The sequence below is a fragment of the Schistocerca serialis genome, chromosome 3, assembly GCF_023864345.2.
Source record: "Schistocerca serialis cubense isolate TAMUIC-IGC-003099 chromosome 3, iqSchSeri2.2, whole genome shotgun sequence".
NCBI classification, from domain to species: domain Eukaryota; kingdom Metazoa; phylum Arthropoda; class Insecta; order Orthoptera; family Acrididae; genus Schistocerca; species Schistocerca serialis.
In genome coordinates, this window is record NC_064640.1 from 332,827,321 (window position 1) to 333,400,212 (window position 572,892).

General features: G+C 35.2%; 3 long non-coding RNA genes across 4 annotated transcripts; 2 read left to right on the forward strand and 1 right to left on the reverse strand.

The window, feature by feature from the left end:
- Positions 1-79,527: 79,527 nt before the first annotated feature.
- Positions 79,528-347,413, reverse strand: LOC126470140 (uncharacterized). The gene is made up of 3 exons (XR_007586138.1): positions 347,279-347,413; positions 226,400-226,414; positions 79,528-79,666 (listed from the first exon to the last, which is right to left on the reverse strand). It is a non-coding gene; the product is annotated as an uncharacterized LOC126470140 (long non-coding RNA).
- LOC126470139 (uncharacterized) lies at positions 130,857-376,849 on the forward strand. Of its 2 annotated transcripts, none has more exons than XR_007586136.1 (2): positions 130,857-130,960; positions 376,511-376,849. It is a non-coding gene; the product is annotated as an uncharacterized LOC126470139 (long non-coding RNA). The 2 variants fall into 2 exon arrangements; XR_007586137.1 differs by lacking the exon at positions 130,857-130,960 and adding an exon at positions 347,142-347,166.
- LOC126470141 (uncharacterized) lies at positions 166,249-239,224 on the forward strand. Its single transcript, XR_007586139.1, has 2 exons — positions 166,249-166,307; positions 239,119-239,224. It is a non-coding gene; the product is annotated as an uncharacterized LOC126470141 (long non-coding RNA).
- Positions 376,850-572,892: the final 196,043 nt, after the last annotated feature.

Below are 572,892 nucleotides of genomic sequence, written 5' to 3' on the forward strand. Positions count from 1 at the left end.
AAGTGGAATGGGTGGTTTGAGTGAGTTGTTAAGATAGGTTTAGTATACTTCTCTAGCATATAAAGTTCTTAAAATTGAGAAAACATTAGCGTGAATTATTGCTACTGCTGATTCTAGAATAAATAGAAGTATTGGCCCAATAATTAATAGTGAAATTAAGTTTATTGCTATAGATGGTCCTGTATTTCCTAGTAGTGTTAATAGTAAGTGTCCTGCAATTATATTTGCTGATAGTCATACTGCTGGCATACCTGGTCGAATGACATTTCTAATTGTTTCAATTAATACTATAAATGATATTAATGCAGGTGGGGTTCCTTGAGGAACAAGGTGTGTAAATATGTGATTGGTATGATTAATTCATCCAAATAACATAAATCTTAATCATATAGGTAGAGCGATTGCAAATGTTAATGCTAAATGTCTTGTTCTAGTAAAGATGTAAGGGAATATTCCTATAAAATTATTAAATAGTATTATAATAAAAATTGAGATAAAGATGTATGTTGTTCCATTAAATGATTTTTGTCCTAGTAATGTTTTAAATTCATTGTGTAAGGTTAAGTTTAGTTTATTTCAAACAATATTAATCCGTGATGGTGTAAGTCAAAACATTGATGGGACTAATAATAATCCTAATAATGTTCTAGTTCAATTTAATGATAAATTGAAGATATTAGTTGATGGATCAAAAGTTGAAAATAAGTTTGTTATCATTTTCAATTCAAGTTTTTATATCAATTGTTCTTTTTTCTGCTCTTTTAATAAGATTTGGTTTAAATGAGAAAAAGTTTATTTGATAAAATAAAATAAATGTAGCCGAAAATATAATAAATCGGGAGAATCATATGAGAGGGTATATTTGAGGGATTTGGATTAAATTTCCCCATCAGAAGTAGTCGTTAATGTACTATTTTTTGGTTTAAGAGACCATTACTTACTCTCAGTCATCTGATGTATTTCAAGGTGTACTAATCATTTAGTTATTTTAGATTGACACTCTAATGTCGTACATTTTAACTAACTCCTTAGATTAGCTTAGGTAATCACTTGATAAATAAGTTTACTGAAGTTTTTACAATTACAATTGGTATGAATCTGTGGTTTGCTCCACAGATTTCTGAGCATTGTCCAAAGAACAGTCCAGGTCGGTTTATTGTAAATTTTCCTTGGTTTAGTCGACCTGGCGTTGTGTCAATTTTAACCCCTAATGCAGGTACTGCTCATGAGTGTAGAATGTCTGATGCTCTTGTTAATACTCGTACTTCCGTATTTATTGGTAGAATTGTTCGGTTATCTACATCTAGAAGTCGGAATCCGTCGTTTTCTAGGTCTTGTTCTGGTGTTATATAAGTGTCAAATTCTACATCTATGAAATCTGAACATTCGTATCTTCAGTATCATTGTCGTCCAATGGTTTTAATTGTGATTATTGCATCTACTGAATCATAAAGTAAATATAGTAGTCGTAATGATGGAAGTGCAATAAAAATTAGCGTAATTGCTGGTAATGCTGTTCAGGTTTTTCAATTAAATGTCCGTGAAGTATGTTTCGGTTTGTATAGGCAATAAATAGTATATAACTTAGGGCATAACCTACAATTACTGTGATTAATAATAGTATGACCATAGTATGATCATGGGAGAATGATAGTTGCTCCTTTAATGGTGAAGCTACATCTTGAAGGGATAAATTTGATCATGTTGCCATTAATGAATTTTTCTAATAAAAGGTCAAACCTTTATTTGTAGAGCTTAAATCTACTGCACTAATCTGCCATATTAGAATCTAGAAATTAGTGGTAGTTCTGAGTAACTATGTTCTGCAGGTGGGTTATTTTGTAGTCCTTCTGTTGATCTTCTTATGTTAGCTCTAAATATGATTGCTCGGTTTGTAACCATTCTTTCTCATATAATTACAATGAATATAATGATTCCTACAATAGAAGTTGTAGATCCAATTCTTGACACTACATTTCATGATGTATCTGCATCTGGATAGTCTGAATATCGTCGTGGTATTCCTGCTAGCCCTAAGAAGTGTTGAGGGAAGAATGTTAAGTTTGCTCCAATAAATATAATTGTAAATTGGATTTTTAATAATGTATCATTTATAGTTAATCCTGTAAATAGTGGGTATCATTGAATAACACCTCCTATCATTGCAAATACTGCTCCTATAGATATTACATAATGGAAGTGGGCTACTACATAGTATGTATCATGTAATACAATGTCAAGTGATGAATTTGCTAATACTAATCCTGTTAGTACACCAATTGTGAATAGAAAAATAAATCCTAAAGCTCATAATAATGGTGGATTGAGTTTCAATTTAGTTCCATATAGTGTAGCTAATCATCTGAATACCTTAACTCCTGTAGGTACAGCAATAATTATTGTTGCTGATGTAAAGTATGCTCGTGTGTCAACATCTATTCCTACTGTGAATATGCGATGTGCTCATACAATAAATCCTATTAGCCCAATTGATATATAGCATAAATTATACCTAATGTTCCAAATGATTCAATTTTTCCTCTTTCTTGACATACAATGTGAGAGATAATCCCAAATCCTGGTAGAATTAAAATGTGTCCAAAGAATCAAAATAGGTGTTGATAAAGAATTGGGTCACCTCCTCCTGCAGGGTCAAAGAATGATGTATTCAAATTTTGGTCTGTTAATAGTATAGTAATAGCCCCCGCTAATACTGGAAGTGAAAGAAGTAGAAGAAGGGCTGTAATAGCTACAGATCATACAAATAAAGGTGTTTGATCTAGAGTTATACTTTCTGATCGTATATTAATTGCGGTTGTAATGAAGTTTGCTGCACCAAGAATAGATAATACACCTGCTAATTGGAGTGAAAAAATAGGTAGGTCCACAGATGCTTCCCCATGTGCGATAGCTCCTGCAAGAGGGGGGTACATTTACTACATCTACATTTATACTCCGCAAGCCACCCAACGGTGTGTGGCGGAGGGCACTTTACGTGCCACTGTCATTACCTCCCTTTCCTGTTCCAGTCGCATATGGTTCGCGGGAAGAACGACTGTCTGAAAGCCTCCGTGCGCGCTCTAATCTCTCTAATTTTACATTCGTGATCTCTTTGGGAGGTATAAGTAGGGGGAAGCAATATATTCGATACCTCATCCAGAAACGCACCCTCTCGAAACCTGGCGAGCAGTCTACACCGCAATGCAGAGTGCCTCTCTTGCAGAGTCTGCCACTTGAGTTTATTAAACATCTCCGTAACGATATCATGGTTACCAAATAACCCTGTGATGAAACGCGCCGCTCTTCTTCGGATCTTCTCTATCTCCTCCGTCAAACTGATCTGGTACGTATCCCACACTGATGAGCAATACTCAAGTATAGGTCGAACGAGTGTTTTGTAAGCCACCTCCTTTGTTGATGGACTACATTTTCTAAGCACTGCATGGGGGCTTAATTATTTACAATGAAAATATTTTTAGTAGCTGTATGTCTGATTACGCTGTGTCTTGTAAACGGTTGGCCCCAACTAGTAATTGTACGCAATCTGACTGCATAGTATGACAACAAAGAATGAAATGAAAATTTCGTTAACACAATTTATTAATTAAGTCCCCATCAACTATAAAACCTACGAAACCAAAGCACAAGTAAAACTATTCTGTATGTGAAAGTATGACTCAACGCACATCCGGCACGGTTCTTCTTCCACAAGACAAGAATTTTTAAATACCAATTATACTGACATGATAAAAAAAAATTAGAAATACTATAATTGTGCAAGAAAACCAGAATTACACTCTAATACAAGAACACACGCCAGATGCTTTGTTGACTGAACCTGTAATGACGCATTATTCAGGACACTGAAATAATGAGAGAGAAAAGAAAATTTTTTTTATCTTCATTTATATTGATGGAAAGCACTCTAAACATTACAATATTTCCACACCGACTTGCTACTAGCACATCTCAACAAGAACTTTTCAGTACCACATCTCAGCAAGCACTCCCTGCTACGAGTTCTCAACAAGCACTGACTACTACAAGTTCTGCCCAAGCACTGGCAGTGGAGGCGGCTGAATAATACTCTTTGGCCCAATCTCTGGCGCTGTGGCTCAGTGTAGCCACCTTTCATATGCCCCTCCTCCACGGGCCAGAATTTGATGGTATTTTTGCCAGCATTGGTGGTGAAAATACCACCAAATTCGTCCACAAAAATACAGACAAAAATAAAAGATAATATTAATACGTAAATATCACATAATTAGTTAAAATTTTGGCTTTGCACTGACCTTTCAATAACCTAATAAATAAAATACAGTAAGCAATACAACTTCTTTTCATACATGTGACTTTACATAATAGTTCACACAATACACAAAAAATCAGTTTATACAAATGTTCACATAAAATGCTTTCAATGATTAGTTCCAGCAGTAGCACCCAGCAATGAATGATCAACAGGTGCAAATACCAACAAGTGACATCATTTTAGTAGAAGCAGTCCATCAGTGGCACCCAGCAATGTTGAACAGGTGCAGACACCAACAAGTGACATTATTTCAGTAGAAGCAGTTCCACCAGTGGCACCCAGCAATGTTGAACAGGTGCAGACAGCAACAAGTGACATAATTTCAGTACAAGCAGTCCATCAGTGGAACACAGCAATGTTGGGCAGGTCCAGAGAGCAGTCCATAATATTCACTATCACTAATCACACTGTTCATCAGAGTTTATAAGCAGAAATTAAACATGTCCTAGTGGCACCAATCATGTAGAAAAAGTAAAAGTAACAGTCCATAATATTTACTATCACTGATCACACTGTTCATCAGAGTTTATGAGCAGAAATTAAACATGTCCTAGTGGCACCAATCATGTAGAAAAAGTACAAGTAACAGTCCATAATATTCACTATCCTAATCACACAGTTCATCAGCAGAAATTAAACATTTCTAAGTGGCACCCATTATGTTGAACAAGTGCAGGTAACAGTTCATAATATTCACCATCACTAATCAGACAGTTCAGGGATGAACAATAGTTTGAATGCACATACAAATGCTTTTACAATACTCTTACACTAAACATACAAATTCTAATAAACACACAAATGATATCAGATAATTGTCATATTAACTATTACAAATACTCAAATATCAGTAAACCTATAATACCTATGGGTGTCAGTGCAAGCCACTACAAACAAATACAATAATATTTAGGAGGTAGGTGGGTAGGATTAGGAAGGGAAAACACACAAAACACACTCACTCATCTTTCATCCACATTAAGTACTACTGTGTAATTGAATAGTGTTAACTGTGTAAATGCAATTCTGTCAAAATTTGATGTTCATCTTGTGTATCAAGTAGTAGTGGCAGCAATGTATAACAGTCAATAATAGTTAGTCAACGTCATAGTCATCATGTCAAGACCAATGTTTGCCAAGCCAAATCAAATGTACTGTTGCAGAACAACTGTCAGTGAGCCAAGATATGCAATTACTTCCTCTCTCCAAAAAAAAGTATATACTGCTTAGTGATTTAACAAAGTGTGTGTATAGACTATCTTCCTTCTACTTGAGTGTTCTAGTCTGCTATCTTCATCCTCCTTGTTCCATATAGACCAACAAAAACAAAAAATATGCACCTCACTTACTTTACCTCTTATCCACCAAAACTCCCATAATCATCAGCATCACATAATCTCAATACTTCAATAATACCTCTTACGTCGATACATATAAATTTTATCATCAATATCATTTACCTTACCTCTTGTCCACAAAAACTCCAATAATCATCAACTTCATATAATCTCAATAATACCTCAATAATACCTCTTCAATATGTCGATACATATAAACCTTATTACCAATATCATTTCACTTCCATAACAACTCTTTCCTCTAGTCAGTCTCCTCGAACAAATACAGATAAAATCCTAATGCAAACCTCATCATCCTATACAATCCGATGACACATTATCAACACACAACCTCTGTGTAATCCATCTGAGCCAAATCTTCTACTCATTATGAATTATAAACAAAAGAAATGCATACATGACCTCTAACAGACTTAGTTCGAATAACTCTCAGTAATTAAGTACGATTACGGAGTGTGAATGATCATAATATTTCACAGTGTGTACACCACTTCAAGAATTATGGCAGAAGCAAACATGTGGAGCATTTTTTGTGTCAAGTGTCCCTTCCTATTTCAATTGCTCACGAAAAATGCAGTGTAATAACTGTCAATGGTCTAAACCTAGTTTTGGTATGTCATGTCGTTAGCTTCCTTCCTATTAGCATACATTTATACAGCCTCCATAAAACCTCAGCTCATGTGACTTCTATGAAGCTTCTTGTACCAATGTCGTTCGTCGAATTATAGCAGTTCATTTTCTTATCTTAAAAATATAAGGCACTGAGCGTAAGCAAAACAAGCAATAGCGAGTAAATATACCAGTAGAGAACAGAATGTCAACAAGTGGATGCAGCACAATTCTTACAACGAGGCTCTGCCAAGTGAACAATCTATAATTAATACAATAGTGTGACCTAAACTCTATGTTTGTACATAGTATATCAGCATTTCTATATACCAAATTAAAGAGTAATTATGACAACAAAACAGAAATGTATAAATATGCAATCCATACGCATAGCAGTAAACATATATCTTACATAATAAACAGGTCATTAGCATCATATCAGCATAAGCAAATAAATGTTCATATGTCATCTTAATAAGTAAACATGAAGGCGCAAGCAGATAAATCACAAAGAATAACTTAAATACATAACCGTATCGGCACAACTAATCAGGTGACAATTATAATTTAAATAAATAAGCACAGCAGGCACATAATAGAAAAATATGACATAAGTGAAAAAGCAGTGCAGCCAAGCGATGCATAATATATACAAGTTACAACCCAGTTCATTAATAATCATTGTCAAAATCAGTTAATGTACACAAGCACGTCGCTTCACAAGTAATTTCATAGAACATGAAATTTAGCACAAAGTATGAATCACGTAATTGCGAGCAGCAAATTATGTCTAAAGTACGTACCTAAGTGGAAATATGTTACCTGAATAAATAAACTCAATTAATAGTTACTATTTTAGTTTATTAGTTTCTTCTTGGAAATTACATTCTTTCTGAAATTTTCTCGATAGCAAGTCGTCTTAACGTCGGACACGCACAGATTTTACCTGAAGTTCTTAAATATTTTATACAACTGTATCCTGAAAAATACTGAACGTTAATAACATAATCCATCAAGTCACTATAGCTTTATACTGAATTTAATCGGAGAAATTAAACTGTTTATTTGTTTACGGCTGTCAGTGCATTCGCACTGAGCGCTCGATCAGCTGTAGGCGCGTGACGTAGGAAGTAGTTGTTTGCGGTCAACGACTGCCTTGTGCGGCGCTCAGACTTGACTGTTGCTTTGAGTATGTGCCGCCGCCAAAACACAGCGCAGTATCCTTATATTTTCTGCATGTTTACATGTAGCTGTTAGTTTCTCTAAAGTATGTCATTCCACAAAAATTGTAACGTTTGATATATGATGTATTCCCTTAGAGCGTCGTGATTTAAGAGTTTCTACTTCAACACTGTTGTCATGAATAATTTTGCGAATTCTATACGGACCGTTATAAAGCAGAAAAAATTTGCGACACAAGCCCTTTCCTTTGTGAGACAAACGGTAAGACTTAATTAACACTTTTTGACCAACTGACAAAATTTTTAAACGACCAGGACGTTTAGCTGATTTCTCTCTTCTAGCAGCCGCAGATGCAGTATTTTGTAGCGCCAGGTTGACAACTTCAGAATGCCGCAGTTTCCGTGAAGGCGGAAAAGGAACGATTACAGAAATGCGATTTGTCGGTGCTTTGTTTTTTAATATCAGTATCGGCGGTACAGAAGTTGAATCATTAGGAAGTTCATTCAGAATGTTTTGAAAAATATGAAGATACTGATCCCACGTTCTGTGATTCTGATGACAATAAAGACGACACAATTTATTGATTTCCTTCATCCCTCTCTCTGAAGCGTTAGATTGAGGGTGAAAAAGTGAAATGAAAATTGCTTTAATTTTACGACGCCGTACAGTACGAAGCCAAATTTTAGAACGAAACTGTGATCCATTATCTGATATAACCTAATCAACATGACGCACTTCTTTAAGAAAATTTTTGATGAAAGCGTTAGATACTGAACAAGCTGTTGCTTTGCGTAACGGTGTAAAACACACATATTTTGATGTCAACTCCACTGCTACGAAAATGTACGCAAAACCATTAGTAGAACGAACCACTGGACCGAACAAATCGACTGCAGCCATGTCCTTTAATTTCGCTGGAATGATAGGAAACAACGGTGCTCTGTGAGAAATTGTTGGCGGCTTAGCCTTTTGACATACTTTGCATTTGGCCAGAACAGATCGAATACGTTTTTACATATTATTGAAACAGCAATTTTCCCGTAATTTATGAAAGCATTTTCTGGGACCAAAGTGTGCATAACTGAAATGCGTATACCAAATCAGCTTATTAACCCACTCATCCGGAATACAAACTAACCAAACAGAGTTGTCGACCGATTTTCGTTTAAAAAGAATGTCATTGCGAACTAAATAATGCTGTCTAATCGCTACGCTTTCCTTTCTCCTCCACTTCTCCTTAATGTCCTTCCAGATTGGATCCTTATTTTGCTCCTTAGCGATGTCCTGGAGTGAAGACGAAATAAAGTTCTCAAACGCAACACCTTGAATATACATCAAACAATAATTGTTTTCCTTGCAGTCCTCTTCAGCACTTTGTTTCAAACCCATAGGTGCACATGATAAAGCATCAGCAACAATATTTGAAGAACCCTGTATGTAAACAATACTTAAATCAAATTCATGTAGGTACAATGCCCATCGTGACAATCTGCCATGAGTTAATTTTGTCGACATAAGAAATTCCAGAGCTCGATGATCGGTATAAACCTTAGTATGTCTGCCAAACAAAAATGTCCGAAATTTTGTAAAAGCCCAAACGACAGCCAAAGCTTCAAGTTCCATAATCGAATAATTCTTTTCTGATTTAGAAACAACACGACTTCCAAATGCAATAGGTTTCTGTACTACAACGCCGTCTTCTTCTATCTCTTGAAATAAATGTGCACCTAGGCCTTTGTATGATGAGTCCGTCGCCAAACAAAAATCTTTAGATAAATCCGGATGTGAAAGAAGTGGAGCCGCAACTGAAGCATCACGAAGCTGTTCAAATTCTGACTGAGCTTCCTCATCCCAACACCAATTAGATTTCTTTCCAGATAGTTCACATAAACGATGTGCGGCCAAATTGTCCAACCTAACAAAGCGTCTAAGAAAATTACAGACACCAAGGAACCTCCGAACATGACGTTTTGAGGTAGGAACAGCATAATTACGAATAGCGTCTAATTTTTCTGCATCAGGAAGAATACCTTCTGTAGAAATAATGTGACCGAGATATTTCACCTGAGAACGACCAAATTCAGATTTTTCTAAGTGCGCTGTAATGCCAACTCTTGCAAAAATACGTAATAATGAATCCAAAATTTTGTTGTGCTCACTCCAAGAACGTTTAGCAATAAGAATGTCGTCAACATATGAAGTAATATTGTCAAGAAGATAAACAGGTAAAATTTCATTTAAACTACGAATGAATGCTGCTGAAGATACAGTAAGTCCAAATGGTAATTTCCGAAATTGGTAACAGTTACCAAAGGCGAAAAAGGCAGTGTATTTTCTACAGTCAGGGTGGAGTTCTATTTCCCAAAAACTTGCGCGCATATCAATCGTGGATAAAACTTTAATTCCATGGAAATGTTGAAGAAGTTCATCTAAATTTTGTGGACGGTCCGTTTCAGGAATGATGATATTATTTATCTGTCTGGAATCCAGAACCAAACGAATTGACCCATCCTTTTTAAGAACAACGTGTAATGGGCTGGTATAAGGACTGACTGCTGGCTCAATAATGCCCTGATCTAACATGTATTGAAGTTCATTCTTAACCTTGTCTCTGTAAGCCAAAGGAATAGCGTACGTTTTTCCTCGAAATGGTGTATCTTCTTTTACTTTAAATAAATATTGTAAGCCTTGTATAGTTCCTGTGTGATGACTAAATACTGTAGCATGTGAAGTCAAAATTTGGTGCAGCTCTTCTCTTGCAACGTCATCTGGCACTTCAGCTTTCTTAACCTTTTCATTAATTTATTCTTCGCAATTAATTATATCATCCATCGCGTCTCTGTATCTTTTGTCATTGTCATGAATAAACACACTGTTGTCATAATGCTCAAAGAAAACATCAGAAGTAAGAAATCTTAAACATTTTGTATCTGATTCAGATCTTGCTAAACACTAGAAAAATTTCAAACATATCGGCATTCCGGCAACAGTCAAATTCAAACCTCCTTCTTTAAAGTTCAAAATTGCCTTATGTGTGTTAAGAAACTCCATACCTAATATAATTTGTGTACTGAGTAATGGAACAATAATAAAATTATCAGAAAATTCGTATCCTTGACAAATGAAATTTAAGTTGGTCTGTTGTTTGACTTCCACACTTTTTCCAGAAATCGCTCCCCGAATTGTAGTTTTAGAAACAGGTAACACAGGACAAGCAATAGTTCTTACACATATACGAAAAACTGATTCACTAATGACGTTCAATGGGCTCCCAGAATCTAAAACTGCAGTGAACTTATTCTTACCCACACATACTTCAATAACAGGATGTAAAAATGCGTCTGCATTATTTTCCTTTTCGTCTAGCAAAATGTCTCTCATGTCTTCCAGGCGTACGTAGTGTAAAGTCGTAGTGTCATTACTTTCTGAACCGTCTATATTGCTGCCAGAAGCCGAAGCTGCAAGTCATTGTCGATTGTTTGCGTCACGTCTTTGAGTATTCGCGTCATTTCGCGGATCAATATCTACGATTTGCACTTGTCTCTCTGACGTTCTGTCACGTGGAGGATGCCAATTAGGTCCTTCCTGTCTGTTAGATGCAAATTCTTGGTTGTGTCTGTTATTAAAATTTCTATTTTCCTGTCTGTCTGCATGACTACTCCTTGTATAATATCTACTGTCACTTCTGAAATTACTGTTGTATCTACTACCCTGGTTATGTGTGTAGAAAGAATTTCTATTACTGTATGAATAATTTCTGTCTTGATGATACCGATTACTGTTTCCATATGATTGATCATTCCGGTACGAATTACCGTTGTTATAATTGTCTGTGTAATTTCTGTTAGAACGTCTGTTATTGTCATAATGCTGGTATCTATTGTCCTGTCTGTTACGTCTGTCATTCTCAAAATTACCCATATAACGCCCGTTCCGATCACTATCCCTTTTCTCTGATAATCTATTGTAATTACTGTTACTGAAAAAGTTACAAGAAGTCCCGTCGTCGTTGTCATACTCAAGTTCTTGCAACAAAGCCTTAAAAGTTTCGATGTCGTCGTTACATCTTCCAGCTAAAGCGATTTGTCTTATGGATTGTGGCAGCTTAGTTAAACAAATGCGAATTAATTCAGTTGGGCTATAAGGGTTGGAAACGATCTCATTCTTTGGAATCATGTCTTCAAAATATTCTGCTGGCGTGCGGAACTCAGACTGTTTGAAATTACGTTGCATAATAAGACTGTGTTTGACTCTGTTATGCGTGTTTTCGGACCAATATGCCGATAGAAATGCATGATAAAAATCATTCAGATTATTACAATCTCTAATGAGTGCGCGCATCCGCGTCGCCGGTTCGTTTTCTAAATATCCACACATAAATTCCAGTTTGTGACTTAGTGGCCAACTTGGTGGAAGTGCGTACATAAATTGATCTAACCATGCACATGGATGTATGTCATTCTTAGAGTTGCGGAAGATCTTAAATTTCCGAACAGTCAAAAAGTGTTTATAGTCAAAGTTTTCGCCTCGTGGCGACAAAGACCTACCGCGTCTGTCCCAGTCACAATGACGATTATTGTTAAATTCACGCTCCTGGCGCTCTCTTCTTGCATCCCGTAAATGAAACAAATTATTATCTTCAAACCCCTCTGGTATCTGTGAGTCTAAATTTCTTTTGCCGTCTTTTCCTACGATTTCACCTTCAATTTGTTTGACTGGCTTTCGTAGTGCCTCAACTTCCATTTTAACTCGTTCATTAAATTTTCCCTGATTTTCAACATGTTTATTTTTGATCTGATACTCTTCGGTTTCTGCAAATGGCAATGGTGCTGTACCATCTGAATCTCTGTCCCCATTTAAACTAAGACTTGTCAATTTATCTGAAATCTCCTCAACTCTTTCCGATAAGTCACCTATTTTTTCTTTCTGTTTATTTACATCTTCCATAAGTGTCGTGACTCGGGTTTCAGTATTGACACATTTGGTAGTTAACTGTTCATATTGTTGTGTTAGGTTATTTATTCTGTCATTTGGTACAGATTCCTCGATTCTCTCAAATATTTCTTCCTTTTCTTTTGCACGTTGTAAATTTAACTCTGAAAATTTCTGTACTATCACGCGATCTCTTTCTTCCTGTTCTCTATCCTGTTCCCTTTGTCTAATCTCTACTGCAATTAATCTATTATTGTGAGAATTCAAAATCGGTTGTACTTCTTCTCTGAGTTCTTTCTTAAATTCATCTTTCATATTTTTGAAACATGTCCCTATTCGTGAGTCTAACCGTGTTTCCATTGTTCCCATCTCAGTTCTAATTGTTCCTATTTGTGAGTCTAACCGTGTTGCCAAAGTTCCCATCTCTGTTTTAAATTCAGATCGTAACTGTGATCCCAGTGAGTCTAACTGTGATCCCAAATTTAATATTACACCCATCAACTGCTCCGTATGAGCTAGTTCAAAATTCCTTTCGACCCTAACATTTGCCACAAAACCAACTTCCTCCGTCATAGCTGTAAGGCTATCTGTGTTCGATACTATTTCAGAATCTATCGTTAATATTGTATTCTGTGAATTTTCTGATTGAGAAAAATTTTGAAATGGTTCCGGACTATTTTCCCGACTTATTACATTGTTTTCCACTTCATTATTCATCACACTGTTTTCTCTGTTGGCGAGTTCGCCATGTTAACAATTTCGTCTTTCTCACTATCCATCATTTTTGCTTTCTTCATCGATCGCGTAATCATTTACAAAACATACAAAACTCGTCACTGTACGAAAATTACATACAATGACTCCATATCTCCAACAATACGATTCACACGAGATGTTTCCCTCAAACACGACTAACGAACAATTGAAATAATCGCACTAGATTGTCAAATGCGTATACAAGACAACAAAATGAAATTATGAAATACCATTAGAAGAATGACAATTACCAAATCTACACATGCAATATAAACTACAATTACTAAACTACAAATTACTGCAACAATACTACTGTCTACTATTTTTACAATCAGAAGAATTCCAAGGGACGATCCGAAGCAGCGGGCGCCACGTGCATGGGGGCTTAATTAATTACAATGAAAATATTTTTAGTAGCTGTATGTCTGATAACGCTGTGTCTCGTAAACGGTTGGCCCCGACTAGTAATTGTACGCAATCTGACTGCATAGAACGACAACAAAGAATGAAATGAAAATTTCGTTAACACAGTTAATTAATTAAGTCCCCAGCAACTATAAAACCTACGAAACCAAAGCACAAGTATAACTGTTCTGTATGTGGAAGTATGACTCAACACACATCCGGCACGGTTCTTCTTCCACTAGACAAGAATTTTTAAATACCAATTATACTGACATGATAAAAAAAAATTTGAAAAACTATAACTGCGCAAGAAAACCAGAATTACACTCTAATACAAGAACACACGCCAGATACTTTGTAGACTGAACCTGTAATGACACATTATTCAGGACACTGATATAATGAGAGAGAAAAGAAAATTTTTTTTTACCTTCATTTATATTGATGGAAAGCACTCTAAACATTACAATATCTCCACACCAACTTGCTACTACCACATCTCAACACGGCCTTTTCAGTACCACATCTCAGCAAGCACTCCCTGCTATGAGTTCTCAAGAAGCACTGACTACTACAAGTTCTGCCCAAGCACTGGCAGTGGAGGCGGCTGAATAATACTCTTTGGCGCAATCTCTGGCGCTGTGGCTCTGTGTAGCCACCTTTCAGCACTTTCCCAATGAATCTCAACCTGGTACCCGCCTTACCAACAATTAATTTTATATGATCATTCCGCTTCAAATCGTTCCGCACGCATACTCCCAGATATTTTACGGAAGTAACTGCTACCACTGTTTGTTCCGCTATCATATAATCATACAATAAAGGATCCTTCTTTCTATGTATTCGCAATACATTACATTTGTCTATGTTAAGGGACTGTTGCCACTCCCTGCACCAAGTGCCAATCTGCTGCAGATCTTCCTGCATTTCGCTACAATTTTCTAATGCTGCAACTTCTCTGTATACTACAGCATCATCCGCGAAAAGCCGCATGGAACTTCCGACACTATCTACTAGTCCATCCTGTACCAGCACCGTTATCTACCATAGAAGATGTAAGAAGAAGGGTTAATGAAGGTGGTGGTAATCAAACACTTATATTATTTATTCGTGGGAATGGTATATCTGGTGCACGAATTATTAATGGTACGAGTCAATTACCAAATCCACCAATTATAATAGGTATTACTATAAAAAAATTATTATAAATGCGTGGGCTGTAATAATAACATTATAAAATTGGTCATCTCCAATTAGCGATCCTGGTTGACCAAGTTCAGCACGAATAAGTATTCTTATTGATGTCCTACTATTCCTCCTCACGCTCCAAATAAGAAGTATAAAGTACCAATATCCTTATGGTTTGTTGAGAATAATCATTTTTGCGGTAAGGTGGCTGAATTTTAGGTGGTAGACTGTAAATCTACTTATGAGATGTTTCTCTCATACCATGTTTTAGGTCTTATATTCAATTATGATTCTAGACTGCAATTCTAGAGGTGTAAAATATTACTAATGCCTAAAAGATTATTCTTCTAATTGTAACTTTGAAGGATATTAGTTTAATTAACTTAAGTCCTCAGTATAATGAGATTAAGGTTGATGTTGAGATTAATCCTATTGTTGAAATTATTACTGTTATAGGAAGAATAATTCTTGATTTTTGAGACTTTATTTTTATAGATCATGAACTTTCTGTGTCTGATATAATTAGGCCAGAGAATCTAATACATATATAATAATAAAGTGTAATTGTGGTTAATACAACCATAATGGTTATAGTAGTTGTTATGTTATTTTCTATTAATGATTGTATTACAATTCATTTTGGTAGACATCCAAGGAATAGGGATAGTAGAGATAGAAATATTATAAACTTAATTTCAGATTTTATATTTCTGGCTGTATAAATTTGGTTTATAAAAAATAGATTTATTTGCTTAAATAATAAGACCATAATTAATGTTAATAGTGAGTAAATAATAAAATATAGTTCTGAGACGTTTTCTCTGACTGTCAGGGATTTAATTATTCACCCTAAATGTTTAATTGAGGAATATGCTAGAAGTTGGCGTAGAGATGTTTGATTTAAGCCACCTATTGCCCCAATAATAATTCTTAGAATGATAATTGTTCAATTGAAAGTTCTTAGTTGAATACTATAAGATAATACCATTATTGGGGCAAATTTTTGTCATGTTATTAGTGTTAAACAGTTAATTCATCTCGAAGCTCCTATTACTTCTGGAAATCAGAAATGAAAGGGTGCAGCCATAATTTTCAATAATAGTCTAGATCTAATTATTATTGAGGGAATAAATTCTGTTTCTCACCCTATTGGATACTTTATTTGAATCAGCAAAATTGAAAATAATAGTATTGTCGATGCTATTGCTTGGACAGTAAAATTTTTAATTCACGACTCATTTATTATAAAATTTTTATTTCTTGTTAGGAGTGGAATAAATTAAAGTAAGTTGATCTCAAGTCCTATTCAAACTCCGAATCAGGAGTTTGAAGAAATGGACAGGATCGTCCCTATCATTAATGTTGATAGGAAGAGAAGTTTTGTGGAGCTGTTGGTCATTAAAAAGTAGAAGATTGATACCTCTATAAATGGGGTATGAACCCATTAGCGTGTTTAGCTTACCTTATTACATTAAGGTGTATGATGCACGTTACTTTTTGATACTAAAGGAGGTAGTTTAATTCTGTCTTATGTAATTTTTTATGAAGGAAATTTTTATTTACTTGATTTACCCTATCAAGGTAACCCTTTAATCAGGCACTTCATTTATATTTAATATATAAATTAAACCATTTTTTTTGAATTTTTTTATGTATTATTTTGGTTATTAATAATTAATTTATCTCGATTCGGATAATTTGAATTTATATATATATATGTATATAATAAATAATTTATATTAATATATTACATTAATTAAATTTAAATACCTTTAATGTTATTTACTTGATTTTACTTGATTTTATTTACTTGATTAACCCTATCAAGGTAACCCTTTAATCAGGCACTTCATTTAAATTTAATATATAAATTAAACCATTTTTTTAAATTTGTTTATGTATTATTTTGGTTATTAATAATTAATCTATCTCGATTCGGAGGTTTTATATATATATATATATATATATATATATATATATATATATATATATATATATATATATATATATATATATATATATATACACATATATATATATATATACATATATATACATATATATTTATAATAATATATTACATTTAATGAAATTTAAATACCCTTAATGTTATTTTATAATTATTAAACAATTATTTTAATACATTTATTTACCTAGGATTATAGTTACTTATGTTTTCGGCTTAAAATGCGTTATTATATTATAAATTATAAAATAATATGTAATTTAATATTAAATACTATTATAATTGGATATAATAAATATAATTAATGATATAAAATATAAAATATTATATTAATATAAATAATTATATTAATTATTAAATAATATTAGATTTAATACTCTCTAATTAAATTATTTAACTAAATAATATTTGAGTTAATTTAATATAAAATTAATTTTATATTAAAAACATATTACATTAAATTACATAATTGTATAAAATATATTTATTATATTATTTAATCTTTCTTTATTATTAGTGAAAAGAAAGAATATAATACATTTATTGGTATACATGCTCCATATTAATCTTTATTTATATATAATAGAGAAGTTGATGTGGTCATACTGGGTTGCGTTTCCTTTTTTGTCATTTTTTGTGTTTTTTTCATTTTTTCTATAAATATTTGAATCTTTTATTTTTTCTTAATTTTATAAATTTCAAATTTCTTATTTTGGTTTCCAAAAGTTTTATTCTTGCTTGTTTATTCACTTTTTCTTTGTAGTATATGTTAGTATCGTTAAACTAAATGTTCTTTTTGCAGTAATTTGATTTAATTATCAAGTGATTTTTGATTTAGCAATTGATTTAGTATCGGCATAATTCGTAACGGCGCCACGGTTATACGATCGATACAAGTGAATATTATTGGTTAGAACAGTTGTTTCTATTTTTGAGGTTAAAATATAGATTTGTAAGGTGAAATGTTAAAATATATTTATAACTCTTTTTATGAATATGTAAAATTTAAATAATAAACTAGGATTAGATACCCTATTATTTTAAATGTTAATTATTTTTACCCGGGTACTATTAGTTAAGGTCTTTAAACCCAAAGAATTTGGTGGTATCTCATTCCATTCAGAGGAACCTATCCCTTGATTGATAATACACGATTCACTCTACTTCTATTACTTGTTTGTGTATCTCCGTTATCAGAAAATCTTTTTAGAGTTATAATTCTCAAGATTTATAATTATAAAATATTTCAGGTCCAGGTGCAGCTTATCGTTAAGAGGAGGTGGGTTACAATAGATTTTTGTTTATAACTGATTTGATGGTGAAATACTGTTAATGAAGGTGGATTTGATATTAAATTAATTTATTTAATTTAACTGATATTGACTCTGAGGTGTGTACACATCGCCCGTCACTCTCATTATTGATTATTCCATTTTATTATTTTACGGTAGTTTCAATTTAGATGAGATAAGTCATAACATAGTAGACGTACTGGAAAGTGTATCTAGGAAGAGTTTCAAGATATAACTTATTAGTAAAGTGATTCATTTACACTGAAAATATTTAATAAAAATAATTTTTTCGAATTTTGGTATTTTGTAGAATTGATTTTTTAGATTATAGTTTATTGGTAATGTAATTGTTTTATGAAATATTATTTTAGATTTTAAAAAGTAGATTTTATTTATTGTATCTTTTGTATCAGGGTTTATCAAAATTTTGTATTTACTTTACTTGTCTCGATTTGGGTTGATTTATAAATAATTTATAGTTAATCTATCATAATTATTATTAAATTATTTATAGAAATGAGATGTTAATCGTTTCCCAAGATATCTAGTTTCTTAAGAAAAAATTTAATTTTTTGAAGTTAATTGTTTTTATTTAATTTTTTAAGTATAAATATTAACTTATTTATTCTTTAAGGGATAAGCTTTGAAAGTAATAGCCTATAATTTGTTTTATGAAATATAATAGTAAGCTTTAAACCAGCTATCTTTAAGATTACATTTTAGTTCATTATTTTTAATTTTGATTTTATGATTATTTTAGGTTTTTTATTAGGATTATTGATTTATTTTTAAAATTTTTGTAATAATGATAGAATTAGTATATTCATTTGCATATAATTTTTACCTTGTGAATTTATTATAAGGAAGTAGGCAAAATTTATTTCCGCCTGTTTATGAAAAACATGTCCTCCTGAAAATACTTTGAGGTCTGGCATGCTCAATGAGCGGATTTTTAAAGAGCCGTGGTATTTTGACCATGCAAAGGTAGCATAATCATTAGTCTCTTAATTAGTGGCTGGAATGAAAGGCTTGACGAGAAATCCACTGTCTCTTATTAAATTTTTGAATTTAACTTTTGAGTCAACAGACTTAAATTTTTCTTTAGAACGAGAAGACCCTATAGAGCTTAACGTTTTACTTTTATATAGTTTTTTGTTTGTCTTTCTATATTTAATGTTGATGTTTTGTTGGGGTGACATGAAGAATAAATAAACTCTTCATTTGTTGTTTTGATCCATAATTTATGATCATAAGATTAACTTACCTTAGGGATAACATCGTATTTGTTTTTGAGAGCTCATATCGACAAAGCAGATGGCGACCTCGATGTTGGATTAAGAAAAATTTTGGGTGTAGTAGCACTTTAATGAGGTCTGTTCGACCTTTAAATTCTTACATGAACAGAGTTCAGACCGGCGTGAGTCAGGTCGGTTTCTATCCTAAGATTATTAATTCATATTAGTACGAAAGGACTATATGGTTCAAATATCTTTTATTTTATTGATTAATATTAAATATATTACTATTTTGACAGATTAATGTGTTGAATTTAGAATTCATTTATGTAGGTTATTTCTACAAATAGTATTGATACTTCATGATATATTTATGTTTATTTTGAATTTTGTTTTATTAGTTATATGTGTTTTAATTAGTGTTGCTTTTTTTACTTTATTAGAGTGTAAGGTTTTAGGCAATATCCAAATTCGAAAGAGTCCAAATAAAGTAGGATTTATAGGGATTCCTCAACCCTTTAGTGATGCAGTTAAGTTAATTTGTAAGGAGCAACCAATTCCTATTATATCTAATTATTTACTTTATTATTTTTCTCCTATTTTTAATTTAATAATTTCCTTGGCTGTTTGAGTGATTTTCCCTTACTTAACTTATATATGTTCTTTTTCTTATGGGTTTTTGTTTTTTTTATGTTGTACTAGATTAGGTGTTTATACCATTTTAATTGCTGGCTGGTCTTCTAATTAAAATTATTCTTTATTAGGTTCTCTTCGTTCGGTTGCTCAAACAATTTCATACGAAGTTAGTTTGGCTTTAATTTTATTATCTTTGATTATTTTAATTGGTAGTTTTAACATGTTTGATTTTATAAATTATCAGCTTTATTGTTGATTTATTATTATTTCTTTTCCTTTAGCTTTACCTTGTTTTGCTTCTTGTTTAGCTGAAACTAACTGTACTGCTTTTGACTTTGCTGAAGGTGAATCTGAGTTAGTTTCAAGTTTTAATATTGAATATGGTGCAGGCGGGTTAACATAATTTTTTAGCTGAGTATACTAGAATTGTTTTTATAAGAATATTATTAGCTTTAATTTTTTTAGGCGGTGATTTTTATTCTTTTATATTTTTTATTAAACTTGCTGTTATGTCCTTTGGTTACATTTGAGTTCTGGGTACATTACCACGTTTTCGTTATAATAAGTTTATGTACTTAGCTTGATAATGTTTTTTGCCTTTATCTTTGAATTTTCTTATTTTGTTTGTAGGTTTAAAGATTTTATTTATTTCATTTATTTTTGAAATTTTTTAAGAAAAGTTAATAGAAGAGTTAAACTTCTAGTTTTATGTTTTCAAAACATATGCTTTTCCAAAGCTAATTAACTTATTAGTCCTTAATTAGTTTATCTCATGTGTTTGCAACATGAACATTAATTAAGAAGTATGTAAAGTAGATAATTGTTAAGATTTGTCCTGTTATAATATAAGGTTCTTCAACAGGTCATTAACAGTTTTTCACCATCAAATCAGTTACAAACAAAAATCTATTGTAACCCACATCCTATTAACTATTAGCTGCACCTTGACCTGAAATATTTTATAATTATAAATCTTGAGAATTATAACTCTAAAAAGATTCCCTGATAACAGAGATATACAAACAAATAAATTAAGTAGAGTAAATCATGTATTATCAATCACGGGGTAGATTTCTCTGAATGGAATGAGATACCGCCAAATTCTTTGGGTTTAAAGACCTTAACTAATAGTACCCTGGTAAATATAGTTAACATTTAAAATAATAGGGTATCTAAACCTAGTTTATTATTTAATTTTCACAGATTCATAAAAAGAGTTATAAATAAATTTTAACATTTCACCTTACAAATCTATATTTTAACCCTAAAAACAACTTTTTTAACCAATAATATTCACTTGTATCAATCGTATAACCGCGGCTACTGGCAAGAATTATGCCGATACTAAATCAATTGCTAAATCCAAAATCACTTGATAATTAAATCAAATTACTGCAAAAAGAACATTTAGTTTAACGAAACTTACATATAAGACAAAGAAACAGTGAATAAACAAGAAGAATAAAACTGTTGGAAACAAAAATAAGAAATTAGAAAATTTTTAAAATTAAGAGAAAATAAAAGATTCAAATATTTAAAGAAAAAGAATGAAGAAAAAACCAAAAAATGACAAAAAAAAAGAAACTAACACCTGTATGACCAAAACAACTTCTCTATTATATATAAATAAAGATTAATATGGAACATGAATACCAATAAATGTATTATATTCGTTCTTAATTAATCTATCATTTCACTAACAATAAAGAAAGATTAAATAATATAATAAATATATTTTATATAAATATGTAATTAAATGTAATATGTTATTAATATAAAATTAACTTTATATTAAATTAACTCAAATATTAATTAGATAAATAAATTAATTACAGAGAATTAAATCTAATTATATTATTATAATTAATATAATTATTAATATTAATATAATATTTTATATTTGATATCATTAATTATATTTATTATATCCAATTATAATAATATTTTATATTATAATACATATTATTATATAATTTAAAATATAATTACATGTTTTACGCTAAAAACATATGTAGCAATAATCCTAAGTAAATAAATGTTTTAAAATAATTGTTTAATAATAATAAAATACCTTTATAGGTATTTAAATTAAATTAAATGTAATATAATAATATAAATAACTTTATATATATATTCAAATTATATATATATATATATATATATATATATATATATTCAAATTATCCGACCGAGATAAATTAATTATAAATAACCAAAGTAATAAATAAACAAATTCAAAAAAAAATTTTCATTTATATATTAAATATAAATGAAGTGCCTGATTAAAGGGTTACCTTGATAGGGTAAATCAAGTAAATAAAAATTACCTTCATTAAAAATTACATAAGACAGAATTAAACTACCTCCTTTAATATCAAAAACTAACGTACATCATACACCTTAATGTAAATAGGTAAGCTAAACATGCTAATGGGTTCATACCTCATTTATAGAGGTATCAATCCTCTCCTTTTTAATCACCAACAAATCTAGAAAACTTCACTTCCTATCAACGATCCTGTCCATTTCATCAAGCTCCTGATTTGGAGTTTGAATAGGACTTGAGATCAACTTACTTTCATTTATTCCACTCCTAACAAGAAATAAAAATACAATAATAAATGAGTCATCAATTTAATATTTTATTGTCCAAGAAATATCATCGACAATACTATTATTTTCAATTTTGCTGATTCAAATAAAGTATCCAATAGGGTGAGAAATAGAATTTATTCCCTCAATAATAATTAGATCTAGATTATTATTGAAAATTGGGGCTGCACACTTTCATTTCTGATTTCCAGAAGTAATAGAACCTTCGAGATGAAATAACTGTTTAACACTAACAACATGACAAAAAATTGCACCAATAATGGTATTATCTTATTGTATTCAACTAAGAAATTTCATTAGAACAATTATCATTCTAAGAATTATTATTGGGGCAATAGGTGGCTTAAATCAAACATCTCTACGCCAACTTCTAGCATATTCCTCAATTAGACATATAGGGTGAATAATTAGATCCCTAACAGTCAGAGAAAACGTCTCAGAACTATATTTTATTATTTACTCACTATTAAGATTAATTATGGTCTTATTATTTAAGCACATAAATCTATTTTTTATAAACCAAATTTATTCCGCCAGAAATATAAAAACTGAAATTAAATTCATAATATTTCTATCTCTACTATCCTGAGGTGGTTTACTACCATTCCTTGGATTTCAACCAAAAGAACTGTAATACAATCATTAATAGAAAATAACATAACACCTATTATAACCATTATGGTTGTATTAACGACAATTACACTTTATTATTATATATGTATTAGATTCTCAGCCCTAATTATATCATATACAGAAAATTCATGATCTATAAAAATAAAGTCTCAAAAATCAAGAATTATTCTTCGTATAACAGTAATAATTTCAACAATAGGATTAATCTCAACATCAACCTTAATCTCATTATACTAAGGACTTCAGTTAATTAAACTAATAACCTTCAAAGTTATAATTAAAAGAATAATCTTTCAGGCCTTAGTAAAATATTACACCTCTAGAACAGCAGTCTAGAAACATAATTGAATATAAAACATGGTAAGAGAGAAACATCTCATATGTAGATTTACAGTCTGCCACCGAAAATTCAGCCATCTTACTGCAAAAATGATTATTCTCAACAAACCATAAGGATATTGGTACTTCATACTTCTTATTTGGAGTGTGAGCAGGAATAGTATGAACATCAATAAGAATACTTATTCGTGCTGAACTTGGTCAACCAGGATCTCTAATTGGAGATAACCAAATTTATAATGTTATTATTACAGCCCATGCATTTGTAATAATATTTTCATAGTAATACCTATTATAATTGGTGGATTTGGTAATTGACTCATACCATTAATAATTGGTGAACCAGATATAGCATTCCCACGAATAAATAATATAAGTTTTTGATTACTACCGCCTTCATTAACCCTGCTTCTTATATCTTCTATGGTAGATAACGGTGATGGTACAGGATGGACAGTTTACCCCCTCTCGCAGGAGCTATCGCACGTGGGGGTGCATCTGTAGACCTAGCTATTTTTTCACTCCACTTAGCACTTTTATCATCTATTCTCGGTGCAGTAAACTTCATTACAACAGCAATTAATATACGATCAGAAAGTATAACTCTAGATCAAACACCTTTATTTGTATGATCTGTAGCTATTACAGCCCTTCTTCTACTTCTTTTACTTCCACTATTAGTGGGGGCTTTTACTATACTATTAACAGACCGAAATTTAAATACATCATTCTTTGACCCTGCAGGAGGTGGTGACCAAATACTATATCAACACCTATTTTGATTCTTTGGACACCCAGAAGTTTACATTTTTATTCTACCAGGATTTGGGAGTATCTCTCACATTGTATGTCAAGAAAGAGGAAAAATTGAATCATTTGGAACATTAGGTATAATTTATGCTATATTATCAATTGGGCTAATAGGATTTATTGTATGAGCACATCACATATTCACAGTAGGAATAGATGTTGACACATGAGCATAATTACTGCTGTACCTACAGGAATTAAGGTATTCAAATGATTAGCTGCACTATATGGAACTAAATTCAAATTCAATCCACCATTATTATGAGCTTTAGGATTTATTTTTCTATTCACAATTGGTGGACTAACAGGATTAGTATTAGCAAATTCATCACTTGACATTGTATTACATGATACATACTATGTAGTAGCCCACTTCCATAATGTATTATCTATAGGAGCAGTATTTGCAATGATAGGAGGTGTTATTCAATGATTCCCACTATTTACAGGATTAACTATAAATAATACATGATTACAAATCCAATTAACAATTATATTTATTGGAGTAAACTTAACATTCTTCCCTCAACATTTCTTAGGGCTAGCAGGAATACCACGACGATATTCGGACTATCCAGATGAATATACATCATGAAATGTAGTGTCAAGAATTGAATCTACACTTTTTATTGTAGGAATCATTATATTCATTGTAATTATATGAGAAAGAATGGTTACAAACCGAGCAATCATATTTAGAGCTAACATAAGAAGATCAACAGAATGACTACAAAATAACCCACCTGCAGAACATAGTAATTCAGAACTACCACTAATTTCTAGATTCTAATATGGCAGATTAGTGCAGTAGATTTAAGCTCTACAAATAAAGGTTTGACCTTTTATTAGAAAAATTCATTAATGGCAACATGATCAAATTTATCCCTTCAAGATGGAGCTTCACCACTAATGGAGCAACTATCATTCTTCCATGATCATACTATGGTCGTACTATTATTAATCACAGTAATTGTAGGTTATGCCCTAAGTTATATACTATTTATTGCCTATACAAACCGAAACATTCTTCACAGACATTTAATTGAAACAATCTGAACAGCATTACCAGCAATTATGCTAATTTTTATTGCACTTCCATCATTACGACTACTATATTTACTTGATGATTCAGTAGATGCAATAATCACAAATAAAACCATTGAACGACAATGATATTGAAGATACGAATATTCAGACTTTATAGATGTAGAATTTGACACTTATATAACACCAGAACAAGACCTAGAAAACGACGGATTCCGACTTCTAGATGTAGATAACTGAACAATTCTACCAATAAATACGGAAGTACGAGTATTAACAAGAGCATCAGATGTTCTACACTCATGAGCAGTACCTGCGTTAGGGGTCAAAATTGAGGCAACGCCAGGTCGACTAATCCAAGGAACATTTACAAAAAGTGAACTGGACTGTTCTTTGGACAATGCTCAGAAATCTGTGGGGCAAACCACAGATTCATACTAATTGTAATTGAAAGAACTTCAGTAAACTTATTTATCAAGTGATTATCTAAGATAAGCCAACTTAAATCAACTGAGCTCAGATGCTAAACTAAGGGATGAGGCAATGCAGCAGCACAAAACAATTAACACAAACATCAATGACAAAAAATTCAAACTGGCAAAGCAATTGCCATATTACCACTAATATAAGGCACTGTGGAGAAACAAGAAAAATAAATGCGTAGTAAACTGCCTTAACAGCGTAATACAAAGTCAAATTCAGTAACATTATGCCTGGCATAATTATTGGTTTATTTTGCTGGTGTTTATGTTTTTTCTTCTAGAAGTAAGCATTAATAATGGTTCTTTTGAGATTTGAATATATTGTTCTTTCTTTATTTATATTAGTTATTGTTTTTCTTATGGAGTTTGATTATGATTATTTTATTCCTGTTATTTTTTTAGTTTTTTCTGTTGGTGAAGGTGCTCTAGGTCTTTCTATTTTAGTTTCAATAATTCGTCATTATGGAAATGATTTTTTTAATTCTCTTGGTTTATCTTTATGTTAAAGTATTTATTTATAACTATGTTTTTGACCCCTCTTTGTTTGGTTAATAATTGTTGATGATTGGTTCATTCTTTAATATTTCTGTCTAGTTTTGTTTTTATGATTTATGTTTATTCATATGCAGATTTGAACATAATTAGATATTATTTTGGTATTTATTATTTTTCTTTTAGTTTGATTATGCTTAGTTTTTGAATTTGTTCTTTAATAATTACTGCTAGAGGTTCAGTTTATTTAAGATCTTATCATTCTAATTTTTTTGTCTTTATGGTCTTAATTTTAATGATTATGCTTTATTGTTCATTTGCTAGATTGAGTCTTCTTTCTTTTTATATTTTTTTTGAGGCTAGATTAGTTCCTACTTTACTTTTGATTTTGGGTTGAGGTTATCAACCTGAACGCTTACAGGCTGGTGTTTATTTAATTTTTTTTACTCTGGTTGCTAGATTACCTTCATTATTAGTATTATTTAGGGTTTATGATTTGTCTAATACTTTATATTTTCCTTTATTGGTTGATTTTGGTTCTTATTATTATATATAATAGCTGAAATGAATATACCAAATGAGCTTATTAACAAAATCATCTGGAATGCAAAGTACCCATAGCTTGTCATCAACAGTGCAGCGTTTGAAGAGTATGTTGTTACCTACCAGGTACTAATGCCGAATCTGAGTGTGTGTCTTTTCATGCCATTTACTTTTGATGTCTTTCCAAATCGAATCTTTATCTTGTTCATGAGCAATGTCCTTTAAAGATGTGGTGATGAAGTTTTCAAAGGCGACTTTCTGAATGTAAAGAATACTGAAATTTTTCTCGAGGTTGCCTTCTGTGTTACTTTTCTCAAGCCCAGCTGCTGCGCGTGACAGTGCGTCTGCCACAATGTTCTCCTTGCCGGGAATGTAGACTATTGTGAAGCGGAATTCTTGCAGAAACAATGCCCAACGTTTTAACCTGTCATGATTTAATTTTGAAGACATAAGAAATTGTAATGCACGATGATCACTGTATACTTTTACGTGCTTACCAGAAAGAAAGAAACGGAATTTGTTAAATGCCCAAACGATAGCAAAAGCTTTTAATTCAGTAACAGAATAATTTTTTTCAGATTTTGTTAGCACTCGGTTACCAAGAGCAATGGTTTTCTGAATAGTAATGTCATTTTCTATGGCTTCTTGAAATAAATGGGCACCAAGACCGACTTTAGAAGAATCCGTGCTAAGGCAGAAATCTTGTGACAGATCTGGAAGAGCTAGTATTGGCACGTGAAGTAACGCTTCTTTCAAACAATTGAATTCCAACTGTGCTTGTTCGTCCCAGTTCCAAATAGTATTTTTTCCAGTGAGAGAACAAAGTTTTGGTGTAACAAGAATTTCCATATTCAGAGAACGACGGTAAAAATTTACGAGACCTAGATAACTGCGGACTTTTGTGGATGGAACTGGAATGGCTCTGATTGCTTCTAAGTTTTCAGGATCCGGCTGAATGCCTTCAGAAGAAATAACATGTCCCAAAAACTTCTTCTTTGTCCTACCGAATTCAGACTTTTCCAAGTTAACTGTAATTCCAGATTCTGCAAAAATACGTTACAAACTGTTGAGGATGTGATTATGTTGTTCCGACGAATCTTCTGCTATTAGAATATCGTCCACATATAAGGTGATGTGACGATTTAAGAACTCAGGTAATATGGAATTTAGCACGCGAATGAATGCTGCTGAGGAAATGTTCAATCTAAAGGGAAGTTTCCGAAACTGATAACAAATGCCGAAACAAAGGAAAGCTGTGTATTTTCTACATTCTGGATGAAGTTCGATCTGATAAAAGCTAGATCTGAAATCAATGGAAGGCAACACTTTTACGCCATTAAAATTTTGAAGAAGTTCTGCCATCGTTTGCGGCCTGTCTGTTTCTGGAATGATGATAGTATTGATTTGTCTCGAATCTAAGACAACTCTGATCGATCCATTTTTCTTCTCAACAACATGTAACGGATTGTTGTATGAGCTTACTGCAGGCTCAATAATGCCCTCATCATGCATAGATTGTATTTCTGTTCTAACACGGTCCCTATAATGTGCTGGAATTACATATGGTCTAACACAAAATTTAGTATGCCCACGAACACGAAATTGGTATTGAAATCCCTTGATTGTTCCTGTTTTGTGAGTAAAAACTGTGGAATGTGCTTGTAAAATCTCAAAAAAGTCCTGCCTATCACTGTCATTACAATTCTCAATTGTTTGAATTTTATTCTGAATTAACTCATTAATTTCAAATATGCCATCGATATCATCCCTGTTAGTATTTGCAGAGTGATTGTTAGTGTCTAGTTCCATAGAAAATTCCGAACTGTTGTCTAACAGAAGGTAAAGCAGATTAATTTCTTCGTGATGGTTTGAGAGCCAATCTTCAAATTTCAAAGCTATTGACTTACCTTCCTTCTCTAAACTTATTTCAGCATAGTGAAAGTTTAAGATTGCTTTGTATTCATTCAAAAAGTCTACTCCCAATATAATTTCCGTCGACAATAATCGAACAATAAGAAAGTTCATAGAGAAGCTGTGGCTTTGGCAAAAGAATTCTAAATAGGTTTGTTGGCGTACATCTACACTTTTACCAAAGATTGCACCTTGTAATTTAATCCTACGTAACGGAAGTGTGGGGCAATCGTTCGATTTGTAGCATTTGCTAAAGGCTGTTTCACTGATTACTGAAATTTTACGTCATTTACAGTAATGTGAATCACAGGATATGCACTGTTGTTATGTTTTACGTCGTGTTCTTGGAATAAGATGTCTCTAATGTCTTCCATTTTTACGTAATTACTAGCTACGACAGCTGTGTCGCCAGTTTCATACGTATGTTTTGTGCCTGCCAGCGGTATGAGTCATTGCCTATTGTCTCTTTGTTGGCGCGCGTCGTTATTGGGATTTGGAGACCTAACTTCTACAAATTCACTCTGACGAGAAGGCCCTGCCCTGTTTCAATCCCGCCAGTTCTGATAGAATTCAGGCCTGTCGTTACGATCATATCGTCTGTCGTCATGTTGGTAGATTCCATAGTTTCTTTCTTGTCGGTCACGTGGTGGAGAATTTCTCCCTGAATCGTAACTGCGCGCTGGACCATTGCGTCTAAAGTTATTCTGTCTCCTTGATAATAATTATTTTGGTTCCCAAATTGTTTGTTTCTCTGATTGTCTCTGTGATAGTCACTACCGCGGAGAGGTGATCTTTCCCTGTAATTATTACTACTCTGCCAACGGTTGTCATACGGGTGGTGTCTGTTTTGGTCACGATATGTGTTGTGAGAATAGCCTTGTCGTGTCCGGTTATTATTTCTTTCATCACGGAATTGTGACAGATGTGACCTGTAATTGTTGTGCTCCTGTTTCCGCGTTCCCCGATTGTCAGTGTCAATTATCAGTTCTTGTAACAGTCCCTGAAAAGCCTCAATGTCTTCTTTGTAACGTCCTGCTACAATAATATGTCGTAAATGTTCAGGTAATTTGATTAAGCAAATGCGGATGAGTCCTGAGGGGCTGTATGGGTTTGACAGGTACTGATTCTTGTGTAACATGTCTTCAAAATATTTCACAAGACTGGAGTATTCAGATTGTTCGAAATGTTTCATCATTATGATGTCATGTTTTACTCGGTCTTGTGTGACTTGAGACCGATATGCTGAGAGGAAGGCATGGTAAAATTCTCCTTCACTGTAGCAATCGTGAATTACCGATCGCATTCTCACAGCTGGTTCATTCTCTAAGTAGCTACACATAAATTCTAATCTGTGTTCTAACGACCAGTTGGGAGGAAAACAATGAGAGAATTGATGGGGCCATGCTTGTGGATGAATGTCATTGCCAGAATTCTTAAATGTTTTGAATTTACGTGTAGTAATGAACTGCTTATTGTCAAAATCATCATGTCGGCGAGTCGTATAGCGGTCATTGTTACGGTCTTTCGGCGGTTCCATTTCAAAATTCGGTGCACCTTGCCAATTTCTGTCATAATTTCCGAAATGCGCTGTGTTATTATTTTGTGGCTGTTCCATATTTCTGTGTCCCTCATCCCGTGTTGGGGCGCGAGTGTCCTCTGAAATACGTAATTCTTGTATTACCTGTGTCAGCTGATCTTGTACTTCCTGGATTTCTTTTTGGTGTTGCGTATTAATTTGATTTAGATTTTGTTTCAGTTTCCTAATTTGTTCGCACTCTTCTGTCTCATTAAAGACTACCGGTTTTGTGTCATTCAGATTATCATCTACCTTCATAGATAACTTAGTGAACTGATCCGAAAGTTCGGCTACTTTCTCTGATAGTGTACTTATTTCCTCAGTGTGTTTTTCTGAACCAAGTTTCAGAGTGTCCATTCGTGTTGAAATCGTATCTACTGTGTCCTTTAAGTTTTCTTGAGTTTTTGCAAGTTGCGTAACCAAATCGGTAGATGCAACTGAGTAAATTTTAGCTTGCAAGGTGTCGTGATCTTCATGAACAATAGTTTGCAGTTCCTTTATGGCTGCTTCGTGATTCTGTAATGCATTTTCATGACGTGAAAAACTAGATTGGAAATGCTCACAAATTTGTGTCTTTACGTCTTTACAGACTTTTTGACATTTCGATTCGATGTTATGTAACTCAGTAGTTAAATCTTCACGTGTTTGTTCAAGTGTGGTGTCTAACTATTGAAGATTTTGTTCCATTGTGTCTAACTTTTGAAGATTTTGTTCCATTGTGTCTAACTGTTGCTGTGTTTGTCTCAAATTTTGTTTCATTTTCTGCATTAATTGCAATAATAATGTGTTAGTGTCTGAAATCGGTTCCTCTATGCTTTTCGGCACTGCATTTGCACCGGCAACATTTACATTTTGACAAGCGTAAAATGTGTCTTGACTCATTTGAGAAAACGGTGAGGACGCAAAACCTGAATCTACAGTATTTGCAAAATTGTGTCCTGTTATATCGGATTCCTGACGCGAGCTGTATCGAGCGATCGATCGATAATGCTTCCCTGTTCACTACCTGTTTCACTGTCTACGCCATTGTTTGCAGCCCACTCCATTTCCCTATGCGCAGTTACCAAATTACTACTTTGAACGTCTGTTAATTCATTACACAGTGATGCTGGCAAGCTACGCTCGTCGTCACTATATTTCTCAGTTTACTTTGTAGCCTAGTGTTACGTTTTTCACACGCCATTATTGTCACAATATTTCCCACGATAACACAGAAAAGCACAATTTGAAGAGCACAAATAAGAGAACACATTAACATAGCACTGAAAATAATATGTAGTTAATTGCAAGCGCAGCTGCGAAATACTTGGTGCAAATCTACATGCATGCCACAACCGTTTTACTGTACAACAATGAAAGACTGCAACAACAAAGGAGATTCTCTCTACAATTACGCGATAGCAATTAACAAAAGCTACACTAATTACACAAGCTACAAGAAAAAAATCGGAAGATTCCAGTGAGGTATCCTCGGCTAAGGGTCGACATATCAAACGTCCCCTTTGATCAATTATACATGGACTGTGCTTAACCTGACACACAATATTTTTAGCTAAACGCAATCTGACTGTCAGAAATCACTACAAAAGAATGGCCCTGACTAACATTAACCTATGCATTTCACAAATCGCTTACCTCACAAAAATCTTGGTTATTCGAACTACTGCAATACAGCTAGCCCCACTACTGCCAGCAAAATAAAAGATTCAAACTACGAAAGGCACTAACTACTAATAGGCATAGTTAGCAAATGAAAGATTTTAATAGAGAACAAACAATGTATTTACCTTAGTAGTCATAATATATATAGCAGTTCATGACAAATTACGAAACTCCGCCATCACTCTCCCCACATCCACCACTGCTGGCGGCTTTACTAATAAGTTATATCTTGAAACTCTTCCTAGATACACTTTCCAGTACATGTACCATGTTACGAATTATCTCATCTAAATTGAAACTACCTTAAAATAATAAATTAGAACAATCAATAATAAGAGAGACAGGTGATGTGTACACACCTCAGAGCCAATATCAGTTACATTAAATAAATTAAGTTACTATCAATCCACCTTCTTTAACAGTAATTCACCATAACATCAGTTATAAACAAAAATCTATTGTAACCCACCTCCTCTTAACTATAAGCCGCACCTTGACCTGAAATATTTTGTAAATATATATCTTGAGAATTATAACTCTAAAAATATCATCTGATAACGAAGATATACAAACAAATAAATTAAGTAGAGTAAATCGTGTATTATCAATCACGGGGTAGGTTCCTCTGAATGGAATGAGATACCGCCAAATTCTTTGGGTTTAAAAACCTTAACTAATAGTACCCTGGTAAATATAATTAACATTTAAAATAATAGGGTATCTAATCCTACTTTATTATTTACATTTCACAGATTCATAAAAAGAGTTATAAACAAATTTTAACATTTCACCTTACAAATCTATATTTTAACCCTAAAATTATAAACAACTGTTTTTACCAATAATATTCACTTGTATCATTCGTATAACCATGGCTGCTGGCACGAATTATGCTGATACTAAATCAATTGCTAAATCCAAAATCACTTGATAATTAAATCAAATAACTGCAAGAAGAACATTTAGTTTAACGAAACTTACATATAATACAAAGTGAATAAACAAGCAAGAATAAAACTTTTGGAATCAACAATAAGAAATTTGAAAATTTATACTATTAAGAAAAAATAAAAGCTTCAAATATTTAAAGAAAAAAAAGAAAAAACTCAAAAAATGACAAAAAAAAGAAATGCACACCCGTATGACCACAACAACTTCTGCATTATATATAAATAAAGATTAATATGGAACATGTATACCAATAAATGTATTATATTCTTTCTTATTTAATATTTCTTTTCGCTAATAATAAAGAAACACTAAATATGATAACAAATATATTTGATACATTTGTGTAATTTAATGTAATATGTTATTAACATAAAATTAACTTCATATTAAATTAACTCAAATATTACTTAGTTAAATAATTTAATTATAGAGAATTAAAGCTAATTAAATTATTATAATTAATATATTTATTTTTATTAAAATAAAATTTTATATTTAATATAATTAATTATATTTATTATATCCAATTATGACAATATATAATATTAAATTACATATTATTATATAATATAAGCTAAAATTATATAATTTAAGCTAAAAACATAAATAGCTATAATCCTAGGTAAATAAATGTATTAAAATAATTGTTTAGTGATAATTAAATAACATTATAGGTATTTAAATTTAATTAAATGTAATATATTAATATAAATTATTTATCATATATATATATATATATATATATATATATATATATATGATAAATAATTTATATAATATAATATATATAATATATATATATGTATATATATTCAAATTATCCGAATCGAGATAAATTAATTATATATAACCACATTAATTCATAAACAAATTCAAAACAAAATTTTTAATTAATATATTAAATATAAATGAAGTGCCTAATTAAAGGGTTACCTTGATAGGGTAAATCAAGTAAATAAAAATTACCTTCAGTGAAAATTACATAAGACAGAATCAAACTACCTCCTTTAGCATCAAAAACTAACATGCATCATACACCTTAATGTTAAAAGGTAAGCTAAATAAGCTAGTGTGTTCATACCCCATTTATAGAGGTATCAATCCTCTCCTGTTTAATGACCAACAAATCTAGAAAACTTCTCTTCCTATCAACATTAATGATAGGAACGATCCTGTCCATTTCATCAAACTCCTGATTTGGAGTTTGAATAGGACTTGAGATCAACTTACTTTCATTTATTCCACCCCTAACAATAAATAAAAATATAATAATAAATGAGTCGTCAATTAAATATTTTATTGTCCAAGCAATAGCTTCGACAATACTATTATTTTCCATTTTGCTGATTGAAATAAAGTATCCAATAGGATGAGAAACAGAATTTATTCCCTCAATAATAATTAGATCTAGATTATTATTGAAAATTGGGGCTGCACCCTTTCATTTCTGATTTCCAGATGTAATAGGAGCTTCGAGATGAAATAACTGTTTAACACTAATAACTTGACAAAAAATTGCCCCAATAATGGTATTATCTTACTGTTTTCAACTAAGAACTTTCATTTGAACAATTATCATTCTAAGAATTATTATTGGTGCAATAGGTGGCTTAAATCAAACATCTCTATGTCAAGTTATAGCATATTCCTCAATTAGACATTTAGGTTGAATAATTAGATCCCTAAAAGTCAGAGATAACGTCTGAGGACTATATTTTATTATTTACTCACTATTAAGATTAATTAAGGTCTTATTATTTAAGCGAATAAATCTATTTTTTATAAACCAAATTTATTCAACTAGAAATATAAAAACTGAAATTAAATTCATAATATTTCTATCTCTACTATCCCTAGGTGGTTTACCACCATTCCTTGGACTTCTACCAAAATGAATTGTAATACAATCATTAATAGGAAATAACATAACAACTATTATAACCATTATGGCTGTATTAACCACAATTACACTTTATTATTATATACGTATTAGATTCTCAGCCCTAATTATACGAGGCTCATTCAGAAAGTAACCTCCGGTTGATTTAAAAAATTACACCAAGTTAAATAAAAATAGGATTAATCTCAACATCAACTTTAATCTCATTGTACTAAGGACTTAAGTTAATTAAACTAATAACCTGCAAAGGTATAATTAAAGGAACAATCTTTTAGGCCTTAGTAAAATTTTACAGCTCTAGAATTGTAGTCTAGAATCATAATTGAATATCAGACCTAAAACATGGTAAGAGAGAAACATCTCATAAATAGATTTACAGTCTACCACCTAAAATTCAGCCATCTTACCGCAAAAATGATTATACTCAACAAACCATAAGGATATTGGTACTTTATACCTCTTATTTGGAGCATGAGCAGGAATAGTAGGAACATCAATAAGAAAACTTATTCATGCTGAACTTGGTCAACCAGGACCTCTAATTGGAGATGACCAAATTTATAATGTTATTAATACAGCCAACGCATTTGTAATAATTTTTTTTATAGTAATACCTATTATAATTGGTGGATTTGGTAATTGACTCGTACCATTAATAATTGGTGCACCAGATATAGCATTCCCACGAATAAATAATACAAGTTTTTGATTACTACCACTGTAAGTAGGCTGTTTAGGTTTTTTTAATTGGTAACGGCACCACTGTATAAAAATCACTGTCTGTGCTGTGTGCAGTCTGTGGCTAGTTTGCATTGTTGTCTGCCATTGTAGTGTTGGGCAGCGGCAGCTGGATGTGAACAGCGCGTAGCGTTGCGCAGTTGGAGGTGAGCCGCCAGCAGTGGTGGATGTGGGGAGAGAGATGGCGGAGTTTTGAAATTTGTCATGAACTGCTGTATTTAAATATGATGATATCAAGCTGGCAGTAGTGGCGCTCGCTGTATTGCAATAGCTTGAGCAGCGAAGATTTTTGTGAGGTAAGTGATTTGTGAAAGGTATAGTTTAATGTTAGTCAGGGCCATTCTTTTGTAGGGAATTTTGAAAGTCAGATTGCGTTGCGCTAACAAAATATTGTGTGTCAGGTTAAGCACAGTCTTGTATAAATTGTTCAAAGGGGACGTTTCATATGTCGACCCTTAGCCTAGGATACCTCAATGGACTCTTCTGATTGTTTCTTGTAGTTTGTGTATTTAGTGTAGCTTTTGTTTATTGCTAGCGCGTAATTGTAGAGAGAACCTCCTTTGCAGATGTAGCCTTTCATTGTTGTACAGTAAAACAGTTGTGGCATGCATGTAGATTTGCACCAAGTATTTTGCAGCTACGCTTGCAATTAACTACATATTATTTTCAGTGCTATGTTAATGTGTTCTCCTATTTTTGCACTTCAAATTGTGCTTTTCTGTGTTATCGTGTGAAATATTGTGACAATTATGGCGTGTGAAAAACGTAACACTAGGCCCCAAACTAAACTGAGAAATAATAGTGACGACGAGCGTAGCTTATCAGCGCCGCCGAGTAATGAATTTACTAATGTTCAAAGTAGTAATTTGGTAACTGTGCACAGGGAAATGGAGCGGGCGTCAAACAATGGCGTGGACAGTGAAACAATTAGTGAAGAGGGAAGCATTATCGATCGATCGGTCGGCAATAGCTCGCCTCAGGAAGCCGAAATGACACGACACGATCTCGCAAATACTGTAGATTCAGGTTTTGGATCCTCACCGTTTTCTCAAATAAGTCAAGACACATTTTCTGCTTGTCAAAATGTGAATGTTTCCGGTGCAAATTCACTGCCGAAAAGCACTGAGGAACATGTTTCAGACACCAGTGCATTGTTATTACAATTAATGCAACAAATGGGACAAAAGCTTGGAAAGTTAGACACAATGGAACAACATCAGAGACAAACCCAGCAACAGTTAGACGCAATGGAACAAAATCTTCACACCACGCTTGAACAAACACGTGAAGATTTAACTACTGAGTTACATAACATCGAATCGAAATGTCAAAAAGTCTGTAATGCCGTAAAAACACAAATTTGTGAGCATTTCCAACCTATTTTTTCGCGTCATGAAAATGCATTACAGAATCATGAAGCAGCCATAAAAGAACTGCAAACTATTGTTCATGAAAATCACAACACCTTGCAAGCTAAAATTGACTCAGTTGCATCTACTGATTCGGTTACGCAACTTGCAAAAACTCAGGAAAACTTAAAGGACACAGTAGATTCGATTTCAACACAAATGGACACTCTGAAACTTGGTTCAGAAAAACACACTGAGGAAATGTGTTCACTATCGGAGAAAGTAGCCGAGCTTTCGGATCAGGTCACTAACTTATCTACAAAGGTAGATGATGATCTGAATGACACAAGACCCGTAGCCTTCACTGACACAGAAGAGTATGAACAAATAAGAAAATTCAAACAAAATCAGAATCGAATTAATACACAACACCAAAGAGAAATCCGGGAAGTACAAGTTCAGCTGACACAGGTAATACAAGAATTACGTATTTCAGAGGACACTCGCGCTCCAACACGGGAAGAGGGACTTAGAAACACGGAAAAGCCGCAAAATAATAACACAGGGCATTTCGGAAGTTATGAAAGAAATTGGCAATGTGCACCGAATTTTGAGATGGAACGGCCGACACGACCTAACAATGACCGATATGCGACTCGCCAACATGACGATTTTGACTATAAGCTGTTCATAGTAATGATAGTAATGATAGTAATACGTAAATTCAAAACATTTAAGAATTCTGGCAACGACATTCATCCACAAGCATGGCTCCATCAATTCTCTCATTGTTTTCCTCCCAACTGGTCGTTGGGACACAGATTAGAATTTATGTGTGGCTACTTAGAGAGTGAACCAGCTGTAAGAATGCGATCGGTCATTCACGATTGCCACAGTGAAGGAGAATTTTACCATGCCTTCCTCTCAGCATATTGGTCTCAAGCCACACAAGACTGAGTAAACCATGGTATGATAATGATGAAACATTTCGAACAATCTGAATTCTCCAGTCTTGTGAAATATTTTGAAGACATGTTGCACAAGAATCAGTACCTGTCAAACCCATACAGCCCCTCAGAACTCATCCGCATTTGCTTAATCAAATTACCTGAACATTTACGGCATATCATTTTAGCAGGACGTTGCAAAGACGACATTGAAGCTTTTCAGGGACTGTTACAAGAACTAGAAATTGACACTGATAATCGCGGAACGCGAAAACAAGGACACAACAATTACAGGTCACATCCGTCACAATTCCGTGACGACAGAAACAATAAGCGGACACGTCTGGTCTATTCTTACAACGCAAATCGTGACCAAAATAGACACCACCCGTAGACAACCGTTGGCAGAGTAGTAATAATTACAGGGAAAGATCACCTCTCCGCGGTAGTGACTATCACAGAGACAATCAGAGAAACAGACAATATGGGAACCAAAATAATTATTATCAAGGGAGACAGAATAACTTCAGATGCAACAGTTCAGAGCGCAGTTACGATTCAGGGAGAAATTCTCCACCACTTAACCGACAAGAAAGAAACTACAGGAACTACCGACATGACGACAGACGATGTGATCGTAACGACAGACCTGAATTGCATCAGAACTGGCGGGATTCAAACAGAGCAGGGCCCTCTCGAGGAGGTGAATTTGTAGAAGTTAGGTCTCCAAATCCCAATAACGACGCGCGCCAACAAAGAGACAATAGGCAATGACTCACACCGCTGGCAGCCACAAAACGTTCTTATGACACTAACAACGCATCTGCCGTAGCTAGTAATTACGTAAAAATGGAAGACATTAGGGACATATTACTCCAGGAACACGATGTAAAACATAACAACATTGCATATCCTGTGATTCACATTACTGTAAATGACGTAAAATTTACGGCAGTACTTGACTCTGGCAGTCCTATTTCAGTAATCAGTGAAACAGCCTTTAGCAAATGCAACAAATCGAACGATTGCCCCACACTTCCGTTATGTAAGATTAAATTACAAGGTGCAATATTTGGAAAAAGTGTAGATGTACGCCAACAAACCAATTTAGAATGCTTTGGTCAAAGCCACAGCTTCTCTATGAACTTTCTCATTGTTCCATTATTGTCGACGGAAATTATATTGGGAGTAGACTTTTTGAATGAATACAAAGCAATCTTAAACTTTCACGATGCTGAAATAAGTTTAGAGAAAGAAGGTAAGTCAATAGCTTTGAAATTTGAAGATCGGCTCTCAAACCATGACGAGGAAATTAATCGGCTTTACCTTCTGTTAGACAACAGTTCGGACTTTTCTACGGAACTAGACACTAACAATCACTCTGCAGGTACTGACAGGGATGATATCGACGGCGCATTTGACACTAATAAGTTAATTCAGAATAAAATTCAAACTATTGAGAATTGTAATGACACTGATAGGCAGGACCTTTTTGAGATTTTACAAGCACATTCCACAGTTTTTACTCACAAAACAGGAACAATCAAGGGATTTCAATACCAATTTCGTGTTCGTGAGCATACTAAATTTTGTGTTAGACCATACGTAATTCCGGCGCATTATAGGGACCGTGTTAGAACAGAAATACAATCTATGCTTAATGAGGGCATTATTGAGGCTGCAGTAAGCTCATACAACAATCCATTACATGTTGTTGAGAAGAAAAATGGATCGATCAGGCTTGTCTTAGATTCGAGACAAATCAATACGATCATTATTCCTGAAACAGACAGGCCGCAAACGTTAGAAGAACTTCTTCAAAATTTTAATGGTGTAAAAGTGTTGTCTTCCATTGATCTCTGATCCAGCTTTTATCAGATCGAACTTCATCCAGAATGTAGAAAATACACAGCTTTCCTTTGTTTCGGCGTTTGTTATCAGTTTCGGAAACTTCCTTTTGGTTTGAACATTTCTTCGGCAGCATTCATTCGTGGGTTAAATTCCATATTACCTGAGTTCTTAAAACGTCATATCACCTTATATGTGGACGATATTCTGATAGCAGAAGCTTCATGGGAACAACATAATCGCATCCTCAACAGTTTGTTACGTTTTTTTGCAGAATCTGGAATTACAGTTAACTTGGAAAAGTCTGAATTCGGTAGGACAAAGGTGAAGTTTTTGGGACATATTATTTCTTCTGAAGGGATTCAACCGGATCCTGAAAAGTTAGAAGCAATCAGAGCCATTCCAGTTCCATCCACAAAAAGACAAGTCCGCAGTTTTCTAGGTCTCGTAAATTTTTACCGTCGTTTTCTGAATATGCAAATTCTTGTTACACCAAAACTTTGTTCTCTCACTGGAAAAAATACTATTTGAAACTGGGACGAACAAGCACAGTTGGAATTCAATTCTTTGAAAGAAGCGTTACTTCACGCGCCAATCTTAGCTCATCCAGATCTGTCACAAGATTTCTGCCTTAGCACGGATTCTTCTAAAGTCGGTCTTGGTGCCCATTTATTTCAAGAAGCCATAGAAAATGGCACTACCATTCAGAAAACCATTGCTTTTGCTAGCCGTGTGCTAACAAAATCGGAAAAAATTATTCCGTTACTGAATTAGAAGCTTTAGCTATCGTTTGGGCATTTCACAAATTCCGTTTCTTTCTTTCTGGTAAGCACGTAAAAGTATACAGTGATCATCGTGCATTACAATTTCTTATGTCTTCAAAATTAAATCATGACAGGTTAAAACGTTGGGCATTGTTTCTGCAAGAATTCCGCTTCACAATAGTCTACATTCTCGGCAAGGAGAACATTGTTGCGGACGCACTGTCACGCGCACCGGCTGGGCTTGAGAAAAGTACCACTGGAGGCAACCTCGAGAAAAATTTCAGTATTCTTTACATTCAGAAAGTCGCCTTTGAAAACTTCATCACCACATCTTTAAAGGACATTGCTCATGAACAAGATAAAGATCCGATTTGGAAAGACATCAAGAGCAAATGGCATGAAAAGACACACACACAGATTCGGCATTATTATCTGGTTAGAAACAACATACTGTTCAAACGCTGCACTGTTGATGACAAGCTATGGGTACTTTGCATTCCTGACGATTTTGTTAATAAGCTCATTTGGTACATTCATTTCAGCTACGCACATTTTGGTCCACGAAAATGTTATCATATTCTTCGAACGACTTGTTATTTTAACAATATGGAAAAGAGAATTCGAAGAGTCTTGTCTATTTGTAAACTTTGTCAAAAGGCGAAACCATCTACTGTCTCACATCGTGCTCCGTTGTTTCCTATCATTCCTTCTAAATTAAAAGAATTTGCTGCTGTTGATCTCTTGGGACTGCTTGTCAGAAAATCTAATGGATTTTCGTACGTTCTAGTCGCTGTTGAACTTACTTCAAAATTTGTTTCTTTCACACCATTACGTAAAGCCACTGGACGGTCTGTATCCAACGCCTTTGTTAAAAATTTCTTACGTGAAGTTGGCCACATTGCTAAAGTCATTTCAGATAACGGACCGCAATTTAGATCTGCTGTTTGGTCACGCATGCTTCGCAACCATAAAATCAAACCTGTTTATATTTCATTGTACTCACCACATTGTAACCCCTCCGAATGGATTATGAAAGAAATCAATAAGCTCTGCAGGCTTTATTGTCACAGAAAGCATCAGCATTGGGACAGATATTTACACTTATTTCAAAACGTGCTGAATGAAATGCCTCATGATTCCACTGCTTTACCACCTACTCTTGTACTGAAGAATGAAGAACCACCGAACAGAATCAGAGAGCTTGTATCTTTCCCGAATACACGTAAACTTCGACACAAAGACATAATTGATTTGGCTCTTAAAAATATAAAATCTGCAGCAGACAAAAGGAGAAAACTACACGGTAAAGCAAATGCAAAGAAATTGTATATTGGTCAGATAGTTGTCATTAAAGCTCATTCATTGTCACATAAGTAGAAACATTTGAGTCACAAATTCTTTCTAGTTTACAATGGACCATACAGAATCCGACGTATACCACATGATAATTGCGTTGAAGTTGAAACTCTGCGTAGTAGGAAGAGTAAAGGTTTACACCACATTTCACATGTAAAACCATTTATTGAAAGATAATCTGCTTTTTAACTTTGTCTTTGCCATAAAACTTTTCACTTCACATTTCTGGTATGCTTTGTCAGACTTAAGAAACTGTTAACATGCAACAATGTTTGAAGTTAAATATCCAGTCTAGAACCTAGGGAACATTTTTAAACAGAAATTACGATTGCATTGTTATAGTGAACAGACGACACAGTGTTGTATTTGTACATTCTTGCTTGTTAGTTGCACGATTACGTAACGACTATCAGGCTTACATACTTAGGACACATATTGGTACTGCTAATGAGATTTTAAGGCAACATTTTGGTTTACTTGAAAATACATTCTGGGTTTAAAGTACTTTCTGTGAGATACCAGACGACAGAGTGATTAGTTTATGTGACAGATACACGATTTTATCACGATGCTACTAATGAGTGACAATTTACAATGTTGCTTTTGCGCTATATCTGTTTTATATCTGCACAGTTTTTCTGAATTATTCTGGAAAGTAAAACAGGTTTTAGTAGTAACTTTTGTGGTATAGCTACAATGAGACTGCCTTTTCCGTAGCACAACAATACGTTACAGCACAGTACTTTCCTCATCACGGCAATAAGCGTAATAACTGAGACATTTATACGCAAAGCATTTCACTTTTGTGTATTATGAGGTAAGTACATTGACTTCTGCAGAACTTAGCTTTCGGAGGACGATAACTACGACACTTCCACAGAGATTATGTTGCAACAAGACGCACATATAGCGCTACAGGACACATATTTGAGTGATTAATTTAGTACTTAAAACATTTATTTTTAAAGATATTTGAAGTACTATGACACAAAGGTTTTCAGTGATACATTTCATTTCATTGCTGTAATCTGTAACACCTGAGGGTATAATTACATTAATCCTCAGGGGGGTACACGCTTACTTTGTGTACCATGTGTGTGGCAACCACAAGGAACCCTAGCTAATATGGTATTTGCTTATACAACTTTACACATCGGTACCATATTTCTCTAACACACAAATTACACAGCTATCTGATCATTTAACTGAGAGATAAACATTTTTTTACTACATCAGTGACACATGTTTACGCAATACACAGTTGGGTAACTTCACACTTATGAAACTGTATTTTGTCTGTACTTTGTAAACTGTTCATATTTTTTCGGAATCATTGTGATACTATGAGAGCTTTGAATGATGTATTTGGTAAGGGATCATGATTTTTAAAGTACGTTTGAGGCAGATGACACTATTGAAATGAGCAGAGAATATTTTTTATGATTTGAAATTATTGCAGAAAGCTACGACCTTTTTGAGATTTGACTGAGGTGTTATGATGTTATTATTACGACGGCAATGTGTACTATGCTGTTGAGATATGTTTATGATCAATAAGATGATGCTACCGTATATGAGGAATAAGAAGTATGTTGGAAACCAAGAATCGTGCTTTAAGAGTTATGAAATGTGCGTAAATGCGTGACTGTATCACAATGCTGACGAATATTTTATTTGGACACTTATATTTATAGGATTTTCTTTCTACAGATTTGCAACGCTAATTCTTGACCTGTGAAATATTTTTATGTGAGACTGTCACTGTAGCGGAAACTGCTGTCGTAAATATTTCTGTAAGAAAGTTAAGTGACCACCTGCACGTGCGTCGTCGGCACACCGCTGTGTCAGACACCTGGAGAACAAGCCATTACGGTGTGCCTTTCTGGAAGCACAGGTAGAAACAAAAAAAAGGGGAGGCCATTATCCTCGGGTACTGTGGAGCTCGTAATTTATGATATTTACTGAAATGCCTAATGAAATGACGATAAATATTTTTACATCTGCACACCTGATTACGACAAGCGTCTTTCTACGAGAGTTGAGAGCTACTGACTTACGAAATGCCACATAACTATTGAATGATGTTTTTATGCTTTGGTTTGCGTAATTGCTTATTTCATTTGATACCTGTTTTTCAGCTGTGTTACAGCATTACTTTTATAAAATAAACTTAGATGCATTTGCTAATGAGAACACTTTCTGTCAACAGATCTATTAAATGATAATTTTGTAATCCACATTCTTTAAAAAAAAGGAGCACTTGGAAAGGAAAGAACAATAAGAAGGGACTAGTAACAGTAACTGGACACATAATATTCTTTTCAAGTACATGGTAATATTTTTTTTACAATAAGTTGTTGTGGTGCACCACTTTAATTAGTTAGACATTAAGATGTGATTATACATTTGCCTTATCTGCATCGTTATCTTTAGTGTACTATTTTTTCTGCTTGAGCTATGTCATGTTTAGATATAAGCTGCTGTTTGCCAGGCATAGTGCTACTGAACTTTAATTTGTGTTACTCTGCTAAGCCAGCTTTATTTTTTTTGTTTGCTGCTCATTGCCTTATATTAGTTGTAATTTATGCTGCTTGCTTCGCCATTTGTATTTTTGTCATTGCTGTTTGTGTTAACTGTTTTGTGCTGCTGCATTGCCTCGTCCCTTAGTTAAGCATCTGAGCTCAGTAGATTTAAGTTAGCTTAAGAGGGGTAGACTATATAAGAAACTGACTATGGAGAATAGGTAAAGAATGCGTTGCGAAGTTATATGAAAAAGATTTGGGCCAAAATGAGTATTGTACACTGAGATATAATTATTTTGAAAGAAATATGAATAGAATACAGAAAGCAGGTATAGATAGGACTTTTTGGGAATAATGACGAATGAAGGGAGATCTCCGAGAAATAATGCAAAATACTGCAGTACAACAATCCCTGTCCTTTCCTTTTGTGTTATCCCACTATATGTTTGTGTACCCTTGTGTATTTGTTTTCTTCCTGTCTCTGTGTAGTTTCATAGAATTTTTTCTTCTTTTAATATTAAGCTACATTCACTATGATGAGGAATACTGTTATCCTCAAATATAATTTGCATTAATAATATGTTATTTACCTTGTAAATATGCTTAGACATTATTTATTCTGGTTTGTTGCTCACATGTGAAGGTGATGTTTCAAAAGTTCTTGTGATCTTTATGTATGTACTCATGTCATAATTCCTGTAACACTGACGTATATGTCTATTTCTTTTCTTTTGTAATGCCTGTTTTACTACAAATGTTATCTGTATTGTTATGTTCTTTAATGATGTATTTTGTACCTTTGTAATTGTATTCTCATGTTATAAAATTGTAATTGACACCAGTTCATCTTATTATTAACTTGTAAGTTACATTTCACTGCACACGTTTCTGTTGGTCATAGTATATGGACAATATGTGAGAAGTAGGGACTGTTAGTGTGTTAATAATTCAGCAAGGGACTGGATAACAGCATTGCTGGTTCTAAGGACAATTCCAAAAACTTTGTGAGTGCACAAGTGGTGGTTATGGACTTGCTATATTATCCGCAAGACTCTTCAATGGTGATTGTGCACCTGCACAGTCACAAGAGATGGCGGCTGGCTATCTCTACAAGCACTACAGTGGGTCTGCATCTTTGATGACCCACCAGTACCATTATCTCTACAAGGACTACAGTAGGTCTGCATCTTTGATGATCCATCAGTACCGTAATCTCTACCAGGACTACAGTGGGTCTGCTCTGTGATGACCTACCTACCAATATTCTTCAAAACTTCGAATGACTCTGCTGTGGGTTTGCTCCATTGTGGCCCATTACCTGTCTGCATGTCGAGTCAGCACTGTCTTTCCGTTGGAAGGACAACACTACTTCTTCAAGACTGCATGGAAATCCACTACTTCTGTGTGCATTGTCTTTTACTGCTCAGACTTTGAGAAAAGAAACGGCAGTTTCACTGTGATGAATGATCAGGACTGTCTTTATAGACTGTGAGAAAATTTGAGCTTTTGACCAACATAGTATCAATAAGTGTGTGCCTTTGATTTCTTTGTTATTGTAATTGTGAAAAAATTTTAACAAATATGTATTGGCCAATGCCCAAAAAAATTTGAAAAATTTTTTGTGGGGAGCATGGGGGCTATGTAAGTAGGCTGTTTAGGTTTTGTTATTGGTAACGCCACCTCTGTATGAAAATCACTGGCTGTGCTGTGTGCAGTCTGTGGCTAGTTTGCATTGTTGTCTGCCATTGTAGTGTTGGGCAGCGGCAGCTGGATGTGAACAGCGCGTAGCGTTGCGCAGTTGGAGGTGAGCCGCCAGCAGTGGTGGATGTGGGGAGAGAGATGGCGGAGTTTTGAAATTTGTCATGAACTGCTATATTTATATATGATGATATCAAGCTGGCAGTAGTGGCGCTCGCTGTATTGCAATAGCTTGAGCAGCGAAGATTTTTGTGAGGTAAGTGATTTGTGAAAGGTATAGTTTAATGTTAGTCAGGGCCATTCTTTTGTAGGGAATTTTGAAAGTCAGATTGCGTTGCGCTAACAAAATATTGTGTGTCAGGTTAAGCACAGACTTGTATAAATTGTTCAAAGGGGACGTTTCAATATGTAACATGGATACCAATAAATGTATTATATTCTTTCTTATTTAATCTTTCTTTTCACTAATAATAAAGAAAGATTAAATAATATAGTAAAAATATTTTATACAATTATGTAATTTAATGTAATATGTTATTATTATTTTCTATTTTATGTTTTTATAATTCTTGCTTTTTTAGTTAAGATGCCAATATATTTGGTTCATTTATGGCTTCCTAAGGCTCATGTTGAGGCCCCTATTTCAGGTAGAATGATTCTTGCTCGTGTTTTATTCAAGTTAGGTGGTTATGGTATTTTTCCATCCCATCCTAATAAAATTCTAATCAATTTAGGACTAATAATAAAATTAAAGCCAAACTAACTTCGTATGAAATTGTTTGAGCAACAGAACGAAGACAACCTAATAAAGAATAATTTGAATTAGAAGACCAGCCAGCAATTATAACGGTATAAACACCTAATCTAGTACAACATAAAAAAAAACAAAAACCCATAAGAAAAAGAACATATATAAGTTAAGTAAGGGAAAATCACTCAAACAGCCAAGGAAATTATTAAATTAAAAACAGGAGAAAAATAATAAAGTAAATAATTAGATATAATAGGAATTGGCTGCTCCTTACAAATTAACTTAACAGCAGCACTAAAGGGTTGAGGAATCACTATAAATCCTACCTTACTTGGACCCTTTCGAATTTGGATATAACCTAAAACCTTACACTCTAATAAAGTTAAAAAGCAACACCAATTAAAACACAAATAACTAATAAAATTCAAAATAAACATAAATAAATCATAAAGTATCAATAATATTTCTAGAAAAAACCTACATGAATGAATTCTAAATTCAACATATTAATCTGTCAAAATAGTAATCTAATTAATATTAATCAATAAAATAAAAAATATTTCAACCATATGGTCCTTTCGTACTAAACTATATATACTATACTATACTATACTATACTACATATATACTATAAAATCTGTCGCTGCACATTCGCTACTAGATGGACCCGCTGTCTTTTGTGGATGTAGACTGATCTTCAGTATTGATCTGAATGATACATTTTCCCATGGTAATGGGTGGCTAACTGTCGCAATTGTACGAGGTGGTACAGGTGTACCCAATGTATCAGGACTTGAAAGCTTCGTCGACCGTGACGTCATAGCCTACCGCACATACCATGTTTGTGAAAATGCAAATAAAGACTTTGGCAAATCATCATATATGTCACCCTCACCCTTCTCCCTCTGTACCCGTAATAGATGTAAGATATCTGTTAATGAAACTGTATTTATTTGGATTAAAGGGAAAGGTACATGTGAATATGTAAATTTTGTTGGAGACTGTACTTTGTATTTTCATAAATAAATTGATCTGTAGCATAGCTGAGAACTGGGGAATGTACATCTAGAATCTGTCGACATAGAGTATGCAACAGCATGTTACGTCAGCTCTCTGAGTGCGTTGTTATCAATGGAGAGACGTCTACAGGCGTTAAAGTAACCTCTGGCGTGCCACAGGGGAGTGTTATGGGACCATTGCTTTTCACAATATATATAAATGACCTAGTAGATAGTGTCGGAAGTTCCATGCGGCTTTTCGCGGATGATGCTGTAGTATACAGAGAAGTTGCAACATTAGAAAATTGTAGCGAAATGCAGGAAGATCTGCAGCGGATAGGCACTTGGTGCAAGGAGTGGCAACTGACCCTTAACATAGACAAATGTAATGTATTGCGAATACATAGAAAGAAGGATCCTTTATTGTATGATTATATGATAGAGGAAAAAACACTGGTAGCAGTTACTTCTGTAAAATATCTTTGAGTATGCGTGCGGAACGATTTGAAGTGGAGTGATCTTATAAAATTAATTGTTGGTAAAGCGGGTACCAGGTTGAGATTCATTGGTAGAGTGCTTAGAAAATGTAGTCCATCAACAAAGGAGGTGGCTTACAAAACACTCGTTTGACCTATACTTGAGTATTGCTCATCAGTGTGGGATCCGTACCAGATCAGTCCGACGGAGGAGATAGAGAAGATCCAAAGAAGTGCGGCGCGTTTCGTCACAGGGTTATTTGGTAACTGTAATAGTGTTACGGAGATGTATAATAAACTCAAGTGGCAGACTCTGCAAGAGAGGCGCTCTGCATCGCGGTGTAGCTTGCTCGCCAGGTTTCGAGAGGTTGCGTTTCTGGATGAGGTATCGAATATATTGCTTCCCCCTACTTATACCTCCCGAGGAGATCACGAATGTAAAATTAGAGAGATTAGAGCGTGCCCGGAGGCTTTCAGACAGTCGTTCTTACCGCGAACCGTACGCGACTGGAACAGGAAAGGGAGGTAATGACAGTGGCACGTAAGTGCCCTCCACCACACACCGTTGGGTGGCTTGCGGAGTATCAATGTAGATGTAAATGTAGATATGAATTAATAATCTTAGGATAGAAACCGACCTGGCTCACGCCGGTCTGAACTCAGATCATGTAAGAATTTAAAGGTCAAACAGACCTAATTAATTGGCTACTCCACCCACAATTTTTCTTAATCCAACATGGAGGTCGCAATCTGCTTTGTCGATATGAGCTCTCAAAAACAATTACGTTGTTATCTCTAAGGTAACTGAATCTTATGATCATAAATTATGGATCAAAACAATAAACATAAATAAATGATATAATAATGAAGAGTTTATTTATTCTTCATGTCACCCCAACAAAACATCATCCTTAAATATAGAAAGGCAAACAAAAAACTATATATAAGTAAAATGTTAAGCTCTAGAGGGTCTTCTCGTCCTAAAGAAAAATTTAAGCCTTTTGACTCAAAAGTTAAATTCAAAAATTTATTAAGAGACAGTTGATCTCTCGTCAAGCCATTCATTCCAGCCACTAATTAAGAGACTAAAGATTATGCTACCTTTGCACAGTCAAAATACCGCGGCTCTTTAAAAATCCGCTCAGTGAGGAGGCCAGACCTCAAAGTATTTTCAAGAGGACATGTTTTTGATAAACAGGCCGAAATAATCTTTGCCTAGTTACTGATAATAAATTCGCAAAGTAAAAATTATATATAAATAAATATACTAATTCTATCATTATTACAAAAATTTTAAAATGAAATCAATAACTTTAGTAAAAAACCTCAAATAATTATAAAATCAAAATAAAAAATAATGAACCTCAACGTAATCTTAAAGATAGCTGGTTTAAAGCTTACTATTATATTTCATAAAACAAATTATAGGTTATTAACTTCAAAGCTTATCACTTAAAGAATATATAACTTAGTATTTGTACTTAGAAAATTAAATAAAAACAATTAACTTCAAAAAATTTAATACTTTCTTAAGAAACTAGATATCTAGGGAAACGATTAACATCTCATTTCTATAAATAATTTAATAATAATTATGATACATTAACTATAAATAATTTATAAATCAACACAAATCGAGACAAGTAAAGTAAATACTAAAATTTTTAGAAACCCTGTTACAAAAGGTACAATAAATAAAATCTACTTTTTAAAATCTAAAATAATATTTCATAAAACAATTACATTACCAACAACCTATAATCTAGAACATCAATTGTACAAAATATACTAAGACAAAATTATTTTTATTAAATAATTAAACAAACAAAAAATTAACATAATAAAATAAATAATCAAGATATCCTGATTTGCGCAGAAAAATTTTCAGTGTAAATGAAACACTTTACTAACGAGTTATATCTTGAAACTCTTCCTAGATACACTTTCCAGTACATCTACTATGTTACAACTTATCTCATCTAAATTGAAACTACCTTAAAATAATAAAAAAGAATAATCAATAATGAGAGCGATGGGCGATGTGTAAACAACTCAGAGCCATTATCAGTTAAATAAAATAAATAAAATTAGTATCAAATCCACCTTCATTAACAGTATTTCACCATCAAATCAGTTATAAACAAGAATCAATTGTAACCCACCTCCTTTTAACTATATGCTGCACCTTGACCTGAAATATTTTATAATTATAAAACTTGAAAATTACAACTCTAAATAGATTCTCTAATAATGGAGATATACAAACAAATAAATTAAGTGGAGTCAATCATGTATTATCAATCACGGGGTAGGTTCCTCTGAATGGAATCAGATACTGCCAAAGTCTTTGGGTTAAAAGACCTTAACTAATTGTACCCTCGTAAATCCTAAAAAATAATAAAAAAGAATAATCAATAATGAGAGCGATGGGCGATGTGTAAACAACTCAGAGCCATTATCAGTTAAATTAAATAAATAAAATTAGTATCTAATCCACCTTCATTAACAGTATTTCACCATCAAATCAGTTATAAACAAGAATCAATTGTAACCCACCTCCTAGTTTATTATTTAAATTTCACAGATTTACAAAAAGAGTTATAAATAAATTTTAACATTTCACCTTTCAAATCTATATTTTAACCCTAAAAATATAAACAACTGTTCTAACCAATAATATTCACTTGTATCAATCGTATAACCGTGGCTGCTGGCACGTCTTATGCCGATACTAACTCAATTGCTAAATCCAAAATCACATGATAATTAAATCAAATTACTGCCAAAAGAAGATTTAGTCTAACGAAACTTACATATAATACAAAGAAAAAGTGAATAAACAAGCTAGAATAAAACTTTTGTAAACAAAAATAAGAAATTTGAAAATTTATAAATATAAGAAAAAATAAAAGATTCAAATATTTAAAGAAAAAACAGAAAAAAACACTATAAATGACAAAAAAATAGAAACGCACCACCTATAACCACAACAACTTCTCTATTATATATAAATAAAGATTAATATGGTACATGTATACCAATAAATAATTTCTATTCTTATTTAATCTTTCTTTTCACTAACAATAAAGAAAGAGTACATAATATAATAAATATATTTTATACATTTATGTAATTTAATGTAATATGTTATTAATATAAAATGAACTTTATATTAAATTAACTCAATTAATAATTAGTTAAATAATTTAATTATAGAGAATTAAATCTAATTATATAATTATATTTAATATAATTATTTATATTTATATAATACTTTATATTTAATATCATTATATTCAATTATAATAATATTTAATATTTAATTACATATTATTATATAATTTATAAAATAATAACCTATTTAAAGCTAAAAACATAATTAGCTATAATCCTAGATAAATTAATGTATTAAAAAAATGGTTTAATAATATAAAATAACGTGATAGGAATTTAAATGTAATTAAATGTAATATATTAATACAAATTATTTATATATATATATATATATATATATATTCAAATTATCCGAATCGAGATAAATTAATTATAAATAACCAAAATAAAACAACCAAATTCAAAAAAAAATTTTTAATTTATATATTAAATATAAATGAAGTGCCTGATTAAAGGGTTACATAGATAGGGTAAATCAAGTAATGAAAATTACATTCATTAAAAATTACATGTGACAGAATTAAACTTCCTCCTTTAGTATCAAAAACTAACGTGCATCATACACCTTAATGTAAAAAGGTAAGCTAAACAGTCTAATGGGTTCATACCCCATTTATAGAGGTATCAACCCTCTCCTTTTTAATAACCAACAACTCTAGAAAACTTCTCTTCCTATCAACATTACTGATAGGAACGATCCTGTCCATTTCATCAAACTCCTGATTCGAAGTTTGAATAGGACTTGAGATCAACTTACTTTCATTTATTCCACTCCAAACAAGAAATAAAAATATAATAATAAAAGAGTCGTTAATTGAATATTTTATTGTCCAAGCAATAGCATCGACAATACTATTATTTTCGATTTTGCTGATTCAAATAAAGTATCCAATAAGGTGAGAAACAGATTTTATTACCTCAATAATAATTAGATCTAGATTATTATTGAAAATTGGGGCTGCACCCTTTCATTTCTGATTTCCAGAAGTAATAGCAGCTTCGAGATGAAATAACTGTTTAACACTAATAACATGACAAAAAATTGCCCCAATAACGGTATTATCTTATTGTATTCAACTACAAACTTTCATTTGAACAATTATCATTCTAGAATTATTATTGGGGCAATAGGTGGCTTAAATCAAACATCTCTACGCCAACTTCTAGCATATTCCTCAATTAGACATTTAGGGTGAATAATTAGATCCCTAACAGTCAGAGAAAACGTCTGAGAACTATATTTTATTATTTACTCACTATTAACATTAATTATGGTCTTATTATTTAAGCATATAAATCAGTTTTTTATAAACCAAATTTATTCAGCGTGAAATATAAAAACTGAAATTAAATTCATAATATTTCTATCTCTACTATCCCTAGGTGGTTTACCACAATTCCTTGGATTTCTACCGAAATGAAATGTAATACAATCATTAATAGAAAATAACATAACAACTATTATAACCATTATGGTTGTATTAACCACAATTACACTTTATTATTATGTATGTATTAGATTCTCACCCTAATTATATCATATACAGAAAATTCATGATCTATATAAATAGTCTCAAAAATCAAGAATTATTCTTCCTATAACAGTAATAATTACAACAATAGGATTAATCTCAACATCAACCTTAATCTCATTATACTGAGGACTTAAGTTAATTAAACTAATAACCTTCGAAGTTATAATTAGAAGAATCATCTTTAAGGCATTAGTAAAATTTTACACCTCTAGAATTGTAGTCTACAATCATAATTGAATATGAGACCTAAAACAGGGTAAGAGAGAAACATCTCATAAGTAGATTTACAGTCTACCACCTAAAATTCAGCCATCTTACTGCAAAAATGATTATTCTCAACAAACCATAAGGATATTGGTACTTTATACTTCTTATTTGGAGCGTGAGCAGGAATAGTAGGAACATCAATAAGAATACTTATTCATGCTGAACTTGGTGAACCAGGATCTCTAATTGGAGATGACCAAATTTATAATGTTATTATTACAGCCCATGCATTTGTAATAATTTTTTTATAGTAATACCTATTATAATTGGTGGATTTGGTAATTGACACGTACCATTAATAATTGGTGCACCAGATATAGCATTCCCACGAATAAATAATATAAGTTTTTGATTACTACCACCTTCATTAACCCTTCTTCTTACATCTTCTATGGTAGATAACGGTGCTGGTACAGGAGGGACAGTTTACCCCCCTCTTGCTGGAGCTATCGCACATGGGGGTGCATCTGTAGACCTAGCAATTTTTTCACTCCACTTATCAGGTGTATCATCTAATCTTGGTGCAGTAAACTTCATTACAACAGCAATTAATAGACGATCAGAAAGTATAACTCTAGATCAAACCCCTTTATTGGTATGATCTGTAGCTATTACAGCCCTTCTTCTACTTCTTTCACTTCCAGTATTAGCGGGGGCTATTACTATACTATTAACAGACCGAATTTAAATACATCATTATTTGACCCTGCAGGAGGAGGTGACCCAATTCTATATCAACACCTATTTTGATTCTTTGGACACCCAGAAGTTTACATTTTAATTCTACCAGGATTTGGGATTATCTCTCACATTGTATGTCAAGAAAGAGGAAAAATTGAATCATTTGGAACATTAGGTATAATTTATGCTATATTATCAATTGGGCTAATAGGATTTATTGTATGAGCACATCACATATTCACATTAGGAATAGATGTTGACTCACGAGCATACTTTACATCAGCAACAATAATTATTGCTGTACTTACAGGAATTGAGGTATTCAGAAGATTAGCCACACTATATGGAACTAAATTCAAATTCAATCCACCATTATTATGAGCTTTAGGATTTATTTTTCTATTCACAATTGGTGGACTAACGGGATTAGTATTAGCAAATTCATCACTTGACATTGTATTACATGACACATACTATGTAGTAGCCCACTTCCATTATGTATTATCTATAGGAGCAGTATTTGCAATTATAGGAGGTGTTATTCAATGACACCCACTATTTACAGGATTAACTATAAATAATACATGATTAATAATCCAATTTACAATTATATTTATTTGAGAAAACTTAACAATCTTCCCTCAACACTTCTTAGGGCTAGCAGGAATACCACGACGATAGTCAGACTATCCAGATGCATATACAACATGAAATGTAGTGTCAAGAACTGGATCTACAATTTCTATTGTAGGAATCATTATATTCATTGTAATTATACGAGAAAGAATGGTTACAAACCGAGCAATCATATTTAGAGCTAACATAAAAAGATCAACAGAATGACTACAAAATAACCTGCCTGCAGAACATAGTTACTCAGAACTACCACTAATTTCTAGATTCTAATGAGGCAAATTAGTGCAGTAGATTTAAGCACTACAAATAAAGGTTTGACCTTTAATTAGAAAAATTCATTAATGGCAACATGATCAAATTTACCCTTCAAGATGGAGCTTCACCATTAATGGAGCAACTATCATTCTTCCATGATCATACTATGGTCGTACTATTATTAATCACAGTAACTGTAGGTTATGCCCTAAGTTATATACTATTTATTGCCTATACAAACCGAAACATACATCACGGACATTTAATTGAAACAATCTGAAGAGCATTACCAGCAATTACGCTAATTTTTATTCCACTTCCATCATTATGACCACTATTTTTACTAGATGACTCAGTAGATGCAATAATCACAATTAGAACCATTGGACGACAAAGATACTGGAGATACGAATATTCAGACTTCATAGATGTAGAATTTGACACTTATATAACACCTGAACAAGACCTAGAAAACGACGGATTCCGACTTCTAGATGTAGATAACCGAACAATTCTACCAATAAATACAGAAGTACGAGTATTAACAAGAGCATCCGACGTTCTACACTCATGAGCAGTACCTGCGTTAGGGGTTAAAATTGACGCAACGCCAGGTTGACTAACCCAAGGAACATTTACAATAAACCGACCTGGACTGTTCTTTGGACAATGCTCAGAAATCTGTGGAGCAAACCATAGATTCATACCAGTTGTAATTGAAAGAACTTCAGTAAACTTATTTATCAAGTGATTATCTAAGATAATCTAAGGAGTTGGATAAAATGTATAACATTAGAGTGTCAATCTGAAATAACTAAATACATAGTACTCCTTGAAATACATCAGATGACTGAAAGAAAGTTATGGTCTCTTAAACCAAAAATAGTAAATTAACGACTACTCCTGATGGGGAAATTTAATCCAAATCCCTCAAATGTCCCCTCTCATATCATTCTCCCAATATATTATATTTTTGGCTACATTAATTTTATTTTATCAAATAAACTTTTTCTCATTGACACCAAATCTTATTAAAAGAGCATAAAAAGAACAATTGATATAAAAAACTTGAATTGAAAATGATAACAAACTTATTTTCAACATTTGATCCATCAACTAATATTAGATTATTAGGATTATTATTAATCCCATCAATGTTTTGACTTACACCATCACGGATTAATATTGTTTGAAATAAACTAAACTTAATCTTACACAATGAATTTAAAACATTACTAGGACCAAAATCATTTAATGGAACAACATTCATCTTTATCTCAATTTTTATTATAATACTATTTAATAATTTTATAGGGTTATTCCCTTACATCTTTACTAGAACAAGACATTTAGCATTAACATCTGCCATCGCTCTAAGTATATGATTAAGATTTATGTTATGTGGATGAATTAATCATACCAATCACATATTTACACACCTTGTTCCTCAAGGAACCCCGCCTGCATTAATATCATTTATAGTATTAATTGAAACAATTAGAAATGTCATTCGACCAGGTACGCTAGCAGCACGACTAGCAGCAAATATAATTGCAGGACACTTACTATTAACATTACTAGGAAATACAGGACCATCTATAACAATAAACTTAATTTCACTATTAATTATTAGGCAAATACTTCTATTAATCCTAGAATCAGCAGTAGCAATAATTCAAGCTTATGTTTTCTCAATTTTAAGAACTTTATATTCTAGAGAAGTATACTAAACCTATGTTAACAACTCACTCAAACCACCCATTCCTCTCAGTAGATTATAGACCTTGGCCATTAACAGGAGCAATTGGAGCAATAGTTCTAGTATCAGGATTAGCAAAATAATTTCACCTATTTAACATAAATTTATTAAAATGGGATTCGGAATTACCCTACTAACCACAATTCAATGATGACGAGATGTAGTACGAGAAAAGACGTACGGGATTTGTATCAATTGGATTACGATGAGGAATAATTTTATTTATTGCATCAGAAGTACTATTCTTTGTTTCATTTTTCTGAGCATTTTTTAGAAGAAGACTAGCACCTACTATTGAACTAGGGATACTATGACCCCCAATAGGAATTCAACCTTTGAATCCTATACAAATTCCATTACTTAATACAGCTATTCTTTTGGCATCAGGAGTAACAGTAACATGAGCGCATCATAGTTTAATGGAATCTAATAATACTCAAGCATAACAAGGACTATTCTTTACAGTATTAGTAGGACTATACTTCACTCTACTTCAAGCATAAAAATGTTGAGAAGAACCCTTCACCATTGCAGATGCAGTTTATGGATCAACATTCTTTGTTGCAACAGGATTCCATGGTCTACATGTAATTATTGGAACAATTTTCTTATCAACATGTCTACTTCGACATTCAATAAACCAATTCTCACCAAGACACCACTTTGTGTTTGAAGCAGCAGCATGATACTGACACTTGGCAGACGTAGTATGATTATTCTTATACATCTCTATTTATTGATGAGGTAGATAATTGTTTTTCTAGTATAAATAGTACATTTGACTTCCAATCAGAAAGCTTGATATAAATCAAGAAAAACAATCCTGATTTTATCTACAAGAATTTTTACTAGATTTATTATCCCAATAATTGTTATAAACCTTGCAACAACATTATCAAAAAAATTAATTAATGACAGAGAAAAAAGATCACCATTTGATTGTGGATTTGACCCAAAAAGATCAGCACGAATACCATTCTCACTTCGATTCTTCTTAATTGCAGTAATTTTCTTAGTTTTTGATGTAGAAATCGCACTAATCCTTCCAATTGTAATTATTTTTAAAACTTCAGACATTATAATCTGAACAGTATCAACAATATTTTTTATTTTAGTATTACTAGGTGGATTATACCATGAATGAAGTCAAGGAGCCTTACAATGAGCAGAATAAAGGGTTGTAGTTACCTGTAACGTTTGGGTTGCATTCAGAAAGTATTGATATAATCAATCAACCTTAAATAGAATAAGAATCGAAATATTGCAGCCAGTTTCGACCTGGAAGGTTTGGTAAATAACATACCCTTGTTCTTATTAATTGAAGCCAAAAAGAGGCGTGTTACTGTTAATAATATAATTGAACTATAAAGTTCCCATTAAGGAAATGTAAAGCCAATATGAAAGCTGCTAACTTTTTATATTAGCGGTTAAACTCCGTTAACATTTCTAAAATTTATATAGTTTAAATAAAACATTCCATTTTCACTGTAAAAATAATATATGTTTATTTATAAATAACTAAAAGTAAAAATACTTCCTTAACATCTTCAGTGTCATGCTCCAATTATAAGCTATATATGTAAACGAAAAATAATACCACCAAAATAAATATTCAAATAATAAAAATTAGAATCATATCAACCCTGTATATAACCAATTAAATAAATAAATAGTCTATATAAACCTTGACCACCAAATAATTCACCTCAACCATAATCAAATGATTTAGATGAATAATAACCTAATTTTAAAGGAATATATCTAATAAACTTATTTGAAAGAAAGGGTATAAGACACATAGAACCAGCAAAACCGACTTAAAGAAATTAAATTTTGAGAAAAATCAAAATTAGAAATAAGATAACCCAAATAAGCACCTAAAACAACTACAGTATTAGTTAAAAACTTTAAATAATAAGGCAAGGCAATCACATGAGGAACAGGAAAAATTAATCAAGACAAAAGGCTACCACCAAAAAAAGCAACAAACAATAAACCAATTATACCAAACGAAATATAATAACCCTTATCATCAAAAGAAAATCTAGAATAAAAATTATTATCACCAGATATTGAATAATAAAAAAGACGAAAAGAATAAGAAGCAGTTAAACCAGTAGAAAAGATATAAAGAAAAAATCAAACAATTAATTCATCTTAAACAAACCATCGCAAGAATTAAATCCTTTGAATAAAACCCTGCTAAAAAAGGTATACCACATAAAGAAACAGTAAAACAAACTGAAGTTAAAGGTATAAAGTTAACAATTGAACCTATAAAACGAATATGCTGATAATCCTATGATTATATTGTAATCCTATAATTATGAATGATTGAACACATAAACAATAGCGCCTAAAGCATGAGCTAATAAATGAAAAAACGCAAGTTTTGGATAACCCATAGCCAAGAATCTTACTATTAAACCAAGTTGTCTTAAAGTAGAAAGAGCAATAATTTTCTTTAAATCAAATTCAAAATTAGCCCCCAAACCAGTCATAAATATAGATATACAACCAATTAAAAGTAAGAATCAACCACAATTGCAAATATCTAATATTGGTCTGAAACGAATTAATAAATAAACCCCAGCAGTAACATGAGTAGAAGAATGAACCAAAGCAGAAACAGGAGTAGGAGCAGCCATAGCAGCAGGAAGTCAAGAAGAAAAGGGAATTTGCGCTGTTTTAGTTATAGCTGCTAAAACAATTAATATAGTAATAAGTTTTATTTCAAAAGAATTAGAAATAAAATCATAATAATAAATATAATTTCAACTACCAAAATTCAATATTCAAGCAATAGAAATGAAAATAGCAACATCACCAATACGATTAGAAAGTGCAGTTAATATACCTGCATTATAAGATTTCACATTTTGGTAGTAAATAACTAAACAATAAGAAACTAAACCCAAACCATCCTATCCTAACTAAATTCTAATCAAATTAGGACTAATAATTAAAAAACCTACTGAAAGAATAAATATTAAAACAATAACAATAAAACGATTTATATTCTTTTCTCCCAATATATAATCCTCTCTATAATAAATAACCAAAGAAGAAACATACATAACAAAAGACATAAAAATGAGAGACATTCAATCCAAAATTAAAGTCATAACAACCATAGAACAATTTAAATTAAAAATTTCTCATTCAACAAAAACTCTATAATCAATTATTAAATAATAAATACCCAAAATAAAAATTATAGTTCTAGAAAAAAAAGAAAAAACTCAAAGAACAAGTAGAAAATAAATTCACAGCCTAAGATGAAAATTCATATCATAGATTCCACAAAACAACATTTTTAATTAAAATACTGAAGCAACCTAAACAAAAAATAGTCACCCTTCAAACAAAGAATGTTTAAAGGCAATCAATGTAAATGTAATAGATGATATTCACGAAAATAACCAATAGAACAAGTATAAACACCAGAATAATATTTACCATGCTGAGAATAAGAATACATATATAAAGTATAAACAGCTCTAAAAAAAGACAAAAAAAATTAAAGCAAAAAATCTAAAAGAAGATCAAAACATAATTCTATTTAATAATCTATGTTCACCTACCGAATTTAAAGAAGCAAGAACAGCTATATAAGATGATCACAAAAGGAATCATCATAAAGCAATTCTTGCTATCAAATTAATTATACCCTTGTTAATTAATAGTCTTCGTCTACCTAAACGTTCATAAATAATATTAGATAAACAAAATAAACCAGAAGAACATAAACCATGACCAACCATTAAAGAAAGAGAACCTATACAACCTCATCAATTCATAGTCATCAATCCTCCAATAACCATTCTTATATGAGCAACAGAAGAATATGCAATTAAAGACTTTAAATCAACCTGACAAAAACAAATAAATCTAACAATAACCCCACCAGATAAACCCCAAGACAATAAAAAATAATTAAACTTTAAACCCAAATAAGAAATAACCTTCATAACACGAAAAATACCATAACCACCTAACTTTAATAAAACCAGCAAGAATCATTCTACCTGAAATAGGGGCATCAACATAAGCCTTAGGAAGCCATAAATGAACCAAAAATATTGGCATCTTAACTAAAAAAGCAAGAATTTTAAAAACATAAAATATAAAGTAAAAAGAACCAAAATCAACCAATAAAGGAAAATATAAAGTATTAGAAAAATCATAAACCCTAAATAATTCTAATAATAAAGGTAATCTAGCAACCAGAGTTAAAAAAAGTAAATAAACACCAGCCTGTAAGTGTTCCGGTTGATAACCTGAACCCAAAATCAAAAGTAAAGTAGGTACTAATCTAGCCTCAAAATAAATATAAGAAAAAAGGAGACTCAATCTAGCAAACGAACAATAAAGCATAATCATTAAAATTAAGACCATAAAGACAAAAAAATTAGAATGATAAGAACTTAAATAAACTGAACCTCTAGCAGTAATTATTAAAGAACAAATTCAAAAACTAAGCAAAATCAAACTAAAAGAAAAATAATCAACATCAAAATAATATCTAATTATATTCAAATCGGCATATGAATAAACACAAAACAAAAAACAAAACTAGACAGAATTATTAATGAATGAACCAACCATCAACAATTATTAACCAAACAAAGAGTGGTCCAAAAAATAGTTATAAATAAATACTTTAACATAAAGATAAACCAAAAGAAAAAAAAACATTTCCATGAGAACGAATTATTGAAACTAAAATAGAAAGAGCTAGAGCACCTTCACAAACAGAAAAAACTAAAAAAATAGCAGGAAAAAAATAATCATAATCATACTCAATAAGAAAAACAATAACTAATATAAATAATGAAAGAACAATATATTCTAATCTCAAAAGAACCATTAATAAATGCTTACATTTAGAAGAAAAAACATAAACACCAGCAAAATAAACCAATAAATAAGTAAAGACAGAGAATATAAACATTAGTTTTAATAGTTTAAAAAAAAGCCGGTCTTGTAAACCGGAATTAAGTCCAGAAGTGAAAAAGATTCCATCATCAGTCCCCAAAACCGATATTTTTAATAAACTAACCCCTGAAATGATCAAAATAATAATTATATCACTATCAAACGTAATAAATATTAATTTTATTAAATTAAGACACCCAATATCAATAATGCTTTTCATTATCCTACAAACTTTTCTAGTTAGACTAATAACAGGAACAATAATGGAAAGATGTTGATTATCATATATTTTATTTTTATTCTTTCTTGGTGGTATTTTAGTTCTATTTATTTATATTACGAGAATTGCAGCAAACAAAATATTTTAACCTAAATCAACTACGATTATTATTACCTTAACAGTATGAGTATTTATTATATCAACATTAATTATTGTAGATAAAACAATATTTATAGACTTTTTCGAGAATACTGAAACAATAAATATTTATAATTTAATCAATTATCAAGAAATAACAATATCTTTAGAAAAACTATATAATAGGCCAACATTCATTATCACAATAAAAATAATAATTTATTTATTTTTAGCGCTATTAGCAGTTGTTATAATCACTAATAGTAACAAGGGGCCTATTCATAAAATAAGAAAATTTACTAATGAATAAACCCTTACGATTACGACATCCTTTAATTAAAATCATTGATAACTCTTTAGTTGATTTACCCGCACCAACAAATATTTTATTTTGATGAAATTTTGGGTCCCTACCTGTGTTATGTTTGGTAATTCAAATTGTAACTGGACTATTTTTAGCTATACATTATACATCAAATATTGAAATAACATTTAGTAGTGAAGTTCACATCTGCCGAGACGAAAGTAATGTTTGAATTATTCGAACCTTACATGCAAATGGAGCTTCTATATTTTTTATTTGTATTTATTTACATGTAGGACGAGGAATTTACTACGGACCTTACATATACATACACACCTCAATAATTGGTACAGTAAATATATTCTTAGTTATAGCAACTACATTTATAGGATACGTTTTACCTTGAGGTCAAATATCATTTTGAGGTGCGACAGTAATGACTAATTTATTATCAGCAATTCCATATTTAGGAACAGATTAGTTCAATGAGTGTGGGGAGGGTTTGCTGTTGATAACGCAACATTAAATCGATTCTTTACATTCTATTTTGTAGTACCATGTATTATTGCTGCAATAGCAGCAATTCATTTATTTTATCTTCACCAAACAGGGTCTAATAACTCCTTAGGCCTAAATGGAGATATTGAAAAAATTCCTTTTCACCCATACTTTACTTTCAAGGATTCTATTACATTTGTATTAATAACATCATTATTAATTATATTGTGCTTGATTAATCCTTACCTCCTAAGGGATCCAGATAATTTTGTTCCTGCTAATCCATTAGCATCACCCGTTCATATTCAACCACAATGATATTTTATATTTGCATATGCAATTCTACGATCAATCCCTAATAAGCTAGGAGGTGGTATTGCATTATTCTTATCAATTAGAATCTTAATAATTTTACCATTTTATAATAAAACACCATTCGAAGGTATTCAATTCTATCTTATTAATCAGATTTTTTCGGAATTATAGTAGTTGTTGTATGCTTATTAACATGAATTGGTAAACGACCTGTTGAAGAACCTTATATTATAACAGGTTAAATCTTAACAATTACCTACTTTACATACTTCTTAATTAATGTTTATGTTGCAAACACATGAGATAAACTAAAAACGGAATAATAATTTAGTTAGCTTAGATAATCACTTGATAAATAAGTTTACTGAAGCTCTTTCAATTACAATTATTATGACTCTGTGGTTTGCTCCACAGATTTCTGAGCATTGTCCAAAGAACAGTCCAGGTCGGTTTAGTGTAAATGTTCCTTGGTTTAGTCGACCTGGCGTTGCGTCGATTTTAACCCCTAACGCAGGTACTGCTCATAAGTGTAGAATGTCTGATGCTCTTGTTAATACTCATACTTCTGTACTTATTGGTAGAATTGTTCGGTTATCTACATCTAGAAGTCGGAATCTGTCGTTTTCTAGGTCTTGTTCTGGTGTTATATAAGTGTCAAATTCTACATCTATAAAGTCTGAATATTCGTATCTTCAATATCATTGTCGTCCAAAGATTTTAATTGTGATTATTGCATCTACAGAATCATCAAGTAAATACAGTAGTCGTTATGATGGAAGTGCAATAAAAATTAGCGTAATTGCTGGAAATGCTGTTTAGATTCTTTCAATTAAATGTCCGGTTAAGTATTTTTCGGTTTGAATAGGCAATAAATAGTATATAACTTAAGGCATAACCTACAATTACTGTGATTAATAATAGTATGACCATAGTATGATCGTGGAAGAATGATAGTTGCTCCATTAATGGTGAAGCTCCATCTGGAAGGGATAAATTTGATCATGTTGCCATTAATGAATTTTTCTAATAAAAGGTGAAACCTTTATTTGTGGAGCTTAAATCTACTGCACTAATCTGAAATATTAGAATCTCCACTCCTGGAAATTGATATAAGAACACCGTGAATTCATTGTCCCAGGAAGGGGAAACTCAATTGACGCATTCCTGGGGTCAGATACATCACATGATCACACTGACAGAACCACAGGCACATAGACACAGGCAACAGAGCATGCACAATGTCGGCACTAGTACAGTGTATATCCACCTTTCGCAGCAATGCAGGCTGCTATTCTCCCATGGAGACGATTGTAGAGATGCTGGATGTAGTCCTGTGGAACGGCTTGCCATGCCAGTTCCACCTGGCGCCTCAGTTGGACCAGCGTTCGTGCTGGACGTGCAGACCGCGTGAGACGACGCTTCATCCAGTCCCAAACATGCTCAATGGGGGACAGATCCGGAGATCTTGCTGGCCAGGGTAGTTGACTTACACCTTCTAGAGCACGTTGGGTGGCACGGGATACATGCGGACGTGCATTGTCCTCTTGGAACAGCAAGTTCCCTGGCCGGTCTAGGAATGGTAGAACGATGGGTTCGATGACGGTTTGGATGTACCGTGCACTATCCAGTGTCCCCTCGACGATCACCAGTGGTGTACGGCCAGTGTAGGAGATCGCTCCCCACACCATGATGCCGGGTGTTGGCCCTGTGTGCCTCGGTCGTATGCAGTCCTGATTGTGGCGCTCACCTGCACGGCGGCAAACACGCATACGACAATCATTGGCACCAAGGCAGAAGCGACTCTCATCGCTGAAGACGACACGTCTCCATTCGTCCCTCCATTCACGCCTGTCGCGACACCACTGGAGGCGGGCTGCACGATGTTGGGGCGTGAGCGGAAGACGGCCTAACGGTGTGCGGGACCTAGCCCAGCTTCATGTAGACGGTTGCGAATGGTCCTCGCCGATACCCCAGGAGCAACAGTGTCCCTAATTTGCTGGGAAGTGGCAGTGCGGTCCCCTACGGCACTGTGTAGGATCCTACGGTCTTGGCGTGCATCCGTGCGTCGCTGCGGTCCGGTCCCAGGTCGACGGGCACGTGCACCTTCCGCCGACCACTGGCGACAACATCGATGTACTGTGGAGACCTCACGCCCCACGTGTTGAGCAATTCGGTGGTACGTCCACCCGGCCTCCCGCATGCCCACTATACGCCCTCGCTCTGAGTCTGTCAACTGCACATACGGTTCACATCCACGCTGTCGCGGCATGCTACCAGTGTTAAAGACTGCGATGGAGCTCCGTATGCCACGGCAAACTGGCTGACACTGACGGCGGCGGTGCACAAATGCTGCGCAGCTAGCGCCATTCGACGGCCAACACCGCGGTTCCTGGTGTGTCCGCTGTGCCGTGCGTGTGATCATTGCTTGTACAGCCCTCTCGCAGTGTCCGGAGCAAGTATGGTGGGTCTGACACACCGGTGTCAATGTGTTCTTTTTTCCATTTCCAGGAGTGTAGAAATTAGTGGTAGTTCTGAGTAACTATGTTCTGCAGGCGGGTTATTTTGTAGTCCTTCTGTTGATCTTCTTATGTTAGTTCTAAATATGATTGCTCGGTTTGTAACCATTCTTTCTCATATAATTACAATGAATGTAATGATTCCTACAATAGAAATTGTAGATCCAATTCTTGACACTACATTTCATGATGTATATGCATCTGGATAGTCTGAATGTCATCGTGGTATTCCTGCTAGCCCTAAGAAGTGTTGAGGGAAGAATGTTTAGTTTACTCAAATATATATAGAAGATGTAAGAAGAAGGGTTAATGAAGGTGGTGAAACGTCCCCTTTGAACTATTATACATGGACTGTGCTTAATCTGACACACAATATTTTTAGCGCAATGCAATCTGACTTTCAGAAATCCCTACAAGAGAATGGCCCTGACTAACATTAACCTATGCATTTCACAAATCGCTTACCTCACAAAGATCTTGGTTACTCGAACTACTGCATTACAGCGAGCACCACTACTGCCACCTAAATAAAAGATTCAAACTACAAAAGCCACTAACTACTGATAGGCATAGTTAGCAAATGAAAGATTTTAATAGAGAACAAACAATGTATTTACCTTAGTAGTCATAATATACACTCCAGGAAATTGAAATAAGAACACCGTGAATTCATTGTCCCAGGAAGGGGAAACTCAATTGACACATTCCTGGGGTCAGATACATCACATGATCACACTGACAGAACCACAGGCACATAGACACAGGCAACAGAGCATGCACAATGTCGGCACTAGTACAGTGTATATCCACCTTTCGCAAAAATGCAGGCTGCTATTCTCCCGTGGACACGATCGTAGAGATGCTGGATGTAGTCCTGTGGAACGGCTTGCCATGCCATTTCCACCTGGCGCCTCAGTTGGACCAGCGTTCGTGCTGGACGTGCAGACCGCGTGAGACGACGCTTCATCCAGTCCCAAACATGCTCAATGGGGGACAGATCCGGAGATCTTGCTGGCCAGGGTAGTTGACTTACACCTTCTAGAGCACGTTGGGTGGCACGGGATACATGCGGACGTGCATTGTCCTCTTGGAACAGCAAGTTCCCTTGCCGGTTTAGGAATGATAGAACGATGGGTTCGATGACGGTTTGGATGTACCGTGCACTATTCAGTGTCCCCTCGACGATCACCAGTGGTGTACGGCCAGTGTAGGAGATCGCTCCCCACTCCATGATGCCGGGTGTTGGCCCTGTGTGCCTCGGTCGTATGCAGTCCTGATTGTGGCGCTCACCTGCACGGCGCCAAACACGCATACGACCATCATTGGCACCAAGGCAGAAGCGACTCTCATCGATGAAGACGACACGTCTCCATTCGTCCCTCCATTCACGCCTGTCGCGACACCACTGGAGGCGGGCTGCACGATGTTGGGGCGTGAGCGGAAGACGGCCTAACGGTGTGCGGGACCGTAGCCCAGCATCATGGAGACGATTGCGAATGTTCCTCGCCGATACCCCAGGAGCAACAGTGTCCCTAATTTGCTGGGAAGTGGCGGTGCGGTCCCCTACGGCACTGCGTAGGATCCTACAGTCTTGGCGTGCATCCGTGCGTCGCTGCGGTCCGGTCCCAGGTCGACGGGCACGTGCACCTTCCGCCGACCACTGGCGACAACATCGATGTACTGTGGAGACCTCACGCCCCACGTGTTGAGCATTTCGGCGGTACGTCCACCCGGCCTCCCGCATGCCCACTATACGCCCTCGCTCAAAGTCTGTCAACTGCACATACGGTTCACGTCCACACTGTCGCGGCATGCTACCAGTGTTGAAGACTGTGATGGAGCTCCGTATGCCACGACAAACTGGCTGACACTGACGGCGGCGGTGCACAAATGCTGCGCAGCTAGCGCCATTCGACGGCCAACACCGCGGTTCCTGGTGTGTCCGCTGTGCCGTGCGTGTGATCATTGCTTGTACAGCCCTCTCGCAGTGTCCGGAGCAAGTATGGTGGGTCTGACACACCGGTGTCAATGTGTTCTTTTTTCCATTTCCAGGAGTGTATATAGCAGTTCATGACAAATTACAAAACTCCCCCATCTCTCTCCCCACATCCACCACTGCTGCCGGCTCACCTCCAACTGCGCAACGCTATGCACTGTTCACATCCAGCTGCCGCTGCCCAACACTACAATGGCAGACAACAATGCAAACTAGCCACAGACTGCACACAGCACAGCCAGTGATTTTTATACATATTAAATATTATTTTAACCAATGATGCAGTGCAGCTAGAAACTAGATATTAAAGAAAATGAGCAAATATGTACAAAGGACGGCATGAAACATCATTCATTTGCCATATGGCATTTCATAAGGCAATAAAAATTCTCTCAATTCTTGAGAAAGATGCTTGTCATAATTAGGTGTGCAGATGTAAGTATCTTTCCAAGTAATGAGCGTGTCGTATTTGCGGTGCTTTCTACAAAGGAATGTCAATAGAGAGGATAATGGCCTCCCTTTTTTTTATTTTCTACCTGTGCCTCTGAGAGGCACACGCTAATGGCTTTACATGGCGACTGTCGCCCAGCTGGGTGCCCACAATGCATTAGGTGCAGGTGGTCACTTAACTTTCTTACCAAAATATTTACGACACCAGTTTCTGCTACAGTGACTGTCTCATATAAAAATTTCACAGGTCGAAAATTTACGTTACAAATGTGTAGAAACAAAATCCTGTAAATATAACAGTGTCCAAAAAATTTTCGTCGGCATTGTGATACATTCACGCATTTACACACATCTCATAACTCTTAAAGTACGATTCTTGGTTTCCAACATCCTTTTCCACAAATCAGAGTTCCTAAACACTACTCATTATTCCTTACCTTATTACAAATATACATATTCGGCGACACTTCTTCAATATATCATCATAATAAATACATAGCATAATCAGATTCCTCATAGAGCATCAGCTTATTGATCATAAACATACCTCAACAGCATAATACACATCGTCGTCGTAAAAATAACATCATAACCCCTCAGTCAACTCTCAAAATCGTCGTAGCTTCCTCCAATAATTTCAAAACCTAAAAAAATTCTCTGCTCATGTGAAAAGTGTCATCTGCCTCAAACGCACTTTAAAAATCATAATCCCATACCAAATACATCATTCAAAGCTCTCATGGTATCACAATGGTTCTGGAAAAATATGAGCATTTCACGAAGTACAGACAAAATACAATTTCATAAGTGTGAAGTTACCCAACTGTGAAATTGCGTAAAGATGTGTCACTGATGTAGTAAAAAAATGTTTATCTCTCAGTTAAATGATCAGATAGCTGTGTAATTTGTGTGTTACAGAAATATGGTACTGATGTGTAAAGTTGTATAAGCAAATACCATATTAGCTAGGGCTCCTTCTGCTTGCCAATCACATGGTACACAAAGTAAGCGTGTACCCCCCTGAGGATCAATGTAATTATACCCTCAGGTGTTACAGATTACAGCAATGGAATGATATATATCACGGAAAATCCGTGTATCATTGTACTTCAAATATCTTAAAAAAATGCATGTTTTAAGTGCGAAATTAATCACTCAAATACGTGTCCTGTAGCGCTAAAAGTTCTGCAGAAGCCAATGTACTTAACTCATGATAAACTAAAGTGAAATGCTTTGCGTATAGATATCGTAGTTATTACGCTTATTGTTGTGATGAAGAGATTACTGTGTTGTGACATATTGTTGTGCTACGAAAAGGTTGTCTCATTGTAGCTATACCACGAAAGTTACTACTATAACATGTTTTACTTTCCAGAATAATACAGAAAAACTGTGCAGAAATAAAACAGAAACACTGCAAAAGCAACATTGTATATTGTCACTCATTAGTAGCGTCGTGATAAAATCGTGTAGCTGTCACATAAACTAACCACTGTGTCATCTGGTATCTCACACAAAGTACTTTAAATCCAGAATATATTTTCAAGGAAACCAAAATGTAGCATTAAAATCTCATTAGCAGTACTGGTAAATGTTCTAAGTATGTGAGCCTTATAGTCGTTACGTAATCGTGCAACTAACAAGCAAGAATGTCCAAATAACAACATTGTGTCGTCTGTTCACTATAACAATGAATTCATAATTTCTGTTGAAATAAGTTCTCTTGGTTCTTGACTGGATATTTAACTTCAAGCATTGTCGCATATTAACAGATTCGTAAGTCTGAAAAAGCATACTAGAAATGTGAAGTGAAAATTTTTATACCAAAGACTTAGTTAAAAGCAGATTATCTCTCAATAAATGGTTTTACATGTGAAATGTGGTGTAAACCTTTACTCTTCCTAGTTTGCAGAGTTTCAACTTCAGCACAATTATCATGTGGTATACGTCGGATTCTGTATGGTCCATTGTAAACTAAAAAGAATTTGTGACTTAAGTGTTTCTTCTTATATGACAATGAATGAGCTTTAATGAGAACTTTGTGACCAATATACAATTTCTTTGCATTTGCTTTACCGTGTAGTTTTCTCCTTTTGTCTGCTGCAGATTTTATATTTTTAAGAGCCAAATCAATTATGTCTTTGTGTCGAAGTTTACGTGTATTCGGAAAAGGTACAAGCTCTCTGATTCTGTTCGGTGGTTCTTCATTCTTCAGTACAAGAGTAGGTGGTAAAACAGTGGAATCATGAGGCATTTCATTCAGCACGTTTTGAAATAAGTGTAAATATCTGTCCCAATGCTGATGCTTTCTGTGACAATAAAGTCTGCAAAGCTTATTGATTTCTTCCATAATCCGTTCGGAGAGGTTACAATGTGGTGAGTACAATGAAATAAAAACAGGTTTGATTTTATGGTTGCGAAGCATGCGTGACCAAACAGCAGATCTGAATTGCGGTCCGTTATCTGAAATGACTTTACTAACATGTCCAACTTCACATAAGAAATTTTTAACAAAGGCGTTGGATACAGACCGCCCAGTGGTTTTACGTAACGGTGTGAAAGAAACAAATTTTGAAGTAAGTTCAACAGCGACTAGAACGTACGAAAATCCATTACATGTTCTGACAAGCGGTCCCAAGAGATCAACAGCAGCAAATTCTTTTAATTTAGAAGGAATAATAGGAAACAGCGGAGCACGATGGGAGATAGTAGATGGTTTCGCCTTTTGACAAAGTTTACAAATAGACAAGACTCTTCGAATTCTCTTTTCCATATTGTTAAAATAACAAGTCGTTCGAAGAATATGATAACGTTTTCGTGGGCCAAAATGTGCATAACTGAAATGAATATACCAAATGAGCTTATTAACAAAATCATCTGGAATGCAAAGTACCCATAGCTTGTCATCAACAGTGCAGCGTTTGAAGAGTATGTTGTTACTAACCAGGTAATAATGCCGAATCTGAGTGTGTGTCTTTTCATGCCATTTACTTTTGATGTCTTTCCAAATCGAATCTGTATCTTGTTCACGAGCAATGTCCTTTAAAGATGTGGTGATGAAGTTTTCAAAGGCGACTTTCTGAATGTAAATAATACTGAAATTTTTCTCGAGGTTGCCTTCTGTGTTACTTTTCTCAAGCCCAGCTGGTGCGCGTGACAGTGCGTTTGCAACAATGTTCTCCTTGCCGGGAATGTAGACTATTGTGAAGCAGAATTCGTGCAGTTCTTTTAACAGTCCCTGAAAGGCCTCAATGTCTTCTTTGTAACGTCCTGCTAAAATAATATGTCGTAAATGTTCAGGTAATTTGATTAAGCAAATGCGGATGAGTTCTGAGGGGCTGTATGGGTTTGACTGGTACTGATTCTTGTGCAACATGTCTTCAAAATATTTCACAAGACTGGACTATTCAGATTGTTCGAAATGTTTCATCATTATGATGCCATGTTTTTCTTGGTCTTGTGTGACTTGAGACCAGTATGCTGAGAGGAAGGCATGGTAAAATTCTCCTTCACTGTGGCAATCGTGAATGACCGATCGCATTCTCACAGCTGGTTCATTCTCCAAGTAGCTACACATAAATTATAATCCGTGTTCTAACGACCAGTTGGGAGGAAAACAATGGAAGAATTGATGGAGCCATGCTTGTGGATGAATGTCGTTGCCAGAATTCTTAAATGTTTTGAATTTACGTGTAGTAATGAACAGCTTATAGTCAAAATCATCATGTCGGCGAGTTGCATAGCGGTCATTGTTACGTCGTTTCGGCGGTTCCATTTCAAAATTCGGTGCACCTTGCCAATTTCTGTCATAATTTCCGAAATGGGCTGTGTTATTATTTTGTGGCTGTTCCATAATTCTGTGTCCCTCATCCCGTGTTGGGGCGCGAGTGTCCTCTGAAATACGTATTTCTTGTATTACCTGTGTCAGCTGATCTTGTACTTCCTGGATTTCTTTTTGGTGTTGCGTATTAATTTGATTTAGATTTTGTTTCAGTTTCCTAATTTGTTCGCACTCTTCTGTCTCATTAAAGACTACCGGTTTTGTGTCATTCAGATTATCATCTACCTTCGTAGATAAGTTAGTGAACTGATCCGAAAGTTCGGCTACTTTCTCCGTTAGTGTACTTATTTCCTCAGTGTGTTTTTCTGAACCAAGTTTCAGAGTGTCCATTCGTGTTGAAATCGTATCTACTGTGTCCTTTAAGTTTTCTTGAGTTTTTGCAAGTTGCGTAACCAAATCGGTAGATGCAACTGTGTCAATTTTAGCTTGCAAGGTGTCGTGATTTTCATGAACAATAGTTTGCAGTTCTTTTATGGCTGCTTCGTGATTCTGTAATGCATTTTCATGACGCGAAAAAATAGATTGGAAATGCTCGCAAATTTGTGTCTTTACGTCATTACAGACATTTTGACATTTCGATTCGATGTTATGTAACTCAGTAGTTAAATCTTCACGTGTATGTTCAAGCGTGGTGTCTAACTTTTGAAGATTTTGTTCCATTGTGTCTAACTGTTGCTGTGTGTGTCTCTGATTTTGTTTCATTTTCTGCATTAATTGCAATAATAATGTGTTAGTGTCTGGAATCGGTTCCTCTATGCTTTTCGGCACTGCATTTGCACCGGCAATATTTACATTTTGACAAGCGTAAAATGTGTCTTGACTCATTTGAGAAAACGGTAAGGACGCAAAACCTGAATCTACAGTATTTGCAAAATTGTGTCCTGTTATATCGGATTCCTGACGCGAGCTGTTGCCGAGCGATCGATCGATAATGCTTCCCTGTTCACTACCTGTTTAACTGTCTATGCCATTGTTTGCAGCCCACTCCATTTCCCTATGCACAATACCCAAATTACTACTTTGAACGTCTGTTAATTCATTACACAGTGATGCTCGCAAGCTACGCTCGTCGTCACTATTATTTCTCAGTTTACTTTTTAGCCTAGTGTAACGTTTTTCACACGCCATTATTGGCACAATATTTCCCACGATAACACAGAAAAGCACAATTTGAAGAGCAAAAATAAGAGAACACATTAACATAGCACTGAAAATAATACGTAGTTAATTGCAAGCGCAGCTGCGAAATACTTGGTGCAAATCTACATGCATGCCACAACTGTTTTACTGTACAACAATGAAAGACTGCAACAACAAAGGAGATTCTCTCTACAATTACGCGCTAGCAATAAACAAAAGCTACACTAATTACACAAGCTACAAGAAAAAAATCGGAAGATTCCAGTGAGGTATCCTCGGCTAAGGGTTGACATATGAAACGTCCCCTTTGATAAATTATACATGGACTGTGCTTAACCTGACACAGAATATTTTTAGCGAAACGCAATCTGACTTTCGGAAATCACTACAAAAGAATGGCCCTGACTAACATTAACCTATGCATTACACAAATCGCTTATCTCACAAAAGTCTTGGTTACTCGAACTACTGCAATATAGCTAGCACCACTACTGCCAGCTAAATAAAAGATTCAAACTATGGAAGGCACTAACTACTGATAGGCATAGTTAGCAAATGAAAGATTTTAATAGAGAACAAACAATGTATTTACCTTAGTAGTCATAATATATATAGCAGTTCATGACAAATTACAAAACTCAGCCATCACTCTCCCCACATCCACCATTGCTGGCGGCTCACCTCCCACTGCGCAACGGTACGCGCTGTTCACATCCAGCTGCCGCTGCCCAACACTACAATGGCAGACAACAATGCAAACTAGCCACAGACTGCACACAGCACAGCCAGTGATTTTTATACAGTGGTGGCGTTACCAATTAACAAAAACCTAATCAGCCTACTTACAGTGGTAGTAATCAAAAACTTATATTATTTATTCTTGGGAATGCTATATCTGGTGCACCAATTATTAATGGTACGAGTCAATTACCAAATCCACCAATTATAATAGGTATTACTATAAAAAAATTATTACAAATGCGTTGGCTGTATTAATAACATTATAAATTTGGTCATCTCCAATTAGAGATCCTGGTTGACCAAGTTCAGCACGAATAAGTATTCTTATTGATGTTCCTACTATTCCTGCTCATGCTCCAAATAAGAAGTATAAAGTACCAATATCCTTATGGTTTGTTGAGAATAATCACTTATGCAGTAAGATGGCTGAATTTTAGGTGGTAGACTGTAAATCTACTTATGAGATGTTTCTCTCTTACCATGTATTAGGTCTTACATTCAATTATGATTCTAGACTACAATTCTGGAGGTGTTAAATTTTACTAAGGCCTAAAAGATTATTCTTTTAGTTATACCTTTGCAGGTTATTGGTTTAATTAACTCAGGTCCTTAGTCAATGAGATTAAAGTTGATGTTGAGATTAATCCTATTGTTGAAATTATTACTGTCATAGGAAGAATAATTCTTGATTTTTGGGACTTTATTTTTATAGATCATGAATTTTCTGTATATGATATAATTAGGGCTGAGAATCTAATATGTATATAATAATAAAGTGTAATTGTGGTTAATACAACCATAATGGTTATAATAGCTGTTATGTTATTTTCTATTAATGACTGTATTACAATTCATTTTGGTAGAAGTCCAAGGAATGGTGGTAAACAACTGAAGGATAGTAGAGATAGAAATATTATGAATTTAATTTCAGTTTTTATATTTCACGCTGAATAAATTTGGTTTATGAAAATAGATTTATTTGCTTAGATAATAAGACCATAATTAATCTTAATAGTGAGTAAATAATAAAATATAGTTCTCAGACGTTTTCTCTGACTGTTAGGGATCTAATTATTCACCCTAAATGTCTAATTGAGGAATATGCTAGAAGTTGGCGTAGAGATGTTTGATTTAAGCCACCTATTGCCCCAATAATAATACTTAGAATGATAATTGTTCAAATGAAAGTTCTTAGTTGAATACAATAAGATAATACCATTATTGGGGCAATTTTTTGTCATGTTATTAGTGTTAAACAGTTATTTCATCTCGAAGCTCCTATTCCTTCTGGAAATCAGAAATGAGAGGGTGCAGCCCCAATTTTCAGTAATAATCTAGATCTAATTATTATTGAGGGAATAAATTCTATTTCTCACTTTACTGGATACTTTATTTGAATCAGCAAAATTGAAAATAATTGTATTGTCGATGCTATTGCTTGGACAATAAAATATTTAATTGATGGCTTATTTATTATTATATTTTTATTTCTTGTTAGGAGTGAAATAAATGAAAGTAAGTTGATCTCAAGTCCTATTCAAACACAGAATCAGGAGTTTGATGCCATGGACAGGAATGTTCCTATCATTAATGTTGATAGGAAGAGAAGTTTTGAAGAGTTGTTGGTCATTAAAAAGGAGAGGATTGAAATCTCTATAATAGGGGTATGAACCCATTAGCTTGTTTAGCTTACCTTTTTACATTAAGGTGTATGATGCACGTTAGATTTTCATACTAAAACAGGTAGTTGATTTCTGTCTTATGTAATTTTTAATGAAGGTAATTTTTATTTACTAGATTTACCCTATCAAGGTAACCCTTTAATCAGGCACTTCTTTTATATTTAATATATAAATTAAATTTTTTTTAAATTGTTTATGTATTATTTTGGTTATTTTTAATTAATTTATCTCGATTCGGATAATTTGAATATACAAAAAAATATATATATATATATACTTTATATATATATATGTACTTTGTATTAAATTATACTTTATATTAACATAACTCAAATATTAATTAGTTAATTAATTAAATTACAAAGAATTATATCTAATTATATTATTATAATTAATATAATGATTTATATAAATATATTATATTATATTTGATTTCGTTAATTATAATTATTATATCCAATTATAATAATATTTTATATTAAATTACATATTGTTATATAACTTATAACATAATAACCTATTTTAAGCTAAAAACATAAGTAGCTATAATACTGGGTAAATAAATGTAGTAAAATAATTGTTTAATAATAATAAAATAACATTTTAGATATTTAAATGTAATTAAATGTAATATATTAATATAACTTTAATATAACTTGACAAAGCACCATCAATCTTACACCAAACATTAATTCTTTCATTAGCATTTACACGTCTTCTGTTTCTCGTATACAAAGAAAATGGTTTATCAGTATGTACAACAGCTGTACCATAATCCCTATCACCTTGTACACCAATAGAAAATGTACGATAGGAAACAATGTCTCTGTCATAGTACGATTCCAATCCTAGTAATGCTTTATCACTACCTCGTACTATAGCAAGAGTTAACCATGCATTACCAGGAACAACTTCTGTAGTAGTACATGAAAAGTTAATCTTGCATCCAACAAATGTGATAGGTCCAGTCAGTAACTCCTCTTGAGAAACATTGCTTGGAACAAAACTAAAAGTGTCCACTGTTTTATACACTGGAAGTCTGCTCCTCCTTGTGTATCTTCTGCGGCGGTACGGCATGGCTGTGTGCTTCGTGCGGCTGCCTCGAGTCGAATGAGTCTGCTGCTGCCTCGAAACAGGATGTACTTCCTGCCCCCCACCAGGCGCGCAGCGACAGGCCCATTCAAGAGCGCGCCTTATCGGCCGCCGGAAATGACTTGCAAACTTGATTTTAGCCCGCCGCGAGCCTAGTAATACTAGGGCTCGCGGCACCTCTCTCTCACACACTCCACAGCGCTCTCTCTCGCACACTCAAGGTCACGCGCCACTTGGTCACGTGACTTGCACAGCAGCAGTACAAGTCACACAGCCATTACATTTAATTACATTGAAATATCTAAAATGTTATTTTTTTATTATTATTATTATTATTATTATTATAATTATATATATATATATTTATTACATGTATTTCTATTCACTAATAATAAAGAAGTTAATTTTATATTAATAACATATTACTTTAAATAACATAATTGTTTAAAATATTCTTGCTTGTTTATTCACTTTTTCTTCGTATTATATGTAAGTTTTGTTAAACTAAATGTTTTTTTTGCAGTAATTTGATATAAATCATTTAGTTTAACAAAACTTACATATAATACGAAGAAAAAGTGAATAAACAAGAAAGAATATTTTAAACAATTATGTAATTTAATGTAATATGTTATTAATATAAATGTTTTTTTTGCAGTAATTTGATATAAATCATTTAGTTTAACAAAACTTACATATAATACAAAGAAAAAGTGAATGAACAAGCAAGAATAAAACTTTTGGAAGCAAAAATAAGAAATTTGAAAATTTATAAGATTAAGAAAAAATAAAAGATACTAATATTTAAAGAAAAAAAGAAAAAGAACACAAAAAAAGAAACACATCCCTGTATGATCACAACAACTTCTCTATCATATATAAATAAAGATTATAATTCAACATGTATACCAATAAATGTATTATATTCTTTCTTATTTAATCTTTCTATTCACTAATAATAAAGAAGTTAAACTTAATGTTTATTTAATCTTTCTATTCACTAATAATAAAGGTAGATTAAATAATATAATAAATATATTATAAACAATTATGTAATTTAATGTAATATGTTATTAATATAAAATTAACTTTATATTAAATTAACTCAAATATTAATTAGTTAAATAATTTAAATATATAGAATTAAATCCAATTATATTATATAAATTCATTATAGATATTTAAATGTAATATATTAATATAAATTATATGTATATATATATATATATATATATATAAAATAAAGTTTAATTCTTGCTGTGTATTCACTTTTTCTTTGTATTATATGTGAGTTTTGTTACACTAAATGTTTTTTTTGCAGTAATTTGATTTAATTATCAAGTGATATCGGATTTAGCAATTGATTTAGTATCAGCATAATTCGTGCCAGCAGCCATGGTTATACGATTGATACAAGTGAATATTATTGGTTAAAACAGTTGTTTAAATTTTTAGGGTTAAAATATAGATTTGTAAGGTGAAATGTTAAAATTTATTTATAACTCTTTTTATGATTCCGTGAAATTTAAATAATAAACTAGGATTAGATACAATATTATTTTAAATGTTAATTTTATTTACCAGGGTACAATTAGTTTTGGTCTTTAAACCCAAACAATTTAGCGGTATCTCATTCCATTCAGATGAACCTTCCCCCGTGATTGATAAAACACGATTTACTCTACTTAATTTATTTGTTTGTATATCTCCGTTATCAGAGAATCTTTTTAGAGTTATAATTCTCAAGATTTATAATTTTAAAATATTTCAGGTCAATGTGCCGCTTATTTTTAAGAGGATGTGGGTTACAATAGAATTTTGTTTATAACTGGTTTCATGGTGAAATACTGTTGATGAAGGTAGATTTGATAGTAATTTTATTTATTTAATTTAACTGATATTGGCTCTGTGGTGTGTACACATCACCCATAGCTCTCATTATTGATTATTATAATTTATTATTTAAAGGTAGTTTCAATTTAGATGAGATAAGTCATAACATAGTAGATGTCCTGGAAAGTGTATCTAGGAAGAATTTCAAGATATAACTTATTAGTAAAGTGTTTCATTTACACTGAAAATTTTTCTGTGCAAATCAGGATATCTTGATGATTTATTTTATTATAATTATTTTTTGTTTGTTTAATTATTTAATAAAAATAATTTTTTCGAATTTTGTCTTACTATATTTTGAAGAAATGATCTTTTGGATAATAGTTTATTGGTAATGTAATTGTTTTATGAAATATTATTTTAGATTTTAAAAAGTAGATTCTATATATTGTACCTTTTGTAACAGGGTTTATCAAAATTTTAGTATTTACTTTACTTGTCTCGATTTGGGTCTATTTATAAATATTTTAGAGTTAATGTATCATAATTATTATTAAATTATTTATAGAAATGAGATGTTAATCGTTTCCCAAGATATCTAGTTTCTTAAGAAAAAATTTAATTTTTTGAAGTTAATCGTTTTTACTTTACTTTTTTAGCATAAATATTAACTTATTTATTCTTTAAGGGATAAGCATTGAAGTTAATAACCTATAATTTGTTTTATGAAATATAATAGTAAGCATTAAACCAGCTATCTTTGAGATTACATTTTAGTTCATTATTTTTTATTTTGATTTTATAATTATTCTATCTTTTTTATTAAGATTATTGATTTAATTTTAAAATTTTTGTCATAGTGATAGAGTTAGTATATTTATTTGTATATAATTTTTACCTTGTGAATTTATTATAAGGAACTAGGCAAAATTAATTTCCACCTGTTTATCAAAAACATGTCCTCTTGAAAATACTTTGAGGTCAGGCCTGCTCACTGAGCGGATTTTTAAAGAGCCGCTGTATTTTGACTGTGCAAAGGTAGCATAATCATTAGTCTCTTAAATAATGGCTGGAATGAATGGCTTGATGAGAAATCTACTGTCTCTTTTAAATTTTTGAATTTAACTTTTGAGTCAAAAGGCTTAAATTTTTCTTTAGGATGAGAAGACCCTATGGAGCTTAACATTTTACTCTTATATAGTTTTTTGTTTGTCTTTCTATATTTAATGATGATGATTTGTTGGGGTGATATGAAGAATAAATAAACTCTTCTTTATTATAGCATTTATCTATGTTTGTTGTTTTGATCCATAATTTATGATCATAGGATTAAGTTACCTTAGGGATAACAGCGTAATTGTTTTTGAGAGCTCATATCGACCTCGATGTTGGATTAAGAAAAATTAATTAGGTCGGTTCGACATTTATATTCTTACATGATCTGAGTTCAGACCGGCGTGAGCCAGGTCTGTTTCTATCCTAAGACTATTAATTCATATGAGTACAAAAGGACCATATGGTTGAAATATTTTTTATTTTATTGATTAATATTAATTAGATTACTATTTTCACAGTTTAATGTGTTGAATTTAGAATTTATTTATGTAGGTTTTTTCTAGAAATATTATTGATACTTTATGATTTATTTATGTTTATTTTGAATTTTCTTTTATTAGTTATTTGTGTTTTAATTAGTGTTGCTTTTTTAACTTTATTAGAGTGTAAGGTTTTAGGTTATATCCAAATTCGAAGGGGTCCAAATAAAGTAGGATTTATAGGGATTCCTCAACCCTTTAGTGATGCTGTTAAGTTAATTTGTGAGGAGCAGCCAATTCCTATTATATCTAATTATTTACTTTATTATTTTTCTCCTTTTTTTAATTTAATAATTTCCTTGGCTGTTTGAGAGATTTTCCCTTACTTAACTTATATATGTTCTTTTTCTTATGGGTTTTTGTTTTTTTATGTTGTACTAGATTAGGTGTTTATACCGTTATAATTGCTGGCTGGTCTTCTAATTCAAATTATTCTTTATTAGGTTATCTTCGTTCTGTTGCTCAAACAATTTCATACGAAGTTAGTTTGGCTTTAATTTTATTATCTTTGATTATTTTAATTGATGGTTTTAACATGTTTGATTTTATAAATTATCAGCTATATTGTTGATTTATTATTTTTTCTTTTCCTTTAGCTTTAGGTTGTTTTGCCTCTTGTTTAGCTGAAACTAACCGTACTTCTTTTGACTTGGCTGAAGGTGAATCTGAGTTAGTTTCAGGTTTTAATATTGAATATGGTGCAGGCGGGTTTACTTTAATTTTTTTAGCTGAGTATACTAGAATTGTCGTTATAACATTATTATTAGCTTTAATTTTATTAGGCAGTGATTTTTATTCTTTTATATTTTTTATTAAACTTGCTGTTATGTCCTTTGGTTTTATTTGAGTTTGTGGTACATTACCACATTATCGTTATGATAAGTTAATGTACTTAGCTTGAAAAAGTTTTTTGCCTTTATCTTTAAATTTTTTTTTCTTTGTTGGTTGAAAGATTTTATTTATTCCATTTATTTAGTGAAATTTTTTAAGAAAAGTTTATAGAAGAGTTAAACTTCTAGTTTTATGTTTTCATAACATATACTTTTCCTAAGCTAATTAACTTATAATATCTTAACTAGTTTATCTCATGTGTTTGCAACATGAACATTAATTAAGAAGTATGTAAAGTAGATATTTTTTAAGATTTGTTCTGTTAGAATATAAGGTTCTTCAACAGGTCGTCTACCAATTCATGTTAATAAGCATACAACAACTACTATAATTCAGAATAAAATCTGATTAATAGGATAGAATTGAATACCTCGGAATGGTGTTTTATTATAAAATGGTATAATTATTAAGATTCTAATGGATAAGAATAATGCAATAACACCTCCCAGCTTATTAGGGATTGATCGTAGAATTGCATATGCAAGTAAGAAATATCATTCTGGTTGAATATGAACGGGGGTTACTAATGGATTAGCAGGCACAAAATTATCTGTATCCCCTGGGAGGTAAGGATTAATCAAGCACAATTTAATTAATAATGATGGTTTTAATACAAATGTAATAGAATCCTTGAAAGTAAAGTATGGGTGAAATGGAATTTTTTCAATATTTCCATTTGGGCCTAAGGGGTTTTTAGACACTGTTTGGTGAAGAAAGAATAAATAAATTGCTGCTATTACAGCAATAATAAATGGTAGTACAAAATGGAATGTAAAGAATCGATTTAATGTTGCATTATCAACAGCAAACCCTCCCCGCACCCATTGAACTAAATCTGTTCCTAAATATGGAATTGCTGATAATAAATTAGTAATTGCTGTCGCACCTCAAAATGATATTTGACCTCAAGGTAAAACGTATCCTATAAATGCAGTTGCTATAACTAACAATATAATTACTGTACCAATTATTCAGGTGTGTATGTATATGTAAGATCCGTAGTAAATTCCTCGTCCTACATGTAAATAAATACAAATAAAAAATATAGAAGCTCCATTTGCATGTAAGGTTCGAATAATTCAACCATTATTTACGTCTTGGCAGATGTGAACTAACCTACTAAATGCTATTTCAATATTTGATGTATAATGTAAAGCTAAAAATAGACCAGTTACAATTTGAATTACCAATCATAACCCTAGTAGAAACCCAAAATTTCATCAAAATGAAATATTTGTTGGTGCGGGTAAATCTACTAAAGAGTTATTAAAGATTTTAATTAAAGGATGTCTTAATCGTAAGATTTTATTCATTAGTAAATTATCTTATTTTACGAATATGTCCCTGGTTAATATTAGTGATTTTAACAACTGCTAATAGTGCTAAAATTAAATAAATTATAATTATTATTATTGTGATAATGAATGTTGCCCTATTATATAATTTTTCTAAAGATATTGTTATTTCTTGATAATTGATTAAATTATCAATATTTATAGTTTCAGTATTCTTGAAAAAGTCTATAAATATTGTTATATCTAAAATAATTAATGTTGATATAATTAATACTTATATTATTAAGGTAATAATTATCGTAATTGATTTAGGTTCAAATATTTCGTTTGATGCAATTCTCGTAATATAATTAAATAGAACTAATATACCACCAAGAAACGTTAAAAATAAAATATATGGTAATCAATATCTTTCCATTATTGATCCTGTTATTAGTCCAACTAGAAAAGTTTGTAGGATAATGATAAGCATTATTGATATTGGGTGTCTTAATTTAATAAAATTAATATTTATTGCGTTTGATAGTGATATAATTATTATTTTGATCATTTGAGGGGTTAGTTTGTTAAATATATCGGTTTTGGAGACTGATGATGAAAGCTTTTTCACCTCTGAAGTTTTAAAAATGGGGGCTGGACATATTTCCGGTTCAGAAGACCGGAGTTTTTTTAAACTATTAAAACTAATGTTTATAGTCTCTGTCTTTACTTCTTTATTGGTTTATTTTGCTGGTGTTTATGTTTTTTCTTCTTAACATAAGCATTTATTAATGGTTCTTTTGAGATTAGAATATATTGTTCTTTCTTTATTTATATTAGTTATTGTTTTTCTTATTGAGTTTGATTATGGTTATTTTTCCCCTGTTATTTTTTTTGTTTCTGAAGGTGCTCTAGGTCTTTCAATTTAGTTTCAATAATTCGTTCTCATGGAAATCATCTTTTTAATTCTTTTGGTATCTTTATGTTAAAGTATTTATTTATAACTATTTTTTTGACTCCTCTTTGTTTGGTTAATAATTGTTGATGGTTGGTTCATTCTTTAATATTTGTGTCTAGTTTTGTTTTCGTGATTTGCGTTTATTCATATGCTGATTTGAATATAATTAGATATTATTTTGGTATTGATTATTTTTCTTTTAGTTTGATTTTGCTTAGTTTTGGAAATTGTTCTTTAATAATTACTGCTAGAGGTTCGGTTTATTTAAGTGCTTATCATTCAAATTTTTTGTCTTTATGGTCTTAATTTTAATGATTACGCTTTATTGTTCATTTGCTAGATTGAGTCTTCTTTCTTTTTATATTTTTTTGAGGCTGCATTAGTTCCTACCTTACTTTTGATTACGCCTACAGGCTGGTGTATATTTAATTTTTTATACTCTGGATGCTAGATTACCTTTATTATTAGTATTATTTAGGGTTTATGATTTTTCTAATACTTCATATTTTCCTTTATTGGTTGATTTTGTTTGTTATTATTTTATAGTTTATGTTTTTATAGATCTTGCTTTTTTAGTTAAGATGCCGATATTTTTGGATCATTTATGGCTTCCTAAGGCTCATGTTGAGGTTTCTATTTCAGGGAGAATGATTCTTGCTGTTGTTTTATTAAAGTTAGGTGGTTATGGTATTTTTGGTGTCATGAAGGTTATTTCTTATTTGGGTTTAAAGTGTAATTATTTTTGATTGTCTTTGGATTTATCTGGTGGGGTTATTGTTAGATTTATTTGTTTTCGTCAGGTTGATTTAAAGTCTTTCATTGCACATTCTTCTGTTGCTCATACTAGAATGGTTATTGGAGGATTGATGACTATGAATTGATGGGGTTGTATAGGTTCTGTTTCTTTAATGGTTGGTCATGGTTTATGTTCGTCTGGTTTATTTTGTTTATCTAATATTATTTATGAACGTTTAGGTAGATGAAGACTATTAATTAACAAGGGTATAATTAATTTGATACCAAGAATGGCTTTATGATGATCTAATATCATCTAATATAGCTGCTCCTCCTCCTTTAAATTTGGTAGGTGAACTTAGATTATTAAATAGGAATATGTCTTGATCTTCTTTTAGATTTTTTCTTTAATTTTTTTGTCTTTTTTTTTAGAGCTGTTTACACTTTATATATGTATTCTTATTCTCAGCATGGTACTTATTATTCTGGTGTTTATACTTGTTCTATTGGTTATTTTCGTGAATATCATTTTTTACTTTTACATTGATTGCCTTTAGACATTCTTTGTTTAAAGGGTGAGAATTTTTTTGTTTAGGTTACTTAAGTATTTTAATTAAAAATGTTGTTTTGTGGAAACAATGATATGAATTTATTTTATTTTCTATTTGTTCTTTGAGTTTTTTTCTCTATTTTTTTCTAGAACTATAATTTTTATTTTGGGTATTTATTATTTAATAATTGATTATAGAGTTTTCGTTGAATGAGAACTTTTTAATTTAAATGGTTCTATGGTTGCTATGACTTTAATTTTGGATTGAATGTCTCTTGTTTTCATGTCTTTTGTTATATATATTTCTGCTTTGGTTATTTATTATAGAGAGGATTATATGTCGGGAGAAAAGATTATAAATCGTTTTATTGTTATTGTTTTAATATTTATTCTTTCTATAGGATTGTAATTATTAGTCCTAATTTGATTAGAATATTATTAGGATGGGATGATTTGGGTTTAGTTTCTTATTGTTTAGTTATTTACTACCAAAATGTGAAATCTTATAATGCAGGTATATTAACTGCACTTTCTAATCGTATTGGTGATGTTGCTATTTTAATTTCTATTGCTTGAATATTGAATTTTGGTAGTTGAATTATATTTATTATTATGATTTTATTTTTAATTCGTTTGAAATAAAGCTTATTACTATATTAATTGTTTTAGCAGCTATAACTAAAAGAGCTCAAATTCCCTTTTCTTCTTGACTTCCTGCTGCTATGGCTGCTCCCACTCCTGTTTCTGTTTTGGTTCATTCTTCTACTCTTGTTACTGCTGGGGTTTATTTATTAATTCGTTTCAGACCAATATTTGATATTTATAATTGTGGTTGATTCTCACTTTTAATTGGTTGTATAACTATATTTATGGCTGGTTTGGGGGCTAATTTTGAATTTGATTTAAAGAAAATAATTGCTCTTTCTACTTTAAGACAACTTGGTTTAATAATAAGAACTTTGGCTATGGGTAATCCAAAACTTGCGTTTTTTCATTTATTAGCTATTGCTTTATTTAAGGCGCTATTGTTTATGTTTGCAGGTTCAATAATTCATAATTTAAAGGATTCTCAGGATATTCGTTTTATAGGTTCAATTGTTAATTTTTTACCTTTAACTTCAGTTTGTTTTAATGTTTCTAGTTTGCATTTATGTGGTATACCTTTTTTAGCAGGGTTTTATTCAAAGGATTTAATTCTTGAGACGGTTTGTTTAAGATGAATTAATTGTTTGATCTTTTTTCTTTATTTGTTTTCTACTGGTTTAACTGCTTCTTATGCTTTTTGTCTATTTTATTATTCAATATCTGGTGATAATAATTTTTATTCTAGATTTTCTTTTGATGATAAGAGATATTATATTTCGTTTGGTATAATTGGTTTATTGTTTGTTGCTGTTTTTGGTGGTAGCCTTTTGTCTTGATTAATTTTTCCTGTTCCTCATGTGATTGCCTTTCCTTATTATTTAAAGTTTTTAACTATTACTGTAGTTTAGATGAGATAAATCGTAACATAGTAGATGGACTGGAAAGTGTATCTAGGAAGAGTTTCAAGATATTACTTATTAGTAAAGTGTTTCATTTTCACTCAAAATTTTTCCATGCAAATCAGGATATCTTGATTCTTTAATTTATTATATTTTTTTTTGTTTGTTTAATTATTTAATAAAAATAATTTTGTCGAATTTTGTCTTAGTATATTTTGTAGAATTGGTTTCTTAGATAATAGTTTATTGGTAATGTAATTGTTTTATAAAATAATATTTTAGATTTTAAAAAGTAAATTTTATTTTTTGTACCTTTTGTATCAGGGTTTATCAAAATTTTAGTATTTATTTTACATGTCTCGATCTGGGTTGTTTTATAAATAACTTATTGTTAATGTATCATAATTATTATTAAATTATTTATAGAAATGAGATGTTAATCGTTTCCCAAGATATCTAGTTTCTTAAGAAAAAATTAAATTTTTCAGGTTAGTTGTTTTTATAGAACTTTTTAAGTATAAATTTTAACTTATTTATTCCTTAACGGATAAGCTTTGAAGTTAATAATCTATAATTTGTTTTATGAAATATAATAGTAAGCTTTAAACCAGCTATCTTTAAGATTACGTTTTGGTTCATTATTTTTTATTTTGATTTTATAATTATTTTAGGTTTTTTATTAAGATTATTGATTTAATTTTAAAATTTTTGTATTAATGATAGAATTAGTATGTATATTTGTATATAATTTTTACCTTGTGAATTTATTATAAGGAACCAGGTAAAATTTATTTTGCCTGTTTATCAAAAACATGTCCCCTTGAAAATACTTTGAGGTCTGGGCTGCTCACTGAGCGGATGAATTAATTGTTTGATTTTTTTTTCTTTATTTCTTTTCTACTGGTTTAACTGCTTCTTTTCTTTTCGTCTTATTTATTATTCAATATCTGGTGATAGTAATTGTTATTCTAGATTTTCTTTTGATGATAAGGGTTATTATATATCGTTTGGTATAACTGGTTTATTGTTTGTTGCTGTTTTTGGTGGTAGCCTGTTGTCTTGATTAAATTTTCCTGTTCCTCATGTGATTACCTTGCCCCATTATTTAAAGTTTTTAACTATTACTGCAGTTGTTTTAGGTGCTTATTTGGCTTATCTCATTTCCAATTTTGATTTTTCTCAAAATTTATTTTCTTAAAGTATACTTTCTTTTGTCTGATTTGCTGGTTCTATGTGGTTTATACCCTTTGTTTTAACAAAGTTTATTAGATATATTCCTTTAAAATTAGGTTATTATTCATCTAAATCATTTGATTATGGTTGAGGTGAATTATTTGGTGGTCAAGGTTTATATAGACTATTTCCACTCAGTGATAATCAATATCTTTCCATTATTGTTCCTCTTATTAGTCCAACTAGAAAAATTTGTAGGATAATGAAAGGCATTATTGATATTGAGTGTCTTAATTTAATAAAATTAGTACTTATTACGTTTGATAGTGGTATAATTATTATTTTGATCATTTCAGGTGTTAGTTTATTAAAAATATCGGTTTGGGGACCGATCATGGAAGCTTTTTCACCTCTGAAGTTATAAAAGTGGGGGCTGGACTTATTTCCGGTTTACAAGACCGGCGTTTTTTTTAAATTATTAAGACTAATGTTTATATTCTCTGTCTTTACTTCTTTATTGGTTTATTTTGCTGGTGTTTATTTTTTTTCTTCTAAACATAAGCATTTATTGATAGTTCTTTTGAGATTAGAATATATTGTTCTTTCTTTATTTGTATTAGTTATTGTTTTTCTTATTGAGTATGATTATAATTATTTTTTTCCTGTTAATTTTTTGGTTTTTTCTGTTTGTGAAGGTGCTCTAGGTCTTTCTATCTTAGTTTCAATAATTCGTTCTCATGGAAATGATTTTTTAAATTCTTTTGGTTTGTCTTTATGTAAAAGTATTTATTTATAAATATTTTTTTTGACCCCTCTTTGTTTGGTTAATAATTGTTGATGGTTGGTTCATTCTTTAATATTTCTGTCTAGTTTTGTTTTTATGATTTGTGTTTATTCATATGCAGATTTGAATATAATTAGATATTATTTTGGGATTGATTATTTTTCCTTTAGTTTGGTTTGCTTAGTTTTTGAATATGTTCTTTAATAATTACTGCTAGAGGTTCAGTTTATTTAAGTTCTTATCATTCTAATTTTTTCTGTCTTTATGGTCTTAATTTTAATGATTATCCTTTATTGTTTCTTTGCTAGATTGAGTCTTCTTTCGTTTTATTTTTTTTTTTGGCTAGATTAGTTCCTACTTTACTTTTGATTTTGGGTTCAGGTTATCAACCTGAACGCTTACAGGCGGGTGTTTATTAAATTTTTTCTACTCTGGTTGCTTGATTACCTTTATTATTAGTATTATTTAGGGTTTATGATTTTTCTGATACTTTATATTTTCCTTTATTGGTTGAATTTGGTTCTTATTATTTTATATTTTATGTTTTTATAATTCTTGCATTTTTAGTTAAAATTTTTGTAATAATGATAGAATTAGTATATTTATTTGTATATAATTTTTACCTTGTGAATTTATTATAAGGAACTAGGCAAAATTTATTTCCGCCTGTTTATCAAAAACATGTCCTCATGACAATACTTTGAGGTCTGGCCTGCTTACTGATCGGATTTTTTAAGAGCCACCATGTTTTGACCGTTCAAAGTAGCATAATCAATAGTCTCTTAATTAGTGGCTGGAATAATGGCTTTACGAGAAATCAAATGTCTCTTTATAAATTTTTGAATTTAACTTTTGAGTCAAAAGGCTTAAATTTTTCTTTAGGACGAGAAGACCCTATAGAGCTTAACATTTTACTTTTATATAGTTTTTTGTTTGTCTTTCTATATTTAATGATGATGTTTTGTTGGGGTGACATGAAGAATAAATAAACTCTTCATTATTATATCATTTATTTATGTTTGTTGTTTTGATCCATAATTTATTATCATAAGATTAAGTTACCATAGGGATAACAGCGTAATTGTTTTTGAGAGCTCATATCGACAAAGCAGTTTGCGACCTCGACGATGTATTAAGAAAAATTTTGGGTGCAGTAGCCAATTTATTAGGTCGGTTCGACATTTAAATTCTTACATGATCTGAGTTCAGACCAGCAAAATAAAAAATATTTCAACCATATGGTCCTTTTGTACTCATATGAATTAATAATCTTAGGATAGGATAACTAAAAATCTCAAATTCCCTTTTCTTCTTGGCATCCTGCTGCTATGGCTGCTCCTACTCCTGTTTCTGCTTTGGTTCATTCTTCCACTCTTGTTACTGCTGGGGTTTATTTATTAATTCGTTTCAGACCAATATTTGATATTTATAATTGTGGTTGATTCTTACTTTTAAGACAACTTGTTTAAAAAATAGAAATTTGGCTATGGGTAATCCAATACTTGCGTTTTTTCATTTATTAGCTCATGCTTTATTTAAGGCGCTATTGTTTATGTGTGCAGGTTCAATAACTCATAATTTAAAGGATTCTCAGGATATTCGTTTTATAGGTTCAATTGTTAGTTTTATACCTTTAACTTCAGTTTGTTTTAATGTTTCTAGTTTGTCTTTATGTGGTATAACCTTTTTAGCAGGGTTTTATTCAAGGGATTTAATTCTTGAGATGGTTTGTCTAAGATGAATTAATTGTTTGATTTTTTTCTTTATTTCATTTCTACTGGTGTAACTGCTTCTTATTCTTTTCGTCTTTTTTATTATTCAATATCTGGTGATAATAGTTTTTATTCTAGATTTTCTTTTGATGATAAGGGTTATTATATTTCGTTTGGTATAATTGGTTCATTGTTAGTTGCTGTTTTTGGTGGTGGCCTTTTGTCTTGATTAATCTTTTCTGTTCCTCATGTGATTGCCTTGCCTTATTATTTAAAGATTTTGCTATTACTGTAGTTGTTTTAGGTGCTTATTTGGGTTATCTCATTTTTAATTTTGATTTTTCTCAAAATTTATTTTCTTTAAGTATACTTTCTTTTGTCAGATTTGCTGGTTCTATATGGTTTATACCCTTTCTTTCAACTAAGTTTATTACATATATTCCTTTAAAATTAGGTTATTATTCATCTAAATCATTTGATTATGGTTGAGGTGAATTATTTGGTGGTCAAGGTTTATATAGACTATTTATTTATTTAATTGGTTATATACAGGGTTTATATGATCCTAATTTTAAAATTTATCTTTCAACTTTTATGTTTTGAATTTTTATGTCGGTGGTATTATTTTTCGTTTACTTAAATAGTTTATAATTAGAGCGTGACACTGAAGATGTTAAGGAAGTATTTTTACTTTTAGGTATTTATAAATATACATATATTATTTTTACAGTGAAAATTTTAGGAATGTTAAGGGAGTTTAACCGGAAATATAAAAAGTTAGCAGCTCTCATACTGGCTTTACATTTCCTTAATTGTAACTTTATAGTTCAATTATATTATTAACAGTAATACTCCTCTTTTTTGGCTTCAATTAATAAGAATAAGGGTATTTCATTTATCAACCTTCCAGGTAGAAACTGACTGCAATATTTCGCTTCTAATTCTATTTAAAGTTGATTGATTATATCAATTCTTTTTGATTGCAACCCAATTGTTATAGTTAACTACAACCCTTTATTCTGCTCTTTGTAAGACTCCTTGATATCATTCATGGTATAGTCCACCTAGTAATACTATAATAAAAAATATTGTTGATTCTGTTCAGATTATAATGTCTGAAGTTTTTAAAAATAATCACAATTGGAAGGATTAGTGCGATTTCTACATCAAACATTAAGAAAATTACTGCAATTAAGAAGAATCGAAGTGAGAATGGTATTCGTGCTGATCTTTTTGGGTCAAATCCACACTCAAATGGTGATCTCTTTTCTCGGTCATTAATTAATTTTTTTGATAATGTTTTTGCATGGATTATAACAATTATTATGATAATAAATCTAATAAAATTTCTTGTAGATAAAATCAGGATTGTTTTTATTGATTTATATCACGCTTTCTGATTGGAAGTCGAATGTACTATTTATACTAGAAAAACAATTATCTACCTCATCACTAAATAGAGATGTATAAGAATAATCATACTACATCTACAAAGTGTCAGTATCATGCTGCTGCATCAAACCAAAAGTGGTGTCTTGGTGAGAATTGGTTTATTGAATGTTGAAATAGACATGTTGTTAAGAAAATTGTTCTGATAATTACATTTAGACTATGGAATCCCGTTGCAACAAAGAATGTTGATCCATAAACTGCATCTGCAATGGTGAAGGGTGCTTCTCAATATTCGTATGCTTGCAGTATAGTGAAGTATAGTCCTAGTAATACTGTAAAGAAAAGTCCTTGTAATGCTTGAGTATGATTAGATTCTATTAAACTATGATGAGCTCATGTTACTGTTACTCCTGATGCCAAAAGAATAGCTGTATAAGTAATGGAACTTATATAGGATTAAAAGGTTGAATTCCTATTGGGGGTCATAGTATCCCTAGTTCAATAGTAGGTGCCAGTCTTCTTCTATAAAATGCTCGGAAAAAAGAAACAAAGAATAGTACTTCTAATGCAATAAATAAAATTATTCCTCATCGTAATCCAATTGATACAAATGCCGTATGTAGCCCTAGGTATGTCCCTTCTCATACTACATCTTGTCATCATTGAATTATGGTTAGTAGGGTAATTCCGAATCCTATTATAAATAAATTAATGTTAAATAGGTGAAATCAGTTTGCTAATCCTGATAGTAGAACTATTGCTCCAATTGCTCCTCTTAATGGTCAAGGTCTATAATTTACTAAGAGGAATGGGTGGTTTGAGTGAGTTGTTAACATAGGTTTAGTATACTTCTCTAGAATATAAAGTTCTTAAAATTGAGAAAACATAAGCTTGAATTATTGCTACTGCTGATTCTAGGATTAATAGAAGAATTTGCCCAATAATTAATAGTGAAATTAAGTTTATTGCTATGGATCGTACTGTGTTTCCTAGTAATGTTAATAGTAAGTGTCCAGCAATTATATTTGCTGCTAGTCGTACTGCTAGCATACCTGGTCGAATGACATTTCTACTTGTTTCAATTAATACTATAAATGATATTAATGCAGGCTGGGTTTCTTGAGGAACAAGGTGTGTGAATATGTGATTGGTATGATTAATTCATCCAAATTACGTAAATCTTAATCATATAGGTAGAGCGATTGCATATCTTAATGCTAAATCTCATGTTCTAGTAAAGATGTAAGGGAATAATCCTATAAAATTATTAAATAGTATTATAATAAAATTTGAGATAAAGATGAATGTTGTTCCATTAAATGATTTTGGTCCTAGTAATGTTTTAAATTCATTGTGTAAGGTTAAGTTTAGTTTATTTCAAACAATATTAATCCGTGATGGTGTAAGTCAAAACATTGATGGAATTAATAATAATCCTAATTATGTTCTAGTTCAATTATAATGATAAATTTAAGATATTAGTTGATGGATCAAATGTTGAAAATAAGTTTGTTATCATTTTCAATTCAGGTTTTTATATCAAATGTTCTTATTTCTGATCTTTTAATAAGATTTGGTTTAAATGAGAAAAAGTTTATTTGATTAAATAAAATTAATGTAGCCGAAAATATAATAAATAGGGAGAATCATATGAGAGGGTATATTTGAGGGATTTGGATTAAATTTCCCCATCAGAAGTAGTCGTTAATGTACTATTTTTTGGTTTAAGAGACCATTACTTACTTTCAGTCATCTGATGTATTTCAAGGTGTACTAATTATTTAGTTATTTTAGATTGACACTCTAATGTTATACATTTTAACTAACTCCTTAGATTATCTTAGATAATCACTTGATAAATAAGTTTACTGAAGTTCTTTCAATTAAAATTGGTATGAATCTGTGGTTTGCTCCACAGAATTCTGAGCATTGTCCAAAGAACAGTCCCGGTCGGTTTATTGTAAATGTTCCTTGGTTTAGTCGACCTGGCGTTGCGTCAATTTTAACCCCTAACGCAGGTCATGTTCATGAGTGTACAACGTCTGATGCTCTTGTTAATACTCGTACTTCTGTATTTATTGGTAGAATTGTTCGGTTATCTACATCTAGAAGTCGGAATCTGACGTTTTCTAGGTCTTGTTCTGGTGTTATATAAGTGTCAAATTCTACATCTATAAAGTCTGAATATTCGTATCTTCAGTATCATTGTCGTCCAATGGCTTTAATTGTGATTATTGCATCTACTGAATCATCAAGTAAATATAGTAGTAGTGATGATGGAAGTGCAATAAAAATTAGCGTAATTGCTGGTAATGCTGTTCAGACTGTTCCAATTAAATGTCCGTGAAGTATGTTTCGGTTTGTATAGGCAATAAATAGTATATAACTATATATATAACTATATATAACCTATAATTACTGTGATTAATAATAGTACGACCATAGTATGATCATGGTAGAATGATAGTTGCTCCATTAATGGTGGAGCTCCATCTTGAAGGGATAAATTTGATCATGTTGCCATTAATGAATTTTTCTAATAAAAGGTCAGACCTTTATTTGTAGAGCTTAAATCTACTGCACTAATCTGCCATATTAGAATCTAGAAATTAGTGGTAGTTTTGAGTAACTATGTTCTGCAGGCGGGTTAATTTGTAGTCATTCTGTTGATCTTCTCATGTTAGCTCTAAATATGATTGCTCAGTTTGTAACCATTCTTTCTCATATAATTACAATGAATATAATGATTCCTACAATAGAAGTTGTAGATCCAATTCTTGACACTACATTTCATGATGTATATTCATCTGAATAGTCTGAATATCGTCGTGGTATTCCTGCTAGCCCTAAGAATTGTTGAGGGAAGAATGTTAAGTTTACTCCAATTAATATAATTGTAAAGTGGATTTTTAATCATTTATTATTTATAGTTAATCCTGTAAATAGTGGGTATCATTGAATAACACCTCCTATAATTGCAAATACTGCTCCTATAGATAATACACAATGGAAGTGGGCTACTACATAGTATGTATCATGTAATACAATGTGAAGTGATGAATTTGATAATACTAATCCTGTTATTCCACCAATTGTGAATAGAAAAATAAATCCTAAAGCTCATAATAATGGTGGATTGAATTTGAATTTAGTTCCATATTGTGTAGCTAATAATCTGAAAACCTTAATTCCAGTAGGTACAGAAATAATTATTGTTGCTGATGTAAAGTATGCTCGTGTGTCAACATCTATTCCTACTGTGAATATGTGATGTGCTCATACAATAAATCCTATTAGCCCAATTGATAATATAGCATAAATTATACCTAATGTTCCAAATGATTCAATTTTTCCTCTTTCTTGACATACAATGTGAGAGATAAACCCAAATCCTGGTAGAATTAAAATGTAAACTTCTGGGTGTCCAAACAATCAAAATAGGTGTTGATATAGAATTGGGTCACCTCCTCCTGCAGGGTCAAAGAATGATGTATTTAAATTTCGGTCTGTTAATAGTATAGTAATAGCCCCCACTAATAGTGGAAGTAAAAGAAGTAGAAGAATGGCTGTAATAGCTACAGATCATACAAATAAAGGTGTTTGATCTAGAGTTATACTTTCTGATCGTATATTAATTGCTGTTGTAATGAAGTTTACTGCACCGAGAATAGATGATACAAGTGCTAAGTGGAGTGAAAAAATAGCTAGGTCTACAGATGCACCCCCACGTGCGATAGCTCCTGCGAGAGGGGGTAAACTGTCCATCCTGTACCAGCACCATAATCTACCATAGAAGATGTAAGAAGAAGGGTTAATGAAGGTGGTAGTAATCAAAAACTTATACTATTTACTCGTGGGAATGCTATATCCGGTGCACCAATTATTAATGGTACGTGTCAATTACCAAATCCACCAATTATAATAGGTATTACTATAAAAAAAATTATTACAAATGCGTGGGCTGTAATAAAACCATTATAAAATTGGTCATCTCCAATTAGAGATCCTGGTTGACCAAGTTCAGCACGAATAAGTATTCTTATTGATGTTCCTACTATTCCTGCTCACGCTCCAAATAAGAAGTATAAAGTACCAATATCCTTATGGTTTGTTGAGAATAATCATTTTTGCGGTAAGATGGCTGAATTTTAGGTGGTAGACTGTAAATCTACTTATGAGATGTTTCTCTCTTACCATATTTTAGGTCTTATATTCAATTATGATTCTAGACTGCAATTCTAGAGGTGTAGAATTTTACTTAGGCCTAAAAGATTATTCTTTTAATTATAACTTTGAAGGTTATTAGTTTAATTAACTTATGTCCTTAGTATAATGAGATTAAGGTTGATGTTGAGATTAATCCCATTGTCGTCGAAATTATTACTGTTATAGGAAGAATAATTCTTGATGTTTGAGACTATATTTTTATAGATCATGGATTTTCTGTATATGACATAATTAGGGCTGAGAATCTAATACATATATAATAATAAAGTGTAATTGTGGTTATTACAACCATAATGGTTGTAATAGTTGTTATGTTAGTTTCTATTAATGATTGTATTACAAATCATTTTGGTAGAAATCCAAGGATTGGTGGTAAACCACCTAGGGATAGTAGAGATTGAAATCTTATGAATTTAATTTCAGTTTTTATATATCTGGCTGAATAAATTTGGTTTATAAAAAATAGATTTATTTGCTTAAATAATAAGACCATAATTAATCTTAATAGTGAGTAAATAATAAAATATAGTTCTCAGATGTTTTCTCTGAATGTTAGGGATCTAATTATTCACCCTAAATGTCTAATTGAGGAATATGCTAGAAGTTGGCGTAGAAATGTTTGATTTAAGCCACCTATTGCCCCAATAATAATTCTTAGAATGATAATTGTTCTAATGAAATTTCTTAGTTGAATACAATAAGATAATACCATTATTGGTGCAATTTTTTGTCATCTTGTTAGTGTTAAACAGTTATTTCATCTCGAAGCTCCTATTACTTCTGGAAATCAGAAATGAAAGGGTGCAGCCCCAATTTTCAATAATAATCTAGATCTAATTATTATTGAGGGAATAAATTCTGTTTCTCACCCTATTGGATACATTATTTGAATCACCTAAATTAAAATAATAGTATTGTCGATGCTATTGCTTGGACAATAAAATATTTAATTGATGACTCATTTATTATTATATGTTTATGTCTTGTTAGGAGTGGAATAAATGAAAGTAAGTTGATCTCAAGTCCTATTCAGGATCGTTCCTATCATTAAAGTTGATAGGTAGAGAAGTTTTCTAGAGTTTTTGGTTATTAAAACGAAGAGGATTGATACCTCTATAAATGGGGTATGAACCCATTAGCTTGTTAAGCTTACCTTTTTACATTAAGGTGTATGATGCATGTTAGTTTTTGATACTAAAGGAGGTAGTTTAAATTTGCCTTATGTAATTTTTAATGAAGGTAATATTTATTTACTTGATTTTCCCTATCAAGGTAACCCTTTAATCAGGCACTTCATTTATATTTAATATAAATTAACTTTTATTTTGTATTTGTTTATGTATTTTGGTTTTTTTTAATTAATTTATCTCATTTCGGATAATTTGAATATATATATATATATATAATATGAAATTTATATTAATATATTACATTTAATTAAATTTAAATACCTATAATGTTATTTCATTATTATTAAATAATTATTTTAATACATTTATTTACCTAGGATTATAGCTACTTATGTTTTTGCTTAAAATAGTTTATGATATTATAAATAATATAATTATATGTAAATTAATATTAAATATGATTATAATTGGATATAATAAATATGATTAATTATATTAAATTTAAAATATTAAACTAATATAAATAATAATATTAATTATAATAATATAATTAGATTCACTATAGTTAAAATATTTAACTAATTATTATTTAAGTAAATATAATGTAAAGTTAATTTTATATTAATAACATATTACATTAAATTACATAATTGTATAAAATATATTTCTTATATTATTTAATCTATATTTATTATTGGCGAAAAGAAAGATTAAATATGAACATAATTTATTTATTGGTGTACATGTTCCATTTTAATCTTTATATATTATAGAGAAGTTGTTGTGGTCATACAGGGTGCGTTTCTATTTTTTGGTCATTTTTTGTGATTTTTTCTTTTTTTTCTTTAAATATTTGAATCTCTTATTTTTTCTTTATTTTATAAATTTTCAAATTCTTAATTTTGTTCCCAAAAGTTTTATTCTTACTTGTTTATTTACTTTTTCTTTGTATTATATGTAAGCTTCGTTAAACTAAATGTTCTTTTTGCAGTAATTTGATTTAATTATCAAGTGATTTTGGATTTGGCAATTGATTTAGTATCGGCATAATTAGAGCCAGCAGCCGCAGTTATATGATTGATACATGTGAATATTATTGGTTAAAACAGTTGTTTATATTTTTAGGGTTAAAATATAGGTTTGTAAGGTGAAATGTTAAAATTTATTTATAACTCTTTTTAAGAATCTGTGAAATTTAAATAATAAACTAGGATTAGATACCCTATTATTTTAAATGTTAATTATATTTACCAGGGTACTATTAGTTATGGTCCATAAACCCAAAGAATTTGGCAGTATCTCATTCCCTGCAGAGGAACCTACCCCGTGATTGATAATACACGATTTACTCTACTTAATTTATTTGTTTGTATATCTCCGTTATCAGAGAATCTTTTTAGAGTCATAATACTCAAGATTTACAATTATAAAATATTTCAGGTCAAGGTGCAGCTTATTGTTAAGAGGAGGTGGGTGACAATAGATTTTTATTTATAACTGATTTGATGGTGAAATACTGTGAATGAAGGTGGATTTGATAGTAATTTAATTTCATTAATTTAACTGATATTGGCTCTGAGGTGTGTACACATCACCCATCGCTCTCATTATTGATTATTCTATTTTATTATTTTAAGGTAGTTTCAATTTAGATGAGATAAGTCGTAACATAGTATATGTACTGGAAAGAGTATCCAGGAAAAGTTTCAAGATGTAACTTATTAGTAAAGTGTTTCATTTACACTGAAAGTTTTTCTGTGCAAATCAGGATATCTTGATTATTTATTTTATTATATTTATTTTTGGTTTGTTTAATTATTTAATAAAAATAATTTTGCCGACTTTTATCTTAGTATATTTTGTAGAATTGATTTTTTAGATTATAGTTTATTGGTAATGTAATTGTTTCATGAAATATAATTTTAGATTTTAAAAAGTAGATTTTAAATATTGTACTTTTTGTATCAGGGTTTATTAAAAATTTTAGTATTTACTTTACTTGTCTCGATTTCGGATGATTTATAAATAATTTATAGTTAATGTATCATAATTTTATTAAATTAGCTATAGAAATGAGATGTTAATCGTTTCCCAAGATATCTAGTATCTTAAGAAAAAATTTAATTTTTTGAAGTTAATCGTTTTTATTTAACTTTATAAGTATAAATATTAACTTATTTATTCTTTAAGGGATAACCTTTGAATTTAATAACCTATAATTTGTTTTATGAAATATATTAGTAAGCTTTGTGATCTTTGTAATACTTTATATTTTCCTTTATTGGTTGATTTTGGTTCTTATTATTTTATATTTTATGTTTTTATAATTCTTGCTTTTTTAGTTATGATGCCAATATTTTTGGCTCTTTTATGGCTTCCTAAGTCTCATGTTGAGGCCCCTATTTCAGGTAGAATGATTCTTGCTGGTGTTTTATTAAAGTTGGGTGGTTATGGTATTTTTCGTGTTATGAAGGTTATTTCTTACTTGGGTTTAAAGTTTAATTATTTTTGATTGTCTTTGGGTTTATCTGGTGTGGTTATTGTTAGATTTATTTGTTTTTGTCAGGTTGATCTAAAGTGTTTAATTGCATATTCTTCTGTTGCTCATATAAGAATGGTTATTGGAGGATTGGTGACTGTGAATTGATGAGGTTGTATAGGTTATCTTTCTTTAATGGTTGGTCATGGTTTATGTTCTTCTGGTTTATTTTGTTTATCTAATATTATTTATGAACGTTTAGGTAGACGAAGACTATTAATTAACAAGGGTATAATTAATTTGATACCAAGAATGGCTTTATGATGATTCCTTTTGAGATCATCTAATATAGCTGCTCCTCCTTCTATGAATTTAGTAGGTGAACTTAGATTATTAAATAGAATTACGTCTTGATCTTCTTTTAGATTCTTTGCTTTAATTTTTTTGTCTTTTTTTAGAGCTGTTTATACTTTATATATGTATTCTTATTCTCGAATGGTAATTTATATTCTGGCGTTTATACTTGTTCTATTGGTTATTTTCGTGAATATCATCTTTTACTTTTACATTGATTGCCTTTAAACATTCTTTGTTTAAAGGGTGAGTATTTTTTTGTTTCGGTTGCTTAAGTATTTTAATTAAAAATGTTGTTTTGTGGAATCAATGATATGAATTTTTCATCTTAGGCCGTGAATTTATTTTCTATTTGTTCTTTGAATTTACTTTCTTTATTTTTTTCTAGTACTATAATTTTTATTTTGGGTATTTATTATTTAATAATTGATTATAGAGTTTTTGTTGAATGAGAACTTTTTAATTTAAATGGTTCTATGGTTGTTATGACTTTAATTTTGGATTGAATGTCTCTTATTTTTATGTCTTTTGTTATATATATTTCTTCTTTGGTTATTTATTATAGAGAGGATTTCATGTCGGGAGAAAAGAATACAAATCGTTTTATTGTTATTGTTTTAATATTTATTCTTTCTATAGGTTTTTCAATTATTAGTCCTAATTTGATTAGAATTTTATTAGGATGGGATGGTTTGGGTTTAGTCTCTTATTGTTTAGTTATTTACTACCAAAATGTGAAATCTTATAATGCAGGTATATTAACTGCACTTTTTAATCGTATTGGTGATGTTGCTATTTTAATTTCTATTGCTTGAATATTGAATTTTGGTAGTTGAAATTATATTTATTATTATGATTTTATTTCTAATTCCTTTGAAATAAAGCTTATTACTGTATTAATTGTTTTAGCAGCTATAACTAAAAGATCTCAAATTCCCTTTTCTTCTTGACTTCCTGCTGCTATGGCTGCTCCTACTCCTGTTTCTGCTTTGGTTCATTCTTCTACTCTTGTTACTGCTGGGGTTTATTTATTAATTCGTTACAGACCAATATTAGATATTTATAATTGTGGTTGGTTCTTACTTTTAATTGGTTGTATAACTATATTTATGGCTGGTTTGGGGGCTAATTTTGAATTTGATTTAAAGAAAATTATTGCTCTTTCTACTTTAAGACAACTTGGTTTAATAATAAGAATTTTGGCTATGGGTTATCCAAAACTTGCGATTTTTCATTTATTAGCTCATGCTTTATTTGAGGTGCTATTGTTTGTGTGTGCAGGTTCAATAATTCATAATTTAAAGGATTATCAGGATATTCGTTTTATAGGTTCAATTGTTAATTTTATACCTTTAACTTCAGTTTGTTTTAATGTTTCTAGTTTGTCTTTATGTGGTATACCTTTTTTAGCAGGGTTTTATTCAAAGGATTTAATTCTTGAGATGGTTTGTGTAAGATGAATTAATTGTTTGATGTTTTTCTTAATTTCTTTTCTACTGGTTTAACTGCTTCTTATTCCTTCGCCTTTTTTATTATTCAATACCTGGTGATAATAATTTTTATTCTAGATTTTCTTTTGATGATAAGGGTTATTATATTTCGTTTGGTATTATTGGTTTATTGTTTGTTGCTGTTTTTGGTGGTAGCCTCTTGTCTTGATTAATTTTTCCTGTTCCTAATGTGACTGCCTTGCTTTATTATTTAAAGTTTTTAATAATTACTGTAGTCGTTTTAGGTGCTTATTTGGGTTATCTCATTCCTAATTTTGATTTTTCTCAAAATTTATTTTCTTTAAGTATACTTTCTTTTGTCAGATTTGCTGGTTCTATGTGGTTTATACCCTTTCTTTCAACTAAGTTTATTAGATATATTCCTTTAAAATTAGGTTATTATTCATCTAAATCATTTGATTATGGTTGAGGTGAATTATTTGGTTGTCAAGGTTTATATAGACTATTTTTTTATTTAATTGGTTATATACAGGGTTGATATGATTCTAATTTTAAGATTTATCTTTTAACTTTTATGTTTTGAATATTTATTTTGGTGGTATTATTTTTCGTTTACTTAAATAGGTTATAATTAGAGCGTGACACTGAAGATGTTAAGGAAGTATTTTTACTTTTAGGTACTTATAAATATACATATATTATTTTTACAGTGAAAATGTAATGTTTTATTTAAACTATATAAATCTTAGAAATGTAAACGGAGTTTAACTGCTAAAAATAAAAGTTAGCAGCTTTCATATTGGCTTTGCATTTCCTTAATTGGAACTTTATAGTTCAATTATATTATTAACATTAATACACCTCTTTTTGGCTTCAATTAATAAGAATAAGGGTATTTTATTTACCAACATTCCAGGTCGAAACTGACTGCAATATTTCGCTTCTTATTCAATTTAAAGTTGATTGAATATATCAATACTTTTTGAATGCAACCAAAATGTTATAGTTAACTACAACCCTTTATTCTGCTCATTGTAGGGCTCCTTGATTTCATTCATGGTATAGTCCACCTAGTAATACTATAATAAAAAATATTGTTGATACTGTTCAGATTATAATGTCAGAAGTTTTAAAATATTATTACAATTTTAAGGATTGTAAGTAGGCTGTTTAGGTTTTTTATTGGTAACGCTACCTCTGTATAAAAATCACTGGCTGTGCTGTGTGCAGTCTGTGTCTAGTTTGCATTGTTGTCTGCCATTGTAGTGTTGGGCAGCGGCAGCTGGATGTGAACAGCGCATAGCATTGTGCAGTTGGAGGTGAGCCGCCAGCAGTGGTGGATATGGGGAGAGAGATGGCGGAGTTTTGTAATTTGTGATGAACTGCTATATATATTATGACTTTTGATGATGTTAAGGTAAATACATTGTTTCTTCTCTATTAATATCTTTCAATTGCTAACTATCCCTATCAGTAGTTAGTGCCTTCCATAGTTTGAACCTTTTATGTAGCTGGCAGTAGTGGCGCTTGCTGTATTGCAGTAGTTTGAGTAACCAAGATTTTTGTGAGGTAAGTGATTTGTGACAATGCATGGGTTAATGTTAGTCAGGGCCATTCTCTTGTAGGGATTTCTGAAAGTCAGATTGCGTTGCACTAAAAATATTGTGTGTCAGGTTAAGCACAGACCTGTACAATTGTTCAAAGGGGACGTTTCATATGTCGACCATTAGCCGAGGAAACCTCAATGGAATCTTCTGATTTTTTCTTGTAGTTTGTGTAATTAGTGTAGATTTTGTTTATTGCTAGCGCGTAATTGTAGAGAGAATCTCCTTTGTGTTTGCAGTCTTTCAATTTTAATGTGGGATGCATGTACATTTGCATCAAGTATTTCGCAGCTGCGCTTGCAATTAACTAGATATTATTTTCAGTGTTATGTTAATGTGTTCCCCTATTTTTCCTCTTCAAATGTGTTTTTCTGTGTCGTCGTGTGAAATATTGTGACAATAATGGCATGTGAAAAACGTAATACTAGGCTCCAAAGTAAACTGAGAAATGACAGTGAAGACGAAAGTAGTGTGTTAGCGCCACCGTGTAATGAATTAACTAATGTTCAACATAGTAATTTGGTAATTGTGCATAAGGAAATCGAGCGGGCGGCAAACAATGGCGTAGGCAGTGAAACAATTAGTGAACAGGGAAGCATTATCGATCGATCGATCGGCAACAGCTCGCCTCAGAAATCCGAAATGACAGGACACAATCTTGCAAATACTGTAGATTCAGGTTTTGCGTCCTCACCGTTTTCTCAAATAATTCAAGACTCATTTTCTGCTTGTCAAAATGTGAATATTGCCAGTTCAAATTCATTGCCGAATAGCACTGAGGAACATGTTTCAGACACCAGTGCATTGTAATTACAATTAATGCAACAAATGGGATAAATGCTTCAAAAGTTAGACATAATTGAACAAAATCTTCAAAAGTTAGACAAATGGAACAAAATCTTCAAAAGTTAGACACAATGGAACAAAATCAGAGACAAACACAGCAAAAGTTAGACACAATGGAACAAAATCTTCAAAAGTTAGACACCACAGTTGAACAAACATGTGAAGATTTAACTACTGAGTTACATAAAATCGAATCGAAATGTCAAAAAGGCTGTAACGACGTAAAAACACAAATTTGTGAGCATTTTCAACCTATTTTTTCGCGGCATGAAAATGCATTACAGAATCACAAAGCAGCCATAAAAGAACTGCAAATTATTGTTCATGAAAATCATGAGACGTTGCAAGCTAAAATTAAGTCATTTGCTTCTACCGATTCGGTTACGCAACTTGCACAAACTCAGGAAAACTTAAAGGACACAGTAGAAAGACACATGGAGGTAATTAGTACATTATCAGAGAAAGTAGTTGAACTTTCGGATCAGGTCACTAACTTATCTACAAAGGTAGATGATGATCTGAATGACACAAGACCTGACACAGAAGAGTATGAACAAATTAGAAAATTCAAACAAAATCAAAATCAAATCAATACACAGTACAAAAGAGAAATCCGGGAAGTACAAGATCAGTTGACGCAGGTAATACAAGAATTACATATATCAGAGGACACTCGCGCTCCAACACGGTAAGAGGGACTTAGAAATACGGAAAAGCCGCAAAATAATAACACAGGGCATTTCGGAAATTATGAAAGAAATTGGCAATGTGTACCGAATTTTGAGATGGAACCGCCGAAACGACGTAACAATGACCGATATGCGACTCACCGACACGATGATTTTGACTATAAGCTGTTCATTACTACACGTAAATTCAAAACATTTAAGAATTCTGGCAACGACATTCATCCACAAGCATGGCTCCATCAATTCTCTCATTGTTTACCTCCCAACTGGTCATTGGAGCACAGATCAGCATTTATGTGTGGCTACTTAGAGAATGAACCAGCTGCGAGAATGCGATCGGTCATTCACGATTGCCACAGTGAACGAGAATTTTACCAGTCCTTCCTCTCAGCATATTGGTCTGAAGCCACACAAGACCAAGTAAAACATGGTATCATAATGATGAAACATTTCGAACAATCTGAATTTTCCAGTCTTGTGAAATATTTTGAAGACATGTAGCACAAGAATCAGTATCTTTCAAACCCATACAGCCCCTCAGAACTCATCCGCATTTGCTTCATAAAATTACCTGAACATTTACGACATACTATTTTGGCAGGACGTTGCAAAGACGACATTGAAGCTTTTCAGGGGCTCTTACAAGAACTGGAAATTGACACTGACATTCGCAGAACGCGAAAACTGGAGCACAACAATTACAGGTCACATCCGTCAGAATTCTGCGATGACAGAAATAATAACTGGACATGACAAGGCTATTCTCACAACACATATCGTGACCAAAACAGACTCCACCCGTATGACAACCGTTGGCAAAGTAGTAATAATTACAGGGAAAGATCACCTCTCTGCGGTAGTGACTATCACAGAGACAATCAGAGAAACACACAATTTGGGAACCAAAATAATTATTATCAATTCGTGAAACAGACAGGCCGTAGACGATGGAAGAACTTCTTCAAAATTTTAATGGTGTAAAAGTGTTGTCTTCCATTGATCTCAGATCCAGCTTTCATCAGATCGAACTTCATCCAGAATGTAGAAAATACACAGCTTTTCTTTGTTTTGGCGTTTGTTGTCAGTTTCGGAAACTTCCTTTTGGTTTGAACATTTCTTCGGCAGCATTCATTTGCGGGCAAAATTCCATATTACCTGAGTTCTTAAAACGTCACATCAACTTCTATGTAGACGATTTCCTGATAGCAGAAGCCTCATGGGAACAACACAATCGCATCCTCAACAGTGTGTTACATACTTTTGCAGAATCTGGAATTACAGTTATCTTGGAAAAGTCTGAATTCGGTAGGACAAAGGTGAAGTTTTTGGGACATAGTATTTCTTCTGAAGGCATTCAGCCGGATCCTGAAAAGTTAGAAGCAATCAGAGCCATTCCAGTTCCATCCACAAAAAGACAAGTCCACAGTTTTCTAGGTCTCGTAAATTTTTACCGTCGTTTTCTGAATATGCAAATTCTATTTACACCAAAACTTTGTTCTCTCACTGGAAAAAATACTATTTGGAACTGGGACGACAAGCACAGTTGGAATTCAATTCTTTGAAAGAAGCGTTACTTCATGCGCCAATACTAGCTCATCCAGATCTGTCACAAGATCTCTGCCTTAGCACGGATTCTTCTTAAGTCGGTCTTGGTGCCCATTTATTTCAAGAAGCCATAGAAAATGACATTACTGTTCAGAAAACCATTGCTTTTGCTAGCCGAGTCCTAACAAAATTTGAAAAACATTATTCCATTACTGAATTAGAAGCTTTAGCTATCGTTTGGGCATTTAACAAATTCCGTTTCTTTCTTCCTGGTAAGCACGTAAAAGTATACAATGATCATCGTGCATTACAATTTCTTATGTCTTCAAAATTAAATTATGACAGGATAAAACGTTGGGTATTGTTTCTGCAAGAATTCCGCTTCACAATAGTCTACATTCCCGGCAAGGAGAACATTGTTGCGGACGTACTGTCACGCGCACCGGCTGGGCTTGAGAAAAGTAACACGGAAGGCAACTTTGAGAAAAATTTCAGTATTCTTTACATTCAGAAAGTCGCCTTCGAAAACTTCATCACCACATCTTTAAAGGGCATCGCTCATGAACAAGATAAGGATCCGATTTGGAAAGACATCAAAAGTAAATGGCATGAAATGACACACAGTCAGATTCGGCATTATTACCTGGTTAGAAACAACATACTCTTCAAACGCTGCACTGATGATGACAAGCTATGGGTACTTTGCATTCCAGACGATTTTGTTTTAAGCTCATTTGGTACATTCATTTCAGCTACGCACATTTTGGCCCACAAAAATGTTATCATATTCTTCGAACGACTTGTTATTTTAACAATATGGAAAAGCGAATTCGAAGTCTTATCTATTTGTAAACTTTGTCAAAAGGCGAAACCACCTACTATCTCACATCATGCTCCGCTGTTTCCTATCATTCCTTCTAAATTAAAAGAATTTGCTGCTGTTGATCTCTTGGGACCGCTTGTCAGAACATCTAATGGATTTTCATACGTTCTAGTCGCTGTTGAACTTACTTCAAAATTTGTTTCTTTCACACCATTATGTAAAGCCACTAGACGGTCTGTATCCAACGCCGTTGTTAAAAATTTCTTACGTGAAGTTGGCCATGTTGCTGAAGTCATTTCAGATAATGGACTGCAATTCAGATCTGCTGTTTGGTCACGCATGCTTCGGAATCATAAAATCAAACCTGTTTTTATTTCATTGTACTCACCACATTGTAACCCATCCAAAAGGATTATGAAAGAAATCAATAAGCTTTGCAGAGTTTATTGTCACAGAAAGCATCAGCATTGGGACAGATATTTACACTTATTTCAAAACGTGCTGAATGAAATGCCTCATGATTCCACTGCTTTACCACCTACTCTTGTACTGCAGAATGAAGAACCACCGAACAGAATCAGAGAGCTTGTACCCTTCCCGAATACACGTAAACTTCGACACTAAGACATAATTGATTTGGCTCTTAAAAATATAAAATCTGCAGCAGACAAAAGGAGAAAACTACACGGTAAAGCAAATACAAAGAAATTGTATATTGACCAGAAAGTTCTCATTAAAGCTCATTCATTGTCACATAAGAAGAAACACTTAAGTCACAAATTCTTTCTAGTTTACAATGGACCATACAGAATCCGATGTATACCACGTGATAATTGCAGTGAAGTTGAAACTCTGCGTACTAGGAAGAGTAAAGGTTTACACCACCTTTCACATGTAAAACCTTTTTTTGAGAGATAATCTGCTTTTTAACTTAGCCTTCGGTATAAAACTTTTCTCTTCACATTTCTAGTATGCTTTGTCAGACTTAAGAAACTGTTAACATGCATCAATGTTTGAAGTTAAATATCCAGTCTACAACCTAGGGAACATTTTTAAACAGAAATTACGAATGCATTGATATTGTGAACAGATGACACAATGTTGTTATTTGTACATTCTTGCTTGTTAGTTGCACGATTACGTAACGACTATATGGCTCACATACTTAGAACATTTACCAGTACTGCTAATGAGATTTTAATGCAACATTTTGGGTTACTTGAAATTTGGTGTATCATGAGGTAAGTACATTGGCTTCTGCAGAACTTAGCTTTCGGAGGACAATAACTACGACACTTCCTCAGAGATTATCTTACAGCAAGACGCACATTTAGCGCTACAGGACACGTATTTGAGTGATTAATTTTGTACTTAAATGATTTGTTTTTAAAGATATTTGAAGTACAATGATACAAAGGTTTTCCGTAATACATTTCACTCCATTGTTGTAATCTGTAACACCTGAGGGTATAATTACATTAATCCTCGGGGGGTACATGCTTACTTTGTGTATTATGTGTTTGGCGAGCACAAGGAGCCCTAGCTAATATTGTATTGGTTTATACAACTTTACACATCGTTACCACATTTCTCTAACAGAATTATACAGCTATCTGATCATTTAACAGAGAAAGAAACTTTTTTTACTACATCTGTGACACATGTTTACGCAATTACACAGTTGGGTAACTTCAGACTTATGAAATTGTATTTTGTCTGTAGTGTATTTTATCGGAACCATTGTGATACTATGAGAGCTTTGAGTGATGTATTTGGTAAGGGAGCATGAATTTAAAGTACGTTTGAGGTAGATGAGACTATTGAAATGAGCAGAGAATTGTCTTTAGGTTTTGAAATTATTGCATAAAGCTACGACGTTTTTGAGATTTGAATGAGGTGTTTTGAAGTTATTTTTACGACGACGAATATCTATATGTGTAATAAGGTAAGTAATAATGAGAAGTGGTTAGGGACTCTGGTTTGTGAAAAAGGATGTTGGAAACCAAGAATCGTACTTTAAGAGTTATGAAATGTGTGTATATGCGTGAATGTATCACAATGCTGGCGAAAATTTTTTGGACGCTGTTATATTTACAGGATTTTGTTTCTACACATTTGTAACGCAAAATTTCGACCTGTGAAATTTTTATATGAGACTGTCACTGTAGCGGAAACTGCTATCGTAAATATTTCAGTAAGAAAGGTAAGTAACCTTGACGTAATGCGTTTTGGGCGCCCAGCTGAGAGTTTGTCGCCTGACAAAAGAAAGCCATTAGGTGGAGAAAAAAACAAGGGAGGCCATTATCCTCGCTATTGACATTCCTTTGTAGAAAGCATCGCAAATACGACACGCTCGAACTTGAAAACATATGATTACACTGTAGAGTTCTTAATTTATGATATTTACTGAAATGAAATGATGAGAAACATTTTATGTCTATTGTCTTGCTAGTTGAGAGAATTTTTTACTACTTATGAAATGCTACATGGCTATTGAACGATGTTCTTATGCTTTGCTTTATACATGGTTGTTTATTTCATTTGATATCTAGTTTCTAGCTGCACTGCAGCATTGGTTAAAATAAAATTTTATAGATGTACTAATATAAATATTTTCTGTCTACAGATCGAGTAAATAATAATTTTTTTTCAGAAAAATGAGGGAGCACAAAAAGACATTTACCGTCACAGGAACTGCATTCATATTTTTCTTTTCAAGTACTTGGTAATTTCTTTTGTAGAATAAATTGTGATGCATCACTCTAGTGTTAAGATGTGACATAGGTGTTAGACATGGCCCTTTTTAGTGTACTATTTTTTTCTGCTTGAGCTATGTCATGTTTAGATATATGTTTTTTTTTTATTTTATGCTGCTGTTTGCCAGGCATAATGTTACTGAATTTGACTTTGTATTACGCTGTTAAGGCAGTTTACTACGCATTTATTTTTCTTGTTTGTTGCACAGTGCCTTATATTAGTGGTAATATTGCAATTGCTTTGCCAGTTTGAATTTTTTGTCATTGATGTTTGTGTTAATTGTTTTGTGCTGCTGCACTGCCTCATCCCTTAGTTTAGCATCTGAGCTCAGTAGATTTCAGTTGGCTTAAGTGGAGGTAGACTACATTAGAAACTGACTATGGAGAATAGGAAAAAAATGCATTGAGAAGTTATATGAAGAAGATTTGGGCCAAAATGAGTATTGTACACTGAGAAATAATTATTTTGAAAGAAATATGAATAGAATACAGAACGCAGGTATAGATAGCACTTTTTGAAATAATGAAGAACGAAGGGAGATCTCCAAGAAGAATATGCAATTAAAGAGTTTAAATCAACCTGACGAAAACAAATATATCTAACAATAACCCCACCAGATAAACCCAAAGACAATCCAAATTAATTAAACTTTAAACCCAAATACGAAATAACCTTCATAACACGAAAAATATATATATATGTATTCTTATTCTCAGCATGGTAATTATTATTCTGGTGTTTATACTGGTTCTATTGGTTATTTTCGTGAATATCGCCTTTTACTTTCACATTGATTGCCTTTAAACATTCTTTGTTTAAAGGGTGAGTATTTTTTTGTTTAGGTTGCTGAAGTATTTTAATTAAAAATGTTGTTTTGTGGAATCAATGACATGAATTTTTCATCTTAGGCCGTGAATTAATTTTCTATTTGTTCTTTGAGTTTTTTCTTTATTTTTTTCTAGAACTATAATTTTTATTTTGGGTATTTATTATTTAATAATTGGTTATAGAGTTTTTGTTGAATGAGAACTTTTTAATTGAAATGGTTCTATGCTTGTTATAACTTTAATTTTGGATTGAATGTCTTTTATTTTTATGTCTTTTGTTATATAGATTTCTTCTTTGGTTATTTATTATAGAGAGGATTATATATCAGGAGAAAAGAATATAAATCGTTTTATTGTTATTGTTTTAATATTTATTCTTTCTATAGGTTTTTTAATTATTAGTCCTAATTCGAATAGAATTTTATTAGGATGAGATGGTTTGGGTTTAGTATCTTATTGTTTAGTTATTTACTACCAAAATGTGAAATCTTATAATGCAGGTATATTAACTGCACTTTCTAATCGTATTGGTGATGTTGCTATTTTAATTTCTATTGCTTGAATATTGAATTTTGGTAGTTGAAATTATATTTATTATTATGATTTTATTTCTAATTCTTTTGAAATAAAACTTATTACTATATTAATTGTTTTAGCAGCTATAACTAAAAGATCTCAAATTCCCTTTTCTTCTTGACTTCCTGCTGCTATGGCTGCTCCTACTCCTGTTTCTGCTTTGGTTCATTCTTCTACTCTTGTTACTGCTGGGGTTTATTTATTAATTCGTTTCAGACCAATATTAGATATTTATAATTGTGGTTGATTCTTACTTTTAATTGGTTGTATAACTATATTAATGGCTGGTTTGGGGGTTAATTTTGAATTTGATTTAAAGAAAATTATTGCTCTTTCTACTTTAAGACAACTTGGTTTAATGATAAGAATTTTGGCTATGGGTTATCCAAAACTTGCATTTTTTCATTTAATAGCTTATGCTTTATTTACGGCGCTATTGTTTATGTCTGCAGGTTCAATAATTCATAATTTAAAGGATTCTCAGGATATTTGTTTTATAGGTTCAATTGTTAATTTTATACCTTTAACTTCAGTTTGTTTTAATGTTTCCAGTTTGTCTTTATGTGGTATACCTTTTTTAGCAGGGTTTTATTCAAAGGATTTAATTCTTGAGATGGTTTGTTTAAGATGAATTAATTGTTTTATTTTTTCTTAATTTCTTTTCTACTGGTTTAACTGCATCTTATTCTTTTCGTCTTTTTTATTATTCAATATCTGGTGATAATAATTTTTATTCTACATTTTCTTTTGATGATAAGGGTTATTATATTTCGTTTGGTATAATTGGTTTATTGTTTGTTGCTGTTTTTGGTGGTAGCATTTGTCTTGATTAATTTCTCCTGTTCCTCATGTGATTGCCTTGCCTTATTATTTAAAGTTTTTCACTATTACTGTAGTTGTTTTATGTGCTTATTTGGGTTATCTCATTTCTAATTTTGATTTTCTCAAAATTTATTTTCTTTAAGTATACTTTCTTTTGTCAGATTTGGTGGTTCTATGTGGTTTATACCCTTTCTTTCAACTAAGTTTATTAGATATATTCCTTTAAAATTAGGTTATTACTCATCTAAATCATTTGATAATGTTTGACGTGAATTATTTGGTGCTCAAGGTATATATAGACTTTATTTATTTAATTGGTTATATACAGGGTTGATAAGATTCTAATTATAGGATTTATCTTTTAACTTTTATGTTTTGAATATTTATTTTGGTGGTAAAATTTTTCGTTTACTTAAATAGCTTATAATCACAGCATGACACTGAAGATGTTAAGGAAGTATTTTTACATTTAGGTTTTATTATATTTATATATTAAATAATGAATATATAAAATAAATATAAAATCAAAAAAAAAAATTATGAACTGAAACGTAATCTTAAAGATAGCTGGTTTAAAGCTTACTATTATATTTCATAATACTAATTATAGGTTATTAACTTCAAAGCTTATCCATTAAAGAATAAATAAGTTAATATTTATACTTAAAAAATCAAATAAAAACAATTAACTTCAAAAAATTAAATTTTTTCTTAAGAAACTAGATATCTTGGGAAACGATTAACATCTTATTTCTATAAGTAATTTAATAATAATTTTGATACATTAACTATAAATTATTTATAAATCTATCCAAATCGAAACAAGTAAAGTAAATACTAAAATTTTGATATACCCTGATTCAAAAGGTACAATAAATAAAATCTACTTTTTAAAATTTAAAATAATATTTCATTAAACAATTAAATTATCAATAAACTATAATTTAAAAAATCAATTCTACATAATATACTAAGACAAAATTCGACAAAATTGTTTTTATTAAATAATTAAACAAACAAAAAATAAATATAATATAATAAATAATCAAGATATCCTGATTTGCATAGAAAAATTCTCACTGTAAATGAAACACGTTACTAATTAGTTATATTTTGAAACTCTTCCTTGATACACTTTCCAGTTCATCTACTATGTTATGACTTATCTCATCTAAATTGAAACTACCTTAAAATAATAAAATTGAATAATTAATAATGAGAGCTACGTGCAAATTGTACACACCTCAGAGCCAATATCAGTTAAATAAAATAAATTAAATTACTATGAAATCCACCTTCATTAACAGTATTTCACCATCAAATCAGTTATAAACAAGAATCTATTGTAACCCACCTTCTGTTAACTACAAGCTGCACCTTGACCTGAAATATTTTATAATTATAAATCTTGAGAATTATAACTCTAAAAGGATTCTCTCATAACGTAAGTATACAAACAAATAAATTAAGTAGAGTAAATCGTGTATTATCAATCACAGGGTACGTTCCTCTGAATGGATTGAGATACTGCCAAATTCATTGGGTTTAAAGACCTTAACTAATAGTACCCTGGTAAATATAATTAACATTTAAAATAATTGGGTATCTAATCCTAGTTTATTATTTAAATTTCACAGATTCATAGAAAGAGTTATAAATAGATTTTAACATTTCACCTTACAAATCTATATTTTAACCCTAAAAATATAAACAACTGTTTTATCCAATAATATTCACTTGTATCAATCGTATAACCACGGCTGCTGGCACGAATTATGCCGATACTAAATTAATTGCTAAATCCAAAATCACATGATAATTAAATCAAATTACTGCAAAAAGAACAGTTCGTTTAACGAAGCTTACATATAATACAAAGAAAAAGTGAATAACCATGCAAGAATAAAACTTTTGGAAACAAAAATAAGAAATTTGAAAATTTATAAAATTAAGAAAAAATAAAAGATTCAAATATTTATAGAAAAAGAACACAAAAAATAAAGAAAAAGAAACGCACGCCCGTATGACCACAACAACTTCTCTATTTTATATAAATAAAGATTAATATGGATCATGTACACCAATACATGTATTATGTTATTAATATATAATTACCTTTATATTAAATTAACTCAAATAATAATTAGTTAAATAATTAAATTTTAGAGAATTAAATCTAATTATATTATAATAATTAATTTAATTATTTATATTAATATAATAAATTATGTGTAATGCCAATAATTATAATTATTATATCCAATTATGGTAATATTTAATATTAAATTACATATTATTGTATAATGTATATTATAATAACCTATTTTAAGCTAAATTCATAGCTAGCTATAATCCTAGGTAAATAAATGTATTAAAATAATTGTTTAGTATTAAAATATAACATTATCGGCATTTGAATTTAATTAAATGTAATATATTAATATAAATTATATATATATATATATTGAAACTACCTTAAAATAATTATATATATATATATATATATTAATATATTACATTTAATTAAATTCAAATGCCTATAATGTTATTTTTTAATACTAAACAATTATTTTAATACATTTATATTATATATATATTAATATATATTTATATTAATATATTACATTTAATTAAATTCAAATGCCTATAATGTTATTTTTTAATACTAAACAATTATTTTAATACATTTATATATATATATATATAACTCATTTATTATAATATAACTCATTTATTATAATATTTTTATTTCTTGTTAGGAGTGGAATAGATGAAAGTAAGTTGATCTCAAGTCCTATTCAAACTCCGAATCAGGAGTTTGATGAAATGGACAGGATCGTTCCTATCATTAATGTGGATAGGAAGAGAAGTTTTGTAGAGTTGTCGGTCATCAAAAAGGAGAGGATTGAATGTATATAATTGGGGCTGCACCCTTTCATTTCTGATTTCCAGAAGTAATAGGAGCTTCGAGATGAAATAACTGTTTAACACTAATAACTTGACAAAAAATTGTCCCAATAATGGTATTATCTTATTGTATATTTGTATTTTATATATATATATATATAAATGTATTAAAATAATACATTTATATAATAATAATAATAATTGGATATATATATATATATATATATATATATATATATATACATATATATATATATATATATATTCAAATTATCCGAATCGAGGTAAATTAATTATAAATAACCAAAATAACACATAAACAAATTAAAAAAAATTTTTTATTTAAATATTAATTATAAATGAAGTGCCTGATTAAAGGGTTACCTTGATAGGGTGAATCTAGTTTATAAAAATTACTTTCATTAAAAATTACATAAGACAGAATTAAACTACCTCCTTTAGTATTAAAAACTAATGTGCATCATTCACCTTATTGTAAAAAGGTATGCTAAACAAGCTAATGGGTTAATACCCCATTTATAGAGGTATCAATCCTCTCCTATTTGATGACCAACAACTCTACAAAACTTCTCTTCCTATCCACATTAATGATAGGAACGATCCTGTCCATTTCATCAAACTCCTGATTCGGAGTTTGAATAGGACTTGAGATCAACTTACTTTCATCTATTCCACTCCTAACAAGAAATAAAAATATTATAATAAATGAGTTGTCAATTAAATATTTTATTGTCCAAGCAATAGCATCGACTATACTATTATTTTCAATTTTGCTCATTCAAATAAAGTATCCATTAGGGTGAGAAACAGAATTTATTCCCTCAATAATAATTAGATCTAGATTATTATTGAAAATTGGGGCTGCACCCTTTCATTTCTGATTTCCAGAAGTAATAGGAGCTTCGAGATGAAATAACTGTTTAACACTAATAACTTGACAAAAAATTGTCCCAATAGTGGTATTATCTTATTGTATTCAACTAAGAACTTTCATTTGAACAAATATCATTCTAAGAATTATTATTGGGGCAAAAGGAGGCTTAATTCAAACATCTCTACGCCAACTTCTAGCATATTCCTCAATTAGACTTTTAGGGTGAATAATTAGATCCCTAACTGTCAGAGAAAACGTCTGAGAACTATATTTTATTATTTACTCACTATTAAGATTAATTATGGCCTTAATATTTAAGCAAAAAAATCTATTTTTTATAAACCAAATTCATTCAGCCAGAAATATAAAAACTGAAATTAAATTCATAATATTTCTATCTCTACTATCCCCAGGTGGTTTACCACCATTCCTTGGATTTCTACCAAAATGAATTGTAATACAATCATTAATATAAAATAACATAACAACTATTATAACCATTATGGTTGTATTAACCACAATTACACTTTACTATTATATACGTATTAGATTCTCAGCCCTAATTATATAATATACAGAAAATTCATGATCTATAAAAATAAAGTCTCAAAAATCAAGAATTATTCTTCCTATAACAGTAATAATTTCAACAATAGGATTAATCTCAACATCAACCTTAATCTCAAGTTAATTAAACAAATAACCTTCAAAGTTATAATTAAAAGAATTATCTTTTAGGCCTTAGTAAAATTTTACACCTTTAGAATTGCAGTCTAGAATCATAATTGAATATAAGACCTAAAACATGGTATGAGAGAAACATCTCATAAGTAGATTTCCAGTCTACTACCTAAAAATCAGCCATCTTACCGCAAAAATGATTATTCTCAACAAACCATAAAGATATTGGTACTTTATACTTCTTATTTTGAGCATGAGCAGGAATAGTAGGAACATCAATAAGAATACTTATTTGTGCTGAACTTGGTCAACCAGGATCTCTATTTGGAGATGACCAATTTAATAATGTTATTATTACAGCCCACACATTTGTAATAATTTTTTTATAGTAATACCTATTATAATTGGTGGATTTGGTAATTGACTCGTACCATTAATAATTCGTTCACAGGATATAATTTTTATTGCACTTCCATCATTACGACTACTATATTTTCTTGATGATTCAGTAGATGCAATAATCACAATTAAAACTATTGCACGACAATGATACTGAAGATACGAATATTCAGAATTTATAGATGTATAATTTGACACTTATATAACACCAGAACAAGACCTAGAAAACGACGGATTCCGACTTCTAGATGTAGATAACTGAACAGTTCTACCAATGAATACGGAAGTACGAGTATTAACAACAGCATCAGACATTCTACACTCATGAGCAGTACCTGCGTTAGGGGTGAAAATTGACGCAACGCCAGATCGACTAAACCAAGGAACATTTACAATAAACCAACCTGGACTGTTCTTTGGACAATGTTCAGAAATCTGTGGAGCAAACCTCAGATTCATACCAATTGTAATAGAAAGAACTTCAGTAAACTTATTTATCAAGTGATCATCTAAGATAATCCAGGAGTTAGTTAAAATGTATAACATGAGAGTGTCAATCTAAAATAACTAAATAATTAGTACACATTGAAATACATCAGATGACTGAAAATAAGTAATGATCTCTTAAACCAAAAAATAGTACATTAACGACTACTTCTGATTCGGAAATTTAATCCAAATCCCTCAAATATATCCTCTTATATGATTCTCCGTATTTATTCTATTTTCGGCTACATTAATTTTATTTAATCAAATAAACTTTTTCTCATTTAAACCAAATCTTATTAAAAGAGTAGAAAAAAGAATAATTGATATAAAATACTTGAATTGAAAATGATAAGAAACTTATTTTCAACCTTTGATCCATCAACTAATTTCTTCAATTTATCATTAAATTGAACTAGAACATTATTCGGATTATTAATCCCATCGGTGTTTTGACTTACAACTGCACGGATTAATATTGTTTGAAATAAACTAAACTTAACTTTACATAATGAATTTAAAACATTACTAGGACCAAAATCATTTAATGGAACAACATTCATCTTTATCTCATACTTTTTATAATACTATTTAATAATTTTATAGGATTATTCCCTTACATATTTTCTAGAACAAGACATTTAGCGGTAACATTTGCAATCGCTCTACCTATATGATTAAGATTTACGTTATTTGGATGAATTAATCATACCAATCACATATTCACACACCTTGTTCCTCAAGGAACCCCACCTGCATTAATACACTTATAGTATTAATTGAAACAATTAGAAATGTCATTCGACCAGGTACGCTAGCAGCACGACTAGCAGCCAATATAATTGCAGGACACTTACTATTAACATTACTAGGAAATACAGGACCATCTATAGCAGTAAACTTAATTTCACTGTTAATTATTTGGCAAATACTTCTATTAATCCTAGAATCAGCAGTAGCAATAATTCAAGCTTACGTTTTCTCAATTTTAAGAACTTTATATTCTACAAGACTATACTAAAACTATGTTAACAACTCACTCAAACCACCCATTCCACTTAGTAGATTATAGACCTTTACCATTAACAGGAGCAATTAGAGCAATAGTTCTACTATCAGGATTAGCAAAATGATTTCACCTATTTAATCATAATTTAATTATAATCGGATTTGGAATTACCCTACTGACCATAATTCAATGATGACGAGATGTAGTACGAGAAGGGACATACCAAGGGCTACATACCGGATCTGTATGAATTGGATTATGATAAGGAATAATTTTATTTATTGCATCAGAAGTACTATTTTTTGTTTACTTTTTTTTTGAGCATTTTTTAGAAGAAGACTAGCACCTACTATTGAACTAGGGATACTATGACCCCCAATAGGAATTCAACCTTTTAATCGTATACAAATTCCATTACTTAATACAGCTATTCTTTTATCATCAGGAGTAACAGTAACATGAGTGCATCATAGTTTAATAGAATCTAATCATACTCAAGCATTACAAGGACTGTTCTTTACAGTATTACTAGGACTATACTTCACAATACTTCAAGCATACGAATATTGAGAAGCACCCTTCACCATTGCAGATGCAGTTTATGGATCAACATTCTTTGTTGCAACAGGATTCCATGGTTTACATGTAATTATCGGAAAAAATTTCTTATCAACATGTCTACTTCGACATTCAATAAACCAATTCTCACCAAGACACCACTTTGGGTTTGAAGCAGCAGCATGATACTGACACTTTGTAGACGTAGTATGATTATTCTTATGCAACTCAATTTATTGATAAGGTAGATAATTGTTCTTCTAGGATAAATAGTACATTTGACTTCCAATCAGAAAGCTTGATATAAATCAAGAAAATCAATCCTGATTTTATCTACAAGAATTTTTATTAGATTTATTTTCCCAATAATTGTTATAATCCTTGCAACAACATTATCAAAAATATTAATTAATGACCGAGAAAAAAGATCATCATTTGACTGTGGATTTGACACAAAAAGATCAGCACGAATACCATTCTCGCTTCGAATGTTCTTAATTACAGTAATTTTCTTAATTTTTGATGTCGAAATCGCACTTATCCTTCCAATTGTTATTATTTTTAAAACTTCAGACATTATAATCTGAACAGTATCAACAATATTTTTTATTATAGTATTACTAGGTGGACTATTCCATGAATGAAATCAAGGAGCCTTACAATGAGCAGAATGAAAGGTTGTAGTTAACTATAACATTTGGGTTGCATTCAAAAAGTATTGATATAATCAATCAACCTTAAATAGAATATAAAGCGAAATATTGCAGTCAGTTTCGACCTGGAAGGTTGGTAAATAAAATACCCTTATTCTTATTAATTGAAGCCAAAAAAGAGGCTTATTACTGTTAATAATATAATTGAACTATAAAGTGCCAATTAAGGAAATTTAAAGTCAATATGAAAGCTGCTAACTCTTTATATTAGCGGTTAAACTCCATTAACATTTCTAAAATATACATAGTTTAAATAAAACATTTCATTTTCACTGTAAAAATAATATATGTATATTTATAAATAACTAAAATTAAAAATACTTCCTTAACATCTTCAGTGTCACGCTCTAATTATAACCTATTTAAGTAAACGAAAAATAATACTACCAACACAAATATTGAAAAAATAAAAGTTAAAAGATAAATCTTATAATTAGATTCATATCAACCTGTATATTACCAATTAAATAAATAAATAGTCTATATAAACCTTGACCACCAAATAATTCACCTCAACCATAATCAAACGATTTAGATGAATAATAACCTAATTTTAAAGGAATATATGTAATAAACTTAGTTGAAAGAAAGGGTATAAACCACATAGAACCAGCAAATGTGACAAAAGAAAATATACTTAAAGAAAATAAATTTTGAGAAAAATCGAAATTAGAAATGAGATAACCCAAATAAGCACATAAAACAACTACAGTAAAAGTTAAAAACTTTAAATAATAAGGCAAGGTAATCTCATGAGGAACAGGAAAAATTAATCAAGACAAAAGGCTACCACCAAAAACAGCAACAAACAATAAACCAATTATACCAAACGAAATATAATTACCCTTATCATCAAAAGAAAATCTAGAATAAAAATTATTATCACCAGATATTGAATAATAAAAAAGATGAAATGAATAAGAAGCAGTTAAACCAGTAGAAAAGAAATAAAGAAAAAATATCTAACAATTAATTCATCTTTAACAAACCGTCTCAAGAATTAAATACTATGAATAAAACCCTGCTAAAAAACGTATACCACATAAAGACAAACTAGAAACATTAAAACAAACTGAAGTTAAAGTTATAAAGTTAACATTTGAACCTATAAAACGAATATCCTGAGAATTCTTTAAAATATGAATTATTGAACCTGCACACATAAACAATAACGCCTTAAATAAAGCATGAGCTAATAAATGAAAAAACGCAAGTTTTGGATAACCCATAGCCCAAAATTCATATTATTAAACCAAGTGGTCTTAAAGTAGAAAGAGCAATAATTTTCTTTAAATCAAATTCAAAATTAGCTATCAAAACAGCCATAAATATAGTTATACAACCAATTCAAAGTAAGAATCAACCACAATTATAAATTTCTAATATTGGTCTGAAACGAATTAATAAATAAACCCCGGGCAGTAACAAGAGTAGAAAAATGAACCAAAGCAGAAACAGGAGTAGGAGCAGCCATAGCAGCAGGAAGTCAAGAAGAAAAGAGAATTTGAGCTCTTTTAGTTATAGCTGCTGAAACAATTAATGTAATAATAAGCTTTATTTCAAAACAATTAGAAATAAAATCATAATAATAAATATAATTTCAACTACCAAAATTCAATATTCAAGCAATAGAAATTAAAATAGCAACATCACCAATACGATTAGAAAGTGCAGGTTATATACCTGCATTATAAGATTTCACATTTTGGTAGTAAATAACTAAACAATAAGAAACTAAACCCAAACCATCCCATCGTCATAAAATTCTAATCAAATTAGGACTAATAATTAAAGAACCTATAGAAAGAATAAATATTAAAACAATAACAATAAAACGATTAATATTCTTTTCTCCCTATATATAATCCTCTCTATAATAAATAAACAAAGATGAAATATATATAACAAAAGACAAAAAAATAAGAGACATTCAGTCCAAAATTAAAGACATAACAACCATAGAACCATTTAAATTAAAAAGTTCTCATTCAACAAAAACTCTATAATCAATTATTAAATAACAAATACCCAAAATAAAAATTATAGTTCTAGAAGAAAATGAAGAAAAAAACTCAAAGAACAAATTGAAAATAAATTCACGGTCTAAGATGAAAATTTCATATCATTGATTCCACAAAACAACATTTTTAACTAAAATACTTAAGCAAACAAAACAAAAAAATACGTACGCTTTAAACAAAGTATGTTTAAAGGTAACCAATGTAAAAGTAAAAGATGATATTCACGAAAATAACCAATAGAACGAGTATAAACACCAGAATAGTAATTACCATGTTGGGAATAAGAATACATATATAAAGTATAAACAGCTCTAAAAAAGACAAAAAAATTAAACCGAAAAATCTAAAAGAAGATCAACATATAATTCAATTTAATAATCTAAGTTCACCTACCAAATTTAAAGAAGGAGGAGCAGCTATATTAGATGATCTCAAAAGGAATTATCATAAAGCCATTCTTGGTATCAAATTAATTATACCCTTGTTAATTAATAGTCTTTATCTTCCTAAACGTTCATAAATAATATTAGATAAACAAAATAAACCAGAAGAACATAAACCATGACCAACCATTAAAGAAAGAGAACCTATACAACCTCATCAATTCATAGTCATCAATCCTCCAATAACCATTCTTATATGAGCAACAGAAAAATTTGCAATTAAAGACTTTAAATCAACCTGACGAAAACAAATAAATCTAACAATAACCCCACCAGATAAACCCAAAGACAATCAAAAATAATTATACTTTAAACCCAAATAAGAAATAACCTTCATAATGCGAAAAATACCATAACCACCTAACTTTAATAAAACACCAGCAAGAATCATTCTACCTGAAATAGGGGCCTCAACATGAGCCTTAGGAAGCCATAAATGAACCAAAAATATTGGCATATTATCTAAAAAAGCAAGAATTATAAAAACATAAAATATAAAATAATACGAACCAAAATCAACCAATAAAGGAGTATAAAAAATTAAATAAACACCAGCCTGTAAGCGTTCAGGTTGATAACCTCAACCCAAAATCAAAAGTGAAGGAGGAACTAATGTAGCCTTAAAAAATATAAAAAAAAGAAGACTCAATATAGCAAACAAACAATAAAGCATAATCATTAAAACATAAGACCATAAAGACAAAAAAGATAGAATGATATGAACTTAAATAAACTGAACCTCTAACAGTAATTATTAAAGAACAAATTCAAAAACTAAGCAAAATAAAACTAAAAGAAAAATAATCAATACCAAAATAATATCTAATTATATTCAAATCTGCATATGAGTAAACACAAATCAAAAAACAAAACTAGACAGAGATATTAAATAATGAACCAACCATCAACAATTATTAACCAAACAAAGAGAGGTCAAAAAAATAGTTATAAATAAATACTTTAACATAAAGATAAACCAAAAAAATTAAAAACGTCATTTCCATGAGAACGAATTATAGAAACTAAAATATAAAGACCTAGAGCACCTTCACAAACAGAAAAAACGAAAAAAAATAACAGGAAAAAAATAATCATAATCAAACTCAATAAGAAAAACAATAACTAATATAAATAAAAAAAGAACAATATATTCTAATCTCAAAAGAACCATTAATAAATGCTTACATTTAGAAGAAAAAACATAAACACCAGCAAAATTAACTAATAAAGAATTAAGACACAGAATATAAACATTTGTTTTAATAGTTTCAAAAAAACGCCGGTGTTGTAAACCGGAAATAAGTCCAGCCGCCACTTTTAAAACTTCAGAGGTGAAAAAGCTTCCATCTTCGGTCCCCAAAACCGATATTTTTAATAAACTTACCCCTGAAATGATCAAAATAATAATTATATCACTATCAAAAGTAATAAATATTAATTTTATTAAATTAAGATACCCAATATCAATAATGCTTTTCATTATCATACAAACTTTTCTAAATGAACTAATAACAGGAACAATAATGGAAAGATATTGATTATCATATATTTTATTTTTGACGTTTCTTGGTGGTATATTAGTTATATTTATTTAAATTACGAGAATTGCATCAAACGAAATATTTCAACCTAAACCAATTACGATAATTATTACCTTAACAATATGAGTATTTTTTATATCAACATTAATTATTTTAGGTATAGCAATATTTATAGACTTTTTCAAGAATACTGAAACTATAAATATTGTTAATTTAATCAATTATCAATAAATAACAATATCTTTAGAAAAACTATATAATAGGCTAACATTCATTATCACAATAATAATAATAATTTATTTATTTTTAACACTATTAGCAGTTGTTAAAATCACTAATATTAGCCAGGGACCTATTCGTAATATAAGATAATTTACTAATGAATAAACCCTTACGATTAAGAAATCCTTTAATTATAATCATGAATAACTCATTAGTTGATTTACCTGCACGAACAATTATTACATTTTGATGAAATTTTGGGTCCCTACTAGGGTTATGTTTGGTAATTCAAATTGTAACTGGACTATTTTTTGCTATACATTATACATCAAATATTGAAATAGCATTTAGTAGTGTAGTTCACATCTGCCGAGACGTAAATAATGGTTGAAATATTCGAACCTTACATGGAAATGGAGCTTCTATATTTTTTGTTTGTATTTATTTACATGTAGGACGAGGAATTTCCTACGGATCTTACATATACATACACACCTGAATAATTGGTACAGTATTTATATTCTTTGTTATAGCAACTGCATTTATAGGATACGTTTTACCTTGAGATCAAATATCATTTTAAGGTGTGACAGTAATAACTAATTTATTATCAGCAATTCCATATTTAGGATCAGATTTAGTTCAATGAGTGTGGGGAATGTTTGCTGTTGATAACGCAACATTAAATCGATCCTTTACATTCCATTATGTACTACCATTTATTATTGCTGCAATAGCAGTAACTTATTTATTCTTTCTTCACCAAACATTAAATCGATTCATTATTAATTATATTGTGCTTGATTAATCCTTACCTCCTAGGGGATCCAGATAATTTTGTACCTGCTAATCCATTAGTAACCCCCGCTCATATTCAACCAGAATGATATTTCTTATTTGCATATGCAATTCTACAATCAATCCCTAATAAGTTAGGAGGAGTTATTGCATTATTCTTATCAATTAGAATCTTAATAATTTCACCATTTTATAATAAAACACCATTCCGAGGTATTCAATTCTATCCTATTAATCAGATTTTATTCTGAATTATCTACATCTACATCTACATCCACACTCCGCAAGCCACCTGACGGTGTGTGGCGGAGGGTACCTTGAGTACCTCTATCGGTTCTCCCTTCTATTCCAGTCTCGTATTGTTCGTGGAAAGAAGGATTGTCGGTATGCCTCTGTGTGGGCTCTAATCTCTCTGATTTTATCCTCATGGTCTCTTCGCGAGATATACGTCGGAGGGAGCAATATACTGCTTGACACTTCGGTGAAGGTATGTTCTCGAAACTTTGACAGAAGCCTGTACCGAGCTACTGAGCGTCTCTCCTGCAGAGTCTTCCACTGGAGTTTATCTATCATCTCCGTAACACTTTCGCAATTACTAAATGATCCTGTAACGAAGCGCGCTGCTCTCCGTTGGATCTTCTCTATATCTTCTATCAACCCTATCTGGTACGGATCCCACACTGCTGAGCAGTATTCAAGCAGTGGGTGAACAAGCATACCGTAACCTACTTCCTTTGTTTTCGGATTGCATTTCCTTAGGATTCTTCCAATGAATCTCAGTCTGGCATCTGCTTTACCGACGATCAACATTATATGATCATTCCATTTTAAATCACTCCTAATGCGTACTCCCAGATAATTTGTGGTGTTAACTGCTTCCAGTTGCTGACCTGCTATTTTGTAGCTAAATGATAAAGGATCTATCTTTCTGTGTATTCGCAGCACATTACATTTGTCTACATTGAGATTCAATTGCCATTCCCTGCACCATGTGTCAATTCGCTGCAGATCCTCCTGCATTTCAGTACAATTTTCCATTGTTACAACCTCTCCATACACCACAGCATTATCTGCAAAAAGCCTCAGTGAACTTCCGATGTCGTCCACAAGGTCATTTATGTATACTGTAAATAGCAACGGTCCTATGACACTCCCCTGTGGCACACCTGAAATCACTCTTACTTCGGAAGACTTCTCTCGATTGAGAATGACATGCTGCGTCCTGTTATCTAGGAAGTCCTCAATCCAATCACACAATTGGTCTAATAGTCCATATGCTCTTACTTTGTTCATTAAACGACTGTGGGGAACTGTATCGAACGCCTTGTGGAAGTCAAGAAACACGGCATCTACCTGTGAACCCATGTCTATGGCCCTCTGAGTCTCGTGGACAAATAGCGCGAGCTGGGTTTCACATGACCGTCTTTTTCGAAACCCATGCTGATTTATATTAGTATGGGATGGTTTGGGTTTAGTATCCTATTGTTTAGTTATTTACTACCAAAATGTGAAATCTTATAATGCAGGTATATTAACTGCACTTTCTAATCGTATTGGTGATGTTGCTATTTTAATTTCTATTGCTTCAATATTGAATTTTGGTAGTTGAAATTATATCTATTATTATGATTTTATTTCTAATTCGTTTGAAATAAAGCTTATTACTATATTAATTGTTTTAGCAGCTATAACTAAATGAGCTCTAATTCCCATTTCTTCTTGACTTCCTGCTGCTATGGCTGCTCCTACTCCTGTTTCTGCTTTGGTTCATTCTTCTACTCTTGCTACTGCTGGGGTTTATTTATTAATTCGTTTCAGACCAATATTAGATATTTATAATTGTGGTTGATTCTTACGTTTGATTGGTTGTATAACTATATTTATGGCTGTTTTGGGGGCTAATTTTGAATTTGATTTAAAGAAAATTATTGCTCTTTCTACTTTAAGACAACTTGGTTTAATAATAAGAATTTTGCCTATGGGTTATCATAAACTTGCGTTTCTTCATTTAATAGCTCTGCTTTATTTGAGACGCTATTGTTTATGTGTGCAGGTTCCAGAATTCGTAATTTAAAGGATTCTCAGGATATTCGTTTTATAATTAAATAATTAAATAATTAAAAAACCTATGGCAAGAATAAATATTAAAACAATAACAATAAAACGATTTATAATCTTTTCTCCCGATATATAATCCTCTCTATAATAAATAACCAAAGAAGAAATATATATATAACAAAGGACATAAAAGTAAGAGACATTCAATCCAAAATTAAAGTCATAACAACCATAGAACCATTTAAATTAAAAAGTTCTCATTAAACAAAAACTCTATAATCAATTATTAAATAATAAATACCCAAAATAAAATTTATAGTTCTAAAAAATAATAAAGAAAGAAAACTAAAAAATCAAATAGAAAATAAATTCATGGCCTAAGATGAAAAATTCATATAATTGATTCCACAAAACAACATTTTTAATTAAAATACTTAAGCAACCTAAACAATAAATAGTCACCCTTTAAACAAAGAATGTTTAAAGGTAATCATTGTAAAAGTAAAAGATGATATTCACGAAAATAACCAATAGAACAAGTATAAACACCAGAATAATAATTACCATGCTGAGAATAAGAATACATATATAAAGTATAAACAGCTCTAAAAAAAGACAAAAAAATTGAAGCAAAAAATCTAAAAGATGATCAAGACATAATTCTAAATGGTAATCTTAGTTCACCTACCAAATTTAAAGAAGGAGGAGCAGCTATATTAGATGATCTCAAAAGGAATCGTCATAAAGCCATTCTTGGTATCAAATTAACTATACCCTTGTTAATTAATAGTCTTCATCTACCTAACGTTCATAAATAATATTAGATAAACAAAATAAACCAGAAGAACATAAACCATGACCAACCATTAAAGAAAGAGAGCCTATACAACCTCATCAATTCATAGTCATCAATCCTCCAATAACCATTCTTATATGAGCAACCGAAGAATATGCAGTTAAAGACTTTAAATCAACCTGACGAAATCAAATAAATCTAACAATAAGCCCACCAGATAAACCCAAAGACAATCAAAAATAATTAAACTTTAAACCCAAATAAGAAATAACCTTCATACCACGAAAAAAACCATAACCACCTAACTTTAATAAAACATCAGCAAGAATCATTCTACCTGAAATAGGGGCCTCAACAAGAGCCTTAGGAAGCCATAAATGAACCAAAAATATTGGCATCTTAACTAAAAAAGCAAGAATTATAAAAACATAAAATATAAAATAATAAGAACCAAAATCAGCCAATAAAGGAAAATATAAACGAATAGAAAAATCATAAACCCTAAATAATTCTAATAATAAAGGTAATCTAGCAACCACAGTATAAAAAATTACATAAACACCAGCCTGTTAGCGTTCAGGTTGATAACCTCAACCCAAAATCAAAAGTAAAATAGGAATTAATCTAGCCTCAACAAAAATGTAATAAGAAAGAAGACTCAGTCTAGCAAACGAACAATAAAGCATAATCATTAAAATTGAGACCATAAAGACAAAAAAATTAGAATGATAAGAAGTTAAATATACTGAACCTCTAGCAGTAATTAATAAAGAACAAATTCAAAAACTAAGCAAAATAAAACTAAAAAAAATAAACAATACCAAAATAATATCTAATAATATTCAAATCTGCATATGAATAAACACAAATCATAAAAACCAAACTAGACAGAAATATTAAAGAATGAACCAACCATCAACAATTATTAACCAAACAAAGAGGGGTCAAAAAAATAGTTATAAATAAATACTTTAACATAAAGATAACCAAAAGAATTAAAAAATTCATTTCCATGAGAACGAATTATTGAAACTAAAATAGAAAGACCTAGAGCACCTTCACAAACAGAAAAAACCAAAAAATAACAGGAAAAAAATAATCATAATCAAACTCAATAAGAAATACAATAACTAATATAAATAAAGAAAGAACAATATGTTCTAATCTCAAAAGAACCATTAATAAATGCTTACGTTTAAAAGAGAAAACATAAACACCAGCAAAATAAACCCATAAAGAAGTAAAGACAGAGAATATAAACTTTAGTTTTAATAGTTTTAAAAAACGCCGGTCTTGTAAACCGGAAATAAGTCCAGCCCCCACTTTTAAAACTTCAGAGGTGAAAAAGCTTCCATCATCGTTCCCCAAAACCGATATTTTTCATAAACTAACCCCTCAAATGATCAAAATAATAATTATATCACTATCAAACGTAATAAATATTAATTTTATTAAATTAAGACGCCCAATATCAATAATGCTTTTCATTATCCTACAAACTTTTCTAGTTGGAATAATAACAGGATCTATAAAGGAAAGATATTGATTATCATATATTTTATTTTTAACGTTTCTTGGTGGCATATTAGTTCTATTTATTAATATTACGAGAATTGCATTAAACGAAACACTTCAACCTAAATCAATAACGATAATTATTACGTTAACAATATGAGTATTTATTATATCAACATTAATTATTTTAGATATAACAATATTTATAGACTTTTTCAAGAATACTGAAACTATAAATATTGATAATTTAATCAATTTTCAAGAAATAACAATATCTCTAGAAAAACAATGTAATAGGCCAACATTCATTATCACAATATAATAATAATTTACTTATTTTTAGCACTATTATGAGTTGTTAAAATCACTAATATTAACCAGGGGCCTATTCGTAAAATAAGATCATTAACTAATGAATAAACCTGTACAATTAAGACATCCCTTATTTAAAATCATTAATAACTCTTTAGTTGATTGACCTGCACCATCAATTATTTCATTTTGATGAAATTTTGGGTCCCTACTAGGGTTACGTTTGGTAATTCCTATTGTAACTGGACTATTTTTAGCCATGTATTATACATCAAATTTTAAAATAGCATTTAGTATTGTAGTTCACATCTGCCGAGACGTAAATAATGGTTGAATTATTCGAACCTTACATGCAAATGGAGCTTCTATATTTTATATTTTTTATTTATTTACATGTAGGACGAGGAATTTACTACGGATCTTACATATACATACACACCTGAATAATTGGTACAGTAATTATATTCTTAGTTATAGCAACTGTATTTATAGGATACGTTTTACCTTGAGGTCAAATATCATTTTGAGGTGCGACAGTAATTACTAATTTATTATCAGCAATTCCATATTTAGGAACAGATGTAGTTCAATGAGTGTGGGGAGGGTTTGCTGTTGATAATGCAACATTAAATCGATCCTTTACATTCCATTATGTACTACCATTTATTATTGCTGCAATAGCAGTAACTTATTTAATCTTTCTTCACCAAACAGTGTCTAATAACCCCTTAGGCCTAAATGGAGATATTGAAAAAATTCCATTTCACCCTTACTTTAGTTTCAAGGATTCTATTACATTTGTATTAATAACATCATTGTTAATTATATTGTGCTTTATTAATCCTTACCCCCTAGGGGATCCAGATAATTTTGTACCTGCTAATCCATTAGTAACCCCCATTCATATTCAACCTGAATGATATCTTATTTGCATATGCAATTCTACGATCACTCCATTAATAAGCTAGGAGGTGTTATTGCATTTTTCTTATCAATTAGAATCTTAATAATTATACCATTTTATAATAAAACACCATTCCGAGGTATTCAATTCTATCCCATTAATCAGATTTATTCTGAATTGTAGTAGTTGTTGTATGCTTATTAACATGAATTGGTAAATGACCTGTTGAAGAACCTTATATTATAACAGGACAAATCTTAACTATTATCTTCTTTACATACTTCTTAATTAATGTTCATGTTGCAAACACATGAGATAAACTAATTAAGGAATAATAAGTTAATTAGCTAAGGAAAAGCATATGTTTTGAAAACCTAAAACTAGAAGTTTAACTCCTCTATTAACTTTTCTTAAAAAATTTCACTAAATAAATGAAATATATAAAATCTTTAAACCAGCAAAGAAAATAAAAAAATTCAAAGATAAAGGCAAAAAATTTTTCAAGCTAAGTGCATTAACTTATCATAACGAAAACATGGTAATGTACCCCGAACTCAAATAAATCCAAAGGACATAACAGCAAGTGTAATAAAAAATATAAAAGAATAACAAACACTACCTAAAAAAATTAAACCTAATAATATTTTTATAAAATCAATTCTAGTATACTCAGCTAAAAAAATTAAAGTAAACCCGCCTGCACCATATTCAATATTAAAATCTGAAACTAACTCAGATTCACCTTCAGCAAAGTCAAAAGGAGTACGGTTAGTTTCAGCTGAACATCAAGCAAAACAAGCTAAAGCTAAAGGAAAAGAAATAACAATAAATCAACAATAAAGCTGATAATTTATAAAGTCAAACATGTTAAAACTACCAATTAAAATAATCAAAGATAATAAAATTATAGCCAAACTAACTTCGTATGAAATTGTTTGAGCAACCAAACGAGGAGAACCTAATAAAGAATAATTTGAATTAGAAGACCAGCCAGCAATTATAACAGTATAAACGCATAATCTAGTACAACATAAAAAAAAAACAAAAACCCATAAGAAAAAGAACATATATATGTTAAGTAAGGGAAAATTCTCAAACAGCCAAGGAAAATACTAAATTAAAAACAGGAGAAAAATAATAAAGTAAATAATTAGATATAATAGGAATTGGCTGCTCCTTACAAATTAACTTAACAGCATCACTAAATGGTTGAGGAATCCCTATAGATCCTACTTTATTTGGACTCTTTCGAATTTGGATATAACCTAAAACCTTACGCTCTAATAAAGTTAAAAAAGCAACACTAATTAAAACACAAATAACTAATAAAAGAAAATTCAAAATAAACATAAATAAATCATAAAGTATCAATACCATTTGTAAAAAAAACCCTACATAAATGAATTCTAAATTCAACACATTAATCTGTCAAAATAGTAAACTAATTACAATTAATCAATAAAATAACAAATATTTCAACCATATGGTCCTTTCGTACTAATATGAATTAATAATCTTAGGATAGAAACCGACCTGACACACGCCGGTGTGAACTCAGATCATGTAAGAATTTAAAGGTCGAACAGACCTATTTAATGGGCTACTGCACCCAAAATTTTTCTTAATCCAACATGCGCACTCAAACACAATTACGCTGTTATCCCTAAGGTAACTTAATCTTATGATCATAAATTATGGATCAAAACAACAAACATAAATAAATGATATAATAATGAAGAGTTTATTTATTCTTCATGTCACTCCAACAAAACATCATCATTATATATAGAAAGACAAACAAAACACTATATAAAAGTAAAATGTTAAGCTCTATAGGGTCTTCTCGTCCTAAAGAAAAATTTGAGCCTTTTGACTCAAAAGTTAAATTCAAAAATTTATTAAGAGACAGTTGATTTCTCGTCAAGCCATTCATTCCAGCCCCTAATTAAGAGACTAATGATTATGCTACCTTTGCACGGTCAAAATGGAACGGCTCTTTAAAAATCCGCTCAGTGAGCAGGCCAGACCTAAAAGCACTTTCAAGATGCCATGTTTTTGATAAACAGACGGAAATAAATTTTTCCTAGTTCCTTATAATAAATTCACAAGGTAAACATTATATACAAATAAATATACTAATTCTATCATTATTATTACAAAAATTTTAAAATTAAATCAATAATCTTAATAAAAAACCTAAAATAATTGTAAAATCAAAATAAAAAATAATGAACTAAAACGTAATCTTAAAGATAGCTGGTTAAAAGCTTACTATTATATTTCATAAAACAAATTATTGGTTATTAACTACAAAGCTTATCCCTTAAAGAATAAATAAGTTAATATTTGTACTTAAAAAATTAAATGAAAACAATTAACTTCAAGAAATTCAATTTTTTCTTATGAAACTAGATATCTTGGGAAACAATTAACATCTCATTTCTATAAATTATTTAATAACAATTATGATACATTAACTATAAATTATTTATAAATCAACCCAAATCGAGACAAGTAAAGTAAATACTAAAACTTTGATAAACCCTGATACAAAAGGTACAATAAAAAAAATCTACTTTTTAAAATCTAAAATAATATTTCATAAAACAATTACATTACCAATAAACTATAATCTAATATATCAATTCTACCAAATATACTAAGACAAATTTCGACAAAATTATTTTTATTAAATAATTAAACAAACAAAAAATAAATATTAATAAATACATAATCAAGATATCCTGATTTGCACAGAAAAATTTTCAGTTTAAATGAAACACTTTACTAATAAGTTATGTCTTGAAACTCTTCCTAGATACACTTTCCAGTACATCTACTATGATACGAATTATCTCATCTAAATTGAAACTACCTTAAAATAATAAAATAGAATAATCAATAATGAGAGCGATGGGCAATGTGTACACACCTCAGAGCCAATATCAGTTAAATTAAATAAATTAAATTACAATCAATTGCACCTTCATTAACAGTATTTCACCATCAAATCAGTTATAAACAAAAATCTATTGTAACCCACCTCCTCTTAACTATAAGATGCACCTTGACCTGAAATATTTTATAATTATAAATCTTGAGAATTATAACTGTAAAAAGATTCTCTGATAACGGTGAAACGTCCCCTTTGAACAATTCTACAAGACTCTGCTTAAACTGACACACAATATTTTGTTAGCGCAACGCAATCTGACTTTCAAAATTCCCTACAAAAGAATGGCCCTGACTAACATTAAACTATACCTTTCACAAATCACTTACCTCACAAAAATCTTCACTGCTCAAGCTACTGCAATACAGCTAGCGCCACTACTGCCAGCTAAATAAAAGATTTAAACTATGGAAGGCACTAACTACTGACAGGGATAGTTAGCAAATGAAAGATATTAATAGAGAACAAACAATGTATTTACCTTGATATCATCATATATAAATATAGCAGTTCATGACAAATTACAAATCTCCGCCATCTCTCTCCCCACATCCACCACTGCTGGCGGCTCACCTCCAACTGCGCAACGCTACGCGCTGTTCACATCCAGCTGCCGCTGCCCAACACTACAATGGCAGACAGCAATGCAAACTAGCCACAGACTGCATGCAGCACAGCCAGTGATTTTCATATTGAGCGCTACGTAACGTTGCCAATAAGAAAACATAAACAGCCTACTTACATAGAGAAGACATAAACAGCCTACTTACATAGCCCCGAGAAAACATAAACAGCCTACTTACATAGCCCCCATGCTCCCCACAAAAAATTTTTACAAATGGTGTTGGGCACTGGCCAATACAGATTTGACAAAAATTTTTCACAATTACAGTAACAAAGATATAAAATGCACACACTTATTGATACAATGTTGGTCGAAAGCTAAAATTTTCTCACAGTCCATAATGATAGTCCTGATCATTCATCATAATAGTAATTACAGTTTCTCATTAGTAAAAGAAATTGCACATAGAAGTAGTGGATTTCCATACAGTCTTGAAGAAGTAGTGTTGTCCTTCCAACGGAAAGACAGTGCTGACTCTTGACATGCTGACAGGTAATGGGCCACAACATAGCAAACCCACAGCAGAGTCATTCGACGTTTTGAAGAACATTGGTAGGTAGGTCATCACAGAGCAGACCCACTGTAGTCCTGGTAGAGATTACGGTATTGGTGGGCCACCAGAGGTGCAGACCCACTGCAGTCCTTGTAGAAATAATGGTATTGATGGATCATCAAAGATGTAGACCCACTGTAGTCCATGTAGAGATAATGGTATTGGTGGGCCACCAGAGGTGCAGACCCACTGTAGTCCTTGTAGAGATGGCCAGCAGCCATCTGTTGCGATTGTGCAGGTGCACATTCACCATCGAAGAGTCTTGCGGAGAATATAGCAAGTCCATGAACCACTACTTGTGCACTCACAAAGTTTTTGGAATTGTCCTTAGAACCAGCAATGCTGTTATCCAGTCCCTTGCTGAATTACTAACACACGTGCAAACACTAACAGTCCCAACTTCTCACATATTGTCCATATACTATGACCAACAGAAACGTGTGCAGTGAAATGTAACTAACAAGTTAATAATATCATGAACTGGTGACAATTACAATTTTATAACATAAGAATACAATAACAAAGGTACAAAATACATCATTAAAAGCATAACAATACAGATAACATTTGTAGTACAGGCTTTACAAAATAATCGAACTAACATATACATCAGTGGAATTATGACATGAGTACATACATAAAAGATCACAATAACTTTTGAAACATCAACTTCACACATGAGCATTAAACAGAACAGAATTAATAATGTCTAACATCTTTACAACGTAAATAACATATTATTAATGCCAATTATATTCGAGGATAACAGTATTCCTCATCATAGTGAATGTAGCTTAATATTAAAAGAATTCTACAATATAAGTCTTATCAGATAAACCTATAAATACAGGAAAAACATAAATACCCAAGGGTACACAACATATAGCGGAATAATACAAGGAAAGGACAGGGTTTGTTTTACTGCAGTATTTTGCAAACAAAACTTTCTTTACTTCTCGGAGATCTCCCTTCGTTCTTCATTATTTCCAAAAGTCCTATCTATACCTGCTTTCTGTACTTTTCTCGTATAGCCTCTCAGTGCATTTCTTCAAATTCATCGCAACTCATTCTCTTATAGGCTACCCCCTCTTAAGCTAACTTAAATCTACTGAGCTCAGATGCTAAACTAAGGGACGAGGCAATGCAGCATCACATAAAACAATTAATATAAACAGCAATGAAAAAACATGGAAAATCGCAAAGCAAGCTACAGTAAATGTAAATTACCAAGCAATTCAACATTACAACTAATATGAGCCAATGTGCAGCAACAAAAAAATAAATCTGGCTTAGCAGAGTAACACAAATTAAAGTTCAGTAGCACTATGCCTGGCAAACAGCAGCTTATATCTAAACATGACATAGCTCAAGCAGAAAAAATATTACAGTAAAAACAACAATGCAGATAAGGGAAATGTATATTCACATCTTAATGTCTATGTAATTAAAGTGGTGCACCACAAATTATTCTACAAAAGAAATTACCAAGTACTTGAAAAGAAAATTATAGATGCAGTTACTGGTATTAGTCCCATCTTATTGTTCTCTCCATTCCAAGAGCTCCTTTTTCGAAGAATGTGGATCAGAAAATAATTATTTAATAAATCTGTTGACAGAAAGTGTTCACATTAGCAAATGCATTTAATTTTATTTTATGAAACCAATGCTGCAACACAGCTGGAAAACAGATGTCAAATGAAATAAGCAATTACGCAAACCAAAGCATAAAAACATCATTCAATAGCTATGTGGCATTTCGTAAGTCAGTAGCTCTCAATTCTCGTAGAAAGACACTTGTCATTATCAGGTTTGCAGATGTAAGAATATTTCCGAGGATAATGGCCTCCCCTTTTTTTTGTTCTACCTGTGCTGCTGAAAGGCTAATGGCTTTCTTTCGGGCGGCTGTCGCCCAGGTGGGTGTCTGACACAGTGGTGTGCCGACGACGCACGTGCAGGTGGTCACTTAACTTTCTTACGGAAATATTTACAACAGTAGTTTCCGCTACAGTGACAGTCTCATACACAAAATTTCACGGGTCGAGAATTTGCGTTGCAAATGTGTAGAAACAAAATCTTATCAATATAACAGTGTCATCTACCTCAAACGTACTTTAAAAATCATGATCTCATACCAAATACATCATTCAAAGCTCTCATAGTATCACAATGATTCCGAAAAAATATGAACAGTTTACAAAGTACAGACAAAATACAGTTTCATAAGTGTGAAGTAATCCAACTCTGTAATTGCGTAAACATATGTCACTGATGTAATAAAAGAAGTTTATCTCTCAGTTACATGATCAGATAGCTGTGTAATTTGTGTGTTAGAGAAATATGGTACCGATGTGTAAAGTTGTATAAGCAAATACCATATTAGCTAGGGTTCCATGTGGTTGCCACACACATGGTACACAAAGTAAGCGTGTACCCCCCTGAGGATTAATGTAATTATACCCTCAGGTGTTACAGATTACAGCAATGGAATGAAATGTATCACGGAAAACTTTCTTTGTAATTCGAAAAAACCTTTAAAAATAAATGTTTTAAGTACAAAATTAATCACTCAAATACGTGTACTGTAGCGCTAAATGTGCGTCTTGTTGCAACATAATCTGTGTGGAAGTGTCGTAGTTATCGTCCTCTGAAAGCTAAGTTCTGCAGAAGTCAATGTACTTACCTCATAATACACAAAGGTGAAATGCTTTGCGTATAAATGTCTTAGTTATTACGCTTATTGCCGTGATGAAGAAAGTACTGTACTGTAACGTATTGTTGTGCTACGGAAAAGGCAGCCTCATTGTAGCTATACTACAAAAGTTACTTCTAAATCTGTTTTATTTTCCCGAATAAAACAGAAAACTGTTCAGATATAAAACAGAAACACTGCAAAAGCAACATTGTAAATTTTCACTCATTAGTAGCGTCGTGATAAAACCGTGTAGTTGTCACATAAACTAACCACTGTGTCGTCTGGTATCTCACAGAAAGTACTTTCAACCCAGAATGTATTTTCAAGTAAACCAAAATGTTGCATTAAAATCTCATTAGCAGTACTGGTAAATGTTCTAAGTATGTGAGCCTTATAGTCGTTACGTAATCGTGCAACTAACAAGCAAGAATGTACAAATACAACACTGTGTCGTCTGTTCACTATAACAATGCATTCGTAATTTCTGTTTAAAAATGTTCCCTAGGTTCTAGACTGGATATTTCACTTCAAATATTGTTACATGTTAACAGTTTCTAAGTCTGACAATGCATACTAGAAATGTGAAGTTAAGAGTTTTATGGCAAAGACAAGCAGATTATCTCTCAATAAGCGGTTTTACATGTGAAGTGTGGTGCAATCCTTTACTCTTCATAGTACTCAGAGTTTGAACTTGAATGCAATTGTCATGTGGTATACGTTGGTAAAGAATACTGGAATTTTTCTCAAGGTTAGCGTCTATGTTATTTTTCTCTGAGCCACCTGGCGCACGTGGGTGCCTGCGGTGCGAGTCATTGTCTCTTTGTTGCCGCGCGTCGCTACTGGGATTAGGAGGCCTAACTTCCACAAATTCGCCTTGCCGAGAGGGCCCAGCTCTGTTTAAAGCTCGCCAGTTCTGATGGAATTCTGGTCTGTCGTTTTGTCGGTAGTTTACACAGTTTCTTTCGTGTCGGTCATGTGGTGGAGAATTTCTCCCTGAATCGTAACTGCGCGCTGAACTGTTGCGTCTGAAATTATTCTGTCTCCCTTGATAATAATAGTTCTGATTACCATATTGTCGGTTTCTATGGTTATCTCTGTCATATTCATTACTACGGAAATGCGATCTTTCTCTATAACTATTACTCTGCCAATGGTTGTCATATGGGTGGTGTCTGTTTTGGTCACGATTTGGGTTGTAAGAATAGACCTGTCGTGTCCAGTTATTGTTTCTGTCGTCACGGAACTGTGACAGAAGTGACCTGTAGTGATTGTTTTCCTGTTTTCGCATCCCGCGACTGTCTGTGTCAATTTCTAGTTCTTGTAACAGTCCCTGAAAAGCCGCAATGTCTTCTTTACAACGTCCTGCTAAAATGATATGTCGTAAATGTTCAGGCAATTTAAATAAGCAAATGCGTATGAGTTCTGAGGGGCTGTATGGGTTTGAAAGATACTGATTCTTATGCAACATGTCTTCAAAATATTTCATAAGACTGGAAAATTCAGATTGTTTGAAACGTTTCATCATTATGATGCTATGTTTTACTCGGTCTTGTGTGGCTTGAGACCAGTATGCTGAGAGGAAGGCATGGTAAAACTCTCCTTCACTGTGGCAATCGTGAATGACCGATCGCATTCTTACAGTTATTTCATTCTCTAAATAGCCACACATGAATTCTAATCTGTGTTCTAACGACCAGGTGGGAGGAAAACAATGAGAGAATTGATGGAGCCATGCTTGTGGATGAATGTCGTTGCCAGAATTCTTAAATGTTTTGAATTTACGTGTAGTAATGAACAGCTTATAGTCAAAATCATCATGTCGGCAAGTCGCATGTCGGTCATTGTTACATCGTTTCGGCGGTTCCATCTCAAAATTCGGCGTACCTTGCCAACTTCTTTCACAATTTCCGAAGTGTCCTGTGTTATCATTTTGTGGTTGTTCCGTATTTCTATGTCCCTCTTCCCGTGTTGGAGCGCCAGTGTCCTCTGAAATACGTAATTCTTGTATTACCTGTGTCAGCTGATCTTGTACTTCCCGGATTTCTCTTTGGTGTTGTGTATTAATTTGATTCTGATTTTGTTTGAATTTTCTTATTTGTTCATACTCTTCTGTGTCAGTGAAGGCTACGGGTCTTGTGTCATTCAGATCATCATCTACCTTTGTAGATAAGTTAATGACCTGATCCGAAAGTTCGGCTACTTTCTCCGATAGTGTACTTATTTCTTGAGTGTGTTTTTCTGAACCAAGTTTCAGAGTACCTACTGTGTCCTTAAAGTTTTCCTGAGTTTTTGTAAGTTGCGTAACCGAATCGGTAGATGCAACTGAGTCAATTTTAGCTTGCAAGGTCTCATGATTTTCATGAACAATAGTTTGCAGTTCTTTTATGGCTGCTTCGTGATTCTGTAATACATTTTCATGACGCGAAAAAATAGGTTGGAAATGCTCACAAATTTGTGTTTTTACGTCATTACAGACCTTTTGACATTTCGATTCGATGTTATGTAACTCAGTGGTTAAATCTTCACGTGTTTGTTCAAGTGTAGTGTCTAACTTTTGAAGATTTTGTTCCATTGTGTCTAACTTTTTGAGATTTTGTTCCACTGTGTCTAACTTTTTGAGATTTTGTTCCACTGTGTCTAACTTTTTAAGATTTTCTCCCATTTGTCTCTGATTTTGTTCCATTTGTTGCATTAATTGCAATAATAATGTATTAGCGTCTGGAATCTGTTTCTCTACGCTTTTCGGCAGTGCATTTGCACCGGCAACATTCACATTTTGACAAGCAGAAAATGCGTCTTGACCTATTTGAGAAAACGGTGATAACCCAAAACCTGAATCTACAGCATTTGCGAAATTGTGTCCTGTCATTTCGGATTCCTGAGGCGAGCTGTTGCCGACCGATCGATCGATAATGCTTCCCTGTTCACTACCTGTTTCACTGTCTACACCATTGTTTGCAGCCCGCTCCATTTCCCTATACACAATTACCAAATTACTACTTTGAACATCAGTTAATTCATTACTCGGTGGCGCTAACACACTGCTTTCATTTTCACTGTCATTTCTCAGTTTACTTTGGAGCCTAGTATTACGTTTTTCACACGCCATTATTGTCACAATATTTCACACGACAACACAGAAAAGCACAATTTCAAGAGCAAAAATAAGAGAACACATTAACATAACACTGAAAATAATATCTAGTTAATTGCAGCTGCGAAATACTTGGTGGAAATCTACATGCATGCCACAACTGTTTCACTGTACAACAATGAAAGACTGCAACTACAAAGGAGATTTTCTCTACAATTACGTGCTAGCAATAAACAAAATCTACACTAATTACACAAACTACAACAAAAGATCAGAAGATTCCAGTGAGGTATCCTCGGCTAAGGGTCGACATATGAAACGTCCCCTTTTGAAGAATTATACAAGACTGTGCTTAAACTGACACACAATATTTTGTTAGCGCAACGCAATCTGACTTTCAAAATTCCCTACAAAAGAATGGCCCTGACTAACATTAAACTATACCTTTCACAAATCACTTACCTCACAAAAATCTTCGCTGCTCAAGCTACTGCAATACAGCGAGCACCACTACTGCCAGCTAAATAAAAGATTCAAACTACGGAAGGCACTAACTACTGACAGGGATAGTTAGCAAATGAAAGATATTAATAGAGAACAAACAATGTATTTACCTTGATATCATCATATATAAATATAGCAGTTCATGACAAATTACAAATCTCCGCCATCTCTCTCCCCACATCCACCACTGCTGGCAGCTCACCTCCAACTGCGCAACGCTACGCGCTGTTCACATCCAGCTGCCGCTGCCCAACACTACAATGGCAGACAACAATGCAAACTAGCCACAGAGTGCATGCAGCACAGCCAGTGATTTTCATATTGAGCGCTACGTAACGTTGCCAATAAGAAAACATAAACAGCCTACTTACATAGAGAAGACATAAACAGCCTACTTACATAGCCCCGAGAAAACATAAACAGCCTACTTACAACGGAGATATACAAACAAATAAATTAAGTAGAGTAAATCGTGTATTATCAATCACGGGGTACGTCCCTCTGAATGGAATGTGATACCGCCAAATTTAAATTTCACAGATTCATAAAAAGAGTTATAAATAAATTTTAACATTTCACCTTACAAATCTATATTTTAACCCTAAAAATATAAACAACTGTTTTAACCAATAATATTCACTTGTATCAATCGTATAACCGCGGCTGCTGGCACAAATAATGCCAATACTTAATCAATTGCTAAATCCAAAATCACTTGATAATTTAATCAAATTACTGCAAAAAGAACATTTAGTTTAACGAAACTTACATATAATACAAAGAAACAGTGACTAAACAAGCAAGAATAAAACTTTTGGAAACAAGAATAAGAAATTTTAAAATATATAAAATTAAGAAAAAGTAAAAGATTTAAGTATTTAAAGAAAAAAAAGAAAAAATAAACAAAAAGTGACAAAAAAAGAAACTCACCCCTGTATGACCACAACAACTTATCTTTTATATATAAATAAAGATTAATATGGAACATGTATACCAATAAATGTATTATATTCTTTCTTATTTAATCTTTCTTTTCACTAATAATAAAGAATGATTAAATAATATAATAAATATATTTTATACAATAATGTAAATTAATTTAATATATAATTAATATAAAATTCACTTTATATTAAATTAATTCAAAAATTAATTAGTTAAATAATTTCATGAAGAGAAATAAATCTAATTGTATTATTACAATTAATAAAATAATTTACATTAATATAATATTTTATATTTAGTATCTAATTATATTTATTATATCCAATTATAGTAATATTTAATATTAAATTACAGATTATTATATTATTAATAATAACCTATTTTAAGCTAAAAACATAAGTAGCTATTATCCTAGGTAAATAAATGAATTAAAAAGATTGTTTAATAATAATAAGATAACTTTACAGGTATTTAAATTTAATTAAATGTAATATATTAATATAAGTTATATATATATACATATATATATATATATTCAAATCATCCGAATCGAGATAATTAATTATAAATAACCAAAATAATAGATAAACAAATTTTAAAAAAAATTTTTATTTTTATATTAAATATAAATGAAGTGCCTGATTAAAGGGTTACCTTGATAGGGTAAATCAAGTAAATAAAAATTATCTCCATTAAAAATTACATAAGACAGAATTAAACTACCTCCTTTAATATCAAAAACCAACATGCATCATACACCTTAATGTAGAAAGGTAAGCTAAACAAGCTAATGGGTTCATACCCCATTTATAGAGGTATCAATCCTCTCCTTTTTAATCACCAACAACTCTAGAAAGCTTCTCTTCCTACCAACATTAATGATAGGAACGATCCTGTCGATTTCATCATACTCCTGATTCGGAGTTTGAATAGGAATTGAGATCAACTTACTTTCATTTATTCTACTCCTAACAAGACATAAACATATAATAATAAATGAGTCATCAATTAAATATTTTATTGTCCAAGCAATAGCATCGACAATACTATTATTTTCAATTTTGCTGATTCAAATAAAGTATCCAATAGGGTGAGAAACATAATTTATTCCCTCAATAATAAATAGATCTAGATTATTATTGAAAATTGGGGCTGCAGAAGTAATAGGACCTTCGAGATGAAATAACTGTTTAACACTAATAACATGACAAAAAATTGCCTCAATAATGGAATTATCTTATTGTATTCAACTAAGAACTTTCATTTGAGCAATTATCATTCTAAGAAATATTATTGGGGCAATTGGTGGCTTAAATCAAACATCTCTACGCCAACTTCTAGCATATTCCTCAATTAGACATTTAGGGTGAATAATTAGATCCCTAACAGTCAGAGAGAACGTCTGAGAACTATATTTTATTATTTACTCACTATTAAGATTAATTATGGTCTTATTATTTAAGCAAATAAATCTATTTTTTTTAAACCAAATTTATTCAGCCAGAAATATAAAAACTGAAATTAAATTCATAATATTTCTATCTCTACTATCCCTAGGTGGATTACCCCCATTCCTTGGATTTCTACCAAAATAAATTGCAATACAGTCATTAATAGAAAATAACATAACAACTATTATAACCATTATGGTTGTATTAACCACAATTACACTTTATTATTATATACATATTAGATTCTCAGCCCTAATCATATCATATACAGAAAATTCATGATCTATAAAAATAAAGTCTCAAAAATCAAGAATTATTCTTCCTATAACAGTTATAATTTCAACAATAGGATTATCCTTAACATCAACCTTAATCTCATTATACTAAGGACTTAAGTTAATTAAACTGATAACCTTCAAAGTTATAACTAAGAGAATAATCATTTAGGCCTTAGTAAAATTTTACACCTCTAGAATTGCAGTCTAGAATCATAATTGAATGTAAGACCTAAAACATGGTAAGAGAGAAACATCTCATAAGTAGATTTACAGTCTACCACCTAAAATTCAGCCATCGTACCACAAAAATGATTATTCTCAACAAACCATAAGGATATTGGTACTTTATACTTCTTATTCGGAGCATGAGCAGGAATAGTAGGAACATCAATAAGAATACTTATTCGTGCTGAACTTGGTCAACCAGGATCTGTAATTGGAGATAACCAGATTTATAATGTTAATATTACAGCCCACGCATTTTGAAACTTCCCCTTTGAACAATTTATATATGACTGTGCTTAAACTGACACACAATATTTAGTTAGCGCAACGCAATCTGACCTTCAAAATTCCCTACCAAAGAATGGCCCTGACTAACATTAAACTATACCTTTCACAAATCACTTACCTCACAAAAATCTTCGCTGCTCAAGCCACTGCAATACAGCGAGCGCCGCTACTGCCAGCTAAATAAAAGATTCAAACTATGGAAGGCACTAACTACTGATAGGGATAGTTAGCAAATGAAAGATATTAATAGAGAACAAACAATGTATTTACCTTGATATCATCATATATAAATATAGCAGTTCATGACAAATTACAAAACTCCGCCATCTCACTCCCCACATCCACCACTGCTGGCGGCTCACCTCCAACTGCGCAACGCTACGCGCTGTTCACAGCCAGCTGCCTAACACTACAATGGCGAGTATTACAACAATGCAAAGCAGCCACAGACTGCACACAGCACAGCCAGTGATTTTCATATTGAGCGCTACGTAACATTGCCAATAAGAAAACATAAACAGCCTACTTACATAGACCACCACTTGTGCACTCACAAAGTTTTTGGAATTGTCCTTAGATCCAGCAATGCTGTTATCCAGTCCCTTGCTGAATCATTAACACACGTGCAAACACGAACAGTCCCTACTTCTCACATATTGTCCATATACTATGACCAACAGAAACGTGTGCAGTGAAATGTAACTTAATTTGAAGAACTGGTAACAATTACAATTTTATAACATGAGAATACAATTACAAAGGTACAAAATACATCATTAAAGAACATAACAATACAGACAACATTTGTAGTAAAACAGGCGTTACAAAAGAATAGAAATAGACATATACGTCAGTGTTACAGGAATTATGACATGAGTACATACATAGAAGATCAGAATAATTATTGAAACATCAACTTCACACATGAGCATTTAAACAGAATGAATAATGTCTAACATCTTTACAAAGTAAATAACATATTATTAATGCCAATTATATTTGAGGATAACAGTATTCCTCATCATAGTGAATGTAGCTTAATATTAAAAGAGAAAAAAATTCTGTGAAACTACACAGAGACAGGAAGAAAACAAATACACAAGGGTACACAAACACATAGTGGGATAACACCAATAGCAAAGGACAGGGTTCGTTTTCAGTGTAACATTTGGTACTGCAGTCCATCCCAAAACTTCATTCTATAGATCTTTCGTCTTATTTCAACCTTTGCTTCCACCAAAAAAATCTTATCCAAGCATGCTTTCTGTATTCTGTTCATTTTTGTTTCAAAATAATTATTTCTGATTGTACAATACTCATTTGGGCCCAAATCCTCTTTATATAACTTCGCAATGCATTCTTTACCTATTCTCCATAGTCAGTTTCTCATATAGTCTACCCCCTCTTAAGCTAACTTAAATCTACAGAGCTCAGATGCTAAACTAAGGGACGAGGCAATGCAGCAGCACGTAAAACAATTATTATAAACAGCAATGAAAAAAATGGAAAATTGCAAAGCAAGCTACAGTATTAATTAGCAAAAGTCAAATTCAATAACACTATGCCTGGCAAACAGCAGCAACTTATACCTAAACATGACATAGCGCAAGCAGAAAAAATATTACACTAAAATGGCCATGTCTAATACCTATGTCACATCTTAACATTAGAGTGATGCATCACAATTTATTCTACAAAAGAAATTACCAAGTACTTGAAAAGAAAATTATAGATGCAGTCACTGGTATTAGTCCCTTCTTATTGTTCTCTCCATTCCAAGAGCTCCTTTTTCGAAGAATGTGGATCAGAAAATAATTATGTAATAAATCTGTTGACAGAAAGTGTTCACATTAGCAAATGCATTTAATTTTATTTTATGAAACCAATGCTGCAACACAGCTGGAAGGCAGATGTCAAATGAAATAAGCAATTACGCAAACCAAAGCATAAAAACATCATTCCATAGCTATGTGGCATTTCATAAGTTAGTAGCTCTCAACTCTCGTAGAAAGACACTTGTCATTATAATGGCCTCCCCTTTTTTTTTTTTTCTACCTGTGCCGCTGAAGGCTAATGGCTTTTTTTCGGGCGGCTGTCGCCCAGGTGGGTGCCCGCGACGCATTACGTGCAGGTGGTCACTTAACTTTCTTACGGAAATATTTACGACAGCAGTTTCCGCTACAGTGACAGTCTCACGTAAAAACATTTCACAGGTCAAGAATTTGCGTTACAAATCTGTAGAAACAAAATGCAATTGATATAACAGTGTCCAAAAAATTTTCGTCTGCATTGTGATACATTCACGCATATACACACACATTTCATAACTCTTAAAGTACGTTTCTTGGTTTCCAACATCCTTTTCATAAATCAGAGTCCCTAAACACTACTCATTATTCCTTACCTTATTACACATATATGTATTCATCGACACTTCTTCAATATTTCATCATAAGAAATACATAGCATAATAAACATTCCTCAACAACATAATACACATCGTCGTCGTAATAATAACATCATAACACTTCAGTCAAATCTCAAAATCGTCGTAGCTTCCTCCAATAATTTCAAAACCTAAAAAATTCTCTGCTCATATCAATAGTGTCATCTGCCTGAAACGTACTTTAAAAATCATGACCCCATACGAAATACGTCATTCAAAGCTCTCATAGTATCACAATGATTCCGAAAAATATGAGCGTTTCTCAAAGTACAGACAAAATACAGTTTCATAAGTGTGAAGTTACCCAACTGTGTAATTACGTAAACATCTGTCACTGATATAGTAAAATAAATGTTTGTCTCTGTCAGTTAAATGATCAGATAGCTGTGTAAATTGTGTGTTAGAGAAATATGGTACCAATGTGTAAAGTTGTATAAGCAAATACCATATTAGCTAGGGTTCCTTGTGCTTGCCAAACACATGGTACACAAAGTAGGCGTGTACCCCCCTGAGGATTAATGTAATTATACCCTCAGGTGTTACAGATTACAGCAATGCAATGAAATGTATCACGGAAAACTTTCTTTGTAATTCAAAAATCTTTAAAAATAAATGTTTTAAGTACAAAATTAATCACTCAAATACGTGTACTGTAGCGCTAAATGTGCGTCTTGTTGCAACATAATCTGTGTGGAAGTGTCGTAGTTATTGTCCTCCGAAAGCTAAGTTCTGCATAAGTCAATGTACTTACCTCATAATACACAAAAGTGAAATGCTTTGCGTATAGATATCGTAGTTATTACGCTTATTGTTGTAATGAAGAAAGTACTGTACAGTAACGTATTGTTATGCCACGAAAAAGGCTGTCTCATTGTTGCTATACCACAAAAGTTACTACTAAAACATGTTTTTCTTCCTAGAAGAATTCAGAAAACTGTGCAGATATAAAACAGATACACTGCAAAAGCAACATTGTGAATTGTCACTCATTAGTAGCGTCGTGATAACATCGTGTAGCTGTCACATAAACTAACCACTGTGTCCTCTGGTATCTCACAGAAAGTACTTTAAACCCAGAATGTATTTTCAAGTAAACCAAAAGTTGCATTAAAATCTCATTAGCAGTACCAGTATGTGTACTAAGTACGTAAGCCTGATAGTCGTTACGTAATCGTGCAACTAACAAGCAAGAATGTACAATTAACAACACTGTGTCGTCTGTTCATTATAACAATGCATTCGTAATTTCTGTTTAAATAAGTTCTCTTGGTTCTTGACTGGATATTTAACTTCAAACATTGTTGCATTTTAACAGTTTCTTAAGTCTGACAAAGCATACTAGAAATGTGAAGTGAAAAGCTTTATGGCAAAGACAAAGTTAAAAAGTAGATTATCTTTCAATAAACGGTTTTACATGTGAAATGTGGTGTAAACCTTTACTCTTCCTAGTACGAAGAGTTTCAACTTCAACGCAATTATCATGTGGTATACGTCGGTAAAGAATGCTAAAATTTTTCTCAAGGCTAGCGTATTACGTTATTTTTCTCGGAGCCAGCGGGCGCACGCGGCTGCCTGCTGTGCGAGTCATTGTCTGTCTCTTTGTTGGCGGGCGCCGTTATTGGGATTAGGAGACCTAACTTCTACAAATTCACTCTGATGAGAAGGCCCTGCCCTGTTTAAATCCCGCCAGTTCTGAGGCAATTCAGGTCTGTCGTTACGATCACATCGTCTGTCGTCATGTCGGTAGTTCCTGTAGTTCCTTTCTTGTCGGTTAAGTGGTGGAGAATTTCTCCCTGAATCGTAACTGCGCGTTGGACCGTTGCGTCTAAAGTTATTCTGTCTCCCTTGATAATAATTATTTTGGTTCCCAAATTGTTTGTTTCTATGGTTATCTCTGTCATATTCATAATTACGAAAGTGCGATCTTTCTCTGTAACTATTACTCTGCCAGTGGTTGTCATACGGGTGGTGTCTGTTTTGGTCACGATTTACGTTGTGAGAATAGCCTTGTCGCGCCCAGTTATTATTTCTGTCGTCACGGAATTGTGACGGATGTGACCTGTAATTGTTGTGTCCTTGTTTTCGCGTTCCGCGATTATCAGTGTCAATTTCTAGTTCTTGTAACTGTCCCTGAAATGCTTCAATGTCGTCTTTGCAACGTCCTGCTAAAATAATATGTCGTAAATGTTCAGGCAGTTTGATTAAGCAAATGCGGATGAGTTCTGAGGGGCTGTATGGGTTTGACAGGTACTGATTCTTGTGCAACATGTCTTCAAAATATTTCACAAGACTGGAGAATTCAGATTGTTCGAAATGTTTCATCATTATGATGCCATGTTTTACGCGGTCTTGTGTGGCTTGAGACCAATATGCTGAGAGGAAGGCATGGTAAAATTCTCCTTCACTGTGGCAATCGTGAATGACCGATCGCATTCTTACAGCTGGTTCATTCTCTAAGTAGCCACACATAAATTCTAATCTGTGCTCCAATGACCAGTTGGGAGGAAAACAATGAGAGAATTCATGGAGCCATGCTTGTGGATGAATGTCGTTGCCAGAATTCTTAAATGTTTTGAATTTACGTTTAGTAATGAACAGCTTATAGCCAAAATCATCATGTTGTCGAGTCGCATATCGGTCATTGTTAGGTCGTGTCGGCCGTTCCATCTCAAAATTCGGTGCACATTGCCAATTTCTTTCATAACTTCCGAAATGCCCTGTGTTATTATTTTGTGGCTGTTCCGTATTTCTGTGTCCCTCTTCCCGTATTGGGGCGCGAGTATCCTCTGAAATACGTAATTCTTGTATTAACTGTGTCACCTGATCTTGTACTTCCCGGATTTCTCTTTGGTGTTGCGTATTAATCTGATTCTGATTTTGTTTGAATTTCCTAATTTGTTCGCACTCTTCAGTGTCAGTGAAGGCTACAGGTCTTGTGTCATTCACATCATCATCTACCTTTGTAGATAAGTTAGTGAACTGATCTGAAAGTTCAGCTATTTTATCCGATAGTGAAATTATTTCCTCTGTATGTTTTTCTGAACCAAGTTTCAGAGTATCTACTGTGTCCTTTAAGTTTTCCTGAGTTTTTGCAAGTTGCGTAACTGAATCGGTAGATGCAACTGAATCAATTTTAGCTTGCAAGGTATCGTGATTTTCATGAACAATGGTTTGCAGTTCTTTTATGGCTGCTTCGTGATTCTGTAATACATTTTCATGCCGCGAAAAAATAGGTTGAAAATGCTCACAAATTTGTGTTTTTACGTCATTACAGACTTTTTGACATTTCGATTCAATGTTATGTAACTCAGTAGTTAAATCTTCACGTGTTTGTTCAAGCATGGTGTGAAGATTTTGTTTCATTGCGTCTAACTGTTGCTGTGTTTGTCTCTGGTGTTGTTCCATTGTGTCTAACTGTTGCTGTGTTTGTCTCTGGTGTTGTTCCATTGTGTCTAACTTTTTAAGATTTTGTCCCATTTGTCTCTGATTTTGTTCCATTTGTTGCATTCATTGCAATAATAATGTATTAGTGTCTGGAATCTGTTTCTCTACGCTTTTCGGCAGTGCATTTGCACCGGCAACATTCACATTTTGACAAGCAGAAAATGTGTCTTGACTTATTTGAGAAAACGGTGATGACCCAAAACCTGAATCTACAGTATTTGCGATATTGTGTTCTGTCATTCGCGATTCCTGAGGCGAGCTGTTGCCGACCAATCGATCGATAACGCTTCCCTGTTCACTACCTGTTTCACTGTCTACACCATTGTTTGCCGCCCGCTCCATTTCCCTATGCGCAATTACCAAATTACTACTTTGAACATTAGTTAATTCATTACTCTGCGGCGCTAACACACTGCCTTCGTCTTCACTGTCATTTCTCAGTTTACTTTGGAGCCTAGTATTACGTTTTTCACACGCCATTATTGTCACAGTATTTCACACGACAACACAGAAAAACACAATTTGAAGATCAAAAATAAGAGAACACATTAACATAGCACTGAAAATAATATCTAGTTAATTGCAGCTGCGAAATACTTGGTGCAAATCTACATGCATGCCACAACTGTTTTACTGTACAACAATGAAAGTCTGCAACTACAAAGGAGATTCTCTCTACAATTACGCGCTAGCAGTAAACAACATCTACACTAATTACACAAACTACAAGAAAAATCAGAAGATTCCAGTGAGGTATCCTAGGCTAAGGGTCGACATATGAAACGTCCCCTTTGAACAATTTATATATGACTGTGCTTAAACTGACACACAATATTTTGTTAGCGCAACGCAATCTGACCTTCAAAATTCCCTACCAAAGAATGGCCCTGACTAACATTAAACTATACCTTTCACAAATCACTTACCTCACAAAAATCTTCGCTGCTGAAGCTACTGCAATACAGCGAGCGCCACTACTGCCAGCTAAATAAAAGATTCAAACTATGGAAGGCACTAACTACTGATAAGGATAGTTAGCAAATGAAAGATATTAATAGAGAACAAACAATGTATTTACCTTGATATCATCATATATAAATATAGCAGTTCATGACAAATTACAAAACTCCGCCATCTCTCTCCCCACATCCACCACTGCTGGCGGCTCACCTCCAACTGCGCAACGCTTCGCGCTGTTCACAGCCAGCTGACTAACACTACAATGGCGAGTATTACAACAATGCAAAGCAGCCACAGACTGCACACAGCACAGCCAGTGATTTTCATATTGAGCGCTACATAACATTGCCAATAAGAAAACATAAACAGCCTACTTACATAGAGAAAACATAAACAGCCTACTTACAATTTCTAATAATTTTTTTATAGTATTACCTATTATAATTGGTGGATTTGGTAATTGACTCGTACCATTAATAATTGGTGACGAGATATAGCATTCCCACGAATAAATAATATAAGTTATTGATTACTACCACCTTCATTAACCCCTCTTCTTACATCTTATATGGTAGATAACGGTGCTGGTACGGGATGGACAGTTTACCCCCCTCTTGCAGGAGCTATCGCACACGGGGGTGCTTCTGTTGACCTAGCTATTTTTTCACTCCACTTAGCAGGTGTATCATCTATTCTTGGTGCAGTAAACTTCATTACAACAGCAATTAATATACGATCAGAAAGTATAACTCTAGATCAAACACCTTTATTTGTATGATCTGTAGCTATTACAGCCCTTCTTCTACTTCTTTCACTTCCAGTATTAGCGGGGGCTATTACTATACTATTAACAGACCGAAATTTAAATACATCATTCTTTGACCCTGCAGGAGGAGGTGACCCAACTCTATATCAACACCTATTTTGATTCTTTGGACACCCAGAAGTTTACATTTTAATTCTACCATGATTTGGGATTATCACTCACATTGTATGTCAAGAAAGAGGAAAAATTGAATCATTTGGAACATTAGGTATATTTTATGCTATATTATCAATTGGGCTAATAGGATTTATTGTATGAGCACATCACATATTCACAGTAGGAATAGATGTTGACACACGAGCATACTTTACATCAGCCACAATAATTATTGCTGTACCTACAGAAATTAAGGTATTCCGATGATTAGCTACACTATATGGAACTAAATTCCAATTTAATCCACCATTATTATGAGCTGTAGGATTTATTTTTCTATTCACAATTGGTGGACTAACAGGATTAGTATTAGCAAATTGATCACTTGACATTGTATTACATGATACATTCTATGTAGTAGCCCACTTCCATTATGTATTATCTATAGGAGCAGTATTTGCAATTATAGGAGGTGTAATCCCATGATTCCCACGATTTAAAGGATTAACTATAAATAATACATGATTAAAAATCCAATTTACAATTATATTTATTTGAGTAAACTAAACATTCTTCCATCAACACTTCTTAGTGCTAGGAGGAATACCACGACGATATTCAGACTATCCACATGCATATACATCATGAAATGTAGTGTCCAGAATTGGATCTACCATTTCTATTGTAGGAATCATTATATTCGTTGTAATTATATGAGAAAGAATTGTTACAAACCGAGCAATCATATTTAGAGCTAACATAAGAAGCTCAAGAGAATGACTACAAAATAACCCGCATGCAGAACATAGTTACTCAGAACTACCACTAATTTCTAGATTCTAATATGGAAGATTAGTGCAGTAGATTTAAGCTCTACAAATAAAGGTTTGACCTTTTATTAGAAAAATTCATTAACGGCAACATGATCAAATTTATCCCTTGAAGATGGAGCTTCACCATTAATGGAGCAACTATCATCCTTCCATGATCATACTATGGTCATACTATTATTAATCACAGTAATTGTAGATTATGCCCTAAGTTATATACTATTTATTGCCTATACAAACCGAAACATACTTCACGGACATTTAATTGAAACAATCTGAACAGCATTACCAGCAATTATGCTAATTTTTATTGCACTTCCATCATAACGACTACTATATTTACTTGATGATTCAGTAGATGCAATAATCACAATTAAAACCATTGGACGACAATGATACTGAAAAAGACCTAGAAAACGACGGATTCCGACTTCTAGATGTAGATAACCGAACAATTCTACCAATAAGTACGGAAGTATGAGTATTAACAAGAGCATCAGACATTCTACACTCATGAACAGTACCTGCGTTAGGGGTTAAAATCGACGCAACGCCAGGTCGACTAAACCAAGGAACATTTACAATAAACCGATCTGGACTGTTCTTTGGAAAATGCTCAGAAATCTGTGGAGCAAACCACAGATTCATACCAATTGTAATTGAAAGAACTTCAGTAAACTTATTTATCATGTGATTATCTAAGCTAACTAAATTATTATTCCATTATTAGTTTATCTCATGTGTCTGCAACATGAACATTAATTAAGAAGTATGTAAAGTAGATAATTGTAAGGTTTAACCTGTTATAATATAAGGTTCTTCAACAGGTCGTTTACCAATTCATGTTAATAAGCATACAACAACTACTATAATTCAGAATAAAATCTGATTATTAAGATAGAATTGAATACCTTGGAATGGTGTTTTATTATAAAATGGTAAAATTATTAAGATTCTAATTGATAAGAATAATGCAATAACACCTCCTAGCTTATTAGGGATTGATCGTAGAATTGCATATGCAAATAAGAAATATCATTCTGGTTGAATATGAACGGGTGATACTAATGGATTAGCAGGTACAAAATTATCTGCATCCCCTAGGAGGTAAGGATTAATCAAGCACAATATAATTAATAATGATGTTATTAATACAAATGTAATAGAATCCTTGAAACTAAAGTATGGGTGAAATGGAATTTTTTCAAAATCTCCATTTAGGCCTAAGGAGTTATTAGACCCTGTTAGGTGCAGAAAGTATAAATGAATTGCTGCTATTGCAGCAATAATAAATGGAATGTAAAGAATCGATTTAATATTGCGTTATCAACAGCAAACCCTCCCCACACTCACTGAACTAAATCAGTTCCTAAATATGGAATTGCTGATAATAAATTAGTAATTACTGTCGCACCTCAAAATTTTATTTGACCTCAAGGTAAAACGTATCCTATAAATGCAGTTCTTATAACTAAGAATGTAATTACTGTACCAATTATTCAGGTGTGTGTGTATATGTAAGATCCGTAGTAAATTCCTCGTCCTACATGTAAATAAATACAAATAACAAATATAGAACCTCCGATTGCATGTACGGTTCGAATAATTCCACCATTATTTACGTCTCGGCAGATGTGAACTTCACTACTAAATGCTATTTCAATATTTGATGTATAATGTACAGTTAAAAATAGTTCAGTTACAATTTGAATTACCAAACATAACCCTAGTAGGGACCCAAAATTTCATCAAAATGAAATAATTGTTGGTGTGGGTAAATCAACTAAAGAGTTATTAATGATTTTAATTAATGGATGTCTTAATCATAAGGGTTTATTCATAAGTAAATTATCATATTTTATGAATAGGCCCATTGTTAATATTAGTGATTTTAACAACTGCTAATAGTGCTAAAAATAAATAAATTATTATTAATATTGTGATAATGAATGTTGGCCTATTATATAGTATTTCTAAAGATACTGTTATTTTTTGATAACTGATTAAATTATCAAAATTTATAGTTTCAGTATTCTTGAAAAAGTCTATAAATATTGTTATATCTAAAATAATTAATGTTGATATTTTTAATACTCATATTGTTAAGGTAATAATTATCATAATTGATTTAGGTTCAAATATTTCGTTTGATGCAATTCTCGTAATATAATTAAATAGAACTAATATACCACCAAGAAACGTTAAAAATAAAATATATGGTAATCAATATCTTTCCATTATTGATCCTGTTATTAGTCCAACTAGAAAAGTTTGTAGGATAATGAAAAGCATTATTGATATTGGGTGTCTTAATTTAATAAAATTAATATTTATTACGTTTGATAGTGATATTATTATTATTTTGATCATTTGAGGGGTTAGTTTATTAAAAATATCGGTTTTGGGGACCGATGATGAAAGCTTTTTCACCTCTGAAGTTTTAATAGTGGGGGCTGGACATATTTCCGGTTCACAAGACCGGAGTTTTTTAAACAATTAAAACTAATGTTTACACTCTCTGTCTTTACTTCTTTATTGGTTTATTTTGCTGGTGTTTATGTTTTTTTCTTCTAAACGTAAGCATTTATCAATGGTTCTTTTGAGATTAGAATATATTGTTCTTTATTTATATTAGTTATTGTTTTTCTTATTGAGTTTGATTGCGATTAATTTTTTCCTGTTATGTTTTTGGTTTTTCCTGTTTGCGAAGGTGCTCTAGGTCTTGCTGGTGTTTTATTAAAGTTAGGTGGTTATGGTATTTTTCGTGTTATGAAGGTTATTTCTTATTGGGGTTTAAAGTTTAATTATTTTTGATTGTCTTTGGGGTTATCTGGTGGGGTTATTGTTAGATTTATTTGTTTTCGTCAGGTTGATTTAAAGTCTTTAATTGCATATTCTTCTGTTGCTCATATAAGAATGGTTATTGGAGGAGTGATGACTATGAATTGATGAGGTTGTATAGGTTCTCTTTCTTTAATGGTTGGTCATGGTTTATGTTCTTCTGGTTTATTTTGTTTATCTAATATTATTTATGAACGTTTAGGTAGATGAAGACTATTAATTAACAAGGGTATAATTAATTTGATATCAAGAATTGCTTTATGATGATTCCTTTTGAGATCATCTTATATAGCTGCTCCTCCTTCTTTAACTTTTGTAGGTGAACTTAGATGATTAACTAGAATTATTTCTTGATCTACTTTAGAATTTTTGCTTTAATTTTTTTGTATTTTTTTAGAGCTGTTTATACTTTATATATGTATTCTTAATCTCAGCATGGTAATTATTATTCTGGTGTTTACACTTGTTCTATTGGTTATTTTCGTGAATATCATCTTTTACTTTTACATTGACTGCCTTTAAACATTCGTTGTTTAAAGGGTGACTACTTTTTGTTTAGGTTGCTTCAGTATTTTAATTAAAAATGTTGTTTTTGGAATCAATTATATGAATTTTTCATCTTAGACCGTGAATTTATTTTCTACTTGTTGTTTGAGTTTTTCTCTTTATTTTTTTCTAGAACTATAATTTTTATTTAGGGTATTTATTATTTAATAATTGATTATAGAGTTTTTGTTGAATGAGAAATTTTTAATTTAAATAGGTTCTATGGTTGTTATGACATTAATTTTGGATTGAATGTCTCTCATTTTTATGTCTTTTGTTGTATATATTTCTTCTTTGGTTATTTTTTTATAGAGAGGATTATATATTGGGAGAAAAGAATATAAATCGTTTTATTGTTATTGTTTTAATATTTATTCTTTCTATAGTTTTTTTAATTATTAGTCCTAATTTGAATAGAATTATTTCTTATTGTTTAGTTATTTACTACCAAAATGTGAAATCATATAATGCAGGTATATTAACTGCACTTTCTAATGGTATTGGTGATGTTGCTACTTTAATTTCTATTGCTTGAATATTGAATTTTGGTAGTTGAAATTATATTTATTGTTATGATTTTATTTTTAATTCGTTTGAAATAAAGCTTATTTCTATATTAATTGTTTTAGCAGCTATAACTAAAAGAGCTCAAATTCCCTTTTCTTCTTGACTTCCTGCTGCTACGGCTGCTCCCACTCCTGTTTCTGATTTGGTTCATTCTTCTACTCATGTTACTGCTGGGGTTTATTTATTAATTCGTTACAGACCACTATTAGATATTTATAATTGTGATTGATTCTTACTTTTAATTGGTTGTATAGCTATATTTATGACTGGTTTGGGGGCTAATTTTAAATTTGATTTAAAGAAAATTATTGCTCTTTCTACTTTAAGACAACTTGGTTTAATAATAAGAATTTTGGCTATGGGTTATCCAAAACTTGCGTTTTTTCATTTATTAGCTCATGCTTTAGGCGCTATTGTTTATGTGTGCAGGTTCAATAATTCATAATTATAGGATTATTATGTAATCGTAGGTTTCTCAGCATATACGTTTTATAAGTTCAATTGTTAACTTTATAACTTTAACTTCAGTTTGTTTTACTGTTTCTAGTTTGTCTTTATGTGGTATACCTTTTTTAGCAGAGTTTTATTCAAAGGATTTAATTCTTGCAATGGTTTGTTTAAGATGAATTAATTGTTTGATATTTTTCTTTATATCTTTTCTACTGGTTTAACTGCTTCTTATTCTTTTCGTCTTTTTTATTATTCAATATCTGGTGATAACAATTTTTATTCTAGATTTTCTTATGATGATAAGGGTTATTATATTTCGTTTGGTATAATGGGTTTATTGTTTGTTGCTGTTTTTTGTGATAGCCTTTTGTCTTGATTAATTTTTCCTGTTGCTCACGTGATTGCCTTGCCTTATTATTTAAAGTTTTTAACTATTACTATAGTTGTTTTTTGTGCTTATTTGGGTTATCTCATTTCTAATTTTGATTTTTCTCAAAATTTATTTTCTTTAAGTATACTTTCTTTTGCCAGATTTGCTGGTTCTATGTGGTTTATACCCTTTCTTTCGACTAAGTTTATTAGACATGTTCCTTTAAAATTAGGTTATTATTGATCTAAATCATTTGATTATGGTTGAGGTGAATTATTTGGTGGTCAAGGTTTATATAGACTATTTATTTATTTAACTGGTTATATACAGGGTTGATATGATTCCAATTTTTATTTTTTGAATATTTATTTTGGTGGTATAATTTTTCGTTTATTTAAATAGCTTATAATTACAGCGTGACACTGAAGATGTTAAGGAAGTATTTTTACTTTTAGGTATTTATAAATATACATATATTATTTATACAGTGAAAATGTAATGTTTTATTTAAACTATATAAATTTTAGATATGTTAACGGGGTTTAACCGCTAATATAAAAAGTTAGCAGCTTTCATATTGACTTTACATTTCCTTAATTGGAACTTTATAGTACAATTATATTATTAACAGTAATACGCCTCTTTTTTGGCTTCAATTAATAAGAATAAGGGTATTTTATTTACCAACCTTCCAGGTCGAAACTGACTGCAATATTTCGCTTCTTATTCCATTTAAGGTTGATTGATTATATCAATACTTTCTGAATGCAACCCAAATGTTATAGTTAACTACAACCCTTTATTCTGCTCATTGTAAGGCTCCTTGATTTCATTCATGGTATAGTCCACCTAGTAATACTATAATAAAAATATTGTTGATACTGTTCGGATTATAATGTCTGAAGTTTTAAAAATAATTACAATTGGAAGGATTAGTGCGATTTCGACATCAAAAATTAAGAAAATTACTCCAATTAAGAAGAATCGAAGTGAGAATGGTATTCTTGCTGATTTTTTTGGGTCAAATCCACACTCAAATTGCAAGGATTATAACAATTATTGGGATAATAAATCTAATAAAAATTCTTGTAGATAAAATCAGGATTGGTTTTCTAGATTTATATCAAGCTTTCTGATTGGAAGTCAAATGTACTATTTATACTAGAAAAACAATTATCTACCTCATCAATAAATAGAGATGTATAAGAATAATCATACTACATCTACAAAGTGTCAGTATCATGCTGCTGCTTCAAACCCAAAGTGGTGTCTTGGTGAGAATTGGTTTATTGAATGTCGAAGTAGACATGTTGATAAGAAAATTGTTCCGATAATTACATGTAGACCATGGAATAATGTTGTAACAAAGAATGTTGATCCATAAACTGAATCTGCAATGGTGAAGGGTTCTTCTCAACATTTGTATGCTTGGAGTATAGTGAAGTATAGTCCTAGTAATACTGTAAAGAATAGTCCTAGTAATGCTTGAGTATGATTAGAATCTATTAAACTATGATGCGCTCATGTTACTGTTACTCCTGATGCCAAAAGAATAGCTGTATTAAGTAATGGAATTTGTATAGGATTAAAAGGTTGAATTCCTATTGGGGGTCATAGTATCCCTAGTTCAATAATAGGTGCTAGTCTTCTTCCAAAAAATGCTCAGAAAAATGAAACAAAGAATAGTACTTCTAATGCAATTAATAAAATTATTTCTCATCGTAATCCAATTGATACAAATCCCGTAAGTAGCCCTTGGTAGATCCCTTCTCATACTACATCTCGTCATCATTGAATTATGGTTAGTAGGGTAAATCCAAATCCAATTTTAATAAATTAATGTTATATAGGTGAAATCATTTTTCTAATCCTGATACTAGAACTATTGCTCCAATTGCTCCTGTTAATGGTCAAGGTCTTTAATCTACTAAGTGGAATGGGTGGTTTGAGTGAGTTGTTAACATAGGTTTAGTATACTTCTCTAGAATATAAAGTTCTTAAACTTGAGAAAACATAAGCTTGAATTATTGCTACTGCTGATTCTAGGATTAATAGAAGTATTTGCCCAATAATTAATAGTGAAATTAAGTTTATTGCTATAGATGGTCCTGGATTTCCTAGTAATGTTAATAGTAAGTGTCCTGCAATTATATTTGCTGCTAGTCGTACTGCTAGCGTACCTGGTAGAATGATATTTCTAATTGTTTCAATTAATACTATAAACGATATTAATGCTGGCCTGCTTCCTTGAGGAACAAGGTGTGTAAATATGTGATTGGTATGATTAATTCATCCACATAACATAAATCTTAATCATATAGGTAGAGCAATTGCAAATGTTAATGTTAAATGTCTTGTTCTAGTAAAGAAGTAAGGGAATAATCCTATAAAATTATTAAATAGTATAATAATAAAAATTGAGATAAAGATGAATGTTGTTCCATTAAATGATTTTGGTCCTAGTAATGTTTTAAATTCATTGTGTAAGGTTAAGTTTAGTTTATTTCAAACAATATTAATCTTTGATGGTGTAAGTCAAAACATTGATGGGATTAATAATAATCCTAATAATGTTCTAGTTCAATTTAATGATAAATTGAACATATTAGTTGATGGATCAAATATTGAAAATAAGTTTGTTATCATTTTCAATTCAAGTTTTTTATATCAATTGTTCTTTTTATGCTCTTTTAATAAGATTTGGTGTCAATGAGAAAAAGTTTATTTGATAAAATAAAATTAATGTAGCCGAAAATATAATATATTGGGAGAATGATATGAGAGGGGACATTTGAGGGATTTGGATTAAATTTCCCCATCAGAAGTAGTTGTTAATATACTATTTTTGGTTTAAGAGACCATAACTTACTTTCAGTCATCTGATGTATTTCAAGGAGTACTAATTATTTAGTTATTTTAGATTGACACTCTAATGTTATACATTTTATCCAACTCCTTAGATTATCTTAGATAATCACTTGATAAATAAGTTTACTGAAGTTCTTTCAATTACAACTGGTATGAATCTATGGTTTGCTCCACAGATTTCTGAACATTGTCCAAAGAACAGTCCAGGTCGGTTTATTGTAAATGTTCCTTGGTTTAGTCGACCTGGCGTTGCGTCAATTTTAACCCCTAACGCAGGTACTGCTCATGAGTGTAGAATGTCTGATGCTCTTGTTAATTCTCGTACTTCCGTATTTATTGGTAGAATTGTTCGATTATCTACATCTAGAAGTCGGAATCCGTCGTTTTCTAGGTCTAGTTCTGGTGATATATAAGTGTCAAATTCTACATCTATAAAGTCTGAATATTCGTATCTTCAGTATCATTGTCGTCCAATGGTTTTAATTGTGATTATTACATCTACTGAATCATCAAGTATATATAGTAGTCGTAATGATGGAAGAGCAATAAAAATTAGCGTATTTGCAGGTAATGCTGTTCCGATTGTTTCAATTAAATGTCCGTGAAGTATGTTTTGGTTTGTATAGGCAGTAAATAGTATATAACCTAGGGCATAACCTACAATTACTGTGATTAATAATAGTATGTCCATAGTATGATGATGGAAGAATGATAGTTGCTCCATTAATGGTGAAGCTCCATCTTGAAGGGATAAAATTGATCATGTTGCCATTAATGAATTTTTCTAATAAAAGGTCAAACCTTTATTGGTAGACTTAAATCTACTGCACTAATCTGCCATATTAGAATCTAGAAATTAGTGGTAGTTCTGAGTAAATATGTTCTTCAGGCGGGTAATTTTGTAGTCATTCTCTTGAGCGTCTTATGTTAGCTCTAAATATGATTGCTCGGTTTGTAACCATTCTTTCTCATATAATTACAATGAATATAATGATTCCTATAATAGAAATTGTAGATCCAATTCTTGACACTACATTTCATGATGTATATGCATCTGGATAGTCTGAATATCGTCATGGTATTCCTGCTAGCCCTAAGAAGTGTTGAGGGAAGATTGTTATGTTTTCTCAAATAAATAATTGTAAATTGGATTATTAATCATGTATTACTTATAGTTAATCCTGTAAATAGTGGGTATCATTCAATAACACCTCCTATAATTACAAATACTGCTCCTATAGATAATACATAATGGAAGTGGGCTACTACATAGTATGCATCATGTAATACAATGTCAAGTGATGAATTTGCTAATACTAATCCTGTTAGTCCACCAATTGTGAATAGAAAATTAAATCCTAAAGCTTATAATAATGGTGGATTGAATTTGAATTTAGTTCCATATAGTGTAGCTAATCATCTAAATACCTTAGTTCCTGTAGGTACAGCAATAATTATTGTTGCTGATGTAAAGTATGCTCGTGTGTCAACATCTATTCCGAATGTGAATATGTGATGTGCTCATACAATAAATCCTATTAGCCCAATTGATAATATAGCATAAATTACACGTAATGTTCCAAATGATTCAATTTTTCCTCTTTCCTGACATACAATGTGAGAGATAATCCCAAATCCTGATAGAATTAAAATGTAAACGTCTGGGTGTCCAAAGAATCAAAATCGGTGTTGATATAGAATTGGGTCACCTCCTCCTGCAGGGTGAAAGAATGATGTATTTATATTGGGTCTGTTAATAGTATAGTAATAGCCTCCACTAATACTGGAAGCGAAAGTAGTAGAAGAAGGGTTGTAATAGTTACAGATCATACAAATAAAGGTGTTTGATCTAGAGTTATACTTCCTGGTCGTATATTAATTGCTGTTGTAATGAAGTGTACTGCACCAAGAATAGATAATACACCTGATAAGTGGAGTGAAAAAATAGCTAGGTCTACAGATGCACCCCCATGTGCGATAGCTCCTGCAAGAGGGGGGTAAACTCTCCGTCTTGTACCAGCACCGTTATCTACCATAGAAGATGTAAGAAGAAGGTTTATTGAAGGTGGTAGTAATCAAAAACTTATATTATTTATTTGTGGGAATGCTATATCTTTTGCACCAATTATTAATGGCACGTGTCAATTACCAAATCCACCAATTATAAAAGGTATTACTATAAAAAAAATTATTACAAATGCATGGGCTGTAATAATAGCATTAAAAATTGGTTCATCTCCAATTAGAGAACCAGGTTGACCAAGTTCAGCACGAATAAGTATTCTTATTGATGATCCTACTATTCCTGCTAACGCTCCGAATAAGAAGTATAAAGTACCAATGGTTTGTTGAGAATAATCATAATTGTGGTAAGATGGCTGAGTTTTAGGTGGTAGACTGTAAATCTACTTTTGAGAAGTTTCTCTCTTACCATGTTTTAGGTCTTACATTCAATTATGATTCTAGACTGCAATTATAGAGGTGTAAAATTTTACTAAGGCCTAAAAGATTATTCTTTAAATTATAACTTTGAAGGTTATTAGTTTAATTAACTTGACTCCTTAGTATAATGAGATTAAGGTTGACGTTGAGATTAATTCTAATGTTGAAATTATTACTGTTACAGGAAGATTAATTCTTGATTTTTGAGACTTTATTTTCATAGATCATGAATTTTCGGTGTATGATATAATTAGGGCTGAGAATCTAATACGTATATAATAATAAAGTGTAATTGTGGTTAATACAACCATAATTTTTATAATAGTTGTTATGTTATTTTCTATTAATGATTGTATTACAATTAATTTTGGTAAAAATCCAAGGAATGGTGGTAAACCACCTAGGGATAGTAGAGATAGAAATATTATGAATTTAATTTCAGTTTTTATATTTCTGGCTGAATAAATTTGGTTTATAAAAAATAGATTTACTTGCTTAATTAATAAAACCTTAATTAATCTTAATAGTGAGTAAATAATAAAATATAGTTCTCAGACGTATTCTCTGACTGTTAGGGATCTAATTTTTGACCCTAAATGTCTAATTAAGGAATATGCTAGAAGTAGGCGTACGGATGTTTGATTTAAGCCACCTATTGCCCCAATAATAATTCTAGAATGATAATTGTTCAAATGAAAGTTCTTAGTTGAATACAATAAGATAATACCATTATTGGGGCAATTTTTTGTCATGTTATTAGTGTTAAACAGTTATTTCATCTCGAAGCTCCTATTACTTCTGGAAATCAGAAATGAAAGGGTGCAGCCCCAATTTTCAATAATAATCTAGATCTAATTATTATTGAGGGAATAAATTCTGTTTCTCACCCTATTGGATACTTTATTTGAAGCAGCAAAATTGAAAATAATAGTATTGTCAATGCTATTGCTTGGACAATAAAATATTACTTGTTAGGAGTGGAATAAATGAAAGTAAGTTGATCTCAAGTCCTATTCAAACTCCGAATCAGGAGTTTGATGAAATGGACCGGATCGTTCCTATAATTAATGTTGATTGAATGAGAAGTTTAGCTTTGTTGTTGGTAATTAAAAAGGAGAGGATTGCTACCTCTATAAATGGGGTATGAACCCATTAGCTTGTTTAGCTTACCTTTTTACATTAAGGTGTATGATGCACGTTAGTTTTTGATACTAAAGGAGATAGTTTAATTCTGTCTTATGTAATTTTTAATGAACATAATTTTTATTTACTTGATTTACCCTATCAAGGTAACCCTTTAATCAGGCACTTCATTTGTATTTAATATATAAATTAAACATTTTTTATTTGAATTTGAATTTATTTTGGTTATTTATAATTAATTTGTCTCGATTCGGATAATTTGAATATGTATATATATAATAAATAATTTATATTAAAATATTACATTTAATTAAATTTAAATACCTATAATGTTATTTTATTATTATTAAACAAATATTTTATTACATTTATTAACCTAGGATTATAGCTACTTATGTTTTTAGCTTTAAATAGGTTATTATAATATAAATCATATAATAATATGTAATTTAATATTAAATATTATTGTAATTGGTTATAATAAATATAATTAATGATATTAAATATACAATATTAAGTTCATATAAATAATTATATTAATTATAATAATATAATTTGATTTAATTCTTTATAATTCAATTATTTAACTAATTAATATTTGAGTTAATTTAATATAAAGTTTATTTTATATTAATAACATATTAAATTATAATACATAATTGTATAAAATAAATTTATAACATTTGTTATTAGTGAAAAGAAAGATTAAATAAGTAAGAATATAATACATTTATTGGTATACATGATCCATTTTAATCTTTATTTATATATTATAGAGAGGTAGTTGTGGTCATATGGGGTTCGTTTTTTTGTCATTTTTTGTGTTTTTTTCTTTTTTTCTTCAAATATTTGAATCCTTTATTTTTTTCTTAATTTTATAAATATTCAGAATTCTTATTTTTGTTTCCAAAAGTTTTATTCTTGCTTGTTTATTCACTTTATCTTTGTATAATATGTAAGTTTCGCTAAACTAAATGTTCCTTTTGCAGTAATTTGATTTAATTAACAAGTGGTTTTGGATTTAGCAATTGATTTAGTATCGGCATAATTCGTGCCAGCAGCCGCTGTTATACGATTGATAGAAGTGAATATTATTGGTTAAAACAGTCGTTTATATTTTTAGGGTTAAAATATAGATTTGTAAGGTGAAATGTTAAAATTTATTTATAACTCTTTTTATGAATCTGTGAAATTTAAATACCAAAGTAGGATTAGATACCCTATTATTTTAAATGTTAATTATATTTACCAGGGTACTGTTAGTTAAGGTCTTCAAACCCAAAGAATTTGGCGGCATCTCATTCCATTCAGAGGAACCTACCCCGTGATTGATAATACACGATTTACTCTACTTAATTTATATGTTTGTATAACTCCGTTATCAGAGAATCTTTTTAGAGTTATAATTCTCAAGATTTATAATTATAAAATATTTGAGGTCAAGGTGCTGCTAATAGTTAAGACGAGGTGGGTTACAATAGATTTTTTTTATAACTGATTTGATGGTGGAATACTGTTAATGAAGGTGGATTTGATAGTAATTTAATCTATTTAATTTAACTGATATTGGCTGTGAGGTGTGTACACATCGCCTGTCGCCCTCATTATTGATTATTCTATTTTATTATTTTGAGGTAGTTTCAATTTAGATGAGATAAGTCATAACATATTAGATGTACTGGAAAGTGTATCTAGGAAGAGTTTCAAGATATAACTTATTAGTAAAGTGTATCATTTACACTGAAAATTTTTCTGTGCAAATAAGGTTTTTTAATTATTTACTTTATTATATTTATTTTTTGTATGTCGAATTTTGTCTTAGTATATTTTGTAGAATTGATTTTTTAGATTATAGTTTATTGGGAGTGTAATTGATTTATGAAATATTATTTTAGATTTTAAAAAGTAGATTTTATTTATTGTACTTTTGTATCAGGATTTATCAAAATTTTGGTATTTACTTGTCTCGATTTAGGTTGATTTATTAATAATTTATAGTACATGTATCATAATTGTTATTAAATTCCCAAGATATCTAGTTTCATAAGCAAAAATTGAATTTTTTGAAGTTACTTGTTTTTATTAAATTTTCTAAGTATAAATATTAACTTATTTATTCCTTAAGCTTTGAGGTTAATAACCTATAATTTGCTTTATGAAATATAATAGTAAGCTTTAAACCAGCTATCTTTAAGATTACATTTTAGTTCATAATTTTTTATTTTTATTTTATAATTATTTGAGGTTTTTTATTAAGATTATTGATTTAATTTTAAAATTTTTTAAATAATGATAGAATTAGTATATTTATTTGTATATAATTTTTACCTTGTGAATTTATTATAAGGAACTAGGCAAAATTTTTTCCACCTGTTAATCAAAAACATGTCCTCTTATAAATACTTTGAGGTCTGGCCTGCTCACTGAGCAGATTTTTAAAGAGCCGTGGTATTTTGACCTTGCAAAGGTAGCATAATCATTAGACTCTTAATTAGTGGCTGTAATGAATGGCTTGACGAGAACTCAACTGTCTTTTAATAAATTTTTGAATTTAACTTTTGAGTCAAAAGGCTTAAATTTTTCTTTAGGACGAGAAGACCCTATAGAGCTTAACATTTTACTTTTACATAGTTTTTTGTTTGACTTTCTATATTTAATGATGATGTTTTGTTGGGGTGACATGAAGAATAAATGAACTCTTCATTATTATATCATTTATTTATGTTTGTTGTTTTAATCCATAATTTATGACCATAAGATTAAGTTACCTTAGGCATAACAGCGTAATTGTTTTTGAGAGCTCATATCGACAAAGCAGATTGCGACCTCCATGTTGGATTAAGAAAAATTTTGGGTGCAGTAGCCCATTAATTAGGTCTGTTCGACTTTAAAATTCTTACATGATCTGAGTTCAGACCGGCGTGAACCAGGTCGGTTTCTACCCTAAGATTATTAATTCATATTAGTACGAAAGGATGATATGGTTGAAATTTTTTTATTTTATTGATTAATATTAATTAGATTAGTATTTTGACAGATTAATGTGTTGAATTTAGAATTCATTTATGTTGGTTTTTTCTACAAATAGTATTGATACTTTATGATTTATTTATGTTTATTTTGAATTTTCCTTTATTAGTTATTTGTGTTCTAATTAGTGTTGCTTTTTTAACTTTATTAGAGCGTAACGTTTTAGGTTATATCCAAATGCGAAAGGGTCCAAATAAAGTAGAATTTATAGGGATTCCTCAACCCTTTAGTGATGCTGTTAAGTTAAGTTGTAAGGAGCAGCCAATTCCTATTATATCTAATTATTTACTCTATTATTTTTCTCCTGTTTCTAATTTAATTATTTCCTTGGCTGTTTGATTGATTTTCCCTTAATTAACTTATATATGTTCTTTTTCTTAGGGTTTTTGTTTTATTTATGTTGTACTAGACTAGGTGTTTATACTGTTATAAATGCTGGCTGGTCTTCTAATTCAAATTATTCTTTATTAGGTCTGAACTCTGATCATGTAAGAATTTAAAGGTCGAAATGACCTAATTAATGGGCTACTGCACAAAAATTTTTCTTAATCCAACATCGAGGTTGCAATCTGCTTTGTCGATATGAGCTCTCAAAAACAATTACGTTGTTGTCCCTAAGGTAACTTAATCTTATGATCATAAATTATGGATCAAAACAACAAATATAAATAAATGATATAATAATGAAGAGTTTATTTATTCTTCATGTCACCCCAGAAAACATCATCATTATATATAGAAAGACAAACAAAACACTATATAAAAGTAAAATGTTAAGCTCTATAGGGTCTTCTCGTCCTAAAGAAAAATTTAAGCCTTTTGACTCGAAAGTTAAATTCAAAAATTTATTAAGAGACAGTTGATTTCTCATCAAGCCGTTCATTCCAGCCACTAATTAAGAGACTAATGATTATACTACCTTTGCACAGTCAAAATACCGCGTCTGTTTAAAAATCCGCTCAGTGAGCAGGCCAGACCACAAAGTTTGTTCAAGAGGACATGTTTTTGATAAACAGGCCGAAATAATTTTTGCCTAGTTCCTTATAATAAATTCACTAGGTAAAAATTATATAGAAATAAATATACTAATTCGATCATTATTACAAAAATTTTAAAATTAAATCAATAACCTTAATAAAAAACCTCAAATAATTATAAAATAAAAATAAAAAATTATGAACTAAAACGTAATCTTAAAGATAGCTGGTTTAAAGCTTACTATTATATTTCATAAAATAAATTATAGGTTATTAACTTCAAAGCTGATCCCTTAAAGAATAAATAAGTTAATATTTGTACTTAAAAAATTAAATATAAACAATTAACTTCATGAAATTCAATTTTTTCTTAAGAAACTAGATATCTTGGGAAACGATTAACATTTCATTACTATAAATAATTTAATAATATTTATGATACATTAACTATAAATAATTTATAAATCAACCTAAATCGAGACAAGTAAAGTAAATACTAAAATTTTGATAAATCCTGTTACAAAAGGTACAATAAATAAAATCTCCTTTTTGAAATCTCAAATAATATTTCATAAAACAATTACATTACCAATAAATTATAATCTAAAAAATCAATTCTACAAAATATACTAGGACAAAATTCGACAAAATTATTTTCGTTAAATAATTAAACAAACAAAAAAGTAAATATAATAAAATAAATAATCAAGATATCCTGATTAGCACAGAAAAATTTTCAGTGTAAATGAAACACTTTACTAATAAGTTATATCTTGAAACTCTTCCTAGATACACTTTACAGTATACCTACTATGTTACATTGTATCTCATCTAAATTGAAACTACCTAAAAATAATGAAAAAGAATAATCAATAATGAGAGCGATGGGCGATGTGTACACACCTAAGAGCCAATACCAGTTAAATTAAATAAATTAAATTACTATCAAATCCACCTTCATTAACAGTATTTCACCATCAAATCAGTTATAAACATGAATCTATTGTAACCCACCCCTCTTAACTATATGCTGCACCTTGACCTGAAATATTTTATAAGTATAAATCTTGAAAATTACAACTCTAAATAGATTCTCTGATAACGGAGATACACAAACAAATAAATTAAGTAGAGTAAATCGTATATTATCAATCGTGGGGAAGGTTCCTCTGAATGGAATCAGATACCGCCAAATTCTTTGGGTTTAAAAACCTTAACTAATAGTACCCTGGTAAATATAAATAACTTTTAAAATAATGGGGTATCTAATACTAGTTTATTATTTAAATTTCACAGATTCATAAACTAGAGTTATAAATAAATTTTTAACATTTCACCTTTCAAATCTGTATTTTAACCCTAAAAATATAAATAACTGTTTTAACCAATAATATTCACTTGTATCAATCGTATAACCGCGGCTGCTGGCACAAATTATGCCGATACTAAATCAGTTGCTAAATCCAAAATCACTTGATAATTAAATCAAATTACTGCAAAAAGAATATTTTGTTTAACGAAACTTACATATAAAACAAAGAAAAAGTGAATAAACAAGCAAGAATAAAACTTTTGTAAACAAAAATTAGAAATTTGAAATTTTATAAAATTAATAATCCATAAAAGATTCAAATATTTAAAGAAAAGAAGAAAAAAACACAAAAAATGACAAAAAAAAGAAACGCACCCCCGTATGACCACAACAACTTCTCTATTATATATAAATATAGATTAATATGGAACATGTATACCAATGAATGTATTATATTCTTTCTTATTTAATCTTTCTTTTCACTAATAATAAAGAAAGATTACATAATATAATAAATATATTTTACACAATTATGTAATTTAATGTAATATGTTATTAATATAAAATGAACTTTATATTAAATTAACTCAAATATTAATTAGTTAAATAATTTAATTATAGAGAATTAAATCGTATTATATTATTATAATTTATATAATTATATATATTAATATAATATTGTATATTTAATATCATTATTTCCAATTATAATAATATTTAATATTAAATTACATATTATCATATAATTTATAAAATAATAACATATTTTAAGCTAAAAACATAAGTAGCTATAATCCAAGGTAAATAAATGTTTTAAAATAATAGTTTAATAATAAGAAAATAACGTTATAGGTATTTAATTGTAATTAAATGTAATATATTATTATAAATTTTTTATATCAATATATATATATATATTTAAATTATCCGATTCGAGATAAATTAATTATAAATAACCAAAATTATACATAAACAAATAAAAAAAAATTTAATTTATATATTAAATATAAATGAAGTGAGTGATTAAAGGGTTACCTTGATAGGGTAAATCAAGTAAATAAAAATTACCTTCATTAAAAATTACATAAGACTGAATTAAACTACAACCTTTAGTATCAAAGACTAATGTGCATCATACACCTTAATGTAAAAAGGTAAGCTAAACAAGCTAATGGGTTCATACTCCATTTATAGAGGTATCAATCCTCTCCTTTTTAATGACCAACAACTCTACAAAACTTCTCTTCCTATCAACATTAATGATAGGAATGATCCTGTCCATTTCATCAAACCCCTGATTCGGAGTTTGAGTAAGATCCACTTACTTTCATTTATTCCACTCCTACCAAGAAATAAAAATATTATAATAAATGGGTCGTCAATTAAATATTTTATTTTTTAAGCAATAGCATCGACAATACTAGTATTTTCAATTTTGCTGATTCAAATAAAGTATCCAATAGGGTGAGAAACAGAATTTATTCCCTCAATAATAATTAGATCTAGATTATTATTGAAAATTGGGGCTGCACCCTATCATTACTGATTTCCAGAAGTAATAGGAGCTTCGAGATGAAATAACTGTTTCACACTAATAACATGACAAAAAATTGCCCCAATAATGGTATTATCTTATTGTATTCAACTAAGAACTTTCATTTGAACAATTATCATTCTAGAATTATTATTGGGGCAATAGGTAGCTTAAATCAAACATCTGTACGCCAACTTCTAGCATATTCCTCAATTAGACATTTAGGGTCAATAATTAGATCCCTAACAGTCAGAGAATACGTCTGAGAACTATATTTTATTATTTACTCACTATTAAGATTAATTATGGTCTTATTAATTAAGCAAGTAAATCTATTTTTTATAAACCAAATTTATTCAGCCAGAAATATAAAAACTGAAATTAAATTCATAATATTTCTATCTCTACTATCCCTAGGTGGTTTACCACCATTCCTTGGATTTTTACCAAAATTAATTGTAATACAATCATTAATAGAAAATAACGTAACAACTATTATAACCATTATGGTGGTATTAACCAGAATTACACTTTATTATTATATACGTTTTAGATTCTCAGCCCTAATTATATCACACACAGAAAATTCATGATCTATGAAAATAAAGTCTCAAAAAACAGGAATTAATCTTGCTGTAACAGTAATAATCTCAACATTAGAATTAATCTCAACATCAACCTAAATCTCATTATACTAAGGAGTCAAGTTAATTAAACTAATAACCTTCAAAGTTATAATTTAAAGAATAATCTTTTAGGCCTTAGTAAAATTTTACACCTCTAGAATTGCAGTCTAGAATCATAATTGAATGTAAGACCTAAAACATGGTAAGAGAGAAACATCTCAAAAGTAGATTTACAGTCTACCACCTAAAACTCAGCCATCTTACCACAATAATGATTACTCTCAAGAAACCATAAGGATATTGGTACTTTATACTTGTTATTTGGAGCGTTAGCAGGAATAGTAGGATCATCAATAAGAATACTTATTCGTGCTGAACTTGGTCAACCAGGTTCTCTAATTGGTGATGAACCAATTTTTAATGTTATTATTACAGCCCATGCATTTGTAATAATTTTTTTTATTGTAGTACCTTTTATAATTGGTGGATTTGGTAATTGACACGTGCCATTAATAATTGGTGCAAAAGATATAGCATTCCCACAAATAAATAATATAAGTTTTTGATTACTACCACCTTCAATAAACCTTCCTCTTACATCCTCTATGGTAGATAACGGTGCTGGTACAGGATGGAGAGTTTACCCCCCTCTTGCAGGAGCTATCGCACATGGGGGTGCATCTGTAGACCTAGCTATTTTTTCACTCCACTTATCAGGTGTATCATCTATTCTTGGTGCAGTACACTTCATTACAACAGCAATTAATATACGACCAGGAAGTATAACTCTAGATCAAACACCTTTATTTGTATGATCTGTAACTATTACAACCCTTCTTCTACTACTTTCGCTTCCAGTATTAGTGGAGGCTATTACTATACTATTAACAGACCCAATTTAAAAACATCATTCTTTCACCCTGCAGGAGGAGGTGACCCAATTCTATATCAACACCGATTTTCATTCTTTGGACACCCAGACGTTTACATTTTAATTCTATCAGGATTTGGGATTATCTCTCACATTGTATGTCAAGAAAGAGGAAAAATTGAATCATTTGGAACATTACGTGTAATTTAGGCTATATTATCAATTGGACTAATAGGATTTATTGTATGAGCACATCACATATTCACATTCGGAATAGATGTTGACACACGAGCATACTTTACATCAGCAACAATAATTATTGCTGTACCTACAGGATTTAAGGTATTCAGATGATTAGCTACACTATATGGAACTAAATTCAAATTCAATCCACCATTATTATAAGCTTTAGGATTTAATTTTCTATTCACAATTGGTGGACTAACAGGATTAGTATTAGCAAATTCATCACTTGACATTGTATTACATGATACATACTATGTAGTAGCCCACTTCCATTATGTATTATCTATAGGAGCAGTATTTGTAATTATAGGAGGTGTTAATCAATGATACCCACTATTTACAGGATTAACTATAAATAATACATGATTAATAATCCGATTTACAATTATATTTATTTGAGAAAACATAACATTCTTCCCTCAACACTTCTTAGGGCTAGCAGGAATACCATGACGATATTCAGACTATCCAGATGCATATACATCATGAAATGTAGTGTCAAGAATTGGATCTACAATTTCTATTATAGGAATCAATATATTCATTGTAATTATATGAGAAAGAATGGTTACAAACCGAGCAATCATATTTAGAGCTAACATAAGAAGCTCAAGAAAATGACTACAAAATTACCCGCCTGCTGAACATATTTACTCAGAACTACCACTAATTTCTAGATTCTAATATGGCAGATTAGTGCAGTAGATTTAAGTCTACAAATAAAGGTTTGACCTTTTATTAGAAAAATTCATTAATGGCAACATGATCAAATTTATCCCTTCAAGATGGAGCTTCACCATTAATGGAGCAACTATCATTCTTCCATCATCATACTATGGTCATACTATTTTTAATCACAGTAATTGTAGGTTATGCCCTAAGTTATATACTATTTACTGCCTATACAAACCAAAACATACTTCACAGACATTTAATTGAAACAATCGGAACAGCATTACCTGCAATTACGCTAATTTTTATTGCTCTTCCATCATTACGACTACTATATATACTTGATGATTCAGTAGATGTAATAATCACAATTAAAACCATTGGATGACAATGATACTGAAGATACGAATATTCAGACTTTATAGATGTAGAATTTGACACTTATATATCACCAGAACTAGACCTAGAAAACGACGGATTCCGACTTCTAGATGTAGATAATCGAACAATTCTACCAATAAATACGGAAGTACGAGAATTAACAAGAGCATCAGACATTCTACACTCATGAGCAGTACCTGCGTTAGGGGTTAAAATTGACGCAACGCCAGGTCGACTAAACCAAGGAACATTTACAATAAACCGACCTGGACTGTTCTTTGGACAATGCTCAGAAATCTGTGGAGCAAACCATAGATTCATACCAGTTGTAATTGAAAGAACTTCAGTAAACTTATTTATCAAGTGATTATCAAAGATAATCTAAGGAGTTGGATAAAATGTATAACATTAGAGTGTCAATCTAAAATAACTAAATAATTAGTACTCCTTGAAATACATCAGATGACTGAAAGTAAGTTATGGTCTCTTAAACCAAAAATAGTAAATTAACGACTACTCCTGATGGGGAAATTTAATCCAAATCCCTCAAATGTCCCCTCTCATATCATTCTCCCAATATATTATATTTTTGGCTACATTAATTTTATTTTATCAAATAAACTTTTTCTCATTGACACCAAATCTTATTAAAAGAGCATAAAAAGAACAATTGATATAAAAAACTTGAATTGATAATGATAACAAACTTATTTTCAACATTTGATCCATCAACTAATATGTTCAATTTATCATTAAATTGAACTAGAACATTATTAGGATTATTATTAATCCCATCAATGTTTTGACTTACACCATCATGGATTAATATTGTTTGAAATAAACTAAACTTAACCTTACACAATGAATTTAAAACATTACTAGGACCAAAATCATTTAATGGAACAACATTCATCTTTATCTCAATTTTTATTATTATACTATTTAATAATTTTATAGGATTATTCCCTTACTTCTTTACTAGAACAAGACATTTAACATTAACATTTGGAATTGCTCTACCTATATGATTAAGATTTATGTTATGTGGATGAATTAATCATACCAATCACATATTTACACACCTTGTTCCTCAAGGAAGCAGGCCAGCATTAATATCATTTATAGTATTAATTGAAACAATTAGAAATATCATTCGACCAGGTACGCTAACAGTACAACTAGCAGCAAATATAATTGCAGGACACTTACTATTAACATTACTAGGAAATCCAGGACCATCTATAGCAATAAACTTAATTTCACTATTAATTATTGGGAAAATACTTCTATTAATCCTAGAATCAGCAGTAGCAATAATTCAAGCTTATGTTTTCTCAATTTGAAGAACTTTATATTCTAGAGAAGTATACTAAACCTATGTTAACAACTCACTCAAACCACCCATTCCACTTAGTAGATTAAAGGCCTTGACCATTAACAGGAGCAATTGGAGCAATAGTTCTAGTATCAGGATTATCAAAATGATTTCACCTATATAACATTAATTTATTAAAATTGGATTTGGAATTACCCTACTAACCGTAATTCAATGATGACGAGATGTAGTATGAGAAGGGATCTACCAAGGGCTACTTACGGGATTTGTATCAATTGGATTACGATGAGGAATAATTTTATTTATTGCATCAGAAGTACTATTCTTTGTTTCATTTTTCTGAGCATTTTTTGGAAGAAGACTAGCACCTATTATTGAACTAGGGATACTATGACCCCCAATAGGAATTCAACCCTTTAATCCTATACAAATTCCATTACTTAATACAGCTATTCTTTTGGCATCAGGAGTAACAGTAACATGAGCGCCTCATAGTTTAATAGAATCTAATCATACTCAAGCATTACTAGGACTATTCTTTACAGTATTACTAGGACTATACTTCACTATACTCCAAGCATACAAATGTTGAGAAGAACCCTTCACCATTGCAGATGCAGTTTATGGATCGACATTCTTTGTTGCAACATTATTCCATGGTCTACATGTAATTATCAGAACAATTTTCTTATCAACATGTCTACTTCGACATTCAATAAACCAATTCTCACCAAGACACCACTTTGGGTTTGAAGCAGCAGCATGATACTGACACTTTGTAGATGTAGTATGATTATTCTTATACATCTCTATTTATTGATGAGGTAGATAATTGTTTTTCTAGTATAAATAGTACATTTGACTTCCAATCAGAAAGCTTGATATAAATCTAGAAAAACAATCCTGATTTTATCTACAAGAATTTTTATTAGATTTATTATCCCAATAATTGTTATAATCCTTGCAATTTGAGTGTGGATTTGACCCAAAAAAATCAGCACGAATACCATTCTCACTTCGATTCTTCTTAATTGCAGTAATTTTCTTAATTTTTGATGTCGTAATCGCACTAATACTACCAATTGTAATTATTTTTAAAACTTCATACATTATAATCCGAACAGTGTCAACAATATTTTTTATTATAGTATTACTAGGTGGACTATACCATGAATGAAATCAAGGAGCCTTACAATGAGCAGAATAAAGGGTTGTAGTTAACTATAAGATTTGGGTTGCATTCAGAAAGTATTGATATAATCAATCAACCTTAAATAGAATAAGAAGCGAAATATTGCAGTCAGTTTCGACCTGGAAGGTTGGTAAATAAAATACCCTTATTCTTATTAATTGAAGCCAAAAAAGAGGCGTATTACTGTTAATAATATAATTGTACTATAAAGTTCCAATTAAGGAAATGTAAAGTCAATATGAAAGCTGCTAACTTTTTATATTAGCGGTTAAACTCCGTTAACATTTCTAAAATTTATATAGTTTAAATAAAACATTACATTTTCACTGTATAAATAATATATGTATATTTATAAATACCTAAAAGTAAAAATACTTCCTTAACATCTTCAGTGTCACGCTGTAATTATAAGCTATTTAAGTAAACGAAAAATTATACCACCAAAATAAATATTCAAAAAATAAAAATTGGAATCATATCAACCCTGTATATAACCAGTTAAATAAATAAATAGTCTATATAAACCTTGACCACCAAATAATTCACCTCAACCATAATCAAATGATTTAGATCAATAATAACCTAATTTTAAAGGAACATGTCTAATAAACTTAGTCGAAAGAAAGGGTATAAACCACATAGAACCAGCAAATCTGACGAAAGAAAGTATACTTAAAGAAAATAAATTTTGAGAAAAATCAAAATTAGAAATGAGATAACCCAAATAAGCATAAAAAACTTCTATAGTAATAGTTAAAAACTTTAAATAATAAGGCAAGGCAATCACGTGAGCAACAGGAAAAATTAATCAAGACAAAAGGCTATCACAAAAAAAGGCAACAAACAATAAACCCATTATACCAAACGAAATATAATAACCCTTATCATCATAAGAAAATCTAGAATAAAAATTGTTATCACCAGATATGGAATAATAAAAAAAACGAAAAGAATAAGAAGCAGTTAAACCAGTAGAAAAGATATAAAGAAAAATATTAAACAATTAATTCATCTTAAACAAACCATTGCAAGAATTAAATCCTTTGAATAAAACTCTGCTAAAAAAGGTATACCACATAAAGACAAACTAGAAACAGTAAAACAAACTGAAGTTAAAGTTATAAAGTTAACAATTGAACTTATAAAACGTATATGCTGAGAATCCTACGATTACATAATAATCCTATAATTATGAATTATTGAACCTGCACACATAAACAATAGCGCCTAAAGCATGAGCTAATAAATGAAAAAACGCAAGTTTTGGATATCCCATAGCCAAAATTCTTATTATTAAACCAAGTTGTCTTAAAGTAGAAAGAGCAATAATTTTCATTAAATCAAATTCAAAATTAGCCCCCAAACCAGTCATAAATATAGCAATACATCCAATTAAAAGTAAGAATCAATCACAATTATAAATATCTAATATTGGTCTGTAACGAATTAATAAATAAACCCCAGCAGTAACATGAGTAGAAGAATGAACCAAATCAGAAACAGGAGTGGGAGCAGCCATAGCAGCAGGAAGTCAAGAAGAAAAGGGAATTTGAGCTCTTTTAGTTATAGCTGCTAAAACAATTAATATAGTAATAAGCTTTATTTTAAATGAATTAAAAATAAAATCATAATAATAAATATAATTTCAACTACCAAAATTCAATATTCAAGCAATAGAAATTAAAGTAGCAACATCACCAATACGATTAGAAAGTGCAGTTAATATACCTGCATTATAAGATTTCACATTTTGGTAGTAAATAACTAAACAATAAGAAATAGTTCTATTCAAATTAGGACTAATAATTTAAAAAACTATAGAAAGAATAAATATTAAAACAATAACAATAAAACGATTTATATTCTTTTCTCCCAATATATAATCCTCTCTATAAAAAATAACCAAAGAAGAAATATATACAACAAAAGACATAAAAATGAGAGACATTCAATCCAAAATTAAAGTCATAACAACCATAGAACCATTTAAATAAAAAATTTCTCATTCAACAAAAACTCTATAATCAATTATTAAATAATAAATACCCTAAATAAAAATTATAGTTCTAGAAAAAAATAAAGAGAAAAACTCAAACAACAAGTAGGAAATAAATTCACGGTCTAAGATGAAAAATTCATATAATTGATTCCAAAAACCACATTTTTAATTAAAATACTGAAGCAACCTAAACAAAAAGCAGTCACCCTTTAAACAACGAATGTTTAAAGGCAATCAATGTAAAAGTAAAAGATGATATTCACGAAAATAACCAATAGAACAAGTATAAACACCAGAATAATAATTACCATGCAGAGATTAAGAATACATATATAAAGTATAAACAGCTTTAAAAAAATACAAAAAAATTAAAGCAAAAAATCTGAAAGTAGATCAAGAAATAATTCTATTTAATCAACTAAGTTCACCTACAAAAGTTAAAGAAGGAGGAGCAGCTATATAAGATGATCTCAAAAGGAATCATCATAAAGCAATTCTTGATATCAAATTAATTATACCCTTGTTAATTAATAGTCTTCGTCTACCTAAACGTTCATAAATAATATTAGATAAACAAAATAAACCAGAAGAACATAAACCATGACCAATCATTAAAGAAAGAGAACCTATACAACCTCATCAATTCATAGTCATCAATCCTCCAATAACCATTCTTATATGAGCAACAGAAGAATATGCAATTAAAGACTTTAAATCAACCTGACGAAAACAAAGAAATCTAACAATAACCCCACCAGATAACCCCAAAGACATTCAAAAATAATTAAACTTTAAACCCCAATAAGAAATAACCTTCATAACACGAAAAATACCATAACCACCTAACTTTAATAAAACACCAGCAAGAATCATTCTACCTGAAATAGGGGCCTCAACATCAGCCCTAGGAAGCCATAAATGAACCAAAAATAATGGCATCTTAACTAAAAAAGCAAGAACAATAAAAACATAAAATATAAAATAATAAGAACCAAAATCAACCAATAAAGGAATATATAAACGATTAGAAAAATCATAAACCCTAAATAATACTAATATTAAAGGTAATCTAGCAACCAGAGTTTAACTAATTAGATAAACACCAGCCTGTAAGCGTTCAGGTTGATAACCTGAACCCAAAATCAAAAGTAAAGTAGGAACTAATCTAGCCTCAAAATAAATATAAAAAGAAAGAAGACTCAATCTAGCAAACAAACAATAAAGCATAATCATTAAAATTAAGACCATAAAGACAAAAAAATTAGAATGATAAGAAATAGAATAAACTGAACCTCTAGCAGTAATTATTCAAGAACAAATTCAAAAACTAAGCAAAATCAAACTAAAAGAAAAATAATCAATACCAAAATAATATCTAATTATATTCAAATCTGCATATGAATAAACACAAATCATAAAAACCAAACTAGACAGAAATATTAAAGAATGAACCAACCATCAACAATTATTAACCAAACAAAGAGGGGTCAAAAAAATAGTTATAAATAAATACTTTAACATAAAGATAACCAAAAGAATTAAAAAATTCATTTCCATGAGAACGAATTATTGAAACTAAAATAGAAAGACCTAGAGCACCTTCACAAACAGAAAAAACCAAAAAATAACAGGAAAAAAATAATCATAATCAAACTCAATAAGAAATACAATAACTAATATAAATAAAGAAAGAACAATATGTCTAATCTCAAAAGAACCATTGATAAATGCTTATGTTTAGAAGAAAAAAACATAAACACCAGCAAAATAAACCAATAAAGAAGTAAAGACAGAGACTGTAAACATTAGTTTTAATAGTTTAAAAAACTCCAGTCTTGTGAACCGGAAATATATCCAGCCCCCACTTTGAAAACTTCAGAGGTGAAAAAGCTTTCATCATCGGTCCCCAAAACCGATATTTTTAATAAACTAACCCCTCAAATGATCAAAATAATAATAATATCAATATCAAACGTAATAAATATTAATTTTATTAAATTAAGACACCCAATATCAATAATGCTTTTCATTATCCTACAAACTTTTCTAGTTGGACTAATAACAGGATCAATAATGGAAAGATATTGATTACCATATATTTTATTTTTAACGTTTCTTGGTGGTATATTAGTTCTATTTAATTATATTACGAGAATTGCATCAAACGAAATATTTGAACCTAAATCAATTATGATAATTATTACCTTAACAATATGAGTATTAATTATATCAACATTAATTATTTTAGATATAACAATATTTATAGACTTTTTCAAGAATACTGAAACTATAAATTTTGATAATTTAATCAGTTATCAAGAAATAACAGTATCTTTAGAAATACTATATAAAAGGCCAACATTCATTATCACAATATTAATAATAATTTATTTATTTTTAGCACTATTAGCAGTTGTTAAAATCACTAATATTAACAATGGGCCTATTCATAAAATATGATAAATTACTTATGAATAAACCCTTACGATTAAGACATCCATTAATTAAAATCATTAATAACTCTTTAGTTTATTTACCCACACCAACAATTATTTCATTTTGATGAAATTTTGGTTCCCTACTAGGGTTATGTTTGGTAATTCAAATTGTAACTGAACTATTTTTAGCTATACATTATACATCAAATATTGAAATAGCATTTAGTAGTGTAGTTCACATCTGCCGAGACGTAAATAATGGTTGAATTATTCGAACCGTACATGCAATCGGTGGTTCCATATTTGTTATTTGTATTAATTAACATGTAGGACGAGGAATTTACTACGGATCTTACATATACATACACACCTGAATAATTGGTACAGTAATTATATTCTTAGTTATAAGAACTGCATTTATAGGATACGTTTTACCTTGAGGTCAAATATAATTTAGAGGTGCGACAGTAATTAGTAATTTATTATCAGCAATTCCATATTTAGGAACTGATTTATTTCAGTGAGTGTGGGGAGGGTTTGCTGTTGATAACGCAATATTAAATCGATTCTTTACATTCCATTTATTATTGCTGCAATAGCAGCAATTCATTTATACTTTCTGCACCTAACAGGGTCTAATAACTCCTTAGGCCTAAATGGAGATTTTGAAAAAATTCCATTTCACCCATACTTTACTTTCAAGGATTCTATTACATTTGTATTAATAACATCATTATTAATTATATTGTGCTTGATTAATCCTTACCTCCTAGGGGATGCAGATATTTTGTACCTGCTCATCCATTAGTATCACCCGTTCATATTCAACCAGAATGATATTTCTTATTTGCATATGCAATTCTACGATCAATCCCTAATAAGCTAGGAGGTGTTATTGCATTATTCTTATCAATTAGAATCTTAATAATTTTACCATTTTATAATAAAACACCATTCCAAGGTATTCAATTCTATCTTATTAATCAGATTTTATTCTGAATGATAGTAGTTGTTGTATGCTTATTAACATGAATTGGTAAACGACCTGTTGAAGAACCTTATATTATAACAGGTTAAACCTTACAATTATCTACTTTACATACTTCTTAATTAATGTTCATGTTGCAGACACATGAGATAAACTAATAATGGAATAATAATTTAGTTAGCTTAGATAATCACATGATAAATAAGTTTACTGAAGTTCTTTCAATTACAATTGGTATGAATCTGTGGTTTGCTCCACAGATTTCTGAGCATTTTCCAAAGAACAGTCCAGGTCGGTTTATTGTAAATGTTCCTTGGTTTAGTCGACCTGGCATTGCGTCGATTTTAACCCCTAACGCAGGTACTGTTCATGAGTGTAGAATGTCTGATGCTCTTGTTAATACTCATACTTCCGTACTTATTGGTAGAATTGTTCGGTTATCTACATCTAGAAGTCGGAATCCGTCGTTTTCTAGGTCTTGTTCTGGTGTTATATAAGTGTCAAGTTCTACATCTATAAAGTCTGAATATTCGTATCTTCAGTATCATTGTCGTCCAATGGTTTTAATTGTGGTTATTGCATCTACAGAATCATCAAGTAAATATAGTAGTCGTTATGATGGAAGTGCAATAAAAATTAGCATAATTGCTGGTAATGCTGTTCAGATAGTTTCAATTAAATGTCCGTGAAGTATGTTTCGGTTTGTATAGGCAATAAATAGTATATAACTTAGGGCATAACCTACAATTACTGTGATTAATAATAGTATGACCATAGTATGATCATGGAAGGATGATAGTTGCTCCATTAATGGTGAAGCTCCATCTTCAAGGGATAAATTTGATCATGTTGCCATTAATGAATTTTTCTAATAAAAGGTCAAACCTTTATTTGTAGAGCTTAAATCTACTGCACTAATCTGCCATATTAGAATCTAGAAATTAGTGGTAGTTCTGAGTAACTATGTTCTGCAGGCGGGTTATTTTGTAGTCATTCTCTTGAGCTTCTTATGTTAGCTCTAAATATGATTGCTCGGTTTGTAACAATTCTTTCTCATATAATTACAACGAATATAACGTTTCCTACAATAGAAATGGTAGATCCAATTCTGGACACTACATTTCATGATGTATATGCATCTGGATAGTCTGAATATCGTCGTGGTATTCCTCCTAGCCCTAAGAAGTGTTGACGGAAGAATGTTTAGTTTACTCAAATAAATATAATTATAAATTGGATTTTTAATCATGTATTATTTATAGTTAATCCTTTAAATAGTGGGAATCATGGGATAACACCACCTATAATTGCAAATACTGCTCCTATAGATAATACATAATGGAAGTGGGCTACTACATAGAATGTATCATGTAATACAATGTCAAGTGATCAATTTGCTAATACTAATCCTGTTAGTCCACCAATTGTGAATAGAAAAATAAATCCTACAGCTCATAATAATGGTGGATTAAATTGGAATTTAGTTCCATATAGTGTAGCTAATCATCGGAATACCTTAATTTCTGTAGGTACAGCAATAATTATTGTGGCTGATGTAAAGTATGCTCGTGTGTCAACATCTATTCCTACTGTGAATATGTGATGTGCTCATACAATAAATCCTATTAGCCCAATTGATAATATAGCATAAAATATACCTAATGTTCCAAATGATTCAATTTTTCCTCTTTCTTGACATACAATGTGAGTGATAATCCCAAATCATGGTAGAATTAAAATGTAAACTTCTGGGTGTCCAAAGAATCAAATTAGGTGTTGATATAGAGTTGGGTCACCTCCTCCTGCAGGGTCAAAGAATGATGTATTTAAATTTCGGTCTGTTAATAGTATAGTAATAGCCCCCGCTAATACTGGAAGTGAAAGAAGTAGAAGAAGGGCTGTAATAGCTACAGATCATACAAATAAACGTGTTTGATCTAGAGTAAAACTTTCTGATCGTATATTAATTGCTGTTGTAATGAAGTTTACTGCACCAAGAATAAATGATACACCTGCTAAGTGGAGTGAAAAAATAGCTAGGTCAACAGAAGCACCCCCGTGTGCGATAGCTCCTGCAAGAGGGGGGTAAACTGTCCATCCCGTACCAGCACCGTTATCTACCATAGAAGATGTAAGAAGAGGGGTTAATGAAGGTGGTAGTAATCAATAATTTATATTATTTATTCGTGGGAATGCTATATCTCGTCACCAATTATTAATGGTACGAGTCAATTACCAAATCCACCAATTATAATAGGTAATACTATAAAAAAATTATTAGAAATGCGTGGGCTGTAATATTAACATTATAAATTTGGTCATCTCCAATTACAGATCCTGGTTGACCAAGTTCAGCACGAATAAGTATTCTTATTGATGTTCCTACTATTCCTGCTCATGCTCCGACTAAGAAGTATAAAGTACCAATATCCTTATGGTTTGTTGAGAATAATCATTTTTGTGGTACGATGGCTGAATTTTAGGTGGTAGACTGTAAATCTACTTATGAGATGTTTCTCTCTTACCATGTTTTAGGTCTTACATTCAATTATGATTCTAGACTGCAATTCTAGAGGTGTAAAATTTTACTAAGGCCTAAAAGATTATTCTCTTAATTATAACTTTGAGGATTATCAGTTTAATTAACTTAAGTCCTTAGTATAGTGAGATTAAGGTTGATGTTAAGGATAATCCTATTGTTGAAATTATAACTGTTATAGGAAGAATAATTCTTGATTTTTGAGACTTTATTTTTATAGATCATGAATTTTCTGTATATGATATGATTAGGGCTGAGAATCTAATATGTATATAATAATAAAGTGTAATTGTGGTTAATACAACAATAATGGTTATAATAGTTGTTATGTTATTTTCTATTAATGACTGTATTGCAATTCATTTTGGTAGAAATCCAAGGAATGGGGGTAATCCACCTAGGGATAGTAGAGATAGAAATATTATGAATTTAATTTCAGTTTTTATATTTCTGGCTGAATAAATTTGGTTTATAAAAAATAGATTTATTTGCTTAAATAATAAGACCATAATTAATCTTAATAGTGAGTAAATAATAAAATATAGTTCTCAGACGTTCTCTCAGACTGTTAGGGATCTAATTATTCACCCTAAATGTCTAATTGAGGAATATGCTAGAAGTTGGCGTAGAGATGTTTGATTTAAGCCACCAATTGCCCCAATAATATTTCTTAGAATGATAATTGTTCAAATGTAAGTTCAGGGTTGAATACAATAAGATAATTCCATTATTGGGGCAATTTTTTGTCATGTTATTAGTGTTAAACAGTTATTTCATCTCGAAGGTCCTATTACTTCTGCAGCCCCAATTTTCATTAATAATCTAGATCTATTTATTATTGAGGGAATAAATTATGTTTCTCACCCTATTGGATACTTTATTTGAATCAGCAAATTTGAAAATAATAGTATTGTCGATGCTATTGCTTGGACAATAAAATATTTAATTGATGACTCATTTATTATTATATGTTTATGTCTTGTTAGGAGTAGAATAAATGAAAGTAAGTTGATCTCAAGTCCTATTCAAACTCCGAATCAGGAGTATGATGAAATCGACAGGATCGTTCCTATCATTAATGTTGGTAGGAAGAGAAGCTTTCTAGAGTTGTTGGTCATTAAAAAGGAGAGGATTGATACCTCTATAAATGGGGTATGAACCCATTAGCTTGTTTAGCTTACCTTTTTACATTAAGGTGTATGATACATGTTGGTTTTTTATATTAAAGGAGGTAGTTTAATTCTGTCTTATGTAATTTTTAATGAAGGTAATTTTTATTTACTTGATTTACCCTATCAAGGTAACCCTTTAATCAGGCACTTCATTTATATTTAATATATAAATTAAAAATTTTTTTAAAATTTGTTTATCTATTATTTTGGTTATTTATAATTAATTATCTCGATTCGGATGATTTGAATATATATATATATATATATATATATATATATATATATATATATATATATATATATATAACTTATATTAATATATTATATTTAATTAAATTTAAATACCTATAATGTTATCGTATTATTATTAAACAAATCTTTTAATTCATTTATTTACCTAGGATAATAGCTACTTCTGTTTTTAGCTTAAAATAGGGTATTTTAAATAATATAATAATATGTAATTTAATATTAAATATTACTATAATTGGATATAATAAATATAATTAGATACAAAATAAAAAATATTATATTAATGTAAATTATTTTATTAATTATAATAATACAATTAGATTTAATTCTCTTCATGAAATTATTTAACTAATTAATTTTTCAGTTAATTTAATATAAAGTGAATTTTATATTAATTATATATTACATTAAATTACATAATTGTATAAAATATATTTATTATATTATTTAATCTTTCTTTATTATTAGTGAAAAGAAAGATTAAATAAGAAAGAATATAATACATTAATTGGTATACATGTTCCATATTAATCTTTATTTATATATAAAAGAAAAGTTGTTGTGGTCATACGGGGGTGAGTTTCTTTTTTTGTCACTTTTTGTTTATTTTTTCTTTTTTTTCTTTAAATACTTAAATCATTTACTTTTTCTTAATTTTATATATTTTAAAATTTCTTATTCTTGTTTTCAAAAGTTTTATTCTTGCTTCTTTAGTCACTGTTTCTTTGTATTATATGTAAGTTTCGTTAAACTAAATGTTCTTTCTGCAGTAATTTGATTTAATTATCAAGTGATTTTGGATTTAGCAATTGATTTAGTATTGGCATAATTTGTGTCAGCAGCCGCAGTTATACGATTGATACAAGTGAATATTATTGGTTAAAACAGTTGTTTATATTTTTAGGGCTAAAATATAGATTTGTAAGGTGAAATGTTAAAATTTATTTATAACTCTTTTTATGAATCTGTGAAATTTAAATTTGGCGGTATCACATTCCATTCAGAGGGACATAACCCGTGATTGATAATACACGATTTACTCTACTTAATTTATTTGTTTGTATATCTCCGTTGTAAGTAGGCTGTTTATGTTTTCTCGGAGCTATGTAAGTAGGCTGTTTATGTCTTCTCTATGTAAGTAGGCTGTTTATGTTTTCTTATTGGCAACGTTACATAGCGCTCAATATGAGATGGCGGAGATTTGTAATTTGTCATGAACTGCTATATTTATATATGATGATATCAAGGTAAATACATTGTTTGTTCTCTATTAATATCTTTCATTTGCTAACTATCCCTGTCAGTAGTTAGTGCCTTCCGTAGTTTGAATCTTTTATTTAGCTGGCAGTAGTGGTGCTCGCTGTATTGCAGTAGCTTGAGCAGCGAAGATTTTTGTGAGGTAAGTGATTTGTGAAAGGTATAGTTTAATGTTAGTCAGGGCCATTCTTTTGTAGGGAATTTTGAAAGTCAGATTGCGTTGCGCTAACAAAATATTGTGTGTCAGTTTAAGCACAGTCTTGTATAATTCTTCAAAAGGGGACGTTTCATATGTCGACCCTTAGCCGAGGATACCTCACTGGAATCTTCTGATCTGTTGTTGTAGTTTGTGTAATTAGTGTAGATTTTGTTTATTGCTAGCACGTAATTGTAGAGAAAATCTCCTTTGTAGTTGCAGTCTTTCATTGTTGTACAGTGAAACAGTTGTGGCATGCATGTAGATTTGCACCAAGTATTTCGCAGCTGCAATTAACTAGATATTATTTTCAGTGTTATGTTAATGTGTTCTCATATTTTTGCTCTTGAAATTGTGCTTTTCTGTGTTGTCGTGTGAAATATTGTGACAATAATGGCGTGTGAAAAACGTAATACTAGGCTCCAAAGTAAACTGAGAAATGACAGTGAAAATGAAAGCAGTGTGTTAGCGCCACCGAGTAATGAATTAACTGATGTTCAAAGTAGTAATTTGGTAATTGTGCATAGGGAAATGGAGCGGGCTGCAAACAATGGTGTAGACAGTGAAACAGGTAGTGAACAGGGAAGCATTATCGATCGATCGGTCGGCAACAGCTCGCCTCAGGAATCCGAAATGACAGGACACAATTTCGCAAATACTGTAGATTCAGGTTTTGGGTTATCACCGTTTTCTCAAATAGGTCAAGACGCATTTTCTGCTTGCCAAAATGTGAATGTTGCCGGTGCAAATGCACTGCCGAAAAGCGTAGAGAAACAGATTCCAGACACTAATACATTATTATTGCAATTAATGCAACAAATGGAACAAAATCAGAGACAAATGGGAGAAAATCTTAAAAAGTTAGACACAGTGGAACAAAATCTCAAAAAGTTAGACACAGTGGAACAAAATCTCAAAAACTTAGACACAATGGAACAAATCTTCAAAAGTTAGACACTACACTTGAACAAACACGTGAAGATTTAACCACTGAGTTACATAACATCGAATCGAAATGTCAAAAGGTCTGTAATGACGTAAAAACACAAATTTGTGAGCATTTCCAACCTATTTTTTTGCGTCATGAGAATGTATTACAGAATCACGAAGCAGCCATAAAAGAACTGCAAACTATTGTTAATGAAAATCATGAGGCCTTGCAAGCTAAAATTGACTCAGTTGCATCTACCGATTCGGTTACGCAACTTGCAAAAACTCAGGAAAACTTTAAGGACACAGTAGATGCTCTGAAACTTGGTTCAGAAAAACACACTGAAGAAATAAGTACACTATCGGAGAAAGTAGCCGAACTTTCGGATCAGGTCACTAACTTATCTACAAAGGTAGATGATGATCTCAATGACACAAGACCCGTAGCCTTCACTGACACAGAAGAGTATGAACAAATAAGAAAATTCAAACAAAATCAGAATCAAATTAATACACAACACCAAAGAGAAATCCGGGAAGTACAAGATCAGTTGACACAGGTAGTACAAGAATTACGTATTCCACAGGACACTGGCGCTCCAACACAGGAAGAGGGACATAGAAATACGGAACAACCACAAAATAATAACACAGGACACTTCGGAAATTGTGAAAGAAATTGGCAAGGTATGCCGAATTTTGAGATGGAACCGCCGAAACGACGTAACAATGACCGACATGCGACTTGCCGACATGATGATTTTGACTATAAGCTGTTCATTACTACACGTAAATTCAAAACATTTAAGAATTCTGGCAACGACATTCATCCACAAGCATGGCTCCATCAATTCTCTCATTGTTTTCCTCCCAACTGGTCGTTAGAACACAGATTAGAATTCATGTGTGGCTATTTAGAGAATGAAATAGCTGTAAGAATGCGATCGGTCATTCACGATTGCCACAGTGAAGGAGAGTTTTACCATGCCTTCCTCTCAGCATACTGGTCTCAAGCCACACAAGACCGAGAAAAACATAGCATCATAATGATGAAACGTTTCGAACAATCTGAATTTTCCAGTCTTATGAAATATTTTGAAGACATGTTGCATAAAAATCAGTATCTTTCAAACCCATACAGCCCCTCAGAACTCATACGCATTTGCTTACTCAAATTGCCTGAACATTTACGACATATCATTTTAGCAGGACGTTACAAAGAAGACATTGAGGCTTTTCAGGGACTGTTACAAGAACTAGAAATTGACACAGACAGTCGCGGGATGCGAAAACAGGAAAACAATCACTACAGGTCACTTCTGTCACAGTTCCGTGACGACAGAAACAATAACTGGACACGACAGGTCTATTCTTACAACCCAAATCGTGACCAAAACAGACACCACCCATATGACAACCATTGGCAGAGTAATAGTTACAGAGAAAGATCGCATTTCCGTAGTAATGAATATGACAGAGATAACCATAGAAACATACAATATGGTAATCAGAACTATTATTATCAAGGGAGACAGAATAATTTCAGACGCAACAGTTCAGCGCGCAGTTACGATTCAGGGAGAAACTCTCCACCACATGACCGACACGAAAGAAACTGTGTAAACTACCGACAAAACGACAGACCTGAATTCCATCAGAACTGGCGAGCTTTAAACAGAGCTGGGCCCTCTCGGCAAGGCGAATTTGTGGAAGTTAGGCCTCCTAATCCCAGTAACGACGCGCGGCAACAAAGAGACAGACAATGACTCGCACCGCAGGCACCCACGTGCGCCAGGTGGCTCAGAGAAAAATAACATAGACGCTAACCTTGAGAAAAATTCCAGTATTCTTTACCAACGTATACCGCATGACAATTGCATTCAAGTTCAAACTCTGAGTACTATGAAGAGTAAAGGATTGCACCACACTTCACACGTAAAACCGCTTATTGAGAGATAATCTGCTTGTCTTTGCCATAAAACTCTTAACTTCACATTTCTAGTATGCATTGTCAGACTTAGAAACTGTTAACATGTAACAATGTTTGAAGTGAAATATCCAGTCCAGAACCTAGGGAACATTTTTAAACAGAAATTACGAATGCATTGTTATAGTGAACAGTTGACACAGTGTTGTATTTGTACATTCTTGCTTGTTAGTTGCACGATTACGTAACGACTATAAGGCTCACATACTTAGAACATTTACCAGTACTGCTAATGAGATTTTAATGCAACATTTTGGTTTACTTGAAAATACATTCTGGGTTGAAAGTACTTTCTGTGAGATACCAGACGACACAGTGGTTAGTTTATGTGACAACTACACGGTTTTATCACGACGCTACTAATGAGTGAAAATTTACAATGTTGCTTTTGCAGTGTTTCTGTTTTATATCTGCACAGTTTTCTGTTTTATTCGGGAAAGTAAAACAGGTTTTAGTAGTAACTTTTGTAGTATAGCTACAATGAGACTGCGTTTTCCGTAGCACAACAATACATTACAGTACAGTACATTCTTCATCACGGCAATAAGCGTAATAACTAAGACATTTATACGCAAAGCATTTCACCTTTGTGTATTATGAGGTAAGTACATTGACTTCTGCAGAACTTAGCTTTCGGAGGACGATAACTACGACACTTCCACACAGATTATGTTGCAACAAGACGCACATTTAGCGCTACAGTACACGTATTTGAGTGATTAATTTTGTACTTAAAACATTTATTTTTAAAGGTTTTTTTTGAATTACAAAGAAAGTTTTCCATGATACATTTCATTCCATTGCTGTAATCTGTAACACCTGAGGGTATAATTACATTAATCCTCAGGGGGGTACACGCTTACTTTGTGTACCATGTGTGTGGCAACCACATGGAACCCTAGCTAATATGGTATTTGCTTATACAACTTTACACATCGGTACCATATTTCTCTAACACACAAATTACACAGCTATCTGATCATGTAACTGAGAGATAAACTTTTTTTATTACATCAGTGACATATGTTTATGCAATTACAGAGTTGGATTACTTCACACTTATGAAACTGTATTTTGTCTGTACTTTGTAAACTGTTCATATTTTTTCGGAATCATTGTGATACTATGAGAGCTTTGAATGATGTATTTGGTATGAGATCATGATTTTTAAAGTACGTTTGAGGTAGATGACACTGTTATATTGATAAGATTTGGTTTCTACACATTTGCAACGCAAATTCTCGACCCGTGAAATTTTGTGTATGAGACTGTCACTGTAGCAGAAACTACTGTCGTAAATATTTCCGTAAGAAAGTTAAGTGACCACCTGCACGTGCGTCGTCGGCACACCGCTGTGTCAGACACCCACCTGGGCGACAGCCGCCCGAAAAAAAGCCATTAGCCTTTCAGCAGCACAGGTAGAACAAAAAAAAGGGAAGGCCATTATCCTCGGAAATATTCTTACATCTGCAAACCTGATAATGACAAGTGTCTTTCTATGAGAATTGAGAGCTACTGACTTACGAAATGCCACATAGCTATTGAATGATGTTTTTATGCTTTGGTTTGCGTAATTGCTTATTTCATTTGACATCTGTTTTCCAGCTGTGTTGCAGCATTGGTTTCATAAAATAAAATTAAATGCATTTGCTAATGTGAACATTTTCTGTCAACAGATTTATTAAATAATTATTTTCTGATCCACATTCTTCGAAAAAGGAGCTCTTGGAATGGAGAGAACAATAAGAAGGGACTAATACCAGTAACTGCATCTATAATTTTCTTTTCAAGTACTTGGTAATTTCTTTTGTAGAATAATTTGTGGTGCACCACTTTAATTACATAGACATTAAGATGTGAATATACATTTCCCTTATCTGCATTGTTGTTTTTACTGTAATATTTTTTCTGCTTGAGCTATGTCATGTTTAGATATAAGCTGCTGTTTGCCAGGCATAGTGCTACTGAACTTTAATTTGTGTTACTCTGCTAAGCCAGATTTATTTTTTTGTTGCTGCACATTGGCTCATATTAGTTGTAATGTTGAATTGCTTGGTAATTTAGATTTAGTGTAGCTTGCTTTGCGATTTTCCATTTTTTTCATTGCTGTTTATATTAATTATTTTATGTGATGCTGCATTGCCTCGTCCCTTAGTTTAGCATCTGAGCTCAGTAGATTTAAGTTAGCTTAAGAGGGGGTAGCCTATAAGAGAATGAGTTGCGATGAATTTGAAGAAATGCACTGAGAGGCTATACGAGAAAAGTACAGAAAGCAGGTATAGATAGTACTTTTGGAAATAATGAAGAACGAAGGGAGATCTCCGAGAAGTAAAGAAAGTCTTGTTTGCAAAATACTGCAGTAAAACAAACCCTGTCCTTTCCTTGTATTATTCCGCTATATGTTGTGTACCCTGGGGTATTTATATTGTTCCTGTATTTATAGGTTTATCTGATAAGACTTATATTGTAGAATTCTTTTAATATTAAGCTACATTCACTATGATGAGGAATACTGTTATCCTCGAATATAACTGGCATTAATAATATGTTATTAACTTTGTAAAGATGTTAGACATTATTAATTCTGTTCTGTTTAATGCTCATGTGTGAAGGTGATGTTTCAAAAGTTATTGTGATTTTTTATGTATGTACTCATGTCATAATTCCACTGATGTATATGTTAGTTCGATTATTTTGTAAAGCCTGTACTACAAATGTTATCTGTATTGTTATGCTTTTAATGATGTATTTTGTACCTTTGTTATTGTATTCTTATGTTATAAAATTGTAATTGTCACCAGTTCATGATATTATTAACTTGTTAGTTACATTTCACTGCACACGTTTCTGTTGGTCATAGTATATGGACAATATGTGAGAAGTTGGGACTGTTAGTGTTTGCACGTGTGTTAGTAATTCAGCAAGGGACTGGATAACAGCAGTGCTGGTTCTAAGGACAATTCCAAAAACTTTGTGAGTGCACAAGTAGTGGTTTATGGACTTGCTATATTCTCCGGAAGACTCTTCGATGGTGAATGTGCACCTGCACAATCGCAACAGATGGCTGCTGGCCATCTCTACAAGGACTACAGTGGGTCTGCACCTCTGGTGGCCCACCAATACCATTATCTCTACATGGACTACAGTGGGTCTACATCTTTGATGATCCATCAATACCATTATTTCTACAAGGACTGCAGTGGGTCTGCACCTCTGGTGGGCCACCAATACCGTAATCTCTACCTGGACTACAGTGGGTCTGCTCTGTGATGACCTACCTACCAATGTTCTTCAAAACGTCGAATGACTCTGCTGTGGGTTTGCTATGTTGTGGCCCATTACCTGTCAGCATGTCAAGAGTCAGCACTGTCTTTCCGTTGGAAGGACAACACTACTTCTTCAAGACTGTATGGAAATCCACTACTTCTATGTGCAATTTCTTTTACTAATGAGAAACTGTAATTACTATTATGATGAATGATCAGAACTATCATTATGGACTGTGAGAAAATTTTAGCTTTTGACCAACATTGTATCAATAAGTGTGTGCATTTTATATCTTTGTTACTGTAATTGTGAAAAATTTTTGTCAAATCTGTATTGGCCAGTGCCCAACACCATTTGTAAAAATTTTTTGTGGGGAGCATGGGGGCTATGTAAGTAGGCTGTTTATGTTTTCTCGGGGCTATGTAAGTAGGCTGTTTATGTCTTCTCTATGTAAGTAGGCTGTTTATGTTTTCTTATTGGCAACATTACGTAGCGCCCAATATGAAAATCACTGGCTGTGCTGCGTGCAGTCTGTGGCTAGTTTGCATTGTTGTCTGCCATTGTAGTGTTGGGCAGCGGCAGCTGGATGTGAACAGCGCGTAGCGTTGCACAGTTGGAGGTGAGCCGCCAGCAGTGGTGGATGTGGGGAGAGAGATGGCGGAGATTTGTAATTTGTCATGAACTGCTATATTTATATATGATGATATCAAGGTAAATACATTGTTTGTTCTCTATTAATATCTTTCATTTGCTAACTATCCCTGTCAGTAGTTAGTGCCTTCCATAGTTTGAATCTTTTATTTAGCTGGCAGTAGTGGCGCTCGCTGTATTGCAGTAGCTTGAACAGCGAAGATTTTTGTGAGGTAAGTGATTTGTGAAAGGTATAGTTTAATGTTAGTCAGGGTCATTCTTTTGTAGGGAATTTTGAACGTCAGATTGCGTTGCGCTAACAAAATATTGTGTGTCAGTTTAAGCACAGTCTTGTAGAATTGTTCAAAGGGGACGTTTCACCATTGTCAGAGAATCTTTTTACAGTTATAATTCTCAAGATTTATAATTATAAAATATTTCAGGTCAAGGTGCATCTTATAGTTAAGAGGAGGTGGGTTACAATAGATTTTTGTTTATAACTGATTTGATGGTGAAATACTGTTAATGAAGGTGCATTTGATTGTAATTTAATTTATATAATTTAACTGATATTGGCTCTGAGGTGTGTACACATTGCCCATCGCTCTCATTATTGATTATTCTATTTTATTATTTTAAGGTAGTTTCAATTTAGATGAGATAATTCGTATCATAGTAGATGTACTGGAAAGTGTATCTAGGAAGAGTTTCAAGACATAACTTATTAGTAAAGTGTTTCATTTACACTGAAAATTTTTCTATGCAAGTCAGGTTATCTTGATTATGTATTTATTTATATTTATTTTTTGTTTGTTTAATTATTTAATAAAAATAATTTTGTCGAAATTTGTCTTAGTATATTTGGTAGAATTGATATTTTGGATTATAGTTTATTGGTAATGTAATTGTTTTATGAAATATTATTTTAGATTTTAAAAAGTAGATTTTATTTATTGTACCTTTTGTATCAGGGTTTATCAAAGTTTTAGTATTTACTTTACTTGTCTCGACTTGGGTTGATTTATAAATAATTTATAGTTAATGTATCATAATTGTTATTAAATAATTTATAGAAATGAGATGTTACTTGTTTCCCAAGATATCTAGTTTCATAAGAAAAAATTGAATTTCTTGAAGTTAATTGTTTTCATTTAATTTTTTAAGTACAAATATTAACTTATTTATTCTTTAAGGGATAAGCTTTGAAGTTAATAACCAATAATTTGTTTTATGAAATATAATAGTAAGCTTTAAACCAGCTATCTTTAAGATTACGTTTTAGTTCATTATTTTTTATTTTGATTTTACAATTATTTTAGGTTTTTTATTAAGATTATTGAATTAATTTTAAAATTTTTGTAATAATGATAGAATTAGTATATTTATTTGTATATAATGTTTACCTTGTGAATTTATTATAAGGAACTAGGAAAAATTTATTTCCGTCTGTTTATCAAAAAAATGGCATCTTGAAAGTGCTTTTAGGTCTGGCCTGCTCACTGAGCGGATTTTTAAAGAGCCGTTCCATTTTGACCATGCAAAGGTAGCATAATCATTAGTCTCTTAATTCGGGGCTGGAATGAATGGCTTGACGAGAAATCAACTGTCTCTTAATAAATTTTTGAATTTAACTTTTGAGTCAAAAGGCTCAAATTTTTCTTTAGGACGAGAAGACCCTATAGAGCTCAACAATTTACTGTTATATAGTGTTTTGTTTGTCTTTCTATATATAATGATGATGTTTTGTTGGAGTGACATGAAGAATAAATAAACTCTTCATTATTATATCATTTATTTATGTTTGTTGTTTTGATCCATAATTTATGATCATAAGATGAAGTTACCTTAGGGATAACAGCGTAATTGTGTTTGAGTGCGCATGTTGGATTAAGAAAAATTTTGGGTGCAGTAGCCCATTAAATAGGTCTGTTCGACCTTTAAATTCTTACATGATCTGAGTTCACACCGGCGTGTGTCAGGTCGGTTTCTATCCTAAGATTATTAATTCATATTAATACGAAAGGACCATATGGTTGAAATATTTGTTATTTTATTGATTAATTTTAATTAGATAACTATTTTGACAGATTAATGTGTTGAATTTAGAATTCATTTATGTAGGTTTTTTTTTTACAAATAGTATTGATACTTTATGATTTATTTATGTTTATTTTGAATTTTCTTTTATTAGTTATATGTGTTTTAATTAGTGTTGCTTTTTTAACTTTATTAGAGCATAAGGTTTTAGGTTATATCCGAATTCGAAAGAGTCCAAATAAAGTAGGATCTATAGGGATTCCTCAACCATTTAGTGATGCTGTTAAGTTAATTTGTAAGGAGCAGCCAATTCCTATTATATCTAATTATTTACTTTATTATTTTTCTCCTGTTTTTAATTTAGTATTTTCCTTGGCTGTTTGAGAATTTTCCCTTACTTAACATATATATGTTCTTTTTCTTATGGGTTTTTGTTTTTTTTTTATGTTGTACTAGATTATGCGTTTATACTGTTATAATTGCTGGCTGGTCTTCTAATTCAAATTATTCTTTATTAGGTTCTCTTCGTTCGGTTGCTCAAACAATTTCATACGAAGTTAGTTTGGCTATAATTTTATTATCTTTGATTATTTTAATTGGTAGTTTTAACATGTTTGACTTTATAAATTATCAGCTTTATTGTTGATTTATTATTATTTCTTTTCCTTTAGCTTTAGCTTGTTTTGCTTGATGTTCAGCTGAAACTAACCGTACTCCTTTTGACTTTGCTGAAGGTGAATCTGAGTTAGTTTCAGATTTTAATATTGAATATGGTGCAGGCGGGTTTACTTTAATTTTTTTAGCTGAGTATACTAGAATTGATTTTATAAAAATATTATTAGGTTTAATTTTTTTAGGTAGTGTTTGTTATTCTTTTATATTTTTTATTACACTTGCTGTTATGTCCTTTGGATTTATTTGAGTTCGGGGTACATTACCATGTTTTCGTTATGATAAGTAAATGTACTTAGCTTGAAAAAATTTTTTGCCTTTATTTTTGAATTTTTTTATATTCTTTGCTGGTTTAAAGATTTTATATATTTCATTTATTTAGTGAAATTTTTTAAGAAAAGTTAAGAGAAGAGTTAAACTTCTAGTTTTAGGTTTTCAAAACATATGCTTTTCCTAAGCTAATTAACTTATCATTCCTTAATTAGTTTATCTCATGTGTTTGCAACATGAACATTAATTAAGAAGTATGTAAAGAAGATAATAGTTAAGATTTGTCCTGTTATAATATAAGGTTCTTCAACAGGTCATTTACCAATTCATGTTAATAAGCATACAACAACTACTATAATTCAGAATAAAATCTGATTAATGGGATGGAATTGAATACCTCGGAATGGTGTTTTATTATAAAATGGTATAATTATTAAGATTCTAATTGATAAGAAAAATGCAATAACACCACCTAGCTTATTAGGGAGTGATCGTAGAATTGCATATGCAAATAAGAAATATCATTCAGGTTGAATATGAACGGGGGTTACTAATGGATTAGCAGGTACAAAATTATCTGGATCCCCTAGGGGGTAAGGATTAATAAAGCACAATATAATTAACAATGATGTTATTAATACAAATGTAATAGAATCCTTGAAACTAAAGTAAGGGTGAAATGGAATTTTTTCAATATCTCCATTTACGCCTAAGGGGTTATTAGACACTGTTTGGTGAAGAAAGAATAAATAAGTTACTGCTATTGCAGCAATAATGAATGGTAGTACAAAATGGAATGTAAAGGATCGATTTAATGTTGCGTTATCAACAGCAAACCCTCCCCACACTCATTGAACTAAATCTGTTCCTAAATATGGAATTGCTGATAATAAATTAGTAATTACTGTCGCACCTCAAAATGATATTTGACCTCAAGGTAAAACGTATCCTATAAATACAGTTGATATAACTAAGAATATAATTACTGTACCAATTATTCAGGTGTGTATGTATATGTAAGATCCGTAGTAAATTCCTCGTCCTACATGTAAATAAATACAAATATAAAATATAGAAGCTCCATTTGCATGTAAGGTTCGAATAATTCAACCATTATTTACGTCTCGGCAGATGTAAACTACAATACTAAATGCTATTTCAAAATATAATGTATAATACATGGCTAAAAATAGTCCAGTTACAATAGGAATTACCAAACGTAACCCTAGTAGGGACCCAAAATTTCATCAAAATGAAATAATTGATGGTGCAGGTAAATCAACTAAAGAGTTATTAATGATTTTAATTAAAGGATGTCTTAATTGTACAGGTTTATTCATTAGTTAATGATCTTATTTTACGAATAGGCCCCTGGTTAATATTAGTGATTTTAACAACTGATAATAGTGCTATAAATAAATAAATTATTATTATTATTGTGATAATGTATGTTGGCCTATTACATTGTTTTTCTAGAGATATTGTTATTTCTTGAAAATTGATTAAATTATCAATATTTATAGTTTCAGTATTCTTGAAAAAGTCTATAAATATTGTTATATCTAAAATAATTAATGTTGATATAATAAATACTCATATTGTTAACGTAATAATTATCGTTATTGATTTAGGTTGAAGTATTTCGTTTAATGCAATTCTCGTAATATAAATAAATAGAACTTATATGCCACCAAGAAACGTTAAAAATAAAATATATGATAATCAATATCTTTCCTTTATAGATCCTGTTATTAGTCCAACTAGAAAAGTTTGTAGGATAATGAAAAGCATTATTGATATTGGGAGTCTTAATTTAATAAAATTAATATTTATTACGTTTGATAGTGATATAATTATTATTTTGATCATTTGAGGGGTTAGTTTATGAAAAATATCGGTTTTGGGGACCGATGAAGGAAGCTTTTTCACCTCTGAAGTTTTAAAAGTGGGGGCTGGACTTATTTCCGGTTTACAAGACCGGCGTTTTTTAAAACTATTAAAACTAAAGTTTATATTCTCTGTCTTTACTTCTTTATTGGTTTATTTTGCTGGTGTTTATGTTTTTTTCTTCTAAACATAAGCATTTATCAATGGTTCTTTTGAGATTAGACATATTGTTCTTTCTTTATTTATATTAGTTATTGTATATCTTATTGAGTTTGATTATGATAATTTTTTTCCTGTTATTTTTTGGTTTTTCCTGTTTGTGAAGGTGCTCTAGGTCTTTCTATTTTAGTTTCAATAATTCGTTCTCATGGAAATGAATTTTTTAATTCTTTTGGTTATCTTTATGTTAAAGTATTTATTTATAACTATTTTTTTGACTCCTCTTTGTTTGGTTAATAATTGTTGATGGTTGGTTCATTCTTTAATATTTCTGTCTAATTTGGTTTTTATGATTTGTGTTTATTCATATGCAGATTTGAATATTATTAGATATTATTTTGGTATTGTTTATTTTCTTTTAGTTTGATTTTGCTTAGTTTTTGAATTTGTTCTTTATTAATTACTGCTAGAGGTTCAGTATATTTAACTTCTTATCATTCTAATTTTTTTGTTTTTATGGTCTTAATTTTAATGATTATGCTTTATTGTTCGTTTGCTAGACTGAGTCTTCTTTCTTTTTACATTTTTGTTGAGGCTAGATTAGTTCCTATTTTACTTTTGATTTTGGGTTGAGGTTATCAACCTGAACGCTAACAGGCTGGTGTTTATGTAATTTTTTATACTGTGGTTGCTAGATTACCTTTGTTATTAGTATTATTTAGGGTTTATGATTTTTCTAATAGTTTATATTTTCCTTTATTGGCTGATTTTGGTTCTTATTATTTTATATTTTATGTTTTTATAATTCTTGCTTTTTTAGTTAAGATGCCAATATTTTTGGTTCATTTATGGCTTCCTAAGGCTCTTGTTGAGGCCCCTATTTCAGGTAGAATGATTCTTGCTGGTGTTTTGTTAAAGTTAGGTGGTTATGGTATTTTTCGTGGTATGAAGGTTATTTCTTATTTGGGTTTAAAGTTTAATTATTTTTGATTGTCTTTGGGTTTATCTGGTGGGCTTATTGTTAGATTTATTTGTTTTCGTCAGGTTGATTTAAAGTCTTAACTGCATATTCTTCGGTTGCTCATATAAGAATGGTTATTGGAGGATTGATGACTATGAATTGATGAGGTTGTATAGGCTCTCTTTCTTTAATGGTTGGTCATGGTATATGTTCTTCTGGTTTATTTTGTTTATCTAATATTATTTATGAACGTTAGGTAGATGAAGACTATTAATTAACAAGGGTATAGTTAATTTGATACCAAGAATGGCTTTATGACGATTCCTTTTGAGATCATCTAATATAGCTGCTCCTCCTTCTTTAAATTTGGTAGGTGAACTAAGATTATCATTTAGAATTATGTCCTGATCATCTTTTAGATTTTTTGCTTCAATTTTTTTGTCTTTTTTTAGAGCTGTTTATACTTTATATATGTATTCTTAATCTCAGCATGGTAATTATTATTCTGGTGTTTATACTTGTTCTATTGGTTATTTTCGTGAATATCATCTTTTACTTTTACATTGATTGCCTTAAAACATTCTTTGTTTAAAGGGTGACTATTTATTGTTTAGGTTGCTTAAGTATTATAATTAAAAATGTTGTTTTGTGGAATCAATTATATGAATTTTTCATCTTAGGCCATGAATTTATTTTCTATTTGATTTTTTAGTTTTCTTTCTTTATTATTTTCTAGAACTATAAATTTTATTTTGGGTATTTATTATTTAATAATTGATTATAGAGTTTTTGTTGAATGAGAACTTTTTAATTTAAATGGTTCTATGGTTGTTATGACTTTAATTTTGGATTGAATGTCTCTTACTTTTATGTCCTTTGTTATATATATATTTCTTCTTTGGTTATTTATTATAGAGAGGATTATATATCGGAGAAAAGATTATAAATCGTTTTATTGTTATTGTTTTAATATTTATTCTTGCTATAGGTTTTTTAATTATTAGTCCTAATTTGTTTAGAATTATATTAGTATGGGATGGTTTGGGTTTAGTATCCTATTGTTTAGTTATTTACTACCAAAATGTGAAATCTTATAATGCAGGTATATTAACTGCACTTTCTAATCGTATTGGTGATGTTGCTATTTTAATTTCTATTGCTTGAATATTGAATTTTGGTAGTTGAAATTATATCTATTATTATGATTTTATTTCTAATTCGTTTGAAATAAAGCTTATTACTATATTAATTGTTTTAGCAGCTATAACTAAATGAGCTCTAATTCCCATTTCTTCTTGACTTCCTGCTGCTATGGCTGCTCCTACTCCTGTTTCTGCTTTGGTTCATTCTTCTACTCTTGCTACTGCGGGGGTTTATTTATTAATTCGTTTCAGACCAATATTAGATATTTATAATAGTGGTTGATTCTTACGTTTAATTGGTTGTATAACTATATTTATGGCTGTTTTGGGGGCTAATTTTGAATTTGATTTAAAGAAAATTATTGCTCTTTCTACTTTAAGACAACTTGGTTTAATAATAAGAATTTTGGCTATGGGTTATCATAAACTTGCGTTTCTTCATTTAATAGCTCTGCTTTATTTAAGACGCTATTGTTTATGTGTGCAGGTTCAAGAATTCGTAATTTAAAGGATTCTCAGGATATTCGTTTTATAGGTTCAATTGTAAATTTTATACCTTTAATTTCAGTTTGTTTTAATGTTTCTAGTTTGTCTTTATGTGGTACACCTATTTTAGCAGGGTTTTATTCAAAGGATTTAATTCTTGAGATGGTTTGTTTAAGATGAATTAATAGTTAGATTTTTTCTTTATTTCTTTTCTACTGGTTTAACTGCATCTTATTCTTTCCGACTTTTTTATTATTCAATATCTGGTGATAATAATTTTTATTCTAGATTTTCTTTTGATGATAAGGGTTATTATATTTCGTTTGGTATAATTGGCTTATTGTTTGTTGCTGTTGTTGGTGGTAGCCTTTTGTCTTGATTAACGTTTCCTATTCCTCATGTGATTGCCTTGTGTTATTATTTAAAGTTTTTAACTATTACTGTAGTTGTGTTAGGTTCTTATTTGGGTTATCTCATTTCTAATTTTGTTTTTTCTCAAAATTTAAGCATACTTTCTTTTGCCAGATTTTCTGGTTCTATGTGGTTTATACCCTTTCTTTCAACTAAGTTTATTAGATACATTCCTTTAAAATTAGGTTATTATTCATCTAAATCATTTGATTATGGTTGAGGTGAATTACTTGGTGGTCAAGGTTTATATAGACTATTTATTTATTTAATTGGTTATATACAGGGTTGATATGATTCTAATTTTAAGATGTATCTTTTAACTTTTATTTTTTGAGTATTAATTTGGTTGTATTATTTTTCGTTTACATAAATAGCTTATAATTAGAGCGTGACACTGAAGATGTTAAGGAAGTATTTTTACATTTAGGTATTTATAAATATACATATATTATTTTTACAGTGAAAATGTAATGTTTTATTTATAATATATAAATTTTAGAAATGTTAACGGAGTTTAAACGCTAATATAAAAAGTTAGCAGCTTTCATATTGGCTTTACATTTCCTTAATTGGAACTTTATAGTTCAATTATATTATTAACAGTAATACGCCTCTTTTTTGGCTTCAATTAATAAGAATAAGGGTATTTTATTTACCAACCTTCCAGGTCGAAACTGACTGCTATATTTCGCTTCTTATTCTATTTAAGGTTGATTGATTATATCAATACTTTTTGAATGCAACCCAAATGTTATAGTTAAATACAACCCTTTATTCTGCTCATTGTAAGGCTCCTTGATTTCATTCCTGGTATAGTCCACCTAGTAATAGTATAATAAAAAATATTGTTGATACTGTTCAGATTATAATGTCTGAAATTTTAAAAATAATTACAATTGGAAGGATTAATGCAGGCAGGGTTCCTTGAGGAACAAGGTGTGTAAATATGTGTTTGGTATGATTAATTCATCCACATAACATAAATCTTAATCATATAGGTAGAGCGATTGCAAATGTTAATGCTAAATGTCTTGTTCTAGTAAGGATGTAAGGGAATAATCCTATAAAATTATTAAATAGTATTGTAATAAAAATTGAGATAAAGATGAATGTTGTTCCATGAAATGATTTTGGTCCTAGTAATGTTTTAAATTCATTGTGTAAGGTTAAGTTTAGTTTATTTCAAACAATATTAATCTATGATGGTGTAAGTAAAAACATTGATGGGATTAATAATAATCCTGATAATGTTCTAGTTCGATTTAATGATAAATTGAAGATATTAGTTGATGGATCAAAGGTTGAAAATAAGTTTGTTATCATTTTCAATTCAAATTTTTTATATCAATTGTTCTTTTTTGTGCTATTTTAATAAGATTTGGTTTAAATGAGAAAAAGTTTATTTGATTCAATAAAATTAATGTAGCCAAAAATATAATTAATTGGGAGAAACATATGAGAGGCGATATTTGAGGGATTTGGATAAAATTTCCCCATCAGAAGTAGTCATTAATTTACTATTTTATGGTTTAAGAGACCATTACCTACTTTCAGCCATCTGATCTATTTCATGGTGTACTAATTATTTAGTTATTTTAGATTGACACTCTAATGTTATAAATTTTAACTAACTCCTTAGATTGTCTTAGAAAATCACTTGAGAAATAAGTTTACTGAAGTTCTTTCAATTACAACTGGTATGAATCTATGGTTTGCTCCACAGATTTCTGAGCATTGTCCAAAGAACAGTCCAGGTGAGTTTATTGTAAATGTTCCTTGTTTTAGTCAACCTGGCGTTGCGTCAATTTTAACCCCTAACGCAGGTACTGCTCATGAGAGTAGAACGTCTGATGCTCTTGTTAATACTCGTACTTTCGAATTTATTGGTAGAATTGTTCGGTTATTTTCATCTAGAAGTCGGAATCTGTCGTTTTCTAGGTCTTGTTCTGGTGTTATGTAAGTGTCAAATTCTACATCTATAAAGTCTGAATATTCGTATCTTCAGTATCATTGTCGTCCAACGGTTTTAATTGTGATTATTGCATCTACTGAATCATCAAGTAAATATAGTAGTCGTAATGATGGAAGTGCAATAAAAATTAGCGTAATTGCTTGTAATGTTGTTCAGTTTGTTTCAATTAAATGTCCATGAAGTATGTTTCGGTTTGTATAGGCAATAAATAGTATATAACTTAGGGCACAACCTACAATTACTGTGATTAATAATAGTACGACCATAGAATGATCATGGAAGAATGATAGTAGCTCCATTAATGGTGAATCTCCATCTTGAAGGGATAAATTTGATCACATTGCCATTAATGAATTTTTCTAATTAAAGGTCAAACCTTTATTTGTAGAGCTTAAATCTACTGCACTAATCTGCCATATTAGAATCTAGAAATTAGTGGTACTTCTGAGTAACTATGTTCTGCAGGCGGGTTATTTTGTAGTCATTCTGTTGATCTTCTTATGTTAGCTCTAAATATGATTGCTCGGTTTGTAACCATTCTTTCTCATATAATTACAATGAATATAATGATTCTTACAATAGAAATTGTAGATCTAATTCTTGACACTACATTTCATGATGTATACGCATCCGGATAGTCTGAATATCGTCGTGGTATTCCTGCTAGCCCTAGAAGTGTTGAGGGAAGAATGTTAAGTTTACTCCAATAAATATAATTGTAAATTGGATTTTTAATCATGTATTATTTGTAGTTAATCCCGTAAATAGTGGGTATCATTGATTAACAACTCCTATAATTGCAAATACTGCTCCTATAGATAATACATAATGGAAGTGGGCTACTACATAGTATGTATCATGTAATACAATGTCAAGTGATGAATTTGCTAATACTAATCCTGTTAGTCCACCAATTGTGGATAGAAAAATAAATCCTCAAGCTCATAATAATGGTGGATTGAATTTGAATTTAGTTCCATATAGTGTAGCTAATCATCTGAATACCTTAATTCCTGTAGGTACAGCAATAATTATTGTTGCTGATGTAAAGTATGCTCGTGTGTCAACATCTATTCCTACTGTGAATATGTGATGTGCTCATACAATAAATCCTATTAGCCCAATTGATAATATAGCATAAATTAAACCTAATGTTCCAAATGATTCAATTTTTCCTCTTTCTTGACATACAATGTGAGAGATCATCCCAAATGCTGGTGGAATTAAAATGTAAACTTCTGGGTGTCTAAAGAATCAAAATAGGTGTTGATATAGAATTGGGTCACCTCCTCCTGCAGGGTCAAAGAATGATGTATTTAAATTTCGGTCTGTTAATAGTATAGTAATAGCCCCCACTAATACTAGAAGTGAAAGAAGTAGGAGATGGGCTGTAATAGCAACAGATCATACAAATAAAGGTGTTTGATCTAGAGTTATATTTTCTGATCATATAATAATTTCTGTTGTAATGAAGTTTACTGCACCAAGAATAGATGATACACCTGCTAAGGGGAGTGAAAAATAGCTAGGTCTACAGATGCACCCCCATGTGCGATAGCTCCTGCAAGAGGGGGGTAAACAGTCCATCCTGTACCAGCACCGTTATCTACCATAGAAGATGTAAGAGGAAGGGTTAATGAAGGTGGTGAAACGTCCCCTTTGAACAATTATACATGGACTGTGCTTAACCTGACACACAATATTTTTAGTGCAACGCAATTTGACTTTCAGAAATCCCTACAAAAGAATGGCCCTGACTAACATTAACCTATGCATTTCACAAATCGCTTACCTCACAAAACTCTTGGTTACTCGAACTACTGCATTACAGCAAGCACCACTACTGCCAGCTAAATAAAAGATTCAAACTACGGAAGGCACTAACTACTGATAGGCGTAGTTAGCAAATGAAAGATTTTAATAGAGAACAAACAATGTATTTACCTTAGTAGTCATAATATATATAGCAGTTCATAACAAATTACAAAACTCCGGCATGTCTCACCCCACATCCACCACTGCTGGCGGCTCACCTCCAACTGCGCAACGCTATGCACTGTTCACATCCAGCTGCCGCTGCCCAACTCTACAATGGCAGACAACAATGCAAACTAGCCACAGACTGCACACAGCACTGCCAGTGATTTTTAAACATATTAAATTTTATTTTAACCAATGCTGCAGTGCAGCTAGAAACTAGATATTAAAGAAAATGAGCAAATATGTACAAAGGACGGCATGAAACATCATTCATTTGCCATATGCCATTTCATAAGGCAGTAAAAATTCTCTCAATTCTCGAGAAAGATGCTTGTCATAATCAGGTGTGCAGATGTACGTATCTTTCCAAGTAATGAGCGTGTCGTATTTGCGGTCCTTTCTACAAAGGAATGTCAATAGCGAGGATAATGGCCTCCCTTTTTTTTCTTTTCTACCTGTGCCTCTGAGAGGCACACGCTAATGGCTTTTTTGAAGGCGACTGTCGCCCAGCTGGGTGCCCACAACGCATTAGGTGCAGGTGGTCACTTAACTTTCTAACCGAAATATTTACGACACCAGTTTCCGCTACAGTGACCGTCTCATATAAAAATTTCACAGGTCGAAAATTTACGTTACAAATGTGTAGAAACAAAATCCTGTAAAAATAACAGTGTCCAAAAAATTTTCGTCGGCATTGTGATACATTCACGCATTTACACACATTTCATAACTCTTAAAGTACGATTCTTGGTTTCCAACATCCTTTCCAACTAATCAGAGTCCCTAACCACTACTCATTATTCCTTACCTTATTACAAATATACATATTCGTCGACACTTCTTCAATATTTCATCATAATAAATACGTAGCATAATCAAATTCCTCATAGAGCATCAGCTTATTGATCATAAACCTACCTCAACAGCTTAATACACATCGTCATCATAAAAATAACATCATAACCCCTCAGTCAACTCTCAAAATTGTCGTAGCTTCCTCCAATAATTTCAAAACCTAAAAAAATTCTCTGCCCATGTCAAAAGAGTCATCTGCCTCAAACGCACTTTAAAAATCATAATCCCATACCAAATACATCATTCAAAGCTCTCATGGTATCACAATGGTTCCAAAGTACAGACAAATTACAATTTAATAAGTGTGAAGTTACCCAACTGTGAAATTGCGTAAACATGTGTCATTGATGTAGTAAAAAAAATGTTTATCTCTCAGTTAAATGATCAGATAGCTGTGTAATTTGTGTGTTACAGAAACATGGTACCGATGTGTAAAGTTGTATAAGCAAATACCATATTAGCTAGGGCTCCTTGTGCTTGCCAAACACATGGTACACAAAGTAGGCGTGTACCCCCCTGAGGATCAATGTAATTATACCCTCAGGTGTTACAGATTACAGCAATGGAATGAAATATATCACGGAAAACCCTTGTATCATTGTACTTCAAATATCTTTAAAAAATGCATGTTTTAAGTGCGAAATTAATCACTCAAATACGTGTCCTGTAGCGCTAAATGTGCGTCTTGCTGTAAGATAATCTCTGTGGAAGTGTCATAGTTATTGTCCTCCAAAAGCTAAGTTCTGCAGAAGCCAATGTACTTATCTCATAATAAACAAAAGTGAAATGCTTTGCGTATAGATATCTTAGTTATTACGCTTATTGTTCTGATGAAGAGATTACTGTGTTGTAACGTATTGTTGTGCTACGAAAAGGCTGTCTCATTGTAGCTATACCACAAAAGTTACTACTAAAACATGTTTTACTTTCCAGAACAATACAGAAAAACTGTGCGGAAATGAAACAGAAACACTGCAAAAGCAACATTGTATATTGTCACTCATTAGTAGCATCGTTATAAAATCGTGTAGCTGTCACATAAACTAACCACTGTGTCATCTGGTATCTCACAGAAAGTACTTTAAATCCAGAATATATTTTCAAGTAAACCAAAATGTAGCATTAAAATCTCGTTAGCAGTACTGGTAAATGTTCTAAGTATGTGAGCCTTATAGTCGTTACGTAATTGTGCAACTAACAAGCCAGAATGTACAAATAACAACATTGTGCCATCTGTTCACTATAACAATGCATTCATAATTTCTGTTGAATTAAGTTCTCTTGGTTCTTGATTGGATATTTATCTTCAAACATTGTCGCATATTAACAGATTCGTAAGTCTGACAAAGCATACTAGAAATGTGAAGTGAAAAGTTTTATACCAAAGACTAAGTTAAAAGCAGATTATCTCTCTATAAATGGTTTTACATGTGAAATGTGGTGTAAACATTTACTCTTCCTAGTTTGCAGAGTTTCAACTTCAGCGCAATTATCATGTGGTATACGTCGGATTCTGTATGGTCCATTGTAAACTAGAAAGAATTTGTGACTTAAGTGTTTCTTCTTATATCACAATGAATGAGCTTTAATGAGAACTTTCTGACCAATATATAATTTCCTTGCATTTGCTTTACTGTGTAGTTTTCTCCTTTTGTTTGCTGCAGATTTTATATTTTTAAGAGCCAAATCAATTATGTCTCTGTGTCGAAGTTTACGTGTATTTGGGGAAGGTACAAGCTCTCTGATTCTGTTCGGTGGTTCTTCATTCTTCAGTGCAAGAGAAGGTGGAAAAAGACAGTGGAATCATGAGGCATTTCATTCAGCACGTTTTGAAATAAGTGTAAATATCTGTCCCAATGCTGATGCTTTCTGTGACAATAAAGTCTGCAAAGCTTATTGATTTCTTCCACAATCCGTTCAGAGGGGTTACAGTGTGGTGAGTACAATGAAATAAAAACAGGTTTGATTTTATGGTTGCGAAGCATGCGTGACCAAACAGCAGATCTGGTATGCCGGCCGTTATCTGAAATGACTTTACTAACGTGTCCAACTTCACGTAAGAAATTTTTAACAAAGGCGTTGGATACAGACCGCCCAGTTGCTTTACGTAACGGTGTGAAAGAAACAAATTTTGAAGTAAGTTCAACAGCGACTAGAACGTACGAAAATCCATTACATGTTCTGACAAGCAGTCCCAAGAGATCAACAGCAGCAAATTCTTTTAATTTAGAAGGAATAATAGGAAACAGCGGAGCACGATGGGAGATAGTAGATGGTTTCGCCTTTTGACAAAGTTTACAAATAGACAAGACTCTTCGAATTCTCTTTTCCATATTGTTAAAATAACAAGTCGTTCGAAGAATATGATAACATTTTCGTGGGCCAAAATGTGCGTAGCTGAAATGAATATACCAAATGAGCTTATTAACAAAATCATCTGGAATGCAAAGTGCCCACAGCTCGTCATCAACAGTGCAGCGTTTGAAGAGTATGTTGTTACTAACCAGGTAATAATGCCGAATCTGAGTCTGTGTCTTTTCATGCCATTTACTTTTGATGTCTTTCCAAATCGAATCTTTATCTTGTTCATGAGCAATGTCCTTTAAAGATGTGGTGATGAAGTTTTCAAAGGCGACTTTCGGAATGTAAAGAATACTGAAATTTTTCTCGAGGTTGCCTTCTGTGTTACTTTTCTCAAGCCCAGCTGGTGCGCGTGACAGTGCGTCCGCAACATTGTTCTCCTTGCCAGGAATGTAGACTAATGTGAAGCGGAATTCTTGCAGAAGCAATACCCAACGTTTTAACCTGTCATGATTTAATTTTGAAGACATAAGAAATTGTAATGCACGATGATCATTGTATACTTTTACGTGCTTACCAGAAAGAAAGAAACGGAATTTGTTAAATGCCCAAACCATAGCAAAAAGCTTCTAATTCAGTAACAGAATAGTTTTTTTCAGATCTTGTTAGCACTCGGCTAGCAAAAGCAATGGTTTTCCGAACAGTAATGTAATTTTCTATGGCCTCTTGAAATAAATGGGCACCAAGACCGACTTTAGAAGAATCCGTGCTAAGGCAGAAATCTTGTGACAGATCTGGAAGAGCTAGTATTGGCGCATGAAGTAACGCTTCTTTCAAACAATTGAATTCCAACTGTGCTTGTTCGTCCCAGTTCCAAATAGTATTTTTTCCAGTGAGAGAACAAAGTTTTGGTGTAACAAGAATTTCCATATTCAGAGAACGACGGTAAAAATTTACGAGACCTAGAAAACTGCGGACTTGTTTTTTTGTGGATGGAACTGGAATGGCTCTGATTGCTTATAACATTTCAGGATCCAGCTGAATTCCTTCAGAAGAAATAATATGTCCCAAAAACTTCACCTTTGTCCTACCGAATTCAGACTTTTCCAAGTTAACTGTAATTCCAGATTCTGCAAAAATACGTAACAAACTGTTGAGGATGCGATTATGTTGTTCCCATGAGGCTTCTGCTATTAGAATATCGTCCACATATAAGGTGATGTGACGTTTTAAGAACTCAGGTAATATGAAATTTAGCCCGCGAATAAATGCTGCTGAAGAATTGTTCAAACCAAAGGGAAGTTTCCGAAACTGATAACAAATGCCGAAACAAAGGAAAGCTGTGTATTTTCTACATTCTGGATGAAGTTCGATCTGATAAAAGCTGGATCTGAGATCAATAGAAGACAACACTCTTACGCCATTAAAATGTTGAAGAAGTTCTTCCATCTTTTGCGGCCTGTCTGTTTCAGGAATGATGATAGTATTGATTTGTCTCGAATCTAAGACAAGTCTGATCGATCCATTTTTCTTCTCAACAACATGTAACGGATTGTAGTATGAGCTTACTGCAGGCTCAATAATGCCCTCGTCATGCATAGATTGTATTTCTGTTCTAACACGGTCCCTATAATGTGCTGGAATTACATATGGTCTAACACAAAATTTAGTATGCCCACGAACACGACATTGGTATTGAAATCCCTTGATTGTTCCTGTTTTGTGAGTAAAAACTGTGGAATGTGCTTGTAAAATCTCAAAAAGGTCCTGCCTATCAGTGTCATTACAATTCTCAATTGTTCGAATTTTATTCTGAATTAACTCATTAATTTCAAATATGCCGTCGATATCAACCCTGTCAGTACTTGCAGAGTGATTGTTAGTGTCTAGTTCCGTAGAAAATTCCGAACTGTTGTCTAACAGAATGTAAAGCCGATTAATTTCTTCGTCATGGTTTGAGAGCCAATCTTCAAATTTCAAAGCTATTGACTTATCTTCCTTCTCTAAACTTATTTCAGCACCGTGAAAGTTTAAGATTGCTTTGTATTCATTCAAAAAGTCTACTCCCAATATAATTTCCGTCGACAATAATGGAACAATAAGAAAGTTCATAGAGAAGCTGTGGCTTTGGCAAAAGAATTCTAAATTGGTTTGTTGGCGTACATCTACACTTTTTCCAAAGATTGCACCTTGTAATTTAATCTTATGTAACGGAAGTGTGGGGCAATCGTTCGATTTGTTGCATTTGCTAAAGGCTGTTTCACTGATTACTGAAATTTTACGTCATTTACTGTAATGTGAATCACAGGATATGCAATGTTGTTATGTTTTACGTCGTGTTCTTGGAGTAAGATGTCCCTAATGTCTTCCATTTTTACGTAATTACTAGCTACGGCAGCTGTGTCGTCAGTTTCATACGTACGTTTTGTGGCTGCTGGCGGTGTGAATCATTGCCTATTGTCTCTTCGTTGGCGCGCGTCGTTATTGGGATTTGGAGACCTAACTTCTACAAATTCACTCTGATGAGAAGGCCCTGCCCTATTTGAATCTCGCCAGTTCTGATAGAATTCAGGTCTGTCGTTACGATCATATCGTCTGTCGTCATGTCGGTAGATTCCATAGTTTCTTTCTTGTCGGTCACGTGGTGGAGAATTTCTCCCTGAATCGTAACTGCGCACTGGACCATTGCGTCTAAAGTTATTCTGTCTCCCTTGATAATAATTATTTTGGTTCCCAAATTGTTTGTTTCTCTGATTGTCTCTGCGATAGTCACTACCGTGGAGAAGTGACCTTTCCCTGTAATTATTACTACTCTGCCAATGGTTGTCATACGGGTGGTGTCTGTTTTGGTCACGATATGTGTCGTGAGAATAGCCTTGTCGTGTCCAGTTATTATTTCTTTCATCGCGGAATTGTGACAGATGTGACCTGTAATTGTTGTGCTCCTGTTTCCGCGTTCCCCGATTGTCAGTGTCAATTTCCAGTTCTTGTAACAGTCCCTGAAAAGCCTCAATGTCTTCTTTGTAACGTCCTGCTAAAATAATATGTCTTAAATGTTCAGGTAATTTGATTAAGCAAATGCGGATGAGTTCTGAGGGGCTGTATGTGTTTGACAGGTACTGATTCTTGTGCAACATGTCTTCAAAATATTTCACAAGACTGGAGTATTCAGATTGTTCGAAATGTTTCATCATTATGATGCCATGTTTTACTCGGTCTTGTGTGACTTGAGACCAATATGCTGAGAGGAAGGCATGGTAAAATTCTCCTTCACTGTGGCAATCGTGAATGACCGAACGCATTCTCACAGCTGGTTCATTCTCTAAGTAGCCACACATAAATTCTAATCTGTGTTCTAACGACCAGTTGGGAGGAAAACAATGAGAGAATTGATGGAGCCATGCTTGTGGATGAATGTCGTTGCCAGAATTCTTAAATGTTTTGAATTTACGTGTAGTAATGAACAGCTTATAGTCAAAATCATCATGTCGGCGAGTCACATAGCGGTCATTGTTACGTCGTTTCGGCGGTTCCATTTCAAAATTCGGTGCACCTTGCCAATATCTGTCATAATTTCCGAAATGCGCTGTGTTATTATTTTGTGGCTGTTCCATATTTCTGTGTCCCTCATCCCGTGTTGGGGCGCGAGTGTCCTCTGAAATACGTAATTCTTGTATTACCTGTGTCAGCTGATCTTGTACTTCCCGGATTTCTTTTTGGTGTTGCGTATTAATTTGATTCAGATTTTGTTTCAGTTTCCTGATTTGTTCGCACTCTTCTGTCTCATTAAAGACTACCGGTTTTGTGTCATTCAGATTATCATCTACCTTTGTAGATAAGTTAGTGAACTGATCCGAAAGTTCGGCTACTTTCTCCGATAGTGTACTTATTTCCTCAGTGTGTTTTTCTGAACCAAGTTTCAGAGTGTCCATTCGTGTTGAAATCGTATCTACTGTGTCCTTTAAGTTTTCTTGAGTTTTTGCATGTTGCGTAACCGAATCGGTAGATGCAACTGAGTCAATTTTAGCTTGCAAGGTGTCGTGATTTTCATGAACAATAGTTTGCAGTTCTTTTATGGCTGCTTCGTGATTCTGTAATGCATTTTCACGACGCGAAAAAATAGATTGGAAATGCTCGCAAATTTGTGTCTTTACGTCATTACAGACATTTTGACATTTCGATTCGATGTTATGTAACTCAGTAGTTAAATCTTCACATGTTTGCTCAAGCGTGGTGTCTAAGTTTTGAAGATTTTGTTCCATTGTGTCTAACTTTTTAAGATTTAGTTCTATTGTGTCAAACTTTTGAAGCCTTTGTTGTGTTTGTCTCTGATTTTGTTCCATTGTGTCTAACTTTTGAAGATTTTGTTCCATTGTGTCTAACTGTTGCTGTGTTTGTCTCTGATTTTGTTTCATTTTCTGCATTAATTGCAATAATAATGTGTTAGTGTCTGGAACCGGTTCCTCTATGCTTTTTGGCACTGCATTTGCACCGGCAACATTTACATTCTGACAAGCGTAAAATGTGTCTTGACTCATTTGAGAAAACGGTGAGGACGCAAAACCTGAATCTACAGTATTTGCTAAATTGTGTCCTGTCATATCGGAACCCTGAGGCGAGCTGTTGCCGAGCGATCGATCGATAATGCTTCCCTGTTCACTACCTGTTTCACTGTCTACACCATTTTTTGCAGCCCACTCCATTTGCCTATGCACAGTTACCAAATTACTACTTTGAACGTCTGTTAATTCATTACACAGTGGTGCTGGCAAGCTAAGCTCGTCGTCACTATTATTTCCCAGTTTACTTTGTAGCCTAGTGTTACGTTTTTCACACGCCATTATTGTCACAATATTTCACACGATAACACAGAAAAGCACAATTTGAAGAGCAAAAATAAGAGAACACATTAACATAGCACTGAAAATAATATGTAGTTAATTGCAAGCGCAGCTGCGAAATACTTGGTGCAAATCCACATGCATGCCACAACTGTTTTACTGTACAACAATGAAAGACTGCAACAACAAAGGAGATTCTCTCTACAATTACGCGCTAGCAATAAACCAAAGCTACACTAATTACACAAACTACAAGAAATAAAATCAGAAGATTCCAGTGAGGTATCCTCGGCTAAGGGTCGACATATGAAATGTCCCCTTTGATGAATTATACATGGCCTGTGCTTAACCTGACATACAATATTTTTAGCGCAACGCAATCTGACTTTCAGAAATCACTACAAAAGATTGGCCCTGACTAACATTAACCTACGCATTTCACAAATCGCTTACCTCACAAAAATCTTGGTTACTCGAACTACTGCAATACAGCAAGCACCAATACTGCCAGCTAAATAAAAGATTCAAACTACGGAAGGCACTCACTACTGATAGGCATAGTTAGCAAATGAAAGATTTTAATAGAGAACAAACAATGTATTTACCTTAGTAGTCATAATATATATAGCAGTTCATGACAAATTACAAAACTCCGCCATTACTCTCCCCACATCCACCACTGCTGGCGGCTCACTTCCAACTGCGCAACACTACGCGCTGTTCACATCCAGCTGCTGCTGCCCAACACTACAATGGCAGACAACAATGCAAACTAGCCGCAGACTGCACACAGCACAGCCAGTGATTTTTATACTGTGGTGGCGTTACCAATTAAAAAAAACCTAAACAGCCTACTTACAGTGGTAGTAATCAAAAACTTATATTATTTATTCGTGGGAATGCTATATCTGGTGCACCATTTATTAATGGTACGAGTCAATTACCAAATGCACCAATTATAATAGGTATTACTATAAAAAAATTATTACAAATGCGTTGGCTGTATTAATAATATTATAAATTTGGTCATCTCCAATTAGATATCCTGGTTGACCAAGTTCAGCACGAACAAGTATTCTTATTGATGTTCTTACTATTCCTGCTCATGCTCCAAATAAGAAGTATAAAGTACCAATATCCTTATGGTTTGTTGAGAATAATCATTTTTTCGGTAAGATAGCTGAATTTTAGGTGGTAGACTGTAAATCTACTTATGAGATGTTTCGCTCTTACCATTTTTTAGGTCTTATATTGAATTATGATTCTAGACTGCAATTCTAGAGGTGTAAAATTTTACTAAGGCCTAAAAGATTATTCTTTTAATTATGACTTTGCAGCTAATAAGTTTAATTAACTTCAGTCCTTAGTACAATGAGATTAAAGTTGATGTTGAGATTAATCCTATTGTTGAAATTATTAGTGTTATAGGAAGAATAATTCTTGATTTTTGAGACTTTATTTTTATAGATCATAAATTTTCTGTATATGATATAATTAGGGCTGAGAATCTAATACGTATATAATAATAAAGTGTAATTCTGGTTAATACAACCATAATGGTTATAATAGTTGTTATGTTATTTTCTATTAATGATAGTATTACAATTCATTTTGGTAGAAGTCGAAGGAATGGTGGTAAACCACCTCGGGATAGTAGAGATAGAAATATTATGAATTTAATTTCAGTTTATATATTTCTGGCTGAATAAATTTGGTTTATAAAAAATAGATTTATTTGCTTAAATAATAAGACTATAATTAATCTTAATAGTGAGTAAATTATAAAATACAGTTCTCAGACGTTTTCTCAGACTGTTAGGGATCTAATTATTCACCCTAAATGTCTAATTGAGGTATATGCTAGAAGTTGGCGTAGAGATGTTTGATTTAAGCCACCTATTGCCCCAATAATAATTCTTAGAATGATAATTATTCAAATGAAAGTTCTTAGTTGAATACAATAAGATAATACTATTATTGGGGCAATTTTTTGTCATGTTATTAGTGTTAAACAGTTATTTCATCTCGAAGGTCCTATTACTTCTGGAAATCAGAAATGAAAGGGTGCAGCCCCAAATTTCAATAATATGTTGAGTGGTACTTAAGTAAATAAATTAGTGAAATCATAGTGAACTAGAAATTAGAATATAAATGGAAAACTTGGTTTAGTTTAGAGAGTTACATACTCGCATTCAGTGGGCAGAACAGCAGAAGAGACAATGACCATGAAGTCAGCAGTTCCACATAAGCGGGCGCTGTCGATTCAGCCGTCAGGGCATCGCCCGACTGGCTCACGTGTTTCTCAGTTGTCGCATGTGAGCAAAGGCCCTCGCCTACATTCCAAGAGCCAATGACCGACGTTAAGAAGATTCTTCCAGAAGCTTTTCAACGTGACGGAAGAGGCAATGACCGGCTCACGTGTTTCTCAGTCGTCACATGCGATCAGAGGCCCTCGCCTACATTCCTAGAGCCAATGACCGAGGTCAAGAAGATTCTTCGAGAAGCTTTTCAACGTGACAGGAGAGGCAATGGCCGTGAAGTCGTTCACCCCCAGTGAACTGAAGTGAATAAATACGTGAGACGCGGTGGGCCCGACAGAGGAAGACGGTTGAAGACAGATGAAGACAGACGGAGACGAAGACGAGAGACGAAGGAAGAAAAGAAGAGTAGCAGTAGTTTTCAGTCAGTTTCGGTGCTGAAGACCGTCATGCAAGAAGAGACTGCATCATGCACAGACGCACCAAGTCCGCCGCTGTAATGGAATAGCAAGCAGCAGCCGCGGCGCCAGAAGACAGAAGTTAAAAGGTATTGGAAGTCTGGTTTTTACATACCCGGGTGACTCGTGAGGACGGGAAGGAGACGGCCTCACATCAGTAGTTACCTGTGAGCTGGGATGAAGACCTGACAGCCGAAGACTGCCAAGCGGGAGTCCGTGGTTCGAGTTCGGGACACTGGCCTTCCCCCGCCGCGCCGCTCCACTGGTCGACGCACAACACACGCGGCCGCTTAGAGAAGAGAAACACTGGGACGTCACATTCAAGGTATCACCATCCGATGCACGACGTCGCTCGCAATAATTAAACGGGCCACCTCGCGCTGCGCGTCACCGGTCAGCTGGGCGAGACGGCGACACGAGATACATACCGCTACGCGTAATCAGACGCCGCCGCCGCCGCCGCCGCCGCCGCCGCCACTGCCGCTGCCGCAGCAGAACACTTCACAAACGACACAGCTGCCGCTCTCCGAACCAGAACGTCCCAGTAAGATACAGTTGTACGAAACTTTCAATAAAAGTTATCTTATGTAAAAATGATGTTTCATTCGACCTCATACCCGAGCCAAGGAAGAACCCACCCTGCCCACATGTTGTTAAGAGAGAAAAGTTAATTTATTTAATATTTTCACCCTGACAGAATGCTTTAGAATGCTCATCTTGACAATTGACAGCATCCAAAGAGAAAATCCAGTTACATTGAGTGACAGAAGTGTCACATTTAGTAACACAACTATTACATTTGATGCCAGAAGCCGTTTTAGCTATTACAATTGGTGTCAGAGAAAAAACCCTTGGCTCAATATGAGGTGTGAATGACAGTCACTAAAGGTCCCCAGTTATTATTTTTTAATGTGTGAAGGGATAGAGGTTTGCATAGCAGTCGTAATATTTTCTTTATTTGCAAGTGTATTTTCTCTCATGATTTTAAGAGTTTGTCGGAAATATTTAAACATCTTTTAAATTCAGTATAGGAAGATTGTGTAACTAATAGTTTGTAAAATGATGACACGAAATCGTACAAAGTCAGAGTCAGCACCACAAGCGGTTTCTACTGATGAAGCTATTCAGATCTTAGTCAATCAGATAGAACAGCTTAAAAGTGATAATAATGCATTATTTAAACAGTTGAGTGAGGTTAGGCAAACCAGTTCAATCCCTCCCACCCTAGATTCCTCAGCAGCAGCCTTAGTAACTCCTTTTTCAGGTAAACCTGGCGAGGACATAACAGCCTTTTTTGATGATTTAGTAGCAGCTGCAAAGTTTGGATCATGGTCAGATGAACAGCTCTTACAAATGACAAAGTTAAGATTGACAGGAGAGGCTAAAGCACACGTCTTATACCATGAAGAATTACGGAATGCTCCAACATTTGAGGAATTGAAGAAAGGATTACTTAAACGTTTTCAAAAACAGAACAGCTGTAGATTTTATAGGGAAAAATTACACACTATCACTCAGAGGCAAAGCGAGTCGTTAGAAAGCTTTGTAGATAGGATTAGAAAAGTTAATATTAACACCTATCAGTTGACAACTAGTGATGAAGCAAATAAAGTTATTTTACAAGAGGCAGAAGATAGAGCTCTGGATATATTTTTACGTGGGTTACCTCCTGAAACGTCCCGTCGTGTCAGGGCAGAGTTTCCTAAAAATTTAGCAGAAGCTGTATCTGTGGCGACAGCTTTTGAAGAAATTGACATTGCCACCAGATACAAGGAGAAGCGAAATATATTTTCAGCAGGAGTACGATGTTTTAGGTGCGATCGACAGGGACATATAGCAAAAAACTGCAGACAACCTCAATGCACTAATTGTCAAAGAATAGGTCACACATTCAAGGAATGCAGGTCTAAGAAAGTTTTTGGAAATAGAAATCAGTTAAACTCAAACGGGAATGTCGGAGCCGCCGCCAGGCGTTCCCAATAAAATTTCATGCCATTAAGGCGAATGTGAAGGCGGAATGCTGGTTATCTGCTACCATACACGATAAAGAGGCAAGGATACTGGTGGATACAGGCGCAAACGTATCAATAGTAAGTAATGAATGTATTGGAGAAAAGAAATATGACCCTCCAAGGTATAGATTGAGTGGAGTAGGAGGAGGTACAGTTAAGTCATTAGGATGTACATCATTGATTTTCTATATTCACGGTGCACAATTTCAGGAAGATGTAGAAGTGGTAACAAAGGTAACTGACGGGTACGACGCGATCCTAGGGTTGGATTTCCTGAATAAACATCACGCTAAAATCGACCTCAGACAGCAAACTGTAGAACTTAGCGGAATAGTGTTTCAGCTAGGTGACACCGCTGCAAAGGGCCCTCTGCCGCAAGGTTTCCCTAACCAGAAGGCGAAATCAACTATACTGCGTGCAACGTCCTTGAAGGTTGATTCGCGGGATCAGATACCATCTGGCTCAGGAAAACTTCTCTGGATGACCGTTGACCACAAGGTACCTACAGATACAGTGTGTCTAATAGAGCCTTTAGAGGAAAATGAGGAATTAGATGTATCACATTGTTTTGTACGTAGGAGTGTTGTACGGGTTCAAGACGTTGAGGGAGAAAGAAAAGTACCGGTACATATTGACAATTTCGGAGTGGAGGACAAAGAGTTGCATAAGGCAATATTAGTAGCTACAGTCAGTACTTTTGAAGAAGAAGATTTCATTTGGTCAGATATTAATGATGGTCAGAAACCAGACGCCTATAAAACCGCATTGCGCCAGAAGATTGAGCATTTGAAAGGAAAGGATAGAGACACGATAGAAGCAGTTTTAGTTGAGTTCCAAGATTTATTTAATGCAGAAGGTCCATTGCCGGCAACAGATATCACACAGCATAGGATCCCAACAGGAATTAGCCCCCCAGTTTATAGGAAGCCTTATAGAGTTCCGCATCACTTACAGCCAGTACTGGATGAATTTATAGAACAGCATCTAAAAGATGGAATTATAGAATATTCTGATTCGCCTTATAATTCAAATATTGTAATTATTCCAAAGAAGTCTCCCGACGGTACGAAACGATATAGATTTTGTTGTGACTACAGACACCTTAACAAACAAACTATCTCAGATGTTTATCCTCTTCCAAACATTACAGATATCATTGACAGTTTGGGTAACAGTAAATACTTTTCAACAATCGATTTACCTAGCGGATATCATCAATTGGAAGTTGCACCTGAAGATAGGCATAAAACAGCATTTTCTACCCCTGGAGGCCACTGGCAATTTAAAAGAATGCCTTTCGGTTTGAAAAATGCACCAGCAACTTTTCAAAGACTACTCGATGGAGTATTGCGAGGACTCAAAACTCAGCAATGTTGTGTAAATCTAGACGATATTATTGTATTCTCCAAAGACATTAATGAACATGCTGTGCGTCTGCGTAATGTTTTTCAGAGACTTAGAAAAGCTAAATTAACATTAAATATGGAAAAATGTACTTTTGCATTGACAGAGGTTACATACCTAGGGCATGTCATTAGTGAAAAAGGAATTAAAACACATCCTCGATTAATTTCGGCAGTTAAGGACTTCCCAACACCACAACGCGTTAAGGAAGTACAAAGTTTCATTGGTCTCGCATCGTATTACCGAAAATATGTTCATAATTTTGCTGAAATTGCCCGACCCTTAACCCAATTGTTGAAAAAGGGTGCAAAATTTCATTGGTCTGAAGATTGTGAATCTGAATTTCAAACCCTTAAAGATAAGTTAACACACAGTCCAGTATTAGCCTACCCAGATTATAACAAAGAATTTATTTTATCCTGTGACGCAAGTGGTCATTCAGTAGGAGTTGTTTTGAGTCAGAATATTAATGGCGTGGAACACCCCATAGCCTACGCTTCGAGACAACTAACAACGGCAGAAATAAATTATTCCACAACGGAGAAAGAATTGTTAAGTGTTATTTATGGTATCAAATACTTTAAATGCTACTTGTATGGTAGGAAATTCAAGGTCATTACAGACCACGCAGCTTTAAAATGGTTGCTTGGATTAAAGGATCCATCTAGTCATCTCACGCGTTGGGCCCTATGTCTTTCCGAAATGGATTTCGAAGTTATCCATAAACCAGGCAAAAAACACACGAATGCAGATTGCCTAAGTCGGAAAATAGCACTTTTGGAAGCAACAGGCCGAGATACTGAGGACTGGAGAAAGGCACAAGATGAGGATACAGAATGTAAAAAATACGCAACTCAAAAACAATTTTGCTTTGAAGATGGTGTGTTATGCCGTAAAACAAAACTTGGACCGCGAATTGTTGTTCCCCAACACCTTAGACAAGAAATAATGGCAGAGGCCCACGATCATATCCTTGCAGGACACGGTGGACAGCGGACAACCGAAAGACGTGTAGCAGAGCGATTTTGGTGGCAAACCAGAAAGCAGGATGTTGCGCAGTACGTTCGTAATTGCATTGCGTGCGCACAACGAGCTGAACTTTCTCGTTCAAAAATACCCTTACAGAGGCTCCCCGAGGCTTCATGTCCATTTCAAATCTGCGGATTGGATCTCTACGGGCCATTTCATAAAACACCTGCTGGTAATAAGTATGTTCTTACAATTATCGATCACTTTTCACGCTATCTAGCTATGGTGAGTCTCCCAGATCAGCAAGCAAATACAGTTGCCCAAGCTTTAGTTAACAACTGGATACTTAAATTTGGAGTACCTGAAGCTATTATCACAGATAAGGGATCTAATTTTATGTCTGAATTAATGAAACAGCTATGCCACTTATTAAAAATACGCAAATTACGCACAACTCCGTTACACCCTCAGTGCAACGGGCGCACAGAAAGAGTTCATCGGACAATTGGCAAGATGCTTAGTTATTATATTAACGAACAACATTCTAATTGGGATACGTATTTACCAATAATCGTGTCGGTATACAACGCCAAAACGCATGAAGCAACTGGCATGTCACCTTATGAAGTGGTCTATGGGAAAAAAATGCCGTCCCCTTTTGATGTAATCAGGAAGAAAAACGGAAAAGTCGGAGAAACAGTAAGAGATTTCAGTCGAATGATGAAGGATATATGGAAAAAGGTTCAAAAATCTAATACACAGGCTTTGGAACGACAGGAAAGATTAGGTAAAACCCAAGCTAAATATCCAAATTACAAAATCGGTCAGTGGGTTATGCTTTCAACTCCTCACATAGCTAAAGGAAAAACGAAGAAATTTGTAACAAACTACAAAGGTCCTTATCAAATTATTGAGATCACGTCACCAGTCAACGTTAAATTGCAACTGCCCACCCGAACTACCATTGTCCATGCAAGTTGTTTAAAACCTTTTAAGGGCGCTCCAGATGTAATTCCTTCAACAATAGTGTCTGCTTTGCCGAAGGGTGGAGGAAGTTCCCGTAAAGGAAAAAGAGTGGCCACGCCAGCACAACATACAGACATGGCACCATACAATCTTCGTTCAAGGGTGCGAATGTCCTAGTTGAATCTTAGTAGACTATGGACAGTATAGAAATGTAAATAATTAATAAATTATAATGGTTTATTTTTTAAGAAAGAAAAGTTGAACGTAGAAACAAGTAGATCTTGTAGTTAACAATGTATTCCTTCTGTTCTTTGTTTTTGTTTTTACTTGGTTGGTAGGTTCATAACCATGTTGTTTCCTTTTTTCAGAAAACGCCATGCAAGCATTTCCTACACAAAACCTATCCTACCTCAATTACTCCCTTGACAGTTCCCTTCTGAAGTCATTAGATATGTTCATAAACTCGCAGCAAGGCAAAATTGATGCCAATGTTATGATGCAACATGTCTTAAAATTAAAAGGTGAACACAAAACTAAAATTATAATGCTAGGAACGGGTATATCTGGAACCTTTGTGTTGGTGTTTCTGCTTTGTACAGTTTTCTTTTATTTAAGACGAAAAAATAAGCCAAATAATAATATACCACTTCATCAAATCCCTGTTAACTGGATACCACACTCTTAACTGGTGTACTTCAGCAGTTACTTTTGAGCATTAGTGTATTAATTTTGTTTATTGTACTTCATTCTTTATTAAACAGTCTCTTGTTAAAATAAACAATACTGTAGAATAGATATTCTTGCATTAGTATAGGGCAGATTAAACAGCTGTTGCTATGTAATTTTCTAAGTGCAAAATCTGTTTTTAGTTTATTCATTGTCATCAAGATTTGTTACACTTATTACAACCATTTATGTAAGAACTATGTGATTCATGACCGTACAGTGCTTTTGTAAAGTGATAAAGTATTTTCCACATACTTAATGTGAAGCGTGTGTAATCTTCTAACTCGAGAGTTTTCAGTGTTTGTGCTTTTTTCGTGTGAAGAGTGGAGGAATGTTGAGTGGTAAATTCGAGGGCGAAATTCTCCGAAGGGTGGAGGAATGTTGAGTGGTACTTAAGTAAATAAATTAGTGAAATCAAAGTGAACTAGAAATTAGAATATAAATGGAAAACTTGGTTTAGTTTAGAGAGTTACATACTCGCATTCAGTGGGCAGAACAGCAGAAGAGACAATGACCATGAAGTCAGCAGTTCCACATAACCGGGCGCTGTCGATTCAGCCGTCAGGGCATCGCCCGACCGGCTCACGTGTTTCTCAGTTGTCGCATGTGAGCAAAGGCCCTCGCCTACATTCCAAGAGCCAATGACCGACGTTAAGAAGATTCTTCCAGAAGCTTTTCAACGTGACGGAAGAGGCAATGACCGGCTCACGTGTTTCTCAGTCGTCACATGCGATCAGAGGCCCTCGCCTACATTCCAAGAGCCAATGACCGAGGTCAAGAAGATTCTTCGAGAAGCTTTTCAACGTGACAGAAGAGGCAATGGCCGTGAAGTCGTTCACCCCCAGTGAACTGAAGTGAATAAATACGTGAGACGCGGTGGGCCCGACAGAGGAAGACGGTTGAAGACAGATGAAGACAGACGGAGACGAAGACGAGAGACGAAGGAAGAAAAGAAGAGTAGCAGTAGTTTTCAGTCAGTTTCGGTGCTGAAGACCGTCATGCAAGAAGAGACTGCATCATGCACAGACGCACCAAGTCCGCCGCTGTAATGGAATAGCAAGCAGCAGCCGCGGCGCCAGAAGACAGAAGTTAAAAGGTATTGGAAGTCTGGTTTTTACATACCCGGGTGACTCGTGAGGACGGGAAGGAGACGGCCTCACATCAGTAGTTACCTGTGAGCTGGGATGAAGACCTGACAGCCGAAGACTGCCAAGCGGGAGTCCGTGGTTCGAGTTCGGGACACTGGCCTTCCCCCGCCGCGCCGCTCCACTGGTCGACGCACAACACACGCGGCCGCTTAGAGAAGAGGAACACTGGGACGTCACATTCAAGGTATCACCATCCGATGCACGACGTCGCTCGCAATAATTAAACGGGCCACCTCGCGCTGCGCGTCTCCGGTCAGCTGGGCGAGACGGCGACACGAGATACATACCGCTACGCGTAATCAGACGCCGCCGCCGCCGCCGCCGCCGCCGCCGCCACTGCCGCTGCCGCAGCAGAACACTTCACAAACGACACAGCTGCCGCTCTCCGAACCAGAACGTCCCAGTAAGATACAGTTGTACGAAACTTTCAATAAAAGTTATCTTATGTAAAAATGATGTTTCATTCGACCTCATACCCGAGCCAAGGAAGAACCCACCCTGCCCACATGTTGTTAAGAGAGAAAAGTTAATTTATTTAATATTTTCACCCTGACAGAATGCTTTAGAATGCTCATCCTGACAATTGACAGCATCCAAAGAGAAAATCCAGTTACATTGAGTGACAGAAGTGTCACATTTAGTAACACAACTATTACATTTGATGCCAGAAGCCATTTTAGCTATTACAAATAATCTAGATCTAATTATTATTGAGGGAATAAATTCTGTTTCTCACCCTATTGGATACTTTATTTGAATCAGCAAAATTGAAAATAATAGTATTGTCAATGCTATTGCTTGGACAATAAAATATTTAATTGACGACTCATTTATTATTATATTTTGATTTCTTGTTAGGAGTGGAATAAATGAAAGTAAGTTGATCTCAAGTGCTATTCAAACTCTGAATCAGGAGTTTGATGAAATGGACAGGATCGTTCCTATCATTAACGTTGATAGGAAGAGAAGTTTTGTAGAGTTGTTGGTCATTAAAAAGGAGAGGATTGGTACCTCTATAAATGGGGTATGAACCCATTAGCTTGTTTAGCTTACCATTTTACATTAAGGTGTATGATGCACATTAGATTTTGATACTAAAGGAGGTAGTTTAATTCTGTCTTATGTAATTTTTAATGAAGGTAATTTTTATTTACTTGATTTACCCTATCAAGGTAACCCTTTAATCAGGCACTTCATTTATATTTAATACATAAATTAAAAATTTTTTTAAAATTTGTTTATCTATTATTTTGGTTATTTATAATTAATTTATTTCGATTTGGATAATTTGAATATATATATAAATAATTTTTATTAATATATTACATTTAACTACATTTAAATACCTATAATGTGATTTTATTATTATTAAACAATTATTTTAATACATTTATTTACCTCAGATTATAGCTACTTAGCTTGAAATAGGTTATTATTTTATAAGTTATATAACATTATGTAATTTAATATTAAATATTATTATACTTGGTTATAATAAATATAATTAACGATATTAAATATAAAATATTATATTAATATAAATTATAATATTAATTTTGAAAAATTAATTAGATTTAATCTCTATAATTAAATTACTTAACTAATTAATATTTGAGTTAATTTAATATAAAGTTAAATTTTATATAAATAACATATTACATTAAATTACATAATTGTATTAAATATATTTATTATAATATTTAATATGTGCTTATTATTAGTAAATAGAAAGATTAAATAAGAAAGAATGTTCCATATTAATATTTATTTCTGTATGATAGAGAAGTTGTTGTGATCATACAATGGTGTGTTTCTTTTTTTTTGTCATTTTTTGTGTTCTTTTTTTTTCTTTAAGTATTTGTATTGGCGTACATGATCCATATTAATCTTTATTTATATAAAATAGAGAAGTTGTTGTGGTTATACGGGCGTGCGTTTCTTATTTTTTTATTTTTTGTGTTTTTTTCAATAAATATTTGAATCTTTTATTTTTTCTTAATTTTATAAATTTCAAATTTATTATTTTTGTTTTCAAAAGTTTTATTCTTGCTTGTTTATTCACTTTTTCTTTGTATTATATGTAAGTTTCGTTAAACTAAATGTTTTTTTTGCAGTAATATGATTTAATTATCAAGTGATTTTGGATTTAGCAATTGATTTAGTATCGGCATAATTCGTGCCAGCAGCCGCAGTTATACGATTGATACAAGTGAATATTATTGGTTAAAACAATTGTTTATATATTTAGGGTTAAAATATAGATTTGTAAGAGGAAATGTTAAATATTATATATAACTCTTTTTATGAGTCTGTGAAATTTAAATAATAAACTAGGATTAGATACCCTATTATTTTAAATGTTAATTATATTTACCAGGGTACTATTAGTTAAGGTCTTTAAACCCAAAGAATTTGGTGGTATCTCATTCCATTCAGAGGAACCTACCCCGTGATTGATAAAACACGATTTACTCTACTTTATTTGTTTGTGTATCTCCGTTATCAGAGAATCTTTTTAGAGTTATAATTCTCAAGATTTATCATTATAAAATATTTCAGGTCAAGGTGCAGCTTATAGTTAAGAGGAGGTGGGTTACAATAGATTTTTTTTATAACTGATTTGATGGTGAAATACTGTTAATGAAGGTAGATTTGATTGTAACTAAATTTATTTAATTTAACTGATATTGGCTCTGAGGTGTGTACACATCGCCCTTCGCTCTCATTATTGAGTATCCTAATTTATTATTTTAAGGTAGTTTCAATTTAGATGAGATAAAGCGTAACATAGATGTCCTGGAAAGTGTATCTAGGAAGAGTTTCAAGATATAACTTATTAGTAAAGTGTTTCATTTACACTGAAAATTTTTCTGTGCCCTTCAGGCTATCTTGATTAATTATTTTATTATATTTATTTTTTGTTTGTTTAGTTATTTAATAAAGATAATTTTGTCGAATTTTGTCTTAGTATATTTTGTAGAATTGATTTTTTAGATTATAGTTTATTGGTAATGTAATTGTTTTATGAAATATTATTTTAGATTTTAATAAGTAGATGTTATTTATTGTACCTTTTGTATCAGGGTTTATCAAAATTTTAGTATTTACTTTACTTGTCTCGATTTGGGTTTATTTATAAATAATTTATAGTTAATGGATCATAATTATTATTAAATTATTTATAGAAATGAGATGTTAATCGTTTCCCAAGGTATCTAAATTCTTAAGAAAAAATTTAATTTTTTGAATGTAATTGTCTTTATTTAACTTTTTAAGTACAAAAATTAACTTATTTATTCTTTAAGGGATAAGCTTAGAAGTTAATAACATATAATTTGTTTTATGAAATATAATAGTAAGCTTTAAACCAGCTATCTTTACGATTACGTTTTAGTTCATTATCTTTTATTTTGATTTTATAATTATTTGAGGTTTTTTATTAAGATTATTGATTTAATTTTAAAATTTTTGTAATAATGATAGAATTAGTATATTTATTTATATATAATTTTTACCTTGTGAATTTATTATAAGGATTTAGGCAAAATTTATTTCCGCCTGTTTATCAAAAACATGTCCTCTTGAAAATACTGTGAGGTCTGGCCTGCTCACTGAGCGGATTTTTAAAGAGCCACAGTATTTTGACTGTGAAGGTAGCATAATCAGTAGTCTCTTAATTAGTGGCTGGAAAATTGCTTTATGAGAAATCAATTGTCTCTTTATAAATTTTTGAATTTAACTTTTGAGTCAAAAGGCTTAAATTTTTCTTTAGGACGAGAAGACCCTATAGAGCTTAACATTTTACTTTTATATAGTTTTTTGTTTGTCTTTCTATATTTAATGACGATGTTTTGTTGGGGTGACATGAAGAATAAATAAACTCTTCATTATTATATCATTTATTTATGTTTGTTGTTTTGACCATAATTTATGATCATAAGATTAAGTTACCTTAGGGATATCAGTGTAATTGTTTTTGAGAGCTCATATCGACAAAGCAGATTGCGACCTCGATGTTGGATTAAGAAAAATTTTGGATGCAGTAGCCAATTAATTAGGTCGGATCGACATTTAAATTCTTACATGATCTGAGTTCAGACCGGCGTGAGCCAGGTCGGTTTCTATCCTAAGATTATTAATTCATGTTAGTACAAATGGACCATATGGTTGAAATATTTTTTATTTTATTGATTAATATTAATTAGATTACGATTTTGACAGATTAATGTGTTTAATTTAGAATTCATTTATGTAGGTTTTTTCTACAAATAGTATTGATACTTTATGATTTATTTATGTTTATTTTGAATTTTCTTTTATTAGTTGTTTGTGTTTTAATTTGTGTTGCTTTTTTAACTTTATTAGAGTGTAAGGTATTAGGTTATATCCAAATTCGAAAGGATCCAAATAAAGTAGGATTTATAGGGATCCCTCAACCCTCTAGTGATGCTATTAAGTTAATTTGTAAGGAGCAGCCAATTCCAATTCTATCTAATTATTTACTTTATTATTTTTCTCCCATATGTAATTTAATAATTTCCTTGGCTGTTTGAGAGAATTTCCCTTACTTAACTTATATATGTTCTTTTTCTTATGGGTTTTTGTTTTCTTATGTTGTACTAGATTAGGTGTTTATACCGTTATAATTGCTGGCTGGTCTTCTAATTCAAATTATTCTTTATTAGGTTCTCTTCGTTCGGTTGCTCAAACACTTTTATACAAAGTTAGTTTGGCTTTAATTTTATTATCTTTGATTATTTAAATTGGTAGTTTTAACATGTTTGATTTTATAAATTATCAGCTTTACTGTTGATTTATTATTATTTCTTTTCCTTTAGCTTTAGCTTGTTTTGCTTCTTGTTTAGCTGAAACTAACTGTACTCCTTTTGACTTTGCTGAAGGTGAATCTGAGTTAGTTTGAGGTTTTAATATTGAATATGGTGCAGGCGGGTTTACTTTAATTTTTTTAGCTGAGTATACTAGAATTGTTTTTATGAGAATAATTTCTTTAGGCAGTGATTTTTATTCTTTTATATTTTTTATTAAACTTGCTGTTATGTCCTTTGGTTTTATTTGAGTTCGGGGTACACTACCACGTTTTCGTTATGATAAGTTAATGTACTTAGCTTGAAAAAGTTTTTTGCCTTTATCTTTGAATTTTTTTATTTTCTTTGTTGGTTTAAAGATTTTATTTATATCATTTATTTAGTGAAATTTTTTAAGTAAAGTTAATAGAAGAGTTAAAGTTCTAGTTTTATGTTTTCAAAACATATGCTTTTCCTAAGCTAATTAACCTATTATTCCCTAATTAGTTTATCTCATGGGTTTGCAACATGAACATCAATTAAGAAGTATATAAAGTAGATAATTGTTAAGATTTGTCCTGTTATAATATAAGGTACTTCAACAGGTCGTTTACCAATTCATGTAAATAAGCATACAACAACTACTATAATTCAGAATAAAATCTGCTTAATAGGATGGAATTGAATACCTCAGAATGGTGTTTTGTTATAAAATGGTAAAATTATTAAGATTGTAATTGATAAGAATACTGCAATAACACCTCCTAGCTTACTAGGGATTGATCGTAGAATTGCATATGCAAATAAGAATTCAGGTTGAATACGAACGGGGGTTACTAATGGATTAACAGGTACAAAATTATCTGGATCCCCTAGGAGCTAAGGATTAATCAAGCACAATATAATTAATAATGATGTTATTAATTCAAATGTAATAGAATCCATGAAAGTAAAGTATGGGTGACATGGAATTTTTTCAATATTTTGGCCTAAGGAGTTATTAGACCCTGTTAGGTGCAGAAAGTATAAATGAATTGCTGCTATTGCAGCAATAATAAATGGAATGTAAAGAATCACTTTAATGTTGCGTTATCAACAGCAAACCCTCCCCACACTCACTGAAATAAATCTGTTCCTAAATATGGAATTGCTGATAATAAATTAGTAATTACTGTCGCACCTCAAAATGATATTTGATGTCAAGGTAAAATGTATCCTATAAATGCAGTTGCTATAACTAAGAATATAATTACTGTACCAATTATTCAGGTGTGTATGTATATGTAAGATCCATAGTAAATTCCTCGTCCTACATGTAAAAAAATACAAATAAAAAATATAGAAGCTCCATTTGCATGTAAGGTTCGAATAATTCAACCATTATTTACGACTTGGCAGATGTGAACTACACTACTAAATCCTACTTCAATATTTGATGTATAATGTGTAGCTAAAAATAGTCCAGTTACAATTTGAATTACCAAACATAACCCAAGTAGGGACCCAAAATTACATCAAAATGAAATATTTGTTGGTGCGGGAAAATCAACTCAAGAGTTATTAATGATATTAATTAACGGATGTCTTAATTGTAAGGGTTTATTCATTAGTAAATTATCTTATTTTACGAGTAGGCCCCTGGTTAATATTAGTGATTTTAACAACTGCTAACAGTGCTAAAAATAAATAAATAATTATTATTATTATTATTGTGATTATGAATGTTGGCGTATTATATAGTTTTTCTAAAGATATTGTTATTTCTTGATAATTGATTAAATTATCAATATTTATAGTTTCAGTATTCTAGAAAAAATCTATAAATATTGTTATATCTAAAATAATTAATGTTGATATAATAAATACTCATATTGTTAAGGTAATAATTATCGTAATTGATTTATGTTGAAATATTTCGTTTGATGCAATTCTCGTAATATAAATTAATAGAACTAATGTACCACTAAGAAACGTTAAAAAAAAATATGATAATCAATATCTTTCCATTATTGATCCTGTTATTAGTCCAACTAGAAAAGTTTGTAGGATAATAAATAGCATTATTGATATTGGGTGTCTTAATTTAATAAAATTAAAATTTATTACGTTTGATAGTGATATAATTATTATTTTGATCATTTGAGGGGTTAGTTTATCAAAAATATCGGTTTTGGGGACTGATGATGGAAGCTTTTTCACCTCTGTAGTTTTAAAAGTGGGGGCTGGACTTATTTCCTGTTTACAAGACCGGCGTTTCTTAAAACTATTAAAACTAAAGTTTATATTCTCTGTCTTTACTTCTTTATTGGTTTATTTTGCTGGTGTTTATGTTTTCTCTTCTAAACGTAAGCATTTATTAATGGATCTTTTGAGATTAGAATATATTCTTTTTTTCTTTATTTATATTAGTTATTGTATTTCTTATTGAGTTTGATTATGATTATTTTTGTCCTGTTATTTTTTGGTTTTTTCTGTTTGTGAAGGTACTCTAGGTCCTTCTATTTTAGTTTCAATCATTCGTTCTCATGGAAATGATTTTTTTAGTTCTTTTGGTTTATCTTTATGTTAAAGTATTTTTTATAATTAATTTTTTTGACCCCCCTTTGTTTGGTTAATAATAGTTGATGGTTGGTTCATTCTTTAATATTTCTGTCTAGTTTTGTTTTTATGATTTGTGTTTATTCATATGCAGATTTGAATATAATTAGATATTATTTTAGTAATGATTATTTTTCTTTTGGTTTGATTTTGCTTAGTTTTTGAATTTGTTATTTAATAATTACTGCTAGAGGTTCAGTTTATTTAGGTTCTTATCATTCTAGTTTATTTGTCTTTATGGTCCTAATTTTAATGATTATGCTTTATTGTTCGTTTGCTAGATTGAGTCTTCTTTCTTTTTATATTTTTTTTAGGCTAGATTAGTCCCTACTTTACTTTTGATTTTGGGTTGAGGTTGGTGTTTATTTAATTTTTTATACTCTGGTTGCTAGATTACCCATATTATTAGTATTATTTAGGGTTTATGATTTTTCTAATACTTTTTATTTTCCTTTATTGGTTGATTTTGGTTCTTATTATTTTAAATTTTATGTTTTTATAATTCTTGCTTTTTTAGTTAAGATGCCAATATTTTTGGTTCATTAATGGCTACCTAAGGCTCATGTTGAGGCCCCTATTTCAGGTAGAATGATTCTTGCTGGCGTTTTATTAAAGTCAGGTGGTTATGGTATTTTTCGTGTTATGAAGGTTATTTCTTATTTGGGTTTAAAGTTTAATTATTTTTGATTGTCTTTGGGTTTATCTGGTGGGGTTGTTGTTAGATTTATTTGTTAGATTTATTTGTTTGATTTATTTAAAGTCTTTAATTGCATATTCTTCTGTTGCTCATATAAGAATGGTTATTGGAGGATTGATGACTATGAATTGATGAGGTTGTATAGGTCCTCTTTCTTTAATGGTTGGTCATGGTTTATGTTCTTCTGGTTTATTTTGTTTATCTAATATTATTTATGAACGTTTAGGAAGATGAAGACTATTAATTAACAAGGGTATAATTAATTTGATACCAAGAATGTTTTTATGATAATTCCTTTTGAGATCATCTAATATAGCTGCTCCTCCTTCTTTAAATTTGGTAGGTGAACTTAGATTATAAAATTGAATTATATCTTGATCTTCTTTTAGATTTTTCGGTTTAATTTTTTTGTCTTTTTTAGAGCTGTTTATACTTTATATATGTATTCTTATTCTCAACATGGTAATTATTATTCTGGTGTTTATACTCGTTCAATTGGTTATTTTCGTGAATATCATCTTTTACTTTTACATTGATTGCCTTTAAACATTCTTTGTTTAAAGGGTGAGTATTTTTTTGTTAGTTTGCTTAAGTATTTTAGTTAAAATTGTTGTTTTGTGGAATCAATGATATTAATTTTACATCTTAGGCCGTGAATTTTTTTTCTATTTGTTCTTTGAGTTTTTTTCTTTATTTTTTTCTAGAACTACAATTTTCATTTTGGGTATGAATTATTTAATAATTGATTATAGAGTTTTTGTTGAATGTGAACTTTTTAATTTAAATGGTTCTATGGTTGTTATGACTTTCATTTTGTATTGAATGTCTCTTATTTTTATTTCTTTTGTTATATATATTTCTTCTTAGGTTCTTTGTTGTAGAGAGGAATATATATCGGGAGAAAAGATTATAAATCGTCTTATTGTTATTGTTTTAATATTTATTCTTTCTATATGTTCCTTAATTATTAGTCCTAATTTGATTAGAATTTTATTAGGATGGGATGGTTTGGGTTTAGTTTCTTATTGTTTAGTTATTTACTACCAAAATGTGAAATCTTATAATGCAGGTATATTAACCTGCACTATCTAATCGTATTGGTGATGTTGCTATTTTAATTTCTATTCCTTGAATATTGAATTTTGGTAGTTGAAATTATATTTATTATTATGATTTTATTTCTAATTATTTTGAAATAAAGCTTATTACTACATTAATTGTTTTAGCAGCTATAGCTAAAAGAGCTCAAATTCCCTTTTTCTTCTTGACTTCCTGCTGCTATGGCTGCTCCTACTCCTGTTTCTGCTTTGGTTCATTCCTCTACTCTTGTTACTGCTGGGGTTTATTTATTAATTCGTTTCAGAAAAATTTTATATATTTATAATTGCGGTTGATTCTTACTTTTAATTGGTTGTATAACTATATTTATGACTGTTTTGGGGGCTAATTTTGAATTTGATTTAAAGAAAAATATTGCTCGTTCTACTTAAAGACAACTTGGTTTAATAATATGAATTTTGGCTATGGGTTATCCAAAACTTGCGTTTTTTCATTTATTAGCTCATGCTTTATTTAAGGCGCTATTGTTTATGTGTGCAGGTTCAATAATTCATAATTTAAAGGATTTTCAGGATATTCGTTTTATAGCTTCAATTGTTAATTTTATACCTTTAACTTCAGTTGGTTTTAATGTTTCTAGTTTGTCTTTATGTGGTATACCTTTTTTAGCAGGGTTTTATTCAAAGGATATAATTCTTGAGATGGTTTGTTTAAGATGAATTAATTGTTTGATTTTTTTCTTTATTTCTTTTCCACTGGTTTAACTGCTTCTTATTCTTTTCGTCTTTTTTATTATTGAATATCTGGTAATAATAATTTTTATTCTAGATTTTCTTTTGATGATAAGGGTTATTATATTTCGTTTGGTATAATTGGTTTATTTATTTGTTGCGGTTTTTGGTGGTAGCCTTTTCTCTTGATTAATTTTTCCTGTTTCTCATATGATTGCCTTGCGTTATTATTTAAAGTTTTTTAACTATTACTGTAGTTGTTTTAGGTGCTTATTTGGGTTATCTCGTTTCTAATTTTGATTTTTCTCACAATTTATTTTCTTTAAGTATACTTTCTTTTGTTAGATTTGCTGGTTCTATGTGGTTTATACCCTTTCTTTCAACTAAGTATATTAGATATATTCCTTTAAAATTAGATTATTATTCATCTAAATCATTTGATTATGGTTGAGGTGAATTATTTGGTGGTCAAGTTTTATATAGACTATTTATTTATTTAATTGGTTATATACAGGGTTGATATCATTCTAATTTTAAGATTTATCTTTTACCTTTAATTTTTTGAATATTTATTTTGGTGGTATTATTTTTCGTTTACTTAAATAGCTTATAATTAGTGTGTGACACTGAAGATGTTAAGGAAGTATTTTTACTTTTAGGTATTTATAATTATACATATATTATTTTTACAGTGAAAATGTAATGTTTTATTTAAACTATATAATTTTTAGAAATGTTAACGGAGTTTAACCTCTAGTATAAAAAGTTGCAGCTTTCATATTGGCTTTACATTTCCTTAATTGGAACTGTATAGTTCAATTATATTATTAACAGTAATACGCCTCTTTTTTGGCTTCAATTAATAAGAATGAGGGTATTTTAATTACCAACCTTCCAGGTCGAAACTGACTGCAATATTTCGCTTCTTATTCTATTTAAGGTTGATTGAATATATCAATTCTTTTTGAATGCAACCCAATTGTTATACACTCCTGGAAATTGAAATAAGAACACCGCGAATTCATTGTCCCAGGAAGAGGAATCTTTATTGACACATTCCTGGGGTCAGATACATCACATGATCACACTGACAGAACCACAGGCACATAGACACAGGCAATAGAGCATGCACAATGTCGGCACTAGTACAGTGTATATCCACCTTTCGCAGCAATGCAGGCTGCTATTCTCCCATGGAGACGATCGTAGAGCTGCTGGATGTAGTCCTGTGGAACGGCTTGCCATTCCATTTCCACCTGCCGCCTAAGTTGGACCAGCGTTCGTGCTGGACGTGCAGACCGCGAGAGACGACGCTTCATCCAGTCCCAAACATGCTCAATGGGGGACAGATCCGGAGATCTTGATGGCCAGGGTAGTTGACTTACACCTTCTAGAGCACGTTGGGTGGCACGGGATACATGCGGACGTGCATTGTCATGTTGGAACAGCAAGTTCCCTTGCTGGTCTAGGAATGGTAGAACGATGGGTTCGATGACGGTTTGGATGTACCATGCACTATTCAGTGTCCCCTCGACGATCACCAGTGGTGTACGGCCAGTGTAGGAGATCGCTCCCCACACCATGATGCCGGGTGTTGGCCCTGTGTGCCTCGGTCGTATGCAGTCCTGATTGTGGCGCTCACCTGCACGGCGCCAAACACGCATACGACTATCATTGGCACCAAGGCAGAAGCGACTCTCATCGCTGAAGACGACACGTCTCCAATCGGCCCTCCATTCACGCCTGTCGCGACACCACTGGAGGCGGGATGCACGATGTTGGGGCGTGAGCGGAAGACGGCCTAACGGTGTGCGGGACCGTAGGCCAGCTTCATGGAGACGGTTGCGAATGGTCCTCGCCGATACCCCAGGAGCAACAGTGTCCCTAATTTGCTGGGAAGTGGCGGTGCGGTCCCCTACGGCACGGCGTAGGATCCTACGGTCTTGGCGTGCATCCATGCGTCGCTGCGGTCCGGTCCCAGGTCGACGGGCACGTGCACCTTCCGCCGACCACTGGCGACAACATCGATGTACTGTGGAGACCTCACGCCCCACGTGTTGAGCAATTCGGCGGTACGTCCACCCGGCCTCCCGCATGCTGACTATACGCCCTCGCTGAAAGGCCGTCAACTGCACATACGGTTCACGTCCACGCTGTCGCGGCATGCTACCAGTGTTAAAGACTGCGATGGAGCTCCGTATGCCACGGCAAACTGGCTGACACTGACGGCGGCGGTGCACAAATGCTGTGCAGCTAGCGCCATTCGACGGCCTACACCGCGGTTCCTGGTGTGTCCGCTGTGCCGTGCGTGTGATCATTGCTTGTACAGCCCTCTAGCAGTGTCCAGAGCAAGTATGGTGGGTCTGACACACCGGTGTCAATGTGTTCTTTTTTCCATTTCCAGGAGTGTAGTTAACTACAACCCTTTATTCTGCTCATTGTAAGACTCCTTGATATCATTCATGGTATAGTCCACCTAGTAATACTATAATAAGAAATATTGTTGATACAGTTCAGATTATAATGTCTGAAGTTTTAAAAATAATCACAATTGGAAGGATTAGTGCGATTTCTACATCAAAAATTAGGAAAATTACTGCAATTCAGAAGAATCGAAAGGAGAACGGTATTTGTGCTGATCTTTTTGGGTCAAATCCACACTCAAATGGTGATATTTTTTCTCGGTCATTAATTAATTTTTTGATAATGTTGTTGCAAGGATTATAACAATTATTGTGATAATAAATCTAATAAAAATTCTTGTAGATAAAATCAGGATTGTTTTTCTTGATATATCAAGCTTTCTGATTGGAAGTGAAATGTACTATTTATGCTAGAAAAACAATTATCCACCTCATCAATAAATAGAGATGTATAAGAATAATCATACTACATCTACAAAGTGTCAGTATCATGCGGCTGCATCAAACCAAAAGTGGTGTCTTGGTGAGAGTTGGTTTATTGGATGTTGAAGTAGACATGTTGATAAGAAAATTGTTCTGATAATTACATGTAGACCATGGAATCCTGTTGCAACAAAGAATGTTGATCCATAAACTGCATCTGCAATGGTGAAGGGTGCTTCTCAATATTCGTATGCTTGAAGTATAGTGAAGTATAATCCTAGTAATACTGTAAAGAATAGTCCTTGTAATGCTTGAGTATGATTAGATCCTATTAAACTATGATGCACTCATGTTACTGTTACTCCTGATGCCAAAAGAATAGCTGTATTAAGTAATGGAATTTGTATAAAATTAAAAGGTTGAATTCCTATTGGGGGTCATAGTATCCCTAGTTCAATAGTAGGTGCTAGTCTTCTTCTAAAAAATGCTCAGAAAAATGAAACAAAGAATAGTACTTCTGATGCAATTAATAAAATTATTCCTCATCGTAATCCAGTTGATACAAATCCCATATGTATCCCCTGGTATGTCCCTTCTCATACTTCATCTCGTCATCATTTAATTATGGTTAGTAGGGTAATTCCGAATCCGATTATAAATAAATTAATGTTAAATAGGTGAAATCATTTTGCTAATCCTGATACTAGAACTATTGCTCCAATTGCTCCTGTTAATGGTCAAGGTCTATAATCTACTAAGAGGAATGGGTGGTTTGAGTGAGTTGTTAACATAGGTTTAGTATACTTCTCTAGAATATAAAGTCCTTAAACTTGGGAAAACATAAGCTTTAATTATTGCTACTGCTGATTCTAGGATTAATAGAAGTATTTGCCCAATAATTAATAGTGAAATTAAGTTTATTGCTATGGATGGTCCTGTATTTCCTAGTAAAGTTAATAGTAAGTGTCCTGCAATTATATTTGCTGCTAGTCGTACTGCTAGCATACCTGGTCGAATGACATTTCTAATTGTTTCAATTAATACTATAAATGATATTAATGCAGGCGGGGTTCCTTGAGGAACAAGGTGTGTAAATATGTGATTGGTATGATTAATTCATCCAAATTACATAAATTTTAATCATTTTGGTAGAGCGATTGCGTATGTTAATGCTAAATGTCTCGTTCTAGTAAAGATAAATGGGAATAATCCTATAAAATTATTAAATAGTATTATAATAAAAATTGAGATAAAGATGAATGTTGTTCCATTAAATAATTTTAGTCCTAGTAATGTTTTAAATTCATTGTGTAAGGTTAAGTTTAGTTTATTTCAAACAATATTAATCCGTGATGGTGTAAGGCAAAACATTGATGGGATTAATAATAATCCTAATAATGTTCTAGTTCAGTTTAATGATAAATTGAAGATATTACTTGATGGATCAAATGTTTAAAATAAGTTCAATTCAAGTTTTTTATATCAATTGTTCTTTTTTCTACTCTTTTAATAATATTTGGTTTAAATGCGAAAAGTTTATATGATGAAATAAAATTAATGTTGCCGAAAATATAATAAATAGGGAGAATCATATGAGAGGGGATATTTGAGGGATTTGGATTAAATTTCCCCTTCAGAAGTAGTCGTTAATTTCCTATTTTTTGGTTTAAGAGACTATTACTTACTTTCAGTCATCTGATGTATTTTAGGGTGTACTAATTATTTAGTCATTTTAGATTGACACTCTAATGTCATACATTTTAACTAACTCCTTAGATTATCTTAGAAAATCACTTGATAAATAAGTTTACTGAAGATCTTTCAATTACAATTGGTATGAATCTGTGGTTTGCTCCACAGATTTCTGAACATTGTCCAAAGGACAGTCCAGGTGAGTTTATTGTAAAAGGTCCTTGTTTTAGTCGACCAGGCGTTGCGTCAATTTTAACCCCTAATGCAGGTACTGCTCATGAGAGTAGAACGTCTGATGCTCTTGTTAATACTCGTACTTCCGTATTTATTGGTAGAATTGTTCGGTTATTTACATCTAGAAGTCGGAATCCGTCGTTTTCTAGGTTTTGTTCTGGTGTTATATAAGTGTCGGATTCTACATCTATAAAGTCTGCATATTCGTATCTTCAGTATCATTGTCGTCCAATGGCTTTAATTGTGATTATTGCATCTACTGAATCATCAAGTAAATATAGTAGTCGTAATGATGGAATTGCAATAAACATTAGCGTAATTGCTGGTAATACTGTTCAGATTGTTTCAATTAAATGTCCGTGAAGTATGTTTCGGTTTGCATAGGCATAATGTATGCAATTCTATGATCAATCCCGAATAAGCTAGGAGGTGTTATTGCATTATTCTTATCAATTAGAATCTTAATAATTTTACCATTTTATAATAAAACACCATTCCGAGGTATTCATTTCTATCCTATTAATCAGATTTTACTCTGAATTATAGTAGTTGTTATAGCTTATTAACATGAATTGGTAAACAACCTGTGGAAAGAACCTTATATTATAAAAGGACATATCTTAACAATTATCTACTTTACATACTTCTTAATTAATGGTCATGTTGCAAACACATGAGATAAACTAATTAAGGAATAATAAGTTAATTAGCTAAGGAAAAGCATATGATTTGAAAACATAAAACTAGAAGTTTAACTCTTCTATCTACTTTTCTTAAAAAATTTCTCTAAATAAATGAAATAATTAAAATCTTTAAACCAACAAAGAAAATAAAAAAAATCAAAGATAAAGGCAAAAAACTTTTTCAAGCTAAGTAGATTAAGATATCATAACGAAAACGTGGTAATGTATCCCAAACTCAAATAAAACCAAAGGACATTACAGCAAGTTTAACAAAAAATATAGAAGGATAAAAATCACCACCTAAAAAAATTAAAGCTAATAATGTTCTTATAAAAACAATTCTAGTATACTCAGCTAAAAAAATTAAAGTAAACCCACTGGCACCATATTCAATATTAAAACCTCAAACTAACTCAGATTCACCTTCAGCAAAGTCAAAAGGAGTACGGTTAGTTTCAGCTAAACAAGAAGCAAAACAAGCTAAAGCTAAAGGAAAAGAAATAATAATAAATCAACAATAAAGCTGATAATTTATAAAATCAAACATGTTAAAACTACCAATTTAAATAATCAAAGATAATAAAATTAAAGCCAAACTAACTTCATATGAAATTGTTTGAGCAACAGAACGAAGAGAACGTAATAAAGAATAATTTGAATTAGAAGACCAGCCAGCAATTATAACAGTATAAACATCTAATCTAGTACAACATAAAAAAAACCCATAAGAAAAAGAACATATATAAGTTAAGTAAGGGAAAATCTCTCAAACAGCCAAGGAAATTATTAAATTACATATGGGAGAAAAATAATAAAGTAAATAATTAGATAGAATTGGAATTGGCTGCTCCTTACAAATTAACTTAACAGCATCACTAGAGGGTTGAGGAATCCCTATAAATCCTACTTTATTTGGATCCTTTCGAATTTGGATATAACCTAAAACCTTACACTCTCATAAAGTTAAAAAAGCAACACAAATTAAAACACAAATAACTAATAAAACAAAATTCAAAATAAACATAAATAAATCATAAAGTATCAATACTATTGGTAGAAACAACCTACATAAATGAATTCTAAATTCAACAGATTAATCTGTCAAAATAGTAATCTCATTAATATTAATCAATAAAATAAAAAATATTTCAATCATATGGTCCTTTCGTACTAATATGAATTAATAATCTTAGGATAGAAACCGACCTGGCTCACGCCGGTCTGAACTCAGATCATGTAAGAATTTAAAGGTCGAACAGACCTAATTAATGGGCTACTGCACCCAAAATTTTTCTTAATCCAACATCGAGGTCGCAATCTGCTTTGTCGATATGAGCTCTCAAAAACAATTATGCTGTCATCCCTAAGGTAACTTAATCTTATGATCATAAATTATGGATCAAAACAACAAACATAAATAAATGATATAATAATGAAGAGTTTATTTATTCTTCATGTCACCCCAACAAAACATCATCATTAAATATAGAAAGACAAACAAAAAACTATATAAAAGTAAAATGTTAAGCTCTATAGGGTCTTCTCGTCCTAAGGAAAAATGTAAGCCTTTTGACTCAAAAGTTAAAATAAAAACTTTATTAAGAGATAGTTGATTTCTCGTCAAGCCATTCATTCTAGCCACTAATTAAGAGACAAATGATAATGCTACCTTTGCACGGTCAAAATACCGCGGCTCTTTAAAAATCCGCTCAGTGAGCAGGCCAGACCTCAAAGTATTTTCAAGAGGACATGTTTTTGATAAACAGGTGGAAATAAATTTTGCCTGGTTCCTTATAATAAATTTACAAGGTGAAAATTATATATAAATAAATATACTAATTCTATCATTATTACAAAAATTTTAAAATTAAATCAATAATCTTAATAAAAAACCTCAAATAATTATAAAATCAAAATAAAAGATAATGAACTAAAACGTAATCTTAAAGATAGCTGGGTTAAAGCTTACTATTATATTTCATAAAACAAATTATAGGTTATTAACTTCAAAGCTTATCTCTTAAAGAATAAACAAGTTAATATTTATACTTAAGAAATTAAATAAAAACAATTAACTTCAAAAAATTAAATTTTTTTCTTAAGAAACTAGATATCTTGGGAAACCATTAACATCTCATTTCTATAAATTATTTAAAAATAATTATGATACATTAACTATAAATTAATTATAAATCAACCCAAATCGAGACAAGTAAAGTAAATACTAAAATTTTGATAAACCCTGATACAAAAGGTACAATAAATAAAGTCTACTTTTTAAAATCTAAAATAATATTTCATAAAACAATTACATTACCAGTAAACAATAATCTAAAAAATCAATTCTACAAAATATACTAAGACAAAATTCGACAAAATTATGATTATCAAATAAATAAACAAACAAAAAATAAACATAATAAAATAAATAATCAAGATATCCTGATTTGCACAGAAAAATTTTCTGTGTAAATGAAACACTTTACTAATAAGTTATATCTTGAAACTCTTCCTAGATACACTTTCCAGTACATCTACTATGTTACGACTTATCTCATCTAAATTGAAACTACCTTAAAATAGTAAATTAGAATAATCAATAGAGAGCGACGGGTGATGTGTACACACCTCAGAGCCAATATCATTTAAATAAAATAAATTAAGTTACTATCAAATCCACCTTCATTAACAGTATTTCACCATCAAATCAGTTATAAAAAAAATCTATTGTAAACCACCTCCTCTTAACTGCAAGCTGCACCTCTACCTGAAATATTTTATAATTATAAATCTTGAAAATTATAACTCTAAAAAGATTCTCTGATAACAGAGATATACAAACAAATAAATTAAGTAGAGTAAATCGTGTATTATCAATCATGGGGTAGGTTCCTCTGAATGGAATGAGATACTGCCAAATTCTTGGTTTTGAAGACCTTAACTAATAGTACCCTGGTAAATATAATTCACATTTAAAATAATAGGGTATCTAATTCTAGTTTATTATATAAATTTCACAGATTCATAAAAAGAGTTATAAATAAATTTTAACATTTCACCTAACAAATCTATATTTTAACCCTAAAAATATAAAGAACTGTTTTAACCAATAATATTCACTTGTACCAATGGTATAACCGTGGCTGCTGGCACGAATTATGCCGATACTAAATCAATTGCTATATCCAAAATCACTTGATAATTAAATCAAATAACTGCAAAAAGAACATTTACTTTAACGAAACTTACATATAATATGAAGAAAAAGTGAATAAACAAGCAAGAATAAAACTTTTGGAATTAAAAATAAGAAATTTGAAAATTTATAAAAGAAAGAAAAAAAAAAGATTTAACTATTTAAAGAAAAAAAAGAAAAATAACACAAAAAATGACAAGAAAATGCACCCCCTTATGACCACAACAATTTCTTTATTATATATAAATAAAAATTAATAAGGATCATGTATACCAATAAATGTATTATATTATTTCTTATTTAATCTTTCCTTTCACTAATAATAAAGAAAGATTAAATAATATAATAAATATATTTTATACAATTATGTAATTTATTCTTGCTTGTGTTTTATTAAAGTTAGGTGGTTAAGGTATTTTTCGTGTTATGATGGTTATTTCTTATTTGGGTTTAAAGTTTAATTATTTTTTATTGTCTTTGGGTTTATCTGGTAGGGTAATTGTTAGATTTATTTGTTTTCGTCAGGTTGATCTCAAGTCTTTAATTGCATATTCTTCTGTTGCCCATATAAGAATGGTTATTGGAGAATTGATGACTATGAATTGATGAGGTTGTATAGGTTCTCTTTCTTTAATGGTTGGTCATGGTTTATGTTCTTCTGGTTTATTTTGTTTATCTAATATAATTTATGAACGTTTAGGTAGACGAAGACTATTAATTAACAAGGGTATAATTAATTTGATACCAAGAATGGCTTTATGATGATTCCTTTTGAGATCATCTAATATAGCTGCTCCTCCTTCTTTCAATTTAGTAGGTGAACTTAGATAATTAAATAGAATTATGTCTTGATCTTCTTTTAGATTTTTTGCTTTAATTTTTTTGTCTTTTTTTAGAGCTGTTTATACTTTATATATGTATTCTTATTCTCACATGGTAATTATTTTTCTGGTGTTTGTACTTGTTCTGTTAGTTATTTTCGAGAATATCATCTTTTACTTTTACATTGATTGCCTTTAAACATTCTTTGTTTAAAGGGTGAGTATTTTTTTGTTTAGGTTGCTTAAGTATTTTAATTAAAAATGTTGTTTTGTGGAATCAATGATATAAATTTTTCATCTTAGGCCCTGAATTTATTTTCTATCAGTTCTTTGAGTTTCTTTTCTTTATTTTTTTCTAGAACTATTATTTTTATTTTGGGTATTTATTATTTAATAATTGATTATAGAGTTTTTGTTGAATGAGAATTTTTTAATTTAAATGGATCTATGGTTGTTATAACTTTAATTTTGGATTGAATGTCTCTTATTTTTATGTCTTTTGTTATATATATTTCTTCTTTGGTTATTTATTATAGAGAGGATTATATATTGGGAGAGAAGAATATAAATCGTTTTATTGTTATTGTTTTAATACTTATTCTTTCCATAGGTTTTTTAATTTTTAGTCCTAATTTGATTAGAATTTTATTGGGATGGGATGCTTTGGGTTTAGTTTCTTATTGTTTAGTTATTTACTACCAAAATGTGAAATCTTATAATGCAGGTATATTAACTGCACTTTCTAATCGTATTGGTGATGTTGCTATTTTAATTTCTATTGCTTGAATATTGAATTTTGGTAGTTGAAATTATATTTATTATTATGATTTTATTTCTAATTCTTTTGAAATAAAGCTTATTACTATATTAATTGTTTTAGCAGCTATAACTAAAAGAGCTCAAATTCCCTTTTCTTCTTGACTTCCTGCTGCTACGGCTGCTCTGACTCCTGTTTCTGCATTGGCTCATTCTTCTACTCTTGTTACTGCTGGGGTTTATTTATTAATTCGTTTCAGACCAATATTAGTTGTATATTGGTTGTATAACTATATTTATGGCTGGTTTGGGGGCTAATTTTGAATTTGATTTAAAGAAAATTATCGCTCCTTTTACTTTAAGACAACTTGGTTTAATAATAAGAATTTTGGCTATGGGTTATCCAAAACTTGCGTTTTTTCATTTATTAGCTCATGCTTTATTTAAGGCACTATTGTTTATGTGTGCAGGTTCAATAATTCATAATTTAAAGGATTCTCAGGATATTCGTTTTATAGGTTCAATTGTTAATTTTATACCTTTAACTTCAGTTTGTTTTAATGTTTCTAGTTTGTCTTTATGTGGTATACCTTTTTTAGCAGGGTTTTATTCAAAGAATTTAGTTCTTGAGATGGTTTGTTTAAGATGAATTAATTGTGTGATTATTTTTCTTTATTTCTTTTCTACTGGTTTAACTGCTTCTTATTCTTTCGTCTGTTTTTATTATTCAATATCTGGTGATAATAATTTATATTCTAGATTTTCTTTTGATGAAAAGGGTTATTATATTTCGTTTGGTATAATTGGTTTATTGTTTGTTGCTGTTTTTGGTGCTAGCCCTTTGTCTTGATTAATTTTTCCTGTTCCTAATGTGATTGCCTTGCCTTATTATTTAAAGTTTTTAACTATTACTGTAGTTGTTTTAGGTGCTTATTTGGGTTATCTCATTTCTAATTTTGATTTTTCTCAAAATTTATTTTCTTTAAGTATACTTTCTTTTGTCAGATTTGCTGGTTCTATGTGGTTTATACCCTTTCTTTCAACTAAGTTTATTAGATATATTCATTTAAAATTAGATTATTATTCATCTAAATCATTTGATTATGGTTGAGGTGAATTACTTGGTGGTCAAGGTTTATATAGACTATTTATTTATTTAATTGGTTATATACAGGGTTGATATGATTCTAATTTTAAGATTTATCTTTTAACTTTTATTTTTTGAATATTTATGTTGGTGGTATTAATTTTCGTTTACTTAAATAGCTTATAATTAGAGTGTGACACTGAAGATATTAAGGAAGTATTTTTACTTTTAGGTATTTATAAATAAACATATACTATTTTTACAGTGAAAATGTGATGTTTTATTTAAACTATATAAATTTTAGAAATGTTAACGGATTTTAACCGCTAATATAAAAAGTTAGCAGCTTTCATATTGGCTTTACATTTCCTTAATTGGAACTTTATAGTTCAATTATATTATTAACAGTAATATGCCTCTTTTTTATATCCTTTTAATAAGAATAAGGGTATTTTATTTACCAACCTTCCAGGTCGAAACTGACTGCAATATTTCGCTTCTTATTCTATTTAAGGTTGATTGATTATACCAATACTTTTTGAATGCAACGCAAATGTTATAGTTAACTACAACCCTTTATTCTGCTCATTGTAAGGCTCCTTGATTTCATTCATGGTATAGTCCACCTAGTAATACTATAATAAAAAATATTGTTGATACTGTTCAGATAATAATGTCTGAAGTTTTAAAAATAATTACAATTGGAAGGATTGTAAGTAGGCTGTTTAGGTTTTTTATTGGTAACGCCACCTCTGTATAAAAATCACTGGCTGTGCTGTGTGCAGTCTGTGTCTAGTTGGCATTATTGTCTGCCATTGTAATGTTGGGCAGCGGCAGCAGGATGTGAACAGCGCATAGCGTTGTGCAGTTGGAGGTGAGCCGCCAGCAGGGGTGGATGTGGGGAGAGAGATGGCGGAGTTTTGAAATTTCTGATGAACTGCTATATATAATATGACTTTTGATGATGTTAAGGTAAATACATTGTTTGTTCTCTATAATATCTTTCAATTGCTAACTATCCCTATCAGTAGTTAGTGCCTTCCATAGTTTGAAACTTTTATTTAGCTTGCAGTAGTGGCGCTTGCTGTATTGCAGTAGTTCGAGTAACCAAGATTTTTGTGATGTAAGCGATTTGTGAAATGCATAGGTTAATGTTAGTCAGGGCCATTCTTTTGTAGGGATTTCTGAAAGTCAGATTGCGTTGTGCTAAAAATATTGTGTATCAGGTTAAGCACAGTCCTGTACAATTGTTCAAAGGGGACGTTTCATATGTCGACCCTTAGCCAAGGAAACCTCACTGGAATCTTCTGATTTTTTCTTGTAGTTTGTGTAATTAGTGTAGATTTTGTTTATTGCTAGCTCGTAATTGTAGAGAGAATCTCCTTTGTAGTTGCAGTCTTTCATTGTAGTTGTGGGATGCATGTAGATTTGCACCAAGTATTTCGCAGCTGCGCTTGCAATTAACTAGATATTATTTTCAGTGTTATGTTAATGTGTTCCCCTATTTTTCCTCTTCAAATGTGTTTTTCTGTGTCATCGTGTGAAATATTGTGACAATAATGGCGTGAGAAAAACGTAATACTAGGCTCCAAAGTAAACTGAGAAATGACAGTGTAGACGAAAGTAGTGTATTAGCGCCACCGTGTAATGAATTAACTAATGTTCAACATAGTAATTTGGTAATTGTGCATAAGGAAATCGAGCGGGCTGCAAACAATGGCGTAGGCCGTGAAGCAATTAGTGAACAGGGAAGCATTATCGATCGATCGATCGGCAACAGCTCGCCTCAGAAATCCGAAATGACAGGACACAATCTTGCAAATACTGTAGATTCAGGTTTTGCGTCCTCACCGTTTTCTCAAATAATTCAAGACACATTTTCTGCTTGTCAAAACGTGAATATTGCCGGTTCAAATGCATTTCCGAATAGCACTGAGGAACATGTTTCAGACACCAGTGCATTGTTATTACAATTAATGCAACAAATGGGACAAATGCTTCAAAAGTTGGACATAATGGAACAAAATGTTCAAAAGTTAGACATAATGGAACAAAATCTTCAAAAGTTAGGCACAATGGAACAAAATCAGAGACAAACACAGCAAAAGCTTCAAAAGTTAGACACAATGGAACAAAATCTTCAAAAGTTAGACACCACACTTGAACAAACACGTGAAGATTTAACTATCGAGTTACATAACATCGAATCGAAATGTCAAAAAGTCTGTAACGACGTAAAAACACAAATTTGTGAGCATTTTCAACCTATTTTTTTGCAGCATGAAAATGCATTACAGAATCACGCAGCAGCCATAAAAGAACTGCAAATTATTGTTCATGAAAATCATGAGACGTTGCAAGCTAAAATTGAGTCAGTTGCTTCTACCGATTCGGTTACGCAACTTGCAAAAACTCAGGAAAACTTAAAGGACACAGTAGAAAGACACATAGAGGAAATTAGTACATTATCAGAGAAAGTAGTTGAACTTTCGGATCATGTCACTAACTTATCTACAAAGGTAGATGATGATCTGAATGACACAAGACCTGTAGCCTTCACTGACACAGAAGAGTGTGAACAAATTAGAAAATTCAAACAAAATCAAAATCGAATCAATACACAGTACAAAAGAGAAATCCGGGAAGTACAACATCAGTTGACGCAGGTAATACAAGAGTTACATATTTCTGAGGATACTCGCGCTCCAACACGGGAAGAGGGACTTAGAAATACGGAAAAGCCGCAAAATAATAACACAGGGCATTTCGGAAATTATGAAAGAAATTGGCAATGTGCACCGAATTTTGAGATGGAACCGCCGACACGACGTAACAATGACCGATATGCGACTCACCGACACGATGATTTTGACTATAAGCTGTTCATTACTACTCGTAAATTCAAAACATTTAAGAATTCTGGCAACGACATTCATCACAAGCATGGCTCCATGAATTCTCTCATTGTTTTCCTCCCAACTGGTCATTGGAGCACAGATTAGAATTTATGTTTGGCTACTTAGAGAATGAACCAGCTGTAAGAATGCGATTGGTCATTTACGATTGCCACAGTGAAGGAGAATTTTACCATGCCTTCCTCTCAGCATATTGGTCTCAAGCCACACAAGACCGAGTAAAACATGGCATCATAATGATGAAACATTCGAACTATCTGAATTTTCCAGTCTTGTGAAATATTTTGAAGACGTGTAGCACAAGAATCAGTACCTTTCAAACCCATACAGTCCCTCAGAACGCATCCGCATTTGCTTCATCAAATTACCTGAACATTTACGGCATATTATTTTGGCAGGACGTTGCAAAGACGACATTGAAGCTTTTCAGGGGCTCTTACAAGAACTGGAAATTGACACTGACATTCGCGGAATGCGAAAACAGGAGCACAACAATTAAAGGTCACATCCGTCACAATTTCGCGATGACAGAAATAATAACTGGACACGACAAGGCTATTCTCACAACACATATCGTGACTAAAACAGACACCACACGTATGACAACCGTTGGCAAAGTAGTAATAATTACAGGGAAAGATCACCTCTCCGCAGTAGTGACTATCACAGAGACAATCAGAGAAACAGACAATTTGGGAACCGAAATAATTATTATCAATTCCTGAAACAGACAGGCCGTAGACGATGGAAGAACTTCTTCAAAATTTTAATGGTGTAAAAGTGTTGTCTTCCATTGATCTCAGATCCAGCTTTTATCAGATCGAACTTCATCCAGAATGTAGAATATACACAGCTTTTCTTTGTTTCGGTGTTTGTTATCAGTTTCGGAAACTTCCTTTTGGTTTGAACATTTCTTCGGCAGCATTCATTTGCGGGCTAAATTCCATATTACCTGAGTTCTTAAAACGTCACATCAACTTATATGTAGACGATGTTCTGATAGCAGAAGCCTCATGGGAACAACACAATCGCTTCCTCAACAGTGTGTTATGTATTTTTGCAGAATCTGGAATTACAGTTAACTTGGAAAAGTCTGAATTTGGTAGGACAAAGGTGAAGTTTTTGGGACATATTATTTCTTCTGAAGGCATTCAGCCGTATCCTGAAAAGTTAGAAGCAATCAGAGCCATTCCAGTTCCATCCACAAAAAGACAAGTCCGCAGTTTTCTAGGTCTCGTAAATTTTTACCGACGTTTTCTGAATATGCAAATTGTAGTTACACCAAAACCTTGTTCCCTCACTGGAAAAAATACTATTTGGAACTGGGACGAACAAGCACAGTTGGAATTCAATTCCTTTAAAGAAGCGTTACTTCACGCGCCAATACTAGCTCATCCAGATCTGTCACAAGATTTCTGCCTTAGCACGGATTCTTCTAAAGTCGGTCTTGGTGCCCATTTATTTCAAGAAGCCATAGAAAATGACATTACTGTTCAGAAAACAATTGCTTTTGCTAGCCGAGTGCTAACAAAATCTGAAAAAAATTATTCTGTTACTGAATTAGAAGCTTTTTGCTATGGTTTGGGCATTTAACAAATTCCGTTTCTTTCTTTCTGGTAAGCATGTAAAAGTATACAATGATCATCATGCATTACAATTTCTTATGTCTTCAAAATTAAATCATGACAGGTTAAAACGTTGGGTATTGCTTCTGCAAGAATTCCGCTTCACAATAGTCTACATTCCCAGCAAGGAGAACATTGTTGCGGACGCACTGTCACGCGCACCGGCTGGGCTTGAGAAAAGTAACACAGAAGGCAACATTGAGAAAAATTTCAGTATTCTTTACATTCAGAAAGTCGCCTTCGAAAACTTCATCACCACATCTTTAAAGGACATCGCTCATGAACAAGATAAAGATCCGATTTGGAAAGACATGAAAAGTAAATGGCATGAAATGACACACACTCAGATTCGGCATTATTACCTGGTTAGAAACAACATAGTCTTCAAACGCTGCACTGTTGATGACAAGCTATGGGTACTTTGAATTCCAGACGATTTTGTTTTAAGCTCATTTGGTACATTCATTTCAGCTACGCACATTTTGGCCCTCGAAAATGTTATCATATTCTTCGAACGACTTGTTATTTTAACAATATGGAAAAGCGAATTCGAAGTCTTATCTATTTGTAAACTTGGTCAAAAGGCGAAGCCATCTACTATTTCACATCATGCTCCGCTGTTTCCTATCATTCCTTCTAAATTAAAAGAATTTGCTGCTGTTGATCTCTTGGGACCGTTTGTCAGAACATCTAATGGATTTTCATACGTTCTAGTCGGTGTTGAACTTACTTCAAAATTTGTTTCTTTCACACCGTTACGTAAAGCCACTGGACGGTCTGTATCCAACGCCTTTGTTAAAAATTTCTTACGTGAAGTTGGCCACGTTGCTAAAGTTATTTCAGATAACGGACTGCAATTCAGATCTGCTGTTTGGTCACGCATGCTTCGGAATCATAAAATCAAATCTGTTTTTATTTCATTGAACTCACCACATTGTAACCCGTCCGAAAGGATTATGAAAGAAATCAATAAGCTTTGCAGACTTTATTGTCACAGAAAGCATCAGCATTGGGACAGATATTTACACTTATTTCAAAACGTGCTGAATGAAATGCCTCATTATTCCACTGCTTTACCACCTACTCTTGTACTGCAGAATGAAGAACCACCGAACAGAATCAGAGAGCTTGTACCCTTCCCGAATACACGTAAACTTCGACACAAAGACATAATTGATTTGGCTCTTAAAAATATAAAATCTGCAGCAGACAAAAGGAGAAAACTACACGGTAAAGCAAATGCAAAGAAATTGCATATTGGTCAGAAAGTTCTCATTAAAGCTCATTCATTGTCACATAAGAAGAAACACTTAAGTCACAAATTCTTTCTAGTTTACAATGGACCATACAGAATCCGATGTATTCCACATGATAATTGCGTTGAAGCTGTAACACTGCGTACTAGGAAGAGTAAAAGTTTACACCACATTTCACATGTAAAACCATTTATTGAGAGATAATCTGCTTTTTAACTTAGTCTTCGGTATAAAACTTTTCTCTTCACATTTTTGGTTTGCTTTGTCAGACTTAAGAAACTGATAACATGCAACAATGTTTGAAGTTAAATATCCAGTCTAGAACCTAGGGAACATTTTTAAACAGAAATTACGAATGCATTGTTATAGTGAACAGACGACACAGTGTTGTTATTTGTACATTCTTGCTTGTTAGTTGCACGATTACGTAACGACTATAAGGCTCACATACTTAGAACATTTACCAGTTATTGTTATAGTGAACAGACGACACAGTGTTGTTATTTGTACATTCTTGCTTGTTAGTTGCACGATTACGTAACGACTATAAGGCTCACATACTTAGAACATTTACCAGTACTGCTAATGAGATTTTAATGCAACATTTTGGTTTACTTGAAATTTGGTGTATCATGAGGTAAGTATATTGGCTTCTGCAGAACTTAGCTTTCGGAGGACAATAACTACGACACTTCCACAGAGATTATCTTACAGCAAGACGCACATTTAGCGCTACAGGACACGTATTTGAGTGATTAATTTTGTACTTACATCATTTATTTTTAAAGATATTTGAAGTACAATAATACAAAGGTTTTCCGTAATACATTTCATTCCATTGTTGTAATCTGTAACACCTGAGGGTATAATTACATTAATCCTCGGGGGGGTACATGCTTACTTTGTGTATTATGTGTTTGGCGAGCACAAGGAGCCCTAGCTAATATTGTATTGGCTTATACAACTTTACACATCGTTACCATATTTCTCTAACAGAATTATACAGCCATCTGATCATTTAACAGAGAAAGAAACTTTTTTTACTACATCTGTGACACATGTTTACGCAATTACACAGTTGGGTAACTTCACACTTATGAAATTGTATTTTGTCTGTACTTTGTGAACTGTTCATATTTTTCGGAACCATTGTGATACTATGAGAGCTTTGAATGATGTATTTGGTAAGGGAGCATGATTTTAAAGTACGTTTGAGGTAGATGACACTATTGAAATGAGCAGAGAATTTTCTTTAGGTTTTGAAATTATTGCATAAGGCTACGACGTTTTTGAGATTTGACTGAGGTGTTTTGAAGTTACTTTTACGACGTTGAATATGTATATGTGTAATAAGGTAAGGAATAATGAGTAGTGGTTAGGGACTCTGGTTTGTGAAAAAGGATGTTGGAAATCAAGAATCGTACTTTAGGAGTTATGAAATGTTTGTATATGCGTGAATGTATCACAATGCTGGCGAAAATTTTTTGGAAGCTTTCATATTTACAGGATTTTGTTTCTACACATTTGTAACGCAAATTTTCGACCTGTGAAATTTTTATATGAGACTGTCACTGTAGCGGAAACTGCTGTCGTAAATATTTCAGTAAGAAAGGTAAGTGACCTTGACGTAATGCGTTTTGGGCGCCTAGCTGAGAGGTTGTCGCCTGACAAAAGAAAGCCATTAGGTGGAGAAAAAAAAAGGGAGGCCATTATCCTCGCTATTGACATTCCTTTGTAGAAAGCATCGCAAATACGACACGCTCGAACTTGAAAACATATGATTACACCGTAGAGTTCTTAATTTATGATATTTACTGAAATGAAATGATGAGAAACATTTTATGTCTATTGTCTTGCTAGTTGAGAGAATTTCTTACTACTTATGAAATGCCACATGGCTATTGAACGATGTTCTTATGCTTTGCTTTGTACATAGTTGCTTATTTCATTTGATATCTAGTTTCTAGCTGCACTGCAGCATTGGTTAAAATAAAATTTTATAGATGTACTAATATAAATAATTTCTGTCTACAGATCGAGTAAATAATAATTTTTTTTCAAAAAAAAAGGGAGCACAAAAAGACATTTACCGTCACAGGAACTGCATTCATAATTTTCCTTTCAAGTACTTGGTAATTTCTTTTGTAGAATAAATTGTGATGCATCACTCTAGTGTTAAGATGTGACATAGGTATTAGACATGGCCATTTTTAGTGTACTATTTTTTCTTCTTGAGCTATGTCATGTTTAGATATACGTTTTTTTTATTCGCTGCTGCTGTTTGCCAGGCATAATGTTACTGAATTTGACTTTGTATTACGCTGTTAATGCAGTTTACTACGCATTTATTTTTCTTGTTTGCTGCACAGTGCCTTATATTACTCGTAATATTGCAATTGCTTTGCCAGTTTGAATTTTTTGTCATTGATGTTTGTGTTAATAGTTTTGTGATGCTGCATTGCCTCATCCCTTAGTTTAGCATCTGAACTCAGTAGATATAAGTTGGCTTAAGTGGGGGTAGACTACATAAGAAACTGACTATGGACAATAGGAAAAAAATGCATTGAGAAGTTATATGAAAAAGATTTGGGCCAAAATGAGTATTGTACACTGAGAAATAATTATTTTGAAAGAAATATGAATAGAATACAGAAATCAGGTATAGATAGCACTTTTTGAAATAATGAAGAATGAAGGGAGATCTCCAAGAAGAATATGCAATTAATGACTTTAAATCAACCTGACGAAAACAAATATATCTAACAATAACCCCACCAGATAAACCCAAAGACAATCAAAAATAATTAAACTTTAAACCCAAATAAGAAATAATCTTCATAACACGAAAAATATATATATGTATTCTTATTCTCAGCATGGTAATTATTATTAAGAAATAAACTGCAATTAAGAAGAATCGAAGTGAGAACGGTATTCGTGCTTATCTTTTTGGGTCAAATCCACACTCAAATGGTGATCTTTTTTCTCGGTCATTAATTAATTTTTTGATAATGTTGTTGCAAGGATTCTGAAAATTATTGGAATAATAAATCTAATAAAAATTCTTGTAGATAGAATTAGGATTGTTTTTCTTGATATATCAAGCTTTTTGATTGGAAGTCAAATGTACTATTTATACTAGAAAAACAATTATCTACCTCATCAATAAATAGAGATGTACAAGAACAATCATACTACGTCTACAATGTGTCAGTATCATGCTCCTGCTTCAAATCCAAAGTGGTGTCTTGGTGAGAATTGATTTATTGAATGTCGAAGTAGACATGTTGATAAGAAAATTGTTCCGATAATTACATGTAGACCATGGAATCCTGTTGCAACAAAGAATGTTGATCCATAAACTGCGTCTGCAATGGTAAAGGGTGCCTTTCAATAATCGTATGCTTGAAGTATAGTGAAGTATAGTCCTAGTAATACTGTAAATAATACTCCTTGTAATGCCTGAGTATGATTAGATTCTATTAAACTATGATGTGCTCATGGTACTGTTACTCCTGATGCCAAAGGAATAGCTGCATTAAGTAATGGAGTTTGTATAGGATTAAAAGGATGAATTCCTATTCGGGGTCATAGTATTCCTAGTTCAATAGTAGGTGCTAGTCTTCTTCTAAAAAACGCTCAGAAAAATGAAACGAAGAATAGTACTTCTGATGCAATAAATAAAATTATTCCTCATCGTAATCCAATTGATACAAATCCCGTATGTATCCCTTGGTATGTCTCTTCTCGTACTACATCTCGTCATCATTGGATTATAGTTAGTAGGGTAATTCCGAATCCGATTATAAATAAGTTAATGTTAAATAGGTGAAATCATTTTGCTAATCCTGATACTAGAACTATTGCTCCAATTGCTCCTGTTAATGGTCAAGGTCTATAATCTACTAAGTGGAATCGGTGGTTTGAGTGAGTTGTTAACATATGTTTAGTATACTTCTCTAGAATATAAAGTTCTTAAAATTGAGAAAACATAAGCTTGAATTGTTGCTACTGCTGATTCTAGGATTAACAGAAGTATTTCCCCAATAATTAGTAGTGAAATTAAGTTTATTGCTATAGATGGTCCTGTATTTCCTAGCAATGTTAATAGTAAGTGTCCTGCGATTATATTTGCTGCTAGTCGTACTGCTAGCGTACCTGGTCGAATGACGTTTCTAATTGTTTCAATTAATACTATAAATAATATTAATGCAGGTGGGGTTCCTTGAGGAACAAGGTGCATAAATATGTGATTGGTATGATTAATTCATCCAAATAACTATAATCTTAATCATATAGGTAGAGCGATTGCAAATGTTAATGCTAAATGTCTTGTCCTAGTAAAGATGTAAGGGAATAATCCTATAAAATTAATAAATAGTATTATAATAAAACTTGAGATAAAGATGAATGTTGTTCCATTAAATGATTTTGGTCCTAGTAATGTTTTAAATTCATTGTGTAAGGTTAAGTTTAGTTTATTTCTAACAATATTAATCTGTGATGGTGTAAGTCAAAACATTGATAGGATTAATAACAATCATAATAATGTTCTAGTTCAATTTAATGATAAATTGAAGATATTAGTTGATGGATCAAATGTTGAAAATAAGTTTGTTATCATTTTCAATTCAGGTTTTTTATATCAATTTTTCTTTTTTCTGCTCTTTTAATAAGATTTGGTTTAAATGAGAAAAAGTTTATTTGATTAAATAAAAGTAATGTAGCCGAAAATATAATAAATAAGGAGAATCATATGAGAGGGGATATTTGAGGGATTTGGATTAAATTTCGTCTTTTTTATTATTCAATATCTGGTGATAATAATTTTTATTCTAGATTTTCTTTTGATGATAAGGGTTATTATATTTCGTTTGGTATAATTGGTATATTGTTTGTTGCTGTTTTTGGTGGTAGCCTTTTGTCTTGGTTAATTTTTCCTGTTCCTCATGTGATTGCCTTGCCTTATTATTTAAAGTTTTTAACTGTTACTGTAGTTGTTATAGGTGCTTATTTGGGTTATCTTATTTCTAATTTTGATTTTTCTCAAAATTTATTTTCTTTAAGTATACTTTCTTTTGTCAGATTTGCTGGTTCTATGTGGTTTATACCCTTTCTTTCAACTAAGTTTATTAGATATATACCTTTAAAATTCGGTTATTATTCATATAAGTAATTTGATTATGGTTGAGGTGAATTATTTGGTGGTCAAGGTTTATATAGACTACTTATTTTTTTAATTCGTTATATATAAGGTTGATATGATTCTAATTTTAAGATTTATCTTTTAACTTTTATTTTTTGAATATTTATTTTGGTGATATTATTTTTCGTTTACTTAAATAGCTAATAATTAGAGCGTGACACTGAAGATGTTAAGGAAGTATTTTTTTACTTTTAGGTATTTATAAGTATACACATATTATTTTTACAGTGATAATGTAATGTTTTATTTAAACTATATAAATTTTAGAAATGTTAACGGAGTTTAACCGCTAATATGAAAAGTTAGCAGCTTTCATATTGGCTTTACATTTCCTTAATTGTAACTTTATAGTTCAATTATATTATTAACAGTAATACGCCTCTTTTTGGCTTCAATTACTGAGAACAAGGGTATTTTATTTACCAACCTTCCAGGTCGAAACTGACTGCAATATTTCGCTTCTTATTCTATTTAAGGTTGGTTGATAATATCAATACTTTTTGAATGCAACCCAAATGTTATAGGTAACTACAACCCTTTATTCTGCTCATTGTAATGCTCCTTGATTTCATTCATGGTATAGTCCACCTAGTAATACTATAATAAAAAATATTATTGATACTGTTCAGATTATAATGTCTGAAGTTTTAAAAATTATTACAATTGGAAGGATTAGTGCGATTTCAACATCAAAAATTAAGAAAATTACTGCAATTAAGAAGAATCGAAGTGAGAACGGTATTCGTGCTTATCTTTTTGGGTCAAATCCTACTCAAATGGTGATCTTTTTTCTCGGTCATTAATTAATTTTTTTGATAATGTTGTTGCAAGGATTCTGAAAATTATTGGAATAATAAATCTAATAAATATTCTTGTAGATAGAATTAGGATTGTTTTTCTTGATATATCAAGCTTTTTGATTGGAAGTCAAATGTACTATTTATACTAGAAAAACAATTATCTACCTCATCAATAAATAGAGATGTACAAGAACAATCATACTACGTCTACAATGTGTCAGTATCATGCTCCTGCTTCAAATCCAAAGTGGTGTCTTGGTGAGAATTGATTTATTGAATGTCGAAGTAGACATGTTGATAAGAAAATTGTTCCGATAATTACATGTAGACCATGGAATCCTGTTGCAACAAAGAATGTTGATCCATAAACTGCGTCTGCAATGGTAAAGGGTGCCTTTCAATATTCGTATGCTTGAAGTATAGTGAAGTATAGTCCTAGTAATACTGTAAATAATACTCCTTGTAATGCCTGAGTATGATTAGATTCTATTAAACTATGATGTGCTCATGTTACTGTTACTCCTGATGCCAAAGGAATAGCTGTATTAAGTAATGGAGTTTGTATAGGATTAAAAGGTTGAATTCCTATTCGGGGTCATAGTATTCCTAGTTCAATAGTAGGTGCTAGTCTTCTTCTAAAAAACGCTCAGAAAAATGAAACGAAGAATAGTACTTCTGATGCAATAAATAAAATTATTCCTCATCGTAATCCAATTGATACAAATCCCGTATGTATCCCTTGGTATGTCTCTTCTCGTACTACATCTCGTCATCATTGGATTATAGTTAGTAGGGTAATTCCGAATCCGATTATAAATAAGTTAATGTTAAATAGGTGAAATCATTTTGCTAATCCTGATACTAGAACTATTGCTCCAATTGCTCCTGTTAATGGTCAAGGTCTATAATCTACTAAGTGGAATCGGTGGTTTGAGTGAATTGTTAAGATATGTTTAGTATACTTCTCTAGAATATAAAGTTCTTAAAATTGAGAAAACATAAGCTTGAATTGTTGCTACTGCTGATTCTAGGATTAACAGAAGTATTTCCCCAATAATTAGTAGTGAAATTAAGTTTATTGCTATAGATGGTCCTGTATTTCCTAGCAATGTTAATAGTAAGTGTCCTGCGATTATATTTGCTGCTAGTCGAACTGCTAGCGTACCTGGTCGAATGACGTTTCTAATTGTTTCAATTAATACTATAAATAATATTAATGCAGGTGGGGTTCCTTGAGGAACAAGGTGCATAAATATGTGATTGGTATGATTAATTCATCCAAATAACTATAATCTTAATCATATAGGTAGAGCGATTGCAAATGTTAATGCTAAATGTCTTGTCCTAGTAAAGATGTAAGGGAATAATCCTATAAAATTAATAAATAGTATTATAATAAAACTTGAGATAAAGATGAATGTTGTTCCATTAAATGATTTTGGTCCTAGTAATGTTTTAAATTCATTGTGTAAGGTTAAGTTTAGTTTATTTCTAACAATATTAATCCGTGATGGTGTAAGTCAAAACATTGATAGGATTAATAACAATCATAATAATGTTCTAGTTCAATTTAATGATAAATTGAAGATATTAGTTGATGGATCAAATGTTGAAAATAAGTTTGTTATCATTTTCAATTCAGGTTTTTTATATCAATTTTTCTTTTTTCTGCTCTTTTAATAAGATTTGGTTTAAATGAGAAAAAGTTTATTTGATTAAATAAAAGTAATGTAGCCGAAAATATAATAAATAAGGAGAATCATATGAGAGGGGATATTTGAGGGATTTGGATTAAATTTCCCCATTAGAAGTAATTGTTAATTTACTATTTTTTGGTTTAAGAGACCATTACTTACTTTCAGTCATCTGATGTATTTCAAGGTACTATTTATTTAGTTATTTTAGATTGACACTCTAATGTTATACATTTTAACTAAGTCCTTAGATTATCTTAGATGATCACTTGATAAATAAGTTTACTGAAGTTCTTTCAATTACAATTGGTATGAATCTGTGGTTTGCTCCACACATTTCTGAGCATTGTCCAAAGAACAGTCCAGGTCGGTTTATTGTAAATGTTCCTTGGTTTAGTCGACCTGGCATTGCGTCAGTTTTAACCTCTAACGCAGGTACTGCTCATGAGTGTAGAACGTCTGATGCTCTTGTTAATACTCGTACTTCCGTATTTATTGGTAGAATTGTTCGGTTATCTACATCTAGAAGTCGGAATCGGTCGTTTTCTAGGTCTTGTTCTGGTGTTATATAAGTGCCAAATTCTACATCTATAAAGTCTGAATATTCGTATCTTCAGTATCATTGTCGTCCAATGGTCTTAATTGTGATTATAGCATCTACCGAATCATCAAGTAAATATAGTAGTTGTAATGATGGAAGTGCAATAAAAATTTGTGTAATTGCTGGTAATGCTGTTCAGATTGTTTCAATTAAATGTCCGTGAAGTATGTTTCGGTTTGTATAGGCAATAAATAGTATATAACTTAGGGCATAACCTACAATTACTGTGTTTAATAATAGTACAACCATTGTATGGTCATGGAAGAATGACAGTTGTGTAAGTAGGCTGTTTATGTTTTCTCTATGTAAGTAGGCTGTTTATGTTTTCTCTATGTAAGTAGGCTGTTTATGTTTTCTTATTGGCAACGTTACGTAGCGCTCAATATGAAAATCACTGGCTGTGCTGTGTGCAGTCTGTGGCTGCTTTACATTGTTGTAATACTCGCCATTGTAGTGTTAGGCAGCTGGCTGTGAACAGCGCGTAGCATTGCGCAGTTGGAGGTGAGCCGCCAGCAGTGGTGGATGTGGGGAGAGAGATGGCGGAGTTTTGAAATTTGTCATGAACTGCTATATTTATACATGATGATATCAAGGTAAATACATTGTTTGTTCTCTATTAATATCTTTCATTTGCTAACTATCCCTATCAGTAGTTAGTGCCTTCAGTAGTTTGAATCTTTCATTTAGCTGGCAGTAGTGGCGCTCCTGTATTGCAGTAGCTTGAGCAGCGAAGATTTTTTTGAGGTAAGTGATTTGTGAAAGGTATAGTTTAAAGTTAGTCAGGGCCATTCTTTTGTAGGGATTTTTGAAAGTCAGATTGCGTTGCGCTTAAAAAAATATTGTGTATCAGTTTAAGGACAGTCATGTAGAATTGTTCAAAGGGGATGTTTCATATGGCGACCCTTAGCCTAGGATACCTTACTGGAATCTTCTGATTTTTTTTCTTGTAGTTTGTGTAATTAGTGTAGCTATTGTTTATTGCTAGCGCGTAATTATAGAGAGAATTTCCTTTGTAGTTGTAGTTTTTCATTGTTGTACAGTAAGATAGTTGTGGCATGCATGTAGATTTGCACCAAGTATTTCGCAGTTGCGCTGGCAATTAAGTAGACATTATTTCCATTGCTATGTTATTTTATTTTGCTCTTCAAATTGCGCTTTTCTGTGTTATCGTGTGAAATACTGTGACAATAATGGCGTGTGAAAAACGTAATACTAGGCTCCAAAGTAAACTGAGAAATGACAGCGAAGACGAAAGCAGTGTGTTAGCGCCGCAGAGTAATGAATTAAATAATGTTCAAAGTAGTAATTTGGTAATTGCGCATAGGGAAATGGAGCGGGCGGCAAACAATGGTGTAGTCAGTGAAACAGGTAGTGAACAGGGAAGTGTTATCGATCGATTGGTCGGCAACAGCTCGCCTCAGGAATCGGGAATGACAGAACACAATATTGCAAATACTGCAGACTCAGGTTTTGGGTTCCCACCGTTTTCTCAAATGAGTCAAGACACATTTTCCACTTGTCAAAATGTGAATGTTGCCGGTGCAACTTCACTGCCGAAAAGCACTGAGGAACATGTTTCAGACACCAGTGCATTGTTATTAAAATTAATGCAACAAATGGGACAAATGCTTGGAAAGTTAGACACAATGGAACAACATCAGAGACAAACACAGCAACAGTTGGACACAATGGAACAAAATCAGAGACAAACACAGCAAAAGCTTCAAAAGTTAGACACAGTGGAACAAAATCTTAAAAAGTTAGACTCATTGGAACAAACACTTGAACAAACACGTGAAGATTTAACTACTGAGTTACATAACATTGAATCGAAATGTCAAAAAGTCTGTAATAACGTAAAAACACAAATTTGTAATCATTTTCAACCTATTTTTTCGCGGCATGAAAATGCATTACAGAATCACGAAGCAGCCATAAAAGAACTGCAAATTATTGTTTATGAAAATCATGAGACCTTGCAAGCTAAATTTGACTCAGTTGCATCTACCGATTCGGTTACGCAACTTGCAAAAACTCAGGAAAACTTTAAGGACACAGTAGATACTCTGAAACTTGGTTCAGAAAAACAGACTGAAGAAATAAGTACACTATCGGAGAAAGTAGCCGAACTTTCGGATCAGGTCACTAACTTATCTACAAAGGTAGATGATGATCTGAATGACACAAGACCCGTAGCCTTCACTGACACAGAAGAGTATGAACAAATAAGAAAATTCAAACAAAATCAGAATCAAATTAATACACAACACCAAAGAGAAATCCGGGAAGTACAAGATCAGCTGACACAGGTAATACAAGAATTACGTATTTCAGAGGACACTCGCGGGCCAACATGGGAAGAGGGACTTAGAAACACGGAAAAGCCGCAAAATAATAACACAGGGCATTTCGGAAGTTATGAAAGAAATTGGCAATGTGCACCGAATTTTGAGATGGAACGGCCGACACGACCTAACAATGACCGATATGCGACTCGCCGACATGACGATTTTGACTATAAGCTGTTCATTACTACACGTAAATTCAAAACATTTAAGAATTCTGGCAACGACATTCATCCACAATCATGGCTCCATCAATTCTCTCATTGTTTTCCTCCCAACTGGTCGTTGGAACACAGATTAGAATTTATGTGTGGCTACTTAGAGAATGAACCAGCTGTAAGAATGCGATCGGTCATTCACGATTGCCACAGTGAAGGAGAATTTTACCATGCCTTCCTCTCAGCATATTGGTCTCAAGCCACACAAGTCCGAATAAAACATGGTATCATAATGATGAAACATTTCGAACAATCTGAATTCTCCAGTCTTGTGAAATATTTTGAAGACATGTTGCACAAGAATCAGTACCTGTCAAACCCATACAGCCAATCAGAACTCATCCGCATTTGCTTAATCAAATTACCTGAACATTTACGACATATTATTTTGGCAGGACGTTGCAAAGACGACATTGAAGCTTTTCAGGGACTGTTACAAGGACTGGAAAGAGACACTGACAATCGCGGAACGCAGGAGTACAACAATTACAGATCACATCAGTCGCAATTCCGCAATGAAAGAAGCAATAACTGGACACGACAAGCCTATTCTTACAACGTAAATCGTGACCAAAACAGACACCACCCGTATGACAACCACTGGCAGAGTAATAGTTACAGAGAAAGATCGCATTTCCGTAGTAATGAATATGATAGAGATTACCATAGAAACAGACAATATGGGAACAAAAACGATTATTATCAAGGGAGACAGAATAACTCCAGACGCAATGGTCCAGCGCGCAGTTACGATTCAGGGAGAAATTCTCCACCACTTAACCGACAAGAAAGACTCTACAGGAACTACCGACATGACGACAGACGATGTGATCGTAATGACAGACCTGAACTGCATCACAACTGGCGGGATTTAAACAGGGCAGGGCCCTCTCGTCACGGTGAATTTGTAGAAGCTAGGTCTCCTAATCCCAATAACGACGAGCGCCAACAAAGGGACAGACAATGACTCCCACCGATGGCAGCCGCTTGCGCCGGCTGGCTCAGAGAAAAATGACATAGACGCTAACCATAAGAAAAGTTCCAGTATTTTTTAACGACGTATACCGCATGATAATTGCGTTGAAGTTGAAACTTTGTGTACTAGGAAGAGTAAAGGTTTACACCACATTTCACATGTAAAACCGTTTATTGAAAGATAATCTGCTTTTTAACTTTGTCTTTGCCATATAACTTTTCACTTCACATTTCTAGTATGCTTTGTCAGACCTAAGAAACTGTTAACATACAACAATGTTTGAAGTTAAATATCCAGTCTAGAACGTAGGGAACATTTTTAAACAGAAATTACGAATGCATTGTTATAGTGAACAGACGACACAGTGTTGTATTTGTACATTCTTGCTTGTTAGTTGCACGATTACATAACGACTATCAGGCTTACATACTTAGGACACATACTAGTACTGCTAATGAGATTTTAATGCAACATTTTGGTTTACTTGAAAATACATTCTGGTTTTAATGTACTTTCTGTGAGATACCAGACGACACAGTGGTTAGTTTAAGTGACAACTACACGGTTTTATCACGACGCTTCTAATGAGTGACAATTTACAATGTTGCTTTTGTAGTGTTTCTGTTTTATTTCTGCACAGTTTTTCTGTTTTATTCTGCAAAGTAAAACAGGTTTTAGTAGTAACTTTTGTGGTATAGCTACAATGAGATTGCCTTTTCCGTAGCACAACAATACGTTACAGCACAGTACTTTCCTCATCATGGCAATAAGCGTAATAACTAAGATATCTATACATAAAGCATTTCACTTTTGTTTATCATGAGGTAAGTTCATTGACTTCTGCAGAACTTAGCTTTCGGAGGACGATAAGTACGACACTTCCACAGAATTATCTTACAGCAAGACGCACATTTAGCGCTACAAGACACGCATTTCAGTGATTAATTTTGTACTTAAACCATTTATTTTTCAAGATCTTTGAATTACAAAGAAAGTTTTCTGTGATACATTTCATTCCATTGCTGTAATCTATAACACCTGAGGGTATAATTACATTAATCCTCAGGGGGGTACACGCTTACTTTGTGTACCATGTGTGTGGCAACCACAAGGAACCCGAGCTAATATGGTATTTGCTTATACAACTTTACACATCGGTACCATATTTCTCTAACACACAAATTACACAGCTATCTGATCATTTAACTGAGAGATTAACATTTTTTTACTACATCAGTGACACATGTTTACGCATTACACAGTTGGGTAACTTCACACTTATGAAACTGTATTTTGTCTGTACTTTGTAAACTGTTCATATTTTTTCGGAATCATTGTGATACTATGAGAGCTTTGAAAGATGTATTTGGTAAGGGAGCATGATTTTAAAGTACGTTTGAGGTAGATGACACTATTGAAATGAGCAGAGAATTTTTTTTAGGTTTTGAAATTATTGCAGAAAGCTACGACGTTTTTGAGATTTGACTGAGGTGTTATGATGTTATTATTACGACGACGATGTGTACTATGCTGTTGAGATATGTTTATGATCAATAAGATGATGCTACCGTATATGAGGAATAAGAAGTATGTTGGAAACCAAGTATCGTGCTTTAAGAGTCATGAAATGTGCGTAAATGCGTGACTGTATCACAATGCTGACGAATATTTTATTTGGACACTTATATTTATAGGATTTTCTTTCTACAGATTTGCAATGCTAATTCTTGACCTGTGAAATATTTTTATGTGAGACTGTCACTGTAGCGGAAACTGCTGTCGTAAATATTTCCGTAAGAAAGTTAAGTGACCACCTGCACGTGCGTCGTCGGCACACCGCTGTGTCAGACACCTGGAGAACAAGCTATTAAGGTGTGCCTTTCCGGAAGCACAGGTAGAAAAAAAAAGGGGAGGCCATTATCCTGGCTATTGACATTTCCTTGTTGAAAGCATACTGTGGAGCTCGTAATTTATGATATGTACTGAAATGCCTAATGAAATGACGAGAAATATTTTTACAACTGCACACCTGATTACGACAAGCGAATTTCTACGAGAGTTGAGAGAATTTCTACTAACTTATGAAATGTCACATGACTATTGAATGGTATTTTTATGCTTTGGTTTGCGTAATTGCTTATTTCATTTGATACCTGTTTTCCAGCTGTGTTACAGCATTAGTTTTATAAAATAAACTTAGATGCATTTGCTAATGTGAACACTTTCTGTCAACAGAGCTATTAAATGATAATTTTGTAATCCACATTCTTTAAAAAAAAAGGAGCACTTGGAAAGGAAAGAACAATAAGAAGGGACTAGTAGCAGTAACTGGACACATAATTTTCTTTTCAAGTACATGGTAATATTTTTTTTACAATAAGTTGTTGTGGTGCACCACTTTAATTACTTAGACATTAAGATGTGATTATACATTTCCCTTATCTGCATTGTTATCTTTAGTGTACTATTTTTTCTGCTTGAGCTATGTCATGTTTAGATATAAGCTGCTGTTTGCCAGGCATACTGCTACTGAACTTTAATTTGTGTTACTCTGCTAAGCCAGATTTATTTTTTTGTTTGCTGCGCATTGCCTCATATTAGTTGTAATGTTGAATTGCTTGGTAATTTAGATTTACTGTAGCTTGCTTTGCAAATTTCCATTTTTTTTCATTGCTGTTTGTGTTAATTGTTTTGTGCTGCTGCATTGCCTCGTCCCTTAGTTTAGCATCTGAGCTCAGTAGATTTAAGTTAGATTAAGAGGGGGTAGACTATAGAAGAGAATGAGTTGCGATGAATTTGAAGAAATGCACTGAGAGGCTATACGAGATAAGTACAGAAAGCAGGTATAGATAGGACTTTTTGGGAATAATGATGAATGAAGGGAGATCTCCAAGAAGTAAAGAAAGTTTTGTTTGCAAAATACTGCAGTACGACAAACCCTGTCCTTTCCTTTTGTGTTATCCCACTATATGTTTGTGTACCCTTGTGTATTTGTTTTCTTCCTGTCTCTGTGTAGTTTCATAGAAATTTTTCTTCTTTTAATATTAAGCTACATTCACTATGATGAGGAATACTGTTATCCTCAAATATAATTTGCATTAATAATATGTTATTTACTTTGTAAAGATGTTAGACATTATTAATTCTGTTCTGTTTAATGCTCATGTGTGAAGTTGATGTTTCAAAAGTTATTGTGTTTTTTATGTATGTACTCATGTCATAATTCCACTGATGTATATGTTAGTTCGATTCTTTTGTAAAGCCTGTACTACAAATGTTATTTGTATTGTTATGTTTTTAATGATGTATTCTGTACCTTTGTTATTGTATTCTCATGTTATAAAATTGTAATTGGCACCAGCTTATCAAACTAAGTAACTTGTAAGCATTCATTTCACTGCACACATTTCCGTTGGTCATCATATATGGACCATATGTGAGAAGTAGGGACTGATAGTGTTTGCATGTGTGTTACTGATTCAGCAAGGGACTGGATAACAGCATTGCTGGTTCTAACGACACTTCCAGAAACTTTGTGAGTACGCAAGTGGTGGTTTATGGACTTGCTATATTGTCCGCAAGACTCTTTGATGGTGATTGTGCAACTGCACATTTGCAACAGATGGCTGCTGGCCGTCTCTACAAGGACTACAGTGGGTCTGCGTCTTTGCTGACTCACCAGTACCATTATTTCTACAAGGACTGCAGTGGGTCTGCACCTCTGGTGGCCAACCAATACCGTAATCTCTACCAGGACTACAGTGGGTCTGCTCTGTGATGACCTACCTCTTCAAAATTTCGACTGACTCTGCTGTGGGTTTGCTCTGTTGTGGCCCATTACCTGTATGCATGTCAAGAGTCAGCACTGTCTTTCCGTTGGAAGGACAACACTACTTCTTCAAGATTGCTTGGAAATCCACTACTTCTGTGTGCATTTTCTTTTACTGCTCAGACTTTGAGAAAAACTCTGCATTTTTACTGTGATGAACAATCTGGACTGTCTTTATGGACTGTGAGAAATTTTTAGCTTTTGACCAACATTGTATCAATAAGTGTGTGCATTTGATTGCTTTGTTATTGTAATTATGAAAAATTTTTTTCAAATCTGTACTGGCCACTGCCTAATCCAATTTGTAAAAATTTTTGTGGGGAGCATGGGGGCTATGTAAGTAGGCTGTTTATGTTTTCTCTATGTAAGTAGGCTGTTTATGTTTTCTCTATGTAAGTAGGCTGTTTATGTTTTCTTATTGGCAACGTTACATAGCGCTCAATATGAAAATCACTGGCTGTGCTGTGTGCAGTCTGTGGCTGCTTTGCATTGTTGTAATACTCGCCATTGTAGTGTCAGGCAGCTGGCTGTGAACAGCGCGTAGCGTTGCGCAGTTGGAGGTGAGCCGCCAGCAGTGGTGGATGTGGGGAGAGAGATGGCGAAGTTTTGAAATTTGTCATGAACTGCTATATTTATACATGATGATATCAAGGTAAATACATTGTTCGTTCTCTATTAATATCTTTCATTTGCTAACTATCCCTATCAGTAGTTAGTGCCTTCAGTAGTTTGAATCTTTCATTTAGCTGGCAGTAGTGGCGCTGCTGTATTGCAGTAGCTTGAGCAACCAAGATTTTTGTGAGGTAAGTGATTTGTGAAAGGTATAGTTTAATGTTACTCAGGGCCATTCTTTTGTAGGGATTTTTGAAAGTCAGATTGCGTTGCGCTAAAAAAAAATATTGTGTATCAGTTTAAGGACAGTCATGTGTAACTGTTCAAAGGGGACGTTTCAGTTGCACCATTAATGGTGAAGCTCCATCTTGAAGGGATAAATTTGATCATGTTGCCATTAATGAATTTTTCTAATAAACGGTCAAACCGTTATTTGTAGAGCTTAAATCTACTGCATTAATCTGCCATATTAGAATCTACAAATTAGTGGTAGTTCTGAGTAACTATGTTCTGCAGGCGGGTTATTCTGTAGTCCTTCTGTTGATCTTCTTATGTTAGCTCTAAATATGATTGCTCGGTTTGTAACCATTCTTTCTCATATAATTACAATGAATATAATGATTCCTACAATAGAAATTGTAGATTCGATTCTTGATACTACATTTCATGATGTATATGCATCTGGATAGTCTGAATATCGTCTTGGTATTCCTGCTAGCCCTAAGAAGTGTTGAGGGAAAAATGTTAAGTTTACTCCAATAAATATATTTGTATATTGGATTTTTAATCATGTATTATTTATAGTTAATCCTGTAAATAGTGGGTATCATTGAATAACACCTACTATAATTGCAAATACTGCTCCTATAGATAATACATAATGGAAGTGGTCTACTACATAGTATGTATCATGTAATAGAATGTCAAGTGATGAATTTGCTGATACTAATCCTGTTAGTCCACCAATTGTGAATAGAAAAATAAATTCTAAAGCTCATGATAATGGTGGATTGAATTAGAATTTAGTTCCATATAGTGTAGCTAATCATCTGAATACCTTAATTCCTGTAGGTACAGCAATAATTATTGTTGCTGGTGTAAGGTATGCTCGTGTGTCAACATCTATTCCTACTGTGAATATGTGATGTGCTCATACAATAAATCCTATTACCCCAACTGATAATATAGCATAAATTATACCTAATGTTATAAATGATTCAATTTTTCCTCTTTCTTGACATACAATGCGAGAGATAATCCCAAATCCTGGTAGAATTAAAATGTAGACTTCTGGGTGTCCAAAGAATCAAAATAGGTGTTGATATAGAATTGGGTCACCTCCTCCTGCAGGGTCAAAGAATGATGTATTTAAATTTCGGTCTGTTAATAGTATAGTAATAGCCACCGTTAATACTGGAAGTGAAAGAAGTAGAAGAAGGGCTGTAATAGCTACAGATCATACAAATAAAGGTGTTTGATCTAGAGTAATACTTTCTGATCGTATATTAATTGCTGTTGTAGTGAAGTTTACTGCACCAAGAATAGATGATACACCTGCTGAGCGGAGTGAAAAAATAGCTAGTTCTACAGATGCTCCCCCATGTGTGATAGCTCCTGCAAGAGGGGGGTAAACTGTCCATCCTGTACCAGCACCATTATCTACCATAGAAGATGTAAGAAGAAGGGTTAATGAAGGTGGTAGTAATCAAAAACTTATATTATTTATTCGTGGGAATGCTATATCTGGTGCACCAATTATTAATGGTATGAGTCAATTACCAAATCCACCAATTATAATAGGTATATCTGTAAAAAAAATTATAACAAATGCATGGGCTGTAATAATAACATTATAAATTTGGTCATCTCCAAATATAGATCTTGGTTGACCAAGTTCAGCACGAATAAGTATTCTTATTGATGTTCCAACTACTCCTGCTCACGCTCCAAATAAGGAGTATAAAGTACCAATATCCTTATGGTTTGTTGAGAATAATCATTTTTGCGGTAAGATGGCTGAATTTTAGGTGGTAGACTGTAAATCTACTTATGAGATGTTTCTCTCTTACCATGTTTTAGGTCTTATATTCAATTATGATTCTAGACTGCAATTCTAGAGGTGTAAAATGTTATTAAGTCCTTAAAAATTATTCCTTTAATTATAACTTTGAAAGTTATTAGTTTAATTGACTTAAGTCCTTAGTATAATGAGATTAAGGTTGATGTTGAGATTAATCATATTGTTGAAATTATTACTGTTATAGGTAGAATAATTCTTGATTTTTGAGACTTTATTTTTATAGATCATGAATTTTCTGTATATGATATTATTAGGGCTGAGAATCTAATATGTATATAATAATAAAGTGTAATTGTGGTTAATACAACCATAATGGTTATAATAGTTGTTATGTTATTTTCTATTAATGATTGTATTACAATTCATTTTGCTAGAAATCCAAGGAATGGTGGTAAACCACCTAGGGATAGTGGAGATAGAAATATTATGAATTTAATTTCAGTTTTTATATTTATGGCTGAATAAATTTGGTTTATAAAAAATAGATTTATTTGCTTAAATAATAAGACCATAATTAATCTTAATAGTGAGTAAATAATAAAATATAGTTCTCAGATGTTTTCTCTGAGTGTTAGGGATCTAATTATTCACCCTAAATGTCTAATTGAGGAATATGCTAGAAGTTGGCGTAGAGATGTTTGATATAAGCCACCTATTGCCCCAATAATAATTCTTAGAATGATAATTGTTCAAATGAAAGTTCTTTTTTGAATACAATAAGATATTACCATTATTGGGGCAATTTTTTGTCATGTTATTAGTGTTAAACAGTTAGTTCATCTCGAAGCTCCTATTACTTCTGGAAATCAGAAATGAAACGGTGTAACCACAATTTTCAATAATAAATTAGATCTAATTATTATTGAGGGAATAAATTCTGTTTCTCACCCTATTTTATACTTTATTTGAATCAGCAAAATTGAAAATACTAGTATTGTCGATGCTATTGCTTCTACAATAAAATATTTAATTGACGACTCATTTATTGTAATATTTTTATTTCTTGGTAGGAGTGGAATAAATGAATGAAACTCCGAATCAGGAGTTTGATGAAATGGACAGGATTGTTCCTATCATTAATGTTGATAGGAAGAGAAGTTTTATAGAGTTGTTGGTCATTAAAAAGGAGAAGATTGAAACTTCTATAATGGGGTATGAACCCATTAGCATATTTAGCTTACCTTTTTACATTAAGGTGTATGATGCATGTTAGTTTTTGATACTAAAGGAGGTAGTTTAATTCTGTCTTATGAAATTTTTAATGAAGGTAATTTTTATTTACTTGAATTACCCTATCAAGGTAACCCTTTAATCAGGCACTTCATTTATATTTAATATATAAATTAAAATTTTTTTTAATTTGTTTATGTATTTTTTTGGTTATTTATAATTCATTTATCTCGATTCGGATAATTGGAGTATATATATATATATATATATATATATAATTTATATTAATATATTACATTTTATTAAATTTAAATTCCTATAATGTTGTTTAATTATTATTATAGCTACTTATGTATTTAGCTTAAAATAGGTTATAATATTATAAATGATATAATAATATGTAATTTAATATTAAATATTTTTATAATTGGATATAATAAATATAATGAATAATATTAAAAATAAAATAATATATTAATATAAATAATTATATTAATTAGAATAAAATAATTAGATTTAATTCTCTATAATTAAAATATTTAACTAATTAATATTTGAGTTAATTTAATATATATTTAATTTTATAATAATAACATATTACATTAAATTACATAATTGTGTAAAATATATTTATTATATTAATTAATCTTTCTTTATTATTAGTGAAAAGAAAGATTAAATAAGAAAGAATATAATACATTTATTGGTATACATGTTCCATATTAATCTTTATTTATATATAATAGAGAAATTATTATGGTGATACGGGGGTGAGTTTCTTTTTTTGTAATTTTTTGTGTTTCATTTTCTTTTTTTTTTTTTTAAATATTTGAATCTTTTATTTTTTCTTAATTTTATAAATTTTCAAATTTCTTATTTTTGTTTCCAAAAGTTTTATTCTTGCTCGTTTATTCACTTTTTCTTTGTATTATAAGTAAGTTTCGTTAAACTTAATGTTCTTTTTGCAGTAATTTGATTTAATTATCAAGTGATTTTGGATTTAGCAATTGATTTAGAATCGGTTTAATTCGTGGCAGCAGCCGTGGTTATACAATTGATACAAGTGAATATTATTGGTTAAAACAGTTGTTTATATTTTAATTTATCTACCAGGGTACTATTAGTTAAGGTATTTAAACCCAAAGAATTTGGGGGTATCTCATTCCATTCAGAGGAACCTACCCCGAGACTGATAATACACGATTTACTCTACTTAATTTATCTGTTTGTATATCTCCATTATCAGAAAATCTTTTTAGAGTTATAATTCTCAAGTTTTATAATTATAAAATTTTTCAGTTCAAGGTGCAGCTTATTGTTAAGAGGTGGGTTACAATAGATTTTTCTTTATAACTGATTTGATGGTGAAATACTGTTAATGAAGGTGGATTTGATAGTAATTTAATTAATTTAATTTAACTGATATTGGCTCTGAGGTGTGTACACATCGCCCATCGCTCTCATTATTGATTATTCTATTTTATTATTTTAAGGTAGTTTCAATTTATATGAGATAGGTCGTAACATAGTAGATGTACTGGAAAGTGTATCTAGGAAGAGTTTCAAGATATAACTTATTGGTAAAGTGTTTCATTTACACTGACAATTTTTGTGTGCAAATCAAGATATCTTGCTTATTTATTTTATTATATTTATTTTTGTTTGTTTAATTATTTAATAAAAATAATTTTGTCGAATTTTGTCTTAGTATATTTTGTAGAATTGATGTTTTAGATTATAGTTTAATGGTAATGTCATTGTTTTATGAAATATTATTTTAGATTTTAAAAAGTAGATTTCATTTATTGTACCTTTTGTATCTGGGTTTATCAAAATTTTAGTATTTACTTTACTTGTCACGATTTGGGTTGATTTATAAATAATTTATAGTTAATGTAACATAATTATTAGTAAATTAATAATAGAAATGAGATGTTAATCGTTTCCCAAGATATCGAGTTTCTTAAGAAAAAATTTAATTTTTTTAAGTTAATTGTTTTTATTTAATTTTTTAAGTGTAAATATTAACTTATTTATTCTTTAAGGGATAAGCTTTGAAGTTAATAACCTATAATTTGTTTTATGAAATATAATAGTTAGCTTTAAACCAGCTATCTTTAAAATTACGTTTTAGTTCATTATTTTTTATTTTGATTTTATAATTATTTTAGGTTTTTTATTAAGATTATTGATTTAATTTTAAAATTTTTGTAATAATGATAGAATTAGCATATTTATTTGTATATAATTTTTACGTTGTGAATTTATTATAAGGAACTAATCAAAATTCATTTCCGCCTGTTTATCAAAAACATGTTGTCTTGAAAATACTTTGAGGTCTGGCCTGCTCACTGAGCGGATTTTTAAAGAGCCGCATTATTTTGACCATGCGTGGGTAGCATAATCATTAGTCTCTTAATTAGTGTCTGGAGTGAATGGCTTGACGAGAAATCAACTCTCTCTTAATAAACTTTTGGATTTAACTTGTGAGTCAAAAGCCTTAAATTTTTCTTTAGGATGGGAAAACCCTATAGAGCTTAACATTTTACTTTTATATAGTTTTTGGTTTGTCTTTCTATATTTAATGATGATGTTACGTTGGGGTGACATGAAGAATAAATAAACTATTCATTATTATATCATTTATTTATGTTTGTTGTTTTGACCCATGATTTTTGATCATAAGATTAAGTTACCTTAGGGATAACAGCGTAATTGTTTTTGAGAGCTCATAGCGACAAATCAGGTTGCGACCTCATGTTGGATTAAGAAAAATTTAGGGTGCAGTAGCCCATTAATTAGGTCTGTTCGACCTTTAAATTCTTACATGATCTGAGTTCAGACCAGCAAGACCCGGGACAGTTTCTATCCTAAGATTATTAATTCATATTAGTATGAAAGGACCATGTGGTTGAAATATTTTTTATTTTATTGATTAATGTTAATTAGATTACTATTTTGACAGATTAATGTTTTGAATTTAGAATTCATTTATGTAGGTTTTTTCTACAAATAGTATTGATACTTTATGATTTATTTATGTATATATTGAATTTTCTTTTATTAGTTATTTGTGTTTTCATTAGTGGTGCTTTTTTAAATTTATTAGAGTGTAAGGGTTTAGGTTATATCCAAATTCGAAAGGGTCCAAATAAAGTAGGATTTATAGGGATATCTCAACCCTCTAGTGATGCTGTTAAGTTAATTTGGAAGGAGCAGCCAATTCCTATTATATCTAATTATTTACTTTATTATTTTTCTCCTGTTTTTAATTTAATAATTTCCTTGGCTGTTTGAGTGATTTTCCCTTACTTAACTTATATATGTTCTTTTTCTTATGGGTTTTTGTTTTTTTTTGTTGTACTAGATTTGGTGTTTATTCCGTTATAATTGCCGGCTGGTCTTCTAATTCAGATTATTCTTTATTAGGTTCTCTTCGTTCTGTTGCTCAAACAATTTCATACTAAGTTAGTTTGGCTTTAATTTTATTATCTTTGATTATTTAAATTGGTAGTTTTAACATGTTTGATTTTATAAATTAACAGCTTTATTGTTGTTTTATTATTATTTCTTTTCATTTAGCTTTAGCTTGTTTTGCTTCTTGTTTAGCTGAAACTAACCGTACTCCTTTTGACTTTGCTGAAGGTGAATCTGAGTTAGTTTCAGGTTTTAATATTTAATATGGTGCAGGCGGGTTTACTTTAATTGTTTTGGCTGAGTATACTAGAATTGTTTTTATAAGAATATTATTTGCTTTAATCTTTTTAGGCAGTGATTTTTATTCTTTTATATTTTTTATTAAACTTGCTGTTATGTCCTTCGGTTTTATTTGAGTTTGGGGTACATTACCACGTTTTCGTTATGATAAGTTAATGTACTTAGCTTGAAAAATTTTTTGCCTTTATCTTTGAATTTTTTTATTTTCTTTGTTGGTTTAAATATTTTATTTATTTAATTTATTTAGTGAAATTTTTTAAGAAAACTTAATAGAAAAGTTACACTTCTAGTTTTATGTTTTCAAAACATATGCTTTTCCTAAGCTAATTAACTTATTATTCCTTAATTAGTTTATCTCATGTGTTTGCAACAAGAACATTAATTAAGAAGTATGTAAAGTAGATAATTGTTAACATTTGTTGTGTTAAAATGTAAGGTTCTTCAACAGGTCGTTTACCAATTCATGTTAATAAGCATACAACAACTACTATAATTCAGTATAAAATCTGATTAATAGGATAGAATTGAAAAACTCAGAATGGTGTTTTATTACAAAATGGTAAAATAATAAGATTCTAATTGATAAGAATAATGCAATAACACCTCCTAGCTTAATAGGGATTGATCGTAGAATTGCATATGCAAATAAGAAATATCATTCTGGTTGAATATGAACGGGGGTTTATAATGGATTAGCAGGTACAAAATTATCTGGATCCCCTATGAGGTAAGGATTAATCAAACACATTATAATTAATAATGATGTTATTAATACAAATGTAATAGAATCCTTGAAAGTAAAGTATGAGTGAAATCTAACTTTTTCAATATCTCCATTTCGGCCTAATGGGTTATCAGACTCTGTTTGGTGACGAAAGAATAAATGAATAGCAACTATTGCAGCAATAATAAATGGTAGTACAAAATGGAATGTAAAGTATCGATTTAATGTTGCGTTATCAACAGCAAACCCTCCCCACACTCATTGAAATAAATCTAATCCTAAATACGGAATTGCTGATAATAAGTTAGTAATTACTGTCGCACCTCAAAATGATATTTGACCTCAAGGTAAAACGTATCCTATAAATGCAGTTGCTATAACTGAGAATATAATTACTGTACCAGGTTTTCAGGTGTGTATGTATATGTAAGATTCGTAGTAAATTCCTCGTCCTACATCTAAATAAATACAAATAAAAAATATAGAAGCTCCACTTGCATATAAGGTTCAAAAAATTCAACCTTTATTTACGTCTCGGCAGATGTGAACTACACTACTAAATGCTATTTCAATATCTGATGTATAATGTATAGCTAAAAATAGTCCAGTTACAATTTGAATTACCAAACATAACCCTAGTAAGGACCCAAAATTTCATCAAAATGAAATATTTGTTGGTGCGAGTAAATAAACTAAGGAGTTATTAATGATTTTAATTACAGGATGTCTTAATCATAAGGGTTTATTCATTAGTAAATTATCTTATTTTACGAATAGGCCCCTGGTTAATATTAGTGATTTTAACAACTGCTAATAGTGCTACAAATAAATAAATTATTATTATTATTATTGTGATAATGAATGTTGGCCTATTATATAGTTTTTCTAGAGATATTGTTATTTCGTGATAATTGATTAAATTACCAATTTTTATAGTTTCAGTATTCTTGAAAAAGTCCATAAATATTGTTATATCTAAAATAATTAATGTTGATATAATAAATACTCATATTGTTAAGGTAATAATTATCGTAATTGATTTCGGTAGAAATATTTCGTTTGATGAAATTCTCGTAATATAAATAAATAGAACTAATATACCACCAAGTAAACATAAAAATAAAATGTATGATAATCAATATCTTTCCATTATTGTTCCTGTTATTAGTCCAACTAGAAAAGTTTGTAGGATAATGAAAAGAATTATTGATATTGGGTGTCTTAATTTAATAAAATTAATATTTATTACGTTTGATAGTGATATAATTATTATTTTGATCATTTCAGGTGTTACTTTATTAAAAATATCGGTTTTGGGGACCGATGATGGAAGCTTTTTCACCTCTGAAGTTTTAAAAGTGGGGGCTGGACTTATTTCCGGTTTACAAGACCGGCATTTTTTTTTAAACTATTAAGACTAATGTTTATATTCTCTGTCTTTACTTCTTTATTGGTTTATTTTGCTGGTGTTTATGTTTTTTCTTCTAAACGTGAGCATTTATTAATGATTCTTTTGAGATTAGAATATATTGTTCTTTCTTTATTTATATTAGTTATTGTTTTTCTTATTGAGTTTGATTATGATTATTTTTTTGGTTTTTTCTGTTTGTGAAGGTGCTCTAGGTCTTTCTATTTTAGTTTAATAATTCGTTCTCATGGAAATAATTATTTTATTTCTTCTGGTTTATCTTAATGTTAAAGTATTTATTTATAACTATTTTTTTGACCCCTCTTTATTTGGTTAATAGTTAATGATGGTTAGTTCATTCTTTAATATTTCTGTCTAGTTTTGTTTTTATGATTTGTGTTTATTCATATGCAGATTTGAATATAATTAGATATTATTTTGGTATTGATTATTTTTCTTTTAGTTTAATTTTGCTTAGTTTTCGAATTTGTTCTTTAATAATTACTGCTAGAGGTTCAGTTTATTTAAGTTCTTATCATTCTAATTTTTTTGTCTTTATTGTCTTAATTTTAATGATTATGCTTTATTGTTCGTTTGCTAGATTAAGTCTTCTTTCTTTTTATATTTTTTTGAGGCTAGATTAGTTCCCACTTTACTTTTGATTTTGGGTTGAGGTTATCAACCTGAACGCTTACAGGCTGGTGTTTATTTAATTTTTTATACTCTGGTTGCTAGATTACCTTTATTATTAGTATTATTTAGGGTTTATGATTTTTCTAATACTTTATATTTTCCTTTATTGGTTGATTTTGGTTCTTATAATTTTATATTTTATGTTTTTATTATTCTTGCTTCGTTAGTTAAGATGCCCATATTTTTGGTTCATTTAAGGCTTCCTAAGGCTCATGTTGAGGCCCCTATTTCAGGTACAATGATTCTTGCTGGTGTTTGATTAAAGTTAGGTGGTTATGGTATTTTTCGTGTTGTGAAGGTTATTTCTTATTTGGGTTTAAAGTTTAATTATTTTTGATTGTCTTTGGGTTATTCTGGTGGGGTTATTGTTAGATTTATTTGATTTCGTCAGGTTGATTTAAAGTCTTTAATTGCATATTCTTCTGTTGCTCATATAAGAATGGTTATTGGAGGATTGATGACTATGAATTGATGAGGTTGTATAGGTTCTCTTTCTTTAATGATTGGTCATGGTTTATGTTCTTCTGGTATATTTTGTTTATGTAATATTATTTAAGAACGTTTAGGTAGACAAAGACTATTAATTAACAAAGGTATAATTAATTTGATACCAAGAATTGCTTTATGATGATTCCTTTTTAGATCATATAATGTAGCTGCTCCTCCTTCTTAAAATTTGGTAGGTGAACTTAGATTATTAAATAGAATTATGTCTTGATCTTCTTTTAGACTTTTTTCTTGAATTTTTTTGCCTTTTTTTGAGCTGTTTATACTTTATATATGTATTCTTATTCTCAGCATGGTAATTATTATTCTGGTGTTTATACTTGTTCTGTTGATTATTTTCCTGAATATCATCTTTTAGTTTTACATTGAAAGCCTTTAAACATTTTTTGTTTAAAGGGTGAGTATTTTTTTGTTTCGGTTGCTTAAGTATTTTAATTAAAAATGTTGTTTTGTGGAATCAATGATATGAATTTTTCATCTTAGGCTGTGAATTTATTTTCTATTTGTTCTTTGAGTTTTTTTCCTTTATTTTTTTTAAGAACTATAATTTTTATTTTGGGTATTTATTATTTAATAATTGGTTATAGAGTTTTTGTTGAATGAGAACTTTTTAATTTAAATGGTTCTATGGTTGTTATGACTTTAATTTTGGATTGAATGTCTCTTATTTTTATGTCTTTCGTTATATATATTTCTTCTTTGGTTATTTATCATACAGAGGATTATATATTGGGAGAAAAGAATATAAATCATTATATTGTTATTGTTTTAATATTCATTCTTTCTATAGGGTTTTTAATTATTAGTCCTAATTTGATTAGAATTTTATTAGGATGCGATGGTTTGGGTTTAGTTTCTTATTGTTTAGTTATTTACGACCAAAATGTGAAATCTTATAATGCAGGTATATTAACTGCACTATCTAATCGTATTGGTGATGTTGCTATTTTAATTTCTATTGCTTGAATATTGAATTTTGGTAGTTGAAATTATATTTATTATTATGATTTTATTTCTAATTCTTTTGAAATAAAGCTTATTACTATATCAATTGTTTTAGCAGCTATAACTAAAAGAGCTCAAATTCCCTTTTCTTCTTGACTTCCTGCTGCTATGGCTGCTCCTACTCCTGTTTCTGCTTTGGTTCATTCATCTACTCTTGTAACTGCTGGGGTTTATTTATTAATTCGTTTCAGACCAATATTGGATATTTATAATTGTGGTTGATTCTTACTTTTAATTGGTTGTATAACAATATTTATGGCTGGTTTAGGGGCTAATTTTGAATTTGATTTAAAGAAAATTATTGCTCTCTCTACTTTAAGACAACTTGGTTTAATAATAAGAATTTTGGCTATGAATTATTCAAAACTTGCGTTTTTTCATTTATCAGCCCATGCTTTATTTAAGGCGCTATTGTTCATATGTGCAGGTTCAATAATATATAATTTAAAGGATTCTCAGGATATTCGTTTTATAGGTTCAATTGTTAGTTTTATACCTTTAACTTCGGTTTGTTTTAACATTTCTAGTTTGTCTTTATGTGGTATTCCTTTTTTAGCAGAGTTTTATTCAAAGGATTTAATTCTTGAGATGGTTTGTTTAAGATCAATTAATTGTTTGATTTTTTCTTAATTTTTTTTCTACTGGTTTAACTGCTTCTTATTTTTTCGTCTTTTTTATTATTCTATATCTGGTGATGATAATTTTTATTCTAGATTTCCTTTTGATGATAAGGGTTATTATTTTTCGTTTGTTATAATTGGTTTATTGTTTGTTGCTCTTTTTGGTGGTAGCCTTGTGTCTTGATTAATTTTTCCTGTCCCTCATGTGATTGCCTTGCCTTATTATTTAAAGTTTTTGAATATTACTGTAGCTGTGTTAGGTGCTTATTTGGGTTATCTCAATTCTAATTTTGATTTTTCTCAAAATTTATTTTCTTTAAGTATACTTTCTTTAGTCAGATTTGCAGGTTCTATGTGGGTTATACCCTTTCTTTCAACTAAGTTTATTAGATACATTGCTTTAAAATTAGGTTATTATTCATCTAAATCATTTGATTATGGTTGAGGTGGTTAAGGTTTATATAGACTATTTATTTAATTAATTGGTTATATACAGGGTTGATATGATTCTAATTTTAAGATTTATCTTTAAATTTTAATTTTTTGAATTTTTATGTTGGTGGTATTATTTTTCGTTTACTTAAATAGCTTATAATTAGAGCGTGACACTGAAGATGTTAAGGAAGTTTTTTTACTTTTAGGTATTTATAAATATACATATATTATTTTGACAGTGAAAATGTAATGTTTAATTTAAACTATATAAACTTTAGAAATGTTAACGGAGTGTAACTGCAAATAGATAAAGTTATCAGCTCTCATATTGGCTTTACATTACCTTAATTGGAACTTTATAGTTCAATTATATTATTAACAGTAATATGCCTCTATTTTGGCTTCAATTAATAAGAGTAAGGGTATTTTATTTACCAACCTTCCAGCTCGAAACTGAGTGCAATATTTCGCATCTTATTCTATTTAAGGTTGATTGATTATATCAATACTTTTTGAATGCAACCCAAATGTTATAGTTAACTACAACCCTTTATTCTGCTCATTGTAAGGCTCCTTGATTTCATTCATGGTATAGTCCACCTAGTAATACTATAATAAAAAATATTGTTGATTCTGTTCAGATTATAATGTCTGAAGTTTTAAAAATAATTACAATGGAAGGATTAGTGCGATTTCTACATCAAAAATTAAGAAAATTACTGCAATTAAGAAGAATCGAAGTGAGAATGGTATACATGCTGATCTTTTTGGGTCTAATCCACACTCAAATGGTGAAGGAATAGTCATACTACGTCTACAGAGTGTCAGTATCATTCTGCTGCTTCAAACCCAAAGTGATGTCTTGGTGAGAATTGATTATTGAATGTCGAAGCAGACATGTTGATAAGAAAATTGTTCCGATAATTACATGTAGACCATGGAATACTGTTGCAACAAAGAATGTTGATCCATAAACTGCATCTGCAAGGGTGAAGGATGCTTCTCAATATTCGTATGCTTGAAGTATAGTGAAGTATAGTCCCAGTAATACTGTAAAGAATAGTCCTTGTAATGCCTGAGTATGATTAGATTCTATTAAACTATGATGCACTCATGTTACTGTTACTCCTGATGCCAGAAGAATAGCGGTATTTAGTAATGGAATTTGTATATGATTAAAAGGTTGAATTCATATTCGGGGTCATAGTATCCCTAGTTCAATAGTAGGTGCTAGTCTTCTTCTAAAAACTGCTCAGAAAAATGAAACAAAGAATAGTTCTTCTCATGCAATAAATAAAATTATTCCTCATCGTAATCCAATTGATACAAATCCCGTATATAGCCCTTGGTGTGTCCCTTCTCGTACTACATCTCGTCACTATTGAATTATGGTTAGTAGGCTAATTCCGAATCCGATTATAAATAAATTAATCTTTTGCTAATCCTGATACTAGAACTATTGCTCCAATTGCTCCTGTTAATGGTCAAGGTCTATAATCTACTAAGTGGAATGGGTGGTTTGAGTGAGTTGTTAACATAGGTTTAGTATACACCACTAGAATATAAAGTTCTTAAAATTGAGAAAACATAAGCTAGAATTATTGCTACTGTTGATTCTAGGATTAATAGAAGTATTTGCCCAATTATTAATAGCGAAATTAAGTTTATTGCTATAGATGGTCCTGTATTTCCTAGTAATGTTAATAGTAAGTGTCCTTCAATTATATTTGCTGCTAGTCGTACTGCTAGCATACCTGGTCGAATGACATTTCTATTTGTTTCAATTAATACTATACATGATATTAATGCAGGCGGGGTTCCTTGAGGAACAAGGTGTGTAAATAAGTGATTGGTATGATTAATTCATCAAAATAACATAAATCATAATCATATAGGTAGATCGATTGCAAATGTTAATGCTAAATGTCTTGTTCTAGTAAAGATGTAAGGCAATAATCGTATAAAATTATTAAATAGTATTATAATAAAAATTGAGATAAAGATGAACGTTGTTCCATTAAATGATTTTGGTCCTAGTAATGTTTTAAATTCATTGTGTAAGGTTAAGTATTGTTCATTTCAAACAATATTAATCTGTGATGGTGTAAGTCAAAACATTGATGGGGTTAATAATAATCTTAATAATGTTCTAGTTCAATTTAATGATAAATTGAAGATATTACTTGATGGATCAAATGTTGAAAATAAGTTTGTTATCATTTTCAATTCAAGTTTTTTACATCAATTGTTCTTTTTTCTGCTCTTTTAATAAGATTTGGTTTAAATGAGAAAAAGTTTATTTGATAAAATAAAATTAATGTAGCCGAAAATATAATAAATAGGGAGAATCATATGACAGGGGATATTTGAGGGATTTGGATTAAATTTCCCCATCAGAAGTGGTCATTACTATTTTTTGGTTTAAGAGACCATTACTTACTTTCAGTCATCTGATGTATTTCCAGGTGTACTAATTATTTAGTTATTTTAGATTGACACTCTAATGTTATATATTTTAACTAACTCCTCAGATTATCTTAGATAATCACTTGATAAATAAGTTTACTGAAGTTCTTTCAATTACAATTGGTATGAATCTATGGTTTGCTCCACAGATATCTGAGCATTGTCCAAAGACCAGTCCAGGTCTGTTTATTGTAAATGTTCCTTGGTTTAGTCGACCTGGCGTTGCGTCAATTTTAACCCCTAACGCAGGTACTGCTCATGAGTGTAGAACATCTGATGCTCTTGTTAATACTCTGAAACGTCCCCATTGAACAATTTTACAAGACTGTGCTTATACTGACACACAATATTTTTTAGCGCAACGCAATCTGACTTTCAAAAATCCCTACAAAAGAATGGCCCTGACTAACATTAAACTATACCTTTCACAAATCACTAAATCACTTACCTCACAATAATCTTCGTTTCTCCCACTACTGCAATACAGCAAGCGCCACTACTGCCAGCTAAATAAAAGATTCAAACTACTAAAGGCACTAACTACTGATAGGGATAGTTAGCAAATGAAAGATATTAATAGAGAACAAACAATGTATTTACCTTGATATCATCATATATAAATATAGCAGTTCATGACAAATTACAAATCTCCGCCATCTCTCTCCCCACATCCACCACTGCTGGTGGCTCACCTCCAACTGCGCAACGCTACGCGCTGTTCACATCCAGCTGCCGCTGCCCAACACTACAATGGCAGACAACAATGCAAACTAGCCACAGACTGCACACAGCACAGCTAGTGATTTTCATATTGAGCGCTACGTAACGTTGCCAATAAGAAAACATAAACAGCCTACTTACATAGAGAAAACATAAACAGCCTACTTACATAGCCCCCATGCTCCCCACAAAAATTTTACAAATTTTTTTTTGGGCAGTGGCCAATAATGATTTGATAAAATTTTTCATAATTACAATAACAAAGAAATCAAATGCACACACTTATTGATATTATGTTGGTCAAAAGCTCAAATTTTCTCACAGTCCATAAAGACAGTCCTGATCATTCATTACGGTAAAATAGTGTTTTTCTCAAAGTCCGAGCAGTAGAAGAAAATGCACACGGAAGTAGTGGATTTCCATGCAGTCTTGAAGAAGTAGTGTTGTCCTTCCAACGGAAAGACAGTGCTGACTCTTGACATGCATACAGGTAATGGTCCACAACAGAGCAAACCCACAGCAGAGTCATTCGAAGTTCTGACGAATACTGATAGGTAGGTCATCACAGAGCAGACCCACTGCAGTCCTTGTAGAGATAATGGTATTGATGGATCATCAAAGATGTAGACCCACTGTAGTCCTTGAAGAGATGGCCAGCAGCCATCTGTTGTGACTGTGCTGGTGCACAATCACCACTGAAGAGTCTTGCGGACAATATAGCAAGTCCATAAACCACCACTTGTGCACTCACAAAGTTTTTGAAATTGTTCTTAGAACCAGCAATGCTGTTATCCAGTCCCTTGCTGAATTATTAACACACGTGCAAACACTAACAGTCCCTACTTCTCACATATTGTCCATATACTATGACCAACAGAAACGTGTGCAGTGAAATGTAACTTAATTTGAAGAACTGGTAACAATTACAATTTGGTAACATAAAAATACAATAACAAAGGTACAAAATACATCATTAAAGAACATAACAATACAGAGAACATTTGTAGTACAAGCTTTACAAAAGAATAGAAATAACATATACGTCAGTGTTCCAGGAATTATGACATGAGTACATACATAAAAGATCAGAATAACTTTTGGAACATCAACTTTACACATGAGTATTAAACAGAACGGAATTAATAATGTCTAACATCTTTACAAAGTAAATAACATATTATTAATGCTAATTATATTCGAGGATAACAGTATTCCTCATCATAGTGAATGTAGCTTAATATTAAAAGAAGAAAAAATTCTATGAAACTACACAGAGACAGGAAGAAAACAAATACACAAGGGTACACAAACATATAGTGGGATAACACCAATAGGAAAGGACAGGGTTCGTTTTCAGTGTAACATGTGGTACTGCAGTCCAACCCAAAACTTCATATATCTTTCCTCTTATTTCATCCTTTGTTTCCACCAAAGAAATTCTATCTAAGCATGCTTTCTGTATTTATATGTTCACACATTTCTTACCTCAACATTTATTTCCAAGAAAATCCTACCTAAACCTGTTTTCTCAATGCATTTCTTCCAATTCATCGCAACTCATTCTCTTAGAGGCTACCCCCTCTTAAGCTAACTTAAATCTACTGAGCTCAGATGCTAAACTAAGGGACGAGGCAATGCAGCATCACATAACAAATCAACACAAACAGCAATGCAAAAAATGCAAATTGGCAAAGCTAGCAGCATAAATGAGCAAAAGTCAAATTCAATAACACTATGCCTGGCAAACAGCAGCAACTTATACCTAAACATGACATAGCGCAAGCAGAAAAAATATTACACTAAAATGGCCATGTCTAATACCTATGTCACATCTTAACATTAGAGTGATGTATCACAATTTATTCTACAAAAGAAATTACCAAGTACTTGAAAAGAAAATTATGTGTTACTGTTACTAGTTCCTTCTTATTGTTCTTTCCTTTCCAAGTGCTCCTTTTTTTAAAGAATGTGGATTATAAAATAATTATTTAATAGATCTGTTGACAGAAAGTGTTCACATTAGCAAATGCATTTCATTTTATAAAAGCAATGCTGCAACACAGCTCAAAAACAGGTATCAAATGAAATAAGCAATTACGCAAACCAAAGCATAAAAATATCATTCAATAGTCATGTGACATTTCATAAGTTAGTAGAAATTCTCTCAACTCTCGTAGAAAGCCGCTTGTCGTAATCAGGTGTGCAGATGTATGAATATTTCCCATCAATTCATAAGCATTTCAGTAATTAGCACAAAGTGCGAGTAATCATATGCTTTCAAGTAACGAGGGTGTCGCATTAGCGATGAAAGGCACACCCTAATGGCTTGTTCTCCAGGTGTTTGACACAGCTGTGTGCCACAATGCATTACAAAAATCATATGTTTTCAAGTTCGACCGTGTCGTTTTTGCGATGCTTTCTACAAAGGAATGTCAGAAGCGAGGTTAATGGCGTCCCCTTATTTTTCTACCTGTGCCGCTGAAAAGGGCTCGCAATAATGGCTTTTTCTCCAGGCGTCTGACACAGCTGGGTGCCCGCGACGCATTACGTGCAGGTGGTCACTTAACTTTTTTACGGAAATATTTACCGCTACAGTGACAGTCTCACATAAAAATATTTCACAGGTCAAGAATTAGCGTTGCAAATCTGTAGAAACAAAATCCTATGAATATAACAGTGTCCAAAAAATGTTCAGTGGCATTGTGATACATTCACACATGTCATAACTCTTAAAGTACGATTCTTGGTTTCCAACATCCTTTTTCACAAGTCAAGAGTCCCTACCCACTATTCATTACTCCTTACCTTATTACACATATACGTATCCATCGACACTCGTCAATATTTCGTCATTATAAATATGAAGCATAATCAAATAACTCATATAGCCTCAGCCTATTAATCGTAAACATACCTCAGCAGCATAATACACATCGTCGTCGTAAAAATAACATCATAACACCTCAGTCAAATCTCAAAATCGTCGTAGCTTCCTCCAATAATTAAAAAAATTCTCTGCTCATGTCGAAAGTGTCATCTGCCTTAAAATGTACTTTAAAATCATGCTCCCTTACCAAATACATCATTCAAAGCTCTCATAGTATCACAATGATTCCGAAAAAATATGAACAGTTTACAAAGTACAGACAAAATACAGTTTCGTAAGTGTGAAGTTACCCAACTGTGTATTGCGTAAACATGTGTCACTGATGTAGTAAAAAAAATGTTTATCTCTCAGTTAAATGATCAGATAGCTGTGTAATTTGTGTGTTAGAGAAATATGGTACCGATGTGTAAAGTTGTATAAGCAAATACCATATTAGCTAGGGTTCCTTGTGCTTGCCAAACACATGGTACACAAAGTAGGCGTGTACCCCCCTGAGGATTAATGTAATTATACCCTCAGGTGCTACAGATTATTGCAATGGAATGAAATGTATCACGGAAAAACTTTGTATCATTGTATTTCAAATATCTTTGAAAAAAAATGTTTTTAGTACAAAATTGATCACTCAAATACGTGTCCTGTAGCGCTAAACATGTGTCTTGCTGTTAGATAATCTCTGTGGAAGTGTCGTAGTTATCGTCCCCCAAAGCTAAGTTCTGCAGAAGTCAATGTACTGACCTCATGATAAACAAAGTGAAATGCTTTGCGTATAGATATCATACTTATTATGCTTGTTGTTGTGATGAAGAAAGTACTCTACAGTAACGTATTGTTATGCCACGAAAAAGGCTGTCTCATTGTTGCTATACCACAAAAGTTACTAATAAAACATGTTTTGATTTCCAGAAGAATTCAGAAAAACTGTGCAGATATAAAACAGATACACCGCAAAAGCAACATTGTAAATTGTCACTCATTAGTAGCGTCGTGATATAACCGTGTAGCTGTCACATAAACTAACCACTGTGTCGTCTGGTATCTCACAGAAAGTACTTTAAACCCAGAATGTATTTTCAGGTCAACCAAAATGTTGCATTAAAATCTCATTAGCAGTACCAGATATAATGTTACTTTTCTCGGAGCCAGCCGGCGCACGTGTATGCCTGCGGTGCGAGTCATTGTCTGTCTCTTTGTTGCCGCGCGTCGTTATTGGGATTAGGACACCTAACTTCTACGAATTCGCCTTGCCGAGAGGGCCCAGCTCTGTTTGAATCCCGCCAGTTCTGATGGAATTCAGGTCTGTCGTTTTGTCGGTAGTTTACACAGTTTCTTTCGTATCGGTCATGTGGTGGAGAGTTTCTCCCTGAATCGTAACTGCGCGCTGGTCCGTTGCGTCTAAAGTTATTCTGTCTCCCTTGATAATAATTATTTTGGTTCCCAAATTGTCTGTTTCTATGGTTATCTCGGTCATATTCATAATTACGGAAGTGCGATCTTTCTCTGTAACTATTACTCTGCCAGTGGTTGTCATACGGGTGGTGTCTGTTTTGGTCACGATTTACGTTGTGAGAATAGCCTTGTCGCGCCCAGTTATTATTTCTGTCGTCACGGAATTGTGACGGATGTGACCTGTAATTGTTGTGTCCTTGTTTTCGCGTTCCGCGATTATCAGTGTCAATTTCTAGTTCTTGTAACAGTCCCTGAAAAGCTTCAATGTCGTCTTTGCAACGTCCTGCTAAAATAATATGTCGTAAATGTTCAGGCAATTTTATTAAGCAAATGCGGATGAGTTCTGAGGGGCTGTATGGGTTTGACAGGTACTGATTCTTGTGCAACATGTCTTCAAAATATTTCACAAGACTGGAGAATTCAGATTGTTCGAAGTGTTTCATCATTATGATGTTATGTTTTACACGGTCTTGTGTAGCTTGAGACCAATACGCTGAGAGGAAGGCATGGTAAAACTCTCCTTCACTGTGGCAATCGTGAATGACCGATCGCATTCTTACAGCTGGTTCATTCTCTAAATAGCCACACATAAATTCTAATCTGTGTTCTAACGACCAGTTGGGAGGAAAACAATGAGAGAATTGATGGAGCCATGCTTGTGGATGAATGTCGTTGGCAGAATTCTTAAACGTTTTGAATTTACGTGTATTAATGAACAGCTTATAGTCAAAATCATCATGTCGGCGAGTCACATATCGGTCATTGTTAGGTCGTGTCGACCGTTCCATCTCAATATTCGGTGCACATTGCCAATTTCTTTCATAACTTCCGAAATGCCCTGTGTTATTATTTTGCGGCTTTTCCGTATTTCTAAGTCCCTCTTCCCGTGTTGGAGCGCGAGTGTCCTCTGAAATACGTAATTCTTGTATTACCTGTGTCAGCTGATCTTGTACTTCCCGGATTTCTCTTTGGTGTTGCGTATCAATTTGATTCAGATTTTGTTTCAGTTTCCTAATTTGTTCGCTCTGTTCTGTGTCATTAAAGACTACCGGTTTTGCGTCATTCAGATTATCATCTACCTTCGTAGATAAATTATTTAGCTGATCCGAAAGTTCAACTACTTTCTCTGATAATGAACACATTTCCTCAGTGTGTTTTTCTGAACCAAGTTTCAGAGTGTCCATTTGTGTTGATATCGAATCTACTGTGTCCTTTAAGTTATCCTGAGTTTTTGCAAGTTGCGTAACCGAATCGGTAGATGCAACTGAGTCAAATTTAGCTTGCAAGGTCTCATGATTTTCATGAACAATAATTTGCAGTTCTTTTATGGCTGCTTCGTGATTCTGTAATGCATTTTCATGCCGCGAAAAAATAGGTAGAAAATGCTCACAAATTTGTGTTTTTACGTCAATACAGACTTTTTGACATTTCGATTCAATGTTATGTAACTCAGTAGTTGAATCTTCACGTGTTTGTTCAAGTGTGGTGTCTAACTTTTGAAGATTTTGTTCCATTGTGTCTAACTGTTGCTGTGTTTGTCTCTGATGTTGTTCCATTGTGTCTAACTTTTTAAGATTTTGTTCCACTGTGTCTAACTTTCGAAGATTTTGTTCCATTGTGTCTAACTTTTGAAGCTTTTGCTGTGTTTGTCCCATTTGCTGTATTAATTGTAATAACAATGCACTGGTGTCTGGAACATGTTCCTCAGTGCTTTTCGGCAGTGAATTTGCACCGGCAACATTCACATTTTGACAAGCAGAAAATGTGTCTTGACTTATTTGAGAAAACGGTGAGGAACCAAAACCTGAATCTACAGTATTTGCGAGATTGTTTCCTGTCATTTCGGATTCCTGAGGCGAGCTGTTGCCGACCGATCGATCGATAATACTTCCCTGTTCTCTAATTGTTTCACTGTCTACACCATTGTTTGCCGCCCGCTCCATTTCCCTATGCGCAATTACCAAATTACTACTTTGAACATTAGTTAATTCATTACTCTGCGGCGCTAACACACTGCCTTCGTCTTCACTGTCATTTCTCAGTTTACTTTGGAGCCTAGTATTACGTTTTTCACACGCCATTATTGTCACAATATTTCACGATAACACAGAAAAGCACAATTTGAAGAGCAAAAATAAGAGAACACATTAACATAACACTGAAAATAATATCTAGTTAATTGCAGCTGCTAAATACTTGGTGAAAATCTACATGCATGCCACAACTGTTTTACTGTACAACAATGAAAGACTGCAACTACAAAGGAGATTTTCTCTACAATTACGCGCTAGCAATAAACAAAGGCTACGCTAAATACACAAACTACAAGAAAAAATCAGAAGATTCCAGTGAGGTATCCTAGGCTAAGGGTCGACATATGAAACATCCCCTTTGAACAATTTTACAAGACTGTGCTTATACTGACACACAATATTTTTTAGCGCAACGCAATCTGACTTTCAAAAATCCCTACCAAAGAATGGCCCTGACTAACATTAAACTATACCTTTCACGAATCACTAAATCACTTACCTCACAATAATCTTCGTTTCTCCCACTACTGCAATACAGCAAGCGCCACTACTGCCAGCTAAATAAAAGATTCAAACTACTAAAGGCACTAACTACTGATAGGGATAGTTAGCAAATGAAAGATATTAATAGAGAACAAACAATGTATTTACCTTGATATCATCATATATAAATATAGCAGTTCATGACAAATTACAAATCTCCGCCATCTCTCTCCCCACATCCACCACTGCTGGTGGCTCACCTCCAACTGCGCAACGCTACGTGCTGTTCACATCCAGCTGCCGCTGCCCAACACTACAATGGCAGACAACAATGCAAACCAGCCACAGACTGCACACAGCGCAGCCAGTGATTTTCATATTGAGCGCTACGTAACGTTGCCAATAAGAAAACATAAACAGCCTACTTACATAGAGAAAACATAAACAGCATACTTACAACTCGTACTTCCGTATTTATTGGTAGAATTGTTCGGTTATCTACATTTAGAAGTCGGAATCCGTCGTTTTCTAGGTCTTGTTCAGGTGTTATATAAGTGTCAAATTCTACATCTATAAAGTTTGAATATTCGTATCTGCAGTATCATTGTCGTCCAATGGTTTTAATTGTGATTATTGCATCTACTGAGTCATCAAGTATATATAGTTGTCATGATGATGGAAGTGCAATAAAAATTAGCGTAATTGCCGGTAATGCTGTTCAGATTGTTTCAATTAAATGTCCGTGAAGTATGTTTCGGTTTGTATAGGCAATAAATAGTATATAACTTAGGGCATAACCTACAGTTACTGTGATTAATAGTAGTACGACCATAGTATGATCATGGAAGAATGATAGTTGCTCCATTAATGGTGAACCTCCATCTTGAAGGGATAAATTTGATCATGTTGCCATTAATGAATTTTTCTAATAAAAGGTCAAACCTTTATTTGTAGAGCTTAAATCTACTGCACTAATCTGCCATATTAGAATCTACAAATTAGTGGTAGTTCTGAGTAACTATGTTCTGCAGGCGGGTTATTTTGTAGTCATTCTGTTGATCTTCTTATGTTAGCTCTAAATATGATTGCTTGGTTTGTAACCATTCTTTCTTAGATAATTACAATGAATATAATGATTCCTACAATAGAAATTGTAGATCCAATTCTTGACACTACATTTCATGATGTATATGGATCTGGATAGTCTGAATATCGTCGTGGTATTCCTGCTAGCCCTAAGAAGTGTTGAGGGAAGAATGTTAAGTTTACTCCAATAAATATAATTGTAAATTGGATTTTTAATCATGTATTATTTATAGTTAATCCTGTAAATAGTGGGTATCATTGAATAACACCTCCTATAATTGCAAATACTGCTCCTGTAGATAATACATAATGGAAGTGGGCTACTACATAGTATGTATCATGTAATACAATGTCAAGTGATGAATTTGCTAATACTAATCCTGTTAGTCCACCAATTGTGAATAGAAAAATAAATCGTAAAGCTCATAATAATGGTGGATTGAATTTGAATTTAGTTCCATATAGTGTAGCTAATCATCTGAATACCTTAATTCCTGTGGGTACAGCAATAATTATTGTTGCTGATGTAAAGTATGCTCGTGTGTCAACATCCATTCCTACTGTAATATGTGATGTGCTCATACAATAAATCCTATTAGCCCAATTGATAATATAGCATAAATTATACCTAATGTTCCAAATGATTAAATTTTTCCTCTTTCTTGACATACAATGTGAGAGATAATCCCAAATCCTGGTAGAATTAAAATGTAAACTTCTGGGTGTCCAAAGAATCAAGGTAGGTGTTGATATAGAATTGGGTCACCTCCTCCTGCAGGGTCAAAGATTGAAGTATTTAAATTTCGGTCTGTTAATAGCATAGTAATAGCCCCCACTAATACTGGAAGTGAAAGAAGTAGAAGAAGGGCTATAATAGCTGCAGATCATACAAATAAGGGAGTTTGATATAGAGTTATACTTTCTAATCGTATATTAATTGCTGTTGTAATGAAGTTTACTGCACCAAGAATAGATGATACACCGGCTAAGTGGAGTGAAAAAATAGCTAGGTCTACAGATGCACCCCTGTGTGCGATAGCTCCTGCAAGAGGGGGTAAACTGTCCATCCTGTACCAGCACCGTTATCTACCATAGAAGATGTAAGAAGAAGGGTTAATGAAGGTGGTAGTAATCAAAAACTTATATTATTTATTCGTGGGAATGCTATATCTGGTGCACCAATTATTAATGGTACGAGTTAATTACCATATCCACCAATTATAAAAGGTATTACTATAAAAAGAATTATTACAAATGCGTGGGCTGTAATAACAACATTATAAATTTGAGTATTTTAAACATAGCTGAGCAACAGCAACGGTTCCAAGTAATAGGATTAAAAACAGCCAACCAGTTGCAAAGGATAAAGTAATCTTTACCTAGGTTTCGATAGATTTAAATCTATCTTCTTCAGAAGGCGGCCTGAGGACAATGAACATTGTAATTTATATTACAAGGTATGAAACATAAGTAAAAAATAGAGTTTAATATATATTAGGAGAATCTTGTATTACAAAATATGAGAAGCATTCCTGGTACTTACAGTATTACATTAACATGGAGTGATATGTCATTATCATTTTTACATACATCTGCATAGCTCCATTAGTCCAAATAAAATCTAGCACTGAGAATAGGGTTTGTCAGACAAATAAAAATAAGTACGTGGAAGTTGGAGAGCGCATATGCGACTGGGTAAAATTGGCCAGCGTAGTAGCACTGCAGCCAAGGCAGGTGTGCTCTGGTCGCGAACTATGTGCCAATTGAGTACTGAAGCAACATGTAAAATATCCATATTAATTGCGTCCTTAGATAGAATGACAATAAATAAATGGAAAGCATTTAACACACCCGTTATGACATTGTGGGAGCCTTAGGAATAATAGCGTAGATCCATACATCAAAAAGGCAGGTGATGCTTACGCCATAAGTTACATGCAGTGGCATATACTGCCAGAATATAAAAGTATAGTAAAAAGCATTATTCATAAACTTAGAGAGCACGATGCCTTAGTCACTAAGTGTGACAAAGGGAACACCGCTGTAGTGGCTTATAGAAATGAATATATAGAGAAGACTGTAAAGTTTTTTGAGGAAAACGACATTACTGAGGTTACTGAAGATCCTACAGCTGAACTGCAAAACGAAATCCGGCGTACTTTAACTAATTCCGTCAGCCTGTTTAATAAGTTTCAAAGGAAAGGGCTTATAAATATGAACTTGAAACCACCCGTGCTCAGAAGTCAGTTTAAACTGGCTTTAACTTTATTATCTTTGATTATTTTAATTGGTAGTTTTAACATGTTTGATTTTATAAATTCTCAGCTTTATTGTTGATTTATTATTATTTCTTTTCCTTTAGCTTTAGCTTGTTATGCTTCTTGTTTACCTGAAACTAACCGTACTCCTTTTGATTTTGCTGAAGGTGAATCTGAGTTAGTTTCAGGTTTTAATATTGAATATGGTGCAGGCGGGCTTACTTTAATTTTTTTAAGCTGAGTATACTAGAATTGTTCTTATAAGAATATTATTAGCTTTAATTTTTTTAGGCAGTGATTTTTATTCTTTATATTTTTTATTAAACTTGCTGTTATGTCCTTTGGTTTTATTTGAGTTTGGGGTACATTACCACGTTTTCGTTATGATAAGTTAATGTACTTAGCTTGAAAAAGTTTTTTGCCTTTATCTTTGAATTTTTTTATTTTCTTTGTTGGTTTAAAGATTTAAATTATTTCATTTACTTAGTGAAATTTTTATGTTTTCAAAACATATGCTTTTCCTAAGCTAATTAACTTATCATTCCTTAAATAGTTTATCTCATGTGTTTGCAACATGAACATTAATTAAGAAGTATGTAAAGTAGATAATTGTTAAGATTTGTCCTGTTATAATATAAGGTTCTTCAACAGGTCGTTTACCAATTCATGTCAATAAGCATATAACAACTACAATAATTCAGAGTAAAATCTGATTAATAGGATAGAAATGAATACCTCAGAATGGTGTTTAATTGTAAAATGGTAAAATTATTAAGATTCTAATTAATAAGTATAATGCAATAACACCTCCTAGCTTATTAGGGATTGATCGTAGAATTGCATATGCAAATAAGAAATATCATTCCGGTTGAATATGAGCTGGGGTTACTAATGGATTAGCAGATACAAAATTATCTGGATCCCATAGGAGGTAAGGAATAATCAAGCACAATACAATTAATAATGATGCTATTAATACAAATGTAATAGAATCCTTGAAAGTAGAGTATCGGTGAAATGGAATTTTTTCAATATCTCCATTTAGCCCTAATTATATCATATACAGAAAATTCATGATCTATAAAAATAAAGTCTCAAAAATCAAGAATTATTCTTCCTCTAACAGTAATAATTTCAACAATAGGATTAATCACAACATCAACCTTAATCTCATTATACTAAGGATTTAAGTTAATTAAACTAATAACCTTCAAAGTTATAATTAAAAAAATAATCTTTTAGGCCTTAGTAAAATTTTACACCTCTAGAATTGCAGTCTAGAATCATAATTGAATATAAGACTTAAAACATGGTAAGAGAGAAACATCTCATAAGTAGATTTACAGTCTACCACCTAAAATTCAGCCATCTTACCGCAAAAATGATTATTCTCAACAAACCATAAGGATATTGATACATTATACTTCTTATTTGGAGCGTGAGCAGGAATACTAGGAACATCAATAAGAATACTTATTCGTGCTGAACTTGGTCAACCAGGATCTCTAATTGGAGATGACCAAATTTATAATGTTATTATTACAGCCCAACATTTGTAATAATTTTTTTATAGTAATACCAATTATAATTGGTGGATTTGGTAATTGACTCGTACCATTAATAATTGGTGCACCAGATATAGCATTCCCATGAATAAATAATATAAGTTTTTGATTACTACCACCTCCATTAACCCTTCTTCTTACATCTTCTATGGTAGATAACGGTTATTTTTATTTAGTGTATGGCAAGTACAAATCACATATGAAAAATCTAAAAGCACATAACACACAAAACAGTTACAATATCACAAACAAACATCTAGGTTAGAAATATAATCGATTGCAGTGTTAGTCGCATCCATGAAGTCTCTTGTTGGCCCAGGGTAGGCTCTCAGAGGGCCCCGAGGTCTGTTAGATGTTCCCAATATGGTGTTAACCTGAGGCGGTGTCTTTTCCTCCCATTCTTTTCTCCAGCGGTCCTCAAGAATAAAAGCGTTCTTTACCAGATATTTGGCACTTGCAAGAGGGGGGGGGTGTTTCGATTTCAATCTATTTTGCTCAATTCCATTACTCAGGGTGTGGATAGGAAGATCTGGGCTATTTTGGATTTTTCGACACTCCCTGACAAGTGCGTGTTCTCTGCGCAAATGTGGCGGCGGGATACGGCTCAATACAGGCAGCCATTGGACGGGAGTTGACCTGATCGTTCCAGAGATAATCCTCATCGTTTGGTTGAAGACTGCATCCACCTTCTTGATGTGAGCACTATTTAACCATATTGGGGAACAGTACTCTGCTGCAGAATAGACAATTCCTAGTGCAGAGCTACGCAGAATGGAGGCAGTGGACCCCCAACTAGTGCCTCAAAGCTTTTGGACAACGTTGTTTCTAGTTCTGACTTTTTGAGCAGTGTTTACAAGGTGTTGTTTATAGCTCAATGTTCTATCGAGTGTCACGCCCAGATACTTTGGTGTTCTATTATATGGAAGAATGCCGCCATCAAAGCGAATCTTGAGCTCTTTGTTTGCTAATTTGTTATTCAGGTGGAAACAAGTGGCCTCTGTTTCGGATGGGCTGGGTTGGAGCCTCCTGTCACGGAGGTATTTTCCTAGAGTGGTGAAATCGCTGGATAGTGTGATCTCAGTTACCTCCATCACTCGGTGTTGTGTGGCCAAGGCCCAGTCGTCCACATATCCGAACATTTTGGATCTTGTCCTAGGCATATCGGCTATATACATGCTGAAAAGCAGTGGAGCCAGTACTGAACCTTGGGGCAGGCCATTATTAAGTTTCATGAATTTACTTCTGTTGTTACTGATGACAACCTGGAATGGTCTATTGCAGAGCATTTCCTTGATAAGGTTAGCCGTTTTTAGACATGGCACTAGATAACGGTGCTGGTACAGGATGGACAGTTTACCCCCTCTTGCAGGAGCTATCGCACACAGGGGTGCATCTGTAGACCTAGCTATTTTTTCACTCCACTTAGCAGGTGTATCATCTATTCTTGGTGCAGTAAACTTCATTACAACAGCAATTAATATACGATCAGAAAGTATAACTCTAGATCATACTCCTTTATTTGTATGATCTGTAGCTATTACTATACTATTAACAGACCGAAATTTAAATACATCATTCTTTGACCCTGCAGGAGGAGGTAACCCAATTCTATATCAACACCTATTTTGATTCTTTGGACATCCAGAAGTTTACATTTTAATTCTACCAGGATTTGGGATTATCTCTCATATTGTATGTCAAGAAAGAGGAAAAATTTAATCATTTGGAACATTAGGTATAATTTATGCTATATTATCAATTGGGCTAATAGGATTTATTTTATGAGCACATTACATATTCACAGTAGGAATAGATGTTGACACACGAGCATACTTTACATCAGCAACAATAATTATTGCTGTACCTACAGGAATTAAGGTATTCAGATGATTAGCTACACTATATGGAACTAAATTCCAATTCAATCCACCATTATTATGAACTTTTGGATCTACTTTTCTATTCACAATTGGTGGACTAACAGGATTAGTATTAGCAAATTCATCACTTGACATTGTATTACATGATACATACTATGTAGTAGCCCACTTCCATTATGTATTATCTATAGGAGCAGTATTTGCAATTATAGGAGGTGTTATTCAATGATACCCACTATTTACAGGATTAACTATAAATAATACATGATTAAAAATCCAATTTACAATTATATTTATTGGAGTAAACTTAACATTCTTCCCTCAACACTTCTTAGGGCTAGCAGGAATACCACGACGATATTCAGACTATCCAGATGCATATACAGGGTGAGGCAGTGAAACGGCACGATTTTGTAAAACCACCAAAGATTTATTTACAAGTAAAATCATAATAGTTGAACATGGATCTCAAGTACAAGAGTGGAAATTAAAGATTTAACTTAAAAACAATCATTTTTTAAATATGGTGTCAGTGAGGTGTCGTCCTTGGTTTTGCACACATTGTCTAAGCCTGAGATGAAATTGTCCCATGACGTTTCGTAGCATCTGTACTGGAATGTTGTTAATTTCCTGTCGAATTCGCTCCTTCAGGTCTTCTTTTGTTCTTGGTGGATTTTCCTGGAAGACTTCGCACTTGAGGTAGCCCCAAAGAAAAAAGTCTGGTGCCGTCAGATCTGGTGAACGGGCAGGCCAGGGGAAATCGCCATTCCTGCTGATTAGACGTCGTGGAAATGCAAGTCTGAGCAATTCCATTGAGACATTAGCAGTATGGCTTGTTGCACCATCTTGCTGGAAGAGTGTTTCAGCATTTGGATCATGTCGATCGATTCCAGGCAAACCAAAAATGGTCAACATGTCAGCATAACGTCCAGAGTTTACCGTCACTGTGTTGCCATCTTCATCTTCAAAAAAATAGGGCCCCACGATTCCACGAGATGACATTGCGCACCAGACTGTTACTTTTTCAGAATGGAGAGGTTTTTCATGAAGTTCGTGCGGGTTATCTGAGGACCAATATCTGAAGTTTTGCTTATTTACGTACCCACTAAGATGAAAGTGGGCTTCATCACTCATCCATAAGTTATGCACTCTTTCTTCATTTCGTTCAATAACGTTAAGCATTGACTGGCAAAAGCGTATACGGTTATCGTAGTCATTAGGTTTAAGGGCTTGCACTACCTGAATTTTGTGTGGATGATAGTGAAGGTCACTCTTCAAAATCCGTCTTACTGATCGATTGCTGAGACCAAGTTCTGCGCTGTGCCGTCTCGCGGATTTTCGCGGACTTCGTCCCAACGCTTCGCGCACACGATTAATGTTCTCGGGTGTCCGGATTGTTTTTGTGCTGCCGCCTCTTTTCTTTGTTGTGCTAGCAGTAGCTTCAAAGGTTTTAACCCAAAGGAGAATGGCTTTCCTTGATGGCACGGGAGCCTGTGGCAGCAGGTTGAATTCACGACGAAAGGCGCGTTGAGCACCAACCACACTATCCGCGTTTTTCTAATATGCCTTTACGGCATATGCACGTTACGCACTCGACCAACGCTCCATGGCTACTGAAACTTCCACCACTCTAGACGCCCAAGGTCACTTCCCCCACTCTCGCAACCCCCCTCCGCGCCCGACAACCACTATCGAAATCGTGCCGTTTCACTGCCTCACCCTGTACATCATGAAATGTAGTGTCAAGAATTGGATCTACAATTTCTATTGTAGGAATCATTATATTCATTGTAATTATATGAGAAAGAATGGTTACAAACCGAGCAATCATATTTAGAGCTAACATAAGAAGATCAACAGAATGACTACAAAATAACCTGCCTGCAGAACATAGTTACTCAGAACTACCACTAATTTCTAGATTCTAATATGGCAGATTAGTGCAGTAGATTTAAGATCTACAAATAAAGGTTGGACCTTTTATTAGAAAAATTCATTAATGACAACATGATCAAATTTATTCCTTCAAAATGGAGCTTCACCATTAATGGAGCAACTATCATTCATCCAAGATCATACTACGGTTGTACTATTATTAATCACAGTAATTGTAGGTTATGCCCTACGTTACATACTATTTAATGCCTATACAAACCGAAACATACTTCACAGATATTTAATTGAAACAATCTGAACAGCATTACCAGCAATTACGCTAATTTTTATTGCATTTCCATCATTATGATTACTATATTTATTGATGATTCAGTAGATGCAATAATCACAATTAAAACCATTGGAGGACAATGATACTGAAGATACGAATATTCAGACTTTATAGATGTAGAATTTGACACTTATATAACACCAGAACAAGACCTAGAAAACGACGGATTCCGACTTCTAAATGTAGATAACCGAACAAGACCACCAATAAATACGGAAGTACGAGTATTAACAAGAGCATCAGACGTTCTACACTCATGAGCAGTACCTGCGTTAGGGGTTAAAGATGATGCAACGCCTGATCGACTAAACCAAGGAACATTTACAATAAACCGACCTGGACTGTTCTTTGGACAATGCTCAGAAATCTGTGGAGCAAACCACAGATTCATACCAATTGTAATTGAAAGAACTTCAGTAAATTTATTTATCAAGTGATTATCTAAGATAATCTAAGGAGCTAGTTAAAATGTATAACATTAGAGTGTCAATCTAAAATAACTAAATAATTAGTACACCTTGAAATACATCAGATGACTGAAAGTAAGTAATGGTCTCTTAAACCAAAAATAGTAAACTAACGACTACTTCTGATGGGGAAATTTAATCCAAATCCCTCAAATATCCCCTCTCATATGATTCTCCCTATTTATTATATTTTCGGCTACATTAATTTTATTTAATCAAATAAACTTTTTCTCATTATACCAAAACTTATTAAAAGAGCAGAAAAAAGAACATTTGATATAAAAAACTTGGATTGAAAATGATAACAAACTTATGTTCAACATTTGATCCATCTTCTAATATCTTCAATTTATCATTAAATTGAACTAGAACATTATTAGGATTATTACTAATCCCATCAATGTTTTGACTTACACCATCACGGATTGATATTGTTTGAAATAAACTAAACTTAACCTTACACAATGAATTTAAAACATTACTAGGACCAAAATCATTTAATGGAACTACATTCATCTTTATCTCAATTTTTATTATAATACTATTTAATAATTTTATACGATTATTCCCTTACATCTTTACTAGAACAAGACATTTAGCATTACAATTTGCAATCGCTCTACCTATATGATTAAGATTTATGTTATTTGGATGAATTAATCATACCAATCACATATTTACACACCTTGTTCCTCAAGGAACCCCGTCTGCGTTAATGTCATGTACAGTATTAATTGAAACAATTTGAAATGTCATGCAACCAGGTACGCTAGCAGTACGACTAGCATCAAATATAATTGAAGGACACTTACTATTAACATTACTAGGAAATACAGGACCATCTATAGCAATAAACTTAATTTCACTATTAATTATTAGGCAAATACTACTATTAATCCTAGATTCAGCAGTAGCAATAATTCTAGCTTATGTTTTCTCATTTATAAGACCTTTATATTCTAGAGAAGTATACTAAACCAATGTTAACAACTCACTCAAACCACCCATTCCACTTAGTAGATTATAGACCTTGACCATTAACTGGAGCAATTGGAGCAATAGTTCTAGTATCAGGATTAGCAAAATGATTTCACCTATTTAACATTAATTTATTTATAATCGGATTCGGAATTACCCTACTAACCATAATTCAATGATGACGAGATGTAGTACGAGAAGGGACATACCAAGGGCTACATACAGGATTTGTATCAATTGGATTACGATGAGGAATAATTTTATTTATTGCATCAGAAGTACTATTCTTTGTTTCATTTTTCTGAGCATTTTTTAGAAGAAGACTAGCACCTACTATTGAACTAGGGATACTATGACCCCCAATAGGAATTCAACCTTTTCATCCTATACAAATTCCATTACTTAATACAGCTATTCTTTTGGCATCAGGAGTAACAGTAACATGAGCGCATCATAGTTTAAAAGAATCTAATCATACTCAAGCATTACAAGGACTATTCTTTACAGTATTACTAGGACTATACTTCACTATACTTCAAGCAAACGAATATTGAGAAGCACCCTTCACTATTGGAGATGCAGTTTATGGATCAACATTCTTTGTTGCAACAGGATTCCATGGTCTACATGTAATTATCGGAACAATTTTCTTATCAACATGTCTACTTCGACATTCAATAAACCAATTCTCACCAAGACACCACTTTGGGTTTGAAGCAGCAGCATGATACTGACACTTTGTAGACGTAGTATGTTTATTCTTATACATCTCAATTTATTGATGTTATAGATAATTGTTTTTCTAGTATAAATAGTACATTCAACTTCCAATCAGAATGCTTGATATAAATCAAGAAAAATAATACTGATTTTATCTACAAGAATTTTTATTACATTTATTATCCCAATAATTGTTATAATCCTTGCAACAATATTATGAAAAAAATTAATTAATGACCGAGAAAAAAGATCACCATTTGAGTGAGGATTTGACCCAAAAAGATCAGCATGAATACCATTCTCACTTCGATTCTTCTTAATTGCAGTAATTTTCTTAATTTTTGATGTAGAAATCGCACTAATCCTTCCAATTGTAATTATTTTTAAAACTTCAGACATTGTAATGTGAACAGTATCAACAATATTTTTTATTATAGTATTACTTGGTGGACTATACCATGAATGAAAACAAGGAGCCTTACAATGAGCAGAATAAAGGGTTGTAGTTAACTATTACATTTGGGTTGCATTCAAAAAGTATTGATACAATCAATCAACCTTAAATAGAATAAGAAGCGAAATATTGCAGTCAGTTTTGACCTGGAAGGTTGGTAAATAAAATACCCTTATTCTTATTAATTGAAGCCAAAAAAGAGGCATATTACTGTCAATAATGTAATTGAACTATATAGTTCCAATTAAGGAAATGTAAAGCCAATACGAGAGCTGCTAACTTTTTATATTAGCGGTTAGATTCCATTAACATTTCTAAAATTTATAAAGTTTAAATAAAACATTACATTTTCACTGTAAAAATAATATATGTATATTTATAAATAACTAAAAGTAAAAATACTTCCTTAACATCTTCAGTGTCTTGCTCTAATTATAAGCTATTTAAGTAAATGAAAATTAATACCACCAAAATAAATATTCAAAATATATAAGTTAAAAGATAAATCTTAAAATTAGAATCAAATCAACCCTGTATATAACCAATTACATAAATAAATAATCTTTATAAACCTTGACCACCAAATAATTCGCCTCAACCATAAGGAAATGATTTAGATGAATAATAACCTAATTTTGAAGGAATATATCTAATAAAATTAGTTGAAAGAAAGGGTATAAACCACATGGAACCAGCAAGTCTGACAAAAGAAAGTATACTTAAAGAAAATAAATTTTGAGAATAATCGTAATTAGAAATGAGAAAACCCAAATAAGCACCTAAAACAACTACAGTAATATTTAAAAACTTTAAATAATATGGCAAGGCAATCACATGAGGAACAGGAAAAATTAATCAAGACAAAAGGCTACCACCGAAAACAGGAACAAACAATAAACCAATTATACCAAACGAAATATAATAACCCTTATCTTCAGAAGAAAATCAAGAATAAAAATTATTATCACCAGATATTGAATAACAAAATAGACGAAAAGAATAAGAAGCAGTTAAACCAGTAGAAAAGAAATAAAGAAACCTCTTGTAGTAATTATTAAAGAACCATCGTCCATGAACAGCTGACAGATTACCTCAAAACTCATAACATCCACGACAAATATCAGTCAGGTTTTCGAAAGCACCATAGTACAGCAACTGCATTAATCAAAGTAACTGATGACATTAAACATGCTATGGACACACGTGAAGCTACCATCCTAACACTGCTTGACTTTAGCAAGGCTTTTGATACAGTTGACTTTGATATATTACTAATTAAAATGAAGCAGTTGAATTTCTCAAACAGCGCAATACACTGGTTCGACAGCTACCTCAAAAACAGAAGGCAACAAGTCATTTGTGGGTCGGAAAAGTCATCACGGAAAAACGTGCGCTCTGGAGTTCCCCAAGGCTCCGTCCTTGGTCCATTACTCTTCTCACTGTACATTAATGATATTTCTTCAGTGATTCACTCCTGCAACTACCATCTATATGCCGACGACATCCAACTGTACATAAGTGCAAGCCCCAAGAACATTGCTGACGCAGTAGCGAGTATGAACGCAGATCTTTGCTCTGTTTCTCGATGGGCACAGAACCTAGGTCTGAAACTAAACCCCAAGAAATCCCAGGTCATACTTATATCTCATCCAAAGTTAATCAGTCGGTACTTTCGCGAAACAGTCCCTCAAATACTCCTCAATGGTACCCACCTACCATACCAAAAAACAGTAAAAGACCTTGGAATAATCTTGGATGAACACCTAAACTGGGAAGAACAAACAGTCACAGCTTGCCGGAAATCGCTCTCCTCCCTACATGCAATTCAAAAGTTTAGAAAAATATTTCCATCCCATGTTAAACAAAAATTAGTCCAAACACTAGTCTTGCCTAATCTTTACTACTGTGATGTAGTTCAACATGGCACAAATAATGAAAATTCGAGATGCCTCGAGCTAGTGATGAATGCTTGTGTTAGATACGTATGCAACATACGGTTGTATGATCATATCAGTCCTTCATACTCCCAGCTAGGTTGGATACGCCCACATAAGGCACGCGATCTCCACACGATGTGCTTACTTCATCGATTTCTTAGCCACTGGTGCCCCCAATACTTATCTTCTCACATTAAACACCTATCATCATTCCACAACCGCAATACCAGATCGGATACGTCTAGCATCTAGGCTGTACCCTTACATAACACAAAATCTTTCTCCGTGTCATTCTCCATCTCAGCCATACGACTATGGAATGCGCTCCCCTGTGATCTGCGTCTTATCCAAAACCACTCAACATTCAAGAGGGAACTTAAGACTTACATATTAGGGACGGTATAGCCACCATTGTTGTGCCCCCCCCCCTCATCTTTTTCTTTCTCCTCTCCATCACAGCTTCGAATTTTACCATTCTATTTCTCTTCCTCTAACCTATCTACCTCTTCTATATCTCTTTCACCCCATTCCATCGTCTTATGTCTCTGCTTGATGAGAATAACTTACAAGCTGCAAGAATATAACGAGAAAATTCCCAACTAGCAATAGGACTGACACTCATATAAGAAAAATATGTTTACTTTCATATACATAGTCATTATTATTATTATTATTATCATTATTATTATTATTTTTATTATTCTTGATTGTTATAATTATTTTTTGATTGTTATAATTATCATTGTACTACTTTTATAATCTCTATTTTTTTTCTTTAACATTAATACTGTATAACATGTTATATGTCCTAATTTTCTGTAGACACTGAAATTTGTTGAATCTGAGTATGCCTGGTTAGGTGTAAGAGAGGGCCTGAAGGCCCTAATCTTGCCAGGTAAAATAAATGCATAAATAAATAAATAAATAAATAAATAATTCAAAAACTAAGCAAAATCAAACTAAAAGAAAAATAATCAATACCAAAATAATATCCAATTATATTCAAATCTGCGTATGAATAAACACAAATCATAAAAACAAAACTAGACAGAAATATTAAAAAATGAACCAACCATCAACAATTACTAACCAAACAAAGAGGGGTCAAATAAATAGTTATAAATAAATACTTTAACATAAAGATAAACCAAAAGATTTTAAAAAATCATTTGCATGAGAACGAATTTTTGAAACTAAAATAGAAAGACCTAGAGCAGCTTCACAATTATAACGGTATTTTTTTGTTTAGGTTGCTTAAGTATTTTAATTAAAATGTTGTTTTTTGGAATCAATGATATGAATTTTTCATCTTAGGCCGTGAATTTATTTTCTATTTGTTCTTTGAGTTTTTTTCTTTATTTTTTTCTAGAACTATAATTTTTATTTTGGGTATTTATTATTTAATAATTGATTATAGAGTTTTAGTTGAATGAGAACTTTTTAATTTAAATGGTTCTATGGTTGTTATGACTTTAATTTTGGGTTGAATGTCTCTTATTTTTATGTCTTTTGTTATATATATTTCTTCTTTGGTTATTTATTATAGAGAGGATTTCATGTCGGGAGAAAAGAATACAAATCGTTTTATTGTTATTGTTTTAATATTTATTCTTTCTATAGGTTTTTTAATTATTAGTCCTAATTTGATTAGAATTTTATTAGGATGGGATGGTTTGGGTTTAGTTTCTTATTGTTTAGTTATTTACAACCAAAATGTGAAATCTTATAATGCAGGTATATTAACTGCACTTTCTAATCGTTTTGGTGATGTTGCTATTTTAATTTCTATTGCTTGAAAATTGAATTTTGGTACTTGAAATTATATTTATTATTATGATTTTATTTCTAATTCTTTTGAAATAAAGCTTATTACTATATTAATTGTTTTACCAGCTATAACTAAAAGAGCTCAAATTCCCTTTCCTTCTTGCCTTCCTGCTGGTACGGCTGCTCCTACTCCTGTTTCTGCTTTGGTTCGTTCTTCTACTCTTGTTACTGCTGGGGTTTATTTATTAATTCGTTTCAGACCAATATTAGATATTTATAATTGTGGTTGATTCTTACTTTTAATTGGTTGTATAACTATATTTATGGCTGGTTTGGGGGCTAATTTTGAATTTGATTTTTAAAAAATTATTGCTCTTTCTACTTTAAGACAACTTGGTTTATAATAAGAATTTTGGGTATGGGTTATCCAAAACTAGCGTTCTTTCATTTATTAACTCATGCTTTATTTAAGGCGCTATTGTTTATGTGTTGAGCTTCAATAATTCATAATTTAAAGGATTCTCAGGATGTGACTTCTGAAATTTTCCCGGCGTATTTCTTCTTCTAATAATTTCTGGGTATGCAGTGGATCCCGTCGACATTCTGCCACGATATTTCGGCCCAGAGACGTCCGGCCATCATCAGGTGAGTACACAACTACTGAAGAGCCCAGGTGCTGTCGCGGTATTTATGCCGAATCTCGCGCCTGTGAAATGTACTGGCATCCTACAGCGCATGCATCAGGTGTTGACATGCGCAGCATAGCCGAGTTGTACGTGCTGCCCTCGGTGGTGGAAATAAAGGTTCATCTAGTCATTGAGTATCGAATGACACTGTCGATTCCGCTGTGATTGTATAATTTTAATAACAGGATTCCAATTTTTATCCAGCTGAAAGCCGTTGTCTCGATTTATAAGATTATTGGCAAAACGTATTTCCACTGATTCCTTGATTACGGAATCCCAAAAACCGGAAACCGGGGATAAAATTTTTGTTACATTGTATTCCATTGAATGTCCCAAAGAAATACAGTGCTTTGCTACTGCCGATTTTGACGGTTGCTGCAGACGGGTGTATCTTTCATGTTCTATACATCGTTCATGGACAGTTCTTGTTGTCTGGCCAATATATGCAGCGCCACATTCACAGGGAATTTTGTAGACGCCTGCCTTCTTCAGTTGTAAATTGTCTTTAACGGATCCAACCAGGGCCAGGTTCTTTGCTGGTGGACGGAAGATAACCTTGATTTTATTTTTCTTCAGTAATCGGCCTATTTTCGACGACACATTCCCGGCGTATGGAAGGAACGCAGTTGATTTAAAGTCATCATCTGCGTCCTCAGTGCGTTGCTTCTTGTTATGATAGTTGCGCATGGCCTTCCTTATTTGGCGAGAAGTGTAGCCATTCTCTTTGAAAACCTTCTCCAAGTGTTCTAATTCTGCGTGGAGGTTTTCGTCATCCGATATTATATGCGCTCGATGTATTAAGGTACTGAGAACACCGGCTGTTTGTGCTGGGTGATGGCAGCTTGACGCCTGGAGATACAGATCTGTGTGAGTCGCTTTCCTGTACACAGAATGTCCTAATGACCCATCATTTTTACGGCGTACTAGCACGTCTAGAAATGGTAAAGTGCCCTCATTTTCAATCTCCATCGTAAATTTGATGTTCTCATGTAATGAGTTTAAGTGATGAAGGAATTTCTCCAGTTCCTGTCTGCCATGAGGCCATACAGCAAAAGTATCATCTACGTACCGCCAGAAGACCGTAGGCTTTAAAACAGCAGACTCAAGTGCTTTCTCCTCAAAGTCCTCCATAAAGAGATTAGCTACCACAGGCGACAAAGGGCTCCCCATGGCGACGCCGTCTGTTTGTTCAAAGAATTTGTCATTGAATAAAAAGTACGTTGAGGAGAGTATATGTTCAAACAAGGCCGTCATTTCTGCACTGAATAAGTTAACAATAAGATGTAATGATTCCATTAAAGGCACTTTGGTAAAAAGTGAGACCACATCAAAGCTGACTAATAAATCCGGGCTGCTAAGCTTAACATCCTTCAAGCGACTGACAAAATCCTCGGAATTACATATATGGTGGCAACACTTACCCACATACGGCTTTAGTAATGAGGCCAGATATTTTGCTGTAGGATAGGTCGCAGCACCAATATTACTCACTATTAATCGTAGTGGGGCACCATCCTTGTGTATCTTCGGAAGACCGTAGAGTCTTGGTGGTACTGCATTGTGTGGTCTCAATCTCTTGATAACTTCTTCAGGTAGAGAACAGTCGTTCAAAAGGGTAGTAGTTTTCCTTGATATTCGGCTTGTTGGGTCCTTTTCAATTCTACGGTACGTAGAATCATTTAGCTGACAATATATCTTCTCGTTGTAGGCTTCTCTTGTCAGAAGAACTGTGGCGTTACCCTTATCCGCAGGCAGTACGACTGTGCTAGTATCTTCTCTCAGGCTGCGGAGAGCAGCTCTTTCAGCTGGCGAGATGTTACTCCGTTGTGGCGCACATTTCAACAACGTTCGGCAAGATTCACGTCGAATTTCGTCTGCAGAATCCACAGGGATACGTCTAATGGCTTGTTTAGGTTCCTTAAGTATTTTAATTAAAAATGTTGTTTTGTGGAATCAGTGATATGAATTTTTCATCTTAGGTCGTTAATTTATTTTCTATTTGTTCTTTGAGTTTATTCTTTATTTTTTTTAGAACTATAATTTTTATTTTGAGTATTTATTATTTAATAATCGATTATAGAGTTTTTGTTGAATGAGAACTTTTTAATGTAAATGGTTCTATGGTTGTTATGACTTTAATTTTGGATTTAATGTCTCTTATTTTTATGTCTTTTGTTATATATATTTCTTCTTTGGTTATTTATTATAGAGAGGATTATATGTCGGGAGAAATGAATATAAATCGTTTTATTGTTATTGGTGTAATATTTATTCTTTCTATAGGGTTTTTAATTATTAGTCCTAATTTGATTAGAATTTTATTTTATTACAAAATGGTAAAATTATTAAGATTCTAATTGATAAGAATAATGCAATAACACCTCCTAGCTAATTAGGGATTCAACATAGAATTGCATATGCAAATAAGAAATATCATTCTGGTTGAATATGAACGGGTATTACTAATGGATTAGCAGGTACAAAATAATTGGGATCCAATAGGATCATTATAATTAAGACCATAAAGACAAGAAAATTAGAACGATAAGAACTTAAATAAACTGAACTTCTAGCAGTAATTTTTAAAGAACATATTCAAAAACTAGGCAAATCAAACTAAAAGAAAAATAATCAATACCAAAATAATATCTAATTATATTCAAGTCTAAATATGAATAAACACAAATCATAAAAACAAAACTAGACAGAAATATTAGAGAATGAACCAACCATCAACAATTATTAACCAAACAAAAAGGGGTCAAAAAATAGATATAAATTAATACTTTAACATAAAGATATACCAAAAGAATAAAAAAATTATTGAAACTAACATAGAATGACCTAGAGCACCTTCACAAACCGAAAAAACCAAAAAAATAACAGAAAAAAATTAATCATAATAAAACACAATAAGAAAAACAATAACTAATATAAATAAAGAAAGAACAATATATACTAATCTCAAAAGATCCATTAGAAATGCTTACTATTAGAAGAAAAAACATAAACACCAGCAAAATAAACCAATAAAGAAGTAAAGACAGAGAATATAAACATTAGTTTTAATAGTTTAAAAAAAACGCTGGTCTTGAAAACCGGAAATAAGTCCAACCCCCACATTTAAAACTTCAGAGGTGAAAAAGCCTCCATCATTGGTCCACAAAAACCGATATTTATTTTTAATGAACTAATCCATGAAATGATCAAAATAATAATTATATCACTATCAAACGTAATAAATATTGACATCTTGGGTCTTCATTAGATCGCCAGGAAAGCCTGAAGAGTTATGTAATAAATATTAATTTTATTAAATTAAGACACCCAATATCAATAATGCTTTTCATTAACCTACAAACTTTTCTAGTTGGACTAATAACAGGAACAATTATGGAAAGATATTGATTATCATATATTTTATTTTTAATGTTTCTTGGTGGTATATTAGTTCTATTTATTTATATTACGAGAATTGCATCAAACGAAATATTTCAACCTAAATCAATTACGATAATTATTACCTTAACAATATGAGTATTTATTATATCAACATTAATTATTTTAGATATAAAAATATGTATAGACTTCTTCAATAATACTGAACTATAAATATTGATAATTTAATCAATTATCAAGAAATAACAATATCTTTAGAAAAACTATATAATAGGCCAACATTCATTATCACAATAATAATAATATTAATTTAATTATTTTTAGCACTATTAGCAGTTGTTATAATCACTAATATTAACCAGGGGCCAATTCGTAAAATAAGATAATTTACTAATAAATAAACCCTTACGATTAAGACATCCTTTAATTAAAATCATTAATAACTCTTTAGTTGATTTACCCACACCAACAAATACTTCATTTTGATGAAATTTTGGGCCCCTACTAGCGTTATGTTTGGTAATTCAAATTGTAACTGGACTATTTTTAGCTATACATTATACATCAAATATTGAAGTAGCATATAGTAGTGTAGTTCACATCTGCCGAGACGTAAATAATGGTTGTATTATACGAACCTTACATGCAAATGGAGTTTCTAAATTTTTTATTAGTATTTATTTACATGTAGGACGAGGAATATACTACGGATCTTGCATATATATACAGACCTGAATAATTGGCACAGTAATTATATTCTTAGTTATAGCAACTGCATTAACAGGATACGTTTTACCTTGAGGTCAAATATCATTTTGAGGTGCGACAGTAATTACTAATTTATTATCAGCAATTCCATATTTAGGAACAGATTTAGTTCATTGAGTGTGGGGAGGGTTTGCTGTTGATAACGCAACATTAAATCGATTCTTTGCATTCCATTTTGTACTACCATTTATTATTGCTGCAATAGCAGCAATTCATTTATTCTTTCTTCACCAAACAGGGTCTAATAACCCCTTAGGCCTAAATGGAGATATTGAAAAAATTCCATTTCACCCATACCTTACTTTCAAGGATTCTATTACATTTGTATTAATAACATCATTATTAATTATATTGTGCTTGATTAATCCTTACCTCCTAGGGAATCCAGATAATTTTGTACCTGCTAATCCATTAGCAACCCCCATTCATATTCAACCAGAATGATATTTCTTATTTGCATATGCAATTCTACAATCAATCCCTAATAAGCAAGGAGGTTTTATTGCATTATTCTTATCAATTGGAATCTTAATAATCTTACCAACTTATAACAAAACACCTTTCCGAGGTATTCAATTCTGCCTATTAATCCGATTTTATTCAGAATTATAGTAGTTGTTGTATGCTTATTAACATTAATTGGTAAACGACCTGTTGAAGAACCTTATATTATAACAGGACAATTCTTAACAATTATCTACTTTAAATACTTTTCATTAATGTTCATGTTGCAAACACATAAGATAAATTAATTAAGGAAAAGTAAGGTAATTAGCTTAGGAAAATCATATGTTTAGAAAACATAAAACTAGAAGTTTAACTCTTCTATTAACTTTTCTTAAAAAATTTCACTAATTAAATGAAATAAATGAATTCTTTAAACCAACAAAGAAAATAAAAAAATTCAAAGATAAAAGGCAAAAAACGTTTTCGAACTAAGTACATTATCTTATCATAATGAAAACGTTGTAATGTACCCCGAACTCAAATAAAACCAAAGGACATAACAGCAAGTTTAATAAAAAATATAAAAGAATAAAAATCACCACCTAAAAAAATTACAGCTAATAATATTCTTATAAAAACCATTCTAGTATACACAGCTAAATAAATTAAAGTAAACCCACCTGCGCCATATTCAATTTTAAAACCTGAAACTAACTCAGATTCACCTTCAGCAAAGTCCAAAGGAGTACGGTTAGTTTCAGCTAAACAAGAAGCAAAACACGCTAAAGCTAAAGGAAAAGAAATAATAATAAATCAACAATAAAGCTGAGAATTTATAAAATCAAACATGTTAAAACTACCAATTAAAATAATCAAAGATAATAAAATTAAAGCCAAAATAACTTCGTATGAAATTGTTTGAGCAACAGAACGAAGAGAACCTAATAAAGATTAATTTGAATTAGAAGACCAGCCAGCAATTATTACGGTATATTTTTGTTTAGGTTGCTTAAGTATTTTAATTAAAAATGTTGTTTTGTGGAATCAGTGATATGAATTTTTCATCTTAGGTCGTTAATTTATTTTCTATTTGTTCTTTGAGTTTTTTCTTTATTTTTTTTTTAGAACTATAATTTTTATTTTGAGTATTTATTATTTAATAATCGATTATAGAGTTTTTGTTGAATGAGAACTTTTTAATGTAAATGGTTCTATGGTTGTTATGACTTTAATTTTGGATTTAATGTCTCTTATTTTTATGTCTTTTGTTATATATATTTCTTCTTTGGTTATATATTATAGAGAGGATTATATGTCGGGAGAAATGAATATAAATCGTTTTATTGTTATTGGTGTAATATTTATTCTTTCTATAGGGTTTTTAATTATTAGTCCTAATTTGATTAGAATTTTATCAGGATGGGATGGTTTGGGTTTATTTTCTTATTGTTTAGTTATTTCCTATCAAAATGTGAAATCTTGTAGTGCAGGTATATTAACTGCACTTTCTAATCGTATTGGTGATGTTGCTATTTTAATTTCTATTGCTTCAATATTGAATTTTGGTAGTTGAAATTATATTTATTATTATGATTGTATATCTAAATCTTTTGAAATAAACCTTATTACTATATTAATTGTTTTAGCAGCTATAACTAACAGAGCTCAAATTCCCTTTTCTTCTTGACTTCCTGCTGCTATGGCTACTCCTACTCCTGTTTCTGCTTTGGTTCATTCTTCTACTCTTGCTACTGCTGGAGTTTATTTATTATTTCGTTTCAGACCAATATTAGATATTTATAATTGTGGTTGATTCTTACTTTTAATTGGTTGTATAACTATATTGATAGCTGGTTTGGGGGCTAATTTTGAATTTGATTTAAAGAAAATTATTGCTCTTTCTACTTTAAGACAACTTGGTTTAATAATAAGGATTTTGGTTATGGGTTATCCAAAACTTGCGTTTTTTCATTTATTAGCTCATGCTTTATTTAAGGCGCTATTGTTTATGTGTGCAGGTTCAATAATTCATAATTTAAAGGATCCTCAGGATATTCGTTTTATAGGTTCAATTGTTAATTTTATATCTTTAACTTCAGTTTGGTTTAATGTTTCTAGTTTGTCTTCATGTGGAATACCATTTTAGCTGGGTTTTATTCAAAGGATTTAATTCTTGAGATGGTTTGTTTAAGATGAATTAATTGTTTGATTTTTTTTTATTTCATGTCCACTGGTTTAACTGCTTCTTATTCTTTTCGTGTTTTTTATTATTCAATATCTGGTAATAATAATTTTTTTCTAGATTCTCTTTTGATGATAAGGGTTATTATATTTCGTTTGGTATAATTGGTTTATTGTTTGTTGCTGTTTTTGGTGGTAGCCTTTTGTCTTGATTAATTTTTCCTGTTCCTCATGTGATTACCTTGCCTTATTATTTAAAGTTTTTAACTATTACTGTAGTTGTTTTAGGTGCTTATTTGAGTTATCTCATTTCTGATTTTGATTTTTCTAAAATTTTATTTTCTTTAAGTATACTTTCTTTTGTCAGATTTGCTGGTTCTATGTGGTTTATACCCTTTCTTTCAACTAAGTTTATTAGATATATTCGTTTAAAATTAGGTTATTATTCATCTAAATCATTTGATTATGGTTGAGGTGCATTATTTGGTGGTCAAGGTATATATAGACTATTTATTTATCTAATTGGTTATATACAGGGTTGATATGATTCTAATTTCTATTTTTTGAATATTCATTTTGGTGGTATTGTTATTCGTTTACTTAAACAGCTTATAATTAAAGTGTGACACTGAAGATGTTAAGGAAGTAATTTTACTTTTAGGTATTTATAAATATACATATATTATTTTGACAGTGAAAATGTAATGTTTTATTAAAACTATATAAATTTTAGAAATGTTAACGGAGTTTAACCCCTAATATAAAAAGTTAGCAGCATTCATATTGGGTTTACATTTCCTTAATTGGAACTATATAGTTCAATTACATTATTGACAGTAATATGCCTCTTTTTTGGCTTCAATTAATAAGAATAAGGGTATTTTATTTACCAACCTTCCAGGTCGAAACTGAGTGCAATATTTCGCTTGTTATTCTATTTAAGGTTGATTGATTATATCAATACTTTTTGAATGCAACCCAAATGTTATAGTTAACTACAACCCTTTATTCTGCTCATTGTAAGGCTCCATGATTTCATTCATGGTGTAGTCCACCTAGTAATACTATAAAAAAAATATTGTTGATACTGTTCAGATTATGTCTGAAGTTTTAAAAATAATGACAATTGGAAGGATTAGTGCGATTTCTACATCAAAAATTAGGAAAATTACTGCAATTAAGAAGAATCGAAGTGAGAATGGTATACGTGCTGATCTTTTTGGGTCAAATCCACACTCAAATGGTGATCTTCTTTCTCGGTCATTAATTAATTTTTTTGATAATGTTGTTACAAGGATTATAACAGTTATTGGGATAACAAATCTAATAAAAATTTTTGTAGATAATATCAGGATTGTTTTTCTTGATTTATATCAAGCTTTCTGATTGGAAGTCAAATGTACTATTTATACTAGAAAAACATTTATCTACCTCATCAATAAATAGAGATATATAAGAATAATCATACTACGTCTACAAAGTGTGAGTATCATGCTGCTGCTTCAAACCCAAAGTGGTGTCTTGGTGAGAATTGGTTTATTGAATGTAGAAATACATACGTTGATAAGAAAATTGTTCTGATAATTACATGTAGACCATGGAATCCTGTTGCAACAAAGAATGTTGATCCATAAACTGCATCTGCAATGGTGAAGGGTGCTTCTCGATATTCGTACACTTGAAGTATAGTGAAGTATAGTCCTAGTAATACTGTAAAGAATAGTCCTTGTAATGCTTGAGTATGATTAGATTCTATTAAACTATGATGAGCTCATGTTACTGTTACTCCTGATGCCAAAAGAATAGCTGTATTAAGTAATGGAATTTGTATAGGATTAAAAGGTTTAATTCCTATTGGGGATCATACTATCCCTAGTTCAATAGTAGGTGCTAGTCTTCTTCTAAAAAAGGCTCAGAAAAATGAAACAAAGAGTAGTACGTCTGATGCAATAAATAAAATTATTCCACATCGTAATCCAATTGATACAAATCCCGTGTGTAGCTCTTGGTATGTCCCTTCTCGTACTACATCTCATCATCATTGAATTACGGTTAGTAGGGTAATTCCGAATCCGATTATAAATAAATTAACGTTAAATAGGTGAAATCATTTTGCTAATCATGACACTAGAACTATTGCTCCAATTGCTCCTGTTAATGGTCAAGGACTATAATCCACTAAGTGGAATGGGTGGTTTGAGTGAGTTGTTAACATAGGTTTAGTATACTTCTCTAGAATATAAAGTTCTTAAAATTGAGAAAACATAAGCTTGAATTATTGCTACTGCTGTTTCTGGGATTAATAGAAGTATTTGCCCAATAATTAATAGTGAAATTAAGTTTATTGCTATAGATGGTCCTGTATTTCCTAGTAATGTTAATAGTATGTGTCCTGCAATTATATTTGCTGCTAGTTGTACTGCTAGCGTACCTGGTCGAATGACATTTCTCATTGTTTCAATTGATACTATAAATGATATTAATGCAGGTGGGGTTCCTTGAGGAACAAGGTGTGTAAAAATGTGATTGGTATGATTAATTCTGCAAAATAACATAAATCTTAATCATACGGGTAGAACAATTGGAAATGTTAACGCTAAATGTCTTGTTCTAGTAAAGATGTAAGGGAATAATGCTATAAAATTATTAAATAGTATTATAATAAAAATTGAGATAAAGATGAATGTAGTTCCATTAAATGATTTTGGTCCTAGTAATGTTTTAAATTCATTGTGTAAGGTTAAGTTTAGTTTATTTCAAACAATATTAATCCGTGATGGTGTAAGTCAAAACATTGATGGGATTAATAATAATCCTAATATGTTCTAGTTCAATTTAATGATAAATTGAAGATATTAGTTGATGGATCAAATGTTGAAAATAAGTTTGTTATCATTTTCAATTCAAGTTTTTTATATCAATTGATCTTTTTTCTGCTCTTTTAATAAGATTTGGTTTAAATGAGAAAAAGTTTATTTGATTAAATAAGATTAATGTAGCCGAAAATATAATAAATAGGGAGAATCATATGAGAGGGGATATTTGAGGCATTTGGATTAAAATTTCCCCATCAGAAGTAGTCCTTAAATTTACAATTTTTTGGTTTAAGAGACCATTACTTACTTTCAGTCATCTGATGTATTTCAAGGTGTACTAATTATTTAGTTGTTTTAGATTGACACTCTAATGTTATACATTTTAACTAACTCCTTAGATTATCTTAGATAACCACTTGATAAATAAGTTTACTGAAGTTCTTTCAATTACAATTGGCATGAATCTGTGGTTTGCTCCACAGATTTCTGAGCATTGTCCAAAGAACAGTCCACGTCAGTTTATTGTAAATGTTCCTTGGTTTAGTCGACCTGGCGTTGTGTCAATTTTAACCCCTAATGCAGGTACTGCTCATGAGTGTAGAACATCTGATGCTCTTGTTAATACTCGTACTTCCGTATTTATTGGTAGAATTGTTCGGTTATCTACATCTAGAAGTCGGAATCCGTCGTTTTCTAGGTCTTGTTCTGGTGTTATATAAGGGTCAAATTCTACATCTATAAATTCTGAATATTCGTATCTTCAGTATCATTGTCGTCCAATGGTTTTAATTGTGATTATTGCATCTACTGAATCATCAAGTAAATATAGTAGTCGTAATGATGGAAGTGCAATAAAAATTAGCGTAATTGCTGGTAATGCTGTTCAGATTGTTTCAATTAAATTTCCGTGAAGTATGTTTCGGTTTGTATAGGCAATAAATAGTATACTGTGATTAATAATAATACGACCATAGTATGATAATGGAAGAATGATAGTTGCTCCACTAATGGTGGAGCCCAACCTTGAAGGGATAAGTTTGATCATGTTGCCATTAATGAATTTATCTAATAAAAGGTCAAACCTTTATTTGTAGAGCTTAAATCTACTGCACTAATCTGCCGTATTAGAATCTAGAAATTAGTGGTAGTTCTGAGTAACTATGTTCTGCAGGCGGGTTATTTTGTAGTCATTCTGTTGATCTTCTTATGTTAGCTCTAAATATGATTGCTCGGTTTGTAACCATTCTTTCTCATATAATTACAATGAATATAATGATTCCTACAATTGAATTTGTAGATCCAATTCTTGGAACTACATTTCATGATGTATATGCATCTGGATAGTCTGAATATCGTCGTGGTATTCCTGCTAGCCCTAAGAAGGGTTGAGGGAAGAATGTTAAGTTTACTCCAATAAATATAATTGTAAATTGGATTTTTAATCATGTATTATTTATAGTTAATCCTGTAAATAGTGGGTATCATTGAATAACACCTCCTATAATTGCAAATACTGCTCCTAGAGATAATACATAACGGATGTGGGCTACTACATAGTATGTATCATGTAATAAAATGTCAAGTGATGAATTTGCTAATACTAATCCTGTTAGTCCACCAATTGTGAATAGAAAAGTAAATCCTAAAGCTCATAATAATGTAAAGTAAATGATGTAAAGTAAAAGGTGATATAAATTACGCTCGTGTGTCAACATCTATTCCTACTGTGAATATGTGATGTGCTCATACAATAAATCCTATAAGCCCAATTGATAATATAGCATAAATTATACCTAATGATCCAAATGATTCAATTTTTCCTCTTTCTTGACATACAATGTGAGAAATAACCTAAAATCCTGGTAGAATTAAAGTGTAAACTTCTGGGTATCCAAAGAATCAAAATAGGTGTTAATATAGAATTGGGTCACCTCCTCCTGCAGGGTCAAAGAATGATGTATTTAAATTTCGGTCTGTTAATAGTATAGTAATAGCCCCCACTAATACTGGAAGTGAAAGAAGTAGAAGAAGGGCAGTAATAGCTACAGATCATAGAAATGAAGGTGTTTGATCTAGATTTATACTTTCTGATCGTATATTAATTGCTGTTGTAATGAAGTTTACTGCACCAAGAATAGATGATACACCTGCTAATTGGAGTGAAAAAATAGGTAGGTCTACAGATGCACCCCCGTGTGCGATAGCTCCTGCAAGAGGGGGGTAAACTGTCCATCATGTACCAGCACCGTTATCTACCATAGAAGATGTAAGAAGAAGGGTTAATGAAGGTGGTAGTAATCAAAAACTTATATTATTTATTCGTGGGAATGCTATATCTGGTGCACCAATTATTAATGGTACGAGTCAATTACCAAATCCACCAATTATAATAGGTATTACTATTAAAAAATTGTTACAAATGCGTGGGCTGTAATAATAACTTTATAAATTTGGTCATCTCCAATTAGAGATCCTGGTTGACCAAGTTCAGCACGAATAAGTATTCTTATTGATGTGCCTACCATTCCTGCTCACGCTCCAAATAAGAAGTATACACTACCAATATCCTTATGGTTTGTTGAGAATAATCATTTTTGTGGTAAGACAGCTGAATTTTAGGTGGTAGACTGTAAATCTACTGATGAGATGTTTCTCTCTTACCATGTTTTAGGTCTTATATTCAATTATGATTCTAGACTGCGATTCTAGAGGTGTAAAATTTTACTAAGGCCTAAAAGATTATTCTTTTAATTATAACTTTGAAGGTTATTAGTTTAATTAACTTAAGTCCTCAGTATAATGAGATTAAGGTTGATGTTGAGATTAATCCTATTGTTGAAATTATTACTGTTATAGGAAGAATAATTCTTGATTTTTGAGACTTTATTTTTATAGATCAAGAATTTTCTGTATATGATATAATTAGGGCTGAGAATCTAAAACGTATATAATAATAAAGTGTAATAGTGGTTAATACAACCATAATGATTATAATAGTTGTTATGTTATTTTCTATTAATGATTGTATAACAATTCATTTTGGTAGAAATCCAAGGAATGGTGGTAAACCACCTAGGGATAGTAGAGATAGAAATATTATGAACTTAATTTCAGATTTTATATTTCTGGCTGAATAAATTTGGTTTATAAACAATAGATTTATTTGCTTAAATAATAAGACCATAACCCATCTTAATATTGGGTATATAATAAAATATAGTTCTCAGACGTTTTCTCTGACTGTTAGGGATCTAATTATTCACCCTAAATGTCCAATTGAGGAATATGCTAGAAGTTGGCGTAGAGATGTTTGAATTAAGCCACCTATTGCCCCAATAATAATTCTTAGAATGATAATTGTTCAAATGAAAGTTCTTAGTTGAATACAATCAGATAATACCATAATTGGGGCAATTGTTTGTCATGTTATTAGCGTTAAACAGTTATTTCATCTCGAAGCTCCTATCACTTCTGGAAATCAGAAATGAAAGGGTGCAGCCCCAATTATCGAATAATAATCTAGATCTGATTATTATTCAGGGAATAAATTCTGTTTCTCACCCTATTGGATACTTTATTTGAATCAGCAAAATTGAAAATAATAGTATTGTCGATGCTATTGCTTGGACAATAAAATATTTAATTGACGACTCATTTATTATTATATTTTTATTTCTTGTTCGGAGTGGAATAAATGAAAGTAAGTTGATCTCAAGTCCTATTCAAATTCCGAATCTTTAGTTTGATGAAATGGACAGGATCGTTCCTATCATTAATATTGATAGGAAGAGAAGTTTTGTAGAGTTGTTGGTCATTAAAAAGGAGAGGATTGATACCTCTATAAATGGGGTATGAACCCATTAGCTTGTTTAGCTTACCTTTTTACATTAAGGTGTATGATGCACGTTAGTTTTTGATACTAAAGGATGTAGTTTAATTCTGCCTTATGTAATTTTTAATGAAGGTAATTTTTATTTACTTGATTTACCCCATCAAGGTAACCCTTTAATCCGGCACTTCATTTATATAATAAATATAATTAATGAAGTTACATATAAAATATTATATTAATATATGTAATTATATTAATTATAATAATTTAATTAGATTTAATTCTCTATATATTTAAATTATTTAACTAATTAATATTTGAGTTAATTTATTATAAAGTTAATTTTATATTAATAACATATTACATTAAGTTACATAATTGTATAAAATATATTTATTATATTATTTAATCTTTCTTTTTTATAAGTGAAAAGAAAGAATATAATACATGTATTGGTATACATGTTCCATATTAATCTTTATTTACATATCAAAGAGAAGTTGTTGTGGTCATATGGGGGTGCGTTTCTTTTTATTTGTCATTTTTTGTGTTCTTTTTCTTTTCTTTTCTTTAATATTTTCACATTTCTTATTTTTGTTTCCAAAAGTTTTATTCTTGCTTATTTATTCACTTTTTCTTTGTATTATATGTAAGTTTCGTTAAACTAAATGTTCTTTATGCAGTAACTTGATTTAATTATCAACTGATTTTGGATTTAGGAATTGATTTAGTATCGGCATAATTCGTGCCAGCGGCCACGGTTATACGATTGATACAAGTGAATATTATTGGTTAAAACAGTTGTTTATATTTTTAGGGTTAAAATATAGATTTGTAAGGTGAAATGTTAAAATTTATTTATAACTCTTTTTATGAATCTGTGATATTTAAATAATAAACTAGGATTAGATAATTTATTATTTTAATTGTTAATTGTATTTATGAGGGTACTATTAGTTAAGGTCTTTAAACCCAAAGAATTTGGCAGTAGCTCATTCCATTCAGAGGAACCTACCCCGTGATTGATAATACACGATTTACTCTACTTAATTTATTTGTTTGTATATCTCCGTTATCAGAGAATCTTTTTAGAGTTATAATACTCCAGATTTATAATTATCAAATATTTCAGGTCAAGGTGCATCTTATAGTTAAGAGGAGGTGAGTTACAATAGATTTTTGTTTATAACTGATTTGATGGTGAAATACTGTTAATGAAGGTGGATTTGATAGTAATTTAATTTATTTAATTTAACTGATATTGGCTCTGAGGTTTGTACACATCTCCCGTTGCTCTCATTATTGATTTTTCAATTTTATTATTTTAAGGTAGTTTCAATTTAGATGAGATAAGTCGTAACATAGTAGATGTACTGGAAAGTGTATCTAGGAAGAGTTTGAAGATATAACTTATTAGCAAAGTGTTTCATTTACACTGAAAATTATTCTGTGCAAATCAGGATATCTTGATTATTTATTTTATTATATTTATTTTTTGGTGGTTTAATTATTTAATAAAAATAATTTTGTCGAATTTTGTCTTAGTATATTTGGTAGAATTGATTTTTTAGATTATAGTTTATTGGTAATGTAATTGTTCTATGAAATATTATTTTAGATTTTAAAAAGTAGATTTTATTTATTGTACCTTTTGTATCAGGGTTTATCAAAATTTTAGTATTTACTTTACTTGTCTCGATTTGGGTTAATTTATAAATAATTTATAGTTAATGTAACATAATTATTATTAAATTATTTATAGAAATGAGATGTTAATCGTTTCCCAAGATATCTAGTTTCCTAAGAAAAAATTTAATTTTTTTAAGTTAATTGTTTTTATTAATTTTTTAAGTATAAATATTAACTTATTTAATCTTCAAGGTATAAGCTTTGAAGTTAATAACTTATAATTTGTTTTATGAAATATAATAGTAAGCTTTAAACCACCTATCTTTAAGATTATGCATTAGTTCTTTATTTTTTATTTTGATTGTATAATTATTTTTGGTTTTTTATTAAGATTATTGATTTAATTTTAAAATATTTGTAATAATGATAGAATTTGTATATTTATTTGTATATAGTTTTTACCTTGTGAATTTATTATAAGGAACTAGGCAAAATTTATTTCCGCTTGTTTATCAAAAACATATCCTCTTGAAAATACTTTGAGGTCTGGCCTGCTCACTGAGCGGATTTTTAAAGAGCCGAGGTATTTTGACCGAGCAAAGGTAGCATAATCATTAGTCTCTTAATTAGTGGCTGGAATGAATGGCTTGACGAGAAATCAACTGTCACTTAATAAATTTTTGAATATAACTTTTGAGTCAAAATGCTTAAATTTTTCTTTAGGACGAGAAGACCCTATAGAGCTTAACATTTTACTTTGATATAGGTTTTTGTCTGTCTTTCTATATTTAATGATCATGTTTTGTTTGGGTGACATGAAGAATAAATAAACTCTTCATTATTATGTCATTTATTTATGTTTGTTGTTTTGATCCATAATTTATGACCATAAGATTACGTTACCTTAGGGATAACAGCGTAATTGTTTTTGAGAGCTCATATCGAAAAAGCAGATTGCGACCTCGATGGTGGATTAAGAAAAATTTTGGGTGCAGTAGCCCATTAATTAGGTCTGTTCGACCATTAAATTCTTACATGATCTGAGTTCGGACCGGCGTGAGCCAGGTCGGTTTCTATCCCAAGATTATTAATTCATATTAGTACGAAAGGACCATATGGTTGAAATATTTTTTATTTTATTGATTAATATTAATTAGATTACTATTTTGACAGATTAATGTGTTGAATTTAGAATTCATTTATGTAGGTTTTTTCTACAAATAGTATTGATACTTTGTGATTTATCTATGTTTATTTTGAATTTTCTTTTATTAGTTATTTGTGTTTTAATAAGTGTTGCTTTTTTAACTTTACTGGAGCGTAAGGTTTTAGGTTATATCCAATTTCGAAAGGGTCCAAATAAAGTAGGATTTATAGGGATTCCTCAACCCTTTAGTGATGCTGTTAAGTTAATTTGTAAGGAGCAGTAATTCCTATTATATCTAATTATTTACTTTATTATTTTTCTCCTGCTTTTAATTTAATAATTTACTCGGCTGTTTGAGTGATTTTTCCCTTACTTAACATATATATGTTCTTTTTCTTATGGGTTTTTGTTTTTTTTATGTAGTACTAGATTAGGTGTTTATACCGTTATAATTGCTGGCTGGTCTTCAAATTCAAATTATTCTTTATTAGGTTCTCTTCGTTCTGTTGCTCAAACAATTTCATACGAAGTTAGTTTGGCTTTGAATATTTTAATTGGTAGTTTTAACATGTTTGATTTTATAAATTATCAGCTTTATTGTTGATTTATTATTATTTCTTTTCCTTTAGCTTTAGCTTGTTTTGCTTCTTGTTTAGCTGAAACTAACTGTACTCCTTTTAACTTTGCTGAAGGTGAATTTGAGTTAGTTTCAGTTTTTAATATTGAATATGGTGCAGGCGGGTTGACTTTAATTTTTTTAGCTGAGTATACTAGAATTGTTTTTATAAGAAAATTATTAGCTTTAATTTTTTTAGGCGGTGATTTTTATTCTATTCTATTTTTTATTAAACTTGCTGTTATGTCATTTGGTTTTATTTGAGTTCATGGTACATTACCACGTTTTCATTATGATAAGTTAATCTACTTAGCTTGAAAAAGTTTTTTGCCTTTATCTTTGTATTTTTTTATTTTCTTTGTTGGTTTAAAGATTTTATATATTTCATTTATTTAGTGAATTTTTTTAAGAAAAGTTAATAGAATAGTTAAACTTCTAGTTTTATGTTTTAAAACATATTCTTTTCCTAAGCTAATTAACTTATTATTCCTTAATTAGTTTATCTCATGTGTTTGCAACATGAACATTAAGTAAGAAGTATGTAAAGTAGATAATTGTTAAGATTAGTCCTGTTTTAATATAAGGTTCTTCAACAGGGCGTTTACCAATTCATGTTAATTAGCATACAATGACTACTATAATTCAGAATAAAATCTGATTAATAGGGTAGAATTGGATACCTCGGAATGGTGTTTTAATATAAAATGGTAAAATTATTAAGATTCTAATTGATAAGAATAATGCAATAACACCTCCCAGCTTATTAGGGATTGATCGTAGAATTGCATATGCAAATAAGAAATATCATTCTGGTTGAATATGAATGGGGGTTACTAATGGATTAGCAGGTACAAAATTATCTGGATCTCCTATGAGGTAAGGATTAATCAAGCATAATATAATTAATAATGATGTCATTAATACAAATGTAATAGAATCCTTGAAAGTAAAGTATGGGTGAAATGGAATTTTTTCAATATCTCTATTTAGGCCTAAGAGGTTATTAGACCCTGTTTGGTGAAGAAAGAATAAATGAATTGCTGCTATTGCTGCAATAATAAATGGTAGTACAAAATGGAATGTAAAGAATCGATTTAATGTTGCGTTATCAACAGCAAACCCTCCCCACACTCATTGAACTAAATCTGTTCCTAAATATGGAATTGCGGATAATAAATTAGTAATTACTGTCGCACCTCAAAATGATATTTGACCTCAAGGTAAAACGTATCCTGTATATGCAGTTGCTATAACTAAGAATATAATTACTGTACCAATTATTCAGGTCTGTATATATATGCAAGATCCGTAGTATATTCCTTGTCCTACATGTAAATAAATACTAATAAAAAATTTAGAAACTCCATTTGCATGTAAGGTTCGTATAATACAACCATTATTTACGTCTCGGCAGATGTGAACTACACTACTATATGCTACTTCAATATTTGATGTATAATGTATAGCTAAAAATAGTCCAGTTACAATTTGAATTACCAAACATAACGCTAGTAGGGGCCCAAAATTTCATCAAAATGAAGTATTTGTTGGTGTGGGTAAATCAACTAAAGAGTTATTAATGATTTTAATTAAAGGATGTCTTAATCGTAAGGGTTTATTTATTAGTAAATTATCTTATTTTACGAATTGGCCCCTGGTTAATATTAGTGATTATAACAACTGCTAATAGTGCTAAAAATAATTAAATTAATATTATTATTATTGTGATAATGAATGTTGGCCTATTATATAGTTTTTCTAAAGATATTGTTATTTCTTGATAATTGATTAAATTATCAATATTTATAGTTCAGTATTATTGAAGAAGTCTATACATATTTTTATATCTAAAATATTTAATGTTGATATAATAAATACTCATATTGTTAAGGTAATAATTATCGTAATTGATTTAGGTTGAAATATTTCGTTTGATGAAATTCTCGTAATATAAATAAATAGAACTAATATACCACCAAGAAACGTTAAAAATAAAATATATGATAATCAATTTCTTTCCATTATTGTTCCTGTCATTAGTCCTACTAGGAAACTTTGTAGGATAATGAAAAGCATTATTGATATTGGGTGTCTTAATTTAATAAAATTAAAATTTATTACCTTTGATAGTGATATAATTATTATTTTGATTATTTCAGGGGTTAGTTTATTAATAATATCGGTTTTGGGGACCGATGATGGAAGCCTTTTCACCTCTGAAGTTTTAAAAGTCGGGGCTGGACTTATTTCCGGTTTACAAGACCGGCGTTTTATTTAAACTGTTAAAACTAATGTATATATTCTCTGTCTTTACTTCTTTATTGGTTTATTTTGCTGGTGTTTATGTTTTTTCTTCTAAATGTAAGCATTTATTAATAGTTCTTTTAAGATTAGAATATATTGTTCTTTCTTTATTTATATTAGTTATTGTTTTTCTTTTTGAGTTTGATTATGATTATTTTTTTCCTGTTATTTTTTTGGTTTTTTCTGTTTGTGAAGGTGCTCTAGGCCTTTCTATTTTAGTTTCAATAATTCGTCCTCATGTAAATGATACTTTTTACTCTTTTGGTTTATCTTTATGATAAAGGATTTATTAATAACCATTTTTTTGATCCCTCTTTGTTTGGTTAATAATTGTTGATCGTTGGTTCATTCTTTAATATTTCTGTTTAGTTTTGTTTTTATGATTTGTGTTTATTCATATGCAGATTTGAATATGATTGGATATTATTTTGGTATTGATTATTTTTCCTTTAGTTTGATTTTGCTTAGTTTTTGAATTTGTTCTTTAATAATTACCGCTAGAGGTTCAGGTTATTTAAGTTCTTATCATTCTAATTTTTTTGTCTTTATGGTCTTAATTTTATTGATTATGCTTTATTGTTCGTTTGCTAGATTGAGTCTTCCTTCTTTTTTATTTTTTTTTGAGGCTAGATTAGTCCCTACTTTACTTTTGATTTTGGGTTGAGGTTATCAACCTGAACACTTACAGGCTAGTGTATATTTAATTTTTTATACTCTGGTTGCTAGATTACCTTTATTATTAGTATTATTTAGGGTTTATGATTTTTCTAATACTTTACATTTTCCTTTATTGGTAGATTTTGGTTCTTATTATTTTATATTTAATGTTTTTATAATTCTTGCTTCTTTAGTTAAGATGCCAATATTTTTGGTTCATTTATGGCTTCCTAAGGCTCATGTTGAGGCCCCTATTTCAGGTACAATGATTATTGCTGGTGTTTTATTAAAGTTAGGTGGTAATGGTATTTTTTGTGTTATGAAGGTTATTTGTTATTTGGTTTTAAAGTTTAATTATTTTTGATTGTCTTTGGGGTTATCTGGTGGGGTTATTGTTAGATTTATTTGTTTTCATCTGGTTGATTTAAAGTCTTTAATTGCATATTCTTCTGTTACTCATATAAGAATGGTTATGGGAGGATTGATGACTATGAATTGATGAGGTTGTATAGGTTCTCTTTCTTTAATGGTTGGTCATGATTCATGTTCTTCTGGTTTATTTTGTTTATCTAATATTATTTATGAACGATTAGGTAGACAGAGACTATTAATTAACAAGGGTATAATTAATTTGATACCAAGAATGGCTTTATGACGATTCCCTTTGAGATCATCTAATATAGGTACTCCACCTTCTTTAAATTTGGAAGGTGAACTTAGATTATTAAATAGAATTATATCTTGACCTTCTTTTAGATATTTTGCTTTAATTTTTTTGTCTTTTTTTAGAGCTTTTTATACTTTATATATGTATTCTTATTTTCAGCATGCTAATTATTATTCTGGTGTTTATACTTGTTCTATTGGTTATTTTCGTGAATATCATCTTTTACTTTTACATTGATTGCCTTTAAACATTCTTTGTTTAAAGGCCGATTATTTTTTTGTTTAGGTTGCTTAAGTATTGTAATTAAAAATGTTGTTTTGTGGAATCAATGATTTGAATTTTTCATCTTAGGTCATTAATTTATAACCTATTTGTTCTTTGAGTTTTTTCTTTATTTTTTCCAGAACTATAATTTTTATTTTAGGTATTTATTATTTAATAATTGCTTGTAGAGTTTTAGTTGAATGAGAACTTTTTAATTTAAATGGTCCTATGGTTGTTATGACTTTAATTTTGGATTGAATGTCTCTTATTTTTATGTCTTTTGTTATATATTTTTCTTCTTTGGTTATTTATTATAGAGAGGATTATATACTGGGAGAAAAGAATATAAATCGTTTTTTTGTTATTGTTTTAATATTTATTCTTTCTATAGGTTTTTTAATTATTAGTGATAATTTGATTAGAATTTTATTAGGATGGAATGGTTTGGGTTTAGTTTCTTATTGTTTAGTTATTTACTACCAAAAGTGACTCCTTATAATGCAGATATATTAACTGCACTTTCTAATCGTATTGGTGATGTTGCTATTTTAATTTGTATTGCTTGAATATTGAATTTTGGTGGTTGAAATTATATTTATTATTATGATTTTATTTCTAATTCTTTTGAAATAAAGCTTATTACTATATTAATTGTTTTAGCAGCTATAACTAAAAGAGCTCAAATTCCCATTTCTTCTTGACTTCCTGCTGCTATGGCTGCTCCTACTCCTGTTTCTCCTTTGGTTCATTCTTCTACTCTTGTTACTGCTGGGGTTTATTTATTAATTCGTTTCAGACCAATATTAGATATTTATAATGTGGTTGAGTCTTACTTTTAATTGGTTTTATAACTATATTTATGGCTGGTTTCGGGGCTAATTTTGAATTTGATTTAAAGAAAATTTTTGCTCTTTCTACTTTAAGACAACTTGGTTTAACAATAAGAATTTTGGCTATGGGTTATCCAACACTTGCGTTCTTTCATTTATTAGCTCATGCTTTATTTAAGGCGCTATTGTTTATGTGTGCAGGTTCTATAAATCATAATTTAAAGGATTCTCAGGATATACATTTTATCGGTTCAATTGTTAATTTTATACCTTTAACTTCAGTTTGTTTTAATGTTTCTAGTTTGTCTTTATGTGGTATACCTTTAATAGCAGGGTTTTATTCAAAGGATTTAATTCTTGAGACGGTTTGTTTAAAATGATTTGATTGTTTGATTTTTTTCTTTACTTCATTTCCATTGGTTTAACTGCTTCTTATTCTTTTCGTCTTTTTTATTATTCAATATCTGGTGATAATTATTATTCAAGATATTCTTTTGATGATAAGGGTTATTATATTTCGTTTGGTATAATTGGTTTATTGTTTGTTGCTGTTTTCGGTGTTAGCCTTTTGTCTTGATTAATTTTCCTGTTCCACATGTGATTGCCTTGGCTTACTATTTGAAGTTTTTAACTATTACTGTAGTTGTTTTAGGTGCTTATTTGGGTTATCTCATTTCTAATTTTGATTTTTCTCAAAATTTATTTTCTTTAAGTATACTTTCTTTTGTCAGATTTGCTGGTTCTATGTGGTTTATACCCTTTCTTTCACCTAAGTTTATTAGATATATTCCTTTAAAATTAAGTTATTATTCATCTAAATCATTTGATTATGGTTGAGGTGAATTATTTGGTGGTCAAGGTTTATATTGACTATTGACTTATTTAATTGGTTATATACAGGGTTGATACGATTCTGTTATTAAGATTTATCTTTAAAATTTTATATTTTGAATATTTATGTTGGTGGTATTATTTTTCGTTTACTTAAATAGCTTATAATTAGAGCATGACACTGAAGATGTTAAGGAAGTATTTTTACTTTTAGGTATTTATAAATACACGTTTATTATTTTTACAGTGAAAATGTGATGTTTTATTTAAACTATATAAATTTTAGAAATGTTAACGGAGTTTAACCGCTAATATAAAAAGTTAGCAGCTTTCATATTGGCTTTACATTTCCTTAATTGGAACTTTATAGTTCAATTATATTATTAACAGTAATACACCTCTTTTTTGGCTTCAATTAATAAGAATAAGGGTATTTTATTTACAAACCTTCCAGGTCGAAACCGACTGCCATATTTCGCTTCTTATTCTATTTAAGGTTGATTTATTATATCAATACTTTTTGAATGCAACCCAAATGTTATAGATAACTACAACCCTTTATTCTGCTCATTGTAAGGCTCCTTGATTTCATTCATGGTATAGTCCAACTAGTAATACTATAATAAAAATATTGTTGATACTGTTCAGATTATACTGTCTGAAGTCTTAAAAATAATTACAATTGGAAGGATTAGTGCGATTTCTACATCAAAATTAAGAAAATTACTGCAATTAAGGAGAATCGAAGTGAGAATAGTATTCGTGCTGATCTTTTTGGGTCAAATCCTCACTCAAATGGTGATCTTTTTTCTCGGTCATTAATTAATTTTTTTGATAATGTTGCTGCAAGGATTAGAACAATTATTTTGATAATAAATATAATAAAAATTCATGTAGGTAAAATCAGGATTGTTTTTCTTGATTTATATCAAGCTTACTGATTGGCAGTCAAATGTACTATTTATACTAGAAAAACAATTATCTACCTCATCAATAAATAGAAATGTATAAGAATAATCATACTACATCTACATAGAGTCAGTATCATGCTGCTGCTTCAAACCCAAAGTGGTGTCTTGGTGAGATTTGGTTTATTGAATGTCGAAGTAGACATGTTGATAAGAAAATTGTTCCGATAATTACATGTAGACCTTGGAATCCTGTTGCAACAAAGAATGTTGATCCATAAACTGCATCTGCAAGGGTGAAGGGTGCTTCTCAATATTCGTATGCTTGAAGTATAGTGAAGTATAGTCCTAGTAATACTGTAAAGAATAGTCCTTGAAATTCTTGAGCATGATTAGATTCTATTAAACTATGATGCACTCATGTTATTGTTACTCCTGATGCCAAAAGAATAACTGTATTAAGTAATGGAATTTGTATACGATTAAAAGGTTGATTTCCTATTGGGGGTCATAGTATCCCTAGTTCAATAGTAGGTGCTAGACTTCTTCTAAAAAATGCTCAGAAAAATGAAACAAAGAATAGTAATTCTGATGCAATAAATAAAATTATTGCTCATTGTAATCCAATTGATACAAATCCCGTATGTAGCCCTTGGTATGTCCCTTCTCATACTACATCTCACCATCATTGAATTATGGTTAGTAGGGTAATTCCGAATCCGATTATAAATAAATTAATGTTAAATAGGTGAAATCATTTTGCTAATCATGATACTAGAACTATTGCTCCAATTGCTCCTGTTAATGGTCAAGGTCTATAATATACTAAGTGGAATGGGTGGTTTGAGTGAGTTGTTAACATAGGTTTAGTATACTTCTGTAGAATATAAAGTTCTCAAAATTGAGAAAACATAAGCTTGAATTATTGCTACTGCTGATTCTAGGATTAATAGAAGTATTTGCCCAATAATTAATAGTGAAATTAAGTTTATTGCTATAGATGGTCCTGTATTTTCTAGTAATGTTAATAGTAAGTGTCCTGCAATTATATTTGCTGCTAGTCATACTGCTAGTGTACCTGGTCGAATGACATTTCTAATTGTTTCAATTAATACTATAAATGATATTAATGCAGGTGGGGTTCCTTGAGGAACAAGGTGTGTAAATATGTGATTGGTATGATTAATTTATCCAAATAACATAAATCTTAATCTCATAGGTAGAGCGATTGCAAATGTTAATGCTAAATGTCTTGTTCTAGTAAAGATGTAAGGGAATAATCCTATAAAATTATTAAATAGTATTATATTAAAAATTGAGATAAAGACGAATGTTGTTCCATTAAATGATTTAGGTCCTAGTAATGTTTTAAATTCATTGTGTAAGGTTAAGTTTAGTTTATTTCAAACAATATTAATCCGTGATGGTGTAAGTCAAAACATTGATGGGATTAATAATAATCCTAATAATGTTCTAGTTCAATTTAATGATAAATTGAAGATATTAGTTGGTGGATCAAAAGTTGAAAATAAATTTGTTATCAATTTCAATTCAAGGTTTTATATCAGTTGTCCTTTTTTCTGCTCTTTTAATAAGATTTGGTTTAAATGCGAAAAAGTTTATTTGATTAAATAAAATTAATGTAGCCGAAAATATAATAAATAGGGAGAATCATATGAGAGGGGATATTTGAGGGATTTGGATTAAATTTCCCCATCAGAGGTAGTCGTTAATTTACTATTTTTTGGTTTAAGTGACCATTACTTACTTTCAGTCATCTGATATATTTCAAGGTGTACTAATTATTTAGTTATTTTAGACTGACACTCTAATGTCATACATTTTAACTAACTCCTTAGATTACCTTAGGTAATCACTTGATAAATAAGTTTTCTGAAGTTCTTACAATTACAATTGGTATGAATCTGTGGTTTGCTCCACAGATTTCTGAGCATTGTCCATAGAACAGTCCAGGTCGGTTAATTGTAAATGTTCCTTGGTTTAGTCGACCTGTTATTGCGTCAATTTTAACGCAGGTACTGCTCATGAGTGTAGAACGTCTGATGCTGTTGTTAATACTCGTACTTCCGTATTTATTGGTAGAATTGTTCGGTTATCTACATTTAGAGTCGGAGTCCGTCGCTTTCTAGGTCTTGTTCTGGTGTTATATAAGTGTCAAATTCTACATCTATAAAGTCTGAATATTCGTATCTTCAGTATCATTGTCGTACAATGGTTTTAATTGTGATTATTGTCTCTACTGAATCATCAAGTAAATATAGTAGTCGTAATGATGGAAGTGCAATAAAAATTAGCGTAATTGCTGGTAATGCTGTTCAGATTGTTTCAATTAAATGTCCGTGAAGTATGTTTCGGTTTGTATATGCAATAAATAGTATATAACTTAGGGCATAACCTACAATTACTGTGATTAATAATAGTACACCCATAGTATGATCATGGGAGAATGATAGTTGCTCCATTAATGGTGAAGCTACATCTTGAAGGGATAAATTAGGTCATGTTGCCATTAATGAATTTTTCTAATAAAAGGTCAAACCTTTATTTGTAGAGCTTAAATCTACTGCACTAATCTGCCATATTAGAATCTAGAAATTAGTGGTAGTTCTGACTAACTATGTTCTGCAGGCGGGTTATTTTGTAGTCATTCTGTTGAGCGTATGTTAGCTCTAAATATGATTGCTCGGTTTGTAACCATTCTTTCTCATATAATTACAATGAATATAATGATTCCTACAATAGAAGTTGTAGATCCAATTCTTGACACTACATTTCATGATGTATATGCATGTGGATAGTCTGAATATCGTCGTGGTATTCCTGCTAGCCCTAAGAAGTGTTGAGGGAAGAATGTTAAGTTTACTCCAATAAATATAATTGTAAATTGGATTTTTAATCATGTATTATTTATAGTTAATCCTGTAAATAGTGGGTATCATTGAATAACACCTCCTATAATTGCAAATACTGCTCCTATAGATAATACATAATGGAAGTGGGCTACTACATAGTATGTATCATGTAATACAATGTCAAGTGATGAATTAGCTAATACTAATCCTGTTAGTCCACCAATTGTGAATAGAAAAGTAAATCCAAAAGCTCATAATAATGGTGGATTGAATTTGAATTTAGTTCCATATAGTGTAGCTAATCATCTGAATACCTTAATTCCTGTAGGTACAGCAATAATTATTGTTGCTGATGTAAAGTATGCTCGTGTGTCAACATCTATTCCTACTGTGAATATGTAATGTGCTCATACAATAAATCCTATTAGCCCAATTGATAATATAGCATAAATTATACCTAATGTTCCAAATGATTAAATTTTTCCTCTTTCTTGACATACAATATGAGAGATAATCCCAAATCCTGGTAGAATTAAAATGTAAACTTCTGGATGTCCAAAGAATCAAAATAGGTGTTGATATTGAATTGGGTCACCTCCTCCTGCAGGGTCAAAGAATGATGAATTTAAATTTCGGTCTGTTAATAGTATAGTAATAGCCCCCACTAATACTGGAAGTGAAAGAAGTAGAAGAAGGGCAGTAATAGCTACAGATCATACAAATAAAGGTGTTTGATCTAGAGTTATACTTTCTGATCGTATATTAATTGTTGTTGTAATGAAGTTTACTGCACCAAGAATAGATGATACACCTGCTAATTGGAGTGAAAAAATAGCTAGGTCTACAGATGCACCCCCATGTGCGATAGCTCCTGCAAGAGGGGGGTACATCTACTACATCTACATTTATACTCCGCAAGCCACCCAACGGTGTGTGGCGGAGGGCACTTTACGTGCCACTGTCATTACCTCCCTTTCCTGTTCCAGTCGCGTATGGTTCGCGGGAAGAACGACTGTCTGAAAGCCTCCGTGCACGCTCTAATCTCTCTAATTTTACATTCGTGATCTCCTCTGGAGGTATAAGTAGGGGGAAGCAATATATTCGATACCTCATCCAGAAGCGCACCCTCTCGAAACCTGGCGAGCAATCTACACCGCGATGCAGAGCGCCTCTCTTGCAGAGTCTGCCACTTGAGTTTATTAAACATCTCCTTAACGCTATCACAGTTACCAAATAACCCTGTGACGAAATGCGTCGCTCTTCTTTGGATCTTCTCTATCTCCTCTGTCAAACTGATCTGGTACGAATCCCACACTGATGAGCAATACTCAAGTATAGGTCGAATGAGTGTTTTGTAAGCCACCTCCTTTGTTGATGGACTACATTTTCTAAGCACTGCATGGGGGCTTAATTATTTACAATGAAAATATTTTTAGTAGCTGTATGTCCGATTACGCTGTGTCTCGTAAACGGTTGGCCCCGACTAGTAATTGTACCCAATCTGACTGCATAGTACAACAACAAAGAATGAAATGAAAATTTCGTTAACACAATTAATTAATTAAGTCCCCAGCAACTATAAAACCTACGAAACCAAAGCACAAGTATAACTATTCTGTATGTGCAAGTATGACTCATCGCACATCCAGCACGGTTCTTTTTCCACAAGACAAGAATTTTTAAATACCAATTATACTGACATGATAAAAAAAATTAGAAATACTATAATTGCGCAAGAAAACCAGAATTACACTCTAATACAAGAACACATGCCAGATGCTTTGTTGACTGAAACTGTAATGACGCATTATTCAGGACACTGAAATAATGAGAGAGAAAAGAAAATTTTTTTTTACCTTCATTTATATTGACGGAAAGCACTCTAAACATTACAATATCTCCACACCGACTTGCTACTACCACATCTCAACAAGAAATTTTCAGTACCACATCTCAGGAAGCACTCCCTGCTACGAGTTCTCAACAAGCACTGACTACTACAAGTTCTGCCCAAGCACTGACAGTGGAGGCGGCTGAATAATACTCTTTGGCGCAATCTCTGGCGCTGTGGCTCAGTGTAGCCACCTTTCATATGCCCCTCCTCCACGGGCCAGAATTTGATGGTATTTTTGCCAGCATTGGTGGTGAAAATACCACCAAATTCATCCACAAAAATACAGACAAAAATAAAAGATAATATTAATACGTAAATATCACATAATTAGTTAAAATTTCGGCTTTGCACTGACCTTTCAATAACCTAATAAATAAAATACAGTAAGCAATACAACTTCTTTTCATACATGTGACTTTACATAATAGTTCACACAATACACAAAAAATCAGTTTATACAAATGTTCACATAAAATGCTTTCAATGATTAGTTCCAGCAGTAGCACCCACCAATGAATGATCAACAGGTGCAAATACCAACAAGTGACATCATTTTAGTAGAAGCAGTCCATCAGTGGCACCCAGCAATTTTCAACAAGTGCAGACACCAGCAAGTGACATTATTTTAGTAGAAGCAGTTCCATCAGTGGCACCCAGCAATGTTGAACAGGTGCAGACACCAACAAGTGACATTATTTCAGTAGAAGCAGTTCCATCTGTGGCACCCAGCAATGTTGAGCAGGTGCAGACACCAAAAAGTGACATCATTTCAGTAGAAGCAGTCCATCAGTGGCACCCAGTAGTGTTGAGCAGGTACACACAGCAACAAGTCACATTATTTCAGTAAAAAAACAGTCCATCAGTGGCACCCAGTAATGTTGAGCAGGTACACACAGCAACAAGTGACATTAATTCAGTAGAAGCAGTTCATCAGTGGCACCCAGTAAAGTTGAGCAGGTACACACAGCAACAAGTCACATTATTTCAGTAAAAAAACAGTCCATCAGTGGCACCCAGTAACGTTGAGCAAGTACACACACCAACAAGTGACATTATTTCAGTATAAGCCGTTCCATTAGTGGCACCCAGTAATGTTGAACAGGTGCAGACACCAACAAGAGACATCACTCAGCAGAAACAGTTCCATTAGTGGCACTCAGCAATGTTGAGCAAGTACAGACACCAACAGGTGACATTATCTCAGTAGAAGCACTTCCATCAGTGGCACCCAGCAATGTTGAACAGTTGCAGACAGCAACAAGTGACATCATTTCAGTACAAACAGTCCATCAGTGGCACCCAGCAATGTTGAGCAAGTCCATAATATTCACTATCACTAATCACACTGTTCATCAGAGTTTATAAGCAGAAATTAAACATGTCCTAGTGGCACCAATCATGTAGAAAAAGTACAAGTAACAGTCCTTAATATTCACTATCCTAATCACACAGTTCATCAGCAGAAATTAAACATTTCTAAGTGGCACCCATTATGTTGAACAAGTGCAGGTAACAGTTCATAATATTCACCATCACTAATCAGACAGTTCAGGCATGAACAATAGTTTGAATGCACATACAAATGCTTTTACAATGCTCTTACACTAAACATACAAATTCTAATAAACACACAAATGATATCAGATAATTGTCATATTAACTATTAAAAATACTCAAATATCTGTAAACCTATAATATCTATGGGTGTCAGTGCAAGCCACTACAAACAAATAAAATAATATTTAGGAGGTAGGTGGGTAGGATTAGGAAAGGAAAACACACAAAACACACTCACTCATCTTTCATCCACATTAAGTACTACTGTGTAATTGAATAGTGTTAACTGTGTAAATGCACTTCTGTCAAAATTTGATGTTCATCTTGTGTATCAAGTAGTAGTGGCAGCAATGTATAACAGTCAATAATAGTTAGTCAATGTCATAGTCATCATGTCAAGACCAATGTTTGCCAAGCCAAATCAAATGTACTGTTGCTGAACAACTGTCAGTGAGCCAAGATATGCAATTACTTCCTCTCTCCAAAAAAAAGCATATACTGCTTAGTGATTTAACAAAGTGTGTGTATAGACTATCTTCCTTCTACTTGAGTGTTCTAGTCTGCTATCTTCATCCTCCTTGTTCCATATAGACCAACAAAAACAAAAAATATGCATCTCACTTACTTTACCTCTTATCCACCAAAACTCCAATAATCATCAGCATCACATAATCTCAATACTTCAATAATACCTCTTACGTCGATACATATAAATCTTATCATCAATATCATTTACCTTACCTCTTGTCCACAAAAACTCCAATAATCATCAACTTCATATAATCTCAATAATACCTCTTCAATACGTCGATACATATAAACCTTATTACCAATATAACAACTCTTTCCTCTAGTCAGTCTCCTCGAACAAGTACAGATAAAATCCTAATGCAAACCTCATCATCCTATACAATCCGAAGACACATTGTCAACACACAACATCTGTGTAATCCATCTGAGCCAAATCTTCTACTCATTATGAATTATAAACAAAAGAAATGCACACATGACCTCTAACAGACTTAGTTCGAATAACTCTCAGTAATTAAGTACGATTGCGTAGTGTGAATGATCATAATATTTCACAGTGTGTACACCACTTCAAGAATTATGGCAGAAGCAAACATGTGGAGTATTTTTTGTGTCAAGTGTCACTTCCTATTTCAATTGCTCACGAAAAATGCAGTGTAATAACTGTCAATGGTCTAAACCTAGTTTTGGTATGTCATGTCGTTAGCTTCCTTACTATTAGCATACATTTATACAGCTTCCATAAAACCTCAGCTCATGTGACTTCTATGAAGTTTCTTGTACTAATGTCGTTCGTCGAATTATAGCAGTTCATTTTCTTATCTTAAAAATATAAGGCACTGAGCGTAAGCAAAACAAGCAATAGCGAGTAAATATACCAGTAGAGAACAGAATGTCAACAAGTGGATGCAGCACAATTTTTATAACGAGGCTCTGCCAAGCGAACAATCTATAATTTATACAATAGTGTGACCTAAACTCTATGTTTGTGCACAGTATATCAGCATTTCTATATACCAAATTAAAGAGTAGTTATGACAACAAAACAGAAATGTATAAATATGCAATCCATACACATAGCAGTAAACATATATCTTATGTAATAAACAGGTCATTAGCATCATATCAGCATAAGCAAATAAATGTTCATATGTCATCTTAATAAGTAAACATGTAGGCGCAAGCAGATAAATCACAAAGAATAACTTACATACATAACCATATCAGCACAACTAATCAGGTGACAATTATAATTTAAATAAATAAGAGCAGCAGGCACATAATAGAAAAATATGACATAAGTGAAAAAGCAGTGCAGCCAAGCGATGCATAATATATACAAGTTACAACCCAGTTCATTAATAATCATTGTCAAAATCAGTTAATGTACACAAGCACGTTGCTTCACAAGTAATTTCATAGAACATGAAATTTAGCACAAAGTACGAATCACGTAATTGCGAGCAGCAAATTATGTCTAAAGTACGTACCTAAGTGGAAATATGTTACCTGAAAAATAAACTCAATTAATAGTTACCATTTTAGTTTATTAGTTTCTTCTTGGAAATTACATTCTTTCTGAAATTTTCTCGATAGCAAGTCGTCTTGACGTCGGACATGCACAGATTTTACCTGAAGTTCTTAAATATTTTATACAACCGTATCCTGAAAAATACTGAACGTTAATAACATAATTCATCAAGTCACTATAGCTTTATATTGAATTTAATCGGAGAAATTAAACTGTGTATTTGTTTACGGCTGTCAGTGCATTCGCACTGAGCGCTCGATCAGCTGTAGGCGTGTGACGTAGGAAGTAATTGTTTGTGGTCAACGACTGCCTTGTGTGGCGCGCAGACTTGACTGTTGCTTTGAGTATGTGCCGCCGCCAAAACACAGCGCAGTATCCTTGTATTCTCTGCATGTTTACATGTAGCTGTTAGTTTCTCTAAAGTATGTCATTCCACAAAAATTTTAACGTTTGATATATGACGTATTCCCTCAGAGCGTCGTGATTTAAGAGTTTCTACTTCAACACTGTCATCATGAATAATTTTGCGAATTCTATATGGACCGTTATAAAACAGAAAAAATTTGCGACACAAGCCCTTTCCTTTGTGAGACAAACGGTGAGACTTAATTAACACTTTTTGACCAACTGACAAAATTTTTAAACGACCAGGACGTTTAGCTGATTTCTCTTTTCTAGCAGCCGCAGATGCAATATTTTGTAGAGCCAGGTTGACAACTTTAGAATTCCGCAGTTTCCGTGAAGGCGGAAAAGGAACGATTTCAGAAATGCGATTTGTCGGTGCTTTGTATTTTAATATCAGTATAGGCGGTAAAGAAGTTGAATCATTAGGAAGTTCATTCAGAATGATTTGAAAAATATGAAGATACTGATCCCACGTTCTGTGATTCTGATGACAATAAAGACGACACAATTTATTGATTTCCTTCATCCATCTCTCTGAAGCGTTAGATTGAGGGTGAAAGTGAAATGAATATTGGTTTAATTTTACGACGCCATAGAGTACGAAGCCAAATTTTAGAACGAAACTGTGATCCATTATCTGATATAACCTTATCAACATGACGCACTTCTTTAAGAAAATTTTTGATGAAAGCGTTAGATACTGAACGAGCTGTTGCTTTGCGTAACGGTGTAAAACACACATATTTTGATGTCAACTCCACTGCTACGACAATGTACGCAAAACCATTAGTAGAACGAACCACTGGACTGAACAAATCGACTGCAGCCATGTCCTTTAATTTCGCTGGAATGATAGGAAACAACGGTGCTCTGTGAGAAATTGTTGGCGGCTTAGCCTTTTGACATAATTTGCATTTGGCCAGAATAGATCGAATACGTTTTTCCATATTATTGAAGTAGCAATTTTCCCGTAATTTATGAAAGCATTTTCTGGGACCAAAGTGTGCATAACTGAAATGCGTATACCATATCAGCTTATTAACCCACTCATCAGGAATACAAACTAACCAAACAGAGTTGTCGACCGATTTTCGTTTAAAAAGAATGTCATTGCGAACTAAATAATGCTGCCTAATCGCTAGGCTTTCCTTTCTTCTGCACTTCTCCTTAATGTCCTTCCAGATTGGATCCTTATTTTGCTCCTTAGCGATGTCCTGGAGCGAAGACGAAATAAAATTCTCAAACGCAACACCTTGAATATATATCAAACAATAATTGTTTTCCTTGCACTCCTCTTCAGCACTTTGTTTCAAACCCATAGGTGCACGTGATAAAGCATCAGCAACAATATTTGAAGAACCCTGCATGTAAACAATACTTAAATCAAATTCCTGTAGGTACAACGCCCATCGTGACAATCTGGCATGAGTTAATTTTGTCGACATAAGAAATTCCAGAGCTCGATGATCGGTATAAACCTTAGTATGTCTGACAAACAAAAATGTCCGAAAATTTGTAAAAGCCCAAACAACAGCCAAAGCTTCAAGTTCCGTAATCGAATAATTCTTTTCTGATTTAGAAAGAACACGACTTCCAAATGCAATAGTTTTCTGTACTACAACGCCGTCTTCTTCTATCTCTTGAAATAAATGTGCACCTAGGCCTTTGTATGATGAGTCCGTCGCCAAACAAAAATCTTTAGATAAATCTGGATGTGAAAGAAGTGGAGCCGCAGCTAAAGCATCACGAAGCTGTTCAAATTCTGACTGAGCTTCCTCATCCCAACACCAATTTGATTTCTTTCCAGATAGTTCACATAAACGAGGTGTGGCCAAATTGTCCAACCTAACAAAGCGTCTAAGAAAATTACAGACACCAAGGAAACTACGAACATCACGTTTTGAGGTAGGAACAGCATAATTACGAATAGCGTCTAATTTTTCTGCATCAGGAAGAATACCTTCTGTAGAAATAATGTGACCGAGAAATTTCACCTGAGAACGACCAAATTCAGATTTCTCTAAGTTCACTGTAATGCCAACTCTTGCAAAAATACGTAATAATGAATCCAAAATTTTGTTGTGCTCACTCCAAGAACGTTTAGCAATAAGAATGTCGTCAACATATGAAGTAATATTGTCACGAAGATAAACAGGTAAAATTTCATTTAAACTACGAATGAATGCTGCTGAAGATACAGTAAGTCCAAACGGTAATGTCCGAAATTGGTAACAGTTACCAACGGCTAAAAAGGCAGTGTATTTACTACAGTCAGGGTGGAGTTCTATTTGCCAAAAACTTGCGCGCATATCAATCGTGGATAAAACTTTAATTCCATCGAAATATTGAAGAAGTTCATCTAAATTTTGTGGACGGTCCGTTTCAGGAATGATGATACTATTTATCTGTCTGGAATCCAGAACCAAACGAATTGACCCATCCATTTTAAGAACCACGTGTAATGGGCTGGTATAAGGACTGACTGCTGGCTCAATAATGCCCTGATCTAACATGTATTGAAGTTCATTCTTAACCTTGTCTCTGTAAGCCAAAGGAATAGCGTACGTTTTTCCTCGAAATGGTGTGTGTTCTTTTACTTTAAATAAATATTGTAAGCCTTGTATAGTTCCTGTGTGATGGCTAAATACTGTAGCATGTGAAGTCAAAATTTGGTGCAGCTCTTCTCTTGCAACGTCATCTGGCACTTCAGCTTTCTTAACCTTTTCATTAATTAATTCTTCACAATTAATTATATCATCCATCGCGTCTCTGTATCTATTGTCATTGTCATGAATAAACACACTGTTGTCATAATGCTCAACGAAAACATCAGAAGTAAGAAACCTTAAACATTTTGTATCTGATTCAGATCTTGCTAAACACTAGAAAAATTTCAAACATATCGGCATTCCGGCAACAGTCAAATTCACACCTCCTTCTTTAAAGTTCAAAATTGCCTTATGTGTGTTAAGAAACTCCATACCTAATATAATTTGTGTACTGAGTAATGGAACAATAATAAAATTACCAGAAAATTCGTATCCTTGACAAATGAAATTTAAGTTGGTCTGTTGTTTGACTTCCACACTTTTTCCAGAAGTCGCTCCTCGAATTGTAGTTTTAGAAACAGGTAACACAGGACAAGCAATAGTTCTTATACATATACGAAAAACTGATTCACTAATGACGTTCAATGGGCTCCCAGAATCTAAAACTGCAGTGAACTTATTCTTACCCACACATACTTCAATAACAGGATGTAAAAATGCGTCTACATTATTTTCCTTTTCGTCTAGCAAAATGTCTCTCATGTCTTCCAGGCGTACGTAGTGTAAAGTCGTAGTGTCATAACTTTCTGAACCGTCTATATTGCTGCCAGAAGCCGAAGCTGCAAGTCATTGTCGATTGTTTGCGTCACATCTTTGAGTATTCGCGTAATATCGCGGATCAATATCTACGATTTGCACTTGTCTCTCTGAAGTTCTGTCACGTGGAGGATGCCAATTAGGTCCTTCCTGTCTGTTAGATGCAAATTCTTGGTTGTGTCTGTTATTAAAATTTCTATTTTCCTGTCTGTCTGCATGACTACTCCTTGTATAATTTCTACTGTCACTTCTGAAATTACTGTTGTATCTACTACCCTGGTAATGTCTGTACAAAGAATTTCCATTACTGTATGAATAATTTCTGTCTTGATGATACCGATTACTGTTTCCATATGATTGATCATTCCTGTACGAATTACCGTTGTTATAATTGTCTGTGTAATTTCTGTTAGAACGTCGGTTATTGTCATAAGGCTGTTATCTATTGTCCTGTCTGTTACGTCTGTCATTCTCAAATTTACCCATATAACGCCCGTTCCGATCACTATCCCTTTTCTCTGATAATCTATTGTAATTACTGTTACTGAAAAAGTTACAAGAAGTCCCGTCGTCGTTGTCATTTCTGTTAGAACGTCGGTTATTGTCATAAGGCTGTTATCTATTGTCCTGTCTGTTACGTCTGTCATTCTCAAAATTACCCATATAACGCCCGTTCCGATCACTATCCCTTTTCTCTGATAATCTATTGTAATTACTGTTACTGAAAAAGTTACAAGAAGTCCCGTCGTCGTTGTCATACTCAAGTTCTTGCAACAAAGTCTTAAAAGTCTCGATGTCGTCTTTACATCTTCCAGCTAAAGCAATTTGTCTTATGGATTGTGGCAGCTTAGTTAAACAAATGCGAATTAATTCAGTCGGGCTATAAGGGTTGGAAACGAAGTGATTCTTTCGAATCATGTCTTCAAAATATTCTGCTGGCGTGCGGAACTCAGACTGTTTGAAATTACGCTGCATAATAAGACTGTGTTTGACTCTATCTTGCGTGTTTTCGGACCAATATGCCGACAGAAATGCATGATAAAAATCATTCAGATTATTACAATCTCTAATGAGTGCGCGCATCCGCGTCGCCGGTTCGTTTTCTAAATATCCACACATAAATTCCAGTTTGTGACTTAGTGGCCAACTTGGTGGAAGTGCGTACATAAATTGATCTAACCATGCACATGGATGTATGTCATTCTTAGAATTGCGGAAGATCTTAAATTTCCGAACAGTCAAAAAGTGTTTATAGTCAAAGTTTTCGCCTCGTGGCGACAAAGACCTACCGCGTCTGTCCCAGTCACAATGACGATTATTGTTAAATTCATGCGCCTGGCGCTCTCTTGTTGCATCCCATAAATGAAACAAATTATTTTCTTCAAACCCCTCTGGTATCTGTGATTCTAAATTTCTTTTGCCATCTTTTCCTACGATTTCACCTTCAATTTGTTTGACTTGCTTTCGTAATGCCTCAACTTCCCTTTTAACGCGTTCATTAAATTTTCCCTGATTTTCAACATGTTTATTTATGATCTGATATTCTTCGGTTTCTGCAAATGGCAACGGTGCTGTATCATCTGAATCTCTGTCCCCATTTAAACTAAGACTTGTCAATTTATCTGAAATCTCCTCAACTCTTTCCGATAAGTCACCTATTTTTTCTTTCTGTTTATTTACGTTTTCCGTAAGTGTCGCGACTCGGGTTTCAGTATTGACACATTTGGTAGTTAACTGTTCATATTGTTGTGTTAGGTTATTTATTCTGTCATTTGGTACAGATTCCTCGATTCTCTCAAATATTTCTTCCTTATCTTTTGCATGTTGTAAATTTAACTCTAAAAATCTCTGTACTATCACGCAATCTCTTTCTTCCTGATCTCTATCCTGTTCCCTTTGTCTAATCTCTACTGCAATTAATCTATTATTGTGAGAATTCCAAATCGGTTGTACTTCTTCTCTGAATTCTTTCTTTAATTCATCTTTCATATTTTTGAAACATGTCCCTATTCGTGAGTCTAACTGTGTTTCCATTGTTCCCATCTCAGTTCTAATTGTTCCTATTTGTGAGTCTAACCGTGTTGCCAAAGTTCCCATCTCTGTTTTAAATTCAGATCGTAACTGTGATCCCAGTGAGTCTAACTGTGACCCCAAATTAAATATTGCACCCATCAACTGCTCCGTATGAGCTAGTTCAAAATTCCTTTGGACCCTAACATTTCCCACAAAACCAACTTCCTTCGTCATAGCTGTAAGGCTATCTATGTTGGATACTATTTCAGAATCTTCTATTGTTAATATCGTATTCTGTGAATTTTCTGATTGAGAAAAATTTTGCAATGGTTCCGGACTATTTTCCCGACTTATTACATTGTTTTCCACTTCATTATTCATCACACTGTTTTCCTCTGTTGGCGAGTTCGCCATGTTAACAATTTCGTCTTACTCACTATCCACATTTTTGCTTTCTTCATCGGTCGCGTAATCATTTACAAAACTTACAAAACTCTTCACTGTACGAAAATTACACACAATGACTCCTTATCTCCAACAATACCATTCACACGAGATGTTTCCCTCAAACACGATTAACGAACAATTGAAATAATCGCACTAGATTGTCAAACGCGTATACAAGACAACAAAATTAAATTATGAAATACCATTAGAAGAATGACAATTACCAAATCTACACATGCAATATAAACTACAATTACTAAACTACAAATTACTACAACAATACTACTGTCTACTATTTTTACAGTCAGAAGAATTCCAAGGGACGATCCGAAGCAGCGGGCGCCACGTGCATGGGGGCTTAATTATTTACAATGAAAATATTTTTAGTAGCCTTATGTCCGATTACGCTGTGTCTCGTAAACGGTTGGCCCCGACTAGTAATTGTACGCAATCTGACTGCATAGAACGACAACAAAGGATGAAATGAAAATTTCGTTAACACAATTAATTAATTAAGTCCCCAGCAACTATAAAACCTACGAAACCAAAGCACAAGTATAACTGTCCTGTATGTGGAAGTATGACTCAACGCACATCCAGCACGGTTCTTCTTCCACAAGACAAGAATTTTTAAATACCAATTATACTGATGTGATAAAAAAAATTAGAAATACAATAATTGCGCAAGAAAACCAGAATTACACTCTAATACAAGAACACACGCCAGATGCTTTGTTGACAGAACCTGTAATGACACATTATTCAGGACACTGAAATAATGAGAGAGAAAAGAAAATTTTTTTTTACCTTCATTTATATTGATGGAAAGCACTCTAAACATTACAATATTCCACACCGACTTGCTACTACCACATCTCAACAAGACCTTTTCAGTACCACATCTCAGCAAGTACTCCCTGCTACGAGTTCTCAACAAGCACTGACTACTACAAGTTCTGCCCAAGCACTGGCAGTGGAGGCAGCTGAATAATACGCTTTGGCGCAATCTCTGGCGCTGTGGCTCAGTGTAGCCACCTTTCAGCACTCTCCCAATGAATCTCAACCTGGTACCCGCCTTACCAACAATTAATTTTATATGATCATTCCACTTCAAATCATTCCGCACGCATACTCCCAGATATTTTACAGAAGTAACTGCTACCACTGTTTGTCCCACTATCATATAATCATACAATAAAGGATCCTTCTTTCTATGTATTCGCAATACATTACATTTGTCTATGTTAAGGGACTGTTGCCATTCCCTGCACCAAGTGCCTATCTCCTGCAGATCTTCCTGCATTTCGCTACAATTTTCTAATGCTGCAACTTCTCTGTATACTGCAGCATCATCCGCAAAAAGCCACATGGAACTTCCAACACTATCTACTAGTCCATCCTGTACCAGCACCGTTATCTACCATAGAAGATGAAAGAAGAAGGGTTAATGAAGGTGGTAGTAATCAAAAACTTATATTATTTATTCGTGGGAATGGTATACCTGGTGCACCAATTATTAATGGTACGAGTCAATTACCAAATCCACAAATTATAATAGGTATTACTATAAAAAAATTATTACAAATGCGTGGGCTGTAATAATAACATTATAAATTTGGTCATCTCCAATTAGCGATCCTGGTTGACCAAGTTCAGCACGAATAAGTATTCTTATTGATGTTCCTACTATTCCTGCTCAAGCTCCAAATAAGAAGTATAAAGTACCAATATCCTTATGGTTTGTTGAGAATAATCATTTTTGCGGTAAGATGGCTGAATCTTAGGTGGTAGACTGTAAATCTACTTATCAGATGTTTCTCTCGTACCATGATTTAGGTCTTATATTCCATTATGATTCTAGACTGCAATTGTAGAGGTGTAAAATTATACTAATGCCTAAAAGATTATTGTTTTAATTATAACTTTGAAGGTTATTAGTTTAATTAACTTAAGTCCTCAGTATAATGAGATTAAGGTTGATGTTGAGATTAATCCTATTGTTGAAATTATTACTGTTATAGGAAGAATAATTCTTGATTTTTGAGACTTTATTTTTATAGATCATGAGCTTTCTGTATATGATATAATTAGGGCAGAGAATCTAATACGTATATAATAATAAAGTGTAATTGTGGTTAATACAACCATAATGGTTATAATAGTTCTTATGTTATTTTCTATTAATGATTGTATTACAATTCATTTTGGTAGAAATCCAAGGAATGGTGGTAAACCACCTAGGGATAGTAGAGATAGAAATATTATGAACTTAATTTCAGATTTTATACGAGGGCGGTTCAGAAAGTAACCTCCGATTGGTCACAGTGCGGGTTGTGGGGGGAGTAGCGACGCCATCTGTGCGTTCACGCACTCAACAGGTCAGTCGGCATCAAGCTGTGGTCGAGTGAACGTCGTACCTGCGCTAGTTTAGTTTTTGTGGCAGTTTGAAATGTGTGCTGCAATAGAAAACCCCGCCAAATGTGAAGTGCGTGCTGTCATAAGGTTTTTTACAGCCAAAGGATATTCTGCAGCAGCTATTCATCGTGAGCTTTGTGCCCTGTACGTACCAAGAGTTATGAGTGAAGGAGTTGTCCGTGAATGGGTACGTTTATTTAAAAGTGGACGAGAAAACGTTCATGATGAAGAGAGGAGTGGTAGACCATCATTGGTGACTGACGAACTCGTTCAGACAGTTGATGCAAAAGTTCGTGAAAATCGACGTTTCTCAATGTCGGAGTTGTCTACTGGTTTTCCACAGATTTCTAAGACTCTCTTGTACGAGATAGTGACAGCAAGATTGGGTTACCGTAAGTTCTGTGCACGATAGGTGCCCAAAATTCTTACCGACCACCACAAAACTCAAAGAATGGCCTCTGCATTAGACTTTCTGTCACGTTATGAGGACGAAGGAGAACCTTTGTTAAACAGAACCGTGACCGGGGATGAAACCTGGATTAAGTACGTGAACCCTGAGACAAAAGAACAATCAAAGATCTGGGCACATTCAAATTCGCCTACCAAACCAAGAAAAGCCTCACAAGATTTTTCTGCCAGAAAACAGATGGCAACGGTGTTTTGGAATGCCAAAGGGGTGTTGTTGGTTGAATTCATGGAACGTGGTACGACCATTAATCAAGACGTGTACTGTGAAACAATAAAAAAGTTACGACGGGCTATACAGAACAAACGCCGTGGTATGCTGACTTCCGGTATCGTTTTTTTGCACGATAACGCCCGTCCTCACTCTGCTCGCACAACAACGGCCCTTCTTGAGTCCTTCAAGTGGGACGTTATCAACCATCCACCTTACAGCCCAGACCTGGCGCCAAGTGATTATCACCTCTTCATGCATTTGAAGAAATGGCTCGGGTCACAGCGGTTTGATGACGACGAAGAGCTCAAAGATGCGGTCACAGGCTGGCTCCAGGCACAAGCGGGTGATTTTTATGCAGAAGGAATTTCAAAGCTTGTGCAGAGATACGGTAAGTGCCTCAATCGCTATGGAGACTATGTAGAAAAATAGTGCAAAGATGTAGTTGTAAGATGTATATATTAAAATATTTTTATTTAACTTGGTGTATTTTTTTAAATCAACCGGAGGTTACTTTCTGAACGGCCCTCGTATTTCTGGCTGAATAAATATGGTTTATAAACAATAGATTTATTTGCTTAAATAATAAGAACATAATTAATCTTAATAAGGAGTAAATAATAAATTATAGTTCTGAGACGTTTTCTCTGACTGTTAGGGATCAAATTATTCACCCTAAATGTCTAATTGAGGAATATGCTAGAAGTTGGCGTAGAGATGTTTTATTTAAGCCACTTATTGCCCCAATAATAATTCTTAGAATGATAATTGTTCAAATGAAAGTTCTTAGTTGAATACTATAAGATAATACCATTATTGGGGCAATTTTTTGTCATGTTATTAGTGTTAAACAGTTATTTCGTCTCGATGCTCCTATTACTTCTGGAAATCAGAAATGAAAGGGTGCAGCCCCAATTTTCAATAATAATCTAGATCTAATTATTATTGAGGGAATAAATTCTGTTTCTCACCCTATTGGATACTTTACTTGATCAGCAAAATTGAAAGTAATAGTATTGTCGATGCTATTGCTTGGACAATAAAATTTTTTATTGACAACTCATTTATTATTATATTTTTATTTCTTGTTAGGAGTGGAATAAATCAAAGTAAGTTGATCTCAAGTCCCATTCAAACTCCGAATCAGGAGTTTGATGAAATGGACAGGATCGTTCCTATCATTAATGTTGATAGGAAGAGAAGTTTTGTAGAGTTGTTGGTCATTAAAAAGGAGAGGATTGATACCGCTATAAATGGGGTATGAACCCATTAACGTGTTTAGCTTACCTTATTACATTAAGGTGTATGATGCACATTAGTTTTTGATACTGAAGGAGGTAGTTTAATTCTGTCTTATGTAATTTTTAATGAAGGTAATTTTTATTTACTTGATATACCCTATCAAGGTAACCCTTTACACAAGCACTTCATTTCTATTTAATATATAAATTAAAAATTTTTTTTAAATTTGTTTATGTATTATTTTGGTTATTTATAATTAATTTATCTCGATTCGGATAATTTGAATATATATATATATATATATATATATATATATATATATCACCCACATTTACAAGTGTTTTGTAAACAAGCAATCGTCACGACAATTTATAAGAACAAATTTTCATTAAAGAAAAATTGAACCTCGCGCCACAAAACAATGTAGGCCCATTTATAAGAACAAATTGAGCTGTTTTACCTACTCCCCTAACTTCGTTCTTTTTCCCCTTCGCAGAAGATGTCGAAGCACCAAGAGTGCCGTCCACATTTACAAGTGTTTTGTAAACAAGCAATCGTCGGCGACGACGATAACAACGTTTACGAACCATTGTAAGAAGCAGTGCCTCAGTGGCTATTCACTCACACAAGAGTGAATGCGCTGGCAGGACAGTGTGCTCCTTATATAGCATCAGTCCTGGCGCACGCAGCGGATGTGGACTTCCGGGCGCCCATTCATAAGAGCGCCTTATCAGTTCTGGTTGCGCAACCGCAAACTTGTTTTTGTTTGTCTTTCTATATTTAATGTTGATGTTTTGTTGGGGTGACATGAAGTATTCTTCATTTGTTGTTTTGATCCATGATTTATTATCATAAGATTAAGTCACCTTAGGGATAATAGCGTAATTGTTTTTGAGAGCTCATAGCGACAAAGCAGATTGAGACCTCGATGTTGGATTAAGAAAAATTTTGGGTGCAGTAGCCCATTAATTAGGTCTGTTCGACCTTTAAATTCTTACATGATCTGAGTTCAGACCGGCGTAAGCCAGGTCGGTTTCTATTCTACGATTATTAATTCATTTTAGTAAGACAGGACTATATGGTTGAAATATTTTTTATTTTATTGATTAATATTAATTATATTACTATTTTCACAGATTAATGTGTTGAATTTAGAATTCATTTATGTAGGTTTTTTCTACAAATAGTATTGATACTTCATGATTTATTTATGTTTATTTTGAATTTTCTTTTATTAGTTATATGTGTTTTAATTAGTGTTGCTTTTTTAACTTTATTAGAGTGTAAGGTTTTAGGCTATATCTAAATTCGAAAGGGTCTAAATAGAGTAGGATTTATAGGGATTCCTTAACCCTTTGTGATGCTGTTAAGTTAATTTGTAAGGAGCAGCCAATTCCTGTTATATCTAATTATTTACTTTATTATTTTTCTCCTGTTTTAAATTTAATAATTTCCTTGGCCGTTTGAGTGATTTTCCCTTACTTAACCTATATATGTTATTTTTCTTATGGGTTTTTGTTTTTTTTATGTTGTACTAGATGAGGTGTTTATACCGTTATAATTGCTGGCTGGTCTTCTAATTCAAATTATTCTTTATTAGGTTATCTTCGTTCTGTTGCTCAAAGAATTTCATACGAAGTTAGTTTGGCTTTAATTTTATTATCTTTGATTATTTTAATTGGTAGTTTTAACATGTTTGATTTTACAAATTATCAGCTTTATTGTTGATTTATTATTACTTTTTTTCCTTTAGCTTTAGCTTGTTTTGCTTCTTGTTTAGCTGAAACTAACCGTACTCCTTTTGACTTTGCTGAAGGTGAATCTGAGTTAGTTTCAGGTTTTAATATTGAATATGGTGCAGGCGGGTTTACTTTAATTTTTTTAGCTGAGTATACTAGAATTGTTTTTATAAGAACATTATTAGCTTTAATTTTTTTAGGTGGTGATTTTTATTCTTTTATATTTTTTATTAAACTTGCTGTTATGTCCTTTGGTTTTATTTGAGTTTGGGGTACATTACCACGTTTTCGTTATGATAAGTTAATGTACTTAGCTTGAAAAAGTTTTTTGCCTTTATCTTTGAATTTTTTTATTTTCTTTGTTGGTTTACAGATTTTATTTATTTAATTTATTTAGTGAAATTTTTTAAGAGAAGTTAACAGAATAGTTAAACTTCAAGTTTTATGTTTTCAAAACATATGCTTTTCCTTATTATTCCTTAATTAGTTTATCTCATGTGTTTGCAACATGAACATTAATTAGGAAATATGTAAAGTAATAATTGTTAAGATTTGTCCTGTTATAATATAAGGTTGTCAACAGGTCGTTTACCAATTCATGTTAATAAGCAAACAACAACTATAATTCAGAATAAAATCTGATTAAAAGGATAGAATTGAATTCCTCAGAATGGTGTTTTATTATAAAATGGTAAAATTATTAAGATTCTAATTGATAAGAATAATGCAATAACACCTCCTTGCTTATTAGGGATTGATCATAGAATTGCATATGCAAATAAGAAATATCATTCTGGTTGAATATGAATGGGGGTTACTAATGGATTAGCAGGTACAAAATTATCTGGATCCCCTAGGAGGTAAGGATTAATCAAGCACAATATAATTCATAATGACGATATTAATACAAATGTAATAGAATCCTTGAAAGTAAAGTATGGGTGAAATGGAATTTATTTAATATCTCCATTTAGGCCTAAGGGGTTATTAGACCCTGTTTGGTGAAGAAAGAATATATGAATTGCTGCTATTGCAGCAATAATAAATTATAGTACAAAAAGGAATGTAATGAATCGATTTAATGTTGCGTTATCAACAGCACACCCTCCCCACACTCATTGAACTAAATCTGTTCCTAAATATGGAATTGCTAATAATAAATTAGTAATTACTGTCGCACCTCAAAATGATATTTGACCTCAAGGTAAAACGTATCCTGTAAATGCAGTTGCTATAACTAAGAATATAATTACTGTACCAATTATTCAGGTGTGTATGTATATGTAACATCCGTAGTAAATTCCTCGTCCTACATGTAAATAAATACAAATAAAAAATATTGAAGCTCAATTTGCATGTAAGGTTTGAGTAATTCAACCATTATTTACGTCTCGGCAGATTTGAACTTCACTACTAAATGCTATTTCCATATTTGATGTATAATGTATAGCTAAAAATAGTCCAGTTACAATTTGAATTACCAAACATAACCCTAGTAGGGACCCAAAATTACATCAAAATGAAATATTTGTTGGTGCGGGTAAATCAACTATAGAGTTATTAATGATTTTAATTAAAGGATGTCTTAATCGTAAGGGTTTATTCATTAGTAAATTATCTTATTTTACGCAATGGCCCCTGGTTAATATTAGTGATTTTAACAACTGCTAATAGTGCTAAAAATAAATAAATTATTATTATTATTGTGATAATGAATGTTGGCCTATTTATATAGTTTTTCTAAAGATATTGTTATTTCTTGATAATTGATTAAATTATCAATATGTATAGTTTCAATATTCTTGAAAAAGTCTATAAATACTGTTATATCTAAAATAATTAATGTTGATATAATAAATACTCATATTGTTAAGGTAATAATTATCGTAATTCATTAGGTTGAAATATTTCGTTTGATGCAATTCTCGTAATATAAATAAATAGAACTAATATACCACCAAGAAACGTTAAAAATAAAATATATGATAATCCATATCTTTCCATTATTGTTCCTGTTATTAGTCCAACTAGAAAAGTTTGAAGGATAATGAAAAGCATTATTGATATTGGGTGTCTTAATTGAATAAAATTAATATTTATTACGTTTGATAGTGATATAATTATTATTTTGATCATTTCAGTTGTTAGTTTATTAAAAATATCGGTTTTGGGGACCAATGATGGAACCTTTTTCACCTCTGAAGTTTTAAAAGTGGGGGCTGGACTTATTTCCGGTTTACAAGACCAGCATTTTTTTAAAACTATTAAAACTTATGTTTATAATTTCTGTCTTTACTTCCTTAGGGGTTTATTTTGCTGGTGTTTATGTTTTTTCTTCTAAACGTAAGCTTCTATTTATGGTTCTTTTGAGATTAGAATATATTGTTCTTTCTTTATTTATATTAGTTATTGTTTTTCTTATTGAGTTTGATTATGATTATTTTTTTCCTGTTATTTTTTTGGTTATTTCTGTTTGTGAAGGTGCTCTAGGTCTTTCTATTTTTAATTTCAATATTTCGTTCTCATGGAAATGATTTTTTTAAATTCTTTTGGTTTATCTTTATGTTACAGTATTTATTTATCACTAGTTTTTTGACCCTCTTTGTTTGGTTAATAATTGTTGATGGTTGGTTCATTCTTTAATATTTCTGTCTGGTTTTGTTTTTATGATTTGTGTTTATTCATATGCAGTTTTGAATATGATTGGATATTATTTTGGTATTGATTATTTTTCTTTTTGTTTGGTTTTGCTTAGTTTTTGAATTTGTTCTTTAATAATTACTGCTAGAGGTTCAGTTTATTTAAGTTCTTATCATTCTAATTTTTTTCTCTTTATGGTCTTAGTTTTATTGATTATGCTTAATTGTTCGTTTGGTAGATTGAGTCTTCTTTCATTTTATATTTTTTTTTAGGCTAGATTAGTTCCTACTTTACTTTTGATTTTTGGTTGAGGTTATCAACCTGAACGCTTTCAGGCTGGTGTTTATTTAATTTTTTATACTCTGGTTGCTAGATTACCTTTAATGTTAGTATTATTTAGGGTTTATGATTTTTCTAATACTTTATATTTTCCTTAATTGGTGGATTTTGCTTCTTATTATTTTATATTTTATGTTTTTATAATTCTTGCTTTTTTAGTTAAGATGCCAATATTTTTGGTTCATTTATGGCTTCCTAAGGCTCATGTTGAGGCCCCTATTTCAGGTAGAATGATTCATGCTGGTGTTTTAGTAAAGTTAGGTGGTTATGGTATTTTTCGTGTGATGAAGGTTATTTCTTATTTGGGTTTAAAATTTTATTATTTTTGATTGTCTTTGGGTTCATCTGGTGGGGTTATTGCTAGATTTATTTGTTTTTGTCAGGTTGATTTAAAGTCTTTAATTGCATATTCTTCTGTTGCTCATATAAGAATGGTTATTGGAGGATTGATGACTATGAATTGATGAGGTTGTATAGGTTCTCTTTCTTTAATGGTTGGTCATCATTTATGTTATTCTGGTTTATTTTGTTTATCTAATATTATTTATGAACCTTTAGGTAGATGAAGACTAATTATTCAGAAGGGTATAATTAATTTGATACCAAGAATGGCTTTATGATGATTCCTTTTGAGATCATGTAATATAGCTTCTCCTCCTTCTTTAAATTTGGCAGGTGAACTTAGATTATTAAATAGAATTATGTCTTGATCTTCTTTTAGGTTTCTTGCTTTAATTTTTTATTTTTTTTAGAGCCGTTTATACTATATATATGTATTCTTATTCTCAGCATGGTAATTATTATTCTGGTGTTTATACTTGTTCTATTGGTTATTTTCGTGAATATCATCTTTTACTTTTACATTAATTGCCTTTAAACATTCTTTGTTTAAAGGGTGAGTATATTTTTGTTTAGGTTGCTTAAGTATTTTAATTAAAATGTTGTTTTGTGGAATCAATGATATGAATTTTTCATCTTAGGCCGTGAATTTATTTTCTATTTGTTCTTTGAGTTTTTTTCTTTGTTTTTTCTAGAACTATAATTTTTATTTTGGGTATTTAATATTTAATAATTGATTATAGAGTTTTTGTTGAATGAGAACTTTTTAATTGAATTGGTTCTATGGTTGTTATGACTTTAATTTTGGATTGAATGTCTCTTATTTTTATGTCTTTTGTTATATATATTTCTTCTTTGGTTATTTATTATAGAGAGGATTATATATCAGGAGAAAAGAATATAAATCGTTTTATTGTTATTGTTTTAATATTTATGCTTTCTACAGGTTTTTTAATTATTAGTCGTAATTTGATTAGAATTTTATTAGGATGGGATGGTTTGGGTTTAGTTTCTTATTGTTTAGTTATTTACTACCAAAATGGGAAATCTTATAATGCAGGTATATTAACTGCACTTTCTAATCATATAGGTGATGTTGCTATTTTAATTGCTATTGCTTGAATATTGAATTTTGGTAGCTGAAATTAAATTTGTTGTTATGATTTTATTTCTAATTCTTTTGAAATAAAGCTTATTACTATATTAAATGTTTTAGCAGCTATAACTAAAAGAGCTCAAATTCCCTTTTCTTCTGGACTTCCTGCTGCTATGGCTGCTGCTACTCCTGTTTCTGTTTTGGTTCATTCTTCTACTCTTGTTACTGCTGGCGTTTATTTATTAATTCGTTTCAGACCAATATTAGATATATATAATTGTGGTTGATTCTTACTATTAATTGGTTATATAATTATATTTATAGCTGGTTTGGGGGCTAATTTTGAATTTGTTTTAAAGAAAAATTATTGCTCTTTCTACTTTAAGACACCTTGGTTTAATAATACGAATTTTGGCTATGGGTTATCAAATACTTGCGTTTTTTCATTTATTAGCTCATGCTTTATTTAAGGCGCTATTGTTTATGTGTGCAGGTTCAATAATTCATAATTTAAAGGATTCTCAGGATATTCATTTTGTTGGTTCAATTGTTAATTTTATACCTTTAACTTCAGTTTGTTTTAATGTTTCTAGTTTGTCTTTATGCGGTATACCTTTTTTAGGAGGGTTTTATTCAAAGGATTTAATTTTTGAGATTGTTTGTTTAACATGAATTAATTGTTTGTTTTTTCTTTATTTCTTTTCTACTGGTTTAACTGCTTCTTATTCTTTTCGTCTTTTATATTATTCAATATCTGGTGATAATAATTTTTATTCTAGATTTTCTTTTGATGATAAGGGTTATTATATTTCGTTTGGTATAATTGGATTATTGTTTGTTGCTGTTTTTGGTGGTTGCCTTTTGTCTTGATTAATTTTTCCTGTTCCTCATGTGATTGCCTTGCCATATTATTTAAAGATTTTAACTATTACTGTAGTTGTTTTAGGTGCTTATTTGGGTTATCTCATTTCTATTTTAGATTTTTCTCAAAATTTTTTTTCTTTAAGTATACTTTCTATTGTCAGATTTGCTGGTTCTATGTGGTTTATACCCTTTCTTTCAACTAAGTTTATTAGATATATTCCTTTAAAATTAGGTAATTATTCATCTAAATCATTAGATTATGGTTGGGGTGAATTATTTGGTGGTCAAGGTTTATATAGACTATTTATTTATTTAATTGGTTATATGCAGGGTTGATAGGAATCTAATTTTAAGATTTACCTTTTAACTTTAATTTTTTGAATTTTAATAAAATACGTAAAATAATTATAAAATCAAAATAAAAAATAGTGAACTAAAACGTAATCTTAAAGATAGCTGGTTTAAAGCTTAGTATTATATTTTATAAAACAAGTTATAGGTTAATAGCTTCAAAGCTTATCCCTTAAAGAATAAATAAGTTAATATTTATACTAAAATAATTAAATGAAAACAATTAACTTCAAAAAATTAAATTTTTTCTTAAGAAACTAGATATCTTGGGAAACGATTAACATCTCATTTCTATAAATAATTTAATAATAATTATGGTACATTAACTGTAAATTATTTATAAAAAACCAAAATCGAGACAAGTAAAGTAAATACTAAAATTTTGATAAACCTCGATACAAAAGGTACAATAAATAAAATCTACTTTTTAAAATCTAAAATAATATTTCATAAAACAATTACATTACCAATAAACTATAATCTAAAAAATCAATTCAACAAAATATACTAAGACCAAATTCGACAAAATTATTTTTATTAAGTAATTAAACAAACAAAAAATAAATATAATAAAATAAATAATCAAGATATCCTGATTTGCACAGAAAATTTTTTAGTGTAAATGAAACACTTTACTAATAAGTTATATCTTGAAACTCTTCCTAGATACACTTTCCAGTACATCTACTATGTTACGACTTATCTCATCTAAATTGAAACTACCTTAAAATAATAAAATAGAATAATCAATAAAGAGAGTGACAGGCGATGTGTACACACCTCAGAGCCAATATCAGTTAAATTACATAAATTAAATTACTATCAAATCCACCTTCATTAACAGTATTTCACCATCAAATCAGTTATAAACAAAAATCTATTGTAACCCACCTCCTCTTAACTATAAGCTGCACCTTGACCTGAAATATTTTATAATTATAGAACTTGAGAATTATAACTCTAAAAAGATTCTCTGATAACTGAGATGTACAAACAAATAAGCTAAGTAGAGTAAATCGTGTATTATCAATCACGGGGTAGGTTCCTCTGAATGGAATGAGATACCGCCAAATTCTTTGGGTTTAAAGACCTTAACTAATAGTACCCTGGTAAATATAATTAACATTTAAGATAATAGGGTATCTAATACTAGTTTATTATTTAAATTTCACAGATTCATAAAAAGAGTTATAAGTAAATTTTAACATTTCACCTTACAAATCTATATTTTAACCCTAAAAATGTAAACAACTGTTTTTACCAATAATATTCACTTGTATCAAACGTAGAACCGTGGCTGCTGGCACGAATTATGCCGATACTAAATCAATTGCTAAATCCAAAATCACTTGATAATTAAATCAAATTACTGCAAAACGAACATTTAGTTTAGCGAAACTTACATATAATACAAAGAAAAAGTGAATAAATAAGCAAGAATAAAACTTTTGGAAACCAAAATAAGAAATTTGAAAATTTTAAAAATTAAGAAAAAATAAAAGATTTCACTATTCAAAGAAAAAAATGAAAAAAACACAAAAAATGACAAATAAAAGAATTGCACCCCCGTATGACCACAACAAATTCTCTATGATATATAAATAAAGATTAATATGGAACATGTATATCAATAAATGTATTCTATTATTTCTTATTTAATCTTTCTTTTCACTAATAATAAATAATGATTATATAAAACAATAAATATATTTTTAATACAATTATGAAATTTATTCTTGCTGGTGTTTTATTAAAGTTAGGTGGTTATGGTATTTTTCGTCTTATAAAGGTTACTTCTTATTTGGGTTTAAAGTTTAATTATTTTTGATTGTCTTTGCGTTTAATGGTGGGGTTATTGTTAGACTTATTTGTTTTCGTCAGGTTGATTTAAAGTCTTTAATTGCATATTCTTCTGTTGCTCATATAAGAATGGTTATTGGAGGATTGATGACTATGAATTGATGAGGTTGTATTGGTTCTCTTTATTTAATGGTTGGTCATGGTTTATGTTCTTCTGGTTTATTTTGTTTATCTAATATTATTTATGAACATTTAGGTAGACGAAGACTATTAATGAACAAGGGTATAATTAATTTCATACCAAGAATGGCTTTATGATGATTCCTTTTGAGATCATCTGATATAGCTGCTGCTCCATCTTTAAATTTGGTAGGTGAACTTAAATTATTAAAAAGAATTATGTCTTGATCTTCTTTTAGATTTTTTGTTTTAATTTTTTTGTCTTTTTTTAGAGCTGATTATACTTTATATATGTATTCTTATTCTCAGCATGGTAATTATTATTCTGGTGTTTATACTTGTTCTATTGGTTATTTTCGTGAATATCATCTTTTACTTTTACACTAATTGCCTTTAAACATTCTTTGTTTAAAGGGTGAGTATTTTTTTGTTTAGGTTGCTTAAGTATTGTAATTAAAAATGTTGTTTTGTGGAATCAATGATATGAATTTTTCATTTTCGGCCGTGAATTTATTTTCTATTTGTTCTTTGAGATTTTTTCTTTGTTTTTTTCTAGAACTATAATCTTTTTTTTGGGTATTTATTATTTAATAATTGGTTATAGAGTTTTTGTTGAATGAGAAGTTTTTAATTTAAATGGTTCTATGGTTGTTATTACTTTAATTTTGGATTGAATGTCTCTTATTTTTATGTCTATTGTTGTATATATTTCTTCTTTGGTTATTTATTATAGAGAGGATTATATATTGGGAGAAAAGAATATAAATCGTTTTATTGTTATTGTTTTAATATTTATTCTTTCTATAGGTTTTTTAATTATTAGTCCTATTTTTGATTAGAATTTTATTAGGATGGGATGGTTTGGGTTTAGTTTCTTATTGTTTAGTTATTTACTACCAAAATGTGAAATCTTATAATGCAGGTATATTAACTGCACTTTCTAATCGTATTGGTGATGTTGCAATTTTAATTTCTATTGCTTGAATATTGACTTTTGGTAGTTGAAATTATATTTATTATTATGATTTTATTTCTAATTCTTTTGAAATAAAGCTTATTACTATATTAATTGTTTTATCAGCTATAACTAAAAGAGCTCAAATTCCCTTTTCTTCTGGACTTCCTGATGCTATGGTTGCTCCTACTTCTGTTTCTGCTTTGGTTCATTCTTCTACTCTTGTTACTGTTGGGGGTTATTTATTAATTCGTTTCAGACCTATATTAGATATTTATAATTGTGGTTGATTCTTACTTTAACTATATTTATGGCTGGTTTGGGGGCTAATTTTGAATTTGATTTAAAGAAAATTATTGCTCTTTCTACTTTAAGACAACTTGGTTTAACAATAAGAAATTGGCTATGGGTTATCCAAAACTTGCGTTTTTTCATTTATTAGCTCATGCTTTATGTAAGGCGCTATTGTTTATGTGTGCAGGTTCAATAATTCATAATATAAAGTATTCTCAGGATATTCGTTTTATAGGTTCAATTGTTAATTTTATACCTTTAACTTCAGTTTGTTTTAATGTTTCTAGTTTGTCTTTATGTGGTATACCTTTTTTAGCAGTGTTTTATTCAAAGGATTTAATTCTTGAGATAGTTTGTTTAAGAAAAATTAATTGTTTGATTTTTTTCTTTATTTCTTTTCTACTGGTTTAACTGCTTCTTATTCTTTTCGTCTTTTTTATTAGTCAATATCCGGTGATAAGAATTTTTATTCTAGATTTTCTTTTGATGATAAGGGTTATTATATTTCGTTTGGTATAATTGGATTATTGTTTGTTGCTGTTTTTGGTGGTTGCCTTTTGTCTTGATTAATTTTTCCTGTTCCTCATGTGATTGCTTTGCCTTATTATTTAAAGTTTTTAACTATTACTGAAGTTGTTTTAGGTGCTTATTTGGGTCATCTCATTTCTCATTTTGATTTCTCTCAAAATTTATTTTCTTTAAGCATACTTTCTTTTGTCAGATTTGCTGGTTCTATGTGGTTTATACCCTTTCTTTCAACTAAGTTTATTAGATATATTCCTTTAAAATTAGGTTATTATTCATCTAAATCATTTGATTATGGTTGAGCTGCATTATTTGGTGGTCACGGTTTATATAGACTATTTATTTATTTAATTGGTTATATACAGAGTTGATATGATTCTAATTTTAAGATTTATCTTTTAACTTTTATTTTTTGGATATTTAATTTGGTGGTATTATTTTACGTTTACTTAAATAGCTTGTAATTGAGCGTGACACTGAAGATTTTAAGGAAGTATTTTTACTTTTAGGTATTTATAAATATACATATATTATTTTTACAGTGAAAATGTAATGTTTAATTTAAACTATATAATTTTTAGAAATGTTAACGGAGTTTAACCTCTAGTATAAAAAGTTGCAGCTTTCATATTGGCTTTACATTTCCTTAATTGGAACTGTATAGTTCAATTATATTATTAACAGTAATACGCCTCTTTTTTGGCTTCAATTAATGAGAATAAGGGTATTTTATTTACCAACCTTCCAGGTCGAAACTGACTGCAATATTTCGCTTGTTATTCTATTTAAGGTTGATTGATTTTATCAATACCATTTGAATGCAACCCTAATGTTATAGTTAACTACAACCCTTTATTCTGCTCATTGTAAGGCTCCTTGATTTCATTCATGGTATAGTCCACCTAGTAATACTATAATAAAAAATATTGTTGATAAAGTTCAGATTATAATGTCTGAAGTTTTAAAAATAATTACAATTGGAGGGATTGTAAGTAGGCTGTTTAGGTTTTTTATTGGTAATGCCACCTCTGTATAAAAATCACTGGCTGAGCTGTGTGCAGTCTGTGTCTAGTTTGCATTGTTGTCTGCGATTGCAGTGTTTGGCAGCGGCAGCAGGATGTGAACAGCGCATAGCGTTGTGCATTTGGAGGTGAGCCGCCAGCAGTGTTGGATGTGGGGAGAGAGATGGCAGAGTTTTATAATTTGTGATGAACTGCTATATATATTATGACTTTTGATGATGTTAAGGTAAATACATTGTTTGTTCTCTATTAATATCTTTCAATTGCTAACTATCCCTATCAGTAGTTAGTGCCTCTCATAGTTTGAATTTTTTATTTAGCTGGCGGTAGTGGCGCCTGCTGTATTGCAGTAGTTCAAGTAACCAAGATTTTTGTGAGGTAAGCGATTTGTGAAATGCATAGGTTAATGATAGTCAGGGCCATTCCTTTGTAGGGATTTCTGAGAGTCAGATTGCGTTGCGCTAAAAATATTGTGTGTCAGGTTAAGCACAGTCCCGTACAATTGTTCAAAGGGGACGTTTCATATGTCGACCCGTAGCCGAGGAAACCTCATTGGAATCTTCTGATTTTCTCTTGTAGTTTGTGTAATTAGTGTAGATTTTGTTTATTGCTAACGTGTAATTGTAGAGAGAATCTCCTTTGTAGTTGCAGTCTTTCATTGTTGTTGTGGGATGCATGTAGATTTGCACCAGGTATTTCGCAGCTGCGCTTGCCATTAACTAGATATTATTTTCAGTGTTATGTTAATGTGTTCCCCTATTTTTCTTCTTCAAATTGTGTTTTTCTGTGTAGTCATGTGAAATATTGTGACAATAATGGCGTGTGAAAAACGTAATACTAGGCTCCAAAGTAAACTGAGAAATGACAGTGAAGACGAAAGTAGTGTGTTAGCGCCACCATGTAATGAATTAACTAATGTTCAACATAGAAATTTGGTAATTGTGCATAAGGAAATGGAGCGGGCGGCAAACAATGGCATAGGCAGTGAAACAATCAGTGAACAGGGAAGCATTATCGATCGATCGGTCGGCAACAGCTCGCCTCAGAAATCCGAAATGACAGGACACAATCTTGCAAATACTGTAGATTCAGGTTTTGCGTCCTCACCGTTTTCTCAAATAAGTCAAGACACATTTTCTGCTTTTCAAAATGTGAATATTGCTGGTTCAAATGCATTGCCGAATAGCACTGAGGAACATGTTTCAGACACCAGTGTATTGTTATTACAATTAATGCAACAAATGGGACAAATGCTTCAAAAGTTAGACATAATGGAACAAAATCTTCAAAAGTTAGACACAATGGAACAAAATCAGAGACAAACACAGCAAAAGCTTGAAAAGTCAGACACAATGGAACAAAATCTTCAAAAGTTAGACACCACACTTGAACAAACACGTAAAGATTTAACTACTGAGTAACGTAAAATCGAATCGAAATGTCAAAAAGTCTGTAACGACGTATAAACACAAATTTGTGAGCATTTTCAACCTTTTTTTTCGCGGCATGGAAATGCATTACAGAATCACGAAGCAGCCATAAAAGAACTGCAAATTATTGTTCATGAAAATCATGAGACCTTGCAAGCTAAAATTGAGTCAGTTGCATCTACCGATTCGGTTACGCAACTTGCAAAAACTCAGGAAAACTTAAAGGACACAGTAGAAAGACACATGGACGAAATTAGTACATTATCAGAGAAAGTAGTTGAACTTTCGGATCAGGTCACTAACTTATCTACAAAGGTAGATGATGATCTGAATGACACAAGACCTGTAGCCCTCACTGACACAGAAGACTATGAACAAATGAGAAAATTCAAACAAAATCAAAATCAAATCAATACACAATACAAAAGAGAAATCCGGGCAGTACAAGATCAGTTGACGCAGGTAATACAAGAATTACATATTTCAGAGGACACTCGCACTCCAACACGGGAAGAGGGACCTAGAAATACGGAAAAGCCGCAAAATAGTAACACAGGGCATTTCGGAAATTATGAAAGAAATTGGCAATGTGCACCGAATTTTGAGATGGAACCGCCGACACGACGTAACAGTGACCGATATGCGACTCAGTGACACGATGATTTTGACTATAAGCCGTTCATTACTACACGTAAATTCAAAACATTTAAGAATTCTGGCAACGACATTCATCCACAAGCATGGCTCCATCAATTCTCTCATTGTTTTCCTCCCAACTGGTCATTGGAGCACAGATTAGAATTTATGTGTGGCTACTTAGAGAATGAACCAGCTGTAAGAATGCGATCGGTCATTCACGATTGCCACAGTGAAGGAGAATTTTACCATGCCTTCCATTCAGCATATTGGTCTCAAGCCACATAAGACCGAGTAAAACATGGCATCATAATGACGAAACATTTCGAACAATCTGAATTTTCCAGTCTTGTGAAATATTTTGAAGACATGTTGCACAAGAATCAGTATCGTTCAAACCCATACAGCCCCTCAGAACTCATCCGCATTTGCTTAATCAAATTACCTGAACATTTACGGCATATTATTTTGGCAGGACGTTGCAAAGACGACATTGAAGCTTTTCAGGGGCTCTTACAAGAACTGGAAATTGACACTGACATTCGCGGAACGCAAAAACAGGAGCACAACAATTACAGGTCACATCCGTCACAATTCTGCGATGACAGAAATAATAACTGAACATGACAAGGCTTTTCTCACAACACATATTGTGACCAAAACAGACACCACCCGTATGACAACCGTTGGCAAAGTAGTAATAATTACAGGGAAAGATCACCTCTCTGCGGTAGTGACTATCACAGGGACAATCAGAGAAACAGACAATTTGGGAACCATAATAATTATTATCAATTTCTGAAACAGACAGGCCGCAGACGATGGAAGAACTTCTTCAAAATTTTAATGGTGTAAAAGTGTTGTCTTCCATTGATCTCAGATCCAGCTTTTATCAGATCGAACTTCATCCAGAATGTAGAATATACACAGCTTTTCTTTGTTTCAGCGTTTGTTATCAGTTTTGGAAACTTCCTTTTGGTTTGAACATTTCTTCGGCAGCATTCATTCGCGGGCTAAATTCCATATTACCTGAGTTCTTAAAACGTCACATCACCTTATATGTAGACGATATTCTGATAGCAGAAGCCTCATGGGAACAACACAATCGCATCCTCAACAGCGTGTTACATATTTTTGCAGAATCTAGAATTACAGTTAACTTTGAAAAGTCTGAATTCGGTAGGACAAAGGTGTAGTTTTTGGGACATATTATTTCTTCTGAAGGCATTCAGCCGGATCCTGAAAAGTTAGAAGCAATCAGAGCCATTCCAGTTCCATCCACAAAAGGACAAGTCCGCAGTTTTCTAGGTCTCGTAAATTTTTACCGTCGTTTTCCGAATATGCAAATTCTAGTTACGCCAAAACTTTGTTCTCTTACCAGAAAAAATACTATTTGGAACTGGGACGAACAAGCACAGTTGGAATTCAATTCTTTGAAAGAAGCGTTACTTCACGCGCGAATACTAGCTCATCCAGATCTGTCACAAGATTTCTGCCTTAGCACGGATTCTTCTAAAGTCGGTCTTGGTGCCCATTTATTTCAAGAAGCCATAGAAAATGACATTACTGTTCAGAAAACCATTGTTTTGCTAGCCGAGTGCTAACAAAATCTGAAAAAAATTATTCCGTTACTGAATTAGAAGCTTTAGCTATCGTTTGGGCATTTAACAAATTCCGTTTCTTTCTTTCTGGTAAGCACGTAAAAATATACAGTGATCATCGTGCATTACAATTTCTTATGTCTTCAAAATTAAATCATGACAGGTTAAAACGTTGGGTATTATTTCTGCAAGAATTCCGCTTCACAATAGTCTACATTCCCGGCAAGGAGAACATCGTTGCGGACGCGCTGTCACGCGCACTGGCTGGGCTTGAGAAAAGTAACACAGAAGGCAACATTGAGAAAAATTTCAGTATTCTTTAGATTCAGAAAGTCGCCTTCGAAAACTTCATCACCACATCTTTAAAGGACATCGCTCATGAACAAGATAAAGATCCGATTTGGAAAGATATCAAAAGTAAATGGCATGAAAAGACACACACTCAGATTCGGCATTATTACCTGGTTAGAAACAACATACTCTTCAAACGCTGCACTGTTGATGACAAGCTATGGGTACCTTGCATTCCAGACGATTTTGTTAATAAGCTCATTTGGTACATTCATTTCAGCTAAGCACATTTTGGCCCACGAAAATGTTGTCATATTCTTCGAACGACTTGTTATTTTGACAATATGGAAAAGCGAATTCGAAGAGTCTTATCTATTTGTAAACTTTGTCAAAAGGCGAAACCATCTACTATCTCACATCGTGTTCCGCTGTTTCCTATCATTCCTTCTAAATTAAAAGTATTTGCTGCTGTTGATCTCTTGGGACTGCTTGTCAGAACATCTAATGGATTTTCGTACGTTCTAGTCGCTGTTGAACTTACTTCAAAATTTGTTTCTTTCACACCATTATGTAAAGCCACTGGACAGTCTGTATCCAACGTCTTTGTTAAAAATTTCTTACGTGAAGTTGGCCACGTTGCTAAAGCCATTTCAGATAACGGACCGCAATTCAGATCTGCTGTTTGGTCACGCATGCTTCGGAATCATAAAATCAAATCTGTTTTTATTTCATTGTACTCACCACATTGTAACCCGTCCGAAAGGATTATGAAAGAAATCAATAAGCTTTGCAGACTCAATTGTCACAGAAAGCATCAGCATTGGGACAGATATTTACACTTATTTCAAAATGTGCCGAATGAAATGCCTCATGATTCCACTGCTTTACCACCTACTCTTGTACTGCAGATTGAAGAACCACCGAACAGAATCAGAGAGCTTGTACCTTTCCCGAATACACGTAAACTTCGACACAAAGACATAATTGATTTGGTTCTTAAAAATATAAAATCTGCAGCAGACAAAAGGAGAAAATTACACGGTAAAGCAAATGCAAAGAAATTGTATATTGGTCAGAAAGTTCTCATTAAAGCTCATTCATTGTCACATAAGAAGAAACACTTAAGTCACAAATTCTTTCTAGTTTACAATGGACCATACAGAATCCGACGTATACCACATGATAATTGCGTTGAAGTTGAAACTCTGCATACTAGGAAGAGTAAAGGTTTACACCACATTTCACATGTAAAACCATTTATTGAGAGATAATCTGCTTCTTAACTTAGTCTTCGGTATAAAACTTTTCACTTCACATTTCTAGTATGCTTTGTCAGACTTAAGAAACTGTTAACATGCAACAATGTTTGAAGTTAAATATCCAGTCTAGAACCTAGGGAACATTTTTAAACAGAAATTTCGAATGCATTGTTATAGTGAACAGACGACACAATGTTGTTATTTGTACATTCTTGCTTGTTAGTTGCACGATTACGTAATGACTACAAGGCTCACACACTTAGAACATTTACCAGTACTGCTAATGAGATTTTAATGCAACATTTGGGTTTACTTGAAATTTGGTGTATCATGAGGTGAGTACATTGGCTTCTGCAGAACTTAGCTTTCGGAGGACAATAACTACGACACTTCCACAGAGATGATCTTACAGCAAGACGCACATTTAGCGCTACAGGACACGTATTTGAGTGATTAATTTTGTACTTAAATAATTTATTTTTAAAGAAATTTGAAGTACATTGGTACAAAGGTTTTCCGCAATACATTTCATTCCATTGTTGTAATCTGTAACACCTGAGGGTATAATTACATTAATCCTCGGGGGGGTACACGCTTACTTTGTGTATTATGTGTTTGGCAAGCACAAGGAGCCCTAGCTAATATGGTATTTGCTTATACAACTTTACACATTGGTACCATATTTCTCTAACACAGAATTACACAGCTATCTGATCATTTAACAGAGAAAGAAACTTTTTCTACTACATCTGTGACACATGTTTACGCAATTACACAGTTGGGTAACTTCACACTTATGAAATTGTATTTTGTCTGTACTTTGTGAACTGTTCATATTTTTTCGGAACCATTGTGATACTATGAGAGCTTTGAATGATGTATTTGGTAAGGGAGCATGATTTTAAAGTACGTTTGAGGTAGATGACACTATTGAAATGAGCAGAGAATTTTCTTTAGGTTTTGAAATTATTGCATAAAGCTACGACGTTTTTGAGATTTGACTGAGGTGTTTTGAAGTTATTTTTACGACGACGAATATCTATTGTGTAATAAGGTAAGGAATAATGAGTAGTGGTTTGGGACTCTGGTTTGTGAAAAAGGATGTTGGAAACCAAGAATCGTACTTTAAGAGTTATGAAATGTGTGTATATGCGTGAATGTATCACAACGCTGGCGAAAATTTTTTGGACGCTGTTATATTTACAGGATTTTGTTTCTACACATTTGTAACGCAAATTTTCGACCTGTGAAATTTTTATATGAGACTGCCACTGTAGCGGAAACTGCTGTCGTAAATATTTCAGTAAGAAAGGTAAGTGACCTTGACATAATGCGTTTTGGGCGCCCAGCTGAGAGGTTGTAGCCTGACAAAAGAAAGCCATTAGGTGGAGAAAAAAAAGGGAGGCCATTATCCTCGGTATTGACATTCCTTTATAGAAAGCATCGCAAATACGACACGCTCGAACTTGAAAACATATGATTACACTGTGGAGTTCTTAATTTATGATATTTACTGAAATGAAATGATGAGAAACATTTTATGTCTATTGTCTTGCTAGTTGAGAGAATTTTTTACTACTTATGAAATGCCACATGGCTATTGAACGATGTTCTTATGCTTTGCTTTGTACATAGTTGCTTATTTCATTTGATATCTAGTTTCTAGCTGCACTGCAGCATTGGTTAAAATAAAATTTTATAGATGTACTAATACAAATATTTTCTGTCTACAGATCGAGTAAATAATAATTTTTTTTCAAAAAAATGAGGGAGCACAAAAAGACATTTACCGTCACGGGAACTGCATTCATAATTTCCTTTTCAAGTACTTGGTAATTTCTTTTGTAGAATAAATTGTGATGTATTACTCTAGTGTTAAGATGTGACATAGATACTAGACATGGCCATTTTTAGTGTACTATTTTTTTCTGCTTGAGCTATGTCATGTTTAGATATATATTTTTTTATTTGCTGCTGCTGTTTGCCAGGCATAATGTTACTGAATTTGACTGTGTATTACGCTGTTAAGCCAGTTTACTACGCATTTCTTTTTCTTGTTTGCTGCACAGTGCCTTATATTAGTGGTAATATTGCAATTGCTTTGTCAGTTTGAATTTTTTGTCATTGATGTTTGTGTTAATTGTTTTGTGCTGCTGCATTGCCTCATCCCTTGGTTTAGCATCTGAGCTCAGTAGATTTAAATTGGCTTAAGTGGGGGTAGACTACATAAGGAACTGACTATGGACAATAGGAAAAAAATGCATTGAGAAGTTATATGAAAAAGATTTGGGCCAAAATGAGTATTGTACACTGAGAAATAATTATTTTGAAAGAAATATGAATAGAATACAGAAAGCAGGAATAGATAGCACTCTTTGAAATAATGAAGAACGAAGGGAGATCTCCAAGAAGAATATGCAATTAAAGACTTTAAATCAACCTGACGAAAACAAATATATCTAACAATAACCCCACCAGATAAACCCAAAGACAATCAAAAACAATTAAACTTTAAACCTAAATAAGAAATAACCTTCATAACACGAAAAATATATATATGTATTCCTATTCTCAGCACGGTAATTATTATTCTGGTGTTTATACTTGTTCTATTGGTTATTTTCGTGAATATCATCTTTTACTTTTAAACTGATTGCCTTTAAACATTCTTTGTTTAAAGGGTGAGTATTCTTTTGTTTAGGTTGCTTCAGTATTTTAATTAAAAATGTTGTTTTGTGGAATCAATGATATGAATTTTTCATCTTAGGCCGTGAATTTATTTTCTATTTGTTCTTTGAGTATTTTTCTATATTTTTATCTAGAACTATAATTTTTATTTTGGGTATTTATTATTTAATTATTGACTATAGAGTTTTTGTTGAATGAGAAGTTTTTAATTTAAATGGTTTTATGGTTGTTATGACTTTAATTTTGGATTGAAAGTCTCTTATTTTTATGTCTTTTGTTATATATATTTCTTCTTTGGTTATTTATTATAGAGAGGATTATATATCGGGAGAAAAGAAAATAAATCGTTTTACTGTTATTGTTTTAATATTTATTCTTTCTATAGGTTTTTTAATTTTTAGTCCTAATTTGATTAGAATTTTATTAGGATTGGATGGTTTGGGTTTAGTTTCTTATTGTTTAGTTATTTACTACCAAAATGGGAAATCTTATAATGCAGGTATATTAACTGCACTTTCTAATCGTATTGGTGATGTTGCTATTTTAATTTCTATTGCTTGAATATTGAATTTTGGTAGTTGAAATTATATTTATTATTATGATTTTATTTCTAATTCTTTTGAAATAAAGCATATAGCTATATTAATTGTTTTAGCAGCTATAACTAAAAGAGCTCAAATTCCCTTTTCTTCTGGACTTCCTGCTGCTATGGCTGGTCCTACTCCTGTTCCTGCTTTGGTTCATTCTTCTACTCTTGTTACTGCTGGGGTTTATTTATTAATTCGTTTCAGACCAATATTAGATATTTATAATTATGGTTGATTCTTACTTTTAATTGGTTGTATAACTATATTTATGGCTGGTTTGGGGGCTAATTTTGAATTTGATTTAAAGAAAATTATTGCTCTTTCTACTTTAAGGCACCTTGGTTTAATAATAAGAATTTTGGCTATGGGTTATCCAAAACTTGCGTTTTTTCATTTATTAGCTCATGCTTTATTTAAGGCGCTATTGTTTATGTGTGCAGGTTCAATAATTCATAATTTAAAGGATTCTCAGGATATTCGTTTTATAGGTTCAATTGTTAATTTTATACCTTTAACTTCAGTTTGTTTTAATGTTTCTAGTTTGTCTTTATGTGGTATACCTTTTTTAGCAGGGTTTTATTCAAAGAATTTAGTTCTTGAGATGGTTTGTTTAAGATGAATTAATTGTTTGATTTTTTTTCTTTATTTCTTTTCTACTGGTTTAACTGCTTCTTATTCTTTCCGTCTTTTTAATTATTCAATATCTGGTGATAGTAATTATTATTCTAGATTTTCTTTTGATGATAAGGGTTATTATATTTCGTTTGGTATAATTGGTTTATTGTTTGTTGCTGTTTCTGGTGGTAGCCTTTTGTCTTGATTAATTTTTCCTCTTCCTCATTTGATTGCTTTGCCTTATTATTTAAAGGTTCTAACTATTACTGTTGTTGTTTTAGGTGCTTATTTGGGTTATCTCATTTCTAATTTTGATTTTTCTCAAAACTTGTTTTCTTTAAGTATACTTTCTTTTGTCAGATTTGCTGGTTCTATGTGGTTTATACCCTTTCTTTCAACTAAGTTTATTAGATATATTCCTTTAAAATTAGGTTATTATTCATCTAAATCTTTTGATTATGGTTGAGCTGCTTTATTTGGTGGTCAAGGTTTATATAGACTATTTATTTATTTAATTGGTTATATACAGGGTTGATATGATTCTAATTTTTAGATTTATCTTTTAACTTTTATTTTTGGAATATTTATTTTGGTGGTATTATTTCTCGTTAACTTAAATAGCTTAAAATTAGAGCGTGACACTGAAGATGTTAAGGAAGTATTTTTACTTTTAGGTATCTATAAATATACATATATTATTTTTACAGTGAAAATGTAATGTTTTATTTAAACTATATAAAGTTTAGAAATGTTAACGGAGTTTAACCACTAATGTAAAAAGTTAGCAGCTTTCATATTGGCTTTACATTTCCTTAATTGGAACTTTATAGTTCAAATATATTATTAACAGTAATACGCCTCTTTTTTTGGCTTCAATTAATAAGAATAATGGTATTTTATTTACCAACCTTCCAGGTCGAAACTGACTGCAATATTTCGCTTGTTATTCTATTTAAGGTTGATTGATTATATCAATACTTTTTGAATGCAACCCAAATGTTACAGTTAACTACAACCCTTTATTCTGCTCACTGTAAGGCTCCATGATTTCATTCATGGTATAGTCCACCTAGTAATACTATAATAAAAAATATTGTTGATACTGTTCAGATTAGAATGTCTGAAGTTTTAAAAATAATTACAATTGGAAGGATTAGTGCGATTTCTACATCAAAAATTAAGAACATTACTGCAATTAAGAAGAATCGAAGTGAGAATGGTATTCGTGCTGATCTTTTTGGGTCAAATCCAAACTCAAATGGTGATCTTTTTTCTCGGTCATTAATTAATTTATTCGATAATGTTGTTGCAAGGATTATAACAATTATTGGGATAATAAATCTAATAAAAATTCTTGTAGATAACATCAGGATTTTTTCTTGATTTATATCAAGCTTTCTGATTGGAAGTCAAATGTACTATTTATATTAGAAAAACAATTATCTACCTCATCAAGAAATAGAGATGTATAAGAAAAATCATACTACGTCTACAAAGTTTCAGTATCATGCTGCTGCTTCAAACCCAAAGTGGTGTCTTGGTGAGAATTGGTTTATTGAATGTCGAAGTAGACACGTTGATAAGAAAATTGTTCCTATAATTACATGTAGACCATGGAATCCTGTTGCAACAAAGAATGTTGATCCATAAACTGCATCTGCAATGGTGAAGGGTGCTTCTCAATATTCGTATGCTTGAAGTATAGTGAAGTTTAGTCCTAGTAATACTGTAAAGAATAGTCCTTGTAATGTTTGAGTATGATTAGATTCTATTAAACTATGATGCGCTAATGTTACTGTTACTCCTGATGCCAAAAGAATAGCTGTATTAAGTAATGGAATTTGTATACGATTAAAAGGTTGAATTCGTATTGGGGGTCATAGTATCCCTAGTTCAATAGTAGGTGCTAGTCTTCTTCTAAAAATTGCTCAGAGAAATGAAACAAAGAATAGTACTTCTGATACAATAAATAAAATTATTCCTCATTGTAATCCAATTGATACAAATCCCGTATGGAGCCCTTGGTATGTCCCTTCTCATACTACATCTCGTCATCATTGAATTATGGTTAGTAGGGTAATTCCGAATCCGATTATAAATAAATTAATGTTATATAGGTCAAATCATTTTGCTAATCCTCATACTAGAACTATTGCTCCAATTGCTCCTGTTAATGGCCAAGGTCTATAATATACTAAGCAGAATGGGTGGTTTGAGTGAGTTGTTAACATAGGTTTAGTATACTTCTCTAGAATATAAAGTTCTTAAAATTGAGAAAACATAAGCTTGAATTATTGCTACTGCTGATTCTAGGATTAATAGAAGTATTTGCCCAATAATTAATAGTGAAATTAAGTTTATTGCTATAGATGGTCCTGTATTTCCTAGTAATGTTAATAGTAAGTGTCCTGCAATTACATTTGCTGCTAGTCGTACTGCTAGTGTACCTGGTCGAATGACATTTCTAATTGTTTCAATTAATACTAAAAATGATATTAATGCAGGCAGGCTTCCTTGAGGAACAAGGTGTGTAAATATGTGATTGGTATGATTAATTCATCCAAATAACATAAATCTTAATCATATAGGTAGAGCAATTGCAAATGTTAATGCTAAATGTCTTGTTCTAGTAAAGATGTAAGGGAATAATCCTATAAAATTATTAAATAGTATTATAATAAAAATTGAGATAAAGATGAATGTAGTTCCATTAAATGATTTTGGTCCTAGTAATGTTTTAAATTCATTGTGAAAGGGTTAAGTTTAGTTTATTTCAAACAATATTAATCCGTGATGGTGTAAGTCAAAACATTGATGGGATTAATAATAATCCTAATATGTTCTAGTTCAATTTAATGATAAATTGTAGATATTAGTTGATGGATCAAATGTTGAAAATAAGTTTGTTATCATTTTCAATTCAAGTTTTTTATATCAATTGTTCTTTTTTGTGCTCTTTTAATAAGATTTGGTTTAAATGAGAAAAGTTTATTTGATTAAATAAAATTAATGTAGCCGAAAATATAATAAATAGGGAGAATCATATGAGAGGGGATATTTGAGGGATCTGGATTAAATTTCCCCATTAGAAGTAGTCATTAATTTACTATTCTTTGGTTTAAGAGACCATTACTTACTTTCAGTCATCTGATGTATTTCAAGGTGTACTAATTATTAAGTTATTTTAGATTGACACTCTAATGTTATACATTATTACTAAGTCCTTAGATTATCTTAGATAATTACTTGATAAATAAGTTTACTGAAGTTCTTTCAATTACAATTGGTATGAATCCGTGGTTTGCTCCACAGATTTCTGAGCATTGTCCAAATAACAGTCCAGGTCGGTTTATTGTAAATGTTCCATGGTTTAGTCGACCTGGCGTTGCGTCAATTTTAACCCCTAACGCAGGTACTGCTCATGAGTATAGAACGTCTGATGCTCTTGTTAATACTCGTAGTTCCGTATTTATTGGTAGAATTGTTCGGTTATCTACATATAGAAGTCGGAATACGTCGTTTTCTAGGTCTTGTTCTGGTGTTATATGAGTGTCAAATTTTACATCTATAAAGTCTGAATATTCGTATCTTCAGTATCATTGTCGTCCAATGGTTTTATTGCATCTACTGAATCATCAAGTAAATATAGTAGTTGTAATGATGGAAGTGCAATAAAAATTAGCGTAATTACTGGTAATGGTGTTCAGATTGTTTCAATTAAATTTCCGTGAAGTATGTTTCGGTTTGTATAGGCAAAAAATAGTATATAACTTAGGGCATAACCTACAATTACTGTGATTAATAGTAGTACGACCATAGTATAATCATGGATGAATGATAGTTGCTCCATTAATGGTGAAGCTCCATCTTGAAGGGATAAATTTGATCAGGTTGTCGTTAATGAATTTTTCCAATAAAAGGTCAAACCTTTATTAGTAGAGCTTAAATCTTCTGCACTAATCTGCCATATTAGAATCTAGAAATTAGTGGTAGTTCTGAATAACTATGTTCTGCAGGCAGGTTATTTTGTAGTCATTTTGTTGATCTTCTTATGTTAGCTCTAAATATGATTGCTTGGTTTGTAACCATTCTTTCTCATATAATTACAATGAATATAATAATTCCTACAATAGAAATTGTAGATCCAATTCTTGACACTACATTTCATGATGTATATGCATGTGGATAGTCTGAATATCGTCGTGGTATTCCTGCTAGCCCAAAGAAGTGTTGAGGGAAGAATGTTAAGTTTACTCCAATAAATATAATTGTTAATTGGATTTTTAATCATGTATTATTTATAGTTAATCCTGTATATAGTGGGAATCATTGAATAACACCTCCTATAATATCAGATACTGCTCCTATAGATAATACATAATGGAAGTGGGCTACTACATAGTATGTATCATGGAATACAATGCCAAGTGATGAATTTGCTAATACTAATCCTGATAGTCCACCAATTGTGAATAGAAAAATAAATCCTAAAGCCCATAATAATGGTGGATTGAATTTGAATTTAGTTTGGTATAGTGGAGCTAATCATCTGAATACCTCAATTCCTGTAGATACAGCAATAATTACTGCTGCTGATGTAAAGTATGCTCGTGTGTCAACATCTATTCCTACTGTGAATATGTGATGTGATCATACAATAAATCCTATTAACCCAATTGATAATATAGCATAAATTATACCTAATGTTCCAAATGATTCAATTTTTCCTCTTTCTTGACATACCATGTGAGAGATAATCCCAAATCCTGGTAGAATTAAAATGTAAACTTTTGGGTGTCCAAAGAATCAAAATAGGTGTTGATATAGAATTGGGTCTACATCTACATCCACATCTACATTGATACTCCGCAAGCCACCCAACGGTGTGTGGCGGAGGGCACTTTACGTGCCACTGTCATTACCTGCTTTTCCTGTTCCAGTCGCGTATGGTTCGCGGGAAGAACGACTGTCTGAAAGCCTCCATGCGCGCTCAAATCTCTCTAATTTGACATTCGTGATCTCCTCGGGAGGTATAAGTAGGGGGAAGCAATATATTCGATACCTCATCCAGAAACACACCCTCTCAAAACCTGGCGAGCAAGCTACACCGCGAAGCACAGCGCCTCTCTTGCAGAGTCTGCCACTTGAGTTTATTAAACATCTCTGTAACGCTATCACGGTTACCAAATAACCCTGTGACGAAACGCGTCGCTCTTCTTTGGATCTTCTATATCTCCTCCGTCAGACCGATCTGGTACGGATCCCACACTGATGAGCAATACTCAAGTATAGGTCGGACGAGTGTTTTGTAAGCCACCTCCTTTGTTGATGGACTACATTTTCTAAGCACTCTCCCAATGAATCTCAACCTTGTACCCGCCTTACCAACAATTAATTTTATATGATCATTCCACTTCAAATCGTTCCGCAAGCATACTCCCAGATATTTTACAGAAGTAACTGCTACCAGTGTTTGTTCCGCTATCATATAATTATACAATAAAGGATCCTTCTTTCTATGTATTCGCAATACATCCTCCTGCAGGGTCAAAGAATGATGTATTTAAATTTCGGTCTGTTAATAATATAGTAACAGCCCCCGCTAATACTGGAAGTGAAAGAAGTAGAAGAAGGGCTGTAATAGCTACAGATCATACAAATAAAGGTGTTTGATCTAGAGTTATACTTTCTGATCGTATATTAATTGCTGTTGTAATGAAGTTTACAGCACCAAGAATAGATGATACACCTGCTAAGTGGAGTGAAAAAATAGCTAGGTCTACAGATGCACCCCCATGTGCGATAGCTCCTGCAAGAGGGGGGTAAACTGTCCATTCTGTACCAGCACCGTTATCTACCATAGAAGATGTAAGAAGAAGGGTTAGTGAAGGTGGTAGTAATCAAAAACTTATATTATTTATTTGTGGGAATGCTATATCTGGTGCACCAATTATTAATAGTACGAGTCAAGTACCAAATCCACCAATTATAATAGGTATTACTATAAAAAAATTATTACTAATGCGTGGGCTGCAATAATATCATTATAAATTTGGTCATCTCCAATTAGAGATCCTGGTTGACCAAGTTCAGCACGAATAAGTATTCTTATTGATGTTCCTACTATTCCTGCTCACGCTCCAAATAAGAAGTATAAAGTACCAATATCCTTATGGTTTGTTGAGAATAATCATTTTTGCGGTAAGATGGCTGAATTTTAGGTGGTAGACTGTAAATCTACTTATGAGATGTTTCTCTCTTACCATGTTTTAGGTCTTATATTCAAATATGATTCTAGACTGCAATTCTAGAGGTGTAAAGTTTTACTAAGGCCTAAAAGATTAATCTTTTAATTATAACTTTGAAGGTTATTAGTTTAATTAACTTAAGTCCTTAGTATAATGAGATTAAGGTTGATGTTGAGAGTAAACCTATTGTTGAAATTATTACAGTTATAGGAAGAATAATTCTTGATTTTTGAGACTTAATTTTTATAGATCACGAATTTTCTGTATATGGTACAATTAGGGCTGAGAATCTAATACGCATATAATAATAAAGTGTAATTGTGGTTAATACAACCATAATGGTTATAATAGTTGTTTTGTTATTTTCTATTAATGATTGTACTACAATTCATTTTGGTAGATATCCAAGGAATGGTGGTAAACCACCTAGGGATAGTAGAGATAGAAATGTTATGAATTTCATTTCAGATTTTATGTTTCTGGCTGAATAAATTTGGGTTATAAAAAATAGATTTATTTGCTTAAATAATAAGACCATAATTGATCTTAATAGTGAGTAAATAATAAAATATAGTTCTCAGACGTTTCCTCTGACTGTTAGGGATCTAATTATTCACCCTAAATGTCTAATTGAGGAATATGCTAGAAGTTGGCGTAGAGATGTTTGATTAAAGCCACCCATTACCCCAATAATAATTCTTAGAATAATAATTGTTCAAATGAAAGTTCTTAATTGAATACAATAAGAAAATACCATAATTGGGGCAATTTTTTGTCATGTTATTAGTGTTAAACAGTTATTTCATCTCGAAGCCCCTATTACTTCTGGAAATCAGAAATGAAAGGGTGCAGCCCAATTTTCAATAATAATCAAGATCTAATTATTATTGAGGGAATAAATTCTGTTTCTCACCCTATTGGATACTTTATTTGAATCAGCAAAATTGAAAATAATAGTATTGTCGATGCTATTGCTTGGACAATAAAATATTTAATTGATGACTCATTTATTATTATATTTTTATTTCTTGTTAGGAGTGGAATAAATGAAAGTAAGTTGATCTCAAGTCCTATTCAAACTCTGAATCAGGAGTTTGATGAAATGGACAGGACCGTTCCTATCATTAATGTTGATATGAAGAGAAGTTTTGTAGAGTTGTAGGTCATTAAAAAGGAGACGATTGATACCTCTATAAATGGGGTATGAACCCATTAGCTTGTTTAGCTTACCTTTTTACATTAAGGTGTATGATGCATGTTAGTTTTTGATACTAAAGGAGCTAGTTTAATTCTGTCTTATGTAATTTTTAATGACGGTAATTTTTATTTACTTGATTTACCCTATCAAGGTAACCCTTTAATCAGGCACTTCATTTATATTTAATATATAAATAAAAGTTTTTTTAAAATTTCTTTATGTATTATTTTGGTTATTTATAATTAATTTATCTCGATTCGGATAATTTGAATATATATATATAATAAATAATTTATATTAATATATTACACTTAATTAAATTTAAATACCTATAATGTTATTTTATTATTATTAAACAATTATTTTAATACATTTATTTATCTAGGATTATAGCTACTTATGTTTTTAGCTTAAAATAGGTTATTATATTATTAATTATATAATAATATGTAATTTAATATTAAACATTATTATAATTGGATATAATAAATATAATTAATGATATTAAATATAACACATTTTATTAATATAAATAATTATATTAATTATAATAATATAATTAGATTTAATTCTCTCTAATAAAATTATTTAACTAATTAATATTTGAGTTAATTTAATATAAAGTTAATTTTATATTAATAACATATTACATTAACTTACATAATTGTATAAAATATATTTATTATATTATAAATAAGAAAAATATAATACATTTATTGGTATACATGTTCCATATTAATCTTTATTTATATATAATAGAGAAGTTGTTGTGGTCATATGGGGGTGCGTTTTTTTTGTCATTTTTTGTGTTTTTTTTTCTTTACATATTTGAATCTTTTATTTTTTCTTAATTTTATAAATATTCCAATTTCTTATTTTTGTTTCCAAAAATTTTACTCTTGCTTGTTTATTCACTTTTTCTTTGTATTATATGTAAGTTTCGTTAAACTAAATGTTCCATTTGCAGTAATTTGATTTAATTATCAATTGATTTTGGATTTAGCAATTGATTTAGTATCGGCATAATTCGTGCCAGCAGCCGCGGTTATACGATTGATAAAGGTGAATATAATTGGTTAAAACAGTTGTTTATATTTTTAGGGTTAAAATATAGATTTGTAAGGTGAAATGTTAAAATTTATTTATAACTCTTTTTATGAATCTGTGAAATTTGAATAATAAACTAGGATTAGATACCCTATTATTTTAAATGTTATTTATATTTACCAGGGTACTATTAGTTAAGGTCTTTAAACCCAAAGAATTTGGCGGTATCTCATTCCATTCAGAGGAACCTATCCCGTGATTGATAATACACGATTTACTCTACTTAATTTATTCGTTTGTATATCTCCGTTATCAGAGAATCTTTTTAGAGTTATAATACTCAAGATTTATAATTATAAAATATTTCAGGTCAAGGTGCAGCTTATAGTTAAGAGGAGGTGGGTTACAATAGATAAATAAACTCTTCATTATTATATCATTTATTTATGTTTGTTGTTTTGATCCATAATTTATGATCATAAGATTAAGTTACCTTAGGGATAACAGCGTAATTGTTTTTGAGAGCTCATATCGACAAAGCAGATTGCGACCTCGATGTTGGATTAAGAAAATTTTTGGGTGCAGTAGCCCATTAATTAGGTCTGTTCGACCTTTAAATTCTTACATGATGTGAGTTCAGACCAGCGTGAGCAAGGTCGGTTTCTATCCTAAGATTATTAATTCATATTAGTACGAAAGGACCATATGATTGAAATATTTTTTAATTTATTGATTAATATTAATTAGATTACTATTTTGACATATTAATGTGTTGAATTTAGAATTCATTTATATAGGTTTTTTCTATAAATAGTATTGATACTTTATGATTTATTTATGTTTATTTTGAATTTTCTTTTATTAGTTATTTGTGTATTAATTAGTGTTGCTTTTTTAACTTTATTAGAGCGTAAGGTTTTAGGTTATATCCAAATTCGAAAGGGTCCAAATAAAGTAGGATTTATAGGGATTCCTCAACCCTTTAGTGATGCTGTTAAGTTAATTTGTAAGGAGCAGCCAATTCCTATTATATCTAATTATTTACTTTATTATTTTTCTCCTGTTTTTAATTTAGTAATTTCCTTTGCTGTTTGAGTGATTTTCCGTTACTTAACTTATATATTTTCTTTTTCTTATGGGTTTTTGTTTTTTTTATGTTGTACTAGATTAGGTGTTTATACCGTTATAATTGCTGGCTGGTCTTCTAATTCAAATTATTCTTAATTAGGTTCTCTTCGTTCTGTTGCTCAAACAATTTCATATGAAGTTAGTTTGGCTTTAATTTTATTATCTTTGTTTATTTTAATTGGTAGTTTTAACATGTTTGATTTCATAAATTATCAGCTTTATTGTTGATTTATTATTATTTCTTTTCCTTTAGCTTTAGCTTGTTTTGCTTCTTGTTTAGATGAAACTAACCATACTCCTTTTCACTTTGCTGTAGGTGAATCTGAGTTAGTTTCAGGTTTTAATATTGAATATGGTGCAGGCGGGTTTACTTTAATTTTTTTAGCTGAATATACTAAAATTGTTTTTATAAGAATATTATTAGCTTTAATTTATTTAGGTGGTGATTTTTATTCTTTTATGTTTTTTATTAAACTTGCTGTTATGTCCTTTGGTTTTATTTGAGTTCGGGGTACATTACCACATTTTCATTATGATAAGTTAATGTACTTAGCTTGAAAAAGTTTTTTGCCTTTATCTTTGAATTTTTTTATTTTCTTTGTTGGTTTAAAGATTTTATTTATTTCATTTATTTTGTGAAATTTTTTAAGAAAAGTTAATAGAAGAGTTAAACTTCTAGTTTTATGTTTTCAAAACATATGCTTTTCCTATGCTAATTAACTTATTATTCCTTAATGAGTTTATCTCATGTGTTTGCAACATGAACATTAATTAAGAAGTATGTAAAGTAGATAATTGTTAAGATTTGTCCTGTTATAATATAAGGTTCTTCAACCGGTCCTGAGGGGACAGTGGACAACAACGACAGTATCGACCTGAGACCAGTGGATTCAACAGATACCGAGATGACGATGCAGGAACTACACAGCGACGATAACTTGAACTCTCCTTCTGGTGACCGGAAGGTGGAAGTGGAGATGACAACTGTCCCACATCAGAGCGATGACAACGTTACCTCCCATCCTTCGACCAGTTACGGAAATATGCTGGGGGACTTGGCGCAAGAAATGGACCAACAGGAACAGGATGAACAGGATGAAAATACGAATGCGACGATTGAGGATAGTTGTGGCCAGAGGCCGGGAGGGGTCGGGAAATGTTGACCAACTTAGTGTGTTGAGGAGCGCCAGGGGTGCAGATAGATGCTTAATGACAACGGCCTACAACTGATGAACACAAGCCAGGCGTACCGCATTGCCACGATAAACATTAATGGCATACAGACACCACTTAAAATTCAAATGCCGAAAGATATGTTACACGCTGCGGACGTGGATATTGTACTCCTACATGAAGTGCGTTTCAAATCGCCGCCAGAGTTCTACGGTTACGAGGCACATTATTCAGTGCACGATGAAAGTGGATGCGGTGTGGCGATTCTCACCAGGGAAGGAATAGGAGTGGAGGACGTCAGGTCTCTCCCTTCGGCACGTGGCATAGCGATCACTGCCGACGGCGTTCGTTTCATCAATTTATACGCACCATCTGGCTCTACAAAACGAAGAGAAAGGGCAACTTTTTACACCGAAGAAATAGCACCGTTGTTCGCTGGATGCTTTGATAACTATATAGTGGGCGGCGACTTTAATTGTGTCGTCGACAAAAAGGACCAAGTACCTCATTATGTGCCATGCAAGGAACTGCGTGCGTTGATTACCAAAATGGCGCTTCTGGATACCTGGCAACTGCAGCATGGTGACAGACCGGGTTATACGTTTGTCACGGGACACTCGGCGAGTAGACTTGATAGAGTGTATGTGACACGAGCTCTACGGACGACGATACTGGATGCCGAAATCTGGCCAGCGGCTTTTACGGATCATATGGCGTACGTCTGTGCGATTTCACTAACGCGTCAGAAGATATGGCGGAGTAAGGGTCACTGGAAAATGAATTGTGCACTTTTACGCGACACTGAATGTCACCGGTAGATAGAGGGGGCCTGGGAGACCTGCGTTCGCCGCCAACGAGCATACACCTCGGTTCTCCAGTGGTGGGTTAAATGCACAAAACCAACGTTACAGAGAACGTTGATACGATACGGGCAGGACAAATCGCAGTGGAACGGCACGATGGCTGATTTTTATTTTACAGCCGTGAGGGAGCTGATGACCCAACAACCATCGCCGGAAAGGCACACGGCCATGCGCAGGATAAAAGCCAAGTTATTACAGCTGACGAGACTAAGAATGGAAGGTATAATGATCCGGGCGAGATTGGCAGACACAGTTGCTGCCGAAACCCCCTCCATGAACCACGTGGTACGTGAACGCCAACGACGACGCAGGACATTGATCAGGGAACTAATCTCTGAAACTGGCCAGCAAGTTGTGCACCAGCGTGATATTGCGCATGTGTTTACCGACTATTTCCGCCAGTTATATGGACCTGTACATGTGAACCACGAGACACTACATGATGTCATCTCGGAAATGCCAGATAGAGGACCACCACTGGATATAGAGACTTTCATCACAGCGATAACAGAGGACGAGCTGACAGACGCAATTGCCAGGGGGGCTCCGAACAAGTCCCCAGGACAGGACGGCTTCCCAATTGAATTTTACTGCGCCTTGGCATACCTCATGGGACGGACCTGGATTCAGATGTACAACGAACTCCTGTTACCGCAGACTGAGATACCTGCTGAATTCACGGAGGGTATCATCATCCCAATACCCAAACCACGCGGTGGCAGAAATCCAGGAGATTAAAGACCACTCACTCTCTTGAACTGCGACTATAACATTTTCGCGCGCATCCTTGGGGCTCGCCTGCGGTCTTCACTTTCTGATAGACTTCTCATAGATCAAACTTGCCTCGGCGGTAAGAGTAATGTACAGGGTTATTACAAATGATTGAAGCAATTTCACAGCTCTACAATAACTTTATTATTTGAGATATTTTCACAATGCTTTGCACACACATACAAAACTCAAAAAGTTTTTTTAGGCATTCACAAATGTTCGATATGTGCCCCTTTAGTGATTCGGCAGACATCAAGTCGATAATCAAGTTCCTCCCACACTCGGCGCAGCATGTCCCCATCAATGAGTTCGAAAGCATCATTGATGCGAGCTTGCAGTTCTGGCACGTTTCTTGGTAGAGGAGGTTTGAACACTGAATCTTTCACATAACCCCACAGAAAGAAATCGCATGGGGTTAAGTCGGGAGAGCATGGAGGCCATGACATGAATTGCTGATCATGATCTCCACTACAACTGATCCATCAGTTTTCCAATCTCCTGTTTAAGAAATGCCGAACATCATGATGGAAGTGCGCTGGAGCACCATCCTGTTGAAAGATGAAGTCAGCGCTGTCGGTCTCCAGTTCTGGCATGAGCCAATTTTCCAGCATATCCAGATACACGTGTCCTGTAATGTTTTTTTTGCAGAAGAAAAAGGGGCCATAAACTTTAAACCGTAGGATTGCACAAAACACGTTCACTTTTGGTGAATTGCAAATTTGCTGCACAAATGCGTGAGGATTCTCTACCGCCCAGATTCGCACATTGTGTCTGTTCACTTCACCATTAAGAAAAAATGTTGCTTCATCACTGAAAACAAGTTTCGCACTGAATGCATCCTCTTCTATGAGCTGTTGCAACCGCACAAAAAATTCAAAGCGTTTGACTTTGTCATCAGGTGTCGGGGCTTGTAGCAATTGTAAACGGTAAGGCTTCTGCTTTAGCCGTTTCTGTAAGATTTTCCAAACCGTCGGCTGTGGTACGTTTAGCTCCCTGCTTGCTTTATTTGTCGACTTCCGCGGGCTACGCGTGAAACTTGCCCGCACGCGTTCAAACGTTTCTTTACTCACTGCAGGCCGACACGTTGATTCCCCCTTACAGAGGCATCCAGAAGCTTTAAACTGCGCATACCATCGCCGAATGGAGTTAGCAGTTCGTGGATCTTTATTGAACTTCGTCCTGAAGTGTTGTTGCACTGTTATGACTGACTGATGTGAGTGCATTTCAAGCGCGACATACGCTTTCTCGGCTCCTGTCGCCATTTTGTCTCACGGCGCTCTCTAGCGATCTGGCGGCAGAAACCTGAAGTGCGGCTTCAGCTGAACAAAACTTTATGAGTTTTTCTACGTATCTGTAGTGTGTTGTGACCATATGTCAATGAATGGAGCTACAGTGAATTTATGAAACCGCTTCAATCATTTGTAATAGCCCTGTACATACGGCGCTCAGTGACTACCGAGATATCATCGCATTAGCAGCGGCATGCCGAGTGCGTGGGGCACTCGTCGCTATTGACTTCGATCATGCGTTCGACAGAGTGGATCATACCTTTTTGCATGCGGTGATGGGCAGATTGGGAATCCCACAGGCCTTCATCCTATCGATCATGCGACTGTTACATGGCGTACGATCAAAGGTCTCGGTGAATGGACGGGGCACTGACTACATTGTTATTTCAAGGTCAGTTCGTCAAGGTTACCCCCTTTCGATATTTTTGTATGCAATGGCTTCGGAACCCTGTCTATATGGTCTCCGAAGACGGTTGGAGGGAGTGCCGTTGCCACAACTGACCTTTCATTGCCGCGCTTATGCTGACGATGTGATGCTGGTGGCACGGAAAGGCGAAGAAGTATGTACGGCGTTGGGATGGATACAGCGATACGGGATAGCGGCAGGAAGCGTGCTTAATCTACAATAATCACGCTGCATTAATGTCGGTCGAGGATTACAACCAGGGGAGGAAGGCCCACTCCTCTTAGTTAAGACCATAAAATGCCTAGGTATTACGTTCCACACGGATGTGCAGTGGACAGCAGCGGATAACTACCGACGCATATTGAAGCAGATGTGGACAATGGTGCTGTTACAGATATTAAGAGCGTTGGATATGATTCAGAGGGTGACCTATGTTAACGTATACCTAGCACCGAGACTCACTCACGTAGCGCATGTCCTGCCTTTAACGCGCACAATGGCATCACGGATACAAGCAACTTTCGGAACCCACGTGAGTGTGGGACACCTGTTTAAGATCCGATACACAATGCTTACGCTACCACCTGGAGAGGGTGGACTTGGTCTAGTGAATGTATATGAAAAGGCAGGGGCGTTATTCGTCAGTACGGTTTTCCGACAGTGGCGCGGTCAGTATCGCAATATCTCGGGTGCGTAGGCTGATGTACTAGCGCCCACTTCAATGCTGCCCCCAGTCAATGTGGGCCATATTTCACCGAAGCTGTCACATTTCAAGTCTTTTTTTTTTTGGAGCTTAGCTATGTCAGAGATTCCTTCCCAACAACACGACTACCGACGACGCGAGACGTATACCAACTCTTACTGCGCCGGTGCCCCAGGAATACCCTGGAAAAGAAGTACCGAGACAAGAACTGGCGACAGATATGGCGCGTTATACGGAACGTTTGCCTCCCAACGTCTGTACGCTCAACATGGTATGTGGTGATAAATAGGAAGTTCGCAACGAATCAACGGCGGCACGCGATTCATTTGGCAGACACTCCACTATGTTTAGGCTGCGCAACAGTGGACACTGATGAACATCGTTTAGCATGAAGTGGCATGGCTCCAGTGTGGCACTTGGCACAACAGATATTGGCGTTCCTGTTACGCTCTGCCCCCCACACAATTTCATCAGACACACTTTTTTTCCCCCAAGAATCTTATTTCCCGGTCCAAAAAACCAATGCAGTGACATAGGTGTGGGGAATGGTGGTGGGCTACGTGTATAACGAATTGGAAAAGGACAAAATTGATTTTTGGCATTTTCTCCTGGATGGATACACGAAGCTGCAACAGCATAAGAAATATAGGCAAGACTTCGCTAATTACTTGCGACTTAGATTTACCGACCCGCCGGCCAGATGTGGTGTGACGGGTGAGAGATGAGATAGACGAAGAAGCTGAGATAGACATCGATCACACTTAAGGACTCTTAGTTACTTTCGAGAAGACGACCCAGTCTTACACCAACGTCTGGAGAACGAGTCGATAGATGGCTCTCTTGCTCTATCGAACGTCGGGTCGTGAGCAGGTGTCGCCCCTGACACGAATTTCATTTCATTGCCACAGGAGCATGTTTCTTTTGTATTTGTACTATCCGCAATGTCTTCATGTCTTTCATTTGGGCATTTTCAGTTTTATTCATTTCCTTAATTACTTAATTTTCTAATTAGCCACTATTTGTCAACATATGGACTTTGTAAACACTATTTATGCGATAGTACAACAAAATGTATGTCAGCAAAGGTGGTAAGCCTGACATTGGATACAAAAAAATAAAATAAAATAAAATAAAATAAAAATATGAAAAAAATGGATAGAGCGTCTGCCATGTAAGTAGGAGATCCCAGGTTCGAGTCCCGGTCAAAGTAAACATTTTCAACATGTCCCCAACGAAATACATCAATGCCTGTTTGCAGCTAGGGTGTCCATTTAATTATCATTTCGTTTATTGTTAGGAATGTAATTATCGCTCATGATGCTATTGAAATGATGTAAAAGTGGTCTAGTTTTGTAGAGTTGGTCATTAGAGCGCAATGAGTGGTCTGACAAGTGTAGATATCTCAATAACAGCTGAAAACTGTTTCTATTCATAAAAGATTTCCAGAATAAGACATTGCATAAATGATGTGTACTGCAGTAACATTCTGTTCATGGAAAGCAATAAGGTCCCATGTGTGGCATGTAATCTGCCCCTCCCTCACATAATTGGTTTGTTGATTGTCACTGACTTTACAATAAATTCCTCTAATAAGCTTCAAGAAGAGTAAGATTTACAAGTAACTTGTTTACTTCTCTTCTTTTCTATACTTGGCCCCAGTTCTTCATGTCCAGGGGTTGATTCTTGAAGCTGAAATTTTTCTAAATTATAGGTTCTCATGGTTCCAGTTGACATGATAACTATTGAAGAATTGCCTGTTTTATGTCGATTTTTATTGTTTAACATTTTTCTGGATCACACTGTATTTACAATTTCCACAACAAAATCGAAAATTACATTGTTATTGCCAAACATAAAATATATGTTTGATCACATTAGAGGCATGCCCACTACCAATCCATTCTGCAGAACTAACAATATTCCAACTACTTTACAAACTTTCTTGACAAATGACTTTCTATTGATCTACACCATTATTTTATAGATGGATCCTGAAATAAATTTAATAAATGTCATCCAGTTGCACAATTAACAATAGGAATTTTAAGTGTGCCAGATATGTTGTAATTTCTAACATTTCTAAAATAAAGGTAATTTTAACAGTACGTATCAATTGTAACAATGAAAATAAAGTAATTTCTTGTTACAGATTACAGCTTGAAATATACCACATTGTGTAAATAATCATATGAAAATCTTTTAGGGAAACAGGTGAGATAATATTAACTTGTTTAAAAAGTAGAAAGTGTTTTTGGTATCAATAGCTTCTGTTGAAGAAAAGTAATGCTGGAGGAGGATGTCCCTTTACAGGAGACAGCCCCAGAAATACTTTCATTTCCACAACATTTGTATCCCTCCATCTTGAGAGCCTGGTTGACCTTCTCCTCCCACGTTTTTCTGCTTCCTGGCTCACATAAGGATTTGTTTCTTGAAGCAATGACGTTCAGGGCTCTTTGGCGAAAAAAATAAATCAACAAGTGCATTGATCCCAAAATTTTCTGAGTCTAATCTCAACGCAACATCGTCATTGAATGTAAATATTGGTGGATCTTGAGGAATGTCTGTACACTCGTCACTGTTATTGCAAGTGTTGCTACTGTACCAACCCGCTCATCTTGTTCATTGAATTCACTGTTGTCTGCATCTGAATCTTCACTTAAATGTTCAAATGAAGATGATTCGTGGAAATCCACCACCCTAGATTTCATTCATAAACTCTTCCCATTCTAAATCATTCAGCTGTTCAAGTTCTACATCACTCAGTTTCCTCTTATTACTAGCCATTTTATGAGGAAAATTGAATACAGATAATGATAAATGTCACTGAACCATGTACAATGAAGACTGAACAACTACTGATGCAGTTACAACAAAGATCTGGCTCATTTTTTTTATACAGATGGACTACAAATGAGATGCCTATTCACTCTGTACAAACTTCTTAATACGACTTCTGGAAGCAGTTTACTGATTTTGGCTGCAATAGTCAATGTGTTAAGCTTTATGAAAACATAGCTCAAACAGATTTGTTCTTCAAAAAATAACCCACCTTTAGAGAAGGTAGAATTCTAACAATACGTTATAATCAAGGTAGAAAACATTCAGTTATTGGGTGTACATAATAATTAAAACTTAAATGCGAAAGACATATTAAAACTTTTAAGTTTTGCGCATTTTTTCCATAAGAATAACTGAGAAGTTTTACAACATAAAAATCTGTAAATTATAATATTTTGGATACAAATTTTGTAGATATTGTTAAGGATTATATTTTGGACAACATCCAACTGAAGTGGAAAGTGCATATTGTTTTACAAAAGACATACACATGTTACAGGTATATGTTCAAGCAGTTGGGAATATTAATAACAGAGGGAAGCCCATCTTTATGGCAAGCTGAAAAAGAGAGTTAGAGAGAGGTGTTATATACGTGTGCATGATATACACTTTCCCACAAATATATTTCTCTTCTTCATATTTCCTGTGTGTTACCACAGACAACGTGTCACCGATCTCACTTGTACTAAGATTGCAGGACCACAAGGTGCCTATTTGCTTCCATCACCCTGAGTGAAATGCATAAGTTCTAACAAATGTACACCAACCTGCTGCCTTCAATGGTTGTTGTCCCCTGTGTAGAAAATAGCTTCTAGATCATGAATCCATACTCTTGAAGCTGTAAGAAACTCTTAGTCAGGAAATGTTGTTTTAGAAATGACAAATTTCCAATCTGTTTGTTTACATGGGATGCCACACAAGAAACTGCACAAATACATTCCTCTTTAGACTCACAAATGATTTTTATTCTTCAGGAAATTAATGAAATGCATATTTTCATAATTAGTATCACACTGTTCTCAACTGCTGTCCAAATAACCATACACTGTTAAGAAAGTCATAACTAACCTTGACCACAGCAGACAACGTGTCTGTCTTCCAATACTGCCAAACTAGCTCTGATTTACAAACTAGACACTGCTAACTAAGTCTTAACTGATACCATGGCAGACAACATGGCTATCCTCCGTGGCAACCGAATGAGCTCTTATCTTGCAGCAGAACCACTTCGCCCACAATCCAAGTTAGGCACAATCCAAAGATCACTGAAGTGCTTCATCTGCCTTTTCATTTTGCAGTTGATTGTTATTTTGCTAGTTATTAATACTTGTGAAAGAAAGGAATGATAGCATGCTATTTTGAGAGATGCTTTAATTTGAAACTCAAGTAAATATGGTGTTTAATTTTTCAAATATTGTTAGTAGAAGATTATCATTTTGGTGCCCAACTTCCAAATGCAGCAGCCAACCATGGAGAGGGACCACAATTTAGGCAGGCTTTCTCACGATACTCATACAGAATCAATCATCTGTCATTGGTACCTCACACCACATTATGTCATATAGCCAAAGCCGCCTTCTTAACTGCTCTAACAAGAGCTTCTTGTAGCTATGGATGTCAGTCAGTGAGGCCTTGCATGAAGTCTGCATTCCAAAATATCCCCAAGGCAAGTCTATTACAGAGATGTTATTGTCATGGAATCACTTTGCCACATGCCGTACATTACGAACAGGTGCTTGATCATGTTAAATCATGCAACTGTCACACCCAAACTGTTCTTCAAAAGTGGAAAGCAAGAAGGTGCTTAAAACAGCAATGTAGGCCTGTGATGTGATAGTGCCAAACAAGGGGTGCAAGCTCCCTCCATGAAAAACATGACCACACCATAACACCACCACATCCGAATGTCACTGTTGGCACTACACACGCTGGTAGATCACATTCACTGGGCATTTGCCATACCCACACCCTGCCAGCGTATCACCATATTGTGTATAGTGATTTGTCACTCCAAACAACAGTTTTTCACTGTGCAATCATCCAATGTTTATGCTACTTACAACAACTGAGGAGTTGTTTGGCATTTACCGGCATGATGTGTGGCTTATGAGCAGCCGCTCAATCATGAAATCCAAGTTTTCTCACCTCCCGCCTAACTGCCATAGTACTTGCAGTGGATTCTGATGCTGTTTGGAATTCCTGTGTGATGGTCTGGACAGATGTCTGCCTATTACAAATTATGACCATTTTCAACTGTCGGCAGTCTCTGCCAGTCAACAGCCAAGGTTGTCCAGTATGTTTTGTGCTGTACCTGTCCCCTCACATTTCCACTTCACTATCTCATCGGAAACAATGGATCTGGGGATGTTTAGGATTGTGGAAATCTTGCATAAAGATCTGCAACAAAAATGACACCCAACCACCTGACCATGTTCAAAGTCTGTAGGTTCCACAGAGCACCCCATTCTGCTCTCTCACAATCTCTAATGACTACTGAGGTCACTGATATGCAGTACCTGGCAGTAGGTTGCAGCACAAGGTACCTAATATGAAAAACATATGTTTTGCGGGTGTCCAGATACTTTTGATCACATAGTGTAAATATAATCAATAAGACTCATAACTAAGTAAATCATTAATTAACAGTTAGGTAAAATGTACATTAGCAATACCAGTGGTATGCAGGCTGCTTTACTATCTCCTGTCATTAAAAAAAAATCTGTATATATGCAAAGAAACAATTTTTTTCCAGAATTTGCGATTCATTTATCTGAGCTTTGTTTTCGCAGTTGTTTGTGACCAGAGCATAAATACTTCATTGTCAGCTGTCATATAAGAGTACCTAAACATGTCAAAGTATTGTTACTCTTCTATGAACTGGATGGAAATCTGAAATCTTTGTAATGTGCATTACTCTAATTTCTGAGAACACTTTAATGGTCTGTGGAAAATAGGAAAAGGTACATGAAGGAAAAGGGACAATGAGAAAAGGTGAGATGGTCTGGCAAGAGTTTGAGAGCACGTGGTAGCAGATAGCCAAAAGTAAACAGACATAAGTAAATTAAAAATATACAAATGCAAAAATAAGAGTAAGTAAATATGAAAGAAAGCACACTATCAAATGGCAAAGTAACAAAATAGAGCATAATTTTTTCTTCTTCTTCATTTTTGTGGTCTTATCCCACGTCTTCATGGAGTCAGTTTGTTATTCTCACTTAGCCAATGTTAATGGTAGAAGATGGCTGGATATCGTTCCTGTTGCCACCCCTTCCCTCAGGATAGAATGTGTGTAATCCACCTGTCTATATCTGGTATTAGCGTAACTAGAGATGAATATGACTACCAGCCCAGTATTCACTTAAGTGGACTGGGAAAATTGTCTAACATACATAGCCAGGCTGGCCAGTGCATTGGGCCTCATCATTAATCTGCCAGGCAAATTTAATGTGGATCCAGTGTGCCTACCCAAACCCCAGGAACATCATGCTATGCACTTGGCTGATAAAACTGAGTAGACAGTGGGAAAAATAAAATTAGGTATCATGAAGAATATAAAAAATCTTTAAAGGGAAGGTGGAATGAAGGAGGTTACACAAATAAAGGATATTAAGACAGTGTAGAGAGAACAGGCATGTTTGTAAGAAATTTGATGTCTGGCAGTTGATAAAACAAGAATCTGCAGATGAGGAAGTTACTCTATGATAATCTGAAAAGCTTGCACTGGAAGAAAGTATCAGAATGATGAAATAGGTTCTGAAACTATGATGATGAAAATATGTATTAAAAGTTATTATCGAGTCTGACACAATGAAGAAGAATATTTCAGTTTCATCATGCCAGGCATACAGAACTTTTATGAAATAGTTACTGTTGATACTTTATTTTATTGCATATTTGTAATTAATACATTCACAAAAGATGATGCTGTGATTTCCCATTAACGGTATGATATGGTAATATGTTATTTCTGGCAAGTGCAACACCGATGTGCTATTGCATAAGAAATGTGTTATGTGCAAATGGAGGAAACATATACTAAGTTAAATGCAAAAATAGTTATACAGATTCAAGTTTAGGACTGTTGTTAACTTTGCCTCTCTCTCTGGTTTAGTATGTGTAATAACTATACCTAGTTTCATACAACAGTTATGGATAGCTTAAGATTTACCCCCTGAAAGGGCACACTGTTTTTTAGAATATGAGAGGGCACGCAGTTTGTACAGTGTCTTCATGTTACCAAGGTAAATATATAAGATTAAAATCACACTTTAATCTCAGTTTAATGAAACTATGATAAACTAAACTTACATTATGTAAGTTAAAGCACTGTATACTTAAACAATAACAAAAATATATTGCTCTGTTACCATGGTCAGGTGTTACTCCAGAGTAACAACTCATTTGAAGCATTAAACAGAACAGTTGCATCTATCCCAGCAAACTGCTTATCTGATTACTAATTACCTCATAGACAACTTCCTCATTGTGGGACTGAGCTGCTAGCACATAATCGGGATCATTTTCCTGTGTGGGACGTAACTGTTTTCTCATGCAGCTCACCGTTTATTTTATTTTATTGCTGCTCACCTGGATGTGTGACTACACAATTTATCACTGTGCTAGTGGAAACAATGCTGAAGGAATATGTATGGGCTCACAGTTGTGAAACGACAATGGAATGGTGCCAAACACTTTTATTTGTGTTTGGTGCACTTTATACGTACGCACACTGGCTCTAAGGTTAAATAAAGGCCACAGATTTGATTTACCTCATAATTTAATTGTACATTATTCGTATGGTACAATGTTCAGAGATCGTTAATATTAAATAAGAGTAAATGACTGATGTCTTTTTCTCGTCACGTCTTCACGTCTGCTGTGCAGCGAGCTACCTTAATTTAAGTATTAACTGTATTTTTCTTACTTGTCACTTCTTCTTCCATGTGTATTTGCTTTTAGGAAGCTTTAATTGTCGGGTGCTATTAATAGTGTTCCATCGATTTCGTGTTTGTTTTGAATACAGTCAGAGAGAGTCCCTTTAGTCAGCCATAGTGCCAGTAGAGTCAGTGTCGTCGTGACTGCCGACTGCTTCACGTCTGCTGTGCAGCGAACTACCTTAATTTAAGTATTAACTGTATTTTTCTTACTTGTCACTTCTTCTTCCTTGTGTATTTGCTTTTAGGAAGCTTTAATTGTCGAGTGCTATTAATAGTTCCATAGATTTCGTGTTTGTTTTGAATACAGTCGGAGAGAGTCCCTTTAGTCAACCATAGTGCCAGTAGTGCTAGTGTTTGTTTTCAATACAGTCCAGAGACAGGTAGTGCTATTTCCACTGTTTTCTACAAGAAGTGGCTAGCAACCACAGTTTAGTGAATAAACAGCCGCCTTTAGTGAATTAGCAGTCTAGTTAAAGGTTGATTAACCCTCTTCAGTAAATTGATTCCTTAGGATGGATAGGATGTGTGACTGCTGTGTACGGACGCAGAAGGAGCTGGCCACTGTTCGCGAACAGCTGAGCGTGTTGATGGCCGCGGTCAGCCGTCTTCAGGCTGCTGCCTCGGAGTGTAGCGGCAGTGGGGAGTCTGGTGCGTCGCAAGGTACACCCCAGGTGTTACATGCTTCACCCACTGTCACTGCTGTCGAGACATCTTCGCGTGTACTGGGCGCGGTTGGGCCATCCTCTCCCCAAGGGGAGTGGCGGGTTCAGCGGCGTTCGCGGCGCACGAGGCCGAGGGTCAATGTGGAGGCTGGCCGTGTGGCATCGCCCGCTCTGCCTGTGAGTGGACATGTGGCTGCTCCTTCAGCAAGATCCGAGCAGGCACACGGGGGAAGGGTTTATTAGTTATTGGGAGCTCCAACGTTAGGCGGGTGATGGAGCCCCTTAGGGAAATAGCGGGAAGGTCGGGGAAGAAGGCCAGTGTTCACTCTGTCTGCTTGCCGGGGGGTCTCATCCGAGGTGTGGAGGAGGCCCTACCGGCGGCGATAGAGAGCACTGGGTGCACCCGACTGCAAATTGTTGCTCATGTCGGCACCAATGACTCCTGCCGTCTGGGTTCAGAGGTCATCCTCAGTTCGTACAGGCGGTTGGCGGAATTGGTGAAGGCGGAAAGCCTCGCTTGCAGGGTGAAATCAGAGTTAACTATTTGTAGTATCGTTCCCAGAACCGATCGCGGTCCTCTGGTTTGGAGCCGAGTGGAAGGCTTAAACCAGAGGCTCAGACGATTCTGCGGAGATCTGGGGTGCAAATTTCTCGACCTCCGCTATCGGGTGCAGAAATGTAGGGTCCCCCTGAATAGGTCAGGCGTGCACTACACGCCGGAAGCGGCTACAAGGGTAGCGGAGTACGTGTGGAGTGCACATGGGTGTTTTTTAGGTTAGAGAATCCCCTCCCTAGGCCCGACAAGACGCCTCCTGAGACGCAGCAAGGTAGGAGTAGGCAAAATGCAACAGGGAATAACAATATTAATGTGCTAATAGTAAACTGCAGGAGCGTCTACAGAAAGGTCCCAGAACTGCTCTCATTAATAAACGGTCACAACGCTCATATAGGGCAGAAAGTTGGCTGAAACCAGACGTAAATAGTAATGAAATCCTAAACTCAGATTGGAATGTATACCGCAGAGAGAGGCTGGACAGTGAAGGGGGAGGCGTGTTTATAGCGATAAGATGTGCAATAGTATCGAAGGAAATTGACGGAGTTCCGAAATGTGAAATGATTTGGGTGAAGGTCACGGTTAAAGCAGGCTCAGACATGGTAATTGGATGTCTCTATAGGACCCCTGGCTCAGCAGCTGTTGTGGCTGAGCACCTGAAGGATAATTTGGAAAATATTTCGAGTAGATTTCCCCACCATGTTATAGTTCTGGGTGGAGATTTTAATTTGCCGGATATAGACTGGGAGACTCAGACGTTCATAACGGGTGGCAGGGACAAAGAATCCAGTGAAATTTTTTAAGTGCTTTATCTGAAAACTACCTTGAGCAGTTAAACAGAGAACCGATTCGTGGCGATAACATATTAGACCTTCTGGTGACAAACAGACCCGAACTATTTGAAAAAGTTAACGCAGAACAGGGAATCAGCGATCATAAAGCGGTTACGGCATCGATGATTTCAACAGTAAATAGGAATATTAAAAAGGGTAGGAAGATTTTTCTGTTTAGAAAAAGTGACAAAAAGCAGATTTCCGAGTACCTGTTGGCTCAACACAAAAGTTTTGTTTCAAGTACAGATAGTGTTGAGGATCAGTGGACAAAGTTCAAAACCGTCGTACATAATGCGTTAGATGAGTATGTGCCAAGCAAGATCGTAAGAGATGGAAAAGAGCCGCCGTGGTACAACAACCGAGTTAGAAAACTGCTGCGGAAGCAAAGGGAACTTCACAGCAAACATAAACATAGCCAAAGCCTTGCAGACAAACAAAAATTACGCGAAGCGAAATGTAGTGTGAGGAGGGCTATGCGAGAGGCGTTCAATGAATTCGAAAGTAAAGTTCTATGTACTGACTTGGCAGAAAATCCTAAGAAATTTTGGTCTTATGTCAAAGCGGTAGGTGGATCAAAACAAAATGTCCAGACACTCTGTGACAAAAATGGGACTGAAACAGAGGATGACAGACTAAAGGCCGAAATACTAAATGTCTTTTTTCAAAGTTGTTTCACAGAGGAAGATTGCACTGTAGTTCCTTCTCTAGATTGTCGCACAGATGACAAAACGGTAGATATCGAAATATACGACAGAGGGATAGAGAAACAATTAAAATCGCTCAAAAGAGGAAAGGCCTCAGGACCTGGTGGGATACCAGTTCAATTTTACACAGAGTACGCGAAGGAACTTGCCCCCCTTCTTTCAGCGGTGTACCGTAGGTCTCCAGAAGAGCGTAGCGTTCCAAAGGATTGGAAAAGGGCACAGGTCATCCCCGTTTTCAAGAAGGGACGTCGAGCAGATGTGCAGAACTATAGACCTATAACTCTAACGTCGATCAGTTGTAGAATTTTGGAACACGTATTGTGTTCGAGTATAATGACTTTTCTGGAGACTAGAAATCTACTCTGTAGGAATCAGCATGGGTTTCGAAAAAGACGGTCATGTGAAACCCAGCTCGCGCTATTCGTCCACGAGACTCAGAGGGCCATAGACACGTGTTCACAGGTAGATGCCGTGTTTCTTGACTTCCGCAAGGCGTTCGATACAGTTCCCCACAGTCGTTTAATGAACAAAGTAAGAGCATATGGACTATCAGACCAATTGTGTGATTGGATTCAGGAGTTCCTAGATAACAGGACGCAGCATGTCATTCTCAATGGAGAGTAGTCTTCCGAAGTAAGAGTGATTTCAGGTGTGCCGCAGGGGAGTGTCATAGGACCGTTCCTATTCACAATATACATAAATGACCTTGTAGATGATATCGGAAGTTCACTGAGGCTTTTTGCAGATGATACTGTGGTGTATCGAGAGGTTGTTCCAATGGAAAATTGTACTGAAATGCAGGAGGATCTGCAGCGAATTGACGCATGGTGCAGGGAATGGCAATTGAATCTCAATGAAGACAAGTGTAACGTGCTGCGAATACACAGAAAGATAGATCCTTTATCATTTAGCTACAAAATAGCAGGTCAGCAACTGGAAGCAGTTAATACCATAAATTATCTGGGAGTATGCATTAGGAGTGATTTAAAATGGAATGATCATATAATGTTGATCGTCGGTAAAGCAGGTGCCAGACTGAGATTCATTGGAAGAATCCTAAGGAAATGCAATCCGAAAACAAAGGAAGTAGGTTACAGTACACTTGTTCGCCCACTGCTTGAATACTGCTCAGCAGTGTGGGATCCGTACCAGATAGGGTTGACAGAAGATATAGAGAAGATCCAACGGAGAGCAGCGCGCTTCGTTACAGGATCATTTAGTAATCGCGAAAGCGTTATGGAGATGATAGATAAACTCCAGTGGAAGACTCTGCAGGAGAGACGCTCAGTAGCTCGGTACGGGCTTTTGTCAAAGTTTCGAGAACATACCTTCACCGAAGAGTCAAGCAGTATATTGCTCCCTCCTACGTATATCTCGCGAAGAGACCATGAGGATAAAATCAGAGAGATTAGAACCCACACAGAAGCATACCGACAATCCTTCTTTCCACGAACAGTACGAGACTGGAATAGAAGGGAGAACCGATAGAGTTACTCAAGGCACCCTCCGCCACACACCGTCAGGTGGCTTGCGGAGTATGGATGTAGATGTAGATGTAGAATCAAAGATGAGGAGAGATGCGAGTGCAATGCTAACAACAAGACTTGTGAAATTCAAGTTGATTGTCACAAGTGCAAGTGATTTAAGTGATTTTTGTGTTGGACATGCGATAATGGGTGCCAACATTTTTCCTACAAGTATTTATTTACGTCATTAACTTTCTCCTTTTGTAAATATCACATAAATGATTTTAATTTTCTTCATCAGTCTTTGTGTTGAAACTCAAGTACCTAATGTAATATTAAAATTGACAACGTTATTTTAAGTGAATAATGTACATGTGTTCAGTGTGCATTCCATCATTTGCAACTATGACTGACTGTTAGCGGCTCATTTCTTAGCTAGAACTCAACCTTGGTGAGTCACAGACTGATTGTTCCTCCAGAAGTGCAACATTAGCTTTGTTACTTGTGAAATACTCGATTAAACCCCCCCATGAACCATGGACCTCGCCGTTGGTGGGGAGGCTTGCGTACCTCAGGGATACAGATAGCTGTACTGTAGGTGAAACCACAACGGAGGGGTATCTGTTGAGAGGCCAGGCAAACGTGTGGTTCCTGAAGAGGGACAGCAGCCTTTTCAGTAGTTACAGGGGCAACAGTCTGGATGATTGACTGATCTGGCCTTGAAACACTAACCAAAACGGCCGTGCTATGCTGGTACTGCGAACGGCTGAAAGCAAGGGGAAACTACAGCCATAATTTTTCCCGAGGGCATGTAGCTTTACTGTATTGTTAAATGATGATGGCATCCTCTTGGGTAAAATATTCCGGAGGTAAAATAGTCCCCCATTCGGATCTCCAGGCAGGGACTACTCAAGAGGATGTCAATATCAGGAGAAAGAAAACTGGCGTTGTAAGGATCGGAGTGTGGAATGTCAGATATCTTAATCAGGCAGGTAGGTTAGAAAATTTAAAAAGGGAAATGGATACGTTAAAGTTAGTTATAGCGGGAATTAGTGAACTCCGGTGGCAGGAGGAACAAGACTTCTGGTCAGGTGACTACAGGGTTATAAACACAAAATCAAATAGGGGTAATGCAGGAGTAGGTTTAATAATGAATAGGAAAATAGGAATGCAGGTAAGCTACTACAAACACCATATTGAACTCATTATTGTGGCCAAGATAGATACGAAGCCCACGCCTACCACAGTAGTACGAGTTTATATGCCAACTAGCTCTGCAGATGATGAAGAAATTGAAGAAATGTATGATGAAATAAAAAAATTATTCAGATGGTGAAGGGAGACGAAAATTTAATAGTGATGGCTGACTGGAATTCGTCAGTAGGAAAATGGAGAGAAGGAAACGTAGTAGGTGAATATGGATTGGGGGTAAGAAACGAAAGAGGAAGCCACCTGGTAGAATTTTGCACAGAGCACAACTTAATCATAGTTAACACTTGGTTCAAGAATCATAAATGAAGACTATACTTGGAAGAAGCCTGGAGATACTGACAGGTTTCAGATCGATTATATAGTGGTAAGACAGCTTTAGGAACCTGGTTTTAAATTGTAAGACAATTCCAGGGGCAGATGTGGACTGTGACCACAAATCTATTGGTTATGAACCATAGGTTAAAACTGAAGAAACTGCAAAAAGGTGGGAATTTAAGGAGATAGCACCTGGATAAAACGAAAGAACCAGAGATTGTACAGAGTTTCAGGGAGAGCATAATGGAGCAATTGACAAAATGGGGAAAGGAAATACAGTAGAAGAGGAATGGGTAGCTTTGAGGGATGAAGTAGTGAAGGCAGCAGAGGATCAAGTAGGAAAAAAGACGAGGGCTAGTAGAAATCCTTGGGTAACAGAAGAAATATTGAATTTAATTGATGAAAAGAGAAAATATAAAAATGCAGTAAATGAAGCAGGCAAAAAGGAATACAAACGTCTCAAAAATGAGATCGACAGGAAGTGCAAACTGGCTAAGCAGGGATGGCCAGAGGGCAAATGTAAGGATGTAGAGGTTTATCTCACTAGGGGTGAGATAGATACTGCCTACAGGAAAATTAAAGGGACCTTTGGAGAAAGAGAACCACTCATATGAATATCAAGAGCTCAGATGGCAACCCCGTTCTAAGCAAAGAAGGGAAAGCGGAAAGGCTGAAGGAATATATAGAGGGTCTATACAAGGGTAATGTACTTGAGGACAATATTTTGGAAATGGAAGAGGATGTAGATGAAGATGAAATGGGAGATATGATACTGCGTGAAGAGTTCGACAGAACACTGAAAGACCTGAGTCGAAACAAAGCCCCAGGAGTAGACAACATACCGTTAGACCTACTGACAGCCTTGGGAGAGCCAGTCCTGACAAAACTCTACCATCTGGTGAGCAAGATGTACGAGACAGGCGAAATACCCTCAGACTTCAAGAAGAATATAATAATTCCAATCCCACAGAAAGCAGGTGTTGACAGATGTGAAAATTACCGAACTATCAGTTTAATAAGTCACAGCTGCAAAATACTAACCCGAATTCTTTACAGACGAATGGAAAAACTAGTAGAAGCCGACCTCAGGGAAGATCAGTTTGGATGCCATAGAAATATCGGAACACGTGAGGCAATAATGACCCTACGACTTAACTTAGAAGCTAGATTAAGGAAAGGCAAACCTGCGTTTCTAACATTTGTAGACTTAGAGAAAGCTTTTGACAATGTTGACTGGAATACTCTCTTTCAAATTCTGAAGGTGGCAGGGATAAAATACAGGGAGCGAAAAGCCATTTACGATTTGTACAAAAACCAGATGGCAGTCATAAGAGTCAAGGGACAGCAAAGGGAAGCAGTGGCTGGGAAGGGAGTGAGACAGGGTTCTAGCCTCTCCCCAATGTCATTCAATCTTTGTAATGAGCAAGCAGTGAAGGAAACAAAAGAAAAATTCGGAGTAGCTATTAAAATCCATGGAGAAGAAATAAAAACTTTGAGGTTCGCCGATGACATTGTAATTCTGTCAGAGACAGCAAAGGGCTTGGAAGAGCAGTTAAACGGAATGGATAGCGTGTTGAAAGGAGGAAAAAGATGAACATCAACAATAGTAAAACGAGGATAATTGAATGTAGTCGAATTAAGTCGGGAGATGCTGAGGGAATTAGATCAGGAAATGAGATGCTTAAAGTAGTAACTGAGTTTTGCTATTTGGGTAGCAAAATAACTGATGATGGTCGAAGTAGAGAGGCTATAAAATTTAGACTGGCAATGCCAAGGAAAGCATTTCTGAAGAAGAGAAATTTGTTAACATCGAGTATGGATTTAAGTGTCAGGAAGTCGTTTCTGAAAGTATTTGTATGGAGTGTAGCCATATATGGAAGTGAAAAATTGACAATAAATAGTTTTGACAAGAAGAGAATAGAATCTTTCGAAATGTGGTGCTACAGAAGAATGCTGAAGATTAGATGGGTAGATCACATAACTAATGAGGAAGTGTTGAATAGGATTGGGGAGAAGAGAAGTTTGTGGCACAACTTGACTAGAAGAGGGGATCGGTTGGTAGGACATGTTCTGAGGCATCAAGGGATCACCAGTTTAGTATTGGAGGGCAGTGTGGAGGGTAAAAATCGTAGAGGGAGACCAAGAGACAAATACACTAAGCAGATTCAGAAGGATGTAGGTTGCAGTAGGTACTGGGAGATGAAGAAGCTTGCACAGGATGGGGTAGCATGGAGAGCTGCATCAAACCAGTCTCAGGACTGAAGACCACAACAACAACAACAACTCAATTAAACATTTAATACTTTCACAAGAATAGTGTTTATTGAAGAAGTTGATTCCATATTACAAGTACCAGTATTTGTTCTAGTTATTTTGCTGTACAGATTTTTTTTCAGTGTAAATACACACATTGTTTTTATTTTTATTATTCCTAATATTATTATTTTGTTACTTGTGAACTATTGTTATTTATTTCAAGTCTGGGCATCTCAAAAACACATCTTCCACTGTGAGCAAATATTTATTTTTTAGGAAGTACTTGTTTGTCAGCAATACACTGCTTACAGTTTTGTCATATGTTGATAACTGTAGCTATATGGTGTGCGCTTACACAATTTGTTTCCAGATAAATTTTATCAACCTATTTTTTTACAATGTTCACATGAAGAAATAAATGTGAAAATTAGGTATTAACAGTGACCAATATAAGAAGGTGTTGTACTCACTGACATCTCTGTTCTCATGTATATGGATATGGAACTTTCCTTTGCATACTTTGTGATCAATTGTCTCTCACAAGTTAAAAAAATATTATTTTCGTATAAAAAAGGCTGTATTTTAACTAGTGTATATGGCATTGTATGTTTATTGCCATAAGCCTGTGGATTCTCTGTTTGTAACACACAGGAAGTCCTGTAGTCGGAAGTGGTAGTATTTACTGAACTGCACTATCAGAAATAGGACTTTGTGCACCATTATTTCATAGATGCTGCCTGTTTGCATCACAGGTTCATAAAACCTCTTAGTTCAGAACTGGGTATTCTTTCTAAGGTAATAGTTTTATTTATTTACTAATTTGTTACATCCTGTGTACGCTGAAGTCATTAAGATACACAAACTCAACTGGAATGAATGAAGAGAAGAATTAGCTGTGACCATGTTGGAAAAAAATCTCAAATTTAGCCAGAAGCAATTTTAAGAATCCAGTAAGATAAAACTTCATGTTTGAACTGTGTGAGTCCAATGTCAGAACCACTGTGCCTTCCCTAACTTCTGCCATTTTCCTCTCATTTTTTTACCGAGCAATAACTGTGCATGTGTAAAAAATGCACACCAGAACATAGGTTAATAACCAAAATTTTGAATTGTGGAATCTGTTGGGGAAGAGGTATGGTGAGCTCATGAAATACACAAATGCAGACCACTTTGTCAGAAAATAATATTCCTGGAATGTAAAGTCACACTGTTCGAAATACATTTTGTTTTTAGATTGTTCCTAAGCAGTCTCATGCTGTCTCATCCATGTACTTGTTTTAACTGTTAATGATGCTGTTCCTATGGGCTGCTAGTTATACATTCTGTCTACTAAAAAAAGGATGTTTCAGTCATTTAATCAATACATCATTAGAAGCATCTGTAATTCTGTGTGAAACTTTTGCTACTTGCATGTAAAGATGTTCACTAACTGAAACTTCATGGCAGATTTAAGCTGTGTGCTGGACAGAGACTTGAACCCAAGACATTTACCTTTCATCAACAAGTACTCTATATGAGCTACCCAAACATGACCTGCCTTCACTCCTTTACTTCCATCAGTGCCTCATCTCTTACCCTCCAAAACTGTGAGGTTGGGTCATCAGTCATGCTTGGGTAGCTGAGTCACTAGAGCATTGTCTGTGAAAGGCAGTAGTCCCAGGTTTAATTCTCAGTCCTGCACACAGTTTTAATCTGCCAGGGAATTTCCAAACCATGCCAAATCTGCAAAAAAGTGAAAACTCATTCTGGATGCTTCCCTCAAAGTGGATGTGGCCAGTTTCCTTCCTTATTCTTGTGCTGTTTGAGTTTGTGCTCCATCTCTAATGACCTCATCCTTGAGGGAACATAAAATCTCAGTTTTCCTATGTTTTCAGATAATTATATTTTCACTGTGACCTCAATCAGGATATCAATGCAGAATATCCATTTTATTCTCAATAGCTATTCAGATATCAGGAGCTGAATTTGATGTATTTTCAAAATTTGGACTTGGTGCTCTTGATTTTATTGCGTTTGTAGTTAAAATTATTGGATATAAGGTCCACCTGTTAATGCAAAACACAGGTTTTTCTTGTGAGGTGAACCTGTTTCAGCACCTCTGAGCCATCATCAGTGTTTTTTTTTTATTAAAATATATGAAATGTGAACACATTTTAAGTAATAACTAATCTACAAAAATTACACATAAACACAGTTTTATTTCTTTTTCTTGTTATCTTAATTTTATATTATATAGTTACTCAGGACCATTTTTCCATTATCATTCACTGGTAGCTTGTAATCTGTTACCAAACATGATAATGTGAATTTGCTTGGTGAGTTAAATGTAATTTTGTTATGTTCTGATGTGTCAAATCACCAAATTATTTTAATTTTTTTTTTGGTACTGGACTTCATCAGGACATTCTTGAAAAATTTATTTCATGTGTACCTTTGGTATGCCTTCTAGAACATACACCCTCAACAACATTTAAGGTTGTGCACTGATCACTTCTTCAATGGATTTCAGTGTACTTCCTGCTCTTGTTTATACACTAGGCTTTGAACTCTCTTTTATTTTTATTGCCTCTGTTTCGGATTATTTTATCTACTCTTCATCCTTCTCACGTTCTATTCTATTTAAACATTTTTTCCGTCAGTTTCTTTTCTTTTCTTTCTTTAAAAAGTTTTTTCAGTGACTTGTATTGACACTGAGATCCATTCTCACTTAAACATCTATGTATTAATGTTGTTAACAATCTCCTGTGTGTCTGGTGATCATCATCTTTCATTGACATTCAATAATTTTAAATTCTTATTTCCTCTTTTTAGTCTTTGCTATAACCTCTGGTTTGGACTGCTTGTATTCAGCAAAAAGTTAAGTTTTAAAGTTTAATCTCTTATGAAACACCTATTTTCTTTTCATTCTGCTTCAATAGGGCAATTCAAACCACATGGACTGGATGGTATATTTGCAGTATCTTACATATAGGAAACCTGAAGCACTTGTGGCCTCCCTAAGAAAGCATAGGGATTGGAAATACCAAATTTTTGTTTTACAGAGGATCTCTTTATACATATGCTAGAACGGCTAGCATTCTGACTACTGCATTTCTCAGCAATAAGAGAAGTTCGGCAAATTAACACTTGTTAGTAATTGGGACAATCCAAAGCTAAGTCCAAAATTATATGTAAAAAATGTGCTCAGTGTAGTTCTTCTTCTTCTCCTTTCTTTCTTTTTGATATGTCACTTTGATAGAGACTGATTAGTCATTTCTAGTAAATTGAAACCTTAGAATACTTTCTCTCTCTTATTTAAACTATGTTGTACTTCTATATCATGCCCTTGTAATGGAAATGTGTATACACAACTCAGTAATATCTCTTACAGGGTGGCCTACATTTCAAGCCTACTCTGACTCTTTTGTGTGGAGCTGCATTTATGTCAATGTTTATGGTCAGTAAAAACAGTAGGATCATTAAATTTCAGAGCATTACACCATATTCTGACAAGTACTTGACTTTTTATTTGGCACATCAGAGTCCCTACTGGGATGTCTACATGAACATATATTGCCTTAGAGAAATGTGTACGATTCACAAGCTTTCTCAGTAACATCTCAAATAGGGTTTTATGTTGAAGCTTAAAAGTCAAAACAAATATATTTATCCAAACAGGACTGCTAACTGTCATGTCCTTAGAAACAAGCTAGCCCTTTTCCACACTGCCTGAGTATTGTTACCTGAGAATTTCATCTAACTAAAAATATATACATTTAATGTACACTCTTAATTTCAAATGTCAAGATTTTGTGATTTTCAGCAGCCTGTAGAATGTTCAACAGTATGAAATTAGGAGTTCCTTTCATTGTTGAAGGTAATTTTGTAGATCCCAAACATGTTGTGGCTCTTGTGGTCTTCAGTCCAGAGACCAGTTTGATGCAGCTCTCCATGCTACTCAGTCGTATGCAAGCTTCTTCATCTCCCTACTGCAACCTACATCCTTCTGAATCTGTTTGGTGTGTTCATCCCTTGGTCTCCCTCTATGATTTTTACCCTCCATGATGCCCTCCAATACTAAATTGGTGATCCCTTGATTCCTCAGAATATTTCCTACCAACCAATCTCTAATTCAAGTCAAGTTGAGCCACAAATTTATCTTCTCCCCAATTCTATTCAGTACCTCCTCACTAGCTATGTGATCTACCCATCTAATCTTCAGCATTCTTCTGTAGCACCACATTTTGAAAGCTTCTATTCTCTTCTTGTCTAAACTATTTATCATCCACGTTTCACTTCCATACATGGCTACTCTCCATACGAATACTTTCAGAAACACTTTCTTTGCCATTGCCAGTCACATTTTATATTCACTCTACTTCAACCATCATCACTTATTTTGCTCCCCAAATAGCAAAACTCATTTACCACTTTAAACGTCTCATTTCCTAATCTAATACCCTCAGCATCACCTGATTTATTTTGACTACATTCCATTATCCTCATTTTCCCTTTGTTGATGTTCATCATATCCGTCTTTCAAGACACTGTCCATTCCTTTCAGCTGCTCTTCCAGGTCCTTTGCTGCCTCTGACAGAATTACAATGTCATTGTCCAACTTCCAGGTTTTTATTTCTTCTCCATGGATTTGAATTTGTACTCTGAATTTTTCTTTCATTTCCTTTACTGCTTGCTCAATATGCAGATTGAATAACATCGGGGATAGGCTACAACCCTGTCTCACTCCCTTCCCAACCACTTCTTATCTTTCATGCCCCTCGACTCTTATAACTGCCATCTGGTTTCTGTACAAATTGTAAATAGCCATTCACTCCCTGTATTTTACCCCTGACACCTACTGAATGTGAAAGAGGGTATTCCAGTCAACAATGTCAAAAGCTTATTGCCTCACAAGTTCCAACATTTCTACAGAATCCAAACTGATGTTCCCGAGGTCAGCTTCTACCAGTTTTTCCATTCATCTGTAAAGAACTGGTGTTAGTATTTTGCAGCTGTGGCTAATTAAACAGATAGGGCATTTTCACATCTGTCAACACCTGCTTTCTTTGGGATTGGAATTATTATTTTCTTCTTGAAGTCTGAGGATCTTTCGCCTGTCTAATACATCTTGCTCATCAGATGCTAGAGTTTTGTCAGGACTGGCTCTCCCAAGGCTATCAGTAGTTCTAATGGGCCTTGTCTCGACTTAAATCTTTCATTGCTCTGGCAAACTCTTCACTCAGTATAATATCTTCCATTTCATCTTCATCTGTATCCTCTTCCATTTCCATAATATTGTCCTCAAGAACTTTGCCCGTGTATAGACCCATAATATACTCCTTCCACCTTCCTGCTTTCCCTTCTTTGCATAGAACTGGGTTTCCATCTGAGCTCTTGGTATTCATGAAAGTGGTTCTCTTTTCTCCGAAGGTCTCTTTTATTTACCTGTAGGCAGTATCTATCTTACCCCTAGTGATATATACCTCTACATTCTTACATTTGTCCTCTAGCCATACCTGTTTAGTCATTTTGCACTTCCTGTCAATGTCATTTTTCAGACGTTTGCATTCCTTTTTGTCTGCTTCATTTACTGCATTTTTATATTTTCTCCTTTCATCAATTAAATTCAATATTTCTTCTGTTACCCAAGGATATCTATTAGCCCTCGCCTTTTGACCTACTTGATCTTCTGCTGCATTCACTATTTCATCTCTCAATGCTACCTATTCTTCTCCTACTTTATTTTTCCCCCATTCTTGTCAATCGTTCCCTAATGCTCTCCCTGAAACTCTCTACAACATCTGGTTTTGCCAGGTTATCCATGTCCCATCTCCTTAAATTCCCAACTTTTTGCAGTTTTTTCAGTTTTAATCTACAGTTCATAACCAATTGATTGTGGTCAGAGTCCACATCTGCCCCTGGAAATGTCTTACAATTTAAAACCTGGTTCCTAAATCTCTGTCTTACCACTGTATAATGTATCTGAAACCTTCCAATATATCCAGGTTTTTTCCATGTATACAACCTTTTTTCATGATTCTTGAACCAAGTGTTAGCTATGATTAAGTTATGCTCTGTGCCAAATTCTACCAGGTGGCTTCCTCTTTCATTCCTTACCCTCATTGCATATTCACCTACTATATTTCCTTCTCTTCCTTTTCCTACTATCGACTTCCAGTCACCTGTGACTATTTAATTTTCATCTCCCTTCACTGTCTGAATAATTTCTTTTATCTCATCATACATTTCATCAATCTCTTCATCATCTGTGGAGCTATTCGGCATATAAACTTGTACTACTGTGCTAGGCATGCGCTTTGTATCTATCTTGGCCACAATAATGCATTCACTATGCTGTTTGTAGTAGCTTACCCACATTCCTATTTTTTTATTAATTATGAAACCTACTCCTGCAATAACCCTGTTCGATTTTGTATTTATAACTCTGTATTCACCTGACCAGAAGTCTTGTCCCTCCTGCCACCGAAGTTCACTAATTCCCATTATATTTAACTTTACCCTATCCATTTCTCTTTTTAAATTTTCTAATCTACCTGCCCGATTAAGGGATCTGACAGTCCACACTCTGACCTCTAGAACACTAGTTTTATTTCTCCTGAAAACAATGTCCTCTTGAATAGTCCCCACCTGGAGATCTGAATGGGGGACCATTTTACCTCCGGAATATTTTACCCAAGAGGATGCCATCATCATTTACCCATACAGTAAAGCTGCATGCCCTTGGGAAAAATTATAGTGTAACACAAAAATTTGAATGTGACAGTGTGTGAGATCCACCAATACCACTGCACTTGGGTTTAGCTGAATGAGCCTAAAAACTCACTGTCATGGACTTTCTCCAATGTGGATGAAAGACAATTTGTGTAACAATTGCAGTCATCCATGAACATCAGATACATCAGCATTGTACAGAATGTATAGAACAGAGGAAAACTGTGTCTTACATACTACACTATAAAACAGAAGCTGGAAATTTCCAGATGTAGCTGCATGATAAGTATTCATCTGGTTAGCAATGGGCATCCGGCATTCTCTGACATAGAGCTGTCTACAGTCAAACAATATTGTTTGTTAGTTCTGTGAAACTATAATGTACTTTTTTTGGTATTATTAGAACAACTGCAGAAAGTTTCTTTTGTTTCTCTTCTGTTTTAAATGGTAGTTTATTCAAAATTTGCAGCTAGTTTTGATAATCTCCCATTGTCAGATGTTTGATACCGAAACTGCCAGAAGTTCATACTAATATTCCACCTACTGTGTAAAAAAGGATAATTATTAGTTTGTACTAATGTTCTAATATAAGCAGCAATAAAAATCTTCGAACCAGCTCTATGTCATTGTTTGGTTCAATTTTTTAGACAAGTGACAGCAAGGCAAGAATTTTTAACCCCAGTTCTTCATGGCAAAAATGTTTCCTAGTACATTTTACCCATGGAAAAATTTATTCAATATATTTCTGATGTGAGTGTAACGGACATATTAGTGTCACTCATCTGCAGAAGAATAGGACAGGGAAGAGTTACATAATGTATCTATTTTTACAGCATTTGTTCTGATAATATTCATTCAGATTTCTAATTGCATGTCATTTTAATGGCCACTGTTATTGACATGGGTTTCAACCATATGGAGGTTATGGATTTTAAGTAAGAGAGAACAAACCAAAAATTCACTGGTAGTTGTTATTATAAGCGCACCTAAAACTGTACTCTACTATCATGGAGTTCATTACAAACCAATGTGGGACCGATGACCCGCTGCTTGGTTCCTTCCCACAAATCAACCAACCAACCAACCAACAAACTAAAGTAATGTACTTTCTTTGTGCAGTGAAACTATGAGATCTGATTATACTTTTTAATGTCCCCTATTTATCATCACCTGCACAACTTAGTCCAACAAGAAGAATGATCTATTAGCCATCAAGTGTATATAGTAAACTTTTAATAACACATTTCACTTAAAATATTCAATACATATGCCATGAATTAAGAAAGGAACCTCAGTCACATAACTGCTTCTTACACTAGGTAATAAGGAGCAACTTATACAGTAGCCAACATGAATTTCAGTACGGTTGCAACTCCTCATTCCACATAATGGGATATTCCCTTACTGTTACATATACACAAAAGAAGTAGTATAACAAGTTTAATACATAGTAAACAAACAACAGTTGTCAGAGCTGTTTACTAATTGCAGCCATAAATATTAAGAAATAATCAGCAGCTGTCTCCATAAATATGAACATATTTGATATTCCTATGGTGAGATGGTAAAATGCTGACAACCTGTTTACAAAGAGAAAAGCTTGAATTATTCATATTATCATTGTATGGATTTTCACTATTCTTTGTAGCATACATCCTATGCAAAATTGTGTCTGACTGCTTCCCTTGTCTTCTACACATCCTCGAAAATACTTTGTTGCTGATGGGTTCACTATCACAATGAAGATGTTCTAGATTTTATTATGACAACAGGACCATTATCAATTCATTAAATGACAGTTGTTTTATTGAAAGATACATACATTAGGAATTTTGATTCTAGCCGTCAAGTTTAGAAATTAACATCATTTTAAATGCAATGAGCATACAGCTTCAAAGTCAAACATTTTGGAAAGCTAATCATCTACATGGTGTAATTATTAGTGTAACAACTAGCAGACCTAATTTTCCTGAGCTGTAGGATTTTCAGAGAGTCCAACGGAATTTTCACGTTACAGCAAAATTTCCGAAACAGCTCTATTATATATTCTAATTTATCATTGAGGTAAGTCTGTTCCAGGACAATCGTAAAGCACATACAGGTTTTATTGAAAATATAGCTTGTTTCAATGCCTTCAAGTATTATTATACTTTCCAGTAGCTTCATGTATGAGCCACAGTTTAACCGTGCTCCTATCATTGCAGTCTCTGCGGAAATCTTGGGTTATGTTAATAACAAAACAATGGTATTTGCAAATAATTCTACATAATGCTTGGGGGAGCAAGAGCCCAAAAAATGGAAAATGGGATTTTTGGACAAGATTTTTTGCTGCTGTTGTTACAAAATACTGTGCTGATATTAAGTGCAAATCACCACTACGTTTCTCTGTGGACTGTGAGTTGCTAAGTGAATGTTCAGTAAGTGGGCTACAATTTACTTTACCATTATGAGTTAATGCATGTTCGAGTGCTATGGATGTAGTACTGTAGGTTTTCTTCACTTCTGTATAATGTGAGTGGTGTCACAGTGGCATTAGATATAAACCTGAGTAAAAATAAGATTATGAATGCTCTCTTTTAATGCCACTTGTACAACAAGATAGTATGTTTGCAAGACAATGAGACATGTTGCACTATGATGAATTTTCAGTAACATTTCACTCATTCTTAAATATGTGTCTGATGTAAAACATTTACTATACATGTAGATACATATGCAATTAGATTGTTTAACAATCTTTATACAATCAGTGTTTGGCAGATTTTCTTAAAAATTTATTTTGCAGATTTACAGACCATACTATGAATGAACATGTACAATTCTGACACTTCTAAAGTCTTTTCCTTAGCATTTAACATTATTTAGGCTCAAAATTGTTAGGAACATAAATATTCCAAATTTTCTGTGCAATAGATTGATTTATTTTTAATGAAATGTAGTTTAACAATGGAAATGTTTCTGTTAAATGTAATAATATTATAATATCTGTGGGCATAATGAAATAATATTTAAATGGGTGAGTCATGCATCCATCATGTTTGTCGTCTGAAGAAACAAAATTTCCAATACTGACTTAATTGGTACAATAAGTACAAATCAATTTTGATATTGTTATGGTCCTATGCATTCTACAGTAATACAACTATTTATGAAGTAACATTATTTACTCATTTTGCGTCTAATTTAATATGCAGAGAGTCAATGAATTGTTACCAGCTCTTATATAAATTCATTTTCTTGGGACATTATCATGCCTGACCTTGTAATAACAGCAAATAATAACTTTTTCACAGCTCAGGTCTACAGTTCATTAGCAATGATTCAGCACATTAAAATATCACCATTGTAATAGCCTTGCAGTTATGTTCCTGAACTTCATTTTATTGTTTTCTCTAATTAAAGAGGATTTTTGAAGTTTTTTTCTTTATGTCCAAATCACAGACTGGTAAATACAACAAGAAATGTACAGATTTTTCTTGACATTATAACCACACTGTGACAGTTTGGGGTCCATATAATCTATGGACAACCAAAATAATGTCTCATGACTTCATACTTTTTATAAAAAGTATTTACTTGGCTGCAATAGAAATATTTGCATTTTGTGTACAAATATGTTTGCCAGCGTTTCAGACGCAACAAAGACTATATTATCAACACTGACAAAGATAAACATGTTCATTATGATACACTGATAAGCTGTTCAACTTTAGATTTAAAATATGACTCTTTTTCCATGGCGCAAAATCCATCTAGTAAGTTGCTAAAAGTTAATTATGCTGCAGACACTTAATAGTATTTATTACTTACATTTAATATTTGAAAGGTTCTGTACTAACATTCCACGTACAAGGTATACTAAAGCAACACTGACAATTCTTAGTGTGTAGCATATGACAAGGGTGAATCTCAGTGGAAAATAATTTTTGAGCACATGAGGCAAAGAATTTTGTGAACTACATTATGTCTGCTAGAGTCTCTGTAGTAATTGGGAAATTAATGAAACAGCAAATCACCAAGTATGTAGATGACCATGGTCTGCTGAATAATAATCAACATGGCTTTTGAACAGGTAGAAGACCTTAAAATCATCTCCACTTTATGGTTATTAGCAATTATCCTTCTCATAATATTGTTACATTCCATCCTGGATTATCCATTTCAGAAGCCCATAAATAATCATAATGGATTACACATAATTCTTTCTGATAATTTGGAAGCAATAGGAGTGAAAGATATAGAAAACAAATGTTTTCAATCATATTTGCAGAAAAAGCACATGTTGTGGAACCCACATCACCTCATTCTAATGATAAAATCAGATTCGCATCTGTTGCAAAGAGAGTCAGAATAGATTTACTACATGGTAGAGTGCTAGGCTCCCATCTTTTCTTCACTTACATAAATGAGATGCACGCCTCAGAAACTTGTTCACAGATGACAGTAGTACAATAGGGAGAAATATCAAGGAATATCTGTCCACAACAAGTGATCAAGTCCTGAAGTCCAGTCATTCATGGTTCAATGCCAACAGGATGACCTTTAATATGAAGAAGATAAATTATATTAAATTTCGAAATATGAATCAACAAATCCAAGATCTCCAACTGGTACTCACCAGAATTGAGTTAGAAAGGGTACAAGGGACAAAACTTTTAACAATGTATGTTGATCAAGTCAAACTGCAAATACCATTTAACTCAACTGTCCTAGGGACTCAGCTCTGCAAGCTTTTTCTGAGAATTATTTTGTGAAGTTTGATCCTCAGAGGATGGTAAAATGCCTTATTTTTGTTACTTTCTTACTCTTTTATCTTTCAGAATAGTTTTTGGTGTAAAATAAATAATCAATTAAAGTAAAGGAAATTTTTGCATTGCAGAAAAAGGCTATTCAAATCTCACCATATAGCTCTGCTGTGGTTCATTGAAGCCCTTATTATAAAAATTCTGTTTGAGTACTGTACCCTCCCTCTACATATACGAAAATGTGTGTTGATGAAAATAGCTAGTCTTTGTGACTAGCAGATCAGCCATGATTACTATAGTTACAGTACTCACAATTGTGGGTCCCTCCATGTAGAACAAGTAGGAACAACTCATACTCAAGGACATGTGAGCCAGTTTGGTGTCACTCCTTATAATCCACTGTCTACTTATATGGAGAAAGAAGAGACTTGTATCACAGAGCTCAAATCACTTCTTTTTGAGAAGTGTTTCTACAATCTAAATGAATATGTGAGCTTACAGGAATACTATGTCCTCATTTGTTGTCAAGTTCTTTTGATTCTGTTAACTGATCAACAACCAATGCTTTTGTTTTCCCAAAAGAATGTTTCTGCCATTGATTTTTTGTGTTCTCTGTTTCAAATTCAGTGCAACATACCCTCTCAGAGAATGTATCTGGTGCTAGATTAGTTGTGACAGGTGTAGTGTCAACAGGTTTTTCTGTGTTCATGTGTTACATGTTTCAACAGTGTTATATAATGTGTTCATGTATTCTTACTTCTTCAGAAGTGTTTTATATCAAAGTTTCATGTTGTATTTACTTCACTGATTTACTTCTTGTGTGTGCTTCAGTCTGAATGTTTACTATGTAATTCCCCTTCCAATCACGTAACGGGTGAGGTGGCTATGCCAGTCTTAATGCACAGGACTCTGATTCAGGGAGAGCAGTGTGTGTTCCTCTCCATCTGGCCATCCAGACTTGGGTTTTACATGGTTTTCTGAAACTGTTAAGGTGAATGCTGGGATGGTTCCATCTGTTAGGCCATGGCCAACTTTCTGTCCTATCCTCTCCTAATTCTGTCCTAATTTGTTTATACTTTAAATATGTATATATTATTTCTGTAATGTATATAATATCTCCAGTACTGTTGTAATGAAATATCTAAGGATGAATAAATAAATAAAAATTAAACATATTCCAGAAGCCACCACACAGTACAAGGTGGTGGGTACCTTGTACCACTACTAGTCTGTACACTTTAGTACAGACTTAATCTCTATTATCTTGTCTTTGTGGTACTGAAGTGAATTGCATGCTGATAGTACTAGAATTCATCTACAGTCAGCAGCAAATGCTGGTATTCTGATCTTTCTCAGTAGTGTTTCACATAAATGATGCAATCTTCCCTCCAGGGATTCCCATTTTTGTACATGGGGCACTTCCATATTACCAACATGTTGACAAACTACAGATAACAAATTCAACAACACAGTTCTGAACTGCATTGATGCCTTCAACTGATCCAACCCGGCAGGGATCTCAAATACTCCTGTAGTACTCAAGAATACCTCCCAGAGTCCTCTTCTAGTTACCTGGTTGCCTTAATATCAAATTATAACAGCACTGGAAAGACTATGAGGAAAATGATACAAGCAGGAAACAGAGCTTACTTTGCAAATTCACAACTCTTCAGGAAAAGTCTTGTTACAACTCCCTAGATCAACCAATAGTCACATATGGGTCATAACTATGGATGCTGACAGAAGATGATGAGACTGCTCAGAGAAGCTTTGAGCACAAATTAATAAGTGAATGTTATGGTTCAATAACTCTTTCATGGACAGAATTATTGTGCGATTACTATAAATAAATTGGAAGCAAATAACAGTTAACAGATAAATATATGAATCATAAAAATGCCATATTTGCTGTGTTTTTAAAAGTGAGTCCATGCATGAGATGGGAAATATTCTTCCCATTGCCCTCCATCAAAGTTACATGATGTAAGGAAGAGTTTCAATATATTTCATATTTATTTGAAAAATTTACTTCTTTTGTTATAATTATTGTTCACAATTATTTTCCACAAAATTTTCTAAAATATGGATCAATGCAAAGTTAAATTTCACATTATGTACAAACACAATGGGTGCACTTTTCTGGTGCATTGGGACCGGTATTACAATGACGGTGCTACGTGTAGGTGTCTCCTGAAACTGACTGGTGAGTCCCACAGAAACAGGATGAGCATCTTCAGATATTTTACCCTTTTTGACAGAAATAGGGATTTCAGACATCTTTTCCAGGATGAGAAGCGAGCAGCCAGTTGCCTTGTCAAACAGGATCTGTATATGAGCTGATCATAATCTCCTCTTTCTATTTTACTTATTTTCCATAGTATTTAGCTGTTTAATATGGTAGCATCCACCAGGAAATAAAATATTCTGTGACACTACTTCTCAGAGCATCTGTCAAGAGCATATCTGTCTCATACTTTATCAAACTTTTTGATGCCACCCATTATTTTGATGTATCCTGTCACAACTTCAGAACAGAGAATGTCTGTACTATAACCACTCTTTTTCTCTTTTCTGTCACTGTTGCTTGTCTTGGGTCATGAAGAGAAGACAGGAAAGTTACAGGATGATTGTCCACCAACTTTATAACAGAAACTGCTCCTTTCATCTCAAACTGGAAGTCCCTTCTTCCACTTTTGAAGTTTTCCATCACGATTTTGGGTAAATCTGTCCTACTGGTCATCATATTCTCACACTTCTTCAGAAGTGTTGACATTAATTTCAGAGTGGTGAAAAATCTATCGAAAGCAACTATGTTATTTTTATTGTGTATTTCCTTTATTAGATCTACAACAACGCTTTTGCCCTATGACATGTTCCTGTTTTCCACATGGCTGTGTGAACATAAAAGTTCATTATTTATTGAGAAAATGAATCTGACAACCACCACACTTTGCAGCCTCATTTCACAAGCTTCATACACATGTACTGTCTCACTCATGATTTTTCTTTTATGAAATCACTGAGTCATCTACTGATGTAAATGATGAAGGCCAATAATTGCCCTTAGAATTCTATAAAATTTTTATATCAATGGATGCACTTTATGTAATTTGTCATATTATGCATGATTTCTAGGTTTTGCTGCTTCATTATTATAGGACTGAATAGTCTCCTCAACCTTTCACTTGTGGTAACATCAGTAATTGGCTCTACTTTCAGCATATGGTCTGAATTCAAAAAATCAGAGAGAGAGCAGGAAGTTCATGAACGACCATTATAATTAACCATCCTTGAAAAGCTTTAATTTCTTGAATTGTTTCGTCCATCTGGGTTTTTGATGGGCTTCTGATAACATGTTTCTGTTTTGCATAAAAGTTTATTTAATTTACAATGAAAGTGAAAATATCATCACCAAAGAACTCAGAAAAAATAAGTGCACTTTTATTGGCACTAAAAATAAATTTTAGTTTACCTTCCCTTCTTCTTTGAATGTTGTTCCTCACAATGCCAAAGTAAGAACAATATCTATTCCATTCATCTTCATTTTCAGTTTCAGTGTCAATTTAACCTCCACTTTCAATGTCCTAGTTATTGTTACTGGCATTTACAGATAGGACAGTTTATTCAGTGTCAAATTCACCAATATAAGCGTCTTGCTCCACCAAATGTAACTGAATCACATGTAGTTATATCATCTAAAACATTCAGTTAATTGACAGCATCTTCATCTCTACCAGTTCCCCAATCACTTTTATTGGGTAATGAAAATAATATAATGTAAACCTCTGCAACATTTTTAGGTTTGTTAATCCTTCAGTTTTTCCTTGTGAAGCATTTTCATGTTAAGTAATCTTGTTTCTGACAGTTATTTGTATCTTTCTTAAATGATATTTAAACTGTGTGACTGACAGTCTTTTTCAGGTGCTGTCTGATAGCAGTCTCTGTACTGTTTGCTTCGAGCCATGGCTGTTCCAATTACTACATGTGTACGTTGGGGCTATTATACATTGTCAACCATGCGTTACGAAGTTTTGGATGACATCCAAGTTGTGCTAGACATTTTATCTCCTGAATGCTGTAAGTTAAGTCCTCCTGTGATCTAGGATAGTCTGTAACAGTAGCTCGCCATTTCTACATCTACATCTACATCTACATTTATACTCCGCAATCCACCCAACGGTGTGTGGCGGAGGGCACTTTACGTGCCACTGTCATTACCTCCCTTTCCTGTTCCTGTCGCGTACTGTTCGCGGGAAGAACGACTGTCTGAAAGCCTCCGTGCGCGCTCTAATCTCTCTAATTTTACATTCGTGATCTCCTCGGGAGGTATAAGTAGGGGGAAGCAATATATTCGATACCTCATCCAGAAACGCACCCTCTCGAAACCTGGCGAGCAAGCTACACCGCGATGCAGAACGCCTCTCTTGCAGAGTCTGCCACTTGAGTTTATTAAACATCTCCGTAACGCTATCACGGTTACCAAATAACCCTGTGACGAAACGCGCCGCTCTTCTTTGGATCTTCTCTATCTCCTCCGTCAGACCGATCTGGTACGGATCCCACACTGATGAGCAATACTCAAGTATAGGTCGAACGAGTGTTTTGTAAGCCACCTCCTTTGTTGATGGACTACATTTTCTAAGCACTCTCCCAATGATTCTCAACCTGGTACCCGCCTTACCAACAATTAATTTTATATGATCATTCCACTTCAAATCGTTCCACACGCATACTCCCAGATATTTTACAGAAGTAACTGCTACCAGTGTTTGTTCCGCTATCATATAATCATACAATAAAGGATCCTTCTTTCTATGTATTCGCAATACATTACATTTGTCTATGTTAAGGGTCAGTGGCCACTCCCTGCACCAAGTGCCTATCCGCTGCAGATCTTCCTGCATTTCGCCACAATTTTCTAATGCTGCAACTTCTCTGTATACTACAGCATCATCCGCGAAAAGCCGCATGGAACTTCCGACACTATCTACTAGGTCATTTATATATATTGCGAAAAGCAATGGTCCCATAACACTCCCCTGTGGCACGCCAGAGGTTACTTTAACGTCTGTAGACGTCTCTCCATTGATAACAACGTGCTGTGTTCTGTTTGCTAAAAACTCTTCAATCCAGCCACACAGCTGGTCTGATATTCCGTAGGCTCTTACTTTGTTTATCAGGCGACAGTGCGGAACTGTATCGAACGCCTTCCGGAAGTCAAGAAAAATAGCATCTACCTGGGAGCCTGTATCTAATACTTTCTGGGTCTCATGAACAAATAAAGCGAGTTGGGTCTCACACGATCGCTGTTTCCGGAATCCATGTTGATTCCTACATAGTAGATTCTGGGTTTCCAAAAAGACATGATACTCGAGCAAAAAACATGTTCTAAAATTGTACAACAGATCGACGTCAGAGATATAGGTCTATAGTTTTGCGCATCTGCTCGACGACCCTTCTTGAAGACTGGGACTATCTGTGCTCTTTTCCAATCATTTGGAACCCTCCGTTCCTCTAGAGACTTGCGGTACACGGCTGTTAGAAGGGGGGCAAGTTCTTTCGCGTACTCTGTGTAGAGTCGAATTGGTATCCCGTCAGGTCCAGTGGACTTTCCTCTATTGAGTGATTCCAGTTGCTTTTCTATTCCTTGGACACTTATTTCGATGTCAGCCATTATTTCGTTTGTACGAGGATTTAGAGATGGAACTGCAGTGCGGTCTTCCTCTGTGAAACAGCTTTGGAAAAAGGTGTTTAGTATTTCAGCTTTACGCATGTCATCCTCTGTTTCAATGCCATCATCATCCCGTAGTGTCTGGATATGCTGTTTCGAGCCACTTACTGATTTAACGTAAGACCAGAACTTCCTAGGATTTTCTGTCAAGTCGGTACATAGAATTTTACTTTCGAATTCACTGAACGCTTCACACATAGCCCTCCTTACGCTAACTTTGACATCGTTTAGCTTCTGTTTGTCTGAGAGGTTTTGGCTGCGTTTAAACTTTGAGTGAAGCTCTCTTTGCTCTCGCAGTAGTTTCCTAACTTTGTTGTTGTACCACGGTGGGTTTTTCCCATCCCTCACAGTTTTCCTCGGCACGTACCTGTCTAAAACGCATTTTACGATTGCCTTGAACTTTTTCCATAAACACTCAACATCGTCAGTGTCGGAACAGAAATTTTCGTTTTGATCTCTTAGGTAGTCTAAAATCTGCCTTCTATTACTCTTGCTAAACAGATAAACCTTCCTCCCTTTTTTTATATTCCTATTAACTTCCATATTCAGGGATCCTGCAACGGCCTTATGATCACTGATTCCCTGTTCTGTAGATACAGAGTCGAAAAGTTCGGGTCTGTTTGTTATCAGTAGGTCCAAGATGTTATCTCCACGAGTCGGTTCTCTGTTTAATTGCTCGAGGTAATTTTCGGATAGTGCATTCAGTATAATGTCACTCGATGCTCTGTCTCTTCCACCCGTCCTAAACATCTGAGTGTCCCAGTCTATATCTGGTAAATTGAAATCTCCACCTAAGACTATAACATGCTGAGAAAATTTATGTGAAATGTATTCCAAATTTTCTCTCAGTTGTTCTGCCACTAATGCTGCTGAGTCGGGAGGTCGGTAAAAGGAGCCAATTATTAACCTAGTTCGGTTGTTGAGTGTAACCTCCACCCATAATAATTCACAGGAACTATCCACTTCTACTTCACTACAGGATAAACTACTACTAACAGCGACGAACACTCCACCACCGATTGCATGCAATCTATCCTTTCTAAACACCGTCTGTACCTTTGTAAAAATTTCGGCAGAATTTATCTCTGGCTTAAGCCAGCTTTCTGTACCTGTAACTATTTCAGCTTCGGTGCTTTCTATCAGCGCTTGAAGTTCTGGTACTTTACCAACGCAGCTTCGACAGTTGACAATTACAATACCGATTGCTGCTTGGTCCCCGCATGTCCTGACTTTGCCCCGCACCCGTTGAGGCTGTTGCCCTTTCTGTACTTGCCCAAGGGCATCTAACCTAAAAAACCGCCCAGCCCACGCCACACAACCCCTGCTACCCGTGTAGCCGCTTGTTGCGTGTAGTGGACTCCTGACCTATCCAGCGGAACCCGAAACCCCACCACCCTATGGCGCAAGTCGAGGAATCTGCAGCCCACACGGTCGCAGAACCGTCTCAGCCTCTGATTCAGACCCTCCACTCGGCTCTGTACCAAAGGTCCGCAGTCAGTCCTGTCGACGATGCTGCAGATGGTGAGCTCTGCTTTCATCCCGCTAGCGAGACTGGCAGTCTTCACCAAATCAGATAGCCGCCGGAAGGCAGAGAGGATTTCCTCCAATCCATAGCGACACACATCATTGGTGCCGACATGAGCGACCACCTGCAGATGGGTGCACCCTGTACCCTTCATGGCATCCGGAAGGACCCTTTCCACATCTGGAATGACTCCCCCCAGTATGCACACGGAGTGCACATTGGTTTTCTTCCCCTCTCTTGCTGCCATTTCCCTAAGGGGCCCCATCACGCGCCTGACGTTGGAGCTCCCAACTACCAGTAAGCCCACCCTCTGCGACTGCCCGGATCTTGCAGACTGAGGGGCAACCTCTGGAACAGGACAAGCAGCCATGTCAGGCCGAAGATCAGTATCAGCCTGAGACAGAGCCTGAAACCGGTTCGTCAGACAAACTGGAGAGGCTTTCCGTTCAGCCCTCCGGAATGTCTTTCGCCCCCTGCCACACCTTGAGATGACCTCCCACTCTACCACAGGTGAGGGATCAGCCTCAATGCGGGCAGTATCCCGGGCAACCACAGTCGTAGTCCGATCAGGGGATGCGTGGGACGAGCTGGCCGACCCCGACAAACCCCCATCCGGACCCCCACAGTGATGCCCATTGGCAACAGCCTCAAGCTGTGTGACCGAAGCAAACACTGCCTGGAGCTGGGAGTGAAGGGATGCCAACTCAGCCTGCATCCGAACACAGCAGTTGCAGTCCCTATCCATGCTAAAAACTGTTTTGCAAAGAACGTCTGAACTAATCTACAGAGAGCGCAAACAAATCAACAAAATTTAAACGGTTATTAAAATACAAGATTGCCTAGTAAATGCAGTAATGCTGCTACTTGCGCACTGCTGAGACTGCTCGGCGGTGGAAGGAGACTACGCGAATTTACACTATTCAGGTACTTAAACGCGATGCTACAACTCTCAAATACTATAATACGCCCGAAATTTATGAATTAAGCAATGCAAGTACCAAAAACACGCAAAGAAATTAATTGTTTAAGAACCATGCCTGCCAAGGGCTGCTGTTGTGTTATTTTCAGGCCACTGGTGTTCAAATTGCCACTCTAGACTCAGTAAAATATCCTCAGGTATTGGGTCTGTTATCTGAGGTATATGTGCCCTTTGTACCTCTACTGGGCTGTTTTCTCTATCTCCATAATCATACTTGTGTTCCCTGGGGCCTTGATGTTGCCTCCATCAGGTCTTCAGAAGATCAAGTGCTGGGTTCCAGACAGAACTCAGCTGGAAACCAATGTCATGGTTAATGAGATTCTGTATGACATGAATTTCAATCGATTCTTTGATGATGCTGTCCCAATACTTCGTTGTTTGTGTTAGAATTTTGGTATGATTATAATCCATAGAATGACTCAGCTCTAAACAGTGCTCAGCAACCACTGACTTCGTTGCCTGTCTCAGTGTGGTGTACCTTTGGTGTTATTTGCACCTGATGTCAACAGTCTTAGTTTCTGTATGATGTATCCCATATCACATTGACATGGTAAGTGGTAAATGGCTGGTTTCTGTAGACCCAGGTCATCTTTAGCACTCCTTAGCAGAGTTTTAATCTTGGTGGGTGGATGAAACATGCTTTTGATGTAATGTCTGAGAAGAATTCTGCTGACTTTAGCAGATATCACCCTGATGTATGGCAAATATGTGACCTCCTTCATTTTTTTTACGCTCCTTGGGCAACATCTGGCGGGGAAGCAGGGCACAATGAGTTCTGAACATCTTGAGTAGAGTATCCATTTTTGTATAACATGGATCATAGGTGTTCTATCTGAAGCACTAAGTTATGAGAATCTGGCAGAGTTCATGCCAAGTGAACCAGAGCTCTGAGTGCACCAATTTTCTGTGCCGGGTGGTGGCAATTACTGCCTTGCAAATACAAGTCAGTGTGAGTAGGTTTATGATACTCACTGTGACTGAAGGTACCACTGCCTTTCTCTTGACTAGTACATCTAGGAATGGGATTTTGGTTGATCTGGAGCTGAAGTAGGTGCCTCCTCTTCTAATCTCCCCATAAAAAGATTGGCCATCACCATTTAGAGCTGCCCATTGCCATGCCTTCCGTTTACTTGTAGAACTGACTCCCATGTAGGAAGTACAGTGAGCTCCATATGTGCCTGTGTAAGTCCAGGAGCTCAAGTGAATCATTCAGTGGTACGTGGTGAACAGGGAGACCATGTCTAAACTGACCATGATTTCAGAGTCAGTGATCTATAGCTGCCTGATATGACATAGGAAATCCTCTGACCTCCAAATGGGATAGGCTCGGTTTCTCACATAAGGCAAGAGCATCTTCTTAAGGTGCCTTTCCCTGTGCACCTTATGGAGGCCGTCAAGTCTTGGTGGTACTGGTGCTTCTGGCCTTAGCTGCTTAATGATCTTTTCTGGAAGACTAATTTTTTTTAGAAGAGCATTGGTCATCTTATCCACCTGGTCTGTGGGGTCCCTTTCTACTGGTTTGAATGCCGGGTCATCCAGAAGTTGTCACACCTTACTGTCATAATCTGCCTTCTGTAGGATGACAGTACCATTCCCATTATCAGCTATCATCTTCCTGGAGTGGTTTGAGGGCCAGCCCCACATCATCAAACATGTTTGATTTGGGCAGCTTGGTTTAGGTGAGTGCCATACATGTGTCTCATCAGACTGCTTCAGCCTCGTTGGCAGGAAGTTTCAGAACCACCTGCTGCACTTCATTGAAAAAGGCTGCAACAGGATAATTTCTGGGACTACGTGTGAAATTAAGACCCTTGCTCAGTACTTTCAAGATGGTTGCATTGAATTCCTTCTCACTCAGGCTGACAACCATGTGAGCATCCTCGTACTGCTATGCCTTGTTGTTAAGATGTTCAAACTTGGCTAGCTGGCAGTATACTGATTTATTCTGTGTGCACTCTGCTAGAGAGCAGGAGGTATCATCAACTTGGTCACAGTTTTGTCTGGTTAGAGAGTTTGCTATAAAAAAGTGTAGAGACACAAACTCTCTGGATGTCACATCAAGTTGGTGGTGCATGACTAATGCTAAGCTCACTCAATGCTCAATTCTGCTGACCACTCTGGAATTGGTGTGATGTTTAATTCTAGCAAATAATAGAACCCTAGTGCAACAGAGATAAATACTTTACTCGTTTCACATGGGGATCAGTATCAGACAGCACCTGAAGAAAACTGCGAGTCACTTGGTTGAAATATAATTCAGGAAAACCATGAATAACCAGCAGTAACCTGACTGTTTGACATGTTTAGGATTGTTGAGATTTAGAGAATGAGCCATCTGATAGGAAAGTGATTCAGACTATAGCGACAGGGAGGGATATCTCCCACCAACAAAATCAAACATTGCAGGTGATGCCCACAAGGTATGTAAATAAAATATTTTACAATTAGCAGGAAAAACTAAACCATAAGTTGCAGTAACAAATATCAGAACTATCTACCTCATGCTAAAGCTAGGAGAACAAAATCGTGGAAAGTCAAAATAATTGCACTTAAAAGCTCCACTACAGATCAACATTTGATAAAACAATGCCTCTGCAAGATTGTACAGCTATAATAGTGGGAAATTCCAGTTGGAAATAGCACCCAGTACTGTTCACTAGATGGATCGATCATACAGAGGTGGGAACAGTGTATGTCACAGGGCCTGGAACAGTTTTCTTGAATTGGGAAGATTTTTTTCATTTGCCCACAAAAGGGATAAATGAGGAAGAAGTCTGCAGGATATCCTATACCACGTAGCTACAGGCATTAATACAAAGAAGAGATATAGTAAAATTTCTCAAATCACAATGAGTACGTGGCGCCAATGTGGTCGACACCAGCACAATATGTGTTCGTCTTTAGACTCTGAGAATTGTCTTTGGACTCTGAGCATTGTCTTTGAGCTGTTCCGCCATGTTCAGTTCTTTGTAGGCCTTATATGTGTTTAGGTGAATAAATGAACTACTGCAAAATGTGTGTAGTTTGGTGTAACCAACCCGAACAAACCTCTCAAGTATAATGGCTAGGAAATGCGGAGAAAATGTTGGAGGATAGAATACAAAAAAAATAATGAAAGGTATGATCGACTAAAACACTAAAACACCGCAGACTAACACTTGAACCCCGACTAACATGGAAACGCAATTTACTCACCATTCAACAGAAAGCCCACAATAGACTGAAATCACTAAACTCGCAACTGGCCAAACATGGAGACTGCATCCTTCCACAATCCTTCAAACCTGTAAATCCCTGATCTGACCCATCCTCTGCTATGCAAATGTGGCATGCGCTTCCACTCCTCCATCCTCTTATCAGGCCCTTAAGATTCTCAAACACCATGCACTATACTTAGCCTTCTGATTTCACATCCCCTCTCCCACCACCATCCCCTAGCAGCTTATAAAATTGCCCCACCCCTCCCTTACTACCACATCTTGAAAATCTCTGAATATCCTGAGTTACCCATACATTTGACACTATTACCACCCCCCTCCACCTAGCTTCCCCTCTGATCACTACTCCTGGTACTCTGCCATGCGTCTATGACCACATTACCCCAAAGCTACACTTCCTCATCCTCCACACCCTCTTCCAATGAAATTGTAATTACCTTCCCTAACCCAACCATGATATTTATTTTTATATAGTTATTTATTGTTCCATGGTCATGGAACGAGTCAATACATGAAATTATAACACGATAGTAGAAACAGATAAAATGAAATATAAAAACATATTGAGGCGACAAGTTGTAAGTTTAAATAAAAAAAATCAACAACATAACACTGGAATTTGCTTAATTTTTTAGCTCTTCCAGGAGCTCCTCGACAGAATAGAAGGAGTGAGCAATGAGGAAACTCTTCAGTTTAGACTTAAAAGACTTTGGGCTACTGCTAAAATTTTTGAGTTCTTGCGGTAGCTTATTGAAAATGGATGCAGCAGAATACTGCACTCCGTTCTGCACAAGAGTCAAGGAAATGCATTCCACATACAGATTTGATTTCTGCCTAATATTAACTGAGTGAAAGCTGCTAACTGTTGGGAATAGGCTAATATTGCTAACAACAAACAACAATAAAGAAAATATATACTGTGAGGGCAATGTGAGAATTCCCAGACTATTGAATAGGGGTCGACAAGAGGTTCTCGAACTTACACCACATATAGCTCGAACAGCCCGTTTTTGAGCCAAAAATAACCCTTTTGAATCAGAAGAATTACCCCAAAAAATAATACCATACGACATATGCATATGAAAATATGCGAAGTAGACTATTTTTCTTGTTGAACTGTCGCTTATTTCAAATACTGTTGTAATGGTAAATAAAGCACCATTTAGTTTCTGAACAAGATCCTGGACATGGGCTTTCCACAACAGCTTACCATCTATCCGAACGCCTAGGAACTTGAACTGTTCCGCCTCACTTATAATATGCCCATTCTGTCTGATCAAAATATCGGTTCTTGTTGAATTGTGAGTTAGAAACTGTAAAAACTGACTCCTACTGTGATTTAGCATCAAATTGTTTTCCACAAGCCATGAATTTATTTCATGAACTACATTATTTGATACTGTTTCAATATTACACACAAGATCCTTCACTACCAAGCTGGTGTCATCAGCAAACAGAAATATTTTTGAATCACCTGTAATACTAGAAGGCATACCATTTATATAAATAAGAAACAGCAGTGGCCCCAGCACCGACCGTTGGGGAACGCCCCACTTAACAGTGCCCCATTGCGACTAAACATCACTACCACTCTCAATATTGCAGAGAATTACCTTCTGCTTTCTGTTCTTAAAGTAAGAGGTGAACCAATTGTAAGCTGCTCCCTTTACTCTATAATGGTCCAACTTCTGCAGTAATATTTTGTGGTCAACATAGTCAAAAGCCTTTGTTAAATCAAAGAAAACACCTAGCGTTCGCAACCGTTTATTTAATCCGTCCAAAACCTCACAGAGAAAAGAGAATATAGCATTTTCAGTTGTTAAACCATTTCTAAAACCAAACTGTACATTTGACAGTAAATTATGTGAATTTAAATGCTCCAGTAACCGTGTATATACTACCTTCTCGATAACTTCAGCAAACACCGATGGCATAGAAATAGGTCTAAAGTTGTCAACATTATCCCTGTCTCCCTTTTTATAAAGTGGCTTCACTACAGAGTACTTTAATCGGTCAGGAAACCAACCACTCCTAAAGGAAAAGTTACAGATATGGCTGAGTACTGGGCTAACATACACAGAACAATACTTCAGTATTCTGCTAGATACACCGTCATATCCATGAGAGTTATTGGTCTTTAGTGATTTAATTATTGAGCCAATCTCCCTCTTGTCGGTATCATGGAGGAGCATTTCAGGTAACAGTCTCAGAACACCTTTTTCTAAGAGCGCTATATGATTCCCTATTGGGACAAGGTTTCTATTTAGTTCACCTGATATATTCAGAAAGTGATTATTAAATACTGTACATATATGCGACTTATCAGTAGCACGAACATTCCCACTATGCACTGATTCTATATCCTCGACCTGTCTCTGCAGACCAGCCACTTCCTTTACGACTGACCATATGCTTTTAATTTAATCCTGAGACTTAGCTACCCTATCTGCATACCACATACTTTTTGCCTTCCTAATAACATATTTAAGCACCTTACAATACTGTTTGTAATGGGCTGCTGCATTTAGATTTTACTGTCTCTAACGTCTTGATATAATTGCCACTTTGTTCTACAGGATATTCTTATCCCTCTAGTCAGCCACCCACGCTGCCTGTTTGTGCTAGTACCCTGTTTTGAACGTTCTAACGGAAAGTAACTTTCAAAGAGCACGAGAAAAGTCTTGAGAAAAGCATTATATTTATCGTCTACTGTACCAGCGCCATAAACATCTTGCCACTCTTGTTCCTTGATAAGGTTTACAAAGGTCTCTACAGCAACTGGATCAGCTTTCCTACACAGTTGATAACTATATTTAACATGTGCTGCAGCACAAAAATCTTTTAGAGTTAAAATTTGTGCATCATGATCTGAAAGGCCATTCACCTTTTTGCTAACAGAAATGTTGTCTATGGTTGTTCTACTTTTCCCTTGCACTCTCGTTGGAAAGAACACGGTTTGCATAAGATTATATGAAGTAAGGATGTCTACCAGCATCCTTTTCCTTGCACAATCACTTATACAATTAATATTGAAGTCACCACATATAACTAATTTTTTGTATTTCCTATAAAGTGAACGAAGAACCTGCTCTAGCTTTAGCAAAAATGTTGTGAAATCGGCGTCTGGGGATCTATAAATAACAACAGTTAGAAGTTTAGCTCCATTAAATTTAACCACACCTGCACAACATTCAAACACCTTTTCAGTGCAGTACTTTGAAACATCAATTGACTCAAATGGGATGCCGTTTTTCACATACATGGCTACTCCCCCACACCGCAAAGAGCTCCTGGATATCTGCCCTGATATATATCCATTCTACCAGATCAAAACAGAACTCACCCAGCCTCCCTTGATCTTCTCCACTCCTCTCCACCCACATCCTAAGGCATGGTCAGGAACAGCAGCTCTAGTCATTCCCCAAAATTCCTCCTCCAGTTATTCGCCCATGCAGACACCCTCTTAAGCTTCATTCCTATGAGCTATATTTTTCTAGACTTCACTCAATAAACTGAAACTGATGATTCACTTTCCATACATCTAATTGCGTTTCATATTGCTTTACAATGTTATGTCTAAATAATTAATTTACATGACAGTGTCAAGCAGCCCAGCACTAATGCTGTATTATTCATTTACTCATCCTTTGATCACTGTTTAGAGTGATATTGGATATGTCAGTACACATTTAAAATTTCAGTTACAGTGCATATTACATTTCGAACACATATATTATTATGTTATAATAAACTTACACATATATGTAAAATAACTAAACATCCCTGCCAAGAACCATGGACCTTGCTGTTGGTGGGGAGGCTTGCGTGCCTCAGCGATACAGATGGCCGTACCGTAGGTGCAACCACAACGAAGGGGTATCTGTTGAGAGGCCAGACAAACGTGTGGTTCCTAAAGAGGGGCAGCAGCCTTTTCAGTAGTTGCAGGGACAACAGTCTGGATGATTGACTGATCTGGCCTTGTAACACTAACCAAAACGGCCTTACTGTGCTGGTACTGTGAACAGCTGAAAGCAAGAGGAAACTACAGTCGTAATTTTTCCCGAGGGCTTGCAGATTTACTGTATGGTTAAATGATGATGGCATCCTCTTGGGTAAAATATTCTGGAGGTAAAATAGTCCTCCATTCGGATCTCCGGGCGGGGACTACTCAAGAGGACGTCTTTATCAGGAGAAAGAAAACTGGCATTCTACGGATCGGAGCGTGGAATGTCAGATCCCTTAATCGGGCAGGTAGGTTAGAGAATTTAAAAAGGGAAATGGATAGGTTAAAGTTAGATATAGTGGGAATTAGTGATGTTCGGTGGCAGGAGGAACAAGACTTCTGGTCAGGTGAATAGAGGGTTATAAATACAAAATCAAATAGGGGTAATGCAGGAGTCGGTTTAATAATGAATAAAAAAATAGGAATGCAAGTAAGCTACTACAAACAGCACAGTGAACGCATTATTGTGGCCAAGATAGACACAGAGCGCATGGCTACTATGGTAATACAAGATTATATCCCAAAGAAAGCAGGTGTTGACAGATGTGAAAATTACCGAACTATCGGTTTAATAAGTGACAGCTGCAAAATACTAACGCGAATTCTTTACAGACGAATGTAAAAACTGGTAGAAGCCGACCTCGCGGAAGATCAGTTTGGATTCTGTAGAAATGTTGGAACATGTGAGGCAATAAGCTTTTGACACTGTTGACTGGAATACGATCTTTCACATTCTGATTGTGGCAGAGGTAAAATAATGGGAGCGAAAGGCTATATACAATTTGTACAGAAGCCTGATAGCAGTTATAAGAGTCGAGGGGCATGAAAGGGAAGCAGTGGTTGGGAAGGGAGTGAGACAGGGTTGTAGCCTATCCCCAATGTTATTGAATCCGTATATAGATCAAGCAGTAAAGGAAACACAAGAAAAATTCGGAGTAGGGATTAAAATCCATGGAGAAGAAATAAAAACTTTGAAATTGGCCGATGACATTGTAATTCTGTCAGAGACAGCAAAGGACCTGGAAGAGCAGCTGAATGGAATGGAAAGTGTCTTGAAAGCTGGATATAAGATGAACATCAACAAAAGCAAATCGAGGATAATGGAATGTAGTCGAATTAAGTCGGGTGATGCTGAGGGAATTAGATTAGTAAATGAAAAACTTAAGGTAGTAAAGGAGTTTTGCTATTTGGGGAACAAAATAACTGATGATGGTCGAAGTAGAGAAGATATAAAATGTAGACTGGCAAAGGCAAGGATAGCATTTCTGAAGAAGAGAAATTTGTTGATATCTAGTATAGATTTAAGTGTCAGGAAGTCGTTTCTGAAAGTATTTGTATGGAGTGTAGCCATGTATGGAAGTGAAACATGGACGATAAATAGTTTGGACAGGATGAGAATAGAATCTTTTGAAATGTGGTGCTACAGAAGAATGCTGATGATTAAATCTGTAGATCACGTAACTAATAACGAGGTATTGGATAGAACTGGGGAGAACAGGAGCTTGTGGCACAACTTGACTAGAAGAAGGGATCGGTTGGTAGTACATATTCTGGGGCATCAAAGGATGACCAATTTAGTATTGGAGGGCAATGTGGAGGGTAAAAATCGTAGAGGGAGACCAAGAGATGAATACACTAAGCAGATTCAGAAGGCTGTTGGTTGCAGTAGGTACTGGGAGATGAAGAAGCTTGCACAGGATGTAGAAGCATGGAGAGCTGCATCATAACATTCTCAGGATTGAAGACCACAACAACAACAACAACAACTGAACTTCACAGGATTCTTTTTCTTACTCATCTGCATTAAATTAGATTTTTCTTCATTTTGAGCAAGCTGCAATTAGTCACACCAAATATAAATTCCGTCCATGTACGCTGTATCCACCTACAGTCACGCAACACAATGACACTTTCCTGTACACTACAGTTTCATCAGCAAGGAATTGCAGATTACTGTTGACCCCATCCTTCTGTTTGTTTATGTATGTAGAAAACAAGAGCACTCCAACCACACTTTCCTGGGGCAGTCCTGATGATAGTTTGTATAACGCAAGAAGTGTGACATGCTTTAAAATTTTCATTTTTGATTTGCATACAGAACCTACACTGAACTAGAAAAATACATGCGTGAAGACAGCAAAGTATGACTGTGTGTTCAGTATTTCAGTCACTGTTTGGATTCAGGTGATGTTACAGAAATAAGTGCCATGGCCCAAACATAAGGTTAAACATGGTAAAATTAGACTGGAATAACGAGTTTATGGAAAAGAATGTAAGCCTTCCAATATCCTTCTTTGGAGCTTAACTTCACAAACTCAAAAAACAGTTCTCAGTCAAGTCTCTGTCCTGAAGTGTGTGAAAGCCAGTAAGTCCAATGCACTGCGTCTCACATTGGACTGTATTGCAATTACTACAGTCACAGTAAATGTCTCACACTGTACACTAATTGTTTGTTTTTGCATGAACACTATGATGTGCCATATTATGAGAGGCATGAGGTCTCTTCTGGCAGAAACCAACTTCCACCAGAAGTCCGGTGGCAGCTCCATGAAGCATCAGAGGTGAAAGTCTGAGGTCAGTAGACTGGTTTGCATCAGAGAACAGGTCACTGAAAGTTCCAGAAAAGACTCTGATAGATGGATCATGGCAGCAGTCAGTGTAAAGGTAAAAGGATTCATCCTTGTATAGCGGTCCCTCGTTTGCTGTCTTCACTGTTGACGTACTGACTGAAAAAAATAGGGGTGGACATGCAGTACTGCCTGTTGTAAATCATGTAGCCGACAATTGCACAGTTGCATTTCACAGTCATTTATTTTCACTTTCAATTTTTAAAACCAAGAGCACATTACACTACAAAACATTGCTCAAAGTCATAACTCTGTCTGAAATTGGTTAAACTTGAAAGATTTTGGTTTCTTTCCCATTTGCAAAACCGAAAAAACTCAAGACGTGCAGTAGCATACATATGCTAATCATTATGTTATGAAAAAGGAATAGAGTTGTGGCATTGATAGGTCATATCGAGCATAGACAACCTTTATCTTTGGGACTCAGGTCATTCATCCGTGCCGCCATGTTAATTCAGTCTGTTCTTATACCTTGTACTGTGTGCACGTGTATGATAATTGTCGAAATATATGTATGTGCAGATATTAGTGGGGACAGTTTATTACATACATTGCTATTCGTATCTTGTTGTCATAGAGTCACCGTCACGTAACTTAATTACTATTCAACTCAAAATTAAGGGGACGGAAGTTGTACCAAATCATCGCCCCACTTCTCTACTGAACCACGAGCACTACTCTCATTCAAACAGAAAATTAAATTCTCACAAAAGTCACAAAATGTTACCAAATGGTTGACCTGTCTGCATATTCACATCAGTCTAGCACCACAGTTATCAGTAAATCAGCAAAATTATTTTTCTTTGTCCCAGTAAGCTCGTAATTCATCAGAACACAAATAGTTTTCGGATAAAATACAGATTCAATGATGCAGCATTATATGACCTGTATCTCAGTAAAATATTGTTCTTTCTGTTAATATCTCATTCCCAGTTGCAGTGTCGTGAATTGCACAATATACACAGTACCCAATGTTGCGTAGTTCACAATTAGATCATCAATACAGCTACACCACACTTGTTTGTAAACGGTTATCTTTTTCATTAGTCACATCTGTCAGCTTGTAACATCATAGATTAAGGGTCGACCTGCGACAGCAATCGCACAACCTGCGTACGGGCTGCTAGGCGCCGCCGCGAAAGCTAAGAGTGCATAGCGATCGCAGGCGCGCGTGCTGCATACGGGCCGCGAGGTGCCGCCACGAGCGCAACCGTATGTAAGTGCCGACGGAGTTCGTCCAGGCTCATTTTTTTGGCATCTCATTTTTGCCTTTTCTCTTATTTGCTTAGCTGCTTAGCTCTTATTCTTTTATGGCTCATGTTATTGTGCTCTCATTCAGCCATTCTGATTGTTTTGATTTACTCCTAATTGAGAAGTGGTCATTTTGGCATTTCACTTTTGCATATTTCTCATTTTGCTAATAATATGCTCCTTAGCTTTTTACAGTTGAATTGATTAATATAGTCTCACGTACTGTTTGTACATTTCAGCCTGTTCATATTTTGATGTTCTTTAAATACTGTAATAATTATCAGAAGCATTTCTTCCCTTAAACTTGTGTATAGTATTATCGATGTAGGATTTGTTCTGTGACACAGGTGTAGGGTTTTGAATATAAATTATATACGAAACTCTGCTTTAAAAGGAATTTATTTTTTCAGTTTCTGCTGCATCAGACGACAATTTTGTGATATGAGAGAGAAATTTGAGGGGCGAATCCATGGAAATAGTCTTAAGTGATCCCCTTTAAAAATAAAAATTTGTGTGTCACTGAAAGTCATGACACTGTAGGCACCGAAAATTTATATATATAAAATTATACGTCACAAGCTCCATTATTTTACTTACATTTGTTACCTTGTTAATTAGTGGAGTGCATTCTCATAAAATATCCCTACTGCAGATACAGGCTCCCTAACTCATTATTTTATTATTTCATTATTGTTTCATTATCTGATAAACACCTGCTCTGATTCTACTGAAAAACAGCCCACAGTAACAGATCCTTATGCTAAGGCATACTTAACTCTCATTAACAACCAGACAAAATTATCACTTAGATAAACTATTATTTGCTTGTCATTCTAGCCTGAGGGCGATATACATACAGATCTCACTTACTCTTTCCACACACATTACTCAAGGCAATTATATTTAATGTTGCAGCTTAATATTAGGAGAGGTTGTATCATGGCATTTCTGTAGGTAGATATCTCACATATACTGATTACACTGAACACAAACACTTCTAGTATTTATTCCGTCTCCCTTACTCCACCTCTCACTTTTTTTACCACTGGAGTTAATTTTATTCGGCTTGTGATTTTATTTATTTAGATATGATCATATATGTGTAGCAGCAAGTAAGTTGGTACATGGTAACTAGTAACTTTACTTTACGATATTAAAGGTTGGCCGGCCGCGGTGGCCAAGCGTTTCTAGGTGCTTCAGTCCGGAACCGCGCGACCGCTAGAGTCGCAGGTTCGAATCCTGCCTCGGGCATGGATGTGCGTGATGTCCTTAGGTTACTTAAGTTTAAGTAGTTCTAAGTTCTAGGGGACTGATGACCTCAGATGTTACGTCCCATAGTGCTCAGAGCCGTTTGAACCATTTTTTATTAAAGTTTGGATTTGCAATGTTCAGACTGATATAAAACTGAAACTTAGAGCTGATGGCAGTACACAAAATTATTTGTAACAAGTTACTATGGTTTTGATTCAATGTTATTACACTGTCTTTGCTTAGTAATTCTTTCTTCATAAAAGCAAGTAACCCTGAGTAATGCTGAATAAATATTTCACTTTGGCTGTATGAGTCACACTAGCACACATATGTTAAGTTCAGACATGGAGTGGGAGAGGGAATAAACACTTTTATCATAAAGGTGGCACACCGTGGATCAAATTATTGTTTTTCCACATCTGCTCTGGATAATCATGTAGGAAACGTTCACTTGCTACTGCAACGTAATCAAGAAAGAAAGAAAACTATATCTGAACTCACTACCTTGCATCGTATTCAGAAAAGTCAGTAATGAAATTCAAACGATCGTTACAGCACTGAATATTGTTTACGTTATGCAGTGGATTTTTTAATACTGTTAATTAGAATAGGCGCTCGGCTAGCCCGCGTTCTCTTAATTTCAGGGAAAAAATGTAAAATATTGCTTTAGTTTCACAGAGCAGACCTTGCCACAAAATGTGAAAATGATAAAGTCATAACACAGTTATTCGTTATGTAGAGCATGTCGCACAGTACCTTCCAAATCAAACTGAGAAATGCACTGAATAATATGATATAGTCTGCCGGCACTGCTGGAAGCTGTAAGAAAACGTTAAATATTATTATGTTACCTCGCTTTACCGGCGAGGCGACTGCGATGATAAATATTTTGGAAATGTGCCGCGTCGGTGGCCGTTGCCCTCGCAGATTGGTACAGCGGCTTCCGCTAAATTAAATGCTGAAAATGTCTAAATTATTTACGGGACGAATGGCTGGCAACTTTACAAATTATTTCAAAAACATATTTGCTCAAACTCTATATATTCATACAAAAATGCATTAATTTTACACACGTTTTTACAACAACTCGCCTAATGGCGGATCTCAAGCTTCATGAACAAAAGACTCACAGCTAGCATATACATTTGCTTAACACGCAAGTGTTATGCGTAACGAAACCCAAAGAGAACAGAGAGATTATTACAATGTTTTTTGCTATTTATACATGTACTGAATTGTCCTTTTTATCTGAGGCACAGATCATAATCACTAATTCATTTAACAAAATAATAATATGTCATGGATTCAAAGTTAAAAAATGCATAAAACGTCAAATAATTATGAATGTCCTACATACACACATAATAAATTCGTGAAATGTTTACACAGTCTTGCTTTATTGTTTCACTTGGTCATGTTTATTCGTGTTTAAATTGTTTCTCTTTCGCCATGTGCGTGACACTATATCGATACATGTTAACTAGTCTTACACACACGGAAAAAATTCTATCATACGCTTTTTATGACGTCTGGCCAAGAGACGCTACATCTTCCACAATTAATATTCACCCAAGTTGAATTATACTGCATATAGTTTCTGCTGCTACACCAATGAGCTGATTACTTCAGTTATTAATTATCCTCCACATGTGCTGACACCTTTCATTTAAAGTTTACCTTCCATGCGTTTGACAGAAGTTCTTTGACCATTCTTTTCTTCCATCCTTTTACGATTAAATTATTTGTCTCTAACACAACATAATACACATAAATAATACTGGAGAATCCTTTTTTAACATCCCTATAATAAACTATCCTACAGCACAAAATCACATCAAAGTCGAAGATAGACTGTGTCTGATTGACTTACAAACTACATATAGCAAAAGGAGAAGAGCTTGATTGCCTCAGGAAACATGAAAAATGAGACAGACTGCTGGGGTAAACATTGTCACCACATAATTAATCCAACACAGAATGTTGAACCCCCTACTTGCTAATTGCACAGGAAATTAGTCTCAAATATTACATCAATGCTGAGATTTTGAATCACCAAGAAATTGCACTTCAACAACTGTCCTGCCAATTCCACAGTTAATAGTACCTCTTGTTTCACACTCTTTAATAGCTTAGCAGCAGCAAAAACAAATTTTGTTTGCAAAACATGCATCACTACTATACCCTTGATGTTCTTAAGAGACTCAAAAAATGCCTGTGAACTTCCATTCAGATCACTACTACTGTCCAGTAAACGTTTAACATGTACACCTCATACACTTGCTATTATTATAGGATGATACACTTCCTTTTCACTTACCAGGTGATCCTCATTAATCCTTTCCCTGGAAAAACTAACATCCTGGTTACCAAAGTGATTTTCAGACACAGTCAAATGACAGATAGCATGATCTTCTTCCCCATTACCAGTCTCAAACTCTAAATCTTCATTAGGCCTAATATTATCCTCCTATATTCTTACTTTACTTACCACATTGCCCTCATTATCAATTATAAATTCAAATATCTCATCCTCATCACTAGTGGATTCGTCAGTGCTATCAACATTAGAATTACTGTCAGAATGAGACCCACTGTCACTTTCACTGTCCTCAAATATTGGGCTAATTAGCTGATGCTTGTTTAACATCAACACACTCTGTTTCATTATTTAATTTTATTATAGTAAGTTCCTCCTCATCTTTTATCTAATACACATTGCTACCCACACAAATATTTAACATCTCACTAGAATTAGAAATTACATTCGTCTTCCTACTGTCATTATCATTACCCTTACCTGTGATTACAGCACATTTATATACAAGTGGCTCTTCATGACTACCTGCTCAAGTGTGAGCCAAAACTGGAGCATTTTCTAGTTTAAATGGTTAGGTCCATAATTAAAGTCATCTCCACCATTTCTTTTACTTGAATTTCTCTTACCATTTCCGTGCCCATTCTGGCTATCCTCCACCCAAACACTCTTTTAATATCTACTATAATTAGTCCTGTCATTCCTATTTACCTGAAATTCTCTCCCTAACTGATAATTGTCACCAAAATTCCGCCTAAGATCTTCCACTGAGGGTATCACCCTCACCACTCTATCAACGTAGCACTTCGACGGCTGGCTAAATTGGTGAAGGCGGCCTCCATCTCTCGAGGGGTGGAAGCCAAACTGACGATTTGCAGCATCGTACCCAGGGTGGACCGGGGTCCTCTAGATTGGAGTTGAGTGGACAATCTAAACCGGAGGCTACGTCGACCATGTGACGAAAATGGTTGTAGATTCCTCGACCTACACTATGGGGTGGAAGGTTGTAGGACGCCCCTTGATAGATCAGGGGTGCACTACACACAGGAAGCAGCTACATCGGTAGGACAGTATTTGTGGCGTGCAAATGGTTGTTTTTTAGATTAGCCTCCTCCCCGAGGGAAACAAACCATTGGCCTGAAAAATTACCAGATCATGACGCTGATGTGGGTGTGTCAACTGTAAAATGGTTAGTTCGGCCAAACAGGTCATTCCAAAGGATTTAAATATGCTAAATCTCATGCTACTAAATTGTCGAAGTGTCTGTAGCAAGATCACCGAGTTACTCTCTGTAATAACCAGTAGCAAGGCCAATATTGTATTAGGTACAGAAAGCTTGTTGCAACCAGACATAAATAGCAGTAAAATTTTGAACTCGGATTGCACAATGTTTAGGAAGGATAGGACTGATGCCATGGGAGTTAATGTGTTAATTGCCTTTAAAAGCTATTTAAACGCAGTCGAGATCGATAATGAGTCGGACTGTGAAATAGTCTGAATAAAGCTGTCAATCAGACAAGGATTGACCATTGCATTACGATGTTTTTATAGACCACCAGCATCCGCAACAAACGTCGCAGAACGTTAAAGGGAAAGTCTTGAGTACATAGGAAATAAATATCCAAATCGTCCGTTAGTTATAGGTGGAGACGTTAATCGGGCATCCATTGACTGGGAAAACTACACGTTTATCGCAGGGGGCAGAAACAAAGATTCGTGTGAAGTTGTTCTAGGAGCGCTCTCAATATACAACCTTGAGCAATTGGTTAGTAAACCAGCTCGAGATGGGAACATATTAGGTACCTTGGCGATAAACAGACGTGATCTTTTTGAGGAAGTTAATCTAGAAGAAGATATTAGCGACCACAATGTCGTTGTGGCTTTTATGTAAGTGGAAGTTGCCAAAAAACCAAAGAAACAGCGTAGAGTTTTCTTGTTTGGGAAAGCAGATAAAAGTGTCATCAATGAATATCTTCAAAGGCAGCTCCAAGCATTCACCACAGGACACAAAGAGCATCTTTGGTCGGAATTTAAAAGTATGGTCCACCACATGTTAGAGAAGTGTGTGCCTAGCAAAAATATAGGGGAGGGAAAGGATCCACCTTGGTACAACATACATATTAGGAAGTTGCTGAGAAAGCAGAGAATTTTGCACAGTCGTTTTAAAAGTAGTCGCTGCTCCGCTGACAAACAGAAATTATGCGAAATGAAAGCAACTGTCAAAAGGTCAATGTGAGATTTTCTTAACAGATTTTGAAAGCAATATTTTATTTGCAGATTCTAAAAATAACCCCACAAAATTTTGGTCGTACATAAAAGCTATGAACGCTACAAATAAATCAATACCTTCTCTTGCTGACAGTATGGCTAATATAACGGATGAAGATAAACAGAAGGCCGAAATTCTAAACCTAGCTTTCAAAAACTCATTTACGCTAGAGGACTGCAGCACCATTCCCCCTTTCAACTACTCAACAAACGCAAGGATGGGTGACATAGTGTTTAGTGTATCTGGGAATGTAAAACAGTTAAGATCCTTAGACGCCAGGAATGCATCTGTTCCAGACGGTACCGGTATCCCCGTAAGATTATATGTTGACTATACTACAAATATAGCAACATCCTTATCCATCTTCTATCAGACACAATTGGAACAGCGGAAAGGTCCACGGGACTAGAAGAAGGCCCAGGTCACAGCAATCTATAAAAAGGGTGGAAAATTAGATGCACATAATTACCATCCAATTTCACTGACATCGACTAGTTGTAGGGTCATGGAACATATTTTGTGTTCAGGCGGAGTGACTTTTCTAGACTCTGAGAAGCACCTCTGTAGGAACCAGCACGGTTTTAGCAAATAGCGATCATGCTAGACACAGGTGGTCTTCTTTGTGGATGATACACAACAGGCTGTAGATGACGGCTCCCAGGTTTATGCCATATTTCTCGACTTTCGAAAGGCGCACTGTCGCTTGCTCCAAAAAGTTCTCACCTACGGTCTATCCAATGACATATGCGGTTGGATAGAAAGTTTTCTTACACACAGAGAGCAGTATATCGTACTGAATGGGGTGACTTCAACAGAAACAATCGTAACTTTAGGTGTGCCCCAGGGCAGCGTAATAGGTCCACTGCTTTTTACGATTTACATAAACGATGTGGTTGATGGTATTGACAGCGGCATTAGAGTGTTTGCCAATGATGCTGTACTCTACAGGAAACTAGTATCACACGAAAGATTTGCAGAAAATAAATGCTTGGTGTAATGATAGGCACTTATCTCGCAATATTAGTAAGTGTAACATACTGTGTATAACAGTTGCGTTTCACAGTTTTTTACTTGCGCTTTTGACAACCCCCCCCCCCCCCCCCCTCAATAAAGCACAGTTATATATGGCCAGTGCACTATTGTTCTAACTTCCCATAAGCCTCATTAAAAGTCAGCAGGCGAACATCCACATACTGCTACAAGAGTTTCCTGTTGAACATCAATGAGCAGTAAAAACATAACCACATGATTCACAGTTCTTTCGGAATAGTCAGGTTTATATGGAACAGACACTGTCATTGCTTTAACACTTATTTCACTGTTAAGTTGATGTATTGTTGTGGTTCTAACCAACACAGTTTCCTCATCTGAAATTTGACCTTGGACTGACTGTCTAGAGACCAAAAATCGGATCCTTACGTATCATCACAATAATAGGTGCTGAAACTACACATTGTTTGTAGTTTAATTTACAGAAATTACAATTAAAATTTAACTCATTTGATTGACTGAATACATAAAAAAATAGGTTCTTTTCAACAGATTTTTGTACTACAAGAGTTAGTCGGAATTATTTGTTTAAATAATGTAATTACCAAATATAAGTATGCAAACAATACTTTTGACAAAACTGTTAATTACTTTGGAATTAATGTAGGGCTGGTTTTGCTAATATATTTCGAAGAGATGCTTTAAGATGACTAGTATTTCGTCTTCCAAATGTTTTTAATTAATATAGCATTTATATTTGTTTATACATCAACAATAGAATTTAAGTTACGAAACAATCACTGATTTCACGCTGTAACAAAGGATACTAACTAGGCTAGTCAAAATAATTTAGAAAGTCATTTACATACCTAAAACTAGGCAAAAAATTAGATCTGGTGTTATATTCTTTAAAACTGAGGGCCAATCTTTCTCTTTTATGAAAATGCTGATTATATTCACATACGTTAATGCTATGCACCCCTCGTGGTTTCGTGGTAGCGTTCTCACCTCCCGAACACGGGGTCCCGGGCTCGTTTACCTGCGGGTTTAGGGATTTTCATCTGCCCCAAGATGACTCAGTGTTGTTGTGTTGTTATCATCATCATCATTCATCCCCATTATGGTCGGAGGAAGGCAACGGCAAACCACCTCAATTAGGTTGGTTGGTTGGTTGGTTGTTGAGGAGAAGGAGACCAGACAGAGAGGTCATCGGTCTCATCGGTCTCATCGGATTAGGGAAGGACGGGGAAGGAAGTCGGCCGTGCCCTTTGAAAGGAACCATCCCGGCATTTGCCTGGAGCGATTTAGGGAAATCACAGAAAACCTAAATCAGGATGGCCGGACGTGGGATTGAACCGTCGTCCTCCCGAATGCGACCTCCATTAGGGCCTTGCCTAGTATGGCGGTGTGGGTCTCCGGCATCATTCCCCTACGCTCTGTCAAGAAGCACGGGGTTTCATTTCCATGTTAATGGTAATTAGTTAGAAGTGAAAAAAACGGATTTTGAGGAGCCAGGTGGCAAAACAAAAGGGGAAGTGAAAATGTCTCAGCTTGCGTCGCCACACTTGAAGAGCTCAGTATGAACTGGCATTCTGTGATTGTGCACCAGCTTAAAGAAGGTCACAGCACACAGATACAGTATGATGAAAGTGTGGGCATGTGACATGAGGAGGTGAAATATTGCCTGTAATAGCAGTGCTCTTGTCATTATAGCACTCACTGCTGTTGACAAGCGTTTCACACATTGCAGTGGCTATCAAAGGTACTGTGGACAACAAACCTGCCTGCCTGGTTGCTGACCAGGATAATCAGTAATATACGAAGCAAGCTCTGGTTGGTGATACGCTTACCAGCATGTAAGCTGGCTCTGGAAGATATGCCTGACTCTTTGCCAACTGCAGGAAGTGGGTGTGCAACTGGTTCCTGTCTAGTGGGCCCATAGCTGAAGATGTGGCACCCCTTTCCCTCAGGAATAGACGGCAAAGCCATATTGATGGAGGGTAATGACACTGTCTCCATTGTCCCCCTGAAAACGCTGGTGGCACAATTGGGAGATGGCGGGCAAGGCACCAGTGTGGCATCTGCCCATAGGTAGTGGCCTGGGGTCTCAGAGACGACATCCTGTGACCTGCTCTGTGGGCTTTGATTCTGGTCCCATCCCGACTCTGGCGTTGGCAGACTCAGAGCAGATGGGAACAACTGAGGAGCTATTCATCTGGAGCATATCCGCAGAAGTAACAAAAATAGCGACATAAAATAACTACGCTAGGGGGACTGAAAATGGCGCAACAGCACCTGGGAAGTTTGCACTGAATGCTCAGAGAATGGACAGCAGTGTGAGGGCACACTGGAAGGAACATGATGAAAACACTGGGTTCTGAGGGTGGATATAAAGACAAGAGCACCAGAGCAGTAACGATGTTCCGCCAGGAGGTTTTATAAGGGTGTGGGGGCAGCTGAAAAAGAGGAATATTCCATGAGATTGTTGAGGGATGTCAGGCGGGACAGCACAGACGATGATCGCCTGTTGGTGAGTGTCGGTGGAAGGTCTGTATTGATAAAGTGTACATCCAAGCCTGGAGCAGAGACGCAACTTAGAGCTGGTGCTGAGACAGAAAAAGCAGGCTACAGTTGAGACGTCTGGAGTCCACGCACCATGAAGGCACTTTGGGGAATCCCATTATATCCCTTTGAAGCTGCAGTGTGCCAGATTTTGTTTCTAACTACAGTGCCTGCTGTATGCAGCACTCAATCTCCCGGATGTCACGCAATATTAACATGACTTGGGGAGCTGCGTCAGAGTCAATGACAAACATACTGCAAAGAAAGCTGAAAGTTAGCACACAAAGTTGTGAAAAAGTAGCTGGTATGCCCCCGGTATCTGGGAACTAGGACAAGCTCAGAACGAGTTCACATAAAAACTCACTGCTACCAGTAGTGGATGAGACACTCTGAAACTGTTGACAATGATAGGCACAAAATAATTACATCTGTGAAATTATCATCAATAGTGGAACAAAACCTGAAAGCCATCACCAACTGATACAGGATGAGAAATGTGGAAGCCATCAACTGGAGCTAACACAAAACTGGAAACCATTGCTAATGTGGGATGAGTGGGGAAACTGGAGCCAGTAACAAATTCTTATCCTCGCCACCAATTAGTGGGATGAAGTTTTCATTGATGGCTCTGGAGCTGGTGAAAAATGTTTATCCTTATATCTAGTTGACCAAACATCAGGTGGGGAAAACACTGCCCAGGTAGACTATTAGTAGGGAGTTCAGTGAAAGAAACATTAAACTTCTATTTTAATTCTTTGAAGCTCAGTTACACAAACAGGAGACTTAGTTCTCAAACAAGTCTGTCTTGAAGGGGGCGAGAGCCAGTATGTCTGATGGACTATCAGCCATAGAAGACAGCATCACAATCACTAGAGTCACAGCTAATGCCTTACACAATGCAGTAATTGTCTCTGATAGCAGAAACATTGTGAAACACTATAATACAAAAGTGCTGGAGGTGCAGCATGGTAAAAGCCTTGCTGTCGTGTTGATTAGATTGTTGTTGTTGTTGTTGTGGTCTTCAGTCCTGAGACTGGTTTGATGCAGCTCTCCATGCTACCCCATCCTGTGCAAGCTTCTTCATCTCCCAGTACCTACTGCAACCTACTTCCTTCTGAATCTGCTTAGTGTATTTGTCTCTTGGTCTCCCTCTACGATTTTTACCCTCCACACTGCCCTCCAATACTAAACTGGTGATCCCTTGTTGCCTCAGAACATGTCCTACCAACCGATCCCTTCTTCTAGTCAAGTTGTGCCACAAACTTCTCTTCTCCCCAATCCTATTCAACACTTCCTCATTAGTTATGTGATCTACCCATCTAATCTTCAGCATTCTTCTGTAGCACCACATTTCGAAAGATTCTATTCTCTTCTTGTCCAAACTATTTATCGTCAATTTTTCACTTCCATATATGGCTACACTCCATACAAATACTTTCAGAAACGACTTCCTGACACTTAAATCCATACTCGATGTTAACAAATTTCTCTTCTTCAGAAATGCTTTCCTTGGCATTGCCAGTCTAAATCTTATATCCTCTCTACTTCGACCATCATCAGTTATTTTGCTACCCAAATAGCAAAACTCCTTTACTACTTTAAGTGTCTCATTTCCTAATCTAATACCCTCAGCATCTCCCGACTTAATTCGACTACATTCAATTATCCTCGTTTTGCTATTGTTGATGTTCATCTTATACCCTCCTTTCGACACGCTATCCATTCCGTTTAACTGCTCTTCCAAGTCCTTTGCTGTCTCTGACAGAATTACAATGTCATCGGCGAACCTCAAGGTTTTTATTTCTTCTCCATGGATTTTAATACCTACTCCGAATTTTTCTTTTGTTTCTTTCACTACTAGCTCAATATACATCCCTTAGTGCAACGATTCCAGGAAATATTGTCATTTGCTCATTCTTGGTCTAGCCACTGTGCAGTTTATGTGGGTTCCTGGTCACATTAGCCTGACAGGAAACGAGGCTGCTGATGCTGCTGCCGAGGCTGTAGTCCTCGTACCTCAGCCCACTAATTCCTATATTCACTCCAATGATCTCTGTGTTGCCGTCTATCAGGAGATGGTGTCCTTTTGGCATTGTCATTGGTCCTCCCTTCATACGAATAAGCTCAGGATTATTAAGCTTCTCCCAGCGGCTTGGACGGTCTCCTCGCGCCCCTCACCCCCCCCCCCCCCCCCCCCCCCCCCCGTTACTGCGACTGGAGCAGGTCATTTCAACAGGTTTCGTATTGGGCACTGCCTTTTTAGCCATTGTCCAACGACTTTGTACACATTGCGCCCAAGTTTCAACTGTCCAACATTTCCTGATGGAATGTCCATTTTTTAACCGTTTACATTCCCGCTTGGATTTGCCACTTCCGTTATCGGCCGTTTTATCAAATGATTTGTGGACTGTCGACCGCGTGTTACTTTTTATTCATCAAAGCAATATGGCGAAGGCCATTTCATTTTTAGTTTTGGACCTCTGTTTCTGTATGGTGTCTTTAGTAACCGTCTCCACATCCCTTTTTTTAACTGTCTGCTCTTATGTGAATTGGGATTAATGTTTAGTTGTTTTCTAACTCCTCTCTGTTTTCGTGTTCTATAATTTTGATGTGGGCGCGTGTGGCCCCAGTTGTTTTTGCGCCCTAAAACAAAACATACGAGTGTAAAGTTTAATCACCTGTACAGTAGGAGGACCATATCCCACAGACTGTCAGTTGCAACAGAGGGTCCCTGTTTTGTTGTCTGATACAGTGTTGTTTCTGCTGTATCATGTCCAAGCAGTGTATGACTTCAGCTTTTTACACAAACATACATTTTGTTTTTCCACCATGTCTTCCAGGTCTGTGTCAGGTTCAAAACTGACATTAAGACATTTAGATCCATTGGCATTCACAGAAAACTGGACATCGCATGGTGTAAATTATACTGCTGCTCCCACAACAGACACACAGGATGATTGAAATAAAAGACAGAGGCGTTGTTCATTATTGACAAAAATGCAGAAAATATCACAACATATTGACGTTGGAAGAGTTTGTGACATTGTGGAACTCTTCCAAATAGCTGTCTGAAGGTGACTGATGACCTTTACATTTAAATTTATCTTTCACAGCGATGGGGTAGCAGATGGCTTGGTGTTCTGTTTCGACTGTTTATTCATACTGGGATCATGTATGTGATCACTGTTTCAGTGCTGACTGTCACCGGAAGGTGTTGCCACTCCACCAAGACACTTTCTTCATGTTAGACAAGTGAGGTCAGTCAATCATTATTTGGTAATTAACAGCATACCAGTGGATGGATAGGATGGAAAACACACTGTTGAAATACAATAACAACCATCAAAATTGATAGCGCAATCACTTTTAACAATTTTACCCGTTTTTTTTCTGGAGTATCAACACTGACCAGTGCCAAAGCAGTTCCTGTATAATTTCTAAACCATCCGTCCTCTAATTTGCAAGTGCCATATATTAGATTGCGAACGAACACACACACACACACACACACACACACACACACACACACACACAGCGATTCTCTTACGACCTCAATCTAGCGTTACTTTTTTTAAAAAAAAATGATTGTCACATAGCACAACATTTACTTTACCTCATAATTCTCAATCAACCATCATCCTCCTTCGCCTATAAACCAGTGGATATATCACAGAAACTCTCAGAGGGATAGAACGCGTTACAAATACTGTTAGTACGAGAATTATATAGTGGCAGCATGAAGCAGTTGCAAATATCTGCTTCGTACCACATTCCTTAACAGAAGCACATTTTAATATCGGTGTTTTTATTATGAACTTACGCTGCTGGCGACGTGCACCTGCCCTTTCGGTCCCTTAATACACATCCTTCGATCACAGTCTATAATCAAAGGCTGCATTCATCGACCGCGCGGCTGGTCCCGGCGGAGGTTCGAGTCCTCCCTCGGGCACGGGTGTGTGTGTTTGTCCTTAGGGTAATTTAAGTTAAGTAGTGGGTAAGCTTAGGGACTGATGACCTTAGCAGTTAAGTCCCATGAGATTTCACACACATTTTTTTTTTATAATCGATTACGAGATGTTAGTGAGGAAGAGCATGCCATTTTTAAGCAATACCAAACTATTATTTATAAAGCTCGCATTAATTTTTAACATGGATATCGTCAGCGATATTTGTGTGCGCCTGTAGAATAAAAACAACTTTGCAGGGAGACAGTAATATAGCCGTTGCGACAGTGTTTTTAACATCTGGGGGCTTGTAAGACGATTACGTCATTCATCCTAAGACACAGTGGTACCACCTGGAAGAAAAACAGATGAGGCATATCCATCCATCGCGGATTTTCGGTCAGTAATGTTTGGTATCACCAGCATTCAGTTATTGGCGAAGTATTACACTTAGTAGGGATTGTGTGATAGATTCACTGTGATCAGCGGGATTATTAAGTATGTATTCTTTGGTCAGTGTTCTGACAAGTGCAAAGATAATGACTGTGCTGTCATAAGGGACGGTATGGATTAGACTATGAAAATTTCCATAGCTCTAAGGGGAATGAAAGACTTTTTTACGTGGAAAATTATGTCCAGTCATAAGAAGGATACAGATTTCCATATTTTTCGAGCCACAGCTGTCAAGAGGGGATATTTCCGGTGCTTCGCTCGTTGTCAAATGTCATCGAATTGACACTGCAATCGTAATATTTAATTACAAGTACAGTGATAAAATACAATGAGGAGCCAAAGAAACTGTTCACCTGTCTAACATCGTTTAGGGTCCACACGAGCACACAGAAGTTCCACAACAAGACATGGCATGGAATCGACTAATGTCTGAAGTTGGCTGAAGGGAACTGAATGCTGGGCTGTAAATAAATCCGTAAGATTACGAGGGGGTGGAGATCTCTTCTGAACAATTGGTTGGAAGGTTTACCAAATATGCTCCATAATGTTCATGTCTAGGGACTTTGGTAGACAACGGAAGAGTTTAAACTGAGGAGAGTGTTAATGGGGCCACTGTGTAACAATTCTGTACGTGTGGAGTGTCGCATTGTCCTGTAGGAATTGCCGAAGTTCGTCTGAATGCACAATGGACATGAATGGATGCAGGTGATCAGACGGAATGCTTACATATATGTCACCTGTCAGAGTCGTATCTAGACGTATCCAGGGTCCCATATCCCTCCTACTACATATGCACCACACCATTATGGAGCCTCGACCAGCTTGAACAGTCCCTTGCTGACATGCAGGGTCCATGGATTCATGAGGTTGTCTCCCTACCCGTACACGTCCACCTGCTCGATACAAATTGAAACGATACTCGTCCGACCAGGCAACATGTTTCCAGTCATCAACAGTCCAATGTCGGTGTTCACAGGCCCAGGCAAGGCGCAAAGCTTTATGTCATGCAGTCATGAAGGGTACACGATTGGGTCTTCGGCTCTGGAAGGCCGTATCAATGATGTTTCATTGAACGGTTCGCATGCTGCCACTTGTTTATGGCCCAGCATTGAAATCTGTAGCAATAGAACTATTCTCTTCAGGCTTCGTTGATCCCGTTCTTGCAGGAACTTTTTCCGGCTGCAGTGATGTCGGAAATATGATGTTATACCGGATTCCTTATATTCATGGTACACTCGTGAAAGAGCTGTGCAGGGAAATCCCCACTTCATGTCTACCACGGAGATGCTTTGTCCCATAGCTCGTGCCCTAACTATAACACCACATTCAAACTGAAATCTTGATAACCTGCCATTGTAGCAGCAGTAACAGACATAAGAACTGCGCCAGACACTTGTCTTATGTAGGTGTTGCCGACGGCAGCGCCGTATTCTGCCTGTTTCCTCTCTGTATCTGAATACCCATGCCTATACCAGTTCCTTTTGGTGCTTCAGTGTATGCGTGACTGGTTTCATAGGACGATTGCTCCTGGCGTGCGAGACGTGTGATGGCAGTAGCATGTGGCTGGAATGATTGAGGTTTCCAGCTTACGGCAGGAGCCGTCCGAACTTTACGGGCTGTAGCACAAGAATGCAGCTGACCTAACCGTGTCGCCCTGTAGTCGGGTGAACAGCGAACTAATACCCAGTATGTGCTGAGGAGCCTTCGTGATCACGTGTGGTCTCTTTGGAAATTTGAGACGATTCAATATGGACATATGTTTTGCTGGACAGTTATTCCCTCCCATGTAGACTGACCAGTTGACTGCTTCTACAAACTTCCCATCTTTATTTGGTTGAGAGAACATCGACTGTGACGTGTGTTGTATGCATCTAGATGGTGAAAAACAGGTGGAAGAGAGGTTCGCTGCTTCTCAAGAAATGAAAAAACCTTAGATATCTTTGTAAAGTACAAACATGATTTGGAATTTGTTATATCATTGACACTGGTATCCGTTAAAAAATATGAGTGGAACTACCAGTTTCTTTTATTTTCTCGAGTTTTCGAGTAAATAGCTTCACAGATGTGATAAGTTTCTAGTTACTCAGTGATTTGCAGCAGATTCCATCCCTCTGCACCTAGCTAAAGTTTCGGGTTTCTAGAGATATAATTTCCACTCCTTAGTTTCGGAATTATAACTACTGTGCAAATGATCGGTAGCAGCATGCCGCTTTGTGGCTGTAATCAAGAATTATCACGTGGGTCGTATGATATTCTAGTAAACCATGTGAAAATACATATGTTCTTGTAATCTAAGTGTCTGAAGATGGCTGTAGAAAGCATGGCAGTAAGCAAGCAGGTTTGGGCCAGCAACAGTAACGCAATTGTACCGCTTGGAACCAGCCCAGAATTAGTACACCAGCTCAGAGAGCGACCGCAGTCCGGTGAGGGCGCTCTGATCGTATGTCCGACAAGCGTGTCCAGGGGCAGTTGACTGGTGACTGCTGAGCACGGTGGATGACCGACCGACGGCGCTGGAAGTATCTAGTGGCGCGAGAACTACATACAGAGCAAGTGCACATTTTTTTTGGGGGGGGGGGGGGGGAGGCTGTCTGTCCTTGCAGTACGAGTGTCTGGTAATCTATAGCCATATGCAGGTTTGTAGAATTGATAGTTTTGTATGGTGCAGGATTCTAATTCAAGTCTTACTCGTCTATAACAAGGCAGTGTGATAAAGGAGGTGTCTATGGCGATAGTTTCTGTATGTCATGATCTGTAGACCACTTTTGCAGGGTTTGACTGTCATTGGAATATGACAGCAGTATGCTTTTTTCGACCTGTACATAACAGTTTTGCTACTGAAAGCATCGTAATTTGCCTGTCTGCAGAAAATGGCGAACAGTGCTCCTACACCGGAAGCAGCAGCTGCAGCAGTAGTTTAGGGTGTGAATTCAGTGAGAACCAATCAGAATGCTCTATTCACAAGAAGTTTCATGATGTCAGGGAGACTGACCTCCTGTGTGCAGGGCATAGGAACCCTTACAGACTGGTTCGAACATGACGGGGGCAAGGCATCTACGGACAGTTGTGTGACGTCTGAGGGTCACGTGATGTCTTCTTTGTTCGAGTGTTCAGAGAAAAATCCAAGCAGATAGTCATTCTCTGGTTCGGACAGGTGGGATACTGCCCTCCCCACCCACCATTGTGGCTTTAGAGCATTTCCGGACTAGTTGGTGTAGGACTTCGAAAATTCACCGAAAATTCCAGCCATTTTTCTCGTCTGTAGGACAGTGCACCGAATTCTGTTTGTGTACTTGTTCTGATTTTCCCATCTGTGCTTAGGCCTCAGTGTGTGCTTCGAGGAGGATGGGAAATAACGTCCGTGTGACTCCAGTAGAAAATATAAACTAAGCTCACTTACCATTCCAGAAAAGTGATGAACACGACAGCAGCTGTAGGACTCAAAAATTTTCTCCCTCTCTCTCTCTCTCTCTCTCTCTCTCTCTCTCTCTCTCTCTCTCTCTCTGCCTCTCTCTTTGGCAGTCCTTCCAAGGAGAACTCGAATAGTGGTGAGGGTCCTGCTTTTACAGTTACAGAGCGACATTAATTTCGACGTCCAAATACCATCATTTCTGCGTGTAAAATCAGGTATTACAGCTGATATATGTTTCAACATCTGTTTTTCTCACAAAAGCGTGTGAAGTGGTTCACATGGCTCTGAGCACTATGGGACTTAACATCTCAGGTCATCAGTCCCCTAGAACTTAGAACTACTTAAACCTAACTAACCTAAGGACATCACACACATCCATGCCCGAGGCAGGATTCGAACCTGCGACGGTAGTGGTTGTGCGGTTCCAGACTGTAGCGCCTAGAACCGTTTGGCCACTCTGGTCGGCGTGTGAAATCTCAGGGAGTTTTTACAGGTGTGCAGCTATCTTTCTGGAGTATCTGTTCCAGTGTGGCGGTATACATCGCAAAACTGAAGCAAACTACTGTGCAGAGATCTTTCTTGAAAGTGTGTTTGGAGGCATATTCGGTTGGATTTAGTAATACATTACGGAGTCTATGCTCAAAGACAAGGCCATTTCCCACAAAGGCGCGCGAAGTGTCTCATGGATGACATGACTCCACAAGTGCGCCGCGATCTTCGCTCGCGATTGGGGGGGGGGGGGGGGGGTAGGGGGGGGGGGTGGTTGGGTGGGGGGGGGGTTAGGTTAGTGGAGGTAATTCAAGTTATCTATTTCCCCGCGAAAATTTGAAATTCCGAATCGATCTCACTGCGACATTGCTACTTCTATTGATTGCCACCAACTTGTATCATCCATATTGAATAAATGCCGGCCGGAGTGGCGAGCGGTTCTTGGCGCTTCAGTCTGGAACCGCGCGACCGCTACGGTCGCAGGTTCGAGTCCTGCCTCGGGCATGGATGTGTGCGATGTACTTAGGTTAGTTAGGTTTAATTAGTTCTAAGTTCTAGGCGACTGATGACCTCAGAAGTTAAGTCGCATGGTGCTCATGCCATTCGAACCAGAATTTTGAGGTCATGGAAACAACCTTGACATCCGACTTGGAGACAGTAAGTACATACTTTCGTAAATGGAGATTACAGCCAAATCCTATAAAACCGAAACTACATGTTTCCATCTCAATAATAAATTAGGTAGCAAGTAACTTGACGTTCGTCTCGAGGGAAATCAGCTCCGATCTAATGAGCATCCAAAGTACCTTGGAGTCACTTTGGACAAATGGTTCAAATGGCTCTGAGCACTATGGGACTCAACTGCTGAGGTCATAAGTCCCCTAGAACCTAGAACTACTTAAACCTAACTAACCTAAGGACAACACACACATCCATGCCCGATGCAGGATTCGAACCTGCGACCGTAGCAGTCGCGCGGTTCCAGACTGTAGCGCCAGAACCGCTCGGCCACCAACGGCCGGCACTTTGGACAGAGAGCTTATTTATAAACATCTGGAAAATACTACAGGCAAACTACATACGAGGAATATTATTCTCCAGAAGCTGTGTGGCACTACTTGCGGCTCCTCGGCTGACACACCTCACACGCCGGTAATCGGACTGGTCTACTCGGTCGTGGAGTACTGCTCTCCGGTCTGAATGAACAGTTTTCACACAAAAAAAAATCGTCGCGCAGCTGAATAGCACGATGCGAATTGTCAGCGGAACCGTAAGATCAACCCCAACACCTTGTCTGCCACTTCTGAGCCTCGTACCACCTGCGGGGTTTGGGACTTTCCGATATTCAAAGGAAAGAGTCTGTTATTTGTTCGGCGCACTGTGTTGACTCTCTTTCATGCAGCTCCCACACTTACGTCTCGTCTATTAAATTCCATTTCAAACATGTCAGTGAATTTCATATTGCTGTCAGTTATTTGCAGCTAATACTCGATGGAGGCAGCGTATAAGTACTATATCTTTGTTAATGAGTGGGGAAGTGACTCGGCGACCCCTGTTGGATGGGCATCGACGCAAGTTGGACGAAGTGTCATGGGCAATGCAGTCACTGTCCCACCATAGACACGCCACAATATAGATATACCTGTCATAGTCACGACGAGAGTTGACACTAGCTTAAAAAACAATTGAGTTTCTAATTCGATCTGTTGAGTTCATACTGTCTTTTCGACAGATATTCTGTTCAGTCCAGAGTCTAGTGTGAGGCAAACTCAAATACAACTGCATGGCGGTTTGGCCACTGTTTCAGCTGAAGGGGCAACACAGACCCACTCGCCCTCCGATATATGGCCACACCATACAGGAAGTGTTCGCACCTGCCACGGTATCGTGACTTATTAGTCAATATGTTGAACATCGTATTTCATAGTCAAGGTATCGATTGAGTTAGAAGGTCCTTGTAGCATTCTCACGTATATTGTTTCACAGTTTTTAATTTTTGTGGTGATGCAAGTGATGGTTAAAAATATAAGTGGCAGATGTCGCAAGTACGAGGGCATTTATTTGTTCAGCGCATGGCAGTGCGCATCATTTTATGCTTAATTGGGGGTAACGATTGGCCACTGACAGCAAACGAATTATACACGATCTTGCAGGCTTTAATTTTGACCCCAACAGCTTCGAAGAAAGCCAGGGAACCCCAAACAGAAGTAACAGCGTCTACCAAAATGACATCACGACATTCAGCTACCACAGTCAGAATAGTACGACCAGGAATACAACTTTGATAGTCAGCAAAAACTTGCTCCAGCAACGCAGAAAACCGGTGGTTCACCGCCCTCGCCGGTGTTATAATAAGAATTTAATAACGTAATACACTGAAGAGCTAAAGAAACTGGTGCACCTGCCTAATATTATGTAGGGCCGCCGCGAACACGCAGAAGTGCCGCAACACGACGTAGCATGGACTTTACTCACGTCTGATGTAGTGCTGGAGAGAACTGACACCATGACTCCTATCAAGCTGTCCGTAATTCCGTAACAGTACGACGGGATGGAGATCGCTTCTGAAGTGCACGTTGTAAGGAAACCCAGATATGCTCAATAATGTTCACGTTTGGGGACTTTGGTAGCCAGCGGAAGTGTTTTAACTCAGGGGAGTGTTCCTGGAGCCACTCTGCAGCATTTCTGGACGCGTGGTGTATCGCATCGTACTTCTGGAATTGCCCATGTCCGTCTGAATGTACAATCGACAAAGATGGTTGCTTGTTATCAGACGGGATAGTTAGGTACGTTTCATCTGTCAGAGTCGTATCTAGACGTATCAGCAATCCCACATCACTGCAACTGCACACGCCCCACTCCACTGCAATGTCTCCACCAACTTGAACAGTCTCCTGCTGACATGCAGGGTCCATGGATTCATGAGGTCTCCATACCCTTACACGTCCACCCGCTCAAAACATTCTGAAACGAGACTCGTGCGACCAGGCAATGTTTTTTTCCCACTCATCAGCAGTCCAATGTCGGTGTTGACGGGCCAATGCGAGGCGTAAAACTTTGCGTCGTGGAGTCATCAAGGGTAGACGAGTGGGCCTTAGGCTCCGAAAGCCCATATCGATGTTTCATTGAATGGTTCGCACGCTGTCACTTGTTGATAGCAATCCCAAATCACTGCAACTGCACACGCCACACACCATCGCAGAGTCTCCCCCAGCTTGAACAGTCTCCTGCTGACATACAGGGTCCATGGATTCATGAGGTCTCCATACCCCAATCCCGTCTCCGGCCATCCTGATTTAGGTTTTCCGTGATTTCCCTAAATCGTTTCAGGCAAATGCCGGGATGGTTCCTTTGAAAGGGCACGGCCGATTTCCTTCCCAATCCTTCCCTAACCCGAGCTTGCGCTCCGTCTCTAATGACCTCGTTGTCGACGGGACGTTAAACACTAACCACCACCACCACCACCATCTCCATACCCATACACGTCCATCCGCTCAAAACATTCTGAAACGAGTCTCGTGCGACCAGGCAACATTTTTTTCCCACTCATCAGCAGTCCAATGTCGGTGTTGACGGGCCTATGCTAGGCGTAAAACTTTGCGTCGTGAAGTCATCAAGGGTAGACGAGTGGGTCTTAGACTCTGAATGCCCATATCGATGTTTCGTTGAATAATTCCCACGCTGCCACTTGTTGATGGCCAGCACTGATATCTGCAGCAATTTGCGGCAGGGTTGCACTTCTGTCACGTTGAACGCTGCTCTTCAGTCGTCGTTGATCCCGTTCTTGCAGTATCTTTTTCCAGAAGCAGCGATGTCGGAGATTTGATGTATTACCGCATTCCTGATAATGACGGTACACCCGTGAAATGGTCAAACGGGAAATCCCAACTTCATTGCTACCTCGAAGATATTTTGTTCCATGGCTCGTGCGGCGACTATAACACCACGTTCAAACTCACATCTTGATAAACTGCCAAGGTAACAGCAGTAACCGATGTAATAACTGCGCCACACACGTGAGTTACCTAGGCGTTGCCGACCGCAGCGCCGTATTTTGCCTATTTACGTATCTCTATATCTGAATACGCATGCCTATGTCCGTTTCTTTGGCGCTTCTGTGTCGGATGAAATTTATCAGTTGCTGCCTGACCAGAACTTTTAGGAATTAACATAATTTTGACAATTTTAAACGAGTCGGAATCAGAGCCTCCTATCAACACTTCGTTCTAAAGCAATGTAGTAGTAGTAGTAGTAGTAGTAGTAGTATTAATAATAGCTGTACCCAACAAAGTTCAAAAGTGCTCTTGAAACTATCTTGTCAAGCCATCCAGTCCTGACGATTTACGTGAAGGCGATCGATAATAAGGTGATACATATCGTCACACTGCCGGCCGATGTGGCCGAGTGGTTCTACGCTCTTTAGTCTGGAACCGCGCGACCACTGCTGCCGCAGGTTCGAATCCTGCCTCGGTCATGGGTGAGTGTGATGTCCTTAGATTTGTTAGGTTCAAGTAGTTCTAAGTTCTAGGGGACTGATGACCTCAGATGGTAAGTCCCATAGTGCTCAGAGTCATTTGAACCAGTTTTTTATCATCACACTGAAAAGCATCTGAAAACGCAGCACTACAAGCAGATGGAAGTCTACGATTCAGAGCCTGAATAAACAAATGGGATGACGTGTAGACATCGTATGTCACCACATCAAAAACATTCATCCGAAGAAAGCAGCAGGCCCAGACTTCATCCAACCGCAACTACTACATCACCTACCTCTAGGAACAATCAACTTCTTGACGTCAATATATAATGCTTATTTGAGACTTCACTACTTTCCCAAACCATGGAAGCAGGCTCGCATAACCACGTTACCCAAACCAAACAAGGACCTACTATTTCCGCAAAATTATAGACCAATTTCACTGTTAAACTTTTTAGGAAAGATCTTAGAAAAACTCATCCAAGCAGAACTGAAAGAATTCCTCAAGGAGAATAGTATAATCATCCCAGAACCGTACGAATTCCGTGAAGAACATAGTACAATCCACCAGGTGACCAGACTTGTTGAACACATATGTCAAGCCAGGAACATAAGACACAGTACTGGAGAGGTCCTGCTTGACACAGAAAAAGCGTTCGATAAGAGTGTGGCACTATGGCCTCATCTTTAAACTTCCTCAATACAACTGCCCCAATCATCGCATTCACACTATAGCATCATTTGTCCGCAACAGGACGTTCTATGTTTATGTCCCAGGAGCGACTAGCAACACCAGAAAAATAGAGGCTGGGGAACCACAAGGATCAGTCCTGGGACCAATTCTCTATTCGATTTACACAAATGACATCCCCAAACAACTAGGAGGTCACTGATCCCTATTTGCTGATGACACCGCAGGGTAACGCAGCAGTTAAAATCTCCAATACATAGTCAGGAAAATAGAGCAACACCTCCAGACCATAAAGCACTGGGAAAACCAATGGAAAAGTACCATCAATGCGGAGAAGACGCAGGCCATACTTTTTACTTATAAAAGAATACCTCCTAACCTCCACATCCGGCTCAGCGACAAAAACCTTCCATGGGCAGACTCAGTAAAATATCTTGGCATCAAGCTGGACAAAAGGATGACATTTCGAGACCACGTCACAGACATCTGCAACAAGCCCACAGGAACGATCTTCAGACTTTACCCAATCATTAAAGGCAGTAGAGTCAACATGAAAGCCAAAAATAAGATTTTCAAAACCATCACTGAAGCAGCCATCAAATACGGATCCGAAATCTGGCCAATGGCCACAGACACTAATATCGCAAAAGTACAGAGAGTCCAAAACAAATACTTAGTAATTGCTTCTGATGCTAGCCAGTATCAATCAAACAGAGACATCTACACTGCTCACAGTATACAAAAAATTCCAGAAATCATCCAAAAGAAGTCCATTAAATTTTTCCACCAAACCTCAGACTCCAACCACCTACTCATCAGGAATCTGGGATAACATCCACCCGACCCCAGAACTAAATTCCCCATGAACTATAACGTACGCATTTAATCAAATCATATAAGCTAAAGACACCATAATACACACACTCAGACACTAAACATATACACACAGTGACGACATTTTCATCCCATCATTTCGTTACCATCATCACCAGACAAAAGGCAGGGATCACATCAGATGCGATCCTTTGAACACAGGGCTTCATTACCCATCAGACCACCTCGTCGTAGACAGGAACGGATACTTCATACAGCCCAACACAGAACTGGTTGAGAGCACACAATATGTGCTGTGACATCACGACACTGCCGCCCTCAGTGTAGAAGCACGTCGACGACGAGGCTGATTTCGAATCTGATGTTACAGGGAAGTAAATTCATCCGCTATCAAGGAACGTGGTTGCAACGCATCCTTAATCCTTCCATTTCACGCGGCTTCAAGCGTGACAAATGCATTTAGAAGCGTGACGTCTGCAGTCCGCAGGGCAGCCTGATGACCACTTTCATAAAGGTCAATGAAGGGAGTGTAGTAAAATTTTTGTGTCCTCCGAAATTGGTGAGGAATATAATCAGTTTTCGGAGCCTTGGCTTTGCCAGTTGAATCGGACATTCGAAAATGGAGGCGTATCGCGCAATTCAGCAGAGACTACAGTCCCACACTTCCTGGATGACTTCGCCTAGAAAGGGACCCTGGAAGTGCGCCACATTCAGTATCCAAGCCGACAGGAACAATTTCACCAACTGTGTGTGTAACAGTCACTGCTGTGATCGTGCAGCTGGCGTGGATGACATCGACAGCCGAAGTCCTATCACGCATTCAATCAGATAAAATCTGTCAAGCCTACTGCTAGAAGTAGCAGTTTCTAGAAGCGAACTAAATCCTGCAATTCCGGACGGAAATTAAAACTGGGAGGCTCGCCTACAGAACGCGACACACTTAAAATCACCACCTAGCTTAATACTCGGTGGACTTTTCCGTATCGCATGAACCACCTCCTCCATATAAAATCTGTTACAGTCTGAACTGCGTCCGGTACCGGATGGTGCATAAAGGACAATCAAGGCCAGGTGAAGAGTATATCCCATTCCTCTACAATTACGAGGAGCTTCAATTCCTCAATGGTGATGCCTACCGTCTACTAAAAACAAGGCATTTCCCTTGTAATATTCGGGAGTCACATTAAACACAGTGCAAAAACCAGGGAGACAAAGATTAAACTGAACTTCTAGGAATACAACAACCGCAAAAAATTCAGAAAAACTGCCGCAGTGACTTGAGCTGCAGTTCCGATTCCACCAGATTAACATTTAAGGAAAGAAACGTATAAGCTAGCGTACTTTAACAACAAAAAAACAAATTCGATCTGCTGACCACCTTAATTAAGCCGCCATTGTGTGTCAGAGTCATTGACAAGTCCGAGGGTGCCGGGGTGCTGGTGGGGGGCTTGCTCACCCGTCTTTGCAATCTGTGTTTCTTTTTACGAACCACCGCACAGTCAGCTTGGACGCGTTGTCTGCAGCGATTTCAAGGCAATACAGCTTCTGTAGTTGGGGCTGTAGGCGGTGCTTTAGCATTAACTAAAGTAGTTGAGAACAAGGAGCCTCCGAAGCCCACTCCGCAGGATGAGATCCTTGCAGTTCAGATCGACGCACAAGGAAGGGGTCGGGCAACACATTTGGCCCGACAGTTAGGACTTCCTGACCAGCAACCACCCCCAAGGGAGAAACAACAATAAGTGGTTCCGACATTACTTGAATGGATGACCAGGGAACAGGTAAATTTAGGGGTGCATCCAGCTGCTGTCGTTGGAAAACCAGAATGCTAAACGAATGTGCAGCTCTTAGGTAGTTCCGGAGGAGTTACCTCAGCTGCGAGGCAAACAGACCTCAGCAGCAGTTTTCGCTTCACTGACCCCATAACGAATGCAGCACTCAGCACTACAAGATACATCAATTGACGAACTTACTTCAGGGAGGGGTGGGTGAGGAGTGAACGAATCCGATTCCTCAACATTCTGAGAACGTCTGTTATGTCGAACTGCAGACACTGCCGGCTTGGCAACAACTATTTCAGGACCGTGCTGTGTGGTTAATGGGGGAAATTGGGGAGCAGTAAGCTGCTCGTGCCTCTATTGTTCCATTACACCTGGGGAACACGTGGCATCAACCTCGTAAGCAGTAGAAACGAGATCAACTAACGTCAATTTTCTACGCTGTTCAAATGAAGACTGCAGTACAAATATCTGCAGCCGGTAATTTGATTTAACGTGGCCATTTTCATTACAGAGAAAGCACGTCCCGCTTTATCATTAAAAGTTACATGAATGCGGTAACCAGAGACCTGTAGTGGGGAAGAAATGTTATATTTGATTACCATCTCCACTGGACGGAACATTGCAACCGGTTTTGGGAACAACCGTGTTCGCATCCTGTAATATAATCAAAACGGAGCAACACCTCAAATTGTCTTCAGCCTCCGGCGGGAGATTAAACGTTCTGACATTTGCATACTCCAGTCCCGCGTTAACAAGAAGCACAACACTCATGGAACCATCACGATGTTTAAAGTGAAGTTGAGAACCATGACGCAAAACAACCTATCTACTTGTAGTGGATCCAAAAACTTAATGAAAAAAAAGTCATCGGAATAAAGATAGGCAGTATAAACCTGATCACGTGTTACGCGAGTGGTATCAACGAGCCTATCGTGAATCTCCGAACATCCGTAGTGTACAGAGCGCATGAATATGTCGAAATTGAATTTTCTCGAAACACGTTTGGAACCCATAGCCGACATTACGACTGGACACACACAACCAATGTTACGGAGCAAACGACGATGTGACACACACGAAGACATAAACCACACACTGCACTGAGGGAAGGCCATCTAGGTGTGCGTGGCGCTGCCGTGAGGCGGTAAACCAGCAACCTTCCCACTCGGTGCACGAAGCGCAACTACCCACTAGACTAACACAGCTCAAAAAATGGTTCAAATGGGTGTGAGCACTATGGGACGTAACAGCTGAGGTCATAATTCCCCTAGAACTTAGAACTACTTAAACGTAACTAACCTAAGGACATCACACACATCCATGCCCGAGGCAGGATTCAAATCTACGACCGTAACAGTCGCACGGTTCCAGACTGAAGCTCCTAGAACCCCTCGGCCACTCCGGCCGGCGACCATCACAGCTCTCTATAACTATAGCAAGTCAAATGATTTTCTAATTTCATTTTTTGATTTTGTTTGATCTTTAATGTACTATGTCAACTAAATTATTGACTTACTCGTCAGATTTTGTAGTAATCGAGGACATGATGATTTATTATTTATCGCAGACAGAGCGTAGGTTTTTGATGCAGACACTGGATGTTCAATATGCCGCTGTGTCAATGGGCGATCGTGAGTATCTAGGTTCGAGATAATCCATCGCTGTCAAAGCCACGACTTGTAAGAGCTGATGGTCAGGACATACTGCAACATATCACTTAAGTGCTTGACACAACGTTTGAGCAGCCATACAACTGAAAACTACTTTTTCCTTATTTAATACAGAAGGTACCTGGTGTGCTTCTGGTCACTGCACGTCACAGAGCACGAAAAATAGCGTGGAGGCTAGAATATCGTAACTGAACGCTCGAAACGTGGAGAAGGGTGACCTGGACTGACAATAACGAATGACCAGCTATAATTCCTACAACACAAGAAATGCACTAAACTAGTCCAGTACTACTGAATGTATATATGCCACAACCAATCCTCCTTTAAACTCCATCCAGTCTTCTATTCTGTAACCGTAAATTCTTAGTCTCGGAAATTAATAAATACTTACTTAACCTAAATATCTTTCAGCTTTTCCGTAGAAATGACTATAAGCATTGAATCAATGAACAATGATTTTTAAACGGCCCTGTCAGACAACATTTATTTTTCCAGTCCGAAAACCGTGCTTCACTCTCTCCACTTAGTTTCCTCGACGAAAAAAAGAGAAAAAAACAAAGCAAAAGACAAAACACACCTACTCCTCATCATCCACTGACTGCAGCTGCAGTGACCGTGGCTAACGTCGGAGGACCAGTAGCAAAAAATGCGTCTTCACTGTGCAACATTTGTCCGGGTAGTCCTCACTGGGAGTGAATGGCAGACGGTGGTTGTATCGCATGACTCTGAACGGGAGGCGAATAAGGGAACTGGGTGTACAAATACCCGCCTACGCCTTAGAAACAGGTACGTGGTGCTGTCTAATGTCGATAACCAATCTGGCAATCTCCTGGTAATAGAAAATAAACTTTGATACAGAGACAAATGGTATTCAGATGAACGAAATGAGGGATAAAGTGCTCACATTATAACAAATTAATAATTACTGTGTTAGGATATGGATGTGAGCGTTGGCTAATGGAAAATCGGATGGATATTTTTGTTCCTCAAGAAAATGTCGCTGCAAACAATGCGTAGAAAACAAGGCGAAATGGTGGGAGTGGGATATTTGTCAGAGATGATTTCAAATTTACAGAAATTGCTGCAGCATCATACTGTACAGTGCTAGACGCAGAATTAAGTTTCATAAAAGTGAAAGCTAATACTTGCAAGCCCATACAGGTTTCCAAATGGGGACATTGATACAGTTTTTGAAATATTTCAATTGCTAATTAGAAAAATGTTAAAGCATAAAATAAAGATTGTCATATGTTGTGATTTCAATGTTGCACAGTGGAAGACGCATTTTTTGCTACTGGTCCTCCGACATTAGCCACGGTCACTGCAGCTGCAGTCAGTGGATGATGAGGAGTAGGTGTGTTTTGTCTTTTGCTTTGTTTTTTTCTCTTTTTTTCGTCGAGGAAACTAAGTGGAGAGAGTGAAGCACGGTTTTTAGACTCGAACAATGAATTTTGTCTGACAGGGCCGTTTAAAAATCATTGTCCATGGATTCTATGCTTATTGTGTACTGTACCAACCAGTGAGTTTTGCAAGCAATAATTGTAGCATAGATAATATCATTGTAAATATTCCCAGTTAAATTTACACAATTAGTACTGCAAATGGATGCTTTGCAGACCATGGCTCATTGCTGCTCAATCTCTCTAGTGAACTACCGAACTACTCTAGTATGCACGATGAAATGTGGGTAAGAAGACGAAAGGAAGAGTACATTATATCACTTACTAGTGTTTCAAAAGACGCTAAATGGAACTTTGTCTATAAGGGTTCATCAGATAAAGCTTGTATTGACACTGAGTTTGGAAATTTTAAATAATATATAGAATTACGATGTTCCCGCTCACCATTAATAAAAACTAACGTGTCCAGAATGTATAAAAAAACGTTTAGTTGCTGCACAGAAAAACTGACCCAAGTAAGAAAAACATGATTTTTACTACATATTGAATATAAAAATACTCGTAAGCAAATGCGAGACCGGAATACGTTTTATCAGGCATACCAAAAATGTAAAATAATTCACACACTTAAGTTAATACATCGAAAAAAAAGTTGCCTCTAAATAGGAAATAGAATGTGGAGCTAAGAAATGCAAGACAGCATGGCAAATTATAGCCTAAGCGAATCCTTAGAATTGTACACATGGGACCCAGTCCAGTACAGTTGAACTGAATGACCACTTTCTTAGTTCAGTTAAGGAAATGGAAGCAACAGACACATCTGCAACTGATTTGCTTATAGCCCATCCACCAGCATATCTCATCTTTAACTGGTAAAGAATCACTCCCACTATAATTAAGAGAACACACTCAAAATTATGAAACACTAAAAGCATAGACAGTTGCTGGCTCTTCATTTAAACATATAAATTAAAAAAATATTATTATGTATGTCATAAAAATGGGTGTACGTATATATGTATGTCCCACATTTCCACCTAAACCACTGGATCGATTTCAACCGAACGTGCTACACTAATCACTTACTGTCTCAAAATAATCGCTGTCAGAGAAAGAACCACCTACCTAGCAGGGTAACTGAGGTAAGGGTGAAAAGCAGTGAAGCCCTAGACGTTCGAATAACCGTCAAGAAATGATGAATAAAAGAAGACTGTCGCTTACTACATTTTCACTGTTCATACAGTAAAACTGCTGCATGAAGCATTACGTTTTAATTTATTATTTCTGTACTACCGACAGTATATATGTGACACATGCGACCGTGGAGAAATTCACGTGTAGAAAGCTCCTCATAAACTTCTGGATCGAATTCAGCCAAATAGATACACTTTTTACTTCCTATATGGAAAGAAGTACTGTAGATTTAAGAAGAAGCAGTCTCCTATTTGGATGGAAATGATAACATGGAGATAGAAATAGAAGGAGGACATAGAGGGGAAAGGAGGAGATGGTCATATGTAGGGAGAGAAGGAGGTGACCAGAGAGAAGGGAAGGACGAAATGGACAGACAAGGGGAAGAGGAGGAAATGGACGAAGTGGAGCGAGGAGGAACTATACAGAGAGGAGGATGAGGAGATAGACTGAGGGGAAAGGATCTCATGGACCGAGGGGAGAGGAGCAGATGTATAGAGGAAGCAAAGAGAGCGGAATGGACAGAGAAAGGACAGACAAGGAGATGCACACAAAGGAAAGAGGAGGAGACAGGCAGAAGGGGGAGAAGGAGGAGGAGGAACTACGGAGCATTGTGGGGGTGGAGGAGACATGGCCAGAGGGGAAAGGAGCACACAGGCAGAGGGTGAAGGAGCAGAGGGACAGAGAAAGGAAAGAGAAGGAGATGGACAGCGAGAGGAGACAAAACGAGATGGAAAGAGAAAGGAAGGAGGGAGAGATGAACAGAATGGAGAGAAGGAGATGGAAAGAAAAAGGAAGGAGAAGAAGATGGACAAAGAAATGAAGAGGAGGACATGGCTGAGAGAGGGGGAGGAGGAGAGGGACTAGTAGAAGACTGACATAGATACTTATCTGGACAACGCTGGGTAGTCAGTTAGTTTTAAAATAGAGCCATAGACTATCTGTAAACCACTGGCTTTGAATTTCATAAATGTATACAGTCTGAAGTGTTTCCTGACTGTCTCAAAATCTCCAAAGGTAGACCAATGTTTAAAAAGGTGATTAACATCTATCTCAAATTTATCGACCAATATCAATTGTACCAATATTTTCTAAGATATTAGATTCACTCATGTATTCCATGTTAAGCAACTGTTTTGAGACTAGCAACCTTTGAGTAATAGTTAGGATTCCGACAGGGCAGGGATGTGGCAGCGGATGCTTTGCAAATTATTGCACAAATATTAACAGCTCTCATAAACTGGAGTATTGTGGAACTTGAATTATGTGACCCTAGCGAAGTATAGGAGTGCATTCTGTTTGACATCCTGATAGCAGGACTAGAAATTTTTAGTGTATGAAATCAAGCATTAGCAGTAATAGATTCGTATCTTCACAACAGAAGACCTTTTGTGACGTGTAAAAACCTCTCCTCTCTAGCAGTAATTCATACCGGTATACCATAGGGTTCAGTTTTTGATATGAAGATACTAACTGTTCTCGAAAGAACAGATACCATTGATGACCATGCAGCTTCTCCAAAATAAATGATAATTAATTGAAACCCTCAGCTGCCGACAAGTGTTGCTGATATACCTCGATGGGGACAGCTGAAAATGTGTGCGCCGACCGGGACTTTTTTCTTCGAACCCGGGATCTCCTGCTTACATGGCAGACGCTCTATCCATCTGAGCACAGAGGACACATATGAATAGAGCGACTGCAGGGAGTTATCCCTTGCCCGCTCCCCGTGAGACTCACATTCCCAACTGTCCACAATCTACATACGTAATGTACCTAATAGATATTTGCCCATCCACTCATTACTCACGCCCACTAAAGTGATGATTCCCGTAAGAGTTCGGGCAACCTGTGCCCATTCGCACAGACGAAGGTCAATGGCTGTGTAGCCTTTAACTTTATATGAAGATAGTAACTGTTCTCGAAAGAACAGATACCATTGATGACCGTGCAGCTTCTCTAGAATAAATGGTAATTAACTGAAACCCTCAGCTGCCGACAGGTGATGTTGATATACCTCGATGGGTACAGCTGAAAACGTGTGCCCCGGGTTCGAGTCCCGGCCGGGCACACACTTTCGCTGTCCCCATCGAGGTATATCAACAACACCTGTCGGCAGCTGAGGGTTTCAATTAACTATCATTCAATTTTTGAACTCGTCTTCTTCATCATTACATAAATCATGCTGCCATTTGCTAAACTGATGACACAATACTGCTTCACTCACATTAGAACATCTCAGCTTTGCATAAAAATACACAGGAGTCATTCAAATCAGCCTCCACTCGTTCTCATCAAATAAATATTCAGTAATCCAGAGAAAACCACAGCTTTATTATGAGTGCTCAGAGCCACAGGATACAAGTCTATAAAACTGTTAGGAATGCATATGGAAAGAACATGTCAGTCAGCTGCGCAAAAAGGGTATCTCGAGTTTCCTCTCTCATAATGAGTCAGAGAAATGGTTAGTGTGGACTATCTTAGAGTAATGCATTTTGGACTTGTCCAGTTGCTTATTACTTATGCCCCTCTCATCTAAGGACACACCTGTTACTTTACAAAATTTTGAATAACCAGAAAAGAATGTAATGCATAAAGTGTAAAACTTATAAGAGGGGGCACTGTCATCCTCTATTTTTCTGTCTTAGTGTAGTGACAGTTGAAAATCTTTGCATAAACGCCTGTGTACTATTTATGAAAAACAACGCCATGAAATGCTTTTTCACAGAAGAAATTAATGACTACAATACTAGAGTATAGGCAGAGTATACCGCATAATGGTAGAGGCTAACAAGAACTGGTAACTCACACAAAGTGGATACTTTGAAAATCTTCACTAAACTATCATAAGTTGCCCAGGCCATGTCATTAAAAGTTCTTTGAGGATGACTGTACAACAGTTTTACAGACAAGCCATTCTACTGTATGAAAGTGTTTTATGATCTGAGTAGTGCTAAGATCAGTTTGTAAAAATAACTAGATTTATTGTTTATTCTGCTTACCTCGGCCATTGTATAATGATTATTAGCATGTAAGATAATAGCTGCATGTACTCTCTCAAGATTGTTTGTTGTGAGTAATTTATATTAATTGATTAATTGTATTAAATCTCTGTATTTAATATATTTCGTATTTAGTAAGTTTGTATGCTATCTGTGTTCATCAATTTAGTAACTGTAGTATGTACTGAACAATATATTCACTATCTCAATATTTATGGTATTTACAAATTGCTTGTACAGTAACTCCATCTGTTCGCTGTGCGATGGTACCTAATGGCTACAGCTGTTCTAATACATCCCATATGAACAAACCAGTTGCGTGTTGCCTGTGGTTATCCGTATTTTAGGTAGTTGGGTTATGCACAGCTCTGTTTTAATATAACAGCTCACTGTAGTGATAGCTGTGCACATCTGCTTTCATAGCCTGCAGCTAATTCAATGCAAATAATAACTTGCAGCTGAGATCATGCAGTCAAATAGTGTATGCACTGACCAGAATTGTGAGTCAATTAAATACACATAAATAAAGAGTAAAAGTTAAGTGAATAATTTAATAACAAGGGATCTATTCTAACAGATGTGATTCAAGAAAGGACACCTGAAATAAACAGGGAGTGGCCTTATGATATCCAGCTAAAATACAGACAGACCCTTATCTAATGGAGGAGTGGCCTTATGATATCCAGCTAAAATACAGACTGACCCTTATCTAATGGAGTCTATTTACATTGAAAGCGTTATGTGTGTGGTAGCAAGATGCCCAAACTAAATTGTAATCAAAGGTACTCGAAAGCTAAGTCCGTTTCATTATCACAAAATATAAAAGATTCATCAGCTCAAAACAGTTTAGAGTTCAACGTGATGGTTTATAAATTATCACATGCGATACAAAGAATTGTACCTCATACTCTGTCTGTTCTCAGTTCTGTAATATCAACAGTATAAGTTAGAGTCCTACTCTGGAGCACAGTAAGACCTACTGAAATATGAAGTGCCTTCAGAAGTTAAAGTACGGTAGCAGCCATTCACCATCCAGAATCAAATACTTCAATGATCGAATACCACTCATTACCACAGGCAGGTGTGCCTCCTTCCAGTGTGAAAGTGTCCAGAATCGCTGACTTGAGCTCTTCACTCGTGAAAGTCCCAGTCTCTACTTGACTTCTGTAGTGTTCGTTACTGTCTGCTTTTCCATTGACTAAGGACCATCCCCACGAAGAATAGATTCTTCTTAAGCTCTATAGACATAATTTGATTTATCTTGACCACTTCTCCGCCTAAACTAATAAATTACAAGAATATTGACATAAAGAAATGTCAAACTCTGTTACTCTCAGCTCAGCAACAATAAACTTGAGTAAAGGTTTCTCCATAAATAAATAAGTCAGTATTCTTGAGCAATTGTGCTCACGAAAAACGATAAATTGTCATTTAATATTGTGTAAACAGTTATTTAGATGTGCCTGTCAGAAGTTAATTCAGGCACTCTTTTACAAGATTGATGTCAACTAACAAATGGGATTGACCACTTCCTAAATTACCATGGTTCTGTATTCTCAGTTGTAACTGATATTTAAATAAAGTTACTGGCAAAATATTAACGTGTTCTTTAAATAAGTACACAAGGATGACAATATGTATGGTATCCATGCTGTATTCATTTGCATATGTATTGTGGAGAATATGATATTCTGACAAAGATTTGTGTAATAAAAAAGACGTGAAAGACGTCATACGGCGATAAATAAAATAGATCCAGATGAGTAGCTTTCTAGGATGATAGCTATCGTGCAGTGCTATCATCTGAGATACTGTTTGTTGAAATCGCATGAAGCAATAAAATGTTGTTAATTTAGAGGTTAATTGTGAAAATGGTTATTTGCTGTGAAATATTAACTTCTGTAGTTTTAAAGACAATAAAATATACTTGTGACATGGGATGGGCCTCATTTTGCTGAGATCACAGATGCGTTCAGGTTTGCTTTAATACTTGACTATGAATTATTATACATTCTTCAAGAGCTGTAGAAGCCATCTTTCAACTTGTTGGACACTCCGCCATTTCTTGGTGATTCTTCAGCCCTCTTGCACAAAGGCCATGCTAGCATCACCGTCCAAATTCCCAGCCTCGTGATTTTCTCCTTTCCTGCTACTCTGCTCGTCTTTGTGTCTCGGCTCACTTGTACCTGCTGTGGCGCACCTTAGCACTGGGCTCTTAGCGTGCAGCTGTACAATAAATTCGTCTTACCTCGCACCAACTTTGGGTGGTCGATAACTTCTCCCACATACTCATAACGTCGCCTCTGTATATAGTGTCAGAAATTTTTGTTATGATATGTACCGAAGACGAAGCCCTTCTCATCTCATATGATCAATGGCCAATGAAGATTCTTGATACATGTGAGCCAGGGCGAAATGCCTCGACTGGTGGGCCAGTGGCCGATATCCCTGCCAGGTCTGGACAGGGACAGAGCGAGTATCACACTTAATGACGAAAACTGACACGGGTAAAAGTATAAGACAAGAGATGGAAAAACGATCCTGTAGACATGGGTCCACGCATGAAGTGTTTACGAGACAACTGCGAATGTGTGGTTACTGGCTAATGACTTCAGTATGTAATATTGTTCTATTAAGTACGAATGTATTTTAAACGTAAACTTTTCATTTAAGTTTCCATCTAAGTGGGCTCTCACTCAGGGGCCACCCTAACAAGGAATACAATACCACTGCAGTACTTTACATGTTACAATTTACTTTACATTTCTACCTGTTAAAGGAGATTTTCCACGTGTCGTTCTTGCATTGAGATACAATATTGCACTCGTTTCTACAGTGGTTCACGAATTCTGTCAAACACCTCTAAATCATTTTATAAACCTTGCTAAGGCCTAAATTCGATGCTCCACTTCGTTAACCTCGTCACCAGTAGTACTCTAAACTTCAGTGTTGAGTTGATACAACATAAACAACTCCTAATGAGTGAGATGATGCCTTCTTTGAGGTGAAGGTACAGGCCCTATTCGATTTTTCCATCTGGTTGCATATTGGTACGTTACATTTAGTCATACATCGGCAGCAAAATGTGCCAGTGCCCATCCTGCATGTAGCACCCATGTGCCATTCGTGAAATTTGAGCCCAATTAAACTTGGACTAAATTAAAATGTTTGTATTTAGAACATATTTGTACCAATTAGGAAAATATTTCATACTGAAGTCAGAGGACTGATAGGAAACAATAATATCAAGAATAGATACGTTATGAATCGCAATAACCCATCACCTGATGAATATGTAAATTTCATATTTATTTGTTTCACACTCCATGCATGTTCATTGTTGATGTGAGTCGTACAGAGACGAGCAAAATGGAAGGATCAAGAAATGATGGACGCAGATTGGTTCAGTTGTAAAACGGTCACGGCACCTGAAAAGTGATTGGCGGCTCATATTTTGAAACCAAGTGGAATAAACTGGAATAAACAAAAATATGCCAGTTACAAGTCGTCCGAACACCATGATAGAATATTAAGCAATATTACTCCGAATGTAACATATACGGGGTGTACAGAAACACACACTCTCTCTCTCTCTTCTCTCTCTCTCTCTCTCTCTCTCTCTCTCACACACACACACACACACACACACACACACACACACATACACAAACGATCCGAATATTACCTGAGGCGGCAATCCAGCAATCCGTAAATGAATGGTTTAGGTGCAGGGTACAATCAAAGTTAGAAAGTGGTAGTGTCAGTGTGCCATCAGAATGTGATTGGTAGCTTGATTAGTTATACAGCCTAATGACCATCAGTAAATGTTGGAGTCAATGACTGCACCTAATACCGTAGCTGCACTTGAACTGCTTCTTTTCATGGTTCTGTATCCACATTATAATTTGGTAGCTGCGTTGTACGTTTGAGAGGCATAATTCTTGACACCATTCTGACAGGTACCATTACACAAGGAACGAAATGACTGATACGATGCTTGGAGAGGGCAACGACAGTACTCTAACAGGGTAGTATGTGAGAAGATTTCTTGGTATCCATCATTCTATGTTCACAGCAACCGAGATGACTACGAGTGACTGGAAAGTTCAAGAAGATAGATCCATTGTGTTTTCCGCCTTGAGTTTTTCCAAAATTCTAGCGTGTACGACCAGTAAAGTGCGTTTTGTATGATTGTTGCATATTCCTGTATGTACCGAAACAGGAGACGAAGGAGAGATGAGCCTTCCTTGACCCCGACTTATAGGTCATCGGCGTCGGCGTTCTAGGAATTTATCTGACGTAAATTGCGCTCTTAAGGAATATTGTCTCAGTTATGCGATTAGATTAGTGATTTCCGGTCAGTTTACAGTTCGTAGTAACAGACAGAAAGTCTTCGAGAAAAACACAAGTTCCTTATCGTTACCAACGATTTAGGAGACAATTTGAACAGCCGTCTTAAGTTGCTTGTAGATGATGCTGTCATTTATCGTCTGGTGAAATCATCAGAAGATCAAAACCAATTACAAAACCATTTAGATGAGATGTCTGTGGTGCGAAAATGGGCAACTAACTCTAAATAATGAAAAGTGTGTGATCACCAACGAGTGCTAAAATAAATCCTTTAAACTTCGGTTACACGATAAATTAGTCAAATTTAAAGACCGTAAATTGGACTAAATACCTATGAATTACAGTTACGAACAACTTAAATTGGTAAGAATACATAGGAAATGTCGTAGGGAAGGCGTACCAAAGACTGTTTTATGGCCAGAACACTTATACGGTGCAACGGATCTATTAAAGAGACTGCCTACACTACGCTCGTCCGGCCTATTGTGGAGTACTGCTGCACGGTGCGCTTTCCTTATCTGATATGATTAACGGAATAAAAAAGTGGTTCAAATGGCTCTGAGCACTATGGGACTCAACTGCTGTGGTCATAAGTCCCCTAGAACTTAGAACTACTTAAACCTAACTAACCTAAGGACATCACACACATCCATGCCCGAGGCAGGATTCGAACCTGCGACCGTAGCGGTCGTGCGGTTCCAGACTGTAGCGCCTTTAACCGCGCGGCCACTCCGGCCGGCCATTAACGGAATACATCGAGAAAGTTCACAGAAGGGCAGCACGTTAGGTATTATCGAGGAATGGGGGAGCGTGTCACAGAGATGTTACAGGATTTGGGGTGGAAATCATTAAAACAAAGGTGCTTTTCGTTACGTTGGAAATTTCTCACGAAACTTCAATTACCGGCTTTCACCTCCGGTAGAGAAAATATTTTGTTGGCGCTGGCCTAGATGTGGAGGAACTATCATCACAATAAAATAAGGGAAGTCAGAGCTCGCACGAAGAGGTACAGGTGTTCTTTCCATCCGTGCGCTGTTCGAAAGTGGAATAAGAGAGAATTAGTGTCAAGGTGGTTCGATGAACTCTCTGCCAGGCACTTCAATGTGACTTGAAGAGTAGCCATGTAGATGTAGACATAGACGTCAGCACATTACGATGTCAGCGTTCTAGGAACTGTACGTCTGGTGCTGAGGGACTTGTACTTGTTACATAAAGGTCGGTGACCTCCCCATTCTCTCCCCCGTGATGTCAGCGTTCTACGAATCGCACCTCCGGTGCTGGTTGCTGCTGTTCTTTTGGCCAATCACTGCGGTGCTCCACTGCTCACATCATCACGCTCTTTGCCAATAGCTGTTGCGTCCCCACCGCTCTTGGGCAATTTGCTCTCTATTCCAGGTATGTGCTCGGCAGTGAGAGGACCACAATTGATTTTGCAAACTAATAGTAAGAAACATTTCAGGATATGCCAAAAAAGGAGATATAACTGTTCAACTGTTAACCACTGTATGATGATATCTGTCGCATACCGAGGTGGCCCACACGTCTATCGACGACGTACAAATGTCGTACCGACATCACACATAGATCGCACACCGCCTTACGACACTTTATGGTGATATGCATCTACCCAAATTGCAAACGGGCCCTGTCTTGTCCAAAGGCTTCGTGAAATGCAGATGTAACTGCACATTGTATATTATTAGCTGTCTCACGTTAAATGCAAATCTTCACTCCACAGTTGTAGAAAATGAGTCAATCACAATGTAGCCTCTGCTCAAAATAATCTGAATAATTTGAATCATTTATCAACCTTGCGCTGCTGTTCTTGGCCAATTGGTGCTGTCCTACTGCTCTCGTGCCATTTGGTCGATGTTCTGGATCGGTACTCTGTAGCGAGAGGGTAAGGGCGTGAGTGTGTGCCGGTTCCACCTGCTTTTAATAGTCTTCGTTTGCTGTCCTCGGTGTCGACGTGCTGCGTTGCTACACTGTCTGAAAAGATGAGTTGTGGATTGCGACACTGACTGCTGCAAATTATGTAGCCGACAGATGCACAGTTGTATTTCATAGTACTTTAAATTTCAGTGTTAACAATCCCAAATATTACACAGTTATATGGCCAGTGCACTATTATTTAACTTTTGATAAGCCTCATGATTAGTTTTCAGGCGAAACTCCACATACTGCTACGATAGTTTCCTGTTGAACATCTACGAGCAGTAAAACCTAACCACAAAGTTCACATTTCTTGAAGAATAATCAGGTGCGTATGGAGCAGACACTGTCACTGTTTTTACACACGACCTAATTGTTTAACACTTATTCCAAAGTTAATGTGAAGCATTGTTGATATTCTAACCAGCACAGGTACTCGTCTGAAACTCGGCTGTGGACTGACTGTCTCGTGACCAAAAATCGGGCCCTTATATATCATCACAATAATCGGTGCTGAGACTACACATTCTTCGAAGTTTGATTTACAGAAATTACAATTAAAACTGAATTCATTAAATTAACTGAATTCATCGAAACATTTCTTGTTAGCAGTTGTTTGTACTGCAAGGGTTTAGGCAGAATTATTTGTTTAAGTTGTTTGAAAGTAACAAATATAGTTACGTAAACAATGCTTTTGACAAAACTGTTAATTACTTTGGAATTAATGAAGAGCTCGCTTTGCTAACATGTTTTTAAATAGAGCTAAATGATGCTTTAAGATGACTAGCACTTTGTCTTCCAAATGTTTACAATTATTACAGAATGAATGCTTGTATATATGTCAACAATATAATTTAAGTTACGAAACAATCACTGATTTCACCCTATAACAAATGATACTAACTAGGAATGGTCAAAATGAATTAGAAAATCAATTACATATAGAAAAACTAGGCACAAAATTAGATCCGTTGTTATATTCTTTAAAACTGATGGCCAACCTTTCTCTTTTACGAAAATACAGATTCTACTCACTATGTTAATGTTAATTAAGTCTCAACGAAAAGACGAATCTTAAGGAGTCAGTTGTGAAAACAAGAGGGGACTTAAGATTAGCCCAGCTTGCTTCGTCACTAGTGTTTCAACAAATCAGTTTTTTTAATTATTTTTATCGGGAATTTGGATATTCGAGATCTGTAAAATGTAATAAGAAGAAGAGAGTTAGAAACTGGTTGTAAATGTTACCAGAATTAACGAGATAAGAGACTTTGACACGATAAAATAATGACATCGTAGCATATTCTGCAAAACTGTTGGCAAATATTAAAGTAAGATACTTTGAAATTACAGTTAGTGTGTAATATAGCAACGTCATGTTAAATTCTACAAAAAAGTTAGGCCTCCGCACGAATTGTGTGTGTCTGGTGGCTATCCCACCTAAAAGTAATTGCCAATATTACTAAAATTTCGTATCATAATTAAAACAATTAGCAGCAGAATTTTGGCAAATCCTGTAACTGCTATAATTGTGGCTGACTTATGTACACAAATACCTTGTCTAACTATGACAAATAAATCATTGCTATGAGGAAACACGTCTTGTTATCACTGTTTCTGCTTATCCTTCTGTGCGCATTTACTTGAAGTATCCAGATGCTATGATTTACACTATGCGTTAGAGATCGCAAAAGTCAGAATGAGTAGGCGCCGTTAGCATGTTAGAATGCTGTATTTGTTTGGCATAATACGACACACACGATGATTAGGCAAAGCAGGTCTGAACTTGTGAACTAATTATTTTTGCAAGTCTCAGCCTATACTGAGAAACGCACGGAAGCATTTACACCGAATCGGTGACTGCGAACGTATTATGTCTCCAGTTTGTCGATCCGATGAAATATGAAATTCCAGATGGACATTAATATGAGATCTGTCTCGGATACCATGTATAAACCAGTGCCAATGCCGTCGCTCTCCTAACCTCAGATCGTCGCCACATCCTCATTTCAAATTCTACGACAAGACGGAAAATACTAGCATATACACTCCTGGGAGAATTGTGTGGATTGGCGGCGACCCTACTTAAAAATGTTAGCTATCATTACTATTCTTAATGGTGCAAAGTGGTCACATTCAAACCTTAATTAGCACAATTAGCAGCGAAGTATTGGCTATTTTTCTGTAATGACTCCACAAATATCTGTCCTAAGTACGAAACAAACTATTTATATGAGCAAACACATCCACAAAATGGTTTTCTGTGTCTATCGACTTGTTACAGTTAGCGTGGAGGAACCGCCCAAGTACGTTTCTTCGCCTGTAAGCTATGTTTTTTACTGCGATACTCAATTGCATTCTTTAGTACTCTTGACGAGTATGGATGTAGAATGCTGGAAAATGGTGCTAAATATTACATGGAATAATCTGCAAAAACCGCTGTAACAAATACATGCCAATTCCATGTCAAAAAATAACACACTGCCACACTTACGTTCCAAGTATATATCATCACCGTGTGACGCCCCTTTAAGACTGCCCTAGTATTGTCTTAAGTAAACTACTGAGAAAAAATCCCAAATCTACACTGAGAAGAAAACAATTACCCATATAGTGTAGGATGGGAATAGGATAGACAACCACTTCTTTTAAAGTAAATTCCAGTTGGTGGAGACCTACACACAACTGTCCAAACTCAGTTGGTATCAGGCTGGGCAGTCACTATCGCAGTCGCTTGTTGCCGCGCCAGTCCCAACCGCAGCGTTCGGTGGTGTTCTGCTGCTTAAACGTCTGCCTCGACCTTCTGATAGGACACAACTGAGATGATGCCATTAGTTTTTCGTCCTTTCTGAGCACGCACCAGAGGATATGCAGTGTACAACCGATCAGAATCTACCCACCAGAGCACTTTAGAGGATGTTTTGCAAAGAATTTCGATAAATGTTATATTTACGCAGCCTGTATGGTATATAGTCATTATGTATTGTCGTGAAGGAATAAGATGCACATCTGTGTATACAGGATGTATCATAATTAATAGCATATACGCAGCAGGTACTTCAAGCTCTTTGTTTTCCATATTTTGGGAGGTGGTAATACGGGACAAAAAACAAAAAGTGTCGAATAGGCATGGGCTCTAAAGTGCACACATTAACCTTGGTTTACGATCAAAATGGCTTTACGTAGAGCAGCAGAAACCTCTGGGAAGGTGGAGCCGATGCCAACCATAGTTGCCAGTGCGTCACCGTAAGTAAATATGTTTCCCAGGCTCGGGTCAATCGGCTACAAGGCAAGGATCCCTGTGAGTTAGCTGGAAGTATATTTGGGGGAAGTAATACGTCGCTGCTGTATACACACTTTCCTTCTGTCAGTTTGCGCATATCACCAGAGAGATAGATAGATAGATAGATAGATAGATAGATAGATAGAGAGAGAGAGAGAAGAGTGAAATGCGTATAATATTTCGCCATCACTTGCTTGTAAGTGTGACGAGCGCGTCGAGATGACGTAGCAAAGTGATCACAATGTTCCAAATTCTATCCTCCTTATACAGCACCTCCACGCATACATATACATATCACTTGTCAATAACCTTGGTATATGACCTTACAACGCGCCACTTAACTATATATACGCGTGCTACTAGTCATTTATATAGGGAGAGTATTCTAACCGAAACGCAACGCTGTACTTCAGTAACAGTCAGTGGAAGATGACTTGGCTACAGAATCGAGCTCGAGATAGTAGAATATGAGATAGTTTCCTTTAAGTTACATTTTCAATTGAAGCAACTATTTTTGTAATATACACTCCTGGAAATTGAAATAAGAACACCGTGAATTCATTGTCCCAGGAAGGGGAAACTTTATTGACACATTCCTGGGGTCAGATACATCACATGATCACACTGACAGAACCACAAGCACATAGACACAGGCAACAGAGCATGCACAATGTCGGCACTAGTACAGTGCATATCCACCTTTCGCAGCAATGCAGGCTGCTATTCTCCCATGGAGACGATCGTAGAGATGCTGGATGTAGTCCTGTGGAACGGCTTGCCATGCCATTTCCACCTGGCGCCTCAGTTGGACCAGCGTTCGTGCTGGACGTGCAGACCGCGTGAGACAACGCTTCATCCAGTCCCAAACATGCTCAATGGGGGACAGATCCGGAGATCTTGCTGGCCAGGGTAGTTGACTTACACCTTCTAGAGCACGTTGGGTGGCACGGGATACATGCGGACGTGCATTGTCCTGTTGGAACAGCAAGTTCCCTTGCTGGTCTAGGAATGGTAGAACGATAGGTTCGATGACGGTTTGGACGTACCGTGCACTATTCAGTGTCCCCTCGACGATCACCAGTGGTGTACGGCCAGAGTAGGAGGTCGCTCCCCACACCATGATGCCGGGTGTTGGCCCTGTGTGCCTCGGTCGTATGCAGTCCTGATTGTGGCGCTCACCTGCACGGCGCCAAACACGCATACCACCATCATTGGCACCAAGGCAGAAGCGACTCTCATCGCTGAAGACGACACGTCTCCATTCGTCCCTCCATTCACGCCTGTCGCGACACCACTGGAGGCGGGCTGCACGATGTTGGGGCGTGAGTGGAAGACGGCCTAACGGTGTGCGGGACCGTAGGCCAGCTTCATGGAGACGGTTGCGAATGGTCCTCGCCGATACCCCAGGAGCAACAGTGTCCCTAATTTGCTGGGAAGTGGCGGTGCGGTCCCCTACGGCACTGCGTAGGATCCTACGGTCTTGGCGTGCATCCGTGCGTCGCTGCGGTCTGGTCCCAGGTCGACAGGCACGTGCACCTTCCGCCGACCACTGGCGACAACATCGATGTACTGTGGAGACCTCACGCCCCACGTGTTGAGCAATTCGGCGGTACGTTCACCTGGCCTCCCGCATGCCCACTATACGCCCTCGCTCAAAGTCCGTCAACTGCACATACGGTTCACGTCCACGCTGTCGCGGCATGCTACCAGTGTTAAAGACTGCGATGGAGCTCCGTATGCCACGGCAAACTGGCTGACACTGACGGCGGCGGTGCACAAATGCTGCGCAGCTAGCGCCATTCGACGGCCAACACCGCGGTTCCTGGTGTGTCCGCTGTGCCGTGCGTGTGATCATTGCTTGTACAGCCCTCTCGCAGTGTCCGGAGCAAGTATGGTGGGTCTGACACACCGGTGTCAATGTGTTCTTTTTTCCATTTCCAGGAGTGTATTTTTTAAATATTACATTTCTATTTTCATTGCTCTGTACCTGCATACTTGAAAAGTAATAAATTAAGACTAGCGTCTTGAGGCTATTTTACGTAATCTATAATTCACCTCCCTTTTGCTGTCTAACGCTACCTCTTTCATCTTCCAAAAAATAAGAGTAACATTTCTTGTAAGATTTATTCACCATTAAAGTCCATTCCCACCTCTTTCACTCTTGTCTCACTCCCCTGGCACTTCATCCTTCCAAAATTAATAAGCAAATCAAGCCGGTCAAGGTGAAAGTATCGTTTTTTCTCTTACGGTTTCCCTATACCTCAACACTTTTTACTTCCCTCCTCTAACATTCCTAGCAATATCTATGAAACAGTTTTCTTTAAATACCCTGTGTTAATACCAATTCTTCGTTGTGAAAACATTTTTGCGTTATTACCGTCTCCTCTAAGATAAAAGGAACTGTGACATACAGTTCTATAAGATAAATTTTCTTACTTGGCAATCTTATGTTTTGCAGTTCTACACTTCTCTGTGTTGCATGCTGGCTCCCTCCCTCTCTCCTTTATATATATATATATATATATATATATATATATATATATATATATATATGTATGTATATATATCACTCTGTACGGAAGGCCTGGAAGAACTAAGGTCTGTCACTGTGATTAGGCGCGGATATTCGCTATCAGTTTCCGACTTCTGGAGTCATCGTGCGAGTAAGTGGAGATGTACAACACATTATGGCAATAGCTGCCAGTGGTGATGGCTAGTCGGCCGTTCTGTAGTTCTAAGTAGAGACGTGAAAAGTGGGTATGTATACCAAGCTGGTGTTCCTTGAAGGCAGCACTTCGCGAAAATAACTAGAGCTGAGAAGCACTGTAAAAAAAGAATGAACTATATTGTTTTATCCGCCTCGGCAGCTGATCGGTCAACACAGCGGATTGTTAACAGTAGGGGCCCTGGGTTGATCACTGTCCGGGTCGGGGATTTTTCCCACTCGGGGATTGGGTGTTCCGTTGTCCTCACGCCTATATCGTTATAACCGACTTTCCAGTATTGAGATGGCTGAATGAGAACGTCCCAAAAGCCAATAAAAATAAATTAGATTGATCGCATGAGATCTGATGTGATTGATTTCCTGTGACACTTTGACCTTATTCCCATGAGATCTGATGTGACATTTCCTGTGACACTTAGATCTTTCTTGCTTTGAACACATATTGCCAGTTTTCTCTGTTCACATTTCTGATGACGTAGCAATATTATAGCTGGGATATAAATGGAGACCTATAGCGTTGTATGTTTCCGGTTCAGTGGTAGGAATCTGGAACTTAACGTAATGTAATCATTTTGCTACAGAAGTTATTGTAGTATGTTGGTGGTAACGTTTTTATCCTCGCATCGTGGATCAAGGCGAGGGTGTTATGTCCTATCTGAAGTATTTTGGTACTACTCAAGTTTTGGGACTTTATCCGGGTACGCTGATAATTTTTTCTAGTAATTGCGTAATTGCCTCATGTAATGAGACTGCGCACATTATCGCACCGGGACTGCATTTAGGCTAGTCACTTGACCGCGAGGTGTGTATTATACACACATAAAAAAAAATGTTTTGCATCACCTCGGTTCCCAGAACTCTTGAAGATAGACGTTGACTGGGGATATTGTATTACAGACACAGTGCCTTTCACTGTTCAGAGATGTTACTAAACCCGCCCAAAGGTGTATCGTGCGGTAGCGTTATCGCTTCCCGCGCCCGGGTTCCCGGGTTCGATTCCCGGCGGGGTCAGGGATTTTCTATGCCTCGTGATGACTGGGTGTTGTGTGATGTCCTTAGGTTAGTTAGGTTTAAGTAGTTCTAAGTTCTAGGGGACTGATGACCATAGATGTTGAATCCCATAGTGCTCAGAGCCATTTGAACCCAACGATGTAAACAACCACCCATGAGCAGCGCCTATTAGACGGAGGGGCTCCGACAGCCGATCATTTCAGTCATTCCACAAGGAAGGAGGTACACGGCTTTTGTTGTCTGTAGTTCAACCATGTCTAGACAGTCAATACCGCGGTTCGATTGCGTCCGCATTGTTACTCTGTGCCAGGAAGGGATCTCAATAAGGGAAGTGTCGAGGTGTCTCGGAGTGAACCAAAGAGATCTTCTTCTGACGTGGAGGAGATACAGAGAGACAGGAACTGTCGAAAATTCGCGCCCCCATCGTGCACATCTTGTGAATGACTTCCTTCAGGATCACGAAATCGCTCGACTGGAGTGACCAGCATGTTCTCCAGCATGAACCCTATGGAACATGCCTGGGATATAATTGAAGAGGGATGTTTATGGACGACGTGACCCACCAACCACTCTGAGGGCTCTACGTTGAATCGCCGTTGAGGAGTGGAACAATGGACCAGCAGTGCTTTAATGACCTTGTGGATAGTATGCAACGACGAATACAGGGCTGCATCAACGCAAGAGGACTTGCTACTGAGTATTAAAGGTACTGGTGTGTACAGCAATCTGGACGATTACCTGTGAAGGTCTCGCTGTATCGTGGTACAACATGCAATGTGTAGTTTTCAAGAGCAATAAAAAGCGCCGTATGATGTTTATGTTGATCTCTACTCCCATTTTCTTTACAGGTTCCGGAACTCTAGGAACCGAGATGATTTATAACTTTTTTTGATGGGTGTACAAGTTGATACAGCTGCACTTTTCGATGTCGTTTTATGCAGCGTGCAATTTTATTCCTGGTCTTCAGAGACCACGCGCGATTTTTCAGATTCTCTCGCTCCCTACTTGCAAGCTGTTAGTCACACAAAAAAATGAACAGAACCTTTTAGTAGGAAATTTAATATAGCTAAATTTTGTACTGGGATACGTTTTGGCTGGAGGTCGAGGTCTTCGAGCGATTCAAGATAAATGTACAAAACTGGCTTTCAGAATCTCACACTCATCCCCCACCGGTCAGAATCTGTAGTATGTTGTTTGTGGCACTGCAGCTTACTATTACACAAAAGTTTGCGACTGCACGAATTATTTACCACAAAAGACCATTTTTTTGTTTTTATTGACTGGCAGTATTAGGCCTCCGGTTTTCTCAAGCACTTAAAAATTATAAAACTGGGGCTTGTGTATATTTTATCAAACAATTTGAATTTCAACAGCATGAAATAAATAATTACTTCGCTTTATTTGTCAGGTCTTCTGCGTACGAATCTACTGTGATTATAAATTAGTTTTAGCGTAAAGTTTACAAAAGTCTTTCTTTCAGTACTCTCATGGTCACATTTAAATTAATAATGTTAACGAAATAGCCGATATGGTGGTGGCACATTAACCCACACAGTAAAGGCCGCAGAAGTTTTAATATCTGGAATAGTTCTTTCACTCGCAAATTTTTGTTCAGTGGTAGAAGGGAATGTCACGAATAACATACCACAAACTCTTACTGGTGAGGGATGAATGTTAGGGTTGGGGTGCCGTTGGAGCTCACTTTTCTTCGTTTCTCTTGAATAGCTCTAAAACTGTGGCCTCCACCAAACACGTATCCCAGTACAAAATGTAACTACGTTAAAATATCTACTGATTTTTTTTATCTAGGACTAATAGTTTGCGCTTAGAGAGCGCAAGATTATAAAAATCTCGCTCGTGGTTTTCGAAGGCCGATTTTTACCCGCTTGTTGCATGTAACGACATCGATAGGGGCAGCTGAGTCACCTTGTGTGGTTGTTCGTCACTTAGGGACAAATCAGCTAATACCTGCAATGAACTTCCTTTGGTGCCCCAATGTTTAATGTGTTCCATTCCTACATAATCTAAAACGTTGTATTAACAGTTTTGGAGTTCTTAATGACTGTCAAGTAATTCCATGGAAGTTTAAAAAGTGGGGTTGCTGGCCTCGATATCTGTCATTCCCCTTAAATTTTATTTACGCAACCCACAATATTTTCAGCTAATCAGGACCTATTTCGAATGCAGTACTCTACCTTTAGAATAGCCTCCAACTACTTGGACTAGTTTAGATAGGCCATATACAAATACTTTGTGGGAAGAAATCAAACGATTTCGTTTATCTACCATTAACCATTTTAGCTACATCTCTCCATCAGAGATTTAACCTAAAGACTGAACGATATTCATAGAACAAAATATTGGATTACCTCCAGGAAGCCGGCCGGAGTGGCCGAGAGGTTCTAGGAGCTACTGTCTGGAACCGCGCGACCGCTACGGTCTCAGGTTCGAATCCTGCCTCGGGCATGGATGTGTGTGATGTCCTGTCAGGTTTAAGTATTTCTATGTTCTAGGGGACTGATGATTTCAGAAGTTAAGTCCCATAGAGCTCAGAGCCATTTGAACCAACTTCTTGGAATATAATTTGTGTTCCATCTACTCGCTTTGGTTGCTTGGTTGGTTGATTCGGGGGAGGAGACCAAACAGGGAGGTTATCGGCCCCACCGGATTATGGAAGGAAGTCGGCCGTGCTCTTTCACAGGAATCATCCCGTGCTCGCTTTGGTTTCAAGATGGGGAGATCGTCTAGAACCATTGCTTATCACTACCATAACAAGGTCTCAGCTAGCTACAGAAGAAATTAAGTTGTTTTCCTTCTTAAATTGTTCAGTGCCACTCAGTATTTAATCAGTTTACATATTCACAATAAAATGTTTTGTTTTATTGGTTGAAGCTGAAAATGCTCGCATTAATTAGTATGTAATGTAACATTGCACATATGTTGGCAAATTATTCGGTTGTCTACTGGTAGGAAAGAAGGACAACTTGTTAGTTCCGGCTGAGCGCTAACAAATGGCTGCAAGGTTTGATGTGTCCTATTCGGCTGCGTAGTAGATGCAAGCCTGTCCAAGTACAAAGGCTGTCAGCGTGTAGCCGCAAATGGCTAAATCCCAAAGTAGGAATTTAGTACGGCGGTTGCTCGCAACGCCTGAGTCTAGTAGATGCACCAGAAATAATGGAATTTAAAACAGTCTGAAATATGGCTATTTGCAACTCTTAGCCGGCCGAAGTGGTCGTGCGGTTAAAGGCGCTGCAGTCTGGAACCGCAAGACCGCTACGGTCGCAGGTTCGAATCCTGCCTCGGGCGTGGATGTTTGTGATGTCCTTAGGTTAGTTAGGTTTAACTAGTTCTAAGTTCTAGGGGACTGGTGACCTCAGCAGTTGAGTCCCATAGTGCTCAGAGCCATTTGAACCATTTTTGCAACTCTTAGAAATTCAATAATAATCCACAGTTCCATAGTAAAGCAAATCTGAATACTCAATTAAGTTACAGAAACGCAGCCCAGCCACTTCGTCGATAGTCGCTGATATTTCTACAGGAGCGCATCCTTCCACTTTCAATGTGAAACTGCAGCAAGTAATTGAAAATCTCGGTTTTCAAAGAAACTTTGTATAGATTACACACGCACCCGCACTGTAAATTCTGGCTCCATGACCAACCAAAGATGACCGACGTCAGACGTTATCGATAGCGAAATTAATAATCTATGGGTGAGGCAGCATAAACTTCAATTTTTTTTTTTTTTTTTTTTTTTTTGACAAGTGAGAGAGCAGGATTCCATGCAGAATTTAAGCAAAAACCACAATCTCTGTTCGTAAGGTTATTTGCTAATTTAATTTTAACAGCTTCCTTAATAACACTATCCCAATAATTGGAAGTGAATGTCATAATCTCCGTGTTGTTATATTCCATAGGATGACCGGTGAGAAGATAATATTCTGCAAAGGCTGATTTGCGCGGCTTTCACATGCGTGTGTGCGGCTTGTGCTCAGTACACCCGTCCTCAACGGTCCTGATATTCAGACCAACATATGGCATGCCACAACTGCATAAAGTACGATAAACGCCCGCCTTACGCAAACCAAGATCATTCTTTATGGAATCTAAAAGGCGCCTGATCTTAGATTGTGGTCGAAAAACACACTTCCCACCATTGAGCCGTGTGTCGGCTCTCAACATATATCACGCTGTACAGATTATTCTGAGTCCTTCCATTCCATCGCTAACTGATTCTTTCATATTTATCGTTATGCCGCGTACGATTCTGTTGAGATTCCCCTCTGGCGGCGTGTCTGGTCTTACCGATCTTCGAGTCGTTGCTTCCTGTTAGCCTTGTGTAAGGGAATAATATCTTTGGGGGGATGGCCGATTGGTGGCCTAGCGGTGACGAGTCGATCGGTCGGTTTTTAAAATCGGGAATTAGAGAATGTCGGTCGATGAGACCGCGGCGTGGCGTGGCGGTGTACAGAGTTGGCTGTTGTTCCGTGAAGCCGCGTGGTCTATCCTGGCGGTGTGAGACGAGTGGGACGAGTTGACGGGATAATGCTGTAAGCTCTTGCTGTGAGCACCCGGGGGCCACGGCTGTGGTTCGGAGTCACTACGTAGTGAGAGCGCAACGGATGTCTTTAAATTTTCCGTCTGGAGGCGGGAATGATTGACTAGTAACTCGCCTAACCTGAGGAGTTGTATTTCGCCGCCGTGGGTGCAGAGAAGACGAGGACTCCGGTGACAGAGCGCGTGGCTGCGTGACTGTGCCCAGTTGGGAACGCTGGCGACGTGTACACGGTCGGGTGTGAGGAACCTTTGTATCGGAGTTCACCTGCTGTTTCTCTGATAAACTGCAAGTTAAGTTGGTTAAGGGTTTAGATGTTAATTGAAGAGTTTTGGTTTGTGCAACCAGCGTCTTTTCTGCCTTGTGGCCTCCTGCGTTCGGGTTTTCTGTCCCTGTTGCCGGTGTATTTATAGACAGTGATCTTTCCCGCTTCTTATTAGTACTGCCCGGCAGGAAGTGTAGTTTTGGGCAGTGATTGTTGTTTTAGATTACATTTTTCTGCCTTGTGGCCTCCTGCGTTCGGATTTCCTGTCCCTGTCGTCGGTGTAATTATAACCAGTAATCTTTTGGCTTCTTATTAGTACTACCTGCGAGAAAGTGTATTTTTGGGCAGGGATTATAGTTCCTGATTTGATTCCTCCGCTTCCCCTGGCCTTGCGTGAGGTCGATGTGATTGTTGAATGTGAGGCGTTGTGGGTCTGTTAGTCCGCTTCTAGCCTGAGCATCCTTCGGGAGACAATTGTGGCCGCCCCTGCACCCGGTCGGTTAAATACTTCTATCTCAGGACATTTTGGTGGCCGGACATGATATTAAAGTTGTTAGTTATTGTAAGATGTTAAATGGTTTTATTTTACTTGGATTGTTTTTGGCTACTTTAAAATGGTTAAGTTTGCCTTTCTTTGGTGGGTTTTTAAAATTACGTGGCTTTAAAATTTTTAGTTATTGTAAAAGGTGAATGACTGATCTTTACTTTGATTGTTTTAATCTACTTGGCATCCTTTGAAAATGCTAGTTCTGACTCCCTGTTAGCGAGCCCTTGTAATTTAATATCTTGTTGTGCCAAAGTTTAAAAGAAGTTGGCTCCCTACATGTTCGGTAACGAAAATGTATGCAGATTGGTGGTTTTTTAGTATCATTACTAGGAAAGTTTTAATTTTGTTATTAAATGCTTTATCGAAGTCTGCCTTAAGTAAAATGGCTTGGCTATTAACGGTAAAGTAAAGTTTTTAATTTCATTACTTGGAAAATTTAGATTTGTTATCAAATGTTTTATCAAAGTCGGTTTTAAGTAAAATGGCTTGGCCGTTAACTGTAAAGTAAATTGTATAGAAAAGGCCCTCACGCCTACTAGCTTGTTTGGATCTGTTCCTGGTCAAGTGATAAAGAAATGACATTTAATGGTTGAAGTAATCAATAAAGGAATTGTAAATTGCAACTCGACAGTAACCAACTAATTTTGGCCCGTTTCCCAACTTGGGGTTTTCCTTGATTAATCGTAACACCCGTCTCAATCATGTTTACGTAAAATACGACCAATAATGTTCGAAATGCTCCCTTCGTAAGGAAAAAAGATCGCAGACTTTGGTGCCACTTCGGTATTATCATCACTCATCCGGTGCACGGTTATTCGATAGTGCATCGCACGTCTGACCTGTCTGTCACTATAATAATTCTCACGAAAGGTGACTTTAAGATGGGCGACCTCAGCTAACACTCCAGATTTGACACCACTCGTCTAACATTTTTACAGACTATGATATGATATCATCATTTGATGGTGGCGACGTATCTCACTACAGCGTATGTACGACATATGTATGACATACATGCGGTGTTTGTGTGACGCATGTATGGTGTAGTCGTACACGGCATATTTGGGGCAGAATTTGTACATATGCATGATATAATTGTGTGTGTATACGTTTGTTTTTGAAAACAAAGGGGTCTTTTATTGGCTATACTTACTTACGTATGTATATATATCATCAATTTACAACTGAAAATTACTGCAATAGCCACTCATTGTAACCCTATATTTCTCATGATTGCTTGGCAGTCCAAGTAAACTATTATGTCTTGATGCAGAAGAGTGCCGGTGTAGCCCAGGCAATAGCAAGTCGTGGGACACCTCCGATTCCTGGTCCAGCAGTTCTGTCAGTATTGGATTAATGGCTCTTTAGGCTGCAGACGATTGTTGCTGCGGCTGTGCCACTGAGTAGTCGAATAGCAATAGGTCCCATAGGTTTTGAAGACATCCTGTGGACAATGGATGGCGCTACTGAAGTAATAATACATCTCAGGACACATCCTTGTCCTCGTCCAGCACCAGATCGGGATTTGTAACATAAACGACAAAACGTAAATATAAATACATTAGATATATACTGTGTACAGACAATGTCATATCGTTACTAATCATCACAATAGGTCAGCGTGTCCGTAATATGCACATGCCGTTGTTCTGTAAGTCCTGCATGGAAGCAGTATAATGTTAGCTGCTGCCCCATGTAGCGCTGGAGTGCTGTGACTAGAATATGCATACAAACAGATTTTCCTAGTAATAACCATATTGTTATTACAAAAGGTATTGATAAATACTGTCAGACTTCTTCTTCCCAGCTGACTCCAGTTACTACTGTCGGTATTTTCAACTAGACAAAGTACCGCCGGAAGATGATGGTGTTCACACAAATGAATTATGAACAATAAAATTGCTAGAGAGGTGGTGGAGGGCTGAACTTGTATGCCATTGGCGAAAATGTCAGGCCTCCTGCGGTTTTGGGTGCCTGAGAAATTGGCTTAGAGCATGATGACGTTGTTGCACATAGTTTGTGCCATTGTCCATGGGTGGGGGGGGGGGGGGGTGGAGGGGAGGAGGGAGGGGAGGGGCATCGTGGGAATGTTGATGCCAATGTTATCGATTCCAGGAATGCTGGCGCTGAGATCAGATCTCTTGGCTCAAAACCAGCAGTTACCTCTTCTACTATTTACACAAGAAGTGGAAATATGTATTTCACTGAGACTTTGAAGAGATGTACAAGAGTGGAGAAAATGTCACTATGTCCTATCAGAGATGACGGAATAGCATGAGTTTAGAATTTCTTTCGTTTAACAGCATACTATACGTGCCCATATATTTTAATATTGCCAGTGGACTCGACATGCCCTGAAATATACAGAGGAAACAGAAGTGCATAAACTCTAACAATACTGAAATAAGTACTTCCCAGTGGTCGTTAATATACACTCCTGGAAATGGAAAAAAGAACACATTGACACTGGTGTTTCAGACCCACCATACTTGCTCCGGACACTGCGAGAGGGCTGTACAAGCAATGATCACACGCACGGCACAGCGGACACACCAGGAACCGCGGTGTTGGCCGTCGAATGGCGCTAGCTGCGCAGCATTTGTGCACCGCCGCCGTCAGTGTCAGCCAGTTTGCCGTGGCATACGGAGCTCCATCGCAGTCTTTAACACTGGTAGCATGCCGCGACAGCGTGGACGTGAACCATATGTGCAGTTGACGGACTTTGAGCGAGGGCGTATAGTGGGCATGCGGGAGGCCGGGTGGACGTACCGCCGAATTGCTCAATACGTGGGGCGTGAGGTCTCCACAGTACATCGATGCTGTCGCCAGTGGTCGGCGGAAGGTGCACGTGCCCGTCGACCTGGGACCGGACCGCAGCGACGCACGGATGCACGCCAAGACCGTAGGATCCTACGCAGTGCCGTAGGGGACCGCACCGCCACTTCCCAGCAAATTAGGGACACTGTTGCTCCTGGGGTATCGGCGAGGACCATTCGCAACCGTTTCCATGAAGCTGGGCTACGGTCCCGCACACCGTTAGGCCGTCTTCCGCTCACGCCCCAACATCGTGCAGCCCGCCTCCAGTGGTGTCGCGACAGGCGTGAATGGAGGGACGAATGGAGACGTGTCGTCTTCAGCGATGAGAGTCGCTTCTGCCTTGGTGCCAATGATGGTGGTATGCGTGTTTGGCGCCGTGCAGGTGAGCGCCACAATCAGGACTGCATACGACCGAGGCACACAGGGCCAACACCCGGCATCATGGTGTGGGGAGCGATCTCCTACACTGGCCGTACACCACTGGTGATCGTCGAGGGGACACTGAATAGTGCACGGTACATCCAAACCGTCATCGAACCCATCGTTCTACCATTCCTAGACCGGCAAGGGAACTTGCTGTTCCAACAGGACAATGCACGTCCGCATGTATCCCGTGCCACCCAACGTGCTCTAGAAGGTGTAAGTCAACTACCCTGGCCAGCAAGATCTCTGGATCTGTCTCCCATTGAGCATGTTTGGGACTGGATGAAGCGTCGTCTCACGCGGTCTGCACGTCCAGCACGAACGCTGGTCCAACTGAGGCGCCAGGTGGAAATGGCATGGCAAGCCGTTCCACAGGACTACATCCAGCATCTCTACGATCGTCTCCATGGGAGAATAGCAGCCTGCATTGCTGCGAAAGGTGGATATACACTGTACTAGTGCCGACATTGTGCATGATCTGTTGCCTGTGTCTATGTGCCTGTGGTTCTGTCAGTGTGATCATGTGATGTATCTGACCCCAGGAATGTGTCAATAAAGTTTCCCCTTCCTGGGACAATGAATTCACGGTGTTCTTATTTCAATTTCCAGGAGTGTACATCTAAAATTGTATGACATGCATTGGATCGTATCTATACACATATAAAATTAACTAGGAATGACCTAAGAACTCACCATCTGTAATTTGATTTAATATATATATTATTTTATTTTTAGACAACAGACGTCTTAATTTCGGAACGATTTAATTCTTTAAGCATCTGGTTTGTTACTGATCGTCTATCACATTTAAACATTTCTAAGTACTGGACACATTCTTAGCACTTTAAGGAAATGGATGGCAACAATGCAATTTGTACACTGCAGTAGGTGAAATGCACCACAACACGCACTGCGTCTCACTAAAAAATGCCTGCTGATTTCGTTGTTATACGAGTGGATGGAAATGGAAATGCCGTGTGGCTAGAACATCCCGTCGGGTAGACCGTTCGCCTCTTGCAAGTCTTTCGAGTTGACGCCATTTTGGCGACTTGTGTTTCGATGGGGACGATATGATGATGATAAGGACAACACAACACTCAGTCCCTGAGCGGAGAAAATCTCAGACCCAGCTGGGAATCGAACCCGGGACGTTAGGTATGACATTCCGTCGCGCTGAACACTCAGCTTCGAGGGGCGCAATACGAGGGGATAATTTTGTATATGATTTTTTTCCGTCCACGTGAGAATGTAAGAGACGAATGATTTCTGTTTACAACTTTTCTCTGGAACAGAATAGTTACTGTGTCGGATTTCGTTTTCTTTCATAATTGTACTTTATGTACATATGCATTTTTATTTTAGCTATTCTGAGCCAAAAGTTGTTACGCAATCACACTCAGACGATCACACAACGTTTACCGGCTGCTGTGCCTTCCAATATCAAAATGGCTCTGAGCACTATGGGACTCAACTGCTGAGGTCATTAGTCCCCTAGAACTTAGAACTAGTTAAACCTAACTAACCTAAGGACATCACAAACATCCATGCCCGAGGCAGGATTCGAACCTGCGACCGTAGCGGTCTTGCGGTTCCAGACTGCAGCGCCTTTAACCGCACGGCCACTTCGGCCGGCCCTTCCAATATCAAATTGCATTATTTTGATGCAGTTTGAAGAGGTATAGGGGGCAGCCCAAGGATCCCCTATCCGTTGACGCACTTCCAGACCTTGGAGCAGGTACGTTTTATTCGAGAAGCTCCTCTATAGGTCTCACGAAACTTTGAAAACCTTTTCCCAGTCCTCCAACCAAACAATTATCCTTGCCACCACCCAGAACAGAACATAGATCCTCCACACGGCAGTTAAACATAATTTCTCTGGTGCAGTGTACTACGTCTGCAGCATCAATGTGAGCAGCAGTTGGCACCACAGCGACAGAACTGTTACAAATCGGGTACTTCAAAAAAAGCTCCGGACCAGACGCCCTGTAGCACGCATTCCACTGACAACAAACTACCGCCATTTGCCAAGTGAGAGCTAATTGAAGGGCAGGGTTGATGTCTGTTGCGTTTTATGATGAAAGTTTGTTCTGCCTCGGTGACATTGATGGCCATGTGTTTCTAAAAGGAAGCCTCTTGGACGCCTCAAAAAACTTGTCTGCGTGCTCGACACAGTGGGCAAACATCTGGAGTTATGGTCTGGTGTGCGATTTCGTGTGACAGCAGGAGCACTCTCGTGGTTATCCTTCGTACCCTGACTGAAAAATCTGTACGTTAATCTGGTGATTCGACCTGTTGTGAAGCGATTCACGAACAGCATTCTAGGGGATGTTTTCCGAGAGGATAACTCGCGTCCAAATATCGCTGTTGTAACCAAAAATGCTCTACGGAGTGTCGATATGTTATTTTGCCCTGTTCGATCACCAGATGTGTCTCCAGTCGAGCACATATGGGACATCATCTGACTACAGTTCCAGCATCACTCACAACCAGAGTTAACTGTCCCTGTTCTGAACGTCCAAGTACAACAAGTATGTAGTTACATCCCACGAACTGACGTCCACCACTTGTACAGCACAATGCATGCACATCTGCATACTTACATTCAACATTTTGGTGGTCACACTGGTTATTAATGTAACAACATTTCACATTTACAATTGCTTATCGCGCCCTTACATTAACCTTTGATGTTGCAACTTTAATCATTTAATTATGTTACCTATACAAATGTAAACCTGAAATTTCGTTACTGTACATTAAATATTTTTTGGGGTTCCCATTTTCTTCCGTCAGCATAAGTCAAATGAATTTACTGCCTGTTTACGTATGTGTTTGACAGTAAATTTGTGGTTTTTTGAATAGAACTAAAATATGTACAGAACATTTTGATCATGCCACATATGTTACCTTCACATGCAGGAATAATTTAATGTGATACAGCCTGATAGAAGCAACTTTTCCCAAGAGTATCAGTTACATTCTTTGAAGTGGCATGGAGAAACATCTGTCTGGGACTTGTGCATCACGATGAATGTCACATAGGTCACATTTTCGAAATAACAACATATTAGGATCGATTGTAACTAGTCTAACATCTAGGTCTTTTGAAATTTCTTTTTATGTTTGCAGATACAGTTATTTAAATTTTTATAATAATCAATACCAAAATAGCATTAGAAAACAAAGTCTGCAGCTACAATGACGATAATTTACTGTTGTCAAACACTTGCATAAAAACTGAAGTTGCGGCATTACAATGTTAATGTTAATTCTCATGTACCAGACACACTGAAAATATTCTTAGAACCTATTTTTATTTATCTAAATGAGTGTTGCGCGAAATAAGAACAAACAAGATTTTAACATCATCGAACAGTAGTACTGCATGAAGGCTGGCTTGATCGCTAATCAAAAAGCCGTGCTTCAGGACAGAACGACTTTATTGTTGTAATACGTTATTTTCAGATATCTGTTAAAAACTACTAAAGAAACATGGAAATTACAAGATAGTATCATAATAGGGAAGTAAATGTAAAAACCTTATTTGAACACACAACTTACTTCAAGCAAAAACATACCTAGGAGAATCATGCTGCAAGAAGGTTACAAGATGTGCATGTAACAGTCATAAGCAGGTTAGTGAAAAAATCGTAACTTGAAACTTAGAGGCTAACATTCACGCCAGATGGCGGTATAGTGGTAATAGTGGCGCCACACTTCGTCGCAATTGACAACATATCCTAAACATTTAAAATTAAAAAGAAAATGGTCAAGTGTACATTATAAAATTACATCATTAAGAAAGAATGCAAAAATTTTTTTTAGTTTATAACAAGAACAGCAAAGAAAAAAAAAGCCACGTACCTGTCGTTACGCGGCAAGGTAGTAGCAAATTTTGTTTATGAAGAATGTTAGATATGAGAACATAATAAAAGTCCAACAACAAACTAATTATGTTACAAAATTAAAAATGTGAAATAAAAACTAATGAACAAAGCTATCTCGGCTGCCACCAGGTGGCAGAATAGTTACAACAATGACGCAGTTAAACTGACAATGGATATCATGAGAGCTAAGCAACAAAATAATATAATATTATAGCACAAATAAGGAAAGGAATGAAATGAGCCATATTGTCTGACGTCAGCTTGTAACAGAAATTAACAGGTGAGAGGAGCACTAAAGTGGCATTGAGTGTCTTTACAAAAACTGTAAGCGCAAACAAACAGAATAAACAAAATAAAAGTGACAATAAGATACAATGTCAGTGCAAACTGAATTTCTTCTTTAGATGCAATCTATTCATCGAACAGTATTAACATTGGGCATAGTGTCTATACCAGAAAGGGGTGGGAGGTGTGTGATGGGGGTGGAGGAGAAAGGGAGTGTAATGGAACGGGGACGTGTTATAATGCGAACAACAAATCATGTTATATAGAACAAGGCACTGGAAAAACGACATGATCTGTATCTGTAGTACCGTTACTGAAACACAAGACTGACCAAGAAACATAAAGGTACAGTAGTATTACTGCTGGTATAAAAAATCAAAATGTATGATAATGAGAATAAGATAAATGTCATATCATTTAGTTAGGATTAATGACATAGCGCCTTACAGTATGGATACTCCTCAGTGGAAATCAGAATAGGTAACGTCTCCAGGGCAAATGTTTTTAAGACTCGTTTACAGGAGATTACATGGGAAGTATGTAATAATAAACCAAACGGTAGCACAAAATTTAATCTATTCCATGAAAAATTCATATCAATATATGAAAATAGCTTTCCACATAAACTAGACAGTGTGTACACCAAACGGCAAGCTTGAAAACCACGTGAAGTGGTGTATGGTACAAAAGTGGAGTGAGGTACAAGCAACCCATTCCCGTGGGAGAGTTCGCCAGTTGTACTGAACTTGCTTCTGATTGGTCGGTACATTCGGGTGTTAGGCGCCAAAACGCCTAATTTCTCTTATTAAATATTTATATATTTTTCATTCTATTTAACCGAGTTTTCCGTATGACAATCCCTCATGGTTACCCTAGGAGTGTACCGTTTCTGTTTATTACATTTCACAAGTTTTAAGAAACGTAAGAGTAATGATATTACAACTGAAGTGCTTCGTACACCTTTGGGTCGCTTTGGAACGCCTGGGAGATGAGGTACTTCGGCTGTGCTAGTCATTCTGTTTTGGGTGTTCCGGAGGGCTGGACGTGTATCTCTGTTTTTGGCGGACTTGTCGCACTCTATATCGGAAGTTGCCAGAAAACTTACCGTACCAGTAAGAAAGCTATGTCGAGTGTTGTAGAGGACTGTGTAAAAAGAGATATTTTAAAATATAACAAACAGGATACATTAATGAAAGGTGTCGCCTACCATCATTGTGAGTACTACAGATCTTGCCCTCTGTAGATACAGAGACTAACCTGGGCAAATGGCATCCCATAAGAAAAAGCACAAACATAGGTAGAAGTTCGAGATGACAGCATAGCAGCCTCCGCCGAAGAAGATCCCACGACCGACGAGTTGTCTTCTGCGCTGGAGACACAACTTTAGAAGACAACAGGTTGGTGGAAAGAATGGGTAGGGGCTCTTATTCAGTCTCTACAGATCTCCCCAGCTTCCAAATCTGACTAGCAACATGGCAACTTCTATTTTACAAATGGTATCCCTTGCGGAGAACATGTATTTAAAGAAGAGGCAACTATGCTTTAAGGAAAACTGTGAATCAGGTGAGATGTGAAAATCATACTGAGAACAGTAAATTGTAATGACTATCATAAAATGCCCGAATCAATAGTGTATGAACAATGAAAAAGGAAAAAAGCGACACTGTCTGAATTGTGAAATTGCATCCTATTTTAACTTTTATAAGTTTCTTTGAACTGTTAGGCAACAAAATCGATAAACGCCTCTAATTAATATTGCCGCGTAGTTGAAACTGAAAATGCGGAATCGCAAATCGATGTGTAAAGTTATAAGTGTGTGAGCGATCCAAACGGATTACGTTTTATATCACCGCTAAAAGAAACAACGCTTCAGGGAGCAGTTAACAGAGCAGCGTACAGCAGGCGAGGCAAATGACTTGGAAGCAATACCTGTCGTCTCCACCAACTACAGTCAAACGTCAGAGAGCGGCGAACGGCGGGGATAGGCGTCTGTGGTTCACAACGGCAGCCGAAGACACCCTACACATCAAAAACAATGTGGCGAGCAGCAGCATCGCACCGGAGAAAAATGTAGTGTGTTCGCTAATCACTTTACTGCAAGCGAGATGAAGCTAGTATAAACAACCTTAGGGATTTTTAAGAATATTGTTAAATTGTTTCGTAATAATTTCTTTTATAACAAAATGTCAGGGTATAATCTTAGAAGAAGACAGGCAGTGCAACCTCAGAGTAATGAAATTGAAGACGCAAGCCAACTACAGGGCATGCCAGATGAAATTAGTAATATAAATAAAGAGGAAAGTGTACAGAATGAAATGGATGATAACTATTTACCAGTATCATCTGATGTAGAAACTGACGTTTTCCAAGAAAACACAATTTCACGTAGTAGCAACAGTGAAATTGGAGAGGTGGATTCTGATGTAGATTACATGAATGTTAATAATGAGTTAAATAAGGTGATTGGTAATGTCAGAGGTGATGACTCTGACATCATCACTGCTAATGAATCAACAAGTAGTGGGTTAAGCCATGGAACACCATCAGCTGAAACATTGCCTACACAAGGTAATAATGAAAGTGTGGTTGAAATGGTAATAGAGTTAGTATCTGAGCAAAAAGAAATAATAAAGAAATCAAATGAATTAAAGAAAGGGAAAAATTAGTTGTTGATAAAATAAAAACAACAAACGAGGATATAGCAAAAATTAATCATAAGCTTGAACATTTAGAGACCAGGGTTGGTTCTCATGGAACTAGAATAGGGGCTTGAGAAAAAAGAATTGACTGTGAGATTAAAGAATGGGGTAAAAAATTAGATAAGTCTAAGCGAGAGGTTAATCATAAGTTTGATGACGAAGTAGCGAAAATAAATGATCTCATGCAAGCTCAAGGTACTTTTGTATTGTCGATTAGGGATAAAGTCATTAAATTAAGTAATGATCAGTGTAAAATAAACAAAACTTGCAAAGATACCCATGAAAGACAAAACAAACAGGTCGTAGACTAAAAAGACGAAAATGTAGTCCTTAGCCGTAAAGTATCATGAGTAAAATCTGTTTGTAATGGTAATACAAATACGACGTAGGGTTGTTTGAGAGAAATAGAACAAGAGGCAGAAAACATATCTCTACTAAGTGAGATGAGAAAAACATATATGATGTGGAAATTGCGTTAAAACCGAAGCAGCCGGCCGTTGTGGCTGACCGGTCCTAGGCGCTTCAGTCTGGAACCGCGCGACTGCTACGGTTGCAGGTTCGAATCCTGCCTCGGACATGGATGTGTATGATGTCCTTGGGTTAGTTAAGTTTAAGTAGTTCTACGTTCTAGGGGACTGATGACCTCAGATGTTAAGTACCATAGTCCTTAGAGCCATCTGAACCATTTGAATTTAAAACAGAAACTCGAAATGGGGACTAAACGGGAAAAACGTAAGGGTGTTGTCCATATTAATAATGTAGTCAGCAATGCTGATGCTTACAAATTTCATAAATTTTCTAGCAAAGATAGTATACATCCTGTTGATTTCATTCGTCAGTTTAAGGGAATCATAGCTGACAACATGTCAGAACAGTAGAAAATAAAATTTGTAGCCAATCGTTTTGAATGGGATGCAATAACATGGGGAACAGGAGCCAACAGCACATGTAAAACACAACAAGAATTCGTTAAGGCATTCTTAAACCAATACTTGTCCCCCAAGTACACAATACATTATAAAAACAGAAATATTTGAAGCCAGGAGCTTTGAAAACAGTGGCTGCGATAGTTACTAGGAGTTCTTCCAGCACTACTGGGAAAAAGATCAATACCTAACTGAATCTTTACGTGAATCTGACTTGGTAAAAATAATAGTTCCCAAGTTTCAGTGTCTATACAAGAGGAGTTAATTCACCTCAGGAAGAGTGAGGTTAACAGCCTCCTGTGTGTGCTAGATTGGCTGGACGCGCTCTCGGGCAACAGACAAGTGCTGGAAGGCTGGCGTAAGAACAGGACGTGTGCAGTCCGCTACGTCCACCATAACTCATACAGGAATAGCATGTCGAGAAACCTCAGCGGGCAGTAGCACTATTTGCATTGCTAGGTAGCTGACACCTACCAGGCATCCGAGTTAACTAACAGTTTACTTCATTTCTTTTCACATTCTTAATTCTTCACTCTTCATCATTCTGAACTAAAATCTGTCATCTATCCTTATTCACTATTCAAAATAAATAAATAAATTAATTAATTAAAAGCCATACTAATTAAATATTTAAGCAACCGAACATAGACTATACTTATGTATCACAAAAGATAACATGCAGGATAAAGTTTGTAAAACAAATTCAGAACCTAGGCTATAAGACCTAAAATCATCATCCATGCAAGCAGCATAACACCCTACATACAGAAACTTTTGGTACATGTTACGAAATGTAAAGGAATTACACACGCATATATACGGAGAAAACATTCTTATATATTCCTTTATTTAGCTAGCTTGCAGCTGACTCAGAGGAAGAAGACAGCGCCGAACCATGTAAGTGGATACCATTAGAACAAACAGTACGCAGTGGTCCTGAGACGATTAGATTAAACTTTATTAGCAACAATTGGTAGGTGATCTGCGAGTGATTACAAGCAATGATGAGTTTCCCGATGCAATAGATATATATTTAGGATGGGATGAGTCCAGCCACAGTTAAAATGATGATGACAGAGTTTTGCATCGACCTGAGAAGTCGACCACTCGTATATAAATAATAATGAAAGAGTTTTGGATCGACCACAGAAGTCGACACCTCATATATTATGGTAAGGATTAGAAAGGTAATAGGCTACGTGAGAATCGGCCACACATTTAGGGATTAGTAGGCTAGGTATTTCCGCCGAAGCATTATTATTAATTGTATCACGATGCAGAAATGTTACCCACGCAGCTAATGAACACGAAACATGAATCCCACACAGGATACAGACAATAAAAAGTACTGAGATACAAATGGATAAAGCACATGACAAATGTTTGTTATATTCATAATGTTTACATGTTTGAGCAGTAAAGTCCTTAATAAGCTACAAGCTTCGCTATTTTTCTCTGTCATCACGATATAGGGTATTTTTAGTTCTCTCAAAATATCTATGAATCTTATTTGAATGCCCAGTTAACTTACCAAATGAAATAAAAATTAAACCTGAAGTATAAAATGAGAGTTATTCTCGTATCATTTCCATTTTCAGTAAGTAGACGTAAGATAGTGGTGCGTAGAGCGCCGTTATTTACTTGATTGAAAGTAAGCGCTGACTGGAATGAGTCATACCTGGTGCATAATGACAGAATATTAACAGATGGGGCAAGGGTGCACTGACTGATGAGTCAAGGTTAAGAAACAAAAATGTTAGCCATACGAGGAGACAATTCAAATGAAAGTCCTGTAGTCAGAGTAACAGTAACAAAGACATTGTAAATATTATTGTATTATGTTCAATGCAACGTTGGGTATATTGTAAAACTATGTAACTTCTATGTATGAATTTAATGCAATGACACTTACATGCTTATATAATTTAGGGAGTTTATTAATTATGTGATAGTAAACAATATATATGGATGGCCTAGTGCTGGTATAAGTAAAAAATGTGTTAATAGATAAAAGTGGACAGCAGTGCGCTGATACTAGATGAGAAACGTGTGATGTGTAAAAATGGACGGCATTGCGCCGACGACATATATTGTTTAGTTCTTATCATATATAATCATCACTAAGTGTAGTGACTGTTAATGAGGAGATTTAATGGCCCAGGTGCCGATGTTTACTGTTGAATAACAAAAATACAGAAAATTTAAAAGACAGCTATGTGCTGCAAATAATAAATGATATTTTGTAGTAAGAAGTAGTTCATGATATAATGTGTCCTTAGTTAAGATTTTTTGAAAGAACTTAGATGAGAAAGTATAATGTTTAGCATTAGTATGAAGTGTCGTGTGGCTAGGGCCTCCCGTCGGGTAGACCGTTCGCCTGGTGCAGGTCTTTCGAGTTGACGCCATTTAGGCGACCTGCGCGTCGATGTGGATGAAGTGATTATGATTAGGACAACACAACACCCAGTCCCTGAGCGGAGAAAATCTCCGACCGAGCCGGGAATCGAGCCCGGGACCTTAGGATTGACATTCCGTCACGCTGACCACTCAGCTACCGGGGCCGGACTTAAGCATTAGTAAGATTATGGTTTTGGTTAATTGGGATGATCTTTTAGGAACAACAATTTGCTATTTTTTTTAAGGATTTCCATGAAAGAGAGAGTAGGGGAGCTACTGAGAGACTGGAAACGGCTATCAATTTTTCTAAATTTAGGGCAAAATTTTCTCATTTCCAAAATTGTTAGTTGTGTTCGAGAATAGGTCAATTTTGGAAACGAAAGATGGAAGGAGATGTGTGATGTTGCTAGCTGTGGCCGCCAGTATTTTATCTTGCTAGAAACTCACCTTCATGCACCTTGATACTCGTGAAGTAGCATATTGTACAAAAGTGGATTGAGGTACAAGCAGCAGATGGTACAGTATATACCATTCGCGTGGGAGAGTCAGCCAATTGTAATGAACTAGCTTCTCATTGGTCGGCACATTCGGGTGTTAGGCGCTAAAATGCCTAATTTCTCTTATTAATTATTTATATATTTTTCATTGTATTTAATCGAATTTTCAATATGACAATCTCTCATGGTTACCCTACGAATCTATCGTTTTCATTTATTAAATTTCACTGGTTTTGAGAAACATAAGATTAATGATATTACAACAGAAATGCTTCGGACACCTTCTGGTCGCTTTGGCACGCCTGTGAGATGAAGTACTTCGGCTGCACTAGTCACTCTGTTTAGGGTGTTCCGGAGGGCCGGACGTGTATCTCCGTTTTGGACAGAAGTTGTACTCTATATCGGAAGTTGTCAGAAAACTTACCGTAGTAGTACGAAAGCTATGTCGAGTGTTGTAGAAGACAGTGTAAAAAGTGATATTTTAAAATATAAACAAACAGGATACATTAATAAAAGGTGTCGCCTACCATTATTGTCAGTACTACAGATCTTGCCCTCTGTAGATACAGAGACTAACCTGGGCAAATGGCATCCCACAAATAAAGCACAAACACAGGTTGGAGTTCGAGATGGCAGCATAGCAGACTCCACCGAAGATAATCCCGCAACCGACGAGCTGTCTTCTGCGCTGGAGACACAACTTTAGAAGACGACTGGTTGGTGGAAAGAACGGTCTGCGACTCTTTATTCAGTCACTACAGATCTCTACAGCTTCTACATCTGACTTCCAACACCACAACGTATAATTTTAAAAGAGTACGACAAATTTGTTTCCATATAAGAAGCCCAGTTTTCTCTGAAAAATGTAATGTGTCATTAACTCAAGGCATTTTCTCAGAGAGATTGAAATATGGAGTTGTTAAACCCCCCTTTAAGGAAGGTAACAAGAGAGATGCCAATAATTATCGACTCGTTTCACTGCTGACATCATTCTCCAATAGATTTTATATGGAGATGTATTGTAGAATAGTATCTCACCTTAGCAACAATAGTATCCTTAGCAAATCACAGTTTGGGTTCCAGAAGTGTTGCTCTACTGAGAATGCCATTTACACGTCCGATCACCAGATTTTACAAGCATTAAATAATAAAGTATCACTGGTAGGTATTTTCTGCGACTTCTCTATGACATTTGACTATGTGAGTCACTCTATTCTCCTAGAAACATTAACATTTTATGGGATTGATGATATAAAAAATGGTTCAAATGGCTCTGAGCACTATGGGACTTAACATCTACGGTCACCAGTCCCCTATAACTTAGAACTACTTAAACCTATCTAGCCTAAGGACATCACACAACACCCAGCCATCACGAGGCAGAGAAAATCCATGACCCCTCCGGGAATCGAACCCGGGAACCCGGGCGTGGGAAGCGAGAACGCTACCGCACGACCACGAGCTGCGGGCGATTGATGATATAGTCAATCAACGGATAATGTTGCTTCTAACCAAAGGGATGCAGAGATCTGTTCTTAGTAATTCAAGCAATATAATTAAGGAGCAGAGTTCTGACTGGGAGGAAATCACGTATGGGCTTCCTCAATGTTCAGCCTTAAGTCGTCTATTCTTCTTCATGTAAGTAAACGATCGTCCATCTAGTATTGAACAAGCAGAATTAGTTCTTTTTGACTATTATTATAATCAATCTAAGCATACACACAGAAACAGAAAAAATTGTACACAAAGTTCTTGAAAGTGTCATTGACCGGTTTTTTGAGAATTTTCTCACCCTCAGTTTTAAAAAGACACAACATATTCAGTTTTGCATGTCTAGAGGTACTACACCAATGATAAGTGCAACACATGAAGAAGAAATAATAAGTACGGTGGAAACTTCAACATACTTAGTGGTCCATATTGATCAGAAATTAAATTGGAAAAAACACATTTTGGAACTCCTAAAACAACTCAACTCATTTCAGCCACATTTCAGCTTGGAATCATTAAAAATTTTGTGGGGAGAGAAACCGGAAAGTTTACATATTTACCGTATTTTCGTTCAATAGTGTATTATGAAATAATGTTCTGGCATAATTCATCTTTGAGAAAAAAACTCTTCATTTCGCAAAAACGTGTGATGATAATGTGTGCCCTGTGTTGAAGGAGTTGGGCGTTCCGACTACTGCTTCACCGTATATTTATTCCTTCATGAAATTGGTTATAAATAATCCACTACCGTTCAAGGAGAACACTGAGATAAATAATTACAATACCAGAAGGAAAAATGACATTCATTACTGCATCTTAAGGTTGTCTTCAGTACGAAAATTGATACTCAATGCTGCAACAAAAAATTTTGATCACTAATACAGCTCACAGAGAGCAAAGTAAAATTTGGTAATAACCTGAGAAAATTTCTCCTTGACAATTCCTTCCTTTCCATAGAAAAATTCCAGTATTTTAATGTAAGAAGGTGATGGGTAGGAATTACTGGTTAACATTTGTTTATCTGTTTTTGTTTTTGTGAAAAGGAAATAGATATGTTCAGACTGGAACTGTGTGTACAAATTAATTTGAGATGTGACTGTATAATCACTCATCCCACAACATTACTATCTATTGTGCAAACTGATCCATAGAATATGTTACTTCCTCATGAACTAACTAATTTACAAACTAGGTTTTTGTGTTAAGAGATTTACTATTCAGAGAGCAGTAACAACACTGTGCGAAATGTCCTTAGCAGGTGGGGGTGGGGGGGGAGGGGCAGTGGGGGAGAAGGAGAACGCAGTTGACCAAGGAGGCTTCACAGCACAAGTGCCAAATTACATTATTTAGAACAAGGGACTTGAAAACTAAGAGACCTGTGTCTATAACAAATCTTGAAAAACATCAGAAACGCTCTTCCGATTAGAGTTGATTTGCTCATTCAGAATATTACGTAGGTTGTCATTTAAGTTTCTTCCGATTTCTATCTCTCCCAATATATCCAGCATTCGGCTCTGTGTGGAAGATAGTTAAAAACTCATCACCTGCCTCCAAAGTATGTTTGTTACTGAAAAAATAGCATCCTAAGGGCATGTTGTTTTTATTGCAGTCTTTGTTAAATCTTGCTTGAAAATTACGATCTGTTCGATTGATCAATTTTTTTTCACAAGAGTCACATGATTTTATTGCAGGCACCTGTTTTAAAAACCCAATTAGGTTTTCACCTGCCTAAGTGTGCAGCACTGATCTGAGCTTTCTATGCGTCTGGGAGCGTAACTGTGTATTAGTTTTGCTAAATGCCCTTGCGTTACGTTCGTTAAACCTGTTTGAATATGTGGTAGACCCCGAACTTTAACGCATTAAACATCTTGCAAACTGATCTGTATGACTGTCTGTTCATTCTCAATGCATGCTTGGTCGAGGTCTCACTTTGCTAATCTGTTTAACATTGCACAGAAGAACGCACGTTTGTAGGCCCTTGGGTGACAAGAGAGTCAGCAGTCATGATTATATTAGCTATCACCGATAAAAAATGCTTCGTGGTTTTCAAAAAAGGTTTTAGAAACACTCCAATAAAAATTCCACAGCCCTAGGATACCATCTTGTCTGTAATAAACATATTTTGCAGGCAACTGAAAAGCCTTTACCTGTCTTAGTATAGAGCACAAATGGTGAGATTTGGATATTTTGGAAGAGATTGAAATCTACAAAAAAAAAAAAAAAAAAATTATCGCAGCACACGTAATATTTTGTATGAGCAAATCCACTCTACACTCTAATCGGAAGCGGTTGTTGATATTTTTCAAGACTTGTTATAGACGCAGGACCTTTATTTTCCCAAGACAGTTGCCAAAAATAAGGTGATTTAACACTTGTACACTTGTACTGTGACACCTCCTTGATCTCTCATATTACCCATCTTCTCCCCTCACAACACACAACCCCCGCCATATTCTGCTACAAACACTATACAGAATGTTGATAGTTTAACGAATAGGACGTATCTAAACACAAAATTGAGTTTGCTCAGACATTGAATGTCATTATCGTTTTCAAAATCCTCAACTTTTTATACCTTTTTGTATCTCTAGAAGAGGTAGTTTGCACAGACATTACATCTTATTCTCATTTTCACCTGTCACTTTTTATACTAGCAGTAACAAACTGTACCCTCAATTTTCATGGAACTGTATTACCAAATATTTATTTTGTTTATTCTCTTTCTATGCTCTTACAATTTTTGTAAAGACACTCACTGTAGCTCTTGTGCTCTTTTCAACTGCTAGGTTTTGTTACAAGCAGAGGTCAGCCAGTATGGCTCATTTCATTCATTTTCTTATTTTCAGTGTAATTTTATATTATTTTCTTGTTTATTATATCCATGGTCAATTGCGACGAAATACGGTGGCAACGTTGTAACTATTACATTAGTGATTCTCTTTTGTAATTTCCATAGATTTTTGATATTTTTTGAAAGATTTCTGAAGGTGGGTATGTTGGAAGTACGTTATATTGGGAACAACAAACTCACGTTAATTAGAAGGATGAATTTTTAAATAGTGACCAGTCCAAACTTTATGCAGTTTTGTTATTCATTTTTTACATGGCCGCCTGTCTTCTACGTGACATTTTGTTACGACTGTGTTGTGACAGCAGCTTTATGAATATTGAGGTATAAACGCAGTTGACTGACTTTTATTTGGTCGCCTATCTAATGAACGATTAAAAGTATTTTGTACAGAAATTTTAAATTTAATTTAATTTCTTAACTTTCATAATGAACTAAAAATAACTTCACAAAATGTTTTATTGTTGTTGACAAAACAACTACAGTGTCCTCATTGTTTGCCTTTAAGTGATACAGCATTTTGTTTTTATTTACTTGTGAATTACTTCATGTTTTATATTATCTATTTACTATGTGAGGTGGACGGTGTTTCAGAATCTTTGTCTAAGAGCATTTAGTCTTATAAAACATATAGGAATACATTGAGCAAGGATGGTTTTTAGTGACCAAAATGTTAGATCAGTAATGTGTGAACATAATCAATTTTAGAGCATTCATGGCTACATTGATTTTGTACTGATTAAAAGCACTGCTAATGAATTAGAACTGCTGTAATGTGTGCTACTTTCAGTGAGTGAGAATATATTTTACGAGAGGCATTGATTTTGCGAACAGTATTTGTTTCACAAAATAAATTTTTGTATTATTATGTATTATATTCTAGAAATTAAATTTTTGTTTTGTTTTCAGTGACATTACAAACTTTCAAACAGGATAGTGACTGTCCCTGTTCATGACAATATTTTGACTTAAGCCAGTCTTACACCCAGATACTCATTACAAAATTGCTGATGTGAAAACTCAGAGAGACATACAAGAATAAAGATCATTAAAACAGTTAAGACGTCAATAAATGCTCCAAAATTTTAGTACCACTTCAATACTGATGCGATTATCAGCTTCCTTGCTGCCACAACAATAGTGTATTTAAGAAATATATATTACATCCATTTATTTTCAGCATCAGATTCATGAAAATTCCTAAAGAACAACAACAGTAATTTTTCTCCTACAAATTTGCTGTAGTCACATGACGAATTTTTTGCCGTTAATTTACTAACTTCGATAATAGTTAATTTGTTGAATACTATGTCATTCAGTGAAAGATTTTGTCGAAATTTTTGTCCTGAATCTTGTAAGCACCACAATATAAGCAAAACCGCATGTATGAGTATTCTTTATTACAATTACATCACTTAAAAAAGACATATTTACTCTATATATACATACGTTAAGTATGTACAGCAGATCTGGAGTCATACTTGCAAAAATTTCGAGAAATAGCAACTGTTGTTTCTGACAGAGTAACATTGCTAGTTTTCTATGTACATTTTTATCTCTGTTTTGGTTATGAAAGAAACATTCTGTGTGTAACTTCAGTCAATGCTTCAGAAAATCCTGACACCATTTTCATGGCAGCATTTCAGCACAAACATTGATGATGAGCAAAATACTCTGATTAAGATATGCTATCTCATCTCACACTACTAAACTGTGTTAATTACAGGAACCTATAATCTTAGAATTCATATTAGTTTGCTCTATGTTAGCCATCATTATATGCTGTAGAAGTTCTTCAGCTTGTATTTAGATATGTCACTGCTTACTTGTAGCCTAAATGCCAATGGGAAAAAAATCACATGAAAGGGATTTTGTTCAACGTATTGATTCTTTAATAAATAAGAAACATACACACATAATATTACATTACTATAAAATACTCATTAGAAAGAAATACATCAAAACGCAAAATTGTCAATTACATAAATATTTTGACAATTATATTAAGGCTAACTGGTGTATTTATGTGAATGAGTATGAAACTGTACTTTTTACATATTTTTAGCACTCTTGTAGAATTACAGGTGTAAGATACTATAATTTTTGGAAGATTCATAGAAAACTGATCAATCAGAACTCCTTCACAGAAAAATTAAATTAGTCATACATTTTACAAGTTGTAGTGATATGCATGTACTATATCTAGAGAAAAACACATCCCAAAAAATTTATCTAACAAGAAATGTTTCAATATACTGCATTATGCTATAAAAGGCTATGATAAACAATAAAGTATGATATAATATCTGGTAAAGGTAAGCATCCATTCTTCACACTGTATAAAATGTTTTTTTCACTTAATTCTCACAAAAAGTCTGCCTGTCACTCGTAACAACCATTAAATTTATAATTCATGAAATCATATCGAACTGTAGTGCGCAAACAACACAGCTGTATAGGTCAGATATTATTTACCACATCCAAAGGTTAATAACCTGATTACAAGTGTCTAATTCAACCCAAATATCTACTTCTATTTCCAGTTATACTTTGCTGTAATTGTCCCTTCTAATTTTTGTAATTCCACAACATAAATAGTATGACTGCTGTCACAGCTTCAGTACAAGTTTTCATATTAAGCTTATTCATCCAACAGTGATGTATTCTGTAGACATAGCTATTCCCTATTATATGTTCACTGTTGAACAAGGACATTTTACTTAGCTTTTAATCCATGTATATTACCCACCCGTCAAAAAATATGTATTCGTCACCCTGAACAAAATTTTCACTATTATTCTGACCATCCTCATCAAAACGATCCATTTTCTTTATGATGGTAATACTCCGTTACTTACAACTAATTTTATTTTCTTTGTAACTTATTGTTATTACCTTTGTTCATTATTGAAAACAAACTTTGCTTGTAATGTGAAACAATGTACTGTTAGGCCTACATGTAAAACTGTATAATGTACGGCCTGCTTTTTAAAATATCAAGCAGCAGGTCTTAAATATGCAATAATTGAAATGTTAGTACTTTTCAATGACGATTTATTAAACTGATAGTTTGGTAATATTCACAACTATCAGCAACTGATTTCTTTGGAATTGGAATTATTAGTTTCTTCTTGAAGTCTGAGGATATTTCATCTGTTTCATATGTCCTGCAAGTAGTTTTCTCATGGCTGGTTCTCCCTGGGCTGTCAGTAGTTCTGACTGAATGTTTTTTGCTGCAGTGGCCTTGTTTCGACTTAGGTCTATCAGTGCTTCGTGAAATTCTTCTCACAGTATCATATCTCTCTGCATCATCTACGTACACTATGCCTTTCTATAATATTGCCTTTACTTAGTACTGGTTTTCTGTCTGAGTTCTTGATATTCATACAGCTGCTTCTCTTTTCTAGAAAGGGTTCTCTAATTTTACTGTAGGCAGTATCTATATTTTCCGCAGGAAAATATACTTCTAAGTCCTTATATTTGTCCTCTAGCCTTTCTTGCTTAGTCCTTCAGCATTTCATTCATTTCTTATATCTTTGTGTTCCCTTCCGCGTGCCTCATTTACTGAATTTTTATATTTTCTCTTTTCACCAATTAAATTCTATATCTCCTTCGAAATCCAAGGTTTCTATTAGGGTTTGTGCATAAGTTCTTAACGTTTTTCTATTAGTTTAATAAACATAACAGGTACACATAGCAGCGAATTTGGGCATCAATAACATATTCTCCTTCACTGTTTACAACAGTCTGCCAACGCTGGGGTGGCTTTTCGATTCTGCGACTGTAGAAATGACGTGGTTTTGATACAAAGAACTCGTCGTGCCATGTTCGGAACGCATTTTCATTTAGAAAGTAAATTCCCTCAAAGCTGCTGGATGGAGAGAGGAAAATGTGAAAATCTGAGGGCGTAGGATCAAGTAAATAAGGTGGGTGTGGAATGACTTCCGAACGCAAATCCTGCACAGCGTGTTTTATCAGTCTAGCAGATTTCGGGCGGGCCTTTTCATCGAGTAGCACCACTTCACGCAGTAATCCTGCTCGTTGTTCTTGGATTGCGTCTATATGACTGCTGACAATGCTGTCAGTACTGATGGTTACATCTATGGGAAACAATTCGTAGTACGTTACACCGTCCCTGTTCCACCAGACGCTTGACGTTGTCTTTTGTGGATGTGCGGGGTTCTTTTCACGGGGAGTTGCTGCTCTGTTTGGGCTCAACTATTCCTTTTTTTTCCTTATGTTAGCATAAAGACACCACTCCTCATCACCAGTAACGGTAGAGGCCAGGATTGGTAGGCGTTGTTCTCGAGTCAAATGACGACGAGCAAGCTGAGAGGCACATATGACCACCCTCTGATTTTTGTGATTTTAGTTTAGAGCATGCTGTAATCACACAAACAATTTTCGAACCTTCCCCATTGCACGCAAATGGCGCAGTATGGTGGAATGATTACAGTTCTTCGGCGCGCGGAGTGGCTGCGCGGTTAGAGGCGCCATGTCACGAATCGTGAGGCCCCTCTCGCCGGAAGTTCGAGTCCTACCTCGGGCATTGGTGTGTTTATTGTCCTTAGCGTATGTTAGTTTACGTAATGTGTGAGTCCACAGACCGATGACCTCAGCAGTTGGGTCCCTTAGAGAATCACGCAGACACATTACAGTTCATCACATTTGCGAGTTCTCGAGTACAGTGACGTGGATCATTGTGGATTAATGTGTTTAAACGCTCTTCATCAAACGACGAAGGTCTTCCAGAACTTGGAGAGCTAATAATGTCAAAAAGATCCTCCTTAAGACGAGGGAACCATTTTCTTGCCATATCCTGTCCAATGGTGTGATCCTCATACACGGTCTCCGCTTCTCTCACTCCTATAGTGAACTCCAACAGAAGAATATCGAAAATGTTTCAATGTCTCCACTTGGCACTCTATTTTCTAGCGTCCATGGCTCCACTCACTATCTCCAAATGACAAAGTGACAATATGTAAGATCAAATAGCGGTAGTGAACAACAAATAAAAACTGACAACCGATACATAAATCCATAGCAACCGGAACAACAACATGCAAAACACTAAAGCTACGAATTTATGCACCAACATAATAGAGGGCAAGTTCACCCAGTCATCCAGACTGTTGCTGCTGCAGTTACTGAAAAGTGTTGTTGCCCCTTTTCAGAAACCACCTGTCTGTCTCACATCGCAACAGATACCAATCTGTTGTGGTTCCACTTGCGACATGGCTGTCTATGTCACATAGGCACACAAGCCACTCCACCAACGGCAAAGTACATGGTTGATGGGGGAGGGGGGTGGGTGCACTTCCACCTATGTAATATCATGCTGTTAAAGCAAGCTATAACCAATTTAAATAGTGTTTCACTAATATCTATTTTTTTAAACCGCAAAACTCTAATTATGAATTTGGGAATGTGGAAGATCCTACCTACCTACAGTTCTTAAACTATTAATCATTAACCTGCCTTTTTTGAAAGAAAGTGCATTACTTGGCAATAATGGAAAAAGTAGTACACTAGTGCCCAAAAATCAAGTATAATCGAGCCAAGCGAATTGATAACGCAAAGCTTTCATGAAAAGTGCTCACGTTTCTCGAAAGGAAGTCGAATGATTTGCAGAAGAACGTAAGGCATAAACAGCATTGATTTTGCATGCTAAACTGTCCAAAGGTGCAAACAGAGAAGATACAAAACCACTGGTACACATTACAACTAAAAAGAACAAAAAGGAATCTCTTCCACAAAAGCAAAACGTTTACTTGGGGACATGTTTACGACAATCGAATGATATGAAAAATTGCGTAAACCCAACCAACATCGCAACTCATTCCACAGTAATGATAGGAGCTGAAGAAAAGAATTTAAATTTTTGTCACAGACAAGACTTCAACACAAGTTTCTCGGTATATCATGTAGGTGTGCTAGACATAACACCGATCTCGGCAACCCGAGTCCTAAATCATCCGCAATAGAAACTTCAGTCCACATCTCCAGCTTAGTTTCTAGCTCTTAGATCATCGTTATTGCCGAGATTCTTCGCTATTGGAATAGCATCCCAGTGTTGGACGTAATGGTGAAATTTTGCCTGTACCTCAGATGTAGGTGAACTGATATGACTGAATTTTCCTTGAGATGGTTGAGTCTCATCTGTATCTACAATGTCTTCAGCTTATTTTCCCCTTGTTAGTGACGATCTAAGAAGGGGAAAATAAGCTGAAGACGTGAATTGACGTTTATGTTAGGGAAGGCATTCGTCTAGGATATTCTGTGCATCATTTTTACTGTGCTGCCGGCCTGTGTAGCCGAGCGGTTCTAGACGCTTCTGTCTGGAACCGTGCGACCGCTACTGTCCCAGGTTCGAATCCTGCCTGGGGCATGGATGTGTGTGATATCCTTAGGTTAGTTAGGTTTAAGTAGTTCTAAGTTCTAGGGGACTCATGACCTCAGATGTTAAGACCCATAGCGTCAGAGCCATTTGAACCATTCTTTTTACTGTGCTGCTTTTGTGAGTGTGGAGATCTAGGTTCAAGTCCAGAGAGATGCACGAATTTTATTCCATTTCTTCATCTTCTGTTATTGTCATAGATAAAGTGAGATTGAAATATCTCAATGAAAATTGAATTATGTGAGATCCTTACGCAGTAGTCAGCATGCCAGTCACTAGTGTTTGGCTCGAGCACAACGGGAAGAGAATTGGAGGGAATCATGGTACCTGGGTGGATTGATTAAAAACGCTGAAAAACTAAGGATAGCAAAAGATCCCACCTCAGGATTCAAACAGGGTGAGTAATTCATCAGAGAAAGATTTCATAATAATGGAAACGTGAAGAGAACATAGAGATTTTCAAAATTGGGAACCATCTTCCTAACCACCTCATAAAAGATAATGCTGACTCTCAGATGGTACGGAACAGTTTGTAACAGCCCATATGAAGTGGGTGATTGTATAAGGTCTGAATATAGCAGTTCAGACAAACTGACGCGTTAGGAAAGCCAAATAGTTACGCAGTCTCTTAAATATCGATTTTGTATGTGTAATTACCGAATACAATCACAAGTCCATTATCCCAAGAAAGACAAACGCACTAAACATAAGAGAGTTACACGTTCGTTACTATGCAGACGAACCCTTTGTGAAAAATCTGTTTTTAGCGTGGCGGGTAATATTGCAATTGATAGGAGACGTGGGCCCCATCTTGATTCTATGACATGATTCATGTGCGTGAACAACATTTTTCACCCTACTTGATCTCTAGTATTGGTAACAACCGATTAGTTATTACTTAATTATTTATGTCATAGGACGTTGTTATTTGTACCGGAGGGATGAACCACAAACCGCCTCATATAATGACCCCACAACCAACATGCTGGCTTCTTTCGTTGATAATACTGGCGCGATAGAGGATACCATTGTTCCTCTAGCAAACTGAAGCAGGAATTCCTTTTGAAGAACACATGATTCCCTTTGTTCACCAAGAATACGTTTCTACGCTGCGTTAAGCTCATGGGCGTTCCTACTAGTTTACCAAAGGAGGGAAAGATTCAACAATTTTCTTTCTCCACTTGACAGTGAGACTGAGAATCTCTTACGACGTAAGAACTAAATTTTAATGAAAGTACACAGAACTGGCTATGTCACAGTCCATTGATTAGTATAGACTGAGATGTAGGTATACACAAATAAGCACTGAAAGAAGCGAAAATGAGCGTAAGGAGAGCAATGAGGGAAGTGTTTAATAATTTTGAAAGTAAATTTTTGCCAGACGAACTGACTAAAAACTTTACAAAGATTTGGTATTATCAAAATGAGTACGCTGTTAGAAACCACCTATTCAGTCACTCAGTGACACCGAAACGGAAGATGACAGAGAAAAGGACAAAATATTGAATTCTAACTTCAAAAATAATTTCACAACGGAGGATTGTACAAAGGGCCGTCAAAACGTTTTGCGCAGTCGTTTCGAATTTTTTTATTTTTTGCCGTTTGAGAATGAAATGTTCTGTGAACATACTTGGAACATTGGTATTTAAAAGTATCCTTTTATTTATAGGTGAGCCATAATGGACTCTGAAGTAGGTGTCGTGTTGCGACAACGGTCGGTGATGGAATTCTTATTCAAGACCGGTGATGACCCCGCCACATTGTTTTATAGAAAGTTGCTCCCTGTTTATGGGGAGGACACATTGGATCGCAGCAGTATCCAGCGATGGTTGCAGAGGTTTAGAGAAGGTGATTTCTCTCTACTGGACAATCCACGATGCTGTAGACCATCGACGACAGTACGTGATGTGGATAAGGAGGGCATTAATCAAATCATCCAAAATGACACATTTGTGACGACACGACACCTTGCTGAAATGCCTCGTTTGTCATTGGGTAGTGAGGTATCACTGGTACAGTCACTGAGGTACAGAAAAATCTATGCACGTTGGGTGCATAGATTATTGACAAGGGAAATGAAAACGATGAGGAATAATGTGTGCGAGTGTCTAATGAAAACCTTTACTGACGAGTGGAAACTGTGTTTTGATGGCATCAAAAATGGTTCAAATGGCTCTGAGCACTATGGGACTCAACTGTTGAGGTCATTAGTACCCTAGAACTTAGAACTAGTTAAACCTAACTAACCTAAGGACATCACAAACATCCATGCCCGAGGCAGGATTCGAACCTGCGACCGTAGCGGTCTTGCGGTTCCAGACTGCAGCGCCTTTAACCGCTTTGATGGCATCATTACCCAGGATGAAACAAGGTTGTTTTTGTCTGAACCTGAGAGCAAAGCCCAATCCATTGAGTGGCGTCATCCGGGTTCCCCTCGGAAGAAGAAACCAAGACTTTCACGAACGGTAGGCCGAAAGATAATGTCCTTCTTCTGGGATCAGTGTGGTGTCATTTTTATTGACTTTTTGGAACCTGCTTCAACAATTAACCAGGACCGTTACTGTTTGCCATTGGACAAGCTGCGACGTGCAATCAATACCCATAGACCACTGCTTCAGGGTCAGACCATCAGGCTACACCATGACAATGCCAAACCCTATACAGCCCTTAAGACGTGGGAGAAAATCAGGAAAATGGGTTGGAGAATTTTTTCTCGTCCTTCCTACAGTCCGGACTTGGCTCCGTCTGATTTTTACCTCTTTGGTCGTCTGAAGGCCCACCTGCGTTGTAAAACTTTTGATAGTGAGAAAGACCTTATTTCCTGTGTCAAGCGATGGTGTAAAAGTAAATCCCCAGAGTTTTACCAAAGTGCATTTACATCACGGAAAGAGCGTTGGGCCAGATGCGTCACAGCTGATTGAGGCTACATTGAGTAGAGTCTATGTATACCTAAATGTTCCAAGTATGTTCGCAATAAATTTCATGTACAAAACTCTTTGAATGCCCTTTGTAATAAGTTCGCTCCTTCCAGGAACGCCAGAATGCGAGACACTGACTTAAGAAGTTGTGGAATAGAAAAGAAACTACAGTCGCTTAGTAGAGGAAAGGCATGTGGACAACGCAAGATACCTATAAGATTGTACAGAGATTATGCCACATTAATTGACTTCAGGAGGGCGTTGACACGGTCCGGCATTGCGTCTTAGTGGAACAAATATCAGCTCGCAGAGTACCGGACAAGATTCGTGACTGAATTCAAGTCTTCCTTGCAGATAGCTTTCAACAAATCGATGTTAACGGAACATAATCGACAGACATAAAGGTAATTTCGCAAGTATCCAAGGAAGTGAGATAAAACCGTTACTGTGTAGAGTAGACACTGTCCTGTCACATTATGCGACCACCTGTCAAAAGCATGAATAGCCATCTGTTGGAGCGCAGGCCGCCGTGAGACCTTCAGGAACGGGGTCAATGAGGTTCTGGAAGATACCGACAGCGATGTAGAGCCATGCCGACTACAGTGAGATTACAAGCTGCATTACGTCTCCATACTTAACTAGCAACCCTAACGTGGTAGCCCAGAGAGCCTCGATTGGGTTTAAATTCGGAGAGATTTGTGGCCAGGAGTATGGTAAACTCATGCTGTCGCTCTTCGAACCACGTACGTACACTGCAAGCCGTGTGACACTTTGCATTGCCCTGCGGGTGGATGCCATCGTTCCAAGGAAACAAGAACTGCATGTAGGCTAGGACATGGCCCCCAAAGACAGATGCATACTCTTATTGATCCACTGTGACCTTTCAAAATGATGCAGGGAATGCATCGAAAACGTTTCCAAAGTCATAACGCTATTCCGGCCTGGACCATTCCGACGATTGTTGCAGTGTGTTTGCTTTCAGACGTTTCACGGCGTACACGCCAACGGCTATCTGTCCGATGGATCATAAAACGTGATTCACCTGGAAAGCCGACCTGTCGCCGCTCAGTGGAATCCAGTTGCGGTTCTGACGTGCAGTCAGTACTGGTGAATGAACCAGGTGCCTGCTGCGGAGACCCATACTCAGCAACGTTCACTGTACAGTCTATGAGGAGACTCTATTAGTAACTACTTGGTTCATCTGGGCTGTCAGTTGCTCAACAGCTTCACGTCTATTCGCCTACACACAACCTCCGTCGCTGTCGTTCAGGCCTGTCATCTATAGCCCGTAGTGCACCACAATCGCTTCGGCGCCAATTTTAGAATGCGCTATTTTGCATTCATGGTAAACTTCATCCAAGATGACAGTGAACAGTTTACAGACTTAGCCGTTTCGGAAATGCTTCCACGGTTGGGCCGAAAGTGAATGATCATGTCCTTTTGGACGTCAGATAAATCTGCCCGTTTCAGCATTACGACAACGGCTGAACTGTATTCCGCATCTCCCCAACACACTTAATGTACCCTCCATCGCTAGTGCCGCCACCTGGCTTCTATAAGTGGTTATTGTACGCTGATGTCGAACATAGGCGATGGTCACATTAATATTATTGGAGTTTTGTATACTCGTATAGCAAGGATCTAGTTGAAAACGTTGGAAGATAATCAAGACTGTTCGCAGACGATGATGTTGTCTAAAAGAACGTAGCAACGCCATAAGACTGTAGCGACTTGCAGGAGGTTCTGCAGAGGACTGATGGATGGTGCAGGGAAGGCAGTTCATCCGGAACGTACATAAATGTAACGTAAGAAACTCCGCAATGTCCTTTCTTCGAGGGGTGTTTTTCCCCCAAGTTCCGTAGGAGAACTTCTGTGAAGCTTGGAAGGTAGGAGAAGAGTTAATGGCGGAAGTAAATCTTTGAGAAAGTGTAGTGATTCTTTCCATAGTAGCTTAGTTGGCGGTCGTCTCATAGCCATGACAATAGGCGGATGTACTCGGCCTTATGGGAAGCGCTCCGCAGGCGTGTTTCAGTCTACTCGTTAGCGCGTGGTGCTACACCCACATATTAATCCAAGTTCTGACCTGCAATGGCGTTATCTTACTGCCGTGGTACTAAAGATCACATATCGTGCGAATCATGCTCGACCTCGAAATCGTGAAGTGATACAGTTCGTACGTGACGATCTTCATCTCGTACCTTGAGATGTAGGAATTCACTTCTCCTTCACTAGCAGCGTCGTGTACACCAAACTTCGGATCGAGGAAGTTTGCGCCGATGTTGCACGACGTTTCACCCAGGGACTAACATTCAAACACCTTGATGGCCACGTCGAAGCTGTTTCTGTTGATCACTCAAGGTTCGGCCTTGGCGAAGAAGTGCGCACTGATGGTTTTCTTAACACATTTGGGTGCATCATCGTATTCCACGTCTCGGATACCGGTAGCGGTGTGGCGATCCTCAAAAAATGGCTCTAAGCACTATGGGACTTAACATCTGAGGTCATTAGTCCCCTAGACTTAGAACTACTTAAACCTAAGAACATCACACACATCCATGGCCGAGGCAGGATTCGAAACTGCGACCGTAGCAGCAGCGCGGTTCCGGACTGAAGCGCCCAGAACCGCTCGACCACCGTGGCTGGCGGCGATCCTCATCCTTGACGGGTTACCCGTCGACGACGCCCAATATCTTCCGGTTGCGAGGGGTATGACTCTCACACTCTCTCGTGTCCGAATTATTAACATATACTCAACTTGAGGCTCGAGGAAGCGATGAGAACGCTCTGCCTTCTTCGCGGAAGTGGTCTTACCTCTTTTAGTGGGGCGGCAAGACGCAATGGTGCTGGGTGGTGATTCAATTCCACTCTACACCCCAGAGGTCAGCTGTCGCGTCATTCGCCTTGCAAAGAGTTTGCCACGATTGTCGACTGTCTCCAACTTGTGGACACGTGGGAAAACGTTCATAGTGACAGTCCCAATTTCAAGCACTACACCAGATAGTCTTCAGGTCGCCTTCATTCTTTTTATATGTCGTGTTCATTGGTCGGAGGAGTCTGAAATTTGGCTTGCCGCTTTTTTCTATCATGTGGCTTATGTCTGAACCATCACCCTCGACTGCCAGGGAGTGAGATATGGAGGGGGTTGTTGGAAGCTGTATGGGGCGCTACTGGCATCTCCCAGCTGTCGGCATCTTATCGAGTTTACTTGGGATTCGTATCACCGCCGCCATGGCGCTTACCCGTCTGCATTGTCAAGGACGCTATCGTACACAAAACCTGGCCTCCGCCAGACTACGACGGCGTATAGCAGAGACTCGGCAGCTTTAAGTATGCAGTCCCTGGACTTTTATTACCAAGCGCTGAGGGACTGCTTTACGATGCCATTTTCGACTGAATGATGTACAATAGTGAATCGCGCCAAAGCGCAATTCGCAGCTCCCATGCGATGCCACCATGAAGGGATAATGGTGCGAGCCTACACTTTTGACCGTATGCCTTTGGGAGCTCCATCGAAGTACCGCCTTGTAGCAAGTAGGTGACGACGGCGCCATTCCCTGAGTGAAATACTTACTGATGACGAAGGCAGGCAGCATGACACCTAATATGAATCTGGAAGCGCCCTTCATGATTATTTTACTGGGTTGTACCGCAACCACCCTAATTCACCGGCTGTCACTGAAGAAGTGTCCAGGCACACATTTGGCATGATACCACAGGATGCGAGATGGGCGCTGGAGGCAGCGATAACAGTTGACGAATTTCTCGAGGCTATCCGAGCAGTGGCCGCTAGCAAGTCACCTGACCCTGAGGGCATCGTCCTCGAATTTATCGTGCTTTCCGACATCTGGCTGAACCGCGTGGACTGTTATCGTCGGACGAATGATGCTCCCCATGGTGAGGGTCGCTGATGCCTTTCTATAGAGTCTCATTACCCCTATTTGCAAAATACCAAGTGGGTCTCCAAGTCAGTGACTATCGACACTTGACCCTGATAAATAGTGACATGAAGGTCTTTTAACTTTTTTTTTCCAAGCTCGACTTAAGAGGATCACCTGTCATGCTGTGCCCTATGATCAGGCGTCGATAGGAGTAACTTACAATATTCGGACAGCGGTCTGCCGCTACAGGGATCTGATTGCCTTCACTCGAGCTCAACATTTGCCCTTAGCTTTGATGTCCTTAGATTTCAGCCGCGTGTTCGACAGGGTTGATCATTCATTTCTTACAGCTGTCCTCCGTCATATGTGTTACACAAACTATTGTCAAAGTGGTCATAAATGCCCTGCACGATGCGACATCCCTCTTGTTGTATAATGGTAGGTTCTAGGCGCTTCAATGCGGAACCGCGCGACCGCTACCATCGCAGGTTCGAATCCTGCCTCGGGAATGGATGTGTGTGATGTCCTTAGGCTAGTTAGGTTTAAGTAGTTCTAAGTTCTAGGGGACTCATGACCTCAGATGTTAAGTTCCATAGTGCTCAGAGCCATTTTTATAATGGTAGGCCCACTCAACCGATTCTGATCCGGCACTCGGTGCAACAGGGGTGGCTCCTGTCGGGCTGCTTTAGCCTTTGCACTAGAACTATTGTTGTGTGGTCTACGACAACGACTAATGGGGACGTCGCTAGGCGGACATCGGTTTTGCTGTACCGCTTATGTGGATGATTTGGTCCTTTGCCTTCGAAGTGGTGACGATACTCGGGCGGCGCTTGTGTGGGTGGTGACCTACGGTGAGGAGTCGGGCAGCTCACTTAATGTACGTAAATGGCGAGCTATGAATATCAGTACAGGCCTGCCTGAGGGGATCGTTGTCCTACTCAGTGTAAACGATACCTTACGCCGCCTTGGAACCTATTTTACGGCTGACCTGCGGTGCTCTGTGGCCCTCAACTGCAGATGGCTGCTGCAACAGATCGCGTTTCAACTCGTTGAACATCGCCTCCGCTCCCTTGACTTCTTGCAACGTAAGCACTGTGTCAATGCCCACATAGCATCGTGGATCCCTCCCGTGGCACACACGCTTCGTTTGTGGCCCGGCAGTAAGCGTCTGGCACTTGGTCCAGCGAATTTTCGCCTTCCTCGTATGTGTCACTCCTGATCGAATAACAACGCAGATGAGGTTGTTCCAGAATGTCGTGTGCTATCCGCAGGCGATGACTCAGTCTGTGAATTGGTTCCGCGGCCATGCAGTTCGATATTTTTTTTGCTACTGGTCATCGTCAGTAAACCGAAATACAGAAAATACTTCTGCAACTTCCTTTGGTGTGCTTTCTAAGACCCACCACGTAGTTGGAATGTCCATGCAACGAGCAGTTGATCTGATGCACTATTTCTGATACTATGATCCCAACGGTATTCCTCTTTATGTTGAGAACACGTGTAAGAAATCCATTTTGGTTTATACAGAATTGTTGGGATAGGCGAGGTTAGGGGCCAACACCTGAAGTGGTGCAGGTATTTCTCTTAGGGTCAAAGTGGTGATGTTAAATAAACTCCAATTATAAATCTGATTTGGTAGAGTAATTTCGTGACAAAGGCATAGGTCCTGAGTTCGAGTCTCAGTCCGGCACACAGTTTTATCTACTAGAAAGTTTCATATCAGCGCACACTACGATGCACAGAGAAAATTTTATTATGGAAGAGTAACAACTGCGCATTGATAGCAGAAGAAATTCACTATTGTGTAATTGCGATAAAGATGAGAAACTGTTCGAAACAGTATAGAATATAAAATATCTAGGATAAAACATCCAGAGCGACCGTAAGTGGAATGACCACATAAAACATACAGCAATAAAAGCAAATGCCACATCAAGATTCATAGGAACACTCATAAGGGAATTTAACTGATCCACGAATGAAGGGGCTTACAAAACAGTTGCTCGATCGATTCTTGAGTACTGGTTACCAGTCTGGGACGCTTATAAGGTGGGACTGATTGAATACATAGAGAACATTCAACGAAGAGCTGCACATTTCAACATGGGATCGTTTAGATGGTGTGAGAGCATCACAGAAATGTTCAACAAACTCCAACGGCAGACGCTACAAGATCGCCGGTTATCATCAGGGAGAGGCTTGCTACTGAATTACCGAAAGAATGCGTACCGGGAAGAGCCGGACAACATACTTCTTCCTCCAGAATACGTCTCGCAAAACGACTGCAACGAGAAAATCAGATAAATTACAGCTAATAGAGAGACTTTCCGACAGTCATTCTTCCCACGTGCCACTGCCGAATGAACAGGGAAAGGGGAATCAGTTAGTGATACCAGAGGTATCCTATACCACACACTGTCCGGAAAATTAGAAGTATGCAATGCTAAAATATCAGAGTTATTGAGGAATGTAGGTAGGTGTGGACGAATTTAAGGTATATTTGTCTGATGCCTTAATGGTAAGCGTGTTTCATTAGTATACGTGCAGTACTCCTTTGAATAAAATTTAGTATTAATATGGACAGAATATTTTTGGTTTTTCGATCTGAAGTCCCAACCTTCTTACGAATAAATCCAGGATATCCAGTGTGTCGATTAATGAAAGTATTTTATTAAGGAAATAAAAATATGAAAATTAGAAGTATGCATTGCTAAAATATAAGAGTTATTGAGGAGTTCCTTTCGATAGCAGTAAAAATAACCGGAAAAACACGTCACATATATACCCCTCGTAGTTAAGTATCATGAAAACACCGTGAATAAATAACGCTTATTGGCCTTGGTAGCCACCTATAATACGTCGTTAGCTAGCAGATCTCTACATATGATTATGTTACTGGATTTATTTCATTATTTTCATGTCCCTTTTTATTTACTGATGATCGCTGAAATTACAGTTGAACAAGATACGTTTCTTGGGTTTCTAGGGTGAAGTATGTGGGGCACCCCAAAAACCACCCTCAAATTGGCGAGTAGAATCTAATGATAACAGGCAAGGCCGTACTTGGCTCCTCGTTTGGCTCCTTATTGTGCAACCGTGTCCACTGTAAGTCAGGGTTACAAACTCTGTGGCTGTACGTTGCACCGTATTCCTACGCCACAGAGTTTGAGAGGGTCCCACATCCTACAGAGGAAACCTTTCAGACCTTTGAAAACTCACGTTCTTTCCTCTCATTTTTAATGATGCATCTGGGCCCAAAGAAGTATAAACGTACATACGTACAGTACTGCATTGCTATGTTCTTTGTAGCCTGTTGAAATAACTCTGCCATGTAAACTCAACATGCGGTCACGGACCTTGTTTGGCCACAGACAAACGGTAAACAACTGTTGTGATTACGATGGTTATCGAGGGGAGTGAGTGTTCTTGTGGGACATGCAGACGATTGCTGGTTAGGCATGGTGGTCATGTTTGCGTTGTGCTGAGAATTATCTCCGGAATCCGTGGGTCAAGATGTTAGACCGATGTTTTTCTGATGTTCGATAAAATCTGTACGGGGAAATGAGAGAGGGAGGAATGGTAACTACCTCGCCCTCAGGACGGCACCGAAACGGCTGCCGCGCCAACTTAACAGCACGATGCCCCGTCAACAGCGTGATAGCCAAACATATCCAGTAGCAGCATTGGAAGTAGCTTTATTCATCCGTAGCCTATTATGGTTAAACTGTTATGGTCTAGGACAACAGTAGCCATTGCCAACGTCGGAAATACCGATAGGCGAAACCAGAAGCGCTATCTGACGCAATGCACATACAATGTAAAAGCCAATGTAAGTTCATTGGGATCCAAAGCGTATCGTTTCCTCGCTAGAAGTGACTTTTTCATTCGTCCGTCCGTCGCCATTGAATGTAGCGATTACGTTATCCGGTGGCTCTCTGATGATCTCGTCTGGGTTTCCAGTCACAAATATGTATCAGTTCTATTGTAAGAACGTGGTTGTTAACTAGTCCTCGTTTGAATTCGATAGCTCAGCATGTCTCCTATTATACCTGGGAGTGCTTAGGAAGGCCTACGAGCAAGGGGCACCACACCGGCGAGGGTGAAGTAGTAACACTCAGTCCTTTCTCACCAACGTCGTGCAGACGACAATTCTTACCATTATTTGTACCGAATAAACGAGGATCCGTCCCTCGTGGCTACACACGAAGGGAGAGGAGCACACTTCGGATGGTGACGTGATGCTCTGGGAAATTTATTACGCGGGGTTGGACAACAGTCCCCAGCACGTGGGAACGTGGGAAACAGAGATCGTAACATACCAAGTCCAAATGGTTTTCTGAACAGAAAGTTCAATCGGCGTCAATAAAACAGACTCCGAACATTTCCTCTCCGTCTAGTGATGTAGGACGTCGCATTTTTGTGTTTCGCCTACGTAGGCCTTGAATCTTTCGTGCAGTCGCTCTGCACCACCCGCGTAATTATTGTACAGCTGTTCAAGAACAGAAAATATACAACTATGAATTTCAGTGAGTAGAATAGAGACTTTTCTCTAGCCTATCTTAATGTGTGCAGTAGGAAAGACTGTCACCCTTAAGAGCCTTTTTACAAAGAATAAGTGTTATAAAAAATACATTTAACTTTTCTGACGCCAGATTCAAACTATACGGAACTTTACGAATCACTTGATGTATCATAAATATCAATCCGATTACTAATGAGGGGGTTGGTGAAATTAAACGTCAGTTAAACCAAATCGTGCTAATATTTCCGAGCAGTCAGATATCAGCATAGCACCGTAGGACTGTTGTCTCGTGGGGGCTAAGTAATTTTCAGAGCCTTAATTTAAAAATTCCAAGTAATTAGGAATCTGGCGAAGAGCCACAAACGCGATTGGAGCCGTCATTTCGAAATCCAGACCACGTTTTCTTCGTGACAGACCGACACATTTCTGTCCTCTTCTTTCTGCAGAATTGTCGTGACTATACGGGTCCCAACGTGAGACCAGGCCTTTCGGGCCGGAACAATGCTTGACTGTCACTCTGTTTACGTTGGCTACGGGCTCCTCTTTCTACCGGTGAACGCTTACTGGGTTGCAATGCTCTCGGCAACAAAATTGACGGGAGAGGCCCTTTCGTCCTCACTTGCTCGCAGTTGTTAGGACGACGGTTCAAAACGGTGTCCAGCCATCTAGCTTCAGGTTTCCTACCGTTTCCCTAAATCGCTTCAGGAAAACGCCGGAAAGGTTCCTTCTGAAGGGCAAGGTCCATTTCCTTACCCATCCTACCCAAATCCGGGGTTATACTCCATCTCTAATGACCTCGTTGTCGATGGGACGTTAAACACTAATCTCGTCCTGCTCCGCAATGGCTGAACGAGTAAACAGAACGCTCGTTTATATTGCACGATTATGGCCTTTGTGCTGTCCTGCAACAAGACTTTTCTGTGTCAGACATGTGTTATTCCTAAGTGAGCAGTATCCGATATTTTGATTGTAACAGACTACGTTGCTTTTCCGTGTGTGTGCTTATGTAAATATGTGCTATATCGTATGAGGTCTGTCCGACTTCTGGTCTACAGAATTCCCGTGTTGCCTTCTACAACGATTTAATTAATAATCCGAAACCCTGCTAGAAGTGATGAAATCTGCTTCTGGCTACAGCAAGACAGTAGAAGATTAGCAGGTACGGTTAAATGTACCTGTCGACTGGTCACCGGAAGTAAAGCAGCATTTTAAGTTCTACTACCCCTGTCGCCATGTTCGTTCTTTTAAAAGAGAACCGACGGAAGCAGCAACATCTACAAGTGCTGGTCCCTTGGGATTTAGTTTCTCTGACAGTTCCTTTAAGGGCCGAGTCCACTACAGATGTGCCTACCATATGATACTCATCCGCCTCTATTTTCAGAGTTAATCTAGTAGCACACCGGCGTTAACGGCTCGCAGCACCTGAAGGTAAAGCAAAAACCGCCCTGTCACAACAATACAGAGGTTGCTAAAGCCACAGTTTTTGCTGTTTCTGTGGACATTACTAAATCTACAGTCTAGTAAAATCGCAGAAACTCACTGCTAAAAATGCATGAGAATTTTCTAATGAATAAGGAAGTCTATACCTGTCAGATTTCAAGGGGGTTGCATACATCCCGTATTGCCCCCTTACCCCCTACCCTCCGTACCACACACACACACACACACACACACACACACACACACACACACACACACACACACGTGTGGATGCGGGACACACACTGCCAGACACCTATCAGACATACGGACCAACTGAGTCTCAGACACACAGACTATGGTGCAATTGAGGACAAATGTTTTGTTTAGATTTCATTCCTTAAATTATGTTCATTTCGAAGCATTTCTTTACTTTGGGGAAACCATGCAACTTTTGGACCTTCTTGACATTGTAAAAGGTGTAAGTGAAGCAAGAGTTTTTGTGATACAACGGTCAGATCCCTCGGTCACTTCAAATGTTCCCCTAGCAGCTGCAGGGCGTACACGTATATACTCACCTGCGCTACAACACTAGTACCGGCGGCAGTTTGACGCAGAACAACGCTTCCAAGCATGTATACTGTCACTGCTAGTCTAAAAAAAAGGTTTCATTCATAAAGATTATCTGTTTCCCTGTTGTAACAGCCCAGCTTTCTTAACACCACCGCCAACGTTGTTGCTGTTGTGGTCTTGAGTCCGAAGACTGGTTTGATGCAGCTCTCCATGCTACTCTATCGTGAGCAAGCCTCTTCATCTCCGACGAACTATGGCAACCTCTATCCTACCGAATATCCTTGCTGTACAATCACTTGGTCTCCCTCTTCGATTTTTAACCCCCACACTTCCCTCCAGTACCAAACTGGTGATCCCTTGGTGTCTCAGAATGTGACCTACCAACTGATCACTTTTCGAGTCAGATTGTGCAACAAATTTCTTTTCTCTCAAATTCTATTCAGTACTTCCTCATTAGTTACGTGATCTACCCACCTAATCTTCAGCATTCTTCTGCACAACCAATATGGATGTCAATAGAAAGATATGTAACTGTTTCTGGAATGCTAAAGTTCCTTTTGACAAATGCGTGGCAGTTGTGTGGATAGAATAGTTTCGCTTTCAGTGCGTTGATGGTACACAGGGAAGTAGTTACATTCATATCAATTTCCTGAGAGATAAGCCAATGCTCTACTCTGATGATCGAGAGTCGGGTTACCACGCATCAGTACCGTCACGCATCCACTGGCACTTCAGAGGCTGGTTTGAGCTCCCTATATGATGGGAAAGGCGCAGATTGACTAGCCTACCGAGTGCAGTGCACTGATGAACTTATTCAGAAAAAATGGATGGTTACAAGTTACAAGCCCACAGTCTCTGTAAAAAAAAAAAAAAAAAAAGAGCGAAACTGGTTGAATACCTGTGCGAAATGCGAAATGTGAGCCCATGCAGTCTTTAGCAGCAAACGCATCACTCGGTTTTTCAACTATGTTTCCGTCTAGCTGGAGAACTTACTTCGTATTAACATTTGGTGTTAATATTCAAACCACTAATGGATTTTCACTTGAGCCGGGGGATTCCAATGTTGCAGCAACATCATTAGACTAAGATGAAAAGTTCATAGTCCCTTGACAAGGAATTAGTAGTAAATCTGTTTTTTTCTGATTTTATGTAAAATGACAGTTACGGAGAAGATACTCGTACACAAACACCCAGTGCTCTGCATTTTGCAACCGAAGTTCATGAGAAACAAATTTCTTAGCAATCGTAAATAATAACCAAACTGTTACTTTAATTATTTTATTTATTTACTAATTCTTCACCCACGCCTTATTTATGGTATTAAATATATCTATGATATTAAATTTATCAACGTGACAGAATGAAAGTAAACAGCTGAAAAATTCACATACACACAGAATATATAACTATGGCGTTGGAGGATAGGAAAAGTAGTCGACTGATCTCTGATGAAGGAAATACATCCGCATTTACCTGAAATTGTTTAGGAAACCCTCGGAAAACCTAAATAAGGATAGATAGACAAAGCAAACTACATCCTTCCGAGTATGAGCTTAGCGCTTTAACAACAGCACTGCCTCGTTCGGTTGATCCCTATTCCTCTATATTCTTTGTTATAAAAATTGTTTTTCCTTCATCGCTGCATATATCAAGGACACCCGTAGGTGACTCCGGAACCACAAACTTTTTGATGTGCCTTACGCACTAACTCCAGTCGGTTCAGAAAGTTGACTGCACGGCCGTAAACATGCCGTTATTCCACAAGCACGTCTCATGCTCTACTGTCACGCCATTTGAAAACTGAATCAGCTTCCCCTCATGAAGAGTGACATACTGAACTCAAGAGAATGGCAACACATTACTGTCATACACTACAGATCTGACAAATTATTTTCTTGCAAAAGCATTACAATATGGTGATATGACAAGCAGTTTGTTTCATTAGTAGCAACTATTCTAAAGTAGTGTCTGATTATGTACGAGTAGTATTCATTGTACATGATGAGCGTTTTAGTTGCCTTTTAAATAGATGCATTTTAGTAATCCTTACCGTCTGCTTTGAGAATTCATTGTATAATTTTATTCTTTGCTGTTTGGAACTTTTTTTATTATTTTTCCTAGGTAAATATGAGCCCAAACTGGCTCTTGTCCCATGATTATGGGTAAACTATTAGTGAAGTACATAGAAATGCTTACCCTGATATGGAGATCAGATTGGTAAATGTACTCACTTTGTGCAATAAAGATACAATTTTTACAATGAGCCTGACTATTAGTTACTATATTACGGCGATTTTCTGCAGTTTAAAATTTGTATCCGTGTTTTGTGCCTTCGTTCCCCAGGAAAGAGTCTCATAGCTAAGAACAGAGCGTACATAGGAATAATGTGTCACCGAAAGACAGTGACTGGTACAAATTTATGATCGGGATCTAAGAGAAAAACACACTGATAATATACATTTTGCCACCATCCTTAAGTGTTCATTTCGTGTCACTCGACAATTAATATTTATCTCTAAAAGCTTTTTGTTTGTTACACAATGTAAAAATTTATCGTTTATGCTTAATGCGACAGAAATGTGTTCCCTTTTTACGCTGCAGTGCATACTGTTTGCTTTCTTTGTATTAAACGTTAATTTGTTATATACTTCCCAATCGCAAACATCGTTTAGAGTAGCTTTTGCTTTCTGTAGTAAAAGTTCCTATGTTTCATCTGTGACTATGGTATTACCGTCAACAGCAAAAAGTAAATTTTCCTTATGACTAATAATGTCTCGAAAGTAATTGATGTACAGAGTGATTCAGTTGCCCCTTACCAATGTCGTTTTATACAACTCGCAATGTTATGTCCAGCCGTCAAAAAGCACACGCGAGGTTTTCATATTCTCTCAGTTCGCTAGGTGCAAAGTATTAGTCCTACAGAAAAAAGAAGTGGGACGTGGACCTGTTTTGGTCTTCATTGATTTCTCTCACAGTCTTTAACGAATATCTAAAAATCGTGAAATTGTTATTTTGGTAAATTTTACGTAAGATTTTTTTAAATTTTAACAACATAAAATAATCAATTACGTCGTTGTATTAGTCAGGCCTTCTGACTACGGAACTACCGTGCTTTCAAGGGTTTAGTTGGGCTGAATTGTCAACTTAATTAGTTTTCGCATAACGTTCACGAAAATCTTTTTTCATTCATTACTCACAGGGCCATTTTTAAATTAATAATGTTAGCGACATAGCCGATTATGCTAGTGGCGTAATAGGCCAGTCAATAAAGACCAAAAGAGTCGAATATCGGCAATAGTTCATATAGTCGGAAATTTTCGTACTGAGGTAAGAGGGAATGCCATGAGTGACATACTAGAAATACTGGCCGGTAACGGCTGGGTATGGGAGTGGGGTCTGAAATTTATTTTTGTACGTCTTTCTTGAATAAATCGAAAACAACGGCATCAGGAGTTTTTCTTGAGCAAGTTGAACACTACGGCATTACGCGAGAGCGTATACGAGTAAAAAAATTAACCACATATTTCCTACAGTAAAGATCCTGTTCATTTTTTCCGTAGGACTAATAGTTTGCGCGTAGCGAGCGAGAGAATATGAAAAATCTCGCACGTGGTTTTTGAAGGTAAGACGTAACATTTCGGGTTGTACAAAACGGCATCGGTAGTGGCAGTTGAGCCACTGCGTATATTAAGAAAAGAACTAGATTCTATCGACGCACTTGAAGAACGCTTTTATTTATATAATTCTTGTTTGTGTCGCAAAAAATTTCTCATCTGCGAATGAGTAAGCTACCTCTGCCGTTTACACTCTGTTTTCCGAGTAAGGACGGAATCACTCGTCTGATGTTCTTCTTACATCTACTGCTTCTAGTTTGTTTGGTAGTATTTTATGGTCAACAGTATCAAAAGCCTTTGACAAGTCTACGAATACGCCAGTAACACATTCACTGTTGTCAAGAGCTTCTGGTAACATTTTTGTAAACATTTTAATGGCGATGTTGTACCTCTCCCATTATGGAAACCAAACTCTGGTTCATTAAAAAGTTTGCATTAGTTAATGTAACTGATTTGTCTACTTATTATCATTGATTGAAATATTTTTGAGAATGCACACAGTAGTGAACCTAGCCTATGGTTTTCAATACTCTCTGCACTAAGTTTCTTTAGTAATTGCACAACTGAATTAACTGACTTATTTCTTATATTTATTAGTTGGTTTTGTAAGCCGTCTAAGGACGGCTTCAGGACAGAGACTGAAATCTTATTAATAAAGGCTGATATGTCATTTCTTAATTTCTGCATTGTCTTCCGGACTTCAAGTTCTACCGTTCGGAACTACACCATTCTGCTTGCTGCACAAGCCATTGTGGATGCTACATATATTTTAGGAAAATTTTGTTGCAATTCTCTGCAATATCAGAGAAATAGTTGTTTCAGAAATTTGCCGGCTCCTGAGGGTTTTCTATTATTCTATCATCATCTTTGATTAGTATATTACTGTATTTGCGTCTGCCTTTTCCAGTCACATGTTGTATGACATCCCAAACATTTTTGCATTTATTCTCTGCATAATTTAATATTTTGTTACTGAATAACTTTCTTACAGCAAGCATTAGCCTTCTGTATAATTTTTATACGTGTCATAGTAATCTAGGAAATATGGATAAGTATACAGTTTTTGTAATGAACTGAGAAATGTAATTGACTGCGAGGACTTTCCAACAACCGCAGTTATCCATTTACTTACCTTACCTGCTGCTGTAGTGGTAGCTTATTTGGAAATGTCTCCGGAAGAATTAATTTAAACAGTTTGCAAAATTAGACAATTTAGCATTCTCATTGTCGTTCATATACATTTCATCCCAAGTTTGATTTGTCAACGTTCTAGAAAACGCATGTATTTTATGTTCTGAAAAGAATTTTCTGTAGGCGTGCAATTTTGTGGGTTTTACCAAGCCTGCCTTTAGCTTTATTAGCCGGCCGCGGTGGTCTAGCGGTTCTAGGCGCGCAGTCCGGAACCGCGCGACTGCTACGGTCGCAGGTTCGAATCCTGCCTCGGGCATGGATGTGTGTGATGTCCTTAGGTTAGTTAGGTTTAAGTAGTTCTAAGTTCAAGGGGACTGATGACCACAGATGTTAAGTCCCATAGTGCTCAGAGCCATTTGAACCATTTTTTTAGCTTTATTATCTTGCAGTAATGATAAGACAGGTCAAGATCTCTTGTTAATACTTTACAATTTTCGCTGTCAATATCTGTGAGTATATTGCCTAATACTGATGCTGAAATCTCTGATATCCTAGTAGCAGTGCTTACAATTTGTCCCATGCCGGAAGTTCTCATAACACATGTGTCAATTGTTAACTAGGTGTCTAAGTAATGTTAACTTAGTTTTGGGGACTTCAGTTAATTTCTTTCAGAAACTTTCTACATTACCACTACGTGAGCGGCACACACACCGAATGTCTAACCTCTTACAAATGTCCAGCTTTGTTAGTTCAAGGGTTGCCAGTTCAAAATGTTTACCAACATCGATGTTGATTACATATTCTCTAGTATTCAAACGTGTGCCACGTCTGATATAAGAACATGATACGTGTATTCTGCAGTAACAACTTCCACATTCATGAAACGATGACTGTAAACACTGTATATCATTACCTCTGCACTGGAGCTAGTAACGCATACCGTCATGCTATTCAAAGAGTGAAATTCAGCTTCAAGCTCTTGTATTATATTTTTAACAGAGAGTGCATTTTTATGAAGAATAGGTAATTACGTGCAAATTTCTGTGGTATTTGCGTGAATAGATCTCTATTCTGGTTGAGATCCCTTTAAGGGAAGAGAGCCTCTTATCATGGTTTATCCTAAAGAAGTCCTAGTTTTCCTACCCATGACAACAACTACATTTGACAAAAAACTTTGCGATTTCAAGCAAGTAAATTGATGTAAAACCCGATTCTACATTCTTTGCCGATCACAACCTTTAGTAAATGTCAGACTTTTTGTTATACCTTTGTAAGTTAATAGAATAGGGAGACACCCAAATCCGGCATACCAACGATTTTATAAGATTGAAAAGTGTTTCAATGGCAGACAATACAGATTACGAATAATGTTGGATGTGTAAGGGTCGTCAGCTCAGATTGATTCTTATAAACAAATATTAGGTACTATTTTCACTCTCTACAATTTAAATTCTCGCTTTATTTAAATATTTTCTGCAATATGTCTCTAAAGCATTTGGACAGTATGACGATTTCTATCAACGAAGGTCTGTATACAGGCTTCGTACAACGGTGACAGAGTTACACTAATTAATAACAACTGCCAGATCATTTATTGACGTAACACAGAAATTTAACTTGTCGGACCACGTGAGGTGGCGCAGTAGGGAGACACTGGACTCGTATTCGGGAGGACTGCAGTCGAAATCTCCGTCTGGCCATACTGATTTATGTTCTTCCATGAATTACCTTAACCATTTGAGACAAAGGCTGGTATGGTTCCTTCGAAAAGACACGGTATATTTCCTTCTCGACGCTTTCGCAATCCGAGCTTGTGCTCTGTCTTTTACGATCTCCTTGTCGACGGGACGTTAAATCCCAAATTTTTTCTTTCTTTCCTATTTTCTACTTCTCGGGGACTGTCTCGCTGTCTGTACCAATACTTTCTGGTAACCATTTGTTTAACTGTTACGCTGAAAGATTAAATAAATGGGTCAGTAAATACTGGTAGTGTTTATTCACGAACAGAGATCGCAGATTGCAAGCTCCCGCAACGCAAATTCATAAAATCAAAATACCTTATCGTAATTTTTTTTTCAAACTAGCCAGATTTTCGATTTTATTGTTATTGTTGGCAGCCATTCGTCCTCAGTTGCTACATCGATGCCGTCTATTTATGAATAACAGTTACTGTTTTGCATTGTTTCCAACTTAGTTTTTGATGTTATGAACAGCAGTATTAAGCGCACTACAGAACAAGGTTACGAAGTGAGTTGGTTAACAACTGCTTACGCAAGAACTTACAGTAGTTATTGCACCCACGACTGTTAAAATAACAGATCTTCTGCCTTTCCCTTTAATTTCAATAAAATAAGAATCCACCGATGATGTCACAGATGTTGTTGTTGTTGTTGTGGTCTTCAGTCCTGAGACTGGTTTGATGCAGCTCTCCATGCTACTCTATCCTGTGCAAGCTTTTTCATCTCCCAGTACCTACTGCAACCTACATCCTTCTGAATCTGCTTAGTGTATTCATCTCTTGGTCTCCCTCTACGATTTTTACCCTCCACGCTGCCCTCCAATACTAAATTGGTGATCCCTTGATGCCTCAGAACATGTCCCACCAACCGATCCCTTCTTCTGGTCAAGTTGTGCCACAAACTTCTCTTCTCCCCAATCCTATTCAACACTTCCTCATTAGTTATGTGATCTACCCATCTAATCTTCAGCATTCTTCTGTAGCACCACATTTCGAAAGCTTCTATTCTCTTCTTGTCCAAACTATTTATCGTCCATGTTTCACTTCCATACATGGCTACACTCCATACGAATACTTTCAGAAATGACTTCCTGACAGTTAAATCAATACTGGATGTTAACAAATTTCTCTTCTTCAGAAACGCTTTCCTTGCCATTGCCAGCCTACATTTTATATCCTCTCTACTTCGACCATCATCAGTTATTTTGCTCCCCAAATAGCAAAACTCCTTTACTACTTTAAGTGCCTCATTTCCTAATCTAATTCCCTCAGCATCACCCGACTTAATTAGACTACATTCCATTATCCTTGTTTTGCTTTTGTTGATGTTCATCTTATATCCTCCTTTCAAGACACTGTCCATTCCATTCAACTGCTCTTCCAAGTCCTTTGCTGTCTCTGACAGAATTACAATGTCATCGGCGAACCTCAAAGTTTTTATTTCTTCTCCATGAATTTTAATACCTACTCCGAATTTTTCTTTTGTTTCCTTTACTGCTTGCTCAATATACATATTGAACAACATCGGGGAGAGGCTACAACCCTGTCTTACCCCCTTCCCAACCACTGCTTCCCTTTCATGTCCCTCGACTCTTATAACTGCCATCTGGTTTCTGTACAAATTGTAAATAGCCTTTCGCTCCCTGTATTTTACCCCTGCCACCTTTAGAATTTGAAAGAGAGTATTCCAGTCAACATTGTCAAAAGCTTTCTCTAAGTCTACAAATGCTAGAAACGTAGGTTTGCCTTTCCTTAATCTTTCTTCTAAGATAAGTCGTAAGGTCAGTATTGCCTCACGTGTTCCAGTGTTTTTACGGAATCCAAACTGATCTTCCCCAAGGTTGGCTTCTACTAGTTTTTCCATTCGTCTGTAAAGAATTCGTGTTAGTATTTTGCAGCTGTGACTTATTAAGCTGATAGTTCGGTAATTTTCACATCTGTCAACACCTGCTTTCTTTGGGATTGGAATTATTATATTCTTCTTGAAGTCTGAGGGTATTTCGCCTGTTTCATACATCTTGCTCACCAGATGGTAGAGTTTTGTCAGGACTGGCTCTCCCACTGCCGTCAGTAGTTCCAATGGAATATTGTCTACTCCGGGGGCCTTGTTTCGACTCAGGTCTTTCAGTGCTCTGATAGATGAGACATATTTGGGCAAGAAAACTGAAGTATGAATAAACTGTGACTTGCAAAACAGGCGAATCCAATCTGATAGGGCCATTTTTATACTCGGCAGCAACTCAAAGAACATACAAGGAATATTTTCGGGCAGCAAGTGACCTACCTGGGATATCTCTTCTGTAGTGGTTAATCCAAGGATTGGTTTGCAACAGCTACAATGGCAGCTTGTCTCCGTTCTGTGCGTCTTTCAGATTTTCTCTTCATTTCTTTATAGGTTCTTTATAGGTGTTACATCCCACATCTTTCACGATTTGATCGATGTACCTCAGTCGTTGTATTCCTCTTGGTCTTTTTCCCTCGACATATCCCTCTATGATTGTGTTCAGGAGTCCTTTATGTCTTAATAGATGGCCTGTAAATTGCACTCTTCTTTTAATAATGCAACTCCAGAAGCATCTCTTCTCACCTGCTCGTTCCAGAACCACTTCGTTTGTTACCCTGTCGATCCATGCGTCTATGGCACCACATTTCAAAAGAATGTAGCTTCTGGTCTTCCTCTGTCCCGAGAGTCCATGTTTCACACCTATAGCATGCCACACTCCACACATATGATTTCAAAAATCTTTTCCTGATTTCAAGGCTGATGCTCTTAGATGTTAATATGTTTTTCTTCTTGCTAAAAGCAGCCTTTGCTTGAGCTATTCTACTTCTCACTTCTGCCTTGCTCCTTCCATCCCTGGTAATATTACAGCCCAGATAAGTAAATTTATCAACTTGTTCAAGCAGTTCATTGTCTACATGAACCTGGGCTATTATATACGGTGTTAATTCACTATCCTGACACAGGTCTTTATTCAATAAGCAGAACTATCAACCAAGCACATCTAGTCCCTTGTGAGATTTGTGACTGAAAACAAGGATTTATGTCAAAGGAACAGCGGGATCCAATCTCAAGCTTTCGATATCAGGTTGAATTCCGCTCTCCACACAAAACCGCTCTATTCCCTTCAGTAACTCTTCAGGTTCCACAAAATTTTTTAGGTGAATGTAATTCATTGAAATGAATCAACGTGAAAAATATTGTATACTTTAATGAATACTCATGTCAGTTTGATGGTGCTGAATTCTTTATATTTCACTAAACTGAATAAAAATAGGATAAAATACTGTTCATTTGAAAAGAGCAAAGAAAATGTTTCCTGTTCATCCCATTCTGATTTGGACTTCAGTATGGTTTTCCCAAAACATTACAGGAAAGTGGCAGTATAATTCCTGCTGAGAGGCGCTGGCCGATATCGTCCTAATTCTTTGGATATTGTTAATCTTTGCAAGAATGAAAATACCTTAAGCTGAGAATTCGATATTATTATTAATTTGTTCTAGTAGATACTATCATTTTCGCATTAGGTAATTCAGAATTTCATTATTCTGGTATTACTCTTTTTGTAAGTCTAGGATATAAAATGACGTATTATATGGCCAGTTCTTTCTGTTACTGCGATGCAAAGTAGTTGCATTATTTCATAACTGCGTCATTTAGCTGCTCAGTAAAATAAGAGTAAAATTCACATTTCAGTTCATATTTTCTGCGTTTTTATTGAATGTAGGGTAGAAGTTATTCATTGGCTTAAGTCAGAAATTAAGCTTTTAAATGCCATCCCAGATGACGCATTCATATGGGCAGTTACAGTGAACACAACAAGCAACTCGTAAGCTGACTAGCGTGCTTAGGATCGTAGCTCCTCACCTCTTGCGTCATTTACGAGTTTATGTGGAGAACGACAGGAACTCATTGGAATGTCACGTGCGGAAACGTCAGGGTCTTCACAAAGTCGGTGATTCAGAAACGAGCTGTTCTGCTGCTGCATATCTGGGCCGGGGTAGCTTGGGCTAACACGGCCGAATGACTTCATTCTTTGAACTGCGCGGCTTCCGCTGTTCCGCTGCCTGCTACGTCACTCAGTCATTTGTCTGCCGTGAGACTTCCTGCCACGTTCGTACTGTCAACCTCACTGATCTTTAGAAGTAGCTATTGAGTTGGTGCATAAGTTCGTAGCGTTTTTTCATGACATAAACACAGGAGATACCCATAACAGACATTTTAGTCGTCAATAATATATTCCCCTTCATTATTTATGAAGAGTAATTTTTCAATTCTGCGACTGTAGGAATCACGTGGTTTTGAGACGAAGAAGTCGTGCAGCCACGATCGGAACTCATTTTCATACGGAAAGGGAGTTCCTCGAAGGCTGTTCAATGGAGAGCGGGGAAGATTAAAATCTGAGGTCACAAGATCAGGTGAAGTAGGTGGGTACGGAATGAGTTCCAACCCAGCTCCTTTATAATGTTTTGTTGTCAGTCTAGCAAATTTCGGGCGGGCATTATCGTGGAGTAGCATCACTTCACGCACTCTTCCTGGTTGTTGTTTCTTTACTGCGTCTGCGTGACGTCTCAGTTGTTGACAATAAATGTTAGCAGTGATGGTTACATGCCGTGGAAGCAGTTCGTAATACACGACACCGTCGCTGTTCCACCAGATGTATAACATTGTCTTTTGTGGATGTGCGCAGGAATTTTGGGCCTTTCTATTCCGTATGTTAACATAAAGACACCACTTCTAGTCACCAGTAACAATATAGGATAGGAAGGTCGGTGGTGTTCAGGAAACAATTGATGACAAGCAAACAGAGATGCACATATGACCACCCGCAGATTTTTGTGATTTTGGATTGGAGCACCCAATTTTTGAACCTTCCCCATTGCATGCAAATGTCGCACAACGGTGGAAGATCACAGTTCATCACATTTGCCAGTTCCCGTGTACACTGACGTCGATCATTGGGGATTAATGAGTTTAAGCGCCGTTCATCAAACAACCAATGTCTCCCTGAACATGAAGAGTCACTAATGTCAAAACGAGAAAACAATTTTCTTTCCATGCTCTGTCCATTGGTATTATACCTGTTCACGGTGCAAATGTTTCTGCGTACCTCTGCTACTGTGACCCCTCTATTGAACTCAAACAGAAGCACATGTCGGCAATGTTCCGATTTCTCTACTTGGCAATCCACAACTCCACTCATTGTCTCCAAATGAGAAAATAACAATATGTAAATTCAGGCAGAAACAATGAACTACAAACACAAAAATGGCAATCCATAAATACACCCATAACAACCGGAATACCATTACGCTAAACAAAAACGCTGCTAACTTAGGCACCAGACTAATGATTTCTCATACAAGCAGGATACGAGAACTCATTTTTGAGGCATGGGCTGCAGAAGGCAACTGTTAGGCGAGGATTGCGAGAGTTGTCGTAATGCAATATGATAGCGCTGTGCTTATGGCGGGATGTGGCCGTTGTAGGACAGAGCAATTTTCTCGATAGTTAGTAGCAGTTCAAATACACTATGCAATCTGCAAGGAAATAAGTAACGAGAGCCATTTTGAGAGTTTAAGGCTGTGAAATTTAAGCGGACTACAGAATGGGCGGCCATTACTCAAGTGAGTCGCTTCTTGTAAGGGCTGTTCAAAGAAGAGAAGATAGTATATTCAGTTTTGGGAGATTCTGTGGAAGAATTATACATCGATGAGGGGAAAGATACATGCAGTGTAGCCCGTGGTGTTGGAGTTCGTAAAATCGCGTTGTGTTGTCTGCTCCTTGTATGTGACACGCATTTTAGGATAATGTCTGAGTAAAAATAGTAAACTAGAATTCGTTCCTGTATACATTTGGATCTAATGGTAGCAATACTTTCCTCTCTGTATCCATCGGGAGGTAGTAACTATTCATTGCTGGTGGTTTTATTAGCAATTCTGCAGTCAGAAATTTGACGATTATGTCCCAGATGAACACAGTTAAATGAATACCAACCAAAAATAAAGATAACATCACAACAGCTGCATGAGATTACCCTACGTGCCTTTTCGCTGAGTCATGTTGGGTGACTGGTTGGATGGTGTACAGGTTGTGCTGAACAAAGTTATCTCCCTTTCGATCTCTTCCAGGAGCTTGACTGTAAGTAGTGTATCGCACGATGAGAACGACAGTGTAATTCGTAATGTAAGTATGACGATGATATTTGCCGCTTAATTCGTGTTGATGAAACATCATAATATATGTGATGTTATTTCCTCCAAACCATCTAAAGACACATTTCTGAGAAACAGTCAACAGTTTGACTATAGGTTTACAAGTTTAACGGCCGTATTTTGTTCTTAGACAGGTTGTAATCTTCAATATTTCAGTAACTGTAGTGATATGTTTGCTGCTACAGAGGAAGACTGAATAGAAACTATATAATAGCCTAGCATGCAGTCTCAATCTAAACAACTACTTTTTTGCTGATATGCTTGAGAGGTTTCATTTCGATGACAATCAGAAATCATAGTTAGGTCTCCATCTCACCAACTGTGAAGCCAAACAGCTTAACTGTTGGGCATATAAAAATTGAAGATATTTTTCTCAGTGTAAAAGTGCCATTACTACGACTGTTTTGGTGCACACCTCATTTCTGAGTTTGGACGTAGAAGTTGTGGCTTCAGGACAAAGTGAGGGGCTGTTTGGAGGAGGAGACCAAACTGCGAGGTCATCGGTCTCATCGGATTAGGGAAGGATGGGGATGGAAGGCCGCCGCGCCCTTGCAAAGGAACCATCCCGGAATTTGCCTGAAACGATTTAGGGAGATCACGGAAAACCTAAATCAGGATGCCCGGACTCGGGATTGAACCGCCGTCCTCCCGAATGTGAGTCCAGTGTGCTAACCACTGTGCCACCTCGCTCGGTCAGGAAACAGTGCTGGGATTTTTGACATGACGACATAATCCAAGATGGCAGGAAATTTAAAACTCCAGGATGGTGATGAAGGGGAAGTTAAAAAATGCAGGAGATCAGTGGCGCAAAGTTTGAAAAAAGCAAGATGGTGCTGGCGGGATATTTAATTTTTTTACCATTCATTAAAATGAAACAGCCAATCGCAGAGAAGTATCTTATCAGGGGTCATTAAAGCGAACAACTAAACTGTAGTGCGGCGCAATGTTCAAACGTATCCAGTTGCTTCTGAAAGATATTTACAAAACTATAGTATTTCCAAGATTACATAAGCTTCACCTGAACTGCGTAAATTGACATCATGTTCTAAACTCCTGATTTTTTCAGAAATAACATAAAAACACACGCGCGTGTGCGCCCACACACACACACACACACACACACACACACACACACACACACACGTTGAGTACTCTCTGCTTGTGTCAGTCTCCATGCAACACAGTCCCTTAGTCTGGTGGCGAGTACGTGACATACTTTAGGCAATACTTGAAGGGGATGGTGCATTCCGTCTGTTACCGAAGTTCAAGCAGGATGTGCAAAGTACAGATCACGAGAAAAATACCGACAAGTGAGATATGTAGTTTGATATACTATAGAATATTTTATCGTTATCCATAACCATACATATTTTAAAACTGTTTGTACGAATGTATGTATGTATGTTCTATATCTGTTCCTAAACAGAAAGGACCGCTGTGTGGGTAAGAACCATCTACCACTCAAAAGGGTCGAAAAAGTAGCGTAACTGACGACACACAAATAGTCGGACCATATTCATACTGTTTGAATGAGAGCACTTAGTGAACTGCAACGAACTTTACACATAATTTTTACAAAATTACGAGACTTTATCGCTCACCCCCCTTCCCCCCGCCGCACCCACCTACGCAGACAAAATAATGTACGCAAAAGAATTTAGCGTTTACTACATTTTCGCGGTTCGTGCAGTAAAACCGATGCATCAGGAATGAGAATTTAATTTATTACTGCTTTACTAATTACTCGATTCGGAACACACTTAGTAGACAGTGTCCAAATATGCCGCAGAATGCACCTACAAAATTAAATCATTGTACCACACAAAGTTCAGAAGATATGACATCGTAAACACTGAGATATGTGAAAAAGAGTCGCTTCAAGCATGACGTTTCAGTTACTATTTCTGTGCTGCTAACTGTATTTGCTACACGTTTCGCGGACGGCATCCGCTTACACAACTGGATGTGTCTGCAAAATTATATCATTGCACGACATAAATTTCAGGAGATATGATGCCATAGACATTAAGCTGTGGGAAAACGAAAGTATAGGGTGAAGTTGACTATACGTACAGGAGAAATACGGGTACAAATATGTGTTCAATATCTTAAATACATGTGAAATTATTTGACATGTGCGTATGTGGGCAAAGCCGTTAGTAAAAATCTCCTTATAAGCCCCTGAATCGATTTCAACTCGGTACACGTATTACGTACTGTCTGGAAATAAATATTGTGGGGATTAGAACTAGCAGCTGCCGATTGGGGTAGGGTTGATAATTGGTTCAAATGGCTCTGAGCACTATGCGACTTAACTTCTGAGGTCATCAGTCTCCTAGAACTTAGAACTAATTAAACCTAACTAACCTAAGGACATCACACACATCCATGCCCGAGGCAGGTTTCGAACTTGCGACCGTAGTGGTAGCTCGGTTCCAGACTGTAGCGCTCAGAACCGCACCGCCACTCCGACCGGCCGGGTTGATAACATGGAGAAAGAAGGTAGGAGGAAGAGATGGACAGACAGAGAGGGGTTCGGAGGAGATCGACACAGGTATGAGAAAGGTGGAGACGGACTGATAAGGAAAGAGGAGATTGATTGAGAGAGGGGGAGGAGATGGACTTATAGAACTGGAATAAATAGTTACCTAGGCAGCACCAGGTACCACCATCAGGCTACAGTCACGTATTCATAATACCTACACAAGATCCAATTTTCAGTTTCAGCTTCATAATACATTTTCAACATGTGCATTACACTCTCAGTTTACATCTTTTATGTATCTACTACATTTAGCTTACATCCACTGTTTATATCTTTTCTATATTTACAACATGCATAAGCTGTGCTTTACAATCATATTTCTTGAAACATCCACAAAATACAGAACACAATTTCAGTTTCTCCTTTGCTATTACTTTATAAAGTACAAATACAGTTTCCGAAATTAACGCGATAACAACCATTACTTTTATCATCATCTATGCTTGTAACATGTAAATTGTATGCGTTCTCACTCCACAATCGGTAATGCATTGAAAGTCATGGAAGGGTTCACACGATCACTGAATAAATGCCTCAAATTATGTTCATCTTGTTGGAAATGATTAGATTTGCACTGTATGTAATTAAGTGGTTTGGAATTTTGCTATATATTTCACATAGACAAAAGCTGTATAGACCATAACGGTAACCCATGGAGAAGTATACCCTTATACGGCTTCGTTTATCACAGGCAATGCCACAAAAAATAAAAATCGAGAATGATGGCGCCCTAATAGGTGGTATTACATCCTCCTCCCTTGAAAATTTGGAAACCACTTAGGTTAAAAAATACTTGTACTAGAAATTTATGCTTGCGTTGCTGAAGCGATATGTAATAGAGTGAGAGACGTAAGAGCACATCAGTGGGAACTCATCACTGTGTTCCTCGAACCACTTACTCACACTCCTGGTCTTGTGACATGGCGTATTATCTTGCTGAAAAATACCACTGCCTTCGGGAAACATGATTGTCACGAAGGGGTGCACGTGGTCTGCAAACAGTGCACGGTATTCCTTGGCCGTCATGGTACCTTGCTCGACCTCCAATTGACCCATGGGTGCCCACGCGAATGTTCCCCAGAGCACAATGGATCGGCCGCCAGCTTGTCTCTATTCCGCAGTACAGGTGTCAAGGAGCGGCTCCCCTGGAAGACGAAGAGTATGTGCCTTCCCATCGGCATGATGATGAAGGTGTCGGGATTCGTTAGGAGTGTTCTGCGAACGGTGCGTTCAGATACACTTGTACTATGCCCAGCATTGACGTCGGGTGTTATTTCCGTCACAGTTTGCCGCCTGTCCAGTTTTACCAGTCTGCCCGGCCTACGACGTCCGACATATGTAACGAGGGATGGTCGCCCATCCCCACGACGTCTGGACGTGGTTTCTCCGTGGTTCTGCTACGTGTTGAAGACAATCACTGCAGCACTCCTTGAACACCCGACAAGTAGTTCAGTTTCCGAAATGCTCGTGCCGAGCCTCTGGGCCATCAAAATCTGCTCTTGCTCAGACTCATATAAATCTACATACAGACAGCACGCTTACTATATACACCATGCATCTGTGTCAGTAGCAGTCATTCATCGCCAGGTGACGCCGCTATCACCTTGTCTGGTTTATATCGATAGTTGGTCGGTGGTGACATTGCTTTGGTGGATCAGTGTATTTCATCAAGTGTTTCAGAACGTCCTCATTAAACACCACGATGGAAACTTACTATTAGCTGACCGAAGAGCGGTCACTTCCAGGTATAATACTATTGTAGCCGACTTATACCTGTGGGGTCACACGAAATCCTTCGTTTACGAGGCCCCTCTGGCACCCGAGGAAAACCTACTGACGTATTTTGTGGCTGTGGTGGATGTTCGAGAGCCAGAGATTTGTGATTTTGTGTACCAGAAGATGGTACGGGGGTACTGTATATATGCCGACGCCGGTGGTCGTCGCATCGGACCCTTCTTGTAAGTCGGTCCATACGACAAGGAGCAGGAGTTAGAGAATAACGTGTATTGCGATTTTTGTGAGTGTCAGGAAATAGAAACGTTTCTGGACATGATTTCCTTTTTAAGTGAAGCTGAGGTATCAAACAACAGTCGTCCAAAGCAGTTCCCTGCAACTCGCAAAAATTCTTCAGAAAATCGACTTGTAAGTGTTCTAAATGTCTTAAGTACATGAAAGCAAGATAGTCTTCTTGCAGCCCTATGCAGCTGTTTGATAGAATCTCTGCCTCCCTCGTGAGTAAGGTGGGCTCAATTTTCAGCCTGACTGATTTTTTTGAACAAGACTGCATGTTCTACGAGCAATTCCGTGAGCCGTAAAATACTTAGAGATAAAAAGGAAATAAAATTTTTTAATTGTTTTTAATGTAAGCAAGCTTCATTAACAATATTTTATAAGAGATCAATAATTGTACATTTATATTTGGAATGAAAACCGGATTTTTATGTGGAATATATAACTAAAAATAGGAAGACGTTCCTCACTCATGGAAATAACAAACTGATACTTATATATTAATTAACATATATCTGAGGAATTTTGTATTTAAAATGGTGTAAGTAATAGAACTGTACGAAAACAATAATGATGGGGATGAGACTCGTCCAGTTATTACCAGTCTCGTGCGTTATAGCATTTTCTTTCACTTTCCTGTATTTTACGCTTCATAGAAACCCTCGTAGAACATGCACCTTTGTTTAAAAGTTTGCATCCGCCAGGAATTGAAACCAAGCCCAGCAAATGGCAAGCAAGCACACTACCACAGAACGGTACTACTTACTGAAAATTCGGTTTTCGTTTAGAGTAATAACCCTATGGAACGCCTTGTCCACGCACTGAGTAGCTGCGAGTGGTCACTTCTTTGGCGTTTTCAATCAGTCCTGCGTCTGCAAATGCCGGTAGTCCACCGCAGCTGGCACTCCCTACTGGTGATGTGTCCTGCATACATTTAGAGCTTCATGACTGACTGAAAACGCCAAAGAGGCCACTACTATTAAAAGCTGTCCACTGCAGTGATAATGGTGCACCGAAGGGTTAAAGCCGATCAGAAATTTTCAGAGTCGACTTTCTCGAGAATGCCTGAGAATTGGACCGAACTGCTTTGGAATTCAGTTACCATAAATCTAAAAATTACAAACATTCGATTTCAGTGCGGTCTCCTTCTAAGATGCAACCTCATTTTCTGCTTTTACTTGGCCCTACTGTGATCGGCTGATATCATGCCACTCCCGAATAATTACATACTCTGCCAACCTTAACTACTTAACAGTTCAGTGCGCCGTAGCAATACGCAACGTAGCGAATACAGTGTTAATCCGTTTGTGGTGTTCTGGGTAGTGATTGTTCACATCATTTGCAGAAATGAGCAAAGAAGGTACACTGTGCCAGGTCCTTCTAGCGACTCGCCTTCGACTCGAGTCACTTCTGCGACTCTTTAATCCACTGTACGTGCGTTTCTTTTATAAGCTACACTGAAAAGCCAAAGAAACTGGTATAGGCATGCGTACTGATATACAAACATATGTAGAGAGCCAAAATACGGCGCTGCGCTCCGCAACGCCTATATAAGTCAACAAGTGCTTGGCGAAGTTGGTAGATCGGTTACTGCTGCTACAATAGCAGGTTATCAATATTTAAGGGGGGTGGGACGTCAAACGGGCCGACTTGGAGCAGGAGAGTCACCACAGGAAATTTTAATTTCCACTGTCTATGCCTTTACAAGTAAATTCATAAAATTTTGTCAGCATGACTAAGAAGAATTCAGGATTCACACTCTTAGTAGCGAAAGTTGAAAAACTTAACAAAATAATTTTTTTTACATGTGAAATTTCATAATTTTTTCACCTACTATTGGCTGAATTTGTTGCTATAGGTACTCTTTTCTTCATAAGTAAGAGAGACTGTTCGATGAATTTTGCGCAGCATACAAACCATACTTACAGGTGTAGGAAACTCTAGAATCTATTTAATTTATGAAAAATGAGTGAGCTGTTACGTTTTAAACTTCATATTTAGAAAGAAAATCAAATTTTGTAGGAATTATCTCAATTTTTACCACAGTTTTTAATAGATTTGGAAAATTCTAGAGTTTCATACACCTGTAAGTATGGTTTGTATGCTGTGCAAAATTCATCAAAGAATCTCTCTTAATTGTGAAGAAAAATGTACCTACAGCAACAAATGCAGCCAACAGTAAGTGAATAAACGGTGAAATTTAATATCTAAAAAAATTTATTTTGTAATGTTTTTGCAGTTCCACGGCTATGAGTGTGTATCCTGAATCCTTCCTGGTCATGCTGACAAAGTTTTATGAATTTATTTGTAAAAGTATAGACAGTAGAAAATAAAATGTCCTGTGGTGCCTCTCCTGCTCCAAGTCGGCCCGTTTGACGTCCTACCCCCCTTAAGAGAGGCTGACCGTTATGTTATAGACGGCGCATCAGCGATGGGACACAGCGCCCCCGAAGTGACGATGAAGCGGGGATTTTCCACTACGACCATTTCACTAGTGTACCGCGAATATCAGGAATCGAGTAAAACATCAAATCTCGGACATCGTAGCGGCCGGAAAAAGATCCTGAAAGAACTTGACCAACGACGACCGAAGAGAATCGTTCAAAGTGAGAAGTATAACCCTTCTAATTGCTGCAGGTTTCAATGCTGGACCATCTGCGAGTGTCAGCGTGCGAACCATTCAACGAAACATCATAGACATGGACTTTCGGAGGCAAAGGGCCTCTCGTGAACACTTGATGACTGCACGACACAAAGCTTTACGCCTCACCTGGGCCCGCCAACACTGACATTGGACTGTTGATGACTGGGAACATGTTGCCTGGTCGGAAGAATCGTTTCAAATTGCATCGAGTGGATGTACGTGTACGTGTATGGAGACAACTTCATGTATCCATGGACCCTGCATGTCAGCAGGGGACTGTTCAAGCTGGTGGAGGGACTGTAATGATGTAGGGCGTCTGCAGTTGGAGTGATATGGGACTCCTGATACGTCCAGATACGACTGACAGGTGACACGTACGGAAGTGTCCTGTCTGATCACCTGCAACCTTCCATGTCCGTTGTGCACTCCGACTGGCAGTTCCAGCACGACAATGCGCGCTACAGTCGCAGGTTCGAATCCTGCCTCGGGCATGGATGTGTGTGATGTCCTTAGGTTAGTTAGGTTTAAGTAGTTCTAAGTTCTAGGGGACTGAGGACCTCAGATGTTAAGTCCCATAGTGCTCAGAGCCATTTGAACCATTTGAACGACAATGCGACACCCCACGCATTCAGAATTGCTACAGAGTGGCTGCAGGAACACATTCCTGTTTGATTTTAAACATTTCTGCTGGCCACCAAACTCCCCAGGCGTGAAAACTATGGAGCAAATCTGGGATACCTTGCAACTTGCTGTTTGGCAGAGATCTCCACCCCCTCGTACTCTTATGGATTTATGGACAGCTCTGCAGGACTCATGGTGACATTCCCTCCCCCCCCCCCCCTCCCCTCCACTACTTCGAACTTTGTGTATTGTGTATTGAACTGGGGACCTAGAACGACGGGGAGGCTTCGTCCCCGCCGTAGCCTCAGTGGTACTCAACCCCTACAACAGGCTACAGCAGTCCATTCACCCCTTCGCCGCCCCACACCGAACCCACGGTTATAGTGCGTTTCGCGGCCCCCAGCGGAAGTCCCCCCCCTCCCCCCATCCCCAACGGGACGTATCACACCAGACGAGTGTAATACCAATATTTGCGTGGTAGAGAAATTATGGTGTACGCGTACGCGGAGAATGTGTTTGCGCAGTAATCGCCGACATTGTGTAACTGAGGCGGAATAAGAGGAAACAGCCCGCATTCACCGAGGGAGATGGAAAATCGCCTTAAAAACCATCCACAGACTGGCCAGCACACCGGAAGTCTACACTTATCCGCCGGGCGGATTCGTGCCGGCAGAAAGCAGAGCGTTAGACCGCACAGTTACCCGGACGGGCTACTTTGGACATTTGTCGAGCCCATGCCACGTCGTGCTGCTGCACTTCTACGTGCTCCCGGGGACCCTACAGTATATTAGGCAGGTGTACCAGTTTCTCTATACACACATCAAAAAAAGTTTTGCATCACCTTGGTTCCGACAGTTCCGGGACATGTACAAAAAACTGGAATACGGAACAACATAAACATCATTTCCGCCCTTTTCATTGCTCATGAAAACCACATATTGCATGTTGTACCAGCATACAGCGAGACCTTCAGAGGTGATGGTCCAGGTTACTGTACGTATGCTCTACTATGCAGTAGCACGCCCTCTTGCATTGATGCATGCCTGTATTCGTCGTGGCATACTATCCACAAGTTCATCAAAGCACTGTTGGTCCTAATTGTCCCATTCCTCAACGGCGATTTGGCGTAGATCCCTCAGAGTGGTTAGTGGCTCACCTCGTCCATAAACAGGCCTTTTCAATCTATCCCAGGCATGCTCGATTAGGTTCATGTCTGGACAACATGCTAGCCACTCTAGCCGAGCGATGTCGTTATCCTGAGGGAAGTCATTCATGAGATGTGCACGATGGAGGCACGTATTGTCGTCCATGAAGACGTATGTCTCGCCAATATGTTGCCGATATGGTTGCACTATCGGTCAGAGGATGGCATTCACGTGTCATAGAGCCGTTACAGCGCCTTCCATCACCACCAGAAGAGTACATCGGCCCCACATAATGCCACCCCAAAACAGCAGGGAACCTCCACCTAGCTGCACTCGCTGGACAGTGAGTGTAAGGGGTTAAGCTTGGGCGGGTTGCCTCCAAACACTTCTCTGACAGCTGTCTGGTTGAAGTCATATATGATACTCATTGGTGAAGAGAACGTGATGCCAATCCTGAGCGGACCGTTCGGCATGTTGCTGGGTCCATCTGTACCGCGCTGCGTAGTGTCGTGGTGGCAAAGATGGCCCTCGCAATGGACGTCGGAAGTGAAGCTGTGAATTATGCAGTTTACTGCGAACAGTTAGAGTCGTAATATGACCTCCTGTGGCTGCACGAAAAGCATTTTTCAACGTGGTGGCTTTGCTGTCAGGGTTCCTCCAAGACATAATATTTAGGTAGCGGTCGTCCACTGCAGTAGCAGCCCTTGGGCGGCCTGAGCGAGGCATGCCATAGACAGTTCCTGTCTCTCTGTATCTCCTCCGTGCCCGAACAACATCCTTTTGGTTCACTCCGAGACGCCTGGACACTTCCCTTGTTGAGAGCCCTTCCTTGCACAAAGTAAAAAATGGTTCAAATGGCTCAGAGCATTATGGGACTTAACTGCTGTGGTCATCAGTCCCCCCAGAACTTAGAACTACTTAAACCTAACTAATCTAAGGACATCACACACATCCATGCCCAAGGCCGGATTCGAACCTGCGACCGTTGGAGTCGCACGGTTCCAGACTGAAGCGCCTAGAACCGCTCGGCCACCAGCGGCCGGCAGGTTACTTCAGAAGTAAATCAACGGAAGTTACCTTTTAGCACGTTTTAGGTAGGGTTGAAAGTTAAAAGATTTGTTATTAGCCTACTCTCAGTGAGTCGATTTTGGTGTCGGTTCCTTTTCTGCTATAGCAATCTTTAGGATGGTAATTAGTGCGGGTGTTTTCCTATTGCAGTGAGGAAATTCTCGCAAAGATTTCTGACTTTTGGGGGTCTACGCTGTGTCTAATTTGTGTGAACAACCTAAAGAAATTATAGAGAAATTGTTTGTAGGTGATGGGGTAATAACTGTTTGTTTGTTAGCTAACTGACAATTTCTGCCGAATAAACACAACATGGACCCCCAACAGACATAAATTTGTATAATAACATACTCAGTGCAATAGAAAAGCTCCTGAACTAGGTAACATCTTAACGACTCCTGTAGAAGTAAGGTAACAGACACCAGAATCAGCACAGGGTAGGCTAACAACAAATCGTTTAATTTTAACACTTACTAAAGCATGAAGCAAGGTACTTTTTTATTTAATAACAGAATACCAAAACCAGACTCAGACTTTCTCTCTCTCTCTCTCTCTCTCTCTCTCTCTCTCTCTCTCTCTCTCTCTCTCTCTCTCTCTCTCCACGTTAGTCTAGAGGCAAACTTCTTTTTCCGAATTTGCGACGCTCTAAACTTGAATAGAACTGTAAAATATTTACTGTAGAATAGTCGTAACTCCAAGATCTACTAGGCAGAATGTAGTTGGAGTTATAAATCACTTATCCAACTACAAATGATCTAAGTTCCGACGTACAGTTTAGTGTCTAATTAATTATCCACTAACCTGATGACACAAGTTATTATGTTGAATTAATAAAATGACTCGAGCCCCTAGTGGTGGATAACATTACACCATAAATTTGATAACTCAATAAATTGGCTGGAAAGCACCAGATCGTGTTCACTGCCGTAAATTCACTGACATACCCTAACCACTAAACTGGCTAATCGACACAGCGATTCACAGTCCTACGCCGATCAGTTAAGAAATTTGACTTAAGTCCCCACAACACTGTCAGTGACACACAGTGCAAAGTAATTACAGTCCAAACTGTGCCAGAATATTTCCAAGTCCCACTACGTATTTGAGATTAAGTCGAACACTGCGCAAAATTAATCAGAGTCCCAACATTGCCGGAATATTTACGAGTCCCACTGAATGCGAAATATTTGAAACACATAACTGTTGGACCAGCTCTTACCAATTACACTGAACAGCCTGAATATTATGATCACCGACCTACTATTAATATAAACCCGCCCAGGAGATAGCAGCGTCACCTGGTGAGGAATGACTGCTAGTCAGACAGACGCACGTTACAGCTAGTATTAATGAACGTACAGTCTGTATTTACAATGGGGAGGGCGCGCGTTCTACAGGGTGATTATAAATGAACACCACTGGTCAGAATGACGCCAAATTGCAACGGAATATTATCGGAGAAGGGAGGAAAACGTATGGCAGAAGAAAAACAATAGTGTGAAAATGTGTCAGAATACGTATATGAAAACACCTGTCATGCGCACGACCCCCTGAAGTTGCTATAAACACACCGGGTATACGGCTTTTCCTCCTTTTGCGTCTGCGACGTTCGCCATGGCTATATCAATGCATGATCACGCTGTGCTTGTAAAGCTGTATTACAACAATGACGACTGTGCACACATCGCTCTGCGGAAATTCGGGGCACTGGAGGGTTTGAAAAAAGGCGTTGGTCTGATGACTACCGTAGGTCTGGAGAATATGATTCGGAAATTCGAAAAGATGGGGTCTTTTGATGTGCAACCTGGTAGAGGGAGGACACGAATTGATTCGACGTCAGTGGAAGCAGTGGCCACAGCAATGCAGGAGGAGACGTCTGGTGGTGTACAAACATGTAGTGCACGGAGAATTGTCCGAACACTGGACATACCCATGAGCACGGTGCATAAAATCCTACGAAACATCCTTCTTTGTTATCCATTCAAAATTACCCGTGTGCACGAGTGACTTCCTGTTGAACTGCGATAAAAATGATCCCATCCACATATCCACTCTGTTGGAGAGCTGGAATGACGTGGTTGCGCAAAAGACACTCATAGCGCTTACCAGTGACCGAACAGGTAACAGGATTGGAAGCACCTGTCTCTTCGGAAAAATATGGCCCTATGATAAATAATGCTGGAAACCTGCACCGCCGGCCGGGGTGGCCGAGCGGTTCTAGGCGCTACAGTCTGGAACCGCGAGACCCCAACGGTCGCAGGTTCGAATCCTGCCTCGGACATGGATGTGTGTCGTGTCCTTAGGTTAGTTAGGTTTAATTAGTTCTAAGTTCTAGGGGACTGATGACCTGAGATGTTAAGTCCCATAGTGCTCAGAGCCATTTGAACCATTTTTGAAACCTGCACCACACAGTGACATTTTCAGGATGAAGTGGTACTCGTTGATTTGCATGTGAATTTCCCGTTGCCCATATTCGACAATTCTGTGTATTAACATATCCTGTCAGATGGAAGTGGGCTTCGTCTGTCCACGAAATCTTCCATGGCCGATCATTGTCCACTTCCGTGTGAGCAAGAAATTGTAAAGCAAAGGATATTGCTGAGACATGGCTTAGCCACAGCCTGGGGGCTCCTTTCTTTCAGGAGTGCTAGTTCTGCAAGATTCGCAGGAGAGCTTACGTAAAGTTTGGAAGGTAGGAGACGAGGTACTGGCAGAAGTAAAGCTGTGAGAACGGGCGTGAGTCCTACTTGGGTAGCTCAGTCGGTAGAGCACTTGCCCGCGAAAGGCAAAGGTCCCGAGGTAGAGTCTCGCTCCGGCACACAGTTTTAATCTGCCAGGATGTTTCATTAAACAATGCTCTCAAACAAACAGAGTCCCAATATGCAGACATGACTTTGTATGTTCCAATGATACAATGCACCTTGCCGCTATTTATTTCTGAAATAATTTGTTTTTGATACCAGTATTAAGTCACGTAAGTGTTAACTCTAATGCTGAGCGAATGTGTTGTCCTCGTCCCACCCGTCACCTTTATAATTTTGTATTGCTTTCAACTAACGTATAAACTCTGATCTTCAAAATTTCTGTATATTTCAATGTGTGTGCATATGTGTCTAATCAATAGTAGGAAATCTGATGGCCTTTTAATATTGCCTTAAAATTTCCGCTGCCAGTTGTTGGAAAAATAAAACTTGCTTAAAACAACTTGTCCTGTAGTCCTTAGTTAATAAGTTTATTCTTAGAGTACAAGCACTTTTTGTTACTGTCGTGCTGCATATCCCATATAAGTTCCTTGCTTAGTTTACATAAACAGGGATGAATTATATCTTTACATATTTGCTTAATGAATACTTTCTGCATTGTAAACCGAAAGTTGGGTTTAAGCGTATGTCAGAAGCTCAGACTCACGTTTGCTGGAAAATATGTAATTTTATACAACTGTTTCACCTTATATCTAACTAATTGGAGGCACATTAGTATATTTCAGTAATGAAACAACATACAAAGTGGCTCTAAATATTCGAAAGTCCTTTTGAAGTGCAGAAGCAGACGACAGAATGCTGGTCAAAATATCAATGTGACAGGAGGTGTTAGTCATCCGAAGATAAGCATTATAGCCCAAAACCTGTTATGGCATCGACATAAAGCATTTTAAAAGACTTTCTGGCAGATTAAAACTGTGTGCCCGACCGAGACTCGAACTCGAGACCTTTGCCTTTCGCGGGCAAGTACCCTACCATATGAGCTACCGAAGCACGACTCACGCCCGGTCCTCACAGCTTTACTTCTGCCAGTATCTCGGCTCCTACCTTCCAAACTTTACAGAAGCTCTCCTGCGAACCATGCAGAACTAGCACACCTGAAAGAAAGGATACTGCGGAGACATGGCTTAGCCACAGCCAGGGGGATGTTTCCAGAATGAGATATTCACTCTGCAGCGGAGTGTGCGCTGATATGAAACTTCCTGGCAGATTAAAACTGTGTCCGACCGAGACTCGAACTCGGGACCTTTGCCTTTCGTTGGCACGCTCCGCTGCATAGTCAATATCTCATTCTGGAGGCATTTTAAAAGTATTTGTGGCTTGTTCAGTTATTGACCAATTGGTCGCGGCGTTCACAAGATCCCACGAGGATGAGGTAACAACTTTCTAATTCTCGCCGTAAATCGCAACTCTTCGGAACACGTCAACAGTTACTGACTCAGCTCGACAATGGGTATAAAAACGTGGCAAATATTAGCAGAAGTTACCGCCAACCTGCATTTTATCGTATTTTGTCACTACTTCACAGACAAAGCGATCAGCATTTTCACTGAGAAGAGTATCTTATAGCTCACAAGAAAGGGGTCGTTTCCTGTTATTTTACTTCTACTAACGTCCACGGTCACTGAGGTAAACACATTCTAAGTGCCAGTCGACTCTAATACCCAATACGTGGTGATAAATCGACCACCGAAGTAAAAGTACACGTAAATGAAAGTTCGCACACGTTCTATTTGATATCTGAGGTCCAAAACATTGTTTTGTTATTTAGTTATATTTTTATTTTTAGGGTCGAAAATGTGGACCTTAACAGATTTTGTCAGTTGCATCCATTATACAGGTTCATGCTCATCAATTTAATGGAAAATATTTAATTAAGTCCCAGACACAAAATTACGTCAACCTACACTCAACATTATCACAACTATTAATGAACTAACTAATACAATAACTTGCCCGCCCGGTTGGCCGTGCGGTCTAACGCACGGCTTTCCGGTCGGGAAGGAGCGCCTGGTCCCCGGCGGATATGTGTCTAGGTCCAGTGAACCGGCCAGTCTGTGGATGGTTTTTAGGCGGTTTTCCATCTGCCTCGGGGAATGCGGGCTAGTTCCCCTTATTCCACCTCAGTTACACTATGTCGTCGATTGCTGCGCAAACAAGTTCTCCACGTAAGCGTACATTACTCTACCACGCAAACATAGGGGTTACACTCGTCTGGTGTGAGACGTTCCCTGGGGGGGTCCACCGGGGGCCGAACTGCACAGTAACCGTGGGTTCGGTGTGTGGCAGCAGGGGGGTGAAGTGGACTACGGTAGTCGTCGTGGGGTTGTTGACCAGTGCGGCTGCGGCGGGGACGGAGCCTCTCCGTCGTTTCTAGGTCCCCGGTTAACATACAATACAATACAATAACTTTGACAAATGAGGTAAATGTTTTTCACATCTTTGTAAGTGCCTAATTAATGTCATAGCCCTGGATATTAACAGCAAAGTTTAAAACTCCCTGTTCCTCCAGGAGCACATAGATTATATTCTTTATGATCATAGTCTGCAAGGCTCACATACTTTGTCTCAGGATATCTGAAATGGCATCCAACACAGTTTCTAATGAGACGACCTTCAAGCCCTTCTCCAGGAACTATTTCCTCATTGCAACCAACATAAAATCTAGCGGTATTTTAATTGTAAACTTCACTAAAAGTCAATCCCATTGGTTAGGGTCATTGACATTGTCATCGTTGTTTTCTTCCTTTTCAACCCATTCACTCGACGAACCTTTAATGAAATAGGTTGTGTCTTCATCTCTGTCACATGAATCGTGAGGCGCTAACTGATTTCTTTTCGTGTTGGTTCTCCTGTCTTCTCTTTTCCTTAGTTTCTCAGCTGACACAGAATGAGAGACCTTTTCGTTTGGCTGAGATGATCTGCCTTCAGTACTGGTACTGACAACACTTCTTCCTGACTCAGTTTTTAATTTTCTTTTCATTTTTGCTCCTTGTGATTTTTCGTACTTCATGCCCTGTAGTACTTTTATGACTGTTTCTCCCACCACTGCCAGTGTGGACTGAGATTTCGGAGGCTCAGCCGTACCAGATTGTGATAATGGTGGTTTATTAAAGATTTTATGTGCCTCGAATGGAGGAATTTTCCAAGCCTGGAATCCAGACTTTAGGCAGAGAAAATTTTCCTTGGAACTTAAATCTCTCCTCTCTCTGTTTCGTGGCGCTATTTTATCAGCCCTGATATCCTTTCCATTTTAAGCGGTATGTAAAATGCCATGTCTTGAGTTTATAACACATGTGTGGCATTCAGAGGGCAATCAATGGATTTAATTTTGTGCTCCTTACACATTTTTAGCACGTCGGATGAAAAATGGTGTGACAGGCTGTCACCCTGCATTGCCTTCATTCCTTCCTGTTTCCTGACCCAAGGTATTACAGTAGCCTGGAACCGATCTTTGAACGTGACTTTATTGAACCACCCAGACTTCGACCTGGTTTCTGGGAGCTCTCCTTGTGGCCAAGTAACCCATACACGTTCAGATTTACATCGATATTCCAGCCAGGAGTTTGCCGTTGGCTGTACCAGCAATCATCATAGTGGTGACTGATTTAGAAGAGTTCAAACCACTTCCTTGACTTTGGGAAGGCGGGCAAGGTCCTGATGTTCGGGAAGCCAGGGAAAGACCATTCCCTCCCACAAAGGTACCGACCCATCAAAAATGGTTCAAATGGCTCCGAGCACTATGGGACTTAACATCTATGGTCATCATTCCCCTAGAACTTATAACTACTTAAACCTAACTAACCTAAGGACATCACACAACACCCAGCCATCACGAGGCAGAGAAAATCCCTGACCCCGCCGGGAATTGAACCCGGGAACCCGGGCGTGGGAAGCGAGAACGCTACCGCACGACCACGAGATGCGGGCTCATGGACTACCATACTTCTTTTCAGTATTGCTTATCAATAACGCATTTCACTTTATATCTTCAGGTACTTTAGCAACGTCTTGATATTTAGAATACATGTCTGTCGCCTGCTACATTACAGACAAGACGAAAAATGAAAGTATAAAAATCTCGGCAAGATAACAATGGATTTCGCGCAAGTACAAAATAACGACGTAGACAGTGCAGGTGTAGCACCTTGTGAGATGTCTGGTCGTCTCTATACTGGAATACTATTTCAGCTTGTGGCAACTTTCAATGCCATGGAAAACTTATTTAAGTTGTAATATTTTGTTGAGCTGAAAATTATGTTATAGATATACGATTATTTTGTATTTCAGTACAGCATAAAAGGGCTAAACAGATCAAAGTTCGACACATTACTTTTGGTTTGGTTTGGTTGTTTGGGGAAGGAGACCAGACAGCGTGGTCATCGGTTTCATCGGATTAGGGAAGGATGTCGGCCGTGCCCTTTCAGAGGAACCATCCCGGCATTTGCCTGAAGTGATTTAGGGAAATCACGGAAAACCTAAATCAGGATGGCCGGACGCGGGATTGAACCGTCGTCCTCCCGAATACAGTCCAGTGTCTAACCACTGCGCCACCTCGCTCGGTCTCACATTACATTTCTTCCTATTTTCGCTTATAAATCATCAGGGACACAAATGTTCCACGCTGCCATGCGAGGTCAAATGGAAGATCTTATCAGTCAGCTAGAAGTCAGCAACGGCAGCTAGTAACTAATTAAGTTGGCATAAACACGCGAATTTAGAAAGTGCACGTAGTGATGGGATGTGGATCTCCAGATCCATTCCAGATGGTTCTACGGTACTCATTGTGGTTGCTGCTGCTGCTGTCCTGTGTGTTGCATAATAGAAATAGAAAAATGGAAGTCCAATGCGCGCTACTAGCACCGCTAATAATTTTTTTTTGCTTATCAATTACCAGATTTCTATAATTCAAGAAAACAGCGATTCCTCTGCTTTTATATTACAGTTTCTACATCTACATGATTACTCTGCAATTCACATTTCAGTGCTTGGCAGAGGGTTCATCGAACCACAATCATACTACCTCTCTACCATTCCACTCCCGAACAGCGCGCGGGAAAAACGAACGCCTAAACCTTTCTGTTCGAGCTCTGATTTCTCTTATTTTATTTTAATGATCATTCCTGCCTATGTAGGCTGGGCTCAACAAAATATTTTCGCATTCGGAAGAGAAAGTCGGTGATTGAAATTTCGTAAATAGATCTCGCCGCGACGAAAAACGTCTTTGCTGTAATGACTTCCATCCCAACTCGCGTATCAATCTCCCACACTCTCTTCCCCATTACGTGATAATACAAAACGAGCTGCCCTTTTTTGCACCCTTTCGATGTCCTCCGTCAATCCCACCTGGTAAGGATCCCACACCGCGCAGCACTATTCTAACAGAGGACGAACGAGTGTGGTGTTAGCTGTCTCATTAGTGGACTTGTTGCATCTTCTAAGTGTCCTGCCAATGAAACGCAACCTTTGGCTCGCCTTCCCCACAATATTATCTATGTGGTCTTTCCAACTGAAGTTGTTCGTAATTTTAACACCCAGGTACTTAGTTGAACTGACAGCCTTGAGAATTCTACTATTTATCGAGTAATCGAATTTCAACGGATTTATTTTGGAACTCATGTGGATCTCCTCACACTTTTCGTTATTTAGCGTCAACTGCCACCTGCCACACCATACAGCAATCTTTTCTAAATCGCTTTGCAACTGATACTGGTCTTCGGATGACCTTACTAGACGATAAATTACAGCATCATCTGCGAACAACCTAAGAGATCTGCTCAGATTGTCACCCAGGTCATTTATATAGATCAGGAACAGCAGTGGTCCCAAGACGCTTCCCTGGGGAACACATATCACTTCAGTTTTACTCGATGATTTGCCGTCTATTACTACGAACTGCGACCTTCCTCACAGGAAATCACGAATCCAGTCGTACAACTGAGACGATACCCCATAGGCCCGCAGCTTGATTAGAAGTCGCTTGTGAGGAACGGTGTCAACAGCCTTCCGGAAATCCAGAAATACCGAATCAACTTAGGATCCCCTGTCGATAGCGGCCATTAATTACTTCGTGCGAATAAAGAGCTAGGTGCGTTGCACAAGAACGATGTTTTCTGAAACCATGCTGATTACGTATCAATAGATCGTTCCCTTCGAGGTGATTCATAATGTTTGAATACAGTATATGCTCCAAAAGGCTACTGCAAACCGATGTCAGTTATATAGGTCTGTAGTTCGGTGGATTACTCCTACTACCCTTCTTAAACACTGGTGCGACCTGCGCAATTTTCCAATCTGTAGGTACTGATCTATCGGTGAGCGAGCGGTTGTATATGATTGCTAAGTAAGGAGCTATTATATCAGCGTAATCTGAAAGGAACCTAATCGGTATTCAGTCTGGACCTGAAGACTTGCCCGTATCAAGCGATTTGATTTGCTTCGCAACCCCTAAGGTAACTACTTCTAAGAAACTCATGCTAGCAGCTGTTCGTGTTTCACATTCAGGAATATTCCATTCGTCTTCCCTGGTGAAGGAATCTCGGAAAACTGCGTTCAATAACTCCGCTTTAGCGGCACAGTCGTCGGTAACAGTACCATTGGCACTGCGCGGCGAAGGTATTGACTGCGTCTTGATGCTTGTGTACTTTACATACGACCAGAATTTCTTCGGATTTTCTACCAGATTTCGAGACAATGTTTCGTTGTGGAACCTATTAAAGGCATCTTGCATTGAAGTCCGAGCCAAATTTCGCGCGTCTGTAAATTTTAGCCGATCTTCGGGATTTCGCGTTCTTCTGAACTTTTGTAGCATCTACATGACAGTGGAAGTGCAACCTGCGGAACATAGCAAACAGATGCATCAGTGCGAAATTTGGAGCAGCAGTGATGGTTTATTTAAAGAACTTCAACTATTAGTGACAGGGTAACTTGACTTCTTCAGCAGCAGCGCTGTGTACATTATTTATCATGATAAAGTTGTGAGGCGTTGGACTGTGCCAGGCTGTCTTCTCACGTTACTCTCATTTATATAGTGATATACATACGTTGTGCCATTCACCTCTCTCGTCAAGCAGCTGAAATTCCTGTAATCGATCGATCTGATTGCTGCACTGGGTTACCATGTCTGCAATGAATCTGTGCGATGTCGCAGTACGTTGTGTTGCTGCAAGCGCTAATATTGACTGGCGTGGAGCAGGTTGTTGTAACTGCGGGGTGTATCCACAATCCCAGACGTAATTGCGAGAAACATATCTAGGCCTCGAGAACTGATAAATCAAACTCTGAAAACTAGGCGTAAGGTAAAGTCCGCGGAGTCTCCATCCATCTTCTAGAGTCCTCCTCAGTTCCCTTCAAACCACGGTATCTCCGCTTGGCGCACTTCATTCGGCCAATTACCGAATTGGTCTAACTGTCCCACCAATGAAGGAGCGGCATCGAGCCCCCTGTCTCCCACCAACCGCCAGCCTCTTTCCGTAACATGCGTTTCATGCAACTGATTGCATATTTGTTCTTTTCTTGTATTAAATTCAGGGAGAAATTGTAACTAACCACCACTCATGTATCACCTTTAAAATTATTAATAATTTCTCTGAGTTCATGCTGATATGGTGCCTTCCTTCTCCTTGTGTTCGTAGAGACGTAGACATTAATTCAGCCAGTATATTCCAGAAATGCGCTGGTGGAGACACTAGTCTATTTTTCTACTTAATTCGATCGTTGATTTGTGTTATTAAGTCAATTTTTAAAAAAATGTAACTGTTATGTGTTATTCATGGATCAATAAATATATATTATTGGAAGACCAAACTCGATTATTCAAGATATACATCACCGTTATAATTAAATTGCCAACGCTATCCAACCATGAACTCTTAACTGAGGCCCACTGATGAATTCAGGAATTAAATTAAATTTTAGTGTAAGCGCCATGGTTATAATAACTCTTAATGTTCCATGGGGATATGCTGCTACTTACTGATCTGCGACGATAGTACTGGCAACTGGATTCATTCACTTATCCACGGAGGTTCGTAGCAAATTGCCGCTAGTATTTCCGAATACGACCACTCCTGCACACTTGGCAAACCTGCCAGTCGTTTTCCATCAAGATATGGGATGCGAATTTGTTTTCTTTTGATCGGATGGCAGAATCTACTTTCCATGGAATAATGAACTGAAGCACACAGCTGATTAACTATAGTGCAGTGCTATACGGATTTTGCATTGCTTTGCAACCTGTGGTTCCTGTCCACATGTTAATTAATTTTTGTTGACGCGATTTTCGGAGTTACTAGTAAACGGAACATGAGTGTATTCAGTACGTGGAACGTCTTATGGTTAGGAAGGTATAACGTCTGGTAACAAGAATAGGAGCCAAACGAGACAGAGGGGAAGAAATGGAAACGGTAGCATTGGTGAAAGCGGAGGCAAAACGTGCCGTTGAGGAAAACTGAATGCGTGCTGAAGATGAACAGTTTTAGGGGGAAGAGAACGAGTCCATTAAAGAGACTCTACTTGGTACAGGAGCAGAGCAATCAGCCACAGTAGACGTCAGTCAGCAGGAAATGATTGATTAGGCGGAACAGACCGAACACAGTGCGACAGCTCAATTGCATCAGCCAGCGAGGATACTCACTTCCGCGCAGACACAACATAAGGATTAGAGAACACAATGCGTATGCTCCGATCACTCAAGGATGCAGATGCAGATGCAGAGAGAGAGAGAGAGAGAGAGAGAGAGAGAGAGAGAGAGAGAGAGAGTGAGAAGGAATGGAGAGAAAAGGCGTTTAAGAAAGAAACTGTCGAAGAAAATAGAGCAGAAATACGGGGCCACAGTAGCGGCACTCTGAAATGGTTCAAATGGCTCTGAGCACTGTGGCACTTAACTGCTGTGGTCATCAGTCCCCTAGGACTTAGAACTACTTAAACCTAACTAACCTAAGGACAACACACACATCCATGCCCGATGTAGGATTCGAACCTGCGACTGTAGTGGTCGCGTGGTTCCAAACTGTAGCGCCTAGATCCGCTCGGCCAACAATGCCGGCGCAGCACTCTTGACAATAGTTAAGCAGAATACGAAAGAGATTGAGGAACTCAAAGAAAATAACGACATGTTCCAGAGCAATTTGTTGGAAACAAACAAATAAGCTTTGGCGGCGTTGCTTAGCTACGACTCACGTGTAAAATAGAGAGAGGAAGTAATGGTGGGAATTCCTATAGAAATAAAATAATCGACTTGCAAAAGCCGTGTCTAATGTGGCCATTAGCTAGGAAAAGGTCTTTTCTCCACTGGCAGCTTTCTCGGAGGATACAGGAACTCATCAGATTAAAAGAGACTCAGGAAAAGTGAAATAAAGTATGAAATCAGAGAGAACACACGTTGTCTAGGGAATTGAGTAGCTTACGCGTAAAAATACCACAGGCGTAAGGCGCGCAAGGAGACGCCAGAGCGATAGATGATCATTTACCATCCACACTTGGCAGCAATAGCCCAGATCAGTTTCTGGAGAGCAGTAGGAGTGTTCCGCTGCGGTCTGAGTGGAGAATACTTCGTGCCGCGCTGGACTTCCCGTGAGACCTAGAGGTCAACAGAAAAACGAGTATCTTACCATCACTTTTTTACTGCAGAAAACTCTACTTTTCCGTGAACATAAAAGAAATCTTCACCCGAATGTTTGGTAGAACAGTTCGACTATTCCATGCCTTCCACGTTGCCTGTCCGGTATCGGTTAGATTTTATCTGCAGTTTCATCGAGGGAGAAGTCCCAGATAAAATGAAGACAGCAAACCTGTAGTTCCTACAGAGAGTTCAGAGACAAATCCCTAGCAACATACTGCTCAAAGAGCTCTAAGGCTTCTGTGAATGAAGAAATGATTTTAGGAAAGAACTTTGCTAATTCGGGAATGTGGAATCCTGTCAAGCTTTTCTAGAGAATGGTGAAATAAAAAACAGTTCTTAGATCAGAAGCTTGCAGTGAAGGACTTGATTAACATGTGTTACTTCAAATCCTGCAGTTTTATCTGCTACACTATGTGATCAAAAGTATCTGGACACCCCAAAAAATATAAGTTTTTCATATTAGGTGCATTGTGCTGCCAGGTACGCCATATCAGCGACCACAGTAGTATTTAGGCATCATGAGAGAGCAGAATGTGGCGCCCCGCTGAACTCACGGAGTTGGAACGACGTCAGGCGATTGTGTTTCACTTGTGTCTTACGTCTGTACGCGAGATTTCCAAACTCCACAACATCCATAGGTCCATTGTTTCCGATGTGATAGTCAAGTGGAAACGTGAAGGGCACGTACAGCACAAAAACGTACAGGCCGACCACGTCTGTTGACTGACAGAGAGAGCCGACAGTTGAATAAGGGTCGTAATGTGTAATAGGCAGAAATCTATCCATACATCACAGAGGAATTCCGAACTGCATCAGGATCCATTGCAAGTACTATGACAGTTAGGGGGAGGTGATAAAACTTGGATTTAATGGTCGAGCGGCTGCTTATAAGCCACACATCACGCCAGTAAGTGCCAAACGATGCCTCGCTTCGTGTACGGAGCGTAAACACTGGACGATTGAACAGTGGAAAAACGTTGTGTGGAGTGAAGAATCACGGTGCACAATGTGGCCATCCGGCGGCAGGGTGTGGGTATGGCGAATGCCCGCCGAACGTTATCTGCCTGTGTGAGTAGTGCCAACAGTAAAATTCGGAGGCGGTGGTGTTAAGGTGTGGTCGTGTTTTTCATGGATGGGGCTTGCACCCCTTGTTGTTTTGCGAGGCCGGCCGGTGTTGCCGTGCGGTTCTAGGCGCTTCAGACTGGAACCGCGTGACCGCTACGGTCGCAGGTTCGAATCCTGCCTCGGGCATATATGTGTGTGTTGTCCTTAGGTTAGTTAGGTTTAAGTAGTGCTAAGTCCTAGGGGACTGATGACCTCAGATGAAAGTTTTTAGCACCTTCTTGCTTCCCACTGTTGTAGAGCAATTCGGGGATGGCGATTGCATCTTTCAACACGATCGAGCACCTGTTCTTAATGCACGGCCTGTGGCGGAGTGGCTACACGACAATAACATCCCTGTAATGGACTGGCCTGCACAGAGTCCTGACCTGAATCCTATAGATCACCTTTGGGATGTTTTGGAAATAAGACTTCGTGCCGCGCCGGCCGAAGTGGCCGTGCGGTTAAAGGCGCTGCAGTCTGGAACCGCAAGACCGCTACGGTCGCAGGTTCGAATCCTGCCTCGGGCATGGATGTTTGTGATGTCCTTAGGTTGGTTAGGTTTGACTAGTTCTAAGTTCTAGGGGACTAATGACCTCAGCAGTTGAGTCTCATAGTGCTCAGAGCCATTTGAACCATTTTTGAACTTCGTGCCGCCTGCCCGACCGCCATTCCCTAAAAAACTTTCCACCGCCAGATTGAACGTATGCCTGCGAGAGTGGAAGCTGTCATCAAGGCTAAGAGTGGGCCGACACCTTATTGAATTCCATCATTACCGATGGAGGGCGCCACGAACTTTTAAGTCAATTTACTCACATAGTGTATGTTCGGTAGGTCACCGTGGGGAGACTCAGGACGACCTCACATCACTACTGCTAGGATTGGAGAATATTAACGAGAGTGGGAACAGCGCATGTCATTACAGCAACGATCAACCTCCAACGAGACAACAACGAAACTATAATGAGAGACAAGACGACAGATTCAGCCTTCGGACGTTAACCAGCAGAACCAGAATAGTTGGAGTAAGAGTAATGACCACAGGAGCAATTTCGACTGCAGAGACGAGCTGCCACATAGTTGCAACCAGGATAAGTAGTGTTCGCAAACAATGGAAATCAGGGCCCAAAATCACAGGCCCGAAGAGCCACGAACTCACGATACCCGTCAGTGTCATACATGAACTCACAAACTGATGTGAAAACCTTTGGGTGTGGGGAACTATGTTGATGTTCTAGTTTTTATGTTTGGATTTTTAGAAGTATTCTCTTTGTCTGTGCTGATCAAGTCTTTGTTTTGATTACAATGTTAATGGTGGATTGTGGTGATATATCTCTTTTGAGGGTAATTATGAATTTTAGGTATCTTAGGACGTCGTCTTTTAAGAAACAATTGTGGGTTGATTCCAACAAGTTTATGTTGAGCATGTAATCAACTCGACGCTTCAAAATGAAGTTATGAATTTTTTACGAGTATGGAGGGAGAGAGGATTGTTGATGGCGCTTTGATGCGCGCATTTTCAGTTAGAGTCAAGTATGCGGAGTACAGTATTTTGGCGGGAGTGTGCGCAGGCATACGCCAACATAGATGAAAGCAGCACTGCATTTCAGCGAAGCATATGAAAGGTTGAGTGATCGCACTCTGAAAAACTGCTCAAGGGGTAGATAAACAATTGAGGGAAGAGCGCAGTACAGAAAAGAGGCGGCGGTTTGAACACGTGTTTAGTAAGGATGGTTCGATTTCCATGTAAGTGTATCCGCGTTGTAAATAACATCTGCCTCACAATTTGTGACATTTGAAGGAGATTTCTCCGCGTCAATGTACGCCAGGATCATAAATCTAGGGACGATTTTTAGATGCGTCCGCACCAGAGACTTTTGAGACACCAAACAATAATGAAGAGTTAGGGACGCATACTGCGGCTAAACGACCTGATTTCACAGGGAGAAAAGGGCGAAGTTTAGTCCGAAGTCGCAGTTTTCCAGATCACAACACCATACCTAGCCATGAGATAAAACACTAACGTATGGATAATACTGACAGCATACCGAAGAAGCGCTTCTAAATAACGTTTCGGAACTGTGTCAGAAATTAACGTCATAAAAAAAGCAGAGTCGGGCCACAGCAGTTAATGGAAGACATCAGGTGATGGAGGAGAAGCCGTAGTGGAAGATAAATGTATATCCTTCACATATCCGAAGACGCATCGTTTGCAGTAAAAGACGACAGTCGACGACACTGACAGCACCACAGACAATAGCGGTGTGCTCCGCTGATTTATAGTTTTGCCACTTCAGCATTTCAACATTGTACCCATAATCTATCATGTAAATAATTTGATTTATGTGATTTTGTGCAGATGACCTGAACAGTTATTGTATGTTTTCTGATTCATCAATTTTTTTCACCTCCATGTAGTCTGTATCTGTTGCCAGCATGTCTTGTCAGTTGTTATCTGTAATTATTACATACAGCCGTGTGCCACGTGTTTTTTGTTTACATTACAGGATTAGTAAGGGAGAGAGAGAGAGAACTATGAACTCCACCGAAGAGTGGAGCTCCACAGATATTCAAGAACAGTCATGGTAATGGACACTGGTGTTAGCGTCTACGTGCTAGCACTGGATATACTGGTGATAGTTTCTTATCAAGCTTAAGGGTATAGACTTCAAGGAATCCACACTGAAATGCCTAAGAAACTGGTGTAGGCATGCGTATTCAAATACAGAGGTGTGTAAACAGATAGAATACGGCGCTGCGGTCGGCAACGCCTACATAAACAAGTGTCTTGCTCAGCTGTTAGATCGGTTACTGCTGCTGCACTAGCAGGAAATAAATATTGAAGTGAGTTTCAAGGTGGTATTATAGTCGGCGCACTAGCAATAGGACACAGCATCTCTGAGGTAGCGATGAAATGGGGATTTTTCCGTAAGACCATTTCACGAGTGTACCGTGAATATCAGGAATCCGGGAAAACATCAAATCTCCGACATCACTGCGGCCGGAAAAAGATCCTGTAAGAACGGGACCAACGACGACTGAACGACTGAAGAGAATCGTTCAACGTGATAGAACAACAACCCTTCCGCAGATTTCGATGCTGGACCATCAACAAGTGTCAGAGTGCGAACCATTCAATGAAACATCGTAAACATGGGCTTTCTGAGCCGAAGGCCCACTTGTGTACTTGCCACAGACACGTAGTTTAAATGTGTGGTCGTAACGTTACGAAACGATATGAAACGAAATGAACATGTGAGGACTGTGGTAGGGAAGGAGAATGGTTGACTTCGGTTTATTGGGAGAATTTTTTGGAAAGTGTAGTTCATCTGTAAAGGAGACCGCGTATAGGACGTTGGTGTGACCTATTCTTGAGTACTGCTCTAGTGTTCGGTGTCCGTATCAGTTTGGATTGAAGGAAGACATCGAAAAAAATCAGAGGCCTGCGTTACCGGTAGATTCGAACAGAACGTAAGTGTTACGGACGTGCTTCGGGCACTTAAATGGGAATCCCTGCAGGCAAGCCGACATTCTTTTCGAGGAATACTAGTGAGAAAATTTAGAGAACCGGCATTTTAAGCTGACTTACGAACGATTCTACTGTCGCCGGCATATATTGCGCATAATGTCCTCGAAGATAAGTTACGAGAAATTAGCGCTCATACGGAGGCATATAGACAGTCGTTTTACCTTCGCTTTATTTGCGAGTGGAACAAGAAAGGAACTAACTAGTAGTGGTGCCGGGTAACCCCCGCCACGCACCGTACTGTGGCTTGCGCAGTATCTAAGCAGATGGAGATGAAGCAGGCGGCAGGTCACGCGCCTAAGAACTTTCACTGTTCCTGATTCACAACAAAAAGCAAAGAAACCTCTACCTTCAACTAGTCAACTGCAGTTGAAACAAAACCACTACGGCAACCAGGTTACCGCACGACGCAAACACACTCGTGTAACTCGTCATGCACAGCGGCGAGGCACCATTTCCAATTAGTATGGCTAGCTTTTATCGTAAGAGAAAGAACAATGTGAATACTAGTTTGCCAGCGCATGTAGTATCTTACAACACCATGTTTGTCTCCCGGCGAGACCTGTGTTAGTAGTTATTCGTTGTGATTTACATTCACGTGCTTGAACATACAAAAACAGCCTATAACACATACCCTCAGTTTCTGTTAACTGTGCATATATGATCATGCCCTCTTTGCTGCCACATATTCAGGGTACGCATAAAAGATGACACGCAACAAACGATGCCTTTGTCGGAGGAGAGGCATTTGAACGCTTCAACGGTGTCATCACGAGATGCAGCCGTTATGGCGACCCGAGACTCTCGAGCCTTTTTTCCAAAAACACTGTTTCTGAACGTTCCACGCACCGTCATCAACTGTTCAGTGTGCATGTGTCGTTTCAAATCAAACCTGCCTTCCTCGCGAAACAAATATAACTTCTTACAGGTCTACATTTTTATTATACACGTCTAAAATTCTGTTCCAAAATACATACTATTGCACTGTCTCCTAGATTTTTCAGTGACCCTTATGTTTTGGTATATTTTGAGTTGTTTCCCATATTGGTTGTTAATATTGTATTCATATCTCAAATATGTTTTTTGTTATGTTTGTAACATATTTCACTCTCATATGCACATACATGTCACTCGTATCATTGTAATGTTCTGTATGTATTTTGATTTTCTTCGCATTGTACAATGCACCTCTCATGTTTTATACGTAGTTAATGGCCAGTACATAATCTGAGTTTGCTCGTTTTATGCTACACATTCCAAATAATTGAAGGTGATGTCTACTGTACATTTTGTTCGGACATGTGATGGCACTTCTCTACAGTGAACACCACGAACACGTAGAAACTGTTCTTGTGTGGTTTATTTTGTAGTAATGATTCGGAACATTTGAAATCGCAAAGATGTCATGGACGTTTTACGATTATGTAAACACAACGTGTTTATGCTCACCCTTAGAGAGCTGTAGACGACACAATATATAGATATAACGCCGGCCGGACTGGCCGAGCGGTTCTAGGCGCTACAGTCTGGAACCGCGCGACCGCTACGGTCGCAGGTTCAAATCCTGCCTCGGGCATGGATGTGTGTGATGTACTTAGGTTAGTTAGGTTTAAGTAGTTCTAAGTTCTAGGGGACTGATGACCTCAGAAGTTAAGTCCCATAATGCTAAGAGCCATTTTTTTTGTAGATATAACTATCAAGTCAAATGTTTGTTATTCTGTACATTTATGTCATTTTTAATACATATTCTTGCCAATTCTATTATTTATATGTTTGTCACTTCGGTTATCCACATGTTGTCAAGCAAGTGATAGTAACTTTACAGTTACAACATTTTAAAACAGACACCCTCTAAATAGTTCATACATTTTGCACACACATTTTCATGTGCAATTTATTGTTTGGTGTCAGTAATCCTAGTTTATTGTTTAGGTGAATCAATTTTGTCTTTGTAACTTAATTTTATAACCACAAAGTAGGTAATGGTTAATTGTTGGCAAATTCACTGAAACAGTAGTTTAATGTTTTACTTTTCTCTATAACGTCTTTAGTGAAAGATGTAATGTGGAAGTTGTAGTTGGGTCAATAAGTTGGTATTGCAGGTGGGTTGGTTGGTTGGTTTAAAGGCGGGAGAAGGAACCAAACTATGAGGTTATCAGCCCCTTGTTCCTAATAAAACAATGCCACAAGGGTGAGGGTTAAAAGGACGAGCATATAACACAAAACGGAAAGAAAGGAAAAGCCACAAGAACAAAGGGAAGGCAACGAACACTAACAGGAACAAAAGAAAACAAGAAAACAACAGAGAGACGCTAGAAACAGAAGAGGGTAAAACATGAAAGCAGATTACAGTGGCTGGCCAACCACGAGAATAAAAATGGAAAGCCAGCCACTCTGCAACACATTACAACCTCTACCCTAAAAGCACTAGGGTGGAGGACACAGAGGGACTAAGGATATGCTCTAAAACCTAACGGATAGAACCTAAAACTATAGCTGCTGTGGAGACATTGTCGCCCAACACCGAAGGCAGGGTTCTGGGAAAGGTAAAAGTCTGCCGCAGAGCGGCTAAAAGTGGGCCGTCCAGCAAGGGGTTGACGACTGTCATTTGCGAACCACAGCGACACTGAGGTGGGTCCTCAGGACGGAGTAGGTACCCATGCGTTAGCCACGTATGGCCAATGTGGAGCCGGCAGAGGACAACTGATTCCCTGCGAGAGACCCGCATGTAAGGCTTCCACACATTCATAGTCTCCTTAATGACACGCAGTTGGTTGTGCGTGTTGTTATGCCATTCCGTCTCCCAAAGCCGAAAACCCTGCGGTGTAAGACAGAACGTAGGTCAGCTTCAGAGATGCCTATCACCAGAAGCGGTTTCCGCGTCGCCTGTTTGCCAGCCTGTCGGCAAGTTCGTTGCCGGGGTTTCCGACGTGTCCTGGGGTCCACATAAACGCCACTGAACGGCGGGAGTGTTTCAAGGCATAGATGGACTCCTGAATGGACGCTACCAGAGGATGGCGAGGGTAGCACTGGTCGATAGCTTGTAGGCTGCTCAATGAGTCAGTACACAGGAGAAGAGTCGCCAGGGCATGAGCGGATGTATTCATGAGCACGAGATATGGCCGCCAGCTCTGCAGTGTAAACACTGCAGCCAACTGGCAAGGAGTGCTGCTCAATATGTCCTCCATGAACGTATGCGAAGTCTACGTGACCATCAGCTACTGAGCCGTCGGTGTAAACCGCGTTAGAGGCCCGGAACACGTCAAGAATCGAGAGGAAGTGACAGAGGAGAGCGGTGGGGTTAATGGAGTCCTTAGGGTATACAAAAGGTCCAGACGAAGTTGCGGCTTAGGCGTACACCATGGAGGCGTACGTGAATGGACCGCAAGTAGAGGTGGTAAAGGGAAGGACTCCAGTTCGACAGAGGGCACCGCACGCGAACCGCAATTGTTAGCCCCCATCTGGGCCGCCGATGCGGGAGATGGCCTGCCGTGGGCGGGAAAGGAGACGGTAATTCGCATGCTCAGGGGAACTATGACTGTATGCTGCGTAACTGGCGAGCAGTTGGGCACGTCTGATCTGCAGTGGTGGGACACCATCCTCCACCAGTACGCTAGTCACCGGACTCGTCCTGAAAGCTGCTGTCGCTAATCGAACCCCATACTGGTGCACACGGTCGCTTAAATGCAATGCTGAAGGCGCTGCCGAACCATAAACCACACTTCCATAGTCAATTCTGGATTGGAGAAGGGCTGTGTAGAGCAGCAGTAGCTTACAGCGATCTGCACCCCAATTGGTATTGCTCATGCAACAGAGGGCACTGAGGTGCTGCCAGCACTTCTGCTTAAGCTAACGAAAATGAGCGAGCCAAGTCAATCGAGCGTCGGAACTCAGTCCTAGGAATTAATATGTCTCCAATACAATGAGTGGTTCGTCATTAAGGTAAAGTTTGGGTTCCGGATGAACGGTACGACTCCGACAGAAGTGCATGAGACACGACTTTGCGGCTGAAAACTCGAAGCCGTCGGCTAGAGCCCATTACTGCGCCTTGTGGATGGCTCCCTGGAGGCGCCGCTCAGCAACAACAGCAGTACGAAATGCAGAAGTCGTCTTCACACAGAGTAGGTGAGACGGAGGGCCCGACAGCTGCTGCTGGACCGTTAATGGCCACTAAAAATAGAGAGACACTCAATACAGAGCCCTGTGGTACTCCATTCTCCTGGATATGGATGGAACTATGGGAGTCGCCAACTTGGACACGGAATGTACGGAGCGACAGGAAGTTTTGGATTAAAATCGGGAGTGGTCCCCGAAGACCCCACTCATACAATGTGGCAAGGATATGACGTCGCCAAGTCGTGTCGTATGCTTTACGTAAGTCAAAAAAGACGGCAATCAGATGTTGCTGTCTGGAAAAGGCTGTTCGGATGGCAGACACGATGGACACAAGATTATCAGTGGTAGAGTGACCCTGGCGGAAGTCGCCCTGACATGGAGCCAGCAAGCCACGTGACTCCAGGACCCAACCCAACCGCCGACATACCATACGTTCCAGCAGCTTACAAAGAACGTTGGTGACGCTGATGGGCCAATAGCTATCCATGTCAAGCGGGTTTTTACCGGGTTTGAGCACCGGAATGATGGTGCTCTCCCGCCATTGCGATGGAAAGACGCCATTGCACCAGATCTGCATGAAGATGACGGGAAGATGTCACTTGTAGTCAGATGAGAGAGGTTTAGTAATCTGGCTGTGGATGCGATCAGGCCCAGGAGCTGTGTCGGGGCAATGTGCAAGGACACTGACGAGCTCCCACTCTGGAAATGGGGCGTTACAGGATTCACTGCAGCGTGTAGTGAATCAGAGGAAGTTCCCTTCCAGCCGCCGTTTGAGTGTGTGAAAGGCTGGGAGTGGGGGGGGGGGGGGGGTGGTAATTCTCCGACATAGAGGCTCGAGCAAAGTGCTCGGCAATCGCGATTGCATCGGTACATAACTCGCCATTTATGGTAACACCGGGGACAGCTGTTGGGGCCTGGTTCCCGAAAAGACGTTTGATCTTTGGCCAGACTCGGGGAGGTGACGTGTGATACCCAATGGTGGAGACGTATCTCCCCCAACACTACTTCTTCCGTTGTTTGATAAGGTAGCGTACACGGGCGCGGAGCCGTTTAAAGGCTATGAGGTGCTCCAGGGAAGGGTGCCACTTTGGCCGCTGTAGAGCTCGCCGACACTCCTTAATTGCTTCAGCGACTTCAGGCGACCACCAAGCGACTGCCTTACGTTTCCCACTAGAAGAAACCTGGGAAGGGAGTGACCCAAGGGACCCCTTCCTAGTGAGAGAAGCCGAAGAAGACTTACGCTTCTCTGGCTTAGAAGTGGGGACAAACGTCACTGATGGTTGGGGGGGGGGGGTGTTTCTCCTGAAGTAGGTGGTGCAGGAGCAACAGGGAGGGAAATGCCCCCCCCCCCCCATCAAGGGGGCAGGTATAGTCTTCCAGCTCTGAGGTGACCTGGGTTGGCGGAGCTGATGGTGCCAGAACTGTTATAGCGTTGGCGTAAGAAGACGTGATAAGCTCAGGATGCCGGCATTCAAATTTTATCTTAGCCTTAGTGTAGGTCAGTCGGTGCAGGGTCTTGTACTCCATGATTTTCCTTTCTTCCTGGGGAATCCTGCAGTCATTTGTGCAAGGCGAATGGTGCTCTCCACAGAGAGGCTGGGCACATTGAGTATTGGGATATGATTGGCGTCCGCAATCTCGGCTTGTGACGCTGGAAGTACAGCGGGAAGACACATGGTTGAACTTCCAGCACTTAAAGCATCTCATCAATGAGGGATATAGGGCTTTACATCACACTGGTAGACCATCACCTTGACCTTCTCGGGCAATGTATCACCCTCAAAGGCCAAGATGAAGGCAATGGTGGCAACCTGATTATCCTTCGGACCCCGGTGGACGCGCCAGACGAAATGTACACCACACCACTCTAAACTGGCGAGCAGCTCATCGTCGGACTTCGAAAGAAGGTCTCTGTGAAATATGATACCCTGGACCATATTTAAGCTCTTATGGGGCGTGATGGTTACAGAAACGTCCCCCCGCTTGTCACAAGCGAGTAACGCCCATGATTGGGCAGAGGATGCTATTTTGATTACGACTGACCCAGATCTCATTTTGGACAAGCCCTCCACCTCAACGAACCTGGCCTCTAAATGCTCAACAAAGCACTGAGGCTTCATCGTCATGAAAGATTCCCCATCAGCTCTCGAACATACTGGAGCGAAAAGATCTGCTGCCATCCTTAGCCTGACATTCTTCCCATGGTGTGGCCAGGGAGGGGAACGATCTTAGGTCATATTTCTGTGCGTTGAATTGAGCTCGTAAACACTTAGAGACCGCTGGTGTTTCACCACCAGCCAGAGATGATGGACTACGCTTGATCGCGTGTCATCCACCCTGATGCCACCCACTCTGACCAGGGGACCTCCCCACGGGCGCCACCAAGCCGCAGCAAAAGCCACCTGGCAGGATGGCCATTGCCTGGAGTCCCCATGCCCCAGGGGGATGGGCATCTACTCCTTGGCATACTTGGGGAGTTAACGGTGCAGGCATCACCAGAGGGATCCCTGTGTGGTCAGGGTGCTACAACCAACAGGTTACATGGTGGCCCCGCCAGAACGGACTGGCTACCCTGCTGGATATCAGGTGCAAAGAAATCCATGGTCATCGTCGACGCAGAAATCGACACTGCATTATGCATGGTGGAAACGCACTCAGGAAGGTGTCCTCACCCAAGAGATGGAGAATGGGCATGACTGCAATGCGACAACGAGAAAGTGGGTTAAAGATCTCAATGTATGATGGACACAATGTACCTTCTGAGGCACCCTTCCCCAATTGGCTCGCTATTAGGGAAAAATTTTGAAGAATGGAAGTCAAACCCTACAGGGGACCATCACATAAATGTTTGAAAGTCCTTTTAGTCGCCCCATACGACAGGCAGGAATACCTGTGGCCTATTCTACCCCCACCCCCTGCCTCCACCCACAGGGCGAAATTTGCAGGAATACAAAAATTTTCCATCTATATTCTCCTTATCTTTTCGGGTTTTATTCTCGTCTGTTGATTTCTGGGTTGGGGAAAGTTATTTGGCAAAGGTTTCATCAAAATTCTTGAAGCAACTTCTTCTGGTGACAGTTTTAAGAGAGAGTACGATGTGATACTTGTCCCAGTGCTAGGATTGCTTCCCGCATTTTTTCCTCCTAGTTTTTCAGTCGTCGGTATACCTCTTGCCTGTCACCTTCATTCTTTCATTCGATATTTACTTTCTTGATGAAAATGTTTTTACGCATAACTACGTGAGTGGTGAGGGGCAGCAATGCACTTTTATTCCAACTCTATTCTGATACTGAGAAAACCTGATTTTCCTTGAGATTTAAAACCCTTCTCTACCTTGTTGCTTTCGGTTCACGGGAAACTTCATACTTCGGAGAAGAACAAGCCTTTCCCACGGGCCATGAACGCTTCAGGCAGCTCAGAAGGAGTTCACCGCAACGGAAGGAGTAAACACGCGTGGGCCATGCCAGCCTATTCAGCCACTCGAGCAGGACGAAAGCTTTCCACTGGGCAGGTGGACTGAGCGTCCAGTTCAGACAACAAGGAATGGAAACCTTAGGAATATGGAGAGGCAAAGCCTCTGAATTACTAAAGCGCCTCAGAGTCCGGGCGACCTGTTGCTGAAACTACCGTTTCGTGCTGTTACTGGATAGCCTTCCAGATTCTGATATATTAACACAGCTGCACCTGACAAAATTTGCACTTCAGTTTTCCGTAGGAAGAACAGTCCGGAACATACCTAAACTCAGAAGAAATCGCATAATACGCAGAGAACGTTGTTTTGGGCCTTTTCTGGTTACGATATCATTTTTCTGATTGGCTTTCTGGTATCTAAATTTTTGGTGAGAGACAGCTTGATCGATGCAACTCCTCTCATTGGAGAGGCAGTTAAAACTTTTCGGAGATTGGCCGAGTGAATTGTGCGAAGCGGACACACCGAGGGTTGAAGGGACCTGATTGGCTTTTCTGGAGAGAGATTCTGGGAGTTTCATGGAGACTTCGCGCTGGACGCTACTCTGAGGACTGCGGTGACTTTGATAATCCGATTTGGACTTGGGCCTCATGCTAAGTCATCAGAGTTTAATTTATCAGTTCTCGAGATTTAGATATAGCTCTCGTTGTCGCGTCTGAGAACGCGGGTACACCCAGCTGCAAGAGCCTGCTCCATTCCAGTCAGTACGAGCGCTTGCACCGGAACACGAAGTACATCACGCACAATAATTACAGCAGTCATAAGCCCGCAGAGTAACGCAGTCCATTAATGACAGGAATTTCGACAGTCTTAGCTATCGCTTATCTCTTTCCGTAATATGCGCTTCACACAACTGACTGTATACTTCTTTCTTTTTCTGTCATGTTAAATGCAGGGAAATATTATAACTAACCATCACCATCGCCTTTAACATGACTAATAATATCTGTCAGATCATGTTGATATGGTGACTTCCTTCTTATCATGGTCATAGAAACGTTGTGCACTCAGTACTCATTCTTGATTTTACTTGAATGTTTTGAAGATAAAGCAGTCGAATTAAACTGCTGTCTCAAACAGTAATAAAACATTTATTCAACCAATATTACCCACAAGACGTAGCTGGCGGCACTGGTCCGTTTTTTTAAAAAAATTACTCTGAGCATTATGGGACTTAACATCTATGGTCATCAGCCCCCTAGAACTTCGAACTACTTATACCTAACTAACCTAAGGACATCACAGAACACCCAGTCATCACGAGGCAAAGAAGTCTGTTTTTTTAAAATAATTTGTTCTTTGTCTTGTGTTATTAAGTCAGTGTTTAAAAAATATAATTTTCATGTGTTACTCATGGACCAATAGATATATGTTATTAGACGATCAAAGTCGATGATTCAAGATTTACATCACTGTTATAATTAACGCCTCCCAACCGTAAACACTTAAATGATTAATTCAGGGTTTAGATTAGCGTGTACTGCAAGCACCACAGTTATATTAATAATCACTCTCAGTATTCCATGGGGTTATGCGCCACTTTCTGATTTGTGATGGTAGAACTGACAACTGAGTTTATTCACCTACCGACGGAGGTTCGTAACAAGTTGGCGGTTGTGTTTCCGAATACACCCAACTTCTGGTAGAGGGAATAGACTGGAAACAGTTGCTTACAAAAATATCCGTATGAAACAAAGCACTTTTTGCCTATGTGCGTGGTATTAACTGTGTATTTAAAATGTCAGTTCATCTTTATAAAGTGGCACGAGGTAAAACTGTAAGGAAAATTAATGTTCACTCTCTAAATGATGACTGTTGTGGCACAAACAACATTGTTAGTTTTGACTATAATCCAGACACCATTTAGAAAGTAAGTTTCTAAATGACAGTAGGTCAAGATATATAACAACAGAGGTTATGAAGACTTTGTTACATTGGAATTGTGTGTTAAATATGAAATTATTTTTTCAATGGATTGTTTCGAAATCGGTACAACAAACTGAGTGAAAGTTACATAAAAGTAATACCATTTATATCGTATGAAGTTTGCAAACAAAACTCAGTTCAGTGTCAGTTTGACTTTATTAAGTCAGATACAGCTGTTAAAACCTGGTTAGCTGTTGCAGATGATTCACAGATTTTTTTTTAATTGGAACCATCTAATGTCTTTAATATATGATATTTTAATAAGTATTAAAGGTGAATAACTAACTTTCGTTGTGTGATGAACAAAGGAATTAATATAACGTTTATGTAATAAATTTATAACTAGAATGTCTTTGTTTAATTTGTATGTTTTTCCGTTACCTTTGTGATATATTTTATTACTGTGATCAGCGTATAATTTTTGCGTGCTCCACACATGTATGAGCTGCCTCTCTAAGACATTAAAACTGACAGAGGTTGCAGATCTACTTAGAGTGATATACAGAAGAAGTAGTCGGGTTATGAATCAGTTACAAACGGGCTTAGGTAGGAATCTTTTCAGGAAGGTATTGCAAACTCATTATCCATCAGTGATATATTAAAGCGAGAGAGGTCGAATTTACTGACACAGTACTGAAGTATTTGACATAAACGTTTTTTTCGTGAATGTATAACACAGAAAGAGATGGAATTTACTAAAGAGGCAGATATGGAAATATTGTATGCGACTTTTTGATTCTCTGTGATCATATTACGTGAGATTGAAATCAATGGTATGAAAATAGATAGGGAGGGAGGGAGAGGGAGAGAGGGAGAGAGAGAGAGAGAGAGAGAGAGAGAGAGAGAGAGAGAGGAGAGAGAGAGAGAGAGCATGCTCTTATGTAATTTGTAATACAAATCAATTAGTTCGGATAAAGTAGAACATGGTGGAAATTTACACAATGTGAGTTTGGAAATAATGTTATATAATTAATATTTTTGATAATTAATTGGATACTTCTGAACGTGGCAGTTACATAGTGATTGGCGGTGTCATTTTAATGGCAACCGTTAAAATACAGTGCTGTGGTTTCACTTTAATGAATGATAAAAGAATTCCTATATTCTCCGACTGTGATACCTTTTTTTTGTGAATTTCCCACCATCGCCATCTTGGATTTTTAAATTTCCTGCCAACATCATCTTGGAGTGCTACGTCATGGCAAAAATGCCATCATCCAATTCTAATGCCAAGACCTGAAGATCCGAATCAAAGGCTAAAGTGTCATCCAGAACATAAATAAAACACCACTCGCAATGTCCAGATAAATTAGTACTATAATCAGTTCAGTAGATGTGTATACACATTGCGCACCTCTAGGGTCTTTTAGAAATGCATTAACTGCAATGGTCAACACAGTGACTGAAAACTGATGTCCAGGGGTGATTAGCTGCTTTTCTCCTAGACATTTTCCGGAACGAGGGATGGCGTTTAGTAATACAGTGACATCGAGGCCATTCAAAACAGAACAGCATCAGAGTAGGAATGGAAAGAGATGTGATGGGTAACTAAATTGCAGAAGGAATCGTTTCATTATTCGCCTAAATTCAGGGTACCACGGAAAACTTCTAGTGCGATGACCACAAATGCCGTCTGAAGTTCATTGTTTCCAAATACTGGTTCAGCTGTATCAACACTGAGCCAAGAATCCAAGTGGATCTAAAGACGTTGGAGAGGGAAGTTGTACAATGGCCGGGTAGTGCTTTGCACGTATAACATCTCATAGTATATTTACTAGTTTTATTTAGAGAAACTTAACTCGTGTTTGCACATGGTCTGCACAAGCGATTTTGGAAGCCCCATGAGAACCAAACAATTTTTAATCAAATTCCAAACAAGTCTAAAATATGTTTAGTTACGAAGAGGCAGTTTGGCGTTTGCGCTATCATATGGATATCAAGATCTCCTGATATAACCTGGAGACGGAAATCATGTTGAAATAGTCCTATTGAAATGAAAATTTAATTGAACATAGCAGCGTCTTGGTCTCATAGCATAATATATAATGTCGTTATGACATTTATGGTGTAGTGGACCCAGTTGGCAACAAAAAGAACGTACTGCAGTTATAGACATTGCTGTTACTTTTGGCACCAAAAGAAATGCGTCGATGTACTGGGTGAACCAGCTCATGACGCCAGGTTATCGAATCAAGAAGAATTTCTCCAATGAACGTCATAACGATACACGGACATAAAAGAAATCGCCAAATTTTCCAGATTGTTGAAAGAAAATTTATGCTTGAAGCTTCTGATGGCACTCTGGCTGTAGCACTGGGGAATCTGATAGAAATTTTGATGGGTTTGATAAGGAGCAGTTGCTGCAACAAACAAAAAGGCATCTTAGGTACCTAAGTGAAACCGATACGAGCGTGGTCGTTGTTGCTAAATGAATAGCCCAAGGAATTCTTCAGTTTATAGTTAAATGGGACTTCACAGAATCATTACCCTATACTTCACGTATAGCGCAGTACTTCCTGGCCATTTGTGTCTGAGTTACACCATGTGAGAGAACTTTCTTTAAACTGAAACTAATGAAAAACTATGTTCACCCTACAGTTACTCAAGACAGACTATCCATCCTGTTCATTCAACTGAATGAAATGTTCCAAAATGAAATAGATTTCGACGAAACTGTTAAGTACAATAAAGGGACGAAAATATGTATTATAATCCATGCCAAGACAAAAAGAAGGACGCACCACGAGCAAGTTTTTTAAATTGGTTACAAACTGATATTCATATAGTTATCTACGAAAAATGCACAACTGTAAACTTTTTCGGCCGGTAGCTGAAAGTGTGACGCTGCAGCGCAACTTCACCGCGCCTCTGGCCAGGACAGTTAACAGGGGACATGTCGATACCAGGACATAAACTTTCTGCAAATTTCATTCTGTGTACTCATTTGGAAAATAGCTATGCCTCGCAGACAGGTGCATAAACAATATACCCAGATGTCAGCATTTGAGAGAGGACGTATACTGCAGCTCGGAAAAGACAGTTTGAGTAATCGGCGAATCGCTCGACATATGATTTGGAGCGATGCCACTACTCGACGATGTTGTTAGGAATTGCTGAATTAAGGCTGATTATAGCGTCAAGAGGGAAGCGGTCGACCTGTAGAGACGACATAATTTGAGGACCGAGCAATTGTCATAGAGGCCCCGGATTCATCATTATCATGGATCCGACGTGCAATTGGTGCCTCAGTGACCACTAGGACCATTAATAGGCGTCTTACAGAAAGGGGCTCATCTCACGACGACCCATTCGTCGACTGCCATTGGCCGCTGTACGTCAACAAGCCCGTCTGCAGTGGAGTCGGGTACTTCGGCCAGGAATCTCACTCACTGAAGTAGGATTGTCTTCATTGCTGAGTTCCGCTTCGAACTGAGCCCCAATGACCAGCGAAGACGTGTCTGGAGGTGCCTGGCCAGAGATGGGTACAATCCTGTCTGTTGCCCGCCATACGGCACGATAACCAGGAGTTACGGTCTCAGGTGTCATTTCATTTCATAGCAGGACGATTTTGGTTGTCATCTACGGCATCCTAGCAGAACATCAGTAGGTCGATGATATTTTACCCTCCGTTCTGTTGCCCTTCATCGCAAGCCATCCTGGGTTTACATTTCAGCAAGATAATGCCCGCCCGCACAGGAAGAGAGTTTCTACTGCTTTTTCTCTACGCTTGCCAAACCCTACCTTCGCCAGCAAGTTCGCAGGCTCTATCTCCCATTAAGAACGTTTGGAGCATTATGGATAGAGCCCACCAACCAGCTCTGAAAACTGACGCTCTAAAGCACCAGTTGGATAGAATTTGGCACTATATCCATCAGGAGGACATCCAACAACTCTATCAATCAATGCCAAGCCGATTAACTGCTTGCATAAGGGCCAGAGATGGACCAACGAGTCACTGACTTGCTTAACTTGTGAACCTCTTTCTCTTTAATAAATCATCCAATTTCTCTGAAACTGTAATCAATTGTTTGTCTGCTCGGATACACCACGCTACTGAATTCCGTCCCATTCAGATAATTCCTTCGTAATACGTTGTCTTTTATTGTCTTAGAATGTAATATCAATAACTTCTATATCGTGCTGAGACTACGAAACTGTACAAACTCTGTTTGCAGAAGTACAGAATAGAAGATAGTTACGTTATTCTCTTCTGTAATATTTTTTTCCACGCTCTTTGATGGCTGCTGTGCTCAGTACTGATACGTGTTCTAAGTTTCTTAACTATATATTTAAGTATTTACACTGACGAAAAAAGTGCTAGACCCACAAGGACAAGTTCATTTTATTGGCAAGTGAGGTGACATGTAGCTCATAATTGTAGGACTAAATGATAAATTCAGGCCAAATGAAAAACACATGTCACATTAAAGGGTGCTCAGACAGTCGCATCAATGCACAGTGAACCCCCCTGTGGCAAAAACGCAGGCATGTATTCTCGCTTGCTAAACATCATCTAGATGCCAAATGGCATCCAGCGACAGATTGTCCCAAGTATGAGGGTTGTCCAGAGAGTAAGTTACGATCGGTCACGAAATGGAAACCACAGTGAAAACTAGAAGTATTTTATTTGTAACAGTTAGGTACACCTTCCACCTACTCCTCTACATAGTCGCCTCTACAACTTCGAGTATTGTCATAGTGTTGTATCAACATTAGAATATCCTCGCCATAGAAAGCAGTCACCTGTGCTTTCGGCCAGTTCTCTGCACTGGTCTGCAGCTCGTTGTCTGTGGAAAAAAAATTTTGTCTTCATAGTCACCGGTTCTTGTGAGCAGAGCTGAGACTCAGGGGTAGCCAATTATGGACTGTATTGTGGATGATCAAACACTTCTCATCGGATATGCTGCAGGAGCGTCTTCATTGCCCCTGCAGTGTGGGGCCGAGAAATGGCATGAGGGAGGAACTACTCGCCAGTTGTGTTATGTGGGCTACATGACACAGGAGAAATCTCTAACAAGGTCCTCATACCTGGCGGGAGACACTATTCACTATGCATCTTTAAGTGCTCACTGTTCACTGAACTGAAAACAGCAACGCGACACAATCGCCGGGCATACTAGAGTCACTGCCCAACAACTGTGCAAAGCTTTACCGGATTTTCCCAGAGGTTTTCATTTAGCGACCGATCGGAACTTTCTTTCTGGACAAACCTCGTATCTTCCGCCATTTATTGCAATTCGGAAATAATTCTTGGAATCCATGGAAAACGATTAAGTTC